The sequence below is a fragment of the Trachypithecus francoisi genome, unplaced genomic scaffold, assembly GCF_009764315.1.
Source record: "Trachypithecus francoisi isolate TF-2019V2 unplaced genomic scaffold, Tfra_2.0 Lachesis_group11, whole genome shotgun sequence".
Classification (NCBI taxonomy): Eukaryota; Metazoa; Chordata; class Mammalia; order Primates; family Cercopithecidae; genus Trachypithecus; species Trachypithecus francoisi.
This window is the reverse complement of record NW_022681456.1, coordinates 8,404,220-8,933,038: the sequence shown is the minus strand read 5'-3', so window position 1 is coordinate 8,933,038 and position 528,819 is coordinate 8,404,220. Positions and strand designations below refer to the sequence as shown.

General features: G+C 53.8%; 3 protein-coding genes across 3 annotated transcripts; 1 reads left to right on the top strand and 2 right to left on the bottom strand.

Moving 5' to 3' along the window:
• Positions 1-56,364: 56,364 nt before the first annotated feature.
• LOC117089200 (refilin-A) lies at positions 56,365-76,952 on the top strand. The gene is made up of 3 exons (XM_033220139.1): positions 56,365-56,910; positions 73,078-73,187; positions 75,113-76,952. Exons 1-3 carry the CDS (start codon positions 56,704-56,706, stop codon positions 75,444-75,446), a joined length of 651 nt encoding a protein of 216 aa, XP_033076030.1. The 5' UTR covers positions 56,365-56,703; the 3' UTR covers positions 75,447-76,952.
• An 8,922-nt stretch (positions 76,953-85,874) lies between these two features.
• Positions 85,875-252,146, bottom strand: NCOR2 (nuclear receptor corepressor 2). The gene is given in 48 exon segments (XM_033220138.1): positions 85,875-86,056; positions 86,603-86,782; positions 87,837-88,061; positions 91,254-91,307; positions 92,748-92,896; positions 93,557-93,706; positions 94,659-94,852; positions 95,346-95,491; positions 95,694-95,843; positions 96,990-97,417; positions 100,106-100,313; positions 100,405-100,554; positions 100,711-100,860; positions 101,949-102,200; positions 102,814-103,035; positions 104,428-104,782; positions 106,369-106,550; positions 106,553-106,654; positions 107,623-107,709; positions 107,974-108,114; positions 111,134-111,284; positions 114,955-115,058; positions 115,298-115,402; positions 115,660-115,762; positions 116,246-116,385; positions 117,494-117,634; positions 122,494-122,665; positions 123,744-123,864; positions 131,672-132,260; positions 133,569-133,619; positions 137,296-137,443; positions 144,956-145,098; positions 157,375-157,437; positions 160,080-160,252; positions 161,953-162,110; positions 178,676-178,774; positions 181,226-181,280; positions 185,001-185,179; positions 187,998-188,091; positions 188,964-189,136; positions 195,988-196,054; positions 207,657-207,709; positions 214,934-214,990; positions 223,126-223,239; positions 229,333-229,512; positions 240,448-240,625; positions 243,229-243,356; positions 252,042-252,146. Coding segments are annotated over 48 exon segments (7,551 nt in total).
• A 16,725-nt stretch (positions 252,147-268,871) lies between these two features.
• On the bottom strand, positions 268,872-326,061 carry LOC117090776 (serine/arginine repetitive matrix protein 3-like). Its single transcript, XM_033223373.1, has 4 exons — positions 325,994-326,061; positions 324,736-325,370; positions 292,926-292,972; positions 268,872-269,238 (listed from the first exon to the last, which is right to left on the bottom strand). Exons 1-4 carry the CDS (start codon positions 326,059-326,061, stop codon positions 269,206-269,208), a joined length of 783 nt encoding a protein of 260 aa, XP_033079264.1. The 3' UTR covers positions 268,872-269,205.
• Between the last annotated feature and the right edge of the window lie 202,758 nt (positions 326,062-528,819).

Genomic DNA, 528,819 nt, shown 5'->3' with positions numbered 1-528,819 from the left:
TCAAGCCAGCCTCTGCCCACAGCTGGGGACTGACAGCCCTCTCCAAAATTCACCGGACCTTCATCTCACCACGCCTAAAGCCCCTTCATCTCACCACGCCTAAAGCCCCTTCATCTCACCACGCCTAAAGCCCCTTCATCTCACCACGCCTAAAGCCCCTTTACCCAGTTTCAACCTTCTCAGCTTTTTAATTTTTTTAAACTAAGAACAAGAAGACTTCAAAATGCTCGTTTAAAAGTACTTTTAATTATGACAATCCAGCCCTCTCCCAGTGGGTCCCTAGGACTCTGCACCTTCCTGAGATGAGTGGGTAGGAGGTCGCCTGCATTTTTAATCTCTAAGCTCTTAGCGTTTGGGGAGTGAGGTCCTTCCTGTTTGGAAAGGGCTGTTCTTATCTAGATGGAGCCCCGCCTATTTGCCTGGAGGGCAGAGGTCGCTGGGGAGTAACAAGCGTTAAGGTCTCCAGGTCCTCACAATCTTCATGCCACGTGAGCTAAGCAGTAAACAGCTCTCCAGGACCTAAATAAAAAGGTCTTTATGGAGAGAACAAACACAAAGAAATGTCAGGATCCAATTCAAATGAATAAATAAACCCAGTTCCAAAGGCTGCAGGCCACAGGATTTCGGAGAGACTGAGCCAAGCAAGTTGGTTTCTCGAGAATTGTTTCCGAAAGGGAGGGAGGAAGAAAGATCTTGGGGCCTGTCAGCAGATCCCAGAATCTCTAGACCCATGTCCAGGAGCCATCTAGAAGTGAAAGCAGGTTCCCAACCAACAACTATCCTACCAAATGTTGCACTGGAAAATCAGTGAGATGACTCTCACGGGACCCGGGAACCGGGGACTCCAGGAATCCCGGGTGTGTGCCGGAGTTGGGGTCCTGGGAGGTGATGGCAACCAATGCAGGTTGTAGCAATCAGTGTCCTGTGATCTCAGTCACTCTGGGTCATCTGTTCCCTGCTGGCTCGGGGGGCTGGCCACTCTCTGTCCTGGCCTCTGCCACTCCATCCTTGCACAAGTTCACCCACCTCACCCCCTTCTCTAATGACCTTTTCTTTTCCCCACTGTTTCTTGTACTCACAATGTTCACACAAAACTTCTCACAGCCCTGCGCCTGGTGGTCCCAGCACTCTCCGCCTTCTCCATGTCCAGGTTTCTGCTTCAGACACGATGGGCCAACTCTCTCTGTATTCCTGATCTGAAATCCTGAGAATCAGATTATGGGGACAGAATCTCCTGGGTCGCGGGTCCCTTCTCATGAGCATCTTGTCAGACCTTGCCCTCAGCAGGAGCTATGCTGCTGTCACCCTGGCCGGGGAGCCTGGGTCCAGCAGGCACCTTGATTGGACAGGCTGGCATGATTTTCCTTCTGCAAGAGACAAAGCAGCTCACCCATCCATTCAGCCCATCAACATTTTAAAAGTAGTTTGTATGTGCTGAGCACGCAACAAGGAAGCATGAGAAATACACACCATTCTTGCCTTGCAGGAGCTCTCAGTGTGGACAGAGGGACGGAATCATGATCAGCACCTAAGATGAGGTCCCAGGTACAGTGATTGAGCTGGGGGCACCAGGGGTGAGGGTGAGTCACGTAGCAGAGACTACCAGGAGCAGGGCTGAGTCCCTAGGGCAGGTCGGAGTGTGGCCATCGTAGGTGCGGGGGAAGAGAGGATGAGAGGCACACACACACAGAGTGGGTGGGATGTGTGGGTACTGCTGTCCCATAAAACAGAGACAGGAAGTGGCAGGAAATGAGTAGAAAGGGACTCTGGATGCCATTTTAAGGACCTGGGTCAGTGCATGGCAAGTGATAAGGGAGCCACTGCAGGATTCTAAGCAGAAGGGTGTCCTGTCCATCCTGGCATTGAACATGAGTCACTCTGTGGAGCAGTGAACTTGGTTAACAGAGACTGCCAGTGGCCTCTAAATCCCTTGTTCCTCGCTTTCCTGGGCTCCTCTCCACTCCCCCACCAGACAACATTTCCCAGCACCCCTTGACTCTAGGCAGGGTCATGTGATTATTTCTGGCCAATGGATCATTAGCCAGAGTGATATGGCCACTTCCAGGCCTGGGCCCTAAAAGCTCCTGAGAGAAACTCCAAGCTCTTCTCTGTCTCCCAGCTGGACACAGAGGATCCAGTGGAGGATGCTGGGATGGAGCCACAACACAGAAGAAGCCTGGGCCCCTGAACCACCGTATTGAAGACCATCCAATGCCAGCATGAATGGGAAACACATTTTCCCTATGTTAAGCCACTTCAGTTTTGAGATTGTTATTGGAACAGTAAGGACTACAGCAGCTGCTGTTGAGAGATGATAGGAGCCTAAATCAGTGGGTGGAACAGATTCAAGCAATTTTAGGGCAATACCATAATTACCAGTTGGCAATCAATTCCATGCAGGATGTGATAGAGAGGAAGGCACATCTAGCACAGGACAGGTGGACTGAGAATTTAGAAGGAAGAAAGGGCTTAGAAGGAAGGCAATGAGCCAATGCTCAGACTCCGGGGAACTGTGAGCTCCAGTGGAGATGTCTAGGAAGCTTGGGTAAGAAGTCTGTCCCAAATGTGTACATAGATGGTACTTTGAGCCAAGAGAGCCAGTGAAATCCCAAAGGGAGAGGCAGGTGAGGTAGAAAGAGAAGTGACATTAGACTTTGGGTCCAGCACATTTGAGGGGTACTCAGGGCAGGAGGATCCCACAGAAGAGATGAAGGAGGACGAGTCCATGAGGTCGGGAGATAACCAAGGGCAGCGAGCATCATGGAAGCCCAGAGAGAAGCCAGGCTGCTGCAGTCCCCAGGGCTCTGTAACAAGTGACCCCCTACCTTCACAAGGGCAATGTTTATTTTGCTGATGTTTATTTCAGTAGGGCTAGGTGGGGACAGCTCATCTCTGCTCCACTTGTCCTCAGCCGGAATAACTTGGTGGTTGACAGCTGGAGTCACCTAAAGTCATGCACACTGTGGGCCCGAAGTCCACTGAGGCTCAGGCCAAATGGACAGCGATGGCCCTGGGAATGTCAGAAGACAGGAGGACAAAGGCCATAGGAAGTGGCTCTCACTCCATTCTCATCCCATTGGCTAAGGCAAGCCTTGGGCTGAGCCCCTCAATGGGGAAGGGAAAAAAACACTGTCCATTCTCATGGTGGGCACTGCCAAGTCACCAGAAGGGGTGGGCATGTGACTGAAGCCCACAGGTGCCCTTGATGGACCAGAGTGGCAAAGGTGTCCCATTTCCATTAAAAAATGCCATATTTGTGCACTGCAGCAAAGCCAACAGTCCCGGCAGGTGAGGCACTTCAGTGAGAGCAGCAGGGACGGCAGGGAGCCGAGACTCCATCTGCTATAAAGGGTGCTGCGGGCATACATTATTTTCCTCTGCCTGGTCAAAACAAAGACAAAGGCAAATGACAAGGAACTCTGCAGACAACAAAAGCAAACTCCCGGAATCCCTCGTCTCTGGAAGTTTACACCTTGAGGCGTTGGAGTTGATCTTTGGCAAAAGCTCCAGCCTACTTCACCAACTAGAAACACACGAGTTAAAAAGGAATGTTCTCTGCTGAAGCAAAATTTTGAAAACGTCTAGAACTATCCGCCCATCTCTTCAAAGCTTACCTGGGGTCCCGTTTCCTGACTTCACTGCCTGTAACAGCTGAGATCTCTCTTCCCCAGCCAGGACCTGGTGAGTCCCTGGCTGGCTTTGCTGCTGTGCAGAAACAATGGGGTGTTTTTTGAGGGAAATGGAGCATCTTTGCTTCTCTGGTCCATCATCTGCACCCCTGGTTTTGACCTACGGTCTGACCATTCAGGGGGCGGCAGGGTTGGGGAGGGGCTCAAAATAATGATATCTGTGTCTTTGCCCCAGACATCCACCCACCACACTTGGCTCTTGTGTGAGAGACTTGGAGCAAAGTGGAGGGGCAGGATGCAGAGCCTGGGGGCTGCCCAGAGGGCTAGGGAGCTGGCCCAGCTCTGGGCTCCCTGAAATCTTCAGACTGTTTTTCAAACAGCTGGGGGATTGCTTAACACCCATAGTCAGTTTTTCCAAGTTCTGCTTTCTTCCCCTTGATTTAACCCTATACGTAGCTCGGTGGAAATTTCACCTTTGCATGGGCCTGAATGTGCATGCGCCTGTGGGCACTTGTGCATTTATGCATGTGAGTGTGTGTGCATGTGGGTGTGTGTGCATGTGAGTGTGTGTGCATGTGGGTGTGTGTGCATGTGAGTGTGTGTGCATGTGGGTGTGTGTGCATGTGGGTGTGTGTGCATGTGAGTGTGTGTGCATGTGGGTGTGTGTGCATGTGAGTGTGTGTGCATGTGGGTGTGTGTGCATGTGAGTGTGTGTGCATGTGGGTGTGTGTGCATGTGGGTGTGTATGTCTATGTTTGCACATACCTAGGGCAATAGTACAGAGAATAGGAACTTGGGAACTGGGTACCGAGTCTACAAAAATTACCAGCAATAAATTCATCTCAATTTCTATCACCCACTGGTACCCATCAAGGATAAGTTGGAATCATTTTTTAAAGTGATTTTATATCATTCCACAGTGAAGAGGAGGGTTACAGATTGAATTGCACTCCTGCCCATTCGTACCTCAAAGTGCTAATCCCCAGCGCCTCGGAATACAACCCCGACTGGAAACAAGGTTGTTGCAGATGTCTTTAGCTAAGATCATACTGGAGTAGCGGAGCCCCTAGTCCGGTATGATGAGTTTCATTATGAAAGGGAGAAACTGGAACAGAGGCACACACAGGGAGACCCTGTGGGAAGACTGAATTCTGCTGTCATCAGCCAAGGAAGTACCAGGAACTGGAGAGAGGTGTGGAACAGAACCTTCCTTGGCACCCTCCACGGGAGCATGGCCCCACTGACACGTGGATCTCAGACGTGGATCTCAGACGTGGAGAGCTGTGAGATAATAAATTTCTGTTGCTTAAGCTGCTCCGTGTATGGTCCTTTGTTACAGTGGTCCTGGGAGACTAACACAGGAGTTATGATGCTGTTGATTTCCAATGACGAGTCGTTAAAAATGCACTCCTTTTTGGTTCTTTGGGATGCATTTTATATATTCTTTTAAGACTTGCTTTCGTTTTTTGCTTGTTTGTAATTTTGTCAGGGAGATGTAAACTAATACACAAATGAATCTGCGTCTCCTCACCACGCATGCCTGCATTCCTCTTTCCAAGGAACAAGTACTTTCTTTACTCTCCTCCAAACTGTTTCACTCACATTCTCCTTATGTTTCCTTCATCACCTTTTTCACTCTCAGCTTTTGTTTTAGGTCCAAGGGGTACATGTGCAGGCTTGTTACAGGAGTAAATTGCATGTTGCTGAATTTTGGGGTACAAATGATCCCGTCACCCAGGTAGTGAGCATAGTGTCCAAAGGGTAGTTTTTCAACCCACATCCCCCTGCCACCCTCCTCTGTCTAGTAACCCCAGGGTCTATTGTTCCCATCTTTGTGTCCATGTACGCTCACCGTTTAGCTCTCACTTATAAGTGAAAATGCACAACATGGTTTTCTGTTCCTGTATTAGTTCACTTAGGATAATGGCCTCCAGCTGCAACCATGTTGCTGCAAAGAACATGATCTTGTTCTTTGTTATGGCTGCATAGTATTCCATGGTGTGTATATAACACATCTTTTTATCCAGTCCACCAATGATGGGCATCTAGGTTGGTTCGTGTCTTTGTTATTGTGAATAGTGCTACAATGAATTGGTGGAACAATTCATTTTCCTTTGGGTATATATTCCATAGTGGAATCACTGGATCGAATGGTAGTTCTGTTTTAAGTTCCTCAGGAAATCTTCACACTGCTTTCCATAGTGGCTGGACTAATTTACATTCCCACCAACAGTGTGTAAGTGTTCCCTTTTCTCTGCAGCCTTGCCAGCAACTGTTATTTTTTGACTTTTTGATAATAACCATTCTGACTGGTGGGAGATGATATCTCATTTTGGTTTTGATTTGCACTTCTTTAATGATTGGTGATGTTGAGCATCTTTTCATATATTTGTTGGCTGCATGTATGTCTTCTTTTGAGTAGTGTCTGTTCATGACTTTTGCTCATTTGTTTTTGTTTGTTTGTTTGTTTTTGTTTTTGAGACAGAGTTTTACTCTTGTTGCCCAGGCTGGAGTGCAATGGCGCAATCTCAGCTCACTGTAACCTCCACCTCCTGGGTTCAAGTGATTCTCTTGCTTCAGCCTCCCGAGTAGCTGGGATTACACGTGTGCACCACCATGCCCGGCTAATTTTTATATTTTTAGTAGAGACAGGATTTCACCATGTTTGCCAGGCTGGTCTCAAACCCCTGACCTCAGGTAATCCACCCGCCTTGCCCTCCCAAAGTGCTGGGATGACAGGCATGAGCCGCCACACCCAGCGCTTTTGCCCATTTTTAATGGGGTTTTTTTGTTGTTGTTGAATTGTTTAAGTTCCTTGTATTTGAGATATTAGACCTTTATTAGATGCATAGTTTGTGAATATTTTCTCCCATTCTGTGGGTTGTCTATTTACTCTGTCGATAGTTTCTTTTGCTGTGCAGAAGCTCTTTCATTTAATTTGGTCCTACTTGTGAATTTTTGTTTTTGTTCCTTCAACACTTAAAAAAAAATACCACCACCACCCTTCCTCACCCCAATCAAGTGGGGTGTGAGGCAGTGGTCTTGATAGCCAAGAAAGTGATTGTCTGGATAAGCTCCCCCAGCCTCACCATCTCAGCTCTGTAATTTACTAGCTTCAAGACTTCAGGTGAGTCACTAAACAGCCAATAGCTTCAGTGTCACCAGCCATAAAACATTGACAATGACACCTTGTCAGTAGTGCAAATAAAGTGGTGCAAATAATGCATTATCCAGACCATAAGAAAATGAAAAAGTTGAGTTTTCCAAGATGCATTGAATTTGCTCATTCATTTGGCAAACGCAGTCAAGAATCTCCTCCTGCCTGTCGTGCTGTGTTCTGGGTGCGGCAATGCAAATGTTGATGAGAATAGTCCCCACCCTGAGGACTTTACCAACCTGTTCTTCACTAGAACGTGATTAGGCCTGGGAGAATTAGAGGAGATGGGGACTTTTCAGCAACACGTGATAGAAATCCAGCTTGAACCTACTGAGACAGAAAATGACATTTACTGGCTCACTTCACCAAAAAATCCAAGGGCAGATGGCTTCGGGTGTGGCTGGATGTGGGTGCTCAAACACTGCTATCAGGAATTGACCCCTCTCTACCCATTGGTTCTGCTTTGCCTGACATTGGTGTCCTTCTCAGACAGGTTATAAGGTGGCTGCCAGCTGCTTCCGGCTTATATTGTACTCATTTAGAAAACCAGCAGTAGAATCTTTTGCCCAAGATACCAACCGAAGTCTTATGGAGTACTCGCATTGGCTTGGCTTTGGTCACGCCCCTGTTTAGTGACCCAGTTACGTGGCCATGGGTTGGAAATGTACTGAATGGCCAGGTTTGGTTCATAGACCCATTCATGATGCCAGGAGGGAAGAATCGGCCCCTCCCAAGTCAGATGGATTGAATATAGAAGAGCAGTGATTCGGCCGGGTGTGGTGGCTCACGCCTGTAATCCCAGAACTTTGGGAGGCTGAGGCAGGCGGATCATGAGGTCAGGAGATCAGGACCATGTTGGCTAACACAGTGAAACCCCCTGTCTACTAAAAATACAAACAAAATTAGCTGGGCCTAGTGGCGGGTGCCTGTAGTCCCAGCTACTCGGGAGGCTGAGGCAGGAGAATCGTGTGAACCTGGGAGGCGGAGCTTGCAGTGAGCCAAGATCACACCACTGTGCTCCAGCCTGGGCAACAGAGCAAGGCTCTGTTTCCAAAAAAAAAAAAAAAAAAAAGAAAAGAAAAGAAGAAGAAGAGCAGTGATTCCCCCTAAAAGGAAAATATGGGAATAAATATTGAGCAGGCAGAAACAATAGATGCCTGCTACAGAAACGGGGAAGGGACCAAGTGCTCTGCCTAAGAGAACAGTAAAGGTGCCAGGGGAAGGGGAAATGAAACTGTAAGAGTTTCCCTGGGATAAAAATGGATTATAAAGGGAGGAATTGCGGCAGAGGAAAATGGTTTGTGCAAAATACTTAGACATGTTCCCTAGAGGACAAGTCATTCTGTAAAGCTAGGGTGAAGCTAATCTAACAGGGAACTTGATTTACCTGCTTGCAGTTAAGAGAACAGGCTGACATCTGTAGTTTTGTTTCCTAGATTGTGTATTTCGGTTCTAGAATTTCTATTTGACTCTTTTTTGTAGTTTCTGTTTCTCTGCTGAGATTTCCCATCTTTTTATTCATTGTGAGTATATTTTCCTTTATAGTACTGAATGCAATAATAATAGCTGCTTTAAAATCCTCATCTGATAATTCCAAAATCTGGATCATTTCAAGGTTGGTCTACACGAATTGTCTTTTTTCTTGAAGATGGGCCCCATGTTCCTGGTTCTTTGTATGTCAAGTAATTTTGGATTGCATCTTGGGTCTTATGAAAGTTATTTGTGAACACTTTGGACTCTGTTATATTTCTGCAAAGAGTTTTGTTGTCTTGCTGTTAAATGGAGGAATGAGTTGCTTGGGCTGAACCTTCAGACTCTGTCTCTCTTGGAGTTTTTAGGTATGTGGAGATTAAAAAGGGCTGGTGACAGGAAGAGCAAAGGTTATTGTCATCCTCTTTCCCTGACTTGCTGCCTTCCTACTGGGACAGCATGCCCAGAAGAGGAACTCTCTTGGGATATAGATCTGCTTATCCTGGGGAGCTTTAACGTCAAGGAAATGTGGTTGGTTAATGGCTGCAGAGATTGATCTCTGTGCTGTCTGAAGCTGTCTAATGTGCTGTGATTTTCATGTCTAGCCTTCCACAGGGCAATAAGATAGGTCTTAGCTCTCATTAGCAAGCTTTGTGCTTTAAAGTCATAAGAAGGAGCTATGAAAATTTAATGAAAGTCAAGTGTAAATGGTATAACCATTTGAAAAGCATTTTGGCAGCATCCAGCAAAGCTTACGCTGCGCACACTCTGTAAGCCTGCAGTCTCTCTCCTCAATATATCCCCCAGAGAGCCGTGTCTCTCAAACTTTTCAGATCATGACCCACAGGAAGGAACATCTATATCCCAATCCAGCCGGCACATAGGCATGCACACACACACCTCTGAAGCAAAAGTGCCTTGACATATTACTTACTATGTGTGATGCATTTCTAATACTGTTTTTTCCTATTATTTTTAATGCTGGACATGGCTCACCAAATTGATTTCAATATTTATTAATGGCTACAGTTCTCATTTTGAAAAATACTACCCCCAAGAAACAAGGAGACGTGGACAGGAGTATCCCAGCAGCATTGCTCATGATGGAATCAGGAAACAACCAAAGTAGCCATCAACAGGATAGACAAATAAGTGGCAGAATATTCATACAAGGGGACATTACACCATAGTGAAAGTGGATGGACTACTGTGGTGTGTGTCAGCGTGAATGGAGTTAGAAATTGTAATATTGAGGCCAGGTGCAGTGGCTCAAGCTTGTAATCCCAGCACTTTGGGAGGCTGAGGCAGGTGGATCACCTGAGGTCAGGAGTTTGAGGCCAGCCTAGCCAACATGGTGAAACCCCCTCTCTATTAAAAATGCAAAAATTAGCAGGTTGTGGTGGCGGGTGCCTGTAATCCTAGCTACTCAGGAGGCTGAGGCAGGAGAATCGCTTGAACTCGAGAGGTGGAGGTTGCAGTGAGTCAAGATTGTGCCATTGCACTCCAGCCTGGGAGACAGAGTGAGACTCCAACTCAAAAAGAAGAGAAAAGAAAAGAAAAGAAATTATAATATTGAGTGGAAGAAGCAAGCTGTAGAAGAGTAGATACAGTAAGATACAGCTTAAAACATATACATGGTGTTTGGGGAGATTTTCAAGCTTATGTAAACATGTTTCAAAAAATGCATGTGAATAATTAACAGCAAATTCAGGATAACTGTAACTTTTGGAGGGGGACTGGGGCTTTTATTATTTTGTTTGGTGACATTTTGTTTCTTTTTTTTTTTTTTGAGATGGAGTCTCGCTCTGTCACCCAGGCTGGAGTGCAGTGGCCGGATCTCAGCTCACTGCAAGCTCCACTTCCCGGGTTCACGCCATTCTCCTGCCTCAGCCTCCCGAGTAGCTGGGGCTACAGGCGCCCGCCACCTTGCCCGGCTAGTTTTTTGTATTTTTTAGTAGAAACGGGGGTTTCACCGTGTTAGCCAGGATGGTCTCAATCTCCTGACCTCGTGATCCACCCGTCTCAGCCTCCCAAAGTGCTGGGATTACAGGCGTGAGCCACTGCACCCGGCCGACATTTTCTTTCTTAAGCCAGTGGAGGGTATGTGGCTTTTTGCTGTATTGCTCTCTAAATCTTTCTGATCATGTTAAGTTCTTATTTTTTAAAAAACTCTAATGAAAGATCACAAGATTGCAAAACTGGTGCCAGCTTTTCTTTCTCAATATTCCAGCTGCCAATATGCCATTTTGCCTGCGGTTTGAGTAGCTCCTGCCACATTTTAGCCCTTACGAACTGAGAATTTGCTCAAGCCCTTTGTAAAATTTTAAATTACAGACGCTGTATAGAGGAACTAGAGAGCTCAGCCACTGTGACCCCACGCCCATCTCATGTTGCCCATTATAACGTATTAATTTATACGGGAAAATCTGTAGCACACCCCTTGGCCCTGGGCCCATCACTGAGAAAGATTGCCCCAAAATGTGCAGTCTTTAGTGCTTTTATATATTTAACGGCCTAGGGAATGAAGGAGGGGGTGGGGTGGGGGGCGCGGGGCAGGGAACTGCACGACTTACTCTGCCCCCAGCCTCTTTCCCTCCTACAAATGCTTTCCAGCCCTCTTTTTAAAAGTTTCATGGTGAACCAGTGAATAAATACCCCATAGTGGGCTGGCCTTTAAAAACAACAAAACTAGGCTACTGTGGAATAAATTACTGACTTAGCAGCTAAGACACCTGAGGGAGGGGAAAAAGAATATGTGTATGTAATTGAGTGTCGTTGGAGAGCAAATTAAGGTGGTATGTGTCTCATTACTTAATGGCCCAGCTTAGGAGGGCTCTGGAAGGTTTCCAAGAACAGGAAATAAGGCCCCACTAATGTGCATGAAGACAGTTTAGAGGGTCAGAGGAGGGTGCGGGCACCCCGCAGCAGACGGCGGACCGAGGCAGGAAGCCCGTCTCACCTTTACCTGGCTTTCTTGTGCCAGCAAGGGTGATGTCCAGGAGTGCCACCGCTCCCCTGTGAAACTGCTTGGTCTCATTAGAGAATACCTCAGAGTGCCAGCCTGTCCTGCCTTCATTCCCATCCTACCAGAAATCCAATATGGTGATCTGTCTTCCAGGTGTGTGATATTGGAGTTCTCCACCCTTTAAAGCCTCATCAGCACAGGCACAGAACCCGAGAACCTGGGTTGTCTTCCCAGGTGACTGGGAGAAACACAGGCAAGTGCTTGATCTTGACAGGACGTTCACATCGGCCTAAGCTCTGTGCCCCTAATCGGTTGAAATCGGGGCCGAGACCTCCATGGCAGAAAGATGTACAAGAGGCAGGGATCCCTGAGAAAGAAAAAGGGAGGCTGACAGTGCAGAATATAGAAATGACAAAGAGGAGACAGACTGCCTGGGTGCAAGGTTTGGCCCTGAGGAAAACCTTGGCCAAGGGTAAACTTGCATATTCCCTGAACACAACAAGCCTCTGTTCCCGAATCTGCATGGGGTGGGGGGAAGTGATAGTAGCTGTCTCATGAAATGAACAAGGATGAAGGGGAACTCCCACAGCAAGCCCTCAGCCAAGCACCTGGCTACCCTGAGTGCTCCAGAAACACCCGCTTTATCATTGCTGGAAGGGAACAGAGCAGACCCCAGAGCTGGGGAGGGTGTGGCTGGCAGCAGGATGGGCAGGTAGCAAGCAGCCCACACCATACTCTCTGGCCTGCTGAAGGAGTGGGCGCCATTTTTCTCTGCATCCCCTTTCTCTAAAAGGCAGGGGAGCACCAGGCAGATGCTCAGTGCATCTCACTCAAGGCCTAATCCAGAGTTTACCTGCCAGGGGAATCGAATTCCCTAAACAACATAAAACCGACTTCTAGATGTTTCTTTCCGCAAACCCTTCACCCCTGGAGTGGACTTATGAATGCAGTGTGTTTTTCTTTTCCCCAAGATAGCAGCCTGTTTTTGTCCTCTGTTTCTTTCTCCACGTTGTTCCTGGTAGGAGAACAAAGTTAAGAAGACCCACAAATACGAAGTGTCACCAAAGATGGGAGCAGCTTCAATGGAACATTTACTTGTTGCTGTTTGGGGTGCAAAGCGATGTAACCCAGCAATCCCACTGCTAGGTATTTTCCCAAAAGAAATGAAAACTCGTCACACAAAGGCTTAGGCCTTTACTCATAACAGCTCCACCCTGGGAAAAAACCCCACCTCCCCATCCGTAGAGACATACGCATAATAAAAAGTATTTGTTGGGGCTGGTGGTTCATGCCTGTAATCCCAGCACTTTGGGAGGCCGATGCGGGTGGATCACCTGAGGTCAGGAGTTCGAGACCAGCCTGGCCAACGTGGTGAAACTCCGTCTCTACTAAAAATACAAAAAATTATTCTGGTGTGGTGGTGGGTGCCTGTAATTCTAGCTACTCCAGAGGCTGAGTCAGGCAGGGGAATCACTTGAACCCAGGAGGCAGAGGTTGCAGTGAGCCGATGTCATGCCACTGCACCCCAGCCTGGGCAACAAGAATGAAACTCCATCTCAAAAAAAAAAGTATTTATTGTTTATCTAAAATTCAAACTTAATTGAGTGTCCTGCATTCTCTGGCAATCCTGTTTATGAGGAACTCACAGAACAGCTGCAGGGAGGCAGTGGCGGGATCCACAGCAACACACGAAACATAAACATACAGTCATAAACATGAAGTACACAATAATAGAGATGGGGTGCCATTTGCTGAGAACTTACTATGTGCAGAGGGTCTAGTGGTTAAGAACAGAGGCTGCTTAGGTTGGAATCGCAGCCCTGCTACACTGTGTGATCATGTTGTGCTTTTGTCTCATCTGTAGAATGCGTGTAATAATAGTACCTACCTCATAAGGTTTTGGGAGGTGTCATTTTTCTGACAAAATTGTGAAGTACCGTGAGAGAATGTCCTTTCTTTTGGCAACTCCCATGGCAAGGCCTTAAAGCGGTTCCCTTCTGAGGAAGTGCCCCAGGGCAACACGTGTCCCCTGGAGTTGCTCCTAGCGGGCTGCTGAGGCCACCGCGGCAGCAGCACCTTATCAATGTTCTCCTCAATCGTCAACCAGTCTCCCTCATTGACCCACCTTTGCCGGTGGCTTCCAGTGGGAATCAGGCCATTTTCCAACATCGCTTTCACCAACTTCTTGAAATCGACATTTTTGCCCAGATTTGCTGTTTCCTTATGCAGCTGTTTTCACAAGGTTTCTGCATTGCTTGATTGGGTTTTGGAGACATAGGCAAGAAAGTGACCAGAAGATGTCTGGACAAAGAATAACAGGATGATGCTGAGTTACCACTGGATCTAGTGTTTCCACTCCTAGGTTTATGTCCAAGAGAATTGAAAATGAAGGACACAAACAAGCAAACACACATCCAAGCAGCACGTTCATAGCAGCCTGAAGGGGAATACAGTTCATCTGCTGAAGAATGGAAGAATGAAGAATGGAAAAGCAAATTGTGGTCCATCCTTTTAGTGGAGTATTATTCAGCAATGAAAAAGGAATGAGGCTGGGTGTGGTGGCTCATGCCTGTAATCCCAGCACTTTGCGAGGCCGAGATGGGCAGAGCACTTAAGGCCAGGAGTTTGAGGCCAGCCTGGGCAACCTATTGAGACATGATCTCTACAAAATAAATAAATAAATAAATAAATATAAACAAATATGCCAGGAATGGTGGAACGTACCTGTAGTCCTAGCTACTTAGGAGGCTGAGGCAGGAGGATCACTTGAACCCAGGAGTTCAAGGCTGTGGTGAGCTATAATCACACCACTGCACTCCAGTCTGGGTGACAGAGCAAGACCCTGTCTCTAAAAAGAAAAGGAATGGAGGATTGATGCCTGCTACACCGTGGATGGACGTCAAAAGCATCGTGCTAAGTGGAAGAAGTTCGATGCAAAGAACCCCGTGTTGTCTGATTCCTGTATACAAAATGCCCAGAATGGGCAAATTCATAGACAGCAGATTGGTGGTTGCCAGGAGCTGGGGGAAGAGGGAAGCGGGAGTGGCTGCTGGTGGGTACGGGGTTTTCTTTGGGGTGGAAAATGTTCTGAACCTAGACAGAGGCGGTGGTTGCACAACACTGTAAATGTACTAAATGCCACTGAATTGTCCACCTTTAAATGGCCGATTTTATGTTATATGAATTTCATCCCAAATGAAAAAACAAACAACAGAATGGTCAAGTGGGGCCTAATTTGACAAGAGGACAGTACACTGGTGAACGTGTTCTTGGGATGATAACATGTGCGCCCCACTTCAGAAGACGGGGCGCAAGCAATGGGGGCTAGAACAATGAGGACTCCTGTCTTTCACATGGCCCCTGGGAGCTACGCATCCAAGTCTGGCTCTGGATGGACCCCAAGATGAGTCCAGAATCCAGGAAGGTTGTGGACCTAAGAGGGTCATGCTGTAGCCCAGATTCCATGGGATCTGAGCGTGGGCTGTGTCTGTGGATGGGACTGGCCTCCACGTGGCCTCTTGTCCTCCTCTCGTGAGTTCAGGTGGGCATGGGAGGGCCAGGTTGGGGACTGCCACGTTTGCTCTTTCCTCTGAGGGAGGGACAGGACACTGACTCCTGTCACATCTCCTGATGGGCTTGGCAGCCTCAGGGATCCGGAAGGAGGCTTCAGGGGAGCAAAGACACCCAGCGAGCAGATGAGAAAGCCTCGGACGGGAGCCGGGGCCTGACCTGCAGCCACAGGCAAAGCTGTGCCGACACCGGGCTCCATCCTCATCAGCCATGTGGCCCGGGGCCAGTCCTTTAGCTTCCAGCCCCTCGGTGACCACATCTGTGACATGGGCATGGTAGCAGCACCAAGCTCCTCCAGGTGTCATGAGGCTTCAGCGAGGTAAGGTTTGCAAAGCACTCAGCCTTAGCGTTATTATTGTTGTCGCTGTTGCCATTGCTCCTTTACAACCTCAGGTGCCACACATTGAGGAATGAAGGCCTTTTCAGAACCGTTTTTGACCTGACAAGTCCACAAAAGCTGCCATCAGCCTCCCGCATCCGCACATGTCAGACTTAAAGAATGGAGCGGTGCAGATGGAGCCCCGTGCTTGCTCATTTTCCACTCCAGCCTGAAAAAGCTCAAGTGTGCAAAGCAATTACAGGCGAGAGGAAAAGACCATCCACTCCCCGGACTAAGAGAGGAAGCAATTAGGGAGATGGTTTCCGAGGTGATGGCAGAGAGAGCCCTGGAGAAGGATGGGGCAGCTGATGGAGCTGAAAGAGGAGGGATACCCAGGCTGGGAACTGTCCTTGGAAGCTGCCACTGTGGGGTCTGGTCTGCAGGGGCTGGTCAGGGAGGGAGAAAGAGGCAGGGGACCCTCCTCCAGCAGTCTGGAGGCACCCCAGGAAGGTGAAAGGCTGGGTACCTTGTATGGGGGCTCAAAACCTGGGAACTAAGAACTCAGATGAAGGGAAAACCCTCTGTCTTCATTCTCGCCAGACTCTAATGCATTCCCTCCCTTCTGTTACAAATGCAGGCAACAAACCATGATAATTAACCGAAACTGGGACTTCATTCTTCATTTAAAAGAAAATCGGAGATATTTTCATGTCATGTTACAGTTGTTACAACTATGTCAAAATACCATTTACTCTTGTTGCTTCTTCAAAGTTACAAAAGTTCCAGGCCTGACAATAGAGTGTTCTTGAATCCATCTATCAAGAAGCCCACGTCAGGCCAGGCACGGTGGCTCGTGCCTATAATCCCAGTGCTTTGGGAGGCTGAGGTGGAAGGATCACTTGAGGCCAGGAGTTTGAGAGCAGCCTGGGTAACATACAGAAATTCCATCTCTACAAAAAATTTAAAAATTACCTGGGCATGGTGGCGCGCACTTATAGTCCCAGCTACTTGGGAGGCTGAGGCGGGAGGATCACTTGAGCCCAGGAGCTCGAGGCTACAGTGAGCTATGATTGTGCCACTGCACTCCAGCCTGGGCCACAGAGCAAAACGCTGTCCCTAAAAAAATTTCCTTTAATTATAAAAAAAGCCCATGTCATTATGATATTAGAAACCTGTTTAATATTGTGATAACTATTTTAGTTCAATGGGTTTTCTCTCTGCAAACCTAGGTATTTTATGCTACACGTTTAAAGACATTATTCTGAAGAGGGGTCCACGGGCTTCATTAAACCGTCAAAGGGGTCAGTGGTACAAAAGAAAAAGACAGCTCTCCCCACCACCTTAAGGCATGGTGGAGTGGGTGTTTATTTGGTTTCGTCTTGACTTTTTCTTGGCATGAGTGAAGTTTGTGGAAAACATACAGGAGGCAGGAATGGGGAGACCCTTTAAAGCTGCGGGGGTCAGTCCTGGCTATACTGGGACACGCAGGCCACACCCCAGACTAGGCAAAAAGGAATGTCCGGGTGTCCCACTGCCCTAGCCACAAGGGCTGCCCTGCAGATCCTGAACACAGCAAGCTCCTTCCTGCCCTCGGGACCTCTTGCTGTTCCCGCTGATGGGAAAGTGCTTTTCCCAGATGTGGGCTGCCTTGCTCGCTGGTTGTTGTTTGTTTGTTTGTTTTTGAGACAGGGTCTTGCTCTGTGGCCCAGGCTGGAGTGCAGTGGCATGATCACCGCTCACTGCAACCTCTGCCTCCCAGGCTTGAGCAATCCTCACTCTTCATCCCCCATCCCCATCCCCAGGTAACCACCCATCTATCTTCGTCTCTAGGATTTACCTGTTCTGGACTTTTCATATAAACAGAGTCATACGGTGCGTGTGCTACGCGGTCCATTATGTCTGGCTTCTTTCACTCAGTCAGCATCGTGTTTTCAGGGTTCATCATTAGAGCTTGGATCAGGGCTTCATTCCCTCTGTGGCTGAATAATCTTCCACTGTGTGGAACATTTATTTGGGTGGCTTCAGTGTCCAAGGATCTCAGCGGGAGAAAATCCCAGATATTTAATCCACAAGCTCAGGAATGTCAGGGCTAAGTCCTTCTGGAACATTCATCTCATTTTCAGTGGGCTCAAGGTGGAGTTAGTTCAACCTGTTGGCGTAGACAACAGCCTCCAAGTGTCCAAGAGGAACACGATCAGAGAGTTGGACCTGGGAATGGCACTGACTGTGGGACATGTTTGTCCCTTACCAGGGGCCACTGGAGTGAGTCTCTAAGAGGCAATCCCTTCTGTTTAAGCAGGGTACCTTCCACTGGAGCCTGCAGGGAGAATGAGCTAGAGCGACCTCAATCATGGCGGCTCTCATCTCGTGGCCTCAGTCACAACATGCCCAGAATGTCAACTCCACACCTTCGCTGCCACTCTGATCTTTCCCCCGAGAGCTGGGTCTGTTTCCCGGCACAGCGATCAGATCCCATCCCCTGCAGCTTCCTCACAGCCTGTGAGTCCCAAATGCACCTCAGAGTCTTCCCATCCCAAATGCAAACGCATCTAGGTCTTGACACCACAGTCCCACTGTGGCCCAGGCTGGAAAACTGTAGCTATGCTTTCTTCTTCTCTGTCCTCCTTTCCAGATTCCTCCTTTAGTTGGTCACTGGGTCTTGTTCCGAAGGCAGAATCACTGTCTTTGGATCTGTTCTTTCTCTTCTGTTCCCACTCTCTCTGGGTCCAGCCCTTCATTCTCTCATCTGCACTCTTTTTCTTTTTTATTTTTTTTCTCACAGAGTCTCGCTGTGTCGCCCAGGCTGGAGTGCAGTGGTGTGATCTCGGCTCACTGCAACCTCCGCCTCCTGGCTTCAAGAGATTCTCCTGCCTCAGCCTCCTGAGTAGCTGGGATTACAGGCACGCGCCACCATCTCTGGCTAATTTCTATATTTTAAGTAGAGACCAGGTTTCGCCATGTTGGCCAGGCTGGCATCGAACTCCTGACCTCAGGTGATCCGCTCGCCTCGGCATCCCAGAGTGCTGGGATTACAGGCGTGAGTCGCCGTGCCCAGTCCCACCTACACCCTTTTTCAATGTCTTCCTTATCTCCCGCCTTGGACCACTTCCTCCTCTCTGCTGCAAATTTGATAGTCTGGATTTGGGCATAGTTTTTTTTTTTTTTTTTTTTTTGGTTTGTTTGCTTATTTGTTTTTTAACGTAAAGGACCAAAAAAGAGTCACCAATTTTACTAACATTTTATTTTGCCAACTAAGCATGTCATGAAAAAGAACAACTGAACTGTATCTACAATGCCTGCTACTTAATGAAAAGAGATGGTTACGGCTGGGCGCGGTGGCTCAAGCCTGTAATCCCAGCACTTTGGGAGGCCGAGACGGGCAGATCACGAGGTCAGGAGATCGAGACCATCCTGGCTAACACGGTGAAACCCCGTCTCTACTAAAAAAATACAAAAAACTAGCCGGGCGTGGTGGTGGGCGCCTGTAGTCCCAGCTACTCGGGAGGCTGAGGCAGGAGAATGGCGTAAACCCGGGAGGCGGAGCTTGTAGTGAGCTGAGATCCAGCCACTGCACTCCAGCCCGGGCAATAGAGCGAGACTCCGTCTCAAAAAAAAAAAAAAAGAGATGGTTACATAAAATGCATTGTAACCCCTCCCAGATGAACCCCATGAACCCCAGGAAAACCTCTGGATGCCCTTCTTTGTCTCACTTCACCTGAGGCTGAACAACCTTTGCCCAGTACTGAGGAATGACGGGCATGTGGAGCCACGGGCCCATGGAATATGATCCAGACTTCAGCATCACCCCCAAGACAGCTGCCTGTGCGAGAAGAGATGAAGAATAAGAGGATAAGAGAAAAAGCTAAGGTGATATTAAAAAAAGAGAGAGAGAAGGGCCAGGTGCGGTGGCTCATGCCTGTAATCCCAGCACTTTGGGAGGCTGAGATGGGCAGATCACTTGAGGTCAGGCGTTCAAGACCAGCCTGGCCAACATGATGAAACCCCATTTCTACTACAAATACAAAAAACTAGCCGGGCATGGTGGCGGGCACCTGTAATCCCAGCTGCTCGGGAGGCTGAGGCAGGAGAAGCGCTTGAGCCCTGGGTACGGAGGTTGCAGTGAACCGAGAACACACCATTGCACTCCAGCCTGGGTGACAAGAGCGAGACTCTGTTTAAAAAAAAAAAAAAGAGAGAGAGAGAGAAGGAGAGAGTTGAAAGGGGAGGGAGCAAGAAAAGAGAGACAGAGAGAGAGCAATGGGTAAGGAATGAGGAAGTCATAAGGAAACGGAAACTGTGAGATAAAGTGACGTTTGGACACAGAAGAGAACCAAAGCACGTGAGAGCAGAGAGCAAGACTAAGGCTCTGCCCAGGCTGCGGGAGGACAGCGAAACCTGTGAACACAGAATGAATGAATGACGTTCACGACAGTGTCTTTGTAGCTGGAGAAAGTATGACTACCAACAAAAACAATACGCCAAACATTGTGATGGAAAGAAAATCTCGTCCTGTTTTAAAGATGGAGATGGTATTAGAAATCGCAGCTTGCACGCGCGCACACACACACACACAGACACACACACACACGGAACAGGCAGCAGAGGAATGGGAGATAGTTCAATGTCATTGATCTCACTTTACACAGACATGATTTCATTCCTGACCTTGATCATGACAGAGGCTTGAATGTTTCGTACTTAAAGCCTCGTGGTCGACAAAAAAAATTTAACCTCCTTAGAGAGAAAAAGAAGAAAATAATTTCCATATATAGAGAGTACTAAACAGTAGAAATTGCAAAGAAAACAGAACAGAAAACAAGATGAGAGAAGGAACACTGAGTGGATTAGTTGGGGAAATAAATAAAAATGGATTAAATGGCACAAAGAAGAACTCTAACACCAGTGTGAAAACCCAACATCCTTATAGAAGGAACATGCCTAAAATAAGGTGACACAGAGATACAGGGAGGGACAAAAACGCCTCTGGCCGCTGCAGAAGGCAAAACAAGACGGACAGATACTGAGGGATGTAAGTGAATACATCATCAATCAGTTAAGCCGATGAAGCACTGAGTTTTTCAGAAGATGGAGACTTTGATGGAAAAGGCGTCAAATGGATCATTCTGTATTCTGTATTGATAAAATCACTTTGCACCAAGTAACTCAGCCGTGATAGATGCAGAAGAGATAGGCTGAAACCCACTCAAAAAGCTGAACTTCATGCCTCTCTCTCTCTCCCTCCACCCAGCACATTTCTGAGTCCTCAGCTCTGACAGTGAACTTTATTCTATTTTTTCACGAGTCTTTAACTCAAAAGATTTTTTTCTCTCTCTCTCTCTCCAAGAAACTTCTATTCAGAAACCATTCCAGGCACTTGGAATTCGGAATCTAAATATGCCTGAGGCAGCCACAGGCCCTAAACACCCCCGCTCCCCCACTCCCAGTCCCCACCCCCCACCGTGGTATCTTATTTTTTCTTGCCATCTGTCCTCACTGCTCAGTCCTAATTCCCCAAGCTGCTGCCCTCGTCCTGCCCCAGACGTCTTATGCTTATTCACGAAGCCAGAGCTTTCTCTGGAGATGAGAAATAAGTTCACCCTTCCTATTCACTGTTCAACCACACAGACCCTCTGAGGATTCGAGAATGCTGAAGTGTTAAGCAATACAGTCGTCAAAGTGGCTTTCCTTTCACAGTAGCCGAAAAGTAGAAATAACTCACCTGTCCATCGATGACTGAATGGATAAGCTGTGGTCCAGCCACACAATGGAATATTATTCAGCCATAAAAAGGAACAAGGTTCTCACACATGTTACAACATGGATGAAACTTGACAAATCATGCTTAGGGAGAGAACCCAGACACATATTGTATTGTTCCATTTCTATGAAATACCCAAAATACATAAATCCGTAGAGACAATACAGAACCCAGAAAACAGAACCCAGTAACCAGGGCTTGGGGCGAAGGGAGATGGAATCTCATGGCTACAGAGTTTCCATTTGGGATGATGAAAAAGTTCTGGAAATAGTGGTGATGGTTGCACAGCATTGTGAATGTTCTTAATGCCACTGAATCATACACTTAAAAATGGATTAAAAGGCACATTTTATGTCCCGTATATTTTACTATAATTTTTTTTTTTTTGAGACGGAGTCTCGCTCTGTCGCCCAGGCTGGAGTGCAGTGGCCGGATCTCAGCTCACTGCAAGCTCTGCCTCCCGGTTTTACACCATTCTCCTGCCTCAGCCTCCTGAGTAGCTGGGACTACAGGTGCCCGCCACCTCGTCCGGCTAGTTTTTTTGTATTTTTTTTTTTTTTTAGTAGAGACAGGGTTTCACTGTGTTAGCCAGGATGGTCTCGATCTCCTGACCTCGTGATCCGCCCGTCTCGGCCTCCCAAAGTGCTGGGATTACAGGCGTGAGCCACCGCGCCCGGCCTACAATTTTTAAAAGTGGGAAGAAGGAGACCAGGCGTGGTGGCTCACGCCTGTAATCCCAGCACTTTGGAAGGCTGAGGCAGGCAGATCACTTGAGGGCAGGAGTTTGAGACCAGCCTGGGCAACATGGTGAAACCCAGTGTCTACTAAAAATACAAAAACTAGCCGGGCGTGGTGGTGGGTGCCTGTAATCCCAGCTACTTGGGAGGCTGAGGCAGGAGAATCTCTTGAACCTGGGAGGCGGAGGTTGCAGTGAGCCGAGATCGCGCCAGTGCACTCCAACCTGGGTGACAGAGTGAGAATTCGTCTCAAAAGAAAAAAAAAAAAGAAAAAGGAAAGTGGCCTTCCTCCCTTTGGCATGTGGAAATCCCCCTTTCTAAGGGCTGGGTCCCCGATGACGTGCAGGTGGAACAATGTGGGGTTGTAAGGTGGGCAGGACTCTAGTGCTCTGAGTTTTCTTTTCCATGGAGTCTGGTGACAGTGGCCCCCACGGTGGACCTCTAACTTCAGTGACTGGGATTCTCCCCTGTCATAGCTGCCTGTCCACAGGGATGACAAGTCATCACCAAGTATCTCAGGTGCTGCACTAATTTCCCGTGGTTGCTGTAACAAGTGCCCCAAACTGGGTGGCTTAAAGCAAGAGTGACGTATTCTCTCACGGTTCTGGAGGCCAGGAGTCTGAAGTGGAGGTGTAGGCAGGGCCCTCTGAGACCCTGGGGACGGTCCTTCTCTGCCTTTCCAGCTCCTGGCGGTGCTGGCATTCTGGGACATTCCTGGGCTTGTGGCCACATCGCCCGATCTCTGATCTCTGCCTCCGCAGTTGCACGGCCTTCCCTGTGTGATCTCTTTTTTTTTTTTTTTTTTGAGACAGAGTCTTACCCTGTCGCCACGCTAGAGTGCAGTGGCACGATGTCGGGTCACTGTAACCTCTGCCTCCCAGGTTCAAGCGATCCTCCTGCCTCAGCCTCCCAAGTAGCTGGGATTACAGGTGCCCACCACCGTGCCCAACTAATTTTTGTATTTTTAGTAGAGACAGGGTTTCATCATGTTGGCCAGGATGGTCTCGATCTCCTGACCTCATGATCCACCCGCCTCAGCCTCCCAAAGTGCTGGGATTCCAGGCATGAGCCACCGCGCTCCGCCTCTCCTCTTCTTACAAGAACTTCAGTCATCTTGGATTAGGATCCCTCTCCTGACCTCCTGAACTTGATCTCATCTGCAAAGACCCTCTTTCTACAAGGTACTGTCCAGAGGTCCCAGGGTGAGGACTTGAACATATCTTTTGAGGGGACACAGTCAGCCCAGAGCAGGTGTTTCCTGGGAAGTGTGTGGTTCCCTCTCAGCTTATGAAGGGAGTATGAGCTGTATCTGGGTTGATAACGGGTTTTGCTGTCCTCAGAGGCAAAGGCCTAACTCTCCCCGGGGGTACTGCTTTTCCGGGGGTTCGGTGTTCCATCAGAACGGAGCTGGCCTGAGGATCAGGAAGCGGGAGGCTGGCCCCGAGCCATGCATTTCTCTTCTAGGGGTCCGCTGGCTCCTGGGCGGAACACAGGCCTTGTGTGGTCAGCTGAGCTGGGCCCTAGGGACCAGGGAGACCTCACTCATGCCTGGCCTGCCTTCCAGGCAGAGGAACAGGGAGCAGAGAGGACCTCTGTCCCTCACACACCCTTCACTGGGCCCAGGGGGCCTGTGCTGCCCCAGACTGAGCAGAACTGGGTCACAACGAGGCTCCCAGAGTAACCCTGGGGCCCCCGCGGCCGCTGCTCTGCCAGGGGTGCATGGGGTTTGGTTGGTGTCTACCTACTTGGCTCAGGTGTCTCCAGAGGGCCCCAGCTTCCTCCCTGCCTGGCTTGGGGCTAAAATAAAATACCAGAAGTGTTCAGGCACCCTGGCTCAGCAGCCACAACCCAAGCCTGGCCCCTCAGTTGACCACACTGGGCCTCTGCTCCCTGGAGGCTGAGTTGAGAGACTCTGTGAAGTGGGGAGGCCACTACCATTGGCCCCTTGCAAAAGTCGCTGCCTCATGCTCTACTGGTGTGACTACCTAGCTCTGTCTTCCTTTCCCTCCTCCACCTCAGAATCTTTCTCCAGCTTCCAAATATCCCCTTCCTCACCGCATTGGTTAGGAGCACAGGCCGTGGTCAGGCTGCTGGTGCAATTCTGCTCCATCTTTAGTCAGCTGTGTGGCCTTGGGTGACAAGCTCAACCTCTCTGTGCTTTGGTTTCCCTGTCTCTAAAGTGGGGCCACAGTGTCACAGCTGAGGAACACGCGTTAGAAAGAGCTTCTCTCTGGAGATGTATTTCCTTCCTTCCTTCCTTCCTTCCTTCCTTCCTTCCTTCCTTCCTTCCTTCCTTCTTTCCTTCCCTCCCTCCCTCCCTCCCTCCGTCCCTCCCTCTCCTTCCTTCCTTCCTTCCTTCCTTCCTTCCTTCCTTCCTTCCTTCCTTCCTTCCTCTCTCTCTCTCTGCCTGCCTGCCTGCCTGCCTTCCTTTCTCTCTCTCTCTCTCTCTCTCTCTTTCTTTCTCTCGCTCTGTTACCCAGGCTGGAGTGCAGTGGTACCATCTCAGCTCACTGCAACATCCACCTCCCAGGTTCCACTGATTCTCGTGCCTCTGAGTAGCTGGGACTACAGGTGTGTGCCACCATGGCCAGCTAATTTTTGTATTTTTGGTAGAGACAGGGTTTCACCATGTTGCCCAGCCTGGTCTTGAATCCCTGGCCTCAAGTGATCCTCCCACCTTGGCCTCCCAAAGTGCTGGGATTATAGGCGTGAACCACTGCACCCAGTCTGAAGATGTATTTTCTTGCACCTCAAGCTGTCTTCCACCCTTCTCTCTCTGTGTCCTAATTCGTTCAGCTCTTCACTTGGTCACTCATTCACTCAACAAACTTTTGTCAAGCATTCACCACATCAGGTGGTAAAGCGCCAGGTGACAAAGATACAGAGACGGCCCCACCACCCGGGCCCCACCTTTGTGAAACTCACAGCTGTGTGGAGGACAATTTCGGATCCTCGCCTATCCCTGGGGGTCACCGCCCCATACCCACCCTCATCTCCCTGCGCCTGGTGTCCCCTCCTCTGGCCCTTCGAATTCTCCTGGTCTCCATGACCAGGAAGAGACCGCAACCCCGCTCTGGCTCCCTGCTTCTCAGCCCGTAAGGAAGCTTCTCCCGTGCAGTGGGGTCCACTCGGGGGGACCGGGGCTTGCCTCAGTGGACACTCCCTGGCCCCTTTGTGGTCCTGCCATGTTCCTCATCTCCTTCCAGAAGCTTCTTGGCCTTGTCTTTCAGGACACGGCTCTCCTCTTCTGACCTCTAAACTTGCCCTCTGCGATTTCAGCCATTATGGGGCTGATCTCCCATAGGGCTGGCCCTGACTGCATGGAGACTGAAGTGACTCCAAAGCTAATTTGCCCAGTGCCTCACTGAGCGAAAAGCCCTTCCTTCTAGAAGCTTTCTTTCATCTTCCCAGCGGTCCTCGGGGAGACTGACTTACCGAAGATCAAACAAGGCCGAGGTTCTTAAATGTGAGTGAGCATCAGAACTCCCAGAGGGCCTGTGCAAACACAGATTCTGCCCCCGCCCCGACAGGCTTTGTTGGGGCCTGATAATCTGCATCTCTAGCAAGTTCTCAGGGCTTGCTGACGTTGCTCGGGTGAACGGCACTGCAAGGTAAACCTGGACTTCCTAACCCCACCATATCTGTGACACTAAGCTTGTTCCACTGGGCGTCATGGGGGTGCTTGATCAGCCATGGACTTCCAGCTCCCTCCCTGGAGATTGTAACTCAGTTGGCCTTGGGAGGGGCCTAGAGAACTGTGTTTCTCATCGGCTCCTTGGGTGATTCTTGACATCAGGCAAGTTTGGGAACTGCCCAGTGTCACTGCCAGGAGCATGCCAGGCCCCTCCACCTGGAAGTCGTCTGGCCCTTAAGCTTGGGATTTCCAAGCCAAGCTCATACTCTTGTTTCTTGAAGCCTTGCGTATCTTCCTCTGCCTGTGCATCCCCATTCGCCCAGTTCCCAGGCTCCAGACCTCAGCCCCTGCTTCTCCTCCACCACCACATGGGGTCAGTTGCCAACATGTATCCACAGTCTTTCCCAAGTACATCTCCCATCCACTTCCTCCTTTTGGTTTTTGTTTTTTTAAGATGGCGTCTCACTCTGTCACCCAGGCTGGAGTGCAGTGGTGCAGTCTCGGCTCACTGCAACCTTTGCCTCCCGGGTTCAAGCAATTCTCTGTCTCAAACTCCCGAGTAGCTGGGATTGCAGGTGCCCTCCCACCATGCCCGGCTAATTTTTGTATTTTCAGTAGAGATGGGGTTTCACCATCTTGGCCAGGCTGGTCTCAAACTCCTGACCTCAGGTGATTCACCTGCCTCAGCCTCCCAAAGTGCTGCTGGGATTACAGGCGTGAGCCACTGTGCCCGGCCTTCCTCCTTTTTATTCTTGCTCTGTCATTTTGGTTCAGGCCTTTATCAGTTATTGCTAGGACTAGTACAGTAGCCTCTAACCAACTCTCTTTACTCCAGTATCACCCCATCCAGTCCATTCTCTCTACTGTTGCCTCCCTTAACCCCCTGCACGCTGCACCCTGGGGGCAGGCCCAGCCCCAGCTCAAAGGGCACAAGGCCAGAGTGCGGCCCGACAGCTCAGAGAACAGCAGATCCTTCACGAGAGACCAGTGTACGACCCAATGCCCAGCAAGAGCAGGGTCTGGAAACAAAGATGTGCTCGGATCTGGGCTCTGAGTGGGGGCTTTCCTCGGAAGGTGGGACAGGGGCTGCCCCTGGGGCCAGTGGCTTGGATTCTGTGAAAGGGGCCACAGTCGCTTCATCAGAGTAGCCCAGAGCAACCGTCCCCACCCTGACTCTGCAGTGGCGACCCCTGTGTTCCCAGCTCACTTGAAAAAAATAATTTTTATTTTAAGAAATACAGGCCTGGTGTACTTGCACAGGGGAGAGTTTGTGAGTGCTCCTCAAGCCAGCGAGGAGGGCTCGGTGACTCCTGAGAGGCAGGGACCTGCTGGTGGCCATTCGGTCACCTGTGTGCTTCCCTGGAGTTTCCTGGTGTCATAAACACAGGAGGGTGCTTTCTCATCCAGGCCTCCTGGGCTGGGTTCTAGATGATTCCATAGGCGCTGTAGTCACGATGTTGGGACACCAGATGTGGAAGACAGTCTCCTTGTAAACATGTCCGAGGGTCTGAATGACATGGAGCACAAGACAGTCTTGGGAGACCCTCAGCCCCAGGGGATAGACTCAGAGCAAGCACCTCTTCACAGGTGACAAGCAGCACCATTTATGGCGTGCTGGCCAAGCATCAGACACCGTTCTGGGGCTTACACATACTGGAAGTCAATTTGTCCCCACAATGGCCCAAGGAGGCAAGCTTGGAAAATGACATTCATTTCAGAGATAATGAAACTGAGGACAGAAAAGGTGGGTAACTTGCCCAAGAACACACAGAGAGTAAGTCATAGATATGAGGTTCAAAACCAGGCAGTCTAGGAGCCCAGGCGTGTAACCACTACACTGTGTGGCCTGTCTACCAGTAACACTGGAACCTTCCCACTGAAGAAGACACAGAGAACGGTATCCTCCTACTCAGACAAACAAGCCTGCAAACGCACACACTAATACAATATTCTTACCTTAGACAGTCTGCATCGCAGGGGCCTAGAGAGTTCGTTGCTGCTGTTTGGCTTCTCATTTCATTTTAAAATAGTTTAAAACTCACAAGAAGTCAGAAAAATAATAGAGTTCCCTAACCCCAGCTCCTGCCAGTGACAGCACCTTTCCCGCCCACTGCCCATTGTCCAAATCAGGAAACGACGTGGCTCAATACTATTAACTGAAATACAGGTCTTATTTGGATTTCACCAAAGAGCCAAAAGAAGTGAAGGTGTGATTGAACAGCTCAGCCTGTTGGTTGGAACTCACCAAATGTTAGGATCCAGAAGGATTTTAAGACTCACCGCCTCTGTGTTCATCGTCTTACAGAACATCGCAGTGAGGGTGGAGGGTTGGGAACACAGGTGAGACACGGTGCCTCTGAGGATCCCAGATTGCACTGCTGGGTGTGGAGGGAGGATGCGGCCCTGAGGGTCTCAGGACATGGGGAACTTGCTCAGGATTTCAGTCCAGAACCTCCTGCTTCTCCATCTGTCCATAGCATCCCAGAAGCCATGGAGTAAGAGTGGGGACCAGGAGGTGGGAAGTGGGGGTGATCATTGGTTTTGCTGTGGGGGTGGGTCCGGCCACTCGGGGCTTCCCCTTCTCCAGGTGGGAAGCTGCTGTGAACACACACAACAGTGGCAAGAAGGAGCTCCCCGAAAGAACAGTTGTGTCTTGGTGGTGTCCTCGAAAATAAATCTTGAAAGTACTTTTCAAGAATGGAGGTGTCATTTGCACACAGATTCATGAAATGCACAGATTTTACGTGTACAACTTATGGGGATTTGAGAAAAGTATACGCCTGGGTAACTAACATCCCAATCGAGATTTGGAACAGTTCATCATTGCCTGCCTCTTCTAAATCATCCCTCCGGGGGTAAACATTATGCTGACCTTTGTAGAATCTCCGATAAATGGAATCACAGCAGGTTCCCTTTTGTGTCTGGTTCCCTCCTTCATCATCGGACATGTGAGGTGTCCCATGATGTTGCGTGTATCAGCACTCAGTTCATCATTACTGTTCACTGCACTTCGTAGCATGACTACACCATAGAATGTTTATCCACTCATCGGTTGATGGATATTTTGGCGGTCTCGAGGTTCAAGCTGTTGCAAAGGAGGCTTCTATGAGCATTCATGCAGAGATCTTTGTGTGGACATAGGTGTTCATTTCTCTCGAGTACATTATTCTAATGGATTCTCCTGGGGATAAGGCAAGGGAAAAAGCTAACCCTAATTCTAACACTAACCCTAACCCTAACCCCAACCCTGAGCTTAACATAACGCTAGTCCTACACTTAACCCTACCCCTAACACTAACCTTAACCCCAACCCTAACCCTAACCACTAACCCTTAACCCTAACCCTAATACCCAAGCCTAACCCCTAACCCTAACCGCTAACCCCAACCCCAACCTTAACCCTAACTCCTAATTCTAACCCTAGCAAATGTATGTTTAACTTTGATTAATTAAAAAAAGAAACTGTAGCCTTTTACTAGCTAGGCTATGACAGAAACTCATAATTTAAAATAGCCTAGAAAGCATTTGTTTTTTGTCTTTAGGATGCAGGTTCTGATACTTTGGGGGTAGATTCATTACCCTGTTAGTTATGAATCAGTTGAGACCCACCTCCCAGTTAAAGGTGAGGAGAGGATTTTCAGGTGGGGAAAAGCTAACCTGGAATTTAAAATGTGTGTTTATGGCCCAGAAATGGGAGAGCTAGAGAGTACCTAAAAGGTCACTGTAATGGATTGAAGAGTCCCCTCGACTCAAATTCAAGTCTACCCCAAATCTCAGACTGTGACCGTGTTTGGAAATAGAGTCTGTGCAGGTGTAATCAGTTAAGGTGAGGTTGTACTAGAGCAGGATGGGCCCTAAATCCAATTCTATTCTCAAGGAGTTCCTGGGATTGTCGCTGTAGCCCAGCCCCTCTGGCACCAGGGTCCTAGGAACGGTACAGGTGAAGTGCAGCCTATATCGCTTATCGCAGAGAAACAGAAATAATTTGTTCTAAGTAGAATCTGACAAGCAAGAGCTCAGGTTTCCTTAAATCATTACCCATCATATTGCTTCCTAAGGCACTGGATTGAGTTTCCAAAGACAAGTAGAGCCCCTGACAGTTGGGAAGTCGAGCTTCTGGGGGTGGGACAGGAGCATCCTATGACCCCAGACCAGAGAAGAGTTGAAATGTGGCCTTTCCTAATGTGTTGGGCAAGACCAAGCTTTATTTTACTTGTTTCAGCAAAAATTCTCATGAGAAAGTCCTGCAGGTCCTCCCAAGCCCCCATCTTAACTCAGGGTCCACATTTTCACCTTCTTGGCAGGATGGTTCTCCTCTTAAGGAACTTCTAACACTCTTCCTCTTGTAAAAATCTTCAGAGGGCCGCCCTAGTTTGTGCATTGTGTTGGTGTGCGTCTGTGTCGATATTTCTTCCAATGGTGTGTCTGTGGCTCTGTCCTAGGGTGGAGGGTTAGTTCAGATCTCTTTGAGTCGTCCAGGGATAATATCAATAACGACAATAGCTAACACTTACGGAGAGCTTTCCTTGGTAATGGCTCCTGTATTAGTCCATTCTCTCATTGCTATAAAGACACTCCTTGAGACTGGGCAGTGGTAATTTACAAAGCAAAGAGATTTGATTGACTCACAGTTCTGCATAGCTGCGGAGGCCTCAGGAAACTTACAGTCATGGCAGGAGGTGAAGGGGAAGCAGGAACCTTCTTCACCAGGTGGCAGGAGAGAGGGAGGGGGAACTGCCAAACACTTTTAAACCATCAGATCTCATGAGAACTCACTCACTATCACAAGAACAGTATGGAGGAAACTGTCCTCTTGATCCAATCACCTCCCACCAGGTCCCTCCCTTGACACATGGGGATTACAATTTGAGATGAGATTTGGGTGGGGACATAGAGCCAAACCATATCAGCTCCCATCATCCCCACTAATACTCTCCTCTCCCAAACCACCCCAGTCAATCTAACGAACAACAGTGGGCTTGCTATGGAACAGCCCCCAAAGATGTCCATGTCCTAATCCCAGACCCTGAGTCTATGTTACCTTCCATGGCAAAGGGGACACTGTGGATGGGAGTAAGCCAAGGATCCTCAGATGGGAAGATTCTCCTGGAGTATCTGGGGTGGCCTGATGTCGTCACAAACATCCTTAGAAGTGACAGTGGGAGACAGGAAGATCTGAGTCACAGAGAGACTGGGCAATGCTGTGCTGCTGGCTTTGAAGACAGAGGAAGGGGCCAAGAGCCAAGGAACACAGGGAGCCTCTGGATGCTGGAAAAGTCAAGGAACGGATGTACCCCAAAAGCCTCCATCAGGAACACAGCCCCACGGCTCCTGGATTTTAGGCCCATTTCCCACTTCTGACCTCCCGAATGATGAGAGAATATATGTGAGGTTTAGCTGTTTTAAGTCACTACGTTTATGGAAATTTGGAACAGTAGCCACAGGAAGCTCATCCCTTATGCAAACACAACTTGCAGATGAGTCCTTCGGTCTGTTTTCCTGACAGCTGCCCCAACCCTCATTCACACAGATCCTAGACCCACTGCTCCTCCCATGTGCCAGGAATGTAACTGAGCCTTTAGATTCCTTCTCTTTTAATCTTCATACCTTTCTTAGTTATTTTAGTTATTGTTCCCATTGACAGATAAAGGAATTTTGCCCAGGAACTTTGACTCTCTCCAAAGAGGAAGCCACCTTTCTTGCCTCAGGTAGACTCCTTGAGTCGTGGCCACTGGGAACCTTTGGTCTGGGTGCCTGAGATCTGAAATCAATGTGAGAGCCCCAGACCTTGGAATACATCTTTCTCCTCCAGCCCCATTCCCAGAATGTACTGAATTTCACCTTCGAGATGCAATGTGGCCCCAGCTAAGCATGTTCCTCCCTTTGTTTCTCCATCTCATGTGCCCGTGTCTGAATTCTAGCACTTACACCAGGCTGTATATACTCAGGCTTCTGTATATACTCAGGCTTTACCACCAGAGTGTGAGGCTTTGGAGTGGGGAAGCATGCTTTGTCATTCACTCCACATTCAATATGTATTCACTGAGCACCTCCTGTGTGCCAAGTACTGTTCTAGGTGCTGGGGATACAGCAGTGGGCAGGACAGATAAAGATCCCTGCCCTGGAGTTCGAGACCAACCTGGCCAACATGGTGAAACCCTGTCTCTACTAAAAATACAAAAATCAGCCAGGTGTGGTGGCGTGCACCTGTCATTCCTGCTATTCTGGAGGCTGAGGCAGGAGAATCGCTTGAACCTCGGAGATGGAGGTTGCAGTGAGCCGAGATCATGTGCACTCCAGTCTGGGTGACAAGAGTGAAACTCCGAAAAAAAAAAAAAAATCCCTGCCCTTGGGGAGTTTATGTGCTGAGAGGGTAAACAGACATTAAGTAGCAAACACAGTAAATAAGTCCATTATAGAATCTGCTAGAAGGTAGAAGTTGCATGGGATCAAACAGAGAAGAACAAGGTGGGCAGGCGGTCCAAGTGAGGTTGGGAGAGATGAGTTGAAATGCAGATAGAGTGGGCCATAGTCCTTCCTGAGATGTGCAGAGACTTGAGAGAGGTGAGGAAACAAGACATGCAGAGATCTGGGGGGAAGTGTCCCAGGTAGGGAGAAGGTGAGTGTAAATCCCTGGGGCAGGAGCGAGCTTGGTGTGTCCCAGGACTAGCAGGAGGGCCCAGGTGGCCAGGGCAGCTTGGGCTGAGGAGAGAGCAGTGCCTGCGTCAGAGTGAAGGATGAGGGTGGAACTGGGCCTTGCAGGGCCTTAGAGGGGTGTTGCAATGACTTTGATGTCAACTCCGAGTGAGACAATCCCACTCCAGCACCAGTGTAAGCCCAGGTCCCTAGCCACCTGGCAAATATTGAAGTAGATAAAGAAGTGCCCCAGCAAGTAGAACATTCACAACATGCAAAATTGTTAGACTGAAAGGAGGAGAAGGCTGGGAGAGACGGAGGTCTCTTTCTCTTCTTACTTTTCCTGATCCTTTTCATGGGGCTTGCTAAGGCTCCTGGGACAAATCACCGTGTCAAGCAATCCTGAAGCAGCAGAATTTCATTGTCTCACAGTTCTGGAGGCCAGAGGCTGAAATTGAGGGATCCACAGGACCACACTCCCTCCAAAGTTCTCTATGGAATAATCTGTCCCGGGCCTCTCGCCCAACTTCCGGTGGTTGCTGGCAATCTCTGCCGTTCTTTAGCTGGTAGCTGCGCCACTCCAATCTCTGCCTCTGTCTTCACATGGTGTCCCTCATGTGTCTGTGTTCTCTCCTCTTCTTCGCCTTCTTTTTTTTCCTTTTCACAGGGTCTTGCTCTTTTGCCCAGGCTGGTGTGCAGTGGTAGGATCTCTGCTCACTGCAACCTCTGCATCCCTGGACTCAAACGATCCTCCTGCCTCAGCCTCCCAAGTAGCTGGGACTATAGGCATGTACCACCACACCTGGTTAATTTTTGTATTTTTTGTAGAGACAGGGTTGCACCATGTTACCCAGGCTGGTCTTGAACTCCTGAACTCAAGAGATCCACCCGCCTTGGGCTCCCAAAGTGCTGGGATTACACTCTCCTCTTCTTGTAAGGACACCAGCCCTTGATCAGGGCCCACCCTCACCCAGTATGACCTCCTCTTAACTTGATCACATCTGCAAAGATCCTATTTCCAAGTTAAGTCACATTCATGGGTACCTGAAGTTAGGACTTGGATATGTCTTTAGGGGACACCATTTAATCCACTACAGAGCCCTTATTTGCCTGTCATCTGTCCCTGTGTGTGTTTCTGTGTATGTGTGCATGTATGTGTGTGTATTAACTCGTGGGAGTTCACCTCACTGTCACGTCCTTCAGCCCATAATAGGGCCGTGTTTCTCAAACACTCCAGGCACAAAAGCTCACACTCAAATGATGTATGTGCAGGCTGCCAGCAACATCACAAAACCCTGTATCTGAGTCTTCTCCCGGAATGAGCCTGGAACAAGACTCTCCGAGTCTGAGAGCCACGGCTCAGTGCTTCTTGTTGCTCATTTCCTTCCTGGGAGACACCAAACCAACATGCTGAGGTGCCCTTGTCCTCGGGCAGGGCCGAGAGAATATCGTTGAAGAGCTCCACATGTCTCACTCTCCCCACTGGCTCCACAAAAGGGGGATTCAGAGCTCCGGTGGGAAGCAGACAGGTGGAGCATGCAAGGGGCTGTCTGCTGAGAAGAATGTGGCAATTCATCCTGAGGATCCGTGAGCTGGCTGGGACAGTGGAAATCGGGCCTGATCCTCAGAGTGGCCCAGAGGAGCAGGGAAGCAGGCATGGGTTACCCACAGCCTCCAGGACATCATCCCCCTTGGGAGGAGGCAGACTAGCCTGGACCAGGGCTCACTGCAGAATAAAGTGAATGGTGTCCCAGGACTCAGGATCAGGGGCCTTTGCAGCCTGGTGTCCTCCTGCCCAGTGCTCAGCTGATGGGGAGGCTGGTAAGGCTGCAAATGGCATTGGAGGGGGCCCACCTCATCCATTCCTGACCAGTTAGTGGAGATGAAAAGGCTAGCCTTCCTCAATCAAATAGAGAGCCTCTTTGATGTTTAGTGTGAAGGATTCAAACACCATTTTTCACCGTGACTGCAATGGACTGAATGTGTCCTTCCAAAGTTTATATGCTAAAACTTTAATCCTCAATGTGATGGCATTAGGAGGTGGGGCCTTTGAGAATTAGGTCATGGGGGTAGAGCCCTTGTGAATGGGATTAGTGCCCTTACAAGGAGTTACAGGAGACAGTCTTCTCCCTCTTCCTCTCTCTCTCTCTCTTTCTTCCCACCTTCCGCTACCACCCCCCTTTGACTTCCCACCATGTGGTGCCTTCTGCCACGTTGTGACACAGCAAGAGGGCTCTCACCAGATGCCAACACTTGATATTGGACTTCCTAGCCTCCAGAACCATGAGACAATAAATTTCTGTTCATTATAAATCACCCAGTCTGTGGTATTCTGTATTGCAACACAAAACAGACAAAGACAGGAAGACAAAAAAGTAAATTGGGACAAATCATTTTAATGTTCAGAATATTTGATTATTAATTTCTTGGGCAAAATCTTGCCCCAAATTGATCTCAGGGAAGCTTCATCCTGTCCTGCAAGAAGCTTTTCCTAACACCATTGTATCAGTTTTCCATTGCCACCATAATGCCAAGTAACGGTCATACGACCTCAGTTCATTGCACACACTTATGGAATCGGTGAAGGGCCAGTTTAGTGGCTTGACTATCTGGTTGGGCTCGCTCGTGTGTCTGGGGGCCAGCTGACAATTGACTGATCTAGGCTGACCTCAGCAGGAGTGACAGGGACTAGCCTGGCATGTTCCCATGGTGATGACAGAGACCCTCAAGAGCAACAGGAAACCTGGAAGACCCCTGAGGCCTAGCTGGGAACTGCTGCACCATCGTATCTGCCTCAGTTCTACTGGCCAAGCAAGGCACATGGGTGGCCCAGAGTCCGGATAAGAAAGTACTGCAAGGTTCTAAAGCAGAGAGCTTGGATCTGGGACAGGGACGAAGATTCAGAGCCATTGTCATCACCTAACACAACCGCCTCTCCTCAAAGACCCCTGAACTCCAATGTGGCTCAGTGCTTCGGGACCCAGTGAATTCTATATTTTCTGAGACAGGTCACAACTTCTGGTCCACAAGCTCAGACATGCCACTCTCCAAAATAAATTCATTTTTCTCTAACTCAATTTCTACGCGAAGCCCCCAATCCACCTCTTGGCAGAACAGAATCTCAACCAATACAGGGTCATTTTGTTAAAATCAGAATGTTCTGGGGGTAGTTTATGGTATCTCCTTCCATTCCTTAAAGGGGTTGGGTTTGAGATCTACAAGGTCTTTGGGGCTATTCAACAGGGAAGCCCTCCGACATTTGCTGAGCTTTCCAAATTTCCTGTGTGGACTGGGTCACTGTCCCACAGTTTAAGGGGCCCCTCTCTCTCCTGGTCCTCACTTCAAGGCCTTCTACCTCAGGAGTGCCAGGCCCTTCGGGGGAGGGGAGGGCGGGTACTCCCCAGGGACCCTCAGATATGCTCACGCCAAACTCTGGGGCCACAGGGCACCCATGGGAATAAATCCAGACCTAGTGTCCCACACCGCAGAGTGTTTCTGATACTGTGCAAGCTGGCATGAGGAAACTTCTAGAAAGCAAGGCTCTGGTCTTCTTGGCTCTCAAATCCCAGGACCACGTCATCTCAGCATGGCGTTCCAAGCCTGAGATGGTCTGCAGGAGGTAGGGAGCGGCCCCTCTCGGATGTCCTGGCTAATTGCCTCTGTGGTCCCCTTCTCTGAGGAATTTCCATTCTCTCTTGGCAAGAGTAGGGAGAGGGCTGTATTGGCCCTGGAAATATCCAATCTCCCATTTAGGCCCAACTCCCAACTTTTGATGCTCAAGAGTCAAAAATTAATATATTTTGTTTTTCTCTGTATTTCTGCTGGAACATCCCTTCCCAGAAGCTGTACTAGCAGAAAACCAGGGAAAGGAGTTCATGTTTCAAACTATGGCCACATCATATTTCTATGAATGGTACTACGGGACTGGGCCTTATTCATCACCCAGGGAGGCATTGTAAGTGGTGGGAAAAACTGGATCTGGATGACATCAATTCCAGTCCTGGCCCAGTCACTTGCAAGCTTAACCTCTGAGCTTGCGTCTACCCAAGCAGGCTGGCAGCATATCTGAAAAATGCATGTGTTAGGCAGAATAATGGCCCTCTCCAAAAGGCGTCCCCACCTTCATCCCAGGAATGCAAATATGTTGGGTTACATGGCAGAGGGGAATTAAAGTTGCTCATCAATGACCCTGAGATGGAGATGTTGTCCTAGATTATCTGGGTGGGCTTAGCATCATCACAATGTCCTTAAAAGTGAGAGAGAGAGAGAGAGAGAGAGGCAGAAGTAGAGAGAACCAAAGGAAGATGTGGCCATGGAGGGAAGATCTAGAGAGGGTAGCATGAGAAGGACTCAGCCATGAGCCTGGGGCTGGGGGTGGCCACCAGAGCTGGAAAGGTAAGGAGGTGATTCTCCCCAGAGCCTCCAGAAGGAACCAGCCTTGCTGACACCTTGGTCTTAGCCCTGTGAGACCTGTGTCAGAGCTACAGTGCTGGAAGATGACAAATGTGTGTGTTTTTAAAGTCACTAAGTTTGGGCTGGGCTCGGTGGCTTACACTTGTAATCTCAGTACTTTGGAGGCCGAGGCGGGTGGATCACCTGAGGTCAGGAGTTCAAGACCAGCCTGGCCAACATGGTGAAACCCCGTCTCTACTAAAAATACAAAAATTAGCCAGGTGCGGTATTGCACACCTGTAGTCCCAGCTACTTGGGAGGCTGAGGCAGGAGAATTGCTTGAACCTGGGAGGCAGAGGTTGCAGTGAGCTGAGATCACACCACTGCACTCCAGCCTGCATGACACAGCGAGACTCTGTCTCAAAAAAATGAAATAGAATAAAGTCCCTAAATTTGTGATAATTTGTCACAGTGGCATGAGAAACCCACACAGTGGCTTGTGGGTTTGTGAATGGAAAGTGTCAGCAGAGGGGAGACATCACTCAGTCCAGCCACGCACCACCAGTGCCAGAGGTGGAGCCTGAGCCCCAGCAGGAGAGAGACCTGGGTTCTAATGTCACCTTCACTGCTGGTGAGCACAGAAACCTCAGGCCTGTCACCCCACCTCACTGAGCTTCTCTCCTCTTCTATAGAAATCATCCCTGCCCTTGGGCTGAGGTGAGGTTCAAGGAGATGATGTGTGTGACATGCTTAGTGTGGACCTTGCCCAGGGTGGACCTGAAAACATTTAGTGGTAAAGACAAAGAAGAAAGGGCAGCCAAAAAGGAGTTACCTTGTTCTGTGTATGAGTGACCTCCAGTTATACAGAGATTGGCGGATGCTAGGGATGGATGCATGGACAAACGGATGGATAGATCGATAGATAGATAGATGGATGGACAAACAGATGGATAGATAGATAGATGAATACATAGATACATAGATAGATGGTAGATAGATCAAGATAGACATATGATAGATCAAGATAGATGATAGATCGAGATAAATGATAGATACATAGATACATAGATAGATCAAGATTCATGATAGATAAACAGCTAGCTAGCTAGATTAGATAGATACTTCAAGGTAGTTGGATTAGAAATAGTTTCTTAGACATGTAGAATACAAGAATATCCATTGCAGTTTTATTCATAATAACCCCAAACTGGAAATCACCCAAATGACCACAAGCTAAGGAATGCACGAAGCAGATGATGGTATTTTCACACAAAAGATATCATTCAGCAAGTAAAAGAACAAACTACTAACACACCCAGCAACACGGGTGGATTTCAAGAGTATTATGTTAGCTGAAAGAAGCTAGGCACAAAGAGGTCACGTTGTGAGGCGCATCTACAGTTGATCCAGGGAGTCTGCGTCTTTGTTCAGGTGAAAAAGATGAAGCTTAGTTGTCTCCAGGCACAAACCATCAGCGGTGATGAAAGCCAACATAATGGATGCTCTGGGGGTCGCCGCCTGGGAGGGAGAGCGAGGGAGCCCTTGGGGCATGGGCAGTGTCCTGTGCTTTTACCTGGGTGCTGGTCACTTGGGGGCATATTTGTAAAAACGTACCAAGCTGCACCTTCACCATGTGTGCGCTTTACCTTTGAAAATTACACCCCAGTAAGAATGAAGACGATAACAAGAAATTGTAGATTCTACACCCGGAGCCCACAGACGGACTTAGTTCTAAGTGTTTGGGGAAGGAAGATAAAGGGGGTTGCCAGGTGTGGGTTCTGGTGTGTCTGAGTTCCAGATCCTGGGAGCTAGTGAGCATCTCCAGGATCCTCAGGTTCGTCCCAGGAAGACAAGCAGCCTGTGAGTCGGTGCTGTCCCTGGCTAAGAGCTTTCCCTGGCTGCCTCCACAACCCAGGACCTGCTACCCACAAGCAAAGTAGGGAAGACAGCCTCTCCTGTACCCGAGCCCAGCAGGGAAGCCACACCCTCCCCATTGGGCTTCTCCTGCTGTTGGCCCTGGGGACTCACCCAGCAGAGAAAGCTACCACCTGCCCAAGCTGCCCCTACAGTCCCGATCTCGGCCCCCTTCCTCCTCTTTCTCCTCCCCTTCTCCCGTCTCCCCTCCTCCTCCTCCTCCTCTTCCTCCTCCTCTTTTTCGTCCCCTTTTCCTTCCCTGGTCCTCCTCTCTTTCCTCTTCCTCCTCCTCCTTTCCTTCCTCTTCCTCCTCCTTCTCCCCCTCTCCTTCTCCTCCTCCCCTTCCTCTTTCTCCTCCCCCCTCCCCTCTCTCTTTTTCCTCTTCCTCCTCCTCTTCTCCTCTTCCTCCTCCTCTTTTCCTTCCCTCTTCCTCCTCTTCTACCTCCTCCTCTCCATCCCCCTCCTCCTCCTCTTCTTCACTGGGGAGGAAGAGACCGTCCAAGTGTCCCCGCCCACCTGCGCTCACGTGGCTTCCGTCAGCACAGGGCCCTGGCACATCTGTTTCCTCCCACCCTCCAGCTAGGACTGCTGAGCAGGGCAATTTTCAGAGCACGGAGCTGGAGGGAGGGGCCCAAGCCAGGCAAGTGTGGCCTGTAAGGCCCTTGGAGACCCCAGGGCAACCGTGGGTCACATGGCTTGCCCGCCCCTAGACCCAGGGCCCCAGGGACTTTGTGAGAACAATGCTGAGGGAGAGTGGCCAATTAGGGGTACCCTCCCAGCTCCCCAGACTCCTGCTGAGCCTCCCTCTCGCTGGTGCTGGAGCTCTCAGGGTCCATGCTAATGTGGGTAGAAAAGAACCTTCTGGAAGGCATATTCAGCATGCCCTTACCACCCAACCTGGAGCCAGGCATGAAAAATGATGGTGGTCAGAGAGGCAGCTGCTATTGAGCTGACTTTGAACTTGAACTATTTTGAAATCCAGCTCATAAATTTCCAGCCCAGCCCCGGGCCTCCCCTTCAGGTCTGGGTATGGAATCTGTCGAGGGGCCCTGGGTCTGCAGCACAATGCCGCATTTACAGAGCTGCGCTGCCAGTGCCTGAGTGTGTGTGTGAGTGTGTGTGTACCTGGGGACAGAGTGTTTGTGCACGGTGCCAAAGGGAGGGCCCCACACATCTGGAAAGTGTCAGGTTTAATGCCCAAAGCCACGGGCCCAGGTCAGCTAAAAGTACATGTTTGCTCCCAGCCGCAGCTGTGCAAACTCCCGCTGCTCGGGCTGTGCTGGGCTCAGTCAAGTTCCCTCAAAGACAGTGGCCTCTTTGTCAGACTCCATTCCAATCCCCCGTTTCAAAGTCACTGGCCTGCCACAGGGCCCCCTGCCACAAACAGCTGCGGGGCAGCATCTGTCTGAGGCTGCATTCATTCCACCAGGAGAAGGAAAACACAGCAATTTAGGGTCTCAAATCTACGGCTCATCCAACAGACTGCACCCCTCCCGTCCCTGTGAAACTCTCTGTCTCAGGGTCACGCCCCCGCCACCTTGGTCCTCATCAGGCACAGCACAGCCGACGGCAGATGCAGCCCTTGCCCACAGGGAGCTGGTTCTGCTCCATTTGCTAAATCGTGGTTGTCGCTACGAAAATCGTCTCCCTGCAGATGTGGTTTGGTTTATGTTTGGAGGCTGAGAGGAGCACAAACCTGTGTGTGTGTGCATGTGTGTGTGCATGCGTGCATGCGTGCATGTGTGCACATGCGTGTGTGTGCACACGTGTGTGAGTGCGTGTGTGCATGCACTCATGTGCGTGGGCGTGCACACACGTGCGTGCATAAGAGATGGGGGTAGATTAGGAGCAGTGGGAGAAAACCAGTATCAGCCTGGGCTTGCCCCTAAAGCAAAGCTATAGCTGAAGGCTGATGAGCAGGCTGTGTATGGGAATTGGGCCCAGAAGCAGGGCTGGGGCTGGGAATTGAAGGAGGGGGCGCCCATGAACGGATCCTTAGGGACTGGTGCAGCATCCTGCAGGAGCTGCCGAGGAGTCTCTTGAAAGCAGCCGCAGCAATGTTCCCTAGGAGATGAAAACGGAAGCATTGTCTATCAGCTGCTGTCCCCCATTGGTCATGGGGCAGGGAGGGGGGCTCTGTGGATGTCAGCCCTGGCCCCACACTCCTGGGTTTCCCAGGCAGGGGGTCCAAGCAGGTTCTTGCAGGTACAACACACACAACAGCATCCGAAAAGCCCTGGGGGAGGAAGCAAGAGGTGTAGGGTGTGCACTACAGTTAAGAGCCATCCCACGGCACCTGCACAGAGCTGCTCTCTGCAGAAACAGGGGGTAAAACATGGGTTGAGAGGAGTCCAAGTGGGCACGGGAAGGGGCCCAGGCCGCCAGCGTGGGTCCCGGGCAGCCAGCATGAATCCAGCCAGCGTGGGTCCCGAGACAGCCAGCGTAGGTCTCGGGTGGGCACGGGAAGGGGGCCCTGGCAGCCAGCGTGAGTCCTGCCAACATGGGTCCCAGGGCAGCCAGCGTGGGTCCCCGGCCTGCGCCCGCCTGCTCTGTCTTCTCCTGGAATCTTGCTCTTCCTGCTGCTGCCGGCCTGTGGGAGCGCCACCGAGAAGAGGCCAAGAGCTTCTCCCTCGCCAGCCAAAGGGTTCTGGGGCTTTCCAGTCTTGGACCTTCTCCCCAGGGAGGATTGACAAAGGCTGGGGAAGCTCACCAGGGCACAGCCCCTCCGTGGTTTCCCAGCAGTCCTGGAAGAAAGCGCGCATTGTTTGCACAGCTGGTTGTTTTTCAGGTAGAGAAAACGTTGCTGCGATTGGCAGCCAGTGTCCCAGGGTTCTGTCTGCTTTGGAGGCTGGGTGGGTAGCACCCTTACCGGCTCTGTTCTCCCTCCACTGCCCAAGTTACAATCGCCATCAATGCCCCTCTAGTGGATGCACGTATGATGATGATGGCGACAACGATCACCGCAGCTAACACTGTGACGGCACTCACTTTGTGCCAACCACTGTTTGACGTGCTTCCCACTTATGAATTCACTCAGTTTGTATAACAACATCTATTTCATAGATGCTATTATGATCCCCATTTTACAGACAAGGAAACTGAGGCAAGGGAGGCTAAGCCACTTTTCCAAGTAATAAATAGTATGTTAGATAGTGATTTGTAGGTAGAGGACAGTGGCTATTTTGAACAATACAACCTACCAGCTGTATGTTATGACATTCATGAACAGTGGACTCCACCACCTACCTCTTTAGAAAACTGGGATATTTTCCCAATACTACAGTGTCTGGAGTTATCAAACTAACAACAGGTCAATTGTCTCATCTATCAGCATTCTGACAACTGTAGGGTATTATTTGGATATTTTTGGGGAGATCCTGACCTGCTGGGCACTTGCAGGGGTGGGGTGCCCCCCAAAATATCCAAATTATATTCCAGAGTTGTCAGAATGCTGATAGATGAGATGAGTGAGCTGTTGTTGCTTTGATAACTCCAGGTGCTATAGTATTGGGAAACTATCCCAATTTTCTAAAGAGGTAGGAGGTAGATTCTGCTCTTCATGTCCATAGTAACATGGAAATGGGAGGTTGTATTATTGTTCCAAATAGCCACTGTCCTTCCCTGGGGCTCCATCCCACATTTCCGCATGTCCTTGCTCCATTGATAGCAGGCTTTGCCATGTGACTTGTTTTGGACAATAGGTATGAGCAGAAGAAACATGCTTCACTTCTGGGCGGAAGCCCCAAGAGCCACCATGAGGTCCTCCACTTCTCTTTCTCCCTACCACAAGACTGACATGTCTTCAAGAGGGACTGCTGCTTTAGCCTGGGTCCCTAGAATGAAGACTGATATGCAGAAAAACTAACTTCAGCCAGCCTGCAATGAACTTGTGGGGTTAGCAATAAGCTTTTGCTGTTCTAAGCCACCAAGAGCCAGGGGCTGTATGTTACTGTGGCAGAACTTAGCTGAAGCTGACTAACACTGTTACTAATAGAATCATTTTCAAATGTAGAAAATAAAAGAATGGACTCTGAAAGCTCCTGTGAGTTCACATAGAACAAGTCACACCTGACAAATGCCTTTTATGTATTTGACAGGGTTACACGAGTGACACAGAGAGGAATTTTGTAGTATAAGAATATCTGAAGTTCAGCTTGCATTAACAAAAACTTTGCCTCTGTTTCCCATAAATAAGGTACAGAAATGTGAACTCGGTAAAAACATGATTAAATGGTTTCATAATCATTACAGTGAGGAACCAAGAAGGGCTGATTTCATATGGCTGATGCCAACCTGCCAGAAGGTCTCTAGTGGTATGCCACAGGGCTCTGCCCTTGTTTCACTCAGTTCAATGTTTTCATTAATGATTTTTCACAAGGCCTTCAAAAGCTAAGCTGATCACATTAAAAAATGATACAAAGCTGGGGAGAACAGTCTGGTGAACCATGAAATATTTTTGGCAGAGCAGAACAAGATGAATTGTAACAGAGATCAAACAACGACTTAAAAAACCAGAAGGGGTCAGGTGCAGTGGCTTAAGCCTATAATTCTGGCACTTTGGGAGGCCGAGGCAGTGGATCACAAGGTCAGGAGATCAAGACCATCCTGGTCAACATGGTGAAACCCCGTCTCTACTAAAATGCAAAAAATTAGCCGGGCATGGTGGCACACACCTGTAGTCCCAGCTACTCAGGAGGCTGAGGCAGGGGAATCACTTGAATCCAGGAGGCGGAGGTTGCAGTGAGCTGAGATTGAGCCACTGCACTCCAGCCTGGTGACAGAGTGAGACTCCGTCAAAAACAAACAAACAAACAAACAAACAAAAACCCAGAAGGACTGGAAATGGAAGTCATAGATTCATAGCAGCATGTGTGAAAATGATGAGACTTGGTTGACCATAAGTTCAGTGTGAGTTATTATTATTAAATGCCAATATTCATTGAGCACTCCCAGTGTATCAGACAGTGTGCCAAGGACGGACTTGACACAATTCTCTCATTGTATTCTTCCCCAGGATCCTGAGTAGTTCATGCTGTGCTTTAAATAAGAGGTACATTCATTGAATCACCTATAGGAAAAAAAAAAATCAAAGCATATAAATTTTTTCCGTAAAGAAACTCTCAGGAGGTAGAGGCCCAGTCTTTCTGGAAGGCAATGGCATTTTCTATCATTTCTTCTTACATGCTTTTAGATTAAGGATTCTATTTAACTCAACAAATGCTTATTGAACTCCTACTATGTGTCCAACATTCTTCCAGGTACTGGGAATGGGTTGGTGAATAACACAGGTAAAATCTCATCCACCGTGGAGTTTCCTGCCAAGGTAGAAGACACAAAAAATAAGTAAACCCTCTAATTTTCGGTGGTGATTCATTCTATGAAGACCATCAACAGGGTGAGAAAATACAGAGTGACTAGGGAAGGGGAAGGGGTAATTACATGGGAAGATCAGGGAAGGCTTCCCTGAGGAGGTGACTTTGGGCAGAGCCCTAACTGGTGACAAGAATCCAGCCACTGGTTCCAAGCAAGACATTCCCTCATATTCTACTTCCCGTTTGATTAGAAGCCTGCACAGGGAAAGAAACAGAAAAAAAAAAAAAAATACCCAGCACTCTACTTCTTGAGCCCAGGTGAGGGAAACAATGGTAAGACGCTCCCAGGGGTCCAGAATTCTCTCAAGCAGGTGCTCCCCTGGTACCCGGGCATCAGCAGATACCAGCAACCTCATTGTGCACTGAGTCCAGCACAAATACAGAAAATAAATCTGAAACGGGGGTATTTTCTTCAGCTTGGATTATTTTTGCAGCGATCGCGTTTCTTTGTATGTTAAGAAACCCTGGGAAATTATTTGCTTAACGGGAGCACTCGGTATTTCTCAAAGTCTTTTTTTTTCAACCTTCTTTCCCTTTACTCTTGCTTTCCTCCTCTTTGTTTGAGTTTTGAGCAAAAACTTCCTACCTGCTGTGATATTTTCCCCATGAATGTCACCAAACTAAGTAGGCTAGAAAAACAGTCTTAGGAAATACGAGGAATGGCCAGGAATCAGGGTAAACAGCAGCCTGGGAAACTTCCAGAAGAAAGTGCAGTCAGCGACTCTGACCTCGACTCCTGTCAGCAAATTACTCCAAAATCAAGTTGGCCATTTGAGTTCCATGGAGGGTTTCCCCTTGCAAGACACTGCTTCTTTAAGTCCCTTGGGCAGGAAGTGGTGATTCCAGAGGTCCCCCTTGGCATGTCCTTGAGGGAACAAAGAAAGGGACACACTTTTGACCCCATCTGTGTGTGAAGTTGGTGAGGGGGCATCTTGTGTCTGGCTGATCCAAAATTCACCCAGCAATATGAAAGCTGGCCTGGGTCTGAACTCATGAAAGATAATGATTTGAATTTCAAAGGATTAAAAGAAGCCCATGGAAACGATGATTAAGCCCTTGAACATTTTACCAAAAAAAAAAAAAAAAAAAAGATTATTTCTGAACCAAAGAGCTGCAAAAAAGTCAAATGTGAAGGGAAGAATGTCATTGTGCCCTTAGAAAGTCTTGCTGGGAAAAAATACGGAAAGTAAAAGAAAAAAAAATCATTCTTTGTCATTTTTCTGCTTTAAGAATTAGAGCAGAGTTCCCAAGCCTTGTAAAATTTTTTATTTTTATTTTTTTTGAGTCAGAGTCTCGCTCTGTCGCTGGGGCTGGAGTGCAGTGGCCAGATCTCAGCTCACTGCAAGCTCCGCCTCCCGGGTTCCCGCCGTTCTCCTGCCTCAGCCTCCCGAGTAGCTGGGACTACAGGCGCCCGCCACCTCGCCCGGCTAGATTTTTGTATTTTTTAGTAGAGACGGGGTTTCACCGTGTTAGCCAGGATGGTCTCGATCTCCTGACCTCGTGATCCGCCCGTCTCGGCCTCCCAAAGTGCTGGGATTACAGGCTTGAGCCACCGCGCCCGGCTGCCTTGTAAAATTAAGATAAAATTAGCTTATTGTGTTTTTATCATTTTAGATTTATTTTTCAAGATGAAGTTCCAACAAAACCTCTTTTTTCTCTCTCCTTTTAACAATATGTGAGCTTTGACTCCATGTCAAGTGGCTTGGCTTCAGGTGCCCTTTTTCTGGTACCTATAACCCTTGGAAAAATAAAGCCCTCCTGTCCTTCCTTTAATGGATTTGTCTACCAGACTGATGTCACTGAGAGAATTCTTTCCTGTCTCTGTCCTGTTTTCCAGCAGTTGGCATCTAGACTCCACTGAACTGAGGTCCCCTTCTTCTAGAGTCTTCTGCAAGAAGAAGGGGTTCCTCCTTCTCACCTTCTTCATCTCTTCTATATTGGTCAGGATAAGTAACACCAACTACTGTAACAACCCCTGCATCTCAGTGGCTTATGACTCAGCTGTCAGCCCGAGGATTCTGCTCCACACAGTCATTCAGGGACCCAGGCTCCTTCCATCTTGTGGGTCCATCCTCCTTGATACCCTCAGAGTCTTCTTTATTCAGCCAGTGAATGGAGAAGGAATATGAGGGAGGTTTCTATGGGTCTGGTAGTAGTGCACGTCCATTCCACTCACATTCTAGTGTTCAGAATTCAATCACATGGCCACACCTAACCACACAGAAGCCTGGGGAATTTAGTACAGTGTGGTTTCCTGGAGGAAGAGAAGAACTTGAAAACCAGTGAACATTAGTGATCTTGCCACATTTGCTACTTTCTCTTTCTCTCTTTGGTATCACCTCCCTGTTCTAGTTCATCTCTACATTGATGTACCTGGCTAAGGCAGTTCAGGCTGCTGAAACAAATGACAATAGACTGAGTGGCTTAAACAACAAACATGTATTTATCATATTTCTAGGGTTGGGGAAGCCCAAGATCAAGATGCTGGCAGAGCCAGTGCTTGGTGAGGACTTGCTTCTTGGCTTGTAGGCAGCCTCCTTCTCACTGTATCCACATATGATGCAAAGCAGAGAGTGACAGGAAGCTCTCATGTCTCATAAGGGCACTAATCCCATTCATGGGGCTCCACCCTCATGACCTAATCACTTTCTAAAGGCCCTACCTCCTAAGATCATCATATTAGTCATTGAGATTTCAACATATAAATTTGGGGAAGGAGGACAACACAGACATTTCATAAAAATAATTAAAAAAAAACATAGGTACTCATGTTTTTCCCTACATAGCAATAATCCTTTTTCTTACTAAATCTCCCAGATTCTGTTGACCAAATTGGTCTTCCTTGGTTCAGAACAGCCTGAGTGTCAGAAATGTTGTTATATGAGCATCCATGTCCATCCATCCATCCATCCATCCGTCCATCTGTCTATCCGTCCATTCATCCATCTGTCCATCCATCCATCCATCCATCCATCCATTCGTCCATCCATCTGTCCATTTATCCAGACAATAGTTAATGATCCCCCATGTGCAAAAGCATGGTGTGAAATGCTGTCCAGAAAGAAAAAAAAAAGTGTAAGGTGTGCTTTCTGCCTTTGAGGAGTTGATATTCCAATTGGGAACATAAGAACTAAGCAAACACAAAACTAGCAAAGACACCAGATCCAGGCATGTGGAGATGAGTGGGAACCACTGAGGAGCAGAGACCTTGTGGGCTGCTCCCTATGCACCTGCGCCCCCCTTTCTCCTTCAACGAGCACAAGGATGTGTCTGGGAGTTCTTCCCTGGTGCTCTCTATGAATTCTCTTCCTCCTTTCCCTCCGGTTCTCCACGGTTGGTCTCCTTGCCCTCCCATACCCATTTCTCTTGCCTTTCTTTCTCTGCTTCTTTTTCCCCACCCATCTCCCCAAGCATCTCTTCACTTTCTTCCCAGGACACAGATGCCTCCAGTGTGTGCCAGCCTCAGAGCCTTTGTAGGAACAGAGGTAGCCTCAGGGCCTTTGCACCTCTGTTTCTCTGCCAGAATGCCCTTTCTCAGGCTCTTTGCAGAGCCGGCCCCTTTTCCCCATCAGGCTCTCAGTTCAAAAGCCATTTCTGAAGGATATTTGTGACCCGGCCTCTGCCATGGAAAGCTGCTCCACCATGGTCTTTCTCTGCCCTATCACCCATTTTATTTATATAGCATTTATAACTCTCTGAAATTACCTCATTTAACTATTTTCTTTCCCCTACCCCCACCCCAGACTGGAAGTCCCCCAAGAATGAGAACCAAGTATGACTAGTCCATGGCTCTATCCCCCATTCACTGCACACAGTAGGCACTTACTCATCACTGCTGACTGAGGGGATGACAGACAGCCCCCTTCCCCTCCCCTCCCCTCCTTTAGCATCTCAAGACTGCACCGGGAGCATCACTGAGCCCCAGTTGCTCCAGGACCCTGCCCTCCCCCTGGGCCTGGTCCCCAGACTCTACCCTTTCCGGAGCTCCGGGCAGTGTGCCAGGAGCCTGGAGCCTTGCATTAATTCCTGCTCAACGCCCTTTGTCTTCACTTTCAGCTGAAAAACCACACAACCAGAATATTTGCCTGGACTTGTGTCTTCCTTGAGGAATGGATGGAAATGCTGTGCATTTGCCACGCTTTCTGGCATACTCACCCTGCGGCATTTCAGGGGCCAGCGTGCCCCTGGAAACTGCTTCCTCCCTGCCATCTCTGTGTTTTCATCAGCTGGGAAGGACTTAGTCTCGCTCCCGAAAGCCTTTCAGCCACTTGGCTCTTACCTGACTGAACTTCATGCTATACATACTTTTAAAAAAATTTTTAAACATTTTTTTGCATGACTCAAGTAAGCATCAGAACATCCTATATTACTTTTAATGTGCACAGATGTCCTTCTGGTAATTTACTCAGCTGTAGTTCAAAACAACTGTTCTATTAATGTTTTGTTTTGTTTTTGCCATCATGGCTCTTGAAAAACCACAGCACTTTTTGGAGCCCTCTTTTTTTTTTTTTTCATATAACAACTTGTTTATCCCAAAACCTGCTACATCAACAAGTGATGTTTTGGCATTATGGATTTCAGGCAGAAACAGTCACCAATTTATGTGACATCACAGTTTCTAGTCAGACAAAATAACTGGAAAGCAATCTGGATGGCACGCTACATTTAGAAGATCTCAAAACATTTGCTTTGCACAGATTTGCCGAGTGAGAGGCATGAAGAGGGGACAGTGCCCACGCTTTTCGTCTGCTGGGCACGGGCGCCATTTCCAAGAGTGTCACGCACTATTGTGTTAGCCAGAAAGGTATATGTGTTTCACTTTAAGCATTCTGCAACTTGAGAGCAAGAGAATCATGAACCCCTAAAAAGCTGAAAACTGATCAAGAAAGTGGTGTGCAAATGTGGGTGTATTGAAGCAGATTTCTTGAAGGTAACTCTAGACTCACTCTATACCACCCACTACCCACTATTGTAGGGGTCAGCCAACTTTTTCTTTTTTTTTCTTTTTTTTTTTTTTTTTGAGACGGAGTCTAACTCTATCGCCCAGGCTGGAGTGCAGTGGCCGGATCTCAGCTCACTGCAAGCTCCGCCTCCGGGGTTTACGCCATTCTCCTGCCTCAGCCTCCCGAGTAGCTGGGACTACAGGAGCCCGCCACCTCGCCCGGCTAGTTTTTTGTATTTTTTAGTAGAGACGGGGTTTCACTGTGTTCGCCAGGATGGTCTCGATCTCCTGACCTCGTGATCCACCCGTCTCGGCCTCCCAAAGTGCTGGGATTACAGGCTTGAGCCACCGCACCCGGCCCAGCCAACTTGTTCTATACAAGGCAAGATTGTAAATAGTTTCGTCTCTGCAGACTGCGTTCTCTGTTGCAAGAGGAAAACATAATAGTCATAGTATCTGGGGCTATCGTCTAGCACAAAGCTCTTCACCAACGAATCAGCTGGGATTTGTGGAGTTTAAGGCTTGTCGTGGAGCAGGATATCCCCAAGATGTCAAAATATCTCCCCAGAGCTTCCTGATAAATCACAAAGGGAAAGGTACCTTTAGCACGAAGAAATAAGGTGGATACCACCTCCACGCAGTGATCACGCCCAGCATGACCAACAGTGGGGCAAGCTGACGGGATGTGCTTCCTGAGGGTGATGGCACAACATGGACCCTGAAGAATTCCTGCAAAAGTGTTTATACTACATCAAATCCTAAGACAGCAATGAGGCAAATCCAGACCATGGGATGCTCTACAACTGGCCTAAACTCGTTAAAACTATTTATGTCAGGAAAGGCAAAATAGGTATGGGGTCTGTTAGGGTCAAAGAACTAAAGAGATGTGACCACACAGAACTGGAAATGGTCTGAGATTTCACCCTGCTGGCCAGGGAAGACATGGCTCTGCCACAGTCTCACGGACTCAAGAAGATACAAGACTCCTGGGTCAGAGACAACGGACGTTATTACTCACAATAATCACAGAAGCCAGGGAGTCAGCAAGTTCTTGAGCCAGTTCCCCAGCTCTGGTTTCCACAGGGCCACTCGAAGGGGGCCAGGTGACCCTTGCACATACTGCCGTTTGCACGGCAGGGGAGGAACCCGGAGTGTAGGGAACCCAAATCTTTCACAGTGGGCAGTAAGCCTGCCTGACCTTTTCCCCAGAGGGAACCAGTATTTTTATTACAGTGGACAGGAAGCATGCCAATCCTTTGATTTGAAGAGAGACACTATCTCTACCTTTCAAAACTGTTCTCCCTACAAACGTTCTTGAAATGATAGCCCAGAATGAAGGGTGGCCAAGGCCCCTGTTTGCAAGATGGGAATAAAGACGGGAGACTCATGAAGAATTGTCTCCTAATAGTGACAACGAAATGTAATGTGTGTGATGGCTTCTTGGACTTTCGGCTAAGATCAAGCGAAATGCAACGTGTGTTTGAGCCCTGGGTTAAGAAAGAAAACAGCTTTAAAGGACATTGTTGGGAAAATTGGGGACATTTTGATATGGAATATAGCTTATATAATTGTACCAATGTTAGATTCCCTCAGTATGATCGCAGTATTGTGGTTCCATATCATCTTTCTTCTTAGGAGGTACCACTGAAGAGTTTTGGGGCAAAGGGGCATGATGTTTACCACCAATTTTTACATGGTTTAGCAAAACACAAAACAAAATAAACAGCACACACACACATACACGAGAGAGAGACAGAGAGAGAGAGAGAGAGATCCGATGTGTCAACACCCAGCAAACCCAAATGGTGTTTGGGTTTTCATTAGATTATTCTTGCAAAAATTCAGGGGGACCCAGCTTCCCCCAAGAACACACAGCTGGCTCTTGGCCAAGCCTGGCCGGAGGCGACCTTCTTCTGACTTTAAGGACTGTGTTTTCACTACACTCAGTCTCTGATTTTATCCCTGCCCTGGCTTAATTAAGTGCTCTAAAGACATAAATAGGCTTTTTGTTTACTCAAGCTCGGGAGAAGCTGGCAGAAAAGGCCTTTTCAGCTGAAAGCTGCTTACAGCCGGAAGGTGTGAAGCGGTGAGTTTCCAGCCAGGAAGAAGCCTCTCAGCCGTGGGCGTCTTTGCCCGGAGCTGTGAGGTGAGTCCAGCAGCCCATTGTGGAATGGGAACGGGAGGGGCTGTGGGAAGCCACGCCAGGATGCCGCGCGGCAGACCCTTAGAACAGCTTTCATCGCTCCCTGAAAGCACTGGGAATCCGGACGCTGTCCTGGACACACACGTACAAATGGCAGCAGAATGTATGCCCAGGTCAAAGGCACTTTGAATTCATTTTGTCCCCGCTTCCCTGGCTTAGTAGGGCAGGTGGTCAAGAGCTGGTTTTATGAGTGGACACCCAGGGCATGGGCCCTGACCCCCAGGCAGCTGCCCAGCAAAGGCGGGCTGCAGGCTCTGAGAGGACCCGGGCTAAAAATGAAGAGGTGAGTCACTGCTGGAGCTCTGAACAGGCGCGGATGTCTGTGACACAGCTGGGGACTGAGCAAGGGCACTGCGGAAAAGTCCCACGGGTGAGACGGGCCACCAGGGAACATGCGACTCCCTGGGGCAGGGAGGCATCCCCCAGCCAGGGACCAGGACCTGGTCTGCTGAGGATGCACAGTCCCAAGTCTCACGGTCATACAGTCACCTGGGCCTTCACTCCGAACCATTTGATCACATGCCCGTCTGGACAGCTCAGACAGGGCCTATGTGGAGCGTGTGATCAAGAAGCCACTCTTCTTGGCTCTGTTCTCGCCGCCCCTTTGAACGCCTCCACTTCAAGTTCTTCTGTGGCTACTTTCAAACCCTCAGTGATGTTCAGTGTTATTTCTGCATGCCTTAAAAATAGGCAAGAGCCCGGGATGCTCCCTTTGAAAGACAAAGACTTTGCTGACACTGCAGTTCTCTCGTCTTTTCTTCTTCTAAAGTGTATATGCATATGTGTGTGTGTGCGCGTGTGGGTGTAGGTGTGTAGATGTGTGTATACGTGTGTGAGTACATGTGTGTATGTGTATGTGTGCGTATGTGGGTTAGTGTGTATATTTGTGTGTCCATGCATGTGCGTTTGCATATGTGTGCATATGTGTGTGTGTATTAGTGTTTATGTGTATATGTGTCTACATGTGTATATGTATGTCCATGTATGTATGTGCATACACATGTGTATGCGTATATGTATATTTATGTATTTGTGTGTATATGTGTGCTCGTGTGTACACGTGTATTGTGCATGCATCTGTGTATGTGTGTATATTTGTGTATTTATGTGTATATATGTGTTTATGTGTGTACATGTATATGTGTGTGTGCATATGTGTGGTTGTGTGTATGTGTGTAGGTATACGTGCATATGTGTTTATGTGCATGTAGAAGTGTGTGTGTGTATCTAAATGTATTGATTATCTTGGTGATTTCACACAGCAAGGCATGAAGTGCGGTGATTAGAGCAGGGCCCAGCTGAGCCTGAGGAAATTTCCCTGGCACCATGCCGAGGGCTCAGCTTGTGCCTGGTGCACCTGGCAGCATACCCTTAATATGCTTATATTTAATCTTCATTCACTAGCTTTATTATCATCCCTGCTTTATGGATGGGGACACTGAGGCACAGAAAGGGCAGGCCAGTTGCCCAGATCACACAGCCGGGACATGGTAGGGCCAGGATTCAAACCCAGGCAACCGAGTGTGCACATGGCAAGAAGACCCCTTCCTTGTCTGGGCATCTCCTTGGAAGGCGAGCGGCCTCCAGTGCTCTCAGATGGCCTTGTTTCAGGGCTCTCTCTGCAGGTTACAGAAAGGCTTTGTTGTCAGGCGTGACAACCTCCGTCCTCCTGCCGCCATGTCACGATCCACTGGGACCCACTGGCAGCCTCCCCTACGTCCATCCTAGCAGCCTCCAGTGTGGCTTTCTACTTAGGGTAGGCTGTGTGACCTCAGGCACTTAACCTCTCTGAGTCTCCATGACTCCATCTGCTTTATTTATTTATTATTTATCTTTTATTTTATTAATTTTTTTTTTGAGTTGGAGTCTTACTCTATTGCCCAGGCTGGAGTGCAGTGGCATGATCTTGGCTCACTGCAGCCTCCACTTCCCAGGTTCAAGTGATTCTCCTGCCTCAGCCTCCTGTGTAGCTGGGATTACAGGTGTGCACCACCGCGCCTGGCTAATTTTTGTACTTTTCGTAGAGACGGAGTTTCACCATGTTGGCCAGGCTGGTCTCAAACTCCTGACCTCAGCTGATCCACGCACCTTGGCCTCCCAAAGTGCTGGGATGACAGGCGCGAGCCTCCATTCCTGGCCTGCTTTATTTTAAAATGGAAATAATATGCAGCCAGGGTTCAAGTGCACGATGGTGCGTGTGCAGAACTCTGTCAGCTGCCCAGGAATGCGCAGCCCTGCTTCTAGGCGGCTTCTTCAATGCTGCTTGGAACAAGTGGCTAATGGCTCTCCATGAAAAAGCCTTTTTTTCTTGATGCCTTTCCCTCTGGCCTTGCTTGCAAAGTTGAGCTTCCCCCACACAAAGCAGCCTGGGAAAATCCCCCTGATGTGGGAGTGCTTGGGGGGCCCTGGGCTGGGGCTTGTGGTTACCCCAGGTCACTTTTCTTTCTTCTTCAACATGTGCTTTTAAAAGCCAGTGACTTCAGAAGCTTGTGGAGGAAGGTCTTCCTTCCCAGGGGTGTGCGGTAAAGGGGTCTTCCCTTCTCCCCTTCTCTCCATCACGGGACCCACTCTTTCCAACCCCTTGTCAGAGATACCCCAATACCTCTTTTCTCTTAAATATCTACTTTCTCTGCCCAATTTCTCTCTGCCTCCAAACTCTCCACTCTTTAATCCAGCTTTGTTTATGTGTATATATGTGTATATGTGAGGAACTTTGGAAGCGATTTGGATCAGATCATTCTTTACCTGCTTCCAAACCTCTGCAGATTCTCCCATCCTTGGCAGATAAAGCCCCAATCCCCTGGCACAGCATAAGGGCCTCCATAGACCTGGCACCTCCTTCCCTCTGCCCTTTCCTCCAGCACGGGGCCTGGAGCAGGTACCCCGATCTTGAAAGACCCCCTTTTCTGCTCCTCAAACCTCACATTTCAGGGGCTCAAGCCCCTTTTCCTCCTGAGACTGGCCGCAAGAGCCTCCTGCCCTGCCCACTGCCTAGCCCCTGGCTCCAGTGAATTTACGGAAATTTTGGCCTTTCCTCCCATCTTTGACATTTGCAGACCATCTGGTGCTGTGAGAAATAGAAGCTTCCACAGTACTGGCTTTCAGTTGAGGGGCGGTCCCCAGCCCGCAGCAGGATCCGAATAGGTCAGAGGTCATGGTCACTGGGGCCATCAGTGTGGGCTGCTGTCTGGGGGTTTGACATTTGTAATGCACTCATGTTCTGCCTGCCGTCTGGCGTGCACACATCTCCAACCATCAACTACATAGGGCAGCCTGTTTCAGGGGAAACTTCCAGAACCCAGGTGGGCATAGTCATGAAGGCACTCTTGATAAGTGGGCTTCTAGATCAAGATGAATGGCACGAGGGGGACAGGATTAGTAGAGTGGGGCAAGAGAATTTCAGGACATCCCCCAAACACAGAAATCACCACAAATGATATTTTGCTGCAACGTTTTAAAAGTCAAAATGGATGCAAACAGTTCAAGAGGAACAAAACATCAACATTTTATTTTATTTTAAGACAGAGTCTTGCTCTGTTGCACAGGCTGGAGTGCAATGGCATGACCTCGGCTCACTGCAACCTCCACCTCTTGAGTTCAAGCAATTCTCCTGCCTCAGCCTCCTGAGTAGCTGGGATTACAGGCGCCTGCCACCATGCCTAGCTAATTTTTCGTTATTTTTAGTAGAGACAGAGTTTCACCATGTTGGCCAGGCTGGTCTTAAACTCCTGACCTCAGGTGATCCACCCACCTCAGCCTCCCAAGGTGCTGGGATTACAGGCGTGAGCCACCACACCAGGCCTCAAAATATCAACATTTTAAATAAAGACAGAGGAACCCTGCAATTTTGAAACTCTACCTTGCCCGCATTCTGCCCTGCCCTTGGTAGCTATTGTGGCCAAGGGGTCATTAGTCCCTGAGATAAGAAGAAATTAGTTCTTGCCAAAGACTTTCTCCAGGGAAGCAGAAGACTACTGGGGCTGGCTGGGTGGGCATTTGGGAAATGTGAGTTTCCATGTGTCTGTGTTCCAGAAAGAAGCCCCCTCCCCCCGCCACTTTCATCCTAGTCAGTGACAGCAGTTCAGTCACTCATTCTGGTCGAGTGGCCCAAGGGCTGAAGAAGGCCTGTCTTGCCTGAGAATTGAAGCAAATGGAATCCTATTTTGTTGTCCTATTTTGTTATTTTCCAGAATGTTCCAGATATTCAAACCTCTGGTTAGTTCTGTTTGGGGAGCAGACTTCCAGCGTTCTTTCCTGGGAGATATGGAAATGGGCTGTAAATTCACCTGGTGACAGGTGCATGCCTGTCACCCTGTGGGCTCTCAGGAAGCGGCCCCACCCTCTATCAGTGTCTGGCATACACCTTACTCCCGCTGCTGCAGGGCCTGCGCCCTGCTCTTCCCTCCACGTGATGGGCTAATTCTCACTGCTTGGCTATTCAGATCTTATCTTTAAAAATCGCCTCCTCCAAGAAGCCTTCCCTGAACACCCCAAGCCTTAAGTTGTCCCTTTGGCTATTCCTGGTTGCAGCACCTCGTTAAGTTCCTTCCCTTAGACTCACAGCCTTAGCTTCCTGGTACATTGACAGCCTCCCTCATCAGACTGGGGCCTCCACAGGCCAGGGGCCTGCTGTCTTACGCGCGCCTTCTGAGGTCCGGCCTAGGCTGGGTGCAGAATGGGAGCCTGAGAACATCTTCAAAGTGCTGCCCTCAGTTTGGGGGTGTCCAAAGAGCGGATTCTGACACCCGGCTTCCCGCCCCTGATTTGGGCTTTCTGCTCTCAGCAGAATGGAAATGAGTGTGCCGTGCACACTTTCACCCTTCCTGGAGTCTCCCTCTGCTCTCTTCGCCCTATTAGCCTCTCCCACATTCCTGCTTTTCAAAGCAGTCTGTGGACACCCCCAGCTGCCCCGCTTGCAGAATGGAAGGATGGATCCTCAGGAGTGAGGTGGGGGGCGTCTGTGTGGCTGGGCGTTGGAAATGCGGAGACGCCTTGCCAGGCATCTGATAAGAAAACAGTAAGGAAAGGAAACACGTGTTCTTCTCTCTTGGGAGGAAGGAAAAGAAGGGAAAGACGAGCAGGACCCTTGTTCATGAGCAAGGACCTGCCCGGAAAAATGCAGGAACAGCCAGATGCCTGGGGATTCCCGGAAGTGCCTCTCATCGCCGCCGCCGCCCCCCACCCACAAGTTCCACCCAGTGCTTTCCACCCTCAAGGCCCAAAGAGCTGGCCCTGGTTGTGCGGGTAACGGAGACGCCAGTACTAGGGCGGTGGTGGCACTCCTCCCCATCGATTGTAAGTTACAGAGAAAAAGGAAACTTCTCTAAAATAAAGTTTCTCAAGCTGCTTTGATTGGGACTTCAAATGAGACTGAGAAAGCCTCCAAGAGCACCACGAAATAGGATGCTGATGATAATGACTCGTATTTCTTGGGATGACTTGGTGACCCCACAAGGCACCCTCGGTGCACTAGTGTGGTGCTTGTTTCGGGAGTGGGGGACACACGCGCCTCGTGGGACTCCGGCTGCTGGCTGGGCGCGCAGTCCCCTGGAGCGGGAGGGCCTCGGCAGAGGCGCCGGCCCGGGGCGGTTGCCCACCGCGCAGGCCGGGGCGGGGAGAGGAAGGGGGAGGAGGAGGCGCCTAGAAAAAGAGGCGCGGGCCGGGGAGGTGCGGAGAGGGCCGGGCGGCGACGTGCGCCTCGGGGCTGGGCCGGCCTGCGGGACCGCAGCGCAGCGCGGAGGCGAGGCCGGGCCCGGCGGGCGGGCGGGCGCCGCGGAGGGCCGAGGGCGGCGGCGCTGGCAGGAGCGCGGCCCGCGGCGGCGAGCAGGCTGCAGGCCCGCGGGGATCGGGGGCGCAGGGGTCGCCGGGCCTGATCGCCGCCTCTCGCGGTGCCCGCAAGTCCCCGGGCGCGCAGCCCTCGCCCCGCCGCCGCCTGCCCCGTGCCTCGGAGCGCGGTGGAGAAGCCCCCGGAGGAGCGGGGGGCCCGCGCCCCGCGCCCCCCAGACATGGTGGGCCACCTGCATCTGCAGGGCATGGAGGACAACCTGAAGGAGCAGGGCCGGGAGGGCTTGCTGGACAGCCCCGACTCCGGGCTGCCCCCTAGCCCCAGCCCCAGCCCACCCTTCTACTCCCTGGCGCCCGGTATCCTCGACGCGCGCGCGGGGGGCGCCGGCGCCTCCTCGGAGCCCACGGGACCCAGCGAGGCAAGAGCGGTAAGGAGGCGCTCTCGCTCCCAAATGGAGGACCGCGCGGGCGGGTGGGTGAGGGTTGCCCCTCGAGATGCGCGCTACTGTAGAAGCAGGACGGACCTCCTCCTCTCCCTGCCCCGCAGCCACAAAGGTGGCCAGTGACAGCCACGCTTCTCAGGTGGGGACCAGGGTGTGTAGGGGGGAGGAGGTCCAGGCTGACCCCTGAACCTGGAGACCGCTCCCTGGCGGTAGGCCTCCCTCCAGAGTGATTCTTCCTATTGTCAGTAATAACGGGGGGCTCATGGGGTGGGATAAAGGACAGTCCGAAATTCCCAAAGAAGTTGGCTGCTGGCTAGGTGGGCTTGCGCCCAGAGGCCCGGCATGTTGCAGACATCTGGACCCGGCCCCTCTGCTGCTCCGGGTGCCCTGTACACTGTCCGGGCGCTGCCAACGTGAAAGCCTTTTCTTTCTTTCTTTTTTTAAATAACCAAATCCAGACAGGATCCCTTCCTTCTCGGGATGTTAAGGCATGTTGACGTGGAGCTTAGGCGGGAGGGGGAGGCTGGAACCCCGGGTCAGGAAACTCAGGAGTTTGTCTCCTGCCAGACTAAGCCCAGCCTAGGGGTGGACTCCGGTGGGGACCCAGCTTGGCGCCTGGCCTGAGACTGGGCGCCCCCCTGGCAGGCGGGGAAGCATGTGGGCCCAGAGGGCGCCTTTGCAGCTTGAGGAAATGACAAGTTGAAATGAGTGATCGCCCATCCCTGCCCGCTGTCTGGCTGCGCCCTGCCCACTCTCTGGCTGCGCCCTGCCCACCTTAACAGCTTTTCTGCTGGGGCGTGTGTGCTGGCTCCACTCCCCTTTCCTGGGGCCCCAGGGATATGCCTGGCACTCACAGGGCAAAAAAGGCCTCTCTCCAGCTGAAAATCCTCCTCCCCGCAGCAGAAAGGAGCGGCTCCCCGCCTCAAGCCTCAGGACATGACCTTCATGCGTGCCTTGCTTGTTTCTTCCCCTGGTGGGTCCCAAACTTGGCCGCCAATTGGAATCACTTGGAGAATCTTTAAACCTACCCACACTCACCGCCCAGATAGTCTCACTGAACTGATAGGGGGTGCAGCTCGGCATCAGGAGAGTCTGTCTCCCTGGGTGATTGTACTGTTTAGCCAAGTCTAGGAGTCACTATCTTAGACCAACTCATGCAGCGAATTGGAACTTTGGTCTCTTTATGGGAGCCTGGCGGGTGGAAGGGGCGGTGAGGACTTCCAGGAGTTGATAGAGGTGACCAGGGCTGTTTGCAGTGAACCTGATCTTGCTGTCGAAAGGGGACCAGCTTTCCTGCCAGCGCGTCTGGGATTTGGCACTGTCACACATTTGGGCTGCACGGGTTGGGACGGAATCCCCGTGGTGCCTTGCACAGTGGGGCTTGGAGAAAAAGGACGGGGAAACGGCCTTCTCCTTGATTCCTTCCGTGACCCAGAAGCCTCCTTACAGAGGGTTTTCTGGAAGCGTTCTCTGCCAGCCGGGCCAGCCCGTGGCTGCCGCAAGAATAGCATGGCTGGCTTACTTGTCTTGGCTGTTCTACTTGACTTTATTTTTTCCCCTTCCTGCTCACTGGATGCCAGGTATGGAACTGTGTTGCCCTGATCTTTTAATTTGGCTTAAAAGCAAAGCCCGGGGCTGTTTCCTCATGGGTAATGATACTTGGCATTTAGATAGCTCACACCGTGTGCCAGGACAACTGTCCTAAGCTCTTTATTTACATCAATTCATTTAATTTTCACTATATTCCCATGAAGCCTACACTCCAATTAGCCCCGTTTTCCAGAGGTGGAAGCCAAGGCAGAGAGGAGGTTAGCAACCTGCCCAAAGTTGCCCAGCCAGGAAGCGGCTGTGCTGGGCCTGGCTGCAGAGTCTGCCCTTCAACCTCGTATTATTCCCCTTTGCACTGTGCAACTAATTAACTACCTGTGATTTTTTTTTTTGGAAAACAAAATGCCTGTGTACCTACCGAGTTTGAAGGGCTGCTTTTAATAAAAGGAAGAAAGGATTGCCTGGCGCCCCCTCTTCTCAGCTTTGGGGCTTGCCACTGTGGCCATGCCCAACCACCCCTCGCCCATCCCGCAGGGCACCCCACCCCCGCGGGGCACCCCACCTCCCCGTTAACTCCTGCTGAACTTTGCTGAGTACTCGCTGATGACTCAGGGAGAGTGCTTTTTAGGTGCAAATATCAGCACCCCATATTGTCTCAGGACAAAGAGGTGGAAACCTTTGATGCGCCTGATGCAGCTGATGCTTTCCAACACCCGAGGAAGAGGCTGGGGTGAGCCAGGAAGAGGCTGGGGTGAGCCATGCTGGGTTTCCATGTGAGCCTCAGGTTCAGACTGCGTTTGGCAGGGTGGGTGTCTTTGTTCCAGTATCCAGTGACTGACACCACCTTTCTGATCAAAGTTGGTGGCATATGCCTCAGCTGCTGGGATAGACTGCAGTCCTGCCCCCAGATCTAAGCCACTGAGGTCCTCACCACCTTGTCACCTACTTTAGGAGGTTGGACGTACATGCATGCATGTTAAACCTGCCTACGCTTCACTTCATTAAAGAGGCCCCCCGACTTGGTTTGAATAAGCTGGACTTGCCTCCTGGACGCTCCCCACCCATTGAGGCAGGGTATCTGGGAAGCGGCTGGCTGCAAGATCAATCCCCAAGACATCAAAGGCCTTGGGGGCCAGGCTGGATATGAATGAACCCGGTCCCCACTCACCAGGGGCTTTTCGTGCTCACTGTTGGAGCAAAGATGGGAACGTTCCCAATCACTCCCAAGCCAGTCGAAGAGCTGGGAATCAGGCATTGGTCCCCCCAAAACTTACTGAGCACCTACTATGTGTCGCGCTCTGTTTGGGGCCTTAGAGGACACAGCAGTGAACAAGATGCTGACGGTCCCTGCCCTCATGAACTGGCATCCTAGCGGAAGAGACACAGCCACCAGCTGAAATATGTGCGGCAGCAGCAGGTGGATGGAGAAGTGCCCTTAAGGCCAGAAGCTGGGTAAGAAGTGAGCTTTAGGCAGGTGGACAGGGAGGTGATGGTTAACAGAAACCCACACACACTGAGGGTACGAACTTTGCAGTGCTAAGTCTAAGGTGTGCTCAGTCCAAGAGAATGGCACGTGTGAAGGTTCTGAGGCAGGAGTAAGCCAGGCTTGGGGGATGGGTGCACCAAAATCTCAGAAATCACCACTAAAGAACTTATGCATGTAACCAAATGCCTCAGGAGCCACAGAGGCAGGGGCCACTGGAGGGGCTGGGAGACGCGAGGTCAGTGACTTCTAGGCAAAGCTGAGGCCAAAAATTAAAATTCCATTTGGTCTTTTAAAAAGTACTTGTGACTGTTCTATTTTTATTTTTAAAAAGGCATCCTGAGCTTCCACACTCCCCAAATTAGAAACTCAAATGAAAGACTTGAGTGAGGAGGGTGCCTGTGTGGGATGCAGAAGGTGGCCCTTTTGCATCAGTGTAGGGCGTGTCTCCATGCGGGTGGGGACTTGTCTCCTGCATGGCCCAGAACAGCGGAGCCTGCCCACTGGCCTGGTGGGCATTCAGCCCACAAATGTTTTTAAATTTATTTTTTAATGTTTTATTTCCATAGGTTTTGGGAGAACAGGTGGTATTTGGTTACATGAGTAAGTTCTTTAGTGGTGATTTGTGAGATTTTGATGCACCCATTACCCAAGCAATATACACCGAATCCAATTGGTAGTCTTTTATCCCTCACCCCCTCCCACCCTTTCCCCTGAGTCCCCAAAGTCCGTTGTGTCATTCTTATGCCTTTGCATCCTCATAGCTTAGCTCCCACTTATAAGTGAGAAATATAGTATTTGGTTTTCCATTCCTGAGTTACTTCACTTAGAATAATGGTCTCCAATTCCATCCAGGTTGCTGCAAATGCCATTATTTCATTCCTTTTTATGGCTGAGTAGTGTTCCATGGTGTATATATACCACAATTTCTTTATCTACTCTTTGATTGATGAGCATTTGTCAGCCCACGGATGTTTAAAGCTGGGTGGGTGAGGGACACAGCTGAGCAGGACAGATGCTGCCTCTGCTGCCTGTGAGCTCCCAGGGCCAGGACTGTGACTGCAGATTGAGCAAACACCCATACCCTTCTTCTCCTCCCCACCCTGCCCGACAGAGCTGTGGGCATTTAGGGGTTGGCATCGTGGAGGAGTGAGGATGACTTTGAGGCAGACCTATCTCCACAAGTGAATATGGGCAGTTTGGAGAAGTAGCCCTGTGTCATCTTACTGCACTCAGGGAGACTGAAAGTGGCATTTGGGATCTTACATTGTGTTCTCTGGGGTGCATGTTCAAATAAACAGCCCCCCTGTGGCAGGCAAAAGACTCAGCCCGTTATGGGGCAATGGCAGGTGGTGACAGATCTGAGCTGTTGCCACCTCCCAGATGCAGAGACGGGGCCTCTGGCCCTGGACTGCACCCACAGCTGGTGGCCTGGGCTCTGTCACCTTCAGGGCTCCCTCCCTCCATCCAGTCTCTCCCAGTCTGTTTATGCAGTGGGTGGATTTCTGAAGAGCGTACGTGAGAACTTCCCTAAGGAAGATGTGCTGGATCCCTGGACCCAGATTCCAAGAGAAGCCCATCCCTGAAAACTCCCCGGGGGTGCCCAGCTCTTTGAGACTGCCTGTGGTCTCAGCCATCCCTTTGGACCTTGGCTGGGACCCTTGGGACTCTTGGATTTTCTCATTTCTGCTTCTTGTCTGTGATGGTGAAACTGAGTATGACAGAGGAGGGAGAAGGGAGCTAGTGAGGTAGTGCTGGGGTTGGGAAGGAAGGAAGGATGGATGGATGGATGGATGGATGGATGGATGGATAGATGGATGGATGGACAGAAGAATGGATGGATGGATGGATGGATGGATGGAGGGATGGATGGATGGATAGATGGATGGATAGATGGATGGATGGATGGATGGATGGATGGATGGATGGATAGATGGATGGATAGATGGATGGATAGACGGATGGATGGATGGAGAGAAGAATGGATGGATGATGGATGGATGGATGAGCAAATAAATAGAAGGATGGATGGATGGATGGAGGATGGATGGATGGATGAGCAAATAAATAGAAGGGTGGATGGATGGATGGATGGACGGACGGACGGACAGAAGGGTGTATGGATGGATGGATGCATGGATGGGTGGATGGATGGATGATGAATGGATGAACAGATGGCTGAACAGATGGACTTAGGAAAACAGGGATCAGCCCCCATGGCCCCCTGGCAGGCTCACAGGTGTGTTCCGGTGAAGGTGTCTGAGCAAGCTAAGGTGGAAGACAGCCAGGTATGTCAGGACAAGGTGGGAGGGAGGAGCCTGTTTGCAGAAAGGGAGGCTGTGAGGAGGGAGAGGAGAGAAGGGAAAGCCGGAAGCCCTGGCGCCTCCTTCCAGCCGTGTCTGCTCAATCCCAGGCCTCCAGCGGAAATTCAGCAAAGCGGCTGACAGCCCTGGTCTCGCGGGCAGGCTTACCCAGCTGAGAAACTAAGCTATATATGTAGCTGTAGCCTGAAAAGAAGACAAACAGGCTCACGGCCTTCCAGGTGCTCTGGAAACAAGGGAGCCCCTTGCATGGGGAAAATGCTGCCAGACAGACTGGGGGCAGCTTTCCTGGGGCAGCTTTCCTGGGGCAGCTTTCCTGGGGGCAGCTTTCCTGGGGCAGCTTTCCTGGGGCAGCTTTCCTGGGGGCAGCTTTCCTGGGGGCAGGTGTGGTCTGTCCTGTGTGCCCTCCAGTGCTCGGCCTCCCTGTGGGGCACGGTACGTGAACTGCAGACACCTCCTGGTGTGCCATCTGTATCTTAGGATGCGCAGGAATCCAGAGGGGATATTTGTCCACCTTGCAGCAAATCCAGCCTTTATAAGGGCAGGATCTGGGCTCGCTGTTCTTTGTGTACAGAGACGGGGATCCCTGTCTGGGAGGCCGCCTGACCATTGTGAGTGGTATCTTTGAGAACTGACAGTGTTCTGAGTGTCGGGGGGAAGTGGGAGACCCTGCCCAAAGCCCTGCAGCCTGCGCAAAGTGATTCTTGTGCCCTGGGTTGGCGGCCCCCATTCTGTTATTGGCTGGCAGAGCTGTGGCTCCCCGCACTCATTTCTCAGAGCTGCCGTGACAAAGTGCCACAGACTGGGTGGCTTAACACTGAAGAAATTCATCCTCTCACAGTTCCGGAGGCCAAGAAGTCTGAAATCAAGCTGCTGGCGGAGGCACACTCCTCTGGAGGCTCTCGGCGGGGGGCATCCGTCCCACCTGCCTCTCCCAGCTACTGGCCGCATCACGCCAGTCTCTGCCTCTGTCTTTATGCGGCCTTCTTGTCTCTGTGTGTGTCCCCATGTCCAGATATCCCTCTTCCTATAAAGACACCAGTTCTTGGATCAAGGTCCAACCTGATCTAATCTGACCTTGTCTTAACTTGATCACATGTGCAAAGACCCTCTTTCCAAATAAGGTCACAGTTGCAGGTACCAGGGTTCAGGACTTGAACTTACCTTTGTGGGGGACACAAGGCAGGCCACACCTGTCTTGCTGACTTGGGTGCATCTGGCCTGCCCATCTCAGGAGGGAGCCCAGCCGGAGCACCGCCTCCAAGCTTGTGACGTTTCTCACCGTTTGCTCACCGTTTCTCTGCTTTGGCTGTCAGATCCTGGGCCCATGGGTTCCTTGCTGGGCCCTTGATAGTTCTTGGCTCTCCAGGGAGCAGCCTGACCCACTCAGGGTCTCCTGGGATCCCCCACAAGCAGACTGTGTCCTTCCGACAATCACATTCAGGTGCCCCGTTGTGCCACGTTGTCGGAGATTGAGAAAGACCCACCCCTGCCCCAGGATTCGCCAATAGCCAAGGCTGTCATCAGAAGGGTGGGAATTCTTGGTGCTTAAATGCCTTGGTTCATCTTCCTCATGGGTGATGGTCAAGGTTAACATTAGCCCAGCCCGTGTGCTTTGGTCTCAGATTCCCTGTGTATATCCCAGACAATCAAGTTCTGACAGCACCGGAGGTTCTCACCGCCAGAGAGGTCAGGAGCTGAGCTCAGGGGAAGCTGTTGCAAGGCTCCATGTGGCTTTGGCAAGGACGCCTCTCCTGTGGCCCGTGTGGGGCTCCCTGGCTGTCCTGCTGTCTCCAGGAGCAGCAATGGGAGGGCTCTGGGTACCTCCTCCTGCCTCCCACTCCTGCACTGATGGGCCACTAGTTGGCTCCTGTGTGAAAGCTCGTGGTTCAGTGAACTGGGCCGTAGTATCTGTGGATGGCCCTGTGTCACCCAGGCTGTGCCTTCCTGTGAGTCCCTGCCCAGAGAATCCCAGACTACAGGTCTGGCAGGCTGTCACCGCGAGGCACTGAGCTCTCGACAACAGAGCGGCTATCTTTCTTCACCGGCCCACGGGCTATGGCCTGTGTAGCAGCCAGGAAGGTGGGGAGCTCCGAAGAGCCCCTGTGTACTTTGACTTCCAGCCAGTGAGTGTTCATCCCCGCCCCAGCGGCTCCCGGGGAAGGCTCCTGGGCCAAGCAGGTGGGGCCTGGTGGGCCTTTGGTGAGTGTCCACAGGACCCAGCACCCTCCAGGGCCTGTCCTGCCCCCCACACTGTCCTGCTGCCCAGGAGCCTGGGAGTAAGCCCAGCCTCCCCAGGCTACAACAGGCTTGCCCTGGACCCTGGAAGGAGCTAGGAACCTGGGCTTGGGCCAGCTCTGTTTTCCCTCCTAGTGGGGAGGGAAGGATAGCATCTGGGTGACTCTCCCGTGTGCCTGAGACTCACTCGTTTTCCCCTGTCCCAACATCCCAGAGCTTCAAGGTGGATGCTGAGCCCACTAGGAAACCGCCAGCTTGTGCCTTGGGCATCCCTGATGGGCCCCCAGCCCCAGAGTGTGGGCCTTGCCGACGGCACAGCCTCGTTTCACAGATGAGCAAACCGAGGGCAGCCAAGGGTATCTCACCGGATTCTGTCTAGACCAGAACAGGAGCCTGGGCCTGTGGGAGGGCACTGAAGCCTGATGGACCAGCTGAGGATGGCAGTGGGGAGCGGGTCTGTCTAGGGGCTTCCTGTGCTCAAGGTGGCCGCACGGCCAGGGCAGGTGAGCAGTGACAGGTCCCGTGTGCGTGTGCTCGACTCCTTCCCTGGCCCTCCCCTGCCCTGCCAGCCCCCATGGGACTGTGTGTGACCCAGTTTTCGGGAGTATCTCACTCCCGCGTGGCTGGAAAGTCGGACTTCCATAGCCGCAGCCTGCCTTCTTGGCCGCGAGAGGCACTTCCCTTGCCCACTCCCCAGGCTGCCTGGAGTCCGCGAGGCGCCTCGACCATTTCGATGTTCAAATAGCCCTGCAGCCAGAAAGACGAAGCTCTGAGCCTCCAGTTGAACTGGTGGCTGCCACCACCTTCCCTTGGCGTCTGGCCCTGCAGCTCCGTGGGAGTGTCCTGGGCCTTGGCGGGGACTTCCTGAGCCGTCTCACCACCCAGGCCCGCTGGACGCCAGCCTGCATTGGTCTGGGCTTCCACAGCTTCTGGTGTCTCCTGGGCAGCACTTCCAGCTTGGGTGGATTTTGGTGTTTTTTCATCGGGACCCTTTGGCAAATGGTGCCCAGAGCTCTGGCTTCCCGGGCCAGCCTGTGAAGTAGGCCTTGTCTACTGCTGGCAGCCAGGTGGGGAGCGGGACCCGGCGGAAGGCGGCTGCCTTTGTCGGCGCCCATGCTCCAGGTGTGGCGGTATCCGGAGGGTTTGGCAGTGTTTTCATTCTGCGTGCACCAAGGAGAGATGCTGGGGCGGGGGCTCTGCCACAGCACAAAGGCTTTGCCTCTGAAATAAGCCCTCCCTGCGCGATGGGTGAGGAGTTAGCCTTTCCTGGCAGCACACAGGTGGGTAACGCCAGCAGCAGGCTGCCTTTCTCTCCCTCCAGCCCTTCCACCTGTCTGTACAGAAGAAACACCTCCCTAAACCTTAGTGCCCATGTTAATGTCCCCTTCCACACGGTGTCATCCTCTCTTCTCCCCTGTGGCTTCACATCACCCCCTCTTGCAGGAGAAGGGCCCTGGGGGTTCCTGTGCCTCATCTCACTCCCACCGGGCCCAGCACACAGTAGGTGCTCAGCAAACAAACACCTGCACGCACTTGGGAAAATGCCAAGCTTCAGATAACATTTTTTGGGGAGTGTGTATTATTTCTAGAAACATGGAGTCACATAGAGTCTTGCAGCTGGGGTCAGTGTTGACTGAATGGTGAGCCGTAGAAGATGATGATGGGCCTGTCTTGTCACTGCCTTATTTTTGTGAAGTGACTGTCCTGAAATGATGCTTGCTTGCTCCTGAAAGTAAGGAGAAGTGTTGTTTTAGGTTTGAAGGGTGTGAACTCTACCTCTGTCCAGAGAGGCGCTTCCGCCCCAGACCTTCATGGGAGAGAAGGATCCCTGCTGTGGGCACACTGGCACCCAGTGCCACCCCTGGGCTGGGCGCTGTTCCACGTCGCTGCCAACTCTGACCCAGCCGCACGGAAGCCTGGGAGGCGGGTCCTCCTATCGCCCCACTTCAGAGACGCGGAGACTGTGGAGGCCCAGAGATGGGAAGTCATTGGCCCGAGTCACACAGCTTAGTAGTCTCTTATGGCTGCTGCAGCCAGTTACCAAACACAGAGTGGCTTTGAACTGCGGGAATTTGTTGTCATGTTCCAGCTCTGGAGGTCAGGAGTCCCAGCATCAAAGCGTCGGCAGGGCTGGTTCCTTCTGGAGGCTCAGAGAGAGTCATTCCTGTGCCTGTTCTGGCTCCTAGAGGGGCCCGTGCTCCTTGGCTTGTGGCCCCTTCCTCCTCATCAAAGCCAGCAACACAGCATCTTCTGGCCTCTCTCCGACTCTGGCCCCCTGGAACGCTGTGATGACATCGGGCCCACCTGGGTGACCCAGGACCGTATCCCATCTCAGAATCCTTAATCACATCTGCAGAGTCCCTTTTGCAGATATTCCCAGGTCCTGGGGATTAGGATGTGGACAGCTTTGGGGGCCGTTGTTCAGCATGCCACACCCAGGCAGGGAGCAGGTGCCTTTCTTTTGGGCCACTCACTCTGTGTCAATGCCAGGGAGAGATGGGGCCACCTCGAGGCCATCTGCTGGGGGCTTCCATCCTCTGCCTGTGGTCCTCAGCCCTTGTGCTGGGGTGACTGTGACTAGCAGGGATGGGGCTGCCGGTGATGTTTGTCCACAGGCTGCTGCCAGACTTGAAGACAGGCATGGGCCCAGCCTCGGGGCTCTCTGGATTGGGGCAGGGGCTGCTTTGCAGGTGTGGAGCCTCCCCTCCTCATATTGCAGGGATGGAGAGGTGCTGGGCCCTGGGCTTAGAGGTGATAAGGACTCCAGCCTTAGGGAGCTGCTTCTCCAGGGGTGACAGAAAGGGGTTACTGCAGTGGAGGCCAGCAGATGGGAGCTCCTGTGTCCCCACAGAGGATGCCCCTAAGAGTTGGAGCGGACTCTGAGTTGGCTCTCGCCAGGCCAAGTGAGAAGGAGCCAGTGCAGCAGGGAACAGCGGGAGCACACAGGCAGCCTCGGGTCACAGACAAGGGGCCGAGAGAGAAACGGGCAGAGGTCCCCAGTGGGAAGCCTTGAGCCCTTGTCAGGGGAGCTTGGAGCTGAGGGGGCAGTGATGGGACAGGCCCCTGGGCATGAAAAGCAGTGGAGGAATGAGGGTGAGGGCCCGGGCCCTGGAGCCGCACCACCAGCATCCAGCGCTGGTCTGCCTCTTCCAGCTGTGTGGCCTTTGGCAAATGACTTTGCCACTCTGGGCCTTGGTTTCCACATCTGGCAAATGGGGGTGCTGCCAGCAGCTGTGTGCTGGGTTTTTATAAGGATCAGATGAGTAGGATATGTGGCGAGTGCCCAGAATGCTGCCCGGCACCGTGAGAGCACAAAAAGCTCTCCATCCTCATTGTCCAGGCAGGTATGGGGGTGGCACGGAGGGGACAGATGTAGGAAATATCAAGCCAGGCCCGGGCAGGACTTGGCTCTGAGTTCATGGTTCCCGCTCGGTCGGCCCTCTACTCCCTCTGCCCGAGGCGGTGTGCATGTGGTCGCCACGGTTACAGGCACCAGCCTGGAGGAATAGGGTCCCCACCGCCTGCTGTCCCCTATGGGAGCCAGCTGCCCCCTCTTCAGCCAGGAACAAAGCACCGAGCCTCACCATGCACCAGACGCTGGGGTGTAGGGGATGGAGACCGTGCCTCCCCATCCATGGAGGCATCATAATCTAGGTAGGGCCAGAGAGCAGGGAGAGGGCCGCAAACCTAGAAATCAGTGCATAAGCAAAACCTGCAGAGTGCCATGTCCCAGTGGCAGTGGTCAGGGAGGTGTCACGGCCGCTGTGCATGGTGCCTCACTGCCTCAGTCCCCAGTGGCCATGAACCCCGGCTGCCCACGGCTGGCAGCTCTCCCATTTCCTAGAGAGCTGTCCTTGGGGGAAAGGGAGCTTCTTCCACCCCCAGGAGTGAGGCAGCCAGTGGCCAGCAGCCCGCTGTCCCAGTTGGGACCAGTGCTGGGGCAGCCACACTCCTGCGCCCCTAGTGTGACGGGGCCCGGCTGGTCACGGCTGTGCCCCCGCCTTGCCTGGTTGACACCTGCTTGGCCCCTCTCTCCCATTCCCCTGGGAGGACTCCACCAATAAACTGGTTTCACAAGCCATACCCAGTCCCTGATCAAGATGGGAGGAGGCCAGGCCGGGGACCCACGGTGGTCTCAGCCAGCCCCGGCGCCTACATGGAGGGCTGGGAGGCACAGGCCCCAGGGTTCGCTCCTGTCTTGATTTTTAGCATGTGGCCTTTTTGTGTGCTCTTCCTAGAGCCGCTGTAAAAAACAAACAAACAAACAAACAAACAAAACTGCCACAAACTGGGGGGCTTGAGACAATAGAACTCTATTCTCGCACAGTTTTGGAGGCCAGAGTTCCAATCCAGGTGTGGGCAGGGCCACACTGCTTCAGAGGGCCCCAGGGGAGGCTCCTTCCCGCCTCGCTGGCACCTGGTGGTTCCAGGTGCTCCTTGGCTTGTGTTGCGCCCCTGCCATCCCTGCCTCCACATTGTCCCTGTGCATCTGCGTCTGCTTTTTTTTTTTTTTTTTTTTTAGACAGAATCTCGCTCCGTTGCCCAGGCTGGAGTGCAATGGTGCGATCTCGTCACACTGCAACCTCTGCCTCCTGGGCTCAGGCGATCCTCCTGCCTCAGCCTCCCTAGTAGCTGGGATTACAGGTGTGAGCCACCATGCCTGGCTAATTTTTGTTTTTTTTTTGTTTTTTTGTATTTTTTTTTTTTTGAGACGGAGTCTCGCTCTGTCGCCCAGGCTGGAGTGCAGTGGCCGGATCTCAGCTCACTGCAAGCTCCGCCTCCCGGGTTTACGCCATTCTCTCGCCTCAGCCTCCCGAGTAGCTGGGACTACAGGCGCCCGCCATCTCGCCCGGCTAATTTTTTGTATTTTTTTAGTAGAGACGGGGTTTCATCGTGTTAGCCAGGATGGTCTCGATCTCCTGACCTCGTGATCCGCCCGTCTCGGCCTCCCAAAGTGCTGGGATTACAGGCTTGAGCCACCGCGCCCGGCCAATTTTTGTATTTTTAGTAGAGACGGGGGTTTCACTGTGTTGGCCAGGCTAGTCTCGAACTCCTGACCTCAGGTGATCCACCCACCTCGGCCTCCCAAAGGATTATAGGCGTGAGCCACCGCCTCCATCCTGTGTCCACTCTTGTAGGGACACCAGTCATTGGCTTTAGGGCCCACCCTCCTCCGAGATGACCTCATCTCAGGAGCCTCAATTCCATCTGCAAAGGCTCTATTCCAAATAAGATCCCGTTCACAGGGTCTGTGTGGACATGGGGTTTGGGGGGACCCTATTTGACCCACACTGCCCTTGTCCTTGGGAAGCTGCCTCTAGCTGTGTTTTTGGTGTCCATGCCTTGACCCTCGCTGCTTCTCTCAAGGACCTCTGTGGGTCCATCTCGTCCTGGCCACACTGGGCCATGTCCCATCTCCCAGGGAGAGGGTCTGCATGTTTGAGACCAGACTGTGACCTCCCTTGGGTCTCTGCCTCTACCCCAGGCACCTCCAGCCCTCCCCATTTTGACACAGGCAGACAGAGCCAGAGGCAAACCCAGGACCTGCCCAGCCAGCGGCCTGAGTGGCTCTGAGGAGAGCAGAGCTATTGATGGGGCCATCTTGGGGGCCTTTTCTTTGAGGGCCTCTGCACACAGCATGCAGTGGTCATTTGGAGCTGGGGCTGGCCTGCCGGCTGGAACCTCACCCACAGCCTGCATCCCCCTAGGGCAGCCTGTGCAGGGTGTTTGCTGAGACCGTGAGCGTGTTCTGGATCTGTCCCGGCCAGTGCGACAGCTGCCAGTGTTTAGTGGGTGTGACTGAGGAATGGAACGAGGACTGCTGAATTGTAATGAATTGAAGTTGAACAGCCCCATGCGGCTAGTGGCCTCTGTATTAGAAGCCCTAGAACAGGGTCCCCGGGTGGCCTGCATGCCAGGGGGAGGCAGGGCTGAGGGCTTGTGGGTGTCCTGGGTGCTGTTTGTGGCTGTGTGGCCCCGGTGCCCAATGTGGGGGCGCCAGGACCTGTGGGCCCTGGGGCCACAGTGAACTCGGCTTCACCCCTCGGATCACGTCCCAAGTGGCACTGCACAGGGAAGCCCTCCCTGATTACCTGGTGGTCAAACCCTTCTCGTGCCCTCATCACCCTGACGATCACAGCCCTCCCTACGGTTGGCATCTTAGTCCATTGGTGGGGCATTGGTGAGAGTAGTAGCGGATTCAGGCAGCAATCTCCAATGAGGTGAGGAGACCCTCTCTGTTTACCACCGTAGCAGCAGTTCAGAGCGCAGTGCCGGCACACAGTAGCTGCGTAGTGAGTGAGCTGAATGGAAGACGTTCTGCCGTGGCCGCGAGCATCTCTTCGAATCTACACTCATGCTTTCTCCAAAGCTATGCTATTCATACGCTCTGGGTCTATTATTCATAACCTCAGTGACGAACAAGCTATCTGAAAAATAGGCGGGTTATTTAAAGCCCTGCCCTTCACCTCCCTGAGCCCTTGATGTGGGCACATGTAGTTCCAGCACAGGTCCTAGGGAGTGGCCTTGTCAGGCCCCCTGCTATCCCAGCATAGGCTAGTCAGGCGGGGGGATGCCTCGTAACAAACATCCCCAATTTCAATGGCATCGAAGAGCAAGGGCTTCTTTCTGGCTCTTACTATGTATTCCTCACGGGTTGGCCGTGACTTGAGTGTCACAGCAACACCTCAAGGAGAACATCTAGGGTTGCCTTAAAAGGCTTTAGGGGCCAGGCGTGGTGGCTCATGCCCGCAATTCCAGCTCTTTGGGAGGCCAAGGTAGGAGGATCACTTGAGCCCAGGAATTTGAGATCAGCCTGGGCAACATAGTGAGAACCTGTCTCTGCAAAAATTGTTTTTTAAATTGGCTGGGGCATGGTGGCATGCACCTGTAGTGCCAGCTGTGTGGGAGGCTGAGGTGGGAGGATCGCCTGAGCCCAGGAGGTCAGGGCTGCAGTGAGCCATGATTGTACCACTGCACTCGCGCCTGGGTGACAGAAAGAGACCCTGTCTCAAAAAATAAAAAATAAGGCTTTAGAAGCAGAGCCTCCTGGCCCTGCCCTAAGTGAAACCTCTACTTCAAGACGCTCATTTTGCTGGGCTGGCCCTGAAGGACCCCCACGTGTAGATGGACAGGGTTTTCTTGGGTAGGTGGAAGAGGGGAAAGGCCTGTGAGGCTGAGTCTGGCAGGGAACACTTCAGGAGGGAAGAGTAGGGTAGGGGAGGGCAGAAGTGTCACCGTGTTGGCATGAGGAGAGGCTGCAGAGGCCAGAGGTCTGTGTTTTCAGAATCAGTTTGGGGCTGAACCAGCGGCTGAGCTGGGGGGAGGGGGAGGTGGGCTGCAGGATGGGGTAGGGGTCCTTAGGCCACTTCCTGTGAGGAGCAGGATGGGGTGGGGGTCCTTAGGCCACTTCCTATGAGGAGCATTGGGCAGGGGCATGTCCCTGATGGTCTTTGCTTCCACAGGGAGTGGAATATTGGGACAGACTTTAAAACAGACCAGAGAAAGAACTTCCCAGCGTGGAGCTGTGGGGTGGATTTGGGAGGGGAACAGAGAGTGCTTTCTTTGTGTCTGTCTGAAGGGGCTCTTTCTAAAGGGACTGTGGATGGCTTCTTTTCCCATAGAACTCTCTTTCCCCACCTTGCCAAGATTCTTCCAGCCACAAGTGACAGAAAGGCAGCTCAAATGGTCTGAAGCCTCCCTCAAAATGGATTTGCTGGTGCTCACAACTGAGGGACAGTTTCAGGTGTGGCTTGATCCAGGCATTTGAACAATGTTGGAAAGACTTGATTTTTCACCGTCTTTGACTCCTGCTCTCCTTAGTGTAGCTCCATTTCCGCATGGTTTCCAACCCCCCACCCCACATTCTTAGCCCCCATGGGGGGCTGTCTACACAGCTCTGGAGGAGAACCTGGGTAGCTCTCATTGGCCCAGTGTGGGTTACACGCCCATGTCCAATCCAGTCTCTGTCTTCAGGGAGATATGGTGCCATTTCTAGAAGATGTGGATGCTGGCTAGGCCCACCCTGCTCTCCTGCAGACATCTGCCATTCTGATCGGCTTCCTGTGCCCCTCTACAGGCCTGGCCAGCTCCCACCTGTGTGTCCCTCCCTGGCAGGTGTGCCACAGACACAGATGTGGTGGGGTCTCTACCCCTCTGGAGGTTACCTGAGCCTTGGGTGGCATCAAGAAGGGCTAGGAACCCTTTCTCCAGGCCGAGTATGGTTTCAGCCCCGTAAAGAGCACGGAGGGATCCCAGTTCTCCAGGGCTCTGAGCTGGGCTCCGGGGTGGGTGTGGCCTGGAGGTTGCAGTGAGAGGCCATGACCACACCCCTTGTTGAGATCTGGGAGCCAGGGGGCAGGCTGGTGGTGGGGACTGGGCAGACCCCTGAATGCCTGGATCCCACGGTGGAGCTCTGGGGTGGGCTTCCTGATGGGCCCCACGAAACAGCTTCCAGACCAAGCCAGGGCCAGAGGGTGTCAGGTGCTCCTATGTGCCCAGCAGGGAGCTGAGGCCACTGCAACAAGGAGCTGCAAAACCCTGCGCCCCTGGCTCTCCCCACAGCCCTCCTCCCGACTCCCAAATCCCCCGGCGCCGGAGATGAGGCCCCGCATGCTGCCAGTGTTCTTTGGGGAGAGCATCAAGGTGAACCCGGAACCCACGCATGAGATCCGGTGAGTGGGCCGCTGGGCTCTGTGTGGGAGGAGGGGGTGGGGGGTTGGATGCTGGTCCTGACTGTCTTGTGGGATGGGGGTGGGGACTAGGCCAGGCTGGGGGCTCAGGAGGCTCCCGACCCTCGAGGCGGCCCCTCTGGGTGCTGCCTTCTGGGGAGGATGGCCGTGTCTTAGCCAGAGACAAAACTGATTTTAAGAGACTCTGACCCCAAAGGACCCTCTGTATCCACCCTATGCCCCCACCCCAGGCCTATTCAGCCATTTCCCATTTCCGCATTTCCCGTCTGCTCCAACAGGCTTTCATTTTAAATCCAACCTCTCAGAAAAATTGGAAAATTATAAACATAACCACTTGTGCACCCTAACTCTCCCTCCCTTCTGCCAGATTTTTTTTTTTTTTTTAGATGAGCTCTCACTGTGTCACCCAGGCTGAAGTGCAGTGGTGGGATCATGGCTCACTGCACCCTCAACCTCCTGGGCTTAAGCAATCCTCCTACCTCAGCCTCCTGAGTAGCTGAGACTACAGGTGTGCACCCCCATGCCCGGCTAATTTTTGTATTTTTTTGCAGAGATGGGGTCTCACTATGTTGCCCAGGCTAGTCTCCAGCTCCTGGGCTCAAGTGATCCTCCTGCCTCAGCCTCCTAAAATGCTGGGATTACAGGTGCGAGTCACTGCGCCCAGCCCCTGCCAGACTGTTAGGTATTCACAACCAAACCATTCAGACAACTCAGGCCTCTTGTCACTCTGTTGTCCAAGAGTTAGGGCCACTCAGCTGCTCCATGTTCTTTGTGACTGTAACTTAGGTTCTTGAGGCCACCCATGAGCTACTGCACTGTAAGTGTACTGGGTGCCCTCCCATGCACATGACATCTTAGGTGGCATGTGAATTGAAATAAGGCACCTCTGCTTGGGAACATCCCACGTCGATTTGCCCTCTTCTGAAGCTGCTGGGGCTCAGGCTTCCCGAAGGTGGGCTGTGGGATCTGTGATTTTTCCCACGTATCTATGGGGCTGTCTCCATCCGCTTGTCCCTGTCGAGTGGGGCCAGCCAAGCATCTGAGACCTACTGCCTGCTGCCCCTGCCAGCCATGCCATGGTCCCAGGAGACAAACGAGTCCACTTCTAAATTATTTTTCAATCCCCAAACAGCCTTCACTGCCTAGTTTTTAAAATGCAAGCCAAAATTGGATCATCAGAAGCCCAGCAAGGGTGGAGGACGGATAGCTTGACCCTCAGGACCTCTGATGCCTTCACAAGTCTTCTGTGACCACCTTTGGGGGTTCGATGGGGAGGATTCGCTCCCTCCCAGAGCTTGCAGTTTGATTTCCTAAAGCTCTGGACGTGGAACCGGGGGATCCTAGTCAGTGACTCCTCCAGGGGTGTGGAAGGGACTTTTTGGTATTTTGATATAATTTCAAACTTTTTGAAAGGTTGCATGTGCGTCTCAAACAGATTCACGGGTTGTTTATATCTTGCCCTATTTGAGAGGAGATTGGTGACATCCTGCCCTTTAGCCCCCAGATACTTCAGTGTGTCTCCTAAGAACAGGGACATCCTCTTCCATGACAGCAGCATAGTTGTCAGCATCAGGGAAGTGCACACGGTGACGCCAGCACCTAACCCACACGACACGGTCAGTTTCACCCATCGTCCCGATAAGGTCCTTTCCCGGCTTACTTTTCTCCCCAGTTCAGGATCCAGTCGAGGTCCTTCATTGCGGTTAGCTGTCTTGCCTCTTCAGTCTCTGTGAAGCCAGGACAGTCCCTCAGTCCTTCTTTGGCCTTCTTGACCTTGACATTTCAGAGCAGCACACACCTGTTAGGCTTCAGAGCGTCTGCCCAGGGCCCTTTCCTGTCCATGCTGTGGGCAGGGAATCGGGCTGCTCCATCCTGGGCTCACTCCACTTCCCTCCTGTCCTTTCCAGCTGCAACTCCGAGGTCAAGTACGCCTCCGAGAAGCATTTCCAGGACAAGGTCTTCTATGTGCCTGTGCCCACCGTCACAGCCTACAGCGAGACCATTGTGGCGGCACCCAACTGCACGTGGCGCAACTACCGCAGCCAGCTGACCCTAGAGCCACGCCCGCGCGCCCTGCGTTTCCGCAGCACCACCATCATCTTCCCCAAGCATGCCAGGAGCACTTTCCGGACCACCTTGCACTGCAGCCTGGGCCGGCCCAGCTGCTGGTTCACCGCCAGCGTGCAGCTACAGCTGTGCCAGGACCCTGCCCCCAGCCTCCTGGGCCCTGCCACGCTCTGACGGGGCTGGGGCCGGCCGGGGGTGCTGGAGGAGCCGGGAGCCCTGGGGAGGAGCCGGGAGGACGGACAGGATGAGCTCGGCCTGGCACTCTGGCAGGAGGCAGGCAGGGAGGCTGCCAGGCCAAGGACCCACGTGGAAGGAGGTGGCTCTCGGCTGCCTGCCCTGACCTACAGGCTAGGTGGTGGTCTCCTTGTTTTGGTGTCCAGGACTCAATAAAAGCATCTATTTTTTTTTAGCACTTAAGCTGGCAAGGCAGTAGTGGCACACACTTAGGTGGTGGCCACCTTCAGGGTCAGGGGAGAAGAATGTGTCCATAGCATGCCCTTGAGCAGAGAACAGCCCAGAGCAGTGCGAGGACAGAGGCATCCCAGCCTCAGCTGGTGGGAGTGGCTGCCGCTCCGTGAGAGCCCTGCCACTCCATGTGTTCCGTGCTGGTGGCCAAGGCCGTGTGTGAGGGAAGAGGGGTGCCTCTCTTCCCTGCTGCTGGCCTGGGGTGTTTCCAAAACAGGCTTTCGCGCACATGCAGGTTGCACCAAGAGGTCTGAAGGCCACCTCTGGTGGTTGGCTGAGCCACCTCTGGCGGACGTTGAGCCAGGAGGTTGGACAAAGGCCGGAAGCTGATGCCAGGGCTGGAGTTGGTTATATTGGGGGCGGGGAAGACCTAGAAATACTTTGAGCCATGGCCTTGCCAGTGTCCCATGCCCTCCAGTATTGAAGATTTGGGGCACTGCCTGTCAAAATGGAAAGATTGGTGCTCAGCCTTGGAGCCTCACCTGCAGGGTGTCCCCAGCTAACACCCATCCATGCACCACCTCCAGAACTAGCACCCCTGATGTCAAAACCAAGTGCCCAGCGGAGGCGGTGAAGCTCTCGGAAGTGCTGCCACCTGTGTGAGGTCAGGTCTGAACTCGAGGGAGTCAGAGCTCAGCTGTCAGTTTAAAGAGACACTGAGGGGACCAGGTTGCCGCCCTCAGCCTGCGTTCCTGTGTGTGATAGATTCTGCAATGACAGCACCTTACTCCTTCCTGCAGCAGGCTCACCCCTGCCCGTGGGATATTGTGGGAGGAACATGAGCCAGACGAAGGCTTGGCTCAGGGCTCCCTGGAACAAGGCAGTGTGCACAGGGAGCTGGGGGAGCCCCCAGCCTGGGGCAGCCCAGCAGGCCGCTGAACAAACAGCCCAGAAGCCGGCACTGTGGCAGGGTGCCGAGGGGATGCTCCTCTGAGCCTTCCTCCCCACTCAGACCTGAACGCACTCCGCAGTTGGGGGCTGCCCCTGCCACTCCCCTGGGAATCCCCAAAAGGTGAGGGGAAGGCTCCCTGGGGCTTGAGCTCCCTCTGTGGAGGTGAGGAGGGGAGATTCCGTTCACATCTGGGAGGGGCGAAATGACTGATGTATTTTTATGTACCTACACAGACAGTGCATTTTCTCTCCGGAGATGCTGTCCGGTTAACAGAGGAATAACTTAAGAAATGGATTGATTATCTTAATAAACTGCAAACCCAACGGGACTTCCTCTTCTGTCTGTGAGACCCTCGGCTCCCGCTGGGGTTGGGGAAGGGGAAGACGGGTCTCCAGGCCCCTTTTCCTGTGTGGCCATCACTTTCTTTCCACTCGGAGCTTGTGCCCTAAGGAGCCGGCCTCGGCCCTGATCAAAGGAACAAAGAAGGACTTAGCCCCCAGCCCTGTAGACAGCCTCAGGGTACACCAGCTCCACCCAAGAGCCACTTAATAAATGCAGAGGCCTGGGCCCTACTTAGGGACTTAGATCTGGGGGGCAGTTCCTTGGATGGGCCCGGGCATCTGGACTTTTGATGGCGTGCATGTCTTCAGCTCCATATCCCAGCCCTCAGCTCTGGCAAGCCCCTCAACCCGCAGTGCCCCTGGAGAAGAGCCCTGGCTGCCACTGCAGAGCAGGTGGCTGGGACGCACCTTACAATCTGTTTCTCTCCATCTCGCCCTTGGAGAGGCCCCTGGGGCTCCATGGAGACAGTGAGTGCGTTAAACGCGCCACCCGGCAGACGGGACAATGTCCTCAGCGAGTCAGACTGGAAAATCAGACTCGAATTTGCTCCGAGGTTCTGGAGTTGGTGGGGGCAGGGGATAAGGGAGTGTCTTTTGCCACAGAGACTGCCGGGGACAGGTCCTCCAAGGGGATGTGTCACAACAGTGCCATGGTCAGGACTGGTGGTGGCCTCTTGAGGTCCACACCCCAGCCTGGTAGTGGTTAAGGTAACTAACACGAGTGGGAATGCTATATGTGCCAATTCAGTGCACTTACTGGATTCCAGGCTCTGTAGGGAACATTGCATATGAAAAGTTCCACGTTGGCCGGGCGCGATGGTTCAAGCCTGTAATCCCAGCACTTTGGGAGGCCGAGACGGGCGGATCACGAGGTCAGGAGATCGAGACCATCCTGGCTAACACGGTGAAACCCCGTCTCTACTAAAAATACAAAAAAAAAAAAAAAAAAAACTAGCCGGGCGAGGTGGTGGGCGCCTGTAGTCCCAGCTACTCCAGAGGCTGAGGCAGGAGAATGGCGTGAACCGGGAGGCGGAGCTTGCAGTGAGCTGAGATCCGGCCACTGCACTCCAGCCCGGGCGACAGAGCACGACTCCGTCTCAAAAAAAAAAAAAAAAAAAAAAAAAAGAAAAGTTCCACGCCATCCCTGCCACTAACATGCGGGCTACTGCATCTCCACTTCACAGAGGAGAAAGTAAGGCACAAAGAGGTTAAGTCATTTGCCCACGCTGGTAGGACACAGCTGGTAGGGGGTAGAGCCAGGATCTGAACCCAAGATCCCTGACACTCTAAGCCACAGGCTGCCTGCTTTGATGGAGGACGGCCCCTAACAGGGAAGAGGGGATGGAAGCTAGAGAGGCTGAGTCCAACACTGGTTCACATCAACCTGAGGACGAATCTTGAGGTCTCCACTGGTCTACACGGACAGAAGCGCGCCTCAAGACCTGAGCCCTGCTTTAGTCATGGGATTCCCTACAGATGCTGCTGGGGGTGGCATTCTTTGCACCTTCCTTAATCCATGCAAATTCAACTCCACAAGCCTGATTTTCAGTCACAACCTTGATCTCTCACTATCTCGAAGGGAAAATGGATAAGGCTTTCTGACACTTTCAATTACAGTGCCAGTGAATTCAACAAACATGGAGGTTCTCCGGGGATTGGTCTTGCTCTGGAGCCCAGGTGGACTCAGGTGAGAGCGTCAGGTCTGCATGGCCTGCAAGACTCTTCCTGTCCCGTCCCATCCTCACTCCTCTTTCACAGGCATTACCCCGCAACACCTCTCACCCTCCTAACCCCATCTCAGCTCATTTCCCGGAGAACCCAGAGAACACACCTACCTCTGACAGCCTGCGATTGGTGGGCCTCCTGAGGCGGTGCTACCACGCAAATGGGTTTTGCCTTTGCTAATGATGCTGGAGGCCCAGCCTGCCTGCTGGTCATGTAGGGGCCTAGGGAAGCCCAGCCAGGCACAGGGTGGAAGGAGAGGACAAGGGCAACTGCTCTAAGGCCCCCAAGTATGCATGCTTTTCCCCTGAAGCAGCTCATCTGTCCTAGGGGAACCCAGCATACCTGGAGACGGGCAGAAAGAGACACCGGTTCTGTCTGGATCCTATGCCTTGGGAATTTCCACCCCTGAAACACAGACTGGCTGCTGTCCTGAACTGCCCAGCCTTCGGGTGCTGCCGGCTAGAGCGTCTTTCCCCATCTCCCCCCAGCCCAGGCACACCAGATGTGTGAGATTCAATGTGCCATATGCAAAACCTTATTGATGTCCTCAGAAGGGCACCTGTCACTCACTGGGCCCCGGGGAGGGGAAACTGACACAGGGTGGGCTCCGCTGCTGGAAAAGGAAGAGGTCACTTCACTTCCCTAAGCATCCGTAAAATAAGCGTAAGGTCTGTGGGCGGCAAGCCAGCCAGGTGCCGAGGCAAGAGACTGAGGGCACGAGCTGTTCCAGTATAATAAAATATATAAGATAACAAGAGTTATACTAGATATGGGCCCACAGACCCTGTAGGGCTGGCCCCTACAAAGGTCTCTACCTCCCAGACCTAAAATCAGATTCGGCAGCCCCCTGCCTTGCACTGCAAACAGTGCTCCTTCCCGCAAGTCCATTGAACTTGACACTGGTCCCATCTCTTCCTTGCCAGAATGGGAACAAGACCCAGGGCCTGCGCAGCACCCACAATGTGCCTGGCCCTGCCGGGAGCATGTCGTATATTTAATCTGTTTCCTCTTCACGATGGCCCTGCAAGAGGTGGGGAGGATCCTGCGAAGGAGGCGTGTGCCCCTGGCCTCCCTCCAGAGGAAGTGCCCCTGTGAGGACAGCTGGTGGCTTGCAGACTGCTGAGCCCTCTCGGCTTTCTAGAGAATCTGTAAACAACAACTGAATTTTCTTTGATGGCCCTCCCTAGCCTCTCAAGGACAGAATGGCCAGAGAACCCTTCCACAAGCACCAGCTCCCCAGATTCGCAAATGAGCCACTGCTGCTGACCATCTGCAGCTTCTCTCTCCCCACCTCTGCATTTGTCCCTTGCCTCTGGCCACTATCTGGTTCCCATACAGGTGAGCGAACAGTGGCTATGTAAAAACAAACAAACAAAACAAACCAAAAAAAAACCCCAATAGCTTTTAGGAAGCAGTCACTCCCTAGAGCAACATCACCACCCCATTCGAGGGAAACTGAGGCGTGGTGGGGTCGAACGACAGGGCCAGGACCAGGCAGCTGGCCGTGACACGCTGCCCTTGCATCGTGCTGATCTCCAAGCCCCTGCCCCTCACACCATGGTGTCTGGTCCCGGACCCCCTCCCCAGGGCGAGGGGGCTGCGTCCTGGCCTCTGCGCGGTGCCAGTCCCTTATCCTGGTCCCACACTGGCCTCCCAGGTCTAATTCTCCCTCACAATCCATCAGCACCCTTGCAAGACAAAACTGCCCCGATTTCAGAAAACTGGCAAGTTACCTTATTAAGCAACGGCTCACCACCCCAGACACTCCTGGGCCCCCACAGGGACTCACGTCCAGCCCATGGTGGTGGGCTCCCAAGGGTTCCTGGCTGGGCTTCACCTCCCAGCCATTGCCACACAGGTTTTCTCCTCTCCCCAGCCTATTCCTTTCCCTAGACCTGCCTCCTCCAGGAAGCCACCCGGACTGCTCCAGTTTCTCTGTGTCATCCCAGGAAGGCTTGTCCGGAGCCAACCCCAGGGTCTTCGGGACCAGTCCGTTGCTGCCCTATGGGTAGCAGCTCTTCAGGCTGGTGGCCAGGCCTCCTTCTACAGAGACTTTTGTGCACTTACTGGAGACCTCCTGATCAGATGGAAGCGAAGGAACCAGGTTCCAGGTGAGGGCCTAGCTCCAATCTTGGGCACCGCCCCTGCCATCATAGTGAGGGTCACCAACTACTCCCACCGGAAACCCCTGGGCTGCTTGTTGAAAACACAGATTCCTGGGCCCCACCCTGGACCTAGAGCATCAGACTGTCTAGGTGGACCCAGGAATCTGCATTTAACCAACTTCCCGACATCCTAAGACATGGTGATGTTTGCCACCAACTGTCCTTTACAGAGCTCTTTCTAGCTTTCTACTGAGAACTAGACACTCGCAGCGTCAGTTCACAACACACTTGCCAGGGAGGTTCACAGCCAAAGACAGGGTGAGGAGGGGAAAGACAAGAGCTCTGCCCCTCAAGGGTTCTGTCGGATTTCAGACAAGGATTGCACTGTTGTCAGAGATGCAGAGGGGAGAGGAGATAGGCCAGGGCAGTGTGCTCTTCAAGGAAGTAACGCCCCAGCTGGGTTTTGAAGTGTGTATAGGGGTTTTCCAGGGAGATAGGGGTTAGGGAAATAGCATGAGTCTTCATTTTAAAGATGGAGCAGTGAAAAAGCCACACAAGATAGGGGTGGGATGACGTCTTTGGGGTAAGTGGGATGACGTCTTTCTTTGGGGTAAGTGGGATGACGTCTTTTTTTGGGGGTAAGTGGGATGACGTCTTTCTTTGGGGTAAGTGGGATGACGTCTTTTTTTGGGGGTAGTGGGATGACGTCTTGGGGTAAGTGGGATGACGTCTTTGGGGTAAGTGGGATGACGTCTTTCTTTGGGGTAAGTGGGATGACGTCTTTCTTTGGGGTAAGTGGGATGATGTCTTTGGGGGTAAGTGGGATGACGTCTTTCTTTGGGGTAAGTGGGAGACGTCTTTGGGGGTAAGTGGGATGACGTCTTTGGGGTAAGTGGGATGATGTCTTTGGGGTAAGTGGGATGACGTCTTCTTTGGGGTAAGTGGGATGACGTCTTTCTTTGGGGTAAGTGGGATGACGTCTTTGGGGTAAGTGGGATGACGTCTTTCTTTGGGGTAAGTGGGATGACGTCTTTTTTGGGGGGTAAGTGGGATGACATCTTTCTTTGGGGGTATGTGGGATGACATTTTTGGGGGTAGGTGGGATGACGTCTGTCTTTGGGGGGTAGGTGGATGACCTCTTTGGGGATAGGTAGATGACATCTTTCTTTGGGGAGGTAGGTGGATGACCTCTTTGGTGGATGACCTCTTTCTTTAGGGGTAGGTGGGACGACCTCTTTGAAGGCTGAGAACCAACTGACTGTAGCTGGGAGACGGAGTGGACCCTCTGCGGACAGCAGGCTGCAAGCTTTCCATGCACCTGCAAACAACCACCTGGGTTGGGTCTGAGTCCCTGGTCCTCAGAGAAGACATGCGTGGTGCTGAGTGGTACCAATGTAGAGGCACAGAGATGGGGTCTGGGCTGAGCCCTGTGGTCCACCCCCATCTCTCCGGTCTCACTGGTGGCTGAACAAGGTGCTGTGGGATCTTGGGCCTCACCAGTGTGAGTGGGCAACCCCTGGCGGCTGGCATGACCAATACCCCAACCCATCCTGGATTCCGGGTCGGGGGCCGCTCTGTGCCCTGGGTGGAGGGCAGGCCTGCCCGGGACAGGGCTCTTTGCCGGCCCCACACTGCCATCTGCCTGCCGGCCTCAGAACTACAGCCCAGTGCCAGGCTCAGCCCTGTTGGGATGCCATTAGAGCCCGGTGCACAGATGAGAAACCAAGGCCCAGAGGGCACCCAAAGCGCCCCCAGGTTCACACAGATTGCAGTCACCAAGCTGGAATCCAGGTCCTGCATAGACCCAAGGCTTCAGCTTATTTTTACCCTGGGCACAGTAATCAGGGTGGGACACCGAGAGCCAGTGAGGCTAGGCAGAGCCCCTGAGGATGCCCCTCCTCCCTGGTCCCCACTCCAGGGGAGGCAGGACTCTGGGCAAGCCTGGGCCCTGGGGGCTTTTGGTCCCCTGGGAAGGTTGGGGTAGGAGGTGACAATTTCTGCTTCCAGTGGACTGTGGCTCTCCCCTCCATTGCCCCCCAGTGCTGCGAGGCTGGTATCTGCAGTGCTGGACCAGGGACCCCCAGCTTCAGCCATCCTTGCTGGCAAATCCCCACCAGAGTCCCCAAGGCTGGGTCCCATCTGTGTCAGCACCACCTCTTTGTCCCTGCTCACCAGTAGCTGGGCCAGGGTCGGCCCTCTTTGAGGATTTGGGACTGCCTGTTTCTGGGTGAATTGAGGCCAGCACCCCAGACTGCCTGGGCCTGAAGGCTGAGGGATGGGGACAGGCAGAATTCCAGGACCCTGGGACCCCCCCCATGCTTAGCATGACTCAGATGCACTTCTGAAGGAAGAGTGAAAAGAGAATGCCCTGCTTTGCAGGTTATCTTGTGCCCATGAGGGGCAGAGGGCCCACCTCCCACCCGCTTTGCACTCCCAAAGGTTTTAGGGGCCTGGGAAGCTGGCGCCATCCTAGGAACCCACCCAGCAGAAGGACTCAGCTTTCGCAGGGCAGGCGTTCCCTGGCTGCCAACTGTCCACACGTCTGGTGGGTCTTGGGTGGAGTGGGACACAAACTGGGGGTCTTCACGCTACAGTGGCTCCAGGAATGCCATTGCGGCAGAGCTGACCTCATGGCTCTGCCAAGTGGAAAGGTTCTCTGACCTCTGCTCTAGGATGGGGGCAGGCCTCAGAGGCCACACTCAGGCCAGCGCTGTCCCCATGGGCTTGGGGACATAGAATGGCTAAGAGGTTGTGATGGGGCTGTCCAGATGGAAGCCCTACTGGGAGGCTTCAAGCCACTCCGGACCAGCAGGGGAAGCTCCAGGACAAGGGTGGGCTTCCTCCCTCTAGGGAAGCAGGCAGTGGCTCCACAGGGGTCCCCAGTGCACTCCCCACGCCAGGGCACCTGTAGCTATACCTGGGGGCCAGTGGGCAAATGAAGTCTCTTCCAGCTCAGCCACCCAATCTGGCTCCGGGGACTGACACTGCACACGGGACCAGGCACCAGCTGGGGTGTCAGGCTTTGGGGAAGTGTAGAGGGACAGCCGTGCTGCTGTGGCAGCATCGGGAAAGGGCAGGAAAATGAAGGGGAGGGCCAGGTCACTGGCACTGAGGGACAAGGCCAAGGGTGACCGGGTCAATAGCAAAGAACTGTGGCCATTCCCAGGTTCCACTCTGCTCCAGAAGGGATGCTGCGGGCACAAGACAGGGCACACCCAAGATGTGGTACAAATGAACTCAAGAGGCAACTGAACGAGCTGGCAGGGGTTGCTCTCTCCCCTGCCTGTATTCAAATCACACCGAGACATCCCCATCATGATCTCCGTGGGCAGGGATGACATTAAAAGACTCCAATTAGGATGTGATGGCCATTCTGGACTCCACAGGTGTGAATATTAGATACCTTCACTATGGGAGTGAATACCCAACACCCTCACCTTGTGTATATTCGATACTCTTGCCATGAGTGTGAACATCTGACACCCTCACCATGGGTGTGACTTGACACCCTCGCCATGGTGTGAATACCTGACACATGAGTGCGACTACCTGGCATCCTCTCACCATAAGTGTGAACATCTGACACCCTCACCATGGTGTGAATACCTGACACCATGAGTGTAAACATGATACCCTCACCATGGTGTGAATATCTGACACCCTCACCATGGTATGAATACCTAACACCATGAGTATGAACATCTGACACCATGGGTGTGACCACTTGACACCCTCAGCATGGTGTGAATACATGATACATGGGTGTGAATACCTGACACCCTCTCACCATGAGTGTGAACGACACCCTGACCACCGTGTGAATACCTGACACATGCGTGTGAACCCATGTGAACATCTGACACTCAACATGGGTGTGAACACGATACCTTCACCACAGATGTAACTATTGGATGCCCTCATGGTGATGTCCTTACCAAGGGTATAAAATTCAACTCACAAAAGGATCCACTTCCTGGTGACTCAGAGGGATGTGGCCTTAGCCCTTTGGGGTATACTCCCACTGTCCTCTAAACCCCAGCTGCCTGCCCTATTGGCTGCCCAGTGTGAGGTAGAGAAGAAACCTTTGTAACTGGAGTATAATTCGCTTTTTAATTAGAACGACGTGTGTAAATGACAGAATACCACCACCCTGTGCAGATGGCGGCCACAGAATACGCATCGAATTCATTCTGCCCAAGGAAGGGAGGGAGGGAGGACACAGCGGGGCGTGAGCCAGCAGTCCCCGCCCCCTTGGTCCTGCGAGTGATGGGGTCACCGACTGTCAGCCTGCACACGCCTCTTGAACGGTAAGCAGAGATCAAAAGCACAGCAGCAGTAATACTGGGTAAGTCCTTCCTTGCGTAAAACATCTGAATTAATTCATTGAAGGTATCAAAAATATACCCTGTAAACCAATACATCATTTACATCTGCCTTTCCTTCCCACCGCTGCGGCAACGATGTGTGAAAAAAACAGTCCAGTCCTCGGAGCATCCGTTCGCCCCAGGCCGCACCTGGCCCTTTTGTCCGCCCACCTGGCCTAACTTGGTTTCCAGCAATCTCGTTGGCTGGGGCAGTCTGTGGGGACCGGAACGAGCGCACTGGGGGCTGGACAGGGCCTGCGTCCCTCTGTCCAGAGCGCTAAGCGGGATGGGAGGCGGAGGGAGGGCGCGGGGGCTGCGAGCTCAGTTTAGACTTTGGTTCCAAATGCATTTGGGGGAGGCAGTGGCGTGGAGGTGCGTGGTCGTCCTGCTTTGGGTCCCTGGCCGCCCCGGCCGCCTGCGTGTGGCTGCCACACGCCTGCCGTGCCCCCTCCCCGGCCCCTTCCCCTCCCTTCCCGAGCACCAGGTAAACATCCCCTGAGTAAGGTCTGCACAGGGCCAGCCCGGGGCGGGAGTCTTAGTTAAGGCTTTAGACAGGCAAGGATGCCGGCTCTGGACGGACGGATGGATGGAGGCGCAGGCGTACTCAGGGGCTCCTTCCTCGGTAGGGGGAGTCGGCACCCGCCCTGCTCCTGCCGGGCTGTTCCTGTGGCTCGCTGGGACCCGACACTGCCCCCCTCCCCCGTTCTGAGTCACTCGCTGTCGGACAGTGTCTCGTACTGCGAGCAGAGCAGTGGCTTGGGCTCCTCGTCCCAGGCGTGGTGGGGGCCAGCGAGGGGCCCGCTGCCCGCGGGGAGGCCCGGTGGGGGTGGGGAAGCCATGACACCCGCCTGCAGCCGCATGATCAGGGGATTGTAGGGGAATGGCGTGGAACCTGTGGGAAGAAGCAAAAGATGCCCAGGAGGCCTCTGTGAGCCCGGCAGGCCCTGCCAGCGGCCTGCCCACCACACTGGGAACAGAGGCCTCAGCGGTTCTGTCCAACAGCCCTCCCAGCCCTTTCTCATTGCGAACAGCTCTCAGAACCATCTGCCTCTCTTCACCTGTTCTACTTCCATCCCCGTTCACACCCTGCTGTCTTTTGCCTGGACTATAGTAGCCTCTTCACCATCCCTCTGGTCTGTTCTCCCAGGGGCCTTCTGACCCTGTTAGATCAGCATTTCCTTTCCGAAAGCCCTCCACGGCTCCTCACTACCCATCAAAGGAAGTCCAGGCTCCTCTGCATGGCCCACCAGGCCCATGGGATCTGACCCCAGCCACATCCTTTTCCTCTGGTGCCCCTGGAGGAAGCATCCTGACCGTTCGTGAGCCAGGCTCAGCTGCCCAGGCCCCTGGACGGCATTTCCACAGAATAGGCCTGTGTCTGAGCTCTGCACGCAGCAGGCGTTCGGCATTCAGTGCCCTGTCCCCACCTGGTGCCCACCTGCTGACGAGGGCCGGTCCTCCCACACACGGTTGGTGAGCGGCGTCCGGCGGTTGCAGTCTCCCTCTGAGTGCACTGAGGAGACGGAGGGTGGCCGGTCCCCAGACGCCAGGCCCGGGGCCGGGGACTTGGCTTTTCGGCTGCTGGGTCTGCCAGAGACCTTGGCCTTCCCGCCGCCGCCTGCAGGGGGACAAGATGGGAAGGGGCTGTGTTGGGCAGTGAAGACAGCACTGACACTGCGGAGGGGCCACAGGGGCGGGGTGAGGTCCTGCCACGGGCCTCCAAAGAGGGACAGCAGCGATGTAAACCCCTCCTCCCTGCTGCCCACCCCAGCTGGGAAGCCAGGGTTGACCAGATGGCCAGCCATGAGCCTGGAGGGTGGAGATTAGTTTCTGCAGGGTGGGGGGAGGTGGCTAAACTATCTGCTATTTTCAATAGCCCCCTGGGCTGTCCTGCAGCGACCCCAGCCCCAGGGGCTGGAACCCTAACCATGAAGCCTGGGCTTCCGGTTTGACTCTGAGCGTGGCCCCAGGACCATGCTAAGGCTAGGCAAGCTCCAGGCTCCGTGCAGAGAAGTCAAGACCCCTGAGGCCAGGCCTGACCCCCAGGGAGACTCCAGAAGCTTCTTGGGGCTTCAGTGTCCAGGTTGGACAACTGCAACTCTCTCCTCAGCTCCCTGCTCCGATACAGAGGGTATTGACGGGAACCCAGGCAGATGGGGGGCCGACCCCTAAGGCTCCCTGACTCCCGGGGCTGACACAGATCCTGGGCTCCTCCCCACCAGGCTAAGGGGCAACTGTAGACACACAGTAGGCCTGGCAGATGCTGGGCACAGGCCTGGCTGCTATCTCCCTGTCCACGCAGTGTGGGTGGGCCTTCACTCCAGCCTGGTCTCCCCCACGGAGACAGACGGGCCAGGAGGCTGGTTCCCTGCAGGGAGGAAGGCAGCAGGACTAGGGGGCAGACAGCAGTGTGAGTGTCCGAGGGAGGTGGCAGCACTTTGGGCCTAGTGGTCAGGAGGGCCGGGGCTGGGGGGGGCAGAGGGTGCAGACACTTGGGGGGTGTCAGCCCAGCTTCAGATTAGCAAACTCCAGAACAAGGTCAAACACGCACAAAAATAAAGTCACAAGCTCCAAAGCTTGAGGAAGGGGTTGTCAGAGGAGCGCGGAGGAGCGAGGATTAATCACACCGGGGGTGGGGACAGACGGGGGCGGGGCGGAGGTGGCCTGCAGACCTGGCGAGGTGAGTGTGTGGTCACTCCGTCCGTCAGCAGCGGTTATGGGCATAGCAGCGGGCAGGCTGGCACTGGCATTCAGAGGGTTAAAAGCATTGGCGCTGAGCGGCGGGGACTCTTCCCACTGGTCATATTTACCCATGAGTGCCTTTCTAATTATGGCCTCCAGCCCCATGTTGGTGCTGGCATGTTCCTGCACCGCCTGGCTTCTATAGGTCATAAGGCCTGGGAGAGAGAGACAGACAGACAGACAGACACATGGGGGCGGGGGAGGGGGAGCCAGAGGGACGACAGAGAGAGAGAAGGGAGAGAGAGAGGGGAGGAGGAGGAGGAGGAGAGAAATACACAGTGAGCACATTTCGGCAAAGCAACATATTTATTTCCCTATCCCTCCCCATCCTTTTTTTCCTGCTGGGTGGTGATAAAAGGGGAGAGGCTGGTTCCTTCTACCTGGGGCCCCGGAAGCTCTTGGGCACTGCCAGGGAGGTGGGGTGGGGGAGGTCAGATGCCCCCGCCAGCCCCTATCCTCATTCCTGTTCTGTCCTCTGGGAAATCACAAGCCCTGTCTGCACCTCCAATCCTAGCTGGGCTTTTTTTTTTTTTTTTTTTTAAATCCCAAGTGGCCTTAATGGAGAGGGTGGGAGATGGGAGGGCTGCCCTGTTTGGGGAATAGGCTGCTAGAAAATTGGGTCAAGCCAGAGCTGGGGGCTGGCGGGGGGCTGAGGAAGGAACTGAGAGAGAGAAGGTGACCAGATGGTCCTCCCACTGCCCCACCTCCACCTGTGTGACCTGGGATGTGCAGCCCCCTGCCTCCCCCGCAAGCTGAGCCTACTCTCCTCCCTCTGCCTCTCCCCACCCAGGAGCCACGAGGAGAAAGAGGTGCAGAGACGGATGCTGAGGGCGGGGTCGTAGCCATGCAGTTACGGTGCGTGCAGGGGACAGGGCAGAGGTAGACACAATCACGGGACCAGCCCTGGTCCGGCCCCAGCTGGCCCAGCCACCCAGTCCCAAGGACAAAGTGGTCGAATCAACAAACCGGTCCCAAGAGGATGCTGCCAGAACATCCCCTGACAATCGTGGGAAACCTCCTTTTCTGTGAACCAGATTTCCTTTCCCTTCTTTCTTTCTTGTGAACCATGTGGAGGTGGGGGACCTTTACAAACCCCCTATGGGTGCTGTCTTTTCAGAATTTTTGTGAAACCAAACCAGACTTTGCTTTCAAAAGCCCCCAGTGAGTCCCCACCCACCCTGCCTGCCACGGGGCAGGAGGTTCATGGATTTTTCAACTTCTGCTCTGAATGAATTTTATGAATACAAAGTGGTCAAATCGTCTTTCTGACCACCTGCTCCTTTGTAAACTAAACTGAGGCTTCCATGAGGTTGCAGGTAACGCAGATGCTTTGAAAATCACGTTTCTGTAGCAACTGCTGGCTGCCTGCGTTTTCTTTTCCCTTCTGGTTTCAAATGCGTTTGTAGCCAGGGATGCTCACACCTTTTCTGCTGTCTTGGCCACATTTCTGCAGCACTTTAAAAAAACAGCCATGTGCATGAAGAAAAAGTAACATTTCCAACAGGGGTGAGTGCTGAAATCACAGCAGCGCGACCTGGTCTTCTACCCAAGGCCACGAGTCCATGACCTGATGGAGCTGGCTCCAGGCTTAACAATCTCCATTTTATTATAAAGGCGAAGTCTGACACAGGCTGAGTGGCAAAGACTGGCGCCTGGAAAATTTCTTCTTGTGGATGAAAACTGCATAAAAAGAAAAAATCAGGCCGGGTGTGGCTGCTCACACCTGTAATCCTAGCACTTTGGGAGGCCAATGTACGTGGGTCATCTGACGTCAGGAGTTCGGGATCAGCCTGGCCAACATGATGAAACTCCGTCTCTACTAAAAATACAAAAATTAGCCAGGTGTAGGGGCGGGTGTCTGTAATCCTGCTACTTGGGAGGCTGAGGTGGAAGAATTGCTTGAACCTGGGAGGCAGAGGCTGCAGTGAGCTGAGATTGCACCACTGCACTCCAGCCTGGGTGACAGAGCAAGACTCTGTTAAAAAAAATAAAAAAATAAAAATTCAGTTGAAGTGGGAGGATCCTCAGCTTGAGGACAGGAGTTCAAGACTAGCCTGGGTAACATATCGAGAGCCCGTCTCTACAAAAAAGTTAAAAAAGTATTTGGGTGCAGTGACGTGTGCCTGTAGTCCCAGCTGCTCAGGAGGCTGAGATAGGAGGATCATCTAAGCCTGGGAGGCAGAGGCTGCAGTGAGCCACGATCACACCACTGCACTCTGGCCTGGGTGACAGAGAAAGACCATGTCTTAAAAAAATAAATACAAAGTATTTATATACAAGTGTTAGCATAAATCTTCACTGTACCATGCCATGAATTTGTACATACAGATATACCTGCGGGTCTAGCACCTGCTTCAAGACTTAGAACATCCCAGGAACATTCATTTCTAACCTTCCTGTTGTTTCGACCAAATTGTCTTCTTCCCACTGCCTGAGGCTTGGCAAAGCTCCTGGTGTCTAGTCACTGGGCGGGTGGAGGTGTCCTAGCTGGGACTCCCATTTAGAGGACTTGAGGACTCCTGATACTATCTGAATGACTGTCCTTTGCTCACCATTCCCAGGGCTCAAGGCCCGGGAATGTCCCCTGGGGAAGATCAGCAAACCTCTCCGACCTCCATCCCGGCCTCGGCTTCCACCAAAGGACCAGAGGATAACCAGGCACCCACAAAGAGGCAGCTGACCCTGAAACTGCCTCAGCCCCACTGCGCCAGGCCTGCCCATGTGGAGTGGCCCCCGGAGGCCACACCGCAGACTCACCAAGGAAATACACAATGGGGCCCTCCTAGAGGATGGGGCTCCAACCCCAAGGGACCCCTGAGTCCAAAAGATCATAGGAGTCTTAAGTTTCAGCTTGAAAGTGCATGTCAATTTTATACCTAGCTCTGCCACACACCTGCATTTGATCTTGAAAAGAAAAGTAAGGCCTCCCAGTTCCCTGGCTGGAATTAAGGAATGAAGCGCTGGCTGTAACACATGCCCAGGTGAACTCGGAGGCTTGTGCTCTGAGCTCAGGCCCCCTCCTTGTCCACACACGCACATCTCCAGCTGAGACTGGTGAAGAAGCAAGGTGAGTTTCCAGCTGGTGTGGATGCATCTGATACTTTCTAACCACCCGAGGGGATCTTAACTCCAGAGACTCCCTGCACAGCGAGGGTCCTTTCTACAAGGGGAACAAGCCTCGCCTGCCTGTTGTGTGACTGAATCCTGCTGTGCGGTTAGTTCATCCCAGAATGAGGGGTGCACTTGGACTAGCGAAGGCTCCTCGTCCCTTAATGACAGCTGGAGCAGGGGTGGGGAGAGAGCGCCGGGGACCTGGGCGGCCATATAGCAAGGGCTGGATGGGTTACCTGTTCCGGTGATGGCGGGCATATTGAAGATCTCCGTCCCAGGCTGGCCGATATCTGGAAGCGGGTGACAGAATGGGTGAGGCCCCAGGTCTCTGGGAATCACCTGCCCTACCAGTCCTGTGTGGTCCAGGCCAGGTGTGTCGGCATCACCTGGGGAAATCTTGTTCATCGCAGGTTCTGATGCAGCAGGCCTGGGACAGGGCCAAGGGTCTGCATTTCTTTTTTTTTTTTTTTTTTTTTTTTGAGATAGAGTCTCGCTCTGTCACCCAGGCTGGAGTATAGTGGTGCAATCTTGGCTCACCACAACCTCCGCCTCCCAGGTTCAAGTGATTCTCCTGCCTCAGCCTCCTGAGTAGCTGGGGTTACAGACACCCACCACCACACCTGGCTAATTTTTGTATTTTTAGTAGAGACAGGGTTTCACCATGTTGGTCAGGCTGGTCTCGAACTCCTGACCTCAGATGATCCACCTGCCTCAACCTCTCAAAGTGCTGGGATTACAGGAGTGAGCCACCATGCCCAGCCAAGGGCCTGAATTTCTAACCAGTACCCTGGGGATGTCAACATACCCTGGGGATGCTGATGCTACGGTTCCCTGGACCACACTTACAAGGCCCTGGAGTTACCAGCCTGGGTCAGAGATTTTTTTTTTTTTTCTTGAGACAACTTCTTGCTCTGTTGCCCAGGCTGGAGTGCAGTGGTGTGATCATAACTCACTGCAGCCTTGACCTCCCAGGCTCAAGCAATCCTCCCATCTCAGCCTCCCCAGTAGCTGGGACTATAGGTGTGTGCCTAGTTTTTAAATTTTTTTATAGAGATGGGGTCTTGCTATGTTGCACAGACTGGTCTTGAACTGCTGGCTTCAAGCAATCCTCCTGCCCCATCCTCCCAAAGTGCTGGGCCTATAGGCATGAGCCTGGCAAGCCAGTGACTATCTGCAAGGTTTCTCCTCCAGCCCCAGGAGGGGAAGAGCATCTGTGATTTGCCCAACTCCCCTGGCAGATGAGGCTTCTTGGGGTCAGGGACTGTGACAGATTCTTTATTTGCCCACCCACTCAAATATTCTCTGGTGGATCTGCTAAGTGCCAGGCCCTGTGCTAGGTACTGGGAAGCAGAGTGGGACGTTCATACCCAGAAACCACGTCAGTGGGTGCAAAGCCACACAGGTGCTGAGTGTGGGAGGCGCCCAGCCCTTACGTGGGAGGGACCCAACCCCTGGTCCCAGTATTCATGCAGGTATTCACTGGGCAGCTGCTATGTGCTGGGTGCTATTCTTCTGGGCCAGTAAGCTCCTCTGGACAGCCCAGCAAATCAAAACACTGCCCTAGGGCTCTCCAAATGTGAGGCTGAGGGCCTGGGGGAAGGCGGTCAGCAGGGCCACTTAGTTTTCGAAGGTGCACCATGGGTTTCTGCTACTGGGCGGCTCCAGCGACCCAGGCAGGCTACCCCCGACCCGTGGCCCCATGCTTCCCCGGGAGCCTGCAGGCCCCTTACTGTATTCAGGCTCATTCCGGTTGTGGGTGTTCAGCTTCTTGTTGATCTCTTGCTTCTTGGACTTGACCATGGCGGAGTTGCTCTCGGTCAGCTTGCTGAAGAAGGCTGGCGGCTGGCTGGTGTTGCCCGGAGACTTGGAGCCCATCCTGCTGTGAGGATCAGACACCTCCCATCAGTTCACTTGGTGCTGAGCTCGCATGCCTTTGATGACAGGGAACTCACCATCTGAGATGCCCTAGACATTTGGAAGCAGGATCCACCCATCCCCACGCCGGCATCCCCTGCCTGGCAGAAGATCACGGCTCCTGAAATCTCCTCTGTGGTTCACCCATCCTGGGACTAGGGGTGTCTTGGGAGACGCCTGGCTGTGTGGTGGGCTGCCTCTGACCACTTGCTCCAGCCTGACCCTCTGAAGAGAGCCCCAAGGATTGAAACTGGGTTCCGATCATGCCCTTCCCCAAGGCCAGCGGCCCCAGCTTCCTTCTGAGGCCCCACCTCACCCATTGCCCCCAGTCTGGCCCCGCACACCTAGCTCATTATTTCTTAGAGGTTCAACAGGGGCCGGCAACAGGGGCCTGGACCAGCTGAGATCCCAGCCCAAGGCACGGAAAGCTACTACCCAGGGAGGGTGGGCATGTATTACACCCCCAAGTTGGTGAAACTTCCTTAGCAGGCTCAAGGTCACCCAGCTGAGCCCTGTGCCCTTGTCACTTTCCACACAGCACCACGGTGGACTGGGGCCAAGGATGGATGGGCAAGGAGCTGATACCAGAGCATCTCAAGGGCAGTCCATGTGCCCACAGAAGTACCTGGGCTCTGTCTGCTCCCCATCCCGGTACAGCAGCGGGTACACAGCACTCCGGGAGTGCCCTGGCTCCGTCATGCCCTCCGGTGGGGACACAGGTTCAATACCGTCCTCACCACCACCCAAGACCGACGTCTTGCTTGGCTCTGGAGACCTGGAGGGAGAAAAGGCCCCAGATATGGTCAGAGGTCTCCCTCCTGAGGGGACGCACTCCTCCACTCTAAACCAGGGCCCCGCACACTTTCCTGTACCTGGCCAAATCATAAACGTTTTAGGTATTTTCGACCACAAGTAATCTCTGGCACGTATTGTTATTATTTTTATTTTTTAAAACAACTCTTTAAAAATGTAAAATCATCGTTTTAGTTCATGAATTGTACAAAAACAGGGCTCAGGCTAGATGTGGCCCATGGGCCATAGTTTATTGACCCCTGCTCTGAATTTTGGTTGTACCCCAGTGCCAGCTACACCACTGTCCCCCAAAGATGTCCTGCTGTCTTGCCATATCTGTCCTCACAAACACATTACCCCCCGCCCCCACCAAAATGCCTCCTTCATCCTGGAGCTCAGGGCCCTCCCCTCTCTTCCTCTTTGGACCCCCAGAGGCCCCAGGGTTCACAAGGGTGGGAGTGTGCGTGAGCATGTGCGTGTGTGCGAGCATGTGCATGTGTGTGCACTGGCAGGTGTGCGTGTGTGTGTGTGTGTGTGTGTGGAAAGGCTGCTCTCTAATCATACAGCCCTGGATCAAACCCCCTCTGTCACCTACTGACTGTGTCCCTGTGGGCAAGTGAATTCACGTCTCCAGGCCTTAGTTTCTTCATCTGTGAAATGGGGAGAATGCTGCCTGTGTCTCCTGGGGGCTGTGTGTAAAGGGTACACATTGAGTGCCTGGAACCCACTGAGCACAGTGTGTACTTTTATCGGCTATTATTTGTTATGTATCCGCTCTGTGACTTCCCCATCTCCCGGAGCTTCCATTTCTTGCCTGTGCAATGGCACCAGGCGGGCCTCGTATGCAGCTGAGCTCACACCCAGCTCTGAGGCAGGCAGCTGACGAAGGCCTCCCACCGGCTGCCCAGCAAGAGGCACCCCCACCCCTCGCTCACCTCTTGCCCCCTTCGCTGTTGGGGGAGCCACGGGCCGGGGCACCATGGTCCGGGGGCGGGAGGTAGAGGTCACTGGGTGGGCGGCGGAGGTCCAGGACGGGGCAGCTGGCCCCAGGGAAGGAGTACAGGGGGGCGGGCAGGGGTGCGCTGAGCTGCTGTGGGTGGTGCCGGGTGTAGTCCTGTGTGATGACCTCCTGCAGGCAAGTGGGGGGCCCAGGGTCAGGCAGCACCCTCCTGCCAGAACCTTCTGGGGGTGGGGAGGGGCTACATGGAGCTTGGGGAAGTATCCTGGCTGGGGCCAGCTTCCTGGGCAACTGTGGACCTGCCCGCCACCCTCTGGGCCTCCGCGTCCCCGGGTGCATGGGAGTCGGGCTATGGTCAGTGGTCCCAAGCTGGTAATTGGCAGATGGCTAATATGACCAGCCCATGACACTGAGAAACCCGGGACACCAGGAGGGCTTCATTGCCCATAAAGATGCTGTTGGCTCGCATCGCAGGCTCCACCCATGGATGAGGGGGTGGTGATGGTATGGGTGCTCGGGGCTCTGGGATCTCACCCTCACCCACGCCCCGGATCTCCCAGCCACCCCGCCAGGACAGAGGGGCTGTGGAGTTCCCCATCCCCTCTCCAGGCCTGGTGCCCCCAGGGGCAAAGATGACAAGGTGTGGCAGAGAACGCGTAGTTACACTGATGTGCTGGGCCAGAGTGACCACCCGCTGGTGACCTTTGACCCCCGGGGCAGTCTGGAGCAGCGGGCTGGACGAGGGCTGGCTCTCGGGCAGCGGCCGCAGGTGTGGGAGGTGGGCGGCCTCCCCGCCGAGCTTCCCGGGGCCTGCAGGCAGAGCAGAGCTGGTCAGGGGGTGTCTGCTGGCCCCAGGACTGCTGGGCCCAAATCCCAGCCCTGTGCCTTTGAGCCTCATGACCCGGCCGATTCCTTGGTCTTTAGGCACCTCTGTTTTCCCATCTGCATGATGGGGCCGTGAGGGTCCTCATTGTGCAGGGCTTCGGGGGCCTGGGTACTGGGCGGGGCATACCTGGCTGCTTGGGCCGCAGCTCCCCCTCCAGGTGGCTCTTGTCCGGCTCTTCCAGGTGCTTGGGGAGTCCCTTGTCGTGTGTCAGGCTGGGCGAGCTCACAGGGCTGACGGGCTCCACCCCTTCAGGGCTGTAGCTGCTGCCATGGTAACCTAGGGCAGGCGGGGTGCAGAGTCAGGCACCAGGCCCAGGGGCTCGGGGTCCGAGGGGCAAGGCTGCCCTCCCAGCTGGCTGGATCCCCGTGGGGTCCAGGGGAACGCAAGCTAGGGATAGGGTTTGGGCACCCAAAGAGAGTAAGACAGAGAGGGGTGTTGGGGAGAGAGAGGGAGGCCAAGGGAGAGGTGGAGAGAGATGCAGAGCCTGGGAGAGACAGAGACAGAGGGAGATGGAGCCACAGAGAGAGATGAGGCCAGAAGGGACAGAGATGGGCTCAGGTGGTGGAGGCGGGGTGAGGCCAGTGTGAGACAGGGGCAGCGTGGGTCTCTGGGGGAAGGAGTGTGTGGGGCAGAGTGAGAAGTGGGGGTGAGGCTAGGAGTGACCCTGGGTCCCCGGGCCCTCCTGGGCTATAGCCTTGGGCATTCCAGTCCAACAGAGAGGAGCCATGAACTAGGGCCAAGGCAGGGGGTCAAATGCAGAGGGTTCCCCTTTTTCTGGGGTACATGGGCTGGGGACAGGGCAGGATGCAAGAGCTGGGCCCAGCACCTCCTCGACAGTGCAGGCCCCCACCCCGCCTCAGCTTCTCCCTGCACCGCCTGCCTCCTGCACCGCCTGCCTCCACTTCCCCCTAGTCCAACTGCATCCAGGCAGCCGGCAGGTGGGGGCATAGGCCCGAGTCCCCCCGCAGCCCCATCCCTGCTCCCCAGACACAGGCGCAAAGTGGGAGATGGGGGCGCAGTCGAAGTCAGAATCACAGATCCATTCATTAAAGGAAAAAAAAAGCAAAAATCCAAAAAAAAAAAAAAAAAAACCATGGTAAAATGATGTGCAAATGATGAGCGCCCCCAAACCAGAGGGGCGGGCGTGGCCGGAGTAGTCGTCAGCACGTGCAAACCGGCGAGGACGGACGGGCTTCAAAAGAAAATACCGAAACCAACAACGAAAAAAACGGGGGCCAAAGTAAAAAGCAGAGATCTGAAAATATCTTTGGACCACGAGACGGGGTGGGTGCGGGCCGGAAGTCTTACCATCGCGAGGGGAGCCGTTGGCCAGCGCACCTCCTTCTCGCGCCCCTTTATCGTGAGCAATTTGACGCATGATAATCGCGTCTATGAAGGTGGCCGCTGTCAGGGTGGTCTTACCCAGAGAACGGAGTTCCAGTTCCTGGATGGAAAAGGGTTTACTTTGAGTCTTTTCCCGGTGCGGGTCCGAGGCCGAGGTGGGTGGCGCCGGCGGGTCCGGGCTGGCGTGGTGGGGTGCGAGGTTCTTCGCAGGGGTGCGGGCGATGGTGGCATGGCCAGAGACGGGGGGTGCTAGGGGCCGGGGCTCCGAGCCCTTGCTGGGGGAGGAGGCGGGCTCCAGCCCGGAGCGGGCTGGGGGCTTGGCGAGGAAGGCATGGCCGGTGTCTGCTCGGGGCCGCTCTGGCCGGGCGACCCGGGGAGCCTCCTTGGGCAGCAAGACGGGCTCCATGAGGGTAGGGTAGACCCCATCGAGGGTGCCGCCCAGTGGGCAATGGGTGGCGGGTGGGAATGTGGCAGCCGGGCGAACGGGTGAGGAGGTGGAGGTGGACCTGGGGGCAGAAAGAAGACAGTCAGGCAGTCATGGGAGCTGCCCCCTTCCTCCACCACCCTCGGTGAGTCCCCATTGCCCTGGAATAAATCCACATTCCCTGCTGCTCCCGGAGTGAACCTGCCCTCCTGACTGTAACCTGCCAGACTCTATGTGGTATGGTTTGACCTATCCCACTCATTCATTCATTCATTCCTTGCATCATTCCAAAACTTCTGATTAAGCAGCTACTAGGTGCCAGGCACTGTTCTAGACACTGTGAATACAGCGGTCATAAAATGGATGCAAGCATCTTACCATCTAATTCAAAAGACAGACTATGAACACGTTAACAGACATCCCAAGCCCTACAGAGCCTGGTAACTGTGTGGAGGCAGTCAGTGAGGTGCCAGGAGAGAAGGGCAAGGAAGCTGAGGCAGGGCTAGGAGGTCTCCCGGGAGGGGGCACACGAGGGAGCTGGGCCTGCTCAGGATACCAGAGGAGCTAAAAAAGCCACGTGAGGAGCAGGAGAGCAAGGGGAAGGACCCCGGGGGGCGGTCAGTGTGGATGCTGAGAACAGGGAAAGCTGCTGCTCCCAGCTCTGTGAGTGAGAAGCTGGGGCACAGCTGCCCCTGCACAGGGCTGGGGCTGGAACAGGAGCCGGCTGCTCCACCCACGCGGCCTTCCTGGAGCCCTGTGTTTCCATGGGGGGGGCGCCCCCATCTCTCGCTAACTCTAACTCCCAGGGCCTCATTCATGAGCGGGCAGTGGGCAGGTGCATCCCACAGAGCCTGTGTGCAGAACCCTGCTTCCCACAGCCGGGGGTTAGTGCTTCATGCACCTGCTGGGTCTCTGAGTCAGGGGTGACAAAGTCACCACTGCTTTTGGGAAATGATAGCATTTTTCATTTTCATTGGAATCATGATTGGGGGGGTATGACTTCAGCCACCCAAGCGGAAATTGGGGCATGGGTACTTTTTGAATGAAAATTCATTTTGGAGAAATAAGTTGCCTCTAAATAGGTCCTGGACGCTGGGTACAGTGGGTCACGCCTGTAATCCCGGCACTCTGGGAGGCTGAGGCAGGCAGATCACTTGAGGTCAGGAGTTTGAGACCAGCCTGGCCAACACGGTGAAACTGCACTTCTACTAAAAAATACAAAAAACTAGCCAGGCAAGGTGGCGGGCGCCTGTAGTCCCAGCTACTCAGGAGGCTGAGGCAGGAGAACGGCGTAAACCCGGGAGGCGGAGTTTGCAGTGAGCTGAGATCCGGCCACTGCACTCCAGCCTGGGCGATAGAGCGAGACTCCGTCTCAAAAAAAAAAAAAAAATTAGCTGGGCATGGTGGCTGGTGCCTGTAATCCCGGCTACTTGGGAGGCTGAGGCAGGACAATCGCTTGAACTCGGGAGGCGGAGGTTGCAGTGAGCAGAGATCATACCACTGCACTCCAGCCTGGGCGACAGAGTACAACTCCATCTCAAAAACAAAAACAAACAAACAAAAAAAGTCCTGAGCAGGGAAGGGTGTTAAGGAGCGACCCCACTCCACTGGTGAAGCAGCTCTGACCACAGTCTCTGGAGTGTGTGTCACCAGAGGGCACTCAGGGGCCTCTCCCATCTCAGAGAAACTTGGGACTTTGTCCAGGCAAGAGGGACACCTCTTTTCCTTGCTGGCCTTGCTAAATGTGGGGGACCAGGAAAGTCTTTCCTCACAGCCCCCATTCAGTCTCTCCCTCTCCACAGATTCTATTTTCAAACCAAACAACCTCCCCACCTACTCATCCCACCGCCCAACCCATCGTCCATCCACCTGAGCCTCCATCCACTCATGCCCCCAATTACTCATCCAACCATCCATTCCATCATCCACCTCACCCTACTACCCACCCATCCATCCACCCACCCAGCTAACCCAGCTATCTATACTCTCACCCACCCACCTACCTCCCTAATCCAACCACCCACCCATCCATCCACCCACCCAGCTAACCCAGACATCTATACTCACACACCCACCTACCTCCCTAATCCAACCACCCACCCATCCATCCACCCACCCAGCTAACCCAGACATCTATACTCACACACCCACCTACCTCCCTAATCCAACCACCCACCCATCCATCCACCCACCCACCCATCCATCCACCCACCCAGCTAACCCAGACATCTATACTCTCACATGCCCACCTACCTCCCTAACCCAACCACCCATCCACCCAGCTAAGCCAGCCATCTATACTCTCACCCACCCACGTACCTACCTAACCCAACCACCCACATATCCATCCATCCACCCACCCAGCTAACCTAACCATCTATCCTCCCACTGACCCACCTACCCACCTAACCCAACCATCCATCTATCTGGCTAACCCAGCCATCTATCCTGCCACCCACCTACCTACCTACCTAACTTGACTATCCACTCAGCTAACCCAGCCATCTATCCTTCCACTGACCCACCCACCCACCCATTCATCTATCCACCTGGCTAACTGAGCCATCTATCCTCCCACTTACCCGCCTAACCCAACCACCCACCCATCCATCTACTACTCACACTACTCTATTCTTCTACCCCCACACATCTGCCCACCCACCCACCTCCCATGTACCTCCCACCAAGCATCCTCTCATCTGCTCATCCTCCTACTGACTACCCATCCACCTGCCCGTCCCCTCCCCTCCCCCGTGCCAACCTGGCCCACCTCAGGACCGTGGGCGTGCTGGGCTCTACAGCGGTGATGATGCCCTTCATGCCTGTGTTGTGCAGCACACTGGGCCTCTGCTGGAGAGCGTCCTGGGTCCGGGGGGAGATGGGCGAGTGCTGGTGGGCATGGGAGTGGGAGGCGGGGCGGCTGCTGCTGCCCCCACCCCCGCCGCTGCTGCCACTGCTGCCGCTGCTCTGCTCTGTACCTGGTGACAGGCAGTGGCATCAGCAGGAGGAGTCCTCCTGCGGCCCACAGGGAGTCCCAGGCGGGGGCAGTGGGGGGCTCTGATGCCCTACCGGGCCTCCAGATGGGCGCATGCTCCACTGTCGTGGAAGATGTGAGGATGGACTTTTCCCGCTCCCGATCCCGGTCACGCTCCCGATCTCGGTCTCGCTCCCGCTCGGATGAGGACGTGGTGGTTGGTTTTGTCAAGTGCGTGGGGCCTCCTAGGAAACCCAAAGGCCAGAGACTCAGCCCCAGGGCCCAAGAAGAGCCTGGCTTTGTCTTCTAGGCTGGGACAGAGAGAGCAGGGCCTGCTGCCCATCCCCAGCCACCTCCCACGGATGCTAGGGTCCCCACCCCGGACTGGGCAGTGGCGCTACCTGGGGAGAGTGGGGAGCTGCTGTGGCGGCTGCTGAAGGGCTGGGGTGCGGTGGGGAGGTAGGCAAGGCGGTCCATGGCGGTGGCTGGGGTGCCTGGCGTCGGGGGCACCAGCACGGGCAGGTGTGGCACTTGGGACAGGTCGATGATGCCTGCAGGAGGTGTTGGGCCAGGGCTGTAGCCACAGGGAGGAGAGAGGCCAGGCTGCCCACCGGCCAGATCACCCTCCTGGAGAGCATGGCACACACTCCTGGAGCCAGCAGAGCTGATGGCGGGCACTCCCTCCTCAGCTCCCAGCACCAGCCATAGAACCCTTTCCTGAATGCTCAGGTTCTCTCGGTCCCACCTCCTCTTCTGCTCCCAAGCCTGAGCCGCGGCATCTCCTGCAGCTGCCCTCACTGGTTCCCATCTCAGTCCCTCTGTGCCCCGTCAGCCTCTGACGCCTACACAATCCATTCCCTGTATTCAACCCTTGCTGTTCAAAATACCTAGTGTGACTTCGGCTTTTCCAGCTGAACCCCAACTAGAACTTGGTTATTCCAGAAGCATTTCTGAGGACAGCCTGGAACACATGCATGCAAAGCAGGTGTGGGCTGTTTACGAGGCAAAGGAACAAACTCCAAATAGCCTCACCTCACATTTTCATCTTTTTTCTTTTCTTTTTTTTTTTTGAGAAAGAGTCTCGCCCTGTCCCCCAGGCTGGAGTGCAATGGCACAATCTCCGCTCACTGCAACCACCGCCTCCCGGGTTCAGGTGATTCTCTTGCCTCAGCCTCCTGAGTAGCTGGGACTACAGGTGCGCATCACCATGCCTGGCTAATTTTTGTATTTTTTGTAGAGACGGGGTTTCACCACGTTGGTCAGGCTGGTCTCAAACTCCTGATCTTGTTATCCACCCGCCTCGGCCTCCCCAAGTGCTGGGATTACAGGCACGAGCCACTGTGCCCTGCCACATTTTGATCTTTCTTTAAGCTCCTGAGGCCCCTGTATCCTAAGAGTATACACAGATGCATGCACACCCACTGAGGATGCAGCCAGGAGGCACACGCCGGCACTCACCTACCAGATGCCCACCAACACCATGGCATGCACAACCCCAGGCCACCCACTCAGATCTGTTCACACAAGGTGTTCCCACAAGGTTACCAGGTCTAGCTGCCTCCGCAAGACCACAGGGGTACACGCATGTCCTTTAGGAATAAGGCCAAACCCAGTGAAGGTGGTCTGCCCGCCCACGCACCTCGGGGGCCGGCAGCGTAGTTGAGTGCCAGCGAGGACTCGCGGGGCGAGAGGCCCCTCAGCATGTCGGCTCGCTGGGCCATGGCGGTGGCTGCGTTGTGGTGCATCTGCTGTGAGGTGATGTAGTCATTGATGATGGTCTGCCGGTTCTCCAGCGCCGCCGTGTCGGGGTAGCCGCGGATGAGGTAGGGTGGGTACAGGTGCGGGTAGGTGGGGTTGGGGGCCAGGTGCCGGGGCAAGTAGTAGGCAGCAGCTGTGGGGCACAGGGTAGCTCATGTGAGGCCAGCCACACCTAGGCCTGATGGTGTCGCTCCACCTGTCTGGATGCCCCCTACTTCTGCACCTGGATAGCTTCTCCTACCTACATGTGTGGCTGCCCAAAGCACAAGCCAGAACTGAGCGCCAGACAGCAGGAAAACACTGCCCCAGGACCCAAGGGGGTGACTTCTATGAAGGATGCTTTTTGCATGGAAGTTGTCCCAAACATAGGACATCCCAATGCAGATGAACACACTAAAGGGATGCGACATTTTAAAAAAATTTTCAGATCATGTCTATTTGAAAAACGCATATACACAAGTCCTCATTCGATACCATTGCATTGCTAAAGGCACTGATAAGTCCTGCAGGAAAAGAAAACCACTGAAATGTTTAACCCCACATGTCCTGCAAACTACTAAGAGAAATTCTGCTCCAACCTAAGCTGGTCATGATTACACTGTTGGGTCTTCCAATCTCGAGGCCTCAGTTTCCCCATCCAGGGGAACCTGACAGTTGATGCCTAAGGAGTCCCTGAGGGAACACTGATGAGGTCCCTGGCCCTGTGCAGCACCACTGCAGGGTTCTGGAAGCCCCGGGGCAATCACCTGCATCCAGAGGGATGCCGCGGGGTATGGAGGTGGGGTCGAAGGCCAGGGGGATGTGGCTGCGATACAGGTCCACGCCACTCACGCCCCGAAGTAGGTGCTCATAGGGCGAGATAGGGTGTGGGTGGTGCTCGGGGACGGTGCTGTGCGGGGACTTGGCGATCTCACGAGGCGTCGACGTCAGCTTTCGGTCCTGGGATGCCTTGCTAGACGACAGGCTGCCTGTGGACGGGCAAGGTGGATGCATCGGGCCTCTGCACTGGCTCCCCATGCAGGGCCTCTGGGGCTGGCGTTTATGGGGAGTCGTTTGAGGGTAGGGTCCTCGGAATCCCAAGGACCAGGCCTCTTCATTCACTCCTTCATTTCTTCATTGCCTTAGTTCACTTTTTTGCTTTGACTCATTTGCTTTTGTGTTATAGTTTTTAAAAAATTCATTCTTTCATCCATTCACTCAATCAATAAAAAAAATTTGATGCAGCCTCTATAATGTGGCAAGCATTGTTGTGAGAACTGGGGACACCGCAGTGAACAAAGCAGACGGCAATCCCAGCCCCCACGAACTGACATTCAATGGGAGAGACAGGTGATAAACTAGCAAACAAATGAGAATTACAGAGTGAAACACCCGCAGAAGAAAATTTTCTTTCTTTTTTTTTTTTTTGAGATGGAGTTTCACTCTTGTTGCCCAGGCTGGAGTACAGTGGCACAATCTCTGCTCACTGTAACCTCTACCACCCAGGCTCAAGCGATTCTCTTGCCTCAGCCTCCCGAGTAGCTGGGATTACAGGTGCACACAACCACACCCGGCTATTTTTTTGTATTTTTAGTAGAGAGGGTTTCACCATGTTGACCAGGCTGGTCTTGAACTCCTGACCTCAGGTGATCTGCCTGCCTCGGCCTCCCAAAGTGCTGGGATTACAGGCGTATGCCACCATGCCTGGCCGGAAGACAATTTTAAAACGTCACAGCATATGATATGAAGTGGGGAGAGGGGGTTTGGTTAGAAGAAGCCTCCGCAAGGATGTAACATTTAAACAAAGACCCGAGGGATGGGAAGAAACCCACTCTGTAAAGATCTGGAAGGCAGGGACATGGCAGGCAAAGAGGAGGAGCTATGCAGAGGCCCCCAGCGAAGACGGAATTGACCGAGCTGACCATGGCCAGGGAACAAAGAGAAAGGGGGCCTGGGGCTGGGGCTGGGGAGGACGAAGGAATCTGGTTGAACAAGAGGCAGGCAGGGCCCCAACATGCAGGCGCCCCAAGGCCATAGCAAAATGTGTGAAGTTGCTAGAAGGATGAAAGCAGAGAAGTGGAATAATTTGATTTGCATTTTTAAAAAGTATCTGGGCAGCTGTTTGTAGAGTGGATTACAGCAGGAAAAGGGAGGGGCGTGGGAGAAGGTAGGTGAGACACCATGGTGGTCTGGGAGGTGGCAAGAAATTGGACGGGGTTTGGAATTGGAGGCAGAGCCCACAGGCCTGCAGGTGGTTTGGATGTGGTGGACTACAGGTGGCGAGGATGACTCGGGTGCAAACTAAGCTAATGGCGGATGGGGAGGCACAGCTTTCCCAGACAGGCGCCTACCCTACTCAGGCCCACATACACCCCACTCACCCTCCTGCAGGCGCGGCGTGGGCTCCCGCGTGGTCACAGGTGAGCCTCGCGGAAGGTGGCCAGCGAAGGGTGCCCCATGGTCCTCATAGGTCAGGGGGCTCTGCCGCGGCTTGCCCAGCTCAGGCACAATGACCGGGGCACCACGCGCAATGGAGCCCCCCGAGCTGCCGGCGGTCCCCGGCCGGCTCTTCAGGCTCTCCTCGTAGCAGGCGCGTTCCAGTGCCCGGGCGTCAGCCATCACGTCCAGCGGGTGCACAGGTGGGAACGTCCGGCCGGGGCTGCCGATGAGGGAGCGTACGTCGTGCTTTTTGGAGCCAGTGGTGGACGTGCCGGTGTCGTACTTGAGCGGGGTGCCCTGGGGCAGAGGGGGTGTGAGCTCCAGCCTTGGCCACAGCCATAGCCCAGACCAGCTGCATCCCCCTTCTGAGCCTCAGTTTGTCATTTATAAGATGGAAGTGACATGTTATCCCTCCAGAGGCAGGGAGACAGAGAGCTTTGCTAACCCTGAGATGGGCACGCTTGTTACTGACTGCCCTGCCCACCCCGGGCCTGACCCTGGTCCCCAAGCTCCCTGCGGGGACTGCTGAAAGGGGTAAAAAGTTCAGCAGTCAGCTCTCCCTGCTGCGAGTGATAGGCCCTCTCATGGTCCCTGGAGTTTGCCAGAAAGATGCCCAACACCCTCATGTGGGTAAAAACTTTCCTCTGTTCAGCCTGAGACCCTCCGTGGCCCACCCAATACCGAGCAGAGAAAGTCAGCACCCAGACTCAGTGCTACCTGCCCTGAGGCTTTCAGCCCCGCGGACACTGAGGCCAGGGCTGAGGTGTTTGCTCTCTGACCGAAAGAGTGGCTGAGGAAATGGCGGGGGTTACAGTCCAGACTGGGACCTTCGTAGCCAGGCCACCAGGTCCCCTGCCCCTTTTCAGCAGGCTTGGGAGACACCGATGTGGTGGGGCCTTAGGGCTTTGCAAGCAACAAAACTCTATGTAGGGATGTCTTCATTACTTTCACAAAAAGGGGAACTGCCCTTGTTTTTCAAAAGAATATTCTAGAATCTGGCCCCTGTCTTGGTAATGTGGTGGATGCTTGCCAAGGACTCCATAATTGCCTAGGGGCTGAGAGCCAAACCCTTCCCCTGGCATTCAGGGATCTTACTGCTTCCACCTTCTTCCCGGCTTCAAAACCTTCCTGCAAGCTGGAACCCCTCCCGGGACACCCACCCCAATCCTTCCGCCTCACAGCCCCACAGCCTCGGAGTGCCTCCCACTCTTCTTCCCCTTCACAGGAGGCCACCTCTGCCTACATGGAAGGACGGTGGCCTTCAGGGGCTTTCCACCGAGCAGCTCCTCGTACTATCGGCACGGAACTTCCCCTACTGAGCTGGGGCTGTCTGGTGGGACCGGGGCCTCTTATGGTGTAACCTGCTGGTGGGTGCAGTGAATGCTGCAGCTATAGGAATATCTGGATTTGGGTTTCACAAGTGCATTTGCTGCACGACTCTGGGTGAGTCGTTGAACCTCCATTTACTCAGCAATAAAATAAGGTCATTAAGAAAACGACCTCAGAGCATGGCTAGGAGGTGAAACAATGAACGCATGCAACATCCTCAAGCCGCGCCAAAGATTCAGCGGAGGCAGTTATTCAGTTACTCGTGACTATGTTGAGTCCTGTGGCCTTGGAAGCCTGCCTGGCTTCTCTGGGCCTCCGTTTCTGTCCCTGAAGAATGGGAACAATGGGAGTTCAGTGGAATGAGGTCAGGAGCCTAATGGCCCCTGCACAGCCCTGGAACTTGCACAGCCGAGGGCCGGTGATGAGCAGTTGTTTGTAAGGCAGGCGAGGGCTCTCAGCCTCTGTTTCCTTATGTGGAGAGGCCCAGGGCAGTGTCCCATAGCCACCGCCGCCCCTCCTACAACTGGGCCTGCCTGCCTGGCCCCAGGCCGTACCTGCGTGATGGAGCCCTCCTTGAGTGGCCGCGGGGCCAGGGGCAGCTCGGGCGTGTGCCGCAGCTCCTCGCGCGGGATCTCATGGATGGAGCGGCCCGCCTCCTTCACCGTGGCCACCAGGCCCTCATGGGCCGGCTTCAGCTTCAAGGGGCCCAGGGCCTGCGTCTTGTAGGCCTCGGTCAGTCCCGCGGGGGCGGTGGGGGCGGAGGCGTGCCCTCCCGCTTTAGGAGCTTGGCCTCCCGACGCAGGTAGTCCTCCTGTGCTTCCACGTAGGACCGAGGGATCCCTGCCGGGCGGACAGCACTGACCCTCACGCCCCGCCCCGCCCAGACCCACCAAGAGCTTCCACACCAGTGGGTTCTGGAGCTAGACTGCCTGAGTTCGAACCCCCACTTGCCGTGTGACCTTGATCAGGGAATCTGATCTCTCTGGGCCTCAGCTTCTTCATACATAAAACGAGAATATTAACTGAACCACCTCAGTAAGTCGTGAACACTATGAAATCATGAAGCTAAAACCACAGGCTGGGTACAGTAGCTCACGCTTGTAATCCCAACACTTTGGGGGGGCTGTGGCAGGCAGATAGCTTGAGCTCAGGAGTTTGAGACCAGCCTGGACAACAGGGTGAAACCCCATCTCTACAAAAATACAAAAATTAGCTGGATGTGGTAGTGTGCATCTGTGGTCCCAGCTACTCGGGAGGCTGAAGTGGGAGGATTGTTTAAGCCTGAAAGGCGGAGGCTACAGTGAGCTGAGATCGTGCCACTGCACTCCAGCCTGGGCAAGAGTGAGACCCTGTCTCAGACGACAACAGCAACAACAAAATAAAAATAAAAAAAGACCACAAAGCTGCCAAGTTCACAGTAGCTGGCCGTGCCATGGACCAGCCACGAGAACCTGAAAGAGTTCTCAGAGCTCTCCAAGCCTCTCCCAATCGCATGTGCCTCACCAGGATGTTCTGTAAAACGATATGCAGGGGGCACCTGGGTTAGTGCCAAGCACAGGGCAGTTGCTATGTAACACCTAAAAGCAGAGGGGTATCGGCGGTCTTTTGCTTTTCATTTTTGTTTTCAAATAAGTAAGAGACACCCTTGCTCCATCCCTCACGTACTGATCACGTACGCACGTGCTGCAGGCCTTTCTGCATTCCCGTCCTGAGTTCCCACCACACTCCGGCTGTCTCTCTCCCCTCCCGTGCCCTGTTTGACTGCACACCCGTTGGGGGCACCCAGGGAGCAGGGGACAGGGCGGTACCTTGTGTGATTGACCCGCGGATGTGGTGCTGCTCTTTGAGGTGGTGGGGGCTGTGTCGCTCAGGCGGGATGGCACGGCCCATGAGACCTGGGTGGGAGGGGGCAAGGCCATCATTCCATGGGTCCCTGAGCCGGCACTGGACAGTGACAGGGGTCAGTGTCTACAGCCACCAGTGGTCGTCCCCGCGATGATGGTGGAATAAGACCCAGCATGTGAAGGTCCCTGCGCTGCCTCCAGATGGAGCCTCAGAAAGCCCAGCCTCGGTTTCCCCATCTGTAAAATGGGGTCAGCCATTCCCCCCAACTGCCCTGCAGGGGGTGTCGAGAGATGAAGTCTCTTCCCTGTTATCACCTTCGATGCTGGCCGAGGAGATGGCTCTGCCCACACGGCCTTCCATCATGTCGTAGGTGCGCTTGGGGGCAGCCGTCTCATGGGGGGGTCCTGAGCTGCTTCTGCCGTCTTCCTTAGAGCACTGGGTCACAGACATGCCACCTGGAAACCACACAAAGCACTTGGTGAGGAGCTGGGCACGGGGTGACCGTGTGCATGGGCCCAGGACCGCGGTGGATAGGTAGGACAGGCAGAGTTGGTGGGCAAGAGCCAGCAGTGCTTCTATGCTGGCCTTGTCACAAGGCCTCACAGCTGAGGCCTCCAGAGGGAGCCCACAGCCTGCAGCCCCCAGTTCTGCCAGCAGGACCCAGGAGCTTTTCCAGGGGGTTACACAGTGGGAAAAGCAAGGCATGCTGCCTGCGCTCCGTACCCCAGCCCTCCAGGGTGCTGGTCTGCAAGCAAGGGTGTGCCTGTGACCACACATGAGCATGCGAGTCTGTGGTCACACACACGGGTGCTGACATGGGGCGTGAACATGTGCACACACATGCACGTGAGCAAAGACGCATCAGCAGAGTGGATGTGGGGGCAGGTAGGAGCACGAGTGTGCAAAGACACAGCAGCAGAGTGGATGTGGGGGCAGGCAGGAGCACGCGTGTGCAAAGACACAGCAGCAGAGTGGATGTGGGGGCAGGTAGGAGCACGCGTGTGCACTGATGCATCAGCAGAGTGGATGTGGGGGCAGGTAGGAGCACGCGTGTGCACTGATGCATCAGCAGAGTGGATGTGGGGGCAGGCAGGAGCACGCGTGTGCAAAGACGCATCAGCAGAGTGGATGTGGGGGCAGGTAGGAGCACGCGTGTGCAAAGACACAGCAGCAGAGTGGATGTGGGGGCAGGCAGGAGCACGCGTGTGCAAAGACACAGCAGCAGAGTGGATGTGGGGGCAGGTAGGAGCATGCGTGTGCACTGATGCATCAGCAGAGTGGATGTGGGGGCAGGTAGGAGCACGCGTGTGCACTGATGCATCAGCAGAGTGGATGTGGGGGCAGGCAGGAGCACGCGTGTGCACTGATGCATCAGCAGAGTGGATGTGGGGGCAGGCAGGAGCACGCGTGTGCACTGATGCATCAGCAGAGTGGATGTGGGGGCAGGTAGGAGCACGCGTGTGCACTGATGTATCAGCAGAGTGGATGTGGGGGCAGGTAGGAGCACGCGTGTGCATTGATGTATCAGCAGAGTGGATGTGGGGGCAGGCAGGAGCACGCGTGTGCACTGATGCATCAGCAGAGTGGATGTGGGGACAGGCAGGAGCACGCGTGTGCATTGATGCATCAGCAGAGTGGATGTGGGGGCAGGCAGGAGCATGCGTGTGCACTGATGTATCAGCAGAGTGGATGTGGGGGCAGGTAGGAGCACGCGTGTGCACTGATGTATCAGCAGAGTGGATGTCGGGGCAGGCAGGAGCACGCGTGTGCACTGACGCATCAGCAGAGTGGATGTGCGGGTAGGTAGGGGCACGCATGTGCATTGGCACGGGTCTGTGTGTGCAGGAGTGGATGTGGGCACACGCCTGGCTGCTGAGAACTAAGTGGGTCCATGTACACACATGTACCAGGGTGCCAGGCAGTACACGGCTTTGCATGTGTACACGTCACACCCAGAAGCCCGTGTCGATGTGCATGTGAGTGTCCGACCACGAGTCCACATGTGCATGGAAAGGTGTGTGTTGCAGGGAGTGGCGAGGGAGTCTCCGTGGCAGGAGTGGCCTCACCAGGTCAAAGGAGCCCAGATTGGCCCGGCTCACCACTCCCCGGACAGGCAGAGGGTTGAACAGACGGACATGGCCCCCGAAGGTAAAGGCTTGGCTTTGCCCATCAGCCGGGGCTCTCCTTCCAGGGCAGCTGAGTCCAGAGCTATCAGAAATGAGCCCCCGCCCCACCCCTCAGAGGGAATGACCAGCTGACAGGCTCTCAGGCTTTCAACCATTGCTTTGTGTGGCCCACAGCCCATGAACTACTCCAGTGGTTGCCAACAGGAGGGTACGGGGTTGCTGTTCAGAAAACACTCCAAATTAACCGCCAATGTTTAAACATTGGGGGATTGCAGATAAAAACGGAGAGATGGGAAGCCTGGCTGACCGGTGGCCGGGGGGAAGTGGACAGCGTGGGCAGGCACCAGAGTCCTCCACACTCCCTATAGTCTCACACCTGCCGCTGCCTGCACTGCCTACCTGGCCCAGGGAGCAGAATAGAGTTTAAGGGCCCCGACTGAAATCCATGATGAAGACGATACACTCAAGGCCTACAAAGGTTCAGGCACTGGTCTGGGGTCCCAAGGTGACTCTACCCAGTGACCCAAGGGATTCTACCCAGTGACCTCTCAAGACAAGCCCTTGACTAACCCCGCCACCAGCCCTTCCCAGGCTTCCCGCCACCCCCAGGGCACTCAGTCCAGGGGCACCAGGGCATGAGCTGGCACCCAAGACACAGCTGCAGGCCTGTCTCCAAGGCTCTCTCCGTGGCAGCAGGGAGCGCATATGTTCCTAAGCCACACACTGCCACCTCCACTTCCCAGGCCTGGGGAGGGGGCCGCGGGCACAGGTGGAGGCGGATGGAGGAGAGGCAGTTCCGGGCCTTGCAGCTGCAGTGCTGAGAGAGGCGCCCATTAGCAGCTTTCATCTCCACACCCCTGGGTGTCCTAGGCTGCCAGGCAATTCTCTTTCCTGGCACTCGACTCCCTTAACTCCTTCCTGGCAGGGTCTCCTGGTTCTGGAACCCAGAGCCTAGAGAGGGAGAGGATGGGGGCTCTGCAGCAAGCGCCTGGGGCATGGCGGGGTGAGGCGCATTCTGGCCATGGCCTCTTTCATGGCCAGTGAGAGACTGCGTGGTTTGTCAGTACCGTGCTGGAGGTCTGGTGGCGTGAGCTTGGGCTTCTGCTCTGGGCCTCAGTTTCCCTCCTATGCTTCTAAAAAGGTTGGCCACAAGTTTGTTTCCTAAATTGTAAAGAACTCGGTGGAGGTGGGATGCAGCTAAGGCCAACGCTTCCCTGCTGCTGGCTTGCATACCTATGAGCTTGTGCTTTCTGATGTCAACCCAGCCCTGCTTCACTGTGAAGCTACTTCAGTGGGCCAAGCACATTCCTCCCCTGGTCCCTGGGCCTCCTCTCGTCCCGCGACTCACCCTCATAGGACAAGACGTGGCCCTTCTTGCCTTCGTAGATGACGTGGCCCTTGGGCAGGCTGTCCTCCCGGCCGCGGTCCAGGCGACTTGGGCTGTCCTCGCCGATGATCCTGGTGATGGTGCCTTTGTACAGGACGTCAGCTGGTGTGCCCTGCAGGTGCAGAGGGGTGAGCGCCCAGGAGTCTGCAGCCCAGGACCCCTCTCAACTCAAATGCAGACACAGACATGCTTACAAGCCCATGTGCCCACCGATGCACACGTGTGTCCACACACACACTGTCTCAAAAGGGTAAGAGCTTGTACGGAACAAACCCTGTGAGGAAGCCGAAGAATGAGGATCCCTTGTCCAGTGCTTCCCATGAGCACTGGACACTCTTCTGGGTGCTCTCTATGGATTCGCTCGTTTAATCCTTGAAACAACCCTAAGACAACCCTATTGATTATGCCTGTTTCAGATGGGGAAACCGAGGCACAGGGAGGCACGGTGACTTTACCTGGGGTCACCGGGCTAATGAGGGGCAGGCGGGGACTTGAACCCAGGCGTTTTGGTCCTGGAGTCTGTGTCCCCACCACTGCATGGGTTCTACCTCTCAGAGCCTTGACATTGAGTTACTGAAAACGGTAACTGGTGGGGATGCTGGGGTTTCTGCTCCTGGGCTGTGCCCATGACCACGTCATGCACTTTGGTTTCCTAAAACCAGGACAAGGACTCACGTCAGGGCAGGACACCAGAAATTTTAGTTCTAACCCAGGTTTTCCACCTCGGCCCTCCTGCCAGCTGGAGCTGGGCCCTTCGTTGTTGCAGGGCTGTCCTGTGCACTGCGGGCTATATGACAGCATCCCTGGCTTCAAAGCACTAGATGCCAGTAGTACACGCCTCCCCAGTGTGTCCCTCACCAAGTCAGGACAATTGAAAATGTCCCTAGACAGTTGGAGGCAAAGCTTCCCCCGACTGAGAACCACTACCATACAGGGAATGCGCTCCCCGTTGGAGGCTGTGTTCAAGCAGAGGGCAGATGGCCACGTGGGGCAGCATCCTGCCTCGGGTGACTTTCAAGAACATAAGCATCAGAGTTAGAATATGACTTTGGAGTCAGAATATTGGGTGTCAAACAGCAACTTTACTACCAAGTTACCGTGGGATCTCCTTTCTGAGCCTCCGTTTGCACATCCACAAAATGGAGACATTCTGCATTGATGATTGTCAAAGGCAGCTGGCACAGACAAGGGATCCCCAAATCTCAATATCCCTCTTCTCTTCCTAGGATTCCAGGAGCAGATTCAACGGTAGGGGCCCTACTATGTCCCAAGACCTGGACTAGTGAGCTCTGAGTCTCTGGCTGGACTTGCTCAGTTGGGGACATTCCCTGGCAGAGGGCAGCACCTGGTACCCCGGGGTGCTCATCGCAGATCCTGGTATTTGTGGAGGGCAACAGCAAGATGCCCTGAATTCCAATGAGCTACCCCCAGGCTTCTCAAATCAAATACTCTGAGCAGCATCCCCCTGCAGTGCTGTAAGTCACCTGTTCACTAAAGTATGGCACAATAGGTGCTAAGTCAGGTGACAGCTCTGGGCAGCCACCGCTCCCATCAGGAAAGCACAAGGGGAAGCCTGCAGCATCCTGGCGGGAAAAGCCCCCCGCAGAGGCAGCTGATACAAGTGCCTCCCTTTCTGTCTCCAGTCCTAACATCAGATGGTCCATGTCAGACTGGGTTTGTACTGCAGAAATCAGTGGCTTACTGAATACCACAATAAATGATTTAAAAGTGTGTGGGGGGGCTCTCCATGGTGAAACTGAGGCATCTGATTTTTTTTTTTTTTTGAGAAGGGATCTTGCTGTATTGCCCAGGGTGGAGTCTAGAGCACTGTCATAGCTCACTGCAGCCTCAAAATCCTGGGCTCAAGTGATCCTCCTGCCTCCCATTCCCGAGTAGCTGAGACTACAGGGATGTGCCACCATGCCCACCCAATTTGTTTGTTTGGTTTTTTTTTTTTTTTTTGAGACGGAGTCTCGCTCTGTCGCCCAGGCTGGAGTGCAGTGGCCGGATCTCAGCTCACTGCAAGCTCCGCCTCCCGGGTTTACGCCATTCTCCTGCCTCAGCCTCCCGAGTAGCTGGGACTACAAGCGCCCTCCAACTCGCCCGGCTAGTTTTTTGTATTTTTTAGTAGAGACGGGGTTTCGCCGTGTTAGCCAGGATGGTCTCGATCTCCTGACCTCGCGATCCACCCGTCTCGGCCTCCCAAAGTGCTGGGATTACAGGCTTGAGCCACCGCGCCCGGCCGCCCAGCCAATTTTTAAATTTGCTGTAGAGACAGGCCTCTTTTTGTCCAGGCTGGTCTCAAACTCCTGGGCTCAAGCTATCCTCCCACCTTGGCCTCCCAAAATGCTGGGCTGACAGGCATGAGTCACCGTGCCCTGCTTGATGTTTTTGAGCTACCGTATTTTAGAGCGCCATCTTCAGGGACATGGAAAGAGAACAGAAATCCAGCCGGTGGCCCCTGCTCTTGGGAGAATACATGGCACAAACTCCCATTAACAGGGAAGCTTTTGTTTGCATAACGTCTGCTTCCAGGAGATGAGCCTGTAGCCTCTTGCTCTTGGCCCCAGTGAACTCTACTCCCAAGATGGGCAGGAAGTCCCTGGAGGATCAGGGAGCTGCGACTTCCTTGAGCCTCCCTTGCCAGCTGTGGAACAACACGGTCCCTGCCTGTGGCACCCACTCGGTCAATAAAACAGCTCTATGTGTGCAGGCCACACGCTGACTTCCTCACTATCTGGTAGCAAGACTCGCCTATCTCACACGTTTTGGCAGCTGGCTCTCTGCCAAAAACAATCAAAGAGGTGTGTGTAACTGGGAGGGTTCGAGGAAGGGTGCAGGTCTGGCCACCCAGGAACCCAGAGCAGGTGGACGCCTGGGAACCTCAAAGGTTCCTATGACTTTAGGAGTGCTAACTCCCCCAGGAATAGTTAGCAAAGGGGAAACTGAGTCAGGGCAGGCTGCTGCCTGCCTGAGTGGGTGATGGAGCTGGCACCCAAGGGCCCTCAGCCTGACTTTTGCCCAAAGCACTTGCCCTTCCCACTCAGCACAGTTGCCTTTGAAAGCTCCGAGTTTTAAAACCTACAGATTTCAGGGAAGGACGAAGTGTAAATGGCTCCTCTGTGGTGGGATTTGACACTGCCTGAGTCAAAAACACCTCCCTGTGGACCATCCTGTTGCCCGAAGCTCCACTGTTAGAACATGTGTGCGTGTGTGCACGTGTATGAGCCCACACTCTGTCACTGTGTTCTAGAGCCAGACACTCCTGGCACAAAACCCTGGGTCCACAGCTCACCAGCTACAAGGCTGGGGCACCAGTTCTGGCACGATTCAGGAACCCTCTCACGTTCTGTCTTTGCACATGCTGTTCCCTGAGCCTAGAACGTTGTTCCCTGAGATTCCTGCATGGCTTGCACCCTCAATTTCTTCCGGTCACAGCTGACATGTCACCTTCCTCACCTGCCTAAGCAATGTCCCTGGCCAGGCATTCTCAGCCGCGGTGCACTCACATTCTGCCTCTGCCTGCTCAGTTTTCACCAGCCTACTTATTTATCCTGGTCTGTTTCCTTCCACTACATCGTAGCTCCCTGAAAGCAGAGTTTTGAGCTCTGCTTGGCAACCCCAGTGCCTGACTCCACGCAGACAAGATGAAAGTTCATGGAGCGAACTGCTGTCCCCCAGTCATCACCCCATCGGCTGAGGCTAGTGGTTTGGTGACAATGAGGGGTTATAAGATGGGCTGGTCCCAACCCATCCTTCATGCCGCACCCCAGGACACCTACGTGGGTGATGGAGCCGCGGTACGTGATGGCGCCGTCCGAGGGCACCCGCGTGCTGGGAACGCTCTTGGTGATGCTTCCGCCCGGAACTGAGCCCAGAGCTGTCCCTGGAAGACACAAGACGCGGGGCTGAGGGGCGTCTGTGGCCCTTCCTTCCTCAGGCCCCGGTCCTGAGAGCCACCCTGACTGAGCGGCCCACAAGTTGTGCTTGCTTCAACGCAGAGGGAGCCCCTACCCCTACATGGTGAGGGACACAGCTGTGAAGAGGGGCCCCCAGACCCTCTGGGAGATGATGCTCCCGGGAACAGGGGCAGATGCTGGGGGTCCAGGGCAGAAGGGCCCTCACCTCTCAGCACGGACGCCTCCTGGGCTGTGGGCACCCCCAGGCTCTCCGGTGGCCCAGCCTGGCCCCGTGGGGACAGTTGCTCCTGCTTCACTCCGCTGAAGGGCGCTGAGGACCAGTAAGAGGAGCGAGTCACGCGCTGCCGGGGCAGAGTCCCGGGAGGCTTGTCCCCACCCAACCTGAGCCAGGGGCTGGGAAGCGCCGCCCCTCCTCACCACGTTCCAGCCAGGGCTGCTGAGAGGGGACCTCCCAGCTGCTACCTGGAGTTCCGTGGGCCAACATACCCCTTCCTCACCCCCACCCCCACCCACAGGACAGTCGGAGCCCAGCCCGAGCCACCCAGATGGATGGGCCAGGAGCCTTACCCAGCTTTTTGGGGTCCATGGGCAGGGGCAGCCCCATGGTGACGGGGCCCACCGGGGCCTTGGCATGCTCTGAGTACGGGACGTGGAGCTGGACCGACATTCCCTGTAGGCGCAGAGTTGTGGGGTCACGGGGGCACCCTGGTCCCTCCCCCACAGTCCAGAGTGCCTAATGCTCCTTTCACAAAGCCCACGTGTGGGTCAGAGGCCGGGCTGCTGTCCAGCTGTGTGATGGCAGACAAGTCACTGCTGCGCCCCAGCCTCGGCCCCCTCCCCTGTGAAGGGGCCGTGCCCTCTGAGCCCCTTGCATTTGCCCTTCCATTTCGCAGTGGGGGAAACAGGAGGTTAAGTAACTTGCCTGAGGCCACACAGCCTGGTTCCTGAGCCGTGCCCTTGACTGCAACACAGAGTGACCCCCCAGGGACGAGGCCCTGAGTACCTGGGGCAGGACCCAGCCAGCTCAGACCGCAGAGGCCTGAGTGGAAATGGCCCAGGCCCCCACCCAGACTTCACTGGTGCCATTGCCCCCACTTCACAGATAAGAAGACCAAGCCCCCAAGAAAGGAAGAAAGGAAGGGCTACCACTCACCTGGGAGATGGCACCTATTTGCCTCTCGAGGACGCTGGGGTGCTTGGCAGAGGAGATGAGGGGAGGCGGGTTGGAGATGGTGGGTGGGCGCGGCAGGACGGGACGGGCAGCGTCATGGAGGCCCAGGGGCAGCGGGTGACCTGTGGAGCACATGTCTGTCCATTGTGGGGCCCAGGAGCAGCCATGTCCCTGCTGGACACACACCCCAGGCTGCACTCCACCTCTTCCCTCTCCTGGCCAGGAAGCGCCCATCCAGGCGCGCCCCTCTGTTGCCCTGCCCAGCTCTGTCCTCATTAGTGACCTGAGTCCTAGATGCAGACACCACTATCCTGGGGAAGCCTCCCACCTCCCCATCGCCCAGGTCCTGATCCAAGCCCCCTCAACTCTCACCTGGATCCCCTAACTGGTCTTCCCGTTTCCACTGTAGCTTCTTCCCCTTATAGCTTCTTCCCCTTATACTTCCACAGTAGCCCCTTCCCCTTATAGGAACCAAAGGGACCTTTTTGGAAAAGTCTACTGGTGCACACCCGCCCCCTGCTGTGCTGTGTGCCCTCGATGGCTCCCCACTGCCCTCAGGAGAAAGTCTTAGCACCTGACTTGGCCTTCAGGCTCGCCTGACCTGGCCCCTGGTCTCCCCAGCTCACTGGGCACCAAGCTTCGGCAGTGGTGGCCGGATTCAGTTTCTCAAGTGTGCCTGCTCTCTCCTGCCACAGGGCTTTTGCACATGTTGTTCCGTCTGCCTGGCATGACTTTCCCTGTTCTGGCTCCCTTGGCCCACGCATCCCTCGGGACCAGCATTTACTAACACAGTCCATACCAGCCCCCGGCTATGCTGCTATACAGCTGGCAAGGCCCAGCAGGACTGCAGGACCTAGAACAGGGCTGAAATGCAGCCTCACAGTCTGTGAACCAAGGCAGCACCTCTGCTCCCTCCCCAGGCTCTTCTACCATCTCCCCATTCTCTAGCTCTAAGCTGTCAATGGAAAACATAGCTCCCACTCTAAGCCTGCCCCTCGCCAGCTCAAGCACCTGCTGTGGCTCCCTCTTGCCAGTGGCTTCAACCTCAATCCTGGGGCAGCTTTCTTAAAAGATCTCCCCCTTTCCCTCCACTGACCAGGCTGTCCCTCCAGCTGGGTCCCATGAGGCTTTAAGGTGCTTCTGTGTGCAGCTCTGAGCCAGTGCCAACAGTGCCAACAGTAACTGTGCCCTGGCTGAAGGAGAAGCCCAAGCGCGGGCAGAGCTACTTACCAGGTGGAGCGTAGGAGAAGGCTGAGGGGTCCGGGGCATGCGGGGAGGCCTTGATCACCTCACGGGGGGGCACGGGGAAGGGCAGGCCGGAAGTCCAGCAAGGGGGGTCCCCAGGCAGCTTCTGGGCCTCGGCTGCGAAGGCTGGGAAGAACACAGGCTTCTCTGCTGAGGGCAGGAGGCGGGGCAGTCAGACCTCGGGAGCCCTGGCTGACCCTACTCAAACGGCCTTCCTGCACCCACAGTCGTGGCGGCCTGTGACAGCCTGGGCTCCTCTGGGAAGCCCCCCAAGTCTGCCTGCCCGGGCGCTGCTCTGTAACCCCATGGTGTTCTGCTCAGCAGGGGAGGGGTCTCGAGGTCTGGGCTGGGGGCTCTCGGCTGCCCCTGAGGACGAGAACGGGACCCTGTGGCTCTGCAACCCCATAGGCACTCAGCCAAGTCCAGCAAGCCAAGGCCCCTGGACAGGCCCCTAAGCCAGGAAGTGGCGAACGGTATCTCAGGGGGTCTGTCTGCCCCTAACTTTTTTGAGACAGGGTCTCCCTCTGTCACTCAGGCTGGAGTGCACTGGTGCTGTCACAGCTCACTGCAGCCTTGACCTCTGGGCTCAAGTGATTCTCCCACCTCAGCCTCTTAAGTAGCTGGGAATACAGGCGCCCACCACCACACCATGCCTGGCTAATTTGTTTTACTTTTGTAGAGATGGGGTCTTGCTATGTTGCCCCAGGTTGGTCTTGAACTCTTGGGTTCAAGGGATCTTCCCACTTCAGCCTCCCAAGTAGGTGGGACTACAAGCACGTGTCACCACACCACGCTTGGCTAATTTATGTTTTGGTTTTGTAGAGATGAGGTCTTGTTATGTGTACCCAGGCTGGTCTTGAACTACTGGGCTCAAGAGATCCTCCCACCTTGGCCTCCAGAGTGCTGGAATTACAGGCGTGAGTCACCAGGCCTGGCCCCACTGTCTGACTTTGTAAATATGCTTTTACTGGAGCGTGGTCACATCTATTCATTTATTTATTGTCTATGGCAGAACTGAGTCCTTGCAAGAGATTGTCTGGCCCACAAAGCCTAAAATATTTACTCTCTGGCTCTTTGCAGGAAAAGTTTGCTGGCTTGTGCTCTACACAGTGTTGAAGGAGGTAACCTGTGATGTGTGTGCGTGTGTGTGTGCGCGCGCACGTGTATGTGCATACATATACTGGAAGACTGAGTTTCCCCCGGACTTGTGCACTGGCAAGGTGGGCAGCCCACAGGAGGCAGGGGGGCACAGATGCAGGGGAATTCTCATTCTTGTGTGTGAGTGCATGGATGTGTGTGTGTGCCTGTGTGTGTATGTTGTAGCAGGCAGTGGGGGGTTATAAGCCCAGACCCTCCAGATAACAACCGCAGCGTCAGCCTCAGTTTGCTGAGTGGTACTCAGCACAGGCACTGTGCTCAGGACCCCATGGCCTCCATGAGCCTCCTGTTAAGCTCATACAGAGACTGCTGCCAGACCCATTTTACAGAGGGGAAACTGAGGTACAGACACACCAATGGGCTTATCTGAGTTCACCAGCAAATACTCAGCCGAGTCAGGATCAGAAGCCCACTGCAAACAGCGACTGTGCGCTGGCAGGCTGAGAAGCCCCAGCTCAGGCAAAGCTACTTACCAGGCGGAGCGTGCAAAGGGCAACACCAAGAGGTAATGCTCTCTTAGGCCTCCATGGCTGACATGAATCTAAGCATGTTCACTCATTTATTCTCACAGTACCCTACAAGGAACTGACTGATTATCCCCATTTCACAGATGGGAAAACAGAGGCCGAGAGGTTAAGCCACCTGGCCAAAGGCTCCAGCTAGCAAGTGGCAGATAGCAGCTTCGAACCCAGGCACGGGGGCTGCAGACCATAGCCTTAACCCGGACTGCTATGCCACACTGCCTGTGGCAGAGATGCAATGACGGGTTCTAGATTTCAGGCCTGGGGAGATCCTAGAAACTCAGCAGGGCCCAGGGGCTCAGGCCTGGCTTCATAGCATCTTCCTGCCGGCCTCTCACCCTTTGCTGAAATCTGTCCTCAGCTCTGAACCTCTCCCTGAGGACCAATCCTGGGGGAGATAACCGGCCAAGAAGTTGAGCAGAGATACAACTTGGGAATGACAGAGCCCTCTGGGTCCTGGGACAGGAATGGCAGGCAGGTGTCATCTGTCACGCCACCTCCAGATGAACAAAAGAAGTTCTGAGGGCCCATTGGGGTGTGGCAGCGGAGGAGAGTGCTAAGATCAATTCATGATGCCTGCCGTGAGCAGAGCAGGTGGGCAAGGAAGCCTGTGTACCAAATCGCCCCCAATTCTCTCCCGGAAGACTGAGTTTCCCTGGACTTGTGCCCTGGCGAGGTGGGCAGCCCACAGGAGGCAGGGGGGCACAGATGCAGGGGAATTCTCCTTCTTCACCAGTCCCCAGTGGAGGCAGCTGTACAGGGCCTGCCTCAGATCTGGAGATCCTGCAAACGCCCTAGCCCTGGCCCCTCTGGCTACCCAGCCCTGTATGCCTCTGGTGCTTCCTCCAGCCTAGTTCCAGAGAGCTGGGAGGGAGAGGAGGTTGCTGCTCGATGCAGGAAGGCAAGCTGGGGTTAGGCCAGGCTGGGCGGGCGGCCGAGAGCCTGGAGAGACAACCTGTTCCTCCAGCTGGGCCCAGGGGGCCCCGAGGGACCTGCTTGGCTGAGCCGTTCTGTGTGGGAGCCAGGGGCAGAGAAGGCTGGCTTCCTGAGAGACCAGAGAGGTAGCGCTGGGTGTCAAGTTCATGTGTGTCCCTGTGGGAGCTGAGCTGCAAGCCAGGCTGTGCAAGAAAGGCATGCGGGGCCTGACGCCAGGTGCACCGTCCCTATGGGGAATGAGGCCAGGAAACGGCACAGGCCCTGGCCACACCAACAGGCTGAGTGCCAGCTGCAGAAACTGCTGGCCGGTGGCTCCCTTTCTCCCAGAACAGGGGCCTGTGGCCTGGCTCAGCAGGACCTGGCTGGCGCCGTGCAGTTCCAGCCCTGATCAGATCTGATGCTGGCCAAAGCTGCTGGGGCCCCTGACATGGATACACAGCTCCTTCCAGGGCTGGTGCCCCAAACCCGCAACATCTCCCAGAGCCACACCCTGGGCCGCACACTGTACCCTGGCCCCAGGCAGCCCAGCCCTTGTCATGAGGCATCCTGGTTCCAGCGAGACATCCCTGGCGTCATCCCCACACCGGGTTCAACGCCCCACTGGCTTTGCCTCCAAAACAAACTCCCGATGCGCCCTTCCTTCCACCTCCACAGCCACCTGTGCAGTTCAGGCAGCCTCTGTCGCCTGCCAAGAGCAGTGCTGTGACCTCCTGCTTCTGCCCTTGACTCAACAACGGCCAGAGAGAGCTTTCCAAGATATAAATCAGATAACAAGCACCCCCTTCCCCTTCCACAACACATGCTCACTTCAAATCCCTCCAGCAGCCCCTGCCACACCTGAGACAAAAATCCACTGCCTGCTGTGGCCTGAGAGGCCCTACACAATCCGGCCCCCACCTCCCTCACTGTCCACCCGCCCACCCTTCCCCGGCCACACCACCCCCGGCGACTCCTCACACACCCGAGCGTGTTTCCACACCAGGGCCTTTGCACGTGCTGTTCCCTCTGCCCGCAACGCCCACCCAGAGGTCTCCCATGGCGGGGCTGCTCCCCCTCCACAGGGTCCTTCCCGGAGCTGCCTCTTCACTCAACCCGTTTTGTTTCTCATGATGGACGAACGACTCTAAAATCATCTTGCTTCATTACGTGTTCCCTGGTTTAACACCCTCCTCACTCAAAAAAACAGCAGCTCCCCACAGCAGAGACTTGCCCTTCTCCCTGCGGAACCCCACCGTCTAGCATGGTGCTTGAGGCCTTGGGGTTCAACAAATGTCCTGACCCACCAGCCTCGGGTGGACCCCAGAGGCGGAGGCTGCAGTGAGCGGGGATCGCACCACTGCACTCCAACCAGGCGAGAGTGACGCTCTGTCTCAAAAAAAAAAAAAAAAAAAGAGAAGGGGGACGTCACACCCAAGGCAGTGGGGAAGGGACAGCTGGTGATAGCTCCGGTCACCCGGGTTCGTCCCTGGGCTGTGCTGGTCAGGAGGTCGGCCTGGGGTCCTGCTGCCCTCAGACCTTTGGAACAGCCTGCCAGCAAGTGCCTGGGCTAGCCCAGAGTGGGTAACCTCTGGGGAGGTAGCCCTCAACACCTGCAAGGCACAACAGCACCTGGTGCATGCCAGGCTGACCTGGAGAAGATGCCTCTTTGGGGACACAGGTTCAGAATTTCTTGGGCCCAGTGGGAAGTGGGGCAGAGACTGAAGATCCAGAGAATAAGCAACTATGCCTGCCTGTCTCCTAACCTTGAGCTTCACGTGATGACAGTGAGGTGTGCCCGGGGCAGTCACTGTGACACAGCTGCTCAGGAGTCACCCCCCCTCCTGGCTCCTGGTGAACCCAGAGACCTGGGCCTGGAGCAAGGTCAGAATGCCAGCTGGGGAGGGCAGCCCTTCCTGTCCAGGCCCCAGAGCTGCTGCCAGCCAGGTGCTGGGCCCCATCTGTGATTCCAGAAGCTCCTGCATGGACTGATTCACACCGAATCAGAGGCTGGGCTGCAGACACGTTTTTGTGTATTCACAATGCTTTTGAAAATTTTGAGAAGTTGTCTGTGTTGAGAAACCAGGGGGGTTTCACATAAGAAGATGGATTTCTGGCTTTGCTGGAAGAACCACCCCAGGCGTGATTTGCCACGGGGTTACTCTTGGCCAAGGCCAATACATGCCCATTTCAGAGAAAACGTGAGTTCTCCAATTTGCCGCAGTCCCTACCATTCCCAACTGCCTCCGCCTGCTCAACTGTTCCATTCGTTTATTTTGCTTTCCCTGCCACTGTGGCTGTGAAGTTTGCAGCAGCTGCTCTGGACACACAAACATCCCTTGCCCGTCAGTCCCCTGCTGCCCCAGCCCCCCTCAGCCACTGGTGTGCACTCACCCTCCTTGTCTGCGGGGGGCGCCGGGCTCCTGCTCTTGCCCCGGGGGCTGCTGCCAGGCTGCTGAGGGGCGTCACTCTCCGGCTGCAGGTGCTGTGGTGGTGGTGGGGCAGGGGGAGCTGGCTTAGTGGGAGCTGCGTCCTCCCGGGGGGGGTCATGGACTTTGGTGACCTGCTGAGGGAAGCAGGCAGAAGTGAGCATCCACAGAGGGTGTCCGAAGGTGAAAGGGTCATGGAGAGACATGTGCGTGACCAGCCTGGAAACCAAGGCCTGGGAAAGCCAGTGACATGCTCAAGGTCCCAAGTGGGGCAAGAAGGGGAGGTCTTAGCACAGAGCACATTGGGGAGCCCACCTCCCAAAAAGCCTGGCCCAGCTGCCCGGTGGCGGACAGGAGGACCCACCTCCCAGAACCTGGCCCAGCTGCCCGGTGGTGGACAGGGGGAGCCACCTCCCAAAAAGCCTGGCCCAGCTGCCTGGTGATGGACAGGGGGAGGCCACTTCCCCAGAAAGCCTGGCCCAGCTGCCCGGTGGTGAACAGGGGGGGCCACCTCCCAAAAAGCCTGGCTCAGCAGCCTGGTGGTGGACAGGAGGCTGGAGCCTGCTGTTACCCTCTCCTCCAGCTCCTTCCGTGGACCCAAATCCTCTGGGTCTCAGGGAAGCCAGGACTGAGCAACAGGACTCTGTGGGCCTTGGAGGACTGGGCGGTGCAGCCTGGCACGCCCTGAGCCCATCACTCAAAGCCCCGAGGGACCACCAGCCTGGTCAGCTCAGGTTCTTTTAGCCCAGAGCCCCCCGTTGCATCTGGGAAGCCCAGACTCACCTCCGTGGAGAAGGCACTTCCATGGGCCCACCCACCCGGCTGAGAGAACCTTCCAGGGGGGTGTTCCCGGAGGGCCCCAGGAACTGGTAAGCCCCACCCTTCCCTGGCCAAGTTGTTGCTATAGCTGAGTGGGTGAGGGAAGCTCCTGTCTCCCCATGACCCAGTATCTAATGTGGGGGTTCAAGGGTGCTGCAGGGTGAAAGCGGGGAGGCATTAGGCTGCCAGTCCCTGCCTTCACCGGGAGCCCCATCCGGTGCGCCTGCCAGCTTCCCCAGCTGTTCCCACCTCATCTCCATGGGGATTTCTCCAGGAAATAGGAGCAGATGGGCTGGGCTGCAGGTGCACGCTCCCACCAGTGGGATGCTCTGTCTCGATGAACAGGAAAGTCAAGGTCAGGGTGGACTCTGCGGGGCTCTGGGGGTGGGCACTCACAATGGGGGGGATGGCAGCCGCTCGCTGCTTCAGCTGCTTCAGGTCCAGTGGCTTCTGGGGCGAGGCGTTGGCCCGGGGGTCGCCAGTTGGGGTGAGGAGGCTGGGCCTTGGGGACAGCAGCCTGGGGGGACACGAGCATCATCAGCTGGGGGCCCGCAGCCGGACTCTCCCAGGTGGGGGGCTGCTAGGTTTTGACGGCCTCTCCTGTCTCAAGCCCTGGGGACAAGGCTAAGGCCCTGAGACGCGAGGTGACGTGCAGGTCACCCAGACAATGTCAACCGTTTCTCTTGGGGAAACAGACCAAGATTTGGGGCCAGGGGAGGGGAGGCACAAGTGGGCAGGCAGGTGCCTCCTCACTCACTCCCCTGGTTCTTGCAGGCCCCATTAGGGGCCAGGCCAGCCTCCCCACCCTGGCTGAGAGGCCAGCTGGGCAATGCTAGAGGCCCAGGCTGGGATCAAACATCCCCAAAGACAGCCCCAGGCAAGGAAAATCCCAGAGAAGCCGGACCTGGGGCCCACACCACACGTGGCCCTCCAGAAGCTGCCAGAAAGTCAAAGAATCAGCCCGATTCAGGGACAGAGTAATGAAGAAATTCACCAAGAGATTCCTCATCACTCGAATCTGAGAGGCTCGGGTGCCAGGGCAGGACAGTGAGCATGGAGCCGAATGAGCTCCGGTTACAGAGGCAGGAGTGGGGGAGCCGCACCCACTTCCTGGAATCTCTACCACACTCTATCCATGAAGGACGAGGACATGAAAACAAGGGCCCAAGCCACAGGCTCTGTGTGGAGGGGTAGGCAGGGCATGCCTACTGTCTACCAGTCAGCCACAGTGACAGTTCCTTCCTCTGTCTGCTACTGAGATGCACAACCAAAGGCTGACACAGGGCACACGGTGCCTAGCAGAGCATGCGTTGAGGTGTGGCTCCCAAGCTGCTCAGTGGGTGCTGCTTCCTTTAGGAAGCCTTCCAGGATTTCCAAGGCCCCAACACTGGGCACAACACCTGCCATAATCCCCATCTGGCTCCCCAGTTGGCATGAGGTCTCCGAGGGCAGGAACTGGATCCGCTCCAGCCTGAGAACCCTTCACCTGCCCAGTGCGGCTGCCCGGGGCTGCCCAGTTCTTGACTCCCTCCTGCAACCTGCATTTGCTGGGCATTAAGCAGCCTGGCCTGTATTTGGGTGTATGGAGGTGACCTGGCCTGCGTTTGCGGGTATGGAGGTGGCCTGGCCTGTGTTTAGGGGTATTTGGAGGCAGCCTGGCCTGCATTTGGGGTACGGAAGCAGCCTGGCCTGCGTTTGGGTGTATTTGGAGGCAATGCAGAACCCCGTCTGTGTCCTAGGTCTTCTGAGCTAGTGAAATGATCACATGGCAGGTGTGAGGGCAGCAGACACGGGCCTGGAATTCAGTCAGAAGGCAAAACTTCTGGGTGCAAGAAGCCAGCAGGTCCTGTCAGCACAGCCTCTACTCTGTGCCGTGACCACAGTGACGACATCCTATGCAGACTGTAAGCCACAGCCTACTGGCCTCGAGGTGAGAGCTGTGACAAAGGGGACACAGCTCACACCACCCCAGCACTCAGCTGCCAGTGTGGGATGCCAGGCGCCCAGAAGCACCCACCTCCTTCCTGCAGATGAGCAGGGCCGATGGCCAGGGTGCTGAGGCTTCTGCCAGCAGTCGCCTCTCCACTCTCTGCCATAGCAGGACCATGGGGCCACCGGCATGTGACCAGCCTGTCCTGCAGGTACCAGCCTGCTGCCCGCATCTGCCACATGCTCAGCTGAGCGGGGAGAGCAGACACAGACTCGGTGATGCCTGCTGAGGCTGCCCACGGCGTACAGGCGGGGGCCAGACGAGGAAGGTCACCCTGACTTCTGCATGCACCTCCACCGCCCCCACCACCGGCCCACTCTCCTCCCTCCCCTCCCTCCACCTGTCCAGACCCTGCGTGATCTCCCAGGACCACCTAAAGCCTCTCCTTTGGCCACTGCTCTGCCTCGCTCCCTGGACCTGGGTCCAACTGTGCCCTCCCCGCCATCCTCAGGACAAGGCACTCTGACCCAGGTTCAAACACAGATGGTAGTCACCCGTCCCAGCATTCTCCGCCTGTGGCTTCAACTGCCACCACCCCCATGTCCCTCCCCCCAGGTTTATCTACTGCCATCCGTTTCAACCAGCTTGCACTTGCAAGCTTAAATTTAAAACAGAATGCTGCAGCCACTTTGGAAAGAGGGCGGTGAGTCCTCACTGCCCTAAACCCAGCAGCTCCACTCCTAGGCACACACCAGGCAAATGAGAGAAAACATCTAGGCAGAAACCTGTACGCGCCCATCCCTGCAGCACCGCACAGCCCACAACAGCCAGAAGGGAGAGACAATCCAACATCCAGCAAGAGATGAACGGGGAGACAAAGCGTGCCCTGTCTGCACAATGTAACACGTGGCCATCGAAAGGCATGAGGCTCTGACATGGGCTATGTATGACGTGGGTGGACCCTGAAGACACGATGTGCATGAAACAAGCCAGTCACAGAAGGCCTCTGGTGTAGATTCGTTCCTGTGAAAATTCCAGAATGGACCAATCCATCCAGATAGAAAGGAGATGAGTGGGTGCTGGGGCTGGCAGAAGGGAGAATGGGGGTGACTAGGATGGACATAGGGTTTCTTTCTTAGTGTAACACTGAATATACTAAGAAAAGCTAAATGAGAGACATTTTTTTTGAGACAGGGTCTTGCTATGTCACCCAGGCTGGAGTGCACTGGTGCGGTCGCACTGCAGCCTCCACATCCTGGGCTCATGCAGTCTTCTCACCTCAGCCTCTGGAATTGCTGAGACTAAAGGCACACATCATCATGCCTGATTGAGTTTTGCATTTTTTTTTTTTTTTTTTTTGTAGAGACAAGGTCTCTCTCTGTTGCCTTTGCTGGTCTTGAACTCCTGGGCTCAAGCTAGGCTTCTGCCTTGGGCACTCAAAGGGCTAGGACTGCAGGTGTGCACCACCGTGCCTGGCCTCAATGATACGCTTTAAATGGTGCAGTGTATGGTATACGAATGATATCTTAATTACACTGTTACAAAATGAAATGAAGACTACATGCTAGCCATAAAATAAATGGTTTGATGTATCAGCTGTATTTTCTCTATGAACAGTAAAAATAGTATTTTTATGTGTGTACAAATAGAAAAACAATAAAATATAAATTTTAAGGTTGAAATGCAAACTTCTGTATATGTGTTAAGATAATTCTATAGAGATAAAAAATATGACTGTATAACACACACAAAAACATGAGGCGCCACTGTCCATGCAATCTGCCCGAGAGCTCGGGCTTTCTATGTGGGGCCTGAGGGCTCCCCGTGCCTTGGTTTCCCTGTGGCCCCTCACCTAGTAGGGGGTGGGCAGTCAGACTGGCAGGGGTGAGGAGGGGCAGGGGCTGCTGCCCAGAAGCTCTCAGCAGACACCCTCTGGGGGGCACACACAGAGGCCCAGATCCCTCTTTCTGGAGCCCCCAGAGCAAGTGGGGACTGTGGTCATAGAGGTAGCACTTTCTAATTTACAAGAATTCTTCTGATCCCAGCCAGAGCTCTCTCATGGGTAAAGAAGGCCACTGTCAACACAAGGGCTGGGTTCAAGTCCTCGAGGAGAACGAGAGTCCTAAGCCCCCAGAGAGAGCAGCTACCAGTAGTGGAGGAGGAAGGTGGAGAACGCTCAGAGCTCAGGGCCCATCTGACCGCCCCTTGTCCCGTGGCCGTGCTGGAGAAGCGCGCCTCCAGAAGCCCTCCTGGCTGGCTCTCTCCACCCTCCACTCTCTCTCCTTTATTTTATTTATTTATTTATTTTTTTGGAGATGGAGTCTTGCTCTGTTGCCTAGGCTGGAGTGTAGTGGCACAATCTTGGCTCACTGCAAGCTCTGCTTCCTGGGCTCAAGTGATCCTCCTGCCTCAGCCTCCCTCGTACCTGGGATTACAGGCACGCGACACCATACCTGGCTAATTTTTTTGTATTTTAGCGGAGACGGGCTTTCACCGTGTTGGTCAGACTGGTCTTGAACTCTTGACCTCAAATGATCCACCCACCTGGCTTCCCACAGTGCTGGGATTACAGGCATGAGCCATCGTGCCCAGCCTCTCTTCTTTGTTTTCTTAGAAGGCAGCCGCCGCTTCCATTTTCCTTTCTGGAGGCCTGGGTGGGGCAGGGACTCTCAGGGCCTGGCAAGGAGCATGTGTCCGGGAGTGGCCCCACCCTGCCTACCCAACCTGGCAGTTGCGAGCAAAATCTCGGATCCCCTCTTTGACCATAAGACTTAGCCAACTGTGCCTCGGTTTCTCAATCTGGAGAGTGGAGACGAGAGCTTCAAGGGCTGTCCGTGGGTGAGCGTGGGGATGCTGGTGACTAGCATGTGGGGCTGAGTGGGTCAGGCCACCTTCTCCTCACTGTCATTTTCCTTCCCACTCAGGAAGGCCAGGGTGGGGGAAGGGGGTAGGCACGAGAAGGGGAACAAAGGCCTGGGGACGTTCATCAGGAACATGCTGGGCCTGCAACAGTATGTCCCCTCTCCACCCAGCCCTTGCCTCAGTTTCCCCATGGTCATGAAGCTGGGACAATCCTTGCCACCACCCTAGGGCTGGGAGGGAGAGGGAGGGCTGGTTTGTGGACAGGCATCCCTTGCCTCTCCAAGGCCCCAAGATAAAACCCTGACCTGCCACTCCCACCCATGGGGCCTGCCCACCTCTCTGACGTCTCCGCCCTCTCTTCCTGGGGCTGCTCACTCCACTCTACTCCCTGCTACAGGCCTCTCCGCTGTCCACTGGACATATGCTCATGCGGCCACAGGGCCTTTGCACTGGTGGTTCCCAGGGTATGGCTATCCCTCCTACTAAGGCTCTCATTGCCCTCCAATGTCACTTCCCCAGAGGCCCTCCCCACCTGACCAGCCCACTCTCCCCTGCTCCCCATGCCCTATCTTCCCATCACCCACTTATCCCGCACACAATGGTTCCCTTCTCCGCGCCCTCACTAGAACGTTAAGTGCCCGAAGCCAGCGCCTCGTCTGTGCGGTTTCCAGCACCCCCGGTGCCTGGTGCACGCTGGTGCCATCAGTCACTTGCAGAATAAAGTAACAAAGGTGCAATTGCTGTTATGATTTTCCAAAATGCCAGAGGGACAGCTGAAGGAGCTGCACTCCAGCCCCCTCTTGGGGTGACCTCTTGGGGGGTGTCCCAAAGCAGATCCAAAGGAGGGCAGCTAATCTCTCACTGAGCACCCACTGTGGCCCAGCATTAACTGAGTTATTCTTGCGATAAGAGAGGGTCCATCCACACCCACCTTACAGACAGAAAACTGAGGTCTGGGGGAGGGGACTCATAAGGTCAGGCCCTGCCAAAAAGCACCCAGACACCTTCTCTGAAGAATAAGAGAGGGGAGGGCAGGCAGGCTTGGGGTTTTGCAATCAAAGCCACCATCTCTGGTTATCCGCCAAGAAAACACCCAGGCAGAGCCACCTCGAAAAAAGTGCCAGCGAGCCAAAGGAGAATGTGATTTTCTTTCTCCCAAAGTCACCCGGGAGGGGGCCAGATGAGAGTCATCTTATATCCATCCAGGAACGCAGAGCTCCCCCACTGGGGCTGCCAGGCGGGAGGGACGGTACTGGGCAGGCAGCCAGGAGCAAGGGTCGCCTGGGGGGCCTGCCCCGTCCCGCCAGCCCTTCCCGGGAGGCCCTGGCTGCCGGGGCCTACTCTGACGCATCTCGTCGGCGTCCTCCAGCGCCCGCCCGGCCCTGCGCAGTCGTGGCCGGCACAGGGAGGGGTGGCGGGCTGCCGACCAGGACGAGGTCAGCAGGCTGGCCAGAGTCCAGCCTCGTTCGCTGAGAGGGCAAGGCGGGCCCCAAGGGCGGGGGCCTGGGCCCAGTCGCACAGGGCAGGACAAACCAGGTGTCCTGACTCCCAGCCGAGGACTCCTGCACCCCGGGGGCTGTGTGCTGGACATTGGGCAAGGGGTGGATGCACGCCAGGCCCAGCTGGGGGAGGGAGGACACCGCCCTGGGTGGGGTTGCAGGGGAGAGGATGGGAGGCTGCAAGTGCCCTGCAGGGCCTCAGGCCCAGCCTGAGTGTTCTGGGGACGGACAGGATGCAAGCTGATCCCCCGGCTCCCCAGCCTGGGGCCAGCCACATGTACCCAAAACACAGACTCTGGAAGGCAGCTTATCAGTGGGGCTGCTCCATGACCTCAGCGCTTCCCCCACGAAGGCAGAAACATGTGTTTCCATGACTGTCCCCACAGCCAGTGGGAGTGGAGCAGGGAGTCGTCTGCCCTGACCCCGCTCCCCAGGCACAAAGGTCCTGGCTGCCTGCCTCTAGGGCAGACCCAGCCGCACTGTGAGCGCTGTTTTCCAAGCTGAGACTGTCAGGCAAGAAGCTGGGGAGTTCGGTGCCCTCAGAATCCCGCTGGCCAGGCCTTTGCTCAGCACAGGCTCAGGGTCAGGCCACCCACTTCTTACACACATGGGCGCGGTTCCTGTCAGCAGTGGTTCCTGGGGACCCTGAGATTTTGTTTTGTGGAACCTGTAGAGATCTGGGTGAACCTCAGTTCCTAGGGAATGTCCTAGGACTTCACCCTTTAACATGGCCCAGGGTGAACCCCAAAGCAGAGACAAGGGCCCCACACGACCCTGCGGGCCCGATTTTCCTCCCTCGCTCGCTCTGCCCAGGACCATTCCAAGGGACTTGGGAGGGGAGGAAACACACCACACTGCAGTCAAAATAAAAGGGCCCGCCTGCCCCACCAGAAAACAATTCCTCCAGCCGTCCAGACACGAGCGCGACACAGTCTCTGAGGGTCTGCCCTCTGCCACCCAAGATCGGTCCTAACTCGGGTAGCCATTTTTGGTTCTGGGCTGGAGGTCTTGAGGCCCAAAGCATCTGTGCTGAAAATGGGTGAACGGCGGCATTCTCAGGCATGTGGGGTCACCCAGGCCAGGAGCAAAGACAGAGGCCAGAAAGGAAAGAACACACATCAGAGACATCGGCACCCAAACAGGACGGCACTGGGGTCCTCCAGGCCACCCCAGCTGGAGAGGTTTTTGCAAGGGGAACCGCTGCACCTGTGATCCTGAGCCCTGGACCTTTGGCTGACAGGAGATGAACCACCAAAAACATGTTGAATCTGTGGTTTTTCCCCATCACCATGGCCACCATGTGATTTACCCATCACCCTTGCTGTTCCCACCACGTTGAGGGTAGAACTGTGTCCCCCTCAAAGAAGGTATGTTCAAGTCCCAACCCAGGGTCTCTGTGAATGTAACCTTATTTGGAAACAGGCTGTTTGCTGATATAATCAAGTTAAGATGAAGCTGGACTAGATTAGGGCAGCTGCTCATCCAATGCCTGGTGTCCTCAGAAGAAGAAAATGTGGACACAGAGATGCACAGGGCAAAGGCCATGCGACGGCAGAGGCAAAGATGGAGTGGTGTGCTGGCAACCACCACTGCCAGCAGCAGCCAGGAGCTGGAAGAGGCGGGACTGATCTGCCAAGAGGCTCAGAGGGCGTGGCCTGCACGGTGCCCCGGGCTCCTGGTCTCCAGGACCGTATTTGTTTCAAGCCACCTGGCTTGAGCTCCCTTGTAAGGGCGGCCCTAGGAACCGAGCAGGCTGCCTGGTACACTCTCTCCCTAGTGCTGCCCAGGGCTGCCTCCTCTGTCTGGGTCTCAGCTTGGATGTCACCTCCTGGGGAGATCCTCCCGGCCACACCTCCACCCCCCCAGCCTGCATCTCCCATTCCTGGACTCTACTCCGAGTCTGCCTCCCTAACCACACCTCAGGCTCCCCCAGAGCAGGCAGAGCCACACTGGGTGCGGCTGTCTAAGTAGGTAGTCGCCGCTCAGTGTCTGCAGACAAAAGCCAAGGTTAGGGCTGCCTGGCGCCCACTCACCGGTTCTTGTCGCCGCCCTCAGGCTCATCCACCTCATCTGCACTGCAGGTGGCACTGGAGTCGCTGTCCTGGGGGGCGCCCGAGCCCTTGGCTGTGGTGGCCCTGCCGCTCCCGCCCTCCTTCTTCTCTGCCTTGAGCGCTCCCTCGGCCGTGGCCTCAGAGGCCTCCGCATCCTTGCCCTTGGCCGGCCCCTCCTCGGCTTGCTCCGTGCACTCGCTCTTGATGGGCTCCTCGGCCTTCCCTGTGTCCACTGCCAGCTCCTCAGCCACGGGGGGCTTCTGCTCCTCCCCCTCCTCCACTGGGGGCACCGCTGCGGCCTCCTCCTCCTTCTCCTCCTTGGGGACCACAGGAGGGGGTACAGAAGGCGATGGGGGTGCTGGTGGGGGCGTAGGGGGTCCGGTGGCTTCAGAGGCTGGGGTGGGCTCAGTGGGGGCCGGGATGTCCTCCGGTGGCGGGGTGGGTGGCTCCGGGGGTGGCCCATCGGTGCTCAGGGTGGCTGGGGGCTGGGGCCCATTCTGCCCTGTGTCCTTGGCGGCCTCAGTGCGAGGGGAGGGGATGCTCTCGGTGTCTGAGCTGTTGTTGACAGTGGCTGTGCGGGGCAAGAAGGAAGAGGGGATGAGCGGGGTCTGAGAGGACTCCAGGAGAGATGCATGGCCCTGACCCTCGGGATGAGGCCGCTCTGTTGCCTGACACCAAAACAGCCCCGAGGCTCCTGTATACCTGGGCCCCTGCCTGGAGCCCCACCCCTGAGACAAAGCCCCTGGCCAGGCCTCTACCCACAGCTGCTGCCCTCCCCTAGCCGCCTTTCTCCCGAACTGACCCTGCTGGCATAACCCGGTTAATTCCCAACTCCAGGACCTCCTGGTGGTCAGCACCCCCGACAGATGGAGCCAGCCTGAGGGCGGGCATGGGCAAAGGCCTTCATCCTGGGGGTCTCCGTGTTCTCATCTGAGCTCTAACCCCAGCTCTGCCCCGCACTGGCTATGTGCCATGGGAAACTCAGGTTACCTCTTGGGCCTCAGTTTTCCCATCCGTAGAATGGGAGAACAATAGTTCCCATCTCACAGGGCAAAGAAGCCGGCGATTGTGATGGCAAGGGCAGCTGCCTGGTGACTGCCTGCTGCTGCACCATCATCGCCACCATCATCATCACGTGACAGTGCAGAACGGGCAAGTGGGTGTGCAGGGGCCCGGGCACAGTGGACGATGAGGCCAGTGCGTGCACAGGGGCCCGGGCACAGTGGACGATGAGGCCAGTGCGTGCACAGGGGCCCCGGCACAGTGGACGATGAGGCCAGTGCGTGCACAGGGGCCCCGGGGCACAGTGGACGATGAGGCCCGTGCGTGCACAGAGGCCTGGGCACAGTGGACAATGAGGCCAGTGCGTGCACAGGGGCCCCGGGGCACAGCCCACACCAACGGCCTTGGCATGGGTTTTACACAGCAGGAGAGTGGCCTGTGTTGACGGAGTGGCAGGACGAAAGCATGTACCCAAGGATGGCAAGGAGACCCCAGCTGCAGTCCTGGCTCTCTGGTCCCCAAACCCACACCAGGTTCTTCTTTGGGTCTCAATGTTCCCATTTTCTGTAAAATGGGGATACTTGAAAACCCCTGCATTTGCTATCAGGGAAATCAAACCCGGTGGGAGACCCAAGTGTGCCAGTGAAAATCAATAAAGCAGTGGAGACGGGAAACTGGTCTGCTGGAGTGAGCCTGGGACCAGCATGGGGAACAGCCACTTTGCTGGAAAGGAAGCCCAGAGGCCATGGAACACAAACGGTGGTGCTCGCAGCAAGAGCATGCGCCCAGAAGCAGGGTTCCTTGTGGAGGACCAGGGACCTCGGGATGCCCCCCCCGGCCCAGCCCTACCCCCCAGGCCAGCCGGCCACATTCGTACCTGGGCCACTGCATTCCCCTCTGGGCACCTCATTCCCAGAGGCATGTAAGGCTGGAAGGAAGTCAGAGAAGAGTTAGAAGCGAGGCGGCACCAGGTAGTGGGAGGCGAGGGAGGAGGCAATGTGGCCAAGAGGGGCCTGGAGCCCGGTGCACAGCAGTGAGACCTCGCTGCTGCTCGCTCTCCTGCCCCGACTGCCCTTCTCCTTGGGCCGATGAGCCCTCTCCCTCCAGGCTCTGGCCAGTGGCTGCAGGTGACCTGCAATAGCCCTGCGCAGGCTGGTCCAGTGGCCTGTTCAAGGCCAGCCAATAATGGGGTTGGTCAGGGTGAAAATGGGGTGGGAGGTGCTGACCTCAGGGGTGGGCAAGGTTGCAGGGAGAAGCTTTTGGGTCTGCTGAGACCTCTTCAGCCATCACTGCCCCCCACCAATCCCCCAGTCTCTCCTGCTTCTTGCCTCCCTTCAGGCCCCAGAGCAGAGGCCACCTCTTTTAGAAACAATAGCAACGACAGCAACGCAGGTGGCGTGCAGGCCAGGCTCTGTGTTGAGTTCTTCACACATGACTCCTTTAAGACCTCTAACACCGGGACCATCATCTCTCGTGTACAGATGAGGAAATGGAGGCAGACAAGTTAATCAGCTTGCCCAAGGCCACGCTGTGGAGGGGAGAGCACTGAGCCCAGCTTCCTGCGTCTCTAACCCCTGGCCTTCCTCTGCCTGGTGACTTCAGCAATGTCATTCCCTTCCTTCCACAGTGAGAGTACGGGACGTTGGGAGGCCAACGTTGAGGGCCCCAGGACCAGGGATGAAACCTCTGGGTCTCAGTTTGTTCATCTACAAAATGGGCAGTTAACGCCTCGCTCTCATGGTTATCAAGAGGGTCCAGGGCAGGAGGCTGCGTGAGAAGCACCCCAAGGACTTGTGACAATGCAGGTGGCTGCGCCATGCCCCGAAGGCTTCTGATTCGGTACGTGTGGACTGGGGCCCGAGAATCAGCACTTCCAACAAATCCCAGGGAACACCCTGCCACCGCTGCCCTAGAAGCCAGGTGACGTGCTTTGTGCAGCGCCTGACACACAGTAGGTGCCTAACAAGAGCGACAAAAAAAAAAAGCCACCAAAAATAAAAAATAAAGACATCACCAGATGGCCTCCTTTCCTTTCTGCCCGAAGGTGCCCAGTACCAGGTTGCCTGGGTTTGACCATCCAAGGCAGGGCCTTGGATAACCCCACTATGCCTCAGTCTCCCCATCTGTAAAATGGGGAGAACAGTAGCACCTGCTTCATCCACTATGAGGATTATTATTACCAGAGAAACCACCGGGCCAGGGGATCCCTCCCAGCCCTGCACTGGTATACTTCCAGCCCAGATCAACAAGGTCCTTTCCACTGCCCCCAGGGAGGGACCTGCAGTGCTGCTGGGGCTGGCTGGGTCTCCGGGGAGATTCTGGCAGGGCAACCTCAGGCTCCAACCCAGCACCTGCCTCACCTCCCCATCCTGAGCACGTGGTGTGCGCTGGCTGGGCTGGCAGACCCCAAGCCTATCAGCTATGTGCCAGGACTCCCCATGGGAGGGGTTCTCCTTTCCCCCAGCCTCAGCCTCCTCATCCTTAAGATGGGGTAACACCCTGGGCACCAGAAGGCTTAATCAGGGCCTCTGATCTCTGTCCCCGATCTCTCAGAGTGGCCACAGAAGACCATCACGTAGTCACAAAAGCCTCAGCTCCAGCCAGCTCAGCCCTCCCTCCTCCCCCACCCAGCAGAGCACGCCTCTCCGCATCCCTACTGGGCTTCGTAAGCCCTGCAAGCGAGGCAGGGATCATTACCACACAGTTCTGGGCAGTGTCTGCTCCGGTTTTAACGTGTGGCCAAAGCTTGGCTTCTTACAATGCTCCCACCAAGCCTGCATCCTGCGCATTCAGACAGCTGGAGGGATATTTACAGAGGAGACTGGGTTTCTGCTCCCGGGGTCTTCTCTTGTCCTGGCTACAGACCCAGAACCCAAAATGGGATGACCCAAGGGACTCGCGGCCCCGGCCTTCCTTTTGTCAGACACTGGCCAGGCTTTTGGCCAGCTTGGGTCAGAGAGACCCAAAGCTGGTAGGGAGGCAAGACTCAGTGCCTCTGATCCACCCCCAACTTGAGGTGACAGTCACCCAAGGGCCCAGTTGCCCATTCCCAGCCAGGAGCTGGGATTCTGGCTGGTGAAACACTGCAGGTTGGAGGAGCCTGGATTTATCTGCAGGCCGGGCTTATAGAACCAGGAGGTGACTTGTACCTTCTGCCAGGGAGAAGCCTGTGCATTCAAAGGCAGAGAGGGAGGGAGGACAGGAACAACAGGAAGGACTCCTGACGGGCAGGAGGAAGGAGGGTCGAATTCACCAAGGACTTGGGCTCCGCTGGGCTGCTCGTGTCTCCTTCAGAGAGTCAGGGACACTCAACTGAGAAGGGCTGGGGTCCTCCAGGGGCTTTTGGTCACGTCACAGCGGGAATAGTCTAGACCCCCAACTTCTTCTTTGACAGGGAAAAAGAGGCACAGAGGTCGAAGGTGGATGAACTTGTGACCAAGACTATGGGAGCAGGTGTGGGCAGCCCGTGTTCAGTTCCCGGGTCTATAAACACTGATAACAAAGTTGAGCCATGTGTTATCTGCAGCCCTGGATAACACACAGCTCATGTGGTCACAGTCCTCCATTTGAGGGGACCGGGGAGACCTGCCAGCACCACGCACACGATGGCATTACGCCCTCTCTTCAGCAGCACTCACCTGGTGGGGCATCTGTCTAGTCTACAGCTGGTAGAACACACTCTGTGGTACCTGGGGCACCTGGGCCCAGACCTTTAAGTGCCCGAGCCTCAGTTTCCCCATACAGAAAACAGGGACACCAAAGAGGGGGACCGAATTATTTATCACCCAAATAGGGACACTTGGGAGTAAAAGGAGGCACTAAAAATAACTATATAACGTTTACAATACTTCCCGACTGACAGGTTCTATTTATACTGGTTACCTTGTAAAAGAGTTCTGGTCAAAAAACAATTTTCAGGCCTGGCGTGGTGGGTCACACCTGTAATCCCAGCACTTTGGGAGGCCAAGGCGGGCAGATCACCTGAGGTCAGGAGTTTGAGACCAGCCTGACCAGCCTGCTCAACATGGCGAAACCCCATTTCTACTAAAAATACAAAAATGAGCCGGGTGTGGTGGCGGGCGCCTGTAATCCCAGCTACTCAGGAGGCTGAGGCAGAATTGCTTGAACCCGGGAGGAGAGGTTACAGTGAGCTGAGATCACGCCACTGCACTCCACCCTGGGCGACAGAGCAAGACTCCGTCTGAAAAAAAAAACAAAACAAACAAAACTACTTTCCAAAGTCAATTTTTTTCTAAACTGTGACACCGGATGGGGTGAAAGATGGAGCCACCCACAGGGCTGGCCTGAACATCCGGTTACCCAAGCATAAGACGGAACTCATGGGCGTCAGAAGGGCTGAGTGAGGCTTGGGGCTCCCAGAGAAGCTGATTATTCTCAGTATTGCTGTGGCCATCAATCTTGTGCCCATTACTGGCGAGTTTCTGGCAAGTCAGGCCCTCCCATTCCAGGGAGTCGAAGTCCCTTCTAAGAAGGACCCAGATGACTCAGGGGAGAGGACGCTGCTGGGGTCAGTTCCCACCGTGCCCTCCCTCAGAGCCTGGACCCACAGTAACCAGCCACCGCCAAGCTGCGCTAGCCCTCACCTTCGGCCTCCTCCACCATCTCCTCCTCGTTTCCGCTCACGCCCGATGCCTCCATCTCCTCATCCTCCACCACGGGCGGAAACGCAGTCTCCTCGCTGGCCGCCGCCGGGGCTTTCTTCTTCTTCCTCCGCGCGTTCCTCTCCTTCTCCTGGGCACAGGGAAGCAGCAGATCAGGGCTGGGGCCTGGGCTGTCAGCCTGGGGACTCCTCATGCCTGGGGCCTCGCCACAGGTGCAAAGGGCAGTGATCCCGGCCATATGGCAATGAGGGTGACCGTCCCCCTCACACCCCACCTCGGCAATCAAGCGTGCCAGGGGTTATTTTTACCGGGGCCTTTATTCTTCTATTGAGCCCCAGATACACTCTGGGTATAGGCGGGCCCCCCAGCCACCTTGACATCCTTCCTGAGCGTGAGATAACCTGCCTGACACTGCCCAGGACTCTCCTAGCCAGAGCGAGTGACCACGCCTCCTGGGGACACCCTGTCAGCTTCATCGACACATGTGGAGTGAATGAATACAGAAGCTTCTCCTTGCTATGCAGGTCTCACCTGTCCCCAGGGGACAGGCCAGCCTGGGAAGCTCGCGTTTCATTTCCTGAATTTTTACAGAACACCTACTGTGTGCCCGGCTCTGCATACCAGGGCTATGGGGACACAAGGCACGGGGTAGACAAGGGGTAGACCCTCGGAGGCTGCCCTGCCTTTGGGGAGACCAGCAATGTGCTCTTCACACAGAAGCACCACTCAGAGGGTTGCACAGGTGAAATGAGGTGGGACAAAGAGCACAAGGGCAGGTGCTCCTCTGGACAGAACAGTCCGGAAGGGCTTCTGCAAGGAAGTGACATTTGAGCCAAGATTTGACGGCGGAGGGAAGGGGCCAGCCAGGCTCTGGATGAGAGTGGCAGGTGCAGGGAGTCACAGGTGCAAAGGCCTCCGTCGGGGGAACATTCCGGTGTGTCCAGGAATGGAAAGAAGCCCACGTCGTGGGGCCTCCACTTTCCCTGCTCCCGGGAACCCCAGCTCCTCACTCACAGAGCCCACCCTTCTTCCCCAACTTAGGCACCGTCATCAAACTGCTCATCTTTGTGGCTCACAGGGATGGGTGTCTCTTTGTCCCCATGCTGAGCCAGGCAGAGGCTCTGAAAGTGTTTGTTGACTGACTTGCTGAGCAACTGTGAAAGGCCAGCCTTCGTGGGCTTGAACGCACAGACAGCTGAGAGCAGGGGCATGGTGGAGGCAGCATCTTGAAGTGACTGAGGACTCCCAGGGGGACTGGAAAGACACTGGGGGGTGCCTACCACAGCCTGGTGTGACAGGAGCGGCAGCAGCCTGATCCCTCTGGGGTTGCTGAGAAAGAGGCGGGGCCTCTGCCACACCTGGAGGTACCTACAGCTCTCAGCCAAGAGCCCTCTATATCCAGATATCTGCATAACTCACTTCCTCACCTCCTTCGGGCCTTAGCTCAGACATCAGAGAGGTCTTCCCTGATCACTCCATCATTAGCTCATCCCTCCCACCTCCACCATCCATCATTTTCTACTACATTCCTCTCATAGCATCTTCAGACTCCATTCTGAAATTGAGTGTGCGAAACTGTCTCTCGCACCAGTTCCTCAAGGCCTGGGATCTTGTGTTGAATGGTGTCCCCAAAGTTCACATCAACCCAGAACCTCAGACTGTGACCTTACTTACAAACGGGATCCTGCAGATGTCATTAGTTAAGATGATGCCACACTGGAGTGGGGTGGGCCCTAAATCCAACAGGACTGACCGTCATGGAAGAAGAGGGAAATACGGATTCAGGGGCATGAAGACCCTGTGGCAGCCGAGACACATGTGGAGGGATGCAGCCACAAGCCAAGGAATGGCATGAACTGCCAGCAGTCACTGGAAGATGCAAGAGGCTCCCCTGCAGCCTTGAACGTGAGCACAACCCTGCGGCCACGGATTCCAGACGTCTGGCCTCCAGAATTGGAAGAGAATACATCCCTGCTGTTTGTACCGCTCTGTGGTACTTCCTTGCGGCAGCCACAGGGAATCACACATCCCTCTGCACTGGTGTGCCCAGATTCCAAGAAAAAGCTGCCTGACATCCAGACCACGCAGCCCGCTCTCGGGCAAATGCCAGGTGGGCCCTGCCCACCCCCGCCCTTCACCATGGCCAGGCTGGAGCTGGGCCTCATGAAGGGGAGGAGAGGGGTTCTCAGGCTCCAAGCCCCAGCCACAGGCAGGGAATGGGATCACTTCCTGTCCTGCCTTCTTCCTGAGCAAACAGGGTTCCTCTGAGCACAGCCGCTTGGAACGCAGGGAGGAAAAGGGAAACGTCTGCTTGTCCGTTAGTCACAGTTTCCGTCACCAACAGTCGGCCGGAGGGCCACAGCCCTGCCCCTGCCAGTGCCCACAGGGCCCACGGGGATGCCCAGCTCTGCAACCCCGCACATGTCCTGGGCCCAGGCCCAGCCCTGCCCCGAACCCTGAGCATCTCCCAGGAGAGTTCGAGCCTGTGGCGGCCTGAGAAAGTGGTGGCATGTGGGTTCTGCGGCTGCGGCCGAAGGCTGCCCCTGCTTCCCGAATCTATTTTTGGCAGACAGAGGCTCAGGCAAGACTCAGGGCTGGGTGCCTTGAGCTGCCCGGGCAGTGGCTGGGACATGGGAGATACTCAGAGTCTCGCAGGGAACAGGGGTCTCCTGTCGGCCTGCTCGTGGCACTCACCATCCTGGCGAGCAAGGTCTCTCTGTGGGGGGCAGGGTGGGGTCTCTGAGGCAGCAGAACAGGATGGTGCCAACACCCTGAATCCCCACAAGGCTGGGTCTCAGGGAGAGTCCCAGGAGTTACAGTTAATCCTTACACACATGGTCCAGCACTGTGGGATCTGGTGTGTGTGGAATAGGAGATGCTGGTGATGGCATCGGTCATTACGGCTGATGTTTACTAAGCACCTACTATGTGCCAAGCGGTTTCTGGTATTAATTTATTGGATCTGCACAGCTGCTCTGCATATCAGGGCATGCCACCCCCTGCTTCAAACTCTCCAACACCTAGATAAAATTCCCAAATCCTCCCTCCATCCACATGGCCCTGTGTGATCCAGTCCTGGACCCCGCCTGCCTCTCCAAGCTGCTCTCCCCTCTTCTCTCCTCAGGGACTGTGCTACAAACACATTGCCCTCCTAGCCAGAGGGCCTCTGCACCGGCTGTTCCTCTGCCTGGACACCCTTGCCCCAGATATCTGCATAACTCACTTCCTCACCTCCTTCGGGCCTTAGCTCAGACATCAGAGAGGTCTTCCCTGATCACTCCATCATTAGCTCATCCCTCCCACCTCCACCATCCATCATTTTCTACTACATTCCTCTCATAGCATCTTCAGACTCCATTCTGAAATTGAGTGTGCGAACCTGTCTCTCGCACCAGTTCCTCAAGGGCTGGGATCTTTGTTCTCTGCTATATTCCCACCATACCGGGAACAGTGTCTGGCACAGAACAGATGCTCTGTAACTACGTCTTTAGATGAATGAACCGATAGACAGGGACAGCGGCTCAGAGAGGCAGACACATGCACAAGACCACACAGCTCATGAGTCGAGGAGCCCAGATTTGAACGCAGGCCAGGTTCAAACATTTCCTGGCCGGACCATCTCTCTGCAGGCCTGTGCAGCCTCAGGTAGAAGAGATTAACAGCAGAAAACAAGGCGGGGCCGGGCCAAGGCTGAGGAGGACAGAGACTGAGGAACATGGAAGCCGAGCCCGAGGGGCCTGCATTCACAGATGGGAGAAAAGGGTAACCTTCGGCCATAAGGAGGCGGAGGGAAACCTCGCAGAAGACACTGAGGCCAAGTGTTACATAACTCCGGGACATACCCCGCCCGCCTGTCCGCCAGATCCTGCTTCCTGCTGACGTCGCCTGTGGCCACACTCGGGCCAGGCCTGGTGCAAGGCAGGAGGGGACCCCCACTGACCCTCTGCTCCCCCACTCCTTCCTTCTCTGGCCAAGGGTGACATGTCTTCCTGTACTCCAGACAGGGTTGGGCCAGCAGCCAGAGGTGGCTGTTACTGCGTTAGGATTCACTGGGATGTGCCCTCCTCCCTGGGACTGAAAGGCACAGGGGAGGGGCAGGAGGCGGAGGTCACCAGGTTCAGCGGCACCTCTCCTGGTGAGACCTGCTTGCATACTGCAGCGACGGGAAGCTCACCACTGCAGCAAGAGCGGCCACTGTCAAGACAGCTGGCCTGGCCTGAGCCCCGCTTCCTATGATGGGTCCCTGCATCTGCTCTGCTTTCTCTGCAGCCGTCGATAGGAGGGTGCTCCTTCAAGGTGGGCCAGGAGCGAGAACCAACTGCACACTCCCGAATCACTCATTCTCATCCAGGTCCCAACCTGGTTCTCAGGGTCCCCTCCTGCCCACACCTCTAGAGTCTTCAGCATCAGGGGACAGAAGGGCCACCCTCTTTATCAGCTGTGTCACTCGGCTCAGAATCACTCTCATTGGCACTAGGACGGCCCACCTTGAGTCCAGCCCTGGATGGGGGCTGTGCCTCGGCTCAGAATCCTTTCATGTAGCCTCCACTCCCTCCACGGTCCACTAACGAAGTGTCAGCTCCTCAGCCCAGCAGGAAAAGCCCATCCATTCCTCTGCCCTCAGGGCACCTGCCATCGCTTCCCTGGGATACAGCAGGCACTCAATAAGGGGTTGCTGAATGGACAGTGAGAATAATACTGGATGCTTCTTGAGGGCTGACCAAGGAACAGGCACCACCCTTTACAAAAAGAAACACACTTGTTCTTCAATAGCCCTATGACTGGGTCCCTTTCTTAGCCCCATTTTACAGAGGTGGAAACGGAGGCACAGAGAGGTGAAGTGAAGCCCAGTATCCTTGGACCCAGTCACTAAGCAGCAGAGCTGGGGTGCGAAGCCACCAGCTCCAAAGCCCTGCTTTGCACCATCCTTCTGGAGTGCCTCTTTGAATGAATGGATGAATCAATCAATCAATCGTGAGCGCGTCACCATCAGCATTATCACAGCTCTCACTAGCAGAGTGCATGGGGCACACTAGGCCGCGTTCCAAGCGCTCTGTAGGCAGCCACCCAGTGCATTGCCACAACAGCCCTTTGAGGTGGGTTTCATTATTGTCCCCATTTCACAGGTGGGGAAACTGAGGCACAGAGAGCACTGGTCACTTCGCCAAGGCCACACAGCTAGTAGGTGGCAGAGCCTACATTCAAACTCAGGTCTCCTGGGCCCAGTCCCTGCTCCCAACCCATAGCACACTGTGGCTGTGCCTGCACACACCATTCAAGAAGGGCCCTCGTCAGTGGGATCGCCGGCTGCATGTTTGTCCATGCCAGCAGCTTCATTGGTGGTTACTACACACGACAGGGTGCCTTGAGCATGGCCCATGCCACCTTGGCCCAGTGCCCATACCTCCCACAAATCTCCTAGTCTAATAAAACCTTCCAACTCAAAAAAAAAAAAAAAGGAGGGGGTCTCAGGCAGCCCTGAGAAGGCGGTAGATGGCGTCAAGATAAAATAATAATAACCACAGCAGTAAGAGTCACTAGGGCAGGTCGCCTTCCCAGAGCATTGCCCCTCTGGCAGGCACGAAGGTCCTCACAGGTAATCACTCGTTCACTCCTCACAGGACCTCCTGGATAAGAACTGTTATTCCCATACTTTACAGATGGGGAAACTGAGGCTTAGAAGCCAGAATTCACTGCCCAAGGTCACAGGGGTGCCCAAATCCACAAGCTGGGCCTTGACCCCAGTCTCGCCCTGGGCCTAATTGGACGGTTCACCATGCTGGGGTCTCTGGTCCTCCAAGCCACTCTCAGGTTTTGGAGTCTCTGGGGGTACAGTAGGGCCACACCCTGCGGAAGCCTGGAAAGCCAGGCTGTGTGGCAGCAGGCTGCAGGGGAGGAGACGCCTGTGGTCATGGGGTGAGGGGGACAGGCGGAGGGGGCCCCGGAGCGGGAGGCGGGGTAAGGGGGAGGCAGGGTGAAGAGGGAGACAAAGAAAGGAAGGCTGGGGAGAAACCAGGAGGCCCTTTTTGTGCCTAGGGAGATGCTCAGGGCCAAACCCCTGCCCCTGAGTCATCCCGGATGGACCACTTCAGACTCCTGACCTGGCTGACAGAATCAATGGCCCACAACATCCCCCTACCCGGCCCAGGCCCCCTTCTGCGCCCCCAGGCTGCTGTGGCATGGGTCCTCTTTGCCATAAGGGACCTCAGCAGGTGTTAGGAACAGAGGTCTGCACATTCAGCCAGACACGGTGCCTTCCTCTACACCCAACCAGAAAGCCCAAAGCATCCAGAAGAAGAGGGCGCTGCCTGAAGCCCTGAGCTCTGGGGACAAATCCCAGGGGCTGATGTGGAGGGCACGTGGGGCACTGCTTAACTGGAAGTGACAGGGAGGGGCCTCCCTGAGGCCAGAGGGTGGATTTCAGCACTGACCACAGGGCCGTGGGACTGTGCCCCCTCAGTCCCGGAGCCACCAGCAGCCGCGCGCACACATGACTCACAAAGAACCCACTTGGGAGGGTGGAAGGATGTCCTTAAATTCTGCACAGTGCTTGGGCAGAGTTCAAATAGGGCAAGGCTATACCTGGCCCTCCCACTGCAGGCTGTGTGACCTCATAGCCTGCTCACCCTCTCTGGGCCTCGGCAGGTTGCAGGGAGGGAGCAGTTCAGCATGGCCTGTCTGAAACACACTGTATACACTTTACACCCAGGCGCAAGGCAGCCCCACATCATGGTTTGGTGGGGAGGCGGGGAGGGGAGCTGTGCAACCCCTCCCTCGTGCTTCTGTATCAGTGAGGAAACATGTAGCCTAGCGATGAAGGGCGTGGGTGCTGATCTCATAACTGTGCGCACAAATCCCAATTCAGTTGCATATGAGCCTGGCTAAGCCTCAGTTTCCCCAGCTCTAAAATGCTTGGCAAGCGTGTCAAAGAGGGAGAAAGGAGGGAGGAAGGGAAGGAGAGAGGTAGTGAAGGAGAGAGGGAAAGCAGCAGAGGTCTCCCTCAAAATGCTCCTTGATTCCCAGAAACAGCTGTGGAAGAAGCGGCTTTTCCCTGGAGGCCATTAGACAGCGAGGCGGGCCTGCACCTTCTGTGCTCGTGCAGGAGGGAAGGGTCTCAGCCTCCCGGGGCCTGCCTCAAGCCCTCCAGGATGCTGGGGCTGAGATGTCCGCTCCCCGCCCCCTAGACCTGTCCCTCCCCCGCCACAGCAGCCCTAAAGCTATGAGGTCAAATGGGGCGGGGGAGCTGCTCGCTCAGGACCCATTTGCCTCCGGGTCCTCATTCCAACGCGCTGACAGCCTGAATTCCTGGCTGAGTCAGTCTGGTCCACCGCGCTCCTTCCCCCACACCCTGAGCTGGGGCTGAGGGCCCCCAGAGGTGTCTGTCTGATCGGAGCAGGGTCAGGGTGGGGGTGGAGGGCAGCCTGGCCTGGTCCTTCTCCAGGGCAGGGACACACAGCAGCATTGCGGGCTACAGCCATCTCGGGGCACTCCCAGGCTTGAACCCCCAGAAGCTGAGTTCTAACAAGGCGGCATAACAGCCCCTCCCTGGCTCATGCCTCCTGGGGTGCAGAGACACCTCCTGAGGCAGGCTGGGCTCCTCTCCCAGCCCCCGGAGGCGCGGCGCAGGCGGCTATGGACTCACCATCTTCAGCTTGTGCTGCTGCAAGATCTCATCGAGGTTCTGCCTCTTCTTGTAGTTGAAGTAGAAGTTCTTACACTGCGACACAGTCTTGGAGCCCACCATCCGGGCGATGGCCGACCAGTTGCGGCCGTGTTCCAGGAGACCTGTCTCGGGAGAGGAGGGCAGTGAGGGGCGGCCAGGCCCGGCAGGCAGAGGGGGCCTGCGTACATGGCCTGGGGGGCAAACGGGCCTGGAGCAGAAACCCAGCCTGGGGCTCCCTGCTCAGGCCCAGGACCTCGGGAAGAAGAGACAGCGATGGGCCACGTGTCCCCTGGCGGGGAAGGTACTAGAGGGTGGTAGGGCTGGCCTCTGGGGTCTGGTTTCTCAGTCACTTGACTCCAGGCCAGGATGCATGGGAAAGGCCTGGGCTGGAGGAGCCAAAAGCGACAGGTGAAGCCCCACCGAGCCACCGCGCAGAAGTCTGGGGGCGGAGGGCTGTGAATGTCCAGGATGCACAGCCTCTGCCCAGGCCCCACCTCTCCTGCCTCCCCCAAGCTGGGCGGGAGGGCGGCCGACGTGACCCAGCCCTGACACTCGCTCACAGCTGCAGGCGAGGCCTCGGGAGACGGTTGTTTTCCGGCCACACTGGCCCAGGGAAAGGAAGGGACGTGGTGAGCAGGGGATGGGAGGGTGGAGGTCAGGGTGGGAGTGAGCTGGGGCCAGGAGCCTCCGGGCCCAGGTTAACTGGGGCACCTCCAGGGCCCAAACTCCCTAAGGGCCCCTAAAGGCCCACTCGGGACTCGAGGCCCACCAGGCCGGGTTGGGCAGCTGGAATTTGCTCTCAAACCCCAACCCGCACCACCAGGAGGTTCTCTCAGCCTCACAGATCTCCTGCTGTGGGAAGAGACCCTCCACGAACTGGCAGAAAAAGTTCCCTCCATCCCCAGGTCTCAGGCCAGAGCGGCATGCCACCCCCCACGTTCTAGTTTCAAGGCCACAAACACCAGGCTCAGCAGAAACACAGCCCCTGCTGCACCGGAGGCAGCGCCTGGGAAGCCAAGCCCCCGGTCTCGGCCCATCTGCCCGGCGAGCTGTGGCACACACAGGCACAGGCCAGGCAGCTCTATATTTATGCCTGTGTCTCCAGCGGCGTGACCTTGTATGGCCCAGCCAGCCCGTGCAGGTAGGGCCTGCCCACTTTCCCAGGGCTGTGGGAGAGACAGGGAGCGCTCCTGACCTAGGGGGATGTGCGGCAAGAGGGTGCCCCTCCAGGGCAGCAGGCCCCAAGGCTGAATCACGTAGCTCGGGACTTGGCAGCCTCCCTGAGCTGGAGCTATACTTGTAAGGACTTTAATGAAGGATTTCCCATAATGAAGTTTTTGACCATTTTCCTTGAATCAAATCAATCTGCAAGCCAAGCTCCAGCTAAAATGGTTCAGGGGTCGTGGAGCCGAGGGGCAGCCGTCTGTGTTGGCATTTTCATTCATTCCTTCATTCCTTCCTTCCTTTCTTCCCTCCCTCCCTCCTTCCTTCCTTCCTTCCTTCCTTCCTTCATTCATCCATCCACCTACCCACCCACCTACCCACCCACGTGCCGGCTGCCTGCCTGCTACACACAAGGCTCTAATGCAAATAAAATAACAGCAGCAGAAACATCAACACACCAGCCCATGGCACGGCTGAGTGACACAGAGTTTGCAAAGCCCTTCAAAGACTTGGTTCTGTCTCATCCTTGCTGTCATGGCTGTGACCATTTTCCCATCCCCAGGAGGGGGAAATCTCCTGGGGAGATTTCAGAGGGTCCCGCCAACTCACCCAAGCTTAGAGGACCAGCCAAGGCGGGCAACGCGGGCATGGGGCCCCAGACTTCCTGCCCTCCGGGTCCTCTGGCCCCTGTGGCGTGGGGGTGGCACTGACTGACAGGCCATCTGCTCGCCCGCTGTGGCCCTGGGAGCCACGTGGCCTCACGGCCCGCTCCTCAGGGTTCCTCAAGGACAGGCGCAGAAGGGGAGGGCCGGGGCGTGGGATCAAGTGGCACCCGGCCCCTGACCTTTCCCTCCGCCCGCGCCAGCAGCAGCTGCCACTTCCAGAACCTGGTGGACGGGGCCGTGCGTTTATTTATATTTCCCCAGCCAGGGCCAAGAGAGCCCAGGCAAACACGCCGGGCCAGAGGGATCACAGGCCCGGAACCCGGGTGGGAGAGGGCGGGTCTCCCATCTGGGCCTGCCGGGTTGGGTGGGCATGGAGAGCCTGGGGGGTGGCCCGACGACGCTGGGGAGGTTGACATTTCCAAACTCAGTCAATAAATAAGGAGGTAGCTAGGAGCCTGGCTGGGGGTTGGGGACCCTAATTAACTCCGATCATGGGGGCAGTGGGAGAGGGTTGAGGGCAGGGGAGAGGGGATGGAGGTGGGGATGGGGGTCACCCAGTCCTTCCTGAAAACACGTGGCTCCCAAAGGAGCAATGGGCAGAGTCACCCGGGCACCTAGCCAGAGCTCACCAGCAATCTCGGCCAGCCCTTCTGCTCTCCGGCCTCAGTTTCCTTAACTGCCCTGTGAGGGGCCAGAGTGGGTGTTCCATTAGCGCCGGCCAGGGCCTCGGGGTAGGGGCAGGCTGGCACTGGCTTCCTCTGGTTTCTGTTTTGGGAAGCCCAGGCAGAGGGTGCCGGGCACAGGAAGAAGGACTTTCCACCCCACCGTGCCTTGGAGCCCACCCTGCCAGACCCAGCTTGAAGCCCCCGTCCACCTGGAGAAACCCCCTCTGCACAGAGCATCACAGACCTTCCCAGGCACAGATCCAGGTCCCACCCCTGCTTCCAGGAGAGCCTCAGCCCAGCAGGGAGAGAGGGGAGAGGCACGGGGGAAAGGATGGGCTGGGACCCCCATCCACTCCAGGGGCCCAGAACTCCAACTCCCCAGCTGCCTCAGCTGCCCAGCCTCAAATCCCAGACGGCCACGTTGCGGTCCCTGTCCCTGCACCCGCAGTCCCCCATCCCCTCCCCAGGACCACTCACTCACATCCTCTCATCCGCGTCTCCCCCTCGGCCAAGTTTTCCGGAAACATAGGGCTGGGAAGATGCCCCGGGGAGCGGGCCCAGAGAAGTGGGCCGGCAGGCTGGGCGGCCGCGGCCGGCTCTGCGAGGCTGCTGGCTGGCGTCTGCTGGCGGCTCAGCTCAGCCTCACATCCTTCTCCGTCCCACGGTGAGGGAAGGAGGGAGGGAGGGAGGGAGCGAGGGAGGGAGGGACGCGGCGGGCGGAGGCTGGCTCGAGAGGGGCGGGAGGCAGCTCCTTGCAAGCCCGCCTGCCTGTGGTGGCCCGGGGCTCCTCCAGCGGCTGCTGCCACCTCTGACGCTGTCCCCAAGCCGCTGTGGGCGCGCGAGGTGCCCTTCCCCGAGGGTGGTGGGTGGTGGGAAGTTGTCAGTGGTGCGTGTGGGGCACCCCTGGGCCAGGCATCGCTGGGGCGCCGCGTGCCGAGCTCCTCCAGCACCAATGTGCCCAGTGCGGACGCTCAGCGAGCAGTGCCGGCCAGGGCCCACAGACCCCCGGGCCGGGCAAAATCCAAGGACCCAGGTCCAGCAGGGCAGCCGTGTCACCCGCAGCCGGGCTCAGCTCTGATCTTCCTGCTGCCTGACCCAGCAAGACGCGGCAGGACTGAATGTGACCTCCAGACGGAGGCTCGCGGCGGGCGGGCGGGCGGGCGGGGGAGCGTGGCAGAGGCCCAGGTTCACAAGGGGCGGGCCAACTTGGCACTGGCTTCCCCTCCCTCTCTCCCCATCCGCGGCGGTGGCGGCGTCAGCAGTGGTAAGAACAGATGAGGGTTCCAGAAAAACAGAGCTTCTCCACCCCCGGCAGACGGGGAGCAAACAGCTTCTTCCGCCGTCATCCCCTCAACCCGTCCCCCAACTCTCCGTGTCAGTTCCACCTGAGCTCTGTCCCCTGCCTGGCCTGATGCTGCCGAGGCCGACCGAGCCCTCCATCGGGGGGCTATGGGTGGGCAGCAGGGCTGGTCTCGCATTCCAAAGGGAGCCTGGGATTTGACGAGCCTTTGTCAGGTGCACACAAGACCTTCAACCATTTAGGGTAGGGGGAAGGATTTGGGGATTTGGGGTCCCCAAAGGGCCCTCTGCTGCTGGGGGATCTCGGGACAACACCTGCCCGTTTCGTCCTCTGAGAGCCCCTGCAGCCATGAAGGAACACTGTCAGAAATGCCAGGGAGCCTCCCGGGAGGTTGAAAGTTAACTGAGCTGAACTTTGGAGCCTAGATTCAGGTCACGACCGACTTCCCTGACTCTGGGATCATTAACCTGCTTTTGCCTTTAACCCCCAGCCCTTCCATCCTGCCCCTGAAAACCTGGGGAGCAGAAGGTGTCTCTGGAATGCCCCAGCCCTCATCCTGGGGCATGATGCCAGGGGAGGGCAACAAACCTCAACCACATCGGGGCTCTGGGCCTCTCCACCTGAGTCCCACCCTCCATCCTCTGCAGGGGAGGTCTCAGTGCACTTTTAAGGATGCCAACCCCATCAAATCATCCTCTGCTTAAAATCTTCCAGCGACCACCTGAAGCTCTTGGAATAAAATCCAAAGGCCCTAGGACGGCCTGGGCAACCCTTATGGAGCCAGCTCCATGCACCCGCCCAGCCTCTCCCTGGGTCACTCGTGTATGCCCCAGGGCCTTTGCACTGGCTGCTCCTGCCACCTCCACGGCTTTCTCACGGATGTGCCTCGTCCTCCCTCTGGTCTTGGCTCAAGTGATGGCTCCTCAGAGAGCCCTTCTTTGCCCGCCCCTCCAAAGCGAACCCCCCGTCGCCCTGCCATCCCAGGGTTTGATCATCTTCATAGCTTTTGCCGCCTCTGAAATTAGCTCCCTCATTCCACTGCTCATCGGCAGGTGTCTGGGGCCTGCTGGGCACCCTGGGCATTGTTGCCACCCGTCTGGGTCCCTGGTAAGGAGCTTGCAAAGGAAGAGGGGGCTGTGGGTTTAGCTCTGCACCCTCCCAAAAGAGGCTGGGGTATCCCCCTTGACACCCAGGCACATGCCCCCCACACTCTGTGCCAGGGCGGAGATGGTAGATTCTGCCACCATGCCCTGTGGTCTGGATTCTCCGACCCTACTTCTAATTTCTAAGGAAGGAGTTTCATTCTGAAGAAGGCAGGAGGCAGGAACTAGGAAGTGAAATTGACCAAGACAGGAAGTCCAGCCAGGAGGTCTGAGTCACAGACAGAGCGGAGAGACAGGCGCAGGGGCCTGGTGGCCACAGGGGTAGGTGCTTGGGGCTCCTCTTGGCTAATCCTGCTCTGGGCACCCATGGGGCAGCGCCCCACATGTTATCTGGGGGCCCATGACGAGCTGTTCTTGTGGGGGCCAGGACTCAGCCTCCTCGGCTCAGGTGCTCCGGCCCTTAGGGAGGCCTGCGGCCCTGCTCAGATGCTCCCAAGCTGCTTTTCTCCAAGGGTCTGCAGACCTGCACCCACAGCTAGGACTCCGAGGGGACCACACAGCCACCCATCTGAATCTGGGGATGTCGCCGCTGTTTTCTCTTGGAAGTCCGCCCCCAACTCTGGAAACACACTCGCTCTCCACACCCCAGCCAGTCACCTCCAGCCTGGATGTTTCCCGCCCCTTCCATGAAGACTCACAGGCTGCCTGCCAGAGGGGGGCATTGACCACTGCCCTCTAGCTGTCCTTTTCCCTGAGACACTCAGCATGTTCTGCCCAAAACCCTATCAAAGTTGGGAAGGAAAGAACCAGCCGTCTTGGGCCTGAGTCATGCCACTTCCTCATTTCGGAAACCCCAAGCCCTGGGGGTGTTCCACATGGACGGTGCCTCCACGTTGACACCCCTGACAGGCCAGGCACCTCCTGAGTGTCTTGTCAGGGCTTCCCCAACTCCTGCCATACTGAAATCCCATCAGGATGTTGGCTGGATAACATGACACCTGGACTTGCACCTCCCCACTCTTTTCTCTCCATCTACTCTTTCAAAAGTCAGCCTTGCTATCTGTCTTAGCCTCCGCATCAGCAATTATACCCGTAAATCATAGGTACAATGTGAACAAGCTACGTCTTCTCCCAGCTCTCAAAAAAAAAAAAACCAGACTCATTAAGATGAAATAAAGTCACCTGCGTACGACCTGGCGCTGTCTCGCCTACCATTTCCGGAAGTGCTACATTACACCCTTCAATGTCACGTTTTCCTACGGAGCAGAGCAAAGCAGGAAGCCAGCCTGGGGGGTCAGACAGCCCACCCCATGCCCCATGTCCACCGCAGTGTGCTAGGTGAGCACTGGCTCTCCCTCCGGCCTTGGTCTTCTCCTGTGCAAAGCAGAAGTCGTGTGTATGCGTGCATGTGTACACATGCGTGTGGGGGGCCTGCCTTGCTCGTGAGTACCAGCCTCGCCACGTGACAACAGGCATCATTACGACCGCATCAACCGCCAGGTGCTCCTTCCCTGAGTCAGGAGCCATGTGGATGCGAATTCATGGGTCTCCCGCAGGAGGGAAGAGGGGCTTGTCGATGCCTGATCTCATCTTCAAGGGTGCTGACAGGAGCAAGAGTGTGGTCCAGACCTTGCCCCTGTGTCTGGCTGTACCCCAAGTTCCTGCAGAAACCCCAACTTTCTCCTCCTTCCAAACCATCACAACAGATTGTAATATATCCGGCCGGGAGGCCAACCAGCCCCAGACACACGCCCTCCCTAGTGATCTCTCTTCAGACCACATGTGGTGACAGTCTCCTTGGACGCAAGCCCCGAGGCACTGCACCATCCCTGCCTGGTATACCACCCCTCCTGAGTCACACACCCCGAGTGTTGCCTCCTGCCGGGCCCTGATGGACAGCTGCACCAGGAAGTAGCCGGGCAGACCCAAACCCAGGAGCAGCAGCACTGCCTACTGGCCCGCCCACCCCACTGTTAAGCTCTGGCAGCTTTGTGCAGCCAAGTACACAGGCGCTCCTCTTTTGGGGGGCCCATGGTGGGCACAGCCCAAGGCTTTCCCTGTGGACATGCAATGGGGGAGGTCCTGCTCTCCAGGCTCCAGGACTGGGGGCTCACCCCTCCCCTTCCCACGCCTTAGATGCTTCATCCATAAAAGCCCGTCAGGCCAGCCCACGCGCATAGCAATGAGTGGTTCCTGCCTCGCTCCTGTGGAAAGTGGTAAGGCCATTAGGCAAGGCAGCTGGAGCTCCTGGGGGAGGCCTCTGGGGTCTGCCTGGGCTCACCGGAGCCACCAGGGCCTGGTCTTTCATGTCCTCCCACTGTGGGCCGCTCCCTGGAAGCTGGGAAAGACTGGCGGCCCAGAGGCGGGCCAGAGCTTACTCCTGGTCTAGAATGGTGTGACAATGGTGTGACCAGGAGCCTCCCCACCCGCTCCACAGCAGGTTCTCTGCCGCCAGAGAAGAGGGCTGGGGCCTGGAGGAGCTGCCAGCAGAGCCGCGGGCCTCTCGCACTGCTGGGTTGGGCTTCCAAGCCAGGCCAGGCTGACCTTTCCCAGGGGAACCAAGTCCCTCATCCCAGCCCTGCTCCTGCCCTGCCCCTCCTTCCCCATGTGGCGCTGGGCCTGAGGGCAGGCGGCCAGCTCCCCAGAGCTACCCGATTCCTGGGGAAGCTGCCTCCTGAACATTCTCCGTCCCCAAGCAGCGTGAGCCTCAGGGCAGGCTGCCACAGCTCCGTGCACACAAGAAGGGAAGGTGCTCACTTGCCCACCCGAAACCCTACAGCCATGATGTCCCCAGCCCCTCCCCAGTGGCCTCCCACGCTCTAGGGTAATAGTTAAACTCTATCCCAGGCTGGCAAGGCCAGGCTCCCGGTGGTCCCTCTACCTTCTGGGCTTCAATCACTTCTCACAGGGCTACACTGCCTCTGCCACGGGGCCTTTGCACATGCCTATCCTGCCTTTGTTATCTGGTCAACAGCTTGGCTCATGGACTAACTCATTCAGCCCTCACACCAACCCCATTCCTACTCTGCAAGTGGAATGCCTGGGTTCAAATCCCAGCTCTACCACTTCACAGCTGTGTGACCCTGGGCTGCTCACTAAACCTCTCTGGGCCTCGGTATCTTCATTTGAATAACAGAAGTAGTAACAGCGCCTACCTCCTAGTCAGGTTGGTAGAGATGAAGTGACTTCATACACACAAAGCTTCCAGCAGTGCCCGGCACGCAGGACGGCCTCCACGGTGTTATTGGGTGATATTCACTATTATTTCATGCTCTGGGTGTCAGCCCCTTCCTCTGGGGAGCCCTCTGAGTGGCGGCCCCCAGCACCATGGAAGTTCCTCCAATTGTCACTGTACATTTGCTTGGCCGGTGACTTACCTCCGACCCCCATCTCCGGGGCGAAGACAGAGGTGGCGGGGGGCTGAGGCCCCGAGGTGCAGGCACCTGCTCAGGGTCAGACTCTGCAGGAGGCAGAGCTGGGACCCAAACCTAGGGAGCAAGGTCCAGAGACTGCGCCCTGAGCTGACAGCCTGCCACTTGAGTGGCTACTGTATACCAAGGACTGTACCTATGTGGCTCGCTCCGCCTTTAAGGTGCCTCTGGGAGGTAGCATCTCTGCCTCATCCGAGAGTACAAGGGAAACTGAGGGTGAAACAGATGGGCCAGGCCGAGGTCGGGGGCTAAGGAGCTGCTTGTGGCTACAAAGTGATGGGGAAGTCAGTATGCCCCAGGTGGCACTGCCCTCAGCTCTTCCGCGTACGTTCACCAAAACCCCATGAAGGGGGGTGTGCTGGGTTGGAGAGCATCCCCCAATGCTTCATGTCCACCAGAACCTATGATGTGACCTTATTTGGAAAAAGGATGCTTGCAGATGTGATCAAGTCAACATGGGGTCATACTGGATTGGGGTGGGTCCTTGTAAGGAGAGGGAAATGTGGATAGAGACACCAGGGAGAAAGGCACACAAAGACGAAGGCAGAGCCTGGAGGGACACGGTCATGAGCCAAGGACCGCCAAGGCTGCCGGCAGGCGCCAGGGGCTGGGGGAGGCAAGGCAGGCTCCTCCCCAGGGCCTCTGGAGGGAAGGCGGCCTCTCGGGTGCCTTCAACTCGGACTTCTCACCTCCAGAAGGGTGAGAGAATACATTTATTTTAAGCCACCCAGTTCATGACCCTTTATTATGGCAGCCACAGGAAACACACAGTGGGTGCTCCTTGACTCCCACTGTACAGATGAAGAAACTGAGGCACAGAGAGGTTGACCAGCTTGCCTGAGGTCACACAGCGGAAACATCCAGGGGTTGAGACTTGGTTTCTCCCGAGGGATGGGGCCCCACTGCTGCTCATCCTCCAGGGCCATGCTGCTCAAGTCTTGCAGAGGCTTCAGGCAGGCTGCGGTCCGAAGGCCCTGGGGAAACCTGGCCGCTTATCTGCCCAGGCTCCCCGAGGGAGGGGTGGGGCTGGCTCATTCCTGAGTGCCCCTGCCATACAGAGGGTTAGGCACTGTGTTGCTGAAATGATGGGTAAAGGATGGGCGGAGACCATCTGCCTCAGCAATAGCCGCTTCTCCAGTCCTTTTTCCTAACTCTTGGTTTTCTAGGCGGGGGCTCCAGAACTTTCCTAGCTTCTCCACCCCGACCCCCTATGGAGGAGTTGCTGGGGGCTGCCAGCACCTGTCTCCCCGCCCCACCCCCGCTCCCTCCTGCCACCGCCTGGAACACACAGCCATTAGCAGCCACCCTGAGCAGTAATTGTCCAGATTGCTGTAATTCACGGCAGACGAGCACGCTGCTGCTCACAGCATCATTACAAATGTCACTGAGCAGGGCCTCCACGTGCACGGCCCCCAGAGGACTCTCACTGCCATCTCCACGGGCAGAACCCAGGATGAGCTCACTGTCGTCACTGAGAACCCAACCTTGAGATGGTGGGACATGGGCTCCTCTCTGCCAGTGAGTCATCCCCAGCCGTCCTCCCAGCCTCCGGATCTGCCCTTCCAGAAGGCAAAGAGAGGACAGGCGCTGTCTCCCAGTTCTCAGGCAATGGGGGGGGGTCACCGGTGAAGAGGTGGTGGTGACAGCAGGAGACATGAGAGGGGATGGAGAGGCGGTGGGACCCCGGGCTGACCATTTGGGGACATCCACGCGGAGTCCTCCAATGGATGGGTGCTCTAGGCAATCTCCCAGCCAACGGGCTAAGATCCCAGGGACTCACGTATGATTAAAAATCTCGTATAATTTTACAGAAATGCTCAAAGCAGCACTCTTCACAACAGCCACACGGAAACAATCCGCACATCCCCAAGAGATGAACGACTGACAAAATGTGGCCCACGCAGGTGATGGAATATTATTCAGCCATACAAAGCTACTCAGATGAACCTCAGAACCATCACGCTCTGAGAAAGGAGCCAGACACAAAAGGCCACACACTGTAGGATGCCATTCATTGGAAACGCCCGGAACAGGCCAATCCACAGAGACAGAGAGGGCATTAGTGGCTGCCAGGGGCTGGCAGGGCTGGGGCGGGGCCCTGGGAGGGATTGCTAATGGGTATGGGATTTCCATCTGGGGTGAGAAAAAGTTCCGGAACTAGCCAGTGGGGAGGGTTGCACACCAATGCAGATGTACTCAATGCCCCTGAGATGTTCACTTTCCAGTGGTTAGAATGGTGAGCTTCAGGTTATGTGTATCATATCAAAATTAAATAAAATGCGGGGGGAATCACACAGTCTCAGTAAAGCTTCTTTTGCAGCCTATAATGAAATACACACCAGAAACCACCCAGTGGACATTTAAGACACAGAAACAATCTGGCCTCTCTGGGGCTGACAGCAGCCCCAGGCCCTACCAGCTGGATACGTGCCCAGGCCCCACTGGCATGCCTCTCGCTCACCACACACAGAGCCTGACCCACTGCAGCGGCAGGCCCCACTGGCATGCCTCTCGCCCACCACACACAGAGCCTGACCCACTGCAGCGGCAGGCGGGCCCTCCTTCCTGAAAGGTGCAAGGGTGTCTCTGCTTCCAGGCTCACCTCAGCCTGGGGGGTGGAGGGCAGAGGGCCCCTGAAGGAGCTCTGAGGGTGAGGGGCAGGGTCTCGGGGTGAAGGTGGGGGCTATGGGGGTCTTCTCAGGGCTGTGGGGACCCTCAGCACCCCCCACAACTATAGTGGAGGGCGGGGCCGGGTCCAGAAGCCCCGTGGTCCAGCCTGTTCTCAGATACACCTGCCCTTATGTGCCAGGAGCATTCGCTATAAAGGGCCTTTGTTCCCTCTGTAAGTCACGACCTGGAGCTTTCTGCACAAAGAAACCGCACGTCACAGACAGCCTCGACTCCAGCAGGGCCACGGGACCAAGCACAGGGCGGGGACAGGGAGTAGGGACCTGGGCCTGCACCCGGCCTTACACACCAGCTCCGGTACCCGTGGCACTCCTTGGCCTCTGCTTCCTGGCTCCTCGCCCACAAACAGGGACATGGGCGGGGACAGGAACATGCCCCACCTCTTAGATAACCGAGAGCGAGCGTGCCGTGGGAAGCAGGTGCTGCCCCGTCCTCAGCAGCGCTGCCAGTGATGCCCCAGCTCCCACAGCCAGTGCCCCAGGCCAGGTATAGGCGAGGGAGGGGGGAGATTTGCTCCCACTCAGCCCACCACTGTGGGCCCTCACACAGGGTTATCTGATTCCTCACAGCCAACCTGGATGCCCCTCCCACTTAACAGACGGGCAAATGGAGGCCCAGAGTCAGGTCACTGTGCTGGGAAGTAAAGAACTTGGCCAGGAGACAGCACAGCTGAGACAGTCTCCGGCTTAGGAGGAACTGGGCCCCAGTCTCCGCCGTGCTGCATATCACAAGGCCACCTGCAAACTGGGAATGGCTTCCGCGGCCAGCACCAACACCTGCTGGCTCCCTGCCATGTGACCCACTCCCACGACTGTCCCCAACAGCCTGGGTGTCCCCATCCACTCCAGAACCCGTCATCACCCAGACTGGGGTGCTCAAACCTAAGACAGGTTTCCAAAGCCCCAGCATACTTGAGCCCAGATGGGGCCTTCGGGGCTCTGCCTAATGGCTGGACAAACGCCCTGCAGGTCTCCCTGACCCCAGGACTCTACCGAAATGGCCGCCGGCAAGCTCTGACTGTCCTGAGGCCCCCAGGTGTGCTGCCACTACTCTGTCCCCAAGGCCCAGGAGGTGCTGGCCACAGAGATCACCCAGAAGCCACTCGCTGACTACATGCACAGCACAGGCTGTGTCTCTCTGAGCTGTGCCCTCAAGTCACAAAGACTAGCCTGACAGTGCAGCTGCACAGACCCATTTTCGGGAGGGTAAAACTGAGGCTCCAGGGTGACAAACCTGAGAACAGCCCGGAACCAGAGCCTCACCAGAGGCCTCACCACAGCCCCCGGTTCAAGGCCAAATGTGTCAACAACCTCCCCAGCACGCAAGTTTCAAGCACCCTGGATGCAAACCAACAAGGCTTAAAGCCGCACCACACCCCTCACCTTTCTTGGCTGTTTCCATTTCTTCTTCCGTCCAGCGAGAACTCTCATTCAGCTCCATGGAGGCTGAAAAGAAGACGCCAGGTGATTGGCAGGAGCCGGGAAAGGAGGCACTTTGCCTTCCGCCCTTTTCTCTCCTTTGAGCCAGGGAGGGAGTGGACCAGGCCTTGACGGTGTCACCCCATGGCTCTGAATCCCATGGGAAGGCTACATTTCAGACGCCCCTCCCCAGCCAGTACCCATCGTGGCACCTGACTCCTGAGCCTTTATGCTGGGCTGGGGCTGTGCTGGGCAGTCCCACATGCCGTTGGTCGGGGCCAACCTCCACACAAGCCGCCCAGGTCGGGGCACCTGTCATCACCCTATTTTATAGAAGGTGACACTGAAGCAGTCAAGGGCCTTGACCATGACTGCCTCTGCCTGTACTCTGTTGGGAAAGCAGTCACCTGGTGACTTGGTGACAGTGGGACACGAGCTTCAGGTGGGCCAGGACCTCACCTGACCGAGTACCCACTCGGAGCCCAGCTCTTCCATGACTGTGGGGCTGTCCCATCACGGCAGGATGCTTAGCAACCCTGGACTCTGCACGCTGGATGTCAGCGGCCCTGCTCCAACTGTGACAATCAAAACTGTTTACAGACATCGCCAGGCGTCCCCCGGTGGGGGAGTAAAATCGCCCGTGGTGGAGAAGCCCTGCCCCAGAAGGGTAATTTTCGTACCCCCCACCCATCCAGTACAAGGAGGGGCCTCTGGTGTCACTGGGAAGGGACATAGCCTGGCCTTGGGGTTGGCTGGAGGTGGCTGTGTCTCTGCTGTGGCACTATTTTTGGGTCTGTCTGCCGAGCTCCCCTGGATGTGAGCCCTGGTCCTTCTTTTCCAGTTGCTTAAGACCTGTGAGTGGGGTGGGTGCGAGGGACGTCAGTTCATGGACTCAGTGCCTGGAACTGCGCCAGGCGGAGTATGTGTCCAATAGAGGCTGGCTGAGGTGTGGAGGAAGGTTCTAGCAGAAGAGGGGAGATGGCCCCCACCCCCATGGGCAGCCCCATCACCCCTGACAGGCCAGAACCACCCCAGCCTCCCCTATCTCTGCGGCCACAGCCTGGGCCTCTCTGGGACCTCATCGATGCTCTGGTTCCTCCCCACAGGACTCCCAGAGGAAGCCTACAGAAGCCAGCGGCGCCAGGGATGCCGGGGTGCTGAGGGTGCCCAGTGCCGAGAGAGAGGTGGAAGGCCCAGGAGTGTGTTTTCCACCCTGCAGCTGAGCCCCCAGCATCAGCCTTGGGTCCAAGAGCACTATCCCCAGAGATCAGGCAGGAAGAAAGCCCTTTCCCTTTCACCCTGGGCCTCCAAGTACACCGCCACCAAAGGGCGGCTGGAAAATACCTACAGGAGCTACACAGGCTCTGTGGCAATGGGGCTGAGTTCTAATCCCAGCTACACTGAATTTTTTTTTTTTTTTTTTTGAGACAAAGTCTTGCTCTGTCACCCAGGCTGGAGTGCAGTGGCACGATCTCGGCTCACTGCAAGCTCCGCCTCCCGGGTTCACGCCATTCTCCTGCCTCAGCCTCCCGAGTAGCTGAGACTACAGGCGCCCGCCACCAAGCCCGGCTAATTTTTTGTATTTTTAGTAGAGACGGGGTTTCATTGTGTTAGCCAGGATGGTCTCAATCTCCTGACTTCATGATCCGCCCACCTCGGCCTCCCAAAGTGCTGGGATTACAGGCGTGAGCCACCGCGCCCGGCCAGCTACACTGAAATTTTTAGAGAGGCAATGTTTCCTCTCTGAGCTTCAAGTGGGCCATTTATGAAATAGGTCCCAACTACATCAGAGACAGGTGTGTGAGCCGGACCCTAGGGGATGGTGGGGGGTCTGTGGGAGATGAAGCAGCATCTCCACCCTGAGGATGAGCCCTGAGCCCTGGCAGGTGGGGCTTCGGCCTGAGCACTTGGCTCCTGGGTGGGTTCCCACAGTGGTTGGAGGGCTGGACCCTAACAGCTAGACAAAGTAGAGACAAAAGGAGCACACCGCTGCCCCCTGTGGCGAATCTTGGGAACTGCCACGGACATCATCTTACTTTTTTCTACTTTCTGGGAGGGCAGTGAGGGATGAACACCCTTCTCAACAGAAGGGGAAACCGAGGCCCACGGAAGTGAAGGTACAAACCCAGATGCCTACCAGGGTGGAGGCTGGGTGGGGACAAGTAGAGCCCATGACATTCTAAGAAGGGGTGGTAGTTACTCAGCTCCCAACAACTGCTACCTCGTGGCAACCTGGGCCACGCATGGCCAGATCTTCTGTTTTTAAAACGACAACCAAAAAATCCAGAATTGGTCATTGGGATTTTTATGTGACATCTTCATGCTCTGAAATCACTTTGGTTGAAGCCACTGAGCTCTTCCTTCACCCCAGGCTCTGTTCTAGGTGCTTCTCACATAGCAAGTGACTACAACTCTTCCTCCATGTTTAGAGGTAACCACCAATTTCTCCCACTGACAACATGAGGACCTTGAGGCACAGAGAGGTTCAGGAATTCACTCTGGGTCACACAGCACATCCAATAATTAGCGCTGGGATTTGACCACAACCATGACTTAACGCCAGCCCCTTGGCAGTTGCCAATTAACTCAAATTGCACGAAACTTTCATATGAGTGCAACCCACCATGTCTCCAGCCCCTCCCCCACCTGCATCCTGGCCCCTGGCTCACCTAGCTCGGCACTCTGCTGGGGGGTGATGGCCTCCTCACTGTTGGCCTCATTAGCCATTGAGCGGGTGATGCGGCCTTTGCGTCTCCCCTGGCTGTTGGCAGTTTTGCGGCCTTTGGAGGCCACGGCCTCCTTCTCGTCGTTGTCCTCCCCTGAGGTGTCGTCTGTCTTCTCCCTAGAGGCCAGAGAGGGGAGACAGGATGGTTTCACCTGAGCCGGGAAATCAAATGGCCACTGGAGGAGACCGTTTCTTCAGCTGGATTTGCACTGGCTGCCAGCAGTGGTGCTAATCGGATACTAAGAAAGAGGGGGAGAGGCCTGAGGTGAGGGTGGCCGGGGGCGGTCTGCAGGGCCTCCCCGTTCACCAGACGTGGGAATACAGCTGGCAGGACAATGCCAGGCTATTTCAAAAGGGAGTTGCGGCCAGGTGTGCTGGGTCACACCTGTAATCTCAGCACTTTGGGAGACCAAAGTTGGAAGATCGCTTGAGCCCAGGAGTTTAAGACTAGCCTGGGAAACACAGCAAGACCCCATTTCTACAAAAGAAAAATATCAGAAAATTAGCCAGGTGTGGTGGCGTATGCTGATGGTCCCTGCTGCTTGGAAGGCTAAGGCTGGGGGATCTCTTGAGCCTGGGAGGTCGAGGCTGCAGTGAGCCATGATTATACCACTGCACTCCAGCCTGGGCGACAGAACAAGATCCTGTCTCAAAAAAAAAAAAAAAAAATGGATAGGGGGCGTAACCTGGGCTATCAACTACTTAATTCACCAATAAGGCCACGTGGACAGGTAGTTAATTGGCTGGCTATTTTATTCCCCAAATGGGAGGTACTGGGAACTTTCCTTCTGGGCTGGTGGCTATCTGCAAGACCATTTTACGCACCAAATAGATACTGTCTGCAAGACTATTTGGTGAACTAAATGGGGGTGTGGGCTGGCAGCAATTTACAGGGCCATTTTATTCACCACAGAGGAGCTATTTCCAGAGGGGCTCTATAAGAGGCAATACATTGGCCTTCAGTATTATCAAGGGCCAGGTGTCTTAGGCATTGGCAGGAGGAAACTCTCTTGCCGGTTTTATGCAGGCCTAGCCTGCAGGCCTAGTCGAGGTGTGTGGGGGTGCTCGCAATCTCGATACCCAAGCTGGGGCTCTTGCAGAAGAAACTGGGGAGAGTTTTACTGTGGGAGGCTCAGATTGATCACCTCCACCTTCCCACTCACCTTCCTGAAAGGCCCTTGCTGGAAGTGTCTGGGAGACGGGGTGAGGAAGCCAGATGTTCTCTGAAGCCAAATTCCTGAGCCCATTACAGGTACCTGGCGCTAAGTCGTGCCGCCCCCCTTTCTCCAGCTGGCTGCACTCCCGCAGCCCCTGGCAGGCACAGGAGGCCGTCACGGCCCCCGCGGTGAGGCTGTGCCTTGATCTGCAAGAACTCACACTGCCATCAATGATTCTAAAGGTGACAGCAGCCGCCTGCACACCTAGTCCTTCCAGGAGTGCCTCTGATCCCCCCTTCCCCTCTCCTGGCGCCTCAGGAGGCGAGAGCGGGAGGAGGAGGGGAGGCAGAGAGTTCCAAAGTCATTGCCTGGATTTATTAGCTCAGGAGTGGAGCTCAAATGAGCTATCAGTCTCTAAAGTCTCCAGAGGGTTGGAGAAAGAAAGGGAGAGCGGATGGCGGGGAGCCGGGAAGGAGGAGGAGGGCGATGGGAGGGCTTCTGGAAGGGGGGCTGTCAGGGGCAAACGAGCAGAAAGCCCTCTCCCCTGCTCACGGGCAATTGGTGGACGCCCCACCCATCTCTACAAAGGGTTCACAGACCCGTGTGCCACCCGGGTTGGGTCAGCGGCCGGGCCCTGCAGGGGACAGCGGGCTGCCTTACTTGAGGAGGTCTTCCTTGTCGTTCTCCACCTCCGGCTTCTCCTCCTCCTTCTCCGCCTCCTTTTCCTTCTCTTTCTCATCTTTCTCCTCCTGGCTGCTGCGGGGCATGGGCTGCTGCTGCTGCTGCTGCTGCTGCTGCTGCTGCTGCTGCTGTTGCTGCTGCTGTCAGACCCCGGGAGAGGGAAGAAGGGAGTAGGGAGGGAAGGAAACCATGAACAGGTGAATCTCTGCACCTGGGCTCAGCCTGCGCTGGGGAGGAGGAAGAAAACACGTGGAGTCCACCCAGAAGAGGCCATAAACAACCAGGAAGCCAGGCCCCACTGGCATGAGCTGGGGAGAGGCACTGCCTGGGGTCCTGCCGCCCTAGGGGCCTGGGTAGGCGGAGTTGGGGTGAGGGGCAGGAAGCACTGGTGTCAGAAGTGCTGGCTTCAATTCCTGCCCTTTCCACACAGGGGCTGTGTGCGCTTGGATGAGGGTCTTAACCTCTCTGTGCTGATTCCTTTGCCTTGACAACATGAGTATTCAGCATGCCTGTGCCTCAGCTGAGGGCTGGGAGGTTGAAATGAGAGAATCCTCGCCATGCTTACATTCGCATCTGGCCCGGATATTTAAGAGGGGCAGAAGTGATCCGGGCCCCAGAGAGGTGCCCTGGTGAGCCTCAGCAGGGGTGCCTGAGCATCTGGGAAGGTGGGGACACACCCCTGACGCCCCAGCCCTGCCCTGCCCCCAACAGAGCTGAGGCCACGTCTCTAAGCCTCTGTCTCTGAGTCTGTAAAACGGGGAGGTGGGGGGATGCCCCTGATTCCCCAGAGCCCAGGAAGGCCCCAGGCCTGCATGGAGGTGGCCGCTCCTGCTGTCTCCCTCGCATGCCGGCACCCCAGGGGGACAGAACAAGCCCATTTTACAGAGCAGATCAGAGAGGCTGGGAGCCAAGCCAGCCTCCTAACTTGGGCCTCTTCCTGTTGTCTGCCTCCCCAACCTGTCCTAGCCAGTCTGGGCCTGCCGCCCCTCCCCTCACCGACATAGAGGAAGGAGTGTAAGCTCCCCCCGGCACCGCCTCCCGATTTCCTTTCATCCCGCCTGATTTCTTTTAAAGCACACACTGATTTTCTTGGACACCCCAAGGTCCTCCCTGCAGGCAGCTGCCAAACCAGACCATCTTTCCATCCCTCTGAGCCAAGCGAAATAAAAATAAACCCCAAAGCCTTTTAATGTGTACCAGGGGCACAGTCACACCAATGTTTCAAACCAGGGAGCAAGAACTCCAAGCAGATAGAAAAGGAGGGGTCGGGAAGGTGAGAGAGACCCCTTTCTCTTGCCTTTCCTTCCTGCCAGGAACAGGCGCCTGCCCTGCACACAACGCTCTCTCCAGCCTCTTTTCATTTAGGATGCGGCAGAGAAACAGAGCAAGGGTCTGACTGCTGCAGGCAACCGTGGGCTCTCTGAGGCTGCTGCTGGGTCCAGGGCAGAACCTTGGGCCTGCATCTGCCTCTCTTCCCCAGGAATCCCTCGCCACCGTGTTCTGTAAGAGGAGCCAGGAAGGGGCAGAGTGGCCCAACGACTTGGAACAGTCTCCCCGCCCCAGGTTGCTGCTGATTCCCCAACAGGTGCCCGGCGTCCTGGGACCAGCCTGTTCTCCCTCTCCTGACCTCAAACCCTCAAACGTAACCTTTAAACAGCCACCAGGTGAAGACTCCTTTGGAGGCAGAAGCTGGGGGAGGAGGTTTTTTAGGCTTGTTCCTACAGTGTCCTTTCTGTCCACATTTGCCCGATGTGGGCAGAGGTGGGAACCTGGGGAGGGAGGAGTAATGTGGCTGGCTGGGGAGGGAGCCCTGCCCCCTGGGCTGCCCCGCCTGGATGCCGTCTCCCTGGGTCAGATGACCCTGGCAACAGCCCAGGGCCGGAGTCTGGGCAGGGCCGGGGCTTTTGAATCACATGGAGCTTGGTGTCTCCTGAGACCACACTCAGCTATGTCTGTGCCAAGAAGTCCCCACCTGGGCTGCGGCATCCCTCCTGATGGGAGCAGTGGCCACGGAGCCTCCTTCCCGGAGCATCTGCCCATTCGCCCCTGCATCTAGGCTGATGGGGGCTCCATGACCCCCTGGGGCCTCACCCATGGACCCACAAAGCAGGTTAATGTCTGCCCTGGCATGGCCAGTAAATGCAGCTCCACACCCACCAGGCCGCAGGCAGGGGCCAGTCGGGAGAGGGGTGCACCTGGGCCAGGCCCTGAGCTACGAACCTTCCCCACTGGAGCTCTCTTCCGAGTCCTCAGAAAAGCCCCAAGGAGGAAGAGGCTGATGCAGAGGAGAAATCCCCACAGATCCCCCAGAGCTGACTAGACACCCAGCACTGTGCTGTCCATTTTATATGGGCCGGCTCCTGGCCCCTCTGAAGTCCTGACGGAGATGAAAACACCATGAGTAACAGTGACCCAGAGGAATGTCATGGCGGGTCACCCACGCCCTGCACCACACCAAGTGCTTTGCAAACACTATTCCAGCCTCAGAAATAGGAAAGCCGTGATCACTGGTCACATTCTGCAGAGGAGGAAACTGAGGCTCAGAGAGGCAAAGCTTCAAGGTCTCGGAGCAAAGAAGGCTGACAGCCCAGAGTGTGGGGGATGTGACCCTGCTGTCTCCAAAGCCCCAGCTGAGAGTCTCAGCCAACCCCCGACCAGGATCTAGGGTTTGTGTTCTGCAGACTCGCCAGCCACCCCCGTCTACCTGTCCTACCTGCCCCCCACTCCACACTACAAGCCCCGCCAGGGCCTGCCCACAACCCCCTCTCTCCTGGATGGTCATCCCTCATGTCTCCGTGTTTGATCGCTCATGGCGCCACATGCCTGGCTCCATCCCAGTGGTCTCCCCTACCCACCCACCCGTCCATCTTACAGAAGAGGAAACTGAGGCACCATGTGCAATCCTGTCACCAAGCCCTGCCTCCTCCTCTTACCTGACATGTTAACAAGCCCCCAGGGCAGGGGTGCCTTCCACCCTCACCCTCTGGTTGGAGTGGGTGCAGCAACACCCACTAGCACAAGGTGGCCCCTTCTGGGCCACCCTGCAGTCAAGGCCTAGGGCCCTGTGCATGGGCTCCTCACTTCCTGTGGGCTCAACATCTCCTGTGGGAGGGGCATCCCTGCAGCCCACGCTGAGTGAGTCCGGTAGAGGAAGATGAAAAGGAGGAATTCCAGAGCAGCCCTGGCCTTAAAACACACTTTCCAGTGGGACAGACCCCGGGAGCCTTAATGACGAACATCTGCAGGGTCTCGTAGCGGCCACCTGGGAGGCCGAGGGACTGATTTAGGGCTGCTCATACTTGCTGCTGGGAGATTACACAGGGAGAAGGAGGCCCCAGCTCACAACTCCCCGAGGAGCTGGGGGGACCTGGCAGCTGGCTCAGCCCCCAAAGCCTTCTTTGTTTTAGGGCAGCAAGTGCAGCGGCCAACATTGGCGAGGCTGGGTTGCCGGGTCTTGGGCCTGTCCACAGAGCGGCAGAACTGCACTTGCTGAGCTTCCCAGGCCACTGAGGTCCATGGTTCTCAAGGTCCTATGACATTGGCTGCACACTCAGATCTCGTGGGGAGCCCTGAGAAGTCCTGATGCCCAGGCCACACCCCACACCAATGACATCCGAATCTCTGGGCCAAGACCCAGGCGTTCGTATGTTAAATTCCAGGTTATCCCGATGGGCAGCCAGATTTGAGAACCAGTGCTTTACCAGGGACTGGCAAACGTTTTCTGTAAGGGCCAGAGGATAAGTATGCGGTCTCTGTCATCTCCCTACTCAACTCTGCCACTGTCTTGTGAAAGCAGCCCTTGTAGCAACAAAAGGGCATGGCTGTGTGCCAATAAAACTTTATTTACAAAAGCAGGTGGTGGGCCGGATTTGGCCTGCAGGCTTTCGTTAGAGCACCCTGCTCCAGGCCAGTGCTACCCACACCTGAAGGTGCACACACATCCCCTGCCAATTCCCACTCAGTGGGTCTGGGGTGGGACCTAGGACTCTGCATTTCTAACCAGCACCAGGAGAAGCTGCCACAGCTGGCCTCAGACCCCACTGAGGAGCGAGGCCTTCAAGAATCCTTGTCTCACAAGGCACACAAAGGACTCTCTGTGCAGCAGAAAACGCCAGTGGGCACCATTCCCTCCATGTGAGGGGTCTGAAAGAAGGGGAATCAGAAAGAACTAGAAGCCAGCTCCACTATCTCAAAGGATCTCGCCCTCGTGGTGGAGGGCTACCTCTGCCTTTCAGACGTGCCACTGGTCAGGCCGACGGTGGGTTTGTGTCCCGTGTATGGTCAGAAACATCCCCCCAAACCACAGCACAACTCTGTGGCAAACCCTACTGGATCTATGGTTAGCCAGAACCACTGGCCCAAAGCCCCAAGGGACACCTGCCCCCAGATCTGGACAATGAACCCGTAACCCTGAGCCTGCCAGACAAGCAGCACATGACTGGGCCCGTGCAGAAGCCCCAGACCACAGGCTATGCAGAAAACGATCTCAATAAAAACAACAAACAAGCTGAGCACATTTGATGAGGCCTTCTCCTAATCGCTTCCTGTTCCCTGTTACTTGAATCCTCCCAACAACTGGTATCATCCCAGTTTTATGGATGAGAATGCAAAGACACAGGGAGGTTAAGTAACTCAACCAAGGTCACACAGCATTTCCTAGAAGGTCCTACATCCAGGTGCCCTACCTCCGCCCTGGGTTGGGGGTTCACAGCCTCCTCCCTAAGCCCATTTAAGCCAAATGATGCCATTGCCTGATTCTTTCCCTCCGCCAGCATGCCCTGAACCCCCAAGGGGCACACCAGCCACTGAAAGATGTGGCCCCCGACTGTATGGAGCTTGCACTTAGGCTGACAAAGACAGGCCAGATGGAGGTGACGGTGATGAGGACACATTCAAAAGGCACATTCATGGTGCAGACGAGGCAGCAAGGTGTGCTGACATGCAAGGCAAGGTAAGGGGCCTCGGCAGAGCAGGAGGCCTCTGAGGCATGGCGACGGGAAAATGGCCTCTGTGCCTACCAAGTGGCACTTTGGGGCATGGCTGGAGGGCCTGGCCAGGGCTAACACCCATGCTCAGAAATACACGTGGCATCCTGAGGGTGGCAGAAGCCCCTGGGGACCTTTCTCGAAAGGTGCAGGGGTGGCGGGGAGTCACATGACCCGCCCCATGTTAAAAGGCGATCCAACAGCAGGTCGCGGGAAGGAAGACGGTGGACTCCGGGAATGAGAGGAGAGAGTCCAGTGAGAAGGTGCTGCGACCATCCAGGTAGGGGCTGATGAGATTTAATTCTCAGATGCTAAGTCCTTACAAATGTGTCAGGAGAGCTTTCCAATACCCAGCAGCACCGTCTGTGGCTCAATCTCATGCACTCATTCAACAAACACTTCACTGAGTATCTACCACGTGCCAGGTGCCCCTGAGGGGGTGTCCTCATGACACCTTCCACCTCCTGGCAGTGTAGGGACAGGGATCCCAGGAGCCTGGGGCTGGTGTGGAGAGTGGGGTCAGGGGTCAGAGCCGAGGCAGAACAGAGTTCCCTGTTGCTGGCAGCTTTTCCCTAACACCTGCTTTCTGCCCCTCGGATTCAGTCTCCTGTCCTTGCTGGGGAAAATGCAGTCAGGGGAGGCCGTCTCAGCGCGTAAGGGTTGTCTTTTTATAAGATATACCAAGGTGTGCTGCAGCCAGCGGCTACCAGCTCATGGCCGTTATTAAAAAAGGAAACACATAACCTTAGAATTGAAGAAATTATGGCCTGGCAAGGTGACTCACACTTGTAATCTCAGTGCTTTGGGAGGGCCAGGCAGGAGGATCATCTGAGGTGGGAGTTCAGACCAGCCTGGGCAACACAGTGAGACTCCATCACTACAAATTAGCTGGTGGTGCTAATTTTAATTAGGTGGTACATCCCTGTAATTCCAGCTATTCAGGAGGCCAAGGTGGGAGGAAACCTTGAGCCTGGGAGGTCAAGGCTGCAGTGAGCTTCAACTGCACCACTGCACTCTAACCTGGGTGACAGAGCAAGACTCCATCTCTAAAAAAACAATAAACTTAAAAAAAAAAAGAAAACAAAGGTTACAAGCGCTCCAAGGGCATCGCTTCCTGATCATCTGGCTACATGGAGCTACAAAGTCATCTGTGCTGTGGAGGCGATTTCCGCCAACCGCACGCACAGGGCGAGGACAGGATAAGAGAGCTTGGTGCTAGGGGCATCTTTCCCCAGTTCCAAGTCAGTGGCAGCACGTTTTTGCGTGGTGCTGGGCACGGTGGGAGGATTTATTTACACCATGGCAACCAGCACGTGCTACAAACTCAGCTTCCCCCTACGGAAAGCTGGTTGTTAAACATTTACCAGCACTCCACAGCAGAAAGATGCGTGTCGACAGAACGTGAGCAACATTTCACATGCGCATGGAAGGATGTTTCGCCTGTACAGATGTGTGCTGTGCCAGCCGAAGCTCTGTTGTAAATCCTAATTCAGATCCCGTCCTGCAACTCGGCGTCAAATTCACAGCCCCTGCTCCTGCTCTGAGGCCGGGATTCCTGGCCCCTGCCCACCTCCCTCGGGGCAGCTCTCCCTGTGCCCACCACCTGCCTCCTGGAAGTTGGCCTGCATGTTCCTGCTTCAGGGCCTTTGCATGTGCTATGCCCATGGCCTGGGGTGCTCCCCCCACTTCTGCCTGGCCAGTCCCTTCTTATTACTCAGGTCTGAGCCCAAGGGACACCTCCTCAGAGAAGCCTTGGGGCCAGCTCCCTAGAAGCTGCCCTCCTGCCCAGCAGTGGCCTCCTGACCCTGGCTTACATGTTTGCCCTTTAACCCTCTCTCAAACTGCCACGCTGATGGACCTGTGCATGGTTCAAATCCCCCATGGGTGTGGGTTCCAGGGACCCTGTTTGCCCTTTTTTTTGGAGGCAGGGTCTTGCTCTGTTGCCCAGGTTGAAGGGCACGGCATGAGCACGGCTCACTGCAGCCCGCACCTTCTGGGCTCAAGCAGTCCTTCCACCTCAGCCTCCCAAGAAGCTGGGACCACAGGAGCATGCCACCTCACTCGGCTAATTTTTAAATTTTTTTGTAGAGATGGGGTCTCACTATGTTGCCCAGGCTGGTCTTGAACTCCTGGGCTCAAGTGATCCACCTACCTCAGCCTCCCAAAGTGCTGGGACTACAGGCATGAGCCACCACACCTGGTTGACCTTGTTTGTCTTGTCCACGAGGGAATCACCTAGAATGACGTCCCTGCAGAACAGACTCAAACACCGCCCATCCCCCAGGGACAACCCGCCAGCTGTGAGCCTGCCAGGGCCCCTCCCTCAGCGCCTCCAGCTGCCACAGACACCAAGGCTGGTGTTCTGGGAACTACTTCCTGACTCCAGCAGCCCAGCTTGAGATGCACCCCCCGCCCCCTCGATCCTGACCAATCTGCTGCCTGGGGAGCGCTCACATTTTCCACCTCCTTCTGCCTCTCTGATGCCGTCGCCCCTACACTGCATTCTGGCCGATGCAAAGGCCATGTTTGTCTTTTCCTCAACCTGCAGCCTGATCTGCTCCATGCCTGGGCTCCGGCCCACCCACCAGCTGCCTTTCCTGGGAGCAACACCCCTGACTGCAGGACTCAGGGAGCCCCCAACTGTCTCCCCACCTAGCACAAAGCTGGGCAGGAAACCAGAGACATCTGCTCACTTCAACCCTAAATCTGCACCCAATCCTGCCCAGCCCAGCTGACCCTGAGTGGAGAGGACGCGGCCACCTCCTCCAGCAGGCCTGGGAAAGTCGGCACCACCAGAAGGTTGTGGGCCCATCCTGGCCCAGCCCCAGGCAGGCAGCAGGTTTGAAACAAGATACAAGCCCTCAGTCTGGGAGCTGAAACACAGCCTGGGGCGATCTGGCCCGCCCTGCCACCGGTCCCCATCATCAAGTGACTTCAGCACCTAGGGGAGGCGGCTGGCCCTGAACACCAGCACCCACCGCACAGTGGCTGCCCCTCCCCGGGGACCAAGCCTGGCTGCTCCTGCCCTGGAACAGCCTTCCCGGTCATACTGTTCCCCGTGCAAGCTGTCTGAGTGCCACAGCAAGAAGAACAAGGTCACCAGTCCCTCTGCAAAGAGCTGGGAGAGGAGGGACGGAGGAGGCAGAGGAGAGGGGGCCGGGAGAGGGGGCTGTAGTGGGAGGGAGGAGAGAAAAAGGGAGAGAGGTGGGGGAGGAGCAGAGACCTGGAGGAGAAAGGTTGAGAGGAGTGATCCAGGGACAGGGTGAGGAGGGGAGGTGGCAGGGGAGGAGGAAGAGAAGAGATGGGGAGAGAGAGAGAGAAAGGGGGATAGAGGGAGCTAGAGACAGAGTTAAAAGACTTAGATGGGGAAAACAGAGAGAGAAAGGAAAGCACACACACAGAAACAGACGAGATGTGGACACAGAGATAGAGACAGAGAGAAAGGGGAAGGAAGACATGGCAAGAGAAACAGACAGAGCCACCCATGCGTGCGCACGCACACACACTCACACACACACACACACACACACACACACACACAGAGAGAGAGAAATAGAAACCTAGAAAAATGCAGGAGGCTCAGAGCTGGGGGCTTGGGCAGAGCAGACCCAGAGGGACAGAGATGGGGAGCGGTGGAGAGTGGGCACAGGCAGGACAGCAGCAGTCCGGGGCAGGGCCTCGGCCTCCCTGGGCTTCCTCCTTGGACCCAGGCCGGATGAGTGGAGCCCAGGACGGGCTGTTCCCATCTCAGTGTTCCATCTCTGCAGAAAGAGAGGCCCCCTTGGCCACATGAACCCCCATTGCTGCAGGAAGGCCATGTTGCTACCAGGGGCTGGGCCCTGCCACCTGGCCTAGCCAGCCTCACATCCTCGCTCCCCCATAGTCTGTTGTCAGGCCCCAGCATTCCTGGGCTCTGGTTTTGCAATTCACTAGGATAACGCGGCCCTTCCATCAGTGAGTCATGAACTATAAACCACCGTGCCAGCGCTTGAGCTGCTCCCCCCGCCGCTGCCCCACCATCGTGATTCACCTCAGGGTGGTGGCGATGGGGCTCGGAGCCCAGGAGAGGATGCTCGGGCCTCAACCCAGCCTCCAGGCTCAAAAGCCGATCTCAGGGGCCAGGTTCTGGGAGGTGGGGGCTCGGCCCTCCCTTGCCAAAGCTCAGGAGTGTGGAGTCTCATGGGGGTGGGTGTGGAGCAGCTAGCATTCCAAAAGCCTACGCCTGGGCCTGCATCCCCCTGTGTCAGAATACAGAGAAGCTTCCAGAAAGAGGATGGCAACCTCCATTAAACAAGAAGGCAATCCCAGTACTCCAAACAGTCATGCACATCCCTCACCTCCAGCCGGCCACAAGGCTGAGCACCAGTGCCGTGGATGCCAAGGTGGGCCAGAGTGAAGGCGGCCACATGCAGTATAGGTCTGAGTCCAGAGACGTCCCATGGCCAGCACTTTCAATCAACGATTTTTATATTCCACTTTATAACCATCCAAGTTTCAGAAACGCAGCCATCGAAATGACACACAAACTGCTTTGGTATAGGGCATATGGTGTGGGGGTGACAGGGCAGAGAAGGGCCAGCACAGGTCCAGGCCTGGTCCAAGCGCTTCAGACAGGGCAGGTGTCCTTGGGATGACACGGTGGCACTGGCGTCTTGCTGCCAGGCTGTGGTTAAGCATTCGGGTGGCCACAGCATCCATAAAGCGTGGCTTTGCAAACATGCAGATACACAGGCTGCCTCCTCAGCTGGACTGGCCAGACATCCCTTCTGGAAGGGGCTGGCTGCCCTCGGCTGTCAGGCCCGCTGACAGGAACTCAGCTCAGAGCTGCCTCATCCAAGTTGGGCCCTGGCCAGGGAGGCCGCTGCCCATCCCAAACACCTGGGAAGGGCCGTTCCAGCTCGAGTGTACCCCCATGGGTGGTCCGGGTTGTCAGGAAGCCCACCTCGGGCTTGACAACCCCTTCAGCCACCCTGCTCCCTGCTCGGGGGCTGACCCCCAGCACCGAGGTTCTCAGCAGGGTCCTAGACCAGTGCCTGGGAGCTCCTTGGAAATGCAGTCTTGGGTCTCAGCCCTATTGTGGGGTGAGGGGTGCAGCCCAGTGACTGGCTTTCCCCAGCCCTTCCGGTGATTCCAACATGCACTCACATCTGAGAACTCAGACTGGGACATGTCCCTTCACAAGGCAGACCTTGGCCTCAGTGGGGGGGACTCCAGGAGGGCACAGCCCCAGGATGCTGGCTACAGCCATCCCAGTGTGGTCAGTGGTGTCTGAGGGAGTCGGAAGCCTCACTGCTGGGGAAAGTGCACAGCCCAGTGTCCCTGGAGTCACTTCTCACCCCAGCCCACAGGCTTGCCCTCCCTCGGGATCCCACCACAGCCTCCACTTCAATCCCCCCTTGACAAATGGCGAAAGGAGGGACACCCATGTCCTTGGTCCTGAGCCATGCACCCCCCAACTTGGGAAATCCACAGGTGGCACGTGGGCGCTGTGGAGCCTGAGAGGGGCAGTCGTGCCCACTCCCCGACACCTCGGAAGTCCCACCCTGTGTCCACCTCTGCAGTGTGGAATTGGGGAAGTCTGGGGTGTTGAGACGGGCGGGGCACGGCTGATCCCTTTACCCTATTTTCTGAAGGATTAAGGTTGGATTCGCATCTGAAGGTAGAGTCTGACAATGCTGGCATACAGTGGGCACTGAATAAATGCCCCCGGATGAACATGCATATACTGTGCACCCGATGGACACCTCTTGGGGGGTCTGTGGGGTGAGCAAGCTTGGGGACATGAAGCGGGAAGACCCCTGCAAGCAGCATCTGTCCTGATGACATGAGAGTGGCCACTCGTCGCTGTCTTCAGCAGAGATGTGGCCTGGAGCCACAGGAACCACGCCAGGACCACAAGCACCACAGCCTCTCTGCGGCCACCCACAGCAGCCTCCACAGCCACCCAGGAGAGAGGGGCTGTGCACCGGGAGTGGGGGTGCTGAGAGAGCGCAAGAGACACGGAGTGGGAGACAGACATGGAGAGGAGAGGCAAGGAGGGAAAGAGGGAGATGAGGAAGAGCCCTCAGCAACTCCCCAAAGACATATATGGTAACGGCGGAGGTGCTGAAAGAGAAAGAGACAGTGACCAGCTGCTGTCCCCAAGAGCTGAGGGACACATGGCAGGGGAAGAGACGCAGGTGGTGGCGGGGGGTACTGAGCCCCGTCTCACCCAGGACTCCCACCCCATATCAGAGGGTGTCTCCACAGCACAGATCGAGCCTGGCTCACCTGGGGTCCCCACATCCAGCATCTGACTCCCCACTGACATGGAGCCTCATCATGAGCCCCTCTGCCACACTGCCCTCACAGGGGTCCTGCACAGGCCATAGGAGCGCCCTGTCCTACCTGGCGGATCAGGGCTGGCTTCCAGAAGGCTGGCTTTATGGCCAGTGTGCTGCCAAGGGGACACCTGGGCCTCCCTCCAGCTCCCTGGGCTGCATGTGACAGACTAGAACCCTCAGTCTGCCACTCAGCAGGCGACTCGGAAGCTTCCTCACCCCCCGTGCCTCTGTCTCCTCATCTGGCCAGTGGGGATAATTACACACCTCTCCCCAGCACTGGTGAGGTTGAAATCATCACGGTGTGTGGTGATAGCACTGCATGACTGTCGGCCGGCACCATCACTGTCGCCATCGCCATCACCATCATCGCCATCGCCACCACGGTGGCCAGCAGCACCCGTCCCCATCACACGGCAGGGCAGGGTGCCCTTGGAATTTTGACAGGGCTCGCATGTCTCACTGGACTCCCAGGTCCCACCCCCCACTCAGCCACCAAGGGGTCCAATGCATATTGGCTGAGATAAACTAAGTCTTCTTCTAAAACTGGAGGGCCCAGGAAGGCAGGGAGAACCCGACCTGCTGCGTTCCAGAGAAACACCACAGAGAAGGGAGCTCAAGCTTCCCCCGACAGAAGACGTCGGGGAAGAGGCAGGCAGCATCCCCTGGCAGCGGGCACCCTACCCTTGAGGGTGCGTGGGCTCACTGGCTGGGAAGACCTAGGTTCTCCATCTTCCCGTGGTGCCTGGGGAGGGGGCCTGTGTCACACTAGGGGGAAGGGGCTGTGTCTGCTCACCCAGAAACCTATGAGGGAGAGAGAAGCATGGACGAGTATCCTAGGGCAGTTGTGAGGGGAGTGGGGCTGGGCAGGGGCTCGTGTGCTCCATGGCCTGGGATTCCCATCTGATCACAAGGCCTGAGCTGCCAGGGTATGTCAGGAAGAAGGACCGGCCCACAGAGGTGTCCTGGGTGCCAGTGGTGTCTGAAGCACAGGGCAGTGGCCCACAGTCAGTCACTGAGAGTCCCGGACACCTGTCCCAGCCTGCAGGTGCCAGCCACGCGGAGGCAGTGGGGTAGTGGGTGGGGAGTGGTCTCGGCTCACCTCCCCGCCCTCCTTAAGGAGCTGCAGGTTCTGTGTGATCACAGCTTTGGTGCACTCAGAGCCCACCACTGCCTGCCCCTGCCGCGCCCTCATCTGGAGCAGACTGATCAGCAGTGTCAGTGGCTCCACAGACCCAACCACACACAGAGACGCTCAGCTGGCGGCAGCCACTGCATCTCCACTTAACAGGACAGGCTGAGCCTGAGGCTGCCGTTGATTCTGTTTGCTGCCATGGGGCAGAGAGGACTCTCAGGCCCAGAGTTAGCACTTGGGAACCCCTGTTTATCCCGTGGTAGTGGACCGGGCCTGTAGAGGGTGGCAGGGCAGTGGATCTACCTGGCACAGAAGCTGTTCCAGGATATGAGTGTAACTCTCCCTCCCTGGCAGGGCCCAGGCCATGCCACCACCTCCTTAGCAAACGCAGCTGATCCGAGGAAGCGGCGAGTCCTGGAGACAGACAGGAACCTCCTGCCCGGCTTGCTTTCTGCCAACCTTCTGAGAGAGGCAGAGCAGACAGACAACATTTTCCCATCCTGGGACCCCTGCCTGGAATAGCAGCTTCAGCAGGGGGTAAAAACTCACCAGCAAAGCCCCACCAACTCCCAGGCACCGCAGATACCACGGCTAAGCCAGGATATCTCCGGTGTAAAGAGGGGCATGTTTCCTCCCTGCTACGGAACATTCTAGGGCTTCCCCGGTGCCAGCCTGGCCCAAGGCATATAATGCCCTCCTTCCCTGGTCTCACTGTAGTCTAACCCAGAGGTCTTCTACTAGGGGCTGGAGGTGATTTCAACAGCAAGTAAGAGTTGCGTGGCATATACAGTGTTGAGTTGTTTTTTTCCTTTTTTAAAAATGTGACCTAAGATTTAAAATCAGGCGGTTTCACATAAAACTAGATTTCCAGCTCATCATCAAAGATCAGAACACCTGGCAATTCAGGGCCACTGGCCAAGCGTCAGCTGGAGCTGAGACGGGGCCCAAGCTCTGTAGTGAGCCGTAGGCCTCACCACTCCCTACTCTCTCCCCAGACACTGAAGTCAAGTGTGAGCTATTTATTGAGTTTGCACTTCTGTTTTTCACAGGGTAAAAAAAATCTCTATTTACCCATCAAAAGTGAGCAAAAGAAAGAGGGTCACATAATTTTCTCCATTTCTTTGTTCGTTTAAGGCCCTGGGAGGTACCGGGACCCCCTTGAATCCAAAGACTCAGGCTCCCGGCTGTTCCTGAAGACACGCACTGTCTCTCATGCTCCCTGCCTTTGCACTTGAGGGCCCATCCCTGTCCGCCTGTGGGGCTGCTCCGCAACGTCATCTTTGGGGCCCTTTATTCTACAGAGTCTTCAAAGATGTGCCCCCAATGCCGCCTCCCAGGGAGACCCGTGGCACAGGGAGACCCCACGGCACAGATAGATCCGTGGCACAGGGAGACCACGGCACAGGGAGACCCCGTGGCACAGGGAGACCGCGGCACAGGGAGACCGCAGCACAGGGAGACCCGCGGCACAGGGAGACCGTGGCACAGGGAGACCCCGCGGCCCAGGGAGACCCCGCGGCACAGATAGACCCGTGGCACAGACAGCAAGCCGGACACTCGCTCCACGGAGAGCAAGCCGGACACTCACTCCTGAGAGCAAGCCGGACAGTCACTCCGCCGACAGCAAGTCGGACACTCACTCCACAGACAGCAAGCTGGACACTCACTCCTGAGAGCAAGCTAGACACTCATTCCACGGACAGCAAGCCAGATGCTCATACCTGAGAGCAAGCTGAACACTCACTACTGAGACCAAGCTGAACACTCACTACTGAGACCAAGCTGGACACTCATTCCACGGAGAGCGAGTCAGACACTCACTCCAGCGAGACCAAGTCAGACGGACCCTCACTTCACAGAGAGCAAGCCGGACACTCACTCCTGAGACCAAGCTAGACACTCATTCCACGGAGAGCAAGCCGGACACTCACTCTGCTGAGAGCAAGCCAGACACTCACTCCATGGACAGCAAGCCGGACACTCATTCTACTGGACTCTCACTCTGAGTACAGGCCAGGCCTCTACAACAGGATATGCCAGGCGCCGACACCCCCCACCCTTCTTAGATTACCACGGTCTCCCCACCTCCCTCTGTGCAAATGTGGCTCTCACACAAGGGGAGGGGATGGGCCTCTGCTCTTCAGAGCCACCAGCCCAGCTACCAGGAAGGGCTCCCACCACAAGCCCAGCCTCAATGCCCCCACACAGGTCGTGGGAGGGGAACTGGGAAGGCCAGCAAGAGAATGAGCATACAGTAGGTGCCCAACAGAGGCCTGATATTTTCCAAATACCTCTTGAGGCTGTTAGCCACCCTTCCTTTGCCACAATCCTCACCACTCCCTGCTGCCTCTCATACCTCAGCATCTATATGCTCTCTGCCTGGCACTTACTTTTTTGCCTCTCAGTCTAGAAAATTCCTGAATGCACTTTAATTTCAAAAACACCATAACAGCTCGGCGCAGTGGCTCATGCCTGTAATCTCAGCATTTTGGGAGGCCGAGGCAGGTGGATCATCTGAGGTCAGGAGTTCAAGACCAGCCTGGGCAACACAGTGAAACCCTGTCTCTAATATAAATACAAAAAATTAGCAGGATGCAGTGGCACGCACCTGTAATTCCACCTACTTGGGAGGCTGAGGCATGAAAATCGATTGAACCCAGGAGGCAGAGGTTGCAGTGAGCTGGGATCACGCCACTGCCCTCTGGTCTGGGTGACAGTGTAAGACTCCGTCTCAAAAAAAAACCACAAAAAAACAAAAATAAAACGTAGCTACATCTTTGGAATATATGCTCTGTGCCACTTGGCCTTGGTTTTACACATCTGTTAGAAGGGCAAGCAGACTGGTCAACTCTGGCTACAGAAAACTAGACAAGAAAACCCTCTCCACAAGCCAAATGCAGCCACCCTTCCACGATCCCTGTGGATAAGGACCAAGCTCAGCCCCAGGCATCGTGGCTGGACGTTCGGAATGCGGCGAGGCATGGCTCATGCTCCTGACAACAGCCTCCTTTCCCTCATGGGACTTTTCTTAGGCTGTAGGAAAGTGGCTGTCTCACAGCAGACACTGGGACCCCGCCCCCAGCCCGTGATGGCTGGTCTCGATGCCTTATGGGTCTCAACCTCTGGCAGCCTGGGAAAGGGAAGGTGGGCAGCTCTGGGGAGGGGCTAGAGGATGCTAGTACCCACCTAGGAAAACTTCAGGGTCCCCTTATCCCAGCTTGTGCTATTCTTGGCCTCTGTCACTCTCGCGTGGCTCCCCCAGCCACTGAGGCCCCCAGGAAGGAAATGCCTCTACTGACTCCAATCCAGCAGCCACCAAAGTGCCCACTGCCTCCACCTGCCTCCTCCGTGTGGTGCTCCCAGCATCTACTCTGAGACGATGCTTCAAGAGCCCCGATGCAAAACAAATTCTCCCAAACACTGAGCGCCCAGGATCCCCCTTTCAAAGGTGTGCCACTGAGTCTCTCATCTCTACCATTATTTACTGGATATTTTTTCAAACCAACTCCTTTTCTTCTAGCTCGGAGGAAAAAGCAAACTTTTTCTATGAAGGACCAGATAGTAAACATCTGAGACCCTGTAGGCCATACACTTTTGGTCACAACTACGCAACTCCACCAGAGTAGCAAGCATGCTGCCATGGTCATATGTAAACAAACAGGCATGGCTATGTTCCAATAAAACTTTATTCACAAGAACAGATGGTGGGCCGGATTAGCCCCACAGTCCCAGTCTGCCAGTCCCTGCTCTAGCATAAATAATCTTTCAGTCTCATCCCAAGCAACGGCGTGTGAAAACACGGCGAGCTGAAGTACTGGCTATTTTTTCTTTCAAGTATGCATTAAGATAAACACACACAACCATTAACATTTTAAACGTGTGAAGTTTGGGAACTACCCCGAGTCATCCTGGGAAGCCCTTACTTTTGGAATGTGGCCTTTGTATGCACAGAGATCACAGGTCACCCAATCAGGAGTCCAGGATTTTGCCGGCTGAGGAGGCCCGTGGCTGTTTCCCCCCAGCTCTTTTCCTGCCCCTAGGGGAGGCTCAAGATAGCCCAGCAGGGTGAGCACCCCAGAGAGGGTCTCCCCACACTTGCTGCCACCACAGAGGGGAGCCTGCACTCACACTGCCGGTGGCCAAGCAACAACTCATGGAGACAGTTACTGCCAGCCATGCGGGGTGCTGGCCACCAAGCAAGTGGCTGCTCAGCGTGCAGGGAGCCAGACCCGAAGGACAGCCACCCCCACCTTGCCTCTTACCTGGCTCTTGCCGCGGCGCCGATAGCTCCGTCTCACCAGGCTCTTATAGTTCTCATTCTTCTTGGTCAGGTAGTAATAGAGGACGCACTCAGCCACCGTCTGTGGGACAGAGAAAGAAGACACTGAGCAGGGTACAGCGCAGGCATTCAGGGCAGGAGCCAGAAGCTCACATCCCAGGCTGGTATCCTGCCTCCTCCACGTACGGGCTGGGTGACCTCGGGCAGATGACCTAACCTCTGTGTCTCAGTTTTCTCATCTGTAAAATGGGAATGCTAATTGTACATACTTCACAGAGTTATCACAAAGATCAGATCAGTGAATACGTAGGTAAAGTACTTGGGACGAGGCCTGGCCCAGAGTAAACATGATGGAAGTCTTTCCTGTTATCACAATCACTGCTGTTGCTATGGTTAATGACAGCGCTGATGTCGCCATGTCACCCCCGGCCCTTATGGGAAACAAGGACTGCAGCCCACAGCCGGGCAAACTCAAAGCCTTCCCCAAACACAGGACTGGGTTCTCCTTTCCCTTCTCTTCCCTGATATTTGGGGTCCTGAACAGCCTCTTCCAAGCCTTGTGCGTCGGGACCACCCCACGCCCCACATGCCTCTTCTTGAGTTTCCTTCTTTTCTCTGCCTCGGTCTTTTCCGTGTAGATTGAGTCTGAAAGCCGGAGCAACCAGCCCTCTAGGAACCCCGGCCAAATGGGACCAGTAGTAAAAGGGGCAGCCTCAGAAAGTGATGCCACGATGCCCCCACCTGCGGGCATGGAGCCCAGCTCGCCAATGCCCGCAGCCATTCCCCTTACAACGTAAAATGTTTCTGCGATGCTCTGGCCGGTGTCAAGCCAGGACCCCACCTCCGAGGGGCATTCTGCGAGGCCTCTGAGCTGGGCCTCAAACCTCACTGCCCTCACCAGAAAGCCCCCAGCTGGCAGCCTCCTGCCAAGTACAACCGCCAGGGGGGCTCCTAGGCAGCCCCAGGCTAAACCCGGCCCACAAACAGGACCCACACAGCAATTGAGAAAGACATTTTATAATCAGATGCCAATAATTGCAATTCAGGGGATGTGGGTGCCCGACTTCTCCCTGAACAATTCAGGAGAGCTCCTTCCTGCGCTCAGCAATGGCAGCCAGGCTCTGGACAGCAGCTGCCCCCGCGGGCGGGCACAGACTGGCTGGTCCACCTGGCTCCCAGCCAGACGTCACCCTCACTCACTGTCAAGACTCGCCTGCCCCTGCCGGCCTCTCCGTCGGCAGTTCCTGCTCCAGACCCCTCTGGAAGCTCTACTGAAGCCTCGTTCTGGGCCGCCTCTCAGCCAAAGAACACCATGAAGTTTGCTCCCCAGCACAAAAGCTTCCAATCCCCTCGTCCTGAAGGAGGATTGCTCAATGGCCAGTTTCTGAAATGCCCTGCTTCCATTCCGGGGAGCCCTAACCTAGAGTCCGCCGTGCCGTCCACTCCCTGAGGGAGACGCAGTCACTCAGAAGATGGGCTATTTATAGGGCTTGTTTCTCCACACTGGTTTTTCAGGCATGGAGAGATTTTTCCCCACACTGCTCCGTCTCTCTCCTTCTACGGTTATCAGCTCATGAGGGGCAGGCGCTGGGAACAGCTGTCCTTTAAAATAAGTGCCTCATTCTCCTGGCCTCCCTCCTACAACCAGGAAGCCCGAGAAGGGTGTCCACCAAGCTGGGGTGGGCAGGCCCCCATCTCTGAGAAACGGGATTCAGGGAAATGCTGCTTAAGACACATGGATGGCAGCCTTTCTCCTCTGACCCCCAGGATGCTGGGGGAAGACCCAGGGGCCATGTCCAACACACAGCCTCATCCAGCCAACTTCTCCCACCTGCAGCCTCTCCAAGCACAGTCCAACCAGCCTTGTGGGTGCAAAACAACAGCTTTACCATTCTCTGGGGACACTGTGTCTACCAGCCAACTGGAGCTGCTCCAGGCCTGGGCTTGACACAAAGTGGGCTTTAGGCCTCAGTTCCACACAAAGGTTTGTCCAAAGAAGATGGGGACTTGTAGGTCACACATCTGGCTTGGCATTAGGGGTGTCAGAAAGCAGTCAGTGACCCTCAGAAGGACCTAGAAAAGCTGGTCCTCCGGTCCCTTTGAGGCACGCCACTCCTGCCTATGAAGACTTCACCGGGATACCAGGCATGGCAGTGCTTCCAGAATCCATCCCCAGTATGCAAGGACGCTCCACACGGCCTTTGAGGAGCTGGCAGGAGACCCGGTCGGGCACGGGGGCTCTGGGAAGCCTGGCCGTGCAGTTCTCCCCGGGGTTCCCAGGGTTCCCAGGTGCTCAGCAACCTGAGGCTCCTCCTCCAAGGGCCCAAGAGGCCAGGGCGGGGCCTGCACTGATCTATCTCCCAGATGGAAGGAAGAGAGGGAGGGAGGGAGGGAGGAGGGGAGCATGGCCCCCGGAGGAAGGGGCCAAACAGGCCAGGGCCTCATGGGCAGGGAGGGAGGGCCTCCACCCTGAGTCCACGCAGCTGCCCACGGAGGTGGAGACTGAAGGGGTATGGGGCGGGCAGCGACTCACCTTCCTCTCCAGGAATGATGCGATCAGGCCAAAGTTCTTGGGATGCTGCATGAACCTGCGGGACGAGAAGGGCGGGCGTGAGACCTGGCCGAGGGGGGCTTCCCTGCAGGGCAGCCGATCGGCTCCCAGGCGCCTGCCATCCCCACTGGCCCGGCCTGGCGGGCACCGCCCCACTCAGAGCAATTAAGCCCAGGGGGGTGTGGGAAGGGCTGCTGCGGCAGACGGGAGGGGTGGGGACCCAGGGGTAAGAGAGGGCGTTCCTTGGAGTGAGTCACTGGCTTTAGCGCCTTTGAAAATATATTTGTTTGTCCTGCTGGAGGCGGCTTCCAGGAAAAATGAGGACATGACATGCAGCTCTTTGGTGGGGTTCCCCCCCCCCTTTAAAATTCGCTTTTGTTTCTCTCTCCAGCTGGATCTGGGAAGCATGGCCTCACTCGGCCCACACAGGGTCTGCTTGGGAACATGGCAGGGACCTGCCAGCAGGGTCATGGCTCACCAGGCTGCTGGGCCTCCCCAGGAGAGCTGGGAGCAGAGGCTCCGAGTGCCCATGGGGCAGCGGGAGGGGGTTGGCCAACCAAGGAGGCAGCAAGCATGGACTTAAGTCAGAGGGTGGTGGCGGAGCGCTGGCCCCGTCCCAACTGGCTTCCTGCGTAGCCAGGACAATTACTGGGAAACCACTGGGCCAGGCTGAAATGTGAGGGCCAAAGGAGCGGGAGCATGGTGGGGGCAGAGATGTGGGTCAAGGCCTGCTCCACCCCAGGGGTGCTGGGTGGAGTCCATGGCCCCAGGCCCAGGCGTCCCGGCGACGTGCCACAGCCCCACGGCCTTCGCAGGGAGAGCAGTGGCCGCTAGAGAGGCTGGATTGTGGGCTCCCATGGAGGGAGGCTGAGCGAGCACCGGTGCCCAACCTCCCTGGCCCTCCAGATGGCTGGGCAGGAGGCTAGCAGGCCCCAGCCAGACACCTGAGGATCCTGAACAGTCTCTGCTCTCTTCCCAGCGGAAGCAGCACAGCACGGTGAGGAATGGCAGGCTTCCCTGGCCTGGGATCCCACCTCGAGCGGCTGGCAAGGCCGGAGCCATCCTAAAGCCCTTCTCTTCCAGATAGGGAGAGTCCTTCCCGCTCTGCTCCCTCTCCTTGTCCCAGTGACATTTCGTTCCTTGCAAACCCCTCCCATGGGGTTTCCCCAGGCACAGTGGGGGCTCCCAAGAGACCAGGAATCCAACTTGGGAATCTCCTAGGTCACCTGTTCCCCTCCCCTCCACCTCACTTGCACCCCCTGAAGACGTTTATTAAAAGTTTCCTATGCCCTGCACACCTCAGAACAACTGACTAAGGAAAGCCCTGTCGCTCTACCCATTTTACAGATAAGGAAATTGAGGTTCAGGGGGGAATGGTCACACGGCCAGCACATGGTGGAGCCCCATGCTGTCAGTAGGTGATTTTCAAAGCCCCGAGTGCCATCAATTCCTCTGCACATGAGACCTCAAACCAAGCCCACAGTCCTGGAGGGATGCAGGCGGCCAAGCTGTGGCTCACACAGGCCAGCAGACAAGCAGCCCACCCTGCGTCCCCCGCCCTTCGGCTACTGAATTAACAGAGGGTGAAACTATCAGACCTGCAGAGCCACATGAGATCTTCCGAAAGGCTGGAGCCACAGAAAGTACCCCAGAACATCATTTTTTGTATTTCAGAAAAAATACATACACTAAAACATCATGCCTACCAGAAGGAATTTGAATATCGAACACAACAGTAATTCAGTAATTCTTAACACCTGAGACTATCCCACCATCCTCTCCCTCGTTCAAAACTGTAAAAAGCATTCGACGGAGACTTCAATTTGATGTAGAAAGATCGTGCCTGCTATGGTGAAGCTGCAGGCACGAGCCACTAAGTAACCGAGTATTCCTGCTCAGGGACCAAGGGCTGTTTCCTCCGGAGGACCACTGATCCTGTGCTGTGGGCACCCAAGGGCTTGTTACCCAATCCCTCTATTTTTATGGACGTTTCAACATTTCCGTAATCAAAAGCTACTCTTAAAAAATGATTTCCACCAAAGACCCTCCTGGATAGCCACTGTGTCCTTTCCGAGTTCGGTATCTGCACGTGCTGGTCCGCCCACCTCTGCCGGGGACCCGAAGTCACCCCATCCCTCAGGTCCTGCCTGGCTCCTCTTTTGAGTCCACAACCGTGGACCACAGCCCAGGGCACTGGGGAAGGAGCGTCCCTACTTTGGAGGAAGCTCTTGTCTGGAGGCAGGGTCTTCCCCAAGGCGGCTCAGTGGCCTGCTGGGTGAACGTCGGGCAGTGACAGAGTAAAGTCTCTTCCCCACGTCCCCTCCTGGCCAAGCACTGAGGCCTCCGTCCACACCTCAGTTTCCCACTCTCCTGCCTCCCAGGGGTCTGAGGTCCTGAGGAGGTGCTCTATGTCCTGGGCAGGGAATCCAGCCCTTTACGGGCAAGTGATTATAGCAAGCTCGTCCACCCCGCAGGCCACATGCGGCCCAGGATGGCTTTAAACGCGGCGCAATACACATTCGTAAACTTTCTTAAAATCTTACGAGTTTTTTTGTGATTTTGTTTAGCTCATCAGCTATCATTGATGTGAGCGTATTTTCTGTGTGGCACAAGACATTTCTTTTTCCAGTGTGGCCCAGGGAAGTCAAAAGATTAGACTCCCGGGAATTATAGGACACTGTTCCCAAGGTGTGGGGTGGTTCAGCAGGGCCCACCATCTCCTCTGGGGACCCCGGGCCAGGAATGGTGGTCTCCTTCTGCCTGGATGTCACATCACAGATCCTCACTGTGGGGTCTGGCCCCCTCAGACACAGCTTTCGAGAGAACTCGACTCCCATCTCTGCTCTGCACAGCCCTGCTCCCTGGCCCCATTTGCAAACTCTTCCCCACACAGCCTCTCTATTCCTGCTGGGGAGTCTGAACCCTGCCTCCACAGTGTGCATGCTGTGTGGCCTTTGTGCGCTGTCTGAACCTTTATGAGCCTCCGTGTCATCACCTGTGTACTGGGGTGGGCCTGGCTGAGCTGTCGTAAGGGACAGGAGGGGGAAATGCATGAAGCCGAGAAGACACAGGCACAGTTATGGGATCATGAACCCACTCAGCCAGCAGCTACTGTCAAAGAGAAAACAAAATAGAAACCACCAAAAAGCCACTGGCCAACCGCGGCCCTGCCCAAGGCTTAGGCCTAGCCTTTAAGTCCTTCCTGCCTCGTTCTTCCGACTCACAGCGCCCCGTCTTACATACAGCTGCCCTTAAGCTTTGTACCAGGTTGAAGTGTGTCCTCGGAAAATTCATGGCCACCCAGAACCTCAGAACGTGGCCTTATTTGGAAACACGGTCTTTGCAGATGTAATTAAAGTGAGGTTGTATTGGGTTAGGCTAGACCCTAAATTCAGTGTGACTGGTGTCCTTATAAGAAGAGGAGAAGCACAGAGACAAAGGTCATGTGGGGTCGGAGGCAGAGCGTGGAGGGATGCATCTAGAAGCCCTGGAAGGCCAAAGACGCTGGCAGCACCAGAAGCTGGGGAGAGGCCGGGACAGGCTCTCCCGTATGGCCCCTAGAAAGAACCAAACCCACCAACACCAGGATTTGGACTTCCAGCCTCCAGAACCAGGACAGAGTAAATCCGTGCGGCTTTAAGCACCTCCTGGCGTGTTCATTTGTGGTGGCTGCCCCAGAGACAGTGCAGGCCTCAACAGGATGGGTTTCTGGGACGGGGAGGGGGCGGGAGGCCAGGCCAGGTGATGGAGGACTCACTTCTCCCGGAAGGTCTCCTTCTCCTGCTCACTCCACATGTTCATCACCTGGCGGTCTTTATACACCTTCATGGGATCGGCCATGAGCCCGTTCATGTTGATGAACTTGATGCGCTGCTGCTCGGCGTCGTACAGCATGGGCGGGATCACGGCCAGCTGGCGCATCTGCTTCTCCAGGTTCTGCAGGGAAACGCATCGCAGGGTCAGAGCGCTCGGGGGCGAGGGGCTCCGGCCAGCGCAGGGGACCCAGAGAAGACACAGAGGGGATGGATGTTCTGCGCCCGGGCAGGGAAAATGCAAAACCGACAAGAAGGAGAATGATGAGTTTAAAAATAATAATAGCTCATGCTGGGGGAAGGGAGAATGTAAAGGCCTCCCCGACAGGTTTATGGTGGGCAGGACTGTAGATTCAACGCAGAGAGCAGCAGCTGCCTTCCCTGCAGTGGGAGGGGAGCCATGAATCTTCCCTTTGGAAACGCAAGCACCATAAAGCACTGCGGGAAGGATGCTCAGCCCAGCTGGGCCCAGGGAGCCCAGGAGACAGGACGGCCTTCCAGGTTCGGCAGGCAAGAGTGGGCCCTGGGGTCCAGCTGGCCCCATGGCATGCAGGCAGCCCAGGGGCGCAGAGAGGGTCGGCCGCCTCGCTGGTGGAGAGAAGCCTTTCCTTCCCCCGCACCCCACGCCCCCTCCCAGCATCCCGCTCCTTCAAAGGGCCCACCTGGGATCTGGCCTACCCAGCCCTGCATGCGGCAGCAGTCAGGCGGCCGCTCCTCTAAGGCACTGGGATGACTATTAAGAGGCTCTGAGCCGCCACTCAGCTGGGCTCACTTCCCCAAATCTCGCAGTCAGCCAATTACTGGCGATTAATTACCCATCTCCGGAGGCAGGCGAGGGCTCTGCGTAGCCAAGATCAGCCAGTTCAAACGATCCAGCTGCCCGGCAGCCCACATCCAACCTCTTCACTCGATGTGCAGGACTCCCAGCCAGGGGCCGGGTGCGAGGCACAGCTCTGACCCCAGGGTGGGAGAGGATTCCCCCAAGAGGCCGGTGTCTGTCTCCCAGAACTTTGGAGCTGTACCCCACACCCCGATACAGAACGCTGACCTTCCTCAGATGTCTCAGGGATGTAATAACGGCAGACCCCCGGCAGAGTCCTCCCTGGCAGGACCTCTGTTCCGCCCTCCCACAGCTGCCTTCCTGTCCTTCCCATGCCGGCCATGTGCTCTGACCGCAGGAAGCTCCCACAAGGATGGGAAGGGCCTGTCCTCCGGCCCAGACCCTTCCCTTGCACACTCCTGGGGAACCTCAGGTCACCCCAAGCTGGCTGGGGAAGTTTCTGTCCCAAATTCCACTTCCACCCTTCACCCCGGACACAGCATCCTTGATGTCCCTGAGGACTCTGGTGACTGCATTCCCATGTGGCCAGTGTGTGTGTGTGTGTGTGTGTGTGTGTGTACATGTAACAATCAGCCCAGGTGCCACACCCTTGGCCATCAGGGAAGGAATGCAGAGGAGAGGGCCACCGGCCTCCTCCTTCCAGTGCAGACTAAACCCATGTCCAGCCTCTCTGCGGGATGTCCACAAGTGCAGAGCGTCGGTGAGACGGGGGCTAAAACGGCCCAGCTCCGGTGCCCAGCCTTCGAGGGCCAGGCCCTGTGACTGTGCAATGGGATGGCTTTCTGAGCTCTGTTTTCTGTCAACTGGATGTTGTTGTAAACAAAAACGTACCACAAGAAGTTTTAAAATTAAAAATTATGTTTTAATGGCCAGATTCATCTTTGGATTGCCTGTTTCAGAATCATGTGGGTGGCTGGCTAAAAATTCGGATTCCTGGGCTCTGCCCCAGACCAGCTGAATTAGAATCTCTGGTGAGAAACTGCAACTTAAACCAGCCGCCCCCTCCCTGGGGCCCCTTCCATCTGTCTAATCTGAGCATCAGCATCTCAGGGCAGCACGTTCTGTTGTCCAACAGAGCGCTCTGCAGCCAAGGAGGTGTTCGCTGTCTGCTCCGCCAGGAGGGGAGCCGCCAACCACAAGCGGCTGTCGAGCTCTTGAGATGTGTCAGATGCAACCGAGGAACTGAATTGCTAATTTTATCCCATTTTAATTAATTTTGATTTCAATAGCCATGCGTGGCTCTGCTGTGCTGAGCTGAAGGGCTATAATCTCCCATCTGGACAAAAGCTCTCCCTAGACAAAAGTCCCCAGAAGGAAGAAACGTGCCGTGGCTGCTTCGTGTCTGCCGTGGTGTTGGGAGCAGGGGGTAATGTCATCATGGATACCTGACCCACAGGACCCAGGAGGGAACAGGCTGATGCCAACTTCCTCCCCAGGAGAAAAGGCTGCCCGTCTGCTTCCTGGCCATCTGTGGGCCCCCGTGACGGCAACCAGGGTCACCTAGGCTGACCCCAGGGTGTCCTGGTACCCCAAAGAGGCCTGAGGGAAAACCAGCCCTGCTCTAGCCAGGAGGGCTGAGGTTCCTGTGAGAAGGTCGTGGCTGTGTGGACAGACGGCGTGCTGGGAACTTACTGGCCTGCACCATGCTCCCCCAACCCCGCCAGGCTCTGGGCCCCAGAAGGCTGACCCTGGAATCCACAGGTACTCCTGCCCCTTGGGTTTCTGGTTGGACTCAGCCAATGGGAAGTTCCAAAAGGAGGCAGGAGACGGTAAGAGTGAGAGGCAGGGTCCTCGTCCCCTAACCCCCTCCGTGCTGTGGCATCTGGATGGGGGAGCGCTGGGGCCCTCCCTGCAGGGGGTCCTGCCACCCCCCATCTCGGACACATTAACACCCCTCTCTCCGCTCACCCCTGCAGGCCTGGGACGGGCCGTGGCTTCCTGAGGCTTCTAGTCCTGGGTACCTCGGCACCCACCTTGATTCTTTGGTGGCAAGCCCCTTGATGTAAACCACCCGGGAGCTGGTTTCTGGCTGGGGCCTCTGCACCCTCACGGGAGATGCCAGGGAAAAGGAGCTGAGGCCGGAGTCAGGGCCTGGACTCACCTCCTGCTCTGAGAGGCCGTCGATGATCTCCGACACCTCGTGCTCGCTGCGGGCGGCTGACATGGACAGCCCACTGCCCCGCTGGCCCACCCTGCTGGGGACCAAGGGGACACACTCAGGACCAGCCTTTTGGTGGTCGGGGACACTAGCAGGCCCCTGTGGTGCAGCCCTGAGCCCACGCCCTCCCCAGAGAAGAAGTGTGGGCAGCAGCCAGCAGAGGGGCTGGCCCCACACCAGGAGTCCTGGGGAGGCGTGGAGCCCCCACCCCAACCCAGCATGGCCAAACCCTGTGACACGGGCGGCTCGCTCCCTTCCTCTCTCCTAAAACACCCTGAAAAGCCCAGCCACAAAGATCTGGGTTCAAAGCCCCGCTCTGCCTCTTTGGCCCTGGGGCAAAGTGTTTCTCTCTGTGCCTCAGTTTCCTCCCCTGTCACACGAGGATTCAAAAGTGGCACCCGGCTGTCTAGAGCTGTTGGGAGGAACTTAATGAGACACGGCTTGTGAGTTCGGTTAAGGGTGAAAGCTGCTGTTATTATCACCAATGAATCGTCTTGTCTGTGCATCCAAAAAAAAATGGCCATAGAACCACAGCTGCCTGTCACCAGGTACCTCTCACACAGGGTCCACCAAGTCCTCACAGCCAGTGGGGGAGGGTGGCAGCCTGGTCTCTTAGCCACATCTCTCCCCTTTGTCCCACACCGGGGATCTCAAACTCAACTGCCTTCAGGGGTCGTGCAGGCCACAGAAATAGGAGTGCTTGCCCCCAAAACATATTTAAGCTCCAAGTAAGTGTTAGGCCAAAGAGGCTCCACAGGACACATGCCAGGGTCTGGTAGGGCCCCAGCTACTGGCCTGAGAAGCTGCTGCGCTGTTCTGTTCCTTCCTGGCCGGGTCACCTCTACTGAGGATGCCTGGAGCTGACCCCGGGCCCTGACACGGGGGGCGCTGGGCTCGGGCCCCGCTCACCTCTGCATGCGCTCCTGCAGCTCGCGCTGCTTGCGAATCTCGGGGAACTGCTTCTCGTAGTACTCGCGCACCTTGCTCTCCTTGGCCCGCCGCCGGGGGTTGTTCTCGATGCGCTCCACCTTCTTCTCCCAGGCCTCCATGAGCTGATCATAGCGCTGGCAGAACTTCTGCTCCTGGGAGAGCGCGGGGGAGCACTGCAGAAGAGGCTCCTGAACCTGGCACCCGCCGCCCTGCCCCTGCCCACTCACATGCAGGCAGGCACACAGGTGCACACACACACACACACACACTTCACACAGGCACACACATGCAGTCACACAGACACACACACGTAGTCAGATACACACAGCCACACAGATATGTACGTATAGGCACACACACACAGTCAGATGCACACAGGCACACAAATACAAGAGGCACACACAAGTCACACAAGTGCACACACACACACCCAAGTCACACAGGTATACACACAAGTCACACAGGCACACACAAATGCAGTCACACAGACACACACACGTAGTCAGATACACACAGCCACACAGACGTGTACGTATAGGCACACACACACAGTCAGATGCACACAGGCACACAAACACAGAGGCACACACAAGTCACACAAGTGCACACACACACCCAAGTCACACAGGTATACACACAAGTCACACAGGCACACACAAATGCAGTCACACAGACACATATACAGTCAGATACAGTCACACAGACATGCACATGCAGGCAGGCACACACACACACAGTCAGATATGCACAGGCACACACAAGTCACACAGGCAGACACACATGCAGTCACACAGACACACGGATACACACACATACAGTCACACAGACACACAGTCATATACACACATGCAGTCAGACACACACATAGTCACACGGACACAGTCACACAAGTAGACAGACACACACAGACATAGTCACACAGACAGATACACAGGCAGATAGACACACAGATTCACAGTCACATAGGCAGACAGAGAGTCATATAGGTAGATACACTGAGACAGACACACACACATATATACACAGGCACATAAGTCACACAGCCAGCCAGCCAGACACACAGATGGTCACACAGGCAGACACACAGGCGGTCACACAGGCAGGCAGACACATACACATGGTCATGCAGGCAGACATATGACAGACACACACACAGTCCATCACACAGGCAGGCAGGCAGACACACAGGCGGTCACAGAGGCAGGCAGACACACACACGGTCATGCAGGCAGACATGACAGACACGCACAGTCACAGGCAGACAAACTGGTGCACACACAGGGTCACACAGGCAGACATGACGGACACAGAGTCACACATGTAGACACACAACAGACACATACATGTCACACAGGCAGATGACAGAAAGACACACACGTTGTTGCATCCATATCCAGCAGACGGGGGCCCCTGAAGAAAACCCACAGACGTTCCCTGGAGGACATGGTCGCCTCCCTTCCTGGTGAACCGGCCACCCAGTCCTGGCCTCCTCTACAGAGGCCTGGTCCCAAACAGATGCCACCCGCCATATGTGGCTCAACTGAAATCACAAATCAAGTAAAATTGAAGAGTCGGTTTCTAGTTCTCCCCAGCCACACTTCCAGTGTCCAGCAGCCACATATGGCTGGGGCTCCGGCCGCACCAGACAGTCCGGATGGAGCCCACTGCCACACCAAAGGAAGCTGTGCTGTACCGTATGGCGTGGGGGCCCGTCAGCCCCGGGGAGGGGCAGCCTCCAGAGAAAACCACATTCCAAGCAGTTCCTCATTCCCCAGCCTCACTCCAAGGACCAGCTGTGAGGACCTCAGCAGCTCCCAGAGAGGGGGCTCTGCCCTCCCTCCAGGACAAGGAAGTCCCTCTCCACATCTAACCACAGTGCTGCCTGCTGCATGTCCTTTGAGAAGAGATCCCCAACCAGCCTGGAGCATAGCTGCCTGGCTTCCACATCTCCAAGGTGACTTGAGCAAGCGGCGGAGGTCCACCCACACAACCCCAGTTACGCCACCTCCAACAGCTGGGGATGGACAGATGGTGTGGTCTGGGAGCCTCCACAAACACCCACTGGGCGCTTCGGCACAATCAGAAAGCCCCTCTCTGGTCCTGGAGCCCAGACACCCCAGCCCCACCCCACCCCATATTTCAGCTTCTGACCAAGGGCAAGCTGTGCCCTCCATCCTCCACAGCCCCGTGACCACGACGGTCCCCACAGGGTGGTCAGGCTGGTGCTGAGTGGCCCAGAACCTGACCCCATGCACGCAGGCTGTGCCAGGAACCCGCTGGAGATCAAGAGGCGGTTCTGGTGACAGACAAACATGCTTGGGGCAGTGGCTGCTGGCAGCCCCAGTGAGGGATAGGGACCGCAGGGACGGCAACATCCAGCCCATGCCACTCGGCCCCTGTCCGAGAGGCCCCAGGCTCATGGGTGAGAAAAGTTCGCCTCAAACCAGCAGAAGAAAGTCACGCGGTGACTGGTGCAGACCAGCGGGCAGAAACCAACAGGCCACTGGCCAGCGGGGCCTCGGCCTGTCCACGTTGCCAGCAGGGCGCCGGCAAGATGGCCTGGCTCTAGCTGGGTCCCTCGTGGAGTGCGCGGGTGGCAAAGGCCCCCAGCAGTAGTGTCCCTGAGGGGACATCCAGCCACCTCCATGGCTCCAAGCACCAGGCTCTGCCTTCTGCCCAGGACAAGGAAATCCCCCTCTGGGTCTAACCATAGCGCCGCCTGCTGTAGCCTGTGCCTCTGTCCACTGTGCTGAGTGTGCACTCAGCCTGCCTTGAACAGTGCAGGGTGGGCAGCTCCGGCCTGGCCTGGGTGGCAGGGAAGATGCTCATTGCCATTTTTCTACAAGGGCGGACCCACTGGCCAGAGGAGGAAGCACACCCCTTCCTCCCTTCCCTCCCTCTCTCTCTCTGTCTTCCACACACATACAGACACAGACACAGACACACACACACACACACACACACAGAGGGAAAGACTGGAGCCCCCGCCCCACCGGCTACTCTGTGGGGTGCTGGGAGCGCAAATCCGCCAAGGAGAAGGAGCAGGCCAGTCCTGCCTCTGGGACCACAGACTGAGCCAGCCTCTCAGCCAAATGGGCCTCCAGAGGGGCCAGCTCAGCTTCCCAGGAGACGTGGCAGGCCTGGGGGGCCGTGCTGGTGCTGAGCATCCCATGACAGGGACAAGGCCCTGCTCTCTGGGAAGAGGTGGGTCCCAGGAACCTGCTAAGGTGTGGGGGTCCCTGGGTCTTAGGGGGGTCTGGCTCCCCACTGGGGGTGAGGCAGGCACATGGGAGCTCTTGGCCAAGCCCCCTTCCCAGGCCTTTACTGAAATCAATGAAGTCAGACACCGGCTTCTTATACCACAAGAAAGAGACCATCCCAGTCGCCATCGCAGCTTCAGAGGGTATTGAATTTGTTTCCGTCTGTCCCAAGATGGGCCACGAAGCCACCCTGGACCCTTCTTGGAAGTCCCTGGTTTCTGCCTGACTCTTCTCTAGCTTTAAATTAAGCCGATTTCTCCCTCCACCCCCTCCACAGACCCCCCAAGGAGTCACTGGCGATCTTTAAAGAACTCAAGCCCACCCCAATTCCACCACCAGCCTGAGCTCCTTCCAGCAGCTGCAGCAATCCTTTTAAATGGAAATCAGATCCTCTTCTGCCCTCCCTAGATGAGCCTTCACCCCAAGGGGGGAACCACGGTGGGTTGGGGGGGCACTGTCAAGGAGGTGGCAAGATAGCACTGAACTGGCAGTCATTTTAGGTGGAAATGAGAGGATTTCCTTCCTCACAGGAGACAAAGGGGGAGTATTTACTAGGGCTGAAGGTTGGCGCCTCTGTACCTATTTTCCAAGAGTGCAACAACAAACACGTTTATATTCGTATTATACACACAGAGCAAATACAAGGCAATGGTAACCGTGGCTGATTCTAAGTGGTGGGTATATAGATGTTCCTTGTACTCTTCTGTCAAATTTCTTAGAATAAGGACTTTGGATTCTTTACTACAAACGTGTTTATTAAGAATCGGTGTCCCACTGCATTCGGAATAAAACCTGAATGTTCCATCCTAGCTTGAGGGCAGATGTTTCCAGGTGATCTGGCTCCTGCCACTGGCTTGCCAGGTTCTGCCCCAGCTGGTTCCTGCCTCAGGGCCTCTCTGCACCTGCTATACCCTCTGCCTGACACCCTGACTCCCAGATCTGCACAAAGCCAGTCCTTTCTGGTCATTCCTAGCTCAGCACTGAGGTCCCCAGCCCATCTCAAGAGCCTACCCCTCTGCCCAGCTCTTCTCCCTGCATTACTGGTCTGTTTCCTGGCCTGTGTCTCCTGGGCACCCGGCAGCCCTGCGTGGATATCTCTTAACTTGATAAACAGATTGGATGCTCGTTTCAAAAGTCTCTTGTACCAGCCCAAGTGCCTGTGGGTACCACCCAGTCAAGGTGGGGGGTCTGAGGAAGCTGGGCAAGGCACTGCTGGGCAGCCCACCTCTCCTCATCTATGAGCAAGGCTTGGGTCCCGAGGGCTGCCCACAGCTTCCCAGGCACCAGCATCTGGCTGGAATTGTCTCCTCCATCTAGTGCCCAGACAAGTTCGCGGCCAGGGCAGGCAGGCAGGGTGAAGGGAAGACTCTCCTCCCATACAGCACAGCCCCTCCTTCCAGAGCCAGGTGCCAGGACCTCCTGCTCCAGCTAAGCCCCACGTGCCCACACACCTGCCCAGGACGCCATGCCTGCCTGGGGTCCCCCTCCCCAGGCACTGCTCAGCTCTGCCGTGTGGCCACTCACCACACCACCATACCCCACACACCCTCCTGGGCTCTCTTGAAACTGCCCCTTGGGGGTTCAGAGCATGGGCTCAGGAACCAGGTAGTCTGGATTCAAATCTCAGCTCCACCACTTCCCAGCTGTGTGACCTAGGGCAAGTTACTTAACCTCTCTGTGCTTCAATTTCTTCATCTGAAACATGTGGCTGACCAAGCGCCCACCTCACAGGACTAAATGCCCTAATGTATGGAGATCACTCAGAAGAGCACCCAGAACACAACAGGCACCGGAAGGGCAGGGTGTGCAGGCATCCTCCTCGTCCTTACGCACGATCTGTCCCTGCAGCCTGCAAGTCTGAGGACAGGGCCTGTGTCACACCAACTGTGAGCCTCGCACACAGTAGGTACTCCGTGACTGCTGGCACCCAGGCCCCGAAGCCATTGGATCAACTAACACCCTCGGTGTCCCACACACTGTTCTGTCCCGGCCCATTTCCGTTCAAGCAGCACTTAGTCATCACCTACTGTGTACCATAGACCTACAGGCATCAGGCATGACACAGCCACTGCTGTGCCCTGGAGGGCCTCTCTGGAGGCTGGTGCCCAGCAGATCTGACCCCAGAAAGGACACAGGGAGCTGCCTCACAGGCCCCACCCCAACACAGCTGAGGGAGGGCAGAGGTGGGGCAGGAGGCTGCAGGTGCAAGGGGAGCCCCTCCACCCTCTAGCAAACCTAGTTCCCAGCCCTTGCGGCTTCTCCTAAGAATCCCAAGGCAGTAGTCCCCATGCAGGCCGCCTCTTCCCCAGGTGGGGACCTTCTCAGGGTCTCCCCAGCCTCATCCCATGCCCCGTGTCCCAGCAGCCCCGTGGCTTGGGTGGACTCAACGACATCATCCTCAACTCTACAGAAGGTCCCATGAGCCAAAACCAGGTGGCCTCACTCCATCTCCCCGGCATCAGCCACTGGTGCACAGGACCCCAGCCCTCTCCTGGCCTAATCGGCGCATCTGTGATACCGTCGGAGAAAGGATAGCTCTCTCTGGCTCCCACCTGCTATGGGAATTCAGGTTCAGTTTGTCAATGTTCTAACACACAGAGTTGAAAAAACTGCATAGAAATGAAGGGGTCAGGTGTGGTGGCTCACGCCTGTAATCCCAGCACTTTGGGAGGCTGAGGCGGGCGCATCACCTGAGGTCAGGAGTTCAAGACCAGCCTGGCCAACACAGTGAAACCCTCTCTACTAAAAATACAAAAATGAGCCAGGCATGTTGGCGGGTGCCTGTAATCCCAGCTACTTGGGAGGCTGAGACAAGACAACTGCTTGAACCCGAGAGGCAGAGGCTGCAGTAAGTAGAGATCCTGATACTGCACTCCAACCTGGGTGACAGAGTGAAACTCAGTCTCAAAAATAAATAAATGAAATGAAATGAAATGAAGTGAAGTGAAATGAAATGAAAGCAAGACTTGAGTTGAAAGACCATTCCTGCCACCCACCCCCAACAGACGTTTCCAGCTACACCCATTCCTTTCCTGTTGAAGCCCATCTGAGTCCGTGCTTCTCTCCCTGACCACTGGGAGAACACTCGACCCTGATCTCCTCTGGGGAATGGGGGACGTCCACAGCCACCCTAAACCACCACCACGTGCCTCTGGCACACCCAGCCTCCCTGCCGTGGGCTGAGATGCACAGCCCACAGTGAGAAGCAGGAATCAGCACCCTTTTCTGTTTGAATGAGGCCACTGGCCACAAACGTAGGCTCAGGGAAAGGGGGCTCAATGCTTGTCCACTGTCTCAGTTTCTCTGAGCCTGGACCTGGGCCCGGTGCGCCAGGAAAGGCTCATTTGTCAGGGTGCGTGCGCCCTGCGGCCCCTGCTGCCTGGCACACAGCCCACCCTGATCCTCCACCTCTCTCCAAAACCTCTCTTTCTGCCTGAAAAGCCCAGGACAGGTCCCATGACCAGGGTTTAGCAACTAATTTTCCAGGCCAACATTTTGCTTTCTTCCCTTCCAGGCAGGAACAGGGGCCACAGGGCCTCCCACCCCCACCCACCCTGAGGCCTTCTGGAAGCAGCTGTTGTCTTTCCTCCTTTCCTGGCTGGCCTTGGCTTTTCCTCCGCAGCCTGGACGCTCAGGGAGGAGACAGCTGCGGAACCGAGAGGGCCCCGCAGGTGCGGCCCCCTGTGCGCTCGATTCTCCCCGGATCTCAAGGAAACCTGATGGGGGCCACGATGTGGACTTACCCATTGTTTCCGAGCGTGATTCCTCCTCTTGAAGTACAAGATTAGCTTCTTCCGCATCGCCTGGTTTCTGTGCAGGAGGGAAGCGGCAGACAGGTCAGCCTGGCCGGACTCAGGCGCTGCACCCCGCGCCATACTGTTTGCTGAGAATAAGCCCCGAATTTGCCCCGTTACTGGTTCTCAGGGAGATAAGACCCCAGAGTACTGTATCCCCAGAGAGACCTGTGAGCTGCCAATGTGCGTCCTCACTCCCCCGCACGAGAGGCAGCCCCCGCCAACATTTAGGTTGAGCCCGGTGTGCAGACAAGAGGGTTCCCAGAGCCGAGGGGCCCGTGGCTTCCCGCCCCTGCCCACATGCACCCCAGCAGCCACACCTGCCCATGGAAAGATGGCCACAGAGAAACAGCCACAGCCTCCAACTAGGAATACAGGTCACGGAGCCTGAGACCCCGAGACCTGCTGCCGCCTACAGGCCGGGTGTCAGGGTGTGGCCTGCATGGCCCCAGGGTTGACTCCAACCAGGTGCTGTGCACAGCCCTCCAGCACACCCAGTCCTGCCGCGGTGGGAGGGACACAAGCAGGGTGGGGCAGCTGGTGGGGCCACCAGGCATGGACTTCAGGGTTCAAAACCCCCAGGGGGGTCTCAGACTTCAGGCCAGGGGCCATGGGGGCTCAACCAAGCAGGTCACACACACCACTGCAGGTTCCAAGAGAAGCAGGCACGTCCTGGGAGACGGGAGGTTCAGAGAGAGAGAGAGAGAGAGACAGAGACCCAGAGACAGAGGGAGACAGAGACCCAGAGAGAGAGAGAGAGAGACAGAGACCCAGAGACAGAGGGAGACAGAGACCCAGAGACAGAGGGAGAGAGAGACCCAGAGAGAGACAAGAGACCCAGAGAGAGAGGGAGGCAGAGACCCAGAGAGAGAGATACAGAGACCCAGAGACAGAGGGAGACAGAGACCCAGAGATAGACAGAGACCCAGAGAGAGGGAGACAGAGACGCAGAGACAGAGGGAGACAGAGACCCAGAGAGAGGGAGACAGAGACCCAGAGAGACGGAGACAGAGACCCAGAGAGACGGAGACAGAGACCCAGAGACAGAGACCCAGAGAGACAGAGACAGAGACCCAGAGAGAGACGGAGACAGAGATCCAGAGACAGACAGAGACCCAGAGAGAGAGACAGAGACCCGGAGAGACGGAGACAGAGACCCAGAGAGAGAGACAGAGACCCAGAGAGAGACAGAGATCCAGAGAGATGGAGACAGAGACCCAGAGAGAGAGACAGAGACCCAGAGAGACGGAGACAGAGACCCAGAGAGAGAGACAGAGACCCAGAGAGACAGAGACCCAGAGAGACAGAGACCCAGAGAGAGAGACAGAGACCCAGAGAGAGACAGAGACCCAGAGAGACGGAGACAGAGACCCAGAGAGAGAGAGAGAGACAGAGACCCAGAGAGAGACAGAAACCAGAGAGACGGAGACAGAGACCCAGAGAGAGAGAGACCCAGAGAGACGGAGACAGAGACCCAGAGACAGAGACCCAGAGAGAGACAGAGACCCAGAGAGATGGAGACAGAGACCCAGAGAGATGGAGACAGAGACCCAGAGAGAGAGACAGAGACCCAGAGAGACGGAGACAGAGACCCAGAGACAGACAGAGACCCAGAGAGAGAGAGAGAGAGAATGGCAGTCAGAGAGAGACAAGATCCAAAGGAAAGGGACAGACTCAGAGGAAGATGAAACTAGGAGAGAGAAAGAGAGAGAGAGAGAAGTGGGGAGAGGAAGAGAGACAAGACCCAAAGCGGACAGAGACCCCGAGACAGGCAAAGGGAGGGAGCCCTGGAGAGTAGAAGCCGGAGGTTCTGGAGCCCATGCCATGAGGGCTGGAAAGCGCCCCCACCCACCACTGCACCAAGACCTCAGCACCTTCCTCTTCTCTTCCCAGGCCCCTCCCCACAGTCTCCGACACACAAAGCAGGGTGTTGCAGCCTCCCAGGGCCTGGGGCCACAGCCACCTCAGGAGCCTGCTGTACACCTTAACTTGCTGTCTGTCCCCAATCCGGGGCATGCAGTGGTACCTACTTTTCTGGGGAGGGGATCCCCAACTTCTTCGTATTCTTAGCAGTGCCCAACCCCCCTCGAAAGCTCCAAAGCTGCTGACTGGGAGCCACGCTCTGTCCAGCCCCCAGGACCCTAGCCCCATTGGAAACAGGAACAGGAGAGAACCCCAGGCTCTGACGGACGAGTGAAGCCTCATGGGGCTCAAGGGCCTGGAATCCACCTCAGTCCCTGGGTCATTCTGGTGGTGCCTTGGCCAGGGCCTCCCCACCTTCCATCAGCCTGGCCCCCACCCTGGTCAGGGTGGGCCCCAGGGGTCCTCAGTCCCACAGGCTGGGACCAGCACCCTTTACCTCATAACAGGGTGTCTCTGAGCACGCCTCAGAAGCCCTCAGTTTCCTCATCTGAAATCTACGGCATCAGAGCCTCGTCTTCTGTTAGTCAACAAGGGCTTACTGAGCATCTACTATGTGACAGGCACTGTTCCAGGTGCTGGGGACACACCAGGGAGCAAGACACAGCTGTGGGCTCTCACACAGGTGACACCGACAATAAGCAAGATGACCAAGATAATCCTGGATTTTGGAACTTAAGTAGAGTGGTGGGCTAGTGAGTGCTTGGGGGGCAGGGTGTGAGGGGCTATTTTAGATTCCGTGGTACAGAAAGGTCTCCCAGAGAGGATGGCCTTGAGCTGGGATTTACGTCATCAGAAGGACCCGGCTCTGGGAAGATCCAGAAGGAAGGGAACTCCAGCTGGAGGGCACCGCAGGAGACAGGAACAAACTCTGTGTATTGGAAGCACAGACAGAGGAAGGTCCTGTGGCTGGACAGTGCTGGGGAGGGACAGAGAGGACAGAGGAGGGACTGTGAGCAAGACTGGCAGGGCCGGTCCTGCAGGGTCCTGTGAGTTTCGACATGGCAAAGGGTTTGGTCTTTTATGCAAAAGACAGCTGTGAAGGCGTAGAAGCAGTGAGGGCCCAGGGCCACTGAGCACAGCAGCACCCAGATCTCGGCGAAAACCATCCTCCAATCCCAGAAACTGTGCTGCCCGGGACACGGCTGAGTCCAGCGCTCGGCCAGGAAGTATGCAAGAAGAGCCCACAGTGACTTTAGTCAAGAATTGCCAAAAACAAAAGAAAACAAAAGTTAAAAGGACACAGAACCCAGCCTGAAGGTTTCCGGCTGCCAGAGCTGGAACAATGTGAGTGACAACAGAAATAGCCCTGGGACCAGATTAGCGTCCCAGGAATAAAACAAATCCCCACGAGTCTGTGTGATTATAAACAAATGACTCAATACATCAATGCATGGAGGAGAAGGGACAGATCTTTCTTCTGGAGTTCCAATGAATAAATGTCCAAGAAATGAGGGAAATAGAAAATCATCATTAGAATGCAGTAATAACCCAACTGCCGCTGGCAAGATCCGGGGATGAATGCTAACTAAATTGGTTAGCAAAATTTTAAGGAGCAACAGGAAATTTGCACAGTCTCAAAGAATCTCCCCTCAAGTATGAATGAATCATGGTGGTGGTTCCACAAATCTTTATATTCCTACCTTCAGGAGGCGGAGCGTAACTCCCCTCCCCTGGAAGGTGGGTGGGACTTGGTGACTCCCTAGCAAAGAACAGAGCAAAGAAGGGATAACTCTAAGGCGACAGGGGAGACCTAGGGCAGAGCTCCCATCACGTCGGCATTACGCAGCCCCCTGACCTCTCCTGGTGTTCCCCAAACCTACCGTCCCAGTCTCACCAGGAGGAAACACCTGCCAAAGAAAGCCCTGACCAGTGCTCTTCAAAAGTGTTGGGGTTGTGAAAAACAAGGCAAGGCTGAGAAGCTGTCACGGGCTGGAGACTAAGGAGACACGTGCACAAATGTCACGTAAGAACCTGAATCAGATCCTGGACCAGAAAACAGATGTTGGCGGGGAGACGGGTGAAAATGCAAAGACAGCTGGTAGTTTAGTGGAGGGTCATGTGCTGCTATTTCTTTCTTAGTATTTTGTTTCGTTTTGTTTTGATTTTTGTTTTTAGACACAGGGTCTTGCTCTGTCTCCCAGGCGGGAATGCAGTGGCTTGATCATGGCTCACTGCATCCTTGGACTCCTGGGCTCAAGCAATCCTCCTGCCTCAGCCTCCTGAGTAGCTGGAACTACAGGTACATGCCACCATACTTGGCTAATTTATTTTTTGGTAGAGACGAGGTCTTGCTTTGTTGCCCAGCTGGTCTCCAACTCCTAGCCTCAAGTGATCCTCCCACCTGGGCCTCCCAAAGTGCTGGGATGACAGGCGTGGGCCACCACAGCAGGCCCCAGCTGTGCTGCTTCTCTGCTGCGATATAAGCTGTCCACCTGAGGGGTGCCAGGTGAAGTGTGCGTGGAAACTCTCCAGAGTGTATTTGCAACTCTTCTGTTGTACAACGTACAATCTAGTTACTTCAAAATAAATAGTCCCGCCTTCCCACAAAAGAAGAGAGAGAATCCACTTTGAAACACTATGGTGAAGACCATACAATGTTGACTTTGGGGTTTGCAGGCGGTACACTGCCTAGTACAGGTGGGAATGTCACCCCCAACCACTCCCCCAAAACACCCTGATATGTGTAAGTCCTAAGCCCCAGCACCTCAAAACATGACCTCATTTGGAAACAGGGTCTTTAGAGTGAGAAAAAAGTTAGAATGAGGTCACTGGGGTGGGCCCTAATCCAGTGACTTATGAAAAGGGGACATTTGGACACAGAGACAGACGCGCACAGAGGGGAGATGATGCGAACAGACACGGGAAGAACGCCACACGAATATAAAAGACGGGAGTGACGCATCTCCCAGCCAAGGAACGCCAAGGAGGCCAGCAGCAGCCAGGACCTGGAACCGGCAAGGAAGGAGCCTCCCCTGGAGCCTTCCAGAGAGCGTGGCCCTGTAGCACCTTGATTTCCAAGTGCTGGCCTCCAGTACTGTGATGGAAAAGTTCCTGCCATTTTCAGCAGCCCCGTTCATGGCCAAGTATCAAGGCAGCGCTGAGAAGCTAGTCTGGCATGTGATCTTCCACAAACCGTGGGGCCGTCACTACAGCTGGAAAATGACTCGGTGAGCATGAGGCCTCGGAGTGGCGGTGATGTGCACGCAGCCGTCCGTTCACCACCGATGGGCAGCAACTGAGGGTGTGAATCCTCCCTGGTTAAGGACGCTGCCTGCCACCCAGAGCCATCCACGTCCACGCCAGAGGACACATGTCAAGTCCGCAAACACATGTCAAGTCCGCAGGTCACAAATCGCACAGTGCACAGGCCAGAGACAGCCTCCGAGGGTGTCGTGTTGGGCCATGGTGCTTTATTTTTATTTTTATTTTTTATTGTTTTGAGATGGAGTCTCTCGGTCTGTCACCTAGGCTGGAGTGCAGTGGCGTAATCTCGGCTCACTGCAACCTCCGCCTCCCGGGTTCAAGTGATTCTCCTGCCTCAGCCTCCCGAGTAGCTGGGACTATAGGCGCGTGCCACCATGCCTGGCTAATTTTTGCATTTTTAGTAGAGACGGGGTTTCACTATGTTGGCCAGGCTGGTCTCGAACTCCTGACTTTGTGATTCGCCTGCCTCAGCCTCCCAAAGGGCTGGGATTACAGGCATGAGCCACCGCGCCTGGCCGGCGCTTTCTAAAATCCTAAATTCATTGCCAGCACTGAAAACCAGAGGCTGTTACACAAAAAGCCAAACCTAAAGCTTCTCTTGAAAACATCAGGCCATTGGGCCACACCCCTTCATGGCCACAGGCTGGGAAACTGAGGCTTGGCTGCCCCTTTCAAAGGTCACCAAGCTCCCCGTTCCTCAGCCCTACTACTCCCTATTGCCTCATACCAGCCCTCCTCACTCAGACATTCCTTCCCGCTCCTGGAGGCAGCCACCCGGGTTTGCAGTCCCCTAGACTCCCGGTTTATGATGCTCACGTGTTCAACATTCCTCTGGCAAACTTTTTTTAAGTGTTTATTTTGTTCCAAGCAGTGTTTAGGCAATGAAGATGCAAACACTGTACTGCAGACAAATCTTTTCTGCTGAGCTTCTGTCCGGCAAACGTAAAGACCACAGTCTCTAGGAGGGCTCTGAGGCATGGGCCAAGCAGCAGGCGATGAGTTTGCCGGTAGAGGCATTCATGGAGTGCAAAGAAGTCAGGGTTTAAAAACACACCCCCTATAAGGAAACCCAGTCTTGTCATCTGCCAGGGCACTGGGAAGGAGAAGCAGGACGTAGGAGGCTGGGATAAGGAGGCAGGAATTATGAGACTGTTCCAGGGCAGTCCGGTCAGACCCTGGCTGGGACTGGTCCTGGGGCTTATGGGGTACTGGAAAAGGAAAGCTTGGGGCAATCAGGGGAGGCTTCCTGGAGGAAGGGAGGTTTGAGCTGAGGCCTGGGAGAAGCAGAGGAATGGGGTGGGAAGAAGAAAATGAGCAGAGCCCTGGGTTCTAGGGAGGGAGGCAGCAATAGTGAATCTGGAGGGGGCAGAAGGGGTGCTCAGGGAGCGCCTGACCCCAGCTGCGGAGGAGAGGAAGAGGGAGGCAGCCGTGCAGGGCCAGGATACCCTGGGAAGAGACTGTGGGTTGGGGTGATGGTCTGAACCTCCTGATCACTGAGTGCCAACCAAAAGCTGTGACAGTGCCAAGCAATGTGACGTAACTTGCCTAAGGTCACCCAGCTAGGGAGGGGCAGGGTCTGGAGTAGAGACCCAGGAGAGGAAGCTGGAAGGATGTGCAGTTAGGACTGGCCTAGGAATTTGTCTGCGTGACCCTGGGGGAGTCATCTGATGTCTCTGAGCGAGACCACAGAGACCTGCTAAGAGTAACCTGGGTCCTGACTGGTCCCCCTTTCCACCTGCACAGCCCCGGGTCTGAGAGCTCCCATCAGCCGACCCCCAAATGAGGCAGCAGGAGGGAAGAAATCAGCCTGCGAAAAAAGAAAAACGAGCAACAGAAGAAACCAGCAGGCTTCCAGGCCTGAGGGGACCAGTGAACCAGGGCAACCCCCGGGCAAGCAGAGGCGGAACGCGCCTGGGCGCTGGCTGCTGCTCACCCCCGGGCCCCACACCCTTTCACCACATCCCACGAGGGCTCCACAGACGCCCGGGAATTCCCGCAGGGTCCTGCCCAGGGTGGGGCCCATCCCTCGGTGGAGACCCCATCTCCTGCTCCTCTGGGGCTGCCCCAGCCCCACGCAGGTGGTCTGAGCTCTCCCTCCTGCAGGAGGGGACACCAACAGCGCCCGAAGCAGGTGGCGGTGGGAGGGCAGCGGAGGCGGCTACGGGTGACTCCAGCGCGTCTGAAATCGTCTGTGCAGCAGGAAGTCAAGCGTGAAATTAACTTTCACTCTGCGGCCCCAGCATGCAGACACAGAGAAATTAAAGTGACGGGGCAAGGTCTCAGGGGAGGGAACGACCTCCCACCTTGAAGCAATGACAGCAGCAGGGGCGAGGAAGCCGTGAGCGTGGGGGAGGCTGCTCCAGGGGAAGCTGGGCACCCACCTGACCCCGGCTGGATCATCTCATTGTCCTATGGCAGCAGTCACTTATCACAATGTATTTATTCTTATCAGCCTCCCCTACTAGAATGTCAGGCCTCGTTCACTGCTATGTCCTGGACGCCCAGAACAGTGCCTGGCGTGTAGCAGATGCTCAGTAAATATTGGTTGAATGAATGAATGAATGAATGAATGAGTGAGTCTGGGTTTCTGTAGATAAAAGAAAGAAGAATCAAAAACCCAGTATGTGCTCTACACGCTGAGCACTGACCTCAGTGATCACGTATGAAACTGAGCCCTAGGTCAAATGACTTCCCACAGGGACACACAGCTAGTCAGACAGCCAGGATGCGCTGTGGTCCCACTTGAGGCCCCTGTGTTCAGCCACATGGTGGGACTGGGCCTGCACAGGGCCTCCTTTCCCATGTCCACACTGGACACGAGACAGTTTCTGCAGTCTAGCAGGAGCAGAGTCACAAAACATCAGAGCCTGCAAGGAGTGCAGGGTGCAGAGGCTGCTGAGGGCAGCTTCCTGGGCACTGCAGATTTCCTGAACATTATGCTCTCTCAGCTTGCATACCTCTCAGTGACAGGGTGCTCACTACCTACCTCAGCAGCTCCTGCAGGGGCCTTCCCATGGTACTCTCGCCCCTACCCCCAGGTCCTTTATCCCTGCGGCCACCAAAGCGAACTTTTAAAACAAAAATCTGATCACATTGCTTCCTGGGATAAACTTCATCACCAAATTCCCTTCCAACAGATAATAAAGCCGGAACTCCTTACCAGCCCCCTGTGACCTGGCCTGTGCCCTCCTCTCCCTCGCCGACCTCCTCGGGCCATGCCAGCCTTCTCTGTGACCCCTGCCAGCTCAAGGAGGCCTTTGCACCTCCTGTTCTACCTGTCTGGGACACTCCCCGGAGGTCCACACAGCCGGCTGCTGCTCAGCCTCCAAGGGTCCCCTCAACTGTCACTGCCTGCCCTGACCTCTCTGGCTAATGTCACCCCCTCATTTTCTCTCCCATCACTCCACTTACCAGAGTCATAGAATTTTTTAAAAATGAATGGACTGCACAATGAAAGTTAATCATAACTGCATTGAAATCTAAAATATAGAAGGGATGATAATTTTAGTAGAAAATATCCAAAAAACTAAAATTCTAAAGACAAATCAGTTCCAATAATTTACACACAAAGGTTGTTCTAACAGAAATGGACTCCTTACAGTGTAGGAAATCTTAATTATTCGTCTATCTGTTTTATATTATATATATATATTTTTTTTTTTTTTTGAGACAGAGTCTTGCTCTGTTGCCCAGGCTAGAATGCAGAGGCGTGATCTCGGCTCACTGCAACCTCCACCTTCCAGGTTCAAGCAATTCTCCTGCCTCACCCTCCTAAGTAGCTGGGACTACAGGCGCACGCCACCACAGCTGGCTAATTTTTGTATTTTTGGTAGAGATGTGGTTTCACCATGTTGGCCAGGCTGGTCTCGAACTCCTGACCTCAAGTGATCTGCCCGCCTCGGCCTTCCAAAGTGCGGGGATTACAGGCATGAGCCACCACACCCAGCACATTTATTTGTTTTAAATATAAACATGTTTGTTTGTGATTTAGATTTGCAACAAATCCAGTGAGGTGGCTACCTATTTAGTCAAAATGTACTTTGATAGAGCACAGCCATTCTCTGACAAAGATTATAGGATGTCAAATATAGCACTGGCTTGAATATGCTTACAGTTTATTCTACTTAGACAAAGATGAAGCAATATCTATTTGCTGGTGTTATCTATATGAGTATCTTGCTCCTCTTCTGTTTAGATTGTACGGCTGTCTTTATTACCTGAAATCATCCATATTATTCAGCTTAAAATATCGCTCACTTTAAGTGAAAAAACCTATGTAAAATTGTCAGTATAATAATATGGCTATCAAAAACTATTATGTTAAGAAGAAAAAATCATAACTAGGTATATGAAGGCATAAAGAGCTTAAGATAGTTATGTGAGCATAGTACAGTTATGTGAGCATAGTACTTTAGATTTGCTGGTATTTTCTTTTTTTTTTTTTAAGAAATAGGGTTTTGCTCTGTCGCCTAGGCTGGAGTATAGTGGTGCAATCACGGCTCACTGCAGCCTTGAACTCCTGGGCTCAGGCGATTCTCCCACCTCAGCCTCCTGAGTACCTGGGACCACAGGCACGTGCCACCACACCCAGCTAATTTCTTTTCAATTTTGCTATATTTGGCCAGGCTGGTCTCGAACTCCTGGCCCCAGGCAATCCTCCCACCTCAGCCTCCCAAAGCGTTGGGATTATAGGCATGAGCCACTGCACCCAGCTGGATTAGCTGACATTCTCTTGTTTTGTTTACTTAACTCATTCTGGTTCTGTCTCCACTGCTGGACAAATCTTGATGAGGGGTGAGGCCTTTGTTTTATCCAAGGCTGAGTGGCCAAGGCCTAGAACAGGACCTGACACACAGCAGGCTCTCAGTAAGATGGGTGAATGAATGAGGGAATGCCCCCAAACAGCCCGGACTCAGTCTTAGGACCTCATCCCCTAACCCACCTGTGATGAGGTCCTAAGAACGTCCCCCTTGCTTTCAGCACCCCTCCATCTGTGGCTCCCCACCCGAGACAGGGGCCCCAGAGCAAGGCAAGTCCCAGGAAGCTGTAGAAGGGACAGGGGTAGCCCGGGCAATGAACAAGCCCACCAGGCCGATGAGGAGCCCAGGCTGCATCTGACATGGGCATTCCATACCAGCCCAGGACCCCTGGCGCAGGACACATGCCCCTTCCTGACACTCTGCAGCCCTTTTTGGCCACTAGCTGAGGATGACCCCCCACCAGCCACGCTGGTGAAGGAAGTATCTTTGTCAGGTGCTCCTGAACCCCAGAAGGCCAAGGGCCTCAACTAGCAAGGAGAGATTTTCTAGGCTGCTGCAACAATGATGCTGCAGGAGGGTGGCCACATTGATCACCTGAGGTTGGACCAGTCATGCAACTCTGGAAACTACAACAGCAGCGATCTCCCTGTCGACTAGTCCAGCACCAGCAGATGCGTGAAAACACTAGGAGGTTTGCATGCTTTCAGGAACGGGGAGCTCATCACCGCATACACACTCTGTAGTTCCATCCCAGGAACGCTTGAACAATCGGACCAGGCTGAACTACCCACTGAATCAGCTAAATGCCTCCCTTTGCAGCCACACTCAAATGCATGTACCCTCTAACCATGACAAACCTCGAACATTCAACAGCTATGATCCCGAAGAGTCTCGCCTCCAACCTACCAGCACATGTTCCTCAAGGGGCAAGATCTGCAGCCCCTTTTACCTTTTGGGTTCCTGGGCACAAACATGAGATAACATGCCCTCCTCAGCCCAGCAATCTATGCTCCTGTTAATGCATCCCAATAAAAACCCAGCCTCCTTCCAGCTGCCACACCTTCAATGCCTTGTACCCTGCTTGAAGATACAATGGTACCAGCCTCCAGCACTGCCCCACCCAGCGGCATGTGGCACTTAATTGACATTTTCTTCTCTCCCAGCCTCGGTCTGGGAAAAGGCCCCCATCATTAGAATACATCACATTGGCCACCTCCAAAGCCTCGGGGCCTGGATGAGTGCTCTGATCTGCCCCATAGTGGGCTGTGCCAGAGGGGCCTCGCTGTGCAGACGCCAGGTGACTCCAAACATGCTTATGCCAGAGCCCAAAACACCAGGCCCCGCCTGCACTAAGGCCACTCCCCATCTCCCTGAGCTGGCTGCCCTCTGACCGCAACAGCTCCCTCCTGCTCAAACAGGATGCAGATGTACACAGACTGGGACCTCTGACCTCCGTCTCTCCAGACCCAGCTGTACACCAGCAGCTCCCTCGCCCACCCTCCCAAACCCAGGCCTGTCTCCCGAAACCTCAGAGGGACACTCTCTCTGCTCCCCGTCCCCACCCCAGGTGCCACCTAGGGCTGTCTCCTGTCCCCTCTGGGAGCACCTGGCCCTGGCCAGGAGCCCCTGATGGGAACAGAGAGCCCACGTCCCACATCCCATGCAGGCCGCTGAGAGCCTGCTCGCCCACCCTGCCCCCGTGTGTCTGCACGGCTACCCACAAGCACTCACATTTTGATGTTCTCATGATACTGCCGGGTGTCGGAGGGCTGGTTGTACAACGGCTGCAAAGGGAGAGAGAGAAGCGCGTCAGAGCCCGGCTGGCCACTGGCCACTGCAGAGCCCACCGGCAGGAGCCCCAGGCCTGGCACAGAGGAGCTGTCCTCTGGGTGAGGGCTCAGCCATGGGCAGGCATGAAACGGAACACAGGGACCCAGCACATAGCCCCAGCCAGGAACAGGCTGAAACTGGTTCCTCCGGCACAGCTGTGGGTACGGTGACCGCCCCCACCAAGGTTGTCATAGCTGCTCTGCGGGGCATTCAGCAGCGCTGGCCTGAAAGGGGCCACAGCCCAGAGCACACCAGGACAAACCCACACACACCCCAGAGGCTGGCCCTGGCCACCGAACACGGAAAGCCGCTGTTTCCCAGCTCACCATGGAAATGTGCGTCCCAACGCTGCAAGACACCACTCCACCCCCACTGACAAGCAAAGACAAAAACGTTGAATAATGCCAAGTGTTGGTGAGGTCTGGGGTGACAGGAAGGCTGGCACATAGCTGGTGGGAGCATGGTGTATGGGCACACGTCCCCCAGAGAGACAGTAGCCACTGCCTGGTGACGAACACCGACGCCCCCGCCTCTGACCCCTGTGCTCCTGCAGATGCCTACTGTGCTCTGCCAGGATCCGGGTGCTAGGATGTTGCTACAGCACTGCTCACAGTGGCCCATGAGAAGCAAGCTGGCTGTCCAACACCAGAAGAGCAGCTAAGGAGATCAGGGATCAGCTACACCACAAATCCCACACAGCCGTGAGAAAGGGATGCAGGGCCCACAGGTAGCAAGCACAGAGCTTCAAAGAGTGCACGAGGAGACGCAGAAAGCACTGCAGCATTTGTGATGGGGGCAGGGACCCAGACAGCTGCCACATGTCCCCTCCCAGATGGAAGAACCTTGCTTAGCAACCAAGAGCACAGCCTGGGTTCAAGTCCAGGTTCTGGTGCTTTCTGGCTGGGTCTCCATCTGTGCCTCCGTTTCTCCTCATCTATAAAATGGGGTTCAACTCATAGGGTTTTGCAAAGATCAAACGAGACAGTGCATGCTAAGCTCTGAGGCTGGCACCATCAGGGAGCAGTGACTGTGTTAATGGCACCCACCTTTCACGCCTCCCTGTAACCACCCATGACCTTGCTGTGGCCAGTGGAACCACTGCACCCTCAGCAAAAGCAGAGGCTTGATGATGAGAGTTCACATTTCTGCTGTTTCTGTCAAGAGAACGAGCCTAGCCTGGCCTGCAGGAAGCGGGCAGAGAGGCAAAGAGCAGAGTAGTGCCACCCCGCCTGGGCTGAGCTACAACACTGGCCCACTGACTCCCTCGCTGGCCACGGAGGTACAAGAGCTGAGTCCACACCAGCAGAAATGCTCAGCTGCCTTCCAGACTCATAAGAAACAGTAAACAGTTGCTGCTTCAAGCCTCTAAATGTGGGGCGGCTTTGTGCCCCAGCAGTGGCCATGTAACCGCACTGCATAACTGATACACTCACCCCTACTGTACAGACAGGAAAACTGAGTCCTTAAGAGCTTACAACATTGCCCACAGCTGGTACAAGATGCGCCTGAATGACAGCCCATCTCTCAGCTCCAGTGCTGGAGGAAGGAGTCTGCTCCCCTCTCTGCCTGAGCCTCTGTGTGTGTGTGTGTGTGTGTGTGTGTGTGTGTGTGTGTATGTCTTTCTGTCTGTCTCCCTCTCTTCCTATCCTCTCCCTCACCCACGCACACAGCAGGAGCCTCCCAGGGTGGCCACGGGTGACGATGGTGGGAAGATCAGGTACACAGTATGAGTGATCAGGTGGAACGGGGTAAGGATGGAGATGTGGAGTCCTGCAGCCTCGAGGCAGGGCTGCAGCAACAGAAGGGACACGCAAGTCTCTTCCCTGGGGATAGAGCTGAACACACCTCCTGATGACGCCAGCAGAGGGGCCACCCAGATCCCCGCCCACCCATCCCAGAGAAGGGCCGCTGCAGCTCTGCAGAGCCTCACAGACGGTCTTGGCTGGTGACAATGTCGCCTTTCTCCCTGTAGCCCCAGATACCCTGCTAGGGAATTCACCACTGGACTAGGGCAATTCCAGGGTCCTGCTCAGCTACTCTCCTGGGGACAGAGATGTCATCCTGCAGCTGACATGAGCCATTTCTCCCCATGCCGGGTCAGGCTCCCCTCCCAAGGTTCTCAGCCCTGAACAGAGGGCAGTTTCCCCACCCCGACCCTGGAGGTTTGAACAAGAGGGAGAAGTGAGCAGAGGAACAAGAGAGTCCATGGTCAGACTCACTGCAGAACTTTCCAGTGGAAAGAAGGGGTGCGGTGCAGCATCCCTGCAGAGGGTGCGAGTCCTTGTCTCAGGAATGGCAAGGGGCCCTATCAAGATGCCCATGCTGTAACCCAGGGCAACACGTTGGCTCCTTTATGTTCCCCACATGCCAATCAAATGCAGGCCAGGTGCAAGTGGACATCACTTAAAGGTTCGGGTTTTGGAAACAGGCCCCAGTTTAAATGGTGGCTCCTGCCTCGCTAGCTGTGAGCTTGGACAAGTGCCCTCAACACTCCAGCCTCAGTTTCCTCATCTGGAACATGGGTGTAGACCAAAGAGGACCTACTTCACAGAAATTTTGGATAGCTCAGAAAATTTCAGACTCGGTGAAATTTAGTGTTTATCTTGTTTTGGTTTTAAAGATAGCAAACAGCCGAAGGGGTCAGAAGGGGACTGGAAGCCCACCACACACAACCCTGGGAGGGAGTGGTGGGCAGAGGGGACAGTGCTTCGGCAGCACAGGGCGGGTACAGAAACACAAGACAGGCTCCCGGGGGCAGCAGGAGCCCGGTCAGCCTCCAACCCACCGAAGCCACCGGGGAGGGAGGCCACTTCCACTTGGTGGCCTCCTCCTATGCCCTGTAGATAGGGACACAGCCCCTGCTTCTCAAGGTGGCCATCGGTGAGCGGCCTGCAAGGTGAAGGCCCGGAAAGACTGAGGATACTGTGGGTGCTGCCGCCTCTAAACAGGGGCTGCCCCCTGGGAGGCACTCACCAGCCACTCCCCGAGGCCACTGAACCCCAGGAGCCCAGGGGAAGCTCTGGGCCCAGGGCTGCTCGAATGCTATGTGTCGCCATAGCAACAGGCTGAGGCCAGCCATCTTGGAAAGCCCAGAAGGGGGTTGGGGGAGGGAGGGACAGTGACATGTCCTGGCAGACGCATTGCTGAGGGGACACAGGGCCCGAGGGGACTCCCCAGCACCCCCCTCACCCTCTGCAGAGGGGGCTGCACAAAGGCCTGGCGGCTCCCCAGCCCAGGCTAGGCGGGGTCCCCACATGGGGCCATGAGACACCTCCACAGCCACAGGTCGGGGGCATGGATGGCCCCTGTCCCTCATCCCCAGGCCTTATCCTCCCGGGAGAAATGACCCCTGTGGGGACACATGCTAGTGAGGACATCAAGGCCCAGATGAGTGTGGAGGCTGGGGTGGCACCCAGGAGGCCCCAGGGTCTAGCTCTCTCTTGCTCAGCCTCTGTCTCCTCTAAAATCAGAGGCGTAGCCACTCAGAGGGCAGAAAGAGGGCAAAGGGGAGCAGGTGCCAGACGCAGGGCCTAGGCAAAGATGAGGCACAGTGGTGACTAAGAAAGCCAGCAGGGGCCAGGGAGGAGGCGGCCCCCCTCGGGCTTTGAGCCAGCCAGCAGGGCCACCAGGAAGAGCCACAGTCCCAGGCGGCCTGAGCTGGCAATAAATGAAGCGTCAGCCCCAGCCCTCAACCCGCTGGTGACACCAGCTTCTTAAAATAACGCCTTGGAACAGGAAGGAAGCAATGACTCAAAGCAGCAGAGAGGTCGGGGCCGCCGGGCGCGCCCTCCACCACCACGCCTGCGCCCAGCCTGGCCCAGGCCCCACAGCTGGGCGGTGCGCCCTCCACCACCGAGCCTGCTCCCAGCCTGGCCCGGGCCCCATAGCTGGGCAGAAGGGGCCGTACCCCACCATCTCGGAGCCCCAGACCCCTGGTTAGCACCTCTGCTGCTATTTTCATCCTTTCCAATGCACATTCCTCCAGGGAGGCCACAGGGATCCATCCCTGCCGAGGGGAGGGGCGTTGGAACTGCAGCTTCTGATGGAAGACACCCTGGGAACTGGACTCTGTGACCCACAGCCCCTGGGTCCTCAGGCCGTCCCTCGTCTGGGCTTCTGGCACCTAGGTGGTAGACAGGCCCCTGCAGAGGGTGTACCACGGAGCTGCCTCTGCTTGGAGGATGCCTGTGGCCACTCAGGCCTGGCAGATCTGTGCAGAACTGGCCAGCCGCTCCCCCCGGGGCTCAGCACACCTCCCCACCTCATCTCTTGCTGTGTGGCCCGGCACAAGGCACTCCCCTTGCTGAGCCTCATCCAGAAAATGGGATGGCAACAGCTCTGCGAAGCGCCCTCCCTTTCCCCACTGACTGGCACCAAGCCAGGGGCCTTCAAGAGTCCAGACACTAGACCTCAGCCTCCTGTGCCATCAGCCCTTTGGTAGCCTCTGCTCTGAGATCCCCAAGCGGGAGACAACCCCATCCCCTTGTCTCCAAAGAACCAGAGAAGACTCACTGTGGGGCCCCTGGTTCCAAAGCTTCTGACACCAGCAGCTGCCCACCCCCAACCGCCCACAGACTCCCACGGACAGGGGCTTCCTTGCCTGTGTTCCTCAGGCCCTAAGACACGGGGGCCTCCAGGCCCTTTCCCCTAGGAAGCCCCCGGGGACCAATCAGGAAAGGGGAGCGGGAGGACCTGGAAGTCTGGAAATGGTTGGGAACTTCGTCCAACCCTGCCATCCCCATTTGGCAAAAAAGGAGAAACCGAGGCAAGAGGCAGCTTACTGGTGGGGATGTAAAATGGTACGGCCACTTTGGAAAACAGTTAGGCAGTTCCCCAAGGGGCTACACATAGGGTTAACAGAGGATCTGGCAATTCCACGCCTAGGTACACACCCAGGAGAAATGAAGACGGACGTTCGCATGGAAACGGCACACTAATGTTCCAGCAACTTTATTCACAATACCCCAAATATGCAAACAATCTCATGTCCACCAACTGATGAGTGGGTAAACAACACGTGACCTGCCCCTACAGTGAAAACATGATTCAGCCACAAAAAGGAATGAAGGACCAACCCACGCTCAACACGGATGAACCTCGAAACCATGATGCTGAGGGAGAGAAACCAGACACAAAGGACCACATATTGCAAGATTCCATTTATAGGAAATGTCCAGAATAGGCAAATCCATAGAGACAGAAGGGTTTCTTTTTGAGATGATGGAATGTTCTAAAATTGACCGTGGTGACAGTTGCACACATCTGTGAATACACTAAAACCCACTGAATCGTACGCTTTAAATGGGTGAATGGCATGCGTGCGAACTGTACTTCAATAAAGCTGTTTGCAAAACAGAAAAACAAGCAAGCAGCAGCTGCTGCTGAAAACTTCCCCAGAAATCACTTCCACGGAGAGAAGCACGACCCCAGGCCAGAGCTCGTCACCCAGATCGCCCAGGCCCGAGGATGTACCTGGAGGGGGCAGAGCCCTGAAGGGATGGGGGAGCCCGGCGAGGTTCTGAGTCCGGCCAGGTGGGCGGCTGGGCCCTGCTTCTGAGCTGGAGGGGCTCTTGCCATCCCCTCCCTGCTTCTGCCTTCTGAGTGGGCCTGGGAGCCTGGGGCTTGCAGTTCCTGAGTGGCCTCAACAGATGGACCCCAGGCTTCGGGGAGCTCTCACTGTGCAAAACTGAGCAGCCTGCAGAAACTTCACGGGGAGCAGCTCATCACCAAATTGTTCACAACTCCTGAGCGCCTCGCAGGGGCCAGGAGCTGCACCAGGTGAGCCTTTAATGGGCCTCACTGCCTTTAATCCTGGGAAGACCCTGGAAGGAGGCCCTAGAGGGTCTGCCTGTCCCAGATGAGAGAGCACTGTGGTACTGGGAGGTCAGCCCCTTTCCTAAGGCCACTTGGCAAACATGCAGTGGAATTGAGTTTAGATGGAGACTCTGAAGGTGTCAGACTTGTTTCGTTTATGAGGCAGGGTCTCACTCTACTGCCCAGGCTAGAGTGCAGTGGTGTGATCATAGCTCACTGTAGCCTTGAACTCCTGGGCTCAAGCCATCCTCCTGCCTCAGCCTCCCAAGCAACTGGGACAACAGGCGTGTATCACCATACCTGGTGAATTTTTAAATTTTTTGCAGAGACAAGATGTTGCTATTTTGCCCAGGCTGATCTCAAATTCCTGGCTTCATGCAATCCTCCTGCCTTGGCCTCCCATAGTGCTGGGATTACAGGTGTGAGCCACTACACATGGCCGAAAGTGTAAAGACTTTACCTGCACCCTGGGCGCACTCATACGCACACCCTAGCCCACCATGCACACAGACTCTCCCTCATCTGGCACACATGTGGGTAGCAGTATGCCTTCAGTGCCCACCACGGCCATCCATGCTGACCAACTCAGTGCGCACACATGGCTGTGGGGCAGGCAGGGGCTGTGGCCCGTTCTCTGGGAGCTAGGGCTTCTGCATCCACCCATCCTCAGCCCAGGGACTCCAGGAGGCTTGGGACTTGCTTTCCAGCTCTGCTGCTGACATGGCGTCTTTCCACAGCAAAAGGACACTAGTGACAGCCATCATCAGCATCATCATCATCATCATCATCATCATAGCTAATGCCGAACACTTACTGTCTGCAAGGCAGGCGCCACACCTGATGTTGGACAAACATTAACACAGCTCCTCCTCACTGTAACCCAGTGGAATAGGTGCTGTTAGGATTCCCATTTTACAGATGAGGAAGCTGAAGCACAGACGGTAACAAACCCGCTCAAGATCACACCACCACGAAGCAGCGAACCTGGGAGTGGACCGAGATCGCGTGACCCAGAGACCCGGCTCTCCGTGCTCAGCTGGAGCAAACGCGTTGGCCTATAGGTGTGTGACTCTCCTCACGGCCCAAGTGGCCGGGCTTCACGGTGTGCACAGGAGTGCGCAGGTGGCCCCACAGGCGCTTGCTGCCAAGACTCCCCACCCCCACTCAGCCCAGCCAGGCCCGCCCACCCGCTATCTGCCATCCTCTCATCAGGAAGGTGGGTTTCCTGCCTCCTCCGCGGACGCCGCCTGGGCAGCGCTTGGCAATAGATGACTTCCTCCTCCACCGCACCCTCCCGCCTCCCTGCCCACCTCTCCAGCCACCCCCGCCCTCCCCAGAGCCCCCGACCCTGTACCCCAGCTCACCAGCTCCACCTGGGGCCCCAGGCCTTCCAGAATCCGATGTGCAGCTTCGGCCTTCTTCTGCAGGGTGATGGCGAAGAGGAGGAATTTTTTTAAAAAACAAAAAAACACAGATTATAAATAGAGGCTTCCCGGAGCAGCGGGCACCTGCCCAGCCCAGTCCAGCATGCTGATCCTCAGTACGGGGGAGGGAGGCCTGGGGCCCTCTCCAGGCCCTCCCCAGGCTGGAAAAAAACACAGAGGGGCCTCAATACCCCCACAGCGGCCCCAGCAAGCCCGCCAAGTTTCGATTTTAGCAAATGCGCCAGGTCCACTGAAGCCTGTTCCCCGGCAGGCGCGCAGGCCTCGCTCCCCCAGGGCCCGGCGACGTGGGCACCGCTCCCCGCCAGCCCAGCCGACACTGCCAGCCCTGAGATGCCTTCCCTCGCCCTGGAAGCTGGTTGGGTTGTCTACAATTACCTCAGAGCTAGTGCAGCCAGCGAGGGAAGGAGGAGGAGGAGGAGGAGGAGGAGGAGGAGGAGGAGGAGGAGGGAGGGTGAGATAGAGGCGCTCAGAGATACCCTTTCTAGGATTCTTGTGTTTCACAATCATGTGATTATTTCTGGGCTGCCCTGGGGCCTCCCCGCCTCCTCCCCACTCACAAGTGGGGACTTATTAGGAAAACAGGAACATGTGGTGCAGGGCTCAGTGGCCACTCCGTCAATAGGCTGGACCTCCGGGCCCCCACCCCGGCCGTCGGCATGAAGGCAGATGTTGTGCCTCGGCCAGGCCCGCCAACCCCCAGCCTGGGACCACCAGGGTCCGCTCAGAGGAGGCCTGGAGGATGGCCCAGGCCAGCCAGGTACAGGAAGGTGGGGGGTGGAGGGGCTCCTGAAGGTGGCTTCCTGGGGCCTGTGACAGAGGGCAGGGGCAGAATTTGGGTGGGTTCGGGCACCCCCTGCACAAGGCTAAACTGCGTGTGCACTGGCAAATGGGTGTTCACGGGCTGGCACGTGGGCGAGCCCCTGCTGTGACTCAGCTGCGTTGGGGCTGCCACTCAGTATTTGGCAATGACTAGGCGGACAGGCTGCAGAAGTCACCATCACCATACTGAAACTGTCCCCAGTGACCCCAAACCCAGATTGGCCAAAAGTAGGTGACCCCGAGTCCTGGGAAATGTGGCTGCCAACAAAAATTCGACGCAGCCTTTGCCAAGATCTCCTCACAGGGCGGAGGGGCCCAGGCTCCCCGGCTGCAGCAGAGAGGGGAGGGCATGGCGGGTCAGCATCACTCCCACTCCCCAGCCCTCGGAGAAAGACAGCGGGTATGTAGGTGGGCTCAAGCCGGAACCTAGAGCTGCCTCTGCCTAGAGCCCAGGGCCCAGCCCACCAAGAGCAGGGCTATGCTCTTGGCCACCTTCACGCTGAGCCGAAACCCAGAGACCTGCAGCCTCAAGGTACGGCTGGGGGCTGGAACAGCAGGGGAGAACTATTACAGCAGTGATCACTCCCCCAAGCACCCGCCATGAGCCGACCATCGGGTACACGCTGTGTTCTTAACATTTCAATCACGCATAAGCACCACGGGAGGCACACGCAGGAGTAGCCCCATTTCACAGATGGTGAAACTGAGGCGCAAAAACAAAACACAGGGAAGAAGCCCTTCTTACGACCTCCGGGATCCACGGATGGAGGAAGCCAAGGGCCAGGTCCCACGCAGGGCCACCCCTAGGCTTGGGGCTAGTATTTCCGATGGATGGGGGCAGGTATCACCCCGAGAGTCAGTGTCCCAGCCACACCCTTGAAGCAGGAAAGAGTCTGCCCTGGGGTACTGAAGACTGGAGAACCCCTGAGCCAGGCCCAGTGAAGGACTGGGTATGGGGTGGCATGGGGGCAGGGCAGCTTCCAAACGCTGGGACCGGTGGAGAGACATGGAATGAATGAGACCGGGCCCCTGCCTAGAATAAACCCAAACAACAGCTGTTGGTTAAGAGCAGTAACAGCAGATCAGTATGCTCAGGCGGAGAGAGGTATGTATGAAAGTGTCTTGATTCAGCCTCCCCTTCCCAGAGAGGCCTTCCCTGACCCGCCGCAGCAGGGTGGCCCACCTCCCTCGACCACTCTTTTCCCCACCTGGCTGTCTTCACAGCACATGCGGTCAGGAGGGTCTGCAGCCCACTGTTTATCTTACTGGCCATGTCCCCCTGATGAGGACTCTATGAAGAGCAAGGCACCTGCTCTGTTCTCTACTGCACCCACAGTGCCTGGAACAGCGTCTGGCTCAGAGTGGATGCTCAGGAATGGTCTAAATACCTGGAAATGGGGTCGGCTGGCTCCCTCACTCAGGCTGTCTCTGGGGCAAAGCATTCTTGTACCCACAGGCTGTCTGGTCCCAGCCCAGAACCCTGTCCTCTTTCCACGTTGCTGCAGCTGGCCCAGTGCCTCCCTGCCTCTCCACCAGGACCAGAAGAGGCCAGCACCAGCCACCAAGCTGCTATCGTCCAGCAGGGCTCAGCACAGGATTGAGGGCAGCAGGCACTTTCTCCAGGGCCATGGGGGAAGCAGTCCACATCCCGGACATGCCTGCCTTTCCAAGGACATAGAGGCCTCTCTGCCTCCTCCATAGAGGTGGCCGAGAGGGCAGGCCCTGTCTCCCTGCTCTCCAAGCCACAACCAAGATTGCCAAGCCTCCCAGTAATCTGTTTCTGGGTGCAAGGGCTGCCCCATTTTACAGATGGGGAAACTGAGGCTCAGAGAGGACACTTGGATAGGAGGTCACCAATCCACACAGTTCTAGGCAAAATCCCAAACCCTTCCCACCTGAACCTCTCCCACCTAGAACATTCCCCAACCCCAATATTCCTATGGCTCATATCTGTACATCTCCTTGGCCCCCTTGGGGGCCACCTCCCAACACTGGCTCCCTGGCTGCCCTTGGTCCTGGCAAACAGCCACTGCTCCAACAGGAGCTCCTGTCCACATCTTCCCCATGCAGGCCCAAAGCCCAGCTTGCAGGGGACACCAGGATACACTTGGTAGAGCTGAACCAACTCCACCCAAGGGTGGCAAAACTCAGGGACTGCTCTGGCCCAGAGGAGGGCTTCATGCTGGGCTGACACCTGCCAGTGGAAGGCTGGAATTCAGGGGACTCAGCCCCACCCTGGGTGATAAGGGAAACAGGCCTTTCTCAATCCCGCTGAAACCCGACTGCCCCCACGCACGTCCTCCCATGTTCCTGGCCTTGCGAGGGCCGAGTTCTCTGCTCTGATGGTGGCAGGTGGGGCTGATGCTGCAGGGGAGGTGGCCAAGCCTGAGAGAAGCCACTGCCCAAGCTCACCTGGCTCAGAGAGGAGAGGAGAACCTAGGGACTCAGGCCAGTGAGGGGCCCTGTTCACCATGGTGTCCACCCACTGTAGGGGCTCTCACCAGGCAACTGGGAATCACTCAAGCAATGGCACTCCTGCAGGGACTCTGTGTGGCCAGACCTCCCATGCCCAAAACGCCTAGGAGCTGCGCTGGGGCACACAAGTCCTTAGTCACCTATGCAAACAGGTGCACGGGAGCACCAGACCCACGTGACCAAGTGCACATGCCGAGATCTAGGAATGTGCAAAGATATACACACATGTCCACACACATCAAGGCAGACACACATACTCACACACGTGCACCCAAGTGAACACACGATGTAACCGCACCCGCCCCACACATGCCATCTCACGCACATCCATCTGTACACACATGCACACAGCCTAACGCGTACCCGTGTGAACACATGCATATGCATACAGGTGCACAGATACACGAATACCTACATACACGCCTCACACGTGCCAATTCGTGGATGCATGTGTTCACACATGTGCACACAGCAACCATAGTTACACCCACACACATACACACACGCACCCACGTGTGTGTGCATGGATGTGTAAGTGCACAGATAACCACAGACCCCACATGCTGACTCATATATACTTATACACATGTGCACATAGCCATCCAGAGGTCCACACACATGCACATATGCACGCATACACATACACAGGTGTACTGTATCAATGCACAAATCACCACATGCTCATCCCACACCAGCCGGCTCTCACTCTAAGTATTCACATACAAGTATGCACAGTCATCCAAAGGCACACATGTATGCTCACACATGTGTATCCAACACACATAGCACACATGCATCCATCCGTATATGCACGTGTACCCACAGGCACACAAACCACACACGCATCCATATGCGGCTGTCCTGTAGGGCAGAGAAACAGACCTGACACTGACCACTCCCTCGCCTCTCCCCTGCCTGGAAGCCCCATCCTAGCCCCTTCTCTGCCGCACTGGCCTCCTCATCTGCAGATTGCGGGCAGCACCTACTCACCCAAGAAACCCCGAGCCCGTAGTCCTGCACTCAAGCTCCTCCGCTGGCTGCAGCAGTGTCTCAGGGCAGTGGCCTACCCTGAGCTTCAGCTTCCTCATCTTCTAACAGAGCCCCATGCCCGTGAGCCCTGCGCAGAGCCCTCCCAGGGTGTGTGACGAGCAGGAAAAGCAGCAGGTCAAAGGACGCGTGCAGCAGCCTCGCGGGGCTGGAACGGATGATCCGAAAGAACCCCTGGACCCTGGGGGCAGTTTTGATGACCAGGTGGCTGGGCATGGAGGCCAGAGGTGGGGGCCTGGCACAGGATGCTGGGGCCACAGGATGGGGTCTGAAGCATTGCTCTGAAAATCTTGAATCGGGGGTCTGATGCTGGGCCCGACAAACAAGCACGAGGAGTGCCAAAACCCCCAAAAGGCTCTACTGAATGCTTCACGTTCACGGTGACTGTGGATGGTGTTATTCGTCTTGGCCCTGCTCAGTCCCGATCACATGAGCACACACTGAGTCCTAATCACATCATAGAAACACCTTCCTTTTAAGATGCTTAAACTCGAAGACAAGGACCCGAGTTTTCTGCTGATTTCTGCATTACTCAGCAACTGGGGTTGCTGCTTCCATCAATCCTGCCTCCTCCTCACCTTGTCAATAAGTCGTAGACATCTCCATTGGAAGCAGCCTTCTGCCTTTCCCTAGTCAACCTAGCTCAAGGCCCATCTCCCCTAGGAAGCCCACTCTGCCTGTTCTGTCCTGAATTCCTACAGTACCAGCAACCTGCGCTGCACAAACACCCCTTATGTATCCACACGTTGCTAGTGCTGCCTGTGTGTGTGTTTTGTCCAGATTCCAAGTGTGTGCGTTGTCCTGGAACCAACAGGCTCCTCCCTCATGCCCACCACCTTTGAAGATCAAAGGAGACGCCAGTCCCGTCTCTGGGACTTGGCCTGTGCCATGTCCCTCACCCGAATGCCCTCCTTCCAGCCCACCCGCTGCCACCAAGAAGCCTTTCCCAGCGCTCACTTCCAGGTCATGCTTCTGCCCTCCTGGGCCCAGGCCACCCCGTCTGCTCCTGCTCTCAGGCTGCAGCCACCCTGCCGGCTGCCCTGCCATCTGTGCACACCTGCCCGGCCCCGGCCCCCGCCCACGCAGGCAGCTCACGCGAGGCAGGGAGGCGGGAAAAGCCTTGCTCAGCGGGTGCCTCACCAATGTGCTCTGAATGGATAATGAGCCAGACTCCAGCACTCAGAACTGCCAGGCGGGCCCTGCCTGGCGGGGAAGCTGCATTTTCCGGCTGGCTCGGCGTTTAGAGACAGACCCTTGTCCTCCATCTCTCCAGGAACCAGCAGGAAAGGAAGGCAGATTAAAATTTAATCCTACTGATCCCCCAAGAGGCGGTAAGTCCTGGCTGCTCCTGCCAAAGGCAGCTGGGGGCCTCCCGCACACCAGGCTGCAGGCTTTGGAGGCTCAGAGGCTCAGCCCGGGTGGAGGGTCCCCACCAACCCCCACGCCCCCAAACCAGAGGCCTCTTCCACAGGCCAGAGCTGGCCACTCGCCTTCATCTCCCCTCCCCTTCTGCCACCTGAACATTTGCACAATTATTTAATGTGCATCTGCTGTGTGGTGAACACCGTTTTAGGTGCTGGAGATACCACTGGAAATAAAAGTGGGCAAGAATAAAATCCCTGCCCTCACAGAGTTTCCATTCATAATAAACAGAATAAATAAGTAAACTAGAAATCACGTCCCATGAGGACAAGGGCTAAGGAGAATCAGGAGCCACAAAGGAGGAAAATGGGTGTAATCCTGAAAACCCTTTTTCCTGAGAGAAGGGGTTTCAGTATTAAGTAGAGGGTTGACACAGGTCTTGCTGAGAAGGGGCCACTTGAGCAAAGATGGAAGTGACAGTATGAGCCCTGCAAGGAGAGGAGTACCAGGTAGAGGGCCAAGGCACTGCAGCAATGTGCTCAGCCATTGACTTGGCCTCCAGAGCTGCTGAAGAGAGCCGTGCCTGCTCTCCACCAAGGATCAGAGAGGGCAGGCAGAGGTGACACTCTCAGGAGCCCTGTCCATGTCCCCTCTACTTCGGGCTCCTGGAGCAACCTCAATCTTGGCTCCGAGTCCCAGGCTCAAAGCTCACTTGCTCTGCAATCTCAGGGAGGTCTCCTCCCCTCTCTGAGCTTTGGTTTCTTGATGAGCAAAATGGAGAGAATAGTAGTAGTTCTACTAAATGCAAATACTGTTCTATTAAATGTACAAGGTAAACAATCACAAGAAGAAATAAGAGCTATGATAATGACAATTAATAGCACCAGCTGGCATTTCTTTGGTGCCAGGCACTGTCTGTCCTAAGGGCACTAGGAAATCAGCCCCTTTCATCCCCACACCAACTGTCCTAGGTGATGCCATCCTTGTCATTGTTTTAAAGCTGTGAAGCATTGAGGCACAGGGAGGTTTAAGTAAAACATTCCAGGGTCACAGAGCCAGGAAGTGGGAGAAATGGGATTTGAACTCAAGATGCCTGGCTGAAGGACGTGTGGCCCCTGGGCTCTCTTATGACTATTACTAGTGGTACTTGAGGTGAGGGGCCACGGTGTGGGAGACTGACCCAGGCATACAGTTCCCAGGCCCCAAACAGGCTTGTCTCATTCTGCATGACATTGCTGTTTCTAGAGGTGGAGGCGTAGCCAAACCGGTTGATCCAGTAGTTCCCTGTCTCAGGCTGCTACTGCAGGCACCCACCAGACTCCAGAGGCCTCCCCACCCCCACCTCAACTCTGAGCACTGATTGGCCAAGGAAGATATTACAGAAGAGGCAGCTGGGAAGGGTGGCTGGGGCTACAGGCAGGAGGGGAACCAGAGAAGCCAAGGCAGGGAGAGGAGTTTCCTCATCTGTCACGCTTCACAAGGACCAGTCCCTCTCTGGGCCTCAGATTCCTCATCAAGGGAGGGGATCAACATCCACAGATCCTGAGTACATTTAGAAAAAGTCGACTGTAAATCATCAAAGCCCAGCTGGTAGTGGCTTGCCTGGGAAGACGGGGAGCTTACCACCTCACCAGACACAAGGTTCCACGTTCGGGGTGCACAGACCCTTAGGGTCCAGCCCCTGGAGACATGGCTCTGGGTACCCCAAGCCCCTCCACCAAGACCAGACCCCCTATAGCTGCCCCCAGTGGGATCTCCATGGGCCTCCACAGCCTGCTACAGACTCTGTGTTTCAATCATCTCAAAGGCCCCTTCGAGGGCCCAGTGTCAGTGGAAGCTGGTGCTGAGAACTCAGGCCCTGTGGTCTGACAGCCCACAGGTTCAAATCCAGGTCCAATGCTTCCTAGCTGTGTGACTCTGGACAAGTCACTTAACCTCTCTGGGCCTCAGGAAAATGGAAACGACACCTGCAGCTGCCCTTCCAGGACTGACGGGAGCAGCTGTTCCATGAAAGCTCACTGCTGCGGTCATAACGTCATTATCTTTTGCCTTAAAGGGATTTCTTCAGCACGAGTGCCTAAAGTGGCAGCCCCTTACCCTGGGCCATCAGCTGGACCCTGGTGCTCTCCTGGAGCCCAAAGCCTCCGTTTTGTGTTGCATCCCGCTGGCTAGCCACGGTTCACACCCATCTGCGTGTCTGAGCAGAACAGCCCAGAGGCCACATCAGATGGCTTTCCACCGGTCACCTTCCCCCACCCACTCACAAACCCTGCATCTCTGGGGGAGAGGGTGGCGAGGCCCCCTCCCCATTTTGCAGATGGGAACACTGAGGCCCTATTCATGGTGCCCCCTGTGAAGCACCTCATGGCCAACACCAGGGAGCAGCAGGCAGGGGCAGGGACACATACCCGGTTCTCGTCGTAGATGATCTGCACCAGGCTGCGGTGCTTCGACTCGATGGGCGGCGGTGACACGGGCTTCTCAGGCTCGGGCGGCTTGGCAGCCTCCTCCTCCAGCTGTTGCTGTGGGAAGAGGCAGAGCGTGAGGGGTGAGCACCCCGGCAGGCGGAAGGAGGGCTGCAGCTCCCAGGGCGCGGGGAGGCCCCCTTGCAGCCCGGGCCGTGGCCGCGCACAGGAAGTCAGGCTGCTACCCATTTCCTGTGAGTCACCCCAGGGACTCCGTACCCGGGAGAGGCCCCAGCTCCCGGGCCAGCTGCAACCTCCAAGCTCCTAAGCCAGGTTCAAATCCTGCCTTCATGACTTGCCAGCTAGGGAAGCACAGCCGAGCAGCCTCACCCCGCTAGGCCTCAGTTTCCCCATCTGTAAACAGGGCTGATTGCCGTGCCGCCATTCTGACCATGGTGAGAACTCAATGAGTTACACAGGCAGGCGCAGCCAGGCCTGCTATGAGCTGGCATTACTACCCATTACGGTTCCTACAGGCAGCAGCAGTGCTAGGAGAGGCCGCGCAGACTCCGCAGCTGCACTGGCTAGACTGGAGCCAGTCCTACCGGCTCCCACTCCTACTTACTGCGTAGCCTTGAGAAGCTCCTGGACCTCTCTGAGCCTTCCCTTCCTCTTCTGGAAAATGGGGATAAAAGAGTTACCACCCTAGGGGGCTGGTATGAGGGTGAAATGAGCTGATGACATGTGCAAAGCACTTGGCACCTGACACACAGGCAGCACGCCACCCACAGAGCTCCTCATCCCCCCATCACCCTCATCATCCTCATCCTCATCCTCATCATCATCCTCATCCTCATCCCCACATCATCCTCATCCTCATCACCCTCATCATCCTCATCCTCCTCCTCATCACCCTCATCCCCATCCCTCATCATCCTCATCCTCATCACCCTCATCACCCCATCATCCTCACCTCTCATCACTCCCATCATCCTCATCCCCCCATCATCCTCATCCTCATCCCCCATCATCTCATCCTCTCCCCCCATCATCCTCATCACCCTCATCCTCATCACCCTCATCCCCCATCATCCTCATCCCCCATCATCCTCATCCTCATCCCCTCATCCTCATCCTCATCACCCTCTCCTCAACCCCCATCCCTCATCCCCTCATCATCCTCATCCCCCATCATCTCATCCCCTCATCATCCTCATCCTCATCCCCCCATCACCTCATCCCCATCCCCATCATCCTCATCACCCTCATCATCCTCATCCTCATCACCCCCAGCATCCTCATCCTCATTATCTTCATCATCCTCATCATCTCATCCTCATCACCCTCATCATCCTCATCCCATCATCCTCATCTTCATCACCCCCATCATCCTCATCCTCATCACCCTCATCATCCTCATCCTCATCACCCTCATCATCCTCATCCTCATCACTCCATCATCTTCATCACCCCCATCATCTTCATCACCCCATCATCCTCATTACCCCCATCATTGTCATCATCCTCATCCTCATCACCCTCATCATCCTCATCATCATCCTCATCCTCCTCACCATCCTCTTCCTCATCACCTTCACCATCCTCTTCCTCATCACCCTCATCATCTTCATCCTCATCACCCTCATCATCCTCATCCTCATCACCTCCATCATCGTCATCATCACCCCATCATCCTCATCCTCATCACCCCAATCATCCTCATCATCATCTTCCTCATCATCCTCATCCTCATAACCCTCATCATCCTTATTCTCATCACCCTCATCATCCTCATCCCTCTCACCATCCTCATCCTCATCACCCTCACCATCCTCTTCCTCATCACCCTCATCATCCTCATCACTCTCATCACCCTCATCCTCATCACCCCCATCATCCTCATCACCCCATCACCCTCATCCTCATCACCCCCATCATCCTCATCCTCATCACCTCATCCTCATCCTCATCTGTCCATGTACCGAACACCCTCCTCCTAACACCGTTGGAAAGAGCATCCCATCATGCTGCCGTCTGCTTCATAGCAAGAGGGAGGCTGAAGACCAGAGGGTTTAGGGCACTGGCCCAAGGTCAGACGGGAAGCCAATGCCCCATTCTGCAGTGTGACAGGGCATCACAAGTGAGATCAGAACATGGTTCTGCTTCACTTATGACACTCACACAGCCTGCGCATGACCACAGAGCAGATCAGTATGAACCCAAAAAGGCACCCAAGAAGTGAATAGAGAAAGAGCCAGAAAATCCAGGGTGCTGGCTTCTGCAGGTGATGGTGCTGGCAGCTTGAGCAGAACTGCCTCAGTCCCACAGCAACCCCTGGTGGTCGCTTCAAGAAGGACATCAAAATACTCCCCCAAAGCACCAAACAAACAAAGCCAAGAAGGGGAAGAAGTCCACAGCCGGGAAAGGGTGGGTGGGAGGGAGGCTACCCCCAGCCAGGGAAGGTGGCCCTTCCTCAGGTACTAGCGAAAATACTACCTGGGACACCTACAGAGATCCAGCTAAGAGGGTGACTCAGCTCTGCTGGGCCTGGATTCAAGCCTGAGCCCCACACTCACCAGCTCTGCAGCCTCAGCCAGGTCACTTCACCTCCCTGACCTCAGTGTCTACTTCAGCAGAACCTGCGAGCACATGCCTACCTCATAAGGTTGTTTGGAAGATCAAGGAGATAATGCTGAAAAAACTGCTGCACAGCAGTGACATGTTAAAAAGGGCCGTCTAATGCAAGTCAAAACCACAACGAGATACCGCTGTACAACCACTAGGATGGCTGGAATCAAAAACATTTTTTTATTTTTTTATTTTTTATTTTTGAGACGGAGTCTCGCTCTGTCACCCAGGCTGGAGTGCAGTGGCATGATCTCGGCTCACTGCAAGCTCCGCCTCCCAGGTTCCCACCATTCTCCTGCCTCAGCCTCCTGAGTAGCTGGGACTACAGGCACCCACCACCACGCCTGGCTAATTTTTTTGTATTTTTAGTAGAGACGAGGTTTCACTGTGTTAGCCAGGATGGTCTTTAACTCCTGACCTCGTGATCCGCCTGCCTCAGCCTCCCAAAGTACTGGGATTACAGGCGTGAGCCACCACACCCGACCAAAAACATTTTTAAAGGAAGATAAAAAAGGGTTGGTGTGGCTAGGGACAGTGGCTCACACCTGAAATCTCAGCACTTTGAGAGGCCAAGGTGGTCAGATCACTCAAGACCAGCAGTTGGAGACCAGCTTGGGCAACATAGTGAAACCCCATCTCTATAAAAAGATACAAAAATTAGCCGGGTGTGGTGGTGCACACCTGTACTTCCAGCTACTCAGAAGGCTGAGGTAGAAGGATTGCTTGAGCCCCTAGAGGTAGAGGCTCTGGTGAGCAAAGATGGCACCACTGGACTCCAGCCTGGGCAACAGAGTGAGATTCCATCTCAAAATTTAAAAAAAAGGTTGGAGGGGGTTGGTGAGGATGTGGAAAACCTGGAACCTTCATGCATTGCTGGTAAGAATGTAAAATGGGGTAGTTGATGTGGAAAACAGCCTGGAAAGTCATCAGCAAATTAAACCTAGAATTACTGTGCAAACCTGCAATTCCGCTCCTAGGTATATACACATGAGAACTGAAAACAGGTGTCGCGACACAACTTGAACACAAATGTTCAACAGCAGCATAATTCACAACAGCCACAGCCCAAATGGCCACAGATGATGAAATAAACAAAAGGTGGCATCTCCATACAATGGAGTATGATTCAGCCATAAAAAGGAATGAAGGACTGAGACAAGAGACAACAAGATAAACCCAAAACCATGATGCTAGGTAGAAGAAGCCAGACGCAAAAGGACGCAAACTGCGTGATGCCATATATAGGAAATGTCTAGAACAGGTCAGTCCACAGAGACAGAGAGTAGGGGAACAGGGAGTGGCTGCTTTAGCTCCTATGAGGCTTCCCTGTGGGTTGTTGAAATGGCTGGGAACCAGATAGAGGTGACAGCTGCACAATACTGCAAACGTAAGAAATGCCACTGAATTGTGTGCTTTAAAATGATTATGCTTGAGAATTTCACTTTTAAAAAATGCCAACGTGGAATTTAGAGGGAAACAAACAAAGAAACAAACAAAAACCTAACCACTGAGAGCTGCCTCGAGCCACCCGGCTTCCAGCCGCAGTCACCAATGTGTGCCAGTGCCCGCAGCTTCAGCCCCACCCCAGGGCCAGGCCTCCCTGCTAAAGGTGTGGTACCAGGCTGGCCCTAGCAATGCCTGCCCACCCCCGCCGCGGCCTGGCCCCTCTCGGGATGCTTATGCCACCATTATGAGACCTACCTACTGTCTGCTGACGCCTGGGACAGTTGGCAGAGTCTCCAGGACCGGGCCTCACTGTTGGACTATCCTCAAATTCTGGCTCCCCCAACCATGTGACAACCGTGATGGCCCCTTGAAATCAATGCTCTCCCCCTGAAGCATCCTTCAAAACCCAGCTACCAGGGCACCTCTTCCTGGAAGCCTTCTCTCAGCAGCCTTCACCCCCTGCCTACAGTGGCTGGAATGAGCCCTTGATCCTCCTTAGAGCCCCTACTTCCTTATCTGGAGGGCACTAGATGTGAGCCTGTTTGCCCCATTAGTCTAGACGCTCCCTGGGACCCAGACAGTGACACAAGGACTGAATCAACCATTTTGAATGAGCACCTACCATGTACCCCATGCTGCTCAGAACACAGCAGTTAACAGGGAGACAAGGAGAGGACCACTGTGTAACAAAGCTGGGTCTATATTAATTCAAATAATGACGCCACCAGTGGGGTGATGAGACACATCAGCACTCAGCAACATTTCTTTTTGTTGAGATAGGGTCTCACTCTGTTGCCCAGGCAAGAGTGCAGTGGCAATCATGGCTCATGTAGCCTAAACCTCCTGGGCTCAGGCACTCCTGCCTCAGCCTCCTAAGTAGCTGTGACCACAGGCATGTGCCACCACACCTGGCTAATGTTTTAAATTATTTGTAGAGACAGGGTCTTGCTATGTTGCCCACGCTGGTCTCAAACTCCCGGGCTCAAGTGATCCTCCAGCCTCAGCCTCCCAAAGTGCTGGGATTACAGGCATCAGCCACCATGCCCAGCCCAAAGCTTTTCTTTAAAGGCCTAAATAGCAAATATTTTTGACTTTGCAGGCCACACAGGTCTTTGTTGTGATGACTTAACTCTGCCACTGTGGCAGAAAAGCAGTCATATAGACACACATGTGTACAGAGATACACAGACAAGTGGCCATGGCTGTGCCAATAAAACTTTATTTACAAAAAGCAGCAGCAGCTAGAATTGGCTGGATTGGCTGAATCCGGGATAGAGGAGGGTTGGGGGTGCGTGTTCCTGTACAAGGCTGAGGGTGGCCTCTTGGTGTCGGGGACATCTGAGCAGAGACCTGAATGATACCAGGGAGCAAAGCATGAAGAGCTGGGAAAAGGCAGATTATCAAGGAATTGTATATTAACTCATATTGAAAACAAAATTATAAAATGAATGTTATAAATATTTACATCAGCTTTATCTCCACGTGTCTTTGTGTGGTTTCAACAGTGACGATGAGGATTTATTTTTAATCTCGGGATTTTGCTCCCTCCTCTACAAGTTGTCCATTTTACAGGCAAGGAAACCAAGGCTCCAAGAGATGAAGGTTCCAGGGCCACACAGCTAGTAAAGAGCAGTTATGAGGCCAGTCTGTTCAGATTCCAGAGCCAAGGGCTGTTTCCCCACATTACAGATAAGGAAAGTGAAGCACAGAGAAGGGACTGCCCACCTCATGTTGCCTGGTACTGGAAGAAACAGGATCTGAACCTGGACAGACTGGCTAGACATCCTGAACTTTCACCCACCACTCTTGTGCTGTCTAATGCAGCAGCCTGTGTGGCTATTCAAAGGCACATTTCATATGCATATTAAACAAAAATTAAAAATCAGTTCCTCAGTTGCAGTAGGCACATTTCAAATGCTCAGTAGTGGAACGTGGCTATCCTGCAGATACACAGTGTTTCCATCATGGCAGAAAGTTCTGCAGATGGTGCTCCTGTCCAATAAATGTAAAGGGCATAAAAACCAGTGAGCACTCAGGAACTTGGGAAGGGCTTGGCACATGTCTGTGACACTGCAGTCACTGCTGCTAGAATGGAGACTCAGAGCCAACACTCCCCGTCCCCCTGCCTGTTCACACCTGCTTCTTCTTCAGCTTAGAGATCTGCTGCTCCACCATGGTGATCTCTCGGTCCACGCGGTCCATGTTCTGGATCAGCTCCTCCTTGGACAGCCGCGGAGGCACCAGCTCCAGCTCAGGGTCAGTGTGCGGGGGGCTGGGGGGAGACACTGGTTCCAGCTTGCCCGTCAGGCTACGGTCCTGTGGCAGAAAAAAAACAGGCATGGGGTCAGCACGGGGGACACCCCCAGTCTGTACAACCCTGTGATGGTTAACACTGTCAACCTGATTGGATTGAAGGAGGCAAAGTATTGATCCTGGGTGTGTCTGTGAGGGTGCTGCCAAAGGAGATGAACATTTAAGTGGGTGGGCTGGGGAAGGCAGACCCACCCTTAATCTGTGTAGGCATCATCTAATCAGTTGCCAGCGAATATAAAACAGACAGAAAAATGTGAAAAGGCAAGACTGGCCTAGCCTCCCAGCCTACATCTTTCTCCCACACTGGATGCTTCCTGCCCTCGAACATCACACTCCAAATTCTTCAGCTTTGGGACTCAGACTGGCTTCCTTGCTCCTCAGCTTACAGATGGCCTATTGTGGAATCGTGTGAGTTAACACTCCTTAATAAACTCCCCTTTGGCCGGGCGCGGTGGCTCAAGCCTGTAATCCCAGCACTTTGGGAGGCCGAGACGGGCGGATCACGAGGTCAGGAGATCGAGACCATCCTGGCTAACACGGTGAAACCCCGTCTCTACTAAAAATACAAAAAAGTAGCCGGGCGAGGTGGCGGGCGCCTGTAGTCCCAGCTACTCAGGAGGCTGAGGCAGGAGAATGGCGTGAACCCGGGAGGCGGAGCTTGCAGTGAGCTGAGATCTGGCCACTGCACTCCAGCCTGGGCGACAGAGCGAGACTCCGTCTCAAAAAAAAAATAAAAATAAAAATAAACTCCCCTTTATGTAATATATGTATATTACATTTGTTCTATTAGTTCTGCCCCTCTAGAGAACCCTGACTAATGTAGTTGCCAACTTTTTGCCTGCTGCCATCCATGTAAGATGTGACTTGCTCCTCCTTGCCCTCTGCCATGATTGTGAGCCCTCCACAGCCACATGGAACTGTGAGTCCAATTAAACCTCTTTCTTTTTTAAAGTGCCCGTCTTGGGTATGTCTTTATCAGCAGCATGAAAACGGACTAATACACACCCCCTCCCCAATACACCCCTAGTTTCCATCCCTGACTCCAGGCCCAGAGTACTGGACATCTGTCAGGACAGTCCTCACCTGTTCAAGGATCCCATCCCCATCCCAGCCATCACCCATTCTCCAAAATTCAGAGTCCCTTACAGCCTTCAAGATGTAGTTCAAATGCTCTTGCTACATGAATGGTTTCCCAGCCTTTCCTCAAGTTGTGAAGTCTTCCGGCTCGCTGTTCCCATAACACACCTCCCTTCTTCCACTTACCCCGTCTGTGTGTTCCCCACCAGCTCAAGGAACCAAGACCCACAGCTTCCATCCTCCCAGGGCCTGGCCTCTGCAGACCTCTGTAAACATTCTCTCATGAAGCTCAGTCCAAACACGCAAGTTCAGAACCATGCAGCCAACACACACATGGCTTTGCAGAAAACATATATTCCCAAACACACGGAAAAGCCACCGGAACGGGCTACAGAGAAGCTAAAAGGAGTTATCTCGGCAGCAGGGCAGAAGAGGGTATTTTTACTTTCTTCTTTTTATTTGCCCGTTTTTTTTCTGATTTTCTTTCACTGAGAGTTACTCTTCATGTAATACAGTTGTTTTTGAAAATGTGTTTAACAACAAAGGAAGCCTGGATTCAGTTATCCATGGATGCCTTCATCCCACCAGCTAAAGTCTGGTGCACCCAGACTGTGCTGGGAACACTCTCAGGATAAGGAGGTTAGAAAAAACAACCCAGGCCTCCCCCGTGCAGCCCTGGGTTCACATCCCAGCCCCCTCTGCCACTCTCCAGTTCCATGACCTCCAGCAGATCATTCAACTGCTTCCTGTCTCAGTTCCTCATCTGTTCAATGGGGAGAACAGTTTGCACCTCCACCTCCCCGGTCCTTGTGAGTCTTGAACGAGTTAATGGCTTTGAGCCTGTCATACTGTAAGCCTCAATAAATGTTGGCTGGGATGGTCCTCCCCTAGCTGGGCTCCAGAACCCAGCCCCCGCCCTGTGCCATCCTTGGGGCCAAGCCGGCAGCTGCTGGCAGACAAGGCCCAGAGCAGAGCCAGGCCACCGCCTCCCCACCCCCACGGCAGCTGCACCCAGAGGACATAGGGTGCATTATTCCCCAGACAACTGCAGCCCGGGGGCCACCAAGTGCCCCCCCAACCTCGGGACTCACAGAGGCTGCGTCATCTTCTGTCCACTCCTGCCATCCTCAGAGCCTCTGTCCTCCCCTCAACCCACAGAGTCCCAGCAAGACCCATAGGGGCCAAGAGTCTTAGAGTCATATTAGGTTTGCCTCCAGCCTCTGTTACCATCTGAGATGTGGAGGCAAGCACAGCAGGGGCCTGGACAACCCGGTGCTCCCTCCACACACACAGACTCCTCGAGGGAAATAGAGAAAAGGGCCCTCATCCCTCAATCGCCCCAATGCGGTCCTTCATGCTCCTCAGGCCACCTCCCCAAGGGCTACCCTAGAAATCACACCTGGGGCTGCTCACGGCTCAGCCCATCCCAGTCCTCTGCACACCCCATGAAGTAGACCCCACAACAGCCCTCCGAGGGGATTGCTGTTCCATCTCCATTACCAGAGGAGGAAACAGAGCCTGGAGGCCACTGGGACTGGATGCTAGAGGCCAGAACTTTCCCATAAAGGGCCAGAGGCCGAGACGGGCGGATCACGAGGTCAGGAGATCGAGACCATCCTGGCTAACACGGTGAAACCCCGTCTCTACTAAAAAAATACAAAAAACTAGCCAGGCAAGGTAGCGGGCGCCTATACTCCCAGCTACTCGGGAGGCTGAGGCAGGAGAATGGCATAAACCCGGGAGGCGGAGCTTGCGGTGAGCTGAGATCCGGCCACTGCACTCCAGCCCGGGTGACAGAGCAAGACTCTATCTCAAAAAAAAAAAAAAAAAAATAGCTCAAGCTTTGAGGGCCACAAGGTCTCTGTCTCATCTACTCACCCCTGCCATTGTATTGCAAAAGCAGCCACAGGCGATGGGGAACAAGTAGGCGTGGCTATGTGCCAATAAAACTTTATTTACAAAAACATGCTGAGGGCCAGATTTGGAGCTTGCTGGAGTTTGCTGGCCTCCTGCTCTAAGCAATTCACAAGTCTTAATCCACGTAACTGTCATAACCACCTTGGGAAGTGGGATTACAGTTCGACGACGTGCCCAAGGCCACTCAGTGTCCTACCTTGGAAGCTGCTTGAAGAGGGAGGCTACAGGGGTTTCCATGTCAGAAATGGCCACACATCTGTTCACCCCACAGAACCATGGGGCTGAGCATAAGCGCCAAAGCAGCACCCCCTCCAGGGTCCCAGAATGCAAGACCTCCAGAAATTCAAGGCAAAAGTGTGTGTGGAAGAAAAACTCCCTAGAAAAAGCCTGTGTGTACGCATGTACCAGTGGGTGCGGGGCCCTCACTGCTCCCCAGCAGGAGGGCAGGCAGGGGCCATGGGCACCTGACCCCACCCACAGCAAACCGTGGACAGCTCATGCGTCTGGCACTCCCGAGCCTTTGCACAGGCTGGCTCTGCTGCCCAGAGTGCCCAACACCCCTTCTGTGCCAACTGACATCAGACCCGTGTCCCCACGCCACCGCCCAGCCCCTCACTGCAGTCCACCTTGGGTGTTTGGCTGGTCTCTCCCTGCAGCCCATGTCATTTCTTGAGGTTCTTAAGACAAAAGGTAGCAGCAAACATGGCACCCAGAACCTGGTCACACTACTGGTGGCAAGAAACATCTCTGCTATCCTATCTCTGCTCTTCTACCTGGACCAAGAAGAGAGATAACAGAGCAAGGACAAGGATGTGGAAGGAAGGGCTCTGGGGGCCAGGCCACCCTAAAACTGTGAGAGAAAACTGCTCATCCAACCTGGGAATAATGCTCCAAAGCAACATTAACAAAAAGAAGGTTTCCATCCCCAGAGCTAACAGGCAGCACCAGGAGTAGAAGCAGCAACTGGCAACCACTAGCAACACTCGGAAAAATTGCTGAAAACTTACTTCCTTTAAACTCTCCATGGATAAAAGCTGTTGTCTTTAATGGGTTCTTCTTTAAGTTCGGGTTTAGCTTTTATTCACAGCAAAATTGCACAAGTAAGTCCATCACCTGATGAACGAATAAATAAAACATGGCATATCCATACAATGCAATGTGAAGGGCCGGACATGGAGGCAGAGGCAGGTGGATCGCTTGTGCCCAGGAGTTCAAGATCAGCCTGGGCAACATAGCAAGACCTCATCTTTATTTAAAAAAAAAAAAAAAAAAGGAATGAAACACTGACCCAGGCTACACTGTGGATGAATCCCAAGAATATGATGCTGAGTGAAAGTGGCCAGACATAAAAGGCTGCAGAGTGTACGATTCCACTTACATGAAACGTCCAGAATAGGCAATCCATAGAGATGGACAGTGACTTACGGTTGACTGGAAAAAGGAGGAGGGGAAAGTGGGGGGTGATATGGTTTGGCCGTGTCCCCTCCCAAATCTCATCTTAAATTGTAGTTCCCATAATTCCCACATGTCGTGGGAGGGACCAAGTGGAGGAATCATGGGGGCAGTTTCCCCCATGCTGTTCTCATGATAGTGAGTGAGTTCTCACAAGATCTGATGGTTTATAAGGGGCTTTCCCCACTTTTGCTCAGCATTTCTTGCTGTGGCCATGTGAAGAAGGATGTGTTTGCTTCCCCTTGCACCGTGACTGTAAGCTTCCTGAGGCCTCTCCAGCCATGCAGAACTGTGAGTCAATTACACCTCTTTCTATTCTAAGTTATCCAGTCTTGGGTATGGCCTTATTAGCAGTGTAAGAACAGACTAATACAGGGAGTGACTGATTAATGAGTATGGGGGTCTCCTTCTGGGGTATGAGAATGTTCTAGAACTAGACAGGTGACAGCTGCACAACACAACACTGTAAATGTCCTACAAGCCAATGAGCTCTTCACTTTAATGTGGTTACTTTTTTGTGAACCGCCCCTCAATTGAAAAAGAAGAGGCAAACCCAGATTGCCAAGAGCGCTTCCCCTGGTGCTGGGTTTCCCAGGGTGGGGGCTGAGGGAGCCTGGCGGTCAGGCCTGCAGGCGCACTCCCGATGACTGTCCACCTTCCCACCCACCCAAACCCGCGGGGAGCAAAACAAACTAATGCACCCCACACAAGTTGCCAGGGAGCAGTGGGTACCTTCTACTCATAAGATGCCCCTGCTGTAAAACTTAAAGCTAGTGTGAAAGAGAAAAGTTTACAGCATAAGTGAAGACACAGAGGCAGAAAAGCCCCTCAGCTCCCCTGTGCCAGCTCCAGGAAAAAGCAGGGCCCAGCTTCACGCACTCCTAGTACACCCCCTACTCCAGCCACAATGACAGGTTCTGGGACAGGCACGGGCCCACTCATGGTGAGGAGAAAAAGCAGTTTGGGGCTAGAAGTGTGGAGAGAAGGAGGGAGAGTTCTCTCTTTTTGCTCGCCTTGAACCTGGGAGAAGGAAGGCCTGGCGTCACCAGCTTCCTTCCTGCTAACACACCAAGACCCTGTAAAAGATGGCAGAGCCAAGGGATGAAAAGAGACAGGGTCCTGAGGACATCATGTCACCTAGATAGAGCTGTACCTGAAGCTAACCAATGCTGGACTTCAGTTATGTGAGCCAAAATTCATGTTTAAATTTGATAGGGGCCGTCTGTCCCCCTTAGGAATATTCAGAGATAGTAAGTACTATTTGTGACAATTCTAAAGTCCCCAAAACAAAGTTCGGTGAATTCCCAAGGAAGTCTCTGATGCCACAGAACTCCAGAAGCTGAAGAGCAGAGAAGAATCAGAAAACAGGAACACAGTGGGGCAGAGGAGGCACACACAGAAAAAATCCCATCAAATTCCTGCCTCAGGCGCCCAGCTGAATTCCACACAGCAGATGCAGAAAACCTCTGAACGCGCTCTCCCAGGCATGTTCCCTTGCTCAGACTTTCCAAATCTCTTCACAGCCTGGAGCAATTACTGTGGCTAGGCTGGCCAGGCCCCAGCACCAAGCCCGTCACACCCCCACCTTGTGGTCTAAGCAGAGAGGAGAGAGAGACAGACACAGAGACGAAGACAAACACACAGATCGAGAAACAAAAATGGACATAAAGACAGAGAGAAACAGAGACAGAAAGACAGAGACATGGTGACAGAGAGACACAAAGAGAAAGAGAGATAGAGGGACACAAAGAGAAAGCGATGGAGAGGCAGAGACACAAACAGAGACAGACACAGAGACTAAGAGATCCCAGGGGGCACACCGCAGGCAGAAGGATTCCTGACAAGAAGAGGGAAAGCCACGCAGGCAGAAAGAACCACAGAGCAATGGTAAGGGATGGAGAGACCCTCTGGAACCCATAGGCCAGAGGGCGCGGACGTGCTGGAGAGCGGCGCAGGCAGCAGACTCACCCCTCGGGCCTGCTCTCTGCAGAGACAGAACTCACACCCATGGGACAACAGCCCATGCAGGGGTTGGTCACCCTCCAAGGCTGGGCCCTGAGCTGCCTGCACACAAACACATGCACACACGTACACACGCACACACATGCACACACACGCACACATGCACACACACACACGCACACATACACACGCACAAACGCATGCACACACGCATGCGCACATGCACACACGCGCACATGCACACACATATACACACGCAAACACGCACACGCGCATACACAGGCACACACACGCACATGCATGCACACAAAGACGCACACACACGCACACACACACACCCACACACGTGCAATGCACACACATGCAAACACGCACACATGCGCACACACGCACACACATACAAATGTGCACCCACACACGCACATGCACACATACGCACACACACACGCATGCAAACACATACACACACATACACAGGCACACACACGCACACACACATGCACGCACAAACACCCGCACACACGCGTGCACGGACACAAACACACACGTACACGCGCACACACACACACCCTCGCCTGCTATCCATCCAGGCTCGACTTCAGGGGAGTTGTTCAAATGGAAACATCTCTCCCAGGCGGCTGAGCCAAAATTCTCTCCTGCCTCCTATAGCAACAACAACAACAAAAAGAGGGGAAAGCAGATTCCAGTGCTAATGGGGGGTGCCAGGTAGAGGGAGGAGGCACCCCACCAGGGAGACCAGAGGGGACCCAGAGCAGCGGGTCAACCTGGAGGCAGGCGTGGGGTGCATTCCCAGCTGCCTGGGCCTGAATCCCGTTCCCCGCGTCCAGCTCGCTCAGCCTGGGGCCATCTACAAAAGGGACGTCATAGACCCAGCCTCCTCAGGCTGGAAGAGAGCAGGGTATGACACTGGTTGGGCATGGCTTGGCACCTGGCAGGCAGTCGGCACTCACTTAATGGCACCCGTTGTCACTGTCAGCATTCTTACCACTGTGTGAATGCCTCCTGATAAAGGAGGTGCCTCACCCTATGAGTCCACCATTCAATCCCATCCGGCCGCATCAGGCAGAGAAGGGGACCCTGCAGGCCTGAGTGGCCACTTCCCTCCCCGGGGCTGGCTCCCCGTCCCCACCGCCCACCCCGACTCCTGCTGCAGGAGGAGGATCGCCTTTGCCCTGAGGCTGCTAAGGAGCTTATGGTGCCCCAGGGCTGTGCAAGGAGGGGCCTGTGCAGGCTGGGCACCAGGCTGCAACAAGGATGAGGACGCCACCTGGCCACAGTCCCCACCCCGGCCTGGGCAGTCAGACACAGTTGGGCGGCTGAGTGACCCTGGGGGACAGAAGCCTCTGGGGACACTGCCTGCGATTCCTCCACCAGCCCTGCCGTCGGCATCCTCTGTGGAAGCTGGAGAGAGAACAAGCCTCCAGCCCGGTATGTCCTGAGCTTTACTGAAACCACAGCAAACTCCCACAGCAGCAAACCACAGGTGCTTAATCTGTGCACATCCTCACCACTGCAACCGTCTAGGTTCCACTTTCTGTTTCAAAGAGGAGTGAAAACAAAGGGCTGTCTAGGGCACTGGAGGCGTGGCAGGCCTCAGGCTGGACACACATGTGGGAGGTGTCGCTCTCCAGCCAAGAAATGGCCACAGGCCAAGAACCCCCAGGCAAACTTGTCCGGCTGTGACTTGTGAGTTCTTGCCAGGGCTGACTAGGCTCACAGCACCCTGGACTCCAGGCGAGTGGGAGAAGCAGGGGGAGCAGATGGGGGTAGGGGGTGGGGAAGCAAGGGGATGGTTGGGGGGGGGAGGTGAGTGGATGGGGGAGGGGCAAGGCCACTGGTGGGAGATGATGGCAGGCAGAACCAATGGGTGAGGGGTGGCTGGGAGGTGAGGGGGAGGGACAAGTAATGAAGGCAAGGACAGATGGCCGCAGGCAGACAGGCTGGGTGGCACTGGGTGGCGGCTGGGAGTACTCTGTGGTAGGGAGGGAGCCCCAGGGGATGAGCAGGGAGAGATGGCAGGAGCCCAGGAAGCAGGGGGTAAAGGGGAGTGAGCAGGACAGGGGGGCTGTTTGGGTGGAAAGAAAGGGAGGGAGGAAGAAGGAGAGAGGGAGGTATAGGAGAGAAGGAAGGGGAGGAGGGGCAGGAAGGATGTGCTGGAAGGGTTGGGCCTCAGGGCACGGATGCTGGCTGGTGTCCCCAATGGGGTAGTGCCCGAGAGAGGGGAACTGGCATCCACACCAGTCCCAAGCCCAGACCCAAGTGCAGGGGTCCCGAGCCCCAGGCCACAGAGATCCCCTTCAAGGTTGGCAGGGACCCCGTGGCTGAATCTCACACCCCGGGAGGATGTGGTGGGGCTGCAGCCTCGGCCATGAGCGGCCTCAGGAGTCCCCACAGGACTGGCCACAGGTCTCCCCTGCCGTGCAGGCCCTGGAGGGCAGCCAGGACTGGAAGGAACAAGGAAAGAGGAATGTGCCTGGGGGAGAGCGCTCCTGCCAAGGACACAGCCGGTGCAAAGGTCCCCAGGTGGGAATGTGCCTGTCGTGTTTGAGGAACTCCAGGGTGGCTTGGGAGGCTGTACTGAGTGGTTGAGAGGACTGGTGCAGGGAGATGAGGTCTGGGAGGTGATGGTGCTGGATCATGCCGGATCTGCAGCCCATGGCAAGGATTTTGGCTTTTTACTGCTTGAGACAGGAGCCACGGATGGTTTGGAGCACAGGAGGGACACAGAGGGACGTAGGCGTCTGCCTTTATAAGAGCCCTCTGGCTGCTGCTTGGAGGATACACTGAAGGAGGCAGAGGGAAGCAGGAGCAGGGAGACCCAGAAGGAGGCTACTGCAAAGTTCCCAGAGAGCAACAATGAGCTCAGGCCGGGGGTGGTCTCAGGCGTGGGCAGAAGGCTGGAATTGGGATATTTTAGAGCAGAGAATGGACTGGAAGTACGCAGGAGAGCAGGGAGGTGGCCAGGGTGGAGTCCCTGAGTGCCAACAAGGACACAGCTGCATCCACCGGGGGAGGTTCCTGAGCAGGCTCTCAGGCGCATGTGGTCTGTTGGCTAGGAGTTCATTAACTGATCTTCACTTTCCCACAACAACTTGGTGAGGCAGGGGTTGCCCCAGTGGCAGGGAGGCCAAGCCAACCAACAACGACACAGACACCCCAGCTCCTCCCTCCCCTGGCCCCAGAGGAAGCCCTGTGGGTACCTGGCAGGTGTGCAGGTGTCGCAGCCACAGCCACTCAGAGCAGGAGGGGAAGCCCTGCCATCCCAGCCCCAGGACGGCCCCCCCACCACCTGCCAGCCCAAGCCCACCCCAGGGATATCCCAGGGTCCACGCAGGTATCCTCTCTCCCCAAGAGAAGGCCGAGTCTGGCCCAGGTGGCCTGGCCCTGCAGCCAGACCACCACCCATGCCGGCTCATGGGTGCCAAGTAGTCCCCACGCATGGGGCCCACAGCCGAGCCCTCCACCCAGATGACAAGGTGACATCCTGCACACAAGGTCCCAGATCAGTGAGGAAGAAACAGGGCTCAGAGAGGTGCAAAGGTTACACAATTGTGGAGGTGGGGGTGGTGGAAATCACACTGGGTCACCTGAGAGCAGACGGACGGAGGGCCCTGGGATAGGTGAGCGCCCAGGTGAGGCCTGGGGCCACCTGCAATGCCAGGCAGCCTCCCCATGGAGATTAGATGAGCCTAAAGTTGTCTGGCTCCCCCTGCCCAAACTGCATCCACCGTCCCTCAGGCCTGGGTGGCTGCAGACTCAACCCAAGCCAGCCCGGTGCCACATGGTGCCCCAAGGAGCGGCTGGACTGGGCAGTGGAAGGAGGCTTTGTCACTCTAGGTGTCCAGACCATGTCCTAACCAAGCACCGCCCCTTTAGTGCTGAGCCAACTCTGTCCCAGGTCACTTCGGGGGACTCTGGAGTCTCACCTCCCTGCCCCTTAAGAATCCAGAAGCCCCAGGCGACTGGCAGAGCCCTGAGCTGTCCACCTCAGAGGCCTGTGTTCAGGGCCCAGGGGCTACCTGCTGTGCAGGGCTCAAGGCAGGGGTCACTAAGCCCTCTGTTCCAAGCAATCATGGAACCAAACAACCCGCCCTCGAGGAAGCTCTCAGAATGTGCTGAAAGCTGGCCACCGACCACAGGACCATCCTGACCCCCACCAGATGGCAGCTCTCTGCTTCACGGCACCCCAGACCCTCCCCTCCCAGCTTTCCCCTCCCTCACGCCAGCTGCCTCATGACCACAAGCCTGTTCCTGTCCCAGGGCCTTTGCACTTGCTGCTCCGCCCACCTGGAACACCTTCCTTCCCCACTTCTTCCCACACTCTGGCACCTCCAGAGAGACCCAGCACCTGCCCTCCTCCTGCCACCCAGCTCCATGCACCCGGTGCTTGGCCCACCTCCAAGCCTTTGCCCGAGCTGCCCCCTCCCTGCACACCTACCCGCCACTTCCCACCCAACCCAACCAGCAGAACCTCAAGGGGCAGACGAGCGCCCAGCTGCCCAGGTTTACCTTGGTGAGGTCTTCGGATCCCGCAGGCTGGCCAGCGGCCAGCAGGGGTGACGGTCGCAGCAGGGGGTCGGGCAGCAGCTCTAGCCGAGGGCGCTTGCTTTCAATGAACTCCATCTCCGACTTCCCCAGCTCGGGCAGGTACGAGTGGGACTCTGGCCGCAGGTGGAGCTCCTGGGACCTGCGCGGGGAAGAGCATCGGCGTCACACAGGAGATTGCAGCTGAGAACTCTCGAGGCCCCGACTGCCCTCTGCGCCGCGCACCTACTGCGTGCCGTGCTCTGTATGATCCTGCCAGGAAGATGCTCACAGGAGCCCACCTCCCACGGTCCCACCGCGGGGCAGGACTCCAATGCAGCGCTGCCTTCCTTCAGGTCCACATTCACCAAAGACGTTTACAGGGAGGGAGTGCGCTACAGTGGCACTGGAACGCCCCAGAGTGACTGCCCCTCCCTCGCCACTCGGGGTGGTCCGTGGACCAGCCCACCGTCCCCACCTGGGGCTGGTTACAAATGCAGAATCTCCAGTACTACCTGAAGCCTACCGAGTCAGACTCCGCATTTTAACAGATTGCCTGGTGGTTCACAGACACAGTTCATTCAGGAAACACTGTGAGCCTAACGCAGATAACAGCACCCGTGATGCCATTTCCCTCTCACCCACGCAGGGCAGACATCGCTGGCCGATCGCAGAACTCCTGCTGCTGAACCTGGCCTAACCATCTTCTCAACTCAGCCCAGCAGCCCAGTACAGAGACCGGAGCTGCCCAGCATCCCCAGCGACTGGCTCTCCTGAATGCTCCTCCACAGTGTGCCTAGAGAGGGCATGGCCTTGCCTAATTAAGCACACCCCACAGAGCTGGGACTCCTGGCCTCCACCTCTCAGGCTCCAGCCATCACCCACCAGAAAGAGCCTGAACGTGGCCCTTGCTGAAATGCTTTTCCCAGAGGCTGAGCAGGGAATCCACAGCCGTTCCCCTCCTGCACAAGCCCTGTCTGGCCTGGCCCTCGCTGTCCCCTGACTGCACTCCTGCCCCAGGGCCTTTGCATCTGCTGGACTCTGCCTGGAGCATTGAGACCTCAGGCCCTCCACCTGAGCTCCCCTCCCCTTCACATCTTGGTGCAGATGGTGCCTCCTGGCCCGGGCCAGACCACACCACACCCGCCTGTCTGCTCTCTCTCCACTGCCCTCCCCACGTGCTTGGTGGCCACAGGTGTTTCCTGGCCACCTCCCTCACCCTAGAATGAACGCAGGGTGGTCTTGCTCATGGCTGTCCCCAGGTACTGGCGCACAGTAGGCGTTCAATCAGTGCTGTAGACTGACTAAACTCTGCCCACTGTAGCATAGGCTGGGGCCATGTTGCTGGCCCCACCCGGTGGGGCGAGGTAACCACCCCTCTAGGCTCACCTCCCTGGAGGGCCCTCAAGTCCTTGTCCCTCCAAAGGTGGGCCCCAAGACATCCCCCTCTTCAAGGCCCAGAACCTAGGGTTTCACCATTACACGGTGCTTGGCAGGAAGCGCATGGTGTTTTCACTTAAACATGACAGCAGCACTGCAGTGGCTCGAATAACGTCCTCCCAAAATCCATGGCCACTGGAACCTCAAAATAAGACCTTCTTTGGACCTAGAGTCATTGCAGACGGAATTAAGCTAACAGGAGGCCATCCTGGATTAGGATGACTGGGGTCCTTGCAACACGACAAGAGAACACAGAGACAGACGAGGAAATGGCCACGTGAGGGAGAGGCAGAGGCAGAGGCAGAGATTGGAGCGACGCAGCCACAGACGAGGAATGCCTGTAGCCCCCAGAAGCTGGAGGAGACAGAAAAGCGTCCTCCCCTCAAGCCTTCCGAGGGGGCGCGGTCCTGCGGACGCCCTGACTTCAGATCCCAGGAATGCACTGATGTGGCTTGAAGCTACCCAGTTTGTGGCACGTTGTGATGGCAGCCCCAGGAAACCAATCCAGGCACAGAAGGCACACTGCCTCGGCCTCCCCTCCTCCTCCCACTTGAGTTCACCAGTCCCGCCTGCTCTGGGGCCCTGAGACACCTCCATGGTATCATGAAGGGTTGGGGCCTGGTGCCTCGACTTCTAGTCCTGGCTGAGTAAACAAGGGCCCATCCCTCAAACTCGCAGCCTCAGCTTCTCCATCTGAGAAATAGGCACAATTCCCCACACTTCGGCCGTCTCTAGCAGAAGCTCCTGGAGAAGGTGGGAGAAAGAACATGGCCTGACAATCCCAAATAAATGTATGGAGAGCTGGCTCTGGCCCAGCCCTGGCCCTCCCCTTGCTATAGTCCCCCCAGCTCCCCACCCCACCTCCCTCCCATGCCCCACCTCACCTGTTCATGCCCCTCCCACCTGGATCAAGGAAAGTAAGGCTGGCCCGGCACAGGCACACACCAGGGGGCGTCCTCTGCCAGCTGGAGAAGAAGGAGGAATGGGAGGGGAGGGCAAGGTCCCCAGGGGCACCAGGTGTGGACTCGAATCTTCCCACAGCAGCCCAGCCCTGCTGCAGCCCAGCTTGGAGGTCCCCACTGCTGCCCAAACCCACAGAGACCACTGAAGTTCCATGCTGGAAGTCTGAGGGCCACGTGGCTCTTCCCTGCTCGTCCTCATCCTCACCCCAAGTCACGGCCACACCTGGTCAAGGGTGAACACACGGCCCGACACCCCCTCATTTCACAGGACCCTGTGTGCTCCTACTCCACCACGGGCCTCTGCTTCTCCATCTGAGAAGGGGCTCCCACGCCCTGGACAAGGAGGCAGCAACTCTCTCCTCACCGTTCATTCCCGGGCTGGAACTCGGACAGCAGGGAGGGCCTCCGCCGCTGGGGCTGGATGATGGAGCCAGGTGACAGGTGGGAGGCATAGTCGCGGGAGTGGTGCTGGTACTCCAGGAGCCCGACGTCCTGCAGGAGGGGACAGAGGAGCAGTGAGCGCAGGCGGGCACGGGCACGGTGGGGCACGGCAGGCAAGGCCGTGGACTCCCTGCTTAGGCTCGCTCCTGCCCTAGGCAGATAAGCCCAAGTCCTGCAGGGAACTTCAGGGACCATCTGGCCAGAGGCTACCCCTGGGGCCGAACGCCAAGGAGAAGAAGGAACACAGACGGCTGAACGGCCCTGGGCTGCGTCCTTCCCACACAGCCTCCCACAGTCCCACGATCACGCCCACCTTCCAGGTGAGACCACCAAGTCTGGGAGGGCTGATGGGGCTGTCTGAGGCCAGAGGCTAGTACAGGCCTGGAACCATCCTAACCACGGTGTCTGTCTGCCAGCCACGTTGGCGCTGACTGCGGGAAGACAGAGTAGAGGAAGCTGTCTTCACTTTTCTACCCTCCCACCCCATCCTACCCCTGCCAGGCAATGGGTCCCTCCAGCCTGAGGAGATGCAGCTTGGAAATGCGGGCCTGGGAAGACAGGACTGAAGGTGCATACGGGGCAGCATTATTTGTAAAAACAGAAACGCATTTGCAGCAACAACTGGGAAAAGGCCCAACCTAGATGCCCAGCTCTTGGCAGGGTGGGTAAGTGATGCCCACGTGAGGGAACGAGGCTCAGGCCTCACTCGCCAGGAGAAGGATGGATGGTGGCAAGTGATGGCAACAAACAGCCGATGGCCAGCGAGGCCCAAAGACGAGGTTTCAGAACGAAGCACCCCCTGACCCCAAGTCTGCCCTGCAAAAGAGAAACTCCCGCAGGTAAGGCTCGTATCACAGCCAGAAGGGTAAGCCTTAGGCAAACCCTCCTCCTTTAATAACACGCTGCCGGCCCATTGACAAAGACTCTCCTTGCCCATACCTGAGTCAAGCTCCTCTAACCCATCCTCTCTCCACAGGGCCTCGACCTCGACCTTGGCCTTGCGGGGCTCTGCCCAGCTGCAGGAATCCTGGTAAGTCAGTCTAGAGGAACCCCCCACCCTCAAGCGCTCCTCTTAGTAATTTTCCATCCACTGACCCCTTCCTCCGCCCTGCGGCTAGGCTATGAGGCCCCAGCTGCCTTGGCCGAATTTGGAGCTGAGCCCGGTCTCTCTCCCTTATTGTGACAGTCTGGACACTGACAGCACAATTGTCCTGTATAGCCTTCCTGCTTAACAAGTATACAAATACTTTTTTCTTTAACACATTATCCATTATCATAGGGGAGAAAACTCAATATCAACAAATTAAACGTATACCGATTGCCAAGTCCACCCAGATTTGAGAACATTAAACTGTGTTTAAAAAAAAAAAAAAAGACAGTAACAAGTCTCTCAAACTAAACAAGGCAGGCTTCACTTATGCACCAAACCCAATAGATTAGTTCTGTCTGCCTGGAACACTCAGTTTTGCTGTTTGCGGTAATCAGTTAGTGATGTCTGACATAGGTGAGGCTTCAGAGAGAGGGATTGCAGGTGACTTCATTTCTTCTTGGCACCTTTCTTTAATTTTCCTGATTTTCCATAAAAATCTAGTCATTCTTTTGTTGTCTGGCTTTTTCAACAAGGCAGTTATTTTTGCAAAGAGAATCAGACACAATGCCAGGTAGATGCGTTGATAACGTATCTGTTGCAGACCCAACAAAATCAGCACGTAAGAGCCCGGGAGCCCAGAGGCCAGGAAGGATGAGCAAGTGGAACCCATGGGGACCCTGGCAGCCTCAGAAGCTGGAAAAGTTGGGGAAAGGACCTCCCTGGACAGTCCAATGTAGATACCAAAAGCTGCAAGGCCTCCAACAGAAGGTATGTCTTTGGCCCTGTTATTTGAACCCTCTGGGCCTCAGTTTCTCCTCTTTGAAATGGGTGCCCAGCCCAGATTAAAGGAGGCCGGCACCTCCTACACTCATCTTCTTCACCTCTCTGAGGGATTCCCCCAAGGCTGAGAGCAGCCTCCAGAAGGCAGAAAAGGCACGAGCCTCCTCCTACATCCCGCAGTGTCTAGCACAAGACTCCAGGTGCTCTCAGTGGGAGGAGAAGGGAGAAGACGGGGCTGGAGGGAGGGAGTGGAGGAGGCCACTGGGCTGACGATGACGCAGCTGCCAGGCCAAGACCTTGCCACACACACAGAGGTGTGAGAAGAAAGCAGCAGGCCTCGCAGTCTGCCAGGAGGATCCTCTCCGCCCAGCTTTCCCGTACCAAGGCCAAGTGGGCAGAGAGGCAGGGCAGATGGTCCAGTCCCTCGGAAGAGGGCCTTGGCCAGATAGTGCTCACAGCAGCCAACCACGGTGGAGGAGGCCCAAAGCGGGGGCTGGGGAGGCTTCTGCATGAACCCTTTGGCCTTAGTTTCCCAATTTAGGAGATCCTCCCACGAGCATCTTGGGGGCCATTTCTGCCCAAAATCTGTGGGCATTTTGTTACTGGACCCTAAACCCTGGGAGACACTCGCTCCACACTGGGCCCCACCACGAGGCTCGAAGCAGATCACCAGGGTTGAGCCCAGGGACTCCCCCGACAAGAGTGCCTGGAGGCTCTAGGGGAAGGCAAGAATCAGGGAGGCCCCACCAGAGAAACTGACCCAAGGTGGGGCCTAAGGGGTCCCATGAGCTGGAATACGCCCAGGCTGGAAACCACCTCACCATGTCTCCGAGCAGGAGAGCTCCCCACGTGACAACATTAATCATAAAAAACAACAATAATACCCCACAGTAATAAATTGCCTGTGCGCACCTGCAGCTAAATGTTTGAAATATATTAATTTCATCCCTATAGCAGCCCTGTGAGGTGGATATTACAAGTAGCCCAACACAAAGAACAGAAAACAGAGGCACAGAGAGGGTAAGTGGCTTGTCCACGCCACACAGCAAGAAGGGGGTACGTTCTGAGATGCAAGGCAAAGGCTGAGCTGGCTTTCTGAGGAGGGACAAGAGGGGATGGTCCCCAGGCTCTTAACCCGTCCCCGTACGACAGCAGCAAATCTGACTTGGAGAGAGGGAGACTGACCCAGCTGCTCAGAAAGGGAGGCAGGAAAACCCGTTCAGGTGATGCCCCCTGGCCTCAGAGGGCTTCTCCCTGACCATGGCACCTCTGAAGCTTGAAATCAGGGCCAGCAATAAATTACACCCTTAAAACTCCTGGGGAAGGTGAGAGGCCACCAGAAAAAGCTGTTCACCCAGGAGGGAATCCCAGCTGGTGCCTTCTTGGCTGGGTCCCAAGGGTGGGGAGGAGTTGCTGGGGGCAAAGAAAGAGGAGAAAGGGGCTAGATTCACAGGAAATGTTTGAGCATGGGCTGGGAGAAGTTCCTTTGCGGGAAAGGAGTGCCCCTCTCTGGCCCCTGGATAAGGCTCTCTCTGGCCCCTGGATAGGGCTCCTTACTCCAGAAGATGTCAAGGGAATGCCTGGGACTGCACACTGAAAGCAAAGGAAGAATTCAGCCCGTTCCTAGACCCTGGATTCATGGGAAAGCAAAGGAAGAATTCAGCCCGTTCCTAGACCCTGGATTCATGGGAAAGCAAAGGAAGAATTCAGCCCGTTCCTAGACCCTGGATTCATGGGAAAGCAAAGGAAGAATTCAGCCCGTTCCTAGACCCTGGCTGCATTCATGGGTCTCTCCCGGAATGATGGTGGCTGCAGTCAAGAGAGCTCCCAACTTAGGACCTTTGCACATGCTGTTCCTGCTACCTGGAACATTTCTCAGCCAGATTCCCACATGCCTGGCCCTCTCCCATCCTCCAGGTTCAGCTCCAAAAGCAGCTTCTCAGTGAGGCTCCTCCCCAACCCTCTACTTAAATCTGGGCTCCCCCAACCTCAGCCCTTCCCCTCGTCTCCTTCCCAACTTGCCATTCCCCACAAGGAGGTCAGCTCCCTGAGACAGGGATGCTTACCTGTTCTGTTCACAGCTGCACTGCAAGGGCCTGGAAGAGGATGGGCCCAAGACACCTGATAAGTATTTGCCGGATGGATGGATGGATGGATGGATGGATGGATGGATGGATGGATCTCCCAGCATGGGAGCTCCCAATGAATGAACGAATGAATGAATGAATGAATGAATCTCCCCCAGCATGGGAGCTCCCACCAGCCTCTCTTTTGAGGGCCAAATCATCCCTCCACAGCCTCTTAAAAGCCATCACCAAGCAGCAGGAACTGAGCTGCAAGAGGGGCCATGAAGCTAATGGAGGACCCCCCAGGGCACTCAGGACACTGCAAAGCCTCCCGCAGTCTAGCCTCTCCCAGGGATCCCCACGTGCCCACCTGTCCCAGCCTGGCCCAGGCAGTCTCCAGGGTCTGGGAGCCTTGGCCCAGGGCAGTACTACTCCACCAAAGGTCTGCAACATTGCCGACCACAACAAGGTGGGCACAGAACATGACAGCATGCAGACCCTGGGGTCGGTGCAACCCTGGCATCCAAGGGCACAACCAACTCTGACCCTGCCGGACCAGGCCTGCATCTGTGCAATGGGATCCCGTATCGATTTGTGACAAACTGGAAATGAAACAGACCGGTCCTTCCTATAGGGAGTCTGACAAGTGCTAATCTAGGCCAAGAGTCAGCACACTAGGGCGCAAGGCCAAGGCAGGCCTGGCCAGCGGCGTCCAGTGTCACAGGCGCAGGCCACGCCCACTCCCTTACGCCCTGGCTGAGCTGCTTTCACACCGTACTGGCCGAGAAGGGCAGCTGCATGGCCTGCAAAGCCTGAAATATTTACAGAGAAGGTGTGCTCACTCCTGCCCTAGGGGCAAAGCCCAGAGTGTACCCTGGGGGCAAGACAGAAAAGGCTACTAAAGGCGATGTTGTAAGAATAGCATCGTCATCATTACCTTATTGATTATATCACATGTCTGCTTACTCTGTCCAGACCCTGTGCGAAGGGCTCTGCACCTATCAACTAACTGGATTCTCACAATCTTAAAACTATCCTTGCTCAACTGATGGGGAAACTGAGGCATGGGACAGTAAGGCCACTTGCCCCCGGTTTCACAGCTAGGACATCACTAGGGCAGGACGTGGCTCCAGAACCGGTGCTATGAACCAGTCTTCAATACTACGGCATAGAGAGGTTAAGTAACTTGCCCAAGGCCACACAGCAGAAAAGGGTCACGCTGGCATTCAGACTCTGGGTCCCTGCTTTTAACTGCATTCGTTTAGCCCAAGGTCTGGAAGAGCTCAGGAGCGCCCGGGGTCCCAGAGGACTTGAAGAAGAAGGCAGAATGGAATTGGACCACAGAAAGCCCGCAAGGAAAGGAGGCCGGGAGAGGAGGATGCGTTGATCTCCGGGAAAACAAAAGCTGCAAGCGTTTTGTTACTGGACCCTCAACCCTGGAGACCCTCACTTCCCGAGGACCCTCAGGCAGAGACATAGGGTCCTGCTAACTGTCACGGAGAGAAGTTGGAGCCCTGAGGATGGAGAGAATAGGGCACGGAGGGATGTGGCAGATGGGAAGCGGGAGGGCAGGGATGATGCATATAGAAGCCTGGAGCATGGCTGAGGCTGAGTCAGGGAACCTGGGAGCTTTCCATGGTCTCAGGGTCCAGGCCTCTGTCTGCACCCCCTAAGTGAAGCCTCCCATTTGCGCTGGGAATCACTCACCAGCAGCCCGCAGATGACGCCAGGGCAGAGCACGGGCAGAGGCAGCGGCTTACACGGCCCGCACCATTCCACCACTGGCTCGGCATCCAGGGTCCTGTGGTTCCCCAGGGGGAAGACGCCCTGCTTGGGTCTCCTGCCACCCCTCCAGGAGGAAAGAGATGACTACCCCGCGCTTGCTGCACACGGACATTGCCACCGATGCGCAGACCCACCAGGACACCGGTACTGCAGGTGGGGAAACTGAGGCCATCCCACATGGCTGTGGGCGGGCCAATGCCACTCAGCAAGCTGGACACGGAGAGGGAGTCGAAGCCACACTGAGGTCTCACAGGCTCCAGGGAAGGCCTGCCATCAAAGCAGCCCCGTGCCCAAAGCACCAGGAAGAGGACTCTCCAGACAGGAGGGGCTGTTCCAGAAGGCAGGCCTGTCGGGAGTATGTGTGGGGGTGCCCTGAATCTGGGAGGGTCACTGAGGCATCTCGTGGATCCCAGCACAATGGCCTCAGCTACTGTACAAGGAACCAGGACAGCCAGGTTCCCGCCACCGACCGTCCCCTTACCCGGGTGATCTGTCTTTCTGTGGCTTGATGAGGAGCTCAGGAAGAGGGTGGTATCTTTTGAACTGGTCTCGCCCGTTAAAAGGACAGGAAGGGTCTGGGGGCTAAGGGGCTGCCAGGGAGGAGCCTCCAGATCACAGCCCCCAGCTCACCTCCAACCCGCAGCAAGAAAGTGGCTCCACACTGCAATATGCCCAGGGTAGCAGGGCCCTTCTGAGAGTGCCCAGAACCCTTCCTCTTGCCCTTCAAGAGGCAAGCAGAGTTCCCTGGATGGGCAGCCCTACCATGAGGCAGGAGGGTCCTATGTGGGGCGGCTCCCCCAGGGAGGAGCACACACAGGTGAGCCCTGCTGCCCCCACACAAGGACAGGAATGTTCTCACCTGTGGCTGCCAGGCTGGGCCCCGCTCACTCCCTGGCCTCAGCCTCTTGCCTGGAGGGGGTGGTGAGCGCTTGGCCCTGTCCACCCATATCCTGCGTCACTGACAGCCCAGCAGGAGAAGAATGGGAGGTGTCTAGGGTCAGCCAGTGACCCCGAGGGCCCAGTTGGGGCAAAGAGCAGGAGAGGTGGGAGGGCAGAGGCTACAGCAGCCTGAGGACTCCCCAAGGCTAGGAGCTGGGTGGGGGCGGTGGAGAAGAGTGGGAACCTCCACAGGACAGGACAAGAAACCAGAAGCCAGTGGGCCTGCCAGTGCCCCTCCCCTCGGGGCAGGCAGGTTCCCCTCTGGGCAGCAGCAGGAACAGCAACAAGACCAAGAAATGGCAGCGGCAAACGGACAGAGCGGGCTGGCCCTGAGCCAGGCGCCATCTTAAGAACATTCAACATATCCCCTTTACCCCTCATGAGAATCTAGGAGATGGGGACTCTCAGTACCCCTGCTTTATGGGTGACAAAACTGAGGCTCACAGAGGTTACACAACTCGTCCCGTTTCCTACCCTGTGAAATGTTTTCCCATTGACAAAACACAGAGCATGATAGTCATCCCACTCCGGGGTGATCGGGGAAGGCACACAACCACATACACTCGGAGCTTTCAACAACATTTGACCCATAGTAGGTGCTCAGCTAACAAGAGCTCTTCTTTCTGTTGGTGGTGGTGACAGATAAAGACAATGATGACAAAATATGAAATCGTTTCCTACCGAGAGTCTATTCCTTAGTCCTGGGCACACAGTAGGTGCTCGATAAATAAAGGCATGGGGGAGTGGGGGGACACAGAGGCTTGGAGCCCCGATGCTGTGGCAGCCTCCCCACTTAGGGCAATTGCACCTGAGGCCTGTGATTGAACCTCTTGGGCCTCGGTCTCCTCATCTGCAAAGCGGGATGACAGCGCGAGCTGCTCTTTCCCGGGGCCGCTGGGGAGAATGCAATGACCCCACCCAGGGAAATGCTATCCTAAGAGGGATCCACAATGCACCCACTGGCGACAGCTGGCTCTCCAAAGCGTCCCAGGGGCCCAAACCTACAGGAGCCCACTGTGTCAGGGACTCCCCCAGGCAGGGCCAGTGAGCTCATATGCAAAACCTTCTCGCTTACTGATGGAAAAGTCCTCCCACACAGCTTCCTTTCTGGTTCTCACAAGAGGGGACCACACCAGACAGGCAGGACAGACACATGCACACACACGCACACATGTACCCCCACGGTGGCCGGCAGAGTCAGCTTCCACTCCAGCTGTGACCTCCAGGCCTCACGTCCATCACTCAGCAGCCAGGAGGTCACAAGGGGGAGGTCCACAACTCTGAAAGCCGCTTGGCAAACACCCAGAGACATGGTATATAGCGGGTACCTCGTAAATGCCAACCAAGGCCCATTGTCCTAGCCACACCACGCAGTGAGAGAAGAGGCAGGAAATGGGGCCCCCACTGGGAGGTGGGGCGGGGTGGGGTGCGGCTTAGGAGACCCAACCAGGGCACACACGTGGGCAGGCACCGAGGCCCACCTGCTCCCAGGACAGGCCATCTGCCCCAGCCACGGGGCGGGCTCCCCGAAGACACAGCCAGCACCCTGGACCTTCGTGTCGGGGAGGCAGAAACGCAACCTGTGCGGGGCCTCCTCATCTCAGAGCCTCGAGCCTCACCAAGGCAAATACACACGGGACGGGAGGACAGCAAGGAACGGGAGCTGTGACCTATTAGGCCCCCTTGGCCCCCAGAAGTCACCCCAATCCTACCCAATCCTACCCAGTCCTGCAGCAGCGGGGGAGCAGAGGTAAGGCTGGGCTGCAGGACAGTGAACATAGCAGGAGCTCCACATTCACGTGCCAATCCCACTGCCAGTCAAGAGAGGGCAGAGCCCCAGCTCAGCCTGGCCCCAGCCTCCATCTTCCCAGCTTTAAAATGGGAGCAACGAGATTTTACCAGATATTCTAGAAAAGGCTTCAGACACCAGGAGTCTCTGTGGAGGCCTCCCCTCTGCCCTGGGAGGCTCAGAGCCGTGCGAGCCTGGCTCCCAGGAGAAAAAAGGGGTGAAGATTCAGTGGAATGGAAAAAGGGTCTCAAAGGTAGCCCCAGGCACACACACGTGCACCCCCTTACCGTGTGCGTCCGGGCGATCTGCACTGGGTAGGAAAGGCTGTGGGGCGGGTAGCGGGGTTCAGTGGCCCTCCACGTCTGTGCCACAGGCTGTGTGGATCCCGACATGGTGGTGGGGGTCGGGGTGGCTCCCAGGCCCCAATAAGCTTTCTCTTAATTGCCACCGAGGATTAAAAGCCAGTCCTCGTCATCAGCTCACGGGCCACCCTGTCACTGGCACCTGCGAGAAAACAAGAAAAGAAAAACAAGATCAGCCACGGGCAGGCGGCTCCTCTGCACGTGCATTCCCGAGTCTCTCCTGTGGTCCCATGAGGACATGCAGGCACCCAAGGGCCTGCCTGGATCCTCCTTCATCCACTGCCACACTCACCTGCTCTCCGGCAGCACCAGGAGACAGGCATAGCGTTCAAGGTCCCTCCGAGCCATGCAAGCCACACAAGGGACCAGAGGCCTCCCCCCCACCCAGGCCCTCACCACCACTCAGATGGCTCCCAGCCCCGCTCAGCCCACCCAATCTCACTCCATGGCCCCCCGGGTTTCTGAGTCACGGGGCAGAGTTCCCAGAAAGCACCTGTCCCAGGAGGGGCAGCCAGCAGGGACAGCACACACCGCTGAACCCGGCAGCAGGGGCCAGGGCCAGCTTAGGCGGGCCACAGGCCACAGCATGATCCAGGCAAGGCTGTGACCCTGTGCAGGAGGCTGATACCATGACATGGGGCAAGACTGATATGAGGTTAGCCAGACGCAAGCTGGGAGGTGGGATTAGGACACAGAGGGCTACACCAGGAAGAGTCAAGGGCAGAATGACAGTCAGTCAGGCCCTGCAGCCTAGGGATAGGTACCCCAAACGGCTCCTGGGGCAGATACCGGCGCCTTCCATGGGAGAGGATCTACTCATGGCCATGCCAGAGGAGTAACACAAAGCAGGCTGGCAGCTTCACAGATGGAAAAACAGCCCCACAGAGAAGACACAGCCCAGCCAGGGAGCCACGGTGGCCCCTACTCCGAATCTGCCTTTGCCAGGAAACCCCTAAGCCCCCCGCCCCCAACAAGGCTTCTTCCCTTCCTCTGCCAGCCACAGCTCCACACCACCTGCTGGGCTTACAACAGGGTCCCATCCCAGACCGAGGCCCCCTCCACACTCTCCCTGAACCAGCCCCTCAGAAAAGGTGTGTCCATTGGGTCCTGCCTCATGCAAATCCCTCTCCAGCACTGCACACCCCCTGCCCCAGAGCTGAGGGAAATGCATCCTGGCACAGGGACCCAGCGCCTGGATGTGGGCCTCCACGGCGGAGGACTGAGGCTGCATTATACAAGGTTAGGAGTCAGGAGGGGAAACAGTATACCCAGCCCCGCAATTTCATCAGAACACCCCCTCCCCCAACCTGAAGAGAGTGACCGTCCTCCAAGCAGGCATGCCCTGGAGGCCTAATGTGGAGGGGCACTGGGAGGAAGGTTAAGGTTGGGGGCCCTGACTGCCTCCCAGGCCCCACCCCATCTCTCATTAGTGTAGACTTGACCCTTCCCCCCTCCCCAGGCTCCAGGGATGGTCATGTGACCCGGTCCTGGCCAATCAGAGTCCTACACGCTCCTGGGCCAGCGACTGACTCGGGGATGAGCCTATGACCCAACAGGAGTCAATGAGAATCTGCCTCGAGACTTTTGATGCTGGAATCAGGAGAAAGGTGCTCTCTGCCGGGGATCCAAGCTGGGAATGAAAGCCTGGAGCTCTGGGGGCCACCATGCAGCAGGAGCCTGCCTGAGACCCACACCCACGGGCAGGAAGGCAGGGCGAAAGGGCAGGTTGTGTCCGATGGTGGCCGGAGGCAGGTCGAAGCCTGCTCACTTCATTAGGGGAGCCAGGCCGCTTCTTCTGCGCGTTTTGCCTTTGGCAGCCCAAGCTGGGTTTCTGTCACGTTCCACCAAGAGTTTGGGCTCACACAGGGAAAGCAGGAGTGGCAGAGGAGGCGACCCTTCAACTGGCTGCTGTTCATCCTTCAAACACAGAAAAGCCAAGGAATTCCAGAGCCAAGACTGACACATCTGCCACCACCTCCGTCCTGCCTGCGTGGGCTTTCCCAGCCCCGAGACAAGACGTACGGCGCAATTCCCGTGAACATGGGAACACGTCCCGCTCCACCATCGCTAAGCTGCGTGGCCTTGGGTAAGTCACTTGCCCTCTCTGAACCTCCAAACACGCAGTGTTCCCTAAACATCAGATATTCATGTGCCACTTTTGCGTAGGGACTTTGCTATAGAGATTACCCAGGCCACAGCCATCTAGCCCCAGGCCTGTCACTTTCATCTAGTTAGGCATAATTTAAAGAGAAGCGTATTATCAGCATGGATATACGGAAACCAGTACTATGTGGAATAAATAGGAAGGCATCGGAATCACAAATGCACTACTGAAGACATCTGTGCACATTCCGACTGCCTAAGTCCTCCTGCGAGGACCCCAGGAAAGGCCAGGTGGCGGAGAGGAGGCACTCAGCAGCGCCCAGCACACAGTAAGTGCTCAGCAAACCAGAACTCCCAGTACTACTGTCACCAGGACTGTCAATGATACAGCTGCAGCCCAGTCACCAGTGACGCTATGATGGGGAGGCAAGGCACAGCTAGCCCTGCCCGGCCCCAAGAGCAATGAGACATCCTTTCTGCAGCCGGAAACAAGAGTCTGGCCCTGGGAGAGAGGACAGCTGTGGCCACTGAGACCCAGCCCTGTTCTAAAATTCTTCTTGCTAGAGTTCGGCTCAAATTCTGCAGACCCTGGTCATCTCATGCAGCAAAGTAAATTCTATTCCCTTCTCTCTAGGTGTTAAACAGCTCCCGGTCTCTCGGAGGAGATGAGGCCATCACTCCTGCAGGGTGCTGTTCCCGAGGTCTGCCCCTCTTCCAAGGGCACCACGGGCAACTTCCAAACTGCTATTGGATTTTGAGTTGCACAAGGTGGCCGAGAGGTCTCATTTACTACAGCTTTTCTTTCCTCCTTTGCCCAGTGAGATGCTGCCTGGGGGTGACAGGCCCCTGACACACACCACGGTGCACACGGGCACCAGAGACCAGGGAGGGTGACACCTTCCTAAAGAACCCCGTGGCTGGCTGGCTTTCCAGTGCCTGGGATTTGCATAGTGCCTACCCTGGAGCATGGGGTTGGAACCTCGGCCCCTCATCTACCAGGGGGTTCCCCCACCAGCCCCTTGCCCAGCGTCCTCACATGCCAGTGGGGCTGAACAGGGAACGACTCCAGTAACCTCGTGCCACCCTCACTCACCACGAGCTTAGGAAACCCAGTTTCCAACCCCTCCCGACCCGAGCCACGTTTCCTGCCAACTTGAAAAAAAACAAATGTTAGGGAAACGGTTTGGCAGCTCCTCAAAAATTTAAACATACAATAACCATATGACCCACCAATTCCATTCCCAGGCATCCACCCAAAAGAACTGGAAACAGGGACTCAAACAAAACATGGTATGCACGTTCATGGCAACAGAATTCACAGTAGCCAAAAGGCAGACCCAGCAAAAATTCCAGTCCATCCGTATGATGGAGTATTACTCAGCCATAAAGAGGAACGAAGGATGACTGAGGGCTACACCATGCGTAACCAGAAAATGTTATGCTGAACCAAAGAGGCCAGACACAAAAGGCCATGTATTGCATGACTCCATGTATATGAAATGTCCAGAACAGGCACATCCACTGAGGCAGAAAGGAGACTGGTGGCTACCAGGAGGGCAGGGTGAGGCAGGAATGGGGCCTGTTAACGGGTACAGGATTTTATAGGGCAGTGATGCAAACGTTTTGAAACTTGATAGAGGAGGCAGGTGCACAGCACTGCAAATAGGGAAAAAAATAAGCTTTGACTTTTCATCAGCAGGTTTGGAAGTGAATGCCAAAAAAAATGATGACATCGTTTCCTCAAAGATGGGAGCAGGAGAGGATGAGGAAGCCTCTTCAGGGTCTCCAGGATCTGGTCCCGGCCAAAGGAGGTTCTGAGGATGGATCCGGGCTGAAGTGGGAAGTCAGACACAAATGCCCCACGTCACCGCTGGGTCTGGCTGTGGTGGGGTCAGAAAGGGTGGGCAGCATTCATTTATTTACAGACACTCTGGGGTCTCTGCTGAGCCCAGGGCTAGCTCTGGGGACTTCATGTGAACCCGGCAGGGTCCGGGGGATATGAGGAAGAAGAATTTCCAGAGGGTGAAGGAGAGGGGACGGAGAGCACTCCAGCAGGAGGTGCCACTGAGCAAGAGCAGGGAGGTGAGCGCCAGCAGTCGGGGGTGAGCACAGGCCCAGGGGTGAGCACAGGTGCAGGGTGGGGGGTGAGCGCAGGCCCAGGGATGAGCCAGGGCCTGGGGGTGAGCACAGGTGCCATTTATGTTTGAGAAATTCATCGAGTGAATATGGGGGGAGGGAGGGACAGAGTCACTCAGGGCCCCATGGGCCCAGGTAAGGATGGATTTTGTTCTCAGGGTAGTGGGGAGCCACAGAAGGTGGTTGAGGGGGAGAGTAAAGGGTCAGAGTGTTTTACGAGCAGGCACTGCGGGGAGCAAGAGTGGATCAGGGAGACCTGGGGAGGCTCCAGCAAATGTCCAAGAGAGGGGACACTGGGGGATCAGGGCAACGGCGACAGAGAAGGGGAAATGGGCAGGTGAGTGAAAAGTCAGGAGGGAGGCTGACTCTGCAGGCTGTGAACACAGCTTGCTGCAGGAGTCCTGCTCCATAGGCCCACTGCGAGGACCCTGTGCCTGTGGCATACCGAGAGGTACCTGGGGACAGCAGGTGTTCAGCCATGCAGAGTCAGCAGGATCGGACCTCCAAGGAGAACAAGACGGTGCCTGGGTGAGGTTAAGGGACTTGCAGATCTCAGGTGGCCGGGATACCCAACGGGGACACCAAGGGCCCAAGCACGCCTCTGCACATCCAAGCCACCAAGCACAACCCCAGGGCCCCTGCTGGCCCCTGAACCAGCTGGAGGAGGGCTGCAGATCCCACACAGGCAGGGGGAGGGGCTCCCCATGCACAGCTGCAGGGGTCTGTCCCTGGGCCACGCCTGCCAGGAGGTAGCATACACAGAAGTGCCCCCTGCCCCCACTGCAGTCTGCCGGGCAGCACCAGGAGCCAAGTGGGCCACATTCCCTGTTCCCTGCCGCTGCGGGCTTTGGTAAGGTTTCCAAATCGACAGCAGAAAGCTTGGGCCGTGAGCTCTGAATGGCCATCCGCCTTGCTTCCTGCTGGACCCAGAGCCCTTCCAGTGCCTGGCACACAGTAGGGTGCACACTGAGTGACTCTGCCCAGCGGAGGTGCATGCCAGCAACACAGTGATGCCAGAAACCACCACACCTGTGTCCTCTTCCCACCTGGCCGGGCAGGAGCACCTTTCCGGGAGGCCCTGGACGCTTCCATGGGGCCTCCCGCCCCTGCATTCCTCTCCAGCTCCAGCAGGATGAGGCCACACCGAGACACATTCCATAGATTTTCCGTGTCTTGGGCGGCCTGGTTCAGACCTGGGGAGGGTGGAATTACAGCCTCAGGGTGAGGGGGCAGGCGGGGGCTGGTGGAGGTGTGGGAGCTACGGGATGTGCCCTGAGCGCTCAGCCGCGGGCTGTGGGGAGGATGAAAGGCACGCGGGGCTCTCTGCACCACACGTGCCTCACATTTTCTGGGAACTAATGGGCGCTGACATTGGAAGAACCTGTGGCAGGTGTGGGAGCCTCAGGATTAAAAACCAGCATGCCAGGCAGAGAGCGCCCACGGCACATGCACACACACGCGTGCGCATTCGCACACGCTCGACAGAACCCTCTGATACTCCGAGAAGCCCAACGCACAAAGCCCTCCTGGGGTGGGCGGAACCGCAGCAGGTACACAGGCCGTGTCTCCACTGTCCCACCCTGGCCTGGTGAAGACAGGCAGGCCCCGGGAGCCCTGCAGCTCGGCCAGGTCGGCCTCCCTCACCGCTCAGCAAGTATTTGCTCCACTCACTGCTGAATAAGCCCCTATTGTGTGACAGTCACGGAGAGGCACGGCACCTGGCACACACCAGGCGTATTAGCTCCCTGGGCTGCACCGCCACAGGCTGCGTGGCTTCAAACAACAGAAATGGATTCTCTCACTGTTCTGGAGGCCTCAAGTGCAAATCCAGGTATCACCAGGGCCCCACAGGGCCTCTGGAAGCTCTGGTGGAGGTCCTTCCTGCTTCCTTGCTCCTCCAGCTCTTGTGGCCCCCGGCAACCCCCGGTGCTCCCTGGCCTGTAGATGCATCATGCCAATCTCTGCCTCTGTCTCCACGTGGCCTTTCTGCTGCATCTCCTGTCTCTGGGTCTCCCCTTCTTCAAGGACACCAGTCATATTGGAGCTGGGGCCCTCCGTTATCCGGTTGTGACCTCATCTTAACTAATGAGATCTGCAAAGACCCTTTCCAAACAAGGCCGTGCTCCCAGGTTCCAGGAGGACTATCCGTTAAGGGGGAACAGTACCTACTCCAGGAGGTGCTCCAGAAATACTTGTTTTGTTCACTGCTGTATCCCCAGAGCCCAGCACACAGTAGGCATCTAATAAATATTTACTAAACAAAACCACTGCAGCCAGCCCGGCCAGAGGAAAAGCCGGCCCCGGGGAACTCTGAGACAGCAGTTCTGGGATGTGCGCATGAGACGCTGCCGAGCGCCAGCTCCACGGGTCGGGCTGTTGACACCTTGCGTGTTTACTTTCTGGCATGCAGTAAACATTAGGGAACCGGCCAAGTATCTGATGGCCGCCTTCAGCAGGACTCCTGGCGCAGAACGGACACTCAGGAATCCAGCTCTGGAGCGAGTCCTGAGATGCGGAAAGCCGGTGGGACGTGGCAAGGGGGCACCTCGCCCAGCCTGGTCCAGAGAGGACGCCACAGCCAATGCAGAAGGGAGCAAAGAGAGAGCTCCTGCTGCCCGGCCTGGTGGCTCGCTCTGTCCACCACTATTTATTAAGCACCTACTGTGTGAAAGGTGCTGGGGATCCCAAATCCCCCACCTTATGAAGCTGCCATTGCAGCAGGCAAGATGGGAGTAAGAGGATGGCAGAAGGTGTTAGCACTATGGAGAAAAACAGAACCAGGAGGAGGCGGGCAGGGAATGGGGGTCCATTTTGAAAGTGGGCAGTCAGGGGTGCATCACCAGAGATGCCTTTTATGTAAAGGCGTGGGGGAGAGGAGGGAGTCCACACAGCAGGCACAGCAGGTGCAAAGGCCCAGAGGCAGGACCAAGCCTGCTGTGTGAGGACGGCAGGGAGGCCTGGATGGGGAGAGTGGGGTGAGCGAGGGCATGTGAGGTCACTCTTTCTAGCTATAGCCAGAAAGCTGGGGTGGTCACTCCGAGGGAGGTGGAAGGACACAGCTGTTGCACTTTAAGCAAGGCTGACATGCGGTCTCCCATGGCAAGCCTGCCTCTGGCGTCTCTGTGTTCAAAGGACACTGTGGCTGCCCCTCTGTCAAGGAGCACTGGGCACAGGTAAAAGGGCCCCGTAACCCTGAGTGATTACAGTCACCATCGTCAGGGCCCTAGAGAAACAGGCCTCCACCCACGTACAGCGGCAGGCTCCACCCACGCACAGCGGCAGGCTCCACCCACGCACAGCGGCAGGCCTGCAGGAATGAGGCCAGACTCCTTGGCCCTCACTTGGCAGGAAGGTCATTCCGCTCCCTTAGGAGGAGCCAGGTACTCAACCCCAGCCTGTCATTGGCTCTGCCGGAGGGGCTGAGGGTCAAATACTAAGAGCTCAACCCCAGGTGCCACCCACAAGGTTACAGTCTGCTCTCAACCTGAGACCAGGCAAGCCAAACACATCCCCAACTCTGGTTTCTGACCCATTCTCATCAATTAGAGAATTATTTCAGCATCTGTCATGTGCAAACACTGTACAAGCACAGCTACAGCAGTGACCAAGTCAGACAAAAGGCCTGCCAGCAAGGGCCCACGTCCAGTGACAGGTCTGTCCCAGCTGGTAGACTCCCCATCCAGGTGCTCAGCAGGGGGTGGCTGGATGGAGGGAGAGGATGGAAGAGGGATAGAGATAGGAGGACGGAGGAGAAAGGAGGAAGGGAGGGAGGAAAGGAGGATGGATGGATGAATGCATGCATGCATAGAGAAAGGAGGGAGGGAGGAAAGGAGGAAGGATGCATGGACGGATGGATGGATGGATGGATGGATGGATGCATGGACAGATGAATGGATGGATGGATGGATGCATGGACAGATGGATGGATGGATGGATGGATGGATGGATGGATGGACAGATGGATGGACAGACGGATGGACGAATAGATGGATGGATGGATGGATGGATGGATGGATGGATAGATGGACAATGGATGGATGGACGGATGGATGGATGGACAGATGGAAGGACGGATGAATGGATGGATGGATAGACAGATGAATGGATGGATGGATGGATGGATGGATGGGTGGATGGGTGGATGGATGGATGGATGGATGAATGGATGCATGGATGGATGGATGGATAGATGCATGGATGCATGGATGCATGGATGGATGCATGGATAGATGCATGGATGCATGGATGCATGGATGGATGCATGGATAGATGCATGGATGCATGGATGGATGCATGCATGCACAGACCAATCACCAGATGGAGATCAACTTAGCTGCTTCATTTTCCAGGGTTTTTCTGGTCTTACATTTCTAACCAAGCCCCAGGGCCAAGCCTGCCTTCATCCTGCTAATATCCCCAGGCCCTCCCATGTGCCCAGCTCCATGAGGGACAGAGAAGGGCACTGTTGCCCTCAGGAACCCCCAAACCCACACAACTGCTCCCCAAGCCCCAGCCTGCTGAGTAAGAAAGACCCTAGGGAAAACTGCCTCCAGTCCCAAACCCAGACTCAGCATGAGAGGGTCTCAACTCCCCCGAGTTCCCCACCTGGCACCACTTCTCCCTTTTCAGCACAAACCAGCACATCTTCCCCCGAGTTGGGTTTGAGGAGACAGGCTGAGAGGACTCCAGTCTGGGAATCCTCCTCCCCGACCCTGGGTACATGTACAGGCTAGAGATATGTGGGCCAGGCTACAGCCAGAAAGCTGGGTTGCCTGGAGCCTGGAATGTCTCTTCAGGTCCCAGACTTGCTTCCTCTGGGCAGTTTCCTGGGACTTGCTTCCTTACCCCAGGGTCAGCTCAGCTAAGCCCCAGAGACCAGCTCTTATAAAGAGGGATTTCACAGGAAATTTGGAATGTCTGGCTTCTCCTAACAAGGGCTGCTCACACATTGCGGGTGGGAATGTCAGATGTGCAGCGCAGCCACTGTGGAAACCAGTCACTAGGTTAAACCCAGAATTACCCCATGACCCAGTGATGCCACTCCTAGCTACACACCCCCAAGGAACTGAAAAGTGGTGACAAAACCAACAGAAAGGATTAGAATGCCCACAGCAGCACTATTTACATCAGCCAACAAGCAGAAACAACCCAAATGTCCATCTACTGACAAACAGATTAAACAAACGCAGGCTGTCCGTCAATGGACTATGATTCAGCCAGGCAAAGGTAAGCGCTGACTCAGCGACAACACAGGTGAGTCCTGAAGACACGGCACAAAGGCAAAGAAGCCAGTCGAAACAGCCACGTACTGCACGATTCCATTTATTTCACAGGAGGGGCAGATTCCCAGGACAGAAGGAAGGCCTGTGGCCGCCAGGGTTGTGGGGAGGGAGGACGGGGGAGTGGCGGTTTAACGGGTATGGGTTTCCTTCTGGGAGGATGAAAGTGTTTTGGAATTAGACAGAGGTGGTGATTGCACAACCTTGTGAATGTCCTAAATGCCAACTAATTGTTCACTTTAGTATAGCTGAAATGGTATCTTTTGTATGTATTTTACCACAAAATCGTTTGACAGGGGAAACTGAGGTTCCAGCCATGGCCAGCTGGAAGTGGGCAGAGGCTATCTACACCACATGGGCTCGTCTTTCCCTATTCGCCACATCCCCTCCTAGTCAGCCACCTTTGTTTATATGCCCTGCCTGGCTGGTGGGACTCAACGGAGCAGGTTCAGTCTGTCTTCTCCTGAGCCTTCAGCTCCCACCTCCACTGTCACCTCCTTGGAACCTTTCCCCAACCCCAAGGGGGCCCCCCTGGTGTCATGGCCCAATCCCCCTGCCCCTCCCATGGACCTGGTCCGCTGTCCCCCGCACCAGGCAGGTTTCCTCCTCGGCAGTTTTAGCCGCACCTGTAGGAGCAGGAGTCATGGAGACTGTGGGCTGAGTCATGGCCCCTCAGTCACTGAAATGAGCCAGTGCTCTCTCAACCAAGCCACCTCCTGTGGAGACACTGCCATTCCAAAGGGTTTCCGCATGCTGGTCAATTCCAAATCCCAACTCCGCCACTTCCGAAGCTGTGTGACCTTGGGTGAGGTCCTGACCTCTCTGAGCTTCGCTTGGAAAGATTCACTGGACAAAAGAGCTACGAGAATCTCGGTGCAGTTCTTGGCCCACAGAAGAGCCCCCAGAAGGAGAACATGGCTGTTACTGCGGTCTGCTACGCCGGCCACTTGGGGGAAGGAGGGAGGTGATGGCGATGATGTTAACCAAGCCAGTCACTATGGCCATCCTCGCCTTGTCAACAGGAAAACTGAGTCTGGGAGGAGTCTGTGATTCTCAGGTGAGCCCAAATGCCCCAGCCCGTAACTCCTGTCTCCCCAATGCCACATCCTGCTCCTGCTTCCAGGGGAAAACAGGCCAGGTGCAAAACCCATCCCCAGCACCTGCCCCGTCTCTCCCCTCCCCTAGAGGTTCCTCAGCCACTGGGAAAGCCTCTATCATTCCCCACGTTCTGACTCAAGTCCCCCAGCTTCTCCATTCCTGCATCCCTTCACCCCAGGCACAGCAGGCCCCACCTCCACTCCAGGCCACATTTATCTCATGCGAAGACCAGAGGCAGCAGACGCTCCGGTTCCCCTCATCAAACACAATTCGCCCCACTGAACAGATCAGAAAACTGACTTGCCTAAGGTCACAGTCAGGATACGTGTGCCCATACCCTGGTCCTCCCCATGGCCCTGCCAGCCCAGGCGCCCGCCCTCAGTCAACAGAAGGGAAGCCTCCGAGGAGGCCCGTTACTGTTTCCAATTTAATTGGAGCGTTCCTGTCCGCTGGACAGCAGCCAGCTCGGCCCTGCTCCCCCGCCACAATAAGGTCTGCTCAAAATCACTTCCTCCTCCACTCCTTTTTTTTGTTTGTTTCCATTTAATTTTAAAAGGAAGAGAGGGAGATAAACCACAGCACGACAAACCCTCCCTGCACTCCAGCTTCCTGGGGCCCCACCCGAGAAGCCCTGCACGGGGAGCAGCCCTCCCAGCTTGGGTATTTTACAAACATTACGCCTGGTTCTGCCGCGTCTTCCTCATTAAGTTCCGGGCGCCCCAGGACGGACGTGTTTTCCATTAGACCCAGCTCCTCCATCTGGCCTTCCCGACAGCAATCTTCTCTGCAGAGGGAAGCGAGGAGGCAGAGGGGAGGCTAGTGTCTGGGCGGTGGGGAGGGAGATGCTGGCACCAGCTGTGTAACCTGGGCAAACCACTTAACCCCACGCCCCTGGGGCTGTGGCTTGTGGGAGGGAGGGAGGCCATGCCGGAGTGGGGCTCAGGGAGCTGGGTGGCTGAGCTGGGGCTGGGCTCCTGGTCAGCACCTGGGGAGGTGGCGGGACCTGGGGTTTCTAAAGGATGGGGGTGGGGTTGGGGTCCTGGGTCTTCGTCCGTTTTGCTGTCTGGCCAAGAACGAACCAACAACCCCAGACTACCCGAAACACAGCTCCCGACATTATGCTGAGTGACAGAAGCCAGCCACAAAAGGACAAACACTGTGTGATTCCACTTGTAGGAAGTGGCTAGAGTCACTGAATTCACAGAGACAAAAAGGAAAATGGTTGGGGCCAGGGGCTGGGGAAAGTGAGGAAGGGGGAGTTACTGTTTAACAGAGCGATTCAGTTGTGCCAAATGAAAAGTGCTGGAGATGGGTTGCTAAACAATATCGATATTCTTAACACTACTGAATTATCTACTTACCACTGGCTGAAAGTAAATTTCACGTTCTAGGTATCTACCACAATTTAAAATTAAAACAACACCTCCTCCAGGGAGGCCTCCCTGATTGCTAGTCAAGAGCTCTCAGCTGTGCTTGTGTTGTTCTGTGGTGGCCCCAAAGGCTCAGGCTGTCCCCATGAAAGGCAAAGTGTTGCCAGCAGCCCTGGCACTCAGTAGGCCCTCAGAGCCAAGTGCAGCATGCGTCCAGGCCTTGTCTCTGGCCCACCTCACCTCAGGACCCCATGATGTCCATAGGGCATGGCTGGGCCTGCTGGGCAGCGACGTGCACCTCTGATCCCTCAGAAGTGCCCAGTAAGCTGAGCTGTCCCCTCACCAGCTGCCTCCAACTGAGGTGGTCTCAAGGGACAATTAAAAGAGCCCGGGCCCAGGGAAGGGCTGACGGCTTCAGAGGGGCCCCTGGACCCCGAAACTCGAGGCCAGACCCAGAGCCCCTCTCTCTGCCCGTCAGTCTGCAGTCTGCCCATGCCCAGACCCCGAGTGTGAAGGCAGCCTCCCCAAGGTTCCCACCAACTTCCCTGCCTCCAACATCTGGCAAACACATCCACAGCTGTGCAGCTGCCGGAAACGCCTCCTCCCGCTTCTCCTCCATGCACACAGGCCCTCAAGGATGGCTTTCTGAGGAATTTATGGGGTCGCCCCTAGTATTTCAGGGCAGATCCCTGGAGGCATCCACCACATGTGAATGAGGACAAATGTTTCTGCTGCTAAGAATAGCTGCGCCAGCAGCAGTGTCTAGGGCGACGGAGCCCACCCACTCAACAAAGGCCCCCTCCTGCCTCCCCAACCCCTCCCAGCCCCCAGCAAGTGGCCAGGCTGGACCACAAAAGGCCTGGCTGGGAGGACCCCACTGCCGCCTGGGCTCTCAGGCCAAGCGGGAAGAATCTACTTTACATCAGCTCGGTCCAATGCTCAGAAGTGGACGCATCTGGGCCATTCGATTACCCCAGGGGCACTGATCAATAAATGTCTGATGACGGGACAGTGATCAAGAACCCAAAAGGTCCTATGGCCCCTGCAGCCAGGAACTCAGACAGTAAACAAATGCTTCAGCGCCCAGGAGTGGCGACGGCTGAAGCTAAGTGCCTACCTGGGATCGGATGATTCACCCGAAGAAGGGCAGGCACCAAAAGCAAGAGGAGAGCTGTAGATACCCAAGACCCTGCCAGAACACAGGGGCCCAGGCAGGCACTGCGCCACGGGGAGGGGCCCGCAGGAAGGGGGTGACCGCAGCTCAGCCCCAGCCAACGCTGAGCAGAGGCTCAGGAATGTGGCCCCCCAAACATTCCTGATGTTCCAGACCCTGCTGGAACACAGGGGGTCCACGGCATCCAAATCTTTCCAGCAAAGCCAAGAAGCCCAGTTTTGAGACATCTCCCGATAATTCTAAAAAAACACTGACTATAAAAGCAACCCAATAAATCAGTCTGACACCCAAATACAGCCCAGGGGCTGCCAGGACGTGACCTGTGGCTTATGACGTGGTCACTGGAAGCCACAAGAGAGGAGAGGGAAGGCTGGGGAGCTGAAGTGGGGTGATGGGGGGACAGGAGGCGGAGCTCCATCAACGGCTTGGAGGGGGGACCCAAGAGGCCCCCAACTCTTAAATATTAACGGGAATGAAACTTACCCAGTGACTCATTGGCACCACCTCCTCCACCCCAGTGGGACACAAACTGGCCATGAAAGGCTGGGCCAGGCAGGGACCCTAACCTGGCCCCATCTCCAACACAGGGAGCAAGACAGTGTCTGCCCACCCAGCCCCACTCCGTGCGTGCCACACCCCAATTTCCCTGGGCAACCACCCCCCCTGCACCCTCAGTCCTGGGGTCTCAGGGAGGCTGACCCTGCCCTCCAGCCAAAGTGGCACTGGCTTTGGTGGGGACGGGGTGGGGCTTAACTCTGAACTCTCAAGCTGAGGCAATAAAACTCATTCCCACGGTATTTGCTCGAATACTGGGAACAAGAAGCTGTACTTCCACTGGGGCTACTGAACTGCAATTATTAGTCTCAGGCTATCAGGGACTGAAAGTGGGAAGCACCTGGATCCAACTGTGCCTGAAGCTTCCCTGAGGTTTTTTAGTTACTTGAACTATTTGTGCTAAATGCAGGAGGCAGAGGGAGTCTGTCCATTGCAACCAAGAGACCTAAGATAGCAACCCTCCGAAAACACAGACTCTCAGATAGGATCTCGCTGGAATCAGATCTCTTCCACCCACTAGGTCTCTCATCCATGTAGGTGAGGACAGGTCCGAAGCCAGCCAAGAGAAGACCAGAGAAATGGAATGGGAGACCCGGGTCAGACTCAGTGTAGGGGCAAGGGCCAGGGAGGAGTCTGGGAGAGGCTGTCCTGTGTCACCCTGAAGGGAGAGTGGGCGGCTCCCAGTCCCTTCCTGAGCTGTCAGTGGCTCTCACGGGTGAAAGAGCGGCAGCTTTGCAGATGAACGCTGCCCAGCACAGCTCAGCTCTGATCTGGGTCACTTCTCAGAGGCAGGCACACCCCCCAACGGCCACCCCCCACAGTAACCTGAGCCTCCGGACCTCGGTTTCCGGAGGAACATCACGATCTCTCTTGGAGGGAATGCCTGCTAGCCGCACGCAGAACCAAATGTGCTGAGAAACCTAGGCCAGGTTGAGCAAGCCCGGGCTGCTCCCGCCAGGCCAGAAAAAAGAGGCATTGTCTGCAGCCAGGAGCCACCACATGGGCTGTACCCATGGGCATGTCCTGGGGCCATCTGTGCGGGGCCTTCAGTTTCCTGGGTTGTAAAACAAGTGGCTGCTCCAGGCCTCGGGGGCGGCCAAGGCTTCAATCTGGAGCAGGTGGCGACCCACTGGAGCAGGTGGCGACCCCAAGCCCCCACCCCACAGGCACTGATGCACCCCAGCTCCACTTCTCCTCCCGACCTCCATGGGGCCATGTGCTTGTTACAGCTCCCATTTCCCAGGGAGAAGACTGAGGCTCTTTGCACAGGCAGAAGCAGGTCAGCGGGAAGATGAGCAAACGCCACTTCCATCTTCCAGGCTGCCACCCTGAGCAGCCACGGGAGGGGACACCTCACAGCCACTGGTGCAGCCAGTCCCCAACACAGCACTTGGTGGCACCAGCTCCTTCCATCACAGCAACCCTGTGAGGGATTCTGTTATCATTCCCATTCTACAGCTGGAGAGACTGTTGCACAGAGAGGCCGAGCAACTTGCCCAAGGTCACACAGCCAGCAAGGGCACAGCCTGGATGCAAACCCAGGCAAGCCACCTCTTATGTCCAGCTTACCCACTGTGTCCTGGGATGCTGTCACCGGCATACCCATGCCTCCTGCTCAGCCTGGAGGAGACTGTAGTCTCTCCCACCAGGCTAGAGCCAGGCCTAGCAGACCTCCCGTCCCATATCCCTGCTCACGAGACCAGGCCAGGTCCTGCCAGCCAGAGGTGCCCATGGGCCGTGCAGACAGGCTGTGGGCATCTCCATGTCCACTTGAGAGCCTGCTGCACACCGTCCACCCCGGGCCCAAGAGGAGAGGCAAGGCCACATCCTCACCTCCCTCACAGCCCCAGCTCCATGACCTCCCTCATCACAACCTGGAATCTGGACTCCAACCCTTGCTGCTTCACTTCCTCTCCCCCCACAACCACGAACACAAGATCCATGAAGCAAGAGTCACACCTTTGTGTCCCCCAGAGTCCCAGCACACTGCACACGGCAGGTACTCAATAAATGCTTGCTGAATGCATGAACATCCTAAGAGCAAAATCGCAGGCGTGGAGCTGAAGCTCAAAGACCAGTTTGCAAACAGAGAGACTGAGGCTGAGAGCACAGACGGGGTGTGCTTAAAGCCCAGATTTCGGGGTGCCACCTATACCAGCCCAGGCCCAAAGGCAGCCAAGTGTCCCAAATATCAGGTAACTGACCCTAGGTCCACACAGCCAGCCGGCTCCACTCCAGGTCTCCATGTGGCCAAGAACTCTGATCCCCACTCCTGAAGCCCCAGTGCCAGCCCCAGTGCCAGCCCCCGTGGCGAGACTATAAGGCCATCACTGCCACTAAGGAATTGTGTGGCCTCCGCCAAGTAGCCTGCCCTCTCTGGGCCTAGTTTCTCCATTTGTCAAGGGCACCTGGCAAAGCTGGGGCTTGCAGGTTCTGCGGGAGTCACCAGATGTGTGTGAAGAGTGTCCGGGGCCTGGGGCGAAGCCAGGGTAGAACCCGAGAGCCTCCTGCCTCTGGGTCCTGTCCCCTTAGCAAGGCTGTCTGAGGGGACTGTGAACAGCAGGTGGCAGGTGGGGTCTAGGGCCCTGTGGATTTGGTTCTCAGCAAGAAAGGCAGGTTTGAGCAAGGCCTCCTTCCTGGAAAGTCCGGACTCCCTGGATGGGGCTTCCTGCACTCCCAGGCACAAAGGGGTTCTCGGCCACCCAAACTTGTCCTGCACCCTCAGGCTTGGAGTGGGGAACAGTACCAACTGCCGCCAGAGCCAGGTCCCCCACCTCCAGAGACTGGCGTCGCCAGCTGTGTTCATTTCCCAGGGCTGCCATAAAAATGACCTCAAACCAGGAGGCTTAAAACAACACTGATGTATTTTTTTTATTTTTTTTTTTATTTTTTGACAGGGTCTCACTGTGTGGTCCAGGCTGGAGTGCAGTGGCACAATCATGGCTCACTGTAGCCTTGCCCTCCCAGGCTCAATTGATCCTCCTGCCTCAGCGTGGGACTACAGGCATGCTGCCACCATGGCCGGCTCATTTTTGTGCTTTTTTGTAGATAGGGTCTCGCCATGTTGCCCAGGCTGATCTTGAAATCCTAGGCTCAAGGGACGCGCCCACCTTGGCCTCCCAAAGTGCTGGGACTGCAGGCGTGAGCCACCAACCAACAGCAATTTCTTCTCTAACAGTTCTGGAGGCCAGAAGTCCAAAATCAAGGCGTCAGCAGGGCCCCACTCCCTCCAGAAGCTCAAAGGGAGGCTCCTTCCTGCCTCTTCCAGATGCTGGTGGCTCCAGGCATTCCTTGGCTTGTGGCTTCAGCCCTCCAATCTCTGCCTTCGTCTTCCGGTAGCTCCTGTAGCCTTGTTGTCGCCTCTTCTGTCTCTTCTAAGGACACTGGTCTTTGGATTCAGGGCCCACCTGGGTAACCCAGGATGAGCTCATCTCAGAACACATCTGCACAGACCCTTTTATCAAATATGGTCTCTGTTTGACAGGGGCTGGGTTACTAGGACATGGACCTACTTCCTAGGGGGATCACCACTCACCCCACTCCACCAGCCCCCACCTTCTCTGACATTGCCCTTTTCCTGAAAGCTCATTCCCTGCCTAGCTCTGAGTCAACCCCAGCAGAACCCCATGAAGCAGAGGGGGAAACGGAGGCACAGGGAGTTCAGCGGATGCCCAAGGGACAAAGTGGGGACAAGGTTTGAACCTGGCTTTCCGAGTGGCCCCAACACCGTAGCCGCTGGGCACGGGCCTCCCTCCCGTTTACAGGAAACAAGGGACTCTCACGCCCACGCCTCTCAGCTAAGGGCCAAGCTGGCAGTGAGTCACCCCCACTCCACAGGCCAAGAAGAGGCTTGAAGCAACTCATCGGGGGGACCAGACAAACGATGGGGCCAGGGAGGGCTTCCCGCAGCCTCAGCTTGCTCCAGTGTCAACAGGGGAGCAAATCCCACCTCCCGCTGCTCTCTCGGGAGGATTCAACGAGACCCTGGAAGCGGACAGCTTGGCACACAGGTCCCTGGCAATCACCACCTCCCTGGTTATTACCAGGCCTGGCCCAACCCACACAGCTGCCCACCCAGCCTCTGACCCCAGCCACAGAAAGGGCCCATTATGACATCACAGGCCAGGAATGATGTGACTACCCTGGGAAGGAGGCTGGCCCCAGGAACAAAGGGCTCATTGTCATGCAAATGAACGACTCCGGAGGAAGGGGGCGGTTCCTCCACTCTGGGGTGCCCCTCCTGCCCTCTAACTTCTAAGCCACATTGGAAACCGACCCCCCAACCTTCAGAAGTGTGGGCATCTCTGGGCCTCTGCTCTGGGCTAAATGAGGCATTCTCTCAGCCTGGGAAATGGGACCCTCCCAGTTCTGAGCCACATCCCCAGAAAACAGGACCGCCTTGGAAGACAGGAAAGGTATGAGGGACTTCTGGGGATGAACGAGGGTGATCCCCTTAGCATGCTAAGCATGACCCTGAGCAAAGAAGCAACTGCCTTGGAAATGCCATTCACTTGGTAATACTGCAGGTCTGCAGCTGTGTGTCTTTGAGCAAGCTGCCTACCCACTCTGTGCCTTATCAGGAGAGGGTGACTCTGTGCCCACTTTACAAGGCTATGGGAAGGACACAATGAACTAAGGTATGTGGAATGCTCACCTCGCCTTGGTCCTCAGCACACAAGGCTGAGGCTGTCGGCACCCCTCCCCCACTCCCCGTGCCTACAGCACCCCTGGGTTCCTTCTCATGGCCATATCTAGGAGGGGTAGGCTCTCTTGGGATGCTTGGTGGGTACGCCAGGGGCAGTCAGAGAAAAAGCATGAGAACTTTTCCCGGTTTTCCAAATCGTCCCCAAAATGCAGGGCCTCCTTCCCCAGAGAGGCTCCATTTATGGGGAGGGGACAGGCTGAGGCCCCATGGGGGACACTGAGTCAGGCACAACTGTCTCCTAAGTGCCTGCTACATACCCAGTGCTGGGGACACAGCAGTGACCAAGATGAACAAAATCCTGGATGGAGGGGTGCTGGAGTGTGAATGTTTATGTCCCCCGAAAATCTGTATGTTGAGACCTAATTAACATGGGACAATGTCAGAGCATGGGGCCTCTGGGAGGTGATGAGCTGTCATGAGTGGGATTGGTGCCCCTGGAAAGCCACCCTGCCCCTCTTCCTGGGAGAAGCCACCATCTATGAACCAGGAAACGGGCCCTCCTCCCATGTGACACCAAATCTGCCAGCCTCTTGGTCTTGGACGTCCAGCCTCCAAAACTGTGAGCGATAAAGTTCTATTGTTTGTGAGCCACCCAGTCCAAATAGACTCAAATAAGGTGGGGACAGGGGTGACGGGCATACAGCAGAACCCGGTGGCGACGGTGTTACAAGGAGCAGTGAAGGTGTCACAGGGAGTCACAACCTGACATCAGGCCTCTCTCAGGAGGCACCATTAGCAGAGGCCTAAATCAGGGAGGCTGAAGGTCTCAGGAAAGGGTGTTACCAGAAGAGGTTACAGCCAGGCTGGGTGTGGTGGCGCAGGCCTGTAATCCCAGCACTTTGGGAGGCCGAGGTGGGTGGATCACTTGAGGTCAGGAGTTCAAGACTAGCCTGGCCAACATGGCAAAACCCTGTCTCTACTCAAAATACAAAAATTAGGCATGGTGGTGCAAGCCTGTAGTCCCAGCTACTCGGGAGGCTGAGGCAGGAGAATCACTTGAACCTGAAAGAAAGGTGGCCACAGCTCTGCAGTCCAGCCTAGGGGAAAGAGTAAGACTTTGTCTCAAAAAAAAGAGGTTATAGTCAGTGCAAAGGCCCTGAGGCAGGCCCATGATTAGGGGCCCCAAAGAACAGCAAAGAGGCTCATGAGGCTAGATGCCCCCACACCCTATTCCACCCCTGTCCCTGCAGACCCTAAGCTACGACTGATGCCCACGGGACACAAGCCTCCACCACGCCACTGTGATGACAGGAACACCCTTACAGCAGCTCAGTCGTGGGGCCCCCACAGGCCCTGCAGGCACCACCTGTCCCCCAGCCTGGGATGCTCTGGAGCCCTCTGGGATCCTCAGGCACAAAGCAAACCCCACCTGGACCCCCTGGGATGTCCAAGGGACCAAGCTCAGTTACAGGCCAGCTTCATGGGGGAGTCCTCTACTAAAAATACAAACATTAGCTGGGCTTGGTGGCATGCGCCTATAGTCCCAGCAACTTGGGAGGCTGTGACAGGAGAATCACTTGAACCCAGGAGGCAGAGGTTGCAGTGAGCTGAGATCGTGCCACTGTACTGCACTCCAGCCTGGGTGATGGAGTGAGACTGTTTCAAAAAAGGGAAAAAAAAAAAAAAAAATCTCAAGATCCCAGGATCCTGTGTGCCCTTCACCCACTTGTGTGTGTGTGTGCGTGTGCGTGTGCGCGTGTATCTGTGTGGGTGTCTGCATGTGAATATGGGTGTGTGTGTGCGAGTGTGAGTGTGCGTATGACTGTAAGTGTACATGTGAGGATGCGTGTGCAGGTTCGCGAGTGTGTGTGTATGCATGTGCATGTTCGTGTGACTGTGTGTGTATGGTGTGCATGTTCGCGAGTGTGCGTGTAAGTATACGTGCAGGTATGTGCGTGTGTGTGTGCATGTAAGTGTGAGTGTGCGTGCATTTAGTTCTATGTGTTCTTATCACATGTGCAGACTCCAGTGATCACAACCGGTCCATGCCGAGCTGCCTCGTCACAAAGGCCCTGTGCTGACTTCTGTTCTGAACCTTACCCAGGACTCTTCTCCACTGGGTAGGAAAATCGAGTCCCTGACGACTTTGGCAAAGGTCGGGGCAGCCACAACACAGCTCTGTGGCCAACCCAAGTGGACATCAAGGCCTTGGGGGTGACAAACGGACATGTATGACCACCCCTCGCCTTCGGAGGCCACTCTCGAGGTCCCAGGAGAGGCTCCACGACAATGAGACAACGGGCAGCTGGCGCGGGGGGCCTGGATACCCGGGGAACTCTCCGCTGGCTCCTGCTGGCCCAAGAGCGGAGGCCCTGAGCCAGTCACTGGCCCAGCATCCGGTGTCACTTACAAACACAGGACGGCTGCCACCTTCCACAGGAGAACTAGCCCTCCCGCCCCAGCGCCCAGGCCACACCAGGCACTGTGGGGGGTGCCTCGCCCAGGGCTGGCACGGAGGGGCTCAGGCTGAGTGGGAGACAGGGCAGAACAGGCAAGCATGGGGGGAGACCTGGGGACCCCAAACAAAGGCAGAGCCTGGGAAGCACCCACCCAGCCTACCTCCCATTATCTGGGCCCAGGTTTCTATAAAACAGGAGAGCTCTCTGCAGAGAACAAAAGAAAACTGGACAGAACTCGAACGTAAATCCAACCTTGTGGTTACAATTACGGAGGCCCACCCAGGCCAGCACTGCGCGGACCCCTTCAGGCTTCTCTCGGGCTCTCCCGAGACACACCGGCAGGCTGCAGTGCTACCACTGTGGTAAAGGACAAGGAAACTGAGGCTCGGTGGGATTCCAGGACTTGCCCAAGGTCACACCATCCTTGAGGGGTTGAGCCGGCACTGGAACCTCAATCCGGCCACTACAACTTCATAAACACCATCGCTCTGAGATGCCGAAATCCCAGGGCCACTCCCGCCCCCAGACCAGGTGCGTGTATTGTTAGCATCGAGAAAACAACTTCAGCACCAGCAAATGATCGACTGTGAGCCTATTATGAGCCAGAAGGCAGGTTTCATTCACTCCCTTAGGCCATACAGCCTATGAGGTGGGGAAACATGCAACATCCATTTGCCAGATGGGAAAACTGAGGCACAGAGAGAGTAAGTTACTTGCCCAAGGTCACACAGCCAGGAAGCATCCAACCAGGACAGGAACCCAGGCAGTCTGCACCGAGTTCCCCCCAAAACTGCAGCTCCTTCTCCTGTCAGTCTCATGCTTATGTAGACCCCACTGTTGCCCCATTTTACAGACGAGGAAATTGAGGTCTGCAAAGGGGAGGCGACATGCCCAAGGTCACACAGCATAGAAAGGACGGAACCAGGACTCAAACCCAGGTCTGTGGCAAAGGAGCAACACTGCCTGGAAGCCCAGCCCTCTCCCCTCCCCAGCCTGGGCTCGGAGGTCCCCAGGAGCCATTCCCACCACCTCCCTGCGGCCGCAGCGCACCCAGACCTCAGGACAAGTCACTCCCTCATTCCCCAGCTTGCAACTAAAGGCTCCTTGTGAGCTCGGGAAGCCCTTCCAACTTTCCAGTGTTTATCCCGGCTTCTCACTGCCAAGTCCCTGGGCAAGCCTGGGCCGGTGGCGCTGATTTCAAACCAGACACGGGCACCGAGCCAAGCGCCACCTCGGTGGGGAGCCGGGCGCCGGGGCCGGGCTGCAGCGCTGCCTGCACCTGGCTCTCCCCTGCCTGAGCCCACCCCAGCGCCCCAGGGCAGAGCCTCGGGAGCACCCACCATCACACACCCTCCTGAAGTCAACTCTGGAACAGAAGCCCCCTGAGTCCCCAAGGCTCACCATGCTCCCCAGCAGGGCCGCCGGATGTGCACCGAGGCTCCAGGAGAGGAGCCTGGTGCCCACCCGGGTCCCCTCCCACGCAGGCTGGCCAAGAAGCCTCTCCCCAGCCAGCCCGGCCAGCGCCTCAGAGCGCTCTTTTCTGTGACTGCAGCAACTTTGTCCGGTAAGACAGCCCTGCCCACCATCCCACTGAGCTCAGGGCCGACAACACTGTGCTGCCAGGGGAGGGTCCGGCCGCCCCCACTGGCTGACCTGCGGCCACTCAGCCCCCAGCCCTGGCCACCACCTCAAGCGACAGAACTGGGGCTCTTTCCAGATGAATTTCTCGGCCCCCAACCAGCGCCCCCTGCACAGGGCCTGCAGGCCACAGCCCTCCACCCCAGTCTGTGCCCACCTCCCCCGGCCAGAGTGACCCGGCCACACTGTGCCTCCCTGCGCACACCAAGCCCGGCGACTTCTCTTACCCGAGCACATGACCAACCTCGCTCACGTCAGCTCCAAACACAACTTGAAGTAACTCTCCCACAAGAAAAAAAAAGAAAAAGAAAAAGAAAAAGTGCCAGCCAGTGGGCCAGCAGAGTCCACACACACAGGCTGTGCTGCCGGCTTCCAGGAGGCACACCGCAGCCAACATCAGACCCATCCTTCCCCCAGGATGACACCCGCAGAGGGGCGGCCCCAGAGGGCGGCCTCACCTTCCCGCGAGACTACAGCTCCCATCCCGGCCCGGGAGGCCCTGCGGGGCCAGGCCAGGCGCCCCAGGCTTCCAGCCCGATGCCCCCCAAACCCGGGCAGGCCAAGGCCCACTAGCGACAAGAGCGGGGCCGCCTGACCCCACGGCTGGGACGCGAACGAGACGTCGGGCCTCCAGCGGTCCGTTCTCGCCTCTGCCACTCCGGGCCTATAAACACAGAGAATTACATAAGTCCACTCCTCTTGTTTGGAAGCCAAAAGTACGAGCTTTTTCTCCCAGCCTTGGCAGTAAGTAATAATTCCTCATCGCCATGGTAACCCTGGCGGGCTTCCAGCCGACACTCGGGAGCTGAAACACTGTGAGGCCTTTTTATAGCTCGGCTAGAAAAACCTCTTCACTCTTCGCTGGCTGGCAGGCGAAAGCGAGCTCCAGCCCCGCTTCTCCCCCTTTAACCCGCTTCCTCCCAGCCTGGACTGTCCAGCCTCGGGCCGCACCTGCACCTCCACCCTGCGGCGCAGCTCTGGCGCCCTGGCTGGGGCCTGGCTCGGGACTGGCTCGGAACCCAGGCCTCGGCCCATGCCTCCCCCATCCTCCGTCCTGAGGGCCAGATGGCCAGAGGGGCAGGCTCTCCCTTGCAAATATTTCTGTCCTTCTTTTAATCCTAGGAAAAGAAAGCTTGACCCCCTCACACTGGCATTCTGATCTAGGGTCATCTCGGTGACAGGCCTAGAAAAGAAGACATGGCCAAATAATACACACACACACACACACAGGCCAACAACGATGGCTTGGTAGTCAGCCAGGAGTCTGAACCTTGGCTGCAATTAGCTGTGTGACTCAGAGACAAGTCTGAGCTTCTCTGGGTGTCAACTTTCCATCCGTAGAAGGGGCAGGCTGAGTTCTGCTTCTCCAAGCACTCTGGAAAGCAGAGACGAGGTGCCAGGGGAAGCTGCTGGAGCTCCCAGGAGGCAGAGGAGGCTCCCCGAGGGTCTCCAGATTCACCTCCCTGCCCCTAGCAGCCAAGAGTTGGGCCTAAGAATGTGTCCCCGGACAGCAGCCCAAATGATGACAAGGGTCCCGGGGTGCAGACACCGGGAAGGCACCCCTGGCAGGAGCATGGCAGATGTGAAGGTCTGGAGGCTGGACCATGTGCGGTGTGTTGTCCAAGCAGAGAAGAGGCTGGCATGGCCAGGGTGCAGGGGCAAGGCGGGGAGAGTATGACGATGAAGTCAAGGAGCTAATAGGAGTGGAGCGGAAGTGGTCAGATGGACTCTGGGCCTGGCCTTCAACTCCAACAATAACACTGTCATCCTTTGTACTCTCAGGAGCATCTTGAGAGTAATAATATTAATAACAATAACAGTGGCCACACACACAGAGCCCAGCAGCTTTGACTGTGTGCCCAGCACTGTGCTAAGCGGGTCCCCTGGTTCACCAGCTGGCCTCACACCACGGCGGCAAAGGCAGGTATGCCCCTGAGCCGGCATACACAGACGGAGCAGGAGGCAGACCCAGAGAAGGTAAGGGACTTGCCCAAGGTCAACAGCTAGTGGCTGAGCTGGGACTTGAACTGGGCAAGCCTGGCTTGTCTCCACCATCCACATGGTAATTCAGCCACGAGGAGTCACAGAAGGGTTTTAGCACCAGATTTGCCTGTGACAGGGGCCCGTGGCCACTGGACTGACAGGGGGCCCAGACTGGCCACTAGGGGATGAGCGTAGCGGCTGCGGAGGCCCCTGGAGGCCAGATGTCTCCCGTGAACAGCTGGCCCTCCAGACTTCCTCAGGAAACACCCCTGGGGGTTTTCCAGAGACCTGCCCCAAAGCCAAAGGTGGGATTCTGCTACTCTTAAGCCTTCTTTTATCGGTCGGGAAACTGAGACACAGGAAGGCATGGCCATATTTTTAGCCCAAAGATCCAGCACCGTCTTCCCACCCAGACCATCGCCGAGACCAGGTGGGACCATGAAACCCGGGAACGGGCCAAACTGGCCCCATGCAAACACCACCAGGAAGCGGTGCCTGAGAGCAGCCGAGTCAGGCCTCACCACCTCCTTTTGTTCGTTGTTGTTTGTTTTGGACACAGACCTGCATCCAGACCTTTGCCAAAGGCTGGCCCTGGAATCTGCAGTAACTCCTCCCACCCTCTCAGAGCGACCGTGTGCTATGGGCAGGTTTGACACTGGGCCGTGTCTCTTCACGGCCACTCGTTCTGCTTCCTGTGTCTTCCCGCCAGATGCTGGGCAGCAAATCGTTTGCTGAGTGACTTAATGAAGACCACAAATCATCAAACACCAGAAACAGCCACAGGCAGCAACCCCCAGACAGAGCCTGTGGCCAAAACCAAGCTCGTATTCAGAATAAGCCAGCGTTTGGTTATCTGCTCAGCAAGAGAACTCCCCATCACGCAAGCCTCCAATGGCGACCACCCCTCCATACTTTGAAAATGCATCCCCTGGCCAAAATCTGCTGACAGGCCACTTCCTGGAGCCCGTCTGCTGAGAAGAGCTTTGACGGTGGGAAAGATCGGTGAAGACCCCCCGGAATATGATTCACCGCAGGCCACAGGGGCCGGGGCGGTGGGCCAAAGGGGGTCTGGAAAGGGGCAGGGGGACCTTAAGCTGAGTGGCCCCAGGTAAGGCCCCCAGCCTCTTGAGGCATCAGAAGCCTCAGCTGGCGAATGGGGGAGCTCCTGCCTGCTGCCTCTCTCGGGACCCAGGTCAACAGCAACTACATGTGCAGGGCGCAGGGGAGAAGTGGAGGCCAGAACTCCAAGGGCCAGATCCAGACCCACAGCCACAGCTACAGTTCAGCATCCAGCTCCAGCTGGAAAAGACCCCCCACTCGCTTCCTCCCCACGCACTGCTGCTTCCTGGCCAGGCACAGAGATACGAGTGGGGCAGGGTGGGGGCAGGAGAAAGAGAGAGCACCGTGAGCCAGACATGTCTGGCTATCTGCACCTCCTCAATCCCGGGCCCCAGGGCTCCGTGACCTGGGCAGCCTCAGTTTCCTCATCTGAAAAGCCACCTAGATATCAAATGGTTCTATTGATGTATGCCACACAATGGAATTCCGCCATATAAAGGAATGAAGGACTGACACCATTCAACACGGATCAACCTCAAACACATTGTGCGGAATGAAAGAAGCCAAAACCCACAGTGTATGATTCCGTCCATGAGAAATACTCAAAATAGGTAAGTCCACAGAGGCAGAAGGCAGACTGGTGGCTGCCAGGGTATGCGGGGAGGTGGCAACGTGGAGTGACCCTACCGGTACGGACTTCCTTTTGGGGTGATGAGGACATGTTTTGGATAGAGGGGGTGGGTGTACAACACTGTGATTGCCCTAAAAACTCATGAACTGTTCACGTTAAAATGGTAAATTATATGTGATGTGAAGTTCACCTCAATTAAAAATAAATAGGCTGGGTGCAGTGGATCGCTCGAGGCCAGAAGCTCAAGACTAGCCTGGCTAACATGGCAAAACCCCATCTCTACTAAAAATACAAAATTCAGTCAGGCGTGGTGGTGCATGCCCCTAATCCCAGCTACTCAGGAGGCTGAGGTAAGAGACTCGCTTGAACCAGGAGGCAGAGGCTGCAGTGAGCCAAGAGCATGCCACTGCACTCCAGCCTGGGCAACAGAGCGAGGCTCCAGCTCAAATAAATAAATTAATTAAAAGATGGTGTTGTTGAATGCACGCCACTCCAGCCCCGTTTACCGACTTCCTGAAAGCTGCATCCAACTCCCAGCTGGTAGGAGTTCCTCACCCAGGCCTGGAGCTATCAGGCATTCTAGAAGCATCTGCTGAACCCCTACTGTATGTGCTGAGCACTGGAAATATGGTAGTGAACAAGACAAAGTCACATTTTACATTTTAATTTTTAAATATATGAGTGACTAAAATAAAATTCACAACTGCATTCGTTTCCTGTGGCTGCTATAACAGATTATTACAAATTGGGTGGCTGAAACCAGCGACCTATCCTCTCACAGTTCTGGAGGCCAGAAGTCCAAGCTCAAGGTGTCACCAGGGCCACCCGCCCTCCGAAGACACTGCAGGGGGAGCCTTCTCTGTGTCTTGCAGTTCCTGGTGTTGGGCTCCTGGTGTTCCTTCCGTCTTCACATGGCCTTCTCCGCTGTGTGTCTTCTCTTAGAACACTTGTCATTGGATTTAGGGCCCATCCTATTCCAGGATGACCTCATCTCCAGACCCTTACCTTAGTTACATCTGCGAAGACCTGTGGTCCAAATAAGGCCAAGGTCATATTCACGGTTTCCAAGTGGACCTATGTTTGATGGGCCACAACTCAACCCACTACCAAAGCCACGACCTCAAAAGTGGCAGCAATCGCATGCCAGGAAACACCTTCGGTGCCCCTCTCCTTTCCCGCTAGTTCCAGAAAACTGGCTGGAAGCTGCAGAGGAGAGCTCCAGGGATCTCCAGGATGGCCCCAGGGCCGCCATACAGCCCACAGAGCTGGAAACAGACCTGAGAGGTCCCACAGCCACCCTCTCCCGGCCTGAGCCTGCTAAAAACTGACCCCGAGGAACCCAAATCCTGTTCCCTGTGGCAGGCATCCATGAGCCAGCCACTTGTGGGCGGCTTCAGGAAAGGGGCCTGCCTCGTGGATGGCGAGGCCAGACACATGCCATCACCTCTGCCCCCAAATAAAGACACTCTCCAGACCAAAATGCATCCTATTTCCCCATCCAGGCCCGGGATTCTTCTCCACAAAAGCATCAAAATTAAGCCCTGACCACGCTGGCTAAGGGAAGCCAACGGTACTCCAGGGCTGTTTTTCTGCACGTTGTTTTTATTTTGAAAAGGGGCCGCCCCCACCCACAGCAGCTGTGAGCTGGCAGCTGGCAGAGTTAATTGCTCACTCAAGACTCACTTCCAACTGCAACACCATCCGGCACGCCAGGATAGATACCACGGGCACCCGGCAACTGGCAAGGACGGCTGGGGGCAGGGGGCAGGTGGCTGCCTGTTCAGGGGCTCCTGGGAACACACACCCCGGCAGCAGAGGCAGTGGCATAGGAAAGAGGAGTGCCCAGGAATGCTCCAGGCCAGCCGCTGGATCCCAGGGACCCAATCCGGGAAGGACGCATCGTACCAGCTGGCATCACCCAAGCTCTCAATGTGCCAGGGTCAGTGGGCTTCACGGGGCCCCCACTGTGCCTTACAACCGGGGTGTCCAGTCTTTTGGCTTCACTGGGCCACACTAAGGCCACACTGCCACTTTGAGGTCGTGGCTTTGGTAGTGGGTTGAGTTGTGGCCCAAGAACTGTCTTGCATCACACATAACACTAACGTTAACGATAGCTGATGAACTTAAAAAAAAAAAAATCGAAAAACAATCTCATGCTTTAAGAAAGTTTACAAATTTGTGTTAGGCTGCATTTAAAACCATCCTGAGCCGCAGGTTGGACAAGCTTGCCTTACAACAATCGTGTGGGGTGCTGTTATACCCATTCCATTAATACATACTGGGAGACTGAGGCAGAGAGCAGTGAAGTGACTTGCCCAAGGGGATGGGGCTAGGAAGTGGCAATGTCGGTATTTGAACCCAGCAAGTGTAAAACCCGAGTCTATGACACTAACCACTAGACTGTGCTGTCTCCAAGAACGTCAGGCCCCACTGGAGACATGGTATTGTTCTCTGAGAACTGCTGTGGCCGTGGGCCTTGACTTTCAGAAACGGTATCTCCAATGGTGTCAGACGTGACTTCCCAAGACTTGGGACCTTCCGGGACAGCCCATGGGACATTCTACCCAGATCACAGTGGGGACAAAATACTTTAAAAGTCACTGCTAAGAAGAGGGTATAAAATGGTGACAACCAGTTGTGGCCATGAAGAAAACTTGTTCTGGCCGATACAATGTTTTTTAAAAACTGGACCATTCTTTATAAAATCCAGATTTCCAGCTTCTCTTGGAAAACCATCAAAATATCTAGCATGCCAGTTAGCCACAATCCCCACCCCTCCCTTTTGACCTACACTGACTCACTCCTTTCCTCCCTGTGTCTGAGTTTGGGACATCCCCTTATCCCTACTTTGGCCACCCCCTCTTGCTTTTGTAAACAGTGGAACAAATGTTGAAGACCTCACTCAAACAAGAGAAAGGAGTACCCCTCCTGGGATGCCAGGTGACTCTCCTTCTCTTTGGCTGGCTGGGCTGGGCTGGTGGCATGATCCTGTCTGAGAACAAGGCCCGCATGGAAGGAGGCACAGCTGAGGCAAAGCCAGCTCCCAGAGGCATTGTCTGAACGCCTGGATCCAGCCATGCCTGAACATGTCCTACCCTGGCCACTCTGAGGACCCATCAACTCCCCGTCATGGCCTAACTGAACTGGAGTGTGTCTCTGCCACAACTCAGGAGCCCTAACTAACTGCTCCTAACTAATCACCCCCACGTCTCCCCTTGAATGACTCGCCCCTGGACGCCTGGCCTGATGGAAGCCTAATTCAGCTCTTGCTTCACCCAGGTGAACGCCTGAACCTCGTCCTCACAACCCTCACCACCCGCGATAGCACTTGCTTGTTTAACTGACAGTCTCTCTCTGGATACTAATCTAAAAGGCACAGGCAATGTCCACCTTCTAAACCGTTCTCATCCCAGTGACCTACGTGAGTCCAGAACATGCCACGTGCCCAATACATGTAAATTAAAACCATGTAAATACATGTAAATTAACTGTGGAGCAAAAGAACAAAAGGGAAAGGCAAAAGTCATTAAACTTGACTTCTGCCTTAAATGTAAAAACCCACCCCGGAGGTCTGCAGAACAGTCTCAGATCCAGGGAAGCCCTCCTGGGGACCCCCTGCTCTGCTCCAGCCATTAGAGTGGGAAACTGAGGCACAGAGCCCCAATCAGCATGCCTGAAACATGGTGGTCTGAGGGCCTTCACGCCTGCCTTTCCCTCATCCCCCTTCCTTTCACATAGCGGATGCCTCTTTATTGTCCAGGGCCCAGCTCAGATGTCACCTCCTCAGAAGCTACCCTGGAATTCTCACCTAAAATGAGTCCCCCGAAACTGAAGTCACCCCTACCTCCCCACCCTGTATTATTTCACAGGCAGCATTTTCTTGCCTTGCAAAATCCTGTTTGTTTTTTGGCACTGCCCATCTCTCCATCAGCCTGTGTGATCCACAAGGCAAAGCCCTGCATCTTGTTTGCTGTGTTTGCCATCCCCCCGACCCAGAGGAGGCCATGGAGACACCAATCTGGCTGCAGGGAGGCAGGAAGCAGATGTCCCACATCCTGACCATCCCACACTGCCCAGAGCAGCTGCTCGTGCCTGAGGGCCCTACGTGGCACATGGAGGCTGTCCCACAGCTGGCATGGCCCTGCCAAGAGATCCAGTCTGGCTGCGGCAGTGACCGGCATACCCACAGGGCAGAGGGAGGGTTGCAGGGGGCAACTGCACTATCCACACAATGAAAAGCAGCTGCCTTGAGGTCAGGCGTTCTGGGTTCACATCCTAGCTCTGCTAGCTGGGCGACCTTGGGCAAGTCCCTTAACCTCTCTTTGCCCTCAGCCCCCTTACCTAGAAAACGGGGCTGATCATAACAGCACCTACCTTCTAAGGCTGCTGCAAAGAGTACATGCGTGTATGTATGGGGTGCATGTTAGAAATTGTAGTTAAAGTTAATAGTAATAATACTGGCAACTCACACACAGCACTAAAGCAAGAAAAGGATCAGGAAATGTCAACTTTTATAGTAAATACGGTATTTGCTCTGTGCCAGGTCCTGTTTGAAGCATGTACACACATTACTTCCTCCAAGATGGGCTGCTTATTATCCACTGTGAGTGTTCCAGCTCCTCCAGGCAGCCTCTCTGGATTGTTCCAACCCCCAGGAACACCATGGACACACACAATTTTTCATGTGGGTCTGTCCTCAACTCCTCTCTCCACCCCAGGTTACAGTGAGGGGCAGGGAGAGCCCCAAACCCCACAACCCTGAAGTCAGCACCAGGGGAATGTGCGAACTCCCACTCCCATCCAAGCCACGGCCCAGAAACGCAGGCCCTGTCTAGCTGCACAAGTACACCATGGAAAGCAAAGGGTGTTCCCTCCCTGGGCCCCCGGTGGAGGTCCAGACATCCCAAGGGTTCAGGCCCCATTGCCTCATACAGGACCTGGAGTCTGGAGACACGGAGAGGCACCACGGAAGGAACAGGTGTGGGCTCTGGCTGGGCACCAATGCGGTTGCGTGGACAGCGAACGAGGACAAGACTGCCCCCAGCCACCCCCATCCTCTGTCCATGCCCGGCACATGCTCAGGTCCTGAGGAGCAACCATGAGGGTGGGGCAGAGCTGGTCTCTTCTCCCCACCGGACAGACAGGACACTAACCACTCAGCCACAGCAAGGACCCCAGCAAAGCCAGCCTGGGGTGCACACAGCTTCCTGCACTTCTCGGGGAGAACAGGCAGCCCCCTCCACATCAGGGACATGAGGTGGCCCCCGTTCCCCAAACCAGGCAGTAAGAGACAGCAAGAATACTAGCTTCACCACCTCCCAGCTGTGTGGTCTCAGTCATGCCCCTCCACCTCCCCGAGTCTCAGTTTCTCCATCTGTACTATGGGTCTAAGGACCATTATCACAGGCAGGACAGAAAGTCTCCCAAGAGCCAGCCAATCAGGGCCCCTGAAAGAGAAAGACAAGATCTGGAAAGAAGCTATTTTAATTTCAGCAAATGGGCTTGCTTTGTCATTAGTGAAACACGATTTTATTTTACGGTTCAGAATGGCATCTGTTTATGGCAGTCGTGGAAGAGATGACGAGATCTTTTCAGCAGTGAAACCTCAGGAGGCTTTGGGCCATCCTGATTCAGCAAATCCCTCAACAGGCCGCGCTAAAGGGTAGATGGCAAACACAGCGCCGCGCACAGACGTGGCCACAGCACATATAGCATGCCCTGGATAGCGAGGCGGGAAGGACGCCGGCCGGGGCAGACGACCTGAGTGCAGAGTTCACTGGCTGTGTGACGTCGGGCAAGATGCGGAATCTCTCTGTGCCTCAGTTTCCTCATATGTAAAGAGGGGATGATGATAATCCCTACTTTATAAGAGCTTTTAGGTGATGAAATACTTTATTTATTTTTATTTTATTTATTTATTTTTTTTAAGACACAGTCTCACTCTGTCACCCAGGCTGGAGTGCAGTGGCACAATCTCGGCTCACTGTAAGCTCCACCTCCTAGGTTCACGCCATTCTCCTGCCTCAGCCTCCCGAGTAGCTGGGACTACAGGCACCTGCCACCACACCCAGCTAATTTTTTGTCTTTTGTTTTAGTAGAGACAGGGTTTCACTGTGTTAGTCAGGATGGTCTCTATCTCCTGACCTTGTGATCCACCCGCCTCGGCCTCCCAAAGTGCTAGGATTACAGGCCCGAGCCACCGCGCCCGGCCTTATTTTTTTTTTGAGGTGCAGTCTTGCTCTGTTGCCCAGGCTAGAGTGCAGTGGCACGGTCTCAGCTCATTTCAGTCTCTGCCTCCTGGGTTCAAACAATTCTCCCCAGTAGTTGGGATTACAGGCGCCCGCCACCACACCCGGCTAATTCTTCTGTTTTTTTTTTTTTTTTTTTTTGAGGCGATCTCGCTCTGTCGCCGGGACTGGAGTGCAGTGGCCGGATCTCAGCTCACTGCAAGCTCCGTCTCCCAGGTTTACGCCATTCTCCTGCCTCAGCCTCCCAAGTAGCTGGGACTACAGGCGCCCGCCACCTCGCCCGGCTAGTTTTTGTATTTTTAGTAGAGACGGGGTTTCACCGTGTTAGCCAGGATGGTCTCGATCTCCTGACCTCGTGATCCGCCCGTCTCGGCCTCCCAAAGTGCTGGGATTACAGGCTTGAGCCACCGCGCCCGGCAATTCTTCTGTTTTTATTAGAGACGGGGTTTCACCATGTTGGCTAGGCTGGTCTCGAGCTCCTGACCTCAGGTGATCCTCCTGCCTCAGCCTTCCAAAGTGCTGGGATTACAGACGTGAGCCACCGCACCCAGTCAATTAAATAAATTATAACATGTAAAGTGTGACACAATGACGATCACAAACCCTGTAAGGACTGTTGCTGTCACAGCCATCAGGTGCTCCCACTTCGAAGCTCCAGTAGGTTTATAAACCCAACAGCACCGTAAAGACAGGTCCACCTGGATCCCTGGGACTTGGCACTCAGGTTGTCTGCCCTGGCCCGCATCCTCCCCGCCTCGCCCTCTAGGGTGTGCTGTGTGTGCTGTGGCCGCATCTGTGCGGGGCACCGTGTTGGCCATCTACCCTTCAGCGAGGCCTGTTGAGGGATTTGCTGAATCAGGATGGCCCGAGGCCTCCTGAGGTTTCACTGGGGAAAAGACCTCGTCATCCCGTCCACGACTGCCATAAACAGGCAGACTGGGAAAACAACCCTCCAGGGACCGCCCCCCGCCCCCGCACCACCACCACCACCACCACCAAGGCTCTCTGGGAGCCCCTACAGCACGCCTCCCCACCTCCTCCCTCCAGCTGGGGTGGGGATGACTATGAGACACATGTCAGAGCCGAAGATTAAAAACAAGTATAATGATCGGGCAGGCATCCATCCACAATGATGAATCTGATGTAATTAGGCACCCCGCTAACTTCATTACTTATTTATTTACGGGATTGCTTATTTAATTTACGGGGCTCCTTCCCCGAAAAGTCATCTTAGCTGACACCCCTCAGGCAAGGAAAAAGGAGAAGGAGGCCCCCTCTTTCATCCCAGCCCATTCCTGGGCTTCTATATGTCATGTTCCTCCCTTGCCCCAAAATAGCTCCCCGGAAGGCAGGTGTGGTTTTGCCCAAGACAACAGGATTGAGTAAGGGAGACCCTCGGCAGAGCCAAAGCCTGACATTCACAGTGCTCAGTGCCAAAGGACAGTGCTTGACCCGGAAGGCACAGTGTAGCCTCCACACCCTCATCTCTCCAGCAGAGGAAACCCTAGGAAAAAGACGGGTGGTCCTGGCCCCAGGCAGCCACCAATTCTTGGCATGACCCTCTGGACTGGCAAACACATCACTGCAACAAACGGAGCTGGTGTCTCCCAGCCTGAAGGAGGGGAAGGGCACACAACTCAGAGTCATGAGTTTCATTTCTTGTCGGAATGGAAGTCACCTGACCTGTCAGAGCCTCAGTTTCCTCATCTGTAAGATGAGTGTTAAGAACAACACCGCCGGGCATGGTGGCTTATGCCTGTAATCCCAGCACTTTGGGAGGCCAAGGTGAGCGGATTACGTGAGGTCAGGAGTTTGAGACCAGCCTGGCCAACATAGAGACACCCATCTCTACTAAAAATACAAAATTAGCTGGGCGTGATGGCACATGCCTATAATTCCAGCTACTCAGGAGGCTGAGGCAGGAGAATCGCTTGAACCTGGGAGGCGGAGGTTGCGCTGAGCCAGGATCGCGCCATTGCACTCCAGCCTGGGCAACAAGAGCAAAACTCCGACTAAAAAAAAAAGAGAACAACACTCACTAATCCTAGCACTTTGGGAGGCTAAGGCAAGCGGATGACCTGAGGTCAGGAGTTCAAGAACAGCCTAGCCAACATGGCAAAACCCTGTCTCTACTAAAAAAAAATATAAAAAGTAGCCAGACGTGGTGGTGCATGCCTGTAATCCCAGCTACCTGGGAGGCTGAAGCAGGAGAATCGCTTGAACCCAGGAGACAGAGGTTGCTGTGAGTTGAGATGGCACCACTGCACTCCAGCCTAGGCGACAGAGCAAGACTCTGCCTCAAAAAAAAAAAGACAAAAAAAACAAAACAAAACAAAACAAAAAAAGAACAACATTCACAGCTAACTAACCCCAAAAACCCCAACTGGTGCCATCCAGCGCTGCACTGTGGTCTCAACCGCTGCAATCAGAAGAGAAGCAGTCAGTCAACAGCATAAAGACTAGAAAGGAAAAGACAAAGTAGCGCTGGCAGACGTGATTATCTCCCACCATCCAGGAGACCCCACCAGCTGGCCGAACACATAAAATCAAAACACAGAACCACAGCTTTGCCCAAAAGGCAGCAAAAGCTGAAAAACGTAATCGAAAGTGCATTAGGGTCTCCTGGAACGGCTAACATTAAAAGACTGACAGTAGCAAGTGCTGACAAGGATGTGGAACAACTGGAACTCTCATCCACTGCAGGTGGGCATGCAAAATGGGACAGCCACTTTAGAAAACAGCTGGTGGTTTCTTATAAACTAAAATAACACATTTACCACGTGACCTAGCAACCCAACACTTAGATATTCGCACAAAAGAAAACATGTTCACACAAAGACTTACACAAGAGTGTTCAGAGCAGCTTTATTCCCAACAGCCAAAAACTGGAAACTTCGAGGTCCATCAACTGATTAATGGATAAACTGTAATATATCCACACAATGGAATATTACTTATCCATGAGAGAGAATGAATTGATACATGAGCAACACGGGTTATGCAGAGTGAAAGAAGCGAGACACAAAGAAGTACACACCTGGTGATAATTTTATTAAAAAATTCTAGAAGAGTTAAAAGCTTCTGTAACAGCAGATCAGTGGGTACCTCTAGTCAGGGGCAAGGAGGGGGCGCTAGGGATTTAGTGTCAAGGGACTGGTGGGGATTTAGAGGGGACAGAAACACTTTATTTTGATTGTGGAGGTGACACAAATGTTTACATTGGTCAAAACTCATGCATTGAACCCTTAAAATGGGTGTATCATTGTAGGTTAATTACATTTCAGTGAAGATGATCTTAAGTGTAACAGGGAAAGAGATGCACATATGAACACTACTCACTCCATTCCCAGTGCCCAGGGACTATTTCCTCACTTCTCAATCAGTCTGCTGGTTCCTAAACTGGCCCTCAAGTTTCCCAAAGGCCCCTGATGTATGAGCATTGGACAGTTTGGGTCCGGGTTGAACCCCAGCTTTGTCCTATGCTAGCTAGGTCATTTAGGGCACTGCGGCCCTTTGGGCAAATCACTTTGCCTCTCTGCCCCTCAGTTTCCCCCTCTACAAAAGCAAGGTGAGAAATACCACACTCCTCAGAAAACTGCAAGTAAAATGAACCAAAGTGAACGTACCAAGTGCAGGCCCCAGCATACACGAGGGGCTTCATTATTGCTGCTGCCCAGTGACAAATTGTCAAGCACCAGGCCCAGTGTGGACAGAGCTGGCCAGGATTCTTGTAACCCTGACAAATACAACACACTTCCCCACCCCACCAGACAAGGCTCTGGGCTCAGATAGCTGCCCCCAGGCCCCGAGGACTCAGGCCGGGGCATTTAACTGATGCCTGCTGTCCACCCAGGACACGGTTCCTGGGCTCCACCCAACCCGCCCCTCCTAGGGAAGCAGGGACAGAAGGATGGGGCCTCGTGGGGACGGCTGGCCCCGAGGACAACATGGGCACATGCGAGGTCATTTCAGGAGAAGGATGTCTGGGAGGCATCCACCAACTCATGCTGAAGAAGAGTCCAGCCAGAGCCCACCCATTTATAAAAGAAAATGATAATAATAATAGAAGGACAGGGAGGGGGCTGCAGGATGGGGGCTCTGCACCAGCTCCCTCGGGCCTGTCCAGGACTCCTGCTCCCCTCTGAGTGATGGCGGGGCAGGCGCCTGGAGCCAACAGCAGGAGGGGCATCCCCCGGGCCCGATTAGCGGGCGGCCGCAGGCACACACACTCAACTGTCAGCCTCCCCCTCTCAGCCCGCCATCACAGGCACCATTAATTGCTGTCATTTGAGGGTGGCCTGTGGGGAGAAGGAGGGAGGAGGAGAAGGAGGGGTAGGGAGCAGGAAGGAAGGGGGAGGGGAGGAAGGGATTGCAGGGAGCCCCTGCCCAGGGCTTAGCATCCAGGCTGGGAAGGAGAGGGAGGAGGATGGCAGACAGGGAAGGGCGGGGGGACCTCCACTGCTCTCCTCCCCACCCAAGAAGGGCCCAGGGCCCCGTCCAACTGGGGATAAGGCTGGTCCTCTCAGAGCCCCCAAGAGGCAAAATCCCACTAGGCCAGGGCCCTAGAACCTCCCCACACACACCTTTGGTGTCCCTGATCACCCGCCCAGGGTACCCCGAGACCCCAGCCTCCACCCACACCTGACCCCTCACCCCGATATATAGACGATCCCAGACGCCCACCTCCCCACCCCCCCCCCCAGCTGAAGAATCACTCACAGAGCTTTGAGTCATGGGGAACCCACTTTCGGGGCCAGGGGCTCCCGCAGCCCCCTTCTAAGGTCCTAGGTCCGCAGGGAAGAGTGCCGCTGGGAGCCTGGGGCCTCCCTGTGCCTCAGTTTCCTCATCTGGAGAATGGGGATAAGGAGGCTGCCCACCTCCAGGGTCACTCTGAGATTTAAGGAGGTAATTCCACAAAGTGTTTAACCGGGGTATGACATATGTGCATGCATGGCCAGTGTTGGCCCCGACGTCTGTCCCCCCTTATCTCCCCCATCCCCCCTTCTACCATCAGGGTTCTTCCGCAGAAAAGGCTGCACCCCCCCACCCCCAGCGTGGAGGGTCCCAGAGGCACCCCACAGAGCTGCCAAGTGGGTGTTGCGGCGCAGGGCATCTGGACAGCGTCTGTCCTCTGCGAGGGGAGCACAGAGCATCTGCCTGCCTCAATGTGCCCCCACGGCCCTGCTCCCACTCACCCCTGCTGGCCCCCAGACAGGTCTTGCCTTCAGGCTGAGGAGCCACTTGGGTCCTGCAAGGGGGCTCCTGGGAGCATCAGGTTCCCTCAGCAGGGGAGAAGGAGGCCCCACTCCACCGTCTGTCTGCCTTCCCGGCCTCCCTCAGATGTGATGGATCGCCCCAGCGGAGGAAGCTAAGTGCTTGCAGACAAAAAGCCCTTTTATCGTCCTCGGATGGGCCACTGGCATGACAAGCAGATAACTCAGCCACAGGAGGAAGGCTCCCCATTAGGCTGGAGACGGAGACGCCGATGGATGGGGGACAGAGAGGCAGAAGAGGGGGAGGCCAGGAAAAACAGCCCAGGCCAGGCCACTTTCCTTCCAACTTCAAAGCCCCCTGAGCCTAGGCAGAAAGCCCTGCTGAGCTCATCACCTTGTGGAGGACGGCCACCATCCCACTCCTCCTTCCCCCTTCCCTCCAAATCCCACTACTCCTTCCCCTACCTCCAAACTCCACTCCTCCTTCCCCCCCCGCTCCAAATCCCACTCCTCCTTCCCCTCCCCTCCAAACTCCACTCCTCCTTCCCCTCCCCCGCTCCAAATCCCACTCCTCCTTCCCCTCCCCTCCAAATCCCACTCCTCCTTCCCCTCCCCTCCAATCCCACTCCTCCTTCCCCCCTTCCAAATCCCACTCCTCCTTCCCCCCCCTTCCAAATCCACTCCTCCTTCCCCCCTTCCAAATCCCACTCCTCCTTCCCCTCCCCTCCAAATCCCACTCCTCCTCCCCCCCTCCAAATCCCACTCCTCCTTCCCCCCCCCCGCTCCAAATCCCACTCCTCCTTCCCCTCCCCTCCAAACTCCACTCCTCCTTCCCCCCTTCCCTCCAAATCCCACTCCTCCTCCCCTCCCCTCCAATCCCACTCCTCCTTCCCCCCCTCCAATCCCACTCCTCCTTCCCCTCCCCTCCAAATCCCACTCCTCCTCCCCCCCCTTCAAATCCCACTCCTCTTTCCCCCTCCCTCCAAGGTGAACCTGGTTGTGAGGCGCAGGGCTTAGGGCCCAAGGCCCAGCCCCAGGAAGCAGATGACCTGCAGGGCTGATCTCCCCTCCTGCCCAGTGGGAGGTCCCCAAAGGCTCAGGACAAAGGAAAGAGGCCTCCCCCAGGAAAACTCCCCCCAAGTAACTCAGAATCCCACAACCCGAGAGGCTCATTCCAAGCCGCTTCGGTGCCTTGGCAGGGCTGTTCCCTCGGCCTGAGTCACCCTTCCCCCAGATACCTACGTGCTCCCTTCCTCCCCTCCTAAAGGTCTTTGCTCAAGGCCCAGCTTCTCAGGGAGGCCCACCCTGACCCCTACTTTGAAACTGCAACCTCCAGCCCACCCACACGCTCCCCACACCCCTTCACGGCTTGTTTCTCAGCCTGGTGCTAGACCCGCTAAGCATTGGACTTACTGACTTTCGGTCATAGTCTGTCTCCCGGCTGCACACCCAGGCTGTGTGGTGTCATCCAAGCTCATCCAACCCCGGCCCAGGACGCCTTTGAATGTGGCCTGACATACATTTGTAAACTTTCTGAAAACATTATGAGACCTTTCTGTGATTTTTTTTTTTTTTTTAGCTCATCAGCTATCATTAGTGCTAGTGTAATTTCTGAGTGACCCAAGACAATTGTTCTTCCAATGTGGCCCAGGGAAGCCAAAAGATTGGACAACGGTGGTGTAGCCTGTGGTTCCCAAGCTACCTGTACGGTGTGTGGCTGGACTGACTCCCACAGGCTGCTCGAACCCAGTGGTACACTGTGTATCCAAAGGAACAGTAATAGAAAGGAATAATTCAAAGGAATAGAAAAGGAACAGTAAAAATGTGGTATTGTCCGGGCATGGTGGCTTACACCTGTTATCCCAGCACTTTGGGAGGCCGAGGCAGGAGGATCACTTGAGGTCAGGAGTTCAAGACCAGCCTGGTCAACATGGTGAAACCCCATCTCTACTAAAAATACAAAAATTAGCCAGGTATGGTGGCACACACCTGTAATCCCAGCTATTAAGGAGGCTGAGGCAGGAGAATAGCTTGAACCTGGGAGGCAGAGGTTGCAGTGAGCCAAGATCATGCCATTGCACTCCAGCCTGGGCAACAGAGCAAGACTCTGTCTCAAAAAAAAAAAAAAAAAGTGGTATTATAATCTTATGGGACCACTGTCATATATGCGGTCCACTGTTGACCAAAATGTCATTATGCAGCACATGACTGTATTTGGAACAAGAATGAAATCTCCTGACAGCAGCCTGTGATAAGCCAGAACACGCTGTGTGCCTGCCATGTGCCGGAGCCTCCATGTGCATGAGCCCGGCAATGTCCTCGGCGACCGTCTGCCTGGCTGGGAAATGAGCACTCCAGGGAAAACTTGCTGGATTCCCTGGGAAGGGTGAGAAGGGGTTCTTTGCTTCTGGCTCTTTGCTTCCAGCTGAAAGAGCTGGGACAGGTGACCAAGCTGTGCCTCAGTTTCCCCACTTGTCAAATGAGGCTAAGCACCCATTCTGGAGTGTTGCTATGAGGGTCACGAAATGGTGCGACATGTGAAAAGCATGACCTGTGATTATGACTCGTGAGGACCTTCTCTGGCCAGGCACTGCTCTCTATGAGCGTTAATCATCACAGCAACCCTACAAGGGGAAACTGTTACTGCTCCCCAGTCTACAGATGGAGAGACAGAGATACAGAGAGATGAAGCAACCTGGCCCCGGTGCCCAGCACAGAAGTAGCAGTGACAAGACTGGGACCCAGGCCACCTCTTTGCCTGCTGGGCTCAGGGACCACAGTGGTGGTTCAGCCTGAGGGCTTCCTCTGGCACCCAACACCCAAACACCTGGGCCCATCCACAGGCCCCACCCTGGCCAAACCTGCAGGCCCACCACCAAAGCACAAAAGCAATATGACCCAGAACCCCGGAGCCCAGGGAAACCCACCCTCCTGACACTGACACTGTCAGAGACCCTCCCATCTCTCAGGCATCATCAAAAAATCACTGCACCAACTCAGCCAGGAAAGGGCCTGTCCCCGGGGGACCCCGCAAACTGCCCTAGTTGCTCGCTGCACTGGACAGCTCTGATATGCCAGACCGCACACGCCCCCCGAGGCCCCCCACACACACTCCAGGCCGAACCTGGCTCCAAGTAACTCCAGACCCCCTTCCTGCGAGAAGGTCCAGGCAGGATGAACCTCCTGGGGACACTAAGTGGAGACAGACATGAACCTACCAGAAACTGCCTCCAGCAAGGCTGTGTCCTCAAAGACTCAGGGAGACCTGTGGAGAAAACATGGGTTTCGTTACTTGACATCGCCTGTATGGAGTTTGGCATGACGACCTCAATGTGCAGGGAAAAAAGACCATGTCTGTGTCAGGGCCCATGCATCGTAAGCACTAGGCCAAGTATTTCTCCATGACAACCCTGTGAGGCAGGTACTGCTACCTATTTGACAGAGAGGGAGACTGAGGCTCAGACAATCAAATCTCATGCCCAAGTTCTCAGAGCCGGGAAGTGACGGAGCTGTGATTTGATCTCAGATTGTGGATTTAAAGGCAGTCCACACTCTGGCAAGACCACCAAGGGGTCCAGGGCCACATGGCTAGGCTACTGGGAAATTGCCCCATTACCTACCCAGAGGACCCCACAAACAGGCAGATGGGTCGACCGACACCTGAAGGATGGTGTCGGGGGAGGGGGTGTCTACTATTCTCATACAAGAATTTATTTTTGTTTGGTTGGTATTTTGGAGTGTTTTTGTTTTTGTTTTGGATACAGTCTTGCTCTGTCACTCAGGCTGGGGTGCAGTGGTGCAATCATGGCTCCCTGCAGCCTCAACCTAAGGCGATCCTCCCACCTAAGGCTCCTAAGTAGCTGGGACTACAGATGCTTGCCACCATGCCTGGCTAATTTGTGTCTTTTTTTGTAGAGACAGGGTCTCACCATGTTGCCCAGGCTGGTTTCAAACTCCTGGGCTCAAGCAATCCTCCTGCCTTGGCCTCCCAAAATGCTGGGATTACAGGTGTGAGCCACTGTGCCCAGCCTCATTTAAGAATTTCTGAGTTACCATACAAAGTCAAAAACAGTGAAATGACAGCTACTATCCAGAATACAGAGGGGATACCCATAAATCAATATGAGCCATCAACCCAGCAGCAGACAGGCAAAAGACAACACAGACACTTCACCAAAGAGTATATACACATGGCCAGTGAGACACGAAAAGATGCCCAATGTCATCAGTCCTTAAGAGAGGGCAGTTAACACCACAAAAGACCACTGTTCACCCATGGGGATGGCAAACATGAAAGAGACAACATCAAGTGCTGGTGAGAAGAAGGAGCGCCTGGAACCCTCACCCATTGCCGACGGGATGCAAAATGGAGCAACTACTTTGCAAAAACAGTTTGGCCATTTCTTATAGTTAAACACATGCTTGCCGTATGACCCAGTAATTCAACTCCTAGGTCTTTATCAGACAGACATGAAAACAGCCACACAGACTCACGCACGAATGTTCACTGAAGCTTTATGCACAATCGCAGAACAACTGAAAACAACCCAACGGTCCATCGACAGGTGAATGGATGAACAAACAGTGGTGCATCCACGCCACATGACTCTGCATCCACACCACATGACTCTGCAATCAAGAAGAACAAAGTGCAGATACACAGAACCACGGGGAGGAATCTGAGGCTCAGGCTGTGTCCAAGAAGCCAGATTTAAGGCTGCAGACTCTGTGGTTCCATGATAGCATTCTGGAGAAGACAAAATAACTTTCACATTTGTACAGAGACCTGCAGAGGTCGTCAAATACAACAAAAAGAATGTTATTCCCACAAAAGTTAGGACGCCAATCACCTCTGGGGAGAAGGCAGCCCGTAGCTACAAGGTGACCCCTTTATAATTGTTCGCTAATTTGCACCGAGGGGTTTATGCATTCTTTATCGTGTTAACTTCTGCATGAAAAGAACAAGTGAAAAATAGTACGGCGGGCAGAGCACTGGACAGGGTCAGTCTCAAGTGGGCCTCTGGGAAACCCGTTCTCCACCCCGTGCCAAAGCTGAGGGATGGGGACTGGCGGGGCTAGGGCTGCCCACTCCCACAAGGCCGGGGGCAGTTGTGTGTAGTGCTCAAGCTCTGAAGCCAGGCTCCCCAGGTGCCAATCTGGCCTCTACCCCCTCCTAGCTGTGCAACTTGGAACGAGCAACTTCACCCCTCTGAGACTCAGATTGCCCGTCTCTAAAATGGAAATGATGATTTAAACAACGCTGACCCCACAGGAATGCTGTGAGCGTGAAGTGCCCTCAGTGCCAGTGTGTGCCACTTCGAGTGCTCAGCTCTTGCTGGACATGGCTCCTGTCCCCACCCAGGGGCTGGCAGCCAAGCTCCTAGAGGCCAGCCCTCTCCAGCGCCTGGCAGGCCCTCAGGCCCCAAGGAGGGAGCCTTTGAAAGGGCAGCTGTGGGCAGCTCACAGGGGGACAAGCCAGCGGCTTCTTTCCTGCCCTTTTTTCTTTTTTAAGCGCTTTTTTCACTACGATGCCCCCAGGCTTGGCACTCGGTCCTGCCATCTGCGTCAGCTCCAGAGACAGGCCCTGCGGGAAGGCTGGAAACAGGGAGGGCCCGGGCACATCTTCACAGCCGCCCTCCCCAGCTCCCGGAAGCCTCGGTGGCCAGACACCTGCAGCACGTCCCGTCATGGGCTAGGGCAGAGCCAGGCCTGGCAGGCGCTCTCCCCGGGCACCAAGAAGCTCTCAACCTCCACCTGGGAGGGACAGCTGGGAGATCAGACCCCATCTTCTCCTAACCTGCTCCCAACCCCAGCCAGCTCAGCCTGCAATCCCCAAGAGACAGAGTCCCAGGGTGTCCCAGTGGCACGGGGTCAAGGCCAGTGGGGGCTGGCCCCAGGGTCACATTGTCGAGGGGGAAACAGGGAATTTCCCAGCAGTGATGGAGTGACACATAGGTCCAAAGAGGGGTTCCCAATTTAGAAAACTCGGCAGGGACTTCCCAGGAGAGGCAACCTGTCACACTGGCAGGAATCCAGGGAGATGACTGAGGGGCCAAGGGGCAGCGAGCGCTGGGCTGAGGTGGGAAGGAACCCAGGGCCTTGGCTGGAGCAGAGCCAGCGGGAGAGGAAGAGAGGGGAGGGCTGGAGGCAGCAGGGGCGGGTCACGCAGGGTTCTGCAGACAGGTTTTCTCTCCAAAGCAGAGAGCCTTAGGAGTGTTATGAAGGCTGCAGAGGGGCAAGGTCCCACTCCAAAGTGGAGATGCATCCAGTCGTGGAGTGCGGGTGAGGGCGGAAGCCACAGCCAAGGGAGAGGTCACTGTACCAGTCTGGGCGAGTGATGTGGTGGGCAGCCCAGGCTGGGCGCAGCGAGGTGGGAGAGGGGCCGGCATGGAGAGCATTGCACATTAGAGTCCGAAAGGCAGGCAAGGGATGGTGAGAATCAGAGGCCCGCCCCTCCCCTCCGACCCTGGGCAGAGCTGGTGGGAGAGGGAAGGAGAGGGTGACAACATCCACTTCCTGCACAGGACCCTTTCAGGGACGCGGTCATCCTGTGCTCCTGGCCAGGAAACTGCTGCTCTGAGGGAGGACTCACCCAAGGCTACACGGCAAGGAAGGGAGTGAGCGGGAATCCAAACCCAGGGCCAAGTGCTTGAGCCATGGGGAGCCAGGGCACCAGGGCACCAGGGCACAGGGCTGGCAGCATGGGGCGGAGGCTGCTCCAGCCCAGGCTGCCCGTGAGCGGCCAGGGCGTGCGCAGTGTGGGCCACACCGTGTGGACCGGGCCCCATGCCTCCCTGGCTGCCGCACCTGTCAGGGCTTCCCAGGCCAGGCGTCTCCCAGCTCAGCCCCACAGCAGTGGGTCTCACTCACTGTCTCACGCTTCCCTGTGCTCACACCCGCCACTCACTTGCTCAAGGCCACAGTAGAACTTGCTCACTCTGCTGCACTCATATTCACACGTTCACACCTAGTTCATGCTCATTCACACCTGGTCCACGCTCACTGGCTCGGGGCCACCCACACACATTCCAGCTCAGGCCCAGGTCCACTGGCCAGCTCTGCGGGCCCTCCCCGCGCGGCGTCCCCCCCACGCTCCTATATGCTCACTGCCCCCCAGCAAGCTCCCACGCTCCCCCTCACTCACCCTCACCTTCCCAGGCTGGGGGAACCTGGGCACCCACCTTTCTCTGAAGCCGACGGCTCAGTCCACCCGCAGCTGTAGGAAGGGCCAGGCCTCTATCCTCGCACCCCTGGGGCTGGCCAGGCTTGTCTCCCAGCAAAGCAGATGCACGGGGAGGAGCAAGGACCGGTTCCAAGGCTCCCCTCTGCCAAGCCCACTGTAACCAGTCACGGCCCACAGGCTGAGACTTGCCCCCACCTGCCACCGCCCCCCTTGTCAGCTCCCAAACAAGCCCTATAAGGCCCATCTCCTGGCATTGGCTTTCGCCCTCAACTCCACCAAACACACCCTCACCTTGCTCTCTACTCTGCTGGAACCAGCACAAGCACCATCTTTTCCTCCTCCAGGAAGCCTGCCTGGCTCACCCCAGCCACAGAGGCCAACCTGACTCATCCATTCGCCACACTCAGAGATGGGAAGCCACCACCGAAGGCCACACAGCTGCAAGAGACAGAGCCAGCCGACATTCAAACCCGGAGGCAGCTTCACCCGCCTCCACCAGGACACCATCAACCTTCAGAAGGGACACACCCCCTGTTGCCTGCCAGGTACAGGGGCGTGACTGTAAACACAAAAGATGAGCGCGTTAGGGCCCGAGGTCACACATACCCACACCTGAACGCCCTCCAGTACACCATGAGTGAGCAAGATGATTGCAAAGAGTGGCCCCTGGAGTGACAGACATAAACCATGGCGACCCTGCAGTGGTGGGAGGGAGGGCAGGGGGGGCAGGGAGGGCCTCCTTCAGGAGGAGACACTGGAGCCAAGCACAGAACAGCTTGGCTGTCCATAAGGAAGGAAAAAAGAGCACTCCAGGCAGAAGGTACAGCTTGTGCAAAGGCCCAGGGGCAGGAACCAGCTCAGAGGATTAGAGAAGCTGGGGCAGCCAGAGGGCTGGGGAGTGGAGAGCTGGAGAGGGCTGGGGAGTAGAGCTGGAGGGGGATGGAGGTGGAGAGCTGGAGAGGGATGAGGAGTAGAGCTGGAGGAGGATGGGGAGTGGAGATGGAGGGGGATGGAGGAAGAGACGGAGGGGGACAGGGAGTGAAGAGATGGAGGGGGATGAGGAGTAGAGAGCTGGAGGGGGATCGGGGGTGAAGAGCTAGAGGAAGATGGGGAGTGGAGATGGAGGGGGATGGGGGTGGAGATGAAAGGGGATGGGGAGTGGAGATGGAGGGGGATGGGGAGTGGAGCTGGAGGGAAATGCGGAGTGGAGCTGGAGGGAGATGGAGGTGGAGATGGAGGGAGATGGAGAGGGGAGATGGGGAGAGGAGATGGAAGGGGCTGGGGATGGAGAGCTGGAGGGGGATGGGGAATGGAGCTGGAGGGGGATGGAGAGTGGAGCTGGAGGGGGATGGGGAGTGGAGAGCTAGAGGGGGATGGGGACTGGAGATGGAGGGGGATGGGGACTGGAGATGGAGGGGGATGGGGACTGGAGATGGAGGGGGATCTGGAGTGGAGAGCTGGAAGGGGATGTGGAGTGGAGATGGAGGGGGATGGGGACTGGAGATGGAGGGGGATGGGGGAAGAGACGGAGTCAGGTGCGGAGCAGAGAGCTGGAGAGGGATGGGGAGTGAAGATGGTGAGGGATGGGGAGTGGTGATGGGGGGGTATGGGGAGTGGAGATTGAAGGGGATGGGGAGTGGAGATGGAGCGGGTAGGGAGTGGAGATGGAGGGGAGTGGGGATGGAGCTGGAGGAGGAAGGAGAGTGGAGCTGGAGGAGGATGCTGAGTGGAGGTGGAGGGGGATGGGGAATGGGGAGCTGGAGGGGGAGGCGGTGGAGAGCTGAAGGGGGATGGGGAGTGGAGAGTTAGAGGGGGATAGGGAGTGGAGAGCTGGTGGGGGGGGGTGTGGAGAGCTGGAGAGGGATGGGTGCTGTGTTCCTGGCCACAGGAGGGGAGCCACATGCTCCAATGGAACACATAACTGAGTAGGAACAGTGTGGGGCAGGGCCAGCGAGGACGCCTTAGGGTCAATCCCTGAGGGCTCCATGGAGGCATCAACCTCTTGCCCTCTCCAGACCCAGCCTCAACCTCTTCCTGCATGGAGGATCAGAACTGTGGGGCTCCAGCTTGGTGTCTGGACTCTGGCACCTTTCCCACCAGAAATGCGGCAGCCACAGGAACAGGGTGGGCCATTGCCTTGGGGCTCCTGTGCCTCCAGGACCCATGATTACTCAAGCCCAAGGCTCAGTACAAATCCTCCCTTTCAGCCCAGCCTCCCCTGAGCAGTGGCTACACCGGCCACAACAGCCACACCCTCAGCAGGGCCACAGGAGGGGCATCTTCCAAGAGGGAGAAGAACGGGTGTTGACCGAACACCCACAGTGCCCACAGAGACGGGCGAGGTGAGCGACAGCAGCCAGGCTCCACTCCAGGCCACCTCTGTACTGGGCACCGAGGCCAAGACGCTCAGTGCCCGCCCCAGGCCCTAGGAACCTGCCAGGCCAGCATGAGCCAGCCTCACAGAAGCTCTAAACTGGACCCTGCAGACCCACAGATCAGACCCTGGCCCCCAAGGGGCAGGCATGACCCCCAGAAGCCTTCCCTGCAGGGTAGAGTTTGGGAACTTCCGGCACAGCACAACCCAGGTGCCCTGAGACGTGAAGGCGGCTCACCGCCCTCCCAGGGCTGGCCAGGGTCCACCAGGTACATCTTCCCACACGGGGTGAACAAGGAAGGGTCCACCAGGTACATCTTCCCACACGGGGTGAACAAGGAGCCTCCCCTGTCACCTGCAGTGGTGTCACCTGGTCTCCGTTCCTGTGGTAGCCAGCAGCCCAGCCAGCCAGAGCGGGAGGGAGGCAGGCTCTGCAGTCCTTCCATTGAGAACCCGCGGGGATATTTTGTTTTCCTTCTCTAGTGACAGCCGAGGCAGCCCGCCCCGCGCCAGCTCTCCTGGAAGCTGTGGAGACAGCCACCCAGAGTTCACCAAGGTCTCAGTCCCCGCTGGACTGCAACAGCCAAGGGCAGGGGAGTGGGCGAAGATGGGGGTCACAGCCTCTCTCCCTCCCATCCCTCCTCCACCAGCCAGGGCAAGGGCCGCCAGACCAAGGCCAAGGGGGCTGGCATCATGGATGTGAGTGATCAGGGCCTGCAGTGGGACCAGCAGGGAGGTGGGGATGGGCCGAAGCCCCGTCCAGAGGGGGACTGAGGAGAAATCCTGTGCCCTGCCCAGGAACACATCCCAGTCCCGGGGCCACCTGTCTGCTCCCAACAGGGGAGGCTGCAGTCACACCAAGCACAGAGACTGGGGAGGAGCCACTGCAAAAACCATGACAGTGATCATCACAATAATAAGAACAGTCCTCACTTCCTGCCAAGGCCATGTGCATCTCCACTGCCCGGACCCCATTTCAGGGGTGGGGAGACAGACACACACGGGGTCACCTGCTCCAGCTCACACAGCCAGCGAGGGGCGGGGAGGCAGGACCCCGAGCATCTGACCCTCTGCCTTGGGCCGCTCCATTCTCCACCCCAACAGCACCCTGGATTTAGCAGGGACTAGGCTTCCCAGAAACCTCTCTGCCCATCTCCTCGCTGCGGGGTGTAGGGCCACCATCGGAGACAGCGGCCAGCAGGAGCAATTAGAGGCCAGGAAGGAGCCGGGGTATCGACTGCTTTCGGGAGGGAAGGGGGACGCGGGCTCTCGGGGTGGCAGCAGCCTGGCTCACGGCCAAGCACGGGCCACAACATGGCAGGGAGCGCAGCCCAGGCCCAGAGGCCACGGAGGCCCCACGTGGCAGCACAGGGAGGCCATCTGTCCATCCACCTGTCTGTCCAGTCCCGTCACCCTCATGGGCACCGACAGCCCCGAGGGGCCTGAAGCTCAGGGTTTCACTGCCTCCTCACAATGCTAAGCCCCTTACGATGATTAGCTCGTTTAATTATTACAACTGCCCCACATCCTGCCCCTGTGCAGATGGAGGCAGCGAGGCGAGAAAGCCCTCCCAGAGAGTTCCCAGGACCGGGGTCCACACTCAGCGTCAGCCAGCACCAACGACACTGCCTCTGCCCGGCACCCCCCGCCCGGGGAGCCCCAGCGGGGCGGGAGATGAGAAGGGCCTCTATGGCAAGGGTGCACCGAGGACTGCTGGATGAGACGGAAGCTTCGGTAAACCTCTCTATGCCCCACAGTGACCCTGTCTGTAAAAGAGGAACATCACAACACCTGCCTCACAGTATGTTGTAAATTAACTCCGGTTTAGCCCCACAGATAGGCAGAGCAAGTGCCCCAGAATGTCAGTTGCCAGCTTCTCCCAGAGAGGCTGCCCGACCTGGGGGCCCCCGAATCTGCAGCCGAATAGAAAAACCACGGCGGACCCTCCCCAGCCTCTGCCCCAGGCTCCCCGCCCAGGAGCAAGGTCTGGCCGTTAGAGGCTCCCTGGAGGGCGGGGGCACCATCCGCTAGGAGCAATTAATTGCTGGGTCAAGAGATGGTGAAAGAGATTTGTCACGAGGGCCTGGGGACATTCAGGGTGGGAGGGTGGCCCACACTGATTCAGTCGCCCCACCTTCCACCTCACAAGCAGGCTCTGCCCCCACCCCCAGGGACATCCTCCTCTGCCTCCACACCAGCCCTGACCCAGGGTAGGTCAAGGACGCAGCCCCAGCACCCGTGACCCGCTCCCAAGAGGGACCTGCTTCCATCATTCAGCCAGTGCCCACACACAGGAGGGGACAGCCAGTCACGAGTGGGGCTGACATACGGTCCCCGGGGGCCCTCAAATGGGTCTCAGATCAAATCCCCGAGCCATCGCATCCTGGCAGGAGACCGCGACCCTTGTGTGTGCTGCTTTACTTCTCAGAGGCAGTTTCCTTGGTGGTGAAAGGAGGCAATTACATTAGGCTAAAATCAGGCTGGCTTCTGCTCCAGCCCTAGTGCTGTCATTTTTTAAAGCCTGAGGAAGGTGCCTTGCTTCTCAGAACCTCAGTGTGCCCATCTGTAAAACAGGGATGATGCCAGGGACTATTCTGAAGAGAAATTTACAGCCTGGCACCCAGCAGTGCTCAGCTGAAGCTCACCATCGGGATTTACCAGGCCACCTCCCCAGGGCCCCTTGCCAGCCTGCAGCCCTACAGAGACACCAACCAACGCCCCCAGCACCTCGAACACCCCGAAGCAGGGCCCCCTGGGGGCCACGATGAGAGGGCTGGATGAATGAGCCCACCTTCCCTGCCTCCCACCTTCCCTGCCTCCCACCTTCCCTGCCTCCCACCTCCGCAGCAGGCTCAGGGGAAACATAGGCTTTGGTGACCACCAGGCGGGGGCCAGAGGTCAGTGACAACAGAAGCACCCAGAGACAAGGCAGCCCCCAACGCAGATCCTCCATGGGCGGGGCTCTGCAGGAGCCTCTGGTCTGGAGGGGTCCGAGGCACAGGTTTCCCCATGAGTCCCCACCAGCTTTCGGCCCCTGGTGTCGACACCCAATCCCTCCACACCAACCCACCGACACACGGGGCCCCTGGAAGCCCCCACCACACAGATGGGACAACCAAGGCCCAAGGACCCCAGGCAAGGGCAGCCCAGGATCTTTCTCATGTCCCAGTGAGCTCAGCTCAGCTCAGCAGGCGTTCAGAAGCCCAAGTGGCCCAGCTGGGGTCAGGGCCCTGAGTCAGAGCAAGAAACACAGCAGAAACTGAAACAGCCCAGTGGCCCCACACACGCCACAGAGTGAGCCACGCTCATTCCCTGCGCCGCCCCATGCTGGGAAGTTCCTGCTTCTGTGGCCAGGGTGGGGGTGGGGGATGAGTGGCGTGGAACAGCCTTTCGGCCTGGGGACCCTCTCTGGACCCAGTAGATGAGCCAAGTTCCATGCACACAGGCAGAACTGTGAACTGGCCCCACCCCAGAGTCTCCGTGTCATCCAGGACACATGCAAAGCCACACACTACCAAGGGCAGCAGTTTAGGGGTTTGCGTAGGGACAATACAGAGAGGCAGGAGAGACCCATCCCAGGCATAAGCTGTTTCTGCTCCCTGGCAGGGCTCAGCCTGCAGCAAGGCCACAGAGCGCAGGTCTTGTGATCTCAGGATAGGGTCTGAGACCCGGGTTCAAAACCCAGCTGTGCTGCTTTCTAGCTCTGTGACCCTGAGCATGTGACTTAACCCTTCTGAGCCTGTTTCCTCGCCTGTAAAATAGAAACTCAGCTCACAGGGCTGACTCAGAGGCTCAGTGAGCAAATGCCTGCCTACAGTAACAGTGAATGCCCAGCATACAGTAAGGGCTTAATAAATATGTACAGCAGTCCCTGCTTAGCCGCGGGAGCTTTCCGAAGTTTCAGTATGGTGGTCTGAAAACATTAAACGGAAAATTCCACAAGTAAACAACTCATACGTTTCTGGGTTTTGTTTGTTTTGTTGTTGTTTTTTTTTTTCTTGCTCTGCTGTATAGGCTGGAATGCAGTGGTGCAATCTTGGCTCACTGCAGCCTCCGCCTCCACCTCCTGGGTTCAAGTGATTTTCCTGCCTCAGCCTCCTGAGTAGCTGGGATTACAGGCATCTGCCACCATGCCCAGCTAATTTTTTTATTTTTAGTATAGTCAGGGTTTCACCATGTTGGCCAGGCTGGTCTCAAACTCCTGGCCTCAAGCGATCCACCCACCTTGGCCTCCCAAAGTGCTGGGGTTACAGGCATGAGCCACGCCACCCAGCCTATTCCTAAGTTGTAAATTGCATGCTGTTCTAAGTAGCATGATGAGATCTTGCACCGGCACATCTTGTCCGGCCCAGGATGTGACCCCTCCCTCTGCCCAGGAGGATCCACTCTGCAGACGGTCCTGTCGGTGACTGTCCATCCCAGAAATCAGATCAACTGTGATGCTACAGCAGTGCTTGTATTCACATAGCCCTTATCTGACCGAACAATGGCCCCAAAGCACGAGAGTAGTGATGCTAGCATACTGTTAACATTGTCTTTGTATTTTATTTTATTATTCTTATTTTATTTTTATTTTTTTTTTGAGACAGAGTCTTGCTCTGTTGCCCAGGCTGGAGTGCCATTAATGGCACGATCTCGGCTCACTGCAACCTCCCTCTCCCAGGTTCAAGTGATTCTCCTGCCTCAGACTCCTGAGTAGCTGGGATTACAGGCAACCGCCACCATACAAAAAAAATACAATTTTGTTGTATTTTTAGTAGAGATGGAGTTTCACCATGTTGGCCAGGCTGGTCTCAAACTCCTGGCCTCAAGCGATCCACCCACCTTGGTCTCCCAAAGTGCTGGGGTTACAGGCATGAGCCACCACACCTGGCCTTTCCTATTTTATTATTAGTTATGGTTATTAATCTTTCACTATGCCTAATTTGTAAAGAAAACCTTGTTACAGGTCTATACGTGTAGGAAAAGATGGAGCGTATACAGGGTTCCATACTGTCTGCAGCTTCAGGCATCCACTGGGGGTCTTAGAATATATCCCCCAAGATTAAGGGGAGACTAGTCCATCTTTTTCAGTTCCCACATTTTTCAAATGGAGATGAAATTCACATAACATAAAATTAACCACTATAAAGTAGGCAGCTCTGACATTTAAGACATTCCCAGTGCTGTGCAACCATCACCTCTATCTAATTCCAAAACATTTTTATCACCCTAAAAGGAGACCCCATCAACATGGAGTAGATTCTCCCCAGGTCCCCTCCTTCCAGCCTCTGCCAACCATCAATCTGCTTTCCATCTCTATGGGTTTGCCTGTTCTGGGCATTTCATGAAGGTGGAATCGTACACTATGTGGCCTTGTGTGTCTGGCTTCCTTCACTCAGCATCATGGTTTCAAGGTTCACCCACAGTGTAGCATGCATCCGTACTTCATTCCTTTTCATGGCTGAATAATATTCCATTGTGTGGAGAGACCAGTCATATATTTTTATATGAGAAAAGTGTGTTATAAAGAATACATATACATATATAACAACACATATATAAATACACATACAGAATGAGATTTAATTCTAAAATTTGTAAGGTTATAAAATAACCGTAAGAACTATGATGATGTGGAATCTGGTGAAGGAGCCAGCTGGCGGGAGAGAGGGGCCTGGGGTGGCCAGGCAGGTCCCCTCCTGTGGGACCTCTCCTCCGCTCTAACTCCCCTCCACATCACATCAGGCCTCCTAAATGTGCACTGAGCTGAGACCTGAATGGCAGCAAGAAGCCAGCTGTGTCGATATGCAGGGAACAGCATTCCAGGTGGGTGGAACAACAAACACGAAGGCCCAGAGGCAGATGCAGTCAGTGAGGGCTGAGGAGCTCCCAGGCAGCCTCTGAATTTATTCTCAGAGCAGTGGGAAGAGAATGGAGAGCCCGGGGCCAGAGGCTTAAGAGTCTCATGGTCCTTCTGACGGGATCCCTCTGGCTGCAACTCAGAGACCAGATAAGTGGGACCAGAGTGGACTGGGGACCTGGAAGAGGCTACTGTAGTCATCCAAGCCAGACGGTGACAGGGTGGGGGATCCATCATGGTGCCTGGTCTGCCATTCTTTTCTTTTTGTCATTATTATTGATATGAAAACAGAGGGTCTCGATGGCAATGCTGTTACCCCCCCAAACATAGTTACTGTTTATTATTATTATTCCATCTCACAATAACAGCATATTATCTTTACTGTTACTGTTATTTTTTTTCTGTGCTGTTAGGGTGGGCGGGGGGGGGTCTCCATGGCAGGGTCCCTACCCCAGGGATGTTTCTGGCTGCCCCATGACTGGCTCATGGCCTTTGGGACAGTCCCACTCCATAAAAGTCACCCTCCCTACACAATTTTCAAAGACCTGGCCATTCAAAAAAACCTGCCAGAACCAGTCCAAATACTAGCTGTTTCTTAAATGTCACTCTCCTCTCCCTCCAGCACCGCAGGGCTCTGATCTGCTTTCTCACGAATCCACGCTTACTCATTCTGAGTGGGAGCCAGCCACTCCTCCCTCTCGTTTCCCCTTACCCGACGGTTGGGACACCACACAGATTTTTTGCTGTTGTTAATTCTGAGCTGAGTCTGTATTAAGGAGGAATTTCAGTGCCCAGGAATAGAGGGGATTTTCCAAGTCTATGGGGTAAATATTGTCGGGGTGGTTGGGATGCGGTGTGGCACTGAGCCAGGGAGCTAACCTCTCTGAGCCTTCGTTGCTTGCCTGGCAATGACGACGGCTGCTGGATCACGAGATCACTGAGAGGATCAGATGAATTCACGCGGCATGTGCAGGCACTGAGACGGGCAGCATGCAGCTGAGGGGCTGGCGGTGGGAGGGGCAGGGCCGTGGCTGGAGGAGAAAATCCCACACTGCCCGCTTGGCTGGGTGACCCACTGCCCGCCTGGCTTTTGAGGAGATAAGCCGCCTGCTCAGGTTCATGTTCGGGATCACATGAACCCACTTAATCCCCTTAGTGATCTCTGCTGAGCTGGCTCCTTGGGGGCCTGGGGAGGAAGGCAACTGAGCCCCCGGAGTAGAGACCCCACCCGCGAGGCCAGGCACAGAGAAGGTGCCAAGGGCTTCTGCCCCAGCGCCAGGGCACAGCAGGCTGAGGGAGCCCCAGGACAGAAGTGGGCACACATCATGGGCTCACCATCACAGCCACAGTGACTCCTGACTCCCCACTGCAACCCAGAAGGTAAATGCTATTATGAACACCCTTCTCCAGCTGGGGAAACCGAGGCCCAGAAAGAAAACAGCCCACCCGAAGGTGACAGAGCTCCTCGCCGGATCACCAGCAACCCCTCAAGATAACCTTATCCCATTTCACAGAGGGAGAGAGGGCGGCAGGAACGGGGCCTGAAGTCACCACCCTATCCCACTGGGAAGGCAGGGGTGGATGGGCAGAGTCACGCCTGCCTAGGGGAAGTACGCACTAGGTGCTTATGGGAAGTACGTGAGTGAACAAAATCTACACGCTGGGCGCAGGCGCCGAGGAAAACACCTTCACGGGACCTTTCTCCCCTCCCAAGGTCCCTCTCTAAGATCCTGTATCACAGGGGTCTGGCGGGAGGGACTGTGACTCCCAGAGGGACAGTAGGCAAAGTCTGGAGGCATTTCTGGCTGTAGCAAAGGGGGCTGAGGTGCCACTGGGGTCTGATGGGTGGAGGCAGGGGTGTTGCTAAGCATTCTGCAGCACCCAGAGCAGCCCCTGCAACAGAGAATCACCCAGCCCCCCAAAACTTGAACAGTGCCCAGGCTGAGAACCCTGCCGTCCTTACCAAATGCATGAGAGGGTCAGCTGGGCACCTACTGTGTGCAGGGCCTCCCTGCAGGACACATTCAAGAAGACAAGGTCACAGGGCTCAGAGAGGTAAGGCTTCCTGCCCCACCTAATGGAAGGAAGGCAGAGGCGAGACCTGAACCCAGGTCCCACTGACTCACAGGCCCACCCCAGCTGCCAAATACCTGCCCCATCCTTCAGGAGTCTAACCTACTGGGTCTAGAGTGGGGGCTCCGAAATCTGTATATTTCATAGCCCCTTCCCCCTACAGCCACTGGCAGGCGGAAGACGGTGAACGGGGGAGGACGCTCAACAGGGGGAGGACAGTGAACAGGGCGAGGACAGCTCTGTTCCTTTTCATCAAAATCTACACTGGCCAGGAGGCTGGCGGTCTGTCTCTGGGGGGTAGGTACGTGGTTGTATTTTTTTATGTGCAAGCTTTTCATTCCTTAATTTTCCAGCTTATAGAGAACATATTTGTTCTGCTTCTAAAAACCAAAAACAGTCGGCCGGGCGCGGTGGCTCAAGCCTGTAATCCCAGCACTTTGGGAGGCCGAGACGGGCGGATCACGAGGTCAGGAGATCGAGACCATCCTGGCTAACACAGTGAAACCCCGTCTCTACTAAAAAATACAAAAAACTAGCCGGGCACGGTGGCGGGCGCCTGTAGTCCCAGCTACTCGGGAGGCTGAGGCAGGAGAATGGCGTGAACCCGGGAGGCGGAGCTTGCAGTGAGCTGAGGTCCGGCCACTGCACTCCAGCCTGGGCGACACAGCGAGACTCTGTCTCAAAAAAAAAAAAAAAAAAAAAAAAAAACCAAAAACAGTCTTTTATGTAAAGCAGCTAGCTGCCAAACCACATGCCCAGCCTGGCCCTGGGTGGCTCCACTAGGACCTGGCAGGGGGAACCCACACCTCAATGGAGAGAGGGCTGACCCAGCAAAGCCCCCATGAGGCACCCCTGGCATCACCAGGAGAAGCCCGGAGCTGGCAAATCCACTCACCACAGCACCCGGCACCCAGAGGTGCTCTCTAGAAAGTCCCCAGCAGCCCCTTCCCACAGCAAGCACCTGATCAACCCAAGCAGCTTTCCCCAGGAAACACACCAAGCACACGTCACATCCCCATGACAAAATACTACAAGAAGTTAAAATTAGCCAACTGGATCCAACTGCACCAGCACATGGTGAAAACCTGTAATCATACAGATAAAAATAATGATAGCTAATGCCACAGTTCTGGGTGCTGTGTCTACTATCCTTCTAATTCTCAAAACAATCCTAGAAGGTGAGGACTACTTAGGTCCTCATTTCACATATTAGGAAACTGAGGCAGAGTCATGTGATAAGCTGCGTGAGAACAGTGTCTGGAACCACACAGGTCTGCCGCTCGTCTAGCCGAGAAAACTGCTGCGCCAAATTATATACAAAGCTGTCAATACTCGACTACTTTTGACCTACAAAACTAGCAGTCATACGGCTCCCCCAGTAGCAAACAGGAGAGCAGCATGCACAGATCCATGTGTCCACAGACAAGGCAGGTTCCCAGGCCATGCAGCGATGCACAGAGGCTCCTGGAAAAGCCCAGACCCCAGTGAGAGGCGGTGGCCTCCAGGAAGGCGACTCCCGTGATTTGAAAATCACCTGTCATTTTTTTCTCTTTTAACAAAAAGCCACCTTAGCTTACAGCCCCAAGTTTGGCGTCCTGGGCTAAGGCTCGACTGGCCTGGTCTCCCTCTCTCCTCTCTTCCCTGGCCGCCTCTTTGCCCCCAAGACCCCACACAGTCCGTGACAAGCCGGCAGTCCTCCTCAGGGCCTGGAACCTGGAGTCTCTTCCAGCAGCCCAGGAGAACCTCTCCCCACTAAGGATCCAGTTTCACTTAATTGCAGGCTTCAGGTTTCTGCATGCAGGCCCAGAGGCCTGGGGGCAGGAGGCGCAGGCCGTTTTCTTCCTCTTTTTAATAAGCTGGAAGGCAGCAGCATGTGCCCTGCCGTTCTGAGAATCCGGAACACCTGCCCCTTGGGAAAGGCCGCGGCTCCAAGAGCCCACATGGGAGACCCAGCCGGGAGAAATCAACTGTGGTTTGTCATGGGACATGCTGGGGACACATTTTTTTTTCTGGTCAACCATTGGGACCAGGTACCCCAATTGGATTTAAGGGATTAAAAAAAAGAAAAAGAAAAAAGGGGCTGGGTGCAGTGGCTCACACCTGTAACCACAGCACTCTGGGAGGCCAAGGCAGGAGGATCTCCTGAGCTCAGGAGTTCAAGACCAGCCCGGGAAACATAACGACACCTCATCTTTACTAAAAATCAAAACAATTAACCCAGCCGAGCGTGGTGACATATGCCTGTAGTCCCAGCTACCCAGGAGGCTGAGATGGGAGGATTGCTTGAGCCTAGCAGGTCAAGACTGCAGTGAGCTGCGATTGCACCACTGGACTCCAACTTGGGCAACAGATTGCAAGACCCCGTCTAAAAAAAAAAAGAAAAGAAAAAACAAAAAAACCATGAAAGAAGAGAAAAGAAAAAAGAAAGCACAAATGTCTCTCTGCCTCTCTGTGTGTTTCTTTTGCATTTTGGTTTTTCCCCAGCACAGCCCTTTACAGTTTGCAGGTTTCTCTCTTCACTCTGTGCTCTTCAGCCACAGTCCCCAGGTCAAGGTCAAGAAACTGAGGGTCACTTAATTCCAAGGTCACCAACAGTAGGAAAGCAGCCATTGTCTCCATGACCACATCACCCACGGCCCTGTTCCCAGTTGCTGGTTCACAGGGAAATCACAGGCTCTGTGGGGGCAGCAAGCGTCCTCTACCCCTGTGACAATGACCACAAACTCGGTGACTTAAAACAGCACAAGTTTTTGGGGGGGTTGGGGTTTTTTTTTTTTTTTTGGTTTCTTGAGACAGGGTCTCACTTGGTCACCTGGGCTGGAGTGCAGTGACACGATCACAGCTCACTGCAGCTTCCAACTCCAGAGCTCAAGTGATCCTCCCATCTCAGTCCCCTGATTAGCTGGGACCACAAGTACTAGCCGGGACCCAGCTAGTTTTCTGTATTTTTTGTAGAGACAGGAGGGTCCCACTGTGTTGCCCAGGCTGCTCTTGAACTCCTGGCCTCAAGCAATCCTCCCACCTCGGCCTCCCAAAGTGCTGGGATTACAGGCGTGAGCCACCGTGTCCGGCCAGCATAAGTTTATTACCTTACAGTTTTGGAGGTCCGAGGTCTGAAACGGATCTAACAGAGCTAACACCAAGGTATCGGCAGGGCTGCGTCCAGTCTGAAGACTCTAGGGGAGAACCTGTCCATCACCCTTTATGGCTTCTAGCGGCTGCCTGCACTCCTTGGCTCATGGCCCCTTCCCCATCCTCAAAGCCAGCAGTGCAGCATCTTCAAATCTCTCTGACTCTGACCTCCTGCCTCCTTCTTATAAAGACCATTGTGATTACATCGAGCCTGGGCAGATAATCAAGGATAATCTCCCATCTCAAGGTCAGCTGGTTAGCAGCCTTAATTCCATCTGCCACCTTAAATCCCCTTTGTGGCATAAAATCACATATTCACAGCTTCTGGGAATTAGGACATCGTGCGAGGGACCATTACTCCGCTTAACACAGGCTTCAAAAACAAAAATCTTTAGGCCTCTAGGGAACTCCCAAGGCCCCACCCCACAGATCCTGAACTCCCACCAGGGTCCACGTGCCTCAGTCTCCCCACTGCTACACAGCATGGGCGAGTATGCCCAGTGCCAGCACCTGTATGTGAATACACATCCCCAGCAGTGCAGAGTCCAGCGTCTGATGAAAACGTGATCGGACAGAGCCCTGTGGCCTATCACTAGACTTCCCTCTCTAGATTAACAACAAAGAATTTATCCATACTTTTGAGCAACGTTTTCTTCCTGACCAGTCACAAATGGCCCCATTGTACAGCCCATGCTCTAGTAAGAGCCATAAGAAATCCCCCCACTGCTGAAACCTACGCTTCCTCACACCCCTGCATGCCGGGTTGCAGAAGGCTTTGCAGGGTACAGCTGAGCTGCTGTGGGGCACCCACGGGAGGAGACGTCCCAGAGCCCAAGCAGCATGTGCCCCCATTGTGCAGGTGGTATCCCTCCAAACGGGGAGTGCGGGAGCTGGGGAATCAGAGGCCACCCAAAGCTGCTCAGGATGTCCTTGGCATGGTCAGCACCCTCCCCTGCAGCTCCCGGTAACTACGCTCTCACAAACCCCCACTCAGGAGCCAGGGCCCCGGGGCAGGCCGAAAAGGAACAGGGCGAAGCCTGCCCCATTAGCACATAACGGCATGAGCAACATGAACCCTCAAGATGCTTAGAGACGACCGAGGGCACCACGACAAAACGCCCTCCTTGCTTCAAAGCCCTTTTGCGTCTCTTTCCTGCCAGAGGGTGCCGCGAGGTGGCATCGCTTCCATTTCACAGGTCCCAGAGACGCTGTGCCAAAAGTCACACAGCAACCCGGCAGTGGGGATGGATGTCCGAGGCCCCGTGCCCTCCCCATGGCCCACCTCCCAGTCTGGGGCCCTCCAGGCAGTTCCACATCGTTATGGCTCTCCAGCCTCCCACTGCCCAGCTGGGCATCCAGACAGGAATATCTCCTATGGGAAGCTCCCCTCCCCAGACTCCCTCGGTGCCCCCTCCCACTCAGCTCCCCTCTCTCCAACGCAAAAGTCAGGCGCCCCCTTCTCAACGTCAAACCTCATGCTGCGCCCTCCGCACCTCCAAGCACCCAAAGGCGCTCCTTACGGCACCGCGAGCACAGAGGCGGCCAGGACTCACGGACAGGGGCTGTGACACAGAGAGGGCAGCGAGAGCCTGAAGGTCACACAGCAAATCAGAAAGCACACACCCGACGCACAGCACACGTCCACTTCCACGTTCCCACTGAGGGCCGCACAGTTCCGGGAGGCGCTGCAGCAAGGGGGCAGCACCCAGGGCCCAGGTGCCGGGAGATGCAGCTTCCTGCCCGCCGCTGCAGCTGCTATTTATAGCCGAGCAGGGAGAAGCCAAGACAGACAGGGTCAGCTTCCTGCACGGCAGAGCCGGCCGCAGCCTGGGAGCCTTCGAGGGTGACCCAGAGGGGAATGGGCTGGGTCAGGGCAGACATGGGCTTTGATGTCCAGGATTGGGCACATGGTGGACCCAGGACTGTCCCCGGTCACTCCTGAGGGCCACAGTCCAGGGGAAAGGGATGAAAGCACAGAACGGACCCTGCCCATGACAGCTGCCCACCAAGCAAGGAGCTTAGGAGCTGTGTGTCCTAAGCCAATGATATCACCACTCTGTGCCTCAGTGTCCCCATCTGTAAACAGGGAAACTAACAGTTCTGGCCACACCGGGTTATTGTGAAGCTTAGATGAGCTAATCCAGGTGGTGCCAAGCAAGCCTGCCTGCATCCTGCCAGCTCAGGGCCCTCTCTGGAGCACCCTCACCTCTGCCCCTCCCTGCTCAGACACCAGACAGCAATGCTGGGGCAGGGGGCACCCCTGCACCAGGACACGTGCAGAAGCAGCAGCTCTCTCTACTATACCCTCCAGTGTGTGCACAGCTTACAAAGCCCAGGGAGCCCGAGCAAGTGGCAGGCACGGGGGCATCCCAACCAAGCCCCAGGGCACACACAGCGGTGACAACGTCCACAGGATGTGTACATGCACCGGTGTCATCGCCATAGCAGTCCCAAGTGTCCACTCCCCTACGCACCGGGAACTGCAGTTACCCCCATTCTACAGATGCAGAAACAGAGCACAAAGTGACAGAAAGAACTACGCTGAAGAAACACAGAGGGGCCCCCTACTGTTCCCAGAGTTCGCCGGGGTCTCCTATCTTGCTAAACAGCGGAGAAGTCTTGCTGGCCCTGGGAACCCGCCCAGAAAGCTTGCAGTGGGTTTGGACCCCCCAGAACTTGGTTCCTTGGGGAGAGGAGCAAGGGCCAGGAAGGATCCGCCTCGGGCCACCCATCCGTGGGAACTCGGGTTTAAAGTCCCTCCCTGGTCCCTGGGGTCGCCTGGTTGTGATGCCTCAACTTCCTCCAAAAATTGGCAAAGGGAACACCCACACGGCAAACTGAAAACAGTAAGCGCTAGCCCAGCCCACACGGAAGGCTTCTCTGTGCTCCCAGCGCCAGGCAATAAGCACCTTCAAGTAGGACCTCACAAAATGCTCAAGACAACCTCGAGAAACGAGGAATCCGATTATGCCAATTTTATGGATGGCGAAATGGAGGCATGAACGCTGAATTAGGCAAAACTTGGTTCTTCCACACCCTGGCCACTCTGGGCCTCGCTGTGGGCTTACGTTCACCCGTGGAGCTCAGGGGCCAAGTTGCAGTGCTAGCAAGGGGTGGTCACAGCCACCAAGGGAGGGACAGAGAGGGAATGGCCACAGACTCAGTGACCTGGAGGCTCTGCGGGAGCAGAAGGGGGCCACAGGCCAGGGAGGGTACAGGTGTTAGGCACAGGGATGAATGGATAGATGACCTGGGACCCCCGACGGGCACCAGGGCACGAGGTGAGGACATGCCCTGCCACAGCCCAACACTCAACACATCCACGAGGCACCCACGATGTGCCCAGCACTGCTCTAGAACCTGGGAGACAGACAGACATCCCCACCCTTGTGGAACGTCCATTCTCGCAGGGATGACAGACAACAGCAAGATGAAAACGTGTGAAACCATCATCAGAAGATGGGACAATGGGAAACAAGCGAGGGAGGGAGGGGAGAGGGTGCAATTTTCAATATGAAAATATCAGGCCAGGGGTGGTGGCTCACGCCCATAATCCCAGCGCTTTGGGAGGCCAAGGCAGGTGGATCACCCGAGGCAGGTGGATCACCTACTAAAAATACAAAAATTAGCCCTGCGTGGTGGTGTGCACCTATAATCCCAGTTACTCAGGAGGCTGAGACAGGAGAATTGCTTTAACTCAGGAGGCAGAGGTTGCAGTGTGCGGAGATCACGCCACTGCACTCCAGTCTGGGCAACAGAGCAAGACTCTATCTCAAAAAAAAAAAAAAAAACAGGCCGGGCGCGGTGGCTCAAGCCTGTAATCCCAGCACTTTGGGAGACCGAGACAGGAGGATCACGAGGTCAGGAGATCAAGACCATTCTGGCTAACACGGTGAAACCCCATCTCTACTAAAAAAATACAAAAAAACTAGCCGGGCAAGGTGGCGGGCGCCTGTAGTCCCAGCTACTCGGGAGGCTGAGGCAGGAGAATGGCGAAAACCCGGGAGGCGGAGCTTGCAGTGAGCTGAGATCCGGCCACTGCACTCCAGCCTGGGCGACAGAGCGAGACTCCGTCTCAGGAAAAAAAAAAAAAAAATTTTTGAGAAAAATGTCAAAGGACTGAGACAAGGTCTGCGGATACTGGGAAAGAGTGCTCCGGCAGGGTGAGTGCAAAGGCCCCCTGGCAGAAGCTGCCTGGTGCATTTCAGGAGAAACAGCGAGGCCAGTGTGGCCGAAACAGAGTGGGCAAGGGGAGCAGACTGCAGAGGACAGGCCACGCGGGGGCAGAGGGCAGAGCCTCAAGGCCCAGTTAGGGAATCGGCTTTCGGAGCAGCAGCGGGACTGTCCTGCCCTGGGTTTTCCTGCCCTGGGTTTTCCTGCCTCTCCCTGGCTGCCACGTGGGGTATGGGTCTCACGGTGACCAGTGAAGAGCCAGTTGTGATGGGAGCTGTGTTCGCTTCTAGAACTGCTATAAACAAAGCCCCACACACCAGGGACTTAAAACAACCCACTGTTACTTTCTCACAGTTCGGGAGGCCAGAGGTTCAAAATCAAGGTGTCGGCAGGGGTGGCTCCTTCTGGAGGCTCTGTGGGGGCGTCTGTCCCGAGCCTTCCTCCCAGCAGTCCCTGACACTTCTTGGCATCCAGCCACATCGCTCCAGTCTCTGCCTCCACTGTCGCACAGCCTTCTCTTCTGTGTCTTTTTGTCCTCTTATAAGGACACAGGCCACTGGATTTAGGGCCCAGCCTGCTCCAGGATGACCTCTTCCTCATTAAACGCATCCACAAAGACCTTGTTTCCAAATAAGGTCACAGCCTGAGGTTCCAGGAGGGACGTGAATGGGTGGGAAGGTGGCAGGGGTACTGTTCAACACCATGCAGCAGCCTAGGCCAGGGCACGATAGTGACAGAGGATGCAAAATGGTTAAAAAATATCCAGGAGGGTGGCAGATGGCGTGGGTGGGTGGCGTGGCAGGTTAAAGCAGGTGTCTCCCAACTTCCCCCGCTTGCCATCCTCCCCTGGTTTACCCAGCAGTGGGCATCACCCAAGAGCCACCGCCACACAGAATTCCTCCCAAATCCTGACCCTGCGGACCTGGCCAAGCCCCCAGGACCCTGGAAAGGCCCCCCGACTCCTGCCAGGCTCCAGAGGGCGACATCCCCTGCAGGCCCCCATGCTGATAGGCCTGGCCCAGCCTACGCTTTAGCCCAGGCTGGGGCCTAGAGCTGCATCCTGCCCCCACCCCACCCTGCAGGCTCTCCTCTTTAGCCTCAGGAGCAGGGCTGGCACCAGGCAGGTTCCCATGGTCACAGAGACGCTGTGGCCACACTGGGGCCCGTGTTCCCTGAGGGTCTCAGCAGGTACCCAGAGTTCAGTGTGAGGACAAACAGAGTCCTTCGAGGCCCTCCCCTGCGGGTCTGGCCTCTGGGACTAATGACTTAAGAGCATCCCCAGACAGATCCCCTGGGTCACAAAGAAAAATCAACTGCCCCACCCACCCCGCCTCCAGACCTGGCCCGATGTTTCCCCAGCCCCACCAGAGAATTGTGAGGAGCGGGCCAAGGGAAGGCCACAGGTGGGCAGGCGGAGGGCGTACAGACCTCCCTGGTGGTAAGAAAGATTCTGATTTTTGTTCAAGAAATGGAGGGAAGCCCTGCAGGCTGACGAGGTCAAGTCACTCTAGCTGCTGTGGCTCCACTGGGCTGCCTGCAGAGAGGGGACTGTGGGTACAAGACGGCGGCCAGAGAGCAGGCAGGAGGCGACTGCAGTCCCAGGTGGGCCGTCGAGAGGGGGCTGGGACCACGTCCCTCACTCCAGGAGGATGCCCAGAACAGGGGCCTGGGGGCTGCGGGGGTCAATGGTCCACTTTTGCATAGGTGGGATCCAAGGTCCCTTTGGGACATCCCTGAGCAATGGCAAGGAGACTGCTGGGTCCACCTCCGACCCTGGGCTCAGTGCCGTGGGCCCATGAGTGACAGACAGGAAGGAGGGGGAGCATGACACGGTCTGTAGGGACAAGTGCACCCCAACAGACCCCTGAGTGCCTTTCACTTCACAGCCTGTGAGGCCACGTGTCACTCATCACCCCATTTCACCGCTATGCAAACTGAGGAACTCTGCATGGAGCCTTTGTTATTGTCCAAGGCCAGGTCACTCAGACCTGTGGGTCCCTCCAGGTCCACTCATCAGCCCTAAAATGCAAACACAGGCCACTGAAAATCAAGTGAACCCTGAGAGACAAGAGACGGAGACGGCCTCCGGACCCCAGAAGAGACTGACCCCCAGGAGCTGCCCAGCCCGCAGGCACATACGCACAGACATGTGCAAGCCAGTGGTGACTTGTCACCCAGGTCTGGTCCAATTCCACCTTCAACAGCCCACCTTTTGACTTACCTTTCCCCCCACTTCCTTTCCAGATGCAAAGAAAGGTCAGCAGGAGAAAGCGGGGGGCCTGAAGCATCAGCCACAAATCCAGGTTGGAACCGTATGGCCCAGAGGTCCCTTGGCTTCAGACGCACTTGCAATATTGCCTCCTGAGGTCTCTGGGTACCATAGTGCTGAGCCCCCTACCTCCAGGGCATTCCCTCAAGTCAAGCAGTTCTCAAGGCCCCCATGGGCTCTCAAATGGGACGTCTTTCACCATCCAAGTCACTCACTGTCATCTTCCCAACTCGGACCCCAAAACCATGCTCAGTTCTCACCCAGGGTCTGACCTTGGTTAAAACACTCCACAGCACCAGCCTTTGGTTTCCTCCTATGGAATGTTGGTGCAGGGGATGGTGCATGAAAGCATCTTGCAAAGTGTTTTCTTTTGCTTTGCTCCTGCCTGACCCATTCTGCCCCTCAAGAACTGAGGCACTTTCAGGAATGTGTAAGGTAAGATAAAAATCAGAAAGCATGGTGGGGGAAAAGGGAAAAAAATGAGAGATAAACAAATCCAAAATCAGGATGAAGTAGATAAAGCCAAAATATAAACCAGTGATTGCGGAAGGCAGGCTGCAAATTTAGCTCTGAACTTCCTAGTAGCCAAAGCAAAGAAGGAAACACGATGGATTACGGCTTTGGAAAAATATGAAAACGATGCCGTGCCACAGAGTAGGTGCTACAGCAACTATATACCACTCTAAAGAAGGCATTACAGTCTCAGTCATCATTTAAGAGGTCAAAAAATTGTGCCAAAAATCAGGCCAACTGCTTGCTGCCTTAACCATCCCCCTTTTCCTATTGCATTCTACAAGAGCAAATTATAACCATAAGCATCAGCGTAACTCAGCAAGAACAGTAGCCCAGGCTAGAAGGAGGGCTTTTAGGACCTACTTGGAATGACCTTCAAACTCACACCCCTCTCTGGGCCATAGTTTCCTCAACAGGGAAACCATGCAAGGCTACACTGAGGTTCAAAACAGTGAGGTAGTATATTAGGGATCGGCAAACATCTTCTGTAAAGGGCCAGAGAGTAAATATTTTAGGCTCTGTAGGCCTTCCAGCCTCTGTCACAACTACTCAACTTTGCAAACGTTGTACCCAAAAGCAGCCACAGACAGACAACATGTAAATGAGTGAGCGTGGCTGCGTTCCAACAAAACTTTATTTATGGACACCAAAATTTGCATTTCATATGATTTCACATGTCATAAAATATTATTCTTCTTTCGATTTTTTTCAACCATTAAAAAACGGAGAAACCATTCTCAGCTTGTGCACCATTTAGAAACAGGTGGCAGGCTGGCCGGATTTGGCCCAAGGGCCATAGTTTGCCAACTCTTGCTTTCTATGTTCCACAGTCGGCTCCGAGACGTATTATCACATAGGATGTGACTATGACGGCGAAAATCAGACCTGAATATATGGCGTGATACCACTTGCGTGTTTGTTTTTAAAGGGAACGCACACATACAGTCCATTTAAGGCCGACATATGCCGAGAGCATCTCGGAGGAAACTCAGGCGCTGGAAGCTGTGACTGCCTTGGGGAACAGAAACCGGGAGGCCAGGAACCGAGGGAGACTTTTACGCAATGTGTTAATTTTCTTTTTTACAAGTCAATGCATTTTCTTTCATTTAAAAAATAAGCTTTTATAAAGTCCAAAGCAACTGGCAGAGTTTTGAATGCATTAGTTTTTGTTTTTCTACATTCTTCCCAAGAAGTATAAAAAGCAACATTATCCCCAAAAATGTTAATCAAAGAAGTCCATGATGTATTAAGTTGTATCATCAAAAAATAAGTATGATCCCACTTAGAGAAAGCAGGTAGGTGTCTTCTGTAGGTACCTGCTTATGCAGACAAGACACGAACAAGGGTGGCCGGGGGATCGTCCCTGCTAACCTAGGATTCCTCTGGGTCCGGCTGGGTCAGCCCCCACGAACCTGCACAAAGGTTTTTCCACATGAGCTCAGCACCGGGAGGTAAGAATGGCCCACACTTCACAGGGACCTGGAGCTGTCTCCTGCGCCCGAGAAGTGACAGCTAAGGAAGGATGTGGGAAGACAGCTCCATATAGTAGGAGTCACTATGGCCACACTGCCCAACAGGGTCAGTGGCCACCAGCCACAAGTGGCTACTCAAATTTATTAAAAACTAAAATTTCATCCCCCGGTTGTGGCACTGGCCTCTCTTCAAGCTGTGACTGCCTTGGGAGAACAGAAACCAGGAGGGCTGGAATGGAAGGAGACTCCCCCAACACCTTTGGGCAGTTTTAATGCCCAATGCCCCACACGGTTCTTGGTTATGGTACTGGCATATCTAGAACATTCTCACCACTGCAAAGTTCTACTGGACTGCGCTACCCCAGAGGCTAGTGGGAGAGGAAGAGGGGGAGGACAGTGAGATGTGGGAAGAGGAAGGGGACAGACGGCAGAGGAGAACGGACCAGCCCAGAGGGCACTCCGGGCTAGGTTTGGGCAAAAGGACCGCTGAAAGGGGAAGACCCTCCAGGATGGCACCATGCAGAGAAAACACGTATGAAAAGGGAAAAAAAATCAGGCCGGTCTCAGTGGCTCATGCCTGGAATCCCAGCGCTTTGGGAGGCTGAGGCAGGAGGATCACTTGAGCCCAAGAGTTCAAGACCAGCCTGGGCAACATAGAGAGACCCCACCTTTATAAAAAATTTTAAAATTAGCCAGGCATGTTGGTGCACACCTGTCATCTCAGCTAGGCGGGAGGTTCATTTGAGCCCAGGAGTTCATGGTTGCAATGAGCTGTGATGGTACCACTGCACTCCAGCCTAGGTGACAGAGCAAGACCCTACCTCAAAAAAAGTTGGGGTGCAGGTGGGGCATTGGGGAAGGAATCAGACACCAAGAGCCCAGGCCCTGCTCTGAAACACAGAATATGACTTCACCCAACCCTGTGCCATCGGGTTAAGTAGTCATTAGCCACAGCCACAGGTGGCTATCTAAATTTAAGTAAATTAAAATTAAATAAAATGGCCAGTTCAGCTGCTCAGTGGCAGGGACCCACTTTTCAAGTGCTCTCGAGTGACAGACACCTAGTGGCTAAAGCACGGGACAGTGCAGCCGCATCATCTTCCATCACTACAGGAGTTCCCACACAGCCCGTCTCAGGCTACCCTCTAAGGCTGGCATTATTTTCCTTCCCTCCCTTTTAAGAATCAGGAAACCAAGGCCACAAGGTCAGAGGCTTCACTCAAGTTCTTAATAAATGGAAGCACGATTCGAACCCTGCTCCTATTTTCAGCGACCAGGAGCAGAGGGGAAGCTCAGCCCTCCCCCAGGAGGCCTCCCCAGTCCTCCCCACAGCCTTCGCCCACTCTCCAGGCTGCCCATGACCTCCAAGCACTCCAAGTGCCTTACAGACACTAAGTGATTAAAGACTAATGGAAAACCTCAACCTTCAAGGGCAGAGGGAGGGAGCTGAGCACATTCGTGAAACACCAACGAGCAACGGGAGAGGAGGCCACCGTCTCCAGAGGGCAACAAGCTGAAGCCTGGGGCTCTGGAAAAGAGACGGGTCCATTAGAGGATCCTTCCCAGCAGCTTTTAAGAGGGAGGAATGGGTGATATCAGAGCAGCCTGTAGGTGAGGACCTGGGTTCACACAACAAATTCTACAGCAAGTCTTTGCTCTCCAAAGGATGAGCCAAAATGGACACAGCAGCTCCTGCGACACACAGGAGCTCATTTTATCTCACAACCATAAAGTCAGAAGCAGCAGCAACATCCCCATTTGAGAGAGGAGCAAACTAAGGCTCACAATAGGTAAGTAACTCATTCACAGTTTGAAGCTGCAGAGCTGAGCAGCAAACCCAATATTCATGCCCTTTGCCCCTGAAGGCTCTCCACTATGGGACAGGTGGCCAGCAATGTGCCCATTTTGCAGATGAGGGCCCCTAAACCCTGAGAGCAAGGGACACTCACCTGGACCCACTGCTTGTAAATGGCCAAGCTGGAACTTGCAATGCTAAATCGGCGGCTCCCTGGGACGGCGGATGAAACACTCCCAGATTGTCCTCTAGTATCTGTTTAGGACAATTCTTTCTAGATTTATAAACCAAAAGCTCCTTCCTCAATCAAGGCTAGCCGGAGCCAAGTGGGTAGGGCAGTGTGGAAGTGCCCAGGCTCAAAAGCCTCACTCTGCTCCAAAATAGACATGATAATAACAGTGATGCTAAGTTCATTCATCACAAGCACAGGTCCCTCCACGGTGCAACCTCGGGCGAGCCTGGACCTGTGCCCTCATCTGTAAAATGGGAATGAAGCCGCCATCCGCCCCAGGGCCTCGCTGAGCAGAAGCCCTCCGGCTACACAGTACCCCAGGGTGACGCCCAGGCCTACGGGCACTCCAGGCCACAGAGCTCTGCTGCTGCAGCTTTCTGGAGCACCATGCTAAATAATTCAAAACCATGTTTTCATTTCAAAATAAACACAGCAGTGTCGCCAAGGCGAATGCCAAATTTGCATGAATGTTTAGGATAAAACGAGACCTCAAAGAAATGCCAAGCCCTACCCTTCTCCCCAAACCCTGGGGAGAATGAGTTCTCAGTCTCCTGCCCACCCTGGGACAAAGATCCGTAGGTGCTGCTCCAAGAAGAAACATCATTTCTTTCTTCATATCCTCTATGGCAGCTCTGCAAAGCAGGTCTGCAGTAAATTCCTGCTGCACTAACATGACTGTGAATAATCCCAGGTCTTAATTCGTAGTTCCACATTCACGCTGTGTGACCCTGGGCAAGGCACTTAACGTCTCTGTGCCTCAAGTTCACCATCTATAAAATAAGATAATAAAAGCACCAACTCATAGAGGGGTTATGAAAAGTAAACAAGTGGATTTGTGTAGAGCACAGTTCCTGGCACACAGTAGGTGTTGGTTCTTATTACTAGTGTATGATTCATAGCCTTTTCCAGCATGGAGGCTGAGAGTTTGCCAGATGGGTTGTAAAGTCAGTTCCCTAGCTCCAAGCTCCCTCAAAAGATGCCCAGCTGGCCTTTCCCAAGCATCACTTCCCTGGGGACCCCATGCACCCATAAGGACACAGACCTTCTGTCGCCCTTGGTCTGGGCCTAAAAAACCTGGCTCTCCCCAGGCAGCAGCCCAAGCTTGGGACCCTCCTTGCCCCTCCCCTGGGCACCCCGGGCAGGAGTTACCAGCTCCCACTGGCAGTTCCCCAGTCTCAGAAGTGTCACCTGGGGAGGCTGCTATTTAGTGTTTGAGATCTGAAGAGGAAACACAGAAGAGAAAACACACACACACAAATAAAATCTCTCAACCCCCCACCACGGTCGGAGGCAGCATTTGTGGGGCTTTTCAGTTCAGACAGCGTCAGGAGGAAGGGCTGAGAGCCTGTCTCCTCTGCCTTAAAATCTCCCTTCCTACAGACAGGACCCCAGGAGAACGCTCTGGCTGGGTTCTGCGTAGGTGCCACCCCCCCTCCCATCTCAGGGTGAAGCACCGACTTCTCCACCTACACTCTCAGACGGGGGTTGGGAACACAGAACTATGACTGCGCCCCTCTCAGCCAGGGGAAACTGGGCCAGGCAGCCTCCACACCCAGCATGAACGGCAGACGCTGGGGGCCAGGACTCCTGGGGCTGCCTTCCAACTCCCTCGGTGGGTGTCTGCGCTGCCAGCGCCCCCTGCCCCCCACCCGCAGGCCCGGAGAACAATCAAGCTCTCCCCAGCCCAGGGCTTCCATGCAGTAAATTCGTGTTTGCAGAGCTCTGGGAAATCTTTAGGAGGTGGCATGAGTATTATTAATTGGGGAAAAAGAACAGATTATGCCAAATAAATCCTTCCCACATAACCAAACCCTATCCGAGAGCGGGAGGGGGAGCGCGCAGCCCCAGGAGGGGTCTCCATCCCTCACCAGGGCCTGACAGCCACATTACCATTTACATGGATTTATCAATAGTATTGATCCCCAGCAGCGTAAATAGCTCAGTGGGAAGAGGCCAGGGCCGGGGCCCGCTGCGCTCCCGCCCCCATGTCTGGGCACCGGCACCCGCTGGCGGTGGCAGCAGTGAATTTCCAAGCAGGGACATGGCAGGCGGCTCAGGGAAGCCAGACAGGGCCTGGGATGCCCTCGCAGCCGCGCTGCCGACTCGCCAGTCACCGCTGGCTCCCCCCCCCCCCCCCAGCTCTACTGGGCCTGTCTCAGTTTTTGCATCTGTTCAATGGGTGGGGGTACCTGCCCTTCTCCATCCTCCCCCGACAAGAAGAGGGGGTGGGAAAAGGCCCCCTCCCTCCCCGAGATCTCCCCAGTGTCCACCCCCAGGCAAAGGTAAGGTGGCCCCTTTCACAGGGCTTCCAGAGCACGTTGGATTAAAGGCCAACTCTTATAACCCAGGAATAATAATCCCGACACAGTAGTCATAGTAACACATACAAGTGCCAAGGGATTCTTATGGCCGGATGGTCAGCTCTCACAACCACCCTGTGAACTCAGTACCATTCTGACCCTCATTTTGCAGATGGGAAACCTGACAGGCACAGAGAGGTTAAGTATCTGTCCAGGGACACATTGCCAGGAAAGTGGCAAAAGTCAGATTCAAATCCAAGGAGCTGAGGTGCAGAGTGGGCCATCCCACCTCACTGCTGCCTCCCGTGGCTCGGCCCCTCCCTCCTCAGCACTCCCAAAAGAGGCCACCCACGAGGTACACAGAGAGCCGCTGATATCAAAGCTGCCGCAGGGACCCAGACCCGGCCGAAAAGGGGCAAAGTCAAGGCCACCGGTAACACATCCCAGCGCGCCCAGAACTCCCCCACCCAGCCCACAGGGTCCTCCCTTTCTCCCCTCCTCCCCTCTTCCCTTCCTCCAAATCTGCAAAAAGGAAATAATAATAATAATCATAATAAAACCAGTTCTCACCAACGGGGGAGAAGGGAGGGGGAGGAAGGGAGGAGGCTGAGCCAACAGAACAGATCCGCCCCCGCTGCCTGCACCAGACCCTCGGAGAGCCGGAGCGCGCGACAGGCGGCGGGAGGACACTCGCTTCCAAAAAAATAAACCTACAATGTAAAAATAACGCCGGGCGCCCCACGCTAATTGGGCCCGGGCGACAGCAGCTCCCAGGTAGAGCGTGTCTCTCCCTCCCGCCCGCCGTGCCCTCCCACCCTCGGCTTGCTCCTCCTGCAAGTGTCTGGGGCGGGGAGGGCGCACCCCACGGGTGCCCTCACTCCCCGCAGGCCTATGAGGAAGCTGCCCTCAACACAAGGGCCTGGGGCTTCCCAGTCCTGCCCAAGTGGGATCAGCTCTGAATTCCAACTTCGCAAAGTAGTGGCATCCCAAGTATCCGCACAGCCCGGGGGAGGGACCAGGAGGCGGCCCAATGAGGCGTCACCAGCCACGGGAGGCAGGCCCAGACACCAGGAACACCGGCTCGCGGGGGAGGGGGACCAGGGGCGCCTCTCCCGAGGGACCCCGCCCGGCGCCCCGTGGCCCCACGCCCAGGAGGGGCAAGGCTGGCTCTCCCCCTCGGCTGGTGGGAGACCCCCATGCGCCCCTCCACAACAGCCAGGCCTGGGAGCTAGGGGGGCCATCTCCAAGGGCTTTCAAACCCACGCTGCCCGATGGAAAATAAGGCGCAGTGTCTCCCCCCCAGGTCCGGGGCTGCACCGGGGACAAGGGACGCTTGGCGGCCAAGTACCCAGAGCCGGCGCACACGGTGGAGGGCCGCTCTCTGCATTTCCAGCGCGCCCCCCGCCCACCCCAACGCCACTTCCCTCCTTCCCGCCCCCTCGCTGGGGAGCTGGAGTTCCCCTAAGTTCCCCGGCGCCCCCGAGCACGCGGGCCGCAGTGTCGGCGGGGCGCCTCGCTCCCCAGCAGGCCACCCCCCGAGAGCGCCAACTCGGGAGTGCAGGGGCCCCGCCAACTCAGCCGCGTGCGCCGCCTGATCCTCCCCGGATCCCCCGGAAGCGCGCCCCGCGGCTCCCCCCCGCCCTCCGCGGGGTCCCTCGGCCCCAACTCACCTCGCGGAGGTGGCAGCGGTGGCGCCCGGGCTTGGGGCGCGCTCGGGCCGCCGGGGCGCTCAGGCAAGTGGCGGTGCCGATCGGGCTGGGGGCGCGCAGCAGGCCCGGCCTCGGGTCGGGACGCGATCCTCCCGCCGCCGCCTCCTAGGGCGCCGGCCCTGGGTCCCCGGCCCGCAAGTTGGCGCGCATCGCGGAGCGCAGGGCGCGGGCGCAGGGCGCAGGGCTCGGGCGGGGCGCGGGCGGACGCGGGGCTCCGGTGCGGCCCGGCCTGCCCGCGGCTCCGCGCTCCCCGGCGGCCGCGGCGGCGGTGGCGGCGGTGGCGGCGGTGGCGGCGGCGGCGGCGGCGGCGGCGGGAGGGGGAGGAGGGGGCGGGGCGGGAGCCCGGGAGGCGGTGGCTCGGCCTCCCTGCTCCCGGCTCCCCGCCGGCAGCGACGCGCCCCGGCCCGGCCCCCTCTGGCTCCTTAAAGGGCCCGCGCCGCCCCTCTAGGCCCTGCGCGTCCCCACTCGCGCGCCCACGCCGCCACACACACAGACACGCACGCACACACTTGGGCGCGACGCCGAGTTTCTTTTTGGCAGCTCCCCGAGGAGGAAGGAGGGGGGAAGCGCCTCCCAGCCTGCCCCTCCCTCTTCTCCTGCGGGCCCGTGGGCCCTCCTCCTCCTCCCCAGCCCCAGTACCTCACTGGAATCGCGTTTCACCTATTAAATTATAACTCTAGAGTGGCCGCTGGATGGGGAGGGGGCGCACAGGGAGGGCCCCACACAGGGCCTTTTAGGAGCAAGCACGGTGGGGCACCTGGGGATGGGAGCAGACAGTAGTGCACAGAGCCCTCTCCAGGCAGGAACACGCTGGGCCGACCCAGCCTGGGTGAACACACTGCAGACTCACCACCCACCATGGACCTGAGATGTCAGATCTCACACAGACAAATACTGGGACACCCACGCGAGTTCACAGCACCCCGGAGGGCACAGACGCTAGAATGCCAGTTTCCTGAGGGCAGAGATCTATTTTGTTCACTGCCCTATCGCAGTAGGGACCCACGAATGTGTTGTTGAGTGAACTCCCACTTGGGGACATTCAGGGACACAAATGCAGAGACAATGCAGCGAGAGCCTGTGTCCCCCACCCCCTCCACACACACACACACACAAACAGACGCACACTTCCCAGAGCGTGCCCCTGGGAGCCACACATGCCCGGCCTGCACAAGCATGCAGTCACAGAAGGCACACATGTGCTCGCTCCCTCACGCACAGGCAGACACTCTCTGCTCCAGCAGGAACCTGGCCCCGCTGGCCGCCCTGACAACCCAATGTCCTCATTTACCCCCTCCTCCCACCCCCTCCAGGTTTGCCCTCTCCAACCAGGGGAGATCTCTTTGAACAGCAGAGGGCACTGGGAGCCCCGGGCCTGGAGCCTCCCTCCCTCCCTCCCTTCTCTTCTGCTTTCTCCTAAGATGCTGGAGAGTTTGAATTTTTTTTTTTTTTTCAGTTCAACTTTCCTTTTTTGGAGTGACGTCTCAGCAGATTCAGTTCTGCCATCTGGCAACATCTGAGAACCCCCAGGGAGAGCGGGGAATGGCTGCGGTGAGGAGGCAGCCGCGTGGTTTCCAGAGGCCGGCGCGCCTCCCGCCTCCGCCAGGATGCTGGGGTTGCCGGGCTCCCCTGCAGCCAGATCCCTCTCTGCCCTCTCGGGCTTTTAGTTATGGAATTTTGGGGGGCTGGAAGGAGCCTCTGGGGCTGACAATGTCTGGAAAAAGGGAAGTGGGTGTGGAGGGGAGCAGTTTGCAGACTGAAACAGGAGGGGTCACAGGTCAGTGTCCACCCCCTCCTTGTTTGGGCCCCAGCAGCTCCAGTTCTGCCTAGCCAGTCCGTCCAAATCCACAGGCAAAAAGCTGGAGCCACAGAAGGAAGGCCTGACCCCCCCACTTCCCCCACCAAGGGTCTGGAAGAGGGAGGCAGGGGAGCTACTCTGCCAGCCCCAGGCCGCCTGGCAGCCCTCCTGGCAGCCCTCCTGTCACCTGAAAACCCTCTGTGATTTTGCATTTCCATGAGATTCAACTCTATTTGAAGCTGGAAGAGGGGCATTTGGGGTGTCTTCAGGTGTTCTCCCAGCTTCTGCCTCTCAAGGGCTCTCTGAAGGCATAGAAGCGGGCCAAGTAGGGGGTCTGTCAGCTTTGTAATGTCCCAAGCGTCACCTGAAAACCCCACACAGGAAGCCTTATCAACTCAAGCGCCAGTGTGCTCGGGCCCGACCATGTCACAGATGGCAAGACTGAGGCCAGGAGAAGGGGTGGCATTTGTCCGGAAAGGGATTGGCCCTTTCCTGTCTGCTCCTGTTTCCTGGCTGTGGGTTGGGTTATTAATCTCACCCTCCCAGACGGCGGGGAGCAACACTAGCACTGAGCAAGCACTTACCGTGGGGAAAGCGAGGGTCCTGGTCACAAGTAGGGAAACAGGCCTGGAGAGATGAAGAACCCGACTTGCCAGCCTCCAGCAGCAGCCCGTGATTCCAAATGAGTGCTGGGAATCTGCACTTTGGGGAGGTCTCAGCTGAGCCCGCCCCCTCCCCCAATCACAGACTGGCACCCTAGTTTGCTACTCTGTTTGCTACTGGGCTCTGAGTGACAGTCCATGAGCAACTAATGAGAACAGTAGCTTTTAAAAACGGCCAAAGAACACTGCACACAAACAGCCTCCCGGGGGGGGGGGGGGCCCCTGGACTGTGAGTTAGTAACAGTAACATCTAAGAGCTTCCCAAACATCTCAATTGCCTTTGTGAGGAAAAGACTTTCAAGGTACCTGTTTTACAGGAGGGGAGACGGAGGCTGAGTTAGGAAGTCACCATGGACACTGGGAAGCATGTTGTATGTGTCGCAGGCCAGGCTGCAGCTGGCTGGAGCATGCTGTATACATCCAGGGGGCTCCTGTCCAGTTGGCGCCAAATTCCACCCCTTGGGCTTTGTCTCTACATTCTCCCATCCAATCATTCAACCATTGCTTCCTAAAGACTCCCTCCAATCATCCAACCACTCCTTTCTAAGTATTTGTCAAAATAGTCCAGCTCCTGCCCGCCTCAACACCTTTGCACTTGCTGTGCCATCTGCCTGAGACTGTCATCTTCTGTCTTCAGGTCCCAGCTCCTTAGAGAGTCCCTTGCAGCAGGGCGCAGTGGCTCATGCCTGTAATCTCAGCACTTTGGGGGACCAAGGCGGGTGGATCACCTGAGGTCCTTGGCATATTTTAGGGTCAAGCCGTTGCTTCCTCTGGGTAGGTGGGACTCCCAGGAGCTTGAGGTGGCAGTGAGCTGTGATTACACCGTTGCACTCCAGCCTGGATGACATAGTAAGACCCTGTCTCTAAAATATGTTTCATTTGGGCCAGGCGCAGTGGCTCACGGCTGTAATCCCAGCACTTTGGGAGACTGAGGCAGGTGAATCACCTGATGTCAGGAGTTCGAGACCAGCCTGGCCAACATGGTGAAACCCCATCTCTACTAAAAGTTCAAAAATTAGCCGGGTGTGGTGATGCAGGTCTGTAATCCCAGCTCCTCGGGAGGCTGAGGCAGGAGAATTGTCTGAACCCAGGAGGCGGAGGTTGCGGTGAGCTGAGATCATGCCACTGCACTCCAGGCTGGGCAACAGAGTGAGACTCCATCAAAAAAAAAAAAAAAAAAGTTGTCTTTGTTAGCCTGACACCCAAGAGATGCCCATTCAGGCTAATCAAGTTCACATGGTCATTCATGGTATCAGATCAATTCCAGCCACTCCTGGAAAAAATTCCCCACCTTCAAGGCAAGCCTGGAGGAATAAGGCATCTATAGGGTCAGGACTCAAGCTGGGGGACATGGTGCCCTGAACAGCTTTGACCCTGGCTACCCCAAGAGCCCTGAACTGACCGCTAGATCGTACCCAAGGGGCCTATGTCACACTATCTATCAGTAACAACCCAGAAGACACCCAAATGAGCATTCCTGGGGCCAAGCCTCACATGCACACCTAGAACTGTGTCCGTGTAGAAAAATCTTATCTATATTTTTCTTACTTTTGACGTGCTTTGAAGCAGAAGTTGCAAACTGGATGGATCACCTGAGGTCAGGAGTTCAAGCCCAGCCTGGCAAACATGGAGAAAACTTGTCTCTACTAAAAATACAAAAATTACCCAGGCATGGTGGTGCATACCTGTAATCCCAACTACTCAGGAGGCTGAGGCAGGAGAATGGCTTGTAAGCCAATATCATGCTACTGCCCTCCAGCCTGGGCGACAGAGCGAGACTCCATCCCCCCAAAAAAACAGAAAGAAAGAGAGAAAAAAAGAAAAGCCCACAGGACCTGGCAGAACAGCCAGCCCAGAACTGGAGGAGAGGGTGAGATACGCCCGGGCAGGGCCCTTGGCACACCCTGCACCTGTCCCAAGGCATTTTTATCTTATTTTTTAGAGACAGGGTCTCACTCTGTCACCCAGGCTAGAGTACAACGGCATGATCACAGCTCACGGCAACCTCGAGCTCCTGGGCTCAAGTGATCCTCCTGCCTTGGCCTCCCAAAGTGTTGGGATTAGGCTCAGCTACCCTTCTTTAAAACACAACAGCCACCAAACCAAATACTAAATGCCTCCTGCAGGGAAGCGGGTGGACGATCAGCGGGAGCAGGCCTATTTGTGGCCCCTGCAAAGCCTTAGTTCTCCAAGCAAGTTTTCCACTCAGCTGTGGGTGGTTCCCACCCAACATGGAAGGATCGGTAGGCGTGGGAAGTTAGAACCTTCCTCAGTTGTAAAGGGACCCTCTTCCAAAGATGTAGGCAGGAAGGTGCACTGAAGGCCCTGACTTCACCACAGTGCAATACATCGATGGAGCAAAATTGCACACTGTTGACCCTGCCACCCCAAGAGCACTGGGCTGCCCATCCCAGAGCACAAGCAAGGGGCCTGTGTCACACGGTCAGCGACAGCCCAAAGGACACCCAAATGAAGAGTGCGCCTGGGGACAAGCTATGCAGGAGGAGAAGCCTGGTTTCAATGATGGCATCACGGTTTTTTGTTTTTTTGCTTTTTGTTCTTTGTTTTTGAGATGGAGTCTGTCTCTGTCACCCAGGCTGGAGTGCAGTGGCAAAATCTCAGCTCACTGCAACTTCTGCCTCCCAGGTTCAAGTGATTCCTCTGCCTCAGCCTCCCCAGTAGCTGGGACTACAGGCACGCACCACCACACCCGGCTAATTTTTGTGTTCTTTGTAGAGATGGCGTTTCACCTTGTTGGCCAGGCTGGTCTCAAACTCCTGACCTCAGGTGATCCACCCACCTCGGCCTCCCAAAGTGCTGAGATTACAGGCATGAGCCACAGTGTCTGGCCCACAGTTTTATTCAATATGTAGTTATTAAGCACTTACTGTATGCTGGGCATGGTGGGATCAAGCAGTGAAGGAGACCACCCTTTGTAGCCACAGAGAGTTGACACTCAAAAAGGAAGTTATCATCAATCTCATGTGCTAAGCAAGGACCCTCCCTGGACATAAAGAATCAGGCCCTGAAGCCAGCCCTTTAAAGGCTAAGAAAAACACCCTGGCATTCAAAGCAAAGTGAAAGTTCAGAACATGGGGGATTGGCAGGGGACAGGATCTCTTGGCCCTTGTCCTTTCTGCACAGAGGGGTCCAGGGGCCCTTCTGATCTCACAGTCCTGCAGAAACCTCACTGAGGATGTCACTCAGAGTCCCCAGCCAGCCCCCACTCACGCTTGCTGCAAGAAACTGCAATGTCACCCTCAGCTTCCTCTGCTCCTTTATTTAAGACACTGTTTACTTTCAGAAATAATGGAGCTGAGAACAAACTCAGGCTCCCCTCTGATAGGCCCGATGATCTCTGAAGATCAGCAGCTCACTTTCTCCCAGGGGTTCCCCCTCGTTTCTGGGGTGTTGTCCCACCAGGGCATCTGCTTGAGTCTTTGCTCTCAGGCACTGTGGGTGGGAGCACAGGAAGGCCCCATCTAGGGGGGCAGTCCAGCAAGGATGACATGGTCCCTGTAGTCTTGCTCTCCTGAATGGCCGCCATGGGGCTGGCTAGGTGGATCCTGCCATTTTCTCCAATGGGACAACCCGCAGCTGTGAACAAACCTGAGAACAAGCTGTACAGTTCTGTTCCCGTGGAGGCAGACCTCCCAGATACATTGTTTAGCGCAAAAGCACGTGCAGTGCTCGGTGTGCAGTATGGTACCTTTTGTGCAGAAAAGTAGGGAGGAGTAAGTGTGCTTAGGCTGCTGGGCTATGCATGATACTTTTTTGCATATATTAATGGGGTACTAGTGCAATGTTGCTACATTGTTATGTTGCATTGTGGTGAAGGCAAGGCGTTAGGATGCACCCATCACGGGAGTGGTGCGCCTTGTGCTCACCAAGCAACCTCCCACCATCTAACCCCCTCCCATGTCCCCATACCTCTCAGTCTCCAATTCCATCATTCCACACTCTGCTTCCATGTGTACACATTGTTTAGCTGCCACTTGTAAGTGAAAACATGCAGTATTGTCTTTTTTTTTTTTTTTTAAGACAATCTCACTTTGTCACTCAGGCTGGAGTGCAGTGGTGTGATCTCAGCTCACTGCAACCTCTGCCTCCTGGGTTCAAGCAATTCTGCTGCCTCAGCCCCCTGAGTAGCTGGGACACCACCATGCCCAGGTAAGTTTTGTATTTTAGGTCGAGACGGGTTTCACCATGTTGGCCAGGTTGGTCTCAAACTCCTGGCCTCAACCAATCTGCCCGCTTTGGCCTCCCAAAGTGCCTGGGATTCCAAGCATGGTCCACTGCGCCCGGCCAGTATTTGTCTTTCTGTGTCTGAGTCATTTCACTTAAGATAATAGACTCCAGTTCTATCCGCATTGCTGCAAAAGACAGGATTTCATTCTTTCTTACAACTAAATAGTGTTCCATGGTATATAAGTACCACACTTTCTTTATCCAATCCTTCACTGATGGACACTTAGATTGATTCTATATCTTATATGCATGAAGACTTCTGCAAGGAGATTAATTCAGGAGTGCCCACTGTGTGTGAGGCACCACACTATGTGTGTGAGATACAGCAGTGAATGAGATAGGCAGTCTCTGCCTCCATGGAGCTGACGTTCTAAAGAGAAGGATGCATAATTAAAACTCAATGAAGGCCGGGCACGGTGGCTCACGCCTGTAATCCCAGCACTTTGGGAGGCGGGCGGATCACAAGGTCAGGAGATCGAGACCATCCTGGCGAACACGGTGAAACCCCATCTCTACTAAAAATACAAAAAATTTAGCTGGGTGCGGTGGCGGGCGCCTGTAGTCCCAGCTGCTCAGGAGGCTGAGGCAAGAGAATGGCGCAAACCCGGGAGGCGGAGCTTGCAGTGAGCCAAGATCGCACCACTGCACTCCAGCCTGTGTGACAGAGCGAGACTCCGTCTCAAAAAAAAAAAAAAAACTCAATGAATATATCATTCCCTGGACTAGATAAATGCTCTGCGAGAAATAAATCAGGAAAGGAAGGCAGGGCACTGCGGCTCACACCTGGAATCCCAGCACTTTGGGAGGCCGAGGTGGGTGGATCACCTGAGGTCAGGAGTTTGAGACCAGCCTGGCCAACATGGTGAAACCACCTGTCTACCAAAAATACAAAAATTAGCCGGACGTGGTAGTAGGCGCCTGTAATTCCAGCTGCTTGGGAGGCTGAGGCAGGAGAATCGCTTCAACCCGGGAGGCAGAGGTTGCACTGAGCCGAGATCATGCCTCTGTACTCCAGCCTGGGTGACAGAGTGAGACTCAGTCTCAAAAAGATAATGAGTAAATCAGGAAAGGAAGATAGTGTGTACGGGTGTGGGAGGTCAGGGGAGGAACAGTGAAGTATCTGGGAGAAAGTAGAACAGGCAGAGGGAACCACTGGTGCAAAGGCCCTGGGGTGGGAACGTGCTTGGTGTATTCCAAGAACAGCAAAGAGGCCAGTATGAGAACAGTGGACGGAGTGGGCAGTTCAGGGAGGGACATGTGGCAGGAGCCAGGGGGAGGTTGGGGAGGACACAGGACAAATTGACAGCAGAAGATGCCTCTGGGTGGGGGCTGGAGGAGGATGTAACAAGGGTGGGTACAGGGGATGCCCTGGGAAATGGGGGTTGAGGCAGAGGGTCACTTGCTCTGACCATGTCCTGTGTGAAATGTTTACAGATGGAAAATGCTTTCTTGCTTTGTTTTTCAGCTTGGACATCTGGTTTTGGACATCCCTGCATGCACTTCTGGAGTCTTACGAGATTCAAAGAGGTCTCCTTTCCAGCATCTTTGCACCACATTTGCTCCTTCTCAGCCTCCCTGGGAATGTTAGGAATTAGCCCCTGGGTGGCCTCGCCTCCTGCCTGGGCCTGGAAAGCCAACCCCCTGCCCCATCTCTTCTTCCCAGGGCACAGATGCGCACGGATGCACACACAGATGGTGAAAGCGTCTGCACTGCAGCGGTGACCGTCGCTGCATCCGACTCTAAAGCAGCCCTGGCCCAGACTGCCCCGCTCAGACCCGGGCCGAGGGGAGATCAGAACCCAGAGGCCTGTCCGCAGCGGGCGAGACCTGAGGTCTTAGAACTGAGCTTGTGTTTGCCTCCTGGGTTCCCTCTGGCTTCTGCCTGACTGAGTCAGTCATACTGGAACTCTCATTTTAAAAATGAATGCTGCTGGTCCCCCTGGCTCAGAAGGGTCCTCCAGGCCTCTCTGGTGCGTGCCAGAATTCCAGAATTATTGTAAGCTGAGCATTGCACGTGAAAAGTTTACAGGACTCTAAAATCCCAGGGGGAGGGTCCCTCTAGCAAGTTAAAGTGGAAAGGATCCACAGATTCGAATCCGACAGATCTGGATTCACCTCCAAACTCGGCTATCTCGTTGAGTTACTCAACAAACATGTATTCTGTTGGTCCTGGGGTCCCACAGTGAATGAGACTCAACAAGGAGGCAGCTCTCTGGAGGGCAGAGTGAGAGACGCCTGGCTGGGCCTGCTCCATGTGTCTCCCACTCCTCCTGGTCTGTCTTCCTGAACAGCACAAGCCAACAACCATGGCTCTGTATGGACTCTGGGTCCAGCAACCCATTTATCACACTCAAATTCAGGACCAAGTCCACAGGGTGGAGAGAGGGTCTGCAGCAGTCCCTGGGCCGGGTGGACTGCAGCAGGAGGGCAGACACTATGGGGACAGAGTCTCATTTGGAGGGTGACTTCCCACATGGGGTGGGGCAGCAGCTCCCTGGCAGCCCAGGCCTGTGACATCACTGAGCATCCTGCCAGGAGGCTCCACCTCAACTGCTCAGGCCCCTTAGTACCCTGCAGGAAGCCCTCCACACACCCAGGGCAGATCCTCTTCCCTGCAAGACTGAGGCAGTCACACAAGCAAAGGAAGGAAGCATCGTCAAGGCTGGCGATGGGGGCCCAAAAGGATAGGGGCCAGGAGCGCTGGAGGGCGCAGGGAGGACGGGTTTGAGATGAGGTGATGCAGGAGGGTCTCCCTGAGGAGGTGATATTTCAGACGGAGGCGGCCGGGGATGAGGGAGCAGCATTCTGGGTGGGAGAAACAGCAGATGCAAAGGCCACAGCACGGGAAGTGACTCGATGTGTCTGAAGAATGGAGAGAACGCCGGTGTGGCTGGAGTGTGAGAAGGGGCAAGTCACTCGATCTCTTTGAGCCTCAGTTTTCCTCATCTGTAAAATGGGGCTGGACTCCCTGCCTGGCCGAATGCACAAGAAATCAAATTAATGTGTAATGGTGTGCTGTTGTTTCAGGTGCTGTTGAGAGGAGAGGAAAGCAGAGGGTGGCTGGGGAAGGCCTCTCAGGGGAGGTGACAATGGAGCACAGACCTGAATGACAGAGAGTGACAGTCACGAGGATGTCCACAGAAAGGACGTTTGGGGCAGGGGGCATGGCAAGTGCAAAGGCCCTCAGGTAGGATGCACGAGCTCGGCAAACATGTGTGTCCTTGCAAGCCACAACACGGAGCCCACCCTTCCCCTGAAAGCACTGGGAGACCCTGACGGGTTTCAGCAGGACCGTGGTCAGGTCTGGGGCATGTTTCAGAATGGGGATCCCTGAGAGGCAGGAAGGCCGGGTGGAAGGTTGTGGCAATGAGAAATGACGAGTGCCAAGGCAGGGGCAGTGCAGGGGGTGGAGGAAATGGGCGCTGTGGAGGGTAGGCAGGCAAGGTGCAGGGAATCCAGTGCCCCAAGCCCCAGGAGGAGGGGCCAGCAAGGGCTGGGCCGAGACAAGCCTGGGCAGGGAAAAGGGAAGGGAGCCCGTTTGTGCCTGTAAATCAATTTGCTCCAGCAGCACTGTGGAAGAAAAATGCCACGCCTGTCCCCACGGGCCCTTCGAAGCTCTTTGTGGAAAGGCATACACTTCAACCTTGGGGTGCATCCTGCTCTCAAGGCCTCTGGGGGCCAAGTCAAGCCAATGAAGTGTGCGCAATGCGGGTGGATCAGGCCTGGCAGGCTCCATTGCAACCTCTCCAAAGCCGCCCTTCCTACCTTCCCCATACCTCAGTTTCCTTTCTGTTATATGGGTGTCCTATGAGCCCCTTCCTCACGGGGTGGCCGTTAGAATTAAATGGGATCCTGGGGGTAAAGCCCTAGCACAGTGCCAGGTCATATAGATGTCAGCCGCAAGGGGAGATGTGGGCATGGGCCGGGAGAAACCCGGGATGACTTCATGGCAAAGGCAGGACTGGTACTGAGACTGGCTAATCACTGCTAAGGCTGCCTGGGCTATTACAACCTGCCAAGCTCATGCTCGAACTTCTGGAATCTGCAAGAATCTTTGGAGGGAGACACGGTTATCAGCCCCATGGTATTACTCTCCTGTCATAGCTGTAATGAATTAAGCCAAACATGGTGGCTGAAAACAGTACAGATTCATTACCTTACAGTTCTGGAGGTCGGCAGTCTGAAGCGGGTCCTGGAGAGATAGAATCAAGGTGCCAGCAGGGCTGTGTTCCTCTTGGAGGCTCTGAGGGAGAATCTATTTCCTCACCTTTTCCAGCTGCCAGAGACTGGTGGCCTCGCCTCACTCCAATCTCCTTCCATCGCTGCATCTCCTCCCCAACTCTGACCTCCTGCCTCCCTCTCACAAGGAAGCTTGTGATTACACTGGGCCCACCTGGATAATCCAGGATCATCTCCCATCTCAAAATCCTTTACTTAATCACGTCTGCAAAGCCCCCTTGCCATGTAAGGTAGCAGATTCACAGATTCTAGGGATAGGATGGGGACATCTCTGGGGCTATTATTCCACCCAGCAGATCCATCTCATGCATAAGAAAATAAAGGTGAGAAGCCAGAGGGAAAGCTTGAGAACACCTGACTCAAGAGGGGAGCGCTGGCTTCGAACCCAGTCTGTCCAACTTCAAAGCCTGCAGTCACCATCATTTCAGGATTCCCGCTTTTCCCGTGCGTATTGTCTGAACTTGCATTTGGGGGCTTCAGCCACTGCCTCATCAGTTCATCTTCATTAAGCACCTATTGTGTACCAGGCAGTGTTCCAGGCACCAGGGATACAGTGGCCACCAAGCCAGGAGAACTTCCCTGTCTGCACTACGCTCACAGTCACTCAATCACATCCATTATGAGGCAAGTCACAGAAACCTCAGCTCAAATCAACTTAAGCAATGAGGTCATTTATTATTTCACATAGCAAGAAATTAGGAGGAAGGGTGGTTCTGGGTTTGGTTAGATTGAGTGCCATTGTCAGGGATCTCCTGGTTCTTTCCGTCTTTCTGGTTTCCTCCCCTCAGATTAGTTCTCATCCCAAATTTCTTCATGACCACAAAATAGCTGCCACTGCTCCAGCTAATATATCCAGGCACAACATTCAGTGCATGAAGAACAAGAGCCCTTTCCCTAAAGCCCACTGCAGCCCTTTACTCATATCTCATTGGCCAGAAATGGGTCCCATGCCCACAGCTTTACTAGTCTCTGGCAAAGGAAACAGAATCACATTAATTGCCTGGGACCAATCTGGATATTCCCCTAGAGCTAAAGATGTATCCCCCTTTTCTGAGTCCCCTGGAGAGGCACAGGCCTCTCACTGAAATCAGGGTTCCCACAGCAAGACAGAAGGGAATAATTGCTTGGGCAGTAAATGGCCTGGGTTCAAATCCTAGCTCTGCCATATTCCCTGTGAGTAGCTCTCTGGGCTTCAGTTTCCTTTTCTGTAAAATGCGTATAGTAGCAGGACCTGGTTCATGGGGTTGTGGTGAGAATAAAATGAGTCAACATGTGCAAAGTCCAGTGTGTGCAAAGCCCAGCTGTCAACAAGGCCCAGCTGTCATTATCTTTCCTGGGGTCCTTCTCCGAGGGCAGGGCCCACAGCATGAATTCTCCTTCCATTGCCTGGACTGTAGAAGACTTTTTGTCAGTGTCCCTCCACACCAAAAGGAAAATATGCTCACAACGACCACATTCCAAGACCCTCATCCTAAAGGCTGGTTGGGGGAGGACTTGGGTGAGCCTTCTGCTCAGTGCCAATGGGGAGTTCCCATAGGTAGCCCAGGAAGGATATGCCCAGAACAACAATAGTTTGGAAGTCCTCACTAGGACTTGGGTGCTGGGCTAAGTGCTTGGCACAAGGGACCTCTCTCGGCCCTATCCTGTCAGCCGCCATTAACAGTGAGGAAACAGAGACTCAGAAAAATAGAGCAGCGTGGCCTGGGTTATCCAGGGCAGGAGTGGAGGAAGCAAATAGTATCTGAACCCAGGTCTGGTGGGCCCCAAGGTTCAGCTCACGGATGGGTTCACGCACACCACTTGAGGATTTAAACATCAGGCCACAGTAGGTGAACATATGTGGCCTCTCCCACATACCGACGGCCAAGAAGCACATGAAAAGATGTCCAGCTGCTTTAGTTATTAGAGAAATGCAAATTAAAACTCCAGTGAGATAGCACTTCACCCAACTAGGATGACTTTAATTCTATTTATTTATTTATTTATTTATTTATTTATTATTTTTTGAGACGGAGTCTTGATCCGTCACCAGGTTGGAGTGCAGTGGTGCGATCTTGGCTCACTGCAACCTCTGCCTCCCGGGTTGAAGAGATTCTTCTGCCTCAGCCTCCCGAGTAGCTGGGTCTGCAGGTGCCCGCCACCATGCCTGGCTAAATTTTGTTGTATTTTTAGTAGAGATGGGGTTTCACCATGTTGGCCAGGATGGTCTCAATCTCTTAACCTTGTGATCTGCCTGCCTCAGCCTCCCAAAGTGCTGGGGTTACAGGTGTGAGCCACCACGCCCAGCTTAATTCTTTTTAAAAGGGAAAATAACAAGTGTTGATGAAGATGTGGAGGAACTGGAATGTTTGTGCATTTCTGGCGGGACTGTAAAACTCAGCCACTGTGGGAACAAGTGTGGCTGCTCCTCAAAAATTGAAACATGTAGTCAGCATATCCAGGAATTCCACTCCTCCTGGGGACGTACCCAAGAGAACGGATAACAGGCCTCAAACAGTTACTCACACCTCAACGATCATGGCAGCATTATTCACCACGGCAGAAGGGAAATGTCCATCGAGAAACGAACGGATACACAAATTGGGGTCCATCCACACAACGGGATATGATTCAGCCACAAAAAGAAATGAAATGCTGACCCATGCTACGACACACATGAGCCTCAAAAGCATGACGAGTGAAAGAAGCCAGACACAAAGGCCACACCCCGCATGATTCCACGTACATGAAATGTGCAGAATAGGTGAACCCATAAAGACAGAAAGGAGATTCACGGCTACCAGCGGCTGGGGATGAGGGAGTGACTGTTAATTGGCACAAGGGCATTTTGGGAAAGTGAAAATGTTCTGGAACTAGATAGCGGTGGTGTTTGCATGGCATCGTGAAGGTACCTAATGTCAGTGAATGGAATACTTTAAAATGGTAAAATGGTTGATTTTATATTATGTATATTTACCACAATTTATAAAGGAAGGAAGGAAGGAAGGAAGGAAGGAAGGAAGGAGGGAGGGAAGGGGAAGGAGATAGGAGGGAGGAAAAGAGGGAGGAAGGAAGCAGGGAAGGGAAGGGAAGGGAAGGGAAGGGAAGGGAAGGGAAGGGAAGGGAAGGGAAGGGAAGGGAGGGAAGGGAAGGGAAGGGAAGGGAAGGGAAAGTAGACGGAGGTAGGAGGGAGCAAGGGAGGAAAGAATGAGGCTTCTCTTGCAGGAATCAGAATCTTGCCACGCTGGGCTTTCGCTGATTACAGCAACCCCCGCCCAGCATTTCTGGCCCCAGTAAGCTTCTGGCATTTCCAAAGGTGGCAGGAGACTGGGCAGCTGGCATAGCAGAAGGGAACATCACACTCTGCCCTCCCCACCCCAAGCCCCCTGGCCTGGCCCTGCCCACAGGATAAAGAGGGAAGCTCCAGGCTGCTGCTGCTAGTGTTGCTGCTGCTGTGGCTGTCATCCTCCCTAAGCCTGGGCCCCAGGCCCTGGGCACACCTCCCTTCCTCGCTCTGCCAGGGCCCATGACCTCCTTCCGTCCTTTCAGGATTTTGCAGGAAGTGGAAGAGGCGTGTAGAAGGTGCCAGAGGACAGACAGGAAGCCAAGTGAGTCTCCCTCAGGGACAGGGGAGAGAGACTGCCCCGAAGGCTGAGTGAGGAGGGGTGACCGAGGCCTGAGGTGGTTCCTGCCCTGGGGAGCTGCTGCGGGGGCCTGGGGTTCCTGCTGCGCCCCGGCTTGGATGAATATGCAGCTGGAGGCGTGAACTCAGGTTTCCCTCCTGTCTCCCTGGGCTCCCTCAGCCGCTCTGCCTGCTTCTTGGGCATCTTCCCACCCTCAAAAGGTGGCATCCCAGGGCTCAGGTGTTCTTCCTGACTCCTGTCTGTGCACAGGCGCCCGTCCGTGTCCGCGTCTGCATCCATCCTGGAGCTTAAGTCTCATCATCACGGGGATGGATGACTTTAGAACCCCAGTTGCAGCCCGGGCTCCTCTCGGGAACTCCAGACTCCAGATCCAACCACGGACAGGCCCACTCGCCTTGTCTGGTCAACAGGTGATGTGAACTCACCATGACCCAAATCACCCCTGACCCCTCACGGCCTTCCCTGTCTCAGGGGAGGGCAGCTCAGTCCTTCCTGACAATCAGGCCCAGGACCTGGAGTCGGGAGCGGGTGGTCTGGGGAGGGGGCTTCAGGTCATTCCAGGGACGACATGGGCCAGTAGCGGGCCCTGAGAGGAGCTAAAGAAGGCCAGGCCATTGGCGCATCACGGGACGCAGGGACAGGGCAGAAGAGTCCTCGCCAGGCTCCAGGCCCCTCCATGAGGCCTCTGTAAACCATCTTCTCACTTTCTTGGATGCACACGAGTTTTTAATCTTGATGCAGTCCAATGTCCCTATTTCTTCTGTATGGTGGATATTGTTGATTCCGTTTCAGAAATGAGGGAACTCAGGGTCAGAAAGGCAAAGGGACTTTTTCTGGGATCACAAAGCTCAAAAGTGATCCAGTTGGGATTAGAACCCACATTTGTCTGTAAAACCCGAGACACCAGGAGCATCAGTGAAGGTGCTCTGGGCTGCAGGTGACAGAAAAACCCAGCCCACATGGCTTTAGCAATGAGACCTAGCGCCTCCCCATCAGGGGCAGGGGGCTCCAGGCTGGCGGACCCAGCAGCTCAGTGACATCATCAAGGAACCAGGTTCTTTCCTTCTCTTTGATCTGCCATCTTCAGTGCTGTCCCCACCTGCAGGCCAGAGGGCAAAAGGGAGGGGCATTTCCCGGAGTCACCTCCAGATAGTGAATCCGTGAAATAACAGAGACCCTCCCGGACCATGGCTGTCCCCAGGAGAAAAGCTCATTCAGATGTCCCGCCCAGAAGACTTTCCCCACATCTTATTGGCCCAAATCGAGTCACATGCCCACTCCTGAACCAATCCCAGCACAGGGAGAATGACTCACCCTCAGACCAATCAGGGCCCTCCCTGGAGTCGGTCGGGGCCCAGGGAGGCTCCCAGCAGGGTGAGAGAGGCGGAAACCCAACAAAATCAGAATGTGTCCTGATTATCCCCTCCTCCAGTCTTTCCAGAAGTGCGACATCCACACTGCTGGTAGCACCTGAAGTGATTGTCAGTGACGAACTTTTTCATAGGTTTTGGATGAATTCTTTTAATAGTCATTAGTTTTTATCATAGTTATGGCAGTTTTTGCAATTACTTTTTTTTTTTTTTTGAAACCGAGTCTCACTCTGTTACCCAGGCTGGAGTGCAATGGCGAGATCGTGGCTCACTGCAACCTCCATCTCCTGGGTTCAAGCGATTCTTCCGCCTCAGCTTACTGCCTTAGCCTCCCGAGTAATTGGAATTACAGGTGCCTGCCCACGCCCGGGTAAGTTTTGTATTTTTGTAGAGACGAGGTTTCACTATGTTGGCCAGGCTGGTCTTGAACCCCTGTCTTGAGGTAATCTGCCCACCTCAGCCTCCCAAAATGCTGGGATTACAGGTGTGAGCCACCGTGCCTGGCCGCAATTACTTTTAATGGCAAAAAACCGCAATTACTTTTGCACCAACCTTAATATTATAATCTTTTATTTGTGGCAAGTGATACTGATTTTCCTTTTTATCTTTTTTCTTTCTTTCTTTTCTGACAGGATTTCATTCTGTCACGCAGGCTGGAGTGCTGTAGCACCACCGTAGCTCACTGCAACCTTGATCTGCTGGGCCCAAGTCATCCTCCTGCCTCAGCCTCCTGAGTAGCTGTGACTACAGATGCAAGCCTGCACGCACAGCTGATTATTTTTTTTTATTTTTTATTTTGGTAGAGATAGTGTTGCCTAGGCTATTCTCGAACTCCTGGGCTCAAGTGATCCTCCTGCCTCAGCCTCCCCAAGTGTTAAGATTATAGGCATGAGCCACTGTGGCCAGCCTAATTTTTCTTTAATGATAACTATATAATTTCCTTTTAAAAATAAGTTTAGGGCAAACAAAGATAAATCCTCACTCACTCACTTGGGAGTGTGAAATGGTCGAACCACTTTGGAAAACTGTGTCTACTATATCTGAACATATGCCACTCGATGACTGGCCAATTTCAATCCTGTAATGCTAGCATTTTGGAAGGCTGAGGTGGGCACATTGCTTCAGCCCAAGAGTTCAAAAACAGTCTAGACAACATGGCAGAACCCCGTTCCTACAAAAAAATACAAAACATTAGCTGGGCACCTGTAGTCCTAGCTACTCAGGAGGCTGAGGTGAGAGGATCAGTTAAGCCAGGAGGTTGAGGCTGCAGTGAGCCATGATCGTGCCACTGCACTCCAGCCTGGATGACAGAGCAAGACTTTGTCTGAAAGCAAACAAACAAACAAACAACAACAACAAAAACCATTGGCAAGGGAGTGGGCGCAGGGCTACTCAGAACACTCCAGAATACAGACTCCCCAGATGCCCATCAACATAGATGGATAGGCTGGATTCGGTGGCTCACGCCTGTAATCCCAGCGCTTTGGGAGGCCAAGGTGGGCGTATCACTTGAAGTCAGGAGTTGGAGACCAGCCTGGCCAATATGGAGAAACCCCATCTCTATTAAAAATACAAAAATTAGCTGGGTGTGGTGGTGCACACATGTAATCCCAGCTACTCAGGGGGAGGCTGAGGCAGGAGAATCGCTTGAACCCTGGAGGTGGAGGTTGCAGTGAGCTGAGATAGTGCCACTGCACTCCAGCCTGGGTGACAGAGGGAGACTCTATCTAAAAAATAAATAAATAAATAAATATTTTTAAAAATAGATGGATAAATAAATTGTGGTTCTTTACACCATGGAATCCGATTCAGCAATGAAAAAGAACAAACAACCTCTGCTATAACAACATGGATGAAAGCAGCCACAAGAGTCCAAACTGTAAGAACCTGTGGATCTAAATCCCAAAACAGGCAAAACTGATCTGCAGTTAGAAGTCTTGCTAGTGTTAGCTGGGCACGGTGGCTCACACCTGTAATCCCAGCACTTTGGGAGGCCGAAGCCGGCAGATCACCTGACGTCAGGAGTTTGAGACCAGCCTGGCCAACATGGCGAAACCCGTCTCTACTAAAAGTGTAAAAATTAGCCGGGTATGGTAGTGGGCACCTGTAGTCCCAGTTAGGAGGCTGAGGCAGGGAGACTCGCTTGAACCCGGGAGGTGGTGGAGGTTACAGTGAGTGGGGATCATGTCACTGCATTCCAGCCTGGGTGACAGAGCAAGAGCCAGTCTCAAAAAAAAAAAAAAAAAAAAAAAAGTCAGGCTAGTACTGACCCTTTGGGGTTAATGACTGAAAAGCAGTCTGGGTTAGGGGATCTTAAGGGGACATCTGGGAATGCTGTGTTTCTTGAATTGAGTCCTGATCACACAGGTGTGATCATTTCATGAAAATCCTTTAAGCTATACACTTCAGACCTGCACACTTTTCTGTATGCATACCATACTTTAAGAAAAACTGTTTTAAAGTGAAGTAATTTTAAGAAAAATGCCAGCCAAGCAACAGACCCGGCAGTGCACAGGTGTGTGGACATGCGAAGGGGCTTCAGGGGTGACTGGAGTCGGGACGCTGCCTATCCCATCATTATTGTCCTGCCTATTTTTGGTGGTTGGAATCGCATGAGCAGCAGACACCTGTTGTTGATTTTGCAGACTCAGAAGAGGCTTGGAGAGCGGGTGCGGCAGAGAGAGCACTGTTTGCTTAGAGATTATTTCATAGAGCGCTAGATGGAAAGAAATCTGTCCTCAGTTGTTGGGGTGGCCTCTTGACACCCCCCGCTCTTTGGAACAGCCTGGAGAAGACCCGACCCAGTCTCAGCAAGTATGAGGTGTGTCTATCCTGCCACTCTCCACCCCAGGAGCAGGCATTGCTAATCCATCCCATTACTCTTGTCCATTGATTCCAGATAAAGGCTTTAATTCTTTGAAACCGAGTGTCCAAGGCAATTGGTGCCAAAGGTTGAAGCTATTATGGTTTTTTTGTTTTGTTTTTCTGAGACAGGGTCTCATTCTGTTGTCCAGGTTGGCGTGCAGTGGCACCATCTCAGCTCACTGCAACCTCTGCCTCCTGGGCTCAAGCAATTCTCCTGCTTCAGCATCCCAAGTAGCTGAGACTACAGGCATGTGCCACCATCGCTGGCTAATTTTTATGTTTTTTGTAGAGACAGGGTTTTGCTATGTTGGCCAGGCTGGTTCTGAAGTCTTGGACTCAAGCAATCCTCCCGTCTTAGCCTCCCCAGGTGCTGGGATTACAGGTGTAAGCCGCCACACCCGGCAGCAGCTAGTCATTGATGACACTTGCTTTACATTCCAGACCTAAATGTCTTCCCCTGTCTTCAGTGGGAGGGTGCTGAGCCATGGGTCCCACCTCTGCACACCTAAGAGACTCCCCATGTCCAGCTGAGCAGAGGGGGACAGCTCCTGTGTGACACCAGCTCACACTGCTGCATGCTTCCTGGACACCATCTCTTTGACCTTGGTCACACCTGCCTAGCCTGCAGCTGGCTTCTCTGACCTCCAGCTCTTCCTCTCTTTCTCCCCTCGGCAATATCAAAGTCTCAAGAACACAGCCCTCACTTCTAGACAGAAAGGCCTCGCCAGGACCCACCTGTGGCCCAGGTGTGACCTCATGTACAAACACATCTCCCAAAATCACCATCTCGTCGTCATGGACCCTAGTACCATCCATGAGTTAACTCTCATTTCTGTGTTAATGGGGGGTGCAGCACATTTTGGTGCGGATTCATTGTGGCTTTGGGGTGCCATCTGGGACTGTCCCCCATGCACAATGTGTGCATACTTCATCAAATCAGATTAGGCTTGTTTTGGCCTGGCCAGTGTCCATTCCTTCTTTTCCGGATAATAGCATCTCAGTTTTCCATGGGGAACCTTTCCTCTCCCACTTGCTAAATGAAATCATATCTGATATGACTTGTATGGAGGATATGACCCAACCCAGCAGAAACATGGTAACTGGCATAAGATCCAGTTGGGCTAGTCAGAGTTGGCCCTGACAGCAAGAGTTCTTCGCAGAATTCTGGAACAGAGCATTACACAGATGGCTTGTGACTGTTGTAGAGCTATCTAGTCAGGAGGTAGCCCCTTTCTGCTGTTGCCAAAGTGATAAGAGGTCACCTAAGAGCCGTTGGGACCCTCTTTCCTCTATTTGAGGAAATCCAGCTGTAGAATGAAGCCAACACGAGGAAAAGCAGATCCAACATACAACAGGCTACAGGTTCCCGGTGAGCTCATTTAAGTATCTGGATCCAGCCATGCCTGAAATCATAAACTACCCAACATTTCTACTTAAGACTATTTGAATTGGATTCCTTTCCCCTGCCACCAAAGGATACTTGATTAATACAAGTTATTAAGATAAGTCTGAGCAACCTACAAATAGAAAAACAATTATTAGGGGAAAATTCCTAAGATACGTGGGATAGGAGTAATATCGCTGGATAATGCAGATGCTAGCAACACAAGGGAAATAATCAAATAATTGATCACAATTCCCACTCTAAAGATACCGAAACCACAATCCTACTTCTCTTTCAGGGGGGCAGGGTCCTAAGTGGCCATCTGGTCTACCAGGGTGGTCTCCCCATGAAAACAGGAAATTGACATTAGTCGGCATGGGGTAGTTTAGAGAACCTGTGTTAGCTTCTCGTGATAATCATATTTTCTTCTAAACAGTCACAAGCCATCTGTGTAATGCTCTGTTCCAGAATTCTGCGAAGAACTCTTGCTGTCAGACATACCCCATCTGGGGTTTCCAGAATCCATATCATTTTCCCTTTTGGAAAATTGGGGCCCTTGCCCATCTTCAGGCTTTACTTACTTTCCAGCAATTTCTCCTGGGTCCTCTTTCACTGTCTCCTGGCCAACCATGAATTCAATTCTCTCTTTAGAACGTCTCTTCCTCCCGTGGGATTTGAAAGAACATTTGTCCTCAGCAGCAAAGGCAGGGCTTCATCAAAGATGAGTGACTCAGTGCTTTTCCTGCTGTCTGGCCACATGATCCACATGCCCGCGAAGGGGACGTGTCTTGAACATGTCGTGATTTCCCCTGAATTTCTTATGTTATTCTTTCACAATTCATCTGGGGAGCTTACTCCTTTTTTTTTTTTTGACAGCGGCTCTCTCTGTCACCCAGGCTGGCATGCAGTGCAGTGGTGCCATCCTAGCTCACTGCAGCCTTGACCTTCTGGGTTTCAAGTGATCCTCCCACCTCAACCTCCCAAATAACTGGGACCCCAGGTACCTGCTACCACACCTGGCTCATTTTAAATTTTTTTTGTAGAGACAGGGTCTCAATATGATGCCCAGGCCTCCAATCCCTGGACTCAAATGATCCTCCCATCCTGGCCTCCCAAAGTGCTGGGATTACAACAGTGAGCCACTTCACCTGGCCCTTATTCCATTTTTAAAGTAATACACACATATGATAAAATAAGCCCCAAGAGACCCACACAATATACAATAAGCAAAGTCTCCCTTCCCGATCTCCAGCTGCTAGTTCCCATCACCAAGGACAGCCATAGTTATCAACTTTTCCTTCCAGAGATACTTTGTGCATGTAACAGGATACATGTATGTACATATATGTGTTTGTACGCATATATGTACTGCCTTTTGTGTGTGTGTGTGTGTAACATAAAATTTATCATTAGTGACGTCTAGTACATTCAGAGTCTCACTCTGTTGCCCAGGCTGGAGTGCAGTGGTGTGATCTTGGCTCACTGCAACCTCTGCCTTCTGAGTTCAAGTGATTCTCGTGCCTCAGTTTCCCGAATAGCTGGGACTACAGGCGAATGCCAGCATGCCTGGCTAATTTTTGTATTTTTTGTAGAGACGGGTTTCACCATGTTGTCTGGGCTAGTCTCGATTTCCTGACCTCAGGTGACCCACCCGCCTCGGCCTCCCAAAGTGCTGGGATTACAGGCGTGAGCCACTGCACCCTGGCCTAAAATATTTTCATTACCCTAAAAGGAAACCTGTACCCATTAAGCAGCATCTCCATATCTCCCTCAGCCCCTCTCCAGCCCCTGGCAATCACCAGTCTACTTTCTGTCTCTATGGATTTGTCTATTCTATAAATTTTGTATAAATGGATTCATACAATATTTGTTTTTCTATATGTGGCTTCCTTCGTTTAGCATAGTATTTTCAAGGTTCATCCATGTTGTAGCTTGCATCAGGGCTTCATTCCTTGTTATGGCCAAAAAATACCCCATTGTATGGATAGAACACATTTTGTTGACCCACTCATCTGTTGATGAACATTTGGGTTGTTTCCACCTTTTGGCTATTGTGAACAGTGTTGCTGTGAACATTTATGTGCAAGTATTTGTTTGAGTACTTGTGTTCAATTCTTCTGGGTATAGCCCCAGGAGTGGAATTGCTAGGTTATAGAGTCATTCTGTTTTAACGTTTTGAGGAGCCACCATGCTGTTTTCCACAGCGGCTGCTGCACCATTTATATTCCTACCAGCAATGCATGAAGGTTGCAATTTCTCCACATCCTCACCAACACTTGTTATTTTCTGTTTTTTTTCTTTTTCTTTTTCTTTTTTTTTTTTTTTTTTTTGATACGGAGACTTACTCTGTCACCCAGGCTGGAGTGCAGTTGCACGATCTCGGCTCACTGCAAGCTGCTCCTCCCAGGTTCATGTCATTCTCCTGCCTCAGCCTCCCAAGTAGCTGGGACTATAGGTGCCCACCACCACGTCCGGCTAATTTCTTTTTGTACTTTTAGTAGAGACGGGTTTCACTGTGTTAGCCAGGATGGTCTCGATCTCCTGACCTCATGATCCACCTGCCTCAGCCTCCCAAAGTGCTAGGATTACAGGCGTGAGCCACTGTGCCTGGTCTGTTTTTTCAAATTATTATTATAACCACCCTTCCTAATGGGTATGAAGTGGTATCTCATTGTCGTTTGATTTGCATTTTCCTGACAACGAATGATATCTACCTTTTTTACACAAACACAACCTACTATACACCCCATTTTGCCACTTGAATATTCACTAAGCAATCAGTATTGGAGCTCGTTCCACATCAGTTTATGTAGAATCCATATTTTTGGCCGGGTGCGGTGGCTCAAGCCTGTGATCCTAGCACTTTGGGAGGCTGAGACGGGCGGATCACGAGGTCAGGAGATCGAGACCATCCTGGCTAACAGTGAAACCCCGTCTCTACTAAAAAATACAAAAAAACGAGCCGGGCGAGGTGGCGGGCGCCTGTAGTCCCAGCTACTCGGGAGGCTGAGGCAGGAGAATGGCGTAAACCTGGGAGGCGGAGCTTGCAGTGAGCTGAGATGCAGCCACTGCACTCCAGCCCGGGCAACAGAGCGAGACTCATATTTTTTTTTGAGACCATTGTAGTCCCCTGGGTGGATAGACCCTAACTCAGCAGCCAGCCCTGGACTGATGGTGATGCAGAGTACACCCGTCTTCTTGTCCCTCTTAATGCTGTAGTGACTACCTCTGTCTTTGTGCACATTCCCCTGATCTGCATTTCTCTTGAGAAGTCAAGGGCAGTCCCCTCTTTGATGATTTCCATCTGTCAGAGGCCTTCATCTCAGTCTCCATGGTTGGCGATAAGAACACAGCCACCACCCCACACAACAAACATCCCTGACATTTCTTTTTTTCTTCTTTTCCTTTTTCTTATTCTTTTTTTTTTTTTTTTTTTTTTTTTTTGAGACAGAGTCTTGCTCTGTCACCAAGGCTGGAGTACAGTGGGGCGATCTTGCTCACTGCAGTCTCTGCCTCCTGAGTTCAAACGATTCTTGTGTCTCAGCCTCCCGAGTAGCTGGGATTACAGGCGTCCACTACCATACCCAGATAATTTTTGTATTTTTAGTAGAGATGGTGCCCTGAAAAAACTCAGAGCAACTCAGCAGAGCAACTGCCACAGAGCAAGCCGGCACTAGTCCTACCACACCCATGTTGGCCAGGCTGGTCTCAAACTCCTGGCCTCAAGTGATCCACCGCCTCGGCCTCCCAAAGTGCTGGGATTACAGTATGAGCCACTGCACCCAGCCCATCCCTGACATTTCTGAGCCCTCCCTTTCTTCCAGGCACTTAGGCTTCCTGCTTTATTCCATTCACTTCCCCAAATGATTCTTCGAGGTATCTTGTCTTCCCATCTTTCATGGAAGAGTCCCTTGGCCAAAGTTTCTCAGGACTGGTGGAGGCGGCAGGATTCAGCCCTGGCTTGGCCCGACTCCAAGGCTATGTCCTCTGCCTCTGGACTGCTCTCTTGCTTGGGAACTTGGGATGTCTGCAATCAGGTGACCCATCATCCCAGCTGTTTGCCCAGGACTGAGGGTCTTCCCAGGATACAGAACCTTCAGTGCTAAATCCTGGAAAGTCCCGGGCAATCAGGACGAGTTGGTCACCATGGTCTGGAAAGCCTTCTAGCTTTTGTGTTGGGGATGTGTCACCCTGAGTCATTTCTGCCATCCGTCCTTCCTCTGTTGGCAAAAGTCCCAGCCCAAGGGCCTTGGTGGGACTTGAACTGCCCGTCTTGGCCTCCTGTTCCCTCCCCACACTCTGACCTGTGCAACCTCTACCCCCAGTCTCTCCTCTCCTTCCAAACCGCCCCAGCGGGGCACCAGAACCAGCAGCCCCTGCCAAAGGCCCGGCTGTCAGCAAAGAAAACGTGCATCCAGGCCAAACCACCAAAGCCACTGAGTCAAAAAAATGGAGAAAAAGTCCACCTCCCATCTCCTCAGGCACCTCAATTTTCTATAGCTCCTCCTGCGTTTGTCACACATTTCAGGATGGAAGAAAGCATGCAGTGGCCAGGAGTTCAAAGGTATCTGTCTGGGCATTTTTGCCAGGGCAAAGTGACCAGGCAACTCAGCTCTGCCGCAGAGCAAGCCGGCACCAGCCCTACCACACCCGTAATAATTCACGGTTGCTCGCTCAGATGGCACTTGGGGCTCCAACCTGGCCTCTCCTCGCACCTCTGATCCTCCAGCGCCATAATTAGCTTCTTACCACCCACCTTGTGCTAACAACCTTCCGCTTTATTACTGCAAAAGACATTCAAGAGAACACATAGACCGTAGCCCGTCATCCATTTGTAACCTTGAGTATTTTTTTTCAGGGCACGCAGCGAAGATTAAGTCAAGAGAATTCTCACCCCCATCCCTCATCACTCTCACTCTTCCGAGACAAGTGTCGCGAAGTGGCGGCTGACACTTCCCTTTTTGACGGGCACGGTCTCAGTTCTGCTGGCTCTCAGGCCGGAAGAAGTCGAGGGTGCCAAGTGGGCAGAAGGGGCCCCAGGAAGCCCCTCAGAGGATGGAAAGTGGCAGGGGACAGGGCCACAGGGCTTGCTGTGGCCCGGTGTGACCTCCTTTTCCTCTTGTCTTGACCAGGACACCTGGGTTCGGAGGCAGGTTCATCTGGCGGATCGGGCTTGCAGCAGATCCTGCTGTTTCTCCACCCACCCGCCTTTCCCTCTCCTTGTTTCCGATGAAGAACCTGCCTCTTGCCCCGAGGTTGAACATTCCAGCTCCTTACTCTCCCTGGCAGGAAGCCCCAATTCTGCCCTGCGCTGGTTGCCTGGGCACCCTCATACCCAGCTGAGCCTGCAACCCCAGGGCCTGGGCCATTCTGCTGCTATGTCTTGCACTCTCAACTTCCTTTGAGGGTTGACTGTGGGCCCCTGTGCCTCCTCCCTCCTTGCCTGGAGTTTACCCACCTAGGCCGGCCGCCTGGCAAGGACTGGCTGGTGCGAGGCCCCAAAGCCTGGCCCTCGCTTCAAGGTAGGACTGTCTGGGCTGTCACTGATGCCCCAGAGCTCCCGACGGATCCTTTGCCTGGCTTCTTACCCCCGTCCCCATCCTGCTTCCCCACTCCCTTCCCACCTGTCCCAGACCACTGCCTTCCTAATAAATGGCATGTACAGAAATCCTTGCCTCAGGCTGTGCCTCGGAGGAGCCTGACTGCACGCATTCTTTGTCTCTCCAGACCCCCTGGGACCTCGTTTCGTCCCATGGGACCTAACAGGAGTCTGGGGAAGGTTTTTCTCTCCCTGATTAAAGAGTGAGGCATGCAGGAAAGGTTTTCCCACTTCTTTTTCCAGCCTCAAACACAATCAAATGAAGCAGTTGACCCCGGTGGCCATTTTGGATGAGGAGGGAACATGGCCAGTGACACCAGAGGGAAGGGTCTTGGTCTTTGCTGATGGCATCAAGCAGCCAATCCTGCAGCTGCCTATGCATAGGCCTTTGCCTCTGTGAGATGATGGTGATGATGATGATGATGATGATGATGATGATGATGATGGAGACACGGTCTCACTCTGTTGCCCAGGCAGAAGGGTAGCGATGCAGTCATAACTCACTGCAGCCTAAACCTCTTGGTCTCTAGTGATCCTCCTGCCTCAGCCTCCTGAGTAGCTGAGACCACAGGTGGCATGTGCCACCAGACTCGGCTAATTTTGATAGGGATGGGGTCTTGCTATGTTGCCTAGACTGGTCTCAAACCTGGTGTCAAGTGATGCTCCCACCTTGGCCTCCCAAAGTGCTGGGGTTACAGGCTGGAGCCATGTGCCTTGCCCTTTGTGAGATTATAATGAATCCTTCTTTGGAATCTTCTGATCAGAAAGTTGTGTCTTACTGTGGAACTTTCCTTCCCTCGGAGGCATGGCATTTAACCAGACTCTCAGGCATGGCTCCTTCCTCCTGGCTGAATTTGATTTGGAGCAGATGTTTACCCTCATTCTGGCCAATGATATGTGAAAGTCATCTCCTGAGGCCTCCTGGTGAAAACGTCTTTGTTCTATAGGAATCTGACCCTGGGTGTGTGACGGCCGCCTCCCCAAGGAGAATGCCACCACTCAGCCTTTGCACAGATGGAGCCAGAGCCCGGCCACCATGCCCGGGACCCACTGGGCCCAGACTTCTTGCCGTGTGTGCCAATAATTTGCCTATCAATGAAGCCTATTCGATTTGGGTTTTCCATGACTCCCAACCAAGGCATTTTAGCTGATAAGTGAGGGAGGCTCTGGGTGCCTCTCTGAACCCTTGGGAGAAACACAAAGATGAATGGGAATTTTTCACCTCTTTAGAGCATGCTATGTAGCAGCCGCTATCAAGCACCTCATATTCATTGCTGTTCATCTTCACAGCAGCCCTGCAAGGTTGGATGAAACAACCCCACTTAATAGCTGTGGAGACAAAGGCCCAGAGAGAGTAAGTCACTTGCCCAGGGTCACACAGCTTGTGAGTGGCTGACCTCAGAAGCCAAATTCTCAACTGCAAGTCATGCCCCTGGGGAGCTTCTGGCCTCGCTTAAGAGACAAGTTCATAGAGCAGGATGCAGGGCTCGGAGGAGGGGCCGGAAGGGAAGCAGGGAGATGGCCTGGGACGCGCTCCAGGCCCAGAGTCGGATGGGCTTGCACTGCCCACTGTGTGACCTTGAGCAGGGGATGGGCTTGCACTGCCCACTGTGTGACCTTGAGCAGGGGATGGGCTTGCACTGCCCACTGTGTGGCCTTGAGCAGGGGATGGGCTTGCACTGCCCACTGTGTGACCTGCAGGGGATGGGCTTGCACTGCCCACTGTGTGACCTGCAGGGGATGGGCTTGCACTGCCCACTGTGTGACCTGCAGGGGATGGGCTTGCACTGCCCACTGTGTGACCTGCAGGGGATGGGCTTGCACTGCCCACTGTGTGACCTGCAGGGGATGGGCTTGCACTGCCCACTGTGTGACCTTGAGCAGGGGATGGGCTTGCACTGCCCACTGTGTGACCTTGAGCAGGGGATGGGCTTGCACTGCCCACTGTGTGACCTGCAGGGGATGGGCTTGCACTGCCCACTGTGTGGCCTTGAGCAGGGGATGGGCTTGCACTGCCCACTGTGTGGCCTTGAGCAGGGGATGGGCTTGCACTGCCCACTGTGTGACCTGCAGGGGATGGGCTTGCACTGCCCACTGTGTGACCTGCAGGGGATGGGCTTGCACTGCCCACTGTGTGACCTGCAGGGGATGGGCTTGCACTGCCCACTGTGTGACCTGCAGGGGATGGGCTTGCACTGCCCACTGTGTGGCCTTGAGCAGGGGATGGGCTTGCACTGCCCACTGTGTGGCCTTGAGCAGGGGATGGGCTTGCACTGCCCACTGTGTGACCTGCAGGGGATGGGCTTGCACTGCCCACTGTGTGGCCTTGAGCAGGGGATGGGCTTGCACTGCCCACTGTGTGACCTGCAGGGGATGGGCTTGCACTGCCCACTGTGTGACCTGCAGGGGATGGGCTTGCACTGCCCACTGTGTGACCTGCAGGGGATGGGCTTGCACTGCCCACTGTGTGACCTTGAGCAGGGGATGGGCTTGCACTGCCCACTGTGTGCCTTGAGCAGGGGATGGGCTTGCACTGCCCACTGTGTGCCTTGAGCAGGGGATGGGCTTGCACTGCCCACTGTGTGACCTTGAGCAGGGGATGGGCTTGCACTGCCCACTGTGTGGCCTTGAGCAGGGGATGGGCTTGCACTGCCCACTGTGTGGCCTTGAGCAGGGGATGGGCTTGCACTGCCCACTGTGTGACCTTGAGCAGGGGATGGGCTTGCACTGCCCACTGTGTGACCTTGAGCAGGGGATGGGTTGCACTGCCCACTGTGTGACCTTGAGCAGGGGATGGGCTTGCACTGCCCACTGTGGCCTTGAGCAGGGGGGGCTTGCACTGCCCACTGTGTGCCTTGAGCAGGGGATGGGCTTGCACTGCCCACTGTGTGGCCTTGAGCAGGGGATGGGCTTGCACTGCCCACTGTGTGGCCTTGAGCAGGGGATGGGCTTGCACTGCCCACTGTGTGACCTTGAGCAGGGGATGGGCTTGCACTGCCCACTGTGTGACCTGCAGGGGATGGGCTTGCACTGCCCACTGTGTGACCTGCAGGGGATGGGCTTGCACTGCCCACTGTGTGGTCTTGAGCAGGGGATGGGCTTGCACTGCCCACTGTGTGACCTTGAGCAGGGGATGGGCTTGCACTGCCCACTGTGTGACCTTGAGCAGGGGATGGGCTTGCACTGCCCACTGTGTCACCTGCAGGGGATGGGCTTGCACTGCCCACTGTGTGACCTTGAGCAGGGGATGGGCTTGCACTGCCCACTGTGTGACCTTGAGCAGGGGATGGGCTTGCACTGCCCACTGTGTGGCTTGAGCAGGGGATGGGCTTGCACTGCCCACTGTGTGCCTGAGCAGGGGATGGGCTTGCACTGCCCACTGTGTGGCCTTGAGCAGGGGATGGGCTTGCACTGCCCACTGTGTGGCCTTGAGCAGGGGATGGGCTTGCACTGCCCACTGTGTGGCCTTGAGCAGGGGATGGGCTTGCACTGCCCACTGTGTGACCTTGAGCAGGGGATGGGCTTGCACTGCCCACTGTGTGGACCTTGAGCAGGGGATGGGCTTGCACTGCCCACTGTGTGACCTTGAGCAGGGGATGGGCTTGCACTGCACTGTGTGGACCTTGAGCAGGGGATGGGCTTGCACTGCCCACTGTGTGACCTTGAGCAGGGGATGGGCTTGCACTGCCCACTGTGTGACCTTGAGCAGGGGATGGGCTTGCACTGCCCACTGGTGACCTTGAGCAGGGGATGGGCTTGCACTGCCCACTGTGTGACCTTGAGCAGGGGATGGGCTTGCACTGCCCACTGTGTGACCTTGAGCAGGGGATGGGCTTGCACTGCCCACTGTGTGACCTTGAGCAGGGGATGGGCTTGCACTGCCCACTGTGTGACCTTGAGCAGGGGATGGGCTTGCACTGCCCACTGTGTGACCTTGAGCAGGGGATGGGCTTGCACTGCCCACTGTGTGACCTTGAGCAGGGGATGGGCTTGCACTGCCCACTGTGTGACCTTGAGCAGGGGATGGGCTTGCACTGCCCACTGTGTGACCTTGAGCAGGGGATGGGCTTGCACTGCCCACTGTGTGACCTTGAGCAGGGGATGGGCTTGCACTGCCCACTGTGTGACCTTGAGCAAGTGACTTTACCTCTCTGTAAGACAGCTTTGTTTTCAGTGAAAGAGACCAATGGTGCCTACTGAGCAGGTTAAGTCAAACGAGAAGCCACAGCTGGAGGTGCTCTGCAAGCTGTCAAGGGCTGTGCACAGGTCAGCAGCACCCATCATGGCAGGCCTCCATTGGGAGGCTGAGGTGGGAGGATTGCTTGAGCCAGCCTGGGTAACTTAGCGAGACCCCATCTCTATAAACAATTTTAAAATTTTGCTGGGGTATGGTGGTGCACCTGTACTCCCAGCTACTCAGGAGGGTAAGGCGGGAAGAAAGAAGAAAGGGAGAGAGGGAGGGAGGGAGGCCTGGCCATGGTTTCCCCTCCTCCATGACCCTGGGAAAGAAGCCCTTGGGTCTGACATGGCTCCTCTTGGTCTTGTCAGTTTTCACGAGCACTAAGCAACCTCTGCTGGATTGGTTTTGCTTATTACTATCATATTTTAAGCATCCCCCAAGGAACCAAGAATTGCATCAAGATCACTTATGCACCTGCCTCCAAGGTTTACCAAAGGTCTACTCTGCCAGAATAGCCTTGGATACATGTTTAAAGCAATCACACATTACTGATGGCCCCCCGCCCCTGATGCGTCCCCTCCCTCCACAGACGTGACCACCATCCTGAGATTCCAGTGTAAATTTCCCTCCAGTGGATGAGGCTTTTGCTCCATTTGAATGCATCCATTCACAATCCAAGGCATCATTTCATATGTTTTAAAGCCTGACCTAAATGGTATACTACTGCATAAGTTATTTTGTAATTGGTATTTTCTGTCTGTTACTGTTTTTGCAGCAAGAGACATTGATAAGCATGGATCGAGTTCATTCATCTCCACTGCTGTATTGTATTCCATTAGCTGAACAAGTCACAATTCATTCACCCATCTGTTGATGGACGTGTGTATCATGCTCAATTTTTCCCAATTACCAACAAGGTTACAGTGAAAACTTGTGCACGCCTCTTTAGGCACTTGCCGGAGAATTCTCTTCAACTCAATGCTTCCTTTTCCTAAGGAATATTTGAAATGTCTCCTCTACTATCCTGAAATGCGATTCGTGACTGATAGGAGCTACTTATACATTGTGCTGCCAAAAAATACACACACACACACACACACACACACACACACACTATGATCTATCTGTAATGTTAAAGAAAGTCATTTGTAACACAATAATATAATACTATGTATTGGCTGGGCACGTGATTCATCTCTGCAATCCCAGCACTTTGGGAGGCCCAGGAGGGAGGATCACTTGAGACCAGGAGCTTGAGACCAGCCTGGCCAGCATAGTGAGACTCCATCTTCACAAAAAATTTAAAAATTAGCTGGGTGGGGTGGTGCACACTTGCAGTTCCAGCTACTTGGGAGGCTGAGGTGGGTGGATTACTTGAGCAGGGGAGGTCAAGGCGGTAGTGAGCCATGATCACGCCACTGTACTCCAGCCTGGGTGACAGAGCAAGAACCTGTCTCAAAATAATAATGTATATTTCTGTAAGTATATGCTCAAATGCAACTATTCTGGATAACAAGTCGTCAGATGTTTTCATGTTTGCACCTCTGAATAGAATTACCATGAGTGGCACAGATCATGTGCAGACTGGCACAGGTGAGTGTTGTTGGCGGTTCATTGGTGATGTGGTTTGCCCAAATGGTGCCCAGCTCTTGGCATAGCTCTGGGCAAAACTGAATACATTCCTCTCTCAATGTACACATTCATTCTATTCCTGGAAAACCCAGTGCTCAACAAATACCTTGTCAAAAAATATTGTTGGTTTATTTATGCAACTGAGTTAGGTTCTAGATCTGGCTTATTACAAACAGTGTCTTCACCAAAAAATGATGAGTGGAGATTTGAAAAATGGCATAAATGATAAGACCATTTTTTACTTTAGGGGAAGTTTAGCACTCCTATCCCCCAGCCACTAAAAGCCCTCAGTGCCACTGGTTATGGCAAAAAACAAAAGCATCCCACACATTCACAAAATGCTCCTGCTGAGGGGCCTTGCGAAGTTCAGTGCAGCAGGCAATTGCTGGACTGTGGTCCCCACGGTCCTTAAATATCCTAAGTCCAGGCTCATGGGGCAGAGTTGAGGAGCTGCTTCTGGGGGCTACAAACTCAGGGTCCAGGAGAGTTTCCCAGAGCCCAGGGGAGAGCACAGCGTTGGAGACAACGGCCAGAGAGAGCCTATGCTTTTCCTTCCTCTGGAGAACGTGTGCCAACCCCAGCCAGACCCTCAGGGCCTGGGAGCTGGAACCCACTTTATAGGACGGGACCATATTCAAGGAGCTTTGGATGGAGGGCTGTTCTGTGAAGCGGAAATGAGTAGTACACAGGCATTTTTAGGAGTCTTTTTTTAAACTTGGGCTTTGATTTGCATTTCCCTAATGATTGAGCTTTTCTTCATATGCTTGTCGGCTGCATGTATATCTTTTTTTTTTTTTTTGAGAAGGGTCTGTTCATGTCCTTTGCCCATTTTTCAGTGGGGGTTGTTTGTTTTTTTGCTTGCTGATTTGTTTAAGCTCCTTATAGATTCTGGATATTAGATCTTTGTTGGATGCACTTTGCGCATATTTTCTCCCATTCTACCAGTTGTCTGTTTACTCTGTTGACAGTTTCTTTTGCTGTGGAGAAGCTCTTTAGTTTAATTAGGTCCTGCTTGTCAATTATTGTTTGTGTTGCAATTTGAGTCTTCATCAAATACTTTTGAGGCCAGGTGTGGTGGCTGGCACCTGTAATCCCAGCATTTTGGGAGGCCGAGGCCGGCAGATCACTTGGGGCCAGGAGTTTGGGACCAGCCTGGCCAACATGGCGAAACCCGGTCTCTACTGAAAATACAAAAATGAGCCAAGTGTGGTGGTGCATGCCTGTAATCCCAGCTACTCGGGAGGCTGAGGAATGAGAGTCACTTGAATCCAGAAGGTGGAGGTTGCAGTGAGCTGAGATTGCACCATTGCACTCCAGTCTGTGTGACAGAGCAAGGCTCTGTCAAATAAAAAAAAAAGTTTAAAAAAAAAAAAGACTTGGCCGGGCGCGGTGGCTCAAACCTGTAATCCCAGCACTTTGGGAGGCCGAGACGGGCGGATCACGAGGTCAGGAGATCGAGATCATCCTGGCTAACATGGTGAAACCCCATCTCTACTAAAAATACAAAAACTAGCTGGGCGAGGTGGCGGGTGCCTGTAGTCCCAGCTACTCGGGAGGCTGAGGCAGGAGAATGGCGTAAACCCGGGAGGCGGAGCTTGCAGTGAGCTGAGATCTGGCCACTGCACTCCAGTCCCGGCGACAGAGCGAGACTCCGCATCAAAAAAAAAAAAAAAAAAAAAAGACTTTTGAAGTCTTCATCATGAAGTCTTTGCCAAGGCCGATGTCCACAATGGTATTTCCTGGGTTTCCTTCTAGGGTTGTTATAGTTTTAGGTTTTGCAGAATGGCTATTATTAAAAAGTAAAAAAAAATAACAGATGTTGGCAAGGTTGCAGAGAAAAGGGAACACTTATACCCTGCTGGTGGGAATGTAAATTAGTTCAGCTACTGTGGAAAGCAGTGTGGAGATTTCTCAAAGAACTTAAAATAGAACTGCCATTCAACCCAGCAATTCCATTACTGGGTATATACCCAAAGGAATATAAATTGTTCTACTGTACAGACACATGCCTGTGTATGCTCATCATAGCACCATTCATAATCACAGACATGGCATCAACCTAGATGCCCATCAATGGTAGACTGGGTAAAGAAAACAAGGTACATATACACCATGGAATACCATGCAGCCATAAAAAAGAACAAAATCATGTTCTTTGCAGCAGCATGGATGGAGCTGGAGGCCATTATGCTAAGCGAATTAATGTAGGAACAGAAAACCAAATACTGCATGTTCTCACCTGTAAGTGGGGACTAACATTGAGTACACATGGATACAAAGACAGGAACAACCGACCCTGTGGCCTACTTGAGGATGTAGGGCAGGAGGAGGGTGAGGATCAAAAAACTACCTGTTGGGTTCTATGGTTATTACCTGGGTCACAAAATTATCTGTACACCAAACACCGAGACACAACATTTACCCATGTAACAAACCTGCGCGTGTACCCCTTGAACCTAAAATAAAAGTTGGAAAGAAAAAGAAAAACTGTCTAGCCTGTATAAAGAAAAACACACGAGTCCCTAGTGCATGTGTGGCTTGATAAATTGTTAGAGTTGTGTAATCCCCACTCTAGTCATGATGTGAGCCATTTCTAGCATCCTAGGAGGCTCCCTCCTGCCCTGTGTGGTCTACCCTGCCCTTGCCACAACTTCCAGCTACTGATTTCTCATCTGATTTCTCTCTTGATAGCTTAGATTTGTTTGTCTTAGAATGTCACAGAATTGGAACCACCATTGGATTGTTGGGGTAGTATGCATTGCTTTAGATCTGGCTTATTTCACCCAGCATGTTTTTGAGATGCATCAAAAACATAATGAATCAGTAGTTCATCACAATAAACTGCTGATACGTGTTGCACATATCAGTAGTTCATTACTTCTGATTGCTGAACAGTATTCTGTGTTATTTGCCACATTGTGGTTATTCATTCACCATTGATGGGAATGTGGGCTGTTTCCAGTTTGGGCAATCATGAGTAATGCTGCTATGAACTTTTGCATCTAATTCTCTGTGTGAGCATATGTTTCCCTTTCTCTTGAATACAGGCCTAGGAGGTGAAGAGCTGGGTCATGTTGTAAGTGTTTGTTTAACAATATAAGAAATGACCAAACATCTTTCAAGGCTGCCTTGGTCATTTGCATCCCACCAGCAGTGTGTGGGATTTGCAGTTGTCCTGCATCCTCACCAGCACTTAGTATTACCAGCCTTTCTAATGCCAGCCTCTTTCATTGGTGTGTTGTGTTTTCTCTCTGTACTTTTATTTTCCTTGAGGGATAATGAGATTGACATGCCTGGATTTTAGGGGTGACAAGCTCACTGCCTCATCAGGCCTGTCAGCTGAATCTCTTTAATGCAAGCCTCAGAGGGAGCCCTCAGCCCACCCTGAACTTGGGATGACAAGGCCTTCCTGCTCAGCAAGCCCCCTGAGGCCAGAGAGGAGTCCCTCCTGGTAGCTGGGGCCTGGGCCAGTATACCCCCCACAGCATTAAGATGGAGGAGGCCATCGGCTGGGGTGTTGCACTGACCCAGGAACCCCATCCCCTGCAGTGGAGAGGTGTCACAGTAAGTAGCCTATGCTTGGGGACCAGCCCTAGGATGGAGTACCCACTGCCATTCCCAAGTGTGGGACTTTGGACAAAGAACTTTCTCTCTGACCTCAGTTTCCTCATCTGTAAACTAGGGATTATAATAGAACCCATCTCAGTGGGACGTGGTACAAAGCATCTACCCTGCTGTGTGGTGCTGAGAGAGTGCTCAAGACATGGAAGCCACATGAATTCCACTCCCTCAACAAATAGCAGCATACCTCTCTGAATATAAGGTGAGCTCTCTGAACCCGTGAACGTTTCCCTCAGAAAAACAGGAGTAACCTGATATTTCAGTCCTTACAAAGCTTCTTTTCTCTTGATTCTCTCATTAACTTATTTTTTAACTTATTTATTATTATTATTATTATTATTAGGTGTGGGGGACAGGGTCTCACTCTTTTGCCCAGGCTGGAGCGCAGTGGCATGAACCTGGCTAAGTGCAGCCTGGACCTCCCAGGCTCACGCGGTCCTCTCCCTCAGCCTCCTGAGTAGTTGGGACTACAGGTGCATGCCACAACCCCTGGCTAATTTTTGTATTTTTTGTAGAGGCAGGGTTTCACCATGTTGCTCAGGCTGGTCTCAGACTCCTGAGCTCAAGAAATCTGCCCACCTCAGCCTCCCAAAGTGCTGGGATTACAGGTATGAGCCACCACACCTGGGCCATCTTTTTATTTTTAAAAAACATCAAAGCCTGCTTCAGAACAACTTAAAGAAGCATCGAATCCCTTGGAGGGCTTATGAAAAGGGACACTGCTGGGCCCCCTCCCGAGTGTCTGATTCAGCAGGTTTGGGATGGGCTGAAAAGTCTCATTTCTAGCAAGTTTCCAGGCATGGCTGATGTTGCCAACTCAGAGACCACACTTTGGGAACAACTGGCTTGTCATATGAAAATTAGCCTCGTGGGGCTCAGCCTGCCTCGATGATTTTTAGAAATACAAATATCTCCCTCTAAGATTTTTGATTCTGCTGATGTAGGGGTGAAACCTAGAACCATGTCTGTATGTTAAAATCTCCCCCAGGTGATTCTAAATATGGCCAGGTAAGAACCCCAGTCTTATCCTGAAACAATCTCAAACTATGCGGCCTGGGATTTCTATATTTCTATAAGTCTCATCTCAGAATCTTTGTTTTTTTGGTTTTGGTTTTGGTTTTTTTGAGACAGAGTCTTGCTCTGTTGCCAGCCTGGAGTACAGTGGCGTGATCTCGGCTCACTGAAACCTCCACCTCCCAGGTTCAAGCGATTCTCCTGCCTTAGCCTCTCGAGTAGCTGGGATTACAGGCATGTGCCACCACACCCGGCTAATTTTTGTATTTTTAGTAGATACGGGGTTTCACCACGTTGGCCAGAATGGTCTCGGTCTCCCGACCTCGTGATCTGTCCGAGTCAGCCTCCCAAAGTGCTGGGATTACAGGCGTGAGCCACCGTGCCCAGCCTCGGAATTATTTATACAGAGACAGTCAAGAAATGTCATCAGATTTAGCCATTATTCCAGGGGTATGACTTCGCATTCATACGTATTGGATATCACTCTAAACAACCCTTTCAAAGATTGCTTTAAAAAGTAACACAGTACATGGTTACTTGCTGGAACTCATCAATAATATACACCCACGAAACAAATGAAACAACCGATGTCCTAATTTATGCAAAAGGATATTTGTGGCCTGGGATAAAATTTCCAGTAGCTGCGTCACAGGCAGATTCAAAAAATGCCATGTCTCCAAAGTTCTAGACATGAGGGGAACAGATGGGGCCTACCAAACGCTGTTTGATGACTCAAAGACACCGTGTCAAAGACACAGGCGGAGAGTGGGGAGAACATGATTTTATGAATGTAAGAATGGAACACAAAGAAATGTGTCTTAATGTGCTGTGTTACTTATGTCATATGTGACTTTCTTTTTTTTGAGACGGAGTCTCGCTCTGTTGCCCAGGCTGGAGTGCAGTGGCGTGATCTCAGTCTTGGCTCACTGCAACCTCTGCCTCCCAGGTTCAAGTGATTCTCGTGCCTCAGCCTCCCAAGTAGCTGGGATGACAGGCATGCACCACCACGCGCAGTTAATTTTTGTATTTTTAGTAGAGATGGGGTTTCACCATGTTGGCCAGGCTGGTCTCAAACACCTGACCTCAAGCAATCTGCTGGCCTCAGCCTCCGAAAGTGCTGGGATTACAGGCATGAGCCACTGCACCCGGTTGCATGTGACTTTTTAATTCATTGTTTTTTACAGACAGGGTCTGGCTCTGTTGCCCAGGCTGGAGTGCAGTGAAGATCACAGCTCTATGAAGCCTCAACCTCCTGTGCTCAAGCAACCTTCCCACCTTAGCCTCTCTGGTATCTGAAAGCACAGGCGCACACTGCCACTTCATCTCCTTTTTTTTTTTTTTTTTTTGGTAGAGATGGGGGGCTCCCTATGTTACCCAATCTTGTACTCCTGGCCTCAAGCGATCCTCCCACCTCAGCCTCCCAAAGTGCTGGGATTACCTGTATGAACCACTGCGCCCAGCCAACATACGACTTTAAATAGGCATAAACAGGCATGTGTAACTCTACCACTACTACAAATGTGCAAGTGAACTCTGGACTATTTATACGCCCCCACCCAGAGTTTTCTATGTAAGTTTACCCAAAGCATTGAGGGAGGTACCTTCCCATTGGTGAAATTGGTGGTGGGGTGGGGGGGGTGGCTAACATTTAGGGATACGTCACAGTTTTGGCAGCACAAAGATAAGCAAGACAGGAGAGGTCTCTGCCTCCAGGAAGCTGACGTTAGAGAGAGAGAGAGACAGTGAATAAAAACCATGATGCTGCGGGCCACGAGGAACAATAGAGCCGAAGGAAGAGGGTGAAGGAGCCCCAGGGAGGGGCTGCAGCATGGGCACATTTGCAATGTTCGGACAGAGACCAGAATAAGGAGAGGAGCTGAGCCTGTGAGTGTCTTGGGGAAGAGAAGAGAAGACTACAGAGGCTCCAAGGTCAGAACAAGCTTGCAATGTCCAGGAAACGACAAGGAGGCCCGTGGGGCCAGAGCACAGTGGGAGATGGGGACAGTGGCAGTGGCCAGGTCTCAGAGGGCCTGGGAGGCTGGACAGGGAGGTGGGTTTTATTTCTTCCCATGGATCTGGTGTGGTCCCTTTGGGCTGGGTGGGAGGTAACTGCTCATCATTCTACATCTGGGACCTCTGTCCGCAGATGGGTCCTCCAGCATTCTTAGGGCCTCCAGGAGGGAAATGTTAATGCCTCCTCTTCTCCGTCTGCCTCCTACCCTTCTGTCTCCACTGAGGAGCAGCCAGGGCAGAGAGGGGCCACAGCAGGCCCCAAAGGATGAGGACATGTCTTCCCAGTGCCATCTGCACAATACAACTCAATTCTGGGAATGAGCATTTATTTAGCACCTCTTGGATGCAAGTCACTGACCGCAGCTTGATACCACAGCCAGCCAGGCACTCAACACTGCTTGTAGAGGCCAAAGCGAAGATCCCCCCAACAATAGTCTTTTGTATTTTTCTTTTTTTTTTTTTTTTTTTTTTTTGAGACGGAGTCTCGCTCTGTCGCCCAGGCTGGAGTGCAGTGGCCAGATCTCAGCTCACTGCAAGCTCCGCCTCCCAGGTTTACGCCATTCTCCTGCCTCAGCCTCCTGAGTAGCTGGGACTACAGGCGCCCGCCACCTCGCCCGGCTAGTTTTTTGTATTTTTTAGTAGAAACGGGGTTTCACCATGTTAGCCAGGATGGTCTCGATCTCCTGACCTCGTGATCCGCCTGTCTCGGCCTCCCAAAGCGCTGGGATTACAGGCTTGAGCCACCGCGCCTGGCCTTCTTTTGTATTTTTGTATTTTTTCCTGAGCCTGCCACACCAAGGGCCCCACAGTCAGGAACCACGTTTGATTCGATGCTCTTCTGTTCTCATCTGGAAATTCTTCATCATTTTTGAGCACAGGACTCTGTGTTTCCATTTTGCACCAGGTCCTGCATATTACGTAGGGGCCTTGGGCGGGGGCTCCATTCTAGATGCATATGCAGGGGCTCTGGCAGCCGGTGGGGACTGGAAATGGGGCCTCCACTCAAGTCCCAGGTGCTCTGGCCTGCAGACCACCCCAGTCTTGGCCAGAGCCCCTGAAAACACTCAGGCCCCCTCTGTGGCCTGTGGAAGGACCTCTGCAGACACCAGCGCTGCTTGCAGCAGACAGCCGTGAGGAGATGTCTGGTTTTGATTAAATGTCCAGAGCCACTCATTAACTTGCACAGACTCAGAAGCCACTCACTCTAAAACCTGCCTGCCATGGCAGCCCATCCTGCAGGCCCTTCCGTGCCACCTGCAGTTCCTGCTGGAAACCAGGAGGCCCTGGTTTGGGGGCCGTGGACCCTGAGGCAGGGGGATGGCCAGGGTCACCTAACCCAGTGACCTGAGTCCTCCAAAGCATGTACCTCTTATCATCCATGGTGCGCCGGCTTCCCTGCCCTGCTGTCTCCACTCCCAGCTGGGTTCAGGGGCTGTGGTCTTCCTGGCACAATTTGAAAGCATCTAAGAGGGACTCATTCCCGCAGCACTGTTCCCTGCCTTGGCCTCTGTCTCTGAAATTCCATCATCAGGGCCGGTCTTTTTACTGTACTTTGGGTGAAATTTATAGCTGGAATTACTTTGCATTTATCATGACAGTGTTTGCAGTGATTTATTTACAAGCCTGTCCCCTCCCCAAGCCACAGCTCTTGAAGGCAAAGTCCATGCCCCGTACATTCATTCTTCAAGAAATCTGTTCCTGGGTGCCCACTGTGTGCCTGGCATCGGCTGGTGAGAGGAATCTCACTGTTTTTCAGTCCCTAACACTAGGCACAGGGCCTCCCCTGGCTGGGGCCCTCTGCATATCTGCTGAATGAATGAATATGTGAGAAAATGAAGAGTAGTGCTCACATTTCTTGAGCACTTACTATAGGTGCCAGGCTCTGTTTTAATCAATTTGTGTGTATTTCCTTGTTCTACTCTCCTAACACCCTTGAGTTGGGTGTTACTGTTATCCCCATTTTACAGAGTAGGAGACTTCGGCGCTCAGTAAGGACACGTAACCAAGAGGGCTAACAAGAAGCATGCCCAGATACACAGGCGTCCCCGTAAGCCAGAAACCAGCACATTCACAGGCAGGCAGAGCTCAGAGCCAAATTAGTCAAATATCTTGAAATGATGTTTATTTCTCCTCTAGTTCTCGAGTTCTAATGACTGTTTATTCTTATAAATATCTAATTTGTGTGCTCAGCCTCCCAGTTAGAGTGTAGTGCCAAGCGGCTCAGGCTTTTGCTCTTTGGTGGGATATCATACCCCCGCTCCTTGCTTTTTTTTTTTAATAAAAGATTCCTCAGAGCCTGGGTATCTTGTTGGCATCTCACAGGTGGAAGGCGCTTTCCTCCGCAGCCTCTGGTGCCTTGCCAGGCCAACTGGAGGCCAACTGGAGGAGTTTGAGGGTTGCCTGCAAAGATGGCTGCCAGCAGTGCTCTCCTCTCTGCAGGGGCCTGCAACCCCTCCCATGGGAGGTAGAGTCTGTGTCCCCACCCCTTGAAACTGGGCAGACTCTGAATCCTCTGATCCCCAGGATGCTGTGGAGGTGACTCCCTGCAGTTCTGGACTAAGCCTTAAGAGACCTGGCGACTTCTGTTTTCTCTCTCTTGGAATCCAACTGGCCTGCAAAGTAGCTCAGGCCAGATTCTAGAAGAGGGAGAGACTGCAGGGACAGAGTGAAGGCTGGGAAATGAGTTACAAGGGGAGAGAAAGGAGTGTACCCAGCTCCAGTGCTAAGCAGTATGGGCGACACTATGCTGGGCCATCCAGCCCCAGCTGAGCCCCCCAGATAACACACATGGCTGGGGGGGACCACCACACAGCCAGGTCCTGCCCAAATTGCAGAATTCTGAGCAAATAAGTGGCGGCTGTTGTTTTAAGTTGTTAAGTTTGGGTCTGTTTTGTTAAGCAGTGAAAGGCAGCTGGAGTTAAAGTGGCTCCAGAGGTCAGGAAACAGGGGAGAGGTGTGCCTGGCCCCTGCTTCTGCTCTTGCCTTGCCTTGAGGGGCAGGGGGCAGGTGTCAGCCCTACAAATAGCATCTCCCCTCTTCCCTCCTCTTCCCCACCCCCTGGGAGTAGCCTGCTTATTTTCCCAACAGGTGTTAAAATAACGACCTTTGGGCTAAAAAGGAAGCTGTGTGTGTGGGTGATAAGAGGGTCTGGCTGCCTGAACCGGAAGGAGGGAGCGAAGGAAGTGAGGTAGGGACAGAGGTCTTGGGGAGAGTTGGCACTTTGCGGGGAGAAGGCTTTCAGCTGGACTGGGGTGGGTCAGGGCTTCTTTCTCCCCATGTCCTGCAGAACTTGGCTTCGTTCTTTTCTTTACAAGTAAGGTTTGCAGGAGGAAAGCGCCCAAGAGCCACAGCCGTCCCCTGCCCGGGTGCTCGCCTTTGCCTGTGCCGTCCTCCCCTTCACTTGGCCTGGGGTGCTGTCTCCCTGCTGTCCTGGGTTAAACTGTGTCCCCTCCAAAAAGATAAGTGGAGATCTTAACTCCCAAACCTCAGAATGTGACCTGATTTGGAAACAGGGTCATTGTAGATGTAATTTGTTAATATGAGGTCTTGCTGGAGTAGAGCGGGCCCTAAATCCGGTATGACCGGTGCCCTTATAAAAAGAGGACAGGGACACACGGGAAGGTCACGTGATGACGGCGGCACTGGGAGATGCAGCCACAAGCCAAGGCATGCCAGGGGCTGCTGGCTGCTGCGAGAGGCTGGGAGGGAGGCGAGGAAAGAGCCCACTAGAGTTCAGAGGGTGCACGGCCCTGCCCAGACCTTGATCTTGGACTTCTGGTGAGGGAATAAGACGTCTGTTTTTTGAAGCCACCCAGTTTGTGACGCCCAGTTACAGCAGCCTAAGGACACTAATATATCCCTGTTGTGCCCAGGCCTCGTCACTGTGGACTTCAGCAAGTGCTTTTACTTCGCCTTCAAAACAGAATACTTCCCAAATCTGCCCTTCTCAGGCCAGGCGCGGCAGCTCACGCCTGTAATCCCAGAGCTTTGGGAGGCCGAGGCAGGCAGATCACTTGAGGTTGGGTGTTTGAGACCCGCCTGGGCAACATGGTGAAACCCTGTCTCTACTAAAAATACAAAAATTAGCCAGTTGTGGTGGCGGGCGCCTGCAATCCCAGCTACTCAGGAGGCTGGGGCAGGAGAATCGCTTGAAACCGGGAGGCAGAGTTTGGAACGAGCTGAAATCGCGCCACTGCACTCCAGTCTGGGCAACAGAGCGACACTCTGTCTCAAAAAAAACCATAGTAAAACAAAACCAAATCTGCCCTCCTCTACTCTTCCAGGGAACACCCTGGTCAGAGCCCCTGCCCTCGCATGCCTAGATGGTTGCAGGTGCCCCCTGCCTAACCCACACAGTTCTCCTAACTCACTGTGCCTCTCCTGCCCCCAGCAGCCAAAGGGGTCTCTTGAAAACCTACATGAGGCCGTCTCATACCCCTGAAGGTGTCCTATCCCGCTCCCAATAAAACCCCAATTCATTTGAAGAAGGCCCCCATGACCTGGCCCCTCCAGCCTCTGTGATCTCTCTCCTACACCACGCCACCCCAACCCATTGCTTCTCAAACACACCAAAAGCAGTCCCACCTCAGGGCCTTGGCACGTACTGGTCCCCCAGCCTGGAACCCTCCTCCCCACATTTCCACATGGCTCCAACTCTCTCTTTATTCACGTCTTTGCTCAAATGTCACCCTCAAAGAAGCCTTCCCTGATCACCTGCAATGAAATCGCCACACCTCGCCTTCCTTCCCCACCCCACATCATCTCCCTCCACCCACTTTGGAAGATGATCTTTTCCGTGGCAGAATTACCTTACAACCCACACCCTTCTCACAGGCTCTCTTTGAAGCAGCCGTTCCATTTCTAGGAAGCGATTCTGCAGAAGTGCTGGCTTGGGGCGCAGAGGCACGGACAGGCTAGGATGTGCCTGGCAGGGTCACTACTGCAGCAAAAGCCGAAAGCCAAGCTCCGTGTCCATCGCGAGGGGCACTGGGTTTGTGGCTATGCAGCCGTGACAAAGGATGAAGCCATCCCATGACCAGGGCGCAGAGTGACCTCCCAGATCTACGTTTCATGTGGCGTTTCTGCCATGTATTTTTAAACCTGGGGATAATGTATGTGTAGTAAAGGTCGTGAGGTCATTTGTCTTTGGTGTCTAGCTCGACAGATTTGGAAAAAACTGACCCTTTTAAAAAGCAAACTTTATTTTTCAGAATAGCTTTAGACTCATAAAAAAATTGTGAAAACAGTCACCCCATACTCCACGCTCAGTTTACCCTATTGTTAGCATCTGACATTAGTATGATACACTGTTTAGAATTTTGTAGGGAGGAGACAGTGTCTTGCTCTATTACCCAGGCTGGAGTGCAGTGGTGCAAACATGGCTCACTGCAGCCTCAACCTCCCAGGCTCAAGCAGTACTTCTGCTTCAGCCTCCCAAGTAGCTGGGACTACAGGTGCACGCCACTATGCCTCACTAATACTTTTTGTTGTTGTTAGAGATAGGGTTTCGTTCTGTTGCCTAAACTGGTCTGGAACTCCTGGGCTCAAGCGATCCTCCCGCCTCACCTTGGCCTCCCAAAGTGCTGGTATTACAGGCGTAAGTCACTGCACCTGGCTCATTTTTCACACTTAAGGAACCAGTGTGGATACATTAGTATCAACTGACATCCGCCTATTTCAATCCCATTTCTTCCCCAGGACCCCAGGTGGCATCTGTCCTTGGCCTTCTTGGGGCTCCTCAGGCCTGTGACAGTTTCTCAGACTCACCTTGGTTTTGATTTGATGACCTTGAGAGTTTTGAGGCACGTGACCTTGACAGTTTTGAGGCTCACTGGTCAGGGAGCTTGCAGGATGCGCCTGCATTGGGATTAGTCTGATGTTTTTCTCATGATGAGACTGGAGTGACGGTTTGAGAGAATTTTTCAAGCCCAATGGGTGCAGGAGACCCAGGAAGGCCCCTCCCGCTGAGCTTTTGAGGAATATGTATTTCTATCTGTGCATTTCTGCTTGTGTGTTCCTAAGCCACTCCTGGAAGGACACACAGACACTGGAGACTGAAGATGCTTCTGGGGCAGGCACATGGGCCCCTAACACAAAGTAGGAGAGACGCAGGCTTTGCAATGTGTGCCCCATTGGTACCAATTGAAAAAGTTATTTAACCACATGTATATGAGACTGAAATGTGTGTGTACATTTTAAAATAAACCAAAACGTGCTTCCTGTTCTGCGGCCTCTGCCCCTCCCCTCGGCAGCCCTGAGGCTTGGCCGAGGTCCAGGAGGAAGGCACGGGGAACTGGTTGGCCCAGTCAGCTGGCTGGGACTTCAAAGGAAAGCGCCCCTGGGGCCCACCTGGGGGCAGAGGAGCACCTCCCACAGAGGAAAGGAAATGTCAGCCCTGGGGCGACCTCAGAACATCTGCAGGGACAGGGGTGTGTCAGGCCACCTGGGCAAGCGCTTTACCTGTCTGTGCCTCGGTGTGCTCATCTGGGAATTGGGGATGTTGAGAGTACCCGAGTCCTAGAACTGCTGTGAGGGTGAACGTGATGGTGAACGCCAAGGGCTTAGCTGGGCTTTCACGCATGCTCTTCACACCAAGAATAAAATCAAGCCCCACACCCACCCCCAGCCCGCAGAGTCCTATGTGAGTGACCCCTGCCCACTTCTCAGACTTCATCTCTTTCCCTGGCTTCCTCCCCACCCAGGTCCAGCCACACTGGGCTCTGAGCTGTTCCCACCCCAGGACCGTCGCACCAGCTGTGCCCACCACAGGAGCATTTCCCCCGGACACCCACATGGCTTCCTGGCAGGTCCTTTTGACTGGATAAGGACCCAGTTCCCTACTGAACTGGACATTTCGCCACCTGCGTTCTTGAACCCTGACGAGGTTTAAGCAGATATGGGCACAGGCAGAGGGGGGCATCAGTGCACGGGAGTGTGTAAGGGCCTGCCTGGGAGGCTAGGCTCAGAGGCTCCAGGAGACCAATTTTCTCTCCTTGAGGGAGTCCCTGGGGATGGGAAGGTCCCTGGTCCTTCAGTCCTGAAACTCGGCTGTAGAGTGGGTGAGAAGGACAGGACTGGCAGAGGGATAGGACTGGGGTCCCAGAGGACGGAGGGGAAGACCCCAGACAGGGGGCCCCAAGCTAAATCTAGTAGAGGGGCCCAGACCCTGACAACATAAGGTCACTGCTACCCAGGGCCCACCATGGAGTCCCCACACCCCTCTTACCAGCTCAACTTCTCTACAAAGCCTCAGTTTCCCTCCTCTGTGCCTGGAACAGCTGTTGCAGGAGCTATGAGGCAGGGATGGGGGGATTGAGGAAGGTACCCAAGGCTGGGAAGTGGAGGCTGGCAGCCGAGACAACTGAGGCGTGAGGAGTACAGCTCCGTGCCCAGGCAGCTGCAGGAAAATACCAAGGACCATTTGCGGGGAGCCCCCAGTCTGTCTAAGTGACAGATGTTGTTCTGAGAAGAGCCTCTCTACCCAGGATGCTGAGCTGCACAAGATGCCTACAGCAGGGCTGGCCTGGGAAGTTGTGCAGACTCAGCACTGCACAATTTTGGAGACCCAAGGTTCCAGAGAGGCTTCCTGGGAGGGGGCCTCAGGACAAGTCATTTGGTCCCCCCTTTGCCTCCCTTCCACCTGAAAGCTCAGTTGCAACAATGCCAGCCTCCCAAGGCTGACTTGATGCCGCGAAGTGATGCTGAGTTAGCACTGCCATTGCTGAGACTCATAGCTAAGTAAAAAAAAGAAAAAGGAAAAAGGCAGAGTTTTTTAAAAGCTGCCATCAGCACAGGGTGCCCAAGCTGCCCCTGCCTCGCCTTGAGCTTTGGAGGGATGGGTGCAGGGCCATAAGCATCATATGGGGCCATGGTTCGGACTGGCGCCAGCCTCCTGGGTGAATCCCGGCACTGCCGCTTCCCAGGTGTGCAGCCCCAGGTAAGTCAGATAACCTCTGTGGTCTCAATTTCTCTTGGTGTAAGTGGGATTAATAACAGAGCTTGCCTTTCCATGGTTCATGTCGGGGCTCCTGCTCTCCAGGCCTGTGGGGTGCATCTGGCTGTGTCTGTGTGAGTGCAAATCTGCTAGTGTCTGGGAAGGTGCATGTGAGTTTGGGCATGCCCAGCCATCCCATCTCCTGTCTTCTGGGCAGGCTGGAGGGCTGCCTGAAGGTGGTGGCAGTAGCCAGTTTTCCTGTGGTTCCCAGGAGTATGTTGTGTTTGGCTGGGCCAAACAAAGCCAAGGCACTGTCACCTGCCCTCGGGGGGGGATTAGGGACCTTCCATGATTTCCAATCTATTTGATTCCTGTGATTCTGATCACATATACAAGGGTTTGTCCCCAAAATGCGTACAGATCTGTTTGGTTCTGGACTTTGGGCAGCGAGCTGTGCAAACTGCTCAGCAGTTACCAAGTGCTGCGCGAGTGTTGGCGTGGGACCTCCCTGGGAGGTTGTGGGTTGGGCCGTGCCTGGTGCCCACTGGGTGTTCCCCTGTGTCTGGCGGCTCCCACCACACTGGCCCTGGCTGCCTGGCAATCTCCCCTCTGCCTCCCATACTGGCTGGCTCTCTTTCCCTGGGCCTCTCTCTAGGTGTTTGCCGGTTGTAAACTCTTTGCAGAACATTAAAGCAAATGGGAGCAGCCCAAACCCCACCAGGGAAGAGAAAGTCCCTCCCAGCACCATCCCAGCGCCACCCCAACGCCATCCCAGCGTGGTGCCGCCCACACTGCCCCTGGGGACTGCCTCTGGGAGGCATGGGGTCTCCTGTGTGTTGGTGAGCTCCAGGACATTCATGTCCAGGCCTGGGGGCCAAGGGCAGGGGTGGGCCCAGAGGGTGCATTGGACTCTCCGAAGTGCTGGGGAGGTCCTGTATCCCCTTCCACAGGCAGGTGACAGTGCCACAGCCTTGGCCTGAAACAGCCCAGCGCCAATGGAATAGGTCCCTGAGAACCATGGGACAACTGACTGCTGCCTCCTCCTCCAGGCAGTCCTCCAGCAAGTCTGATGGAGAAGGAAAGGGTGAGGCAGCCTGTGCGTACCCACACTCACACACACCCTTACACACAACTGTTACACTCACATACCCTCATAGACACTTGCAGAATGGTACCAACTCACACAGACACACCCACATGCACCCCCTCACATTCACACATATAGGTTCACAATCACACTCCCTTACAGACACACACAGAGTGATACACATCTTTGGAGACACACTCCAGGCAGAGATGCACTCACTCTTACACACACATACAGACACCTTCAGACAGATGCTCACACACAACACCCACTCACACCCAGAGACACATGCTCCCCTGAGCACACACAGCCCACACGCACACCGCCTCACAGTCACCGAGACAGACTGTCCCGCTGACCCCCCAGGGTGGGTTGCCAGAGCTAGCAAACAAAGACATAAGCCCCTTGGCTGACTCTGACAAATGATTCTTCAGTGTAAGTACATCCCGTGCAGTATCTGGGTGCCCTGCATTTTATCTGCAAGCCCAGCTCAAGGGTGCTACCGCAGATTCACACTCAGACACCCACAGACTCACTCTGGCAGCCACACAGACATCACCCTGTGCAGGGACTTAGCACCCAGAGAGCCCTGCCTTCTGACTCCCAGCCCCTCCCCAAGGCCAGGACAGCAACATTCTCTTCACCCGTTCCTGCTTATGAAAATAGCCTATGACGGGGAGAGTGGGGCTCCCCGAGACCCAGGCGTGCCCCTAGTGGAAGAGGTATCCCTCATAGTCGCCTCACCGGGTGGTTATAAGAGCACCCATTTTCCAGGTAAGAAAACTAAGGCTCAGATGATGATGCAGCCTGTCTGAGGCACACAAAGCAAGGCCATGTTCTTTCCGCAGCTTTCGCCATGGAAACCATTTAGGAGTAAGGACCAAGTTGTCCTTGGAGGGCCCCACTGAATAGCCTGGGCTCAGGGTTGGGGCCTCTTTTTATCGATAGGTGAATTTCACAGTCAGAATTTCTTGCAAAGTTCTGAAAGTTATCCAACCCTGACTCCCAGCAATTCTGATTCAGAGCAAGGCCAAGAAATGTGCATTTATAAAAACCACACTAGAAGATTCTGACGGATGCTCCTGGTTAAGAGCCACTGTGCTATCTTCAGCCAGAAAGCACTAGCTCAAGGACAAAAAATCCACAGCACACGTACCCACAGCCCTCACCCATGCCCGTGGCAGACATCACTAATCAATCATGATCATCTTTCTTGCCAAACTCAGGCCCAGCCTCAGAATCCGTCCCAGTTCAGGGCTCTAGGGAGTGAGTAAGTGGAGTGGTTTCTGTCCTGGTACTAATCAGCAGGTTTAGGATTTCATCATTGTGTCCCACTCATGAGCTTCTGGACAATGTTACTTGGCAAGGTCCCTCCCTGCCTTCACTTTTTTCAAAAACCAAACATAGTAACAATATCGTAACAGCTAACATTTCCTGCTGGGTTACTATGCACCAGGCATGGTGGCGCATGCCTGTAATCCCAGCTACTTGGGAGGCTGAGGCAGGAGAATCGCTTGAACCCGGGAGGTGGAGCTTGCAGTGAGCCGAGATCACGCCACTGCACTCCAGCCTGGGCGACAGAGCAAGACTCCATCTTAAAAAAAAAAAAGTCAAGGAATAAAAGAATGGCTACTCTATAGACAGAGCAGTCCTGAGGGCTGCTGGTTGCCCATTTTTATGATTCTTTCTTTTTTTTGTTTTTTGCTTTTTGTTTTTTGTGTGTTTTTTGAGACCGAGTCTTGCTCTTGTCACCTAGACTGGAGTGCAATGGCTCTATCTCAGCTCACTGCAGCCTCTACCTCCCAGGTTCAAGCGATTCTCCTGCCTCAGCCTCCCAAGTAGCTGGGATTACAGGCATGTGCCACCACGCCTGGCTAATTTTGTATTTTTGGTAGAGACGGAGTTTCACCATGTAAGTCAGGCTGGTCTGAAACTCCTGATCTCAAGTGATCCGCCCGTCTCGGCTTCCCAAAGTGCTGGGATTACAGGTGTGAGCCACCACGCCCGGCTTTATGGTTATTTATTGATGATATGCTAAAGAAGGGGTGGATTATTCATGCCTCTCCTTTTTAGCCCACATAGGGTAACTTCCTGAAGTTGAAACTGGCATTGGTGGGAGTGTAGCTGTGAGGACGACCAGAGGTCACTCTCGTGGCCATGTTGGTTTTGATGGGTTTCCACTGGCTTCTTTACTGCAACCTGTTTTATCAGCAACATCTTTATGACCTGTATCTTGCGCTGACCTCCTGTCTCATCCCATGCCTTGGAATGGCTCAGCCATCTGGGAATGCAGCCCAGTAGGTTTCAGCCTCATTTTACTTAGCTCCATTCAAGATAGAGTTGCTCTGGTTCAAACACCTCTGACACATCCTTGGGTAGTTTCCACATCGGGCTATTGAAGGATGCTGCTGTTAACCATTGGTGCACAGATTGCTGCTTGCATCCAGGGCTGCTGTCAGATTTTGGCTGGGGACCGTAGCCAGGCTGGTGCCGACGGCGCGGGAACATCAATAAGTGGGCGGATGTGTGCTGCTCCTCACACTTTCATTCTCAAGGATGATTCCTTGTCTGTTTCATGAAAGTCATTGATTTGTTCAAAAGAGATCTGTTGAGCCCAGTTTCCCCTTTTGAAATGCAGTTTGTGAAACTGAAACGCACTTATCCGGGCAAGGGCAGACCTTGTCGAATGGGAAGCAGAGCTTACTTCTCCCTTGCTTCGATCCTTCCCGTCCCTTCCCTTTGCTCTTAGAACAAAATCTAGACTACGTAGCCCTGCATCTCGACCTCCACCCTCCCCTCCCGCCTCACCCCTACTCCCACTTCTTCTATCCCTCCACACCTGCCTTCTTGTTCCTTGAACATGCCAAGCCCATTCCAGCCCTGAAGCCTTTGCACATGCAGTTCCTCTGCCTGCCTCACTCATCCCTCTGGTTTGCTCATGGCTGCCTTCTCAGAAAGTGCTTCCCAGCACCCCCTGCCCCTGGGGCTAAAGTCACAGTCACCTCTTGCAGTCCCTCCTTAGCCCTCGCCTGGGTTTCATGACTGCATAGCACTGCTCACAAATGCAATTCTCATGTCCCTCTCCTCGATGACAGGGAGCACAGGGGCCTTACCTCTTGTCCCCTGCTGTCACCCCAGTACCTGGTCTTTAGTTGGAGGTCAGTGACTTGGTTGAATGAATAAGTGATCCTCTAATACGAGGTTGCAAGGGAGGTATTAAGATCTGCATGTTTCAGATAGAGACACTGAGGCTCAGGGTCACAGCAGGTAAACAGAGGCCCCGGCGTTGAAACCCGGGTCACCTGCCCTCTCCCAGCCCAGTGCTCTCTTGGGGAACAGGGTGAAGCTCAGGAGGAGCCTCCCAACCCCGGCGTGCCCCCATTTTGCCTCCTCAGAAGACCCTGCAGCTGGTCTTTCCTGGGAGGCGCAGAGCCCACAGAGCCCAATTGTGGTGGCAGAAATAGCCTGCCCTTGGGCTGCACTGGCTCCGATCCCAGCGAGGTGGTGACTGTCACTCTCCATAGAAGAGGATGCCTCTTGCCATGGCAACGGGGATGTCACCAGGGATGTGTTTGCCCGGGCACAAAAGGGGTGTCGGGGAAACACCCACATTCTGGCGGCAGAAACAGTGCATGGCATCGCTCCCCGTCTGGGGACAGCTGCTGGGAGGTGACCAAGCCTCCCTGGGCAGCCCTTGCTTGCCTTCCAAAGAGCTACGGCTGTTTTCTCTCCTCCCCTGCAATGGAGAAGGAAGAGGGCACATTGCTGGAGGCATCTGCTCTGTGCCTGTGCAGTTCTGGTCGCGTTCACGCCCCTTCGATTCACACCCGTTGCACAAATGGGGAGACTGAGGCAATGAGAGGCGGAGACTTGCCCAAGACCTGCAGGCTCCGTCAGGTGCAGGGTCACCGGTGCGGCTCCAGAGGCAGGGCTGGCTGGGGTTGGAATCCGTGCCTTCCCACTCATCAGCTCTGTGTCCTTGGGCAAGTCACTGTCGCCTCTGAGCCTCAGTGTTCTCATCTGTAGAACAGGGACAATGGCAGTTTCCAGAGCTGTCGCTCACCTTTTTGTTGTTGTTGTTAAGTATGCCATCCAGGTGTTTTCAAGACATTCAGAAAAATACGATTCGTTGGGCTATTGCGCAACTGTCATCACTACCTAATTCCAGAGCATCTCCATCAGCCCCAAAGGACATGCCACACGCATTCACAGTCACCCCCGCTCCCACCTCCCCCAGCCCCTGGCAACCACCAACCCACATTCTATCTCTATGAATTTGCGTATTCTGAACATTTCATATAAATAGAATCGTACACAAGACCTTTTGTGTCTGACTTCTTTCGCCTTCGTCATGCTCGAGGTTCCTCTGTGCCGCAGCGTGAGCCAGGGCTGCGTTCCACCTTCCAGCTGGATCACACTCCACTCCGTGGACAGACCACATGGTGTTCACCCATCATCAGCTCATGGGCGCCTGGGTTGCTTTGATCTGTTGGCTCCTGCGAACAACGCTGCTGTGAACATGCGTGTTGTGAGTTGTTGGTTCTTGCGAACAATGCTGCTGTGAACATGCGTGTTGTGAGTTTCCGTGTGGACATATGCTCCCATTTCTCTTAGGTAGACTCTCTGGAGGGAAATGACTGGATCGTACGGTAGGTCTAGGTTAAACTTTTTAAGAAACCACTGAACTGGCCGGGCACAGTGGCTCACGGCTATAATCCCAGCACTTTGGGAGGCCGAGGTGGGTGGATCATTTGGGGTCAGGAGTTGGAGACCAGCCTGGCCAACATGGTGAAACCCCGTCTCTACTAAAAATACAAAAATTAGCTGGGTGGTAGTGGGGCACACCTGTAATCACAGCTACTCGGGAGGCTGAGGCAGGAGAATCGCTTGAGCCTGGGAGGCAGAAGTTGTGGTGAGCCGAGATTGTGCCACTGCACTCCAGCCTGGGTAACAGAGCGAGATCCTGTCTCAAAAAAAAAAGAAAAGAAAGAAACTGCTGAACTGTTTTCCAAATCTTGCATCCCCGAGACAGGGGATGAGAGTTCCAGTAACTCAATATTTTTACCAATATAATGCCCAGCACACCACCATCGTTCCATCAGAGAAGGTGCTTTTGAAGATGCTGAAAGTCATAAAAGATCCCATACACGATTCACAGCAGCCCACAGATGGATGCAACTCAGGTATCCAGTGATAGTCTATGGGTAAACAAAAGGTGGTATAGCCATACAGTGGAATATGATGCAGCCATGAAAAAGGAAGGAAATTCTGACACGGGCTATAACATGGATCAGCCTTGAGGACACTGTGCTGAGTGAAACAAGCCAGCCACAGAGGGACAAATACTGTACGATTCAATTTATATACAGGTTGGACTAGTCCAACCTTAGAGTAGTCAAATCCATAGAGACAGAAAGTAGAATGGTGAGAGCCAGGGGCTGGCGGGAGCCAGGTGGGGAGTTGGTGTTTAATGGAGACATCTTCAGTTTGGGAAGATGAAAAGCTTCTGGAAATGGATGGTAGCAGATGCACAACAATGTGACTGTCCTTAATGCCACCAAACTATATACTTAAAATTGTTAAAATGGTCAATTTTATTTTATATATATTATCACAATAAGAAAATGCAGCATCCTTATTTTCCACTCCAGTGAACTGTTGTTTAGTCCAAATCCCCAGTCTACCACGTAGTGGGAACCACATTCCACTCTCTGGGCCTGAGTAATCCAGGGAAGGCCTGTGATCCACTTCTGGCCAGAAACGTGAGGGAAATATGCTGGCAGCTCCCAGGAAAAGGTTTCACTAGAAAATGAGAAGGTTACAGGGAGACAGGTTTGGTCCCTTTTGCCTCCTTCCCACCTCACCCTCCTGCCTGCCTTTGGATGTCATTGTGGGATGAAGTGACGTCTGCAGCTGTGGCAGCCATCATGCCACCATGAGGAGAGGGCCAAGAGAACTGCAGAGATGCCGGCCCTGTATCCTGACACTGAGGAACTAGCGAAGCCCCCTGGGCACTGTCTGCTTCTCAGCGTCCTCTGAAATAAACAGTGAATAACCTTATGCTTTATGCCACTGTTAGCCAAGGTTTTTGTTACTTGTAACCAAGTGGCTCCCTAGTGGATTCAATACACTCCTGCTCCAGGAACACAGGCTTTTTATGACCCTCAGACGTGCCTGCTCAGGCCTTGCCTCAGGGCCTTTGCACCTGCACCTGCTCAGGTCCTGCCTCAGGGTCTTTGCACCTGCACCTGCTCAGGTCCTGCCTCACAGTCTTTGCACTCGCAGTTCTTGCCTGATATGCTCTTCCCCAGCTCTTGGCTTGGCTCCAGTCTGACAGGATCACCACCAGACCAAGTGATATAGGGTTTGGGACAAGAGCTTTTTTTTTCCTTCTTTGAGATAGGGCATCACTCTTTCACCCTGGCTGGAGTGCACTGGCACAGTCACAGCTCCCTGCAGCCTCAGACTCCTGGACTCCAGCAGTCCTCCTGCCTCAGCCTCTCAAGTAGCCAGGACCACAGGCATACAACCATGCCTGGCCAATGTTTAAAAATTTTTCTGTAAAGACAGGGTCTCACTATGTTGCCCAGGCTGATATTACATTCCAGGCCTTAAGCAATCCTCCTGCCTCAGGCTCTCAAAGTGCTGAGATTACAGGTGTGAGCCATTGACAACAGGTTTTGGATCCACCATGCCTGGGTTTGTATCTCAGCTCCTGACAGCTATGTGACTATGAGTAAATTGGTCCACCCCTCTGGGCCGCAGGTTTGCCAACTGCCAGATGAAGACAGTAGTGCTATGTGCTTTGTAAAGTAGATGGTGTGAGGCTAAATGCATTATGGGATGTAGGCATGTGCCTGGTACACAGTAAGAGATTATTTACACAGTAAGAGATTAACCAGTCTCTTTCATGGGACTCAGGATGACCCTTGGCTGGGGAATGGTGAGTCACGGCCTGCTGCGAGGCTCTGTCTGGGTGGAGGCTGGCTAGCCCCACCACAGTCCCAGGGGCTGTGCCACTTTTCCGGCTGACTGACACAGAGGCTGCCCAGGCCTTGGGCTGACATCTGGGGAAGAGACATTGATCCAAGGTTGATCTGGGATTTTACTTTCCCTTTCCCCTTCACACAAGTGCGGAGTGTTTCCTTCAAGCAGGCTCACCAGGTCTCAGCCCAGGCGCGGCCTTCCAGCTGGAGAGGAGTCAAGCGTTCCTCTCTGCTGAGTTCAAGGTTGGCCCCTCTGTGCCGCCAGCACTCTGGATCCCCTGGAATGAACCTGAGTCTTCAGCATTGCAGGAAGGTCGTGGTATGCGGGAGGGAGGCCGCCTGCCAGGAGGACAGGCAGAGGTGGGATTTGGGCAGGATCGCCCACCCAGGTGCCCACTGTCCTCAAGAATCTAAGAGCACACAGACAAGACAACCTTGCCGGTGGCCACTAGCCTAGGGTCCCCTGAGGGAGTGCGGGGCAGGGGTTGGCAACTTCGATTTCATTAGCAAAGCTGAGCTGTTCTCCCAGCTGTCCGGAAACTGGGCCACCAACCTCCAATCCATTCCCCAGGCACCTCACTGAGGCCCAGAGAGATTCGGGGAGGATCTTGGAGGCAGTCGCAATGCACCCACAGAAGTGGGAAGTTCCAGTGACCTGCTCCACGAAATCAGGGCAAGTTGGCTCCTTGGCAAGATGGCAAAGCCCTGTGGCAATGAGGACTGTGGGCCCCACCCTGCCTTGTCCACCTGGCCTTCCTCAGTCTCTTCCACTCCCACCCCCAGCCCAGCCACTCTGTACCGTCCTCTCTTAGTACTTCTAAGACCAACATCCCTTTCACTCCATCCTCCAGGATGTGATTCTGAGCAGCGTTTCCACCCTAAGGAGTGGGGGCCTCTGCTTCTTGTTTAAACAATAAAGTCAAATCCTAATGCAATATGGGAAAAAACAAGGATGTGGGAAATCCTGGGGCCCCCCAAGAATGGGGAGGTGTGGCAGGGCCCCCATAGTGGAGGGCATTGAATGCCAAGCAGAAAACCCCGGACTGAGTTGGGAGGCAGTGGTGAGCCACGCACAAGCTCCACATTGGCTTGTACCCTCTGCTCCAGGGACACAGGCTTCCTACGACCCTCAGATGTGCCTGCTCAGGCCTTGCCTCAAGGCCTTCGTGCCTGCACCTGCTCGGGTCCTGCCTCATGGTCTTTGCACTCGCAGTTCTCGTGGCCTGATATGCTCTTCCCCAGCTCTTGGCTTGGCTCCAGTCTGACAGGATCACCTCCTCAAACAAGGCATCCCCAGCAGCCTTTCTAAAGCGGCCCCACCCTTCTCCTCTCTTCCTCATCATCTCATTTCACTGAGTTCATGTCGCCTCTCACTGCCTGGGATGGCCTTGCCTGTCTGTCTCTGCCCTAACTCCTTTCTGTTATAACCCAGCTCGTACGACAATAGGATGAACAAATGAAGGAGTGAATGAATGATGGAGCTGGGTTTGGGGGTTAATCACAGCAATATGCATGGCAATGTCTGGAGCCTGCAGGATGCCCAAAAGTCCTCCAAAGTCCCTGCCTATTCACACCCGGGGGGCCACTCCCCTGCAGCCCCAGTGTCTGCCTCTGCTGCCTCTGCCCACATTGCAGCTGGGAGGTTCGTGATGGCCCTGTGCCGGGAACTCCCGTTTCTCAGCCCATATAGCAGCAAACCCTGTTGTGCTCGCTGCCAGGAGCAGGCAGGAGCTGCAAGGACCCTTCTAAAGGGGCAGGAGGTGAGGATGGGAGGCAGGCAGGCTCTTAGCTTCCCACTGGAGAACATTTCAGGGAAGCGACTTTTTGCCTGGAATGTCAAGAGCAGCCATTTATCAGAGGCACCAGGGCACTGTGGGTCCTTGTGCACTGTGAGGTGAGGCCCTGGGGCTGCCTGCAACACCAGTCAGACCCCTCGCCAGGCAGGACAGGAGAGAAGCCTGCGGGCTGGCAGGCTTAGCTAGGAAACGCACTGAGAGGAAACTTCAGAGCTGGAGGGATGACACAGAAGTCCCCAGTGGTCAGCAGGTGGCCATGGGAAGGACCCAGGCCTGCAGGAGAAGTGGGATGGGGTGGTCTAAGTCCTTGTAACAGATGGCATTTTCCAGAGACAGCCTCTGCAATCTCTCCCATCCCACAAGATATTCTTCCCACATGACCTTTCCCTCCCACTGCTGGAGGGTGGGGCTTATGTTCTCTCCCTCCTGAATCTGAGCGTGTTCATGACTCACTCATAACTAATAGCATGTGGCAGAAGAGATGCTGCGTGACATCCAAGGCTAGGTCACAGAAGGTGATGCAGGTGCATTTGTGCTATAGCCCTGACATGCTGTGTAAGCATCTGACTGTCCAGGGCCGCCATGTTATGAGGAAGTCTAAGGAACCTGAAAGAAGGCTGTGGGTTGGTGTGGCAGACGGTCCAGATAGGTCCCAGCCCCCAGCCAGCTCCAACTGCCAAACAGGCACTTCCAGAAGGCCCTGGCATCCTGGAACAGAGACAAGACATCTGTGCTGGGCCTTGTGTGATTCTGAGCCGTAGAATCTGTGAGAATAATACGATGGCTGCTGGGCACCCTAACGTTTTGGGGGTTTCCTTACACAGCACAAGTACCCTGGCAACCCATGGCTCTGCCTCTGGCCGGGCGTTCTCACTGGGCTCCCTGCCTTCCTCCACCCACCCAGCCAGCAGGTCAGGCCCTCCCCTGTTTAGAACTCCTCAGTGTCAGCCTGGCTTTACTGCTTTCCCTAGGGGTAGGAAATGAGCCTTTCATCAAATTTCCTAACAAGGCTCTTTGCTGCCCTCTCACCCACCTGGTGAGAGAATTAAATCTCAGAGAGGTTCCAAGAGGCCACCTTCTCTGCCCAAGGTTGAAATGACCAGAGTAGACTTAAGCCTTGTATGGTAAAGGCTTCTGTGGCCTTTCATTGTTGTTGGTCATTGCAGATGACAATCATAGCCACAATGAGCATGCAGCAGCAGCAATGACATAGACCTCCCGCTGTGGCGGCCGCTAGATAAGCACTTCTCAAGCACCTCATCTGCCTACGCTCATGGTCCACACTGATGTGGTTCTTGGAGGCAATCCCTTACCAAGTGTAGGCAAGGGAGTCTGCAATAGTCAGGAAAGGCCTGGTTATACTGTGGTAACAAACAACCTCGTGATTTCAACAGCTCAACATACAGAGGTTTCTTGTCACTCACACTGCATGTCCATTGTAGGTGGGCCTGGGCTCTGCTCCATGTTGTCCTCACAGCAGGACCCAGCCACCTGCTGGAACATCACTGGCCACTGTGACAGAAGGAAAGAGAGCTCTGGAAAGTCTTGCACTGGCCAGTGTGTGCCCAGCCTGGATCCATCACTTCCACTCACACTCATGCAGTCCCCCCTACCCACCAAGGGTGGGGAAGTGCCCAGAAAAGGAGGACTGGAACACCGATGAACAGCCCCGTGATGGTTTGCCAAGGCACAGTGGCTGCTACCTGGCTCCGGCATCCGCAAGGCCTCAACCAGCTGTTCCTCCCTCCCCACCCCTACACCCCGCCCAGCTCTGCCATTTCCCCCTGGGGCACTAGGAAGGAGGGGCACTCGCCTTCACAGAACCCACCTGTGGTAGGCAGACTAACAGCCCCCCAAAAATGTCCATATCCCACTCCCCAGCACCTCAGAACATGTTACCATCCACAGTGCAGTGCATTGCCAGGGCCATCGTGACAAAGCACCACAGACAGGGGTTGGGGTTAGAGCAGGTGGGGAATGCTAAACAACTGAAATGCCTTCTGAGTCTAGAAGTCTAAGATCAAGGTGTCAGCAGGGTTGGTTCACTCCGAGGCCTCTCTCCTTGGCTTGCAGATGGCCGTCTTCTCCGTGTCTTCACACGGACTTTTCTGGGTATGCCTATGCCCTAATCTCCTCTTCTCATAAGGACACCAAAGCAGGGCATGATGGCACAGGCCTGTAACCCCAGCACTTTGGGAGGCTGAAGTGGGAAGATCACTTGAGCCCAAAAGTTCAAGACTAGCCTGGATAACATAGCAAGATCCCATCTCTTTAAAATGTTTTTTAAAAAATTAGTTGTGGTAGTTTGTGCTTGTAGTCCCCAGCTCTTCAGGAGACTGAGGTAGGAGGATTGCTTGAATCCAGGGGTTCAAGGCTGCGGTGAGCTGTGGTGGTGCCACTGCACTCCAGGTTGGCCATGGAGTGAGACCCTGACTCAAAAAAAAAAAAAAAAAAAAAAAGGACACCAGGACTATTGGAGTAGGGCTCAACTTAACAAACCCATGTTAACGTAATCACCTCTTTAGAGACTTGGTCCTTGAATACAGTCCCATTGTGAGATACTGGGGTGTGAGAGCTTTAGGATGTGAGTTTGGAGTGGGAGACACGATTCAACACACGGTAAAGGGGCTCATGGTGAAGGGGCTCCTGCAGATGGGATGAAGTTATGGATTTTGCCACGGGGAGATTATCTTGGATGACCGAGGGGCCCAATATCATCGCAAAGATCCTTATAGGAGGGAGGCAGGAGGGTCAGAATAGGAGAAGGTGGAAGAGAAGAAGAGAGAGTGGAAACAGAAGTCAGGGCGATTCGGCCACCAGCCAAGGAGTGTGGCAGCCTCTAGAAGTTGCAAGAGGAAAGGGAATGGAGCCTCCTCTGGACCCTCCAGAAGGAACCAGCCCTGCCAGTGCCCTGACTTCAGCTCCATAAGATCCACTGGGAACTTCTGCCCTCCAGAACGGGGAGATAACAATTTTGTGTTGCTTTAAGCCTCTATGTTTGTGGTGATTTGTTCCAGCAGCAATAGGAAACTGACACATCCAAATGCCTGCCTTTGCAGGAAGCTTCCGAACCCACTCTCGCCTTGGTTGGCAAACTTCTGCCCTCCACGCTCCTCCTCCTCTGGGCTGGGTGGGGACAACTCCTTCACTGGGGTCAGGTTGCCCCAAAGCCTGTCTCCTGGACTTGCAGGCTTCTCCCTTCAACCTCAGCACCGCAAGGGCCAGAGGCCACCACGTCCTCCCTGCAGTGGGGAAGAGCCAGCCTGCAGGGTGGATCCTAAATACAATAGGTCTGTGACCACACATGGCCCCACCCCGGGGGCCCAGGCCCTGCTGACCTTCCCACCCCGGGTCACACCCAGCTGCTTCCTCAAAGCCACAGGCCCTTCCTCCAGCCCAGCCTTTGCCCTGGCCCTTTCCTCTTCTGCTCCTGGTGCGCCTGACTCATCCAGCCAGTTCCAGCTCAGAAATCTCCTGGGGGAGCCTGGTCCAGCCCCGTTCCATTCACCCCGCCCTGCCGGCTCCATTTCATTTCATGCACTCAGTAGACAGGCACCGGCTCTCCTCTGTTCTCCTCTGAAAGGCACAGGCACAGTCCTCACCTCAGGACCTCCGGAAGCTGACAATCGGTCAGCGGGAGCCGGGTAGGGGATTGCGGCGGGGACCCTATGACATGTTTTAACGAAGTGTAGACATTTTAAATATACAATTCTAGACTTTTAAAAAAATCTTATGTACATACGTTTTTAGAGACAGGGTCTCACGCTGTGGCCCAGGTTGGAGTGCAGTGACACCTTCGTAACTCACTGCAGCCTCGAACGCTTGAGCTAAAGCAATCCTCCCGCCTCAGTCTCCCAGCCTCCCAAGCAGCTGGCACTGCAGATGTGCACCACCATACTCAGCTAATTAAAAAAAAATTTTTTTAGAGATGGGGTCTTGCTGTGTTGCCTAGGCTGGTCTCAAACTTTTGGGCTAACACAATCCTCCCACCTCAGGCTCCCAAGGCATTGAAATCACAGGCATGAGCCACCGCACCCAGCCGTGGGACTTCTGATGAACCTGTATCATGCAGCCATCACACCCATCAACACAGAGGACTTTTCCCTCATCCCAAAGCTCCTTTCCCAGCCAATCGCTCCCACCCCCACCCTCGATCAGCCTGAAATGTGAGGGGAGCTTTATCTTTTCAGGAGTTTGCTCTTGATGGAAACCTGCGCTGAGAACCCTCTAGGCCTGGCTTCCTTCCCTTTGCACAGGGCTCAGCAAAATACAGGTCCCCGGGGCCAGATCTGGCCTGCTTCCTGGTTTGGAGGACCTGCAGGCCAAGAATGGTTTTTACTTTTGTTTGTTATGTTTTAAAAAGTAAGGAATAGACTTTTTAAAATACAGTTTTTTGTTTACAGAAAAATTGAGTAGACAGTATAGAGAATTCCACATGCACACACACTCAGTTTCCCACCCTGGTACACAGTTTCCCCTGTTATTCATATCTTGCATTTGTGTGGTACACTTGTTATGATTAATGAATCAACATTGATACAGTACTAGGAACTGTAGTCCCTAGTTTACACTGGGGGTCACTCTTGGAGTTGTAGAGTTTTATAGGTTTTAAGAAATGTACCGACCAGGCGCAGTGGCTCATGCCTATAATCCCAGCACTTTGGGAGGCTGAGGCGGGCAGATCACGTGGTCAGGAGTTCGAGACCAGCCTGACCAACATAGTGAAACCCCGTCTTTACTAAAAATACAAAACTTAGCTGGGTGTGGTGGCGGGCGCCTGTAATTCCAGCTACTTGGGAGGCTGAGGCAAGAGAATTGCTTGAACCCAGGAGGCAGAGGTTGCAATGAGCTGAGACCTCGCCACTGTATTCTAGCCTGGGTGACAGAGCAAGAGTCTGTCTCAAAAAAAAAAAAAAGAAAAATAAATGTACATGACATAGTCACCATTGTAGTATCATGCAGAGATTCACTGCCCTAAAAGCCCTCTGGGCTCCATCTTTTCATCCCTCTCTCCCTCTCCCCAGTCCCCTGGCAGCCACTGATCTTTCTCCTGTCTCTATAGTTTTGCCTTTTCCAGAATGTCATATAGTTGGAATCATAGCATGCAGCCTTTCGGAATGGCCTCTTTCACTTAGTAATATGCATTTAAGTTTCTTCCATGTCTTCTGGGGGCTTGAGAGCTCACATCTGTTTATCACTGAGTAATAGTCCACAGTCTGGATGTGCCACAGTTTGTTCATTCAGTCATCTTTTTTTTAAAAAAATGTATTTATGTATTTCTTTTTGAGATGGAGTCTCGCTCTGTCACCCAGGCTGGAGTGCAGTGGCACCATCTCGGCTCACTTCAACCTCCGCCTCTTGGGTTCAAGCAATTCTTCTGCCTCAGCCTCCAAGTAGCTGGGATTACAAATGCGTACCACCACTCCCAGTTAATTTTTGTATTTTTAGTAGAGGCGGGGTTTCACCATGTTGCCCAGGCTGGTCTCAAACTCCTGGCCTGAAGGGATCCACCTGCCTCGGCCTCCCAAAGTGCTGGGATTACAGGCATGAGCCGCTGGGCTCCAACCCTATTCACCTGTTGAAGAGCATCTTGTGGTTTCCAGTTTCCAGCGATTATGACCATAGCTGCTATGAACATTCATGTGCAGGTTTTTGCATGGCCATGCGTTTTCAAATCACTTGGGTAAATACCTAGAAGCGTGATTGCTGGATAGTACACGAAGACCATGGCTAGCTTTCTAAGAAACCAGCGAACTGTCTTCTACAGTTGTTTAAACATTCTACATTCCCAGCAGCAGTGAAGGAGCGTTCCTGGGCTTTTGCATTTTATAGTGGTTGAAAAAAACAAAAGAAGAATATTTCCTGACACATACAAATGATATGAGATTTAACTTCTAGTGTCCATAAATAGAGTTTTGTTTGTTTGTTTTGAGACAGAATCTCACTTTGGCACCCAAGCTGGAGTGCAGTGGTGTGAACATTGGCTCACTGCAGCCTCGACCTCCTGGGCTCAAGCAATCCTACCTCAGCCTCCTGAATAGCTGGAACTATAGGCACATGCCAACATGCCTGGCTAATTTTGTATTTTTTTGTAGAGACAGGGTCTCTATGTTACCCAGGCTGGTCTCAAATTCCTGGGCTCAAGCGACCTTTCCACCTTGGCTTCCCAAAGTGCTGGGATTATAGGCGTAAGTTGCTGCCCCCAGCCATAAATAAAGTTTTATTAGGACACAGCCATGCTCATTCATCTGTATATTGGGTATGGCTGCTTTCATGCTACATAGGTAGAGTTGAGAGGCTAAAAAAGAGACTGGAGGCCTGCAAAGCCAAAGATGTTTGACTCAGCCCTTTGTTTTTGGGGGGCTCTGTTTGTTTGTGACAGAGTCTCACTCTGTCACCCAGGCTGGGGTGCAGTGGCACAATTTTGGCTCACTATAACCTCCACCTCCCAGGTTCAAGTAATTCTGTTGCCTCAGCCTCCCAAGTAGCTGGTATTACAGGCGCCTGCCACTATGCCTGGCTAATTTTTGTATTTTTAGTAGAGACAGGGTTTCACCATGTTAGCCAGGCTGGTCTTGAACTCCTGAACTCCAGTGATCCACCCGCCTCGACCTCTGAAAGTGTTGGGATTACAGGCATGAGCCACTGCACCCCGGGCTGACCCAGCCCTTTGGATAGAAGAGCTGTGCCAGCCCCTGCCTCAGCATGGTGGTTCTGGGAGTCATCCACGGCGCTGTGTGTATCAACAGGTTATCCCTTTCTAGTGCTGAGTGGGACTCCATGGCATGGCTACACAACCGTTTATCTGTTCAGCTGACGGACATTTGGGCTGTTCCCAGTTTTTAGTTATTATGAATAAAGCTGCTAGGAGCGTTTGTCTGCTGGAATATGTAGGGCACATGCCTTTGCTTCTCTTGGGTGAATACCTAGGAGTGGAATTGCTAGGTCAGGACGCGCCACGTTGCACTTTGTGTCATATTATCATGTCTCGAGGATACTATTTCTAACCAGTGCCCTTTTATCCCAGGAATTATTTGCCCCCTTCCCCGTGCCTTCTGCCAAACTAGACTGTGTGCCATCCATTGCCCAAGGGAGGAAAAGTAGGAAAGAAAAGCATAACAAATGTTACTCAGTTTCAGAAGCCAGCACTTTCGAATTCCAAGAATCTGGGCTTTTGAGCTGCAAAACCTCAGCCAGGAAGAGTTCCAGATATCAATTTTATGGCAAAAACAATAGATTTGGGGGTGGGGGGAAGGGATATGTGTAACGATGAAGGAGCCAGACTGCAAACCCAGGAGGAGATGATGGCTTTCCTGGGTTGGGTGAGAGAAGCAGGCTGTGGGCAGAGACCACTCGCCTCCATCAGAACCTGCTCTCCTTTCCTTTGGGAAAACAGCAAGACAGAGTTTCCCAGCCTCCTGTGCCATTAGCAGTGGCCATGGGACCAAGCTCTGGGCAATGGAAATTGAGTGAAGTGACGTGGGCCCCTTGCAGGCCTGACCCTCCAAGCGTCCCCTGTGTGCTCCTGGGTCCCTTCCTTTTCCGCCAAGTGGTAGCTGTTGCAGCATTGAAGCTCTGGGGCATGGTGGGACCCCAGGATAGCAGGAACCCTCCTCTACCCAAACGTCCACGCTGACCATCAACTGTTATACAGGGAAGAGACTCTGCTGTGTTAAGCCACTAGAGTGAGCCTCTGTACATCAAGGTACTGAACCTAAATCTCACTGGGTCAGATGGGAAACGTTGAGAGGGTGTAGCCACGTTTCGCTTCCAGCAATTATAGCTCTGTGGGAATGTGAGAGGCATGTGAACCAGAGCAACTCCATCTTGAACAGGGGCCGGGTAAAATGAGGCCGAGACCTACTGGGCTGCATTCCCAGACAGTGAAGGCCTTCCAAGTCACAGGATGAGACAGGAGGTCAGGACAAGATACAGGTCATAAAGACCTTGCTGCTAAAACAGCTTGCAGTAAAGAAGTCAGCAGAAACCCACCAAAAGCAAGATGACCACGAGAGTGACCTCTGGTCATCCTCACTGCTACACTCCCATCAGTGCCCTGACAGTTTACAAACGCTATGGCCAGTTACAAACGTCAGGAGGTCACCCTGTATGGTCTAAAAAGGGGAGACATGAATAATCCACACCTTGTTTAGCATATCATCAAGAAATAACCATAAAAATGGGCAATCAGCAGCCCTCAGGGTGCTCTGTCTATGGAGTAGTCATCCTTTTATTCCTCTACTTGCCCAATAAACTTGCATTTGCTTTGAACTGTGGACTCACCCTGAATGCTTTCTTGCACAAGATCCAAGAACCCTCTCTTGGGGTCTGAACTGGGACCCCTTTCCTGTAACAGGAATATGGACCAATGTGGCCCGAAACCCTGAGTTTCCCAGAAAAGCTGGAAGTTTAGATGCAAAACATCCTCCTTGTTAAATGGTGACAACTCAGTCAAATGGTATAAAATAGGCCAGGCGCGGTGACTCATGCCTGTAATCCCAGCACTTTGGGAGGCCAAGGTGGGAGGATCATTTGAGGTCAGGAGTTCGAGACCAGCATGGCCAACATGGTGAAACCCCATCTCTACTAAAATTACAAAAATTAGCTGGGTGTGGTGGCGCATAACTGTAATCCCGGCTACTTGGGAGGCTGAGGCAGGAGAATCACTTGAACCGGGGATGCGGAAGTTGCAGTGAGCCAAGATTGCACCACTGCACTCCAGCCTAGGTGACAGAGAAAGACTCTGTCTCAAAAAAAAATAAAATAAAAGGGACAGAGGTGATGAGCAGTCTCGGCTGTGGGCGCCCCTCTGCCATGCGAACCCCCACACCACCCTGGGTTGGTGGACAGGGCTGCGGGGCCCTTTTGTTCTCACCCAGTCTCTCTGTACTGTGCAAACCTCCCTCTCCTGGAGCTAAGGGGCTCTGCTGGGCAGCCCGGAAGCCTCTAGGCCTTTCCAGAGATTTACTGGGAAAAACTTTCCCTTGCTATTGCTCAGAAACATTAAACTCCCAGCCGCTCGCTAATTACTGTGCCCTTGAGCAAAAATGTTAATCTAAAAAACATAAAATTATAATGACTTACTTGACATAATTGGAACAAACAAGATGAGCAGGCAGGCAGCAAGCAGCAGGGGCGCTGGCATCAGCACCCCACCACCTTGCTGGCCTGGGGGCAGGGAACCCACCTGGGTGGGAGGGGCAGGGCCTCCCACCAGCGGGTGAGACTCATGGCCTTGCCAGGGGGCTGAGCGGTTCAGTTGGGTCTGCTCTGGCTTTGACTGAAGACTCATCCTAGATCTTGGCATGGGGACAGCAGCCTGGGTGGGAATCCTGCCTCTTATTGTGGGTCCCCAGGACACTGATTTCCCTCTCTGTTTGCCCATTCCCTCATCCATGAAATGGGGCTAACAGTGTGTCCAGCACCTAGAGTTCTCCACGTCATCTGCTTGTAAATGCTGAGCTTAACACACAGCAAGCGCTCAGCAAACAATACTGCTGTGAGTGAAGCGAATCTCCTCCAGGCCCATCTGAGGTGAGAGGAGAGGCTGGGGAGAGGGAGGACACCTTTCCAGCACACCCTGGTCCTTCCTCCCCCTCCTCTCCTTGCACAGGTCTGTCCCATGCCCAGCTTTAGCCGTTAGGCCCTTATTTGAGGGGAGGCTCCCACACTCCTGCCTGCCTGGCTGACTGAGCAACCAGTGAGTTGGATTCCAGAGATCCTGGAGCCCGCGAGGAGGAGGAGGAGGAGGAGGAGGACACAGAGGCTGGGGATCACATGATAAAAGATGCCCAAGAGACTTCATGAATGAACAGCCCACCCTTTCTTGTCTCAGTTGATAAGATGGTGGGTGAGTGGGGCCAGCTCAGGGCTCATGCATTCATCCCCAGAACCCATGCCCATACCCCGAGAGCTCACACAGCCACACCCAGACCTGTGTGCTTAGGCACACATCCCGGAGCCCATGTGCACACTTCTAGAGCTCTCTCACACACACACACATCAGTGTGCTCAGGCACACACCCACACCTGTGCACACACCCCGGAGCCCATGTGCACACTTCTAGAGCTCTCTCACACACACACATCAGTGTGCTCATGCACACACCCACACCTGTGCACACACCCCGGAGCCCATGTGCACACTTCTAGAGCTCTCTCACACACACACATCAGTGTGCTCATGCACACACCCACACCTGTGCACACACCCCGGAGCCCATGTGCACACTTCTAGAGCTCTCTCACACACACACACATCAGTGTGCTCATGCACACACCCATACCTGTGCACACACCCCGGAGCCCATGTGCACACTTCTAGAGCTCTCTCACACACACACATCAGTGTGCTCATGCACACACCATACCTGTGCACACACCCCGGAGCCCATGTGCACACTTCTAGAGCTCTCTCACACACACACATCAGTGTGCTCATGCACACACCCACACCTGTGCACACACCCCGGAGCCCATGTGCACACTTCTAGAGCTCTCACACACACACATCAGTGTGCTCATGCACACACCCATACCTGTGCACACACCCCGGAGCCCATGTGCACACTTCTAGAGCTCTCACACACACACATCAGTGTGCTCATGCACACACCCACACCTGTGCACACACCCCGGAGCCCATGTGCACACTTCTAGAGCTCTCTCTCACACACACACATCAGTGTGCTCATGCACACACCCACACCTGTGCACACACCCCCAGAGCTCACACTCACCCACCCAGACCTGTACATACCCCCAGAGCCCAAGCACACATCCCAGATCTCACACACACACCCCAGAGCCCACACACACCCTCCAGAGTCCATGCACACACTCCAGAGCCCACACACACACCCCAGAGTCCACACACACACCCGAGAGTCCACACACACACTCCAGAGCCCACACACACACCCCAGAGCCCCCACACACACCCCAGAGCCCACACACACCCTCCAGAATCCATGCACACACTCCAGAGCCCACATACACACCCCAGAGTCCACACACACCCCCCAGAGTCCACACACACACTCCAGAGCCCACACACACACCCCAGAGCCCCCACTCACACCCCAGAGCCCACACACACCCTCCAGAGTCCATGCACACACCCCAGAGTCCATGCACACACTCCAGAGCCCACACACACACCCCAGAGTCCACACACCCCAGAGTCCACACACACACTCCAGAGCCCACACACACACCCCAGAGTCCACACACACTCCAGAGCCCCCACACACACCCCAGAGTCCATGCACACACCCCAGAGTCCATGCACACACCCCAGAGTCCATGCACACACTCCAGAGCCCACACACACACTCCAGAGCCCACACACACACTCCAGAGCCCATGCACACACACCATAGCTCACACAGACCCCAGAGCCCAAGTACACACCTCAGAACCTCTTGTGGCCGCCCTTTGCCTGGAGCTCTCTGATTGGATAGTTATAACTGTTAGTATGCTTTGGGCTGCAAGTAACAGAAAACTTAACTCAAAAATGGCTTTAACCAGGGGTCAACAAACTGCTGCTTATGGTCTAGCTCCTTGTTTTTGTTAATGAGGGTTTATAGGAACACAGTTTCTGTAGAACCCATCCATTTCCATTGCTGATGGCTGCTTTCACGCCACAACGGCAAGTTGAGTCATTGCAATAGAGACCATGTGATCTGGAAAGCCTAAAATATTTAATGTCTGCCCTTTGCAGAAAATTTTCATCAACCTCTGGCTTAGCAATAAGGAAGACGTATTACTTCATATGATGAATGCTCAGAATGAAGGTGGCATATTAGTTATCTCTGACTACACAACAAATCACCCACAAACTTGGAGGATTAAAGCAACAAGAATCATTCCCTACGTCACGGTTTCTGGGGGTAAGATCTCGGGAGTGGCTCCACAGGGCGGTTTGAGCTCTGGGTCTCTTGGAGGGTGCAGTCAGAGGGGCTGGTGGCTGGCAGTGTCAATCTAGCTGCCATCTTCATTTATAGTCTGACACCTGGGCTGGGCAGACTCAAACAGCTGGTCCTCCCCGGGCGTCGCTTTCCTGCTTGTGTGTTCATTTCAGCATGGTGGCTTCAGGAAAGTCAGACATCTTTATTGCAGTTCATGGGGGTCCCCTGAGCGTGTCCCAAGATAGATCCAAGGAGAGGCCATATCACTTTTTTTTTTTGAGACGGAGTCTCACTCACTCTGTCACCCAGGCTGGAGAGCAAGTGGTGCCACCTCGGCTCACTGCAACCTCCACCTCCCAGGCTCAAGCAATTCTCTTGCTTCAGCCTCTCGGGTAGCTGGGATAACGGGTGCGTGCCACCACACACCTGGCTAATTTTTGTATTTTTAGTAGAGACAAAGTTTCACTCTGTTGGCCAGGCTGGTCTCAAACTCCTGACCTCAAGTGATCTGCCCGCCTCGGTCTCCCAAAGTGCTGGGATTACAGGCGTGAGCCACCATGCCAGGCCATATCACTTTTAATGACTAAGCCTCAGAACTCATGCAGCCACTTCCACTACACCCAGTGGCTGAGGTTATCACAAAAGTCCATCCAGGTTCAAGAGGAGGAGACCAAGACCCAGCTTTTGAGTGCTTCAACCTCACCAAGAATCCAGGATCCTTTCACCTTTCTGCTCTGCTGACTTTGCTCTGTGCCCCGTGGTTACAAAATGGCTGTTGCAGATTCAACATTTTAGGCAGACACAGCAGCGTCCAGTGGAAGAGAGAACTGCCATGATCTCTCATTTGTCTCCAGTATTTTTACTGAAATACAAAATACAGGCTGGGTGCGGTGGCTCACACCTGTAATCCCAGCACTTTGGGAGGCCAAGGCGGATGGATCACTGGAGTTCAGGAGTTCAAGACCAGCCTGGCCAACATGGTGAAACCCCATCTCTACTAAAAATACAAAAATTAGCCGGATATGGTGGCACATGCCTGTAGTCATAGCTACTCGGCAGGTGGAGGCAGGAGAATCACTTGAACCAGGGAGGCAGAGGTTGCAATGAGATGAGATCAAGCCACTGCACCACAACCTGGGCAACAGAGTGAGACTCCATCTCAAAAAAAAAAAAAAGTGCATAGATCATAAGTGCACAGAGCAATGCATTTCCAAAGGTAAGCACGTCCGTGTAGCCAACTCCCAGATGAACACGGCCAGAAAAGAAGCACCCAGAAACCCCTCTGCTCCCCCTCAGCCACTACCTTTGCCACGATGGCCGAATCTTGGCTGTCTGTGCTTTTGATAGAAATGGAATCCTACACACGTGTGCTTGTGTGCCTAGCTTTTCTTGCTGATGTGCCTACCTGCTTTTCTTGCCCTCGCTACATTATGAACTTCCTCATACAAACACTATGCAGTTGAGTACAGCTGCAGTTAGCTCTTTTTCATTGCCATATAACGTTTCATTGTGAGATAGCATGATTTATTTTACCATTCTCCTGTTGATAGACATCTGGGTTGTTTGGCAATTATGATGAAGGCTGCAGTTAACGTCCTCCTCGTGGGTGTCTTGTTTTAGATGTATACACGCACTGACTGTATCACAAGGAATGAAATTGCAGGGTCAAAGAGTAGACAAAGTTCAGATGTAGTAGGAACTTCCTGTTTCCAAAGTGGCTGACAATGTCCCTGGCTCCAAGCTTGGAAGCCCAGCCCCCCATACTGGGACACTCACACTGTGCACAGTCTCCTGCCCCAGGGTCAGAACCACCCCCACCTGTTGCTTTCTGCCTTCTGTGGCCCTGAGATGGTACTTCCAAGATGGGCTGTCAATACCACACCTTGTCACCTCCCAAGACAACAGGGCTGTCAATGACATCTCAACAACGGAATTTCTTTCTTTCTTTTATTTTATTTTATTTTTTGAGATGGAGTCTGGCTCTGTCACCCAGGCTGGAGTGCAGTGGCGCGATCTCGGCTCACTGCAAGCTCCGCCTCCTGGGTTTACGCCATTCTCCTGCCTCAGCCTCCCGAGTAGCTGGGACTACAGGCGCCCGCCATCTCGCCCGGCTAATTTTTTGTATTTTTTTAGTAGAGACGGGGTTTCACCGTGTTAGCCAGGATGGTCTCAATCTCCTGACCTTGTGATTCACCCGTCTCGGCCTCCCAAAGTGCTGGGATTACAGGCTTGAGCCACCGTGCCCAGCCTAAACAACGGAATTTCTAACTTGCAGGTTTTAAAAGGGGGTTAGCTTTTAGGACCATAAAAATGTGCTTATTGCAAAATATTGGAAAAACATACAAGTTTAAAGAAAGAAATAAAAATAAAGATCTGTCCCCTCATTCTGGTCCAACAACCTCCATATGTAACCCACCCATGGTGTTCACCTTGCCCACTGCCTAGACAGAGCCAGTTCATCAAGACAGGGGAATTGCAATAGAGAAAGAATAATCCACATAGAGCTGGCTTTGCAGGAGACGGGAGTTTTACTATTACTCAAATCAGTCTCCCCGAGCATTCAGGGAGCAGAGCTTTTAAGGATAACTTGGTGGGTGGCGAGAAGCCAGTAAGCTAGGAGTGTTTATTGGTCATAGATGAAATCACAGTGAGCCAGGAGTGCTGATTGGTCAGGGATGAAATCGTGGGGCGTTGAAGCTGTCTTCTTGAGTTGAGTCAGTCCCTGGGTGGGGGCCACAAGATCAGACCAGCCAATTTATCAATCTGGGTGGTACCAGCTGAGCCATCAAGTGCAGGATCTGCAAAATATCTCAAGCACTGATCTTTGGAGCAGTTTATGGAGGGTCAGAATCAGCTGTGTGACTCCTAAACCGTAATTTTTAATCCTGTGGCTAATGTTAGTCCTATAAAGGCAATCTAGTCCCCAGGCAAGGAGGAGGTCTGTTTTGGGAAAGGGCTGTTACCGTCTTTGTTTAAACTATAAAATAAGTTTCTCCCAAAGTTAGTTCAGCCTAAGCCCAAGAACGAACAAGGACAGCTTGGAGGTTAGAAACAAGATGGAGTTGGTTCAGTTAGATCTCTTTCACTGTCTCAGTCATAATTCCACAAAGGCGGTTTCACACTGACATTTTAGTGCATTTTCTTCCCATCTTTTTTCTCCTCACATATAGACACACGATTGCAGCTTTTTTTTTTTTTTTTTTTTTTTTTTTTAGGCAGAGTCTCACTCTGTCGCCCGGGCTGGAGTACTGTGGCCGGATCTCAGCTCACTGCAAGCTCCGCCTCCCGGGTTCACGCCATTCTCCTCCCTCAGCCTCCTGAGTAGCTGGGAGTACAGGCGCCCGCCACCTCGCCCGGCTAGTTTTTTGTATTTTTTAGTAGAGACGGGGTTTCACCGTGTTAGCCAGGATGGTCTCAATCTTCTGACCTCGTGATCCGCCCATCTTGGCCTCCCAAAGTGCTGGGATTACAGGCTTGAGCCACCGCGCCCGGCCTGCAGCTAACTTTTATAACATATTATATTCCAGGCACTACTTTTTTTAGCCCATTTAATTTATATCAACTTATTTATTTTTTCATAACACTCCATTCAAATGACTACTACTATTACTATTATTATGAATTTTTTTTGAGACAAGGTCTTGCTATTACCCAGGCTGGAGTGCAGTGGTATGATCTTGGCTCACTGCAACCTCCACCTCCCAGGTTCAAGCAAATCTCAGCCTCCCTAGTAGCTGGGATTACGGGTGCCCACCACCATGCCTGGCTAATTTTTGTATTTTTACTAGAGACGGGGTTTCACTTTGTTGGCCAGATTGGTCTGGAACTCCTGACCTCAAGTGATATGCCCACCTCAGCCTCCCAAAGTGCTGTGATTACAGATGTGAGCCACCGTGCCTGGCCCAAATGGCTACTATTGTTATCCTTACTTTATAGATGAGGAAAAAGAGGCTCAGAGAGGTGAGGTGACTTGCCTAAGGTCACACAGCTCTAGAATAACGATTTTGCTTTTAACAACTGCACGGTATGTCTCTCCAGTCTTGTTCTTATTCACCTGGAATCAGGAAGATGGAGAACAGCATTGATCATGGGTTTGGGAGTCACAGCTTTGGAGCCTTGGAGGCGCCCAGCTTCCCAGATCCCTAGGCTCAGGCTCCAAGAGCGCTTCCTGCTCTCTGTTCACGTGTCTGACTCTGGGGGGCCTAGCCCCAGGACACTGATCATGGGGAACCACCTCACCTCCTCGCCACCCCCACCCCTGTCCCAGCGCCCCAGCAGAAAGGAGTCAGGTTGGGCATTTACCTGTCCACAGCCAGGTGCCTTCCAACTCAGCCGCTGAAGATAAAAATCTATTAGCTGCCAAGAGGATTGCTGGGAAAAGCCAAGCCATGATTCATAGGGTAATAAATAGAAAGACAGTCCCGGCCCCGGGGCTGCGTCTTCCTTGCACGCTGATCCTGCATCTGTGGCACTTCCCAGCCACCCCAGGGGCACGCTGGCACCTGAGGTAGGCTGTGGTAGGCTCACTCTTGTGCTCCAAGAGCTGGCCTCCCGGAAACCACGGGGGAGTCTCCCGTGCATCTACAGGAGACCTGCCCCGCCCAGCGCCCACGCTCCTTCACTCCCAGGTCAGCATCCCGGGGCCTCTGTGTCCTTGTCTGGACAGTGGGTGTAAAGAAGCCACATTTCATCACGACAAAGCCACCACTGATGTCAGCTGCACCATGTTTTGTCCTGTTATGGTCTGAATGTCTGTGTCCCCAACATATGTTGAAATCCCAACTCCTAAGTTGATGGGTTAAGGAGATGGCGCCTTTGTGGGGGTGATTCAGTCATGAGGGTGAGCCTTCATGAGTGGGATTAGTGCCCTTATAACAGAGGCCCTCACAAGCCCCCCGTCCCTTCCACCGCGTGAGGACACAGTGGGAAGATGGCCATCCATAAGCCAGAAAATGAGCCCTTCCCAGACACCCAATCTGCCTTGACCTCAGACTTCCCAGCCTCCAAAACTGCGACAAATAAGTTTCTACTGTTCATAAGCCACTCAGTCTATGGTATTTTGTTGTAGTGACCTGCAGGACGTCCCTAGGAGTTGGTGCTGCCAACTGGTGTTTAAAAGAATTAAGACAAAAGTGAAGGATGGGGAAGAGCCAGCCAAGCAGACATCTGGGGGAAAGGCGTGCCAGGCCGGGGGGACAGCAAGGGCAAAGTCCTGCGGCAGAAACAAGTCAGTGTGTCCAAAGCACAGAGGGAAAGCTGTTGGGAATGGAGCAGAGGGGATAGAAGAGAGGTCAGTGAGAAGATGGAGGGGTGGGTGGGGCCTTGAAAGTCATGGTAATGCGTGCAGATTTCTTCTAGAAGCAACAAGAGCCTCTGGAAATTGAAGGCAAGGCTGCACATTGTCTCATAGATGATGGCCGGTGTCGCTTGGGCTGTCCTCTGGGGATCTGACTGCAGGAGGCAAGGACAGCACCAACTCCTAGGGGCATCCTGGAGGTCACTGGCATCACGGTGGGCCTGTGGTGAGTGCTCAGCCCACGATGGTGGATATTGCTGTGATATCATTATTGCCAACAGGCCCTTTCCATACGCCAGCGGAGGCTCATCCCAAATCTCATCCCCCAAAGCTCAGAATCTGGGAAGAGTAAGATACTTTAATTCCTCCAAGTAAGGGGGCCCAGGTCTGAGACCCAAAGAAGACTCTGGGACCTCAGGAGAGGAGGGGGTCAGCTGGGACCACCCTCCTCTAATACTCCTTCCCATACCTTGAAATGCACCTCAGGCCCAGAAGGACTAGCTGAGTTGACATCCCCAGTTCACCCCAGGCCTTTTGACGCCTAGAAAAGCTACCCATCTGTCTGCCAAAATCTCTGCATCTCCCCAGCCAGGCAACTCCCAACCCATTTACCAACTGGAAAGGATCCTTGGCCCCAGCTACTGTATCCTGCTCGGAACTCTCAGTGACTCTTGGCTGCAACGGCCCCCTACTTGACGTCTGCGAGTGAATATTCCATATGGCCCCCGTTGAGTTTCCCCAGGTCAGAGACTGCTGAAACTTGCAGGAAACTCTGAGATGGCCAAGCTTAGGGTTGGCGGATGCATAGCACTTTCCCTGCCTACACCCAGGCAGACAGCAGAAATCAATCCCAGCTCTCTCCCACTGAGCTTGAGAGTTGCCTGAGAATCCTCAGCCTAGATCTTCATGCAATCTAGGAATTGGCACAGGATTAAAGCTCCTGGCTGTGCCCAGTCTGGCACAAAGCCCTCATTTCATAAGTGGGGAAACTGACGCCCAGTAACAGGAAGGGACTAAGATTCAGGCCCCTTGACTTCCAGCCAACAGTCTGCTTCCTCAAGGGCAAAGGGACATCTATCATTTATGTTCCCCCTGCAGGATGTGGTGAAGAGGTAGTGTACAAAAGATACTTGTTCAATGAATAACAAGAATGAAACAAACCAAAAACAAGGAAAGAAAGAAGAGAGTTTTAGCTGCAATAGGTAAAAACTGGTTTGGGTGTGAGAAAGAAAGCCATGATATCGTGTTGCTAGACGTTTAGAAAAGTTGCTAAGGGAAATTTTTAGAGTGTCTTTCCTTGCAGAACTTTAAAAATAGTCCTGAAAAAAAAAAGTAGTCTTGATTAAGTGCCCGTCTGCCTGGGAGCCTCCTGCGGAATGCTGGGTGTGTTATTCACTCATAGTTGACAAGTGTTTGTTGAACATCAACTATATGCTGAGCATAAATCAGTCATTGAATTAAAAAGCAAAAATAACAGCTAGAATCTGTATCTCTCTGAGTTAGAGATCTTTGGCTGCAAGCAACAGAAACCAAGTCCAAAACTCAAGCACAAAGGGGGTTTGGGGAAGGAAAGAGGATGACTCACAAAAATGACAGAACAGCTCAGCTCGGCTCGCCTGGGCACTCACTGCCTGTGGCATGAATCATCTCCCTGCTGTTTCTTCATATTCTCCCAGATTCAAAGACTGGGTAAGAGAAGCTGCTGGCCTCACTTGGGTCAACTCTTGATCAGGAGAAGGTGGGGTTCCTTGATTGGCAGCTCTTTGTTTTAGCCCAGGTTACCTGGAGCACAGAGGCTGAGGCAGGGCTTCCTAGCTAATGCTATTCTGACGGGGTGCAAGCTTAGGACGGCAAGAGTGAGAGCAAAGGGACAAGCGAGGCAACGAGCTACTGAGATGGCCACGGTATCACATCAAGCACAGCTGGACAGTGGGTCACATGAGACTGTGCTAGCTTCCACCCACCTCCTACGTCTCATGGGTCAGAGCTCTGGGAAAGCCAGAGCCAACATTCCACAGCCCAGAGCTTCATCTGCTCCAGAAGGACGAGGGAAACAGTGCCTCCATGGCTGGGTCAAGCCAAGCCTGGGAACTAAATGACTGCATGGCTCCTTCTTGGTGGGTGCATTAGTTATCCACTGCCACGTAACAAAATATCCTGAAACCAACCATAAACCTGCATGATCTCACACAGTCTCTGTGGGTCAGAAACTGTGGGTCAGGGATTGGAGAGCAGCCTAGCTGGGTGGCTTTGCTTCGGGGTCTCTCATGAGGGTACGATCAGGGTATCAGCTGGGGCTGCAATCGTCTCAATGCTTTATTGAGGCAGAGAGACCCATTTCCAGGATGGTGCACACACGTGGCTGCTGGCAGGTGTATTCATCAGCTCGGGCTCTCGTCACAAAAGATCACAGGCTGTGTGGCTTCAGCAACAGACCTTTATTTTCTCACAGTTCTGGGGGCTGAAAACTCCAAGATCAAAGGTTAGCAGGTTTGGTTTTTTCCTTCTGGGGCCATGAATGTGTTCTGGAGCTAGCTCGTGACGATCTGGAAGTCCCCAAGTACGTGGTGGAGGCACTTAATGTCACTGAGTTATAGACTTTCAGGTGGTTAAGATGCAGAATTTTATATCATGTATATTTTCACACACACACATGCACACACATGCACACACACGCACACACACACGCACATAGACACACATGCACACACGCTCACACACATGCACACACATACATGCACGTGCACACATGCACACACACTCACACGCACACACATACATGCACGTGCACACATGCACACACACTCACACGCACACACACACATATAGACACGCATGCACACACACACACGCACACACACACACATACACGCACACACATGCACACACACTCACACCCACACACACGCACATAGACACACATGCACACACACACATGCACACACACACACGCACACACACTCACACCCACATGCACACACACGCACATAGACACACATGCACACACACGCACACACACACTCACATGCACACACACGCACATAGACACACATGCACACACACACGCACACACATATACACGCACACACACTCACACCCACACGCACATAGACACACATGCACACACGCTCACACACACACATGCACACACACACGCTCACACACACATGCACGTGCGCACACACACACACAGGGGATCATGTCCCAGCGCTGCCGCTAAATGATTTTGTCTTTGAAAAAGTGACTTTCTGTCCCTGGCCTTGGTTTCTCTCCTCCCACTCTCCAGTCTCCTGATGAGCCTCCCAATGGCCAAACCCAACCAGGAGCCAGAGAACAAGGGGACCAGGGTCAGTCCCTGGGTGTCACAGATCTGGCGGACAAGATTGGAGAGTGGCTTGGACAAGCAAGCTTACAGGGGAACCACCACGTTACCCTAGAAATAACAGGCCAAGAAGAGAAGTGACATCTTCCGGTGTTTGATTTGCTTGCCTCTGGCTAAGTGGCTGTTTCCTTAGCCCCTAACTCCCTCCTTGCCCAGAGAGAGGCTTCCTGCAAAGTGCCGAGCCAGCCCCACCCTGCCAGATGCCAACAGGAATTTCTTAAGCGTGTGCCATGCCAGCTCCGTTCTCAGCACCACAGCCACTGCCAGCCTCTACAGTCCTTGTCTTGGCTTCTGGCTGTGCAGGGGAGGGTCCCAGCACTGCCTGTTCCCCCTGGGGAGGCTGCAGCCCATCGCAGTTAAACCTCATCTTACCAACCTTTGGGTCTTAAGGCTCTTCACTCAGGATCCAGCACAAGTCAGTCAGTAATTCATTCAACAAACCTTCACAGTGCAAAGTGCCCAAGATGTAGGGGTGTTGGGCAGAAGGGAGGTTCCAGCCTTTGAGGAGCTCCCAGTTCTGCAAGCAGGACAGAGAAGCAAACGCCCCATCCCAGGCAGAGCAACAATATTTAAAAATAAATAATTAGCATTGGTTGCACACGGTGGCCCACAACTATAATCTCAGCACTTTGGGAGGCCAAGACAGGACAGTGTGAGGCCAGAAGTTTGAGACCAGCCTGGGTAACATAGCAAAACCCTCTTTCTACTAAAACAAACAAACGAACAAACAGACAAGCTCAGCTGGGCAGGGTGGTGCATGCCTGTGGTCCCAGCTACTCGGGAGGCTGAGGCAGGAGGATCACTTGAGCCCAGGAGTTCAAGGCTTCAGTGAGCCGAGATCGTGCCACTGCACTCCAGCCTGGGCGATAGAGCAAGACCCTATCTCTAACAATAAAAATAAAAAATAATAGTTCAAGCTGAGGCTCCCTGAGTGCCCGCTGCACACCAGGCTCCTTACCTGTGCCAGCCCCCTTCATTCTGGGGATCGGACAGTTGTCACGCCCACTGCTCTGGTCTGGGTGTTCGGGGTGCAGCAAAAATGCACATGTTGGAGCCGAGCACCCAACATGATATTCATATTAATAGTATCAAGAGGGGTCTTTGGGGGAATGGTTAAATCTTCAGTGCCCTGCCCTCACTAATGGGATCAGGGCCCTTATAAAAGAGGTTGAAGGGGTGGGCATGGTGGCTCACACCTGTAATCCCAGCACTTTGGGAGGCCAAGGCAGGTGGATCACCTGAGGTCAGGATTTTGAGACCAGTCTGGCCAATATGGTGAAACCCCATCTCTACTAAAAATATAAAAATTAGCCAGACATGGTGGCAGGCACCTGTAAGCCCAGCTACTTGGGAGGCTAAGGCAGAAGAAATGTTTGAACCTGGTGAGGCAGAGTTGCAGTGAGCCAAGATCATGCCACTGTACTCCAGCCTGGGCAAAAGAGTGAAATTCTATCTCAAAAAATAAAAAAGGTAGAAAAGAGAGCCCTAGTCCCCTTGCCCTTCGGCTTTCCACCATGTGAGGACACAGAAAGTGCCATCTATGAAGCCAAGAGTGGCCCTCACCAGACACAGAACCTGCTGGCACCTGGAACTCGGCCTCGCCAGCCTCCAGAACTATGAGGAATACATTTCTATTATTTCTAAATTACCCAGTCTAAGATACTTTGTGATCAAACTCAGAATGGACCAAGACACCCACTTTACAGATGAAGAGACTGAGGCACAGAGAGGATAAGTAACCTGCTCAAGGCCATATTGCCAAGCAATGGCAGTGCCAGGGTTCCAACCCAGGACCTGGGTTTCCGACCTGTGCTCACCAGCACGATCTGGTGCTGCCACAGTGATTCCAGCGAGGTGGGGAACCACAAGAGGAGGAGATCCATGCCCGACGGATGGGCAAAAATTACAGGCCAGCACCATCAAGAGCTGGCGGCACTGCAGAGAACCAGGAGTTCTTGCTGAACCTGCTGTGCCATTTTGGACATCAGTGCAATATTACGTACTGAAGACGTCCTATCCCGTGAGCCAGCAATCCCACTCCTTGCCATATATTCCCCAGAGAAATGATATCATATGCCCACACCAAGATGAATGCTCATGGCTGCTTTATCCGTAGCAGCCAGGAACTGGAAAAATAATAAAAAGCCCAACAATCCACGGATGTCCATCCGCAGGTGAAAAGATGAGCAAATTGCAGGACAGCCGTAAGACGGAGCCTCAGCAATTAAAGGAAATACAAGACTGATACACACACGTATGTGGATCTCATGCGAACAAAAAGCCAGACGTGGCGCAGTGGCTCATGCCTGTAAGCCCAGCACTTTGGGAGGCTGAGGTAGGAGGATCACTTAAGCACAGGAGTTTGAGACCAGCCTGGACAACATAGCATCTCTACAAAAAATACAAAAATTAGCCAGGCGTCATGGCGCATGCCTGTGGTCCCAGGTACTTGGGAGGCCGAGGCAGGAGGATGGCTTTAGCCCAGGAGTTCGAGACTGCAGTAAGCTGTGATTGTGCCACTGCACTCCAGCCTGGGCAACAGAGTGAGACCGTGTATCTAAAACAAAATAAAATAATAAAAACAAGAATGCACCATATGATTCCTTTTATTTATTTATTTATTTTGAGACAGAGTCTCACTCTGTTGCCCAGCCTGCAGTGCAGTGGCGTGATCTCAGCTCACTGCAACCTCCACCACGCCACCTCCTTCAAATGATTCTCCTGCCTCAGACTCCTGAGTAGCTGGGATTACAGGCATGTGTCACCACATCCAGTTAATTTTTGTATTTTAGTAGAGGCGGGGTTTCTACTAAAAATAGTAGTAGAATGTTGGTCAGGCTGGTCTCGAACTCCTGACCTCAGGTGATCCACCTGCATCAGCCTCCCAAAGTGCTGGGATTACAGGTGTGAGCCATTGTGCCCATCCTGATTCCATTTTTTTTTATTCCTAGAAGAGGCAAAACTAATCTGTAGTGTTAAGGGTTCACGCCCGGGTGGAAAACCTCTAAGGAGAGGCAGGGAAGGGGCTACCACAGAGGCAGGGGCATGGTTGGCCCCTGGGGAGGAGGGGGAAGGTAGTGGGAAGGGGCACACAGGTGGGGGTACAGGGAGAATCACAAGGGGGCCATGTTCTACTTCTTGCCCTGGGCGCTGGGAACGGGGGTTATCTACCTGAGTGTGCTTTCCACTGGCACCGGTGCACTTTGCTCTCTGTGTTCTATTTTAGAAGCAGAAACCCAGGGGCTTTGGCCCTTGGCATTCATTAGGCAATTGGCTTTTTTTGTTTTTGGGCGGGGGGGAGAGGGTCTCACTCTGTCACCCAGGATGGAGTGCAGTGGCACAATCTCAGCTCACTGCAACCTCCCTCTCCTAGGTTCAAGAATTCTCCTGCCTCAGCCTTTCAAGTAGCTGGGATTACAGGCACCTGTCACCACACCTGGCTAATTTTTGTATTTTTGGTAGAGATGGGGTTTCACCACGTTGGCCAGGCTAGTCTCAAACTCCTGGCCTCAAGCCATCCACCTGCCTCAGCCTCCCAAAGTGCTGGAATTATAGGTGTGAGCCACTGCGTCCAGCTATGGAACTTTTTAATTGAGTCCTTACTATGTGCAGGTGCTGAGGCTAAGGTATTAGGGACACAGGGAGAGCAAAAAAGATGTGACCTCCATCCTCAAGGGGCTCATGGACAAGCAGGAGAGGTGGACATTAAACAGATAAACACACATGATTGCAGCTTCATGACAGCTGCTTCAAGTCAATGAGGGAGCTTTGGGATGGGCCGCACATCCTCCTTACACGGAGATCTGTTTGAATGGGTCAAAGAGAAATAGTGGCCTACGCTTCTCTCTCCTCCCCCACGATTGTATATTCTATATGCTTCCCTTAATTCCATTCTTATCAGCAGCTCTGTGAGGAAGATATTGTCTCTATTCCCATTTTACAGGTGGAACTGAAGCAGAGAAAGCTCACATTACTTGTCCAAAGTTACCCAGTTCAAGTGGCAGAGCTGGGATTTGAACCCAGGTGGTCCAGCTCCAAAAGCCCTAAGCCTGACTCTCATCTGCCCCAGAGGGAGTGGCCTGGGGAGGATGAAATGTGTAGGATGCACGAGGCCAGTGTCATGGACTGGACGTCTAGTTGAGATCCCAGCCCCCACATGAGTGTTATTAGGATGGAGGTTTTGGTGAGGTGATTGAATTAAAGTCATGAGGGTGGAGCCCCCAGGATGGGCTTAATGTCCTTATAAGATCCAGCACCTCCACTCTCTCTAGGAGCACGCACTGGTGAAAGGTAGGGGGAGCACACAGGGAAAGGTGCCATCTGCAAGCCAGGTTGCGAGACCTCACCAGAATCCAGTGCTTTTGGCACCCTGATCTCACACTTCCAGCCTCCAGAACGGTGAGAAATAAGCAACTGTTGTTTGAGCCTCCCAGCTGATGATATTTTACCATAGCAGCCCAAGCTAAGACAGCCGGGAAAGCAGGGACTAGCAGGGAACAGCATTGCCCTGGAGGGACCAGCATGTGCTAAGGCCCAAGCTGCAAGCAGCCAGGGTTGGGGAGGGGCTAAAGATTGAGCACAGTACGGGAGGCCGGGGGGCAGACAGGGGTCCCCACGAAGCCCCAGGGGGCAAAATGCGGATCTTTGAAGCCGCCCTTGATCCCAGCCCCACGGCAAGTCAGGTGCCACGAGAGTTCCCTGGCCGCTGCTGGCGTGAAATGGAGTCATAGGTAGTTGATTCTCACTTGCATGGAATTCTTTCCCCTTCTCCTTTAAGTCCTAAGGAACAGGCTTCAAACACGATGTCGTGAAAAACCTAATTGCAATTGTACTGGCCTACGAGGCCCCAAAACCTCCTGCTTCACGGAACATCTGTGGGTGCACACAGAGCCCTTCCTGCAACTTGCCTTGGGCGCTTCCCTAGTCTCCAGGGCCCCCGAGGGGCCCCGCCTCCCAGAATCGGGGTGTCTACCTCGCCCACCCCAGCCTCCTGCCTGTGGAGGGAGCAGCAGCTTCACGTTCACACCCCAAACTCCACAACCCCTAATTAGACACAGGCACCTCGCGAGCGGAGATGGTGGGTGAGGTTCCTGTTTAGTGAAAGTGTCATTTCATTTCTCTCCCTGCTTTTGAAACTCGCTGCTGGTAACACAGATCGGAAAAAAGAGAACGCCCACAGAAACCCGAGCGCGGGGGCCGGGTGGGCGCGAAGCAGCGAGTACACACACACACACACACACACACACACACACACGCCGCGTGCTCACGTGGCTGGGCTCCCCACGCAGACACACACTGCTCCCCCGCCTGGGCGGAGAGCTGGGGCTCAGGAACCAGACATCCGGATTCAAATCCTGGCTCATGCAAGTGGACTCAGCCACTCTCAGCCTGCAGTTCCCCAACTGTAAAGTAAGGAGGACTATGTAGAATGCCCCCCCAACTCTTCTACCTGGCTCTGTGTCCCCTGGGGCTGACCCACATAGGCTGGTCAACAGACTCCGACCTGCCCGCCTCTGGCTGAGGCTGACCAATGGGAGGTACCGGCAGCAGATGGAGGGCAGACAGGAGGAAGTAGGGGCACTCATCCCCCAGCTCTTGCCCTCCAGGGCTGAGTTTTGGGAGTGTCTGTGTCCCTCTCCTGACATCACAGCTCCTTTGGGCAGCCCCTTTTTATTTTTCTTTTTGAGGCAGGGTGTCACTCTGTAGCCCAGGCTGGGGAGCAGTGGTGCCATCGTGGCTCACTGCAGCCTCAACCTCCCAGGTTCAAGCAGCCTTCTCACCTCAGCCTCCCCAGTAGCTGGGACCACAGGTGCACAACACCACACTTGGCTATTTTTTTTTTTTTTTTTTTTTTTTGTAGAAACAGTATCTCAATATGTTGCCCAGGCTTGTCTCGAACTCCTGGGCTCAAGCGATCCTCCCACTTTGGCCTCCCAAAGTGCTGGGATTACAGGCGTGAGCCACTGCACCTGTCCTAGCCTGTTCTTGCAACTGCCTGTTGCTGCTGTAACGAATGGCCGCAGACACCGTGACTTCAGGGCACACATTTTTCATTTCCCAGCTCTGGAGGGCAGAAGTCCTACATGCGTCTCACTGGGTGACAATCAAGGCATCAGCAGCTGTGCTCCCTCTGGAGGCTCTAGGGAGGAACCCATTCCTCGCCTTTTCCAGATTCTGGGGGACACCTGCCCTCCTTGGATTATGGTCCCTTCCTCTGACTTCAAGGCTGGCAGTGCAGCGTCTTCAAATCTCTCTGACTCTGACCTCCTCCTTCCACTATTGAGGACCCCAGTGATGACATTGCGCCTACCCAGGTAACCCAGGATAATCTCATCTCAGGGCCAGCTGATTCCCACTCGCAATTCCAGCCGCCTCCCTAGGTCCCCTCGCAATGTAACCTGGCACAGTCACAGGTTCCAGAAATTAGGATGCGGACATCTTTGCAGACCATTATCCTGCTTCCCACATGACCCTCACTGGTTCTAGGCTCTATCCACTCTCCTGCTCCTTCAGGATTAGGAATACTAAGGGGGTCCCATGGTGCCACCCTCTGGTGCCACACACCCCCCTACTGTTTCCATAAATCCTGCCCACCCCCCCCCAAATCATCCCTTCATTTCATCACCTCAATGGCCCCCATTTGAGCTGTCACCTGCAGGGACCTCATTAGTGCAGATCGTGAGATACTTGCCTTTTCCAGCTGAGGAATGAAGGACACATCACACACACCTGTCAGCCCCTCACGCTGGTGCCCGGCACATGGTAAATGCTCAGCCACCTTTACAATCATAGTGTTTTCTTTCTCCCACTAGATGCAGGCCGCCTTGTAAGCGGGAACTATATACTGTTCTATCATTTTTACTAGCCTTTGGCCTAGTTGCTGACAAAGGATTTCTAATCAATTATTCATTCAACAAACATTTATTGAGCCCCAGCTAGACTCTGGAAGACAGAAATGAGATGATCTGACGCCAACAGCAAACTTGCCCTCAGGAAGCTTCAAATCTAGTGAGGGAGACGACAGTTATACCAGTCATCATACAAACACACAATTACAAAATCACATCTCCTCCCAGATTCTCATGGAGGGCCTCCTCTGGACCAGCCATGGCACTGGGCTTATCAGGAGTACAGAAGTGAGGGAGGTATAATCCCTGCCCTCAAGATGTTGATAATCCCATCAGGAAACAATTGGTGACTGGTGAAACAATCCCATAAGGAAACAATAAGTGCTATGCAGCAAGGACAATAGCAGCCAGCACTATGCAGTGTCCACGGGTTCGCTCAGGCAAGCCTCACTTCAGCCTAGGCAGTGGAGAGTGAACTCAGCAGGCTGGGTTATCCAAACCCTGCACATTCCAAAGAAAAGAATGGACCTTGATCAGCTCTGGACATAACCTCTACACCCTTGGAATATCATGCCTGATATGAGAGTATCTGTATCTGAGCCAGGGCCACACCACGTGGTTGATGCTAACAACCTGATTATATTGAATGCCTGTTTTCATTTGCCTGGGGCCCTAAGCCACACAGAATATTTGACCACTGCAAGGGCTGGAGAGTGAGTAACTGAGGTCAGTATGTGGACGCTCCATGCCTATGTGCCTGACCCCCAACAAAAACCCTGGACTGAGGCTCAGGCGAGCTTCTCTGGTTGGCATTATGTTGTGTGTGTCGTCACAGTTTCTGGAAGAGATAAGTGCTGTTCACACAACTCTACTGGGAGAAGATAGCTGGGAGCTTGTGCCTGGCTTCTCTTAGCCACTGCCTTGCACACCTTTTCCCTGTGCTGATTCCTGTCTATGTCTTTTTGCTGTAATAAACCATAGCTACAAGTATGACAGTTTTCTGAGTTCTGTGAGTCCTTCCAGCAAGTCCCTGAACCTGAGGGTGGCCTAGGGGACCCCTGACACAACCCTATATATAGTTTTTGAGACAAGGTCTCACTCTGTCACCCAGGCTGGAGTGCTGCAGTACAATCATGACTCACTGAAACCTCAGCCTCCTGGGCTTAGGTGATTCTCCCACCTCAGCCTCCCAAGTAGCTGGGACTACAGGTATATGCCCCACAGCTGGCTAATTTTTGTATTTTTTTGTAGAAATGGGGTTTCACCATGTTGCCCAAGCTGGTCTCAAACTCCTGGGCTCAAGCAATCCACCCACCTTGGCCTCCCAAAGTGCTGGGATTATAGGCGTGAGCCACCATGCCTGGTCCACTATGAGACCCCCATTTTACAATCATGGAAATCAAGGCTGGGAGCGGTGGCTCATGCTTGTAATCCCAGCACTTTGGGAGGCTGAGGTGGGTGGATCACGAGGTCAGGAGTTCGAGATCAGCCTGGCCAACACAATGAAACCCCATCTTTACTAAAAATACAAAAATCAGCTGGGCATGGTGGTGGGCACCTGTAGTCCCAGCTACTTGGGAGGCTGAGGCAGGAGAATCACTTGAACCCAGGAGGTGGAGGTTGCAGTGAGCTGAGATTGTGCCACTGTACTCCAGCCTGAGTGACAAAGTGAGACTCCAGCTCAAAAAAACAAAAACAAACAAAAAACAATCTAGGAAATCAAAGCCAAATGGTTTAAATTATGGCCCCATGGTCACATAGGAAGCAGCAGAGGTGGGGTTTGAATTCAGGCAGCTAGGCTTGCAATCTGGCCTTGCCATACCACTGGGTGCTAACAGACTGTGGTCAGAAAGAAGGAGGGTCCAGGCTGCCTGAGGCATTGGGAGTCACTTGGCGGGTGTGGGAGGATTAATTTGAAGAGGACCCTAAAAATCAATAGTTACACTTTTTTTTCCTAATCATAGGTAAAATAGGTATTCTTTATTGAAGAAAAAAAAAAAAACCAAGCAATAAAGAAGTTGTGTTTGGCACAAAATGGACCCCTCTCTTAATTTGAATTCCAAAGACACCAACAGCCTGGAGTGTGTCCTTCAGTACCTTTCTCTACACGCAAACATGTACCTGAGGTAAAGCACTGTATTACTTCCTATTACTGATGTAACAAGTGATCATAAACATAGCAGCTGAAACAATACCAATTTATCTCTTACTGTCTGGAGGTCAGAAGTCCAAGATCGATTTCGTTGAACTGAGCAAGACATCAGCAGGACTGGTTCCTTCTGGAGGGGAAGCATTTCTTTGTGTTTTCTGGCTTTGGAGGTGCCTGCATTCCTGCTCTTGTGAGCCCGTCCTCATATCCCTACAACCTCTTGCTTGCAGAGGTCACAGCTTCTGCTTTGTCTTCTGTAGTCAAAACTCCCTCTTATAAGGACACTTGTGACTATGTTTGGGGCCCAGGATCATCTCCCCCTCCCAAGATCTGTAACTGAATCCCGTCTGTGAAGTTTCTCGTGCCATGTAAGGTTTCGGGGATCAGGACATGGATGTCTCTGGGGACAGGATTCTGCCCACCCCATACTCTGCCTGCAGCCCCCCCTTGCCTTTCCCACCCACCCCCTTTGTCAGCTTCTCTGTGCCAGCATGAGCGGACCTGCCTCGTCCTTTCCACTGGACAAGCCCTTACACAGCAGCTGCCTGTTAAAGGCAGGGTCAGCCGTGTTGACAGGGAAACGGGTCAGAGTTCTGACTCCCTCCCCTGGGAGCTGAGAGGAAGGAGCTGGCTGGTCCCTGCAGTCCAGGAGACACTGAGAAAGAGCTCTGGAAAGGAGTGAGCCATCCTATGGCCAAAACCTCCCCTAGAGGCACTTCCAAGTTTCCCAGGTTCCCCAAGTCAGAGACGGCTGGTGCAATGTGTGAACTGACACCCAAGCTGGGACTTGGGGACAAAGGCGGCCTACAAGCGGAGGCCAGAATGCACTGCGAAAAGGCATCCTTATTTTGAGGTCATAGCCATGTACAGACCAGTGGGTGTCCAAAGGGACCTGCTTAAAACTTTGCTTCCTTAGCCTTTCCACTCACATTTCCACACTCGTCCTCATGCTGCATGCACAGGTTATGCTTTGCTCCTCCAGGGTCCCCCTGCCCATGCACCAGGCCTGTTTAGTTTATATTCTTGTTTAGTTTGTTCTCTGTTGTTTGACCTTCCAGGCCCCTGTCTAACAGATGGGTTATTTTCTACATCAAAATGGAGGTTCAGAGAGGTTAGGCAACTTGCTCAAGGGCACACAGCCAGGAACTTGCAGATCTGGTTTCGGATACATTGCCTCAGTTCCCTATCAGAGAGCTCTCTGGTGAGGACCAGAGATGAAACTAGATCCTAGGGAAGTCCAGATGGGAACGAGTGTCCTCTGTCATTTTTCTGCTATCAGCAGAGGGTCCTGGGCTCAGAGTTTGACACCCATTTGGCTACCTCCAGATTGATCTCCAGCTGGGAGGCAGAGTGTCCCCACCCATCCAAGGTCACCAGGGTCATGCCTGTCTAGACAAGATGTGAAATGTCCCCTTCCTCTTAGCCCCATGTTTGCCTGTGGCCTGAGCTGCCTCCCACATCTGCTGGTGAAGTCACATCCTTAGAGCCCTGGAGTGGGCACATGAGGTCATCCTGGCAGGCTTGAGCCAGCCCGTGCTCCCCCCCAGCCCCACCACTCACAGAGGCATCCATTCTGACCCTGTTGGGTTTTGGGGAGGGAAGGCTAAAACCAGCTCCCAGGATGGGAGACTTGGGAGCGTTGGTCAAACCATCTCTTTTCCTCTCCCATCCCAGACCTGGGGGAGAGACTAGGGGTGCCATGAGGGCAGAGTGAGCAGCTCCATCCAGGTTTGCCTGGGACCACTCCAGTCTTAGCACCATGAGTCCTGCATCCCAGGAACACCCTAGTCTGGAGCTCACGGAGGCAGCTGTGGACCCACCCATACGGGGTTGTGGAGTTTCTCTTCCATTCCTGCTGGGAAAAGCCTGTCCACCAGCCTTACACCCTTGCAACCCACTGGTGTTTCTGCGAAGGGTGGAGTGGGGAAAAGCGTATGTGTCTGCTCGTCTGTGTAGCCTTGTGCCAACACTGACACCCCAACCTCAGTTTTGTCTTCTGGAGAATGGGGATAAGGATGCTACCCTCCTGGCAGAGCTGCTGAGAGGCTTAAAGGAGGGAGAGATTGCAAGTGGCCAGCAAGGGAGAGCTTTTATAAGGAACGGCACACAGGGGAGATGTCGGGCAAAGCAGAGTGAGTGCTGGGGACATTCTGCAAGCAGAGGTGGCCACGGGCAGGGGCGGGTGCTGGTTATGTGCCCAGAGTGTGCCAGGCCCACATGGGCTGTGCTCTCGGTTCACCCTCAGAACTACCTAGGAGGGAACCCGTGTAGTTCATGAATGTCATTACCCCCATTTTATGGATAAAGAAACTGAGGCTCTGGGGGCAGCCAGCAAGGGGCAAACCCCTGCCCCCACCTAGCAGCAGCTGTCCTTGCAGATAGGAGCCTGCAGCACAGGGGAGAGAAGGGACCCATTTTTCCTGTCTGTTGCTCTGTCCTCACCCAGAGACCCAGAGGCGCCTGTGGGGCCCCAGAGCCAGGATGCCCTCCCAGACTCTGCCACCCACACCTGTGACTCCATCTTGGAGGTGGGAGCCTGTTTCCTCCTCTATAAAATGGGAATAAGGCCACAGAAGCAGTTGAAGGGAAGTTTCAACGGCCACTCGTGGCCAGCGCCGAGCCACCCAGGCTGGGGCACCTGTGGGCTCCATGTGAGTGGCCAGGGTTGGAATCCTGATGATCCTGGGGACCTAAGGACACCTGCAGGGGACCGCAGCTCTCCCACCAACTCCCAGCTGGGTGGGGCGTCTCTCTGTGCTCCCCAAATTACGGGCCACATTGTTCTGAGCTGTAACTCCCTGCTTACTTCTTGCTACACGCCTGTCTCCCTCCCTGCTGGGTTGCTGCAGGCAGGTGCTTATTCAGGAGTTGGAGTCCAGGCCTTCACCTCCTGGAGCCCTGTCCCCACCCTGGAGCAGTGGGGACAAAGCAGGTGCCCCCTCCCACACCATGTCCTGGATGACTCCCTAGACCAGGGATTCTCAAAGTGAGGTCCGAGACTCCTGGAGGGATCCACAGAGTCCCCCTTTTCCTTCCCTACGTCTCTGTGAGTTTTCTTCATGTCCTTCAACCAAAACGCCAAGTCACACCAGACCGGATGCAGGAGCAGATCTGGGAATCCAGCTCTCTACTAAGGGACTGGACATGAAAGAGGTTTGCAAAAATGTGAAACATACGATGCCACTCTTCTCACGATTTCTTTATGTTTGGGAAAAAATGTTGTCTTTCTTAAAATATATTACTTATATTAACATATTAAGGAGCATATAATTGTTCTTTTAAAATAAATACATGTTTTAAAATTTTATCAGTGCTAATCTCTAATGCAGTAAATACTGATAAATAGAACCCACATAAACAAAAGCCCTTTGGAGCCCTCAATAATTTTTAAGGGTGTCATAGGGTCTAGGGGCCAAAAAGTCTCGGAACTGCTCCCTTAAACATCAACCTTACTTTGATCCTTAAATTAAAATAGCTAACAGCAGCCGGGCACAGTGGCTCATGCCTAGAATTCCAGCACTTTGGGAGGCCAAGGCGGGTGGATCACCTGAGATCAGGAGTTGGAGACCAGCCTGGCCAACATGGTGGAACCCCGTCTCTACTAAAAATACAAAAATTAGCCAGGCGTGGTGATACACACCTGTAATCCCAACTACTTGGGAGGCTGAGGCAAGAGAATCGCTTGAACCCGGGAGGCGGAGGTTGCAGTGAGCCAAGATCGTGCCTCTGCACTCCAGCCTGGGTGACACAGTGAGAATTCGTCTCCGGAAAGAAAAAAAAAAAAAAACAGCGAAGAGTTACTTTGCACTTTCTATGCACCTGGCATTTGTCTGAACCTTGTGCATAGGTAGTTGTACATAGACATGCACATAGATATTAATTTAACAGCACAAGAACCCTCCGAGGTGGGTTCTAATTACCCCATCCATTTTATATATGGGGAACTCAGGCTCCAAGACGGGACACCCCTTGCCCACCAGGGGCCACTGCCTCTGGGGAAGCCCCGCACTGGGACCCTCAAAGTCTGGTTCTGGAGTGGCTGAGAATCTAGGACAAAGCACCTGGAATCCTCCAAGTTGGCCCGTACCTTGGAAAGTCCCCTGAGGCTCACCGGTCCAGACCATCTTGGGGAATCCCAAACCCTGGCATGTCTAGGTCACTTGCTCTGAAGGAAGCCTGGCCACCGGTCACTCACACACCTCCAGCCACACCAGACCTCTGGCTTTTCCCGTGCTGCTCTTTGGACACCCAAACTGTGCCAGCCTCGGGGTTTGTGCACCTGCTGTTCCCTCCCGCCGGCATGCCTTTCATTCACGTGGGGCCCGTCATCGTCCCTGGCCTCATGTAAAATAGCAGCATCCTCTCCCACCCTTCTTCCCTTCCACCCTTTCGCTGCTCTATATTTCCTGTGTGACACTCAGCACTATGGGACATTGTGTCGTGGATGCACTGGTTCAGGGGCTTAGCGTCTGTCTCCCTGTAGGAATCTAAACCCGGTAAAACCCCAGGCACAGCAACAGGTCCCAACATAGTGGCCTCACTGAGTGGATGGGCAGAAGACGGGGACAGGAGAGTCATGTCTGGCTACAGGGACGCCCACCCACCTCCTCCAGCCTGGCTGACCGGCACCGTGTTGGCTTGCTGCCCAGACTTGCCAGATCTTTCAATTTTTCAAAAGAAGCTGAACATCCAGATTTTTATGTAAAATCTCCTCTATTTTTTTTTTTCACTAGCAACTTATTCAAATTAACAAAAAGAAAAAAAAAAAACAGCTTGGTGAGCCAAACCTTATGTAGATAAACTAAGTTTGGCTAATCAGACTTGCCTTGCCTTCTAAGGGGAGGTGACATTTGAACAAGACTGGAAAGCCTTCAGAGCTAGGCTCAGGCCAACCAGGGGAGGAGGGGAACAGGGTCGTGCCAGGCCAGCTGGGGCTGGGTTGTGGGGAGCATTTGAGAGGTCCGCACTCCGAAGACAGGCCTGTCACCCTTCCCCCTGGCTTCGGAAGTCTCCCCACCTCCCCACCGACCCCAGGCCCAGCTGGCTGCAAGCCATACACTTGAAGCATATGCGTGGAGTGTTTTTGAGAAACGGAACACACAATACATCGCAAATAAGGCTGCTCCTCCGTCTGGCTGGGACACGTCTCCACGCTCCGCCAGATGGTCCCCGGCCGCCTCCCCAGCTGAGGCCGGGGCTTTGTGAGGTTGCATTCTGCGTAGAGGCTCCTCTCCATCCTGCAATAGGCTGCTGGGAAGCTCTTTCCCCGGGGTGGCCGGGAGGATTTTTCTTGGCCCACAGACAGGAAGGCTGATTCAGCCGGGAAACTTCTGCATTCAGAACCCTCACGGCTCCATCCTACTCCATCCTCCTCCATCCCCCGCCCACCACGCTCCATCCCCTGCCAGCCCCCATGACCCTGAGCCCCAATGCACTGGTGTTTATTGCTAATTGTTTTCAGACAGATGGCGTGGCTCAGAGTCTAATTCCCCAGGCTAGGGGGCGGGGGACGCTAGAGGAGAAGGCCGTGACCTTGACCGCTTGCATTCTTGAAGAAAATGTTTGGCCTGGCCTGGGAGGCCGGGCGGTGGGCAGTGACGATGGCAAGGGCTTGCAGAGGGGAAGTTTCAGGGCTTTGAGAAGGGAACAGGGGAGTAGGAGGAGGCTTTGAAATGTGGGAACCAACCCTGGAGGCCCAAGGGCTGATAAAGCTGGCTGGAGAATGGCCCCACCTTCAGGAAGCCCTCTGGGATTGAAGCCTGCAAGGCAGGGAGAATTCCTCCTACAGGGTTGAATTTACGGATGTGGGGAGTAGGGGATTTGTGGGAAGGGTGGAAGACCTGTCCACAATTTAATAAGGAGACTCACATTTTTTTTTTTTTTTTTTTGGGGACAGAGTCTCACTCTGTCGCCAGGCTAGGGTACAGTGGCGTGATCTCGGCTCACTGTAATCCCCGACTCCCTGGTTCAAGCAATTCTCCTGCCTCAGTCTACTGAGTAGCTGGGATAACAGGCACGCACCACCAAGTCCAGCTAATTTTTGTACTTTTATAGAGATGGGGTTTCACCATGTTGGCCAGGATGGTCTTGATCTCCTGACCTCGTGATCCGCCCACCTTGGCCTCCCAAAGTGTTGGGATTACAGGTGTGAGCCACCGCGCCCGGCCAGGAGCCTCACTTTTTAATGTAATTTCAACGTGATCTGAAGGCTTACAGAGCCACCAACATTTCAATAGATCCCATGAGTCTGCCGAGCTGAATGAAGACCCCAAATTACAGATGAGAAAAAGAGGTGACCTGAGGTTAGATGACTTGCCTTAGGTCACACAGTCCACAAAGATCCATTGAGCTCTCACTTTGTGCTTGGTGGGAACACAGCCATGGCAGAAGACAGGACTGACAAAGTCCGTGTTCACACGCTGGATAGGTTTGCACAGGTTTGTGAGAGGGGACAGACACAACTACAAAGGAATACATTCAGAAACGGAAAGGACTAGAAAGAGAATAAACTAGGGAACGGGGTAGGCAGGGACCTCTGGAGAAGATCAGAGACGCCTTCTCTGAGGAGGCACACTCAAACGTCGAGCCTTGAAGGCAGAGTTGGAACAAACTGTGTCTACATCTCAAAACAGAGAGAAAGCCAGTGCAACGGCCCTGGGGTATGGACGAGCTTGTTGTGTCCAAGGAGGGGAAGCGTGGCCCTGGAAGCCATGATGGGGTGTATACAGAGCTGAGATTATAAAGCCCCTTCACCAACGTCGTTGAACACCAAATGCACCCACGACTAGAGAGCCAGAATCAGCATGCTACCAAAACAGCAGGTTGGTCAACATCAGGTTATTTCAACTTGCTTTCTTTGTAAGGGTTAAAGCAGAGGGGACCTCTTTATGCTGGCTCAGGTTGACTGGGCCCTCCTCGATTGGCTGCTGTGTATCTCCAGTCTATGAGAAAAGTTGCCCCCATTTCTTCTATTTCTGTTTTCTTTCTTCTTTCTTTTTTGTTTTTAGAGACAGGGTCTCTGTCACCCAGGCTGGGCTGCAGTGGCACAATCATAGCTCACTGCAGCCTCAACCTCCTAGGCTCAAGTGATCCTCCCGTCTCAGCCTCCCGAATATCTGGGGCTACAGGTGTGCAATGCTGCGCCTGGGTAATTTTTATTTATTTATTTTTTGCTTTGTCTTGTAGAGATAAGGTCTTATTATGTTGCCCAGGCTGGTCTCAAACTCCTGACCTCAAGCAATCCTCCTGCCTTGGCCTCCCAAAGTGCTGGGATTACAGACATGTAAGCCACTGCGCCCAGCCCAAACTGTCCCCATTTCCAAGCTCCGTTTAATTACGCGGCACCTGCAGGAGTGGCTCTGTTCTTGATCCGCTGGGGCCTAGCAAAGGAGCTCAGTCCAAAACAAGTGCCTCACATAAATTTTATTTACCAGCTATAGAGGAAAATAAAGCAAGGAGGGTGGGAGAAATCAGGGGGATTCAGGTGTGACCTTAAATAGGAAGGTCAGGGAAGGGCTCCTGGAAAAGCAGAAAACAATGGAGAAAAGACCTGAAGGAGATGAGGAAGTGAGGCAGGCTGGAATGACGGAAGGAAGGAAGGGACTGATATGAGGTCCCTGGAGCAGCCAGATTCACAGAAACAGAAATTCTTTATGAATCTGGCTATTCCAGGGACTTCACATCAGTGGAATGTGACATATTTGTCCTTTTATAACTGACTTATTCTACTCAGTATGTCCTCAAGCTTCATCCACATTGTAGCCTGTGTCAGAATGTCCTTTCTTTTGAAGGCTGAGTAATATTCCATTCTTTCTGGAAGGAAAGGCCTTCCAGAAAGAGGGAGCAGCTGGTGTGCAAAGGCCCTGGGGAAGGTGTGTGCTTGGTATGTGTAAGGAGGCCAGAGCCGATGAGGAAGAGGAGGAGGCACTGAGCTCCGGGACACAGCACAGGGTGAGGGAGTAGACCCCGCAGGGCATCGTGGGTTGTGGTAAGCACTGGCTTTTCCTCCAGGGACAAGGGAAATTGTTATAGGTGTTTGAGCAGAGGAGTGGCATGTCTTGACTTAGGTCTAGCAGGATCCCTTTGGCTGCCAACTGGAGAATCAATTGTGGGAATGATGACTGAGAGGCCATCGAGGAGACTACTGCACCCATCCAAGCCAGAGATGATGCTAGCTGGAACCAGGGGAGGCAGTGGACTAGAGAGAAGTGGTCAGAGTCATGATAGATTTTTTTAAATTGTAGTAAAATACACATAACATAAAATGTATCATCGTAACCCTTTTCAAGCATACAGTTCAGTGGCATGAAGGGCCTTCACACTCTTCTGCAGCCATCATCACCACCCGTCTACAGAACTTTTTCATCTTCCCCAATTAAAACTGCCTCCATGGCTGGGTGCGGTGGCTCACGCCTGTAATCCCAGCACTTTGGGAGGCCAAGGTGGGCGGATTATGAGGTCAGGAGGGTCAGGAGATCAAGACCATCCTGGCGAACACAGTGAAACCCCATCTCTACTAAAAATACAAAAAATTAGCCGGGTGTGGTGGCCGGCACCTATAGTCCCAGTTACTCAGGAGGCTGAGGCAGGAGAACAGCGTGAACTTGGAAACCGGAGCTTGCAGTGAGCCAAGATCGCGCCACTGCACTCCAGCCTGGACAACAGAGTGAGACTCCATCTAAAAAAAAAAAAAAAAAAAAAAACTGTCTTCATGAAACACAGCTCTGGCACCCACCCACCATTCTACCTTCTGTCTCAATGAATCCGGCTACTCCAGGGAGCTCATATCAGTGCAAACTGACAGTATTTGTCCTTTTATGACAGGCTTATTCTACTTACTATAATGTCTTCAAGATTCATGCACAATGTAGCCTATGTCAGAATGTCCTTCCTTTTCAAGGCTGAGTAATACTCCACTGTATGGATAGACTGCATTTTGCTTAACCATCATCCATTGACAGACACTCTGGTTGCTTCCACCTTTTGGCTGTTGTGAACAGTGCTGCTGTGAACAGGGGTGTGCAAACATCTCTCCTAGTCCTTGAGGATGGATTTTTAAGGTATGGGCAATAAGATTCGCTGATGGTGCAGATCCAGGAGTGTGAGAAAAAGAGGCGTCAATATGGACCAAAGTCAGCTCAGCTCCTGCCCCACCCTGTCTTGATGGGCAAAAGGCCATTCCACCTCTGACATTCTAGGACATTCTTTTGAGACATTTCATAGCACGATCGCAGCTCCTGACCCCTCATCTCTGCCATTTCAACCTCGCAGGGACTCAACTTCCCTTCTCTTCTGCCAAGCCTCCCAGGTCAGCATCTGCCTGCCTTCATTTCTCAGACAGGCAGACCATCTCAGTCAGGGCATGCTATCAGCCTCCTCATCACTGTTGTCCTCCCACCGCACCTCAGTAGGCTCAGATGAGTGAGACACGAGGCTCTCGAGTGCTCTAGAACTCAGCTGAATTTCTGCTTTTAGTCCCTTTCAGCAGAAACAGAGCCTTGCTTAGTCTTGAGCTTTTGCTCTCTTCTTCCACTCTGCCTAGAGATTGAATCTACTTATGGCATTCCTAGGCAGTGAGTTTGTGGACCTCCTTGGGCCAAGAGTCCCCACCGATGTCCCTGAGATGCCCATGGTCCCATCTGCCTTTAGGTATTGGTCTGGTTCCAATGACACTGGCCTCTCTTCTGCTCCCCAAACATACTGAGTGAGTGCCTACCCCAGGGCCTTTGCACCTACCATTCTGGTCCTTGCCCACTTTCCTCTTCATTTTGCTACCCCTACTCACCCAGCAGGTTCCAGCTTCAATTTCCCTGCCTCAGAAACCTCCTCTATGCCCCAGGCTGAAGCCAGGCTCCCAGTCAGCTCCCCCCATACCTCCCTGGAAAGTTTCCTTTCTTGACACTTGTCCCATTGGGAGAGAGAGACAGGAGGGGGCAGTGGTTAACGCAAGGATTGAAGTCAGACTGCCTGGGTCCAGATCCTGACTCTCACTGAAAAGCAGAGTGACCTTGACCAAATCATGGAATTCTCCCATCCTCATTCATAAAATGAGGATAATCATGATCCCCATGCACAGGGTTGTGTGGGCATTAAATGAGATAATATACGTCAAGTGCCCAGAACAGTGCCCAACACAAAGTGTGCCATGAATAATTGTTGCTCTGTGGAATTCCTTGCTCACTGACATCTTCCCTGCCTGGTGGTAACTCAGAGGAGAGAGGGGCTGGGTCTGCCCTGGGTGTGCAGGTGTACCTGATGTGCTCTCCAGATCTGGACCAGCAGGGTAGATGGATGGACAGATGGATGTTCTAACTCTGAGTCCATGTAGCAACCTCCTCCTCCTCCCCGGTGCCGGCACTACCTCCATCCAGCCCCTCCCCGCCCTCCTGCCACTGGGGGCTCACCTGACCCAGCCCCCAACTCCGCAGCCTCCTGTATCCACTCAAGTGCAATTAAGCCAAACTTTTGATTTAAGATATTTATAAAGGCACTAAGAATGTCCTCTAATATCAGCTTATATATTTTTAATCTGCCGTTAAAGTGATTTAAAACGGAGCTCCGATGGATGGGCATGATGAAAATTAAAAGTCTCCATCACCTTATGTCTGGCTGCAGCGCCCCAGCCGACAAGGACGCAGTGGGGCGGGGTGCCAAATTAAGGGGAAACGCAGCCTTGCCTGCTCTTCTCCAGGGCTGGGGCAGCCAGGGAGACGCGGTGTCATTAAGTAGTGAGCGCAAAGGGCGGCAGTGTCTGCAGAAGGAGCCACGCGGCCGACCTTAATGAACGGTGACATCTGCTCGGCTCTTTAATTAACGAGCCCCCATGCACTGTGGCAGGACACAGGGACCACGTCCTCTGCTTGCAGGAAAGAAAAAAAAAAAAAGCCAGGCAGGGAGATGACTACAAATATGCAGAATGATTTTTTTTCCTGCCTCCTTTTAGAAACTGGAGAATGGAACCCAGCTGCGACTGTTCCCTCTGCAAGGCCATTTCCCGGGACTGGGTTCCTGAGGAGCCTGGTGGGTGAAGGCGCTCTCGCCCCATGCCCAGTGTTCAACCTTTTCTTCACCCTTCTCCCACCCCCGGCCTCTTCACACACAAGTCTGAAATAAATGAAGGCAGCCAGAGCACAGGGGTCTGAGCTTCCCCCAGGCCCGGGATGAAAAGCCATGAATCAACCCTGTGTTAAATTTCCCTATCATAAATTCACTCATCCACAACTGCATCCCAGCTTCCTCCATAACAACAGGCTGCCACCCACAAAGACACCAAGCGGGGGCTGTGAGAGATTCCAGATCTCACAACAAGGATAACGGCCCAGAACAAGGGCCACTAGTGGCCATCCCTGGCTTAACCTCTAAGACATTGCGTCTTCCCATTTCCATGCTGGAGGCAGGGTTTACAGAGAGCCAGGCTGCAGTGGGGGGATTTTGACCTGAGGACCAGAGGCCCGAATCTCTGGCTTGTAACATCTCAAAAAACTTGGCCCTTGTGGCTTGATGGCCCAAAAGGTAGCTCTGGAAGAGCCCCGCCCCAACCCCAAACACATCATCTACAGGTTTTTTTGTTTTTTTCCAGAACCCTCTAGAGTTTTCTATAATTCAACTAAATTTCTGCTTGTGTCCCATTCAGTGGAAAACAGAACCTTGGCAAGTCTAGTTTTTCCCACTCTTAGCCTACTCTGCCTAGGGATTCAGTCTAGCTGTGGCCTTCCTATAAAATGAGTCTGTGGACCTTCTTAGATCAAGGGTCACCACAGATGCCCCCAAGATGCCCATGGTCTCATCTGCCCTTAGGCCTTGGTCTAGCTCCAGCTACACTGGCCTCTTTTCTGCTCCCCAAACATACTGAGGGAGTGCTCACAGTCACAGCCACTTATTTAGCACTTACTGTATGCCTGGCTCTCTGCAAAGTGGTTTAGATGCAGTAGCTCTCACACCAACCCTATGAAGAAAGGACTATCACCAATCCCACTTTACAGAAGCAATTCTTCTGAGGAACACCAAGAGACAGTGTAGACAAGCTGAGAGGTATGTGCCTGAAGAGTGAGATAGTTGGGGTATTTATCTACCCAATCTCCACTTGTCATCGGTTGAAGGTGTTAAACTCTCCAGCAGTCTCTCCTGAGGAGGCTTAGTAAGCACCAACAGCATCTACTGTCCTCCCTCCCTGCACTTTCCTGTCTGGAATGTTCTGGAGCTTTGGCAGCCATGTTGGCACTACAGAGAAAGGTATAAGAACTGCTGAGGCCCTGACATGGCCTGGTTTCCAAAACAGCTTTTGCCAGGCTTCTTTAAATATCCAATTCTACTTGCTCATTGCTGATATGTAGGAATGCAATTGACTTTTGTGTATTTACCTTCTATCCTGCAACCTTGCTATAATCACTTATTCATTCTAGTGGGTTTTTTTGTCATTGTTTTGAATCTTTGGAATTTTCTAGACAGTTGTGTTATCTGTGAAGAAAGTTTTATTTCTTCCTTCTCAATCTGTATACCTTTTCTTACTTGTCTTATTGCATTAGCTATGATTTCCAGTATGACCTTGAAAAGGAGTGGTGAGAGTGAATGTCCTTGCCTTGTTCCTGACCTTAGGAGGAAAGAACCTAGTCTCTCACCATTGAGATGTTAGCTATTGGATTATCGTAAATGTTCTTTATCAGTTGAAGTTCCTCTTCACTCCTAGTTTGCTGGGAGTTTTTGTTGGGGATAGGTGTTGGAGTTTGCCAAATGCTTTTTCTGCATCTATTGATGTGATCATATGATTTTTAGCCAGGTTTCTTTTTAGAAGAGGAAAACAAAACTCCCATTTTGTTCAGGCCATGGTTAGTTAAACTTTCTGCAACTGGCAGGCAACAGGCATCCCTAACGGATATGAGGAGTTACAGGAAGGAAGGAAATGGATGATATGGGTCTGGGCTGCCTTTTCAATAAATGTCCTTGTGACTGAGATATTGGGTACATTGGTCTCCCCTGGCTGCCATTAACAAAGTACCACAAATGAGGCGGCTTACACAACAGAAATGTATTCTCTCACAGTTCTGCAGGCCGAAAGTCTGAGATCAAAGGGCCAGCAGGGTTGGTTCATTCCGTGAGAATCTGTTCCTGGCCTCTCCCCTAGCTTCTGGTGCTTTGCTGGCAATCTTTGGCATCCCTTGGCTGGTGGATACGTCACCCTGATTTCTGCTTTCATTTTCCCATGGCATTTTTCCTGTGTGTGTCTGTGTCCAAAGTTCCCCGCTTTAGAAGGGCAGAGTCACATTGGATGAGGGACCCCCTTATTCCAGTATGACCTCATCTGAACTAATTCCATCTGCAGGGACCTACTTCCCAAATAAGGTTGCATTCCGAGGCACTGACGGTGAAGTTAGGACTTTAGCACATGAATTGCAGGGGATGCAACAGGGTCTATAACATCAGGTTAGGGAAAGTTTTCTTTTTATGATCGGGAGTCTTGAGGGCACTTATGGCCATCAGAAAGGTCTGATTGGGAAGGAAGAAAGGAAAATCCATTGTGTGTAGTTTCTGAGGGACTGGCAAGAGTGAGAGCCCCAGCCCAGAATGAGGGACTGGCCTTTCCTGGCCAACCACTGGGATGCACATGGGGTCCCTGTGTAAGGTCTCCTCCTTCCTGAGCAGCCTCCATCTTGGGTGGTGGGCCCGGGGCTGGGGGGCAGGTAGTGGAGGGGGCCCCCACACCACATTTTGTGGCTGAGCTGAGGCTTCTGCCCTCGCAGCTGGGCTGACCTCCTGCAGGCCGGCCTCAGTCTAAACAAGGGCTGAGTGTGTTTTTCTAGGCGAGGATTGGGCTGGGGTTTGCCCGGGAGCCTGGTTCAGACAGGAGCCCTTTGAAGGCAGGATGAATTGAGACAATGTCTCCTTCCAGCTGAGGGCGGGCAGGGGCCAGGGTAGGAGCAGCCTTCCAGAGGGCCTCTTATCCAGGGATGAGGAGAGGGTGGGAAGGGGAGCTTAGCCTCTGGGCCACCACCGGGCCTGAATGACCTCGTCACCTAACAATCCAATAACTGAGGCAGTGACGGATTCTCGCAGCCTTTGCCAAAGCAAGCCTCGTGCAGGAGCAAGTAACAGGAGGTGGTCCCAGACAAGTATCTCTTTTATTTTTAATAATTATGCATGCATTTAATGTATACTAGAAAAATATAGTTAGCCCATCCCATTAATGGTGTCCTGGATTGCATTGCTTCATGCAAGGTGACATCTCAAAATTTAAAAAGGAGGTTACTGGAAACTATCTGTATGTCCATCAGAGGTGAATGGATAAGTGAATTGTGGTACATCCTTACAGTGGAAAACTACACAGCAATGAAAAAGCCCATTCTGATCTGCACACCAGCATGGAGCCACAGCTATTACGTGGGCTGGTGACAGGTCCTGCTCTTAAAAGAGGGAGAGGCTGAGCACGGACGGACCCAGCACGGGGGCCCAGCACTGATGCTGTTCCAAGGCTCCACCCCTCCCTGGCCTGTCTCTATATCAAGCCAGTTGTCCCCCAAAATGTGCCTAATCACCTCTTATCTCACTGTTGCAATTCTGGTTCAGATGACCTCACTTCTCACTTGGCTCCCCTGGCCCAGCCTATTGCCTCTTCACACACTGCACTTCCACACTGGACAGATTCATCTTCCTAAACTGCTGCTCTGATTGCGACTCCCCCGACCCCACTGCCATGACTCAAGCACCTTCTATGGCTCCCTATTACCCAGAAAATAAATATCAAACTTCTCAGTGTGTTATTTCACAATCCCAGGACCTTCTGAGCCGGCTTCAGTCCTATGTGGTATACCAGCCACAGCAGTGAATTGGCTGTTTCCTCACTGTGTCCCACAAGTTCTCTCCTCTTGATCTTCTCCTTCCACCTGGGATACCTTTTCTATAACCTCAACTCTAGAAGTCTCTTTTCTTTTGAAGGTGCAGCTTTAAATGCTACTTCCTCCTTGCTAGTGAGAACGAAACACATCTCTTTCCTCGTTTTTCTGCCTGTCTCTCTAAGAATGCCCTTATCATTTTTCTTGGACCCTGGTGAGTTGACTCCCAGTCTCAGGGGATCAAGATTTTAAAACAGTCACTCAAAAAGAGCAATGCTTAACCCAGAGGAACGAGGCTCTGCGGGTGACATTTTAGGCACCCATGCCTGGTAGAAGAAGGCACCATGTTCATCAGGGGGCCCTTCCCTGGAAAGCACCTACACCAAAGGCCACAGACTCCAGCAACTGGAGTCTGAGGGGAGGTTCTATGAGCTTGTATCAGGGAGGTTGCCTTGGAAAAGGGATGATTGATCTGGGCCTTGAAGGTAGATGGCACTCAGGGAAGTGGCATGGTTCCGGGGAAAGAATTTAGAATTTGTGGACTCAGATAGGCTGGGCTCAAATTCCTTTTCTGCATGGGTTTTTTTTTTTTTTTTTTTTGAGACAGGGTCTTGCTCTGTCACCCAGCCTGGAATGCAGTGGTGCAATCACAGCTCACTGCAGCCTCAACCTCCCTAGGCTCAAGTGACTCTCCCCCACTTCAGCCTCCCAGGTTGCTGAAACTACAGGCACAGGCCACCACACCCACTTCATTTTTTTTTTTCTGTATTTTATAGAGATGGGGTTTTTTCATGTTGCCTAGGCTGCTCTCGAACTCCTGGGCTCAGGCAATCCTCCTGCCTCGGCCTTGCAAAGTGCTGGGATGAGACTTTGGCTATCACAGAAGCCCCAACTCAAACTGCCCTCAGCTAAAAGGAAAAGTTATTAGCTCTTCTAATGGTAAATTCCAAGGTAGTGCTGGTCTCAGGTATGGCTGAGTCCAGGGCCCCAAGCAATGGCCTTGGAACGCATGGCTGTTTGTGTCCATGATGGCTTCCTCCTCAGTCATGTCCTGCCTTCACCACGGAAATGGCATCCAAGCAGGCACAGCTAAATATACTTAATCAGTCCAGATTCTCACTTCCCAACTGTTTCTGCAACAGTCCTGGGATACCTCTTACTGAACAAAATTGGGTCATCCAATGACCCCTGAACCAATCACTGAGGCAGAGGTTTGGAAATTTTGGATTAGCTGAGCCTTAGTCACATGCCCATCTCTGGACCAATGGGGAGATCCAGTTCAACACAAACCACATGGTCTGAGATGAGAGAAGGGCTGTCTCCAAGTAAACTAGAGGGGCTGTGACCAGAAGGGGCAACTGATGTCCAATAAAGTTACTGAACAACTGCAGGACCTTGTACAGGTACCTTTTGCATTCTGATGCCCAGAGCCCTTGTTTGTAAGGTGGGAAAATGGCAGACCCACCCAAGGGGAGCTGTAGCTAGTTGTGTGATGATGGTCATGAAAACATCTGGCATACTATCGGAGCCTAATAATGGCTTGCAGATTCAGAAGCTGGGCTGGAATTAGAGCAGATAAGCAGGAAGGATGGAAGTGGCTGTGTTTTCCAAGATGGCTACAAATTCTCCCATCCCACTGGCTCTTTTTACAATGTGAGTTGGCACTCCTGTTATTGGAGCTGGGAGTTATGTCCCTCCCCTTGCCCAGGGCTGAGACTGCAATGGAAGGGAAACTGGGTGACTTCTGAGGCTGTTATAGGAAGTATAATGGCTTCCTCCTGGCCCTCTTGGGACACTTTTTTTCTGGAGCACCATGTTGTAAGGAAGCCCAAGCCACACGTGGAGGCTCTGGCCCCAGCTGAGGTTCCACCTGACAGTCACTATCAACTGCCAGATACGTGGGTTGAGATAACCTCAGCCCCAGTCCCTGTGTGACTGCAACCACAGGAGAGGCCCCACACCAGAACCATCTGGCTGAGCCCAGTCAACACTGGAACCATGACATAACAATAACATCATTGCTATTGTTTTATGCTGCTAAGTTTTGGGGTAACTCCTTACACAGCAACAGATACCTGGAAAGGGGAACATGGAAGGATTGTATGCAGAGGCTATGGTGGGAGGCTATGGTGGCCTGATTTCATCACAGGATCTGTCTCCAAATCTCACTGGTTCATATGCCAGGTAATCCTAGTCTATACAAAAGAGAAAAAGAAGAGGCTGTGCCTGAGCTCCCTGAGCCACACACAGCCCTGTGCCCACTTCAGCCCTGGGCAGAAGTGGACTCATTCACATCATCAGGCCCTGGCTGTGAATTTCCCAGGACAAAGGGGTAGCCCCACAGCTGTCGGGGCACACCTCCTTCGGTGCCTCCCAACAGCTCAGGCCAGCCCAGTTCTCACTGACTTGTGGATGGAACGTGTCACCTTTAGAGGAAGGGGGCAAAATAAACCTTTGAAGGTGAGTTTGCTAAATGCTTGCATAGCAAGGCCCCTGCACCTCCTTTTGCTGAGACTGGGGGAGGCTGAACGGCACCAGTCCCTCTCTCTCAGCCCCGCTCAACCCCGCTCAGCCCCATCCCTCTAGCTCAGTCCTGTGGGACCGCCTGATCCTTGTGCAGCCCAGCTACACCAGCAGGTCGCCGAATGTGGATTGTACCCAGGTGGTGTCTACACAGATCAGAAGGTAGTTCAGATAATGGGATCCTTTGAAGCAGACGATGAAACATTCCACTCCAGACCTCAAACGCCCAGGTGGCTGCCTGCCCCGGGCATTCAGGCGTCACTACGTGGCTCCTGCCCCACCTCCTTGAACCACCCATGGGAACAGCCTCTGCCTTCTCCTTGCTGAACTGCTATTTGCTCACTTTAAAAACAACTCCTCACTTTCTCTGTAGGCAAATAAATGGACTTAAAGAGGAAAGCTTCGATCACCCCATAATCGGAAAGCTGATATCACTTGCTGGAAGAGAAGGTGATGGCGAAAGTGAACACAGAGAAACAAAAGGTGTCACCCAAGTCTGGTTTCTGTCCTGCTGCCTGAGGAAGGTTTTAAATGGAAACCGTTTCCGGCTGTTGTGAAGGAAGTCCTGCCAACCTCACTCAGCGAGGTGTCAAAGACATCTCAGCACCCGTGGAGAGTTTCTCCCTGGAGTTGGTGGAAGAACAGGAAAAAAAAAAAAGGAGTGGTTTTCTTGCTGTTTCGTATTATTTAATGCTGTGCCTACATCCATTCCAGGTCTTCCTAACCACTTGGCGGAAACCCCAAATTAAGATGATAGGAAATGCTTGCACAGGGCTTGGGTACCTCCGAGAGCGTTATATGCACTATCTCATTTAATCCTCATGGTAGATACCGTTATCAGTACCACATAGGGCACAGAGAAGTTAAGTAGCGCATCTGAGGTCACACAGCCAGTGAGTGAAGCTGGGATTTGAACCCAGTTCTCTAGCTTGAGTCTGTGCTCCTAACCACGCAGCATGCTGCCATCTGAGAAGCACAGGTTTACACCCATCAGGCCCTGGATAACTGCCCAGAGTCTCTGTACTAGAGTGAAAAATGCCTTCAGCCCACAATTTATGTCACTCCCCAGTACCTACGAATGTGACCTCTGGAAATAGGGTCCTTGCAGATGTGATCAAGTGAAGATGAAGTCATACTGGATTAGAGTGGGTCCTTATAAGGAGGAGGAAGTTTGGACAGAGACATGCAGGGACAAGCCACGTGACCACAGAGGCAGAGATTAGAGTGTGGCAGCCATAGCTAAGGACTGCCAAGAATGCCGGCAAGTACCCGAAGCCCGAAGGGGCCGGGAAGTATCCTCCCTGACAGCCTTCAGAGAGAGCGTGGCCCTGCCACCACCCAAATGGTGAGGGAACACGATTCCTGTTGTTTTTAGCTACAAAGTTTAGGATGTTTTTTTCCAGCAGTGGCAGAAAACTAATAGTCTTCCTGGCCTGTGTTTGGGGGGCCATGTCTCCCACAGGAACAAGTGCCCCCTGGGAAGGGGTCTGGAGGTAGCTGAACTGCAGGACATCTGTTGTTTTTTCTTGGAAAAGCTGAATTTTCACCTTTCCCCATCTGCTCAGAGATCTTTAGGGACAGCCTGACCTTCCCATTGGCTTCTGTTGCTGTGTCACTTTGGCCAAGTGACTTAACCTCTCTAAATCCCATAGTGGATTTTGCAAGCAAATAGGCGGTATGAGTTTGTTCTCACACTGCTATAAAGATATGCCTGAGACTGGGTAATTTATAAAGGAAAGAGGTTTAATTGACTCACCGTTCTGCATGGCTGGGGAGGCCTCAGGAAACTCACAGTCATGGCAGAAGGCAAAGGGGACGCATGACACCTTCCTCACAAGGTGGCAGGAAAGAGAATGAACGCAGTGGGAACTACCAAACACTTATGAAACCATCAGATCTCATGAGAACTCACTCACTCTCACGAGAACAGCATGGGGGAAACCGCCCCCATGATTCAATGACCTCCACCTGGTCTCTCTCCTGACACGTAGGGATTACGAGGATTCAATTCAAGATGAGATTTTGGGTTGGGACGCAAAGCCTAACCATATCATAGACCTAGAACACCTGCCCTGGGAGGCAGCTGTTATATCTCCGTGGATTAAGATTTCAGGAACTTTTATGGAATTGCCAAATGTTTTCTTTAAGTTGGGCTAAGGATATGGTATGTAAAGCTTTTTTTTTTTTTTTTTTTTTTTTGGTCTCATCATCATCTGAAATTCTCTTATTTATTGGTTTGTTTGTTTATAGTCTGTCTAGACCCATGTTGGCTGATGGAACTTTTCTGTGATGATAGAAATATGGCTATCAAGCACTTGAAATGCGGCTGGTACCACTAAGGAACTGAATTTGTAATTTTATTTAATCTAAATGTAAATAGATACATAGATTGGTTTCCTCTAGCTGGTGTAACAAATGATTTTAAAAGTAGTGGCTTAACACATTTTATTCTCTTATAGTTCTGGAGGTCACAGGTCTGCAGTGGGTCACACCTAAAAGCAAGGTGTTGGCGAGGCTGCATTTATTCCTGGAGGCTCTAGGACAGCCTCTGTTTCCTTGTCTTTTCCAGCTTCTCGAAATCTTCTGCATTCCTTGGCTTGTGGCCTCACATCATTCTGACATCTGCTTCCATGGTCACATCTCCTTCTCTGACTCTGACTCTCCTGCCTCCCTCTTATAACGATCCTTGTGATGACCTTGGGCCCACCTAGATCATCTAGGAACATCTTCTCCCATCTCAGATTCTTAATTTAATCACATCTGTAGAGCCCCCTTTGCGGTATCAGGACACATATTCACAGGTCCCAGGGCTTAGGACCTGGACATCCTGTGGGCCATGGTTCCATCTCCTGCTGCGTGGGGCTAGGGGCTACCGTATCCAACAGACAGATCCAGACTGGACTATCATTTCCTAGGGAACCTGCTTCTGTCTTAATCACCATTGTGCCCTGCGTCAGGCACACAGTAGGTGCTCAATTAATGTGTTCAATTAATGAAATTTGAACATTGCTTCTACAACATGTTTGCTGAACAACATGTTGGGTTTAAATTCTGAGTCTGAGCTAAACTTTGCAAAATGGAGACAGTTGTCATGCTGCCTTTAGCCTGGGCCTTGGGCACTGGTTCCGTTGTGCTGTGTGACTTTAAGCAAGCCTCTGTGCCTCTCCAGGCATCAGCTTCCCCATCTGTACAAAGAGCCAGGAGGGAGGAAGCCAGACGCTGTGAACCACCTGCAAACAGCCTCGTGGGGGCAGAGAAAACTGGGACGCAGAAGCCATGGGGCTGGTCCATGGGCAAGGCCTTGAGGGAGGTGAGCAGTCCACCCCAAAACTAAAAGCATATTTCAGAAAAATGGTGTGGGAGACCAGGAGGGAGACCTTCTGAGTCTTCTGGGGGAAAGAATTTGGGGGCCTGGACTGGGGTTAGAATCAGTGACTTCCAATGCTCTGCCGTCTGCCTGGATAGTTCTCCCAAGCCATCTCTGACTCTACACATCCGTCAAGACCCAGTTCAGATGGCCCTTTCTTAAGGAAACCTTCCTTGACTCCCCCAACCCACCTCTAACCCACAGGAAGAGCTCAGGGCCTCCGGGCCTCCACAGAAGTTGTGCCGCCCCCATCGCAGTCCAGAGATGTTAAATGGCTTGCCCCAAGTCACATACGCCAGTGAGTGGCAGATCTGGGATGTGAACCCAGGTGATCTGGCTCCAACATCTGTGCTCTTCCTGGGCTATGCATGCACATTCACCACACGCACACATGCATACATGCACACAACACACACACAAAACACATGCACATCCCTAATCACACACACAGACCTGCACATGCACACAGACACACACATTCATCCTAATACATGTACCTGCACACACACATTCATCCTAATACACACATGTACCTGCACACACACACACATTCATCCTAATACATGTACCTGCACACACACATTCATCCTAATACACACATGTACCTGCACACACACAGTCATCCTAATACACACATACACCTACACACATACACTCATCCTAATACACACATGTATCTGCACACACACACACACATTCATCCTAATACACACATGTACTTGCACACACATTCATCCTAATACACACATGTACCTGCACGCACACACATTCATCCTAATACACACATGTACCTGCACACACACATTCATCCTAATACACACATGTACCTGCACACACACATTCATCCTAATACACGCATGTGCCTGCACACACACATTCATCCTAATACACACATGTACCTGCACACACATTCATCCTAATACACACATATACCTACACACGTACACTCATCCTAATACACACATGTACCTGCACACACACACACACACTAATCCTAATACACACATGTACCTGCACACACACACTCATCCTAATACACACATGTACCTGCACACACATACACACATGTACCTGCACACACACACTCATCCTAATACACACATGTACCTGCACACACACACACACACTCATCCTAATACACACATATACCTGCGCACACACACTCATCCTAATACACACATGTACCTGCACACACACATTCATCCTAATACACACATATACCTACACACACACACACATCCTAATACACACACGTACCTGCACATGCACATGAGGTACACATCCTTAAAGACATGAATATACATGCACATGCATGCACATATCCACATAGCCCCACAGACACAACACACACGCATATCCAGCTACACGCACCTATATGTACATGCACACACAGACACCTCTGCATTAACACAGACTCCGCCTCACACCCATTACAGCCACACCCCACACAGCCATGTATACACACACATGGGCACACACTTGTGCATGCATATTCCTTCACATTCATGTACACATGCATATATACATTCACCCCACACACATATACATATGTGCATGGCATATGACACATGGCATATTCATTCACACATCCTACACTTGCCCACACATCCATATACACACACGTATGCACACATGCACGTAAGTACACACATATATACATGACATATACACAAAACATACTTTTTTCTTGAGACAAGGTCTCACTTTGTTGCCCAGGCTGGAGTGCAGTGGCACAATCACAGCTCACCGCAGCCTCGACCTCCTGGGCTCAAGTGATCCTCACACCTCAGCCTCCTGAGTAGGCAGGACTACAGGTGCACACCACCATGCCTGACTAATTTAATTTTTGTAGAGTCTGGATCTCACTGTGTTGCCCAGGTTGGTCTCAAACTCCTGGCCTCAAGCAATCCTCCTGCCTTGGCTTCCCAAAGCACTGGAATTACAGGTGTGAGACACTGTGCCTGGTTCCACACTCGTATTCTTTTGTACATGTGACCACATGACACATATGTATGCATATATGTGCACACACACATCTAGACCAGATGCTGGCCTCCAAGCATAAGCTTATTCACTTGTACACACAAATATTACCTACTGGCCCAGCACACACACACCCACAGGTGTGCACACACAGACGTGTGCGAAGACCACTCATGCACACACCTTGTGTAGGGACTATACCTAAATGTAAAATCTGCGGAAACACCACTGGAGCAGCATGCATAGGCACATAAAACATGTGTGTGTCCAAATATTCACATGTACTATGCACTCAGTCACAAACGGAAAACCATGGAACTGCAATATGTGAACCAGGAAATCTCCTCATTCTCTTTTCCTCTCTGCATGCCCAGATATGCATGTGCACACACAAGACATGCCCAGATCCTTCTGCTCCCACTGCCTGTCCCCTATGCCTTCCCTCCCCACCTTCTCCTCTATGCACTCAGTGTATTGGTGAGGCCTACGGGCAGACAGCAATGCCCTCTGGTCCTGGATGACCTCAAGGAAGAAGAACGGAGCAGCTGCCTGGCCTCGCCTGCTGGGAAGGGGGACAGCGGGCAGCACAGTGGGAGTTCTGGGAGGACAGCAGATTCCAACCCCAACCCTGGGCTCGACCCCACCTGGCTTGACCCTGGACGCCCTGATCACACTCTTCCTGACGCTTGCCTACCATGCTGGGTGCTGGGGCCAGATGCAGACCCAACACACTCCAAGGTGTGCAGAGGAGACCCGGAAGCTGGGGAAGAATATAGGATCCTTTGCTTCACCCTGAAGCCCCCCGTCTGGCCGTGCTGAGCAGACAGGAAGATGACAGCACAGTGTAGGCTGGTGGGGGGACGCCTGCCCGTCCAGCCTCCTACACAGCAGATGGCCAGCCATCTGCAGGCCCCCTCCTCCTCCTCTCTCCCTCCCTCCTCCCAGCGTGGCCAGGCCTGGTGCTGGGGCGAGGCTGCTCGAGGCTGGCAGAGCGTGTTGGAGCCATGTGCTGCCTGGCAGGCAGGCAGGCGGGCAGGCAGTCAGGCAGGCTGGGAGGCTGCTGCTCCGAGAAAGGCATCCAAACACACAGACAGGCACGGCCTTCTGCGCTGCCCCACCCCTCTCCCCATATTGTGTGCACCTCTGTTCCGGGACATTCTGGGGCTTCAGGAACAGAACAATCCTTCATCCCAACAGTCATTCATTCAACAGACACTAAGTGCTTACTAAGTGCTGGGTACTGGAGATACAGGAATGAACAAAACAAATATTTGTTGAGCACCTACTATGGGCCAGACACATTTTCAAGAACCATTGATACAGTTGTGAGCTAAAGGAATATACATTAGATGCCTGCCCTGTGTCAGGCACTAGGCTAGACAGGATAAATGCTTAGTGAGCACCTACTGCATGCCAGGAGCTGGTCTGGGCACTGGGAATACAGCAGTGAACAAATTATTTGTTGAGCACCTACTGTGTGCCACACACATTTCTAGGTCCAGAGGCTAGAAGAGCAAGCAATAGCATTATTTATTGCACACCTACTATGTACCAGACTGTATGCTTTCTGGGCACTGGGGATAGAGCAGTGAATTTATTGAGCACCTACTGTACACCAGACACATTTGTAAGCACTGGGGATAGAACAGTGAGCAAAATAACTATTTGTTGAGTACCTACTGTATGCCAGGCCCTGGGTGGTGACCAAGAAAGTCACTGTCCCCATCCTCTCTCAGTCTCCTGGGTGAGCAGCAGTGACTACCTGATGCCTCAGGCAGAACGAAGGCTGGGAGGGGAAGGACAGTGGCATTCTTACTGGCTTGATTATTTTAGACAGGCGCAGTCAGGGAAGGCGCCTCTGAGGAGGTGTCTTGGAGCAGAGACCTGGGTGAAATGAGGAGACCACCCTGAGGATACTGGGGCGGAAGGATGTTCCTGGCAGCGGGAACAGCCAGGGTGAAGTTTCCAAAGGGAGAAAGTGCTTGGTGTGCCCCAAACGACCCAGAGGCCCCTGCCAGGGGAAGGGGAGGAAACTGGTGGGAGATGAGGGGTGGGGTAGGACCCTGGTGAGCAGTCTGGGGAAACTGAGGCCTGGGAGGAGGCCCCAGGGGTTGCCAGTGGAGTGTGGGGGATACCATGAGCATGTAATTATGACAATGACCCCAGGTGCAGGAAGCTTTCCCTGGGCCCAACCTCTGCGAAGGGGGTATCAGCATTTGACCCACTGACCCTGGGATGCCAACCCTGTAATGATGCCCATTTCACAGGCAGGAAGACAGGACACGGAGGTCAGCTCGGATGAGAAAGCAAGAACCGAGGCCTGCCTCTGGTTGGGTGCTCCTGATCCATCCAAGGGCAGGCCAGGGAGACAGGTTCTGTCAGCCCACGCGGGCACCACCGCCGTGTCCCCACCAGGCCACGGACAGCTGGGCTCCCCGTTAGCTCCAACTGAGCGGTGGCCTCTGAAAGCAATGTCCCCGGCCGACCCTCTGCTGGCGCCTGAAGCTGTCAGCCTTGATTCCCGGCGGGCTTAGTCACCCCATACAAGTGACATTTATTTATTCCCTCACACGGGAGCGTGGAGAGAATTAATTATTTAGCACCGAGGAAGCACTTTGAACATGAAAGTGCTGAGGAGGGCCTGACATTACAGAGAATAATGTTCCCTCCTCGCTACGCCCGCGGCTCCGGATGGCAGAGCCATCAACCCCCAGGGTCCCACGATGGGGGCGGAACCCCCACCAACCCGCTGTGCCAGGAGGCGGGGGAGAAAGGCTCTGAACTTAGAAATTTCCCTTCTGTAAAAGGAGGGAAGATAGTGAAGGAAAGAGGGAGGGAGGGAGGCAGGGAGCGGTGGAGAGGGAGGAAGGGAGGAAGAAAAGGAAAGGAGACAAGAAAGGAGGAAGGTTTCACGCACATCTTCCAGCCACTGCACACGGGGGAGCTGGAAGCCAGAGCAGAACTGAGTCACAAGGACATCATTATGGCTCAAAAAGCATTTTCTCTCCGCTATTTCCCAAGGTCTTCAAAACACGGGGGACTGTCAGCACAGACCCATTTCACAACAAGGAAACTGAGGCTCAGAGAAGAGCAGCACCTTGCTTGAGGTTGTACAGTTTGGCCACAGTAGCTGGGAACTAAATCTGTGTGTGCACTTATGTGTGTGTGGGGGCATGTGTGTGTGCATATGTGTGTGCGTGTGTGTGTGTGCATGTGTGTATGTGGGTATGTGTGTACGTGTGAGTGTGTGTGCAGGCGTGTGTGTGTGTGTGTGTGCGGGCATGTGTGTGCGTGAGTATGTGGGTATGTGTGTACGTGTGAGTGTGTGCAGGCGTGTGTGTGTGCAGGTGTGTGTGTGCATGTGTGTATGTGGGTATGTGTGTACGTGTGAGTGTGTGTGCAGGCGTGTGTGTGTGTGCAGGCATGTGTGTGTATGTGTGTATGCGCGCATGCACACCTGTGTGTCGGGGTAGCCCTGTCTGAATGCAGCTGCCAAGGTCCTCGCCTATGGCAGGACATGTCCCCAGTCCCTTGCTCCGCAGGCACCGGAATCCCCAGGGTACATGACAATGGCCACACTACAGCAGCGGCCAGCAGAGACCCTGGGGTCAGCCCTGGACGCTGAGCCTCTCTCCCTCCTACCGCTCGGAGGATTCCCACGTTGGGGCTTCCCCCAGCCTGCCCGCCACCTCGGGGCAGAGGCAGGGAGGAGAGATCTGGGTGGGGTGGGGAGCAAGGGATAGGGGGAGTAAGAAACAGTCTGGCAGGGAGTTGGAAGTTCAAAGTTTGATTTGACTCCATATTTACCCAAAGGAAATCCATCAGGCTGGAAATAGGCAGCTGGAGCCAGAAGCGCCGAGTTTGCCGTCCCTGCAGGTTCCTTGGTCTCTGCTCCTCTCTTCAGAGAGAAAAAGGCTGGGGGACGTGCTCAAGCCCCGTCTAAGTCAGAACCAGGACACCCTAGCAGAAGAGGAGACATGGAGGTCACAGGGGTGTCTCTGTGCTTCCTCCTGCCCTGCAGCCCCAGCTACATCTGATTCGCCTCCACTCACCCCAGTGGCCAGAACCATGCCTGCATTCAATAGGCGCCCAATGCATGCTCAGGGGACCTGAATGTTATCTGAGGGCCCCTGTAAAATGAAATGGAAAAGAACTGGGGGAAGCAGAGGCCTTGCTTAGGCAGGTACATAACCTCTGGTGCCTCCGCTTCCCTAGCCGTAAAATAGAAGCAAAAGTGATGGAACCGCATTATAGACGGGAGTAGCCTAGCGCTTATTCCCAAGGGGCTTAAAACAGCACCTGGCCTGTGTTAAGTACCTGTTCAGTCCAAGCTATCATCAGGCACCAACACTGGGCCTATCCCCTGACAGATGCTTGATCTTCACAGCAACCTACGTGCAGGTCCTTGTGAGCCCATTGTACTTATTTAAGAGACAGGGTGTCACTCTGTCACCCAGGCTGGAGTGCGGTGGCATGATCACGGCACTGCAGTCTTGACCTTCTGGACTCAAGCGATCCTCCCACCTCAGTCTCCCAAATACCCAGGACTACAGGCACACACCACCACGCCCGGCTAACGTTTTTATAATTTGTAGAGACTGGGTCTTGCTATGTTGCTCAGGCTGGTCTCAAACTCCTGGCCTCACGCAGTCCTCCTGCCTCAGCCTCCCAAAGCTGTTTTGTTATTATTACTGTTCAGATGGTGACACTGAGGCTCAGATAAATAAAGTAACTTGCTCAAGGCCACCCAGCTAGAAAGTGCCTGGGCTGGATTCAAGCCTGTCACCCCGCCCCTGCCTCCTGGACAGACAAATGGCTTAGACAAGAGGGCAGGGGGCTCCCTGGTGGGAGGGGGCTGACCTTGAGGACCCCCAGTTCAGACTGTGGGAGTCTCTTGATGCTAATCAGGCCCCCAGGGGCGGTCCCGAGGCTTCCCTGCACGGCCGCCCTCAGAGCATAACTGAATGCTGTGTGCTTTGAACCAGAAAATGCTCCCGGCTATAAATTAGGGGACCGCCCATGGGCACAAGGCCCTGCGGCCACCTCTGCTGCCCTGGGCCAGGACGGTGGAGGCGCCCCAGGCTCCCTGGACAGCTGGGAAGCCCGCTAGAGGCTGCTGCCATGGCGACAGTGCCGGCTGCCCTCACTCTGCGTGGGCCACATCCTGCCTCTCCCGGGCACGGAGTGGACTGGGGCTCAGCCAGCTGCCTCTCCCTCCTCCTCCTCCCTCCCCTGGGGTCATCTGGGGGTCCCAAGGGCTGCCCGCCCATCTGCAACCCGGCGGGGCAAAGCCAGCTCAAAGACGCCCCTCTCTTAACCATGATGAGCATTGAGCACTTAGCCCCTTACGAGTATTGGTGGCTTAACTCACAATAGGTGAAAAGACGGAGGCCCACAGAGGCAGCATTGCTTGCCCAGGGTCACCGGACTAGGCAAGAGCAAAGATGGGGTTCCAAGCTGGGGTTTCTGACCCCAGAGCTCCATTGCAGAGTACAGTGCAATGGCGAAGACATGACCTCAGGAGCAAGACAAGCTGTGTGACCCTGGACAAGTTACTCAGCCTCTCTGGGCTTGGGCATCCCCTTGGGCAAAATGGGATAAGAGTGCCTGCTTCCTAGGGTCCTCAGGAGGATTCCATCTGTTAATGCATGTACAACACACACAGCAGGAACACACACCGACCAGGCGCTGGGTCTTAGCCTTACTGTCTCCCAGAAGTGGGTCCTGGGATGAGGTTTGTAGACACATGCTTCAGGGGAGGCTGCACAGGGGAGATGGGACAGGGCAGGGAAGGAAGCCAAGCCCAGGTGTCACTCAAGCCAATGTCCCAGCCTCAGCCGGATCTGGGTCTGAGGAGCACCCCGTTTGTCCTGCCCCAAGGCAAGGGCTCAGACTCACAGTGGTCACCCAGGGGTTGCCCCAGGGAATGATAGCCGCCAGGCGGGTCAGGCTGCCTGGACATGGGGCCAAAGCACCACTAGGAGCCCGGGAACAGTGCCCAGAAGCGAGGTGAACGTACAGGCAGTTGGGAGCGAACTGGAGAGAAGGGACACAGAAGCGTCACTGAGAGGCCCGGGACACGCGGGGGTGGAATCCTGACAGTATGCCTCACACTGCCCAAGTTCCAGGTTGTTATTTTAGGGTTTACTGCCTATTACTGCGTACAAACTTCAACTCTACAACAAACCCATCTGACCAGTGGAGTTGCCCTTGTTTTACACACGGAAGGTCAGTGTTTGGCCAAAGCGACAGGGCTTGTGGCATGGAGCCAAATCTCTAGGCTCCAGGTCAGTTTTTCACTGCCCCTGTGGCCGGGGCGTGGTGGCTGCGTGCAGGGCCCGTAGGAGAGGGTTCTGACTTGCACAGGAGGCCATGAGTGGCTTGAGGGCCTGGAGCACCCGGAGAAGGTTGTAGCAGTCAGGATGCCTTGGGTAGCAAGTTAGAGAAAAATCCCAATTCCAACAGCTTTCATGATGAACGTGGATTTTCCCCCGTGACAGGAGGTCCCGGAGCAAAGGAGCTGCATAGCTGGGTGACTCAGCAGCTCACTGGTGGCATCTGCACCAGGTGCTTCCTCCTCTTCTCCTGCCACCCCTCAGTGTTGGGACTCCCTTCGTGGCCCCAAGATGGCTGCAGCAGATCCGGTCATCACATCCCAACAGGACAGAGTGCAGCCAAAGATAAGGCAGCCATCTCTTCCCCCCTTTTTGTTTTTTGTTTGTTTGTCTGTTAGTTTTGTTTTTGAGACAGAGTCTTGCTCTGTCACCCAGCTGGAGGACAGTGACTCAATCTCGGCTCATGGCAACCTCTGCCTCCTCAGCCTCCCTGCCTTCTCCTGCCTCAGCCTCCTGAGTAGCTAGGATTACAGACGTTCACCACCATGCCCAGCTAATTTTTATATTTTTAGTAGAGATGGGGTTTCACCATGTTGCCCAGACTGGTCTCGAACTTCTGACCTCAGGCAATCTACCCACCTCAACCTCCCAAAGTGCTGGGATGACAGGCATGAGCCCCCGCACCCAGCCTGGTTCCCTCTTTCTGAAAAGCAGGTGGGCTGGGCATGGTGGCTCAGACCTGTCATCCCAGCACTTTGGGAGACCAAGAAGGATGGAGTGCTTGAACCCGGAAGTTCAAGATCAACCTGGGCAACATGGCAAAAACCGTCTCTACCAAAAGCAATATAAACATTAGCCAGGAATGGTGGCACATACCTGTAGTCCCAGCTACTCAGGAGACCCGATCTAGAAAAAAATAAATAGGTAACAGCAGGTAAGCATTCCCTCTAACTCCCCCAGCGCAGTCCCCTCCACACTGCAGTGGCTAGGGTTAGGCCACATGAATACCTAGGAAGGGACATGGGGTGGCCATGACTGGCTTAGCCCAGGGTCAGCAAACGGTGGCTCACGGGCCCCAAGCCTGTTTTTGTAAGTAAAGATTTATTGGTGCCCAGCCACATCCTTTTTTTTTTTTTTTCTTGAGACTAAGTCTTGTTCTGTCACCTCGACTGGAATGCAGTGGCACGATCTTGGCTCACTGCAACCTCCGCCTCCTATGTTCAAGCGATTCTTCTGCCTCAGCCTCCTGAGTGGCTGGGATTGCAGGCACAAACCACCATGCCCAGCTAATTTTTAAATTTTTTGTAGAGATGAGGATCTTGCTGTGTTGCCAAGGCTGGTCTTGAACTCCTGGGCTCAAGTGATCCTCCTGCCTCAGCCTCCCACACTGCACACCCTTTTATTCTTATTGTCTGTGGTTGCTTTTGTGTGACAGAAGCAGAGCTGAGGAGTGACCGCAGAGACTGCCCAAAAAGCCTAGAAGAATGACTCGACCCTTTACAGAGAAAACGTTTGCTGACCCCTGGCTAGACTAACCAGGATCTACCCCTGACCCGGATTGAGTCATTTCCCCCGAGGGATGAATGGACACTATGACAGTCTCTGAGTCCCGCAGAAGTGGGGGCGGGGGCTGGCCTGGCCGCTACCAGTCGTCCTTCAAAGCTTTACTACTCAGAGCGTGGCCCCCAGGCCAGCAGCATCTGCGCCACATGGCCGCCGGGTCTTGGTTCCCACTCCAGCCCTATGAAATCAGAACCTGCATCCTAACCGGACCCCCAGGGAACGTTACCCACTAAGTGCAGCACGTTAGCTTCTCGGGTTGTTGTAACCAGGTACCACGAACCGGGTGACTTAAAACCACAGGTCTGGAGGCCAGCAGGCTGCATTCCAGGTGCCAGCAGGGCCCCGCTGCCTCCAAAGACTCTGGGGCAGGATTCTTCCCTGCCCCTTACAGCTCCTGGTGGTTCTTGTGACCCTTGGCCTTCCTGGCTTTACAGATGGGTCACTCCAGCCTCGCTTCTGCCTCCATGTAGCCTCTGCGTGTCTCCCCGTTTCCTGTGAGGGCTTCAGTCATCTTGGATCGGAGTCCACCCTAATGACCTCATCTCAGCTTGATCACATCTGCAAAGATCCTATTTCCAAATAAAGTCATATCTACAGCTGCCAGGGGTTAGGACCCGGACATGTGTTTTGGGGAAACATGACCCCACCTGTGACATGTGAGTAGTCCCACCGCACACCACACATGGGTGAACTGGGACACACGTGCTTGTGCTTTTGGGGAGGACAGGGCTGGGGGAGGGGCAGCTCCAGCTTCCCTGCCTTCTCAGGCTCCCAGAGCTGCCCTCCTGGGAAACACCACGCTGGAAGCTTTGTGAACATAGCCGGCCCAAGGCTGGCTCAGGGAGGTCATCTCTACCCCTCATCTCCCACCAGACCTGAGCTGCTCCTGGGGACTCCCGGGTTGAATCGTGAGTGTCCTCAGCAGGTCTGGCACTGGGTGAGGCGTGTGAGGCATCCCAGGTGCCCCTCTGCACTGGCACCCTGAGAGGGCTTGCCTTCTAACATTTGGTACTCTGAGCCCAGCGCTGGGACTCAGCCCACTTCTCATCTCCAAACCCTGCTCCAGGCTTCTGCTCCCCAGCTGTGGCCAAGTGACAGGTGGGCCCAGCCCCTGCACTGACTGCATGAACAGAAGCACCGTCTTCTCAGTGAAATTGAAAACGCCCAGCAAGTGCACCCTGAGCAAACCTCTTTGCTTTGCACGTAACTGGTGCTTAAAACTCACGTGCTCAGTGTACGAGGAAGTAAATGCCAGAATCCAGATTCCTTATAGCGACTCACAAGGCCCAGCATGATCTAGTCTGCCCTCCTTGCCAACCTCATTCCCGCTGTTTTTCTCCTAAACCTCTAGTTTCCAGTTCCGTGTCAAGCCTACTACAGCCCCAGGGCCTTTGCACCTGCCGTGCCCTCTGCTGGAAGTCTCCTCCCCACAGACATGCCCATGGCTGGTTCTCTTACTTGATTTAGATTCCTGTGCAGGTGATGTTACCTCTTCAGAGGTAAACCCCACCCCTTCACCCCCTCACTTTCTATCCAATCAATTTTAACATCTGTGTAGAACACTCACAACTGCCTCCAATCCTCACGTTCATTTATTTATCTACCTGCCACGTCCTGAGTGTGTAGAATGGTGCTGGGCACACAGTAGGTGTGCAGTGAAAACATGCTACTGAACTGAGAGAGTTCCCTTCTCACCCCCAATCGGCTGAGCTCTTAGTAAACACTCAGGAGCCTCCAGGCCCCTGTATTAAAGGCCTGGCAAGCCTCGCCCTGCTGCGGAATTTTCCAGATGGAGCTGTTTCTTTGTGTGTCAACAGAGTGCTTAATCTCTGCTCATCATGCCGGGCAGGAAGGAGCCTGCTTCACTGAGGAACTTCTGTCTCAGCCACCAGGTAACGTGAGTGGGGCCTCGGGTAGGGGGGCAGCATGTCTCCCCACCCTGGCCTTGATAAATGTCCAGGCGCCCTTCTAGCCTCCGCCAGGCAGCTGCCTCTGACCACAGCCTCCGCCGCAGAGCTGAGCTACCCACGTGTGCTCACTCCAAAACTGCAAGCCGGCCCCTGAGGGGGTGTGTGAGGGGTCAGGGTCTTAAAAACTTCCTGCATATCTGCATATTTTCCCTTTAGAAATAGCATCCTTAACTTTTTTTTTTTTTTTTTTACTTGTTAAAAATGTACTCATGTAATCCACATGCACTAGCTGTGAGAAATTCCAAAACATCTTTTGGAAAGAGATCCTCGCCCCTGAGGCTGTCCCCATGGCACAGATGGTAAGCACAGTCAACGAGGCTGGGCGCCTGTACTTCACAAACTTTGTGGGGTCCACAGCAACCCTCTAAGGCTTTTACTTTTATCATCCCCATTCCACAGACAAGGAAACTGAGGCTCAGAGAGGGACAGGGCCAGCAGCCAGCACATGTTGGAGGGAGGTCAAGCCGCTGTGGCTTTGATCAAAGTGGTCACAGGACTACTATGCCATATCCCACCTCTTTGTAGAAGAGTTCTTGATTTCATTTTTACATTTTTGTGTTGCTGTTTCTGTTTTGTACCATTTTCTGTGTATTGCTCTGTGACTTGCTTTTTTCATTTAACACGTCTGAGACATCAGTTCAGGCTGGACACACAGAGGTCGCCTCATTCTTTTTTTTTTTTTTTTTAAGATGGAGTCGTGCTCTGTCACCCAGGCTGGAGTGCAATGACAGGATCTCAGCTCACTGCAACCTCTGTTTCCTGGGTTCAAGCAATTCTCCTGCCTTAGCCTCCTGAGTAGCTGGGACTACAGGCACACGCCACCATGCCTGGCTAATTTTTGTATTTTTGGTAGAGACAGGGTTTCCCCGTGCTGGCCAGGCTGGTCTGGAACTTTTGACCTCAAGTGATCCACCCGCCTTAGCCTTCCACAGTGCTGGGATGACAGGCGTGATCCACCGTGCCCGGCCAGTCACCTCATTCTTTTTAACACCTGTTTGATAGCCTCTGACACACAGCACAGAGCCATTATAATTGTTGGAGTCAAAACGGTTCATGTCTGATCATCTTGCATTCTCCGGACATAATTCATTTTAATGTGCACTACAGTCTATATGTGATGCCGTGAGCACTTTTGGGAAAACCAGTCAGACCTGGGCTGGTTGGTCAGGAGAAGGTCTGAAGTGCCCTGTCTGGCCAAGTGTGAGATTGTGGTGGTAGAGAAAGTGAAAGCAGGCTCCAGCACCGAGGTCCAGAATGTTCCCAGCTCCAAGGCCATGAAGGTAAAGCACTTCTTTTTTGGGGCGTCTGCATATCCAAGGACTCCAGAGTATCAAACCTTCAAAGCACTGTGGCTCATTCCCTGAACAACAGTGCCAGGTAATTCACAAAGCAACCCTCTGCACACCAAAGTTTTGCTCCAGTCTCCGAAGCAAGTCCTACTCAGTGTCTCCCCAGAGCAGATGAAGAGAATCCAGGCCTCTCTCCACTTCAGGCAGTAGATGCTTTTGGGGCGCTGGCATAAAGGGAGTAGGGAGAGCATGAGTTGTCACAAAGTCAAAATGAAACTGCTAACAACACAGCTCTGTCTCCCAAGAGTGACTCACCCGGTGAAAACCAGAATATTGTTCCGAGTGTCAAAATCTGCAGAACAGCCTCCAGGATTTGGGTCTTATCCAGCTTAAATGAGCCAAAACATTCCTGCATCTTCCTGGGGTTCCTGGTGAAGGGCGTATTGTCTTTTCCCTTTAGCCCTTGTTTTGGAAAACTCTGAAGAGGCACCCAGGAGGTCAGCAGACAGCAGCCTAGCCGCTTCCTTCTCCAGGGCAGCATGGGGACAGCTTTGAAATGCCTCCCAGCGCTTGCCTTCTGCAATCCCCAAACCTATGCTGCTGGCATGCTGGCTGCAACAGAGGGTGGAGAACACCAGGACCCTGGTGGGAGGCAGAAAAAACGCCGCTTAGAAGAATCATCACCCCACCTCGCGCTGGAGGGCCAGGCATGGCAGAGTTTATCATCATTAGAAGCGAGTTAACTTCGAACAGGGGAGAAACGCTTTTAGAGTAATTGTATTAGCCCTGGATTCCGGAATGCCTTTTCCATTCTTTTAAGGAACAATCTGTGCAACCTTGTGGCCTCCGTAGAGCAGGGGGAGACTGACGGGTTTGTAGGTGGAGAAAAGGGTGAGACATTTTTAGCTCCCAGTTTTATTCATGAGAAATTTGCCAGGTGATCCTGGAGCGTGACAGTTTGTCACGGCTCCGTGGTGCTCCTGGGTACACTCAGGGTGCATATGTGAATCCACAGTGAGCCACATGCAAAGCAGGACAATTGGACCTGGGTCAGTCTTTAGCGCTGATGGGGACTGAGAGAACAGGGAGGGGAATGACAGCAGCTAACATTTATCTAATGCTTCCTGTGGGCTGGAAGAAGTCCGGAGCACTTTGCGTGTATAACATTTAACTCGGATAATGACCCAACAAGGGAAGTACTAACATGATCTCCATTTTACAGACAGGGAAGGCGAGGCACAGAAAGGTTAAGTAACTTGCCCAAGGTCACACAGCTAGAAAATTGCCCGCCTAGGGCATCCCAGCTCCGTGGCAGTGAAATGATTGCAGTCGTGATAGTCAAGATGACATCACTCCCTATCCTTGTCTGACGAGTCCCCGTGGGGGATCTTGGAAGGCTTCTTACAGGAAGTGGAGACAGACTCCAAGGTGAGGTTTTCCTTGAAGGAAGCGTGGGATTCTAACTAGCAACTGGGGCAGAAACAGCATTCAGTGTGGCAGGATGGGCGGGTACGGAGGCTGGGAGAAGGGAAAGGGGCTGCTGGTGAGAAAACTGTGGAGCCAGAGCTTGGTGTGGGTGAAAACCCAAGCATACAGTCAGTGTTCAATAAATGGCAGCTTGGACGTTATGGAGTCCGGGAGGCAGTATCTCGGCTGCTCCTTCCTGGCTGGGGTCCAGCATCCAGCACCCTCAGTGATTCCCAGGAACCATGGCCTAGCCCCAGGGCAGGGTCCCAATTGGTCCAAGATGATCACACCCCTAACCAGAGATTGGTCTAGTCATAGTCATGTGACACAGTTTGACCAACTGCTGGCAAAAATCTAGGAATGCTTTTTCTCACCCTCAAAAAGCAGCTCTCCATCCAAGAAGGCCCTTGTGTGAGTTAGCTATTGCTGCATAACAAAATGCCCCCACACTTAGCCTCTGGGAACAATGATGTATTTTCTCAGCTTCTGTGGGTCTGGAATCTCAGGGAGGCACTTACTGGGAAGTTCTAGCACAGGGTCTCCCATGAAGTCTCCAGCAGTGGAAAGGGTCAGCTCGGGTTGCCGTCATCTGAAGGTTCCTGTTCAGCCTTTCTCCCTCCATCTGAAAGGCTTCTGAGGTCGCCTCGCCCAGTCCCAGCCTGCGGGGCACAGAACCTTGGCTTTTTCCTGACACACGAGTTCCAGCTCAAACATCACCACCTCTGAGAAGCCTTCCCAGATCATCTTATAAAGAGTGGCCCCCTCCCTGTCCTGCCAGTGAGTCTGCATCCTGTCCCCACCCACCTTACTGCCTCCGGGCCTGACGTTCTCTCTCTACTGTTTGCCTTTTTTTCCCTCCTTTTATAATTTACGTCTCTATTGGTCTCCCTGCCCCCTCACTGAAATGTACACTCCGTGACAGTCCTGACATTGCCTGTCTTGTCGTCTGCTAGATTTCCCAGAGTTTAGCATGGTGCCTGTATGTAGTAGGTGCTCAATTAAAGATACGTCTATATTGAATGAATGCATGAATGAATAAATGAATGAGTGGATAGTCAGCAGCTGTAGAAGTGGTCTAGGACATCAGGCAACCCTGAAGAACCAAGGAAGAGGTTAATAACTCTGACACTCTGTGTGTGTGTGTGTGTGTGTGTGTGTGTGTGTGGTGTGTATCTGTCTTTCTCCTGTCTCTTCCTCTCTACCCCATCTCTCTATCTCTCCTGTCTCTTTCTGTCCCTCCCTGACACCCCCTGCCATCAGCCTTCCTGCTGCAGCACACACACCCTCTTCCTCCAGCTGCCTGCATCCAGGTCCCCTCCCTAAGTCTCACTTTCAAAGCCCCCAGATTCAACCTTCTCTGCTTTGCTTCCAGACTGGCTTCTCCAGCCCCACCCCCACCTCCTCCATCCTGTGCCTGCCAGCTCTGGGAGGTCACCCGCAGAACAAAAATGACAAGGGATTGGGAGTCAGGCAGATCTGGCCTGTGTTGAGGACTTCCCAGTCATATGACCTCAGGGAAGTCACCTCCCTGTTCTGAGCCCCAGTTTCCTCATCTGTACAATGGCGCAGTGAGACCACTCAGCCTAAAGAGTGCATCACCTCCGTGACCGTGAACATGGGGTTACTTTAGGGATAGAGGGACACCGGGGTTGCCTGTGACAATCCCCGCACCTCCCATCCCCCGGAAGCCCACAGCGACTTCAGTTCTCTCCAGTTTGCCGGGCAGCCGCCCTCCTCTGCAGTTCCTCCCCGGAGTGTGGATGCTTCAACGGCCAATATTTTCCCTGGCTCAGCACAAAGCACCGTCATTGCAGGGCAGCCAGGAAGGACTGTTAGCTTGATTGGGTTCTTTTTCGTCTCCACATCAGCTGTTAAGCAGCTCAGCTCATGCAGGGGAAACTGCCTCTCAACTGCCCAGTGCTGGCGTGGGGCTTGGAGGAGTCGTTAAGAAACAGGAAGAATGTGGCCCCACTGCACACCCACCAGAGGCCAGACGCTTGAAGTACCCCCTCTTCCAGCTCAAAGCCAGCAATAGCTCTGTATTCCCACCCCAGGCATCGATCCAGAGCCCCTCCTCCTCCCCCTATGTGCCGATGGGTTCCCTCAACAGGACCCCACCCCCCACCCCACCCCCCGTTTCCTCCCAGAGCTGTCCTTTCTATTTGAGGAAGAGAATTTTTTTTTCCAAAGTCCTCCTGATGTGCTGGAGGTAGGGGAATGGTTACTTTCAAACGCATTGGTAACTGCGTCTGCTTCCTAAGGGAAGTGACATAACTCATTCCAATGAGAACATGAATTCCTACATCATCCCCCTCTAGGAACAACAAATATAACAAGGCAGGTATGGTGCTGAGTGTTTTCCACAAATGCACTCAAGTAAGCCTCAGGGCAACCCTAAGAAAAAGGCATTAGCCGCATTCCCATTTTACAGACCAGGTTACAGAGGCACAGAGAGGGTGAGTAATGTGCTTGAGGTCACACAGCCAGTGAAGGGAGGGGCTGCCCTTGGAACTCAGACCTTCTGGCTCCCTGAGCCTGCTCACAAAGGGGAAGGGAAGAGTGGACAAGGCCCAAAGCCAGTTCCTCTGTGAGGCTAGGGCATGCAGAAGGAACAGGGGCCATCTCCTCAGCAGGACACCATAATAAGGCTTTGGAAATGTGAGGGGAGCCCAAGCTTGGGAGGGGCCTGGATAGGAAAGTTTGGGAAGTAGAGTTTCCTGGAAAGGCTGAGAGGAAGGAACTGGAAAACAGAAAAGTTGGAGAATCTAAAAAAAAAAAAAAAAAAAGGCGGAGCAGCGTGGTGCTGTGAAACCACTCCATTCTCCCCAAATTTTAACAAAGTCTGATGCACCCAGAAATGATCCAGGCTAGGGGAGGGGGAAGAGGAATGACAGAGAGGTGGGTAGCCAGAGATGAAAACCCAACTTTTAGAATTTTATCATTTTGGGCTGGGTATGGTGGCTCATGCGTGTAATCCCAGCACTTTGGGAGGCCAGGCAGGTGGATCACCTGAGGTCAGGAGTTCAAGACCAGCCTGGCCAACATGGTGAAACCCCGTCTCTACTAAAAATACAAAAATTAGCTGGGCATGGTGGCACGCACCTGTAATTCCAGCTACTTGGGAGGCTGAGGCATGAGGATCGCTGGAACCCAGGAGTAGGCAGAGGCTGCAGTGAGCCGAGATCACACCACTGCATTCCAGCCTGGGCGACAGAGCAAGACCATATCTAAAAAAAAAAAAAGACAGAAAGAAATTTGTCATTTTGTATAACTAGAAAGTCTAGGGGGGACTTCAGGCATGGCTTGATTCAGGGGCTCAATGAACACCACCATCAGTCCTTCTGTATCTTGGTGCTGCTTTCCTCTAGGCTGGATTCTCTCAGGCAGGTCTGGGCACATCCCACCAGCACAGCAAATCTGCCAAAAGAGACCTTCTTTCCCAAGTGGTTCCAGCAAAAGCCTCAGGGAAGGTTCTCATTGGCCTGGCCTGGTCACATGACTATCCCTGAACCAGTTGCCATGGTGACAGGGCAGAGTCTGCCCCACCCAAACTACATGGGTGAAGAGAAGGAAAGGATTCTTCTCCAAAGGGACATGCAAGGGGGACTTTCCTCCCAGAAGGAAAGAGCCTGGACAGGGAGGGCCTCAGACATCTGCTGCAGGGCTTGAGTTCCCTGTCTGGGGCCATGAGGTGAGGAGAAGGGAGAAAAGCACAGTTGTAGGACAGACTCCACCGGTGAGGCTGGGAGGTTCTGAGCCAGAGCTCAACACCTCGAAGGATGAAGTTGCACTGCCCCAGCCGTCCATGCTCACCTGGAACTGTACAGAAATCCTGCCAAGGGCACTGGGCTGTCTGCAGAATGGGCAAGAAGAGAGATGCCTAGAAAGCAGAGAACAGAGAGACTGAATAGTAACCTGCCTCAGCTTCCCTTTCTGTAAGATGGGTTCAAAAACAGCACCAAGCTCACAGGGCTGTGAAGAGGAAAGGGGTAGATAGCTATGAAGCACTCAGGACGGTAACATAGGAAACACGCAATGGACATCTAATTCTTTGCCAACCCGACCACACAGAACTGCCATGATCCCACTGCTGTACCTCTGCCTAGGCCTCTTCCTCTGCCACCTTCTCAGCCACATCCGGTCCTCCTCCGTGAAGCCTTCCTGGAATTTCCAGTGCACTCTGGCCAGACCCCTAGAGCCCCACAGCCCTGGGTGTGAGCCCTGGCTCTGCTCCTCCACCCTAAGAAGGTGGCTTCACCTCTCTGAGCCAACTTTATCTTCTGGAAAATGTGGATAATTAAAAGCATCTGGTGGGGTACTAGTGCACTCTGAGCAACACCGAGAGGCTGTGGTTTCTCTGGAGCTGGGGTCCCCTCCCTGGCATCTCTCAGTGCCTTGGGGAAACCCTGTCTATGATGCCGAAAGACTCAGATTGGAGTACTTAAGATTCAGAGTGGGCCCAAGGTCTCCCCCAATCGGCTGTGTGACACTGAGTAAGTCACTTTCCCTCTCTGAGCCTCAGTTTCCCCATGGTAATCCCTTCCTCATAGAGCAGTTTTGAAGCTGGCAGGAGCCTCTGACGCAGTGCCTGAGACAGGTAGATATTCCATCAATGGGCATTCTCTTTTCCCCTGGCTACCGGCACAAATGCCACCTTCTCTGAGCAGTCTTCCCTGATTGCCCAGCCGCAGGGAACTCTTGGCCTAGCCTCTTGCCTGCATGGTGAGCTCCTTGGAAGTTCGATCAGGCTGCTAGTACCTTTAGGGTCTCCAGGACCTGGCACATGTCCCTGTAAATAGTATTCTGGAGATTTTGAGATTGATGACAATGATAATGACGATTTTTAAAACGTCATTTGAGACCTCCTGGGTCTCCTTCATCTTTCTCCCGCTTTAATGTTAGTTTAACTTGACTTGAAGTTGTCTTCAGATTCTCTTTTGCGAGGATGCAAGTATAAACAAAGTTATAAATCCTGCATCTGCTCAGAGCCAGCTCTGCCAGGCAAGCTTCTGTATGCCAGTCTCAAGTGGAATCTTACCTTCAATGATGAGGCTTCAAAGGTCTTATGGCCTGTGAGGCTGTTGGCAGTGGGACACACAGATGACCACTTCTTGTCATAGTTATGTATTTATTTTAACGAGAAATTGCATTTGGCCGCATATATCAGAAAACCCAAATAACAGTAGCTTACCCAAATAAGAGGTTTCTGTTTCCCTCTTAACAAGACATCTAGAGGTGGCCTGTTCAAGGCTGGGAAGGCAGCCCCACCATGCCATGAATACTCAGGCCTTTTTCTACCCCTTTAATCCTCATAGTCACCTATGGTCACAAAGTGGCTGCTGTACCTCCAGCATTGCATCTAGATTCCAGGCAGGAAGAGAAAAAAGAGAAAAGGGCAAAAGACCTGCACTAGCTTCCTGCACTGCCGCCCACCCACCCTTCACCTTTTAAAGAGCTTTTACAGAAGCCCCACCCACGGACATCCATTTACATCTTATTAGCAAGAACTGTGTCACAGAGCAACCCCTACTTGTGGAGGGAGCTAGAAAAGGTGGGATTCAAACCAGGTGCACTACTGTCTTGAACAAAATTAGGGTTTTATTAGTAAGGAAGGTGGGGACAGAGTGGATGTTGAGAAGGCATCCAGTAGCATGGACCACACATAACCTAAACCTATGATTTTGCTGGAATTCTTACTTAGACCAGTGGTTCTCACACTTGAGAATGTGTCCAAATCTCCTAGGTGGCTTATGAGAACACAGGTAGCTGCCCCCCAAGCCTGGAATGCCCGACTCAGTGAGTCCAGGGTGGGCCTGAGTTTACATCTCTGACAAGCTCCCAGGTGAGGCCGAGGCTGCTGGTGCGGCACCACACTTTGAGAACTGTTGGCTCTCGGCATGCTCAAGGGGGTGCTTGAGTAAAACCATGTGAGTTGAATTTAGAAGGAGAAGAATACAGTAGTTTAGATGCATTATCAGTTGGGATCCCAATAGAAAACAGAGAAGGGTACACTGACACAGGAAATGGAGAAGCGCTAACTAATCAACTATCTGCAAAGGTGTGAGCAGGGGGTAGAGAAGCTCCTCCCTTCCAGGTAGCAACAGTGAGGAGCTGTCACCACACCTGAAGGTAAATTACCAGAACATGAAGAGGGTGGCTGTAAGAGAAGACCACCCCACAGGAGCCCCATCCTTTGCAGGAGGGGTGCAGCCAACCTTGGACGTTGCAGAGAGGAACTGGGGCTGTAAACACTCCCTGGCCTCTTTCTCTTCCTGCCACCAACCTCTAGCTGGACACCCAAGGGCTGGAAGCCAACAGGCCATCCTAGATGAACAGAGTGATTATTGGGCCTGGAGAGACACACTGAAGATGTCCAGCATAGACAGAAAATATCATGACACCAGGATATCCCGGAGCAACTGTTCGGCAAACAACAATGTAAAGCAAGCAACTCAGCCAGCTCATTCATTCATTCATTCAATTATTCACTGGAGCACCTGCTACGTACCAGGCACTTACTGGGTGCCAGGGATTAAGAGATGAATTAATCATGACCCCAGTTCAGAGAGCTGCCATCTGCTGAGGTCCAAGGCACTGTGGTGGTGGGTAGGTGGGATCATCTTCCCCAACCCCTGCCATAGCCCACCCAGCCAGACTCACGGTGCCTGCCACAGATCTCATCTGCTTGTCACTCGAATTCCACTGTGATTTAATCTGTCATTAAAGTTTAACTATGGGGAAAAGACTGTAAAAAAAAGTCACCCGCTCCATCACAAATCAAAATGTTATTATATACTAAAATAGGGGTTGCGGGAACAAGCTGACGGGATTTGGCTGGGATTAGGGACAAAATGAATCTAAACCACTGGGTGCCCACGTGTCCCCCTGGTAAGACCCTGCAAACCTTTATGCATATAGATTTATATCGGCAAACTATCGATTATGATATTTGTTTTCCTGGGCTGCAAACAAAACCTCAACCCTCAGCGGCCCCCTCGCTGCTGCGTCAGCCACACACAGAATGTCTCCAGGCTCCACAGCCAATAACAAAAATGATGAAGAATCTGATGCAGACGTGGATAATTGCTCTGGCTTCCTCTTGTGAATTTAAATAGCTTTCTTGAATTACTGCTTTTGACAAGATCAATAAAGTTGAGCTATGGCTGTATCAGGCCTTTCAGCAAATACATAGGAAGCTAGGCTCCTGGGGCTGACTGTCCGACGGTGACCCCAGCTCTCCCAGCAGGCCAGTGAGGGACTTGGGGGTGTGCATGGAGTGAGGTCAGGGATGGGCTGGACGGGCCAGTACAGGAAAAACACACAAACCTCAAGATCCTGGCTGTGGCTGGGTGGACGTCTCACACTTATAATGTCAGCATTTTGGGAGGCCGAGGCAGGAGGATTGCTTAAGCCCAGAAGTTCAAGACTAGCCTGGGCAACAGAGTGAGACCCTGTCTCTACAAAACTTTTAAAAATTTAGCTGGGTGTGGTGGTGCTCACCTGTAGTCCTGGCTACTAGGGAGGCTGAGGCAGGAGGATCCCTTGAGCCCCAGAGGTCAAGGTTGCAGTGAGCTATGATCATGCCACTATACTCTAGCCTATGCGACAGGGCAATACCCTGTCTCTAAAAAAACAAAAACAGACCGGGCACAGTGGCTCACATCTATAATCCTAGTATTTTGGGAGGCAGAGGCAGGTGGATCACTTGAGGCCCGGAGTTTGAGACCAGTCTGGCCAACATGGTGAAAACCCGTCTTTACTAAAAATACAAAAATTAACTGGGTGTGGCAGCAGGTGCCTGTAATCCCAGCTACTTGGGAGGCTGAGGCAGGAGAATCGCTTGAACCCAGGGTGTGGAGGTTGCAGTGAGCCAACATCATGCCACTGCACTCCAACCTGGGCAGCAGAGTGACTCTGTCTCAAAAAGATAAATAAATAATAAAAAACCAAAAACAAACAAACAAAAAACTAGCTCCCAATTGCCCTCACTTTCCCTGTTTCCCTTCCCCCAAAATTAATTAAGCAAAACTTACCCATATCCTCTGCTTTCTAAAATGACAGGTGGCCAGTGAGGGAACCCAGTCCATGCTGGGTATTAAAGGGAGGCACTCAGCACACAGTCCCCACCTTCCAGGAATCTCATCCGCACTATAACCGAGGCCTCCTGGACACAGACTCCCACCGAAGGAGGTGGCTCAGTGATGGTATTCACATCTTAAGACCACAGATTCCCTCTAGCAGCGTGGCTTTTAGATAGTGGAAAGGTATCAAGATAGAACACTTTTTACCAGGTAATATTCACCCGACATAGAATTAACCCTTTTAGCATGTAGAGTTCAGTGTTATTTAGTCCATTCACGATGTTGTCCACCCACCACCTTTATCTAGTTCCAAGCCATTTTCCCCCCTCAGCCTGTGCAGCTTTGGACGCTTGACGCTCAGCCTCTGTGAGCCTCAGTTTCCTCATCCATGCAGTGGGAATTGACTGCACCTGCCTCACAGGCTGCTGTGAAGATTATGTGGGGAAACAGGAGACATGTTTCACCCAGTGCAGGCCCTTGGGGAGTTTACTGGGGTGAATATCATCCCTGCTTTCCAAATCCATGTCTACCCTGAACCTGTGTATGTGATCTTATCTGGAAACAGGATTTTGCAGATGGAACCAAGTTAAGATGAGGTCACAGTGGAGTAGGCGAGCCCTAAATGAAGTGACTGGTGTCCTTATAAAAACAGATGACGCACAAAGGACAGCCAGACAGTGACGCAGCTGCATCAGGGAAGGAAGGTCGGGGATTGCAGGCAGCTGCTAGGAGCTGGAAGGGGCAGGAAGTCTCCTCCGCCAGATCCTCCAGAGGAAGCACCACCCTGTGGACACCTTGATTTCTGACTTCTGGCGTCCAGAACACTGAGAGAATGCATTTCTGTTGTTTTAAGCCACCCAGTTTGTGGCTTAATTAGTTCCGCCAGCCCTAGCCAATAAACAAAGGGAGGCTTCCACAAGCGGGAGATGGTCTCATGGCTACTGGAGTTATTCAGCGCCCTGACTGGCCAGGAAGGCAGGCTGGGGCAGGGGACCCAAGGAGGCTGAGTGGCTGGGGAGAAAGCCCTGGCAGGCTCGCAGGGCAGCCCCCCACTCTCCAAGTGTCAGCTCCACAGCCAGCTCCCAAGGTGCACCCCGTATTCTCATACCCCAAACCGTTCCCTTCAGGTACAGGATCAGCTGGGGGCTGTCATGGCCCACGGCAGTTTCCATTATCTGGAAAACACGCACCTTGCAGCCTCAGGCTCATTGCTTTTGATTATACACCCCTTGTCTTCTCTCTTTTTTCAGTTTTATTTTTATTTAGAGATGGAGTCTCACTCTGTCACCCAGGCTGGAGTGCAGTGGTGCATTCATAGCTCACTGCAGCCTTGACCTCCTGGGCTCAAGCAATCCTCCTGCCTCAGCCTCCCGAGTAGCTGGGACTGTAGGCATGTGCCACCACGCTCGGCTAATTTTTGTATATTTTTTGTAGAGATGGGGTCTCACTGTGTTTGTTGCCAAGGCTGGTCCTGAACTCCTGGTCAAGTGATCCTCTCACCTCAGCCTCCCAAATTGCTAGGATTACATGTGTGAGCCACTGCACCTGGCTGGAAGCATAATCTTTAAGGAATGGTGGTAAAAGGGAGAGTGCTTGAGGTGTGGTTGGAGAGCAAACCAACAGAGGAAGAAGCATGTGACAGTCTGGCAGATGGGAGACCTGGGAGCGGATCCCTGGGAGCTGTCCAAGGTGTAAGTGTGAATGGCAGGTGCTGTGCTGGCCAGGACGTGCTGGGTGAGGCGTCCCAGGGGCATCACAGGACCAAACCTCCCCTCCAGCTTCTCAGGCCTCACAGAGGGCTCAGGTCTCAGTTAAGGACCAGCTTTGGTGAGTTGGGGTTAGGGTCAGAGGTGGGCATCGAATAAGGGCCAGTCATAGGTTAAGTTGAGGTGTAGGGCTGGGGTGATGAGAGAAGACCATTTGCGGGTCTTCAGACCTCTAGACTGACATGCCACGTGCAGAAGGAGAGGTGAGTCGTTTTTGAGAGGAGCTGAGCACAGGTGTTACCTGTCCCTGCTGGAAGCCATTAGCTGGCCTCTTTAGATACAGGTGGAGGCTCCTGGGGCAGAACACCAGCATGTCAATCAACATTATTCTTAAGAGGGGCATGGGTCACCTGAAATTAGAGACTCCCCCTGGGGAAGACCATGCACCAAGCGATTCCACTCAAAACCCCCTTACAGCCCAGCCACCTATGAATGAGAGGCTCTCCCCTGAAATGCTTGGTACTCCAGGAGCAAATGCCACTAAAATTTCTACCTGATCTCCCTCTGAGGTTGGAGTCAGGAGTCCACTCAAGGCAGAGCTCAGACACTGGACCAAATTGAGGACTAGCTAACATAGGGGCAGGGCAGAAGCAACTTTCTGTGAGACACACCCACCAGTGTGCCATATCAGTTTACCATTGCCATGGCAACACCTGGAAGTTATCACCCCTTTCCATGGCAATGACCTGATGACTCAGAAGTTACCACCCTTTTTCTAGAATTGTCTGTATAACCCACCCCTTAATTGCATATAATTAGGAGTGGGTATAAAGGAGACTGCAGGGCTGCCTCTGAGCTGCTGCTCTGGGCACATCGCCTGACCTCCTGGTGCTTCTGCTGCTGCCCTGCACTGTGGCTGCAATCAAAGTTGTTAACACCACCAGCTTGCCCTTGAATTCTTTCCTGGGCAAAGCCAAGAACCCTCCCAGGCTAAGCCCCAATTCTGGGGCTTGTCTGCCCTACATCACCTTAACCCCAAACTGGGGCTCTAGGAATTCCTGTTTCCATCAGCAACAGTCATTTTCCCCAGAGAGCCCAAAGCAGACCAAAAGAGGCAAAGCAAAGGGGAAAAAACAAGCCCACTGCATTTGCAATGTCATTCTGCTCATGTCCATCAGGTAAAATCAATATCAAAAGCCCCCAAGGGACACTGAGGAGATGTGGGCTGCCTTGTGGGGAACAGCAGTTCAGGCTTCCCCTCCAGTGGGTTGATGCAGAGAGCAGGAGGATGATGAACCCTGCTGAGGACAGATCAAAAGATGCTGTCTCATTATGGGGCTTCCAGATCATGGCAGATTACCCTTATGTCTGCCTTAACCCATATATATATAGACGGAATCTCACTCTGTCACCCAGTCTGGAGTGCAATGGCATGGTCTTGGCTCACTGCAACCTCCACCTCCTGGGTTCAAGTGATTCTCATATTTTAGCCTCCCGAGTAGCTGAGATTACAAGCATGCGACAACATGTCCAACTAATTTTTGTTTGTTTATTTATTTATTTATTTATTTAGACAGAGTCTCACTCTGTTGCCCAGGCTGGAGTGCACTGGTGATCTCAGCTCACTGCAACCTCCGTCTCCTGGGTTCAAGCAATTCTCCTGCCTCAGCCTCCCGAGTAGCTGGGATTACAGGAGCCCACCACTACACCCAGCTAATTTTTTGTATTTTTAGTAGAGATGGGGTTTCACCATGTTGGCCAGGCTTGTCTCGAACTCCTGACCTCATGATTCGCCCGTCTCGGCCTCCCAAAGTGCTAGGATTACAGGCATGAGCCATGGCACCCGGCCAATTTTTGTGTTTTTAGTAGAGACGGGGTTTCACTATGTTGGCCAGGCGGGTCTCAAACTCCTGGCCTCAAGTGATCTGCCTGCCTCAGCCTCCCGAAGTGTTGGGATTACAGGCATGAGCCACAGCACCCAACCTGCCTTAACCCATATTTTACATGTTTGCTAAGGGCTGAGTGTCTGGAGATGGGGTGACGTGCAACCAGGTTAAACACCTGCCTCTTTCAACCAAGTTCTGCTGTGCCCAAGTGCACAAGGCACCCCTCAGCCTCCATTCCCTTGGAAGTCTTTGGCTGCATAAATGTTATCACAAACCTGGGTTCCTGACGGGGATAGATACCAGCCTGAACCATGCACAAGGCCCGACAGCTCTCAGAAGAAGGCTGGTTTGAATTTCTGAAGCCAAACCAAACACTGGCTCAAAAATATTTTCTTATTATCTCATTCCCTGACTACGGAACAATCAGCCCATTGAAAAACCACAAGCCCGCCCAAGTTTTAAATTAAATCTCTTGAGTTTTCCCTCTGAGAGCAGATAAAATCCTTCCAGCTTATGTTTTGAGGAAAGAATTTGGGGGATGTGTGTGTGTGTGCGTGTGTGTGTGCATTTCCCCTAAACTCATGTTCTTTTGTTGGGTTAATCAGCACTCTGTTGAAATATTTCACTTGAGGACATCATTACATTTCATGGATGTTGATGTATCCTTCCAGGAGCAGCTACTCCATGGCTGCTTGGATTTTAGAATGCAGCTCTTTTGGGAAGGAAGAGATAAGTCCCCTTCCAAGAAGTAAGCTTCCCAGAGTGGCCTTGAAGGGCTCAGCTCAGATTCTTACAAGAGGCAGTCAGTCCCCACCCATGTATTTGCTCATTAGATGCCGACCGTAGGCTCTGAAAATCCACCATGTGAACAATCTCAAGTTGTACGCTGGCAAGGAGATTGAGAAGACAGAGAGGGTTTTGTTCCTTGGCTGGCGTCAGAAGAAGCCTAAGCTGTACTCTTGGCCCCGCTCAGAGCAGCTGGGCTAATGCTGGCCTGTGTCTTTGCCTCTCAGCATCTTAGTTGCCTTATCTCTAAAGGAGGAATGTGCATAGGAGCTCCTACTGCGGAATTCCCAACAGCGAAAGCCTGCGAAGATGCTACTACTATACTGTCGTGTAGTCAATCAACAAACATTTGCTGAGCACCTACTGTGTGCTGGATTCTGTTTTAGGCACTTGGGAGACAGCCGGGAACTAGACAAGCAGCATCCCTGCCTGCCTGGCGCTAACGTTCCAGAAGGTGGAAAAACTCATGTCTTTCAAAAGCTAGGAATCATTTCTGATTTTGTTTTGGAAGTGGCATTGGGCTTTTTATGGTGCCTGGTATGTAATAGGTTGTTGATTATTTTCTCTTCTTTAATGAATGGTGAATAACCCACACCATGAGGAAAGGGCTTGGAGATAGTGTGTGCTTAGGGGAGGGTGGGATTCTGGGTGCTGGAGGTTGCTGTCCTATATCTCCTGGGCACTGGTAATACTGGGGCCCCCATGTAGCACCCTGGGCCCATCTGAGACATCCCTGACCACCCTTCCTCAGAACAGTGAACATAGAGGCCAAGCTGCCCCAGGTAGAGCATGACCTCTGCAATCAGTGACAAAAATCAGGCTTTACAGTGAGGGCAGAGCTTAGCGACATGGAGCAGATTCTCCATTCAATCCCAAAGGGATTTTGTGCACATCGGAGTGTGTGGACAATGCTTACAAACTGAGATGTTCCATACACAAGCCCAGGTGTCTCGCTTCCCCTGAAGCATCAGAAATTCTGCCACACTGGGTGGCATTCCTGCCTGGCACTGCTGCACTAGGGCCAAGTGGATGTGGCCTCTGTTCCACCATCCCCACCCCTTGTGTATGCGCAATGTGGCCACATTTTCACCCCTGGTTTAAATGCAGCAAGTCGGAGTTCTTTTTTTTTTTTTTTTTTTCTATTTTGAGATGGAGTCTTACTCTGTCACCCAGAGTGCAACAGAGTGCAGTGGCGCAATCTCAGCTCACTGCAATCTCCGCCTCCCGGGTTCAAGTGATTCTTCTGCCTCAGCCTCCCAAGTAGCTGGGGCCACAGGAGCCCACCACCATGCCCATCAGGCCAGTGTCACAGCTAATTTTTGTATTTTTAGTAGAGATGGGGTTTCGCCATGTTAGCCAGGCTGGTCTCAATCTCCTGACCTCAAGTGATCTGCCGGTCTCGGCCTCCCAAAGTGCTGGGATTACAGGCATGAGCCGCCGCACCCGGCCGCAAGTAGGAGTTCTGATGAGGACATGAGTGGAATGTTAAGTGAAAAGGACTTTCTCCAGCCTGGTGACTGCAGGTGTGGTGGGGGGAGGAGAGGTGAAGGGAGACCAGGTGTGGAAACCAGGTAGTCAGCGGTCCAAATCCTGGCTCTCCTGCTTGTTGGCTGTGTGACCTTGGAAGTGTGCTTAGCATCTCTGAACCTCAGTTTCCTCATCTTGAATATGCGGAGCTGTGTCCTGCAAGGTTGTTGCAAGGCTGGCTGAACGTAAAGGGCCTCCTGTGTGCCAGGCATGGCTAGGGGGCAGGGACACAAAGGACTAGACAAGGAGGCTGGAGGCTCAAAACCTACAGAGGCAAGACAGGCAGAGCAGCCAGGGCATGGCAATAGGGACCGGAAGGGAGTAGAGCGCAGTGACGGTGACGGAGGGAGTGCCTGCCACATCTAAAGGCCAGTTCCAACAATTGTCACATAAGAATGCAGGGCCTGGGGTCACCAGATCTGGTTACTTATTTGTTTTATTTATTTATTTTTAGACAAGGTCTTACTCATTCTGTCACCCAGGCTGGAATGCAGTAGCATGATCACATCTCACTGTAGCCTCAACCTCGCAGCTTCAAGCAATCCTTCTACGTCAGCCTACTGAGTAGCTGGGACCTCAGGCGCATGCCACCACACCTGGTTAATTTTTGTTTTGTTTTGTTTTTTGTAGAGTAGAGGTCTCGCTATGTTGCCCAGGCTGGTCTCAAACTCCTGGGTTCAGGTGATCCTCCTGCCTCAGCCTCCCAAAGAGCTGGGATTACAGGCATGAGCCACCATGCCCAGCCCAGATCTGATTTTTTAACAGAGCCCAGATTTTTAATGTGAAATATCCTAACTTTTAAATGATGCCAGTTAATGGTTTTAAGAATAATGAATCTCTGTGCAAGAGCAGCTAAGCACATTTGCGGCCCACCAGTGGACGAACTCTGAGTCAGACATGGTGGCAGCCAGGGAGGGGCTCCTGCTCTCACTGAGTTTGCAGGCCCCGGGGGAACTGGCTGTGAGGAAGCCAGTTCTCAGCTCTGGAGTGACCATGTGTGGTGGGGAAGCACTGCGGGCTGGGCGAGCGTGTTCTTCCCGGAGGAAGATTCGGCTCCACGCTGACAGCTGAGTGTGCGGTGAAGGGGAGCGGGCAGGAGCCTGGGGAAGGTCAGGCCCTGCAGAGGAAATGGCTTCAGCAAAGGCTTGGCAGAGGGACTTGGCCCCGGCCATCTGCGCATCCGAAGGGCATCCAGCGTATCCCTTGGCAACAAAAGGAGCAGTTACTCCATCCCTCACTCAGTGGAAAAGAAGGGCAGCCCCTTCTTGATAACTCTGTGCCATGCTCGGGAATCGCCAGCCAGAGTGTCAGTGAGTAGAGGGCAGGTCAGGCTGGCCCGGGGTCCCTGGCCCCACGTACTGGCTGGAAACTGGAGCCTGGGGACCCCCCTGGGGGACCTCTCTGTGCCTGCCATTGTCCACCCCAGTCTTAGCTCCTAGACCCTGCCTGGCCCACTCTTTCCTGAAGGAGGGAACCTGGAAATGCACTTCAGATTCCTCGGTGCTTATGTACTGTTTGGGGCGAGGCCTGGCACATTCCAGAACAAATGGAATTAGCAGGCAGTGACGGGGGAGTAAGCTCCATAGGGAGGAGGCAGGGTAGAGGCAGCAGAGGGAGGCCCCTGGTCTGGGTTTTGCTCCTCCTGGCGGGGTCTGCATGGAGCTCCGACCCTCAGTCTTCCTCTCCCCAACCTCTACTGTTCCAGATCACCATGGGGTCTCAGAGAGGGGCTCTTAGTCAGCAGGAAATCCTCCACAGTCAAAGCCAAGATTAAAGCGACTTCCATGTGAGCATCTTCTTCCTACCCGGCACTGGTTTACGATGAACAGACAGCAAAGGTTCTGTTGCAACCAGAGGTGGGTTTGGAGGCAGAGCTGGAGGGGACCCACTGGGTTCCAAATGTTCTCTTGGAACAACTGCCACTTAGGAGCCCAGAACCTTCTCTGGCAGACTCTCCATTGAGAACGTTCATATCCAGGACTGTGCATACAGTCAGTGCTCAATAAATGCACTTTTTTTTTCAAAAGGCTGGGTGTCACAACTCATACCTGTAATCTCGGTGCTCTGGGAGGCCAAGGCAGGAGGATCACTTGAAGCCAGGAGTTCAGGATCAGCCTGGGCAACATGGCAAGACCCTGTCTCTAAAAAATAAAAATTGGGCACAGTGGCTCATGCCTGTAATCCCAGCACTTTGGGAGGCCAAGGAGGGCAGATTACTTGAGGCCAGGAGCTCGAGACCAGCCTGGGCAACATGGTAAAACCCCCATCTCTACTAAAAAATACAAAAATTAGCCAGGCATGGTGGCGGGCAACTGTAATCCCAGCTACTTAGGAGGCTGAGGCAGGAGAATCCCTTGAACCCAGGAGGTGGAGGTTGTGGTGAGCTTGCATCACATCATGGTATTTCAGCCCCAGGTGACAAGCAAGACTCTATCTCAAAAAAAAATTAATTAAAATTAAAATTAAAAATGTATTTTAAGAAGATTATCTGAAGAGGGACAGACTGAGTCTCCTTTCTGAGGTGGCACTCCCCACCCTCCCAGCCCGTGGGACCTGCACACCCTCAGCCAGTCTCTCTCCAAAGACTACCCAGAAGGAAAAATATTAATATGTTCAAATCCTAATCAAATCTGGATAATTTCACTAGAAACCTTTCCATAATTTCATCAGCGTTAAAGGATTACAATAGCAACAAATTAAACCAACGGGCATGAATTTAGTTGCTCAAGAGGAAAATGTAGCTTGATTTAGAAACGGATGTTACAGTTTATTAACCAATCTAAATTAATTCGATTTTGAGCCACTGTTAAATATACATTAGGATGTATCACCCAATAGCACAGCTGATGGGGAAAGAGAGGAGAGAAAGGAAAGCAAGGGAGGCTGATAGGAGCTTATTGCCTACGCAAAAAACAGTTTGTTAATTCTGAGGCATGGGGCTGGGTGTCCAAAATTGGAGAGGGGAGTACCAGAGAAGACTCAGAGTAGCGAGGATTACAAACTCAACTGAAGCTGCCTTAAGCCAAAGGGAGGATTTATTATCTCGGTATCTGAAACTATCAGGGCAGAGGTAGCTTCAGGTACAGCTGGATCCAGGTGTTCCGGGTCAATAGGTCCTGGCCTTTTTCTATTTATTAGTTTATTTTTTCTGCATAGACTTTACTCTCAAGCAGGATCTTCCTACCTGGAGGTAGGATGACCACCAGTAGCTCTAAGTCTTCATTCTGTTGTCCTAGCCCCTTGCAGAAAGAGAGCTTCTCTAACACTCCTGGTCCCATGCTGAATTTCAGGTGAAGCTCTCAGTGGCCTGGCCGAGGTCATGAACCACTCTGATGAGCCATGCTTGGGTCCCTTACCCATCCTTGAGCTGGGGAGGAGGAGAGGATGGTCAGCTTGGCCTGCAGCAGGTGGTCTGAGAGCAGGAGGGAAGCTGGTACCAGCAACAGGAGAACGGATGCTGCCCACACAGGAGCAGGAACTGTGGACTCCCAGAGGGACTAGGCCTGCACCAAGCCCCGAGAAACAAAGGGACATGTGGGAGTCACACGGCTCATCTGGGACTCCCTCCCAGCTAGGGACTGTTTCTACCTTCCCAGTTTTCTTATTTGATGTGAGAGCTGAATAATGACATCCCCTAATGCCTAAAGGCTGAACAATGACACCCATGTTCTAATGCCTGGAATCTGAGTATGTGACCTCACCTAGCAAAAGGGACTTTGCAGATGCCGTTCCGTTAAGGATCTTGAGATGGGGAGATGACCCTGGGTTATCCAGATGGGTCAGTGGAATCACACAGGGCCCTTAAAAAGGGAGGCAGTTCAGAGGGGACAGAACGTGCTATGTTGATGATTAAGATGGAAAAAGGGGTAACAGCCTAAGGAATGCAGGTGGCCTCAGGAGCTGGGAGAAGCACAGAACAGATCCTCCCCTGGAGCTTCTGGAAGGAACCACCCTGTCAACCCTTGATTTTAATCCCATGAGACTCATTTCAGACTTCCGACCTCCATAAGTGTGAGAGAATAAATGGATGTCGTTTTAAGCCACTAAGTCTGTGGCAATTTGTCACAGCAGCAACAAGAAACAAATACATTTGTACAAGACCACGTACCCCCCTCGGGCAGGAGGCCAACATACCACAGCGTAGAGAAAGTTTCAAGGACAACAGCGAGAAAAAGATTTTTGTGTTGCAACCATTTCAGATGTATTTATTTATTTTTATGTTTTTGAGACAGGGTTTCACTTTGTCACCCAGGCTAGAGTGCAGTGGTGCAATCACGGCTCACTGCAGCCTCAACCTCCTGGGCTCACATGATCCTCCCACCTCAGATCCCCAACAGGTGGAACTACAGACACATGCCACCATGCCCAGCTAATTTTTGTATTTTTTGTAGAGATAGGGTTTCACCATGTTGCCCAGGGTGGTCTCAAAGTCCTGAGCTGAATTCCTGAGCTGAAGCGATCCACCTGCCTTAGCCTCCCAAAGGGCTAGGATTTCAGGCATGAGCCACTGCACTCGGCCCACAATTTCAGATTTATTATGATACAGAATGCAAAACTGCTTGGATGAGTTTTACCATCTCATCTTTGAGAGTCCTACCTCAAAGAACTCTTAGGCTTGTACAAAGACTGTTTCCAACCCTGTCTTCCCGCACAGGGGTGCCACCAGCAAATAACTAACACAGTAGTTACTTTGTATACTAGCAAATAACGTATTCATGGGCACACGTGGTGGCCTTGAAAGTGGCCCCTTCAGGGATGTATGGTAGATGCCAGGCTCCGAATCACCTGTACCTGTGCCATGCCAAGCTCCCCATGGGTGCTTCCTGCCACTGAGCAAGCAGGAGGGGAAATAAATGGAGGTCTATCCCAGCGCCATGCAGGACCCTCCGGGAGGGGATCTTGGTCTCAGGACTCCCCACTGGCCAGGGCAAAAACCTTAGAACTATCTGCAGCCTGAAGCTCCTCCTACTCCCACCTCATTCCCTGCCTCTCTCCTGCACAGGGCAGGCCCAGCGCCACGGCTTGAAGGATCTCCCTTCCCCCTCCCTGTTCCTTTTCCCCGCAGAGCCCTTTCCCCTAGTCAGCCTCCTGCATGTCTAATCTCACCGGGCATCTGCTTCTTGGGGTCACAAACTGACTCCCACCATGTGGGAATTAGAAAAAAGAGGCCCCAGGCTGGGTGCGGTGGCTCAGGCCTGTAATCCCAGCATCTGGGGACGCCAAGAGTCCAGAGGATCTCTTGAGCCCAGGATATCAAGACCAGCCTGGGCAACAGCGCAAAACCCCATCTCTACAAAAAAAATTTAAAAACTAGGTGGGTGTGGTGGCACATACCTGTAATCCCAACTACTCGGGAGGCTGAGGCAGGAGGATCACCTGAGCCTGGGAGGTTGAGGCTACAGCAAGCCATGATTGCACCACTGCACTCCAGCCTGAATGACAGGGCAAGGCCAAGTAGAAAGAAAAAGAGCAAAGAAAGGAAGAGAAAAAGAAAAGAAAAAGGAGCCCCTTGGGTGGATACATTATGAAAATCAGTTCTTCTAGGCTGAGTAGTCAAGCATGGCCTGGGATCACCCCCCACTGCCTCTTCAGTGAGTGCCTTTGCACAGTGCACAACACATACACTGTGCATGGACTGTGCTGACTCCTCAGGCGGTACCTGTGACTCCCGGGTTATAGGGGGATTTGTGGGGACATGAGTATAAGGCAGGACAGGAAGATCCCCCCTCACTATTCAGGCCTGTGCCTGCCCCCCATATGGCTACAGTCCAGTGATGCTGCATCGTGGCCACTCCCTCTGGCTAGCCCTGGAGGTTTCTACCTTACCCCAGTCCCCACCCAGCTCATGCTACCCCCTTACCTGCTGGGACCCTAGGGCTTTGGAGCTCACCCCACCCTGTGCTGACTCTGGCTGAGCAATCAACTTGCTGTGTGATCTTGGTCCAGCCACTGCCCCTTTCTGAGCCCAGCTCTCCTGTTCCTGAAACAGGGAGTACACGCTCCTCTCCTCTTCAATGGCCCTCCAGGCACCTGTGCTCTGACAGGCTGTGGGAAGATGGAGAGGGAGATAAAGAGAAAATAGTTCTGCTTAATTGCCTCATTAAGCGCTCCTTGTTGGAAAGCCAGAATTGGAGGCCTCCTCTGTTTCATCGCCTGCCTGCATCCCCCCAGCTGAATGAAGCAGCTGAATGCGGAGCAGGGAGGGTCAGGGTCTAGAGAAGGATCCTTAGGAAGGGGCAAGATTTTAGCTAAGCCCCAGCCCAGTGAGCTCACGTCTGTTTTGTAGCTTCACTAGTCAGGATTCCACTGGGCTGCATGTAACAGAACCCGGCCACATGGTGCTTGAATAAGAGTGGGATTTCTGGGCCAGGTGCGGTGGCTCACACCTGTAATCCCAGCACTTTGGGAGGCCAAGGCGGGTAGTTCACAAGGTCGGGAGATCGAGACCATCCTGGTTAACACTGTGAAACCCCATCTCTACAAAAAATACAAAACATTTAGCCAGGTGTGGTGGTGGGCGCCTGTAGTCCCAGCTACTCGGGAGGCTGAGGCAGGAGAATGGCATGAACCTGGGAGGCGGAGGTTGTAGTGAGCCAAGATGGCGCTACTGCACTCCAGCCTGGGAGACAGAGCAAGACTCCGTCTCAAAAAAAAAAAAAAAAAAAGTGGGATTTCTGGCTGGGCACAGTGGCTCACACCTGTAATCCCAGCACTTTGGGAGGCCGAGGGAGGTGGATCACCTGAGGTTAGGAGTTCGAGACCAGCCTGACCAGTATAGTGAAACCCCATCTCTACTAAAAATACAAAAATTACCCGGACGTGGTGGTAGGCGCCTGTAGTCCCAGGTACTCGGGAGGCTGAGACAGGAGATTTGCTTGAACCCGGGAGGCAGAGGTTGCAGTGAGCTGAGATTGCACCACTGCTCTCCAGCCTGGGCGACAGAGCAAGCTCAACAACAACAACAAAAAGAGTGGGATTTCTTTTCTTCCTGTGTAATAATAATGACAGCAAATGCCGTGGAAGTGCCTGTCGTGTGCCCGTGCCCAGAACCATTGTAAGCGTGGTGCGTGTGTCAACTCACAATGACCCCCTGTGCTGGCCTGAAGAGCATTCCCCCCAAAATTCATGTCCACCAGGTACTGTGATTGTGGCCTGATTGGAAATAAGGTCTTTGCAGGTGTCACCAAGTTAAGATGAGGTCCTGCTGAATTAAGGTATGTCTTGATCCAATGACTGGTGTCCTCATAAGAGGATGGAAATTTCACCACAGACACATGCGGACAAGGCCATGTGACAACAGAGGCAGAGACTGGAGTGATCCACCTACAAGCCAGGGAACAACCAGGATGGGCCACAACCTCACGATGCCCGTAGAGAGGAGTGGAACGGATTCTCACTCAGCAACTGCAGAGGAAGCCGGCCCACCGCAACCGGAATTTCCGACATCCAGCCTCCGGAACTAAGGGGAGCACATCTCTGTTGTTGTGAGATAGGTAAAGTCATCACTCCCATTTTACAGAGGGGGAAACTGAGGCATGGGGAGGGTAAGTAACTGGTGTGAAATCACAAAGCTGTAAGTGGCAGAGCCAGGATTTACTCCCGGCCTATTTGACTCCACCTGACTCCATGCCGGGGAGATGGCTACAAGGAAACATGTCACAGGGACATGGCCATGAACCTCTTTGGGGTCATGTGTGGGGGAGCAGGGTGTGGCTGCTGAGACACAGGGATTCATCTACATTCCCCTACAACGTGGATAACCCGCAATGGACCATAGGACCCAGGTCTCTTGTGTGACTGAATGACCCAGCCTGGTGTGGAGGAGTAAACCCAGGTGACCGAAGCACCGGTGGTAACCGACTTGGGTGGGATTTAGGAGGCCAGAGCCCTGCAATGGAATGACCCCCATGGACTGAGCCTGGAAGTAGGGTGGGAGGTGGGACTCAACTCTGGAGGCGGGATTCAGACACCAGACCAAATTGAGGGCTGAAACAGGTCTGGGAGGAAGTAGGTTTCCATAAGCCACGCCCACCACTGGCCAGGTCAGTTTGCTGTTGCCATGGCAACCACCAAATGACCCGGAAGTTAACACCCTCATCCAAAGAATTTCTGCATAAGCCGCCCCTTAATTTGCATATACTTACAAGTGGGTATAACTGAGTGTAGCACTGCCTCGGAGCAGCCATTCTGGGCACACTGCCTGTGGGGTGGCAGGACCTCTGCTGCCGCTGTGCACGAATGCTTCAGTAACAGTTGCTGTCCATCACCACTGGCTTGCCCTTGAATTCTTGCCCTTGAATTCTTGCCCTTGAAGCCAAGAACCCTCCCTGGCTCAGCCTCGGTTGTGGGGCTTGCCTGACCTGCCCCATTGGGAAGCCCCAGCGCTGGAGACTACACCCCAGCTGTCATGAGTGCCTTGTGCTCAAAGAATGAGGGTAAGATGAGCTCAGCCCCACTGGGCTCCTGCAGGGCAGACACTTTGCTCCGAAGCCCCCTCCCCAGCTTGCTCCCTCCTCTGTTTCTTGCTCTGTGAAACAGGGCTTAAGGGCTGCTCCCCTGCCCCACCTCACAGACAACACTCTCCGGGCACTTCTGTGTGCCAGACACGGTGGTGGTGGTGGCAGTGCCTGACCTTCATAAGCATGTCTGAGCATGCAGTCCTGGGGTGTTCAGGACACCCCCAGTGCTGTGCAGCCCTCACCACCCTCAGCCGCAGAACCCTTTTCATCTTCCCAAACCCAACGGCAAGAAATGAGGACTGGGGGTTGCGCAGCTGACAGGTGCCACCATGAGGGAACTCCTTTCTGCTTATTGTCCTGCTGCCAGTGGGAGGACTCTCTCATGCATCCCTGGGGCTCACACCCCACTTTGGGAACCTCTGCTCTGTTTTTTGTTTGAAAAGCAAAAGCCAGGAAGTGATGTGAAAGAGTTTTGTAACGCGTCTCTTCCCTGAGACAAGTAGCATAGAACAACCACATACTTTTTTTTTTTTTTTTTTTATTATACTTTAAGTTCTAGGGTACATGTGCATGACTTTTATATCATGTATAACTCCCCAATGCAATCCCTCCTCCTCCCCCCTCCCCATGATAGGCCCCAGTGTGTGATGTTCCCCTTCCCGAGTCCAAGTGATCTCATTGTTCAGTTCCCACCTATGAGTGAGAACATGCGGTGTTTGGTTTTCTCTTCTTGTGATAGTTTGCTAAGAATGATGGTTTCCAGCTGCATCCATGTCCCTACAAAGGATGCAAACTCATCCTTTTTTATGGCTGCATAGTATTCCATGGTGTATATGTGCCACATTTTCTTAATCCAGTCTGTCACAGATGGACATTTGGGTTGATTCCAAGTCTTTGCTATTGTGAATAGTGCTGCAATAAACATACGTGTGCATGTGTCTTTGTAGTAGAGTAATTTATAATCCTTTGGGTATATACCCAGTAGTGGGATGGCTGGGTCATATGGTACATCTAGTTCTAGATCCTTGAGGAATCGCCATACTGTTTTCCATAATGGAACCAACCACATACTTGAATAAGGGTCTATCTGATGGTGTAAAGAGGGGAGGGAAAAAGAGAATGCTATTAACATCTCAATCACTGCATCAAACTAACCTACCGATGCACAGTGGAAACTCACGCAGCCATCATAACCAGGTTTGGGAGAAAAAGGTGAGGCTTATATGAGATACAGCATTATAAAGTTAAAGGAAGAAATCAAATAAAAATGTACACATAGTGTGGTCATACAACCAAGGTAAAAAGAAAACCAGCAATTATACACAGACAGAAGCCTGGACGAAATAATACCCAGATGTTAACACGGATTGTCCACAGGGCGTGAAACTCTGGGAACATTTTTTCCATCTCTGCTTTTTAATTTTCTCTTTTCTGTTTAAGTAGGATGAGTATTGCTTTGACCCAGAGGGGGAAGTCGTGTTAAAAAGTGGAAGATCCTGAAACGCTTTCCCTAAGGCCTCGAGGTGACTGAGCAAAATCCTGGAAATAAGGCAAATCTGCTTCACAGCAACCCGCCGGCCTCTGTTGCTGGTGACTTTCCCATTTCCAGGGATGTGCGGCTTGTGTCCTGTCCGGGGTGCCCATGCTGTTTCCTTCCTGAAGGTGCAAGGCAATTCCCGGGGTCACGAAGGGGCCAGGATCTCAGTGTCACTCTGGTTCCCATGTGTAAAGTGTCTCACTCAGGTTACAAACTCAGCAGAGAGCGCCTGCCCCTGCCCCATCTCAGGGTTCCTCAGACTTCTGGCATCTGGGCACCCCTATACCTTTGCCATGTGTACGCCTCTCTCCTACGCCAAGTTACTTAACTTTTTCTAAGCTGGCCTGATTAGTTTTACTTCAATAAATTTACTATTAATAAGAAGAAATTGGGCCGGGCGCGGTGGCTCAAGCCTGTAATCCCAGCACTTTGGGAGGCCGAGACGGCGGATCACGAGGTCAGGAGATCGAGACCATCCTGGCTAACACGGTGAAACCCCGTCTCTCCTAAAAATAGAAAAAACTAGCCGGGCGAGGTGGCGGGCGCCTGTAGTCCCAGCTACTCCGGAGGCTGAGGCAGGAGAATGGCGTAAACCTGGGAGGCGGAGCTTGCAGTGAGCTGAGATCGGGCCACTGCACTCCAGCCCGGGCGACAGAGCAAGACTCCGTCTCAAAAAAAAAAAGAAGAAATTTGCCCCTTCTGTGTTCACCAAAAGGTATATACAAGAATGTTTCTAGAAACTTTATTTGCAGTTGTCCATTACAGGAAACAACTCCCAAATCCATCCAAAGATGGCTAAGTGAGCTGTGGTCTGTTCACATCGAGGGAGGTTATGTGGCAACAGTAAAGAACGCGGCACAGACACGCACGTGAATGAGTCTCGTGGACACCGCGGGGAGCCACAGACGCCGGCCGCAGAAGGGCACAGGCCGCATGGTTCAGTATGTATGAAATTACAAGAGAAATTCCTTTACACGGAGAGAAGTCAGAACAGCAGGGACCCCAGCAGGGGTGGGTGCTACTGACTGGGATATGGCAGGGGGACACGCCTTCTGCAGGAGCCTTCTTGGGGCTGGAGATGTGCTTTATCCTGATTTGGGTAGCAGTTTCCTGGGTACACACGCGGAAAACACATCAAGCTGTACATTTCAGATCAGCTCCCTTTACACTCTGAGAAATAGATGATGATAGATAGATAGATAGATAGATAGATAGATAGATAGATAGATAATAGATGATAGATAATAGATAGATGATGGATGGATAGATAGATAGATAGATAGATAGATAGATAGATAGATAGATAGATACAGATAGATGTTTCAGCAGAAATAAGAACGTTAAGAAATAGGCCAGGCACCTGTAATCCCAGAACTTTGGGAGGCCTTTGGGAGGCCAAGGTGGGCAGATCACTTGAGGCCAGGAGTTTGAGAAGAGCCTGGCCAACACAGTGAAACCCTGTCTCTACTAAAAATGTAAAAATCAGTCAGGTGTGGCAGGGCATGCCTGTAATCCCAGCTACTTAGGAGGCTGAAGCAGGAGATTGGACCCGGGAGGCGAAGGTTATAGTGAGCCGGGATCACGCCATTGCACTCCAGCCTGGGCAACAGAGCCAAACTCTGTCTCAAACAAACAAAACAAAAAAGTTAAGAAACAGGAAGAGAGTAAGGGAGGGAGGGAGGTGGAGATAAAAGAGGGAAGGAAGGAAGGAAGGAGGGAAGGAGGGAAGGATGGAAGGAGGGAAGGAGGGAAGGAGGGAAGGAAGGAAGGTCGGTCTCATTTGCTAAGGTCCTAAGTGCTGGATCTCGTGAAACAGTGGTTTCGTAGTTGTCTTGAGAGAGGAGGGCAGCTTCACTCTTCAGTGGGAGTTTTGCTGCCTCTCGGCAGTGTTTATTGAGGATGGAGCTGAGCTAGGCATAGGCCTAACCTCTTGGCCACCCGTTGGGACAGCTGCAACTTTTAGCAGAGGCATCATGACTTCTTCCTCTGAGCAACAGCTCTGAGAGTGATTAGCAGGAGGCACAGCTGGGACCCAGCCACTGGGCTGCAAGCTTGTGACTGTCGCCCCTGCTCCCCAACCCAGTGGTCTCCGCCAAGTACCACCTTCCTTTCATCGCATGAATCTTTCAAAGACTGTCCTAGTCCTAGCAGAGGACCATGTGCTGGGCAAAGCAGACTTGCCCTAATGAAACTTTACGATCACAGGCCCCAGATCCTCCACTGAGCTCCAGGGTGGCGGGGAGGTGGTGGAACAGCAACACGCTGGGACCCTTCCTCGGGAGGAGGGCTCCCCACCACCACAGCACTGTAAGCAGAGATTGCTCTAGTCCAATCACCAATCACCCCTTCTCCCCTAGTACTAGAAACCCTGGCTTTTAGCTGGGCACATTGGTGACAGGACTAACAATGCATTTCCCAGCCTCCCTTGCAGCTAGATATGGCCAATGCCATGCCCATACGGCTGTGCCCAGCACGGGCTACCAGTGTGGAAGTGGAAGTGTCCTTAAAGGGAGGGAGAGCCATCCACTCCCCAGCCCTCCTCCTTTCTGCTGGCCAGAATTCAGATATGATGGCTGGAACTTCAGCAGCCATTTTATTTATTTATTTATTTATTTATTTGAGACAGTCTTACTCTGTCACCCAGGCTGGAGTACAGTGGTGTGATCATAGCTCACTGCAGCCTCTACCTCCAGGGCTCAAGCAATCCTCCTGCTTCAGCCTCTCGAGTAGCTGGGACTACAGGTGTGCGCCACCATACCCAGCTAATTTTTAAACATGTTTTGTAAAGACGGTGTCTCATTATTTAGCCTAGGCTGGTCTGGACCTCCTGGGCTCAGGCAACTCTCCCCCCTTGGCCTCCCAGAGCCTCCAGCCCTGCTGGAACGGCTGTTTTAGGTCACGAGATGGAAGTGATGACTCCCTCTGGATTTGGTCTCTCTGTGGGAAGGAAACTCATAACTTATTTAAACCACCATTATTTTGGGTTCTCTGTCATTCACTGCCAAATGTCCTCCTAACTCATGATCGCCACAAAGATTCTAAGCAATCAAGGATTTCTGGGACATGGGGCAGCCTCTAAGTTACCTTGTTCTGGATGGGAGAAAGTGGCCTTTTACAGGGCTGATACCAAGGCCGGAGCACTGATCACAGAGGAGGCACCTGGGCTGACAAGGGGACCGCTCTGCTTGTGTATTCTGAACACATGTAAGTCCAAACGGTGTGATTCCAATCACTCTTACCTTTCAAGCATTACCCACTTTGAGGAGAAATAATTCAAATAACAAACTAGACCCCTGCAGGTGTGACACCAGTCCTGTTCCAAATCTGCTTCCTCAACAGCTTTTACATTCAAAACTATTTCAAACGCACAAAGTAACTGATTGCACATGTCCAACCACCTGGATTAAACGGATATTAACATTTCACCAAATTTCCTTGAAGTCTCTCATTCTAAAGAAACAAAAAGTCACAGGGCCGGGCATGGTGACTCACACCTGTAATCCCAGCACTTTGGGAGGCTGAGGCAGGAGGATCACTTTGAGGCCAGGAGTTTGAGACCAGCCTGGCCAACATGGGGAAAAGCTGTCTCTATGAAAAATACAAAAATTAGCCGGGTGTAGTGATGCACTCCTGTAATCCCAGCTACTTGGGAGGCTGAGGCAGGAGAGTCACTTGAACCCAGGACGCGGAGGTTGCAGTGAGCCAAGATTGTGCCACTGCTCTCCAGCCTGGGCAACGGAACGAGATTCTGTCTCAAAAAAGAAAAAGGAAAAAGAGGCCGGGCGCGGTGGCTCAAGCCTGTAATCCCAGCACTTTGGGAGGCCGAGACGGGCGGATCTCGAGGTCAGGAGATCGAGACCATCCTGGCTAACATGGTGAAACCCCGTCTCTACTAAAAATACAAAAAACTAGCCAGGCGAGGTGGCGGGCGCCTGTAGTTCCAGCTACTCGGGAGGCTGAGGCAGGAGAATGGCGTAAACCCAGGAGGCAGAGCTTGCAGTGAGCTGAGATCCGGCCACTGCACTCCAGCCTGGGCGACAGAGCGAGACTCCATATCAAAAGAAAAAAAAAGAAAAGAAAAAGGAAAAAGAAACAAAAGTTCACAGAACCAGCTAAGATTCACCTCTTTGTTTGCACACACAGCATCCCTCCCCTCCGCCCCTCCCTCCCTCACTCCTGTGCATGTCTCAACCCTTCCACAGTTGTCTCCGTCAACAATAGATCGTGCTGTAAAAAACCACTTTCTTGTTCTAACTGGTTAAACTCAATTCTTTCAAATACTTGCTGATACCTGGTTGATGGTATCACTTCACAATTTATCTAGGACGACCAGACCCCCTGGAAGTCCCTGTGTCTTTAGGGAGTTTTTTTTTTTTTTACCACCAATATTGCCTAAAGACAGATGTGCTACTTTGCCTTTTTCTAGTACATATTAAAATAAATGTGTGACTATGCAAATTAAAAGACAAAAGTTGAACGGTGCACCAGTTAAAACTGTCCTGGGTACCACCTAGAGAACACTAACTCTCCAGTCCCAGGAGAGCTAGGTTCTGTGACCCCACCTTTCTCCACAGGCCAGCCAAACCAGAACATTCCAGACGCTTCTGACTGTACCCTGTGACAGTAATAATAAATTTTGAGCGCCGATGCTCATGATATAAATATTTCTGACTTGTAAATTGTGGACATGCCTCGACATTCCTTAGCTGTTTTCTTCCTACTTAGCTAGCCTTCTCCCTACAGGGGGATTTTTAAGCCACATGTCCATTTTGTGAGGATGACTTTTTTAAAAATATTTTATTAAAAACATTTTTTCACTCTGTTGCCCAGGCTAGAGTGCAGTGGCACAATCACAGCTCACGGCAGCCTTGAACTCCTGGGTCCAAGAGATCTTCCCATCTCAGCCTCCCAAGTATAACAGATGGGACTATAGGCACATGCCACCACACCTGGCTCATTTTTTGGAGAGACAAGGTCCCACTATGTTGGCCAAGCTGGTCTTGAACTCCTGGCCCCAAACAATCTTCCTGCCTTGGTCTCCCATAGTGCTGGAATTACAGGCATGAGCCACTGCACTGGGCCTGAGGGTTATTTTAGTTAACACCGGGTGCCCTCGTCCTTAGAGCAGCTGGGCCAGTCAGATCACACTGCAATGCACTGCTATTTGCTGACAAGTACTGAGGACACCACCCCCAGCCCAGGTGCTCATGGAAGGAAAGTAAACAGCAAGCACATATACTGAGCAGGGGCTATGCACTCGGGCCCGTTCTAAGCGCTTGACACCAGCTAGCTTATTTAATCCCTGCCACAGCCCAGGAGGCTGTTATCCCATTTTAGCACTGAAGTTCAGAAAGGCTGAGAAACCTGGCCAAGGTCCCAGAGCTGTCAAAGACAGCTGCCTGCTCCCTGTGTCCTCCCAGGGCAGAAAAGGGCTTAGAGAGCTCTCTGGGGTCCCTTTCGTAAGGGACTGGTCCCACCGTGAGAGATCTACTCTCATGACCTAGCCACCCCTCAAAGGCCCCGCCCTCTAAGGCCATCGCATGGGGGCCAGGGTCTCAACATATGAATTTCTTGGGAGAGGCTGCACAAACATTCAGTCCTTTGCACATATTGTATCAAAAATATGTGACTTTAGGGTGGGCGTGGTGGCTCACACCTATGATCCCAGCATTTTGGAAGGCCAAGGCAGGAAGATTGCTTGAGGCCAGGAATTCAAGATCAGCCTGGGAAACATAGTAAAACCCCCATCTCTAAAAAAAATAAAAATAAATAAAAATAAATAATTAATGAGCCGGAAATAGTGACACACACCTAGAGTCCCAGAGGATCACCTGAACGCAGGAATTCCAGGCTGCCATGACCTAGGATCGTGCCACTGCACTCCAGCCTGGGCAACGGAGCAAGACCTTGCCTCAAAAAAAAAAAAAAGTAAGTTTAACTGGCACTATCAAGTGTTGATGAGGATTTACAGGTGGGAGAGTAAATTGTTACAACCATTTTGCAAAACCGTCGCCAGCTACTGAATCTAAGAATAGGACTACTCTGTGGTCCAGCAATCCTGTTCCCAGATACACTCCCAAGAAAAACGTCCATCAGCTCTAGAATGAAAAACAAACGATGATCTCTTTACGTAATTTCATGTAATTGAAAACTGCACAGAAATTAGCAAGCACGAACTGCAGCTTCCGGACAGCACAGCGAGAGCGACCCTCACTGGTGAGGATATGCAGATGAGGCCAGACACCGGGAGCAGGGGTGAGAGTTCACGCACTGTGTGGGGCTCTGGAACAGCAGAGAGGGTCTGTGGGGATAGAGTCTCTATTATGGTTACCCCTAGAGGATGGGAGTCGACTCCGCAGGGCACGTGGGAACTCTTGGGTGATAGCAGTCTTCCATGTCCTGGTCTGAGTGCTAACACCAAGGTGGAAACATGCAGACGTCTGTCACAATCCATCACTCACGGAAGATTTCTGCACCTTACCAGGCATCCATGCATTCCATGCATTGCTCCTCTGTAGAATTTATTTATTTTTTTTTTAAAGACAGAGTTTCACTCTATTGCCCAGGGTGGAGTCCAGGGGTGCAATCTCAACTTACTGCAACCTCCGTCTCCAGGCTTCAAGTGATTCTCCTGCCTCAGCCTCCCAAGTAGCTGGGATTACAGGTGGCCAACACTACGCCTGGCTAAATTTTGCATTTCTAATAGAGACAGGGTTTTGCCTGTTGGCCAGGCTGGTCTAGTACCCCTGGCCTCAGATGATCTGCCCTCCTCGGCCTCCCAAAGTGCTAGGATTGCAAGCGTGAGCCACCTCACCCAGCCCATAGACTTTTTTTAATGTGTAACTTTGGCCACTAGGATCTCTGTCAGTGTGTTGAGCAGCTCACATTAAGAGGGGCGTGAATTAGCTGGGTGCAGTAGCTCAACCCTGTATTCCCAGTGCTTTGGGAGGCTGACAGGTGGGAAGATCGCTTGAGGCTAGGAGTTCAAGACCAGCCTGGGCAACATAGTGAGACCCCTTTCTCTCCAAAAAAATAAAATTAATTAGCTGGGTATAGTGGCACGCACCTGTGGTCCCAGCTATTAGAGAGGCTGAGGATAGCTTGAACCCAGGAGTTTGAGGCTGCTGTGAGTTATGATCATGCCACTACACTCCAGGCAGGGTGACAGTGAGACCCTATATCTAAAAAATTAAATTTTTTTACTTTTTAATTTTTGAAACAGAATCTCACTCTGTCACCCAGGCTGGAGTGCAGTGGTGCGATCTCAGCTCACTACAACATCTGCCTCTCGGGTCAAGCGATTCTCCTGCCTCAGCCTCCTAAATAGCGAGATTATAGGCACCCGCCCCCACACCCAGCTCATTTTTGTATTTTTAGTAGAGACAGGGTTTCATCATGTTGGCCAGGCTGGTCTTAAACTCCTGACCTCAAGTGATCTGCCTACCTCAACCTCCCAAAGTGCTGGGATTTAAAATTATTTTTTATTGTAAAAAAGAGGGACATGAGAGAATGGACCCAATTGTGGAAACTGCACACTTATGTCCTCACCCTCACTAGTTGAGCGCAATTGCCTGGCCATTGCCTGTGTATCGAAGTTTCTCTCTCTCCAAGGACGCAGAGCTGAATGAGTGTGAGTGACCTGTGTTTGACAGGTGTCCAGCTCATCATTTAGACAGGCCACGCCTCCCGGCTGGGAGGTGCCAGGCGTGGGGCAGCTCTGCATCCCTGTCTCTGCTCTGCCGCTCGCAAGCTCTGTGACCTTGGGGAATTCACTCAACGTTCCTGAGCCTCCATTTCCTTCCCTGTAGAATGGGGATGACAGCAGTGACATCACAGTTTCAGCGAGAATTCCGAGAGATCATGTGTGCACGCCTGGCACAGCCCCAGCACGTGCTAGTCATTCATCCCATGCATATTTATTGAGCCTGACTCTGTGTCAGGAAGGGTGGGTCCAGCCGTGAGCAAAACAAACACAGCCCCAGGCCTTGGGTGCTTTCTAGTGGGGAGCAGACAAGAAACCCAAGAAGCCAGTGCATGCTGGGGATATCAGAAGGTGAGAAGTTCGGGGGTAGCAAAGCAGGGAAGGCAGGAGGAACGGGGAAATGCAGGGCACTCCTGGCACCACCCGGATTCCCCTGCTGGCCCCCTTCCACCCTGAGCACCGGCGGGGGCGACTGCCTTCATCTAAGTGGAAGTGTCTCCCAGGCCACAGCCAGTGATCCAAACGGACTGACCCGGGGAGCAGGATGGAGGGGAGGGCAGAAGCCTGGCCCCGAGAGGAAGGATAGAAAGAGTCTGGTGCACAGGCATTCACAGCAGCGCCAGTCACAACGGCCAAAACGTGGGAACAGCCCAAGTGCCCATCAGCAGATGCCAAAACGTGGGAACAGCCCAAGTGCCCATCAGCAGATGACGAATAAGCACAAGGGGGCCTCCATGCAGGGGATATTGTTGGGCCGTGAAGAGGAATGACGCTGCTGTGAACTCAACTTGCTCTGAAAAGTAAAGTCTATTCAAAATGAAAATGCAGCAGGGTGCAGCAGGAAGGAAGGAAATTCTGACTCAGGCTCCAACGTGGATGAACTTTGAAGACACGATGCTAAGTGAAAGTAGCCAAGTGCATGATTCCAGTTAAATAAAGTGACTAGAGCAGGCAGAATCACAGAGACAGGCAGTAGGTGAGCGCTTACCAGGGGCTGGGGGACAGGAATGGGAGTTATTGCTTAATGGGGACACAGTCTGCTTGGGGTGATGAAAACCTTTTGGAACGAGAGAGTGGTGACGGTCAAGCAACATTGTGAATGTCCTTAATGCCACTGAATTGTACCTTTAAAAATGGCTAAAGTGGTACATTTTACGTTACATGTATTTTGCCACAATTGAAAATAAGGCAAGGCTGGATGCAGTGGCTCATGTCTGTAATCCCAGCAGTTTGGGAGGCCAAAGCAGGAGGACTGCTTGAGGCCAGGAGCTAGAGACCAGCCTGAGCAACATAGTGAGACCTAGTCTCCACAAAAAATAAAAAAATTAGTCAGACACAGTGGTACACTCCTGTAGTCCCAACTACTCAGGAGGCTGAGGCAGGAGAATCACTTGATCCTTGGAGGTGGAGGCTGCAGGGAGCTGTGATGGTGCCACTGCACTCCAGCCTGGGCAAGAGAGTGAAACCCTGTCTCAAAAATAAAGTAAAGCAAAAAACAAAACACAAAACACACACACACACACACACACACACAAACCCTGGTGCAGTTCACACATCAGAGCCCCCCGTGGGTCTGGGCTGAGGCCACCCTCCGTCCCTCTCCTATAAAAACCTCTCTCTCTGGCTCTGCTTCTGGGACCCTGGATCTAGGTCAGGAGGGTTGTGGTTTAAAATAAGGTGCCAGGGAGGCCTCTCTGTGAAGGTGAATCCTGAACGGGAGCCATCAGCAACTTGACGAGAAATAGATGAAACCCTGTTCTCAGCCAGGCACGATGGCTCACACCTGTAATCCCAGCACTTTGAGAAGCCGAGGCGGGCGGATCACTTGAGATCAGGAGTTTGAGACCAGCCTGGGCAGATGTGGTGAAATCCCGTCTCTACTAAAAATACAAAAATTAGCTGGGCGTGGTGGCCCGCACCTGTAATCCCAGCTACTCAGGAGGCTGAAACACAAGAATCGTTTGAACCTGGGAGACTGAGGTTGCAGTGAGCCAAGATCATGCTACTGCACTGCAGCCTGGGCAACAAGAGTGAGACTCTGTCTAAAAGAAGGAAGGAAGGAAGGAAGAAGGAAGGAAGGAAGGAAGGAAGGAAGGGAGGGAGGGAGGGAGGGAGGGAGGGAGTCCTGTTCCCGAGACAAGGGGACCGAGGTGCAGAGAGGAGCTTTGCCTTGGCCACAACTGTATAGGGTGAGGGCAGAGGGGGCACGCAGGGCACAGACTACAACTCCTGCCTCCTCGTCTCCTTCTCTCCACATGGCAGGCTTGGGCTGGCTGCTTAGAGTTAAAGCGGAAGCCTCCTTTTTACTGTCCTTCAGAAGCAGCAGAGGATCTGGTTTGAGAGTCAACTGACAGGAACCAATGGCTGGTATATTGAGCCTCAGGACGCTCCTGCTCTGTGGGCCCTGCCCTGAAGGCCTTGGCTTATTAAATCCATAGATCGCCCACGCCTAACGCGAGCTCTGACCTCACAGATTGCGGCCACTGCGATCTCGCCTGCCACTCAGCCTTTGCCTGGGAGCTGCCAGGCTCATGTTGCACCCACAGAAGCTGGGAGCCGATTGCAGGGCCCGGCTGGGTGTGGCGGGAAGTCGAATTTGCCTGGTGGCTAGAGAGTGAGTAGTGAGCAGAGGTGTCTCGAGACACACAACTCCAGGTTTCATTCTCTGCCTGCGATGCCGGAATAATCACTGTGTGCACACAGTGTGGGATCCCAAGCAGTGCTGACTGTGTCCCCTGCTCAAAGGGCTGATGACAGGGATGTTGCATTGAAATAATTGTGGCTTCCGCCTGTGAAGAGGTGGGAGGGGAGGAAGAGAGAAGATCCCATTTAGTTATTTACAGTAAACAGCAGGAGTTGGTAAAGAGAACAATCTGCTTTCTTGCAGAGACAAAGCAGCCAGCCTTGACTAGGGGGTCTGCAGTGACTCCAGGAAGACCCCAGCTTCTTCACCACTAGGAACAAGACTCTCGGTCAGAAGAGGCCAAGAGAGACACAGACCCTGTTCTACTGAGGGCTGCCAAGGTGGTCTGGAGGCTTCGGGGTGTCCCATATAATAGTAGAGTGTGGACTGTAAAGGTTGCCATGACGTCTCAAATATCAGCCTCTCTGACCTACTGCTGCAGCTGTTGACAGGAGGAAGTGGGGAGAAGGGAGTACTGTGTCTTGAGCGCTTCCTGTGTGCCCACCACAGTGCTGGGGGCTTTATTGGATGTCTTTTATGGAGCTCCAGGTGTATGCTCTGACATTCCATAGTTATTTATTGAGCACTTACTATGTGCTTCTTAACAACCAACCACAGAACCTCAATGTGTAAAACAATCACTGTGTACTTGGCTGGTGTGTTAGCAGGGCAGCTGGCACTGGCTGATCCAGGCTGGCTTGCCCACCAGGCTCTGCCCACCTCACCTGGATTCACCCGGCTGCTGCAGGTCGGCCAATCCAGGTGTGGCTCAGCCCCACACATCTCTCATCCTCTCTGTGGGACCAGTGGCCACTCAGCACATCCTCCTTATGGCAAAGGAGGAGGAGCAAAAAAGCAAACACAGTCAATGGAGGTCTGGGGACCTCCCGTGCTCAGACCCAGCACGCACTCATGTCAGCTGTGTGCTTTTGGTTAAAGCCAAAGTCAAGGGGTAGAAAAACAAACTTCACCTCCACAATGGGAGGAACTGAGAGGCTGCAAGCAAGGGCAGGAGGAAGGATGAGGTCCATTCCGCAATATGGAGCCCTCACATATTGCATGCCAATGAGTGCCACTTGCCGAAGAGGCCATTGTTTATTAGACGCCAGGTGTGGGTACACATTCACGCATTCTGCTAATGTGCACTGAGCACCTCCCAGCACTGTAGAACCGGCACCTGGTAAGTTACAAAACCAGATGAGTCCTGGCCCTCCTGGCTCCCACAAGGTGTGTCGGGGGGGTCTGGAGACATGGTGTCATGCACATGAATGTCAGCTGTGCCCAGTGGCCTGAACAGGAGTTGCTTGTGCTGTGTGTGCCTGCAACAGAGGACCTCACCTAGTCTTTGGGCTGAGGGAGCTTCCCCAAGGACATGAGGATGACGATGGAGCTGGCAATTGAGGGACGAGTGGTAACACGCTAGTGGAGAGAAGGAAAAAGCATCCTCGGCCGAGGGCTCAGCAGGTTCGAAGGCCGTGTGGTGGGAGGTTTGCTTGCAGAGGTAAAGAAGGTAGGGGGGCTTAGCGGGCAGTTGTAACATAGGCAGTGGACCCTACCCACCAACCCCAGTCATCGCCGCCACTGGCCCCGGGTGCACGGCAATCAGAGCTTTCCAGCTTTAAGGGCCTGCAACCATGACTGAGGCCTTAATCAGAGAAGACATGGCTCTGAAATAGAAAAGCTAATGGCAAAATCAAAATTGATAGGTGTCATGGAATACTAGGCAACCAAAAAAAAGAATGAAATCATGTCCTTTGCCGGAACATGGACGGAGCTGGAGGCCATTATCCCTTGCAAACTAATGCAGAAATAGAAAACCAAACACTGCATGTTCTCACTTATAGTGGGAGCTAAATGATGAGAACACGTGGACACACAGAAGGGAACAAGACATTAGGCCCTACCTGAAGGTGGGGGACAGGAGGAGGGAGAGGAGCAGGAAAAATAACTAATGGGTACTAGGCTTAGTGCCCAAGTACTAAGTATGTTAGTATCTAGGTTGGTGCAAAAATAATTGTGGTTTTTGCATTGTTAAATTTGCCATTTGGTATTGGAATACATTCTTAAATAAATGTGGTTTTTATATATCATTTTAATGCACATTTCTAGCTTTTTTTGGGTAATGACTTATTATTACTTGCTGTTTATATTTCTTTTAGACTATGGAAATGATGTTAGACAAAAAGCAAATTTGAGTGATTTTCTTACTCGAGTTCAAAATGGGTCATAAAGCAGCGGAGAAAACACGCAACATCAACATCATGTTTAGCCCTGGAACTGCTAACGAACGTACAGCACAGTGGTGTAATTACAATGACATTGGAGAAGGATGCTCAGCACATCGATGAGACACACTGAAAACTGCAGCACCTGCAGCTGGCATTGGCCAATAGAAAGGGCCCAATTCTTCTCCACGACAACGCCTGACTGCACGTCACACAACCAACACTTCAAAAGTTGAACTAATTGGGCTGCGAAGTTTTGCCTCATCTGCCATATTCACTTGACCTCTCCCCAACCGATTACCACTTCTTTAAGCATCTCGACAACTTTTTGCAGGGAAAACACTTCCACAACCAGCAGGATGCAGAAAGCGCTTTCCAAGAGTTCGTCGAATCCCAAAGCACAGATTTTTACGCTACAGGAATAAACGAACATTTCTTCTTGGCAAAAATGACTTGATTGTCATCATTCTTATTTTGATTAATAAAGATGTGTCTGAGCCTAGTTATAATGATTTAAAATTCATGGTCCAAAACCGCAATTACTTTTACACCAACCTGCAACCTGTACAACAAACCCCCATGACACAAGTCTACCGATGTAACAAACCTGCACATGCGCCCCTGAACTTAAAATAAAAGTTTTTTTAAAAAGAAAAAAGAGGAGCCTATATTTCCACTGAAAGGAAGGAGAGGTTGGGGACTAGAAATAATTCTGCACAGGAACAAGAAAGTGAATGCAAGGAAATTTTGAGAGGCAGTCTCTGCCCGAGTCTTTAAAAGTTTTTGTTAGGGGTCATGAAGTTTGAAATGTGTCTTAAGGAGGGATGGATTACTTGGAATAAATTGCCTCTATGAGACGGTGTGATATGAGGGACTGTGGAGAGTCACGTGGCAGGGTGGGAGGAGGATGAGGGATTAAATTCTACACACAGAGTACAATGTACACAGCTCAGGAGACGGGAACACTAAAAGCTCAGACTTCACCACTGTACAATTCATCCATGTAACTAAAATCCACTTGTACCCCAAAAGCTCCTGAAATTAAAAAAGCAAATTCACAGGTGTCAACTTAGCAACAGAACCTGACATTTTTTTGACAAGCTGACTGCAACGTAGAGCAACTCGTGCAGGTTCTGCTTTTACCGTAGTGATGGCAGGGCTTCTGCTTCTGAAAGGTGGAGCAGGTGCACTCACGCACTTCTCCGTCTTCCTCCAACAACAGAAACTAAAAGCCGTAAGCGTGGCAGGTGCTTGTTCCACCCCTCCTCCCATGTGAGAAGCTGCCTTGAGAGCTGCACAAAGACCCCTCTGTGAAGCCCCTTAGTGACCCCACAAGGAAAATAGCACGACCACCCCATTCTACAGATGGGGCAACTTGAGGCTCAGAGAGGCCAGGCGACTTGCCCAGTGTCACACACGGTCTGCCATTGGTTGTAGAGTCAGGATGTGAACCCGAGTTTGTCTCACTCAGAGCCTGCACTCTGAGCTGCCTGCCTCTGCTTCTTGGATTCCAGCCTCAGTTGTGTGAGTCCCGAGCACACTGTAGGTGCTGAACTCATTGCTGAATGTACGCATCTGGCAGATGTTTAATGAGCACCTACTGTGTGCCAGGCAGTGTTCTAGGCACTGCGGATACAGCAGGGAGCAAGACAGACAGCATCCCTGCCCCCACGACACTGGTATTTAAGTAGCAGGAGAAAACATGCAACAAATATAGATATACACACACTATGCCAGACACTGCTAAGTGCTAAGGTCAGAAAATGACGCGGGGGCAGTGGGGACGAGATGCAAGGGGGTGCAATGTTAAGTGCAATGGCAGGGAAGGCCTCGCTGAGAAAGGAGTCATTGCACCTGCAACAGGGAAGGTTACGAGCAGCGGGGCATCCAGGGGAGAGGGAACAGGCAATGCAGAGGTCTGGAGGCCAGACCACGCCTGCAGCGACTTTGAGGAACTGCAAGGAAGCCAGCACGGCTGATGCTAAGTGCACAAAGAGGTCAATGGTAGGAGATGAGGACACAGAGGACAGACGCTCCAGGAGGCCAGAGTGTGTGGGGCTTTGAGGCCACAGAAGGACTTTGGTGTTTACTCTGGCGGAAGTGGGAGCCACGGTAGGCATTTGAGTAGAGGAGCAGCCTCCTCTGACTTGGGATTTAACAGGATCCCTCTGGCTGCCGTGTTGGGAATAGCCTCAGTGGGGCCAGGGTGGCAGCTGGGAGACCAGGGACCTGGACTACTGTGCCCGTCCAGGCGAGCAATGATGGCGGCTGGAACCTGGTTGGGGTGGGGAGAGGTGGAGGTGGTGAGAAGTCCGCAGATTCTGGATGTATTTGGAAGAGAAAAACAGCAGAATTTGCTGATGAGTCAGACATGGGCATGAGAGAAAAAAAGCAGTTGGATGACTCTGAGGTGTTTAGTCCAGCAACAGGGAGATGAGGTTACCATTCCCAGAGAAGCAGGCAGGGCGGAGCAGTCCTGAGGTCGATGTTAAACACGGCGGTAAGTTTGAGATGCCCGTGAGCCATCTGCAGCCCAAGCAGGTTTTTCTCTAAGGACACAGCAGCAGAAAATATAACACAGTATCTGGCTTGAGCTTCTGAAAATCCTCACTCCTCAGGTTTGTTCTCCTCCAGGGATAAAACCAACCAACCGGATCTTTCTCTGCCATCTCTCCTGAGCACGGCGAGCCTCCAACTGGGTCGGCTTCAATCCTCCGGGAAGCTGGCGCCGTAAATCACCCGGCGATGATCCCAGGGGCCTCTGAGGACATCTCCCGGTATGAGGCTCAGACAATAGAAGGGGATTTGGATGAGCTCACCCAGCGGCGGGCACATTAGATTTGCCATAAATTATTACAAGGTTAACAGGAAATCACACAGTGATCTCAGCTGAGCTGTGGAAGGAACAAGGGGAGGGTGCCAGGGGGCCTCACAGCACCACATACTCCAAGCCATCACCCTGTTCTGCAGTCAGGGCAGTGTGTGTGTCCCAGAACAGATCATCAAATAGTCCTAGCATGAATGAGAAATGGGAAGGTTTTCTTGAGGACATCAGATGTCTTTGCTTAGCAGCTTAAAAGCTGTGTGTCCTTGAGCAAGTTACCTAACCTCTCTGGGCCTCAATTTTCTCATCTGAAAAATGTAGATAATACTTGTTCCTAACACAGCTGGTGAGGATAGCAATTTGCTCCAATTTCCCCCAAACATTTGCTCACCTTCCTGTCTTTTTCCCAGCACACAATGAATTGCATGTTCTCCAGTCCTTGAATTGAGGTACAGTTATGTGTCTTGGTGTAGTGCATGAAACCCAGATGGAACAGATATGTTTTAAGAGCCAGTGCGCAATTCACCACGATTCACTTCATTCACTTCCCTTCCTACAACTACCGCAGTTTGCCAAGAGTAGAGCGATCTGTGCCACTCATGAGGGGCAGGACATAACCTGTGATTGTTGTTTGTTAAGCTGGAATTTGGGGGTCATTTGTTAATGCAGCAAGACCTAATCTCTCCTGACTGAGGCCAGATTAAATGAATTAATACATCTAAAATCCTTAGAGTACTGTCTGGCACAAGGCAGGCACCACAGACTGTTAGCTTTTATTATTGTTTAAACAATCATAAAGACGAAATCAGCAAACCTGGACATGGAGTAGCAGATAGACTCCAGGGAGGCCCCAGTGGCCTCTGCCCCCTGGTGCTCATGCCCTTATTAATCTCCTCCCCTTGAGTGTGGGCTAGACCCACATGAGGCTTGCTTCTTGCAAAGGTGATGGAATGTCACTTGCAGGACCTATAATCACAGTGTCTGTCTTGCTAGGAGGCTCTCTCCCTTGCTGGCTCTGAAGTGAGTAGGTGTGTGCGAAGACCCACTTACCAGAGACCTGGGGGTGGCCCCCAGCCAACGACCAGCTAAGAATAGAGGGCAGCCTCTGGCCCAAAGCCAGCGAGAATCTGAGCCCTACAGCCCCACAGCAAGGGTAACCAACTCATTCCAGCCTGCCTGGGCTTTTTCAGCTTTAGCACTGGAGAGTCCCACATCCCTGGAAACTCCCTCCTGGTTTATCCAGGACTATCCTGGTTTTAGGGTTGAAAGGTTGGCATCCCTGGAGCCCTTCAGTCCTGAGCAAACTGGGATGGTCGGTGTATTCAATGGTTAGGGCTGCCGTGACAAGTGCCACAGACTAGGTGGCTTACCAGACAGACGTTTATTTGCTCACAGTTCTAGAGGCTGGAAGCCCTGGATCAAGGTGTGGGCAGTGTTCTTTTCTTCTGAAGTCTCTCTGCTCGACTTGTAGATGGCCATCTTCTCTCTGTGTCTTTACATGATCTTTCCTGTGTGTGTGTCCTAATCTTATTTGATAGAATAGTCATAGCAGATTTGGGCCCACTCTAATGACTGTTTTAACTTAATGACTTCTTCGAAGACCTATCTCTAAATACAGTCACGTTCTGAGGTACTGAGGCATAGGACTTCAACAAAGGAATTTTGGAGGGGACATAGTTCGGTCCATAAGAACTGGTCCCCCTAACTGACAGCCACAAGAACCTGAATTCTGCTAGCAACCATGTGAGCTTGAAGCAGATCCCTCCCTGGTCAAGCCTTCAGATGAGATCCCATCCCAGCTAACACTTTAATGGCAGCCTTGCAGAGGAACCAGCTAAGCCACATCCAGGCTCCTGACCCACAGAAACTGCAAGATAATAAATGGGTATCCCAGCTACTCAGGAGACTGAGGCAGGAGAATCGCTTGAACCAGGGAGTCGGTGGTTGTGGTGAGCCAAGATCACGCCACTGTACTCCAGCCTCGTGACAGAGCAAGACTCCATTTCAATAAATAAATAAATAAATAAAACTTGGTATCATTTTAAGCTGCTAACTTTGTGACATTTTGTTACACAGCAATGGGTAATGAATGCCTTGAGTCATATCTGTGCACTTGCCCAACCTTGACTATAGTTTTCTGCTGATCCCTGGCACAGAATCTTCTGTTTCCATTGTCACATGATCTGGGAGAACTAGAAGGACCAATGTTACTCTATAGATTCCTCTTCTGTTTCACCTAGTAACTCACTCTTCTGGGCTCTTCATTCTTCCCTCAGGTGGTAGAACATTGTTTTGTCAAAATACTTTTATACGCTTTACTAATCAATCCATTTCTTGTTGGGTTCTGACAATGTCCCCAGTATGAATGGGTCTTCAGAGTGTTGAGTTTTTATCTTCTTTCCAGCCACACAGGATAACCATTCCCTCCTAACTGCAGCTGGCAGGCGTGAGGGTTACAGAGGTGATGCCCTCAAGTGTATTTGACTCCAGGCTCTGAGCACCTGCAGTCATCTTCCCTAATCCAGGATGCCCAGCAGCATACTCATTGATGCACACAGATGCTCTGTGAAGAAGAGTCCATGAAAAACTGCATGTTCACACCTCTGCTTGTAAATGCATAATGTACATTGATGCATTAAAGGCACTGAGAAGACCTGTGAGGGGGTGGAGCAAGGGACACCACTTCAATCCTTTTTGAGGAACACTGTTTTTTTTTTTTTTTTTTTGAGATGGACTCTCACTCTGTTGCCCAGGATGGAGTGCAGTGGCATGATCTTGGCTCACTGCAACCTCCGCCTCCCAGGTTCAAGTGAGTCTCATGCCCCAGCTGAGTAGCTGGAACTACAGGCACATGCCACCATGCCTGGCTAATTTTTGTATTTTTAGTAGAAATGGGATTTTACCATGGTTGACCAGGCTGGTCTCAAACTCTTGGCCTCAAGTGATCCACCTGGCTCGGCCTTCCCAAAATGCTGGGATTATAGCCATGAGCTACCACACCTGGCCAGGGAACACTGTTTTGACCCGCTCCATGACACTGGAGGGTAAGTAGAATTATGCCCATTTTCCAGATGAGGACATTGAAGCACAAGAGTTCTAGTGCCTTACCCAAGGTCACCTTGCTGACAGAGTCAGCCTAAGAGTCAGACCCAGGCTGGAGGACACCAAAGTCTGAACCATTCACTGTCCCATCTGACTCCTGAAAACCAAGCAAGTAATTGAACGAGTCTTTGGTGGATCTTAAGGGGCTGGTCAATGCCAAGAAGTTGTGGGAACCGGGGCAGGGGCAGACATGAAGGTCAAGTTGATGCTTTTCTGCTGAAAATGCCTCATGGGTGAAATTCCAACCTTCTCCTTTCTCTTTTAAGAATTACCAAAGCATTTATATTTTAACCTATTGTTTTCTTTAAAATTCTAGCACGGAGTGAAGGAACTGACCCCCCGGCTCCAGTGCCTACTGGAATTACACGCACCGCCAAGCTTTTTCCCTGCAATCGCGGGGAGTAGTAACGTTGTTATTAATAATAGCACATTATTAATATAATGTTATTAATATTGTGTTATATATTATATGCTATATTATAATGTTATTAACGTAACGCTGTTATTAATACTAGCACTCAACTCTTGCATGAACATGGGTGGCGAGCTATGTAAGCGCAGCTTGGTGGCTTCTCAACAAATCCTAATGAGAACCCTGTGAAGTAAGAACTGTTAACACCCCATTTTGCAGATGAGGAAACTGGGGCACTTGGTGGTTACATAATTTGTTTGGTGCTGGGTGAGAAGCAAGAGGCAAACGGTCCTTAGATACATTGGGAGGGAAGTCAGTGAGATTTTATAGAGAATTGCCAAGAGTGTGAGAGAGAATAAACATTGCCAATAGAACCTTGTCTACCAGTCTTTGGGTAAAAACAGCAGCTGCTGTTTATTGAGTGCTTACCACGTTTCTGGCACTGCTCTGAGGGCTTTGTTCGTCTGTAGTCATTTCGTCCCCATGACAAACTGGTAAGTGAAGAAACTGACAATGCTCATTGATACATTAAAGGCATTGATAAGTCCTGATGAGTGAAGAAATGTTATCACCATCCTCATTTTCTAGGCTAGGAAATTGAGGCACAGAAAGGTGAAGTAGTGTGTCCAAGGCTGCACAGCTAGGAAGTGGCTTAGCTGGGACTCAAGTCCAGAGCCTGTGCTGTGTTCCTAACCCTGCATGCCATCACCTCGCTGGGGCTTACCAGAGGCCGGATGCTGGCATTTTCTTTTCTCTTCCTCTTGTTAGCCTATTTTGCAAAGGCAGACACTGAGACTCAGTGAAGGGTGCAGGTTGTTCAGGCCCCCACAACAAGTGAGAAGCAGACCACCTCCCCTGGGGCACCAGATGCCAGGACAGAGGTGAACAGCACTTACCTTCACTTTGCCGCATTCAGCTCGGCAGGACAGGCCCTGGTGGACCCCCACCCTGTCCAGACCCATAGCCTGGCTCAATAGTAAAATAATGCTGACCCAAAAGATCAGAAGCAGAAGATGGCTTGCTGCTATCCACATCTGCTGCTTACTCAGCATTCTTGCTGAACTTTAAAAAAATCCCTGAGAATGCTAGAACCAGAGCTATAGTTTGCTTAAAATGAAAGAAAAAAGAAAGGAAAAACTGATAATGTGAGGAATCTTTCCTGCAAGCCAGTGCAAATCAAATGGGTTTAAGCAAAAAGGGAGGCTTATTGGCTGACATAATTTAAATTCCAGGAATAGCATCAGCTTCAGGCATAGCTGGATCCAGGGGCTTAGCTAATGTCATCAGGCTTGGGTCTCTCCTTCCTTCTCTGGCCTGTCCTCTCCTCCATGTTGGTTTTATTCATAGATGCCACATGGTGGCAAGATGGCTGCCAGGAGCTTTATGCCACATCCCCCAGGCCTGAGTCCAGCAGGAAAGAGATGTCCCTTCAGGGTACTACATACAGCAAATGCGCCAAGGTCAACCTTGATTGGCCATCTTAAACCAATCAGGGGACAGCAGTAGGCCAAGTGGCTCAGATCCAAATCACCTAGAGTTGGATGCATTATTGCATCTTGGTCTCTGGACCAAGAGTGGAAGGTTGGATCCCCCATGGAAATCAGGACTTGTTGCCTGAAGGAGGAGGAGCAGAGGCTGTGGAGACAGACTCAGGTACTCACTACACCAAGAAACGAATCAGACCCTGTGAGCTGGCACCTTCTGTTTGCCCAAGAGATCTCTCTCTTCCTTTCCCCACTGGTCCTCTGCCCCTAAAGCTGACCCCCCTAAACCACATCCACAGCCCACTGCTCTCTGTCTCTGGTTGGACTTGGCAGTGGGGCAGCCCAGCAGGACACGAGTGAGGTCAAGGGCTCCCTCAGGCCACTCAAGGGAACCTCTCCTCTCAAGACAGCTCCTGCTACATTCCCTCTCCTCCTGGCTTTCTGGAACTATCCCTTCCCTTCTCCCTTCCAGCCCAGGGGTGGTGCCATCACCTCCATTTCCAGCCCAGAGTTCCTCTATTCCTGCCCACACTTTTGAAAATAGCCCCTGTATGAAGCCAACCTGGAGTCATCCACCTGTTACTGTCCCTGCTTCTCCTGAAGTCTTGCACCCAGATAGATGCCAGGGAGGAAACCCAGTGCATGCTGGGACGCCCAGATTCTCCCATGATCCCCTAGTGTCAGCCCCTCCCCCACCAGAACCCACCCACACCGCACCCCAGCTTCCCCCAAGTCTGAAACACCAGTGAGTTGAGAGGATGAAAAAGTTCTGGAAATGGATGGTGGTGACGGTTGCACAACAATGTGAGTGTGCTTTGTGCTGCCAAATTGTACATTTAAAAATGGTTAAAATGGTAAATTTTCTGTGATGTATATATTGCGGTAAGCCACAATTTTTAGCATGTTAAAAAAAAAAAAAAAAGCCAGTAAGCACAAATCCTCATCCAGCCAGTGTTCCAGCTTTTCTCTCTCCCTGCTCCACCTCGGGTATAGCAATCCCTGCTCAGAGAGGAAGCCAAGTCTCCTTTCGATCAATGCGGTATTGATTCATGTTTCATGAACAAGGACAAAGGCTGATTGCCTTCCAGTGGATCTGAACTTCACACGCCCCCAGGCCTCGGGCACAAAATGATGCAAACCATTTCCACAGCCAACAGGGAGGAGGTTCAGCAACTGGCCCTGGGCGGGCAGGGGAAAGAAAGGTGTTTGGCCAATGCCACCCAGCAGGAGCCACTCCGGGGCAGAGATGGCAAGGTTTGGAGCAGACGCCCAAGTTCCTCTTTCCAGCACGGGAACTGAGTCACCCTGCCTGTGTCCTCCCAGCAGCTCCGTTCTGCCCGCAGGCTGGGAGTGGCCTGGTTACAAGGCCAGATGCCCACAGTCAGCAAATTAAGGACAGTCCTTTCCACTGGGAAGAACCAAGACTCCCAGGGCACACAGTAGGCCAGGTTCTAGATGCTGATACTAAAAAAGGGAGCTGAGGCCAGGCACAGTGGCTCACGCCTGTAATCCCAGAACTTTGGGAGGCCAAGGTGGGCAGATCATGAGGTCAGGAGCTCAAGACCTGGCTGGCCAACATGGGGAAACCCTGTCTCTATTAAAAATTACAAAAATTAACCAGGCGTGGTAGCAAGTGCCTGTAATCCCGGCTACTCAGGAGGCTGAGGCAGGAGAATGACTTGAGCCTGGGAGGCGGAGGTTGGTTGCAGTGAGCCGAGATCGCGCCACTGTACTCCAGCCTGGGTGACAGAATGAGACTGTCTCAAATAAATAAATAAATACATTAATTAAATAAATAAAAAGAAGGAAGCTGAGCCGATCATTCCCTGTCCTCACTGAGTTGATGCTCCAGGGCAGGCTGTCTAGTAGAAACATAATGCCACCCACAGGTAGAATTTAACATTTCCTAGTAGCCATGTTAAAAGGAAGAAAATGTAGCTGGGCACCTTGGCTCACGCCTGTAATCCCAACACTTTGGCAGATTAAGGCGGGAGGATTGCTTGAGCCCAGGAGTACAAGACCAGCCTGGTAAACACAGTGAGACCCCATCTCTACAAAACGTTTTAAAACTTAGCAGGGCATAGTGACACCTGCCCCTGTAGTCCTAGCTACTTGGGAGGCTGAGACAGGACGATCCCTTGAGCCTGGGAGGTTGAGACTGCAGTGAGCCCTGATCGTGCTGCCGCCCTCCAGCCTGGGCAACAGAGCAAGACTCTGTCTTGAAAATAATAAATAAATAAAAATAGAAAGTGAAAAAAAAAGATGAGATTAATTTTAATTTAATCTAATTGATCCAAAATATTATCCTTTCAGCACACACTCCACATAAAGAATTGATCCGTAAGCTATTTACACGCATTGGTTTCATCCTAACTTTCTGGAACCCACTGTGTATTCCACACTCAGAGCCCATCTCAATGTGGACACTAAATTCTCCTCGGAAATATTTGATCTGCATTTTGATTCCGTAAAACTGACAGATGAAAAGGTGCTTTAATCTACTGAAGTTGTCCCGTAGAGACTTAAAAGTCTTCCAAGAACAGAGTATCAAAAAAATCATCTTCCTTTAATATTCACATCCACATTGGCAAAACTGCTTCGGTTTTTAATTTTTAATTTAAACTAAGTAAAACAAAGACATGAAGACATAAAATTCAGTTCCTCAGTCGTGATAGCCACATTTCAAGCGCCTGATAGCCACACGTGACCAGTGGCTATTATTTTGGCCAATGCCGTTTTAAATGGAGGAGACAGGCCAGGTGCGGTGGCTCACGCCTGTAATCCCAGCACTTTGGGAGGCGGAGTCGGGCAGATCACATGAGGCCAGGAATTCAAGACCAGCCTGGCCAACATGATGAAACCCTGTCTCTACTAAAAATACAAAAATTAGCCGGGTGTGGTGGCCGGCGCCTATAATCCCAGTTACTCTGGAGGCTGGGGCAAGAGAATTGCTTGAACCTGGGAGGTGGAGGTTGCAGTGAACCAAGATTGTATCACTGCACTCCAGTCTGGGCAACAGAGCAAAACTCCATCTCCAAAAATTAATTAATTAATTAATTAAATGGAGGAGACAATGAAACTATGTGTAAATGGCATCGTTTCATGTCAGCAGAATCCCACAGTAAGTCCTCTTTCCTTTAGCGAATTCATTTAGTGAATTATTTTGAGACACATCCACACTGGGGCTAGGTGTGTGTGCATACATCCACCTGATAGTAAATGCGAAGAAAGAACACAGAAACTAAAGGGAGGTTGGGAGTGCTTTTAGTTAGAGAGGAGATTTGGATAGGCCTCTCGGAAGAGGTGATGTTTGGCAAAGACTTGAAGGCCATGGAGATCTGAGCCAAGTTTGGGTCCGGTAGAAGAATGTCCCAGGCAGAGGGAACAGCCAGTGTGAAGGCCCTGAGGTAGAAGCATGCCTGGTGTGTTCAGGAAGCAGAGCAGAGGCTGGGTGGGCCGGAGTGGACAGTGGATGGGAGAAGAGATAGGAAAGGAAACCAGAACAGTCCCAGGGCCAGACCCCATGACCTCGTGGGGCTTTGTAAGAACTCGGACTTCCACTCTGAATCCTCTGTCCCCGCCCCCAGTTCATTCCCAAAATGTCCTCTTTTCTTGCCTGGCTCTTCTCTCATTCAGCGTAGGTATCTTTAGAGTCATTTATTGTATTAGTCCATTTTCACGCTGCTGATAAAGACATACCTGAGACTAGGTAATGTATAAAGAAAAGAGGTTTAATGGACTGATGGTTCCATGTGGATGGGGAGGTCTCACAATCATGGCAGAAGGTGAAAGGCACATCTTACATGGTGGCAGACAAGAGAGAGAGCCAAGCAAAAAGGGAAACCCCTTATAAACCATCAGATCTCTTGAGACTTACTCACTACCACAAGAATAGCATGGGGAAAACCGGCCCACAATTCAATTCTCTCCCACCGGGTTCCTCCCACAACCTGTGGGAATTATGGGAGCTACAATTCAAGATGAGATTTGGGTGGGGACACAGCCAAATAGTTCATTGTAAGGATATACCACCATGTGCTGACCCACTCGCCTGCTGATGGGGTGTTGGTTTATTTCCAGTTTTTGGCTGTGACAAGAAAGCAGCAATGAACATTTGTGTATAAGTCTCTGTGTAGACAGATGCTGTCATTTCTCTTGGGGGGGATCACATACTAGAAGTGTATGATTAACTGAAGAAACTGCCAAACTGTTTTCCAGTGTAGTTACATGATTTCACATTCCCTCCAGCTGTGTGTGAGTTCCAGGCCCTCTGAATTCTCCCAGTGCTGGAGGGCATCAGTCTTTTTCATTTCAGTCATGCTAGCTGGTGCTGGAGTATCACATTTTGATTTTGGACTGTGAGATCTTTAAGGTCCAGAATATTCATTCATGCTTTCAACAAATATTTGCTGAGGACCCATGAAGCACCGGGCACTGTGCCAGGAGCAGAAACAAGCACAGTCGCTGCTCCTGTGGTATGTCCAGTTTCAGGAGTGAGACTGACATTTAACAACTGTGGGGTTACAGGGCCTTTCAGTGCATGAGATGCCAGGAATCTGTGAGGCAGAGAAGCGTGACCTGTTCTTGTGGAGAGGGAATCAGGGCAGGCTCCCCTGAGTAAATGACTTCTTGAGAACTAGTTGGTTGGCCAGGCACGGTGGCTCACACCTGTAATCCCAGCACTGTGGGAGGCCAAGGAGGGTGGCTCACCTGAGGTCAGGAGTTCGAGACCAGCCTGGCCACATGGTGAAACCTCATCTCTACTAAAAACACAAGATTAACTGGGTGTAGTGGCACATGCCTGTAGTCCCAGCTACTGGGGAGGCTGAGGCAGGAGAATTGCTTGAACCAGGGAGGTAGCAGAGGTTACAGTGAGCTGAGATCGCACCATTGCACTCCAGCCTGGGTGACAGAGTAAGGATTTGTCTCAAAAAAAAAAAAAGTTAGTTGAGTGGGGAGGAGGCAGGAAAGAGAAGTCCAGGGAGAAGAGATGCCCACACACAGAAGCCATGGATGAATTGGGATGCTTCAGGCTTCGAGTAACAGCTATGAGGAAATGTAATACTTTTATTGCTGTGGATTGAATGTCTGCATCTCTCCTGGATCCCTATATTAAAATCCTAACTCCCAATGGGGTGGTATTAGGAGCCGTCTGATTTGGCGATGATTGCGTCATGAAGGTGGAGTCCCCATGAAGGTGATTAGTGCCTGATCTAGTTTGGATATTTTCCCCACCCAAATCTCATGTTGCCCCAAGGCCGGGCGCAGTGGCTCATGCCTGTCATCCCAACACTTTGGGAGGTCAAGGTGGGTGGCTCATGCCTGTCATCCCAACACTTTGGGAGGTCAAGGTGGGTAGATCACTTGAGTCCAAGAGTTTGAGACCAGCTTGGGCAACATGGTGAAACTCTGTCCCTACAAAAAAAAAATTACAAAGAAATAGCCAGGCGTGATAGTGCACACCTGTAGTTCCAGTTACGTGGGAGACTGAGGTGGGAGGATCACAGGCAGAGGTCAAAATGAGCTGAGATCACACCACTGCACTCCAGACTGAACAACAGAGTGAGACCCTGTCTCAAAAAAAATAAATAAATATAATCCCAATATGAGAGGTGTGGGCTGGTGGAGGGGATAAGATCATGGAGGTGGATTTCTCATGAATGGTTTAGCACCATCTCCTTGCTGCTGTCCTTGTGATTGTGAGTGAATTCGCACAATCTGATTGTTTAAAAATGTGTGGTGCCTACCCCACCCCCTTGCTCCCACACTGGCCATGTGATGTGCTGGCTCCCCCTTTGCCTTCTGCCACGATTGGAAGCTTCCTGAGGCCTCCCCAGAAGCAGAACAAATGCCGATGCCACGCTTCCTGTACAGCCTACAAACCGTGAGCCAATTAAGCCTCTTTTCTTCATGTTACCTAGTCTTAGGCATTTCTTTATAGTGACATGAGAATGGCCTCATATACTGCCCTTCTAAAAGAGACCCCAGAGAGTTCCCTTACCCCTTCTGCCATGTTAAAACACAGCAAGAAGCCACTATCTATGAACCAGGATATGGGTCCGCAACAGACATCGAGTCTGCCAGTGACTTGGTCTTGGACTTCTCGATCTCTGGAACTGTGAGCAATAAAAAATTTTTTTGGCTGGGTGCGGGGCCCACGCGTGTAATCCCAGCATTTTGGGAGGCCAAGGTGGGTGGATCACCTGAGGTCAGGAGTTTGAGACGAGCCTGGCCAACATGGTGAAACCCCATCTCTACTAAAATTACAAAAAAATGAGCCAGGCGTGGTGGCACATGCTTGTAATCCCAGCTACTCAGGAGGGTGAGGCAGGAGAATCGCTTGAACTGGGGAGGCCAGGGTTGCAGTGAGCCAAGATCATGCCACCACCCTCCAGCCTGGGCAACAAGAGTGAAACTCTGTCTCAAAAAAAAAAAAAAAAATTGAGACAAAGTCTCACTCTATTGCCCAGGTTGGAGTGCAGTGGCATGACCACAGCTCACTGCAGCCTTGACCTTCCAAGCCCAAGCAATCCTCCCACCTCAGCCTCCCAAGTAGCTGGGACTACAGGTGTGCACCACCGTGCTCAGCTAATATTTTTTGTATTTTTGGTAGAGACAAGGTTTCACCACGTTGCCCAAGCTGGTCTCAAACTCCCAAGCTCAAGCAATTTGCCCACCTTGGCCTCCCAAAATGCTGGGATTACAGGCGTGAGCCACCGCACCCAGCCTGAGCAGTAAAGTGCTGTTGTTCATAAGCCACCAGTCTATGGTACTATGTAACACAGGGCTCACCAACCACTGAGCCACAGACCAGTACCAGTCCATGGCCTGTCAGGCGCTGGGTCGCACCGCAGGAGGTGAGCAGCGGGCGAGGGGGCATTATCACCTGAGCGCCACCTCCTGTCAGATCAGTGGTGGCACTAGATTCTCATAGGTGCACAAACCCTATTGTGAACTGCGCATGTGAGGGATCTAGGTTGCCTGCTCCTTATGAGAATCTAATGCCTGGCGGTCTGAGGTGGAAGTTTCATCCTGAAACCATCCTCCCCACCGACAGGCTGTGGAAAAATTATCTTCCACAGAACTGGTCCCTGGTGCCAAAAACGCTGGGGACTGCTGGCGTCACAGCAGCCTGAACTAAGACACTTATATAACAGAAGACCTAGGGAAGGGCAGTCTCAGGATGATTTCGACCCCACAATATCATCAAGAGCCGGCTTTCTGCTCCACCATTCTCAGTGGGTCAGCCATGCTTTCTCTTGTAGTCATAAAGTGGCTGCTGTGGCTCCAGACAACACACCCTCATCCTCACCCAGTGAGCCAAGCAGGAAGGAAGAGAGGCGGCAAGAGGCACTTTCTTCTCGTTTCTCTCCTATTAAAATCTGCCCCCAGCCGAGTTTCCCTAACATTTTGCTTGCTAGAGCTTGGTCTCATGCCCACCCTAGACCAACAAGAAACAGGATTCCCTTAGATCTATCGTGATCAATTCCCTGGGACAGGGAGACTCATCCCCTAAATAAAATCCAGACCGTTCGAGAGGAAAAGGAGGTAATGCTCGCTAAATAGCTGACCACCAGGGCCTGCCTGGCTCACAGACTGTTGCTTAATGGAATTGGTGGCTATCTCAGGAATGTCTGGCTTGCTAGCCTGAGAATTCAACCAAAGTGACATGGCAAAAGATGAGAGATGGGCCAGGCAGCCTCGTCCCAAACACCAGGTCTCAGTTCCCAAAGGTCCTCTAGGCCCCAAGAGGACCCAGTGAGAGTCACAGGTGGGGGGAATAAGGGGTGACCTCCAGGAGCCCTACCCATGGGGCTTCTGAGTGGGGGTCCCAGGCCTCTGCTCTCCACTCTCCACTGAGACATCAGGTGTGGAGCTGGGGCCAGGGGCCGCTCAAATCCACCTTGCCACTGGCCCCAGCCCAGGCAGCCACTGCCGTTCAGTCTGAGCATGCGCTCTCACTCTCTTTAAAAAAACTCTTTTTCTCATTTCCCTGGGAGAAACATCTTAGCAGCTCCTGAACCCCGCTCTGAAGATGAAGGGCAACTTAGAAACAATCCAATGATGGCCTGTCCCCTCCCGTCTCCTCCCAGCCGGGAGGGGGGCCCTGGGCCTCGCTCCATCTGCGAGGCACAATCTGTGATCACCTTCCTTTGTTCAGCCCACCATGTGCCTGGGCCTTCTCTGAGTTCCCAGAAGGTGATAGGGAACAAGCTCCCTCCACCAAGACCCGGTGGCCTCCTGGGGAAGGAAAGACAGTCAACAAGAAAGCAAATAAATGCAGCAACGGCAGAGAACGCTTCGTGCTGTGATGCAAAGTTTGGCTTCTTTACCTGGAGGTCAGAGAAGCCTTCTCTGAGAAGCTGACCTTGAGCTGAAAACTGATGAGGAGCCAGCTCTGCAAAGATGGCAGGAAGTGGGTTCAGACGGAGGAACACCAAGTACAGAAACCCTGAAGTGGGCAGGAACCAGGTGGGCTCCAGGAACAGGAAGGGCTGCGTGGCCGGCGAGGCGCTGGGTACCTGAGGTCGTGGGCAGATGTGGCTGGAGGGTCTGGCTGTGCTTGGCTCCATGTGGATTTGGTATTAAGTCCAGGCATAGCAAGAGCACATCTTAGGCTTTGCTTGAGAATTTTTACTTTTTTTCCAGAAACCCTGGAGACAGAGCAGTTGAGAAGCTGTTTTTAGGTTTGTTTTGGTTTTTAAAAAATAGAGATGGGGTCTTGCTATGCTGCCCAAGCTGGTCTCGAACTCCTGGCCTCAAGCAATCCTCCCACCTCGGCCTCCCAAAGCACTGAGACTACAGGCATGAGCCACTGTACCCGGCCAGAAGCTGTCTTGGGCTCAGGAGTTTGGCTCCAACCTTTCATGTTTTCAGGGGTGACAATGTGCCCCGCTGAAGACTGCCTTTGCCACCCTCCCCTGCAGACACGGGTCGTCAATGAGTGACAAGCAGAGGTGTCAGGCAGGGCTCTTTGGAAGCATTCCTATTTTATTTATTTATTTATTTATTTATTTATTTAATTTTGAGACAGAGTCTCACTCTGTCGGCCAGGCTGGAGTGCAGTGGCACGATCTCAGCTCACTACAACTTCGGCCTCCTGGGCTCAAACAATTCTCCTGCCTCAGCCTTCCGAGTAGCTGGGATGACAAGTGTGTGCCACCACACCTAACTAATTTTTGTATTTTTAGTAGAGATGGGGTTTTACCATGTTGGCAGGCTGGTCTCGAACTCCTGATCTCAAGTAATCCACCCGCCTTGGCCTCCCACAGTGCTGGGATTACAGGCATAAGCCACCGTGCCCGGCCTTCTTTTTATTTTTGAGACAAGATCTCCCTCTGTCCCTCAGACTGGAGTGCAGTGGTGTGACCTCAGCTCACTGCAGCCTTGAGCTCTTGGGCTCAAGAGATCCTCCTACCTCAGCCTCCTGAATAGCTGGGATCACAGGTGTGCGCCACCATGCCTGGCTATTTTTTGTAGAGACAGGCTCTCACTACATTGCCCAGGCTGGTCTCGAACTCCTAGACTCAAGTGATTAGCCCACCTCAGCCTCCCAAAGTGCTGGGATTATAGGCACGAGCCACCGCTCCTGGCCAGCATTCTTTTTCAGAGTCTGGTATAGGGAGGCAGCCTACGGGGGGCGTGGGAGCCCCCGCTTTCCCGCTGGTTGTCACCAGGGCTGGCTCTCGGCTCTCAGGCTCCTGTTTGCAGCGCAGGAGGTGACTTCTTCAAAGCCGCCGGGAGCTCCTCTGCTACTGCGACTTCCCCATGGTGTCATGCAGTCATGGGAGTGACTACACCATCACTTTTTTGTCACATGTCATAACCTGGTCGAGGGAAGACCTATCCCATCGCATTCTCACTCAAGGGAGGGATTATCCCAGGCATGGACACCAGGGGAGAGGGACTTAGGGGACACTGCAGGATTCTGCCTACCACAGAAGACAAAGCTTCTGGGGAGGCTTGGCCTGGTGCAGATGCTAAACCCAGAGGGGACCAGTCCAGGGATCGCCCAGAGTTCCTCAGGATGGTGTCCACTGTCTGAGCAGAATCCTCCACTGGGCAATTTACAGCACAAATTGTGAAGTCCTCACCCTGCATGAAGCAGATACAATCAGGTGATTCGGGAAAGGCTCAGATGAAAGCAGGGACCAGCCAGGAGAAGGCCAGACTCAGGAGCCTCAGGAGGGCCTGGGAGGTGGCCAGCAGCTGCCACTTCACAGAACCAGAAGATGGAAGGCCCAAGGGCGGAGAAGTCAGGACTAGAGTCAGTTGGGTGAGATAGAAAATCCAGTCCCCCAGCAGCACAGAGCCCTTGGGGAATTCCCAGTGGCTGCTGCGGGTAAATAGAAAAGAAATCCAGCTGCCCACAGAAGGTGGCCTCTATTTTAAAGATTAAAAAACTAATGCTCAGAGAGGTTAAGTGACTTGCCCAAGGTCACACAGCTGGGAAGTGGGAGAGCTGGGATTTGAACCCCCTTGATTTGACTTTCTGTCACTTGCAACCAGTAAGTCCTGATTACTATGCCATGTGACCCCTGGCAAACCAGGGAGCGAGTTCCTGAAGCTTTTATTATAGTTGTGTGTGTGTGTGTGTGTGTGCACACACACATGCGCACTCACATGTATATGTGCAGGGTTACAACATAAGATGTACTTCTTACCAGGGGTTGTGTTTTAAAATATTTGCAAACAGGCCAGGAGCAGTGGCTTATACCTGTAATTCCAGCACTTTGGAAGGCCAAGGTGGAAGGATCACTTGAGGTCGGGAGTTTGAGACCAGCCTGGCCAACATGGTGACACCTTGTCTCTACTAAAAATACAAAAATTAGCCAGGCATGGTGGCACACATCTGTAATCCCAGCTACTTGGGTGACTGAGGTGGGAGGATTGCTTGAACCCAGAAGGCAGAGGTTGTAGTGAGCCAAGATCATGCCACTGCACTCTAGCCTGGATGATAGAATGAGACTCAATCTCAAAAAATTAAAATAAATAAAATACAAAATAAAATAATAAATATTTGCAAGCATTGCTTTAAACTCGTGTTACTCAAAGTGTCCTCCATGGATCAGCAGCCCCAGATACTGGAAACGCAGTCTCAGGCCCCACCCTAGGCCTGCTGAAGCAGAACCTGCATTTTAACAAAATTCTCGGTTGAGCTGTGTGCAGTTTTGAGAAGCTCAGCTCTGGTTAGAACTTAAAAGCGCCCACAGTGCCTAGGGCTCTGCAAGGAGCTCCAGGGCCCCTCATCATCTCTCAAGGCTCCCCCAGATGTGAGGGAACCTTAGGGCAGTGACAGGAACTGAAAACAGAATCCCCAAATGCTTCCCACCCCGCCGCCCAGCCCTCCCCGCTGCTGCCTCCTGGCGCAACTCTCCCTGGGACTGTGCCCAGGGTTTCCCACAGTGCCTGGGCCTCTCAGTACCTCCTGGGGGCTGAGGCCCACCCGCCCAACTTGCCCCCCAGGGCCACCCAGGACAGGGCCTGGCAAGCTTCCCAGAAGTGGAAGTGAGACTTGGTTTAAAGAAACAGACCACAAAAATACAAAAAAAAAAACTAGCCGGGTGAGGTGGCGGGCGCCTGTAGTCCCAGCTACTCGGGAGGCTGAGGCAGGAGAATGGCGTGAACCCGGGAGGCGGAGCTTGCAGTGAGCTGAGAACTGGCCACTGCACTCCAGCCTGGGCAACAGAGCGAGACTCCGTCTCAAAAAAAAAAAAAAAAAAGAGAGACCACAAAAAGGGTGGCGACCAGCTTCTCTCTGCCCTGCCATGAAGGTGTACCCACAAAGAGCTAAGGTAGCAGCAGGAGGGATGGAAGTCGGATAGTTAGACAGCGTGGTGCTGTGGTCACCACCACAATTTCGGACTCCTGTCTTCACCCAGCAGGTCCATGAGAACATTTATCCACCCACCCACGCACCCAACCACCCACGCACGCACCCACCCACGCACCCACACATCACTCACCCACCCACGCACCCACGCACCCACCCACGCACGCACCCACCCACTTACCCACACATCCACCCACCCATCCACCACATACTGAGGTCCTCCTGAGAGCTGGCCACTGCTCCAGGGACTGTGGTACAGACAGGCAAGCATTCTGCCAGTAACCCACTGGGTGACTTATGAAGTCGCCAAGGCACCCCGGGCCTCAGTTTTCCCTTTGGTAAAATGTGAGAGTTAAACAAGAGGCCTCCAAAACATTTCATTTTGATCTTTCTTTTGATATGGCAGTAATAAGGGTGAATGGCATACAGTAAGCGCTCAATGAGTGCCTGTCCATGAACAGACACAGCCCCAACACCACTGTCCATGCCCCCAGTTTTACAGAGGCAGCCCCAGGCCCAGCCCCATGGTGAGCCAGCGGGATGATCATTCTGCACTGCTTTGCCACAAACTGGCCTTGGTGTGGTCATGTGACTCACTTCTGACCAAGGGGACATCAAAAGAAGTCTGCTGCAACCTCAGGGAAAGATTTTGCTTCCTGATATAAGAGAAACACACAGAGAAGACCTCCTTTCTCCCCACCCAGCCCCTTTCTTCCAGTTTGAGAGGCTGCGGTGTAAAGAATTGATGTCTGGAGCAGCTGCAGCCATATCGGGACCCTGAGGCAAGTAAGATGGCAGTGTCATAGGCACTGAATGGCCTGGTCTTCGACAACATCACTGCGGGGCTGAGCCACACCTGGAAACTCATACCTCTGGACTTCTTAAGTTAAATGGCCTTGTCATCTACGCCATAGTGCACTGGGCTTTCTGTTACCTACAGTTGAGGCATGCTAACCAATCTGGTCAGTTCTTTAAAGCCACTTCTTACCCATCTCCCAGAGCTCTGCTCAAACGCCCCTTCCCTGCCAGCACCCGTCCAGACACTCTTGAACTCACCACAGTCCTTGGCAGCACACTGAGCATAGGTGCCATTTAATTTGCCAGGAGAGCTGGGGAGAAATCCCTAACCTTAACCTCTAACGTGGGTGGGGCAGAAGGAAAATCCCATTTTTCTGGTGCCCTCGTCTAAGTCAGAGCCCTGGGCTGGAGAGAGGCTAGGTCTGCGTCTGCGCAGTGACTAGAAGGATTCCTAGCCCACCTCAAGGTCAATAGTGATAGCACAGGAAGCCAAACTGCATCAGAATTCCCAGCTGAGGCCAAGGAGCCAAGCAGGCCTCAGCCTTGCCATTTCCTAGCTGTGTGCCCTTGGGCAAGTGACTTCACCTCTCTGGGCCTCAGTTTCCCCATCTGTAAAATGGGAACAGTAACACCTCAAAGATCATGATAAGGGCTAAATGGAGGCAATTAAGGGAGCCAGCTAGCCGCTCGGAGGCCTATTTCCCGTGGGCAGGAAGCTAGCATGAGGGTGGTTGGGAGGATGACACCCCACTCCTGGAATGTGTGGGAATGAAGCTGTCTGGTAACCAGTGTGAGGCCAGGGTCATCTCACAAACTCTCTATTCTAGATCCAGCTTCCACAGAAAGTTCCAGGACGTGAGCTGTCACTAACCCTTCCCTGGCTGCCACCCAACAGCAAGGTGGCCTGCCCCTGTACCTCCCAAGGGTCCGAGGCCGTCCCCAGGCCCCTGCTTAGGACCATGTGCTGGCCAGGCCTGGCTGTTTCCCCCTGCTGTAGGAGGACGAGACAGGCGAGATGACAGGATGGCCTTTTCTATCCAAAGTGTAATCAGACAACCCGCGTACCTGCTCCAACCTCACTATGAGGAGAGGCCGGTGAGTAATAAGATCTGACGTTTCTGGAGCATTGCTACGTGCCAGATGTGTTCTAGCACTTTCTATCAATTTATTTCATCCTCAGAACAACCCTGTGCGGTAAATACTATTATCATCGCCATTTTACAGATTAAGAAACCAAGGCTCGGAGAGGTTAAGTAACTTGCCCAGGGTCACACAGCTAATAGGCAGTGGAGCTGGGCTTCGCAACCACCTGATCTGACTTTCTGCCGTTTGCAGCCAATCAGTCCTGATTAATGTGGCATATGACCCTGGGCACCTGCTCTGAACCAAACTGGAAGGCGAGCTGGCTGGAGAAGCCCTTTCCTTCTCAACAAACAGGCCAAAGCTCCAGCGCTCCTGCTCCAACAGAAACCCCGACAAATGGAGATGGCGGTGGCCAGGGTCAGCAAGAGAAGCAGGCGGCCTGAGCTGGGGGCCTGGGGACCACACACGGAAGGCGCCGCCTTGCTTTCTCACCCGGCACCAGCAGCCCCAGGCAGCTTAACCCAGGAGGTCACGCATCTCTTTTGAAGTCTGAGTCACAGGAGGAAGATTCCATTTAACGCTCCGATAAACCAAAACCACTGAGAAAACAAACGAGAGGCTGCCCAGGCACAAGCACGCTCACCCTTCAGGAGCCCCGGAGGGTGCTGGCTCTACGGCAACGGGGCTCGTTCCAAGCCAGCCTGTCGCTCAAGAATGATCCCAGCCCAGGACGACGCAAGGCCGTGACTGTCAGCGCCATTTTACAGGTGCGGAAATGGAGGGCCAGAGATTGCACCACCTACACAAGGTCACACAGCCCATGAATGAGACCGGAAATGGCGAATAAAATTGAGGTCTCCCCATGCCCCCCAGTGCTCTTCCCTCCTTCCTCAGAGCCAGGTGAGAGTTCTCCCGCCCCTGCTGCAGAGAGCAGTACTGTTTTGGGGTACACTGCATTCATTTCTCTCTTTTTTTTAAGAGACAGGGTCCTGCTCTGTTGCCCAGGCTGGAGTGTGGTTGTGCAATCATAGCTCACCTCAGCCTGGAACTGTCGGGCTCAAGCAGTCCTCCCACACTGGCCTCCTAAAGCGCTGAGATCACAGGCATGAGCCACTGCATGCAGCCTCATTCCCCTTTTCAATGGGGGCATCACTCTGAATTTCCTCCACGCAGACCAGGATGGTCAGGTGGCCTCCATCCCCTGAAAGGGCAGAGCCTGTGCCCCAGGCCTGGCCAATCAGAGCACTGCTAGCCAGGTGACTGGCTCAAAGACGGGCATGTGACCCGAGCTGGTCCCATCAGAAGGAGGGCTAGGTAACTGTGCCAGAGTTAACCAGGGAGAAAACATTCCATCCCCCCCAGACTGGAACGAAGGGAGATGTGAGTTAACACAACACAAATGTATTATCTTACAGTTCTAGAGGTCAGAAGGCCACAGTGGGCCTCACTGGACTTAAAGCAAGATGTTGGCAAGGCTGTGTTCCTTCTGGAAATTGCAGGGGAGAATCCATTCTGTGCCTTTTCCAGCTTCTAGAGGCTGCCTATACTCCCAGGCTCATGGCCTCTTCCAGCAAAGCCATCACTCCTGCCTCTGCCTCTGCAGTCACAACTCTCTCTGACTCATGCTTCTCTTTCACTGATAAGGAACCTTGTGATTACATCACCCTTATGATAATCCAGGAGAAGCCCCCATCTCAAGATATGTAACCAAATTAGATCTACAAGGGCCCTTTTGCCATGTCAGGTAACATATTCATATGTTCCCTGGGATTAGGACATGGACATCTTTGGGGTGGTTATTCTGCCTACCATAGCAATCAGAACCACAGCAGGCAGGGTGCCAAGATGGAGAGAAAGTAAATCCTGGTGAATGTTTTGAGCCCCTGGATCAAGCTGTACCTGAAGGTATATACTTAACTTTTCAGTTACATCATGACGATTAAATTTCCTTTTTACCCCTAAGCTAGTTGGAGGCTTTTGTTTTGCTTTGTTTTGTTTTACCATTTGCAAACAGAGAGCCTGGCTGAATTAACTCCCAACCCATAAAGATTTCACTGTGAGAAATTACCAGCTTGCATGTGTCTCTCACATGAGGCTGAAATCTTGAGAGTAAAGACAATACCTCCTATAACTTTGTCTCATCAGCACCTAGCACAAGAGGCACTGAGAAAATGTTTGTTGATTGAGTAACAATTTACTGATGGAATAAACACCCTCCTACATGCCCTCCCTCAGTGGCCATCACGAGAACAAGAGGGCAGAGAGAAGCCTTGGCAGGATTTCCCAGGGGTGAATGGTAAGTCAGTCATTTCCCTCTGGGAGTGGCAGCTTCCTCAGAGAGAGGTGACCCAGACAGAAGTCCCAGAGAAAGCCTGACCTTCGTGGGCAGTGAGGGGCCCTGCCCCCCAGAGCCAGCACTTCCCAGTTGATCCCGGGACAGCAGCTGCAGCGCTCTGCCGACAAATCTTTCTGAGTCATTTCTGGTCAGGAAGCAGCTTGCCGTCAGATGAAAGTCACAGTGGCTCCCTCTGCACACCTGGAGGAGGCAGCAGCCTCCTCTTTTCCACAGCCACAGAGTTCGGTGGCCACGGCCCTGCAAGGAGGGTCTCACGGGGCAAGGAGAGGAGTCAGAAGAGAAGCCTCCCAGGAAGACCCGTGTGTCCTGGTCCCCAGAACTGAGCTATCGTTTTACCCGATGACAAGGTCACTGCCATTCTTGTTCCCACGTACATCTGAGACATGTGGTCTGAGGCAGGCTCCCTCCCTCTCTTCTGCGCCCCACTCCCCAGACACACCTGCCTGTTCTTTTCTGATTTATCCTCTGTGGGCTCTGAAGGGCAGGCCTTACGCTTTGACAGATCCACGCTGAGCCCTGCACTCAGCCCTCCGTGCATTCAGGTACAGCAGTGCGGCAGGCCTTTGCATATGCCGTTCCCTCTAGCTGGCACACTGTTCCCCACACAGTCTAAACTTTAGCTACTGTCACTCATGGATGCTCAAAGACTGAACTGAAACATTGCTTTTTGTTCATGTACTCAACTAGCATTTATCATGATCACTGGTGATACGGATACAGCACTTACAACGTGCCAGGCTCTGTTTCATCTATTACAGATACACACAACAACGTATTTACTCTTCACCAAAAGGCTAAGGTGGGGAAACTGAGGCATGGGTGGTAAGTGACAGACCCAGAATTTGGACCCAGACAGAGCTGCCCCCAAGGGCTGGGTGCTCAATCCTTGGGCCACACCATACAGATTTCCTGGACTCCTGGACTTTAGCCAAGTCCCCCTGCTGTGCGCCCCACCCAACTGCCTGCCAGACCCCATGAGCAGGGGCAGGGGTGGCTTTGTTCACCTCTGACCCCCAGCACCATCACTGAATGGCACGTCAATACATCAATGAATGAATGGGCACCCAAGCCTTGGGACCTTGGACACCTAACAGTCCTGTGCCTCAGTTTCCCCTCTGTGGAATAGGGATAATAATGGTATCGACTCTTGACAAAAGGCATATCTGAGCCCCTCCTCTTAAGGGGAATCCTGACAAGGAATTTGAGTGAGAAATGGGGGGATCTCAAAATACATCAATGATTTCAGTCGCACTGCTCCACAGAGGCCCAGGCATGAATGACGTTATAAATATTTAATAACTCGATGATCTGGGCTCCCGTCCAATGGAATGAAACCTGGATATAAACACTGGGCACAGTATGCTGATGTGGATCAGTGTGTCTGACCCCTGGGCACCCGCTGGGGGCACAGCTCCACCGGGCCCAGTGCTCTGGAGCTCCCGCAGACACCACCTGCCACCATGAGTAAGCCAAGGTGAACAGGCAGCTGCAGGAAGGGCGTCCAGATGGTTGAGTCGCTGGGACCCTCTGCAGACTCCCCAGGGGCAGTGGAGCCCACAGAAAATGCAGGGGCGCTGCACAGCCTGGACTCCCCGCCCAGGCCAGACGTCCTCAGCTCAAGACCCAGCTGACACTTCCTCCCCACTGGTCTACAGCGCCTGAAATGTGGGCCTCCCCAACACGGGCAGTGGGTCCTTTTGGAGTGGCCAGAGGGGTCCTGTTAGGGAACCTGTGGATGGCTCGGGATTTTAGAATACTCTGAGCTTGGGGTGCCCAGAGAGCAGACCTTCAGAACCCACGTGACTGTCTCTGCTTGTGACTCCTGACAGCTCCTTAATCCTAAAGAAGCCAGATCTGAATCTTGGCAAATTGTAGCCAGGAGTTCTCAAGCAGCCAGAGAGTGATGGGCTCCCACTGGCAGAGGAAAGATCCAGCTTTAGGAGCAGAATCACGCCTGCGAGCTGGCCCTAGCGAGCTGTGGCCTCTGCTTACACACTTCCAGGGACGGGAGCCCACTCCCTCCTCCATTCATGGCTCAGGGTTGTGGCCGGAGCCTACCTGTGCAAAAGCAACTCCAGCAGCCACCAGCCCCGCCCAGCTCTGCCCACACAGCTGCAAGGCCAGCATCTTGCCCTTTGTCAAGTTTACCACATCATGTCCCACCGCCCATTTGCTGAAATCAGCCCCAAATTGCCTGGAAACCCAGACTCCGCACCCCCTCCCCAGCTTTCCTTCTTCATGGAGTTTCTATTTCAGAACAAGGAAACAGATACCCCCAAAACAATTAAAGAAATAAATCTATAATTACAAATTGTACTACATGCCATGGGGAGAAATGGCAAGAAAGGAGATGGGCTACTTTTAAGGATGAGTTTTGACACAAAAATAGTTCCAGAATATTTCCTGGGTTTGTGAGAACAAGGGTTTCTATCTCACGAAACAGAGAAAAAAGAAAGGAAGGAGGGAGGGAAAAGAAAGGGAAAGAAAGAGAGAGGAGAAGAAAGGGAGGGAGAGAACCCAGGAAAGAAAAGAGCCACTGATTGCCTAGAACCATAGCCTCATCCGGGGGCCAGCACACCGCAGCCGCTAGACAGATCCAGCCGGTAGCAAAGGAGAAGAGTTCACAGCCTGCACACTAAGAATAATTTTTACATTTTTAAATTTTTTATTTATTTATTTATTTGAGACAGAGTCTTGCTCTGTTGCCCAGGCTGGAGTGCTGTGGCCCAGTCACAGCTCACTGCAGCCTTGAACTCCTGGGCTCAAGCAATCCTCCCACCTCAGCCTCTCGAGTAGCTGGGTCTACAGGCACATGCCACCACGCCTGGCTAATTTTTATTTTAAACACTGGGTCTCACTACATTGCCCAGGCTGGTCTCAAACTCTTGGCCTCAGTGATCCTCCCACATTGACCTCCCAAAGCAATGGGATTACAGGCATGAGCCACCGCACCTGGTCATTCTTTACATTTTAAAAGTTTTTACAAACAAAACAAAAACTAACAAAGAATGTACAACAGAGACCTCGTGACCCACAAAGCCTAAAATATTTACTACCTGGCCCTTGACGGAACACGTTCGCTGTCTCCGAATCCCGCCACTGACTTCTGCTGGGGCCAGCCGTGAAAAGCAGACAGAAGGGGCAGATCAGACGGCCGAGAATTTTCCATTTCTGCCCACGAGGCCAAGCACCATCCATCACAAACCTCTAAACGCCGAGGCCTGGAAGGTTAAGTGATTTCTGCTCCAGCTCAGTGAGGCGAGGTCAGGGGCGGGCCAGAGAATGGATGTCCTCATGCACCAAAGAGAAAGGAGTCATTGCCCAGCCTCTACCATTAGCCATTGCTCATCGGCTGTTTGGGAAGCAGGGGAATTAATTTTGCTTGTTCCATGTGTGGTATTTTATGAAATAAGGGGAGAGAAAAGGCCTATTTATCAGTCAGGGCTCCCGGCTGCAAGTGACAAAATTCCCAATTCAAAGTGGCTGAAGCGACAGAGAGAGCTTATCAGCTCATGTTACTGAAAAGTCCAGGGGTTGGGTGAGTTTCAGGCACAGTTGGATCCAAGGGCTCACAATAGCACCTCCAGGACTCATTCTCTGCATTCCCCTAGGGTTTTGTTGTTGCTGTTGTTTTGTTTTTTTCTTTAGATGTAGTCTCGCTTTTGTAGCCCAGGCTAGAGTGCATTGGCATAGTCTTGGCTCACTGCAACCTCCGCCTCCTGGGTTCAAGCAATACTCCTACCGAGTAGTTGGGATTACAGGTGCCCACTACCACACCCAGCTAATTTTTGTATTTTTTGCTAGAGACGGGGTCTCGAACTCCTGACCTCAGGTGATCTGCCTGCCTTGGCCTCCCAAAGTGCTGAGATTACAAGCGTGAGCCACCACGCCTGACCCTCTGGGTTGGTTTTATCCTCAGGCAGGCTCCCGCTTCCTAAGGCAAGAATCTCACCGATCCCTGGCCGCATCATGTGACCCTCCTTTGGACCAATGACTGCAGTCAGAGGATGGGATGACCTGATTGGTCAAGCCTTGGTCATGTGCTCCTCCAGGAGCCAGGGAGGCGGGGTCAGCCCCACCTGAACTACCGATGGTGAGAGACAAAAAGAAATGTTTCCCGCAACAAGATCCCGGGTCGCCGTTACCATGAGGAACAGATGCTGAGCTGGTAAAAGCAACAGCTGTCCGCAATAGAAGCAAACTCCTATTTCCAGGCCCCTTGGCTAAGTCTCACCACCACCAGTTTTACAGCTGAGTAAACTGAGGTCTTGGAGGTGAAGTCAGTCTCCTTTGGTGATGCAGTCAGCGCGCCAGTCCCAATCTGGGTCTGATTCATGCTCAGGCTGTTCTCACTGACCAGCGTGTATCTCTAATCCTGCCCTCCAAGAACCCTGCACACAGTTGGTGTGCAATAAATGCACATCACATCGAATTGTTGTTAAGAGTCTGCCCCTGCCCACTGGACCGTAAGATGCCTGAGGGCAGAGATCATGCCTGTCCTGTTCACTGTGGCACCCCAACACCCAGCACATAGCAGGTGCCCCACCAACGCTTGGTAAATGAATACCTTGGCGCATAGTACGTGCTTCACAAGTACTGGACAAACATATGTGTCTCTGTGGATGCTCCACAAATACCTGGTGAGTGAATGCAAGTCTGTTTAGTGCCTCACGCACAGTAAGTGCTCCACAGACAGTGGTAAATGAACGGATTCTTAGTGCCCGCACACAGTGGGTGCTTAGTAAATATTTAGTGAATCAATGAGTGGATCTCGATGGGAACCAAGCTGCCTGGATGCTCAAATATTTCCAGATCATTAACAAAATAGAGGAGAGAGATTAGGGGGCTGGTGGGGGAGGAATGAATGAATGACAGAAACTTTTGCTGGACTTTAGTGCTCAGACAAGGATCCACAGTCCTTGCGGCTCCACAGTGAGCGCCAAGGCTGCTTGCAAGGAAAACCCACTTTTGGAAAGGGCGCTGGGTCTTTGTGAGCTCGGAGAGGGGGCGGCGGGGCTGGCAGCAGAGTCAGGAGGAAGGGAGGTCAGCCAGGGCAGGCGAGCGACGGGCCGTGCCAGGGACACCGCGCCCCGGGCAGGGCCTGCTCCCCCTGCCCCGACCTTGCCTCCCGTTCCACAATAGAGCATCCATTGTAAGTGGGTAATTGGGTTCCGGCGCATCCCTTCCCCCGGCTGGGGGTGGAAGCAAAGGGAAACACAGTCTGTTTTCTATTTGTCACGGCTGCCAAGACGCCACTCCCTCCCCCAGCCTCCGCTCTGGCTGAGCCACAGCCGCTTCGACATTCCTTGGCCTGGACTGAGCCTGCATTCAGAGCTGCCCACCCCTGCTGGCTGACCCAAGAGAAACCACGTGACAGAGGCCTAGAAACAGTCTCAGGGGCCTCCTGGCCTCTTTCCCCAGCCTCCCCCATGGGAAGCCGAAACCACAGCCCTCGCAGGAGTCTTTCCACCCCAAGGAGGACTCACATCCTGGCTCCGTCGCTTTTTAGCTGTGTGACCTTGAGCCAGTCACTTAGCCTCTCTGTGCCTGTTTCCTTCTCTGTAAAATGGGGAGGAGAGTAATGATAGACAGGCGCTCTTGTGTGTTGAACATATTCCTCCAGGCAGAGTGCTGAGCACATAGAAAGGGTCTGGTCACCATTAGCCGTCATTTAATTTACTCTTTTAGGGAGTGAGTGGGACCTTTCTGGTTTCGGTGTAATTCACAGAGTTGGGTGTCTCTGTCCCTGAACAGTTTGAAGTGGGGGATACAAGGGCAAATGTTCAGAGGGCCCCGTGCCTGAGCCGCAGGCTGCCCCACCGAGCTGCCCACTGACATGCAGAGGGCCTGTTGGATGCCTCAGGTGCGCCCAGCTCACACTGACCTGACGGGAGAGGATCAGGGAGGTGAGAGGAGGAACACACAAAGAAGTCAAAGGTCTGAGGTTGCCTATGAGGGGCTGGTGACCTATCGTGTTGGGTTAGAAGGCAAACGGGCTCTGCTGACATGTCCCTGCGCCCCTGAGTTCTGTGGGAGTTGGGGAAATGCAGCAGGCTTGGAGGAGTTCCTGGCAGAGGTGAGCCAGGTTTGAATCCTGCCTCTGCTGTGGACCTTGGGCAATGTCTTCACCTCTCTGGGCTTTATGATTTCATCTTTTGGGGACTTCTTCAAGAAAAAGAACAGCACAAGTCAGCCAGGCCTTTCACAGGCAAGGTTAGGGCAATTTCAGAAGACGCCAAGACACCTTGAACTTGGCCTTTGTTGGATGAAATCCCGTGGAGGCCTTGACTTGGATATTCAGAGTCATCCTGCTTCAGCCCCGCAAAGGGCCCGTGTGGACAGATGTGCACCTGGGGCTCCAACCCCAAGCCCCTCCATACCTTGGGCAATCACTGAACCTCCTCATACTCAGTCTCCGCATCTATAAAAGGGTACTTCAGAGGCACCAGCGTGAGGGCTTAAGCTAACAGACTTGGTGCACAGCAACTGTTCGATAGATCTTAGCAACTACCCCTAATTCCCAGTGGCAGAGGCATCTGAGAGAAGCGGAGGCAACGGACAGCAAAGGCCACAGCTTATCTGTGGACAGCAGCGGGGCCCTCACTCCCCTCTTGATGAATAAACTTGGACATGGTAGTAATGGTCTGTTTGAGTTCTTTCATGACCTCAGGTGCGTAAAATCAGATTAATCATTGTCCTGTGACTCGCTCCCGTGGCTGGTGAAGCCTGACCTGTTTTTGTTTTATGGGTTTATTTCTTAATTTCTTTTTTTGCTTTCAAATTTGTTTCACAATATAATGGACACTCATGAAGCTACTACCCCCACTGCAAGAACAGAACATAACTCAGGCAGGGACACATCTGCCCCCAGACTCTCCCTAGAGGTAAGCCCCACTCCTCGATTTAATAAACACATCTTTTGTCCTCACTGTGGGCTTTGGGCATGAGCATGTTTGTGCCTGAACCGGTGCTTCTCACACGACAGTGTGCTCAGTCACTTGGGAGACTGTGGCCCAGCCCAGAGCGTCCAACTCAGCAAGTCTGGGGTAGAGCCTGAGAATGTGCATTGCCAACACGTTTCCAGGAGCTGTTGCTGCTGCAGCTCTGGGACCACACACGTTGAGAAGCTCACCCTAAAGAATGTATTACCAGGCTGGGCGCGGTGGCTCACACCTGTAACTCCGTGGGAGGCCAAGGCGGGAGGATCACTTGAGGTCAGGAGTTCGAGACCAGCCTGATCAACATGGTGAAATCCTGTCTCTACTAAAAATACAAAAATTACCTGGGCGTGGTGGTGGGTGCCTGTAATCGCAGCTACTCGGGAGGCTGAGGCACGCTAATCACTTGAACCCAGGAGGCAGAGATTGCAGTGAGCCGAGATGACGCCATTGCACTCCAGCCCGGGTGACAGAGCAAGACTTTCAAAAAAAAAAAGAATTGATTATGGAGTCGTAGTTGTTTTTAAACTTCCTAACACAAGGGTCATGGGATATGTAGTCTTCTGTGACTAGGTTTTCTCTTTTTAACTCTCCACAGACGAGTCTCGATTTTACCTGAATCGAGATTGACTCCGGGCACTTTGGCAGTGTCTGGAGACATTTTTGACTGTCACAACTGGTGGAGAGGGTGCTGCGGCTCCAAATATGCTGCAAAACGTCCCACAATGCACAGACGGGCCCCATCACGAGGAGTGCTCTGGCCTCAAATGTCCATAGTCCCAAGAGATACGAAGACGCACGTCCACGTAAGAACTTACACACAAATGTGCATAGCAGCGTTATTCACAATCGCCAAGAAGTGAAAACAGCCCGAATGTCCACCCACTGACAACTCCATAAACCACACAAGGTCTGTCCATGCAATGGAATATGACCAGCCACAAAACGGATTCAGCACTGACACACGCTGCAAAGTGGACGAACCTCGAAGCATGATGCAGAGTGAAAGAAGCTAGACACAGAAGGCCACACAGTGTCCGGTCCCATTTCTGTGGAAAGTCCAGACCAGGCAGACCCATAGAGCTGGACGGTAGATTGGTGTCTGCCAGGGGCCGGGGAAGAAAGGAACAGAGGGTGATGGAACAGGGTTTCGTTTGTGCTTTATTTATTTATTTTTTTTTTTTTTTGAGATGGTGTTTCGCTCTTGTTGCCCAGGTTGGGGTGCAGTGGCACAATCTCGGCTCACTGCAACCTCCGCCTCCCGGATTCAAGCGATTCTCCTGCCTCAGCCCCCCAAGTAGCTGGGATTACAGGCACACACCATCACACTCAGCTAATTTTTTTGTTTGTTTTAAGTAGAGACGGGGTTTCACCATGTTAGTCAGGTGGGTCTCGAACTCCTGACCTCAGGTGATCCACCCACCTTAGCCTCTTCAAAGTGCTGGGATTACAGGAGTGCGCCACTGCACCCAGCCCTTTTTTTTTTTTTTTTTTTTTTTTGGATAGGGTTTCACTCCCACCACCCACCCTGGAGTGTAGTGGTGTGATCTCACCTCACTGCAGCCTCCACCTCCTGGGCTCAGATGATCCTCCTGCCTCAGCCTCCCGAGTGGCTGGGAGCACAGGCACACACCACCATGCCCAGCTAACTTTTATATTTTTTGTATAGATGGGGTCTCGACATGTTGCCCAGGGTGGTCTTAAACTCCTAAGCTCAAGTGATCCTCCCGCCTAGGCCTCCTAAAATGCTGGGATTACAGGCATGAGCCACGGTGCCTGCCTGGGTTTCCTGTTGAGGCTTGAAGATGCTGCTGCAGCACACATTCTTAGTCATGTCGCCTGAGGCGCACGTTCAAGAGTTCTGCCTTGGCACATATGGAAGAGAAAAATTACTGAGTCTTAAAGAACAGGAAAGCTCCACTTTACCGGAAAATGTTAGCATCATGTTAAGTACTTGCTACTTGCAGCAGGCACTGGGCTAAACAGCTGCCTATTTTCTCATGGAATTGTCCCCGCACTAGTATTCTTGGGTCCATTTTAGAGATGAGGAAACTGAGACTCAGAGAGGGGGATTAACTAGCCTGGCCCAGAAGTGGCAGAACAGCCTTAAGCTCTTGGCCACTCATCCTACAGCTCAATCCTGTCACTCCCCTTGGAGCCTGAGAGACAGTTCCCCAAGCAGGCACACTGCAGGCAGCGGGGCAGGAGGGGGCTTGGCAGAAGCCATGGACCTCCCCCCACCTCTATGGCCTTTGAATAATTCACCAGCCGCTTCCAGTCCAGCCCAGTGGTAAACACTTGTTTAGAAAATAACCAAGAGCCTCCAACAGGTTTCCCGGAGTGTGACCTGCTGAACTTTCTGGAACCCCTGGCAAGCCTACATCACACATCCCAGCCACCTATGCCCTCAGGTACACAGAACTGTACAGCACCCCAATGCCTCCTGCCTGCCCGGTGTCCAAACTCCAAAAAATACCTGCACACCCAAGCACAGAGGAATAGCACAGCCACAGTGCACGCGGGGTCTGCAAACCGAGCACAGCCACAGCACATGCAGGTCTGCAAACCGCCAACCTGGTTCCCAGCAGAGAGGAATAGCACAGCCACAGCGCATGCGGGTCTGCAAACCTCCAACCTGGTTCCCAGCAGAGAGGAATAGCACAGCCACAGTGCACGCGGGGTCTGCAAACCGAGCACAGCCACAGCGCATGCGGGTCTGCAAACCGCCAACCTGGTTCCCAGCAGAGAGGAATAGCACAGCCACAGCGCATGCGGGTCTGCAAACCGCCAACCTGGTTCCCAGCAGAGAGGAATAGCACAGCCACAGCGCATGTGGGTCTGCAAACCACCAACCTGGTTCCCAATGCCAGTTTTACCGTGAACTTGCTGTGTGACTACAGGGCAGTGACCTCTCTGAGCTCCAGTCTCCTCACTTAATATAAGAGGGATATCAAGGCAACGGGCATATGTGTCAGGCTGCAAATCCCAATCTACAAGATACGACTGATTTTTATTTCTTTCCAATTGACTGGGGGCTGATTCCAAACCCCATCCTCGCAGGATGAAGGAAGATTCAGTCTCAGGATTGAGTTCCTCCATGCTGGATTGGATCAAAGACCAAATGTCCATGAGGCCCCTCCCGTCACTGGTTCCCCTGGGCACCCTGGAGAGACCTGGGATGGGGAATGGGGACTGTAAAGTGGTCTTTTCTGGGGTAAAGGGGGCAGGCCTTGTCTGCCCTGGAACTCTTGGCTTAGGGTGCCCTCTTCCTGGTGCAGGACACATTCCAGACCCCTCACCTCCAGAGCATTGCGGCGGAACCAGGTCACCAGGCCCGCCTCGCTACCCGCTCCCAGCATGCGAACATCTCGCTCTCTCTCTCCATCTCCCTCCAGAACCAGCAACAGCTTTCCTAGCAAGCTCAGGTGTGACCAACGTGTAGTTCCTCCCGTTCTGCAGGAATAAAACTGGCTGGGCACACGGCCACAGAGTCTGAGACCTGGAGACCTCGCTCCCGCCTCCCTTGCCTTTGCTGGAATGTGAGTGGAAGTGTCCACACCTGCTTCACAGGCTTCTCCCTCTCCCCTGTTCTGAGAGCTGGAATGTGAGTCTGGTTTTAACACTGTTTCAACCACACCATGAGGACCTTATCCAAGGGGGATGGACAACAGGATGGAAGGGGCTGGGACCCAGTTACTGTGAGGCAGAGCTCCTGGCCGTCCTGGCAGCCCGCCTCCATCAGCCCTCTTCCAGTAGAGAGATACAAGCTTCTCTCTTGCTTTACCCAGTGTTGCATTGGGGTTTCTCTTCTCTCTCTCTCTCTTTTTGTTTTATTTTGTTTGTTTTTGAGACAAGGTCTTGCTCTGTCGCCCAGGCTGGAGGTCAATGGCTCTATCATAGCTCACTGCCACCTTGACCTCCTGCCTCAGCCTCCCAAGTAGCTGGGACTGCTGGTGTGTGCCACCATGCCCATGTCCAGCTAATTTTTTTGTATTTTTTGTAGAGACAGAGTCTCGCTATGGTGCCCAGACTGGTTTCAAATTCCTGGCCTCAAGTGATCCTCCTACCTCAACCTCCCAAAGCACTGCGATTACAGACATGAGCCACTGTGCCTGGCCTGGAGTTTCTTTGTTACAGCAGCTGAATCTATACCCTGACTAATATATCGAGTTTTCACAAAAGGTCAATATAGATGGACTGTCTTCCAGAAGCTTCTCATCTCTGCCCAGAAAAACAAATATCAAGGAAAGGGCTGGATGTTGCCTTGGAATTGGGGGAGGGAAAATCACAGGGTGAATAAACACAGATGAATATCTCAGTAAAGAACCTGTTCAGCGCAGTACCTTCCTTGGGGAGTGGTTTGAAGGACCCCCGGGGACTGACGCACACAAGACAGCCGGCTCCTGAGGCCTGGGGCACAGCGAGTGCCAAGTGCCAGGAAACACTGTGGCCGTGGGGTGGCTGCCCTGAGCCTTGTCAATAGTGAGCACTTTGCTGTGAGCCCCCTCTGGCTTACAATCTGGCATGTGAGCTTGGGCAAGTCATTTCATAGTTGCAACAAATAATTACTGTGAGCACCTACTGTATGCCAGGCACCAAATAATTACTGAGCACCTACTATATGCCAGTTCTGGAAGCTGGAGACAAAGTGGGGAGTGAGAAATACCTAGTCCCTGCCCTCTCTGACTCAGATTTGACTATCTTGAGAGGTGCCAGCCCAGGGGTTCTTTGAGTGCCAGGCTGACCAACTCCAATGCCCTGCAGCAGGCACTCAAGTTCACAGCAGATGGAGTGACGTGGCAGAGGCACAAGGAGAATGGTTAATTTGGCAGTGAAAAACAGAATGGATTCGGCTCAGATGATTACCAGCCCCAGGAGGGACAAGAAAAAAAAAAACCCTGACTCTACGATGGCTCAGCAGAACTGCTCTCTCTAATAAATAATAATTCTCCAGCTTTCCTGCTAATAGTCACAGGCAGGATTTCTCATCTCTATCCCCATCCCCCACCAGAAGTCAGGCATGGGCGTGTGGCTTGCCTGGGCCAATGAGATGTCAGCAGAAGTGATGTAAGTTGCATCTAAGAAGAAGCTCTAAGAAGCAGTGCACAACCTGCCTCGAGCCCAATGATGCTCCACATTGCAGAGGCCCCCTCTGCATCCCAGAGTGAGAAGACATGGCACAGAGCCCCTCGCCAACACACAGCAGGCACATAGCACGGGTGAGAGACAAACATTGGTTATTAGAAAACCATGAGATTTTGGAGTTGTTTGTTACTGCAACACAACTGAGACGATACTGACTGATATAGCTCCCTTTCACAGGTGGGGAAACAAAGTCGGGAAGAAATCATGGAGGTTACCCGAAGTCAAACCCAGAGTACAGGCACAGACAAGACTCAAAGACAGGTCTGCCCTTTGCTGCAACCCTCCATTCTGAACAAACCCAGCCAAGCCCCTCACTGCTAACCACTTCAATTAGAGCCAGTGTCAAGGCCTCCTGGTTTCTAAATGAACAGCCCCGATCATGTTCGTTAAAGGCCCTGTCTGCTCAGACTGCTCATTTTATCAGAAACTGCCAACAAGATAAATGGCCCTGTAACTTATTGTTCTGCTGCAAAGCACCTCGCGGCAAGTGGCAGCACAGATGCCAGGAATAAATCACATCTGATCTTCCAAGAGCCAGGCAGAGCACTCATGAGGAGCATCGGAGGCAGGGGAGGCTGGAGCAGCCCTGGACCTTGGGGGGCTTCACTAAGGATCAGAGAGCTACAGGGGTCTTTATTAGGGCCCTGGAGCTCTGGAGTATGCATTGTTCTTTTTTATCGGCCCAGCACCTATTTCCCCTTCTTGGGGTTTAATAGCATCCCTTTTTCTTTGGAGAAACCATCTCTCCTCCACTCTCAGTCTGGCTGGTTCCGATGGGGTCATCCCTTCTCCCAGTTACAGAGAGAAGCATGAACACGTGACCTACCCTGGCCAATCAGAGCTTCACATCCTTTAGTAGCCATGACTAGCTCAGAGCAGGCAGGTGACCTACACCAGGCTGATGGGACCCAAACCTCAGACTTCTGCTTAAACTCTAGGAAAAGAAGAGTTCTCTCTTCTAACAGGTTGCTCACAGAAGGCACTTTTCCATTGAATTACCTCAGTTTCTAGCACAATTACAGGCACATGGTAGGTGCTTGGTAAAAATGGGCTGGATGAATGAACAGTCCACCTGGAGTTAGCACAGCTGGCTTCTTGCCTGGGCGCAGCCACCTGTAACTTCGAGACAGCTTCTTCACCTCTGCTGGTCTCAGTTTACTTGTCTATAAAAAGGCATTAATGACAGCACTTAGTAGTAGCTGATTGTATCAGTTAGCTCTTGCTGCCTATATGCTGCATAACAAAGGATTCCCACATGCAATCATTCGTTATCATTTCCACGTCTGTGGGTTGGCTAGGGGTCACCTGATCCAGGCTGGGCTGGGCTACCCCACCTGTCTGTCTTCCTCCTTGGATCAGTGAGTTAACCCAGGACCTGTTTGTCTCACCCAGCGACAGAGGCACAGCATACATAGTACAAGGTCCCTGAAGGGATAGGGCCAGTACTGGCACAGCCTCATTCCCACGGCCTTCTTTTTTTTTTTTCTTTTTTGAGACGGAGCTTCGCTCTTGCTGCCCAAGCTGGACTGCAATGGCACGATCTCGGCTCACCGCAACCTCCGCTTGCCAGGTTCCAGCGACTCTCCTGCGTCAGCCTCCCCAGTAGCTGGGATTAGAGGCATGTGCCACCATGCCCAGCTAATTTTGTATTTTTAGCAGAGACAGGGTTTCTCCATGTTGGTCAGTCTGGTCTTGAACTCCCGACCTCAAGTGATGCCCCCGCCTTGGCCTCCCAAAGTGCTAGGGTTACAGGTGTGAGCCACCATACCTGGCTCCACTGCCTTCTTATGGCCAAAGCAAGTCACATGGCCAGACTTAAAGTCAAGAGGTAGGGAAATGCACTATAGTTCTTTGCCACCTGGTAAAGGGTGCAGATGTGGGGGGTGGTGAGGCATTGAGGCTGGCTGTGCACCCCCCACAATGCCATTGTCTGTGCCTTGATGTTGACTTGATCCGTGTCCACCTCCTTCTCCACTAGAATAAACCTCCGAGCACCTGGATCTCTGTCTGCTCTGTCCACGGCTGTGTCCCAGCATCTAGAACAGGGCCCAGGACAGAGTCGATGCACAGCAAATACTTGTGGAAAGCCTGGCCAGCTGCCCCTGGCCTCCCTCTGCTGTGAGGATTGAGCCAGGTCAGAGACCCAGACGTGGCAATGGAAGTTATGGAAGCCCCCCAAAGACTCATGGTGCAGACCCCTGCTCCGGCTTTTAAACATCCAGTGGGAATGAATGTCCCATCTCTGACCCTGATAATCAGCAGTGCCAGGGGTTTGGGTGAGTGTTGTCACATCTGGGGAGTGACCTGCTGGCACTGGCCGTGTTTGCACTCCGTTCTCTCTTTCCTCTGGCCCAGTGGTCCCGGAGCGGCCCCTCACAGCTCACACCTATCCCGTTGGATCAGGAAAGCACAGGTTTAACTCCATGCTGAGGCCACAGACCTCTCTGGGGTGTGCAGGAAGTGGCCTGAAAAGCCCTGGGGAGAGGAACAGCCTGCTGGGGCTGTGTGCATGGCCCAGGGCGCCCGCGGCCCAGCCCTGGCCGGGCCTCCCATCCCTGCTGTGTGCGGTGTTCCTCTTGCCCTGCTTCCCATCTCTGAGAAACAGCAAAGTCACCCTCCCCATCTGCCCTTCCCTGGGGGAGCGGCTCCCACCCCCACATCCATCTGGACCTTAGTGCGGCCATCCCTCCCCTGCACAAAGCTCCTCCCAGCCCCAGCACACAGGAAACCTCTCGAGCCTGCCCCCATGGTGCACTCTTCAGCACAAAAGCCTTCCCCCTTTCCAGGCCCAGCCTGAAAGAACCAAATGTTCCTCTATTATGCAAGCTCATTCCTCTCTTCCTGCCGCGGCCGAAATTGCAATCTGTGCGGAGGGGTGGAGGGGGAAGAGCAGGCCTCGGAAAGAGAGAGCTGAACAGCAGCGGAAGGAGCCTCCCTCCCACCCTGCTAAACGCCAACTTAGCACCAGCCCCAACCCCTCGGAGGCCCCGGCGGACACACCAGCAGACGGGAAGTAGTGTCAGCACCTGTCACCAAACATGAACCCAGCCGTCTCTGTCGTTTGCCCAGAAGAGAGAAACTCTGGGTGTATTCCCACAGTGAAGAAGAACACTGCTGCCAGCCAGCCATCAACGACAGTGCTTTCATTCCAGGGAGCTAGGGCGGTGTCAAAGGCACTGATCCCTGGAAAACAACACGTGGGTATTGTGTGTTGAGAGCTGGCTATGCATCAGGCACTGTTGTAAGCACCTTACCCGTTTAATCCTCACACTCTATGGACAGGTCTTAGTATCATGCCCATTGCACAGAGGAGGAAACTGAGGCTCACAGTGGGTGGCTTCATGGAGGAAGCATAATCAGGAAGCAGAGGATCTGGAGTCCAAACCAGGCAACCCAACCCCAGATCTGCCACGTAAATAGCTGTTCTGTTAACGCTCGGATTGGCATTTGTGTTCCATAGGCCTTTCCTGCAAGCCAAAACGCCATACTATCTAAGATCCAGCAAACCCACTTCTGGTTTTTATTTATTTGTTTGAGACAGGGTCACACTCTGTTGCCGAGGCTGGAGTGCAGCAGCACGATCATGGCTCACTGCAGCCTTGACCTCCTGGGCTCAAGGGATTCTCCCACCTCTGCCTCCCAAGTAGCTGGGACTGCAGGTATGTGCCACCACACCCAGCTAATTTTTAAGTTTTTATTGGAGACAAGGTCTCAAGATGTTGCCCAAGCTGGTCTCGAACTGCTGGGCTCAAGCGTTCCTTCCACATCTGCCTCCCAAAGTGCTGAGATTACAGGTGTGAGTCAGCATGCCCAGCATCCACTTCTGGGTTTATATCCGAAAGAACAGAAAGGAGGGACTCAAAGAAATACATGCACACTGAAGTTTATAGCAGCCTGATGTGTTGATTCACAAGAGCTCAAAGGTGGAGGCAAGCTAAGGGTTTGTGGATGGATGGATGGATGGATGGATGGATGGATGGATGGACAAACTATGGTCCATTCATACTATGGAATATTATTTAGCCAAGAAAAGGAAGGAAAATCTGTCATGTGCTAACCCAATGGATGAACCTTGAGGACATTATGCTAAGTGAAATAAGCCAGTCACAAAAGGACAAAGACACTTAGAGGAGGTAGCTAGAGTCATCAAATTCATAGAGACAGAAAGTAGAATGGCAATTGCCAGGGGCTAGGGAGAGAGGAATGGGGAGTTCTTGTTGAATGGGCACAGAGGGACAGAGTTTCAGTTCTGCAAGATGAAAAAGTTCTGGAGATCTGTTGCACAACAATGTGAACATACTCAATGCCCCTGAACTGTACACTTGAAAATGGTTAAGACGGTAAATGTTATGTTAGATGTATTTTGCCACAGTTTTAAAAAGCAGAACACGGTCATTGTTGTCACCATCAGAAGAGTTACTATGCTTGGACGGCACCTTTTGGACGCCTACTGCACTGTTGTAAGGACTTGACTTAACCTCCCTGATAGATTGTGTTGATGGCCCCAAGTTTATACCTCACCCTATATGCATGCCCTTTGCTGTGTGGGTTTGCAATTCCTCTCACCAAAGAGGTAAAGTTACTCCCCCACCCCTTGAATCTGAAATGGCCTTGTGACTGGTGTCAACTGATAAAAGTAACAATGTGCTAGTGCCAAGGTGGGCCTTGAGAAGCCTGGAGCAACTTCTTGTACTCTTCCACCTCTGCCATCATCTCAGATTCTGCCAAGGCTAGCCAGTTGGAGGAGAGATATGCAGAGCAAAGCAGAGCGCTCCCAGCAATCCCAGCTGAGGCCACCCCGGAGCAACCAACAGCCAGCCACTCCCAGACATGTGAGCCAGCCCAGCTGAGACAGAAGAACCGCCCAGCCAAGCCCAGTCTCAATCACTGACCTGCAGATGCATGAGCCTAAGAAATGCTTATTGTTTGAGGTCACTGATATTTGAGGTGATGTATTATGCAGCATTATTTTGTCAATAGATAACTGATACAAACTCATATAAAAGGCCCCATCTGTTTACTCGCGTATTCAGTTGTTCCAACACAAGCTCGTGAAACTCCCACTCTGTATCCCGGGGTAGAGCTTCAGGCAAAGCCTTCGTGGAGTCCACAGCTCAGACGAGAGAGAAAGACTAAGACCCAAGTGCTCACTACAGCGTGATTAAGTGAAGAGCCCAGGCACAGCCTATGGCAAGAGCACACAGCCAAGGCTTGAGAGATCAAGGAAGTCTTCCTGGAGGAGGAGTGATCAAAATAGAGGCCTGAAGAAGAAGTGGGAGAAGACAGATTGGGGGTTGCATCCAGGCAGGAAGAGAAGAAGTCCCAGGTGGAAAAACAAGGATAAATGCTGTGGCTGGCTGGTGGGGAGCCAGTGGATGTCACAGCCTGGCTGCTTGGAAGCATTGCAAGGCCTTGGGGAAATGTGTGCTGGAGCCAGATCATGCAGGGCCCTGTGGCCCCCATTTCAGAGCTGGGACCTTATTCTGAGGGCCTGGGGGATTTTAGCCGGGAGCTACATGAGCAGATTTGCACTTGAGAAAGATCACTGAGGCAGCGGTGCGGAAGAGCTGTCAGCCGAGCATGCAATTAAGCCGGGCGGTGAGAGGCGAGGTCCCTCCTCCACGCTGCAGTGCAGGTGCCCCCATCACCAGGAGTCGCCAGCAGGCGACTGGCTGTCTCCGCTGCCCTTTCTGAGGTTGGCTCCCTCTTGGGCAGCGATGCAGAAACGGAGGTTGACCAAGGGTACGCCGCTCCATCATTAGCCTGGCTCCCCAGGGACCCACACAGTAGCAGGAAGGAGGACTTCTGCCAACTGTCAGCCCTCTCCCTACCCAATCAGCGGGACTGCCAGCTACAGAAGATGCCCTGCCCAACTGGAGCCACGACGCCCCTGGGGCCACCTTCAACGCATCAGTGGAAAACAAATTTGCTGATCCCAGCCCTGGCCGAGGGCGGCCAGAATCCTCCTGCCAACCTCATCAGCATGTCGCCACCTGGTCAGGCAGCCGGCACCCCTGCCCCAGCTGGCCTCCCTGCACCGGCAAGACCCCTCATCCATCAAGCAGGATCATCCCTTGGCATCCATCACTCTGGAGAAGAGAAATAAAGACATTGCCATATCGTTGTTCCAGGATTGATGACCCCGCTGTGAAAACAAACGTCGCGTCTTCCCGCCAACATTTATTTTTGATAAATGCTGTGACTTTGCCTTGACATTTCAGAAGCAGCAGGAGACCATTACCCAGTGACAATGTTCTATTCCACTGACATTATCTCTTAATTATAATAAGCAAGTAATGCTGAAAAAAATGGCCCATAAATAGCTCATTTGGAGTTGCCGCATTCTGCCCTGTCAGGGGACGCGGAACGATTTCATTCAGCACTTGCAAATGAGGGGAGACAAATGGATATCTGGGGACCTTGTGTGTCAGCCTGCCTCCTCAATGACAAAGCTTGCAGGGTGGCAGAGAGGTGGCAGGGAGGTGAGGATTCAGGGCATCTGCTGGGCTTCCACCAGTCCCCAAGTTGCCCCTCCCCATCCCCAAAATCAGAGGGCACTTCACTCCCACCACAAATCAGCAGCCTGCCAACTCCAGTCCTGCAAAAACAGTTTAATATTTAGTGCAGCGGGACAGGTATTGATTTTTTTTTAATCAGGAAATTAATTGTGTTAAGAGGCACGGAGGTTGAGAGAAGGGCCACCTGGAGGAAATCCCATTTTGCAACTCATTTGGGTTCTTGAGGGCAGATGAAACAGTCCCCCAAGTTCAGAGAGAACAGCTTCTAGGAGAGGGTCTGCAGGGACGAGGCAAACAGAGGCTTTGGGATGGCTCAAGAAAGGAACAAGGACATCCTGTGTGGAACAGTGGACATGGCTTTTAGAGACTCAGCAGAGGACAGGCGCGGTGGCTCACGTCTATAATCCCAACACTTTGGAAGGCCAAGGTGGGAGGATCTCTTGAGGCCAGGAGTTCGAGACCAGCCTGGGCAACATAGTAAGACTCTATCATCTCTGTGTAAAGACAGAGAGAAAGAGAGAGAGAGAGAGAGAGACCCACAGTACAAACGAAAGTCAGCACTAACACTTATGGGAACCGGCACTTCTGGGGACAAGGGGCAAGTGAATTTGTGCTTTAAAAATCATCATGGCACCATTTATTAAATAGGGAATCCTTTCCCCATTTCTTGTTTCTTTCAGGTTTGTCAAAGATCAGATGGCTGTAGATGTGTGGTATTATTTCTGAGGACTCTGTTCTGTTCCATGGTCTATATCTCTGTTGTGGTACCAGTACCATGCTGTTTTGGTTACTGTAGCCTTGTAGTATAGTTTGAAGTCAGGTAGCGTGACGCCTCCAGCTTTGTCCTTTTGACTTAGGATTGTCTTGGCAATGCGGGCTCTTTTTTGGTTCCATATGAACTTTAAAGCAGTTTTTTCCAATTCTGTGAAGAAACTCATTGGTAGCTTGATGGGGATGGCATTGAATCTATAAATAACCTTGGGCAGTATGGCCATTTTCACGATATTGATTCTTCCTATCCATGAGCATGCTATGTTCTTCCATTTGTTTGTGTCCTCTTTTATTTCACTGAGCAGTGGTTTATAGTTCTCCTTGAAGAGGTCCTTTACATCTCTTGTAAGCTGGATTCCTAGCCATAAGTAGAAAGCTGAAACTGGATCCTTTCCTTACCCCTTATACGAAGATTAATTCAAGATGGATTAGAGACTTAAATGTTAGACCTAATACCATAAAAACCCTAGAAGAAAATCTAGGTAGTACCATTCAGGACATAGGCATGGGCAAGGACTTCATGTCTAAAACACCAAAAGCAACGGCAGCAAAAGCCAAAATTGACAAATGGGATCTAATTAAACTAAAGAGCTTTTGCACAGCAAAAGAAACTACCATCAGAGTGAAAAGGCAACCTACAGAATGGGAGAAAATTTTTGCAACCTACTCATCTGACAAAGGGCTAATATCCAGAATCTACAAAGAACTCAAACAAATATACAAGAAAAAAACAAACACCCCATCAAAAAGTGGGGAAAGGATATGAACAGACATTTCTCAAAAGAGGACATCCATACAGCCAACAGACACATGAAAAAATGCTCATCATCACTCGCCATCAGAGAAATGCAAATCAAAACCACAATGAGATACCATCTCACACCAGTCAGAATGGCAATCATTAAGAAGTCAGGAAACAACAGGTGTTGGAGAGGATGTGGAGAAATAGGAACACTTTTACACTGTTGGTGGGATTGTAAACTAGTTCAACCATTATGGAAAACAGTATGGCGATTCCTCAAGGATCTAGAACTAGATGTACCATATGACCCAGCCATCCCACTACTGGGTATATACCCAAAGGATTATAAATTACTCTACTACAAAGACACATGCACACGTATGTTTATTGCGGCACTATTCACAATAGCAAAGACTTGGAATCAACCCAAATGGCCATCTGTGATAGACTGGATTAAGAAAATGTGGCATATATACACCATGGAATACTATGCAGCCATCAAAAAGGATGAGTTTGTGTCCTTTGTAGGGACATGGATGCAGCTGGAAACCATCATTCTTAGCAAACTATCACAAGAAGAGAAAACCAAACACTGCATGTTCTCACTCATAGGTGGGAACTGAACAATGAGATCACTTGGACTGGGGAAGGGGAACATCACACACTGGGGCCTATCGTGGGGAGGGGGGAGGAGGGAGGGATGGCATTGGGGAGTTATACATGATATAAATGATGAATTGATGGGTGCTGACGAGTTGATGGGTGCAGCACACCAACATGGCATAAGTATACATATGTAACAAACCTGCACGTTATGCACATGTACCCTAGAACTTAAAGTATAAAAAAAAAAAAAAAAGATTTCACGTATGTTGGGGATATATTTAGAATCATATTCCTTTATTTCTCTAAATGTAATTTGACTTCCTATTTCTCTATCAGTAAAACTCTTAGTTGATCATCTCAAAAAAAAAAAAAAAAATCATCATGGCTCCAAACACAGACCAGTAAAAACAAAACCTCCAGGCCAGGGCTTCTGAACCCTGGGCAGTTCTGGGGCACAGCTGGCAATGTCTGTGGACACTTTGAGTTGTCACAACTGGGAGTTGGGGTGCCCTTGGCACCTTGTGGGCCAGGGATGCTGGTAAACACCCTAGAGCACACAGGGCAGCCCCACAGCCCTGGCGCCAGCAGAGCAGAGGCTAAGTAACCCTGGTCCAAACAGCCACACAGGGAAGTGGTTGGTGGGTATTTGGAGAATGTTAGGTGCCTTGGCGTGGTTGAGAAAAGTCTAGAAACACCAGATAGCTCTCAGCTTTGGAAGAAGATGTGTAAATATGAGGCTTTAACATCTGAGGATAGCTGCTAAAGGGATGGAAGACAATCTATGCTTTCCAGACGGGCAGGGGAGGGGAGGAAGTGAGCAGGCCAGCCCCGGCTCCATTGGTTTCACACCAGCTGAAAGGCCAAGAAGGGGAAACGTCTTCCCATGAGCGCTTTGAAGAGGTTCTCCTTCTTCTTCGTTTCACAGATGAGGAAACTAAGGCTCCGGGAGGACCATGTGCCCAGTCGCCATGGTGGTGAGGGCAACCGAGGGGTTCAGCCTTGGAGTCAGATGGCAGCCTGAGCTCACAGGCTGGTCACCTTGGGTGAACAACCTGACTTCTCTGGGCCTTTGCTTCCTCACCTGTAAGGGAGGCTGATAAGCCCACCCTGGAGGCTGCTGCTGGGATGGGCTGGGCTCACAGCATGGAGGGAACACAAGTCAGATGGTTCGAGGCTATCATGAGGGGAACTACCAACCACACAGGCAGGAAGGTCAGGGAGGTGCTGGGACTCAGGGGCCAGAACGGTGGGGAGCTGCTGCCCCCACAGCCAGGAAGAGGTGGGGAAAGGAATTTCACCTGCAGGCAGGGGAGAGAGGGAGCCATGGAATGGCCTCCCAGCAGGAGCTGAGATGTGGGAAGGGGACAGAGCTGGCCCCATGGTCATGGTCACTGCGCACCAGCCACAACCAGACCCCCGGAAGCAGGGAGGGCTCTAGGGGCTGAATACTCCAGCCTCTCTACTTCCCACCCAGCCCAATGCCAGAGGCATATGGAATCCACAGGGTCCCCTTCTCCCTAGAGAGTATGGAGCAGGCACCACAGGGGCCTCTGGGAGAATAACCAGCAGCAGGACAAGCACCGCACAGGCGCCAGGAAGGGGAAGGGCGCCAGCCTATGGTTGCAAGAAGCAGCAGGAGCAACGGAGCACAGACCAAAGTCCAGCTCTCCAGGTTCAAGTCCACATCGAGCCATCTTGGCTCTGTGACCCATGCAAGTGGCTGACCCTCTCTGTGCGTCGGCTGCCTCATCCGTATAATGGGGCAAGGCTGGCAATCACCTGCGTGGGCCACTGCGAGCGTGAAACGAGGGAACGCAGGTAGAATGCATAGCAGGGCCCAGCACACAGTAGGTCCTCAACCAGGCAAAAATCATCCAAACTTTCA

Excerpts from the sequence above, each read along its gene's own strand:
- LOC117089200 (XM_033220139.1), top strand. The coding sequence starts at position 56,704 with ATGGTGGGCCACCTGCATCTGCAGGGCATGGAGGACAACCTGAAGGAG. Across the intron at positions 56,911-73,077 it reads GACCCAGCGAGGCAAGAGCG|CCCTCCTCCCGACTCCCAAA; the intron begins GTAAGGAGGCGC and ends CTCTCCCCACAG. Across the intron at positions 73,188-75,112 it reads GAACCCACGCATGAGATCCG|CTGCAACTCCGAGGTCAAGT; the intron begins GTGAGTGGGCCG and ends TGTCCTTTCCAG.
- LOC117090776 (XM_033223373.1), bottom strand. The coding sequence starts at position 326,061 with ATGAGGACATTGGGTTGTCAGGGCGGCCAGCGGGGCCAGGTTCCTGCT. Across the intron at positions 325,371-325,993 it reads GGAGCAGAGAGTGTCTGCCT|GAGAAGAGGGAGGGGCAGGC; the intron begins GTGCGTGAGGGA and ends ACGGGCCCGCAG. Across the intron at positions 269,239-292,925 it reads CTTGCTGGAGGCAGTTTCTG|GTGGGCCCTGAATCCAAAGA; the intron begins GTAGGTTCATGT and ends TGGGTTACCCAG.